Here is a 576,716-nt window from a genome sequence, read left to right on the forward strand (position 1 = left end):
GTACAACGGTAAAGAAACACACTTTACCTAACTCTAACCTAACTCTATACTAGACCAAGTTGAACTTAACTATATCCTATGTGTCGGAATATCCTAACATCCCCCCTTAAGAACAACTTGGGATAGGATTGAAGGATTTACAAATATGACACAATAGGAGAAGGAAGGAGGCACTAGAGCCTATCCCCCCTTAGTGACAACTTCCTGAACTCCAAGCATATATCGAAGTTTAGTGAACTTCGCCTCTGTGAGAGCCTTTGTGAAGATGTCTGCAACCTGATCATCTGTTGGACAATATTGCACTTCAAGAACATGGTCATGAATGAGCTTTCTGATGAAGTGCATGTGTAGTTCAATGTGTTTGCTGCGCTGATGCTGGACTGGATCTTTGCATAGCTGAATGGCACTTTGATTATCACACCAAAGTGTGGTTGGATGCTGCTGCTCAAAGCCAAACTCTGATAGGATCTGACGAAGCCACAAGGCTTCCTTACTAGCTTCCACGGCACCACGATACTCTGCTTCTGCTGACGAAAGAGAAATGGCAGCCTGTTTCTTACAAGCCCATGTAATAGGTCCTGAACCAAGAGTGAAGACATAACCGGCAGTAGACTTCCGATCATCAAGGTCACCAGCCCAATCAGAATCAGTGAAACCAACTAACAGAGGAGCTGCTTTGGCACTGTAATGAATCCCAAACTGTACTGTACCTCGAACATAACGAAGTATTCTTTTAGCTGCTTTCCAATGACTTTCACGGGGGTTTTGCATAAAACGAGCAACAAGGCCAACAGCAAAGGAAAGATCAGGACGAGTATGGGTTAAATACAAGAGTTTTCCGACAAGTTGACGGTATAAGGTAGCATCAACTTCAGGAGAAGTACAAGAGACTGAAAGTTTGACTCCAGACTGAAAGGGAGAAGGGGCTGGCTTACAGTCTTCCATGTGAAAATGACGAAGAATATCACAAGCATACTTGGACTGGGAAAGGAAAATACCTTCTTGGGATTGCAAGACTTGAAGACCGAGAAAATAGTGTAAGTGTCCTAAGTCTGTCATTTCAAATTTCTTTTTAAGGCTGGACTTCACATGGTTTATAAGGTTGGGATCACTACCAGTAAGAATAAGATCATCAACATAAAGAACAAGGATGATAAGAGAGTTGCCCACTTTCTTGGTGTAGACAGTATTGTCAGAATGACACCTAGAAAAGCCAGATTCTAAAAGAAAGCTATCCATTTTGGCATACCAAGCCCGAGGAGCTTGCTTGAGGCCATAAAGGGATTTCTTAAGTCGACAAACGAGGCTGGAGTCTGTTTGTATGAAGCCAATGGGTTGTTCCATATAGATTTCTTCCTGCAAGTCCCCATGCAAGAAGGCAGATTTAACATCCATTTGATGGACTTCCCATTTTAAAGAGGCAGCAAGGGAAAGAACAAGGCGGATAGAGTTCATTTTGGCAACTGGAGAGAAGGTTTCAGTGTAGTCAATGCCTTCAACCTGTGAAAAGCCCTTAGCAACTAGACGAGCTTTATGTTTATCAACTTTCCCATCTGGTCCATACTTGGTTCTGTAAACCCATTTGCATCTAACAAGTTTGCGTCCCTTTGGTAGAGGAACAAGATCCCATGTATCATTTGTCATCAATGAATGATATTCTTCATTCATAGCTGCTTCCCAATGTGGATGGCCTGAAGCTTCTGCAAAAGTGTCAGGATCATGATTTACTGGAGCTTGAGCCAGTAAAGAAGAGGCTCTTTCAAACTGAGAACGTGTACGTCGCTGATCTGTAGGATCACCGGCAAGATCACCTGCTGCATCCCGAGTAGCACGGACCCATCTTGGAAGTTGAGGATCCTGAGAAGGTGGGGGAGGATTATCATCCTCGCTTTCATCATCAGAAGAAGAAATGTTTTCAAAGATAGAAGAGATAGGAAGAGGTGGCACATCCGCCGGACTAGGCTCGCAGGCCGATTTATTTTCATCAAATTTTACATCTCTTCTAATGATAACATTTTTGGACTTAAATGGAATAAGTCTATAACCTTTTACATCTTCAGAATATCCAACAAAAGTACATTTCTCACTCTTAGGTTCTAAAGCTTTATGCTTTTCATCTGGAATATGGGCCCATGCTTCACTTCCAAACACACGAAAGTGACTTACATCTGGTTTAATGGAACTCCAAGCTTCTTCTGGAGTGATATTCTCTAGAACCTTAGTAGGAGTGCGATTGATTATATAATTTGCACAATTAATTGCTTCGGCCCAAAAACTAAGACTGAGTCCTTTAGATTGCAGCATACAATTAGCCATTTCCTTTAAGGTGCGATTTTTCCTTTCAGCTACACCATTTTGTTGTGGAGTGTATGGAACAGTATGTTGCATTTGAATTCCATTTTCGGTGCAAAAGTTGATGAATGCGTTTTTAACATATTCTCCACCATTATCAGTTCTTAGCTTAAGAATTTGATGTCCAGATTGTTTTTCAACAAATGCTTTGAAGGCCAAAAAAGTGCTAAATACTTCGCTCTTGAGTTTTAAGAAGTATACCCAAGTGCGTCTAGAGAAATCATCAATGAAAGTTAAGAAGTACTTGCAGCCAGAGAATGAAGCAACAGGAAGAGGACCACATAAATCACTGTGCACAAGCTGTAAAGGGGCTGAGGCGTGCCAAGAGGCACGTTTGTCAAAACTGTCCCGATGATGTTTTCCGAGTACACATCCGGAACAAACACCATCTTTGCAAGATACCATAGGAAGACCTGTCACCATATTTTCTTTACATAGATGCTGAAGGGAGCGATAGTTTAAGTGACCAAACCGCTCATGCCAAAGTTTGCTCACTTCATCATTATGAGCAACAAATACTGAGGGAAGATGGGATGACCCAAAGTTGTGAAACTTATACAACCTTTTGGAATCATCAGCAAGACCAGTAGCTAGAATCTGTTTAGGATCTTTTAGATCCTTGATTACAACATCATGAGGTGAAAATTCAACAATTTTACCTTCACCTGAATGAGTTATCTGATAGACAGATAGAAGGTTGCAGGATAAGTTTGGAACACATAATACATCATTGAACTGACCATTGTCTAGATGAACAGTTCCAGTCCCTACAACATTAAGAGATCTATCATCACCAACATATATATTTTTGGTGTTACAATCATTTAAAGAAGAAAACATGGCTTGGTTTTTGGCCATGTGACAAGAGGCTCCAGAATCAATGAGCCACTCATGAGAATGAGAAGAAGAAGAAGATACATTTAATGCATAACCAGACTGAGATGATTGACGATGACATGCAGAAAGTGCCGTTCCGGAAGTTGAAGTTGAAGTAGGCTCCAGATGGATGTTATGTTTCTTCATTGCGGCTTCCAAGGCTTCCATCTTCTTAAAGCATTTAGATTCTAAGTGGCCATCTCGATTACAAAAGTTACAATGTCTGTCAGTCTTCTTCCATTTGTTTTTATTGGTCTTGTCATTTTGCTGAAATGATCTTTCATCTTGAGGCTGAGTTGGTTTAGGACCATTCCTTTGAGGATAAGACTTCTTAGGATTCTTTGAATTTGGTTGCTGCTGGGCGGCTAACGCTTTCGAGGAAGAGTTTCCAAGATTAAGAAGACCAAGGTGTAAGAGTTTTTCTTGTTCTCTTATTAAGGAATCACAAAAGGAGTCAAAGGAAGGGGGTTTGTAGTCTTTGCCTTGACAAATGAAAGCTTCCCTTGTAGAATGGAAAGTGGAAACAAATACAGAGTAGGCTGGTCCCAACTTAGTAAGGATGGAATAAATAAGGTTACCATCTTCTTTCTTAACTTTAACACCTTCCAAGAGATATCTAAGGGTCTTGAATTTGGACAAGAAATCTTCAATGCAAGAAAAATTATTAGGATCCAAAGTAAGCAACTCATTCTCAAGTTGATGGGCTCTAATTTCATTTTTAATCCCAAAAACTTTAGCAAGTTTTTCTAATGCTTCATGAGGAGTTTCAATTTCTGCAATGTGGAATCTAAGATCAGGAGAAACAGACATTCCTATCAAACCACGTGCTTGATCTTGTCTATTTTCCCATTTTTCGGCCTTGTCTTCATCTTTGGGTTTCTTCTCTTGGTCTGTGGCTATTCTGAAGAGACCTTTACTTCTAAGTAAATCTCCCATGTAGGCTACCCATTGGAAGTAGTTAGTGCTGTCAAGAATGACTTGGCATGGACTTTCCATTTTTTGAAAAAAAACCTGAAGCTGAAGATGCTGAAAGTAAGTGGTCCAATGGATAGATCTCGAAAAAATAGGCGGTTTTAAAAAAAACGGCTCTGAAAAAGGCTTCCGGATGAAGAAGTTATGGCTTTTTGAAAAAAAATTGTTGACGTTGCCGGCAAAGTGCGCGAATGTGCGGGAATGAAAAAATCCGCCCCCACAAAATGGAGACTTGAACCCAAGACCTCTACTCTCTTAAAAAGTCTTTGAACCAATTGATCTATACAAAATATTTGAGAGAGAGAGAGAGAGAGAGAGAGAGAGAGAGAGAGGGGGGGGGGGGGGGGGGGGGGGCCTCGATTTGCGTGCTTGCCTTGGGAAGGCTCTTTTCCCCTACAAAACACAAAACACAAAACCCAACACGAATATGCAAAGAAAAACGAACCTTACGGCTCAAAGTTAGCTTTAGCCAAAAAACTAGAATTTTTTAAAAAAAAATCTCAAAGTTAGCTTTTAACCGAAAAACTAAATATTTTTCTCAATGTTTCTGATTTTCCAAGATCACACTAAGGTGCAGGGAAAAGAGCATACGCATGAGAAAAATCCTTTCTTTCTGTTTCTGATTTGCCCAGATCGCACAGAGTCGCAGGGCAAAGAGCATACGCAGAAATGAAAGGTATAGATCCGGGAAAAAAAAAGGCTAAATAAACCGAAACCGAAATAAGCAGAGAGAAAATGACAGTAAACTGCAAAAAAAACACTGTATACCTCCCGATCTGAAAAATGACGCAGCTAGGGCTACCGGAAACCTTTTCGCGTGAAACGAAAGGGGTTCCTCACTGAAACAGATGCTCCGAATGCAACAGAGCAGTCCTCTCGGCCCGAAAGCAGTCAGAAACAGCAGATCTAGGAAACGACAGCCGCATGCAGTTCTACCGGCTTCAGATTTGGATCACCAACGGACGCGGCCCTCAAATAGCTCTGATACCATGTAGGAATTTACAGGGTAAGTTCCTCAGAAAGAATACCAAAAGGACACCGCTCACAACCAGATCTCAAATCAATACACCAGTATTTTTGACGTGGTTAAAACCCTCAGAGTGCAAGGAGGGAAACAGTCCACGGCCTGTCCCAACGTGGGTACAGACAATTTATTAATCAAAGAATGAAAATTTACATAAGCTTCTCTCATGCACGGATTACCCGAACAATGACCCTCCATGCGCTTTAAATAGAACTCATGGACCAATCGGGTGTCAAGCCACGGATCAAGTGTCGGTAATACCGAGGTGAGAGTGAACCGTCGGATCACTACATATCGTGACCGTCGGATTGTAAGTTACAAAATGTACAACGGTAAAGAAACACACTTTACCTAACTCTAACCTAACTCTATGCTAGACCAAGTTGAACTTAACTATATCCTATGTGTCGGAATATCCTAACACATTCCCCCCCATTACAATATGCATGTTTTCACTTGTCTGTTATTCATTAATTATATTCCTCATGCTAAAATAAATGGCTTGTTGTGAATGGTAATTATTTTTTGTTATTATAATAAACGTCCGATTTTGCGGAAATTGAACCTTCCTTGGCTATTTTTCTGTTGAAAAATGTTTTGATCAGTGACGTGTCTCCTCTTAGAGCCCCACCATTTTCAAAAGCTTCAATGCATTCATAGTCCTCTCCAATTCCTCGCTCGACCATCCAGCTCTCTGACCAGGTATTTACAGGAAAACTGACGCCTCAATTTGCTCAATTATGTCGTCCAAGAAGAAATATGTTCCCCAGGAGAATCCCATGCTGCCCCCAACCATAGATTTGGACCACCAACCTTTAGTTGATCAACTCTATTAGGTTATAGAGACCAATTGTGAATTTGACTTATACGAACTTCACAATTGGCTCAAACAAAACCATCTAGACCTCAGTGATGAATTGGGATTGTGGGACTCTTTCCTGCCCCAATACATTTTCCCACAAACCTACTATTTCCCTGAATTTGTAACCTGGTGCCAATTCCGCTATATGTCAAGCCAAAGAACAATAGTGGCCTAGAATGGTGAAGTCTTCTTTTCCAATAATGGCCACTCAATTTCAAAGATGCTCTAGATAACAGACACTGACCGAGGGCAACCTTTTCACCCATATTTCCTTATAGAAATGTATAACAAATTGGATTTCCCTCAGAGATCCAAAGTGTTTGAAATGTTTATGTGTGATGATTCTCAATTTCCCAAAACAAACCCTCCCTAACCTGCTTCTATTTTTCCTGAGAATGTAAAACAAATAATCTCCATGGTTTCTTGCATCTTAGGATACTACTCTGACCAGTGGGTAGATGAAATTTTTTTTTCATTTCTCTCTATATTTTCTAGTGGTGAAAAGCCACCAACTATTTTCTATTATAGTGATTTTTTGTAGAGATGATTAATGATCAATTCATGAAATTCTCAAACAAAGGAGTTTTTAGATATGCATCCATTTTGGTGTATTTATTTATTTATTCTTAGTCAAACAAGTTCCCTTTCCAACTACAAAATACAGATAGTCAAGGGAACCCTCAATTAGTCATTCACTGGACCTCCTTGGTTAGGAAGAACAACACTGAATTTACATTCAATTATTTTGTAGATAAATTTGTACACATGGCATCATGTTTTCTAAATAGTGATATAGAGCCCAGAATACATCCAGAGATAAAGAGAATTTTTCATTTGAGTGATGATACCAAGAGAGGGGACTGGTATTTATACCAATCTTACACAGAGATCAGAATATATGGTTGTGAATTGCCTCCCTATAAACTGCCTAAATTTGTACCTATTTGAATATTTTCCTTGGAGTTTATCAGGAAAATGATCAACATGGATTAGCTGCACTTCCTGGCAGCCAAGAAGAAGGCACAATTCAAAATAAAAACACAAGTTGGGCCATTTATATGCAATGCAAGGTCAGCAAGACAAGAGGCAGAGGCTATCCTGAAGCATATGAATTTAAAACATAGCTTTACTTGGTCTTATGACCCTTTTGGGATAATCTCTAAATTAAGAATGGAACAGAAGTATGCTCCCTACACCCATACTCCTAGACTAGAAATAGAACAATTTATGAACCAAGAGGAGTGGCAGGAGAATACTTTACAGGAGGCTGAAGAGCAAGTACTATCTACTTCACAGACTCCATTACCTCAAGAAAAGACAGAGAAAAGACCAAGGGAAAGTATCTCCCCTTCAGTAACAAAGATCTCAACTAAATATTTCATAGTATATGGCAAGAAATAGAAGACTACAAATACAGGGGAAACTCAGTAGCAAAATACAAAATAGCAACAAACCATCATTATAATAGATCTTTGTATCCCTTCAGTGTCAAGACAGAGGAGATTATTCCTAAATATCTGATGACCCCAATGACCACAGATACACCAATTTCATCACCATCAAGGCAGGCAGACCAGAGAAATAAGGATCAAATATTTTTTTCCATTTACAAGGAAATCAAAGCAAAGAATGAGGCGCTCAAGGCCACCACTTTTTCACAGTTTTGGAAACATACATCCACCACCCAGCACATACTTTTGTCATCTTTTGATGCAGAGAAGAGGAAAACGCTAGTTTCCTTCTAGGAGCCTAAATTTCCTCAGACGAGATCAACATAAGATTACAAGCAATCTATCTTCTCTTTTGACACAAATATAATCCATCCCATTGACCAAATGGACTTCCACAAGCAGTCTGGAGAAATGCTTTACAACACCATTACAAACAAAGTTATGGCAGCAGCTAAGCTTAAGGTTTTAGTAAATAATATTCAAGCACAATTAAAGTTAGAAAGAGTTTCTTCTCAGGCCAAAGACACAAAGATAAAGTCTTTGGAGGATTTGGTCATTAAATTGGGATATGATCCCAATGATGTAAAGGAAGCTGAAGAAATCATCAGGAGAAAGAATGCAGATATAATAGCATTGAAGAAGCAACTTAAGCTCCCCTCCACTAAAGATCCACATGCCAAGGAATATGGAGAGCAGGAGAAGAAAAAGGAGAATTTGTAATCCCAATAGAAGGTACATTGACATTCGAGGCATCAACATCAACCATAACTTCAACAACAATTGTCACAATAGAAGGATAGTCTAACAATACACCAATAGATTTGGCTAAGGACATGGAAAATATATCTATTAAAGACCAAGAAATTGAGAAATTAACTGAGAAATTAAATAATTTGCAGGAGCAAAAGCTCAAAATAGAAAATGTATATATAACAGATTTGTAGAAAACACACAATTTCACACAGAGGATAGAATATCTAGAGAATCAATCTTTCATAGCTGATACCATCGCAAAATCCAAAGAAAACATGTGGGTAGAGATTAGTGAAGCTATCACAAGGATATGGCCATCTATCAAAATCATCTTTGAACAAGATGAGTTGGTCCAGAAATCAAAATAACTTTGAGCAGATTTGAAGAAATACCTTGCCACCAAACCAAGTGATGCTATAGCTCTAATAAGACTGTTAAATTCAAAATGCATAGAAGAGTTGGTAGAAATAGACATAGAAGATAGAACATACACCATTTTAGAAGTGAGAAAAGTTCTCACTAAGAAGAATTTGATGCTGCAATTGGATATTAAATGCAATAGTCTCGAAACATCACTCAGATATTTCATAGGAAATTCAACCTACCACACCAAAAAGTTCTCCTTGGATTACAAGGGATGGGAAATAAATTAGTCAAGCGTGAATATTACCAGCATAAATTGTACATCATTGCTAGAGACAGGTGAAAATTTGCTAAAATAAAGGGTACACTCACCGGAAAGGCGTTCATGGAAGGCATAAGCTACGATTTATTTATCAAACATGAAATCAACCATTTGTTTCTCAATAAGCTTACCTTCGAGAAATTCACAGAGGTAGATGAGGTTTATCGAAAGTTAATCAAGTTTAAACTGCCAGATGAACAGAGATGGGAAAAATTGTGTGAGTTACTAGAGTAAACAGCCATCGAATCTCAAGAAGGACATCAATAGCCAACTGCTATTCTTCAGGTCTAGTCACCAATAGCAAGCCAGAAAAATAGTGTTAGTCAAATGCAGAAATTTAGTTTCCTATTTTTTTGTACTATTTGTGTAAACAATTTTAGATAATTTAAGATTTTGCCTTGATATTCTAAAATCAAGATTTTTTTGTAGTTTTTCTATAAATACTTCATATTTCGAAATAGTATGGGTTGATTTTTGTATGGAAGAAAAGGACTATTGATGTAAAGCTGCTCCACAAGTTCCAGTTGACAAATTTTCAATAATGTAGAAGCTGTTTAGGATTCTTGTCTCAGATTTTGTTGGTGAAGTGATATTCTCTCTTGTTATTGTGTTTTCCTTTCTCTGTAATTTCACATGTGTTTCTGATCTATTTTGTTCAAAGAAAATAAAGAATCCTAGTTTGTTTAAATACACTCAATTTTGTTTTTTGGAAAATTTCGATGTTTTCAACTGAAGTTAAGCAATATAATTCTTAATTTCTCTATGTTTAATGGATACTTAGTAATTTCTTCTTTCCCATCTCATCAAGCATATAAGATCCAACGAATCTGCCTACCTTGCTTTGTTAAACTCATATGTCACTACTGAAAGGATCCACCTAAAGAAAATTGACTCCATTACCCAATGGTCCCTTCTTACATTATCAACCAAACAATCAATTCAAAAAAAAACCTTGAACTCTCACATATAGCCTAAAATCCTACAAAGAAAACAAAGCTAAATCTAACAAGATCCATCTCTAAGTTTAGGAGGGCTAGCTTCTAGACTTGAAAGTGGTTTTGTGGTTACCTTTGCATTTCTTTCACAGTCGTAAGAAATATAGAGTTCTAACAGTGTGACAACATATTCCTGGACCAGCCCCTCATATTATTGTAGCAACAAGATATTTACTTTTTTTGTTACAGATTGGATTGCACTTTCTTTGAGTATGTGTGTTCATAATTTGGTTGAGTGATTGATGGGTTGTGATAGTGTTGTTTCTGAGTAAGAATGATTGTGTAACAACATGATAAATTATGTGATTGTGCGACTCTTTTATAATTGTGATTGAGTGTGTAACAACTTGTATGTTTGTTGAGAGTGAGTGCGCAACAACCTTGGTTTGAGATTCATTTTTCTATTTGGCACTGCCCCTGCATAGGCTTTGCATGATAGCCTTCATTCCAGCCTACCCAGATTGATAATTAATGTAAGAGTGGACCTATTGCTCCAATTTAACAGAACAATTGTTTCACCCAATAATGGCATGAAACGTTTAAGACAAACCCATAGGGATCATTGATTAATTATTAAAATTCATGAAAGATGGCTTTTGAATTTAGCCAAACATAGTTTGGAAAGACAATCAAAACAATTTAGTGTTGATTCTTGCTACATGGTTAGTTATATAAGCAATGAAATGATTTTTGTGGTAAATGTTGAAAACCACAAGGTTGATCTATGAATTAATTCCAAGGACATTTGTAATGAATATTCAATTATGGATTAAAAAAATCGACATATTTATAAGATCATGGAAATTTTACAATACAAAGTCCTATTTTTATTTCAAATCTAACTTCAAATACCTTTTTCAAATATACAACAATTATTTCTCTTTTATTTTTATTTTCATTTCACAATAAAAAAAGGGATCTCCAATCTAGAAAAAGTTCACGAAAAAGATTGAATATTTTAAAAATATTGTAGATCTAAATTATTTCAAGATAAATTTAAATTCATAGCTTCAAACAAATACAAAGTACTTCCTTGAAAAAAGAAATCATTTGTTGATGAAAAACCAAGCTTAAGCATTGGAGTCTCTTTTTTCAATAATCCATGATTGCCTTCTCCTTATCTTGGCTTTCTCATCCTCTGACACCATGATAAATTTAGCAGAAGTGTCCTCAGATCGATACTTTTATTTCATCTCAATATTCCATTTTCTTGATCGAAAACTCATGGATGACCACTATGGAAAGGATGTGAGAAGGCTTATATATCTTCTAGGAAATACAACGCTTTTTATTCTAGTAAAAATATCTATTTAGAATAACTTTATTGTTTTAGAAAAACCACCTAAGTAAATATGCTTTAGAATTATGAGGTTAACAGGGAGGATAGTATATTTTACTTATCATTCTTATTTATCTTGTATTAAGATTTGACTAAGATTAGTAAATTAGTAGTCATCTCACTCCCTTATATCTTTGTAATTTATATATCCTATAGGACTTGGTAGGTTTTATTGGAGCTTCTTGAAGCATCTAATATATTAGGGTCAAGGTTTGATACCTTAGAGACTTAGAGATTAGGCTCAAGGTCATACTTATTAAAGTGAAGAATAGAACTTCCCTAGAGAACATGCTAGTTAGAACTTCATGGTGTCAATGAGGGTTTTCATTGTTTTTGTTAGTTGTAATTTTGGAGAGCTGGATGATTGTACTAGCCTTGGGATAAGACTATGGTATGTACATGAACTTCATATTTATGCATATTAATGAATTTTCAACTATCCAATATTTTTATAGTTACATATTTGAATTCCAACAATCTATTTCTTCATGTTTTGGTAATTCTAACACTTGTATATCTTGATGATTTAAAATAAGATAAGTTGTTAAGTGATTAGCCATTAATATTGAAGAAAATAGTGCATATTTTCATCATAAGTGAAATCCAAATCTAGTTTTTTCATGATAACATTTCCCTAGAGCACTGAAACTTATTGGCACACATTTGTTATCTTTTTCTTGTATGAACTTGTTCATTGGGGTTAAGAGGTGAAATATTGTTTGTTGTTTTGTATTTTTATCATATTTCATAATAGCCACAATGTTGCAATTTCATGTGGTTAAAATTCAAGAAACCTCTAGGAAAGAGGTGAAATTTTTATTTTGCATTAAACTCTTAAAACACATTAATTTATACATAATGTTAGATGTTGTGGTTGAGATTACTCTCAGTGCAAGAGGGAGCTTGTATTTAAAATAAATATTTACTTAGAAGAGGTGTTTGACTTTGTTTGAGGTTGCTGGGTATGATACATTATGTTTTTTGGAGATGCACTTGAATCTTCGGGTTTTTTACACATCATATATACTTGGTTTTGTGCACTTGAGGACTTGTTAAGGATGTGTAAGGTGACTTTCAGTTTTAGAGGGTGTGACAAGTTAGATGGAGACTCCAATTTTCTCTAGGAAACTTCAACTTCATTTATGGAGGAAGCCAATATTGGGGATCTTATTGTGAAAAGGATTCTAGTACCTATAAATCAAATGTAGTTGGTCACTCATGAGAAGGAGGAAAAATAAGTGAAGAGAATAATTCTTGATTATTTCAATGATCATTCCACCTCACACATTGTAGAAAAGAAGAAATGCAATAAAATGTTTGAAACAAGATATATTCAATGGTGAACTACTAGACCAAGATCACTGCATTGAAAAATTAGTTTGATTCCATTAGAAAAACAACAGAGGATCAAGGGTTGATTCCCTTTTCCTTAAAAAGACATGAACCTTCTTATATGTCTTTTGTTCAAGGTGTTTGTGATCGAGATACCTTGCCAAAGTTTCTAAAACTTTCAGTTGATAATGTGTAGGAAAAAATAAGACTGTAGTCTTATTTGAACAAGGGAAATTAAATTCTATTGGCCTCATTAGAAGGATGAAAAAGGGAAGCAAGAAAGACTACAAGGAAGGTGTGTGTGTGTGTGTGTGTGTGTGTGTGTGTGTGTGTGTGTGTGTGTATATATATATATATAAGAAACAACTTACGTAGAGTGATGTGTTTATGATGTCCTAAGATGGGCCATTATGCCAACCAATATTTTTTGAAGGGAAAGGGTATGAAACATGTGCAACTAAGACAATGATCAATGTAGAGGAGGATCCCTCTTAGTTTTCTACCAATTTCTTGTATCATAACATCATATTTAGTGTTGGATGGTATTTGAATAGTGGAACTTCAAGAAATATTGTTAGGCCCCTATAATACTAGTGTATCCCCCTTATTGTTATTGTTAATGTAGCCCCCTATTGTTATTTTTGTGCCCATCTATCCCCCGTATTGTTATTGTTGTGCCCCATAGAAGTCTAATATTGTTATTTTTGTGCTCTTACATTATTAATATTATGTAGGCTCTGATTATATTGTAACCCATTATACTCCTATATATACCAAGAAGGTATTTCCATTTGTATCATCCAAGAATTGTTCATTTATGTGATGTAAAGGAGGCTCCCCCCTTGAAGAGGCTACTTTTCAAGTCTTTGATCTCTTTTTTCTTCTATTTTGTGATTTGGTTACGTAAAATTTGAGACCAAAGCTTTGGATACTAGGGTTTCGTTGCTTCAAAAATGACATCTTGGAACTTTCACCATAATGTTTTTTTTACGAAGCTTCCGAATCTGAAATTTTGACCACATGGAACTAAAATATTAGTGAAATTCGTGTAGAAATTTTAGATCTTGGTTCACTATATTTTCTGAGATACAATCCGAAGAAGTTAGGGTTTCTTGATGCTCCAAAATTCAGCCTCAAATAGGTGACCTAGGGAAAATCACTATAACTTTATTCTCAAGCATCGGATTTGAATTCCGTATAACGTTAAGAAAAGTGCACAAACTTTATTTTCGTGTGTATAAATTTCAGGGCTGAAGGTTTAAATAATGACACGTGGCATCACGTACAAGTTCGCTCTACTGCACCAATCCATAATCAAGTCATGATGGGAGATTTCACATAACTTTATATTGAAGAATCCAATCTTGGTCTGATTCTTGGTGTTCAAAAGAAGAATCATAGAGTTACCACAAGACTGAATTTCAGAACTTGGGAGGCCAAAATTTCAAAGATACATCAGTTTCAATATCAAGCTCTAAAACACAAGAAGAAAAAGGTGTGTATTTTTTAAAATTTGCATAAGTTTTGTTTGAAAAATCAGTCTGAAGTAATTAAAAGGGCATAGTAAAGCATATATATCATTATTTTGGTTACAATATGCGCTGAAAAAAAAAAAAGAGTACTCCCAGTAAGCAACCATAAAGCTTTACTATGAAACATGAAGAAGAGGAAGAAATGCAACATGATATATCAAAATTACGTGTCCAAGTACAACAAATTTCGCTCTCGCAAAGAGTAACCAAAAATGAAATGGAATCTAAGATGGATGGTTTGAAGAATGGATTAAAAGAATACAACACACAAAAAAGATACGCATTGCATCTTTATATTTAGAACTCAATCATTTTGTATGGTATCAATGGCTTTGTTCTCGTAAACTGCTTGCCACTTGGTCAATGTTTATGGAGAAAATGACTGCACATTATGAGGATACAAACAACAACACCTTTAGACAAATGATAAATCTCAAACAAAAGAGTTCAATGGTGGAGCAGATTGAGGGCTTCCAAAAATTGAATATCAGGGTAACTGATATTCCAGAGGAGCATAGGATTGATGTCTTCATAGGGACTTTAAAGGATAACATTTAGCATGAGGTTCACCTTTGGGACCATGATTCATTGGAGAAAGCATTCAGGGTGTTAAGAAAAGTTGAAAGCAAAATTATGGCAAAAAGAAAGTCCGCTACTCACAACTATAAATATGGAATTGTTGTTGCACCTAGCCTTCCACAACCTACAAAGTTGACACCACAAAACTTGGAGGAAAAAAGAGAAAAAAGGGATTTCTTAAAATTATGATAGTAAATACATTAATGGTCATAAGTATGCCGAGAAGAAATTATTTTACATAGATTGTGAATAGGAGGAAGAAAGGGAACAAGAAGAAATTATTTTACATAGATTGTGAAGAGGAGGAAGAAAGGGAACAAGACACATCAAAAGAAGAAGATATACACCAAGAACCAACCCCATAGAAAGAACAAATGAATCCGACCATATCTTGTTATGCATTGGCGGGAATTACCACTCCTAAAACTCTTAAGATATAAGGATATATCAAGAAGAAGAATTTAATAGTGTGTTGGAAAATACTGAGGGGGGGGTGAATCAGTATTCCTTAGCAATTAGCAATTTTAAATCTTTTCAGAGCATTAGTTAATCTTCAATTATCATTAATTTTTATGCAGTAACAATAGTGAATAAACAAACACAGGGGGCACAAAAATTTTAGGTGGAAAACCCCCTCCAGGTCAAAAATCACCAAACGCTTTTCTAATAATTTTTTAATATTCAAATCCAATTGAAAAGAAAGCTCCAACTTCCTAGAATCTAGAAAATCATTCTTCTCCAGCTCCCACTAGATGGACGCTCCAATGCCCGATATTCTTCAGTAGTCAACTAAATGGATGCCCCAACACCTAATGAGCTACAAATCACCCTAGCACCACTCTACCACCCTGAAGTTTTCACAAGCTTGAACCTATTGGTGACATCATGCACCGGCCTAGCACCACCCTACCACCCTATAGAAGAATAAAAGAAGAATGGACTCCCATACCAGGGAAAATGGTCCACTTTACAATGATATAAAATGTTGTAGAAGAAGAAGACACACTAGACCATAACCCCAACTATGACACAACCATCTAATGATGATCCTAGACCTCTCGACACTGCCTCTTGAACTATTGGCAGATAGACACTTGTACAAATTTTACAAAGATGCTTTTACGATGACTCTGTATAATGATACTTTTACAATGTCTGTATGCAGTGCTGCCCACTTGAAGACTTCATGTGGTGAACTTCTTATTGTTGTTATGCACCTTGATTGCTTCTCTTGTCATGCTACCCTTTCTCATTCTTCAGAACATTAGATTATGCATTAAGTATTCTCTTGATGAATATATAATACATGCAAAAAGTCTTCAAGGAAAAACCCATGATATGATAATAGCAAAACTTACCTCATCCTACAGAGCATATGTCAGTGCTAAAAAAAAAAAATTGGAATAAAAAGAACCTCATGCAATTAAGAGATGAACATGCATATACAAAAGATACTTACCTTTGCTGCACCTTGCTCTTTGCTGCCCTAGAAAGTCTGGTCCTTTCCACCCCTTGACAACACTTGATCTAGTTTTTCTTGCCTTCTAGGAGCATGATATTTAATATGATGTATCTCTGTGATTTAAGATCCCCAACATGTGATCTCTAGTCTTGTAGAAGCACTCTGAGTATTCTTTCCAATGCCATAGGTCTAACCCGATTTTGACTCTGCAAGACAAAGTTATGCCCAGACTCTTACAATGACCAAATTATGGACTACTTCAGTATAACGAACTTGTACGAAGTTCCACGTGTCACTGTTTCCTCCTTTGGCTCTAAAATTGATACAAATAAAACTACATTTCGTGCACTATCCACTAATTTTTACAAAATTCCAATCCTCTTCTCAGAGAGAGAGTTATGACGATTTTCCCAAGGTCACTTCTTTGAGATGAAATTCGGCAGCTTGCAAAAACCCTAACTTCCATAGATCATATATCTAAAACTATAGTGAACCAAGATCTAAAGTTCAGTCACAACGTTCATCAGGATTGTGAATCAAATGGGTTTTAATTTCATAATCTAAGACGTTGCAGAAATGAAGTTATAGCGAAAATGCCACGATCACTACAACTGGAGGATATATGAGATTTCGTTTTATAGAGTTGAGAGGGGCTTCTATATAGAATGTTGGAGGGATTTTAGGAGCTTAAAAAATTATTAATTAATGACTATTCAATGACAAAAACCAATTATGAGTGCCATGCCACAACCCCATAGGGTTTTAGCCCACTAACTGGGGTTACTAACTTCAAACATGAATATCTCTCAAACCGTGAAGAATTACTTGGTGTGCCATATATCAACAGAAACATCTTGATGAGTAGAATCTATATAGAAGATCCTTGACGCAAAATAGAGTAAGTTGTTGAGTCAAAATTCCCTTGCAATATTAGGGTAGCCCCTAGTGCTGCTTGGGTTGACATCAATGACAACCTCAGATCATCTTTAGATCAACAATCTCCCCCTTTGGCATTGATGGCAACACAAGTACTCCCCCTACGATCAGGGCACCTCTTCCTACTGCCTTCTCTCCCCCTTTGACATCAATGGAAAAGGGTAACTCCCCCTGACACACAACCATCCTGTGGACCTGTACACACTTCCACTCCCCCTTTATTTTTTGAATAAGGAAAATCTAATGAGAACTTGGGAGAATCCCAAGCTTCTAGCGAAGATATTCAAATGCTTCACAAGGTAAAGGTTTAGTGAAGATATCAGCGATTTGTTCTTTTGTACCAACATATTCAAGTTTGATATTATTTTCAATGACTCGTTCTCTAACAAAATGATATTTTATCATAATGTGTTTTGTTTTTGAATGCATGACAGGATTCTTGGAGATGTTGATGGCACTGGTGTTATAATAGAAGATGAGAATAGGCTCACTGAACTGTACTTGAAGATCTTACAAAGTTTGTTTCATCTAAAGGACTTGAGTACAAGAAGTTTCCACTGCAATGTATTCTGCTTTCATTGTAGATAACGAGATTAAGGTTTGCTTTTTGCTCAACCATGATATGAGACAACCACCTAGATAGAATGCTCCTCCATTAGTACTCTTACAATCATCAATGATTCCTGCCCAATATGCATCTATAAAGGCTTGAATAATGAGATGTTTTCCCTTGGGATACCACAAGCCATATTCTGTTGTGCCCTTTAGATATCAAATAATTCTTTTGACGGTAATAATATGTGATTCTTTTGGTGCTGCTTGGAATCTTGCTACTTGTCCAACTACTTGCATAACATCTAGTCGGGAGTTTGTTACACATATAATACTACCAATCATAGATATTTACAACCTCTGATCCACATCCTTAGATGAGTCATCTATGCTCCATTTGCAACCTGTTACCATCAAAGTAAGGACGGGTTTGCAATCTTCCATTTTGAATTTCTTGAGATTTCCTTGATGTACTTGGCTTAACATATAAATATTCCTTTCCCTTGCTAAGATATTTGAAGCCCTAAAAAGTATGTCAACTCACCAAGTAAAGACATCTCAAACTCACTTTTCATCTTTGTAGCAAATTTCTTACTTAGTCGATCATCATTGCTACCAAAGATTATATCATCCACATATGCCTTAACGATTGTTAAATTATCCTTATCTATTTGTACATAAAGATTGCTACCAATAGTACCTTTCTTGAACCCTTGTTGATGTAGATATTTGTCAAGACAAGCATACCATGCTCTAGGAGCCTGCTTGAGACCATACAGAGCCTTCTTTAACCTGCAAACATAGTCTTCTTTTTCTGATCATAGAAAACCTTCAGGTTGTTCAATGTAAAATTCTTCTTCTAATTTTCCATTCAAAAATGCTAACTTAACATCCATTTGGTAGACTTTTATTTTTCTTGAACATGCATAGGTGAGAAACATATGGATGGCTTCCATTCTGGCAACTCGTGCAAATGTATTGTCGAAATAAATTCCTTCCACTTGTGCATAGCCTTTGCAAACCAATCTTGCTTTGTTTTTGGTAACCTGTCCATCTTCATTCAATTTTTTCTTGAACACCCATTTAGTCCCAATGACATTTTTATCTTTTGGTCGTGGAACTAATTCCTAGGTGTTATTCTTCTCGATTTGATCCAATTCTTCATTCATAGATGCTACCCAATGTTCATTTTGGCTGGCTTCCTCAAAACTACTAGGCTCAATGTTTTCTAGAAAAGCAATGTGAGCTTGTTGTGATGAACAAAGTTGTCAACCTTTTCTTGTTCCAATTCCTTCATTTATGTCACCAATGATTTGATTTGATGGATGGTTCTTTTGAATCCATTCTTTTGTTCTCTTTGGAGGAGCTTCTTGTTGTTGTTCCTGTATATCTTGTTGATCATTATTTACTTCTTCCTGGTTGACAATCGCTTATTGTTATAGAATTTTCTCTATACCTTTTTCAACCTTTGTCTCAAGTTTCAAAGATTCTATATCCTCATCATTATTCATTAGAACACTATCTTTGTCAAATGTAGCATTTATGCTCTCCACTATCTGTGTTCGTCTTAGATTATAGCATTTATAGGCCTTTCTTTTGCGTGAGTAACCAACAAAGATACCTTCATCAACACGCAATTCAAACTTACCCAAATTTTGATCTTCTCTTTTGATATAACATTTGCTTCTGAAGATTCTGAAATATTTTACATTAGCCAGTTTTCCTTTCCATAATTCATATGGGGTCTTATTGAAATTATTTCTGAGAATACTTTTGTTGATAATGAAGATTGTCGTATCAATTGCTTGAACCCATAATTTTTCATCCAATTTTGATTCCTTCAACATTGTTCTACCCATTTCCTGTACAGTTCTGTTCTTTCTTTCAGCAACTCCATTTTGCTGAGGTGTTTGTGCTGTTGAAAATTGTCTTTTTATTCCATTTTCATCACAGTATTGCTGAAATAATTTGGAAGTGAATTCTCCGCCATTATCTGATCTTAGACACTTTATTTTTAAATCAGTTTCATTTTCGACCAACTACTTCTAGATCTCAAAGCACTCAAATGCTTAAGATTTTTTCTTTAGGAAACTGACAGCTGTCATCCTGGTATAGTCATCTATCATTAACATGAAATATAATTCTCCATCTAATCCTTTTGTTCCCATAGCACCATATATATCAATATGTATCAATTCCAATGGATGTGATGCAAAGTGTTCTTTTTTTTTAAATCCGCATTTTGTCTTCTTGTCATGTCAATAGGCCTCACATAGTGTGTTGGAAGGTTTTGAGATTTTTGGCATTTCTCGTACTGCTTCCTTTTTTCTCATCCTGACAAAATTGTCAAAGTTTATGTGACCCATTTGTTTGTGCCATAACTAGCTTTCATCTTATTTAGCTAGTAGACATGCTTTAGTTGCTTCATCCAAAACATATATGTTGTATGGAGCTCGACTTGTCGTAGCCACAATTTTACCGTACCTGCCTTTCCTGATTTCACATTTTGTGGAGTTGAATAGCATTGTGTGTCCATGATCACACATTTGTCCAACACTTAGCAGATTGTGATTCATGTTTTCAACCAATAGAACATTCTTGGCTAGAGAATCTTTTCTTTCGAGACTGATGATACCTGATCCTATAACATTTGAAGATCCACCATTTCCAAAGGACACGGTTCCATCCTTCTTCTCTTTCGGAGATACAAATTTCTTTCTATCTCCATTCATATGCGTTGAGCAATTGCTATCAACATACCACACATATTTGTTGTTTTGAGCCTTAAGATCGAGAGCACAATTATTAGTGTTCTTCTTCTTCCATGTTCGTTCGTTCTATGGCTTCGAAGATTCTTCTGGAGGATTTTCAAGTCTGCAATCTCTGGCTATGTGTCCAAATTTTCGACATTTGTAACATTCAATATTACTTCTTAAATGTTCAAATCTATTGATGTTTCGTTAAGCCCTGGGAGGTTCATATTTGACAAATCTCCTAGAATTGTATTAGTTCCTAGGGTACATGCGACATTCTACAGCTTTATGACCAAATTTTATACATGAATAACAATAGCCGTGAAAAATATGTTGGTACCTGGATGGAAATATTCGTCGAGGAATTATCTTCCAAGGTTTTTCTTGCGAACCTTGTTCAATGAAGTCTACATGCCTCTCAGATCTCATAGGTTCATTGTATTTTGTTGTAGAAGGTCCTACTTCTTCTTCTTTGTAACCGAGGCCAGTTCTATCGTTGTAATATCGTTGATTGTTGATGAGTTCTTCCAATGCCCTTGAGTTGTTGGCATAGTTTTGGACAATTTTTCCCTTCTTCACTTCCCTGTAGCAAGACTACTTTGGCTTCTAATGGTTCCCTTTCTCAGTTGCTTTCTTCCAACTTCTTTTGAAGTGACTCTTCAATACATTTGTGTTCTTCAACTTCAATTTTGAGATCTTGAACTTGTTCTTCAAGAGTATTGGAACGGATCTTCTTAGCCTTGAGCTCTTTTATAAGCTTGATTTCCTCCTTAGAAAATTCTTCTATGGTCAACCCTTCTTCTTTGTTGTTTGATTCCTCTTGTTTATTGTGCTTGGCCATAAACAGTACTCTCTCATTGGCTTCTTCTTCATTGTCACTGTCTTCATCGGATGATGAGCTATCTTCTTTAGAGAGAAAGTTCCTTTTGAATCCTTTCTTCTTGCCTTTCTTATTGAATTTCTTAAAGCCTTTCTTTCCTTTTGAGTTTCCATCACTTCTGTTCAGACATTTTGTTGCGAAATTCCCAACCTCACCACAAAAAAAACATATCAATGGAAGTTTACCTTTGAATTTTCCCTTACCAATTTTTAGTTTTCTCATAAAGTAAGCATATTCTCCATCTGAAAAACCTTCTTCATCATCTTCCTTTTCTTCACACTTGTAGGTGCAGGTGCAATTTTTTTCCTTTGAAGGTTGTTTGTCCTTATTGGTTTTCTTAGATGCAGCGAATGCAGTTTCTAGATGTGAAGTACCCTCTTCTTCATCAAGTCTCATTTCATATGCTATGAGAACTCCATGTAATTCCTGTTTTCTAAGTTTGTCCAGATTTGCACTGTATTCTAAGACTGATACCTTTGGGTTGAATCTTCCTAGTCATGTTCCTAAGAATCTTTCATATAATAGTCTTCTCGTCAACAGGCTCTCCAAATCCTTCCAGAGTGTTGGTTATTTCATCAATGTGTTGGAAGTATGCAGCAATGTTGTCATCTTATTTCATTCTGAGTTGCTCAAATTTTGCTCTGTAGATTTGAAGCTTTGCTTCTTTGACATTTGAGTCACCTACATATATATTCTCAAGCTTGTCCCATACATTTTTGGCGGTTTTATAACCCAACACCTTATGATAAGCAGATTCAATAAGTCCACTGATAATAATATTCTTTGCTTTTGCATCATTTACCAAATTCTTCTCACCTTGTTCATACGCAGTTGGTGTAAAGCCATTTTGAACAATGTCCCATACTTCGTAACCTTTTGCCAAGAGATAGACATTCATTCTTCCTTTCCAGAGTGCATAATTATTTTCATTGAATAAAGATACACCATTCTTGGTATACTCCATGATTTATTTCTAGTTGTTAAACTGCTATTGAAGGAACCAAGCTCTGATACCAATTGTTGGAAAACACTGGGGGGGGGGGGGGGGGTGTGAATCAGTATTCCTTAGCAATTATCACTTTTAAATCTTTTCAGAGAATTATTTAATCTTAAATTATCATTAATGTTTATGCAGTAACAACAGTGAATAGAAGAACACAGGAGGCACACAAATTTTAGGTGGAAACCCCCTCCGAGTCAAAAACCACCAAATTCTTTTCTAATAATTCTTTAATCTTCAACTCCAATTGAAAAGAAAGCTCTAACTTCCTAGAATCTATAAAAGCATTCTTCTCCAACTCCCACTGGATGGACACTCCAACGCCTGATATTCTTCAGTAGTCAACTGAACGGATGCCCCAACACCCAATGAGCTACAACTCACCCTAGCACCACCCTACCACCCTAAAGTGTTCATAGGCTTGAACCTTTTGGTAACTTCATGCACCAGCCTAGCACCACCCTACCACCCTGTAGAAGAATAAAAGAAGAATGGACTCCCGTACCAGGGAAAATGGTCCACCTTAAAATGATATAGAATGATGTAGAAGAATAAGATACACTAAACCATAACCCCGAATATGACACAACCACCTAATGATGATCCTAGACCTCCTTACACTGCCTCTTCAAATCTTGGCAGATAGAAACTTGTGCAACTTTTACAAAGATGCTTTTACAATGACTCTGTACAATGATACTTTTACAATATCTGTATGCAGTGTTGCCCACTTGAAGACTTCATGTGGTGAACTTCTTGCTATTGTTATGCACCTTTATTATTGCTCTTGTCATGCTACCCTTTCTCATTCTTCATAATGTTAGATTTTGCATTGATTCTTCTCTTGATGAATATATAATACATGCAAAAAGTCTTCAAGGAAATACCCATGACATGCTAATAGCAAAACTTACCTCATCCTGCAGAGCATATGTCAGTGCTAAAATCAACAAATTAGAATACAAATAAGCTAATGCAATTAAGAGATGAACATGCATACATAATATACTTACCTGTAGCTTACCTCTGTTGCATCATTTTACTGCACCTTGCTCTTTTCTTCCCTAGAAAGTCTAGTCCTTTGCACCCCTTAACAACACTTGATCTAGTTTTTCTTGCCTTCTAGGAGCACGATATTTAATCTGATGTATCTCTACGATTTAAGATCCCCAACATGTGATCTTCAGTCTTGTAGAATCCCTCTAAGTCTTCTTTCCAATGCCATAGGTCTGACCCGATTTGGACTCTTCAAGACAAATTTGTGCCCAATCTCTCACAATGACCTAATTATGGACTAGTTCAATAGAGCGAACTTGTACGACGTGCCACATGTCACTTTTTCCTCCTTCGGCTCTGAAATTGATATATCATAAACTATAGTCCGTGCACTATCTGCCACTTTTTAAAGAATTCCAATCCTCTTCTCAGAGAGAGAATTATGACGATTTTCCCAAGGTCACCTCTTTGAGATGAAATTCGGCAACCTGCAAAAACCCTAACTTCCACAAATCATATATTTGAAAATATAGCGAACAAGGATCTGAAATTCGGTCACGACGTTCATCAGGATTGTGAATCAAATGGGTTTTAAATTCATAATCTAAGACTTCGCAGAAATGAAGTTATAGCGAAAATTCCATGGTCGCTACATTTGGAGGATATATGAGATTTATTTTTATAGAGTTGAGAGGGGCTTCTATAGAGAATGTTGGAGGGATTTTAGGAGGTTAAAAAATTATTAATTAATGACTATTCAATTACCAAAACCAATTATGAGTGTCATTCCACAACCCCATAGGGTTTTAGCCCACTAACTGGGGTTACTAACTTCAAACATGAATATCTCTCAAACTGTGAAGAATTACTTGGCGTGCCATATATCAACGGAAACATATTGACGATTAGAATCTATCTATAATATCCTTGACTCAAAATAGGGTAATTTTTCAAGTCAAAATTCCCTTGCAAGATCAGGGTAGCCCCTGGTGCTACTTGGGTTGACATCAATGGAAACCTCAGATCATATGTAGATCAACAATAGTGTTGGTTGATTCATATACCACCCATAATTTTATTCATTGTAAGATAACCAAGGAATTGAATTTCTTTGTATATCCAACACCAGAGTGTCAAATGACAGTTGCAAATGGAGGAACTATAAATTTCTATGGAAAGTGCCATAATATCAAGTTAGCCATGGGGGAATATGCATTGAATAGTCTAATTATTTCCATTCCAATGGGTGGTGTTGATGTTGTACTAAAAGTCCAATGGTTACAATCTTTAAGGATAACATATTTTAATTTTCAAGAAGTTTTCTTAAAAAAAATTTGGGGAAGGAAAGGAAAGTGAATTAAGCGGTGTCATGGGCAAACCATGGGAGATATTCAACTCTAATGGAATGGAAAATATTTTGAAGAAATAAAAAAAGAGAATAATTGCACAATTATGCTCACTAGAGGTTCAAATATCGAAATCATTTATTTCTCCAAATCTCCAAAAAGGCTTGGACAATTATTCCAGGGTATTTGAGACTCCCAAAGGCCTCCCACCCATTAGTGATTATGATCATGCTATTCACTTGATTCCAGGAAGTGTTCCTCCAAACATCAAGCCTTACAGATATGCCTATGCCCAAAAGAGTGAAATTGAATGTATGGTTGCAAAAATGCTAGAGGCCAATAATTCAACCTAGTCAAAGTTCTTTCTCTACTCCAATAGTATTGGTGCACATTGTTGAAATATGTAAATAGGTTCGGTCTTCATAATGACAAATGTAATAATGATTTTATGTAAAAAGAAAAATAAATTTACTATTGTTTTTCTTGAGGCATGGGTTTCATGCTCAAAGAAATTTATTTTATAGGTCAATCACCCATTGAGTGCTTCTAGATTTGTCATAAAGTCAATTGAGTTGTTGTCATGTATTGAAGACCCATTTGGGCATGTTACATATTGTAAAGAAAAATTTATTGAGTCAAAGTAGAGTAAAAATACCCTTCAAGACCTTGTCATGGCGCAAAGATCAAGTCAACCTACATGAAGGGACCAGTCAGCCTAAATATAACATTTCATACCCCTCAAAAGCCTATATATAGGAAGGAACTCGACCTCATTTGGATATAATCTCATGAAAGTTCAATCTTCTCAAGGTAGAAGATGGAAAAGGAAAAGAAGAAGAAGATTGAATTTTTGGGCCTCTCTCTCTCTTATGTTAGGGTTTCTACAGTTACTAGGCAAGACGAAATTATGATGCTTCATCGAAGCTATGAAGTTGCATTGAAGCTATGAAGCTACATTGAAGTTGTGATGTTGCATTGAAGATGTGAAGTTGCATCAAAGTTGTGAAGCTACATTTAAGCTAAAACTAGGTTGAAGTTGTGAAAGTTTGAAGTTATGAATTTGCTGGAGAGGTCGAAGTTGCAAATGAATTTGTTGGAGGTCGAAATTGCAGGAGTTGCTAAGGAACTTCTAGAAGGAAAGGTCGTCAAGGTACTTGGTCTTGGAAGGTCTTGGTCAAGGGTCATAGGTCTTGAAATTTGTCAATTGAAGATTTTGTAAGGAGAGAAGAATTATTGTGGGTTTTCCTTTCAAGTGGAGAGGTTTTGGCCTTGGATGATCGCCTATATCTTATGTCCTCTTGTATCATTTTTATTTATGGTTTGGTAGTTGTTTGATGAAAATAACACTAATAATTAAGGTGAAAAAGAATCTAATCAAGATAAGAAAAAATACATCACCAAGAGTGATCAAAGTAAGAGAAATCACATAGTCTAGTTTCCCTAGAATTCTCAACATTGTATCAAAGCTAACGTGACAAGACAAGGAAATGAAGCTTGAATAAGGACACTCAAAGGTCAAAGCACAAGAAAATAATCAAGATAATCAATCATCAAGAAGGACCATTCATCTCAAGGATCATCACATCTCAAAGAAGAAGACCTCAAAATGGTATCTCATCCGAAGAAGGGTTTTACATTTAAAGCATTCTTGAGAATCTCATACATTCCTCAATCATCACCAAAATAATATCTCAAAGAATAACTTCACAATGGAGAATACTGAAGCCTCTACATCAAAGAAAATCAAGGAGAAGTCGTTGTCATCATCATTTAGAAATCAAGGTGATATCCCTGTCTTAGAGCTAAGGATCACTATTGAAGGAAGAAAACTAAATCAAAGTAGGCATCTTCTATCATCAACATCTCCAAGAAAGGAATCAAGATGAATATTTCATCATTAAGGAGTATCTTCACTTGAAAAGTATATTTACATATATATCTGAATCTATCAAAATGACTTCACTTTGCAAGGAAAGAAACAAATTGGTTGGGTCAACAAACTACCTTGCATGGAAGAAGAGGAAAGATTTAATCCTGATAGAAAATGAAGGCATTGATCACATTAAGGGTTTAATTATTGAAATTCCAAACGAAGAAGCCCAAGCTCTAGCAAAATACATGAAGGGGGGAATAAGTGCTCAAAGAATCCATATAGAATCAATCAAGGATCGTCTCATCCCATATGTAGTGAAGTTTGAAAAGTCAAAAGACATCTATGACAAACTGGGAGAATATCATTAAGAACCGAGCTCTAAAAGATGAAGATATCAAAGGAAGAAGGAATAGCCTCATACTTTATGAGGGTGTTAGAAATACGAGACCAACTGCAAGAATTTGGGTAAATAATGTTCGATAAGAAAATATCGACTGTGGTGCTCAATGCACTACCAAAGGAATGGGGAAACTTCGTATCAAGCATTTAATGGAAAGAAGGAAGCCACCCCATTCAGTGAACTTTGGATATTATGTAAGATTGAAGAAACTAGGTTGAAGATGAAGGGTGATGTGGGATCAAATGAACAAATTCAAGCATTTTCTTCCATGGCTAAGACAAAAGGAAACTTTGGCAAGTTTGGTCCTCAGAAAAAGAAGAAGAATATGCCAAAGATCCAATGCTATGGTTATCAAGAATATGGGCATTATAAGAGAGATTGTCAAAAATTCAAGGAGGACAACAAGAGGAAAGACATAAATGAGGCTCATATCATTGAATAAGTGGAAGAACCTGATGAGAAGAAATCGAAAGGGATAGATTTTCGCTATTAGGGTTTCTCCAATACATATCAAGGAGAAGTGGAATGTGAAAAGACCTACACCATGGTGCTCAAGATGAGAAGCATTATGATGAGATGCATCTTAGAAGAATATGGAATCATACTAGAAGCATATTGTTGAAGCAAGAGCTCATGATATCATTAGAAAAAATTGAAAGAATAGTTGTAGTAGAAGTCTACATGGATGTAGCAGTCATCATATAAATGAAGTAGCTCTTGGTAGCCTCATTGAAAGCATGTATAGTGCATATGATTGAAAGAAAGTTATCTAGCATGATATAATGAATTCATCATACATCATCATCATGAGAAAGGATCTTTTTCCAAATGAGGATAATCTAGATCCTTTGTTGGAATCTTCATTAGAAGGTTCACCTCTCTTGGAGGAAGCAAGTGTCTCACTGAGAATTACACCTTGTATGGGATTCATTGTTTGGAAGGATGATGGTATGGCGACAAAGGAGTGCAACATGTTGAGATGGTTGAAGTACTCTCAATCAAGGAAAGGAAGGTACTGAGGGAAGCCTAGATGACCAAAAGAAGGAAATAGGTATGTATGCATGCATTTAATTGGGTCACATCGCCATATGGTTTCATGGGTAAATGTTCTATCTCATGAGCATGATCAAAGAAAAGGGATCTCCTCCTTTGGAAAGATGCATGAAGGCATGGTTCACATATTGACTAGATGAAATCAACATAATATGTCCTCATATGCATTATGAGGTGGTTGACAAAGATGAAACAACTATGGATGGAAGTTGTTGGGGAGCAATATGTAAAGAAAGGAAGAAGAGATCATGAAAGATGCAACTATGGTCACATAGAAAAGGAAATCAACATCCGATGACTAGAATAATTGACCATGACATCTCCATAGAGAAGGCATGAAGACCCTGATAAGGTCTGTAAATAAAGGAGACCCTTGACATTGAAAGTCTTGGAGATGTGCTTATGAATGTGCAGGATGTTGATATTGCAAGAAAGATGTCATGATGAAAGGCCATCACAAAAGGTAACTTTGATTTGATGTTCATTTTTTTATATTTTTGAACAACATCTAGATGGATTGATACAGGGCTACTGAAAGAGAGTTGTAAATGTCACCTACAGCTACCACTCATGTGGTTCGATGAAACATCCTAAAGGAAACATGACTTGGAAGAGGTATTTGTATGAAGAGAATCTAGATGTGGATTAGAAAATCACTTTCCAATAAATAATAGGATGACATGACTGACATGGTTCATAAAGGAAAGTGATGGATGGATGATGCCCTACGAAGAAGTCCCAAAAGATGAAGACTTCATAATGATAAAGATGAAATTCAGGGCATCGAAAGGAGGATGTATTCAAGCAGCTGAAGGTATCATGATCTCCACCAACTAATAGTAAGTTGTTGAAAACAAGTCCTTATTTAAGAGGGAGCCTGGACGATTCCCTAAATAAGAGGGATCTTGGGTACATTCCTTTTATAGGAATTTCTATATCTTCCCTAATTGATAGGGAGAGATAGATGCATCATTCTTGTCTTCATATTGTGAAGAAAGAATAGAGGATTGGGTAAAGCATCTGGCATCCGATACTATTTGAGGATGAGGTATGGCATCCAAGGTAAGAGTAGTCGAAGAGGATCGATTTTCTTTGAAGACTAAGAATCCAATATAAGAATAGTCCTGGAAAGACATACCCTGTGAACACTCGGGTGGGGTATATGCCGTAAGAGACAATGATGACGGTGTCTATTAGTCATTTGTCTTGCCAACATTTTTCTCTAATCTTGTGGAGAGATAAAGTTGATATTCAAGGCCTTTCTATGTGACAATGTTGGTTGATATAATGTCAAACAAATGGCTTACCATTCTAAATCTTCTTATGAGAGTTATTAATATTGAGAATGTCCAAGTACCTTGTATGGATTATGAATACCTCCCTAGTTAAGAGGGAATGCTGAAATAATAATTAGGTTCAGTCTTCATAACGACAAATGTAATCACAATTTTATGTAAAAAGAAAAATAAATTTATTATTGTTGTTCTTGAGGCATGGGTTTCATGATCAAGGAAATTTATTTTATAGGTCAAGCACCCATTGAGTGCTTCTAGGTTTGTCATAAAGTCAATTGAGTCATTGTCATGTATTGAAGACGCCTTTGGGAATGTCACAAATTGTAAAGAAAAATTTATTGAGTCAAAAGACCCTCCAATACCTTGTCATGACGCAAAGATCAAGTTGGCCTACATGAAGGGACAAGTCGGCCTAAATATAACAATTTGTACCCCTCGAAAGCCTATATATAAGAAGGAACTCGACCTCATTTTGATATACTCTCAAGCAAGTTCTATCTCCTCAATATATAAGTTCAAAAAGGAGGAAGACGGGAGAAGAAAAAGAAGAAAAAGATCGAAGTTTTGGTCCTCTCTCTCTCTCTCTTGTGTTAGGGTTTCTATAGTTACTGGGCAAGACAAAATTCTAAAGCTGCATCAAAGTTGTGAAGATGCAGCTAGGTTGAAGATGTGGAAGGTTGAAGTTGTGAATCTACTAGAGAGGTCGAAGTTGCAGTAGAATATGTTGGTCGAAGCTACAAAATTTTCTGGGTAGAAAAATTTCTTGGAGGTCGAAATTATAGGAGTTGCTAAGGAACTACTGGAAGGAAAGCTTGTCAATGGAATTGGTCTTGGAAGATCTTGGTCAAAGTCCATAGGTCTTGGAATTCATCAGTTGAAGATACTATAAGAAGAGAATAATTCTTGTGGGTTTTCCTCTCAAGTAGAGAGGTTTTGGCCCTAGTTGATCGAATATATCTTGTGTCCTCTTGTCTCACTGTTCTTTATGGTTTGGTAGTTTTTTATGAAAAGAACACAATAATAATTAAGGTGAAAAGGAATCTAATCAACATAAAAAAAAAAAAAAAAAAAAAAATACATCACAAGTAGTTATCAAAGTAAGAGAAATCACATAATCTAGCTGCCCTGGATTTTTCAACACACAAGAAGGATGGATCATGGCTTATGTGTTGGAATTTCTAAGTTTAACCCATTAGAAATTCTTCCTATACTATTTGATTTATTTCTTCCTACTTTTTCAATTACTTGACAAGTTATTTACCATGTAAATACTTGAAAATAAATACAAGCACAATATCAACACATACAGATCATCAACTAAAAGTAAACAAGCACACAAGTGACATCGTTTTTTTTAGACCAATGTCCCCGGAAAAACCAAATGCGGGAAAATCGGTGTAGATATTTAAAGGGTTTTATTATTATGCAGTTTCAAAATACAACCTGGGTGCTAGAAATGGCTCACCCAACAGAGAATGCCCTTGGCAGTAGTACCTCTCAGTCGGAGACATATATTCTGGCTAAATCACTGGATGAACAATTCCACAACAACAATGCAGCTTCTGCTTCTCTGCGTCACTCTAATAGGAATTGTGTCACCCTATCCAGCTATCTAGCTCCAGTCTATCCCATGAAAAATCTCTCATCCCTACCTCTAGGGCCTACGTCAGCCTATTTGGCCCAGCGTCAGTCTCTCTGGCTGATCGTTAGCCTCTGGAGCCTCTGCGTCTCACACGCTGGCCCTCTCTGGCTATGCGCAGCTCCTAGTTTCCTCTACGTGGCCTCTAGCTGGATCTGTGCAACTCCTGGCTGGTTCTGCATGGCCTCTAGCTGGCTCTACATCAACCTCTCCCAACTTCTGTTCTAATCCTCCTGGTACTAACTCTGCCTCTCTGCAATGTATTCACTACCCCTCAGCTGCAACTCAGATCACTCACTCAATTTCCTTAGCAAACCCTGCCCCAGAAAATCGAGTTCTTGATCTCTCTTAGTGTGTTCTCCAACTGACCCTCAAGCCCCCTCTTATACTTTTCTCGTTGGTCCATCAATGGCCAATATTAAATCTCCAATCAACGGTTAAGATTATATTTGGCTTGATCCATGACTTTTGGACCCTTCTAACCTAGTTTTGTATTAATACCCATTAATATTTTATTTTTCCTAAGTTTAGAATTAGGAACTCCATTAAAAATATTAATTATTTTAATATCTCCCAAACTAGTTAGATTCTGCCCAAACCATGCTTGGGTCTTGGGTATCTCATTTGCTTTAGCCTCTCCACCAATTTTCATGGCTAGATCGCATCCGATGCTACCCAAAATAAACACTCCCTCTTAGCGAGGACTATTCTCTAGTAATACTCCTCACTGAGTATCACCCTTATCATCTAGCATCGGTCCCTATGTTGATGTTAAGCCTCCCCGCCCAACATCCTCTACACTGCTGCATCATGTAATTCTTCCCATGACCCTGCCACTGCCACTGTTGCATCTATATGGTGGCTCCCCCTACATCCATGTTGTTTCCCATGACCCTGCCACTACCACTGTTGCATCTGCATTGTATCCCCTTCTCCTCACGTTGCATCGTACTGCCCATAGCACTGCCACTGCTAATTGTTGCACTACAACCCAGTTACTGAGAAGGAAGTAATTGATCCACCCAACTCTGACATCCCTGTCAAGCTAGAGACTCTCCAGATGCTGAAAACACATATTTCAATAAAATTGGAAAATTTTTATTACAAGTAAATCATTAGAATTGATTTTTTTAGTTATTTTGAAATTCTAGATATACTATTTAATTCCAAATTTAATGAAATATGTGTTTGAAGCTCCCTCTGTCACTAACAAGTGCTCCCTCTACTAACGTCTGCACTTTTACAACAACTCCATGCATCTCGCATTGTTGCCTCACGATGTCCCAGGACTCCTGCACTATAGCACCCTCTATCACTCCATCTACATCTGTCTCTATCGACATCTGCCAGTCCTACTACTTCTCTTCGGGGCTCCCTTAGCAAGGTATAATCCAAGAGGTTTGGTACCTCAAGGATCCTGCCCCTCATCGTCTATAGTCTATCTAACTACAGCTCGATGTCTCCCCACTTCCTCTCAAGTGGCGCATGAGCACTCATGGCACAATCGTCATCTGTCTCCACTTCTTTTTCTACCCTCCCTAGCACTGCCTTGGTCTCAGAAGCCTCTCCCTCGCTCTTCTTCCTAGGACACTAGTTCGCATAGTGACCTAGTTCCCCACAATGGAAGCATTCAACCTTGGAGAGGTCCTTATTATTTCTCTTCTCCTACTTTCCTACAGATGTGAGAGCCGCATCTTCTTCTTCCTCTTTCTTGATTCTAACCCCTTTTCCGCTACTCCCTACCTTGGTCACCCTTCTAATCTTTTCTTGAAGAAGAGCTACCCACAGTTCCTCCCAATCTAGAAGACTCATCCTGCCCAGTGTGATCTTGAAAAATACCTCCCAATCCTATGAGACTGTGTTCAATGCGATCCTCACTATCAATTCCTGATCGGGCATGGCCCCTATGGAAGTTAGCTGATCACGGATCTCCTTCAATCCACCAAGGAAGACATCTATCTTCTCTCCCTTCTACATCTAGTATGACCGCAACTGATTTTCAAGTAACATCTTCCTCTGCACAGAAGTATGCTGATACAATTTCTTCAGAGCCTCCCACATCTCATTTTCTGTCTCCTTCTTGGCAATATGTGGCACCACATGATCCTTGACCCCATCAAGGATGATGCACTTATCCCTAACCAGTGCTTCTTCGTACTTCTCATTTTCAGTCGGGTCAACTGGGATCGCTATCGTTTTCAAGGTGAAGTGCTTGATGCGATACCTATCTAGAATGGACAAGATCTTGGCCTTCCAGACTACGAAGTTGGAAGCTCCATCTAGTCTATCCTGATCTCTCAACCCATTCATTGCCATTTTTTTGCTCCTCTTTCGACTCTTTCGAGTCTCTCAACTTCCCGTCTAGAAGTTCTCAGTTTGACTCCCTTTGAGCCTCGATTTCCCTCCTGGAAACCCCTCTTCCAATGTCGAGATGCCCCACTCCAATCATTTGTGCAACTGCACCATTGATCTAGATTTCTTGGCTAGAAATTCTCGGCCACAACTCCCTCCCCCTTGGTCTTGCCCTGTTAGGTACTATTATGACCACATTACCCCACCAGCTTCGCTCCGCAACTTACCCACAGCCTCTTATGCCTCAAAAATCTGAAGGTCTGAGCCTCAACAATCTCGGAACTTGGCAAAATCTGCACCTCCTAGCCACATCGTCAATCCTTCCTGATTGAGAAAGATGACCAGGCACTGCGTAGGTCAGGTCTTCTCCTCTCTGCCTCAGCACTGATCCTCCTCCTAGATCGAACTAATGACGCAGGCCCTCTGCCTCACCCCTTCCTTGTTGCTTTCTGCTAGGAACAACTTCTGTCACTCGGGACAGATGTTTCTGCTGCTACTGCTCTACTCGGCTGATGCCTTTAGCTTTCCTGTGATCTGCAACTATGCTCTTATACCATGTTGGAATTTCTAAGTTTAACCCGTTAAAAATTCTTCCTGTACTATGTGATTTATTTCTTCCTACTTATTCAATTACTTAACAAGTTATTTACTATGTAAATACTGAAAATAAATACAAGTAAAGTATCAACACATATAGATCATCAACTAAAAGTAAACAAGCACACAAGTGACACCGTTGTTTTTGGACTAATGTCCTCAGAAAAACCCAATTCGGGAAAACCAGTGCAGCTATTCAAAGGGTTTTATTATTATGTAGTTTCAGAATACAACCTGGGTGCCAGAAATGGCTCACCCAACAGATAATTCCCTCGGCGGTAGCACCTCTCAGTCGGAGACAGATATTCTGGCTAAATCATCAGATGAATGATCCCACAACAACAATGCAGCTTGTTCTTCTCTGCGTCACTCTGATAGGGACTGTGTCACCCTATCCAGCTCTCCAACTCCAGTTTGTCCCACAAAAAATCTCTCAACGCTGCCTCTAGGGCCTACGTCAGCCTCTCTGGGCTAGCGTCAGTCTCTTTGGCCTAGTGTCATCCTCTGTAGGCTCTGCGTCAGCCTCTAGAGCCTCTGCATCTCACACGCTGACCCTCTTTGGCTCTGCACAACTCCTGGTTGCCTCTGTGTGGCCTCTGGTTGGCTCTGCGTAGCTCCTGGCTGACTCTGCATGGCCTCTGGCTGGCTCTGTGTGGCCTCTAGCTAGCTCTGTGCAGCTCCTGGTTGCCTCTGTGTGGCCTCTGGTTAGCTCTGCGGAGCTCCTCGCTGACTCTGTGTGGCCTCTGGCTAGCTCCGGGTGGCCTCTAGCTGGCTCTGCATCAACCTCTCTAGGCTTCTGTGCTGATCCTCCTGGTGCTAACTCTGCCTCTCTACTATGTATTCACTGCCCCTCAGCTACAACTCAGATCACTCACTCAATTTCCTCAGCAAACCCTACCCCAGAAAATCGAGTTCTTGATCTCTCTTGGTGTGTTCTCCAACTGACCCTCAAGCCTCCTCTTATACTTTTCTCGTTGGTCCATCAACAGCAGAGATTAAATCTCTAATCAACGGCTAAGATTATATTTGGCTTAATCTGTGACTTTTGCACCCTTCTAACCCAATTTTATATTAATACCCATTAATATTTTATTTTTCCTAAGTTTAGACTTAGGAACTCCATTAAAAATATTAATTATTTTAATATCTCCCAAACCGGTTAGATTTTGCCCAAACCATTTCTGGGTCTTGGAGATCTCATGTGCTTTAGCCTCTCAAACAATTTTCGTGGCTATTTGTGAATCTTCTAGAGAAGTTGAAGCTGCAGTAGAATATGTTGGTCAAAGCTACAAAATTTTCTAGGTAGAAGCATTTCTTGGAGGTCAAAATTGCAGTAGTTGCTGAGGAACTGCTAGAAGGAAAGCTTCTCAAGCAAATTGGTTTTGGAAGATCTTGTTCAAGGTTCATAGGTTTTGGAATTCGTCAATTGAAGATACTATAAGAAGAGAATAACTCTTGTTAGTTTTCATCTCAAGTAGAGAGGTTTTGGCCCTGGTTGATCGCCTATTTCTTGTGTTCTCTTGTCTCACTGTTCTTTATGGTTTGGTAGTTTTTATGAAAAGAACACAATAGTAATTAAAGTGAAAAAGAATCTAATAAAGATAAGAAAAATACATCACAAGCCGTTATTAAAGTAAGATAAATAACATAATCTAGCTTCCTTAGATTTCTCAACACACAAGAAGGATGGATCATGGCTTATGTATCCAGATTATAGGGAGATCAATAAGCTCACTATTAAAGATAAATTTCCTATTCCTTTCATTGATGAATTTTCGGATGTATTACATGGAGCAATTTACTTCACTAAGTTGGACCTCCATTCAAGATATCATCAAATTAGAATGAAGATTGAAGACATTCTGAAAACAACATTCAAAACACATGAATGTCATTAAGAATTTTTGGTCATGCATGTTGGCCTTACTAATGTAGCTTCAACATCTCAAGGTTTGATGAATTCCATTTTCAAACCCTTAGAAAATTTGTGTTGATATTTTTTGATGATATACTAATCTACAACAAGTCATGAAAGGATCATGTTGACAAGGTGCTCAAACTATTGGACGGGAAACAATTGGATGCAAAAAAACCTCCAAATATTTCTTTGTAGTATAAGAGGTGGAATACTTGGGTCATATTGTATCTCATTAGGGTGTTAAGGTAGACCCTAACAAAATTAAAGTCATTAACGAATGGAAAATCCCCACAACCCTAAAATATCTTCAAGGATTTCTTGGGTTGAAAGGGTATCATTGCAAGTTTGTTAAGGATTATGGGAGAATAGCAATGCCTCTAACAACATTACTAAACAAAGATGCATTTTCTTGGACTTCGGAATGTGATGCCTCAGGAAATGGAATTGGTGCTATTTTAAAGCAAGAAGGAAGACCCATTGCTTTTGAAAGGTGTCCAATCAAGGGGAAGTATTTACACAAACCTATTTATGAGAAGGAAATGTTGGAAATAGTACATGCACTAAAGCAATGACAACCTTACCTAATGGGAAGACACTTCAAGATAAAAACAAATCATGATAATCTTAAATACTTTTTGGAAAAAAGATTATCTTCATAAGAGAAACAAAAATGGGTCACAAAGATGTTGGGTTATGGCTTGAAATCATCTACAAAAAATGGAAGAAAAATGTTGTTGCAGATGCACTCTCAAGAAAGGATGAGGATGTGGAAACATTGTTTTGTGTCATTTCTATTATCTAACCTAATTGGATAACTCAAGCAAGGGATGAATGGAAGAATGATGAAGAGGTGTGGACACTCATTCAAAATTTGTAGCAAGATCCTAGTACATCTAATATATTTATTTGGAAAAATGATTCACTATGGTACAAATATCGCTTATATCTCTGTAAGAATTCCCAATTCAAACAAAATATTCTTTTGGAATTGCACACCTCCCTCTTAGGAGGGCATTCAAGATTTTTTAAAAATTACCACAATGGTCAAGAAGGAATTTGTATGGGATGACCTTAAATTTGATATTCAGAAGATTTTGGTTGAATTTTTGGTTTGTCAACAAAATAAAGTTGAGATAATTAAGACCTTGGGTCTACTACAACCTTTAACCATTCCAAGTCAACATTAGGAGGAGGTCCCAATGGATTTTATCACGGGTTTACCCAATTATGAAGGAAAGAGTGTCATCATGGTGTTTGTTCATAGACTTACCAAATATGCACACTTTTGTGCATTATCCCATCCTTGTAAAGCTAGTACAATTGTTATTGCATTTATGGAAACAATTCAAAAGATACAAGGAAACCCAAAGATTTATTGTAAGTGACAAAGATCCCATTTTGATTGGAAATTTTTCGATGAAATTATTTTCTTCTCTTGATACTTAATTAGCTCATAGCTCATCCTATCATCCTTAATACGACGGACAAACGGAGATATTGAACAAATGTTTGGAGGGATATTTTCGTTGCTTTGTATCTGATAAAAAAACAAAGGGGTCAAGTGGTTACCTCTGGCTGAATGGTGGTATAACACTTCCATATTGCAGCTAAAATGACCCTATTTATGGAACTTTATGGATAACATCTACCGTCGATCACATCATCTTTAAGAGAAAATTCTAAGGTTCAAGCAGTGGAAGATCACATCAAGCATCAACAAGTTTTGCAACTCTTGAAGGATAACCTCACTCAAGCGCAAAATCGAATGAAACAACGGGAAAATCAAAATCACAGTGAAAGAAGTTTTGATGTAGGCAACTGAGTATTTTTAGGGCTAAAACCATACAAACAAATGTCCCTCAAGCAAGCTAAGAAGAATAATAAATTATCACCCAAGTATTATGGTCCTTACAAAGTGTTGCAAAAGATTGGTACTATGGCATACAAATTGTAGTTTCCTGCATCTTCCCCAGTATAATCAGTTTTTCATGTTTCATGCTTAAATAAGGTTATCGATGACAAGCTCCCAACTCAAACAGTACTGCCAAAACTTGACGAAGAAGGAAAAATCATATTGGAAACTAAAGCAATCATGGAAACAAGAACCTGACAAATACTATATAGATCAATTTCAAAGTAACTCATTAAGTGCAAGAACTTACCCGCTAAAGATTCCACATGGGAGGATGAAAATTTTATACATAAGCATCCAAAACTACTCAAGCATTGAGGACACCACTTTTTTAAAGGACATGGGCATGTTAGGTCCCTATAACACTAGTGTGTCCCCCTTATTGCTATTGTTAGTGTATCCCCCTATTCTTATTGTTGTGCCCATGTAGCCCAGTATTGTTATTGTTGTGCCCCATAGAAGCCCGCTATTGTTATTGTTGTGCCCTTACATTATTATCGTTATGTAGGATCTGATTATACTGTGACTACCTAGACTCCTATATATACCAAGGAGGTCTTGTCATTTGTATCATCCAAGAATTTCTCATTTATGTGATGTAAAGGAGGTTTCCCCCTCGAAGAGGCTAATTTTCAAGTCCTCAATCTCTCTTTTCTTTTCTTTTGTGATATGGTTACATAATGTTGAAGAATGTAACTATCAAAAGAAAGCAAAAGAAATTTTATTATTAATTAAATTGACTTGTTAAAGCATGGGTTTCATGCTTCGGTCAATTTTTCATAGGTCAAGCCTCCATTGTAGGCTTTTAGGATTTTTTTATATAAGTCAAAGTAAAATTTATTTTGTCAAAAGACTCCTCCATCAAGTCTCCTTGTAGTCGACCTCCAAATTAATAATCAATAAGTCAGATTCACTAAGTAATCTCATGTTAGTTTAACTTTAGTGGGAAACAACTATATAAAGGCATGTAGACTTCACTCAATTGGATGGAGATAGTTTTTTCATAAAACAATTTCGGTGAATTTCAGAGAACAAGTTTGGTGCAATACAGTAAGAGGACAGAGGCATGTCTGGTCTATCACCAACATAGGACCAAAGTTTAAGGTTGTCATCACATGAATGAAATTTTATCACCTCAACAGGGCTGAAGTCTGGGCTGCTACGACAGAACTGAAATCAGGGCTACCTTCACAGGATCAAGAAATGAATTTGTTGCAAGACTGTGTGATCATATGTGTGCTATCTCCAGAGGACCGAAAACTGAAGCTACCACTATAGGAACAAAGTCTATTACAGAATTGTGTTATATGTATGATACTTCTATGGGACCAAAGCACATTGTAGAATTATGTCATCATCCACAGGACCGAAACTTATTACAGGACTATGTTATTGTATACTACTACTATAGGACCAAAATCTTGACTTTGTTGCAGGACTGATGCATCACACCGAAATTTGTCAAGGGTTATCTCATTGTTGCAAGAAAGATGTGTTGAGTACACATTGAAGAATGAAATACTACACAAAGGACTTAGAACTAAAGAAGAATAAATAAGGATGACTTGATGGAGGGAGTCTTTAGTCTAGGTTATAAGGGTCTTGGTCATCTCAACATCGTATTGACTCTATTGAAGGAAGGAAGAGTTTTTTATTGGGTTTTTCCCTATGTAGGGGTTTTTCCTTGGCTACGTGCCTACATCTCGTGTCCTTTTCTATTTATTGATTGACATTAGTCTTGATGATAAAAACAAGATAAATCAAAAGAAGAAAACTAATAATGAAACATCACAAGATAATGTCATAATCAGAGAAATCAATTAACTTGCCACCCTATTTGATTTTTCAACACATAACACGTATGACATATGATAAGTCTTAATTTTGCACATTTTAGAAGCAAGTGAGAAGCATGAGCATGGAGATTGGTAATGACACTACCTATCCTATGATAGGAATTTATTTTCAAATGTCTTTAGGTGAAGTTCCTAAGTTGGACAACACTTTATTTGTTCCTAGTCTTTATTTTTCTTGTTTGACGTTATACATTGGAGAGTTACATTTAAGGGACAATAGTGCACCATCATCACTTGTAGTCTAGCTAGTTTGAGGACCTTGGATAGATGGGTGAGAGAGGGTGGCCTTTACAAGTTACTTTCTAATTTAGTGGCACTTGTACATTCGAGTCAAAGATTGAGTATTCTATTTTTGAGGTAGTTCAAGAGAATATTGGAGTGCCCAGATCTTGAGAGAGGGTGAGGACAACTTATAGGAGATGCACATGTTATATCTCATTAGTTTCTTACAATTTTTAGCCTTCCAATTGTTCATACGATGAGGAATATGATACCTTGGAGAAGGGGGGTGATGATATTGATTCCAAAGATACAATTGATGGGAGTGTTATATAATACAAGGATAGGGTTGTTAGATACTTTCAAATAGAGGGAGTTTCCCATGATGTAACTCTTCTTTAATGTTTTCTTAGAATGAGTTAGTTGACCTAGTTCAGGTTGATGCATTAATGGTTGGAGGTTTTTGTTGAAAAACCTAGGGCAAACATATTTCATGAGATTATTCTTAACACGATAACAATTTGTTAAGTGTTTTTACAATTTATCTTAGCTTGATATTCTTTTCATCATTAGTGTGTGTGTTTACTTCATCAAATTGCTACCAAAAACAAAGAGACAAGAACACAATATATTTGGATTCCTGCCAGGGCCAAAACCTCTTCCTCTTGGAGAGGAAAACCCACACAAAATTATTCTTATAGGGATTCCAATTGAAGAAGACCAAAACCATGACCCTTGACTTATTCTGCCACTCCAATACCAAGACACCAATCCTCTTCTTCATTACTACTGAGACCATCATCATCATTGTTATGTCATGAATGCTCCTTCAGCTCGACCACTGTTGCACCATGACTGCTTCATTAAGATCTCCATCTTTGCAAAAACCTTCAACAAGATCTTGACCTTATCTTTAATATGATCATGACTAATATGTATGCAATTATGTTGAGGACACGATTATTTCTAGGATGTGTACTACACCAATATCCTCTTTAAACCACCATCAATATCATGATTACAATTGAGATCATGACTGTCTTGAGACTAGGACTGTGTCTGCATTTTCACCGAGACTAGGTTCTCCTTGCATTGAGGTCTGTTGTAGCTATGTTGAGACTGTATCACTATGACCCTTCTTCTCACAACGATGCCTAAACTGTGACTGTGTTTGAGGTAGTGGCCATCAAGTATGTGACTGTGAATGGAATGAATGTCGAGACTGTGATAGTCACAGTCATTACAGCTCCTTCTCATTATGTTGAGACTACAAAGATATATATATGAGGGCTTCACTGTTATTATCACAACTCACTGTGTCATCCGAAGTCCTTGCTGTACCATCCGAGATTACAGTGATCTTGTTCATCCGAAATCTGAACCTTAAGGTCATGCGAAGGATCTCAGAGATATGTTGAGATTCTGTCCTCATCCGGAGCTACAAACTTGTCTGAGATTTCTCCTTCCTGCACCTAATAACCATTTGAAAGTTCAGAGAAAAATGTGAATGCTCTTCTACCTTTTTGCCCTGACCCTGATGGGGTATTTATAGTGGTTATGTCCATATATGCAATCTGACTTGAAGGTGTGAAACGAAACATCTATTTATTGAGTCATCGTGACTGCCATTTATCTAAATAATTTAATTACTGAGGCCGACATGATGATTTCCTTCTCGTTTTTCTTGTAGACTTCTTTGTGCTTGTAGCTGGAGGATTGTGCTTGGTCTTTGGAGGGCTTCTACACATTTTGTAGACTAGAGTACATTACACATAGGCTCATGAAGAGCTTCTTTATACATGACATGACTCTTTGACATATTAATAAATCTTAAAGACATCAAGAAGAAGTCTTTTACCTAATTAAACTTCTTGCTCATGAAACCCATGTAGTAAGGCATACAAAAATAATTTATTCTCTTTTATTACATCATTTACAAAGATCATGTCATTATGAAGACTGAACCTAGTTACTCTTTCTTCAACACTCCCTCTTAACTAGGGAGGTATTCATAATGGTACTTCATCATTCTCAATCTGGAGAATTTCTCAGAAGAAGATCACATTTGCAATCCATCTGTTATAACATCTTTCAACCAACATTGTTTTCATTAAGCAAGGCCTTAACTAACATCTCTATCTCTCACTTACATCAAAGCACACAATGTTGGTGAGACCAATGACTGATAGACATGCATCATCATTGTCTCTCTTAGGGTCATCCCCACCCGGGTGTTCTCCGAGTATGCCCTACTAGGACTATTCTCATCTTGGATTCCCAGCCCTCAAGAATATCGGTCCTCTTGCCCACTCTCGTCTTGGATGTCCTACCACATCCTCAAAGAGTTTTGAATGCCATATGATTACACAATCCTCCATTCTTTCTTCCAATTTGAAGACAAGAATGTCGCGTCTAACTCTCCCTCTTAACCAAGGATGAGTTCCAAGTTTCTCTTCACTCAAAAACTTACTCAAGTTCCTTTACTCATAGGAACTTCCCAGAGATCCCTCTTAAACAGGGACTCTATCATCAGTACTTTATAGGGTCTTCTAGTTGAATGATGATCCAAGACTTAGATGTCATCAATTTATTCATATGTAGGGTTCAACCATCCATCATTTTCCTTCATCATGTCATTCCTTCTTTCTCAGAAAGTATCCTCCTTGGCTTTACATTCGGGGCTTCCTTCATAGGGCCATCTATCTTCACTTTTACTTCAACGGTGATTGCTCTAGATCACAAGGTACATAGTTGTGACATCCTTCACAAATCTCCTTACCTTGGCCCTACACACATACCCAGACTTTCTCTAAGAGGTCAGAAACCAAAAAAAAATCACATATTACCTTGTTGGTGATGGCCTTTTCCAGTGACATCTTCTTGTAGGTATCAACACCCTACATACATGTTTGGATATCTCCCAAAGATATCTATTGTCAAGGTTATTCATCTTTTTAAACTTCCATTAGAATCTTCATATCTTTCTGGGAGATTTCCTAGTCAAACCTTCCTGATCCTTTGGATGTTGATTTCCTTTATCATGGTTGCATATTTCACGATCTCTTCCATCCTCACACTTTCCATTCCCAGGAGCTTTCAATCAAAATTTCTTAATTTTAGTCAACCACCTCATACTTCATATGAGGACATATTATGTTAATTTCATCTAGTGTGACTTAAGCCTTTTTGCATCCTTTCAAAGGAGGAGATCCTTTTTATCTTGATCATGCTTGATCCATGTTACCTGCAACCATATGACATGATATCACAATATTAAACACAAGCATACATACATCATTTTACCTTTAGGTCATCTAAACTTCTTCCAGTAGCTTTCTTGATTGAAAATATCTTCAATCCCGCGAACTACTTGATTTCTCATGTCATCATCTCATGAATTCCATAAGTTAGATTTCCTTATGAAACACTTACTACCTCTCTAGATCAGTGAATCCTCCGTTAAGTTTTCCATCAGAGAATCTTCATGATCTTGCATATCCCTATCTAGCAAATGTTTCCTTTGTCTTGGATGACTTCTTCCTTTCCTTTAATGTCAAATTAGGTTCCCACGAGCTACATCCTTCATGTTAGACTGCCATGGATTATGCCCTTCATGATTCCCATGGTGATATCATGAACTCTTGTTTTAATGCATCCATGATGTAACGATGAATATTATTATTATGGTCATATTTGTAAGGACTTATGATAGGACCCTTTTGTGAGGGACACCAACTTACTCATAGTAGATGTTTGTTACTCCCTCTTTCCTTGGCCCTTTTCTTCAGTTTCCTCCATCCTTCTGACGATATGAGCTCCTCTGCATAACCTTTCCACAGTACTATTCTGTCTTGTCAACCTTCCTTTTCCTTTTTGCACATATTAGAGTCCTTCAACCTTTTGACACTTTTGCCATCAACTTGTCTTTCTCTATCTAGCATAGAGACCAAAAATTTTTGACTGAGGTAACCTTCTTGTTCATGGACATTTGTTACCTTACTTATCAATATCAATATCAATGATGATTATCTTCTCATCATTTTTCCTAGGTCCCCCAATTGAGATCTCATGAAGATATTCCTTCACTCTTTGATATCTTCAATCCGGTCTAAGTGATATGAACTTCTTCACTGCATTTCAAAGAGTATATCTTATAGTATTTCATATATCTCTTTTATGTCTCCTTTCTTGCTACATAGGAAAGAGAGGACCTTAAGAGTTCCTCTTATGAATTCAAAGGAGATCTTTGATATGTTCATTGACTTCTCTTCTTCATAAGGATCATGACAATCCTTCTTGTTTCGTGCAAGAACCTTTGATGACCTATCTAACCTATATATCTTCTTGCAATCATGAAGTCATTTCACCAGAAATGATTAGTGAAGATACTTACTTGAGACGTGAAGATGAAATCTTCACCTTGATCATGTTGGCAGTAGTTGGAGTAGATGTATTGATGCTTCCTCCAACTGAGATACTTGATAGGAGGATTGCCGTCTTTTCCTTCAAGCTATCTTGATTTATATATTCAACAAATTGTTGATATAATTGGGCTAGCTAAGGAGCCTTGAAGTATGCAACATTGAATTGAAGTTGCTTTCCATGATGTATAGAGATTCATGAGTTAGTACAACTTCTATTTTGAGTATTGTCCATATAAACGCCTATATATGCCCTCGAATCAAGTTCTAAGAATCCGAGATTTTTAAGAAAGTGTTATTTATACAGAAGGATTCAATCTGAGATAGTGACTATCAATGGGATGTTGTAGATGAAGTTGTGGGAGGCACCAAAACTATTGTCATGTACCCTGAGATCTGAATTCTTTATCTTTTGACTGTTGTCATCCAAAACCCTTGTTGTAGACTGTTGTTGTAAACTGCTTCCTTGATATAGGGTTTGATCAAGATGATGATTTAATTTAGATCTTAACATCATTGAGTTTGATTTGATGCTTTGCTTGAAACTAGATCCTTGCATGTATCTTTTTCTGCCCTTCCTTTGACTTCTGAACCTCACTCTGATACCATGTTAAAAAATCTAGGGCAAACATAATTAAATATATTCTTCTTAACATGATAACAATTTGTGAAGTGTTTTTACAATTTATATTAGCTTGATCTTCTTTTCATCATTAGTGTGTGTTTACTTCATCAAATTGCTGCCAAAAGAAAAGAGACAATAACACAATATATTTGGCTTTCTGCTAGGGCCAAAACCTCTCCCTCTTAGAGAGGAAAACCCGCACAAAATTCTTCTTATAGAGATTCCAATTGACGAAGACCAAGACCATGACCCTTGACTTATTTTTCCACTCCAAGACCAAAACACCAATCCTCTTCTTCGTCACTACTTAGATCATCATCATCATTGTTATGTCATGGCTGCTCCTTCAGCTGAATCATTGTTGAAACATGACTCCTTCATTGAGATCTACATCTTTGCAGCAACCTTCAGCAAGAACTTGACCTTATCTTTAATAGGATCATGGTTGATATGTATGCAATTATGTTGAGGACATGATTATTTCTAGGATATGTACTGCACCGAGATCCTCTTTAAACCACCATCAAGATCATGATTACAATTGATATCATGATTGTCTTGAGACTAGGACAGTGTTTGCATTTTCACTGAGACTAGGTTTTCCTTGCACTGAGGTCTGTTGTAGCTATGTTGAGACTGTATCACTATGACCCTTCTTCTCACAACGATGCCTAAACTGTGACTGTGTTTAGGGTAGTGGCCATCAAGTATGTGACTGCGAATGGAATGAATGTCGACACTGTGATAGTCACGGTCCTTATAGCTTGCCATTGTGCTGAGACTACAAAGATATATATACGAGGGCTTCACTATTATTATCACAACTTCTCTTCACTATTAATGCTCTTCTTCCTTTTTGCGCTGACCTTGGCAGGGTATTTATAGTGGTTACGTCCATATATGCAAGCCGACTTGAAGGTGTGAAACGACACATCTATTTATTGTGCCGACATGATTGCCATTTATCTAATTAATTTAATTATTAAGGTTGACATGATGATTTCCTTCTCATTTTGCTTGCAAACTTATTTTTGCTTGTAGCTAGAAGATTGTGCTTGGTCTTTGGAGGGCTTCTACACATTTGTAGACTAGAGTACATTGTACATGGCCTCATGAAGAGCTTATTTATACATGACATAGATTTTTTTGCTTGCAAACTTATTTGTGCTTGTAGCTAGAAGATTGTGCTTGGTCTTTGGAGGGCTTCTACACATTTGTAGACTAGAGTATATTGTACATGGCCTCATGAAGAGCTTATTTATACATGACATGGATTTTTGACATATTAATAAATCCTAAAGACATCAAGAAGAAGTCTTTGACCTAATCACACTTCTTGCTCATTAAACCCGTGTAGAAAGGCATACAAAAAGAATTTATTCTCTTTTATTACATCATTTACAAAGATCATGTCATTATGAAGACCAAACCTAGTTACTCTTTCTTCAACACTCCCTCTTAACTAGGGAGGTATTCATAATGGTACTTGGTCATTCTCAATCTGAATAATTTCTCATAAGAAGATCGGATTTGCAATTCATCTGTTATAACATCATTTCAACCAACATTGTTTTCATTTAGCAAGGCCTTAACTAACAACTCTATCTCTCACTTAGATCAGAGCACACAATGTTGGCGAGACCAATCACTGATAGAAACACATCATCATTGTCTCTCTTAGGGTCATACCGACCCAGGTGTTCTCTGAATATGCCCTACTAGGGCTATTCTCATCTTGGGTTCCCCAACCCTCAAGAATATCGGTCCTCTTTCCCACTCTCATCTTGGATGCCCTACCACATCTTCAAAGAGTGTCGAATTCCATATGATTACACAATCCTCCATTGTTTCTTCCAAACTGAAGACAAGAATGTTGTGTCTAACCCTCCCTCTTAACTAGGGATGAGTTCCAAGTTTCTCTTCACTCAGAAACTTACTCGAGTTCCTTTAGTCATAGGAACCTCCCAGAGCTCCCTCTTAAATAGGGACTCTATCATCAGTTTTTTATAGGGTCTTCTAGTTGACTGATGATCCAAGACCTAGATGTCATCAATTTCTTCATATGTAGGGTTCAACCATCCATCACTTTCCTTCATCATGTCATTCCTTCTTTCTCGGAAAGTATCCTCCTTGGCTTTACATCTAGGGCTTCCTTCATAGGGCCATCTATCTTCACTTTTACTTCAACAATGATTGCTCTAGATCACAAGGTACATAGTTGTGGCATCCTTCACAACTCTCCTTACCTTGGCCCTCCACACATACCCAGAATTTCTCCAAAAGGTCAGAAACAAAAAACAAATCACATATTACCTTTTTGGTGATGGCCTTTTCCAGTGAAATCTTCTTGTAGGTATCAACACCCTGCATACATGTTGACACATCTACCAAAGATATATGTTGTCAAGGGTCTTCATCTTTTCAGACTTCCATCAGAATCTTCATATCTTTTCGGGAGATTTCGTAGTCAAATCTTCCTGATCCTTTGGATGTTGATTGCCTTTATCATGGTTGCATATTTCACGATCTCTTCCATCCTCACACCTTCCATTCCCAGGAGATTTCAATCATAGTTTCTTAATTTTAGTCAGCCACCTCATACTTCATATGAGGACATATTATGTTGATTTCATCTAGTGTGACTTAATCCTTGCTTCATCCTTTTAGGAGGAGATCCTTTTTCTCTTGATCATGCTTGATTCATGTTACCTGCAACCATATGATATGATATCACAATATTAAACACAAGCATACATACCTCATTTTACCTTTAGGTCATCTAGGCTTCTTCCAACATCTTTCTTGATTGAAAAGATCTTCAATCCCTTGAACTGCTTGATTTCTCATGTCATCATCTCATGAATTCCATAAGTTAGATTTCCTGATGAAACACTTGCTACCTCTCTATATCAGTGAATCCTCCTTTGAGGTTTCCATTAGAGAATATTCAGGATCTTGCATATCCCTATCTGGCAAATGTTTCCTTGTCTTGGATGACTTCTTCCTTTCCTTTAATGTTTAATGAGGTTCCCACGAGCTACATCCTTCATGTTAGACTACCACGGATTATTCCCTTCATGATTCCCATGGTGATATCATGAACTCTTGTTTTAATGCATCCATGATGTCAGGATGCATCTTATTATCATGGTCATATCTACAAGGACTTATGATAGGACCCTTTTATGAGGGACACCATCTTACTCATAGTAGAGGTTTGTTACTCCCTCTTTCCTTGGCCCTTTTCTTCAGCTTCCTCCATCATTATAGGGATATGAGCTCCTCTCCATAATATTTCCATAGTACTATTTTGTCTTGTCAACCTTCCCTTACCTTTCTACACATATTAGAGTCCTTCAACCTTTTGTCACTTTTGCCATCAACTTGTCTGTCTCTATCTAGCATAGAGACTAGAAATTGTTGATTGAGGTAACCTTCTTGTTCATGGACATTTTTTACCTTGCTTATCAATATCGATATCAATGATGATTATCTTCTCATCATTTTTCCCATATCTCCCAATTGATATCTCATGAAGATATTCCTTGAATCTTTGATACCTTCAATCCGGTCTAAGTGATATGACCTTCTTCACTGCATTTCAGAGAGTATATCTTCTAGTATTTCATATATCTCTTTTATGTCTCCTTTCTTGCTACATAGGAAAGGGAGGACCTTAAGAGTTCCTCTTATGAATTCAAAGGAGATCTCTGATATGTTCACTGGCTTCTCTTCTTCATAAGGGTCATGACAATCCTTCTTGTTTCATGCAAGAACCTTTGATGACGTAACTAACCTATATATCTTCTTGAAATCATGAAGTCATTTCACCAAGAATGATTAATGAAAATACTTACTTGAGATGTGAAGATGAAATCTTCACCTTGATCATGTTGGCAGTAGTTGCAGCAGATGTATTGATGCTTCCTCTGACTGAGATACTTGATAGGAGGATTGCCTTCTTTGCCTTCAAGCTATCTTGATTTATATATTCAACAAACTACTGATATAATTGGGCTACATAAGGAGCCTTGAAGTATGCAACATCGAATTGAAGTTGCTTGCCATGATGTATAGAGATTCATCAGTTAGTACAACTTCTATTTTGAGTACTGTCCATATAAACTCCTATATATGCCCTCGAATCAAGTTCTGAGAATCTGAGATTTTTAAGACTGTGTTCTTTATAGAGAAGGATTCAATCTGAGATAGTGACTATCACTGGGATGTTGTAGATGAAACTATGGGAGGCACCAAAACTGTTGTCATGTACCCTGAGATCTGAATGCTTTATCTTTTGACTATTGTCATCCAAAACCCTTGTTGTTGTAGACTGTTGTTGTAAACTGCTTCCTTGATATAGGTTTAATCAAGACGATTCTTTAATGTAGATCTTGACATCCTTGAGTTTTCTTTGATTCTTTGCTTGAAACTCGATCCTTGCATGTCTCTTCTTCTTCCCTTCCTTTGACTTTTGAACCTCGCTCTTATACCATGTTGAAAAATCTAGGGAAAACATAATTAAAGAGATTCTTCTTAACATGATAACAATTTGTGAAGTGTTTTTACAATTTATATTACCTTGATCTTCTTTTCATCATTAGTGTGTGTGTTTACTTCATCAAATTGCTACCAAAAACAAAGAGACAAGAACACAAGATATTTGGCTTTCTGCCAGGGCCAAAATCTCTCCCTCTTGGAGAGGAAAAGCCACACAAAATTCTTCTTATAGAGATTTCAATTGATGAAGACCAAGACCATGACCCTTGACTTATTCTGCGACTCCAAGACCAAGACACCAATCCTCTTCTTCATCACTGCTGAGATCATCATCATCATTGTTATGTCATGACTGCTCCTTCAGTTGGATCACTGTTGCACCATGACTACTTCATTTAGATCTCCATCTCTCTAGAAACCTTTAGCAAGATCTTGACCTTATCTTTAATATGATCATGACTGATATCTATGCAATTATGTTGAGGACATGATTATTTCCAGGATGTGTACTATACCGAATCATTTCTAGGATGTGTACTACACCTAGTTACTCTTTCTTCAACAGTTTTGTGGTGATCAAGGATTCTCATGTCAACAATTGGTGATGCCTTTGCATAGGTTGTTACAAATTCCATACCTTTGTACTTCAAGATAAAGGAGTTGACTTGTGTAGATGTAATCTTTGGGATGTTGAAAGATGTGATCCACCTGTCTTGATCTTTTATGGAGATATGATTCTTTTTACTAGATGTCTTGGATAACTTATGATGGTAAATAAACCTTTTTCACCAAGTCAAAAGGGGAAAGTTAATTAAATTTATGAAATTTTTTATAAAAATCAAATCAATTAATCAAACGAAATGAATTTGGAAAAAACATTTTACATATACTTTGTAAATATAAAAAAATGTCACAACTCAACTAATTTAGCTAAACAATTGCAACTGATTGTGGTGTCCATTGATTTTGGCTTCTGATGTTGACAAGGGACAATAGGGTTTGGCTAGTTGCATAATGATCCACGATTATGTTCCTTCAAATTTAGAGGTGATAAACATTCTTTAGTGGATTGACACACCATGATAGCATGGATAACATTTTCTTTTTAAGGGACAATGTTCGATTCTAGGATGAAAATAGGTACAAGTTTGTAGGTCGCAAGGGCATGGAGTTATATAGGGAGTCAATAGGTGTTGGTGTTAACACTTTCCTCATAAATTGGGAGTGCTAACTTTTGAGTTACTCCTGAAGTGTTTATACTATGTTTGGAGGTGCTTCATGAGCTTTGAGATACATGGTGTGTTTTTAACCCTTGGAGGATCTATGATGGATTTCCACATGGAATATGGTCCATGATAGATTTGCACACAACATATGTCTTACTTAATGGTTGATTAACATCAGTTAGGTGCTCACTTGGTATTATTCCCTTGGGTGTTGAGTTCTCTTGATAGCTTAGGTGACATCCTTGATGATCACCAAATGGAGATATATTCTCACTTGGAGAACGCCTTAGGAGGAACAACATTTTGCATCTTGGTGGAGGGGAACAAGCCCTAGACAAGACAAGGTTCTTGCATATAGGCTTGGAGTTGTATTGAGGATGTGCTGGTTGAGACAATGTTTGTGCAAGGGGAGTGGGCATAGTGGAGTGTGGTTTAAGGGGTTTGGAGTCTTTGGAGGCTTGTAGGAGTATTTGGCATGTTGGAAAATATAACTAGGTTCGGCCTTCATTTAATGTAATATTTGAGTCATCTTGTAATCTACTTGTCAAAGGAACAAAGAAAAGAATTATTATTATGACTTATTATGACTTATTAAAGCATGGGTTTCATGCTTGGGTCATCATTATATTAGTCAAAGTCCCCATTGTGGACTCATAGGATTAATATTGAGTTTACAGAGTCATTTTATATTCAAAGAGACCCTTCTTGGGCTTTTGAACCATGTAAAAAAAATTAGTGTTGAGTCAAATATAATTTATGTATCCTCCACACCATGTCGGCCTAGAAGAGATCAAGTCAGCCTAAGGACATCAATTCGACCTACCTTGAAGCCTATAAAAAGAAGAAAGTTGAATTCATTTGGAGCATTTAATCTTAAGAAAGTTTGATATCTCTAAGGAAGTTGGAGAAGTGCGAAGTGGGTCTAAGGAAGACAAAGGAAGCGCGAGTTAGGTGGAGTCTAAGGAGAAGAAGAAAATCGACCTTTTGGTGCCTCTCTCTATGTGTTTCGGGCCATAGTTTGGGAGATCGAAGTCTTCCAAGTTTTACTGATGCCCAAAGCTGCTACATAGTCAAGTTGTTGGAAAAGAGGTCAAAGATCTGGGAGGCTGACTTGGTGTGGAGGGAAGGTTTGGTCTTTGTCTAAGGTGAAGAGTCTCAAATGACACTATTGAAAGGAAAATAATTTTGACTGGGTTTTCCCCTTGAGGGGGGTTTTTCCCTGGCATAGTGCCTATATCTGGTGTCCATCGTTTTATTTGCTTTTGTTTTGGTAATTGCTTGATGAACTAAAATAAAGAAGATGTTAGGTCCCTATAATACTAGTGATTCCCCCATTACTAATGTCATTGTAGCCCCTTATTGTTATTTTTGTGCCCCAGTTGTCCCCACATTTTTACTATTATGACCCATAGAATCCCACTATTGTTATTGTTGTGCCCTTATATTATTATTTTTATGTTGGCTTTGATTCTATTGTGACCCCTTAGACTCCTATATATGGAAAGGAGGTTTTGTCATTTGAATCATCCCTGAATTGTTCATTTGTGTAATGTAAAGGAGGTTTCCCCCTCGAAGAGGCTTATTTTGAAGTCGTTGATCTATTGTTTCTTCTATTTTGTGAGTTGTTTGCATAACATTTGGTATTAGAGCTTTGGATTCTAGGGTTTCGCTGCTCCAAAAAAATCATCGTGGCATTTTCGATATAACTTTTTTAATACGATGTTTCAAAATCTGATAAAAAAATTCATTTGAGCTAAAATCTTGGTGACCCTTGGGTCCAAATTTTAGAGCTTGTAAAGCTATATTTTTGGAGATATGATCCAAGAAAGTTATGGTTTTGGCAAGATCCTGAATTAAATCTCAAATAGGTGACCTTGGGAAAATATTCATAACTTTATTTTCGAGTATCAGATTGAAATTTCGTAAGAAGTTACAAAAAGAGGACAGATTGTAGTTTTTTGTGCATCGTTTTTAGGTCAGAAGGTTTACACAAGGACACGTGGAACTTCATACAAGTTATCTCTACTAAAAAATTGTATAATCAAGCCATCTTGGGAGATTTGGCATAAATCTTTCTTGGAGAATCCAATTTCGATCAAATTGGTGGCTTTGGAAAGAGGACTCAGAGGGCTACCACAGTTCACAATTTCAGACCTTGGAGATCAAAAATTTCAGAGATAACTCAGATTCAATATCAACCTCCTATAAATAAATAAATAAAGGTGTTTAGTCTTTTTAAAAATTTGCATAAGTTTTGCTTAAAAAAATTAGTTTGAAGTGATTAAAAGGGCATAGTGAAGAAAATTATCATTAGTTGATGCCCCGAAGAAAGAAAATGGAAACACCTAGTAAGCAACCCGAAAGCTCTACTATGACACATGAAGAAAAGGAAGAAATGCAACATGATATATCAAAAGTACGAGACCAAGTGCAACAAATTTCTCTCTGACAAAAAGTAACAGAAGATAAGATGGATGGTTTGAAGAATGACATCAACTGTATGAATGACAACATTGAAGATTGGAAGAAAGACATGGAAGGTTGGAAGGAAGGTTTGACAAAGTTGCTATAATACAGGCTTCTTAATGGCGACAAGGTAGTAGAGAAAACTCATAATGTGAACAAAAGAAATGTTAATCATGATTTGAAGAATGACAACATTAAAGATTTGAAGAAAGACGTGGAAGGTTTGAAGGAAGGTTTGACAAAGTTTCTACAAGAAAGACTTCCTAATGGTGAAAAGGTTGTAGAGGAAATTCATGATGAGAACAAAACAAATGGTAATCATGATTTCATAGACTCTAATATTGGAATAAAGACTCATCACGTACCAAAGATCGATATGAGAAAGGTTGATGGCAAGGATCCCGTAACATGGATACTCCAGATGGAACAATATTTCGATCTCCATAATGTGCAAAACACACAAAAGGTACACGTTGCAACTTTATATTTGGAACCCAATCAGTTTGTATGGTATTGATGGCTTCGCACTCATAAACAAATTGTCACTTGGTCAATTTTTACAGACGAAATGATAGCACATTATGAGGATACAAAGAGCAACACCTTCTTTATCCAATTGATAAATCTCAAAAAAAGGGTTCAATGGTGGAGCACATTGAGGACTTCCAAAAATTGAATACAATGGTAAATGATATTCCAGAGGAGCATAGGATTGATGTGTTCATAGGGACTTTAAAAAATAACATCCAAAATGAGGTTCGCCTTTGGGAACCTAATTCATTGGAGAAGGCATTCAAGTTGGCAAGAAAAATTGAAAGCAAAATTATGGCAACAAGGAAGCCTACCACTCACAACTATAAAGATGGAAGCGTTGCTGCCCTAGCCTTTCACAACCTACAAGGTTGACACCACAACAATTGGAAGAAAAAAGAGCAAAGGGGCTTTGTTATAGGTGTGATAGAAAATACACTAAAGGTCATAAGTGTGCTGAGAATAAATTATTTTACATAGATTGTGAAGAGGATGAAGAAAAGGAACAAGAAACATCAAAATAAGAGGATATACATCAGGAATCAACCATAGAGAAATAAGAAATGAGTCCAACCATATCTTGTAATTCATTGGCGGGAATTACTACTCCTCAAACTCTCAAGATAGAAGGACATATCAAGAATAAAAATATAATAGTGTTAATTGATTCGGGTAGTACCCATAGTTTTATTCATTGTAAGATAGCTAAGGAATTGAATTTCTTCCTATATCCAGCACCAGAGGGTCAAGTGATGGTTGCAAATGGAGGAACCATAAATTGCTCTGGAAAGTGCCATAATATCAAGCTATCCATGGGAGAATATGTATTGAATAGTCTTATGATTTCTATTCCAATGGGTGGTACTGATGTTGTACTAGGAGTACAATGGCTACAATCTTTGAGTACGGTAGCTTTTAACTTTCATGAACTTTTCATGAAATTTTGTTGCGAAGGAAAGGAATTTGAATTAAGGGGTATTGCAGGGAAACCGGGGAAGATAATCAACTCTAACAACATGAAAAAGCTTCTAAAGAAAGAACAATGGGGTGTAATTGCACAATTATGTTCACTAGAAGTTCCCACATCTTAATCATCTATTTCTCCAGATCTCAAAAAGTCTTGGACGATCATTCCAAGGTGTTTGAGACTCCCAAAGGCCTCCCACCTATTCGTGATCATGATCATGCTATTCATTTGATTCCAGGAAGTGTTCCTCCAAACATCAGGGCTTACAAATATCCCTATGCCCAAAAGAGTGAAAATGAATGTATGGTTGCAAAAATGCTAGAGGTTGGTATAATTCAACCTAGTCAAAGTTCTTTCTCTGCTCCACTATTATTGGTGCACAAGAAGGATGGATCATGGTGCATGTGTCTGGATTATCGGGAGCTCAACAAGCTCACTATTAAAGATAAATTTCCCATTCCTATCATTGATGAATTATTGGATAAATTACATGGAGAAATTTACTTCACCAAGTTGGATCTTCGTTTAGGATATCATCAAATCAAAATGAAGACTGAAGACATTTTGAAAATAGCATTTAGAACTCATGAGGGGCATTATGAATTTTTGGTCATGCCTTTTGGCCTTACCAATGCACCTTCTACATTTCAAGGTTTGATGAATTCCATTTTCAAACCCTTCCTTAGAAAATGTGTGTTAGTATTTTTTGATGATATACTAATATAAAACCAATCTTGGAAGGATTATGTTCAACATGTTGACAAGGTGCTCAAACTATTGGAGGAGAAACATTTATATGCAAAAACCTCCAAATGTTTCTTTGGATTACAAGAGGTGGAATATCTGAGTCATATTGTATCTCATGAAGGTGTTAAGGTAGACCCTAGAAAAATTAAAGTCATTAAGGAATGGAAAATCCCCACATCCATAAAGCATATGCGAGGATTTCTTGGCTTGACAGGGTATTATCGCAAGTTTGTTAAGAATTATGGGAAAATAACAACACCTCTAACAACATTACTGAAGAAAGATACATTTTCTTGGACTCCAGAAGCAACGAATACCTTTGAATATCTTAAAGAGGCAATGTGCCAAGCACCAATCTTAGCTACGCCAAACTTCACAAAAACATTTATTGTGGAATGTGATGCGTTAGGAAATGGAATTGGTGTTGTTTTAATGCAAGAAGGAAGACCCATTGCTTTTGAAAGTCGTCCAATCAAAGGGAAGTATTTACACAAAGTTATTTATTAGAAGAAAATGTTGGCAATACTACATGCACTTAAAAAATGGCAACCTTACCTAATGGGAAGACACTTCAAGGCAAAAACGGACCATGATATTCTTAAATACTCTTTAGAACAAAGATTGTCTTCATAAGAGCGACAAAAATGGGTCACAAAGATGTTGGGTTATGACTTTGAAATCATCTACAAACAAGGGAAGCAAAATGTTGTTGTGGATGCATTCTCAAGAAAGGATGAGGATGTGAAATCATTGTTTTGTGCCATCTCTATCATCCAACCAGATTGGATAAACGAAACAAGGGATGAATGGAAGAATGACGAAGAAGTGTGGGCACTCATTCAAAAGTTGCAGCAAGATCCCAGTACATCTGATACATTTAGCTAGAAATATGATTCGTTATGTTACAAAGATCGTTTATACCTCTGTAAGAATTCCCAACTCAAACAAAAGATTATTTTGGAATTGCACACCTCTCCCTTAGGAGGGCACTCGGGATTTTTAAAAACTTACCATAGGGTTGAGAAGGAATTTTTTGGGATGGCCTTAAATATGATAATCAAAAGTTTGTGGTGGAATGTTTGGTTTTCCAACAAAATAAAGTTGATACAATTAAGACCCCAGGTCTGGTACAATATTTATCCATTCCAAGTCAACGTTGGGACGAGGTTTCAATGAATTTTATCATAGGTTTACCCAATTCCGAAGGAAAGAGTGTCATCATGGTGGTAGTTGATAGACTTACCAAGTATGCACACTTTTTGTGCATTATCTCATCCATTTAAAGCCCGTACAATTGCTACTACATTTATGGAAACAATTCAAAAGCTACATGGAAATCCAAAGATTATTGTAAGCGATAGAGATCCCATTTTCACTGGACATTTTTGGACTAAATTATTTTCTTGTCTGGGTACTCAGTTAGCTCATAGTTTATCTTATCATCCTCAATTTGATGGGCAAATTAGGATAGCGAACAAATGTTTGGAAGGATATCTTCGTTTCTTTGTATCTGATAAACAAACACAATGGGTCAAGTGGTTGCCTCTAGCTAAATGGTTGTATAACACTTCCTTCCATACTGCAATAAAAATGACCCCATTTATGGCACTTTATGGATATCATCCACTGTCCACCACAACATCTTCAAGAGAAAATTCTAAGGTTCAAGCACATGAAGATCACATTGAGCATCAACAACAGGTTCTCCAACTCTTAAAGGATAACCTCAATTTGGCATAGAATAAAATGAAACAACAGGCAGATCAACATCGTAGCGAAATAAGTTTTGATGTAGGTGACTCGGTATTTTTACAACTACAGCCATACAAACAAATGTTCCTCAAGCAAGCTAAGAAGGATAATAAATTATCACCAAAGTATTATGGTCCATACAAGGTATTATATTGGTACTATGGTATACAAATTGGAACTTCCTACATCTTCTCGAGTGCACCCAGTTTTCCATGTTTCATGCTTAAAGAAGGTTATAAGTGACAAGCTCCTAGTTCAAACAATATTGCCAGAACTTGACGAAGAAGGAAAACTCATATTGGAACCTCAAGCAGTCACAGAAACAAAAACTCGCCAGCTACAAAATCAATCAATTTTAGAGTATCTCATCAAGTGGAAGAACCTACCCATTGAAGATTTCACATGGGAAAATGATAATTTTAGACAGAAGCATCCAAAACTACTCAAGCGTTGATGACAACACTTTTTTGAATGAGAGGGGCATGTTAGGTCCCTATAATACTAGTGATTCCCCCATTACTATTGTCATTGTAGCCCTTTATTGTTAGTGTTGTGCCCCAGTTGTGCCCACATTGTTATTATTGTGCCCCATAGAAGCCCACTATTGTTATTGTTGTGCCCTTATATTATTATTGTTATGTCGGCTTTGATTATATTGTGATCCCTTAGACTTTTATATATGAAAAGGAGGTTTTGTCATTTGAATCATCCAAGAATTGTTCATTTGTGTAATGTAAAGGAGGTTGCCCCCTCGAAGAGGCTTATTCTGAAATTGTTGATCTATCTTTTATTCTATTTTGTGAGATGGTTGCATAACAGAATATATAAATAAAACCTAATAAGAAGTCAAGAACATCATAAATAATTATCAAGTATAAGAAAATCTTTTTGCCTTTCTGATTTTCTAACATGGTATCAGAGCTTTGGTGAAGAAAGAAGAAAAAGGCAGTGTCAAGCACTTGATCAAGGAATCATTCAAAAGGGTTATTCAAGGGAAGAAGTCTACCATCTTCAAAGACAGTTTATAACACAATCAAGGGAGAGAACAAACTTGAAGGAGCTTCAAACTACAGGTCCTGGGAAAAGATGATTGACCTCATCCTTGAAAAGAACAAGGTGATAGACTTAGTCTAAGGAAAAGTAAAGAAGCCTACATAAGACTCTGGGAAATGTATGAAGCCTTGTCAAAGTTATTCACTATTAAGAACATTGGTCAAGTAGCAAGCTTGAAGAATGAACCAAGGACCACAAAGATGACTAAATAAGACACAGTGGTCTCCTTCTTTGTGAAGATAAAAATAATCAAAGATGATCATTTGGCCATTGATGAAATTCTTCCAGACAAAGAACTCATGATCACTTCTCTATTAGGATTGCCACCTACTTGGGGTGCATTTGCTGCAAGACTTAACAGTTGGAAGGAAGCTCCCACTTTTGAAGAACTATGGACTGTTTGCAGTCAAGAACAATCAAGAATATCATTAGTTTCCAATTTTGAAAATTTTGAAAATGCCTACATTGCTCAACATAAAGGAAAGAAATTGAAAGGACCAAGGAAGAAAGTTGACATGTCCAAGGTAGAATGCTATCAATGCCATACGAAGGGTCACTACAGAAGTGACTATCCTGACAACCCAAGAAATAAGAAGAGAGAAAGAGATCATGCTAATATTGCTGAAAAAGCAGATCCAAAGAAAGTCAAACTTGAAGAATCTGACATAAGGGACCTGCACTACTAAGTCCTTTGTTTTAGTCTTACATGTCATATTTTGTATTTTTGATGTTTTAGAATCTACAGGTTTTAACATGCATTTGGAAACGACATTTTCTTTTGTTTTATAAGTTTATAGGTATCCCTCAAAAGCTTTGGAGGGAGACCCCAACATCTCCCAAAGATAAGTATCCCTTTTCCTTTCAATCTTTGGTTTCATGTACTTATCAAAGTTTTGATTATATTAATACTAATCACCATTCTCCCTCTATTGTCTTGATTAGGAAAACATATGCTATATCCTCAAGGAGTTTGTAGAGAGTCACCCAAGATAAGGTCTGTCGAAAAACAAAGGTATGCCAGAAACTACAAAACATTGATTTCTTTATATTAAATGTTTATTCATTTGACAATCTATTACTAACATTGTTATGTCTAGCTATATTGAATCATAATGATTCTTGTTTTGGGTGATTCATCACTTGATAAATCTACCCCACTCATATTCTTAATTGATTTTATAGAACCCTAGACAGGTTCTCTGGAAAACCCTAACCTAAGGGTATGCTAATGTGAATGACTGAAACCCTAAACTACTTAGGGTTATTGAGAAATGCTATTTGAAGTCTTAATTGATGATGTCATGTTTGGGATTTTTGGTATGATCAAGAAAACCTAACTTGTTAGGGTTGAATGATAAAGTCTAAAATCCCAAACCTTTGAAGTTTTGGTAAATTTGGGTTTGTTATGTTCTTATATTGAAACCCTAACTCATTAGGGTTTGGTGGAATGTGTAAGCAAGACCCTTATAATGTCTTAGAAATGATTTCCTTGGAATGTGTGTTTGTCCGACCAATCCCTAGTCCAATCAAGTTTGTCTAACTCTTGTTGATATTTATGAAGTTGGGTCTGACTAACACAAGTGAAAATTCCACAAGAATCCCTACTGCAACAAACTGATGTTACGTTTCCAACTTGTTAATCCATACAAGTTATTTACTGTGTTCTACAGTAAATATCAAAGTAAATACCACTAAAGCCTTCACTTAATTAAATTATAAGCGGAAAAAAAATACTGAGCAAGAAAGAAAATACAACACAATAAACACCGTTATTTTTGGACAAATGTCCCCAGAAAAACCCAATGCGGGAAAACCGATCTAACAACTCTGAGGGTTTATTATTATTAAGTCGTAGTTCTGAATACAACTCTGGATACCCTTCCTGCAATCCAATTACAGAGAAAAATACACTGGAAAGAAACTAGTGTGATTACCTCACTTCACACAGCAAATCCCTCTGATCTGATAATTGAATTGACTATCCCCGGCTACAACTGCGCTACCCCTTCACAGTAACTGTGTGGGCTTGTGTGGAGCTCTCGAAGGCTCTGCGTCAGCTCTGCGCTAGGTCTCCTTGCCTCGTGAAGTTCTGACGCCAACACTTCTCGGTTGATCCGGCAGGTCCCTGGCAATTTCGGACTTTTGTTGGAAGACAACTTTGCATCTGCATTGGCCCTTTTGCCTCTATGTTAAGCATTGTGTGGGCCTTCCTGGGTTTGTGTTGCCTCCACTGGTGCTTCTCTACCTCTCTGCTGAGTACTCGAGGTTCCAAAGAAGATCCTCTAACCCGACCATCCCTACCCCTCAACTGCAAGAAATCTCCTCAATTGAATTCCCTCCTGAGAACCTCTCACTTCAGAAATTTGATTTCTTGATCTCTCTCGGTGTGTTTTCAAAATGACCCTCAAGCCCCCTTCTTATATCTTTATGTTGGAAATTTACCAACGACCTAGATTAACTCCTAATCAAAGGTTCAAATTGTTTTGACTTGATCTCCGTCTTTTTCTAGAAGTTACACCCACAATTAGATTAATACCCATTAATATTTTATTTTTCCTAAGTTTAGACTTAGGACCTCCATTAAAAATATTAATTATTTTAATATAATCATCTCTAGGTGGAATTTCCCAAAACACTTTTTGGGTTCTTTGGAATGCATGTGCTCAAGCCTCCTTGCAAAATTTAAGGCCTAGAGCACATCTGATGCTACCCAAAATCAACACTCCCTCTTAGCGAGGAATGTGCTCTAGCATATACCGCTGTCGCATATTGCTCTGACTCTAAAGCATCATCCTCTGTGATGTTGATGTCTGACATGTCCACCAACTACTGCACTACTTCTGTGATTGTATTTCTGCCTTTGACACTGCCATTGCCAATGCTACATATGTACTACAACTCCCTCTCAAATGTTGCATCTGTTATGTTGCTAACACTACCACTACTAACATTGCATCTATACTGCAACTCAGTGGTTGAGAGAAGAAACTGAAAAAAAAGTACAAAATTACTAAACTAACTATGTTAAGTATGCTACCACGTGAATGTTGGAACTGACTGTTGCTAGTCTCTACGCTGACCCTCTAAATCTATTGCGCTGCTCAGACTCTGGCGCTCCTAATCAATGCAATTGTCTCCCGACACTCCTCGGTATCATCCGACACTAGTCCATCCTGCTACTTCCGATCTAGGCTCTCGTTGCAAGGTATTGATCCAAGAGGTGGACTCCTCAAGGATTCTGTGCATCTGTAGCTCTTTCAAACTACAACTCCAAATCAGCACACCTCCCTCCTGGAGGTATCTTGGCTGTCATGGCGAATTCCTCCTCTTCGATCTTCACAGGCGCAACCTTCAGATCGTGTTTCTCATCCTTTTCCTTCTTCATGAGAGGACACTGAGATGCATAGTGGCCCATCTCACCACATATGAAACACTTCACCTTCGAGACGTCTTTCTTTCATCTTCGTTGTTGTTGTTGTCCCCTTGATGCAAGGGTTGGATTATCCTACTTCCTCCTTGGGCTCCGCCCCACTACTGCCACTGCTTCCGTCAAGTTTGACCATGACCAGGTCTCTCCTCAACTCCTCTTGTTTTAGAGTTGCCCACATCTCATCCCAATTAGGCAATGTTTCTCTGCCCAAGATACTCTAGATAAAGACTTGCCACTTATTTGAGACGGAATTGATGGTCAGTCTAACTAAATCAGAATCCTGAGGTGTATGCCCCGCAATAGACAACTCATCACGGGTTTCCTTCAGCATCGTGAGGAATGGATCCACATGCTCTCCCTTCTACATCAACTTTTTCGAACTCCCTTCTTCTGTTCAACGTTGGATCTACTGGCTCTACTCTTCTTGCTTCACCTGTAGCTCTAATACCATGTGAAAAATCCACAATAGGAATCCCTACTACAACAAACCGACGTTACTTCTCCTACTTGTTAATCCATACAAGTTATTTACTGTGTTCTGCGGTAAATATCAAAGTAAATACTACTGAAGCCTTCACATAATTAAATTATAAGCGGAAACAAGATATTGAGCAAGAAAGAAAATACAACACAATAAACACCGTTATTTTTGGACAAATGTCCCCGGAAAAACCCAATGCGAGAAAACCGTTGCAGCAACTCTGAGGGTTTATTATTATTAAGCAGTAGTTCTAAATACAACTCTGGATGCCCTTCCGGAAATCCAGTTACAGAGAAAACTATTCACCCACCTACCCCAATCCCCGAAGGAAAATATTGAAAGGCCAACCAAGTGCGAATCCAAGTGCAAAGTATATTAATTAATATACCACTGCTTATACTAATAATCGACTGCATGATCACTTTCATAATCTACAGAAGAAATCCATTGTTCCTATCAAGGTATGACTAACCAAACAACTTAGTGGAGTGGAAAGCATTCTCCCTAGAGCCTAACCAAACTAAGTGGTAAGGGGTAAAAGTAAAAGCTGAAGCTAATCCTTTAACTTGTAATCCGTATGGGGATGGCAACCAATAGCCCTAGAATCTCTTCCACGAATCTCGGCCCCACGGAGAAGACATCGATCCATGACCTCGAGCGGCGCACCGACCAAAGGGAGGGATGCCCCTACAGAATGCATGGTCAGTCAATCATCCAATCAATCGACTAATCAATCCACCTGTTTGCTTGGTCCCCATCTAGTCTGCTCCAACTACACCATCCAAAATCTAGGTACTTACAGACATTGGCAGAAAACTTAGTGAGATTACCTCACTTCACCCAGCAAATCCCTCCGATCCAGCAGCTGAACTGACTATCCCTGACTACAATTGTGTTGCCCCTTCGTAGTAACTGCGTGGGCCTGTGTGGAGCCCTTTGAGGCTCTGCGTCAGGTCTCCTTGCCTCCTAGAGCTCTGACGTCAGCCCTTCCCATTGATCCTGCAGCTCCCTAGCAATTTCAGACTTCTGCTGGGAGAAAACTCGGCCTCTGCGCTGGCCCTTCTAGCTCTACGTCAAGCACTGCGTGGGCCTTCCTGGGTCTGTGTGACCGCCATGGGTGCTTCTCTACCTCTCTGTTGAGTATTCGGGGTTCCGTAGAAGATCCTCCAACCCAACTATCCCTACCCCTCAACTACAAGAAATCTCCTTAGTCAAATTCCCTCCTGAGAACTTCTCACTTCAGAAATTCAATTTCTTGATCTCTCTCGGTGTGTTTTCCAAATGACCCTCAAGCCCCTTCTTGTATCTTTCTATTGAACAACCAATGACCTAAAGTAACTCCTAATCAAAGGCTCAGATCGCTTTGACTTGATCTCCGTCTTTTTCTAGAAGTTACACCCACAATTAGATTAATATCCATTAATATTTTAATTTTCCTAAGTTTAGAATTAAGAACTCCATTAAAAGTATTAATTATTTTAATATAATCATCTCTGGGTGGAATTTACCAAAACACTTTTTGGGTTCTTTGGAATGCATGTGCTCAAGCCTCCCTACAAAATTTGAGGCCTAGAGCACATCTGATCCTACCCCAAATCAACAACACATGATATGAAATGCATATGCATGATAATGAATTCCTAGATGTATGAGTTGATCTGTCTATCAGTGATCATGAATCCTAGAGTTTGGAAATAAGCCCTAGTCAAAGGTTGTTTCTCTAGGATGATAGTATTTGTGAAATTCTAGGGTTTTGGAGTTAAACCTTAGTAGAAGTGAAAATATCTTATGTATGATGACAGTGTGATAATTTGAGATTTGTGTAATATTGTTGAAATCTGAGTTTTGGTTGTGATTGATGTTTGATTGAAAAATCTAGGGTTTGCAACTAACCCTAGTGGAAGCTAGTTATGTTGATGAATAAGCTGTGATTGGTTTTGTTTGATTAATTCTCATGTATGAAATCTAGGATTTGTGTGAAACCCTAGTAAGGAGTCTTATGAATTCTGAAAGTTGTTAAATGTTTTTCGTTTGATCTATATTTTTGAAATTGTTTCTAGGGTTTTCATATATTAAAAGGTATGTCATACCTTTGGAAGAAACATTAAAACCCTAGATGTAATGAAAGTTTTTATGAAGCAGTCTAGGGTTTATGACTAAGTCCCTAGTAAGATGTTGATAGAGTATGTCTCTTGTTTGTTTTTGTATCTGATATATAAGGTTGAAATGCTTATGTAATTCTAATATGACTAACTTCATGCTTCTATAGATTTGGTTGTACTCACTATCCAAGTTGTGCAGGTTCACACTCTTCAATATGATGAAGATGTTCGTTGATAAGCATGATGTGGATGATGACAACTCTCATGAAAATGATTGGAAGCCAGAAAAGATTCTCCGATGTCGAAGTAAAGAAGTTGATCTCCCCAGATTAAGAGGGAGCTTGGATAAAGGAAAGCTCCCTAGTTGAGAGGGAGGGCATATAATAGTTTTGATTGGAGAATGTTTGACGATGTGTTGTTGTATATGAAGTAGGAAAGTGAAGTGTATGTTTGAGGAATCTTCTGTCAAAGATTCGATTGATAGTCCTACTATGATGAGGAGTAACATATGTTGTCTAAAAAACCCCGAAGGTTTTTACTTGATTATGTACATGCGAAAGAGACCCTTCTTGGGCTTTTGAATCATGTAAAAAAATTCAGTATTGAGTCAAATATAATTTATGTATCATCCACACCAAGTCGGCCTAAAAGAGATCAAGTCAGCCTAAGGACATCAATTTGGCCTCCCTTGAAGCCCCTATAAATAGAAGCAAGTCGAATTCATTTGGAGCATCTAATCTCCAGAAAGTTCGATATCTCTCTAAGGAAGCTGGAAAAATGTGAAGTGGTTTTAAGGAATCCAAAGGAAGTGCAAGTTAGGTGGAGTCTAAGGAGAAGAAAAAAGTCGAATTTTTGGTGCCTCTCTCTCTCTCTCTGTTTCGTGCCTTAATTTGGAAGATCAAAGTCTTCCAAGTTTTGTCGATGTCGGAAGTTGTTACATAGTCAAGTTGCTGGAAAAGAGGGCGAAGATGTAGGAGGCTGACTTGGTGTGGAGGGAAGGTTTGGTCTTTTTCTAGGGTGAAGAGTCCCAAAGAATACTATTGAAAGGAAGAGAATTTTCACTGGGTTTTCCCCTCGAGAGGGGTTTTTCCTTGGCATAGTGCCTATATTTGTTGTCCATTGTTTTATGTGGTTTTGCTTTGGTAATTACTTGATGAAATGAAAGAAAGAAGATATAAAGAAAACCTAATAAGAGTTCAAGAACATCACAAGTAATTATCAAGTATAAAAAAATCTTTGTGATTTTCTAACATGACACATTTTGTGGAGCACCCTTGTATTTGGAGCCTTGCTTGTGGACATCATGTTGGAGCTTGACATGTTTACTATTAGAGTGTAGTGCTCCACAAGTACAAGCCTATATGTGATTATTGTAGGTTGTTCACAAGGGTATCAACCCACATAGTATTGTTGGATTCTCTTACTTCTCATATATATATAGGGGAGAGAGAGTGTCCTTCACACACTCATCATTCTTGTTCACCTTATGTTAGAGATGTGACAAGAGGAGTGAAGCAATCTTCCTCTCTCAAATCTTCTTTTGTACTTTATCTTGTCCATGAATCACTAAGGTTTCTTGGAGCATCTTGGACCATCTAGAACACCAAGGTTAGGGTTTCCTCCCTTGGAGAATTGGAGATTAAGGTTTTGTGATGAAACCCTAGGTTGTACTTGTTTAAGGGAAAAAGAGAAGATATGCTTATGCACATGCTTGTTGAGTTCCTTGGCATAAGGGTTTTCATTGTTTTCCATCACTAGGATTGTACTAGCCTAGTGATGATGCTATGGCATGTATATGGATTTAATCTTTAGGAATATTAATAAAAATTCTAGCTGTCCGATACTTGTGTAATCACATATTTGATTTTCAGTGATCTATTACTTCACGTTTTGGTATGTCTCAAATATTTGACATAAGTCAAGGTTGAAATAGTTAAGTGATCCAACATTGAAGAAGATAGGGTAATTTTTCTGTTCTATTTGCAACTGTCATGAGTAAATTTCAGATCTGATTTTGCAAGATAGGATTGTTCTGGAGGGCTAAAACTTATGGGCACACATTTAGTATATTTTCTCTTGGATTGTCTTTGTTGATTAGGTTTACGAGGTGAAATATTATCTGTTATTGCTGTTGTTTTGCATTAAACGCTAAATAGCATTAATTTCTACATGTAACTTATCCCAGTTTTTTCATACAGGTTGGAAGAAAAACAAATCTCTCAAATGCATTCACTGTTATTTGATTCCCATCCAATCAACTCCCCTCATATGAGCAAGCCCATCAATAAAATGTAGTACTAATCCAATCATTTTTCTTTCATCACTGAAACTTGAGCGGCTAGTAACCATTTCTATTTCGTCACAAAAACAGCAGAGGCCAATCTCGAGTTTGCTAATCCACTAAGAGGGTTAAACTGTAGCGTAGACTCTTTTAATTCGTATTGTTCTACTTCCACTATTCCATAGTTTGCTTCCCTTGTTTGACCCAGACCCATGATTGTCACTAAGGCCTTCATTGTTAGTTTGTGGAGTTACATAGCATTTGATGAAAGATTGTATATCGTCTTGTATGGGAATCTTGTTCATAGCTTATTTGATTGCTATTTTCTTCCTGGATATATCATCTCGCTTCTTCTCACCATCTAACTGCCTCACCCTTTAAGATTGTTCTTTCACTTGTTTTTGCAATTATGCTTTGGATCTAATTTATGTCATCATCCTCCTTCCCTATAAAGGTCTTTCGATCAAAGATTATGGCCGTGGGAGAATCTCCTTAAAACAAAGATCAAAGATCATTCAGCTGCGTTACCTCTTGTAATGTTCCAAACTTAGAAACAAAATATTTTGCAACCAAACAGTGCTCCAATTTGACATGGTTGAGTAGTGTGCTTCTTACCTAGTATGTAACCTTGGGCTTGGCTTATATCAGTAATTTACTTTCGAATTGCAACTGGTATTTATAACTGCATGTTGATATTTGGGATACCATATTTGTAACTACAAACACTTATTTTGGTTTGAAAATATTCTGTCACACTTAAACCTACAAAATAATGTTACTTGGTTTGCAAAAAAATATTCTATTTCTGTGGCACATTAAATGTGAAGTCTAGGCAGCATGTGGCTAGTTCCGTCTTACAATAGATACTGCTTATACATCAACTGAGAATTCAAATATTGCTAAGCATTCTATTGTGCAAATACCTCAATTATATTTTCACTGTGACTGTTCCATGATTACATAAAGGTTAAGGAAATTGATGATTGTTGTCCACAACGTTTACAATTTAAACAATAATAATAACAAACTATAGAAGCTCGTGAAACTAACAAAACACTTTTAATGTTTGATTAACATTAAACTACATAAAATGAAATATTATAAACCATCGCTTAAATTAGTATACACTTGCTCATGGCCATGTTTTATATAACTTCTTACTCGTGACCATGTTTCATTTCACTTCTATAAAATTTAAGGGGCATACCATTATATTTTACAGCATTTATAATCATAACTTGTTCATAACTATTAATTTTCAGATCTTGGGCATCAACAAAAGTTCTGTTATACAGCAGACAGATTTGCCCACTTTCCAAGCTCAAAAGGTTGGGCATAATGATATACTTTGATTTTGTTTGCTAGAGAGAGTCCAGATGCCAAAGGGGGGTCTCTAACATCAAACTCATCTTGTTCTGTTGAATCATCATAGAAAGCTGTAATGTCTCCTAGCAATTCAAATGTTATCCTTTGAGCCTGCATTGGTTGTGGAAAATCAAAATACAAAGCCGTTCCTGCTTGAGCTTCAGGCAGCCTATATTCACCTACACGAACAACATTTGATTCCTGTAGAACACAACCCAAATCAGTCAACACAAACAAAGTTAGTACAGCACATTAAGCCCCAAAAAGTGAAGCCATTAATCAGATATTCATAGTAATTTTGCATAATAACAATCATGAGATCAGATCTGAGGAAAGGCTGTTTATACCACATATAGAACTAACTACTGTCCTAGGTATTACCCCCTCATATAGCATAGGGACTATTCCAGGTTGAAGATTCTGCCCAAGGCTGCATTTGGAGTATTTTTGGATATGGAATCAAGGTGGTAATAGTTTGATGCATATTTACTGATGGATTTCCATCTTTTGTTACAATCATCATCTCAATTTTTGGAGGCTTGCATCTTGAACATGAGGAGTTTGGTAGAGTGTTGGCTGACTTCATGGGGTTTTTGTCTTAGCAAAATGCACTCTCAATTGGCCCCTACCGCATTCATGGTAGGAATTCCGATATCCTAAGGGTTTTCCCAAGTAATATTGGTGAATTGATGCTCCTTCATGTTGTGCATTCATGGCTTGGTGTGCTTATAGGTTTCCCTAGCTTCCATCGCATATTATTGTTTATTGCCTGGTACGCTACTCCTTAAGATAGCATGCTTTCACCAAGTTTTCAGATGACTTTCTGCCAACAGAAGGTCTTCCTCCTCTCCATGCTATCAAACGCTCCTTGAATTAGTTCTAACTTCTAGGGGCTTCTCTACCTGATATTCCAACCTACCAATTCGCCCCATGCGAGGATTACAGAAATTGAAAGACAATTCAATCCCTTTTAATTCTGGCCATCTTCAATTCGACTCCTCCCTTTCTGCTTCCATAGCCTTCGTTATCCCTGAGAAACATACTAGAGACTGGTGTCTAATCACCGACTATCATGCTCTCAACAAAAACACTGACAAAATTCATTATCTGCTATGTTGCATTGATGATTTGTTGGACCACCTCAAAGGTGCTATGCTATTTACTAAGATGGATTTAACTACGAGTTATCATCAAGTTTGCATGAACCCCTGTGATACTTGGAAGACCTCATCCAAGACAATGTTTAGGTTATATGAGTGGTTGGGCATGCCCTTTGGGCTTACCAATGCTCTTGCTACATACACAAAGGCTCATTAATGTGAAAAATTCCTTGAAATGCAGCAAATGGAAATAATTCTTCTAACTGATAAAATTATTACGCAGTTTATTTTGTTTACGGCAAAATAACGAAATATTCACACTGTGATTTCCTCACCAAATAAAAAATATTGCGGAAGCTAAAATAGGAATTGAGAAATGCTAGCACACACAAAAATAACACAATTATTTTTGGACAAAAGTCCCTAGAAAAAACCCATTGTGGGAAAACTGGAGCAGTAGTTGAGGGTTTTATTATTATGCGGCAGTGAAAAATTTTAAGTACAATTGGATGCCAAAACCGGCGATCCTCTACAAGATAAAATGGCCACAAAAATTAGTGAGACAAATTTCGTCTCACCTGGCACTGATCCAATGCCACAACTGGCACAAATAAGTTACACAAAAGCCCCTGTGCTAGCCTCTGCGTCACCCCTGTGCTTGGAAACTACAACTGATCAAGTCATCTTCCCAACTCAGCCTCTGAGAACGACTTGCTGACCCCTTCCAGAAATTGCCCAGGCCTCCAATAATTGAATCGACCCTCTATCTGGCCAAATCCAACTCTGCCTCTAAAGCTTTCGCGCAGACCCCCATTGAGGAAACTCGACCCTCCTATAGTTGACTCTTCGGAACTGGAAAAATTCCTACAGACTCACTGTCTCTACCCCTCTCTGTCTCTACATCCCCCCTCTGGCCTGAACTCTTCCGACAAAATGTTGCTCTCTAGAAAATCGAACTGCCCAAGGAAACTTGCTCTCCAAGTGTGTTTTTCCATCTACCCATCGACCTCTTCTTATAATCTCCAGTTGCAACTCCAACGACCATGATTAAAACTTAATCGATGGTTGAGATCATCTCCAAGTCGATCCATGTGAGTTTCTAGAAAATTCTCACCTTTCTCAATTAATTGCTATTAATTAACCAATTTTCCTAAGTTAAACTTAGGAAGAATTTAAATGATGGTCAATTAATTTAATTGAGCTATCTCTAGGTGGCATTTCTAGAAACAAATTTTGGGTTTTGGAGAACTCATGTGCTTTATGTTGAAATATGTAACTAGGTTCCGTCTTCATAATGACACGTGTAATCATGATTTTATGTATTTGATGTAATAAGAAAAATAAATTTGTTTTTGTTAATCTTGAGGCATGGGTTTCATGCTCAAGGAGGTTTATTTTTTAGGTCAAGCTCCCATTGAGAGCTTCTAGGTCATTATCATATATGAAAGACCCATTTGGGGCATGTTACATATTGTAAAGAATTTATTTGAGTCAAATTAGAGTCCAAAGACCCTCCAAGATCAAGTCAAATGTGCAAGCATCAAGTTGGCTTCATGGAACAAGTCGGCCTAAGGACACTTCAAGTCATCCTAAATGGATGTGTCAAGAAGCCTATATATAGAGCCATCGACCTCATTTGAAGACCACTCAGTCAAGTACAAGAAGTTCGACCATTGGACAAGAAAAGAGTCTCACATCAAATGAAGAAGAAGAGTTCAACGAAGAAGGAAGACCAAAGGGATTTTTGGATCTGTTTTGGGCTAGTTCTGTTCACACGTGCGAGGAGACTGGGCTTACACTACTACAGCAAAACAAAGGAAGAAGCCCATACCACTGAAGAAGCAGAAAAGAAGAAATCCAAGAAGGAAGAAGTAAAAGATCTCTACTATGATTGAGATAAGTCTTCTCCACATGGTTCTTTTCAGTTTTTGTAAAATATAGCTATCACGGTAGGAAGCATTAGAAGCATCATAGGATGCATCATTTTAGGGGATGGCATCATAATAGCATATAGTTAAAAACAAGAGCTCATAACATCATTATGTGAAGATTGAAAGATAGCTGAAGTCTATGGTAGTCATTATTAGAAGAAAATAGCTCTTGATAACCTCTTTAGAAGCATAAGTAGTACTTATGGATAGAAGAGAGTCATCTAGTATGGAACTCATCACCATTGGAAAGGAGCATCTACAAGATGAGGATAATCAAGATCCTCTGCTGGAATCTTTATTAGAAGGTTCATCAATTGAAAGATGTCTCGTTGAGAGTTCCACTTTGGATGGGATTCATTATTTGAACAATGATGGTATGATGACAAAGGAATGCAACATGTCAAAGATAATTTAAGCACTCTCATTCAAGGACGGGAACCTACTGAAGGAAGTCTAGATGACCAAAGAAGAAAGGAGGCATGTATGTATATGTTTAAATGAGTTAAGTCATGTCATTATATAGTTGTAGATAGTAAGGATGCATGCTCTAATTCATGAGTACGATCAAAAGAAAAGGATCTCTCTCATTAAAAGGATGCATAAAGGCATGGTTCGCATATTAACTAGATGAAATCAACATAATATGTCCTCATGAGGTGATGAAGGAACTATGTTGGAAGTTCCTGGGAAGAAATGTGTGAATAAAGGAAGAGAACATGAAACATGCAACTTTGGAGAAGGAAATCAACATCCAAGGACTAAAATTTTTGACTATGATATATCCATGGGAAAAATATGAAGACCCTAATGACGTATGAAAAGAAAGGAAACCCTTGACATTGTATATCTTGGAGATGTGTCAATACATGTACAGGATGTTGATGTTGCAAGCAAACAAATGTCATTATGAAAGGCCATCATAAAAGGTAACTTTGATTTGATGTTCATTTTGATTTTTTGAATAACATCTAGATGGGTTGATATAGGGCTACTGAAAGAGAGTTGTAGACTTCACCTACAACTAGGCACTCATGTGGTTGGATGAAAGATCCTAGAGGAAACATGACGTGGAAGAGGTAGATGCATAAAGAAAAAGCCAGATGTGGACTAGAAGATCACTTCTCGATAGAAAGAGATATAACATGACAAATGTGACTCATGAAGGAAAGTGATGGATGGCTGATGCCCTACAAAGATGAAAAATCCATAATATTGAAAGATGAAATCCATGACATAAAATGAAGGAGCGCTACAAGCAGTTGAAGGTCCCATGATCTCCACCAACGAATAAAGAGTTGCTGTTAGAAATAGGTCCCTAATTAAGAGGGAGCCTCGAAGCAAGTCCCTAAGCTAAGAGGGAGCTTGGGTACATTCCTTTTATAGGAATGGGTACATTCCTTCATTGGAATGGGTATATCCTACCTCGTTGAGATGGAGAGATAGACACATCATTCTTGTCTTCACTCGGGAACAAACAATGGAGGGTTGGGTAAGCATCTAGCATACGATACTCCTTGAGGATGTGGTAGGGAATCCAAGATAAGAGTAGTCGTAGAGGACCGATATTCTTTGAGGACTAGGAATCCAAGATAAAAATAGTCCTGGAAGGACACTCCCTATGAACAACCGGGTGGGGTATGTTCCTTGAGAGACAATGATGAAGGTGTCTATAAATCATTGATCTTGCTAGCATTGTTCTTTGATCTTGTGGAGAGATAGAGATGGGTTACGAATCTAACTCTTCTTATGAGAATTCCTCAGATTGAGAATGTCCAAGTACCTTATGAATACCTCCCTAGTTAAGAGGTAGTGTTGAAATATGTAACTAGGTTCGGTCTTCATAATGACGTGTAATCATGATTTTATGTATTTGATGTAATAAGAAAAATAAATATGTTTTTGTTAATCTTGAGGCGTGGGTTTTATGCTCAAGGAGATTTATTTTTTAGGTCAAGCTACCATTGAAAGCTTTTAGGTAATTGTCATGTGTGAAAGACCCATTTGGGGCATGTTACATATTGTAAAGAATTTATTTGAGTCAAAAGACCCTCCAAGACCAAGTCAAATGTGCAAGCATCAAGTTGGCTTCATGGAACAACAAGTCGGCCTAACGACACTTCAAGTCAGCCTAAAAGGATGTGTCAAGAAGCCTATATATAGAGCCATCGACCTCATTTGAAGACCACTCACTCAAGTACAAGAAGTTTGATCATTGGACAAGAAAAGAGACTCACGTCAAGAGAAGAAGAAGAGGTCAAGGAAGAAGGAAGAGCGAAGGGATTTTTGGATCTGTTTTGGGCTAGTTTTGTTCACACATGTGAGGAGACTAGGGTTTACACTGTTGCAGCAAAATAAAGGAACAATCATCTCAAGGAGGTTGAATTAAGTCAAGGGAAGAGGCTATCTTGCAGGCCGAAGTCACAAAGAGACTAGCACCAACCAAGCAAAGGAGGATAAGGGCTAAAGTTACCCTAAATCGGTCACACGTGTAGAAATTCTAGTCAATTGCAGGAAGAGAGGCCAAAGATTTTAGACTAGGGTTGCATGGTCAAGGCGTAAAGGAGGAGAAATTGCAGCAACATCAAGAATAAATTATTTTTGACTTAAGACAAGGATTGATTTGGTCTTGGAGGATTTCTTGGTCAAGGGTCCAGGTCTTGGAGGAGTTCTTGGTCAAGGATCTAGGTTGTTGGAATTTCTAAGTTTAACCCATTAGAAATTCTTCCTGTACTATCTGATTTATTTCTTCCTACTTGTTCAATTACTTAACAAGTTATTTACCATGTAAATACTGAAAATAAATACAAGTACAGTATCAACATCTACATATCATCAACTGAAAGTAAACAAGCACACAAGTGACACCGTTATTTTTGGACTAATGTCCCCGGAAAAACCCAATGCGGGAAAATCAGTGCAGCTATTCAAAGGGTTTTATTATTATGCAATTTTCAGAATACAACCAAGGTGCTAGAAATGGTTCACCCAACAAAGAATGCCCTCAGAAGTAGTACCTCTCACTCGGAGACAGATATTCTGACTGATAAATCACCAGATGAATGATCCCACAGCAACAATTGCAGCTTCTGCTGCTCTGATAGGGACTGCGTCACCTTATCCGGCTCACTAGCTCCCAGTCTGTCCCACGAAATCCTCCCAGAGTTGCCTCTAGGCCTTTCATCAGCTCTGCTAGCCTCTGCATCAACTTTTGGAGCCTCTGCATCAACTTTTGGAGCCTCTGCATCAGCCCCTGGACCCTCTGCGTCTCACACGTTGGCCTCTCTGGCTCTACGCAACTCCTGGCTGCCTCTGCGTCAACCTCATTGGGCTCTGTGCTGCCTCTCTGGTACCAACTCTGCCTCTCTACTATGTATTCACTAACCCTCAGCTGCAACTCAGATCACTCATTCGATTTCCGCAAGAAACCCTGCCCCAGAAAATCGAATTCTTGATCTCCCTTGGTGTGTCCTCCAATTGACCCTCAAGCCTCCTCTTATACTTTTCTCGTTGGTCCAACAACGGCCGAGATTAAATCTCTAATCAACGGCTAAGATTACATTTGGCTTGATCCATGACTTTTGGACCCTTAATATCTCTAATTAATACCCATTAATATTTTATTTTTCCTAAGTTTAGACTTAGGAACTCCATTAAAAATAATTATTTTAATATCTCCCAAACCGCTTAGAATCTGCACAAACCATTTCTGGGTCTTGGAGATCTCATGTGCTTTAGCCTCTCCACCAATTTTCATAGCTAGAGCACATTCGATGCTACCCCAAATCAACATAGGTCTTGGAATTCGTCAATTGAAGTTTCTATAAGAAGAGGAATTCGTTTGGGTTTTCCTCTCAAGATTGGAGAGGTTTTGGTCCTGGATGATTGCCTACATCTTGTGTTCTATTGTCTCATTGTTCTTTTGTTTTGGTAACTGGTTGATGATAGAAGAACACTAATGTTAATTTTAGGTATGTTCCATGCTTAGAGCAATTTATTTCAATTTTCACAGTTAGCTAAATATCTTTTCAGATTAGCAATCACATCAGCATTAAAGTAAATTGCAGATAGAACATAAACATAAATCATAGAAGACAAGCCAAGACAAGAGGACAAAAGATGTGGCGCTAGCCAGGGACAAACCCCAATGTGGGGAAACCCTTGATCAATTCTTCTTATATGTTCTTCAATAGTTCAATAGAGAGAGAGAGAGATAATACGTTTACAACAAAAGTCAACACTTTGAATTATCTAGATAAGAGCATAGATCATCTCTAAGAAGATGATACATGAGATCAGTTGAAGACATGCGGCTTCAACTGATTCTCCAAGGTGATTCCTTCACCTATCGTTGTGCTGCATTTCGTCATCATGTTGCACCTCACCGCGCTGCACCACGCTACACCTATCATCACTATGTTGCATCTCATCACGCTTCATTAATCATCATTGTACCCATCACTGTACTGCATTATGTGCCATTGCTGCACCATGTTGCCATACTGACCTACGTGTAGGTTGCACCTTGCTTGCTTGTTGTCCCTTTCTTACTTGTTGTCCCTAGCATGCTTGTTGTCCTTCGCATGCTTGTTGTTGCATGTGTAGAAATTTTGAATAATATAACATTTATTCACAGAGATTATCCTGATTATACACTATTTCCGAAATGCATGCATAATACATAACCTCCCCTACCATTGATCATCAATTTGCGGAATTAAGAAACAATCGCATGCGCACATTGAAAACATCAATCACACATATCAACACAGTATGTAATGGGGAAAGCATACAGCTGAAAACCTCCAACTATCTGTATATTATAATGATAGAGAACATGTAACAATACATAGTACAATACTCCTCACAAGTACCCAGTACTATCTCCACATGCTACACACAAACTAGCTCAAATCTGAACAAGTCACGAGTTCAAATCTCCTCCATTGTTTGCCTGCCTCTACTGTGCAATCCAAGTTGAGAATAGATTAGATCCAAGTTCGAATTCCCTTGGCTTGTACTGCACAATCCTCATTGGCAATCTCAATCAATGATTGTGCAAATCTCATGCACAGCGATAGTCACAACTAATAGTAGTCTCACCCTTTCACCCACCTCTACCACTTGTCTCCATTGAACTGTCCATGCACTGAGTTAACTGATGTATCCTTTAGCTGATTTATGAGTTAATAATTAGTGAATTAATTAATAATTAATTCACATCACACATCACTAGTGTATTTGGTAGTTAGACTAAATACAACTAGTTCAACTAAGTCAAACTGAACACAACTCCATCAACTCCTCAATCAACTCCACCAAACTCAATCACTTGAGTTCTAACTGAAGTCCATCATGCAATAGCTCAACTAACCCATAGGAAAAGCGTATTTCCTTCTGGCAGTTGCATGTGCCACATCCGTAGCTCGAACTGAAGTGTTGCAAGAGGATAAGATAATGTTTATAGTCCAAATATTATTAAGAGCTAATAATATTCGACTGTTCTATTTTTAGACTGGCAGTCTAAAAATAGACTCCGCCCATATGTTTAAAAATAGAGGTCCATCTATTTTTACCAACATGACCAATCACCCATAAATAGCATCCTGCAACTCATAGACCATGATCCATATGTCTAGAAATATACAGTCTAAAAATAGACTTTGCGCCAAAAATAGCCTGCGGGCCAACTTAGTGAAGGCGACTTCTTTTCACTAAGCTCCATCATCTTGTTGCATTTTCAACACTCCCTCTCAACAAGATATGGATTATCTACAACCCTTATCCTGCCTCTGTGGTATTCGAATTTGCTCCTGGTGAGCGCCTTCGTCAAGATATCAGCATCTTGATCCTCCGTGGGAATGTATGAAAGTAACATGATTCTCTATTGCACACAATCTCTGATATGATGGTACATGATGTCGATGTGCTTGGATAGAGATCATGAAATACTAGATTAGCTGAGAGTTTAATGCAACTTTGGTTATCACAATAAATCACAGTAGGCTCCAAGTGTGACCCGAACAACCCGACCAGGATCTTCCTCATCCATATAGCCTCGCATGCAGCCAAACTTGTTGCCATATACTCAGCCTCTGCTAAACTGAGTGCCACGGATCTCTACTTCCTGCTGTACCAAGAAACTGTTGTCGACCCAATACTGAAGATCCCTCCAGATGTGCTCTTTCTGTCCGTTGGGCTCCCTACCCAATCTGCATCCGTGAAGCCACATAGCTTCACCTCATCCTCCTATCTGTACCACAATCCATATCCCGATGTGCCTCTGAGATAACATAATACATGCTTGTCTGCCTTCCAAAAGAGCTTGGTTGGCTTAACCATAGCTTGTGAAAGCTGGTTAACAGCATAGCATATATCGGGTCGTGTATTGACCAGATACATAAGCGACCCCACCAACTGTCGATAAACAGTGGCATCCACTACCTCCGCTGAAGTAGCAACCTCCTTCCTCCATCCTCCAAGAAGAGGAGTATCAATAGGCTTGCAGCCATGCATGTTGAACTTCTCCAGTATCTCCCGGGCATAGTTACCCTGAGAAACAAATAGTCCATCACTGCGCTGCCAAATTTCCAATCCCAGGAAATAATGAAGGAGGCCCAAGTCCTTCATCTCAAACTCTCTAGCAAGATCCTCCTTGCATGAAAGTATTAACAGCTCATCTCCCGTCAAAATCAAATCATCTACATAAAGTACAATGATCAGCAACTTACCCTCCACCACAATTTGGTATAGGTTAGGATCTGCCTCTATCTGTGAGAAGCCTCGGGCAACCTGTCTTGCCTTGTACTTCTCCACACTCCTGTCAGCTGCCTGCTTCACTTTGTAGATCCATCTCGAACCCACCACTGATTTCCCCTCCGGTCTTGGGACAATCTCCCATGCACTGTTTCTGACAATCGAATCATACTCTTCCACCATGGCATCTACCCATGCGGGATCCTCCACAGCTTCCTCGAAAGAGGATGGCTCAGTCACAACACATTTGCTCACAAGAGCCATGTATCCAGTGTACCGATCAGGTGACTGTCTCTGTCTGCGTTGTGCTGTAGGTGGTCCTACAACCTTCTCTGCATCTTGAGCCAGTCGCTCAGCTTCTGTAGTGCACTTTCGCCCTCTGCATGAGTGGTCTCTTCCACTCCATGAACTTCATCTTGTGGCTGATCCACATCCTGAAGCTCATCCTTAAGAACTAATAGCTCCTCATCTGCATGCAAGTGCGGCTCCCTCTCAAGCGAACACTTCATGGCTTTCTCCTCCTGAAATTTGATATCTCGTCGCACAACGGTCTTGCGACTGTCTGGCAAATACACACGATAGTTGTGGGGCGTATCAGTGTACCCCACAAATATCCCAACCTCTGCGGTTGGCTCCAGCTTCTTCCTGGCATCCTTCGTCACATGCATGTAAACAAGAGAACCAAAAATCCTCAAATGGGAAATATCAGACCTCTTACCAGAATAAGCCTCCTTGGGTGTACTAATGCCAAATATCTTGTGAGGACAACAGTTCTGCACATATACAGCAGTATTGCATGCCTCCGCCCACAAGTGAAGGGGTAGGCCCTGATCATGCAACATCACCCGTGCAGCACCCACGATCGTTTTGTTCTTTCGCTCAGCAACCCCGTTCTGTTGTGGGTTATGGGGAGCTATGAGCTCTCTTCGAATCCCTTCTGCGCTGCAGAAGTCCTTGAACTCGCTAGAGATGAATTCACCACCATTGTTGCTCCTAAGAGCCTTCACCTTCTTCCCCGATTCCTTCTCGACCAGTGCTTTGAACTCACAGAACTTTGAGTATGTCTCGCTCTTCTTCTGCATGAAGAAGATCTAGCACTTTCGAGATAAATCATCAACAAAGATCACATAGTACTTGTGCTTTGCTGTCAAAGCTACTGAGAAAGGTCCACACACGTCTGTGTGAATTCTCACAAGGATCGTCGTGGCGCGACTATCCTTCTCGTGAAAGGTGGTTTTCACAAATTTTCCCAAAGTACACCCCTTGCATTGACCTGACTGCGCAAGAGTGCCTTTAGGAAGCCCAGTAGAAATCTATTGCAGTATCCTCAAGGCTCTATGGTGAAGGTGGCCCAATCTCCGGTGCCACAGCTCACCATCATCCCGGCTCACCAATCCTTCTGCCTTGCATGCCATTGCTGTGCAGCCATCTACATGCAATTGATAAAGGTTCTTGACTCGAACCCCTATCTTCCGAGTTTCTCCATTTGTCTTACTATGCAGGAAAGCCTTTCCCTCGCTGAAGACAACATCATATCCCTTGTCTTCTAACATCGCCACAGAGATAAGATTCTTCTTCAATCCTGGAACATGCATCACTTCCTTCAATACGAAGGGTTTACCAAACTCCCTCTCAAAGGAAATGGTACCGATACCAGTCGCACTGTATCTACCATCATCACCCATCTCGATGTGCACTCCAAGATCTTTCTCATCCAGATCAGAAAACAAATCTCGATCTCCTGTCATGTGAAAAGACGCACCACTGTCCAAGAACCATACCGATCCCATCACACTTGATACCAAGCATGCGATCAGCGAAAAATCCAGCTCAAACTGCGAGGCTAAGGCCTCTCCCGCTGCAGATCCAGCAGCTTGCTTATTTTTCTTCTTCTGTGGACAATTTGTGGCATAATGTCCATGCTAGTGACAGTGAAAGCACTTCACCTTGGACATGTCCTGTTTCTTGCCTTTCACACCGGAATGAGAAGCTTCCTTGTTCTTCCCCTTCTTTGCTTTGGTTGCCAAAGCGCAATTTTCTTCATCAGATGCCTTTGATGAAGATCCGTCCCTGGTATTCCGCCTGATCTCCTCTTGCACAAGATCAGACCAAAGTCTCTCCCATCCTGGCAATTTCTCCCGACCATTGACAGAGCCCTGATAGAAATGCCAACTCTTTGGAAGACCAAGGAGAGCCAAGCTCACCAAGTCCTCATCATCGACAGTCACCCCCACACTTCCCAGCTCATCCCGGCATTGGGTGAACTTCGTGAGATACTTGGGCATACTGTCTCCTTTCTCACACTTAATGTTTCTGAGTTTATCCTTGAGCACCAACTTCCTCTCGTCGCTCTTGATTTGGAATAAATCTGTCAACGCTTTCCACATCAAGTATGGAGAAGCCTTTCCATGCAGGCTGGATATAATGTGATCCTTCACGCCCTCCAACAGAATCCTTCGGCACTTTGTTGTCTTCTTTTTCCAAGCCTCAACGTGAGCAGCATCAGTAGGCTTTGGGACCTCAACATCTATGAACTCCTTCAACCCATTATCATTTAACATCGCCTCCATCCTGTCTTTCCATGCAATATAATTCGAGCTGCCTTCAAGGGCATACTCAAATCGCAATCCGTTGAAAGACATTTCAACTTTGACACCAAGAAAACACTGCTACAAATTCGAATTCCACCAGCTCAAAACTCAACCGCCTCTGATCTAAAATTCGTTAGAACAAAGTATTTCTCATACAGAGATTGACTGTATGGGCATTTACCGGATATCTCACCTTCCCAAAGAAGGATGAATCCAGAGGCTACCTGGCCCGATTACAGACTCTGCCTAAAGAAATAAAATGAAATCACTTTCTGAATAATAGATCTGATGATCAACTTCGCTCTGATACCATGTAGAAATTTTGAATAATATAATACTTATTCACAGAGATTATCCTAATTATACACTATTTACGGAATGCATGCATAATACATAACCTCCTCTACCATTGATCATCAATTTGCGGAATTAAGAAACAATCGCATGCGCATATTGAAAACATTAATCACACATATCAACACAGTATGTAATAGGGAAAGCATACAGCTGAAGAACCCCAACTATCTGTATATTATAATGATAGAGAACATGTAACAATACATAGTACAATACTCCTCACAAGTACTCAGTACTATCTCCACATGCTACACACAAACTAGCTCAGATTTGAACAAGTCGTGGGTTCAAATCTCCTCCACTGTTTGCCTGCCTCTACTACGCAATCCAAGTTGAGAATAGATCAGATCCAAGTTCGATTTCCCTTGGCTTGTACTGCACAATCTTCATTGGCAATCTCAATCAATGATTGTGCAAATCTCATGCACAGCTATAGTCACAACTGATAGTAGTCTCACCCTTTCACCCACCTCTAACACTTGTCTCCACTAAACTGTCCATGCACTGAGTTAACTGATGTATTCTTTAGTTGATTTATGTGTTAATAATTAGTGAATTAATTAATAATTAATTCACATCACTCATCACTAGTGTATTTGGCAGTTAGACTAAATACAACTAGTTCAACTAAGTCAAACTGAACACAACTCCATCAACTCCTCAATCAACTCCACCAATCTCAATCACTTGAGTTCTAATTGAAGTCCATCATGCAATAGCTCAACTAACCCATAGGAAAAGCGTATTTCCTTCTGGCAGTTGCATGTGCCACATCTGTAGCTCGAACTGAAGTGCTGCAAGAAGATAAGATAATGTTTATAGTCCAAATATTATTAAGAGCTAATAATATTCGACTGTTCTATTTTTAGACTGGCAGTCTAAAAATAGACTCCGCCCATATGTCAAAAAATAGAGGTCCATCTATTTTTACCAACATGACCAATCATCCATAAATAGCATCCTGCAACTCATAGACCATGATCCATATGTCTAAAAATAGACTTTGTGCCAAAAATAGCCTGCGGGCCCACTTAGTGAAGGCGACTTCTTTTCACTAAGCTCCATCATCTTGTTGCATTTTCAACAGCATGCTAGTTGTCCCTTTCTTACTTGTTGTCCCTAGCATGCTTGTTGTCCTTAGCATGCTTGTTGTTGCATGCTAGTTGTCCCTTGCATGCTGCTCTCCTTCGAAGACAGATGCTTCGGCTGTTCCGGTAGTTCTCAGCAGTTCTAGTTGTTCCCGACAGTTCTCGCTGTTCCCGGCAGTTCCGGTTGTTCTCAGCAGTTCTGGCAGTTCCGGTTGTTCCCGAATGTTCCGTCAGTTCCAGCTGTTCCCGGTAGTTCCGAGTTCTGCCCTCTGCGTCAACTTTCCCAGCTGTTCTAGCAGTTCCCGACTATTCCTATAATTCTGGATGTTCTGGATTCTTCCCTTTGCATTAGCTTTCCCGGCTGTTCCGACAGTTCTCGACAGTTCCGGCTATTCTCGGCAGTTCTGGCTTCTGCCCTCTGCGTCAGCTTTCCCAGCAGTTCCGACTGCTACCCTCTGGATTAGGGCAGCGTTATCCCTTAGGATCTCTCCTCCTTACTAAAACCCAAAGACAAGTAGAGAGGAAGAGATCCCAAGTGTGTTGAAATGACTTGAAGGCCACCTCTATTTATACTAAAACGTTGAGTATAAGTGGGGTTTATTTGGTCGTTGGCCAACCTTGAAGAATTGTCCCATAACACAAATAAATTCATATCTCCATGAATACTTATCGAAATCAGATGATCTTTAGATCAATCCTACACTTCTCGATGAGAGGGATCCAAGAAAAATATCATCTTCCATTAATAAGATGACCCACATGGAGTTTGGCCCTAGTTGCTAATTTTAACAACTAATAACAATAAGCAAAAAGAAAGAAGTTAATCAAGTAAAGTGAAAATACATCACAATCAGTTATCAAGTAATAGAAATCACCTACACTTGTTGCCCCTATATTTCTCAACACTTTAGCCTCTTTACAAAGTCTCGAGACTAGAACACCATCTGATGCTACAAAAACTAATAATTAATGACACCTTCCATCCTCATTTATGATTTTTTATTGTTATTTATCTAGAACACATTCTTATTTTCAATAAAACTTGGGAGGAACACCACTAGCATGTCCATCTAGTACTAGAACTATTGAATTGTAAATTGCAAGTCCCTCATTAAAACCACTAGCATGTCCATCTAGTACTAGAGCTATTGAATTGTAAATTGCAAGTCCTCTCATCATTAAGGAACCCATGATTGTACCAACCCCTGGTGGGTGATGAACTACCTTACCTTAAGCGGATAATCACTACTACATCTTACACATTATGCTCTCATCCCCTCAAGCCCTGAGCAATAAAATGAAGAAAAGCAATAAAAGACAAAAGGCATATGAAAAAGGGTGGAAAAACAAAGGTCGGGGTAACTCATGTACCATGATTGCTCCCTCCTACACTCATACACCCAAGGTGTGGGCCTCTCTCATTATATCTACCCTTGTACTATGGCATGTGTAACAGCCCCGGTGAAAATTTCATGTAATAAAAATTAAAAACAATAATCATGATTGATGGAATACTTATTCCATGTTGAATTTGGCAAGACATCCTAGGGGGTGTTCATTTGGTTGTTTATGGTTAAGGAAATTGGCAAAGGCAATGGCTAAGGCTTTGGAAAGGAAAAATGGCATTTTTGGCACATTTATTTATGAAAATAATGGAAATTATGAGAAAAGGGAGGTGAAAGGTCACAAGTTGCATGTGAGGAGGAAAATGAAGGGAAATAACGGAAAATGAAGAAAATAGAGGCTTCATTCATAAAAAGGCTTTTGAGGATCAGTTGGTAACCTTTTGTCAATTAAGTTTTGGAGCTCTCTCATTATTCTCTCTCTCTCATACTCTTGGACACTTAGAGTTTTCTTGGAGCACTCTTGGTGGGTGTGGCATACTTGGATTCTTGGAGCAAGAAAGGCAAAGAAGGCAAGAGGAAGCAAAGATCAAGCAGCTATAGGCTTCATTGCAGGTATCAACTTCCATGCGTATTTTCCTTGCTAGATTTGGCATGCATGGTATTGCATGTGGTTCTTTGTTGTTGTGGCCTAGATTTTTCTAGTTGTAACAGTCTTTTCAACCTAGCCTTGCTATTTCCGGATAGCCATGGTGTGATGGGGTTCTCATGTTTTGGTTGAGCTAGATTGCCGGATGGATTCGAAGTTGAGTGGTGTGGATCTCTGAATGGTAGTAGGGCCTAGTGGTCCCTGAACTAGACTGTGGATCACGGTAAAGCCACTAGCCTAGTGACCCCTGAGCCAGACTTTGGGTTGCAGTAAAGCCATGATTGTGTTGCCTCGGTGGGCCTAGGAATCCTTGTCAGTGAATGGCAGGATATATGGTAAAGCCAAGAGGTGGGTTTCTCTCCATTGGGCCTAGTAATCCTGGGTTTGGGATATATGGTAAAGCCTAAAGAGTGGGTCTCGGTTTAGGGTCTAGTGATCCGGGTATGGATTGTGGTAGAGCCTAAGAGACTAGGAGACAGGAAAATTCCTCACGATGTAGGTGGAGAAATCCAGTGGAATTCGTGTTTGTTTGGCCTAATGATCGAGTGGAGATCACGGTAAAGCCTATTATAATGTGTTCATTGTGTTGGCCTAGTCATCCGGGATGGATTACAATAAAGCCTGATTTTTGTTGATGGGGGTGAGGTGGTTTAGCCTCAGTGCGCCTTGGTTAGTTCTTTTGGTTTGAGCCTGACATTCATGCTTGGAATAGGGCACGGGGGTAATTGGCTAAAGAGAGACTTGGCTCAGCCAATCTACGATCGGGTGGAACGTGGTAGTCCCATCTCCAGTTGGTTTATTACATTCATTAATGAGAAATTCATTCCCCTGATTTTCATGTGTAAATGTATTGATGTATATGTGGATTTTGATGGTTGATATGTTTATGGTAATTATGTTCCTATTACACTGGTTATGTGTATATTTTATGACAACATCTATGTATGGCTCTCAACATGTTTTATTTGTAAATAAATAGATAGCGAGGGAACAATGGTTCATAGCGATTCTCATATAAGTATTTAATCCCTACACTTAATTATGTTGTTTGCCCATTTAGGTTACATGTTGATGATATGTTTGACGAAATGCCTGGCATGGCTAGTAGGAGTTTGATAAAAGTCTTGTGCGACTTATTGCTTTTGCATCATTGGTCCCTGTGTTTTTACTGATTTCAAGCTATCACTCCATTCTAGGCAGTGGCCTAGGCTCTAGGCCTAAAAAAGTGGCTTAAATCTCAGGGTCATTGGCATAGAACTGGCAATTTTGGTTTCTAGTCGCTGGTAGGCAAGCCTGTGAAAGCGACTTTGGGTTGTTGGTCGCTCCCTTGCCCATAGCATGAGAGCGATTATGGCAAAAGAGATTCAGAACAGCGGTGGGACCCAGGGACAAGCTGTCTGAGTGGCTGACTTGTCTCCTGAGGGTAGCTCCAACATCAAAAGCACCTTACAGGATGAGCACACCTGAGTTGGTTGAGCTAAAGTTGTAGTTAAAGGAAATGTTGGACAAGGGATACGTTAGGCCAAGTTTATCACCTTGGGTCACACCGGTCTTGTTTGTGAAGAAGAAAGACAATACTCTCAGATTGTGCATTGACTACAGGCAGTTGAACAAAGTGACAATCAAGAACAGGTACCCTCTGTCGAGGATTGATGACTTGTTCGATCAACTGAAGAGAGTAGCAGTGTTCTCAAAGATTGACTTGAGATCCCGATACCATCAAGTATGCATCAAAGACGAGGACATTTACAAGACTGCGTTCAGGGCAAGTATGGGCATTATGTGTTTGTTGTTGTTCAATTTGGCTTAACTAATGCTCCAACTACATTCATGTGCTTGATGAATAGTGTGTTGCGTCCATATTTGTATAAGTTTGTTATTCATTGATGATATACTAATATATTTTAAAAATGAGAAAGAGAATGTCGAGCATTTAGCAGCAGTGTTGAGGTTGCTGAGGGAGCATCAGTTGTATGCTAAGCTCAACAAGTGTAGTTTCTTTCAGACCGAGGCACACTACTTGGGACATATTGTCTCCAAGTAAGGCACTGCAGTAGATCCAGAGAAGAGAAGGGCCAACATGGAGTGGGTAGCTCCTAAGAATGTGGATGAGGTAAGATCTTTCATGGGTCTAGAAGGATATTACAGGAGGTTCATCAGGAATTTCTCGCCGATTGTTTATCCCATCACATTATTGCAAAGGAAAGGTAAGAAGTTCGAATGGATAGAGGAGTGTGAGGCTAGCTTTGAGCAGCTTAAGCAGTTGTTGACACATGCACCAGTGCTATAGATTGCGGATCCGGAGAAAGAATTTGTGGTATATACAGACGCTTGCAAGAAAGGGCTTGGTGGAGTCCTTATGCAAGATGGACATGTGGTATGCTATGAGTCTCGGAAACTAAACAAGCAAGAGTAGAACTACCCGACACATGATCTTGAGTTAGCAGCGATCATACATGCATTGAAGATGTGGAGACATTATCTTCTTGGCAGGAGGTTTGAACTTATGAATGATCACATTGGGTTGAGGAATTTGTTTGACCAACAGAATCTGAACGCCAAGCACGCTAAATGGTTGGCCACGATCAGCGAGTTTGATTTCAAGATCAGGTACATCAAAGGTAAAGAGAACAAGGTGGCAGATGCTCTCAACAAATGGGTAGAGGCAAATCACTTAGCAGCTATGAGCTCCTATGGGATAGACTTACAAGATAAGATTTTGTAGGCAGGTCAACAAGATGTTAGGTATGGAGATTGTCCATAGGTTTCAGCAGAGTACATGTACAGGTACAGAAGCAGGTGCAAAGGGTATGTATTATTGTCTTACAGCAAATGGATTCGTCAGGTTTTGAGATAGGATAAACATACCTGATAACAGTGAGCTCAAGAAGGTGATCTTGAGGGAGTTTCATGCAAAACCTTATTCAAGTCACCCAGGTTATCAAAGACACTGACGGTGGTAAAGAGATTCTACTATTGGCCGAATTTGAAGAGGGATGTAGCAGAGTTTGTGGTGAGGTGTTTCAATTGTCTGCGAGTGAAAGCATAGTGTAAACATCTAGGTGGACTGCTACAGCGGATCACTATTCCAGAGTGGAAATGGGAGGTCATTTCCATGGATTTCATCATAGAGTTTCCTAAGACAGTGAAGCAGCATGATTCCATCTTGGTCATTGTGGACAGGGTAACAAAGGTTGTGTTAGCACTTGAAATTTCACCTCAGACTGAGAAAGGTAAACCTCAAGGCAACATCAAACCACTTAGCCTCGTAGCTAGCCCTACGGGGCAGGAGAGGGCTCTCTCCGGTCTATCTCGGTCAAAATCTTCAATGGGCAAGATAACCAATAGGGTAACACTGATTTTAGGCTAGTAAACTGATCAAAAGGGTTGATTTGGGATTTTTAGGGTTTTTGGTGGCAAATTGAGGAGTGGCAATTTTGGGTGCGGGGATAGGACACAGTTTCTGTAGGGGGTTCTTTGGGGCGAGATAGGATACAATATTGATGCCTTAGATTGAGGTGAATGGATGAGAAAGACAGGTGCGGAGCTAAGGAGAGCAAACAATAACTTTGAATTCTCCTTAAACAGTAGAAAACATTTAAATTAAGCAAACTTAAAAGCAGAGCATGACAGTCATGAGTTCTACTTTAACACTTCATTTGCCTAATGTGCAGAAGGAAAGAAAGGAAATGATTCACATAACACGCTTACAAGTACATAGAGAAACACACCATCAATACATGTAACCACAAGAATCCCAAAAAGGACTGCAAAACCCTGGTCTTCCTTTACCAAAAATTGCAGAGATACAGTGAGTAATACAATAAGAGCTTCTCCCTCAAGAGTCCAACCATGAAAATGAGCAAGAAAGTACATAATATAGATCATCTAACCTCTTTCCCTGCCTCTATGGATCGAGCTCACTATCCTAGGAGTTGTTTCAAACACTTCTAAACTAAGCACTGAAAACTAGGCAGTCAAAACAGCTTGCCTCTATAAGCTAGGAAACCAATTCATTCATTTAATTTTCACCTTTTTCATGAATGAATCTTCTAGAAGAGGTACATAAGTGTAAAAGTGTCATAAAAGTACATTAATTACATCAAAGAGCATAATAATCCACCCCAAAAAGTCAAACAGAGTCAAACTGCGTTTTTCTGAGTTGTACACTGAAATTTGGAGAAATTTGCCTGACGGGTCGCGCGCCTCTGCCTGACGGGTCGCACGCCTTTGGGACCACTTTTGGGGCACTTCCAGGTGTCCAAATTGAACAAGAGTAGGCTTGTTGGAAAGGTTTGTGAGTCTACTTTCCAACCCAACTGGAATTTCTGAATTTGGTGGTCATTTGCCCCTCCAAAAGTGCAATCTCCCAAGACTGCTTTCTGTGTCTCAAAAATGTGGTAGAAAGTCATTTTTTACTTGTTTTTTGACTTTCTGGAGGCCCAAAACTTCATAAAATCTCTTGTCCATGGATGAGCATATGTAACTTCTCATGACAAATCTGGAAATGCTGAGTTTTTGCAAAATGGAGTTGCCAGGATGAAGGGTCGCGCGGGGGGTGAGACCCGTTAATGGAGAAAACCTGTAAATTGCCTGAAAAAACCAAAATTTACCCAAAATGCTCAAAATTTCTTGGGATTTGTGCTGTGGCTAGGCTATTTAGTGCCATGCTCCTTCAAGGAAGCCTCGGCCAAGATGTGGAGGGGATCGGGCCTTTTCCGTCGTTTTAGTGCCTTGGCCAACCTCCTTGGATCCGGCGATTGTAATTTTGACATTTCTCTAAAACCATGACACCTGTGCAAAAAGTGAAGGAGGTTTTTCTTCTTTGGCATATTGTGGACAAAAACCTCTCTCAGTTTTGCAAAATTCATCTTTGATTGCTCTGAAACATCATTTGAGTGCGACTTGTCCCGATGTGTGAAACAAGGAATTTTGCCGAAATGAAGCGAAATGAAGGGGATAAGGGGCTTCTAAATTCTTGGGGAAATTTTTGGAAGTAGGGAGGGATGTTAGGAAGCAAGGGAAAGTGGAATCTCAGAGATTGAGTGAGGGGAAGGGGTCCAAAAGGGCAAAACACAGGCCAAACCTAGAAAATTGCCAGGTTGTAGCTAGAAACTAGGGTTTGTGCAAAAATGAGGAATTTGGCGGATCTAAGGGATGGGAAGTGTTTGATAAGGTACTTTAAAGATAGGGGAAGGTGTATGAACATCAGGATACAAGTTTTGCCGATGATTTAACCATCCAAGAGAAATTGGCTTCAAAACCCTAGGAGAGGAAAATGACCTTGCCTAGGTGCAACTGAAGCATGAACAAGGTGTAAAATGACTCATTAGACACTGACATGATAATGACAACCCTATGAATGATGATAAACTCAGCTGAATGGTGATTTGGACAACTTTAGAAGGAGTTAAAGCAAACCCTAGACCTAATGCCTAGTGACCAAATTTTGCTTGAAGACTCGCTGAAATGACAAAATTTGACCTTGACACTCTGAGACCACTTTGTAAGAGCATATTTGATCACTGGAGGAAGGTTGGAAAGGCTGACACTAACAGGTTGCACATTTCATTCCATTGAAATCTACATTCTTAGCTAACGATGTGGCACAGGCATTCATCAGAGATGTGGTTAGATTGCATGGTGTTCCAAAGAAGATTGTTTCAGACAGGGATGCAAAGTTCACTTACAAGTTTTGGAGGGAGTTATTTGCAGGTTTTGGCAGAGTTCGCCTTCAACAAAACTTATCATCTGAAAGACATATGGACAGACAAAGAGGGTCAACAGGATATTAGAGGACATGTTGAGGATGTATGTGATATATCAACAAAGGAAGTGGGAAGAGTATCTCCCTTTGGTAGAGTTCACATACAACAACAGTTATCAGAAGTCATTAAGGATGGGTCCATTTGAGGCATTGTATGGGCGGAGTAACACTCCTATCAATTGGAGTGATCCAGTTAACAGGTTATTTTGATTGGACCAAAGATGTTGGCAAACATGGAACAAGAAATGCAAATTATAAAGAAAGATCTAAAGGCAGCACAAGATCGGCAGAAGAGTTATGCAAATAATAACAGGTTGTTCAAGGAGTTCCAGGTTGGGGAACAAGTGTACTTGTGCATCAAACCAAAGAACTCGTTGCGAATTGGATCTTGTGCCAAGTTGGCACCACGGTTTTGTGGACCCTTCAATATCATTGAGAGGATTGGGCCAGTAGATTATCGACTTGCACTGCCTCCGACAATGAAAGTTCATGATGTTTTCCATGTATCTTTGCTTAAAAAATATGTTAAGGATGTTGATCATGCGATTGACTGGTCTGTATTGAAGGTGGAACCAGATAGAGAATTCCAACCGGAGCCTCAGCGTATATTGCAAAAAAAGGTGCTCATACTCCGAAATCGAGCAATCAAGCAAGTTAAATTGCAATGGAAGCACTTTGGTCCCGATGAAGCTACATGGGAAATGGCAGATCAGATGTCGGCTATGTATCATTCCTTGTTTGCCGGTTGAGGAAAACCAGCTTCAATATGGTGGTTTGGTATATGCTTTGATATAGTGTTTTGGTATACGCTTAGATATGGTGTTTGGTATATGTTTTGATATATATATATGATGTATATGTTTTTGGTATATATTTTTGGTGATGTTGCTATATGTACATATGTATATGGATGTAAATACCGCCATGAGCTATGTTATAAAGCTCCACTATGTGGTATGGGTGTTATTTCATTATGATTATGTTGTGATGTTACTATGCTATCATGTGATTATGTTATCATCATGTTATGATGTCATGTGGGTTGGCACTCAGCAGGATGATCAATGTAAATACCACAATGAGCTCTGTTAAAATGTTCCATGAGCAGTATGTCCTCTTCCAGCGAGTTGCTATGGTATATGTGTGATTGAACACCGAGGATAGTATCCCCCAAGGGGGAGGGTTTTGTAACAGCCCTTGTGAAAATTCCACGTAATAAAAGTTAAGAACAATAACCACGATTGATGGGACATTTATTCCAAGCTTAATGTTGGGCAGGACATCCTACGGGGTGTTCATTTGGTTGTTTATGACTAAGGAAATTAGCAAAGGCAATGGCTAAGGCTTTAGAAAGGCAAAATGGCATTTTTGGCACATTTATTTATGATCATAATGGAAATTAGTAGAAAAGGGAGGTGAAAGGTTACACATTGCATGTGAGGAGGAAAATGAAGAAAATAGAGGCCTCATTCATAAAAAGGCTTCTGAGGATCAGTTGGTAACCTTTTGTCAGTTGAGTTTTGGAGCTCTCTCATTATTCTCTCTCTCTCATACTCTTGGACACTTAGAGTTTTTTTGGAGCACTCTTGGTGGGTGTGGCATACTTGGATTCTTGGAACAAGAAAGGCAAAGAAGGCAATAGGAAGCAAAGATCAAGCAGGGAAAGGCAAGATCAAGCAGCTATATCAGGCTTCAGTGCAGGTATCAACTTGCATGTGTATTTTCCTTGCTAGATTTGCCATGCATGGTATTGCATGTGGTTCTTTGTTGTTGTGGCATGGGTTTTGCCAGGTGTAACAGTGTTTTCAACCTAGCTTTGCCATTTCCAGATAGCCATGGTGTGATCGGGTTCTCATGTTTTGGTTGAGCTAGATTGTCAGATGGATTCAAAGCTAAGTAGGTTGGATCTCTGAATGATAGAGCACATGGCCTAGTGGTCCCTGAACCAGACTGTGGATCATGGTAAAGCCACTGGCCTAGTGACCCCTGAGCCAGACTATGGGTTGCGGTAAAGTCAGGATTGTGTTGCCTCAGTGGGCCTAGGAATCATTGCCGGTGAATGGCAGGATATACAGTAAAGCCAAGAGGTGGGTTGCTCTCTGTTGGGCCTAGTAATCTCGGGTTTGGGATATGTTGTAAAGCCTGGAGAGTGGGTCTCGATTTAGGGCCTAGTGATATGAGTTTGGATTGTGGTAAACCCTGAAAGACTAGGAGATAAGAAAATTCTTCACGGTGTAGGTGGATAAATCCGATGGCATCCATGTGTGTTTGGCCTAGTGATCGAGTGGAGATCACGGTAAAGCTTGTTATGATGTGTTCAATGTGTTGGCCTAGTCATCCGTGATGGATTACGGTAAAACCTGATTTTTGTTGATGGGGATCAAGGGGTTTAGCCTCGGTATGCCCTAGATGGTTCTTTTGGTTTGAGTCCCACATTCATGCTTGGACTATGGTACGGGGGTGATTGGCTGAAGAGAGACTTGGCTCAGCCAATCTATGGTCAGGTGGAATGTGGTAGTCCCATCTCTGGTTGGTTTACTGCATTCATTAATGAGAAATTCATTCACTTGATTTTCATGTGTAAATGTATTGATGTATATGTGGATTTTCTGTAATGTCCCTTCCTAATAATTTTCCCAAGGTGAGGAGAAAATCAATTTTGGCAATTTTGTTATTTTTGGCTTTAGGAAAATTTGATAGGAGAACTTAGGAGAAAGGGGGTTGATGTGCTTTTAGTGGATTGTAGGGGCCACTCGCCCACCCAAAAATACACACCCCATGAAGGCAATTCAAATTTCCTAAGTGGGGATCAAAATATTTGATGGGACCCATGTGGGGCCCAAGGGAGCAAGCATAAATTGGAGGAAGTGAGCAGCATTTGGGGCCTTTTGATCATTTGACAATTTCATTGTTTCTTTGGCTGTTTAGCTAAGCTACAAGTGTTGTTCAGCACAAGAGCTTCCCAAGGAGTGAAGCTCATCCCTCTCTGCGGTGGACTTCGAGTGCCACCCTAGGAGGGCTTCCATTGCCCACATCGAGTTGCCATTTCGAGGAGGAGAATTTGCAGCAGGATAGCCAGTTAAACACCTAGTTCGAACTGTTGATTGGAGAGATTGCGTCATCCTCACACAGGACTGCGCAGTCACTAGAGGGGGACTCTTGGTTGGAGGTTTACCGGAGGATTTGGGAGCTAGGTTGTGGAGATATTGTTGGGAGTCTGATTTGGAGAGGTTTCCAACCTTGTGGCAGCAAGTTACAGCAGTTTCAGCTACAGGCAATGAGAACCAGCGTTGGAGGAGGGCCAATCCCCAAGGGGTTGAAATTGCCAGGTCAAAACCAGGCAAAACCCTTTCTGGGTTTTTTAGGTTTTTGGAGAGGAGTACATCCCCAAAGTTGCAGAAATTTCTGGGTTGTTTTGAGGGGGTATATCAAAGCCTGAAGTCAGCCAGCAGAGCATTTTTAAGGGAACATCACAGTATTTTGGGTGCAGCAAAGATTATAGCAGATGGGCACTTTTGTATCATCCACCTGAGGCTTGTAGCTTGCCTTGTGCAAGCCCAAGCACACTCCTTCCATCTTCTCCTGTACTCCAGCAATTATAATTAATAAAAATTGGCCAATTTGGTGTTCCAGGAAGAATTCCTATTTACATGTGTGTTTACTGAGTAAATTTTTGTGTTGAAATTGTTGCATGTCTTTGTTATCTCTGTAAATTTCTATTTTGGAATATTACAGTGGTATCAGAGCATGTTCTTGGCCAGAGTGGGGAACAAGAGCGGGTGATGCCACCGAGATACCAAGCACTAGTTTTCCAGAGAGGCTGTGGTAGAGGCAAAGGCAGGGGTCGAGGTAGAGAAGAGGGGCCAGACCCATTTTCAGACACCGAAGTGGATAACATCAGAGGCCGGATGGAGAACCAGGAAGAGAATGAGCAGCCCAGACAGAGGAACACGGACCAGGTCTTAGAGGAGCTACTAAGGGCCAACCAACAAATGATGAGGCAAGGTCAATTGATGTGGACATGATTTAGCAGGTGATGGGCCTATAGATGGGTGGAAGGCCGGACGGAGAACCTCAAGGTGAAGGGGATTCCAGAGCGGGAGGAGGCAATCGTACCCATCAGCCTCCACACACCCCATAGCATGGGAAAGTTGACTGCCCCATAATGCCTCATTTCAGCGAGGACGTTGAGCTAGAGAGAGAACCGGACCTAGTTGAGGATTTGGTACATTTTGTCCCATCAAGCATTGATGAGTACGAGGGGTTGGATGCTCAGATCAAGAGGGTGATGTCTTTTGGAGAGTAAATCCACCTCAACAAGAGGTGTTGATTTGGGGTAGCATCGAATGTGCTCTAGCCACGAAACTTGGTGGACAAGCTAAGGCACATGAGATCTCCAATACCTAGAAAGGGTTTGGGCAGATTCTAAACAATTTGGGAGATATTAAAATAATTAATATTTTTAATGTAATCACTAAGTCTAAACTTAGGGAAAATAAAATATTAATGTGAATTAATATGAAACTGTGTTAGAATGGTTCAAAAGTCATGGATCAAGCCAGATCTAATCTTAGTCGTTGATTATGGACTTAATCTCGGCAGTTGATTTGTCAACGAAAAAAGTATAAGTGGAGGCTTGAGGGGCACTTGTAGAACACACAGAGGGAGACCAGTCAGTTCAATTTCTGGAGCAGGGTTAGCTGAGAAATTGAACTAGTGGTCTGGAGAGCAGTCAGGAGGCAGCAAGTACGAAACAGAGAGATGGGAGATCAGCGCAGTGGCAGAAAAGGCAGACGTAGGGCCAGAGGGAGCCACGCAGAGGCAGCAGAAACTGCACGGAGCCAGTAGGGCCTGCGTCATCCACACAGAGGCTGCAGGAGTGACGCAAAAGGCCAGAGAGGTTGCGTAGAGGCTCAACAAGCTGACACAGAGGGTTTTAGGTCACGCAGAGGTCAGTAGGGCTAACGCTGGGTTCAGAAGAAGTGCTGAAGAATTTTTCTATCTGTGGGTAAGCCAGTTTGGCACCCTGTTGTACTAGAAAATTGTTGAATAATAAAATCCTCCCTTGCTGCACCAATTTTCACACATTGGGTTTTTTCGGGGACATTAGTCCAAAATAACTGTGTCAATGTGTTGATTCTTGTGCATATGTTTGTTTTTGTATTACGGTGTGATATCTGCAGCAGTATTTATTTTAATGTTTATTGAAGTAATTTCATGAATAACTTATGGTGAAATAAGTAGGAAAAGTAAATCAGTCGCTGCAATGATAGAATTTTCACATGGTATCAGAGCAAGTAATCAGAGACAGAAAGGGAAAATCAGTTATGGCTCGAGACCACGATGCAAAGACATCCACCTCAATGGACTCACACAGATTTTCAGTAGATTGCACAAGAGAAAGAGATTTTGATTTCTCTATGTTGGCTTCCAGGCTGGAAGAAGAAGTGGCGTGCATGACTAGTGCTGCATCATCAGAAGTACGGTATATAGACAGTGGAGCCTCGTGGCATATGATGGGAATCAGGGAGTGTTTCTCAGAATATCAAGAAGAGAAGATGAATTTTCAGATCACCATGGGGAACAAGGCAAAGTGTACTCCAATAAGGAAGGGTACCATAGCTTTTTAGACAAAATCGGGAGAGCGGTTCCGTGCCACAAATGTGCTGCATGTACTAGGATTGGGGATGAACTTACTTTCTGTGTCACAACTACAAGGTAAGGGCTATGGCGTCTACTTCATCAAGGAAAACGTCAAACCATAGTTGCAGGAAGCGTCCCCCCCCCCCCCGGGTTCTAAGGCCCGAAGCGCGTCCCGTGCGGATTCATACAAGAAGCGTCCCCGGAAGCACGCTTCCGCCTGTTTTGGACGCTTCCTGGATGCTTCCGTCTATTTTGGACACTTTCGCCTGTTTGGGATGTTTGTTTTGAGTATAAATGCAAAAAAATATAAATATATATATATATATAGCAGACGCTTCCGTAGACGCTTCGCTTCCTAGATTTTTGGAAAATGACGCTTTCGCGTCCTCGCTTCCAAAAAACGTCCTGGCTTCATCCCTGCTTCGTGCAACATTGCGTCAAACACCCGAGTTGGAAAAAGAAAGTGCAGATCGGGATCAAAAGTAATCAGCTGTATAGATTACGACTAGAATCACCAATGGCACTAATAGGCAGTCATGGGGACAAGGACTTGAACGAACTATGGCACAGAAGGATGGGTCACTTGCACCATGGAGCTCTGAGAATTCTCAGGAGCACTATAACAGAGTTCCCGATCTGAGTACGGAACGAGATGATGTCTGCAGGGAATGCGCTCTAGGAAAGTATGCCAAGGTGGCATTTCCTAGGAGCAAACACAGGGCCAAGAGTGTACTAGGATTGATACGCTCTCAGTGGCGCTGAGTATTTCCTTACCTTCAATGATGACCACTCGAGGAAAACTTGGATTTATTTTCTGAAAACCAAGGATGAGGTTTTCTGTCGATTCAAGGAGTTCAAGGCTCTTATGGAGAATCTGACTGGGAAGAATATAAAAGTTTTGCGCTCAAATAATGGTGGAGAATATGTCGATAAGGACTTCACTGATTATTGCGTTAAGGAGGGCATCAGAAGGGAGTGGACAACTCCCTACAATCCGGACCAGAATGGGATGGCAGAAAGAAAAAACAGGACCATTATAGAAGCAGCTAGGGCCATGTTGTATGATCAGGAATATGCCAAAATTCTTGTGGGCGGAAGCATGCAACACAACTGTCTACGTTCAGAACAAGACTCCTCATCGGGCATTGGGCAAGATTACTCTAGAGAAATTCTTCACTGGGAAGACGCTTGAAGTCAATCATTTCAGGATATTTGGGAGTTTAGCATATTGCCGCATACCCGAAGAAAAGAGGAAGAAGTTGGATCAGACTGCAGAAAAGGGATATCTGGTGGGATATAGCGAGAACACTAAGGTATACAGCATCTATCTTCCAGGGAGCAGGTAGGTAGTAGTATGACGAGATGTAAAGTTCATGGAGGACAGAGCTTGCAGAAGATCTTGCGAATTGCCTTCCGAGGAGTAATCGAAAGAGGATCCATTGGTCATGCCTCTTCAACCAACAAAAGTGAAGAATTCTTCCTCAGGTCAGGAAGATTCTCAAGATGAGGAAGAGGAGCGAAAAGAAGCACCTGCTGGCAGAGGAAGAACTAGCAGGGAACTTCGTCAAATTTTGCGTGATGCAGAGAACTTCATCGGTGAGCCAAGGAATAGTAAGAGGGAGCGAACGCCGAAAACAACCAAATATATATCAGGCGTTAGTAGCTCAGCATGGAGAGCCTGCCAGTTTCAAGGAGGCAGCTCAGCATCAAGTGTGGCTAGATGTGATGGTAGAGGAGTATAACTCCATAATGGTGAACGATGTCTGGGAGGTGGTGTCAAGACCTCAAGATAGATCGATGGTAGGTTCAAGATGGATCTACAAGATCAAATATGCTGCGGACGATAATGTTGAGAAATACAAGGCTAGGTTTGTGGCTAAGGGGTATGCTCAAAAGGAAGGGATTGACTATGAGGAAACCTTCGCCCCAGTAGCCAGGTATACATCTATTAGGACCGTGATATCTCTTGCAGCCCAAATGGGATGGGAGATCCATCAGATGGATGTCAAGATGGCATTTCTGAATGGGGTAATAGAAGAAGAGGTATACATTGAACAACCAGAGGGCTTTGAAACTCATGAGAAGAAGTCTCATGTATGCAAACCGAAGAAAGCCTTGTATGGGTTGAAGCAGGCACCGAGAGTGTGGTATGGTAAAATATATGGCTACTTGTAGAAGATGGGGATTGTCAAGGGTGACACGGATCCGAATCTCTACTATCTGGTCGTAGAGAACAAGATGCTTATCTTAGTATTATATGTGGATGATCTCTTTCTGACAGGATCATCCAGACTCATTGAGGACTACAAGAAGAATCTGGCCACAAAGTTCGATATGAAGGATCTGGGACGAATGCACTACTTCCTAGGGTTGGAAGTTTGGCAGCAGAAAGGAGAAATCTTCCTTGGGCAAGGGAGGTATGCTACAGAAATCCTAAAAAGGTTCAGGATGGAAGACTGTAGACCTATGGCTACGCCAACGATCACCAACTGGAAGAAGATTGATGCATCAGAAGACAAGGATGTCGATCCCACCCTATACCGGTAGCGCATTGGGTCCCTGATGTATCTGGTCAATACCAGGGCAGACTTTTGCTACGTTGTCAACACCTTCAGTCAGTTCATGGTGGAACCAAAGAGGGCACACTGGGCAGCAGCCAAACACGTTCTCAGGTATTTACAAGGAACAGTTGATTATGGGCTCTTATACACCAAGGGGAAGGATATCAGGTTGAGTGGATTTACTGATGCAGATTGGGCAGGAAGTTCAGTGGATTGGAAAAGTATCTCTGGGCACTGTTTCAACATTGGCTCAGGAATGACCTCTTGGTGCAGTAGGAAACAGAAGTCCGTGGCTCTGAGTTCATCTGAGACAGAATATATGGCAACAAGCACAGCTTTGTGTGAGGCCATATGGATTAGAAAACTGTTGGTGAACCTATTCAGAAGAAATATGGAGGCGACCAGGATCATGTGTGATAATCAGAGTTGCATCAAACTCTCTGAGAATCCAATGTTTCATGATAGGTCGAAGCATATTGATATCCGGTGTCACTTTGTCAAATACTGAGTCCAACAAGGAGTTGTACAGTTGAGCTACACTCCTACTAGAGAACAGGTAGCAGATATCCTCACCAAGGTCCTTGGAAAGTCAAAATTTGACTACTTTAGGGAAACGATGGGGATGGTAAAGAACCCCTTTCAGAAGTATAAATGAGTGTGTTAGCAACACGAACGAAGAGGGAGTTGCAATGTAGATGCAGTGTTTGGAGAAAGGACCAGCAGCAGCACAATTGTAGAGGGAGTTGTCGTACAGATGCAGCAGTGGCACTAGCAGTGGCAAAGCCATGGACAGCAGTACAAAATACAACAGTGCAGAGGATGTTGGGCGGGAAGGCTTAGCATCAGCATAGGAACCAATGTCGAATGATCAGAGTGATGCTCAGTGAAGAGTATTGCCAGAGCACAGTGCTCGCTAAGAGGGAGTGTTGATTTGGGGTAGCATCGGGATGTGCTCTAGCCACGAAACTTGCTGGACAGGCTAAGGCACATGAGATCTCCAATACCCAGAAAGGGTTTGGGCAAATTCTAAATACTTTGGGAGATATTAAAATAATTAATACTTTTAATGTAATCTCTAAGTCTAAACTTAGGGAAAATAAAATATTAATGTGAATTAATATGAAACTGTGTTAGAATGGTCCAAAAGTCATGGCTCAAGCCAGATCTAATCTTAGCCGTTGATTATGGACTTAATCTCGGCTGTTGATTTATCAACGAGAAAAGTATAAGAGGAGGCTTGAGGGGCACTTGGAGAACACACAGAGGAAGGCCAGTTAGTTCAATTTCTGGAGTGGGTTAGCTGAGAAATTGAACCAGTGGTCTTGATAGCAATCAAGAGGCAGCAAGTACGGAACAGAGAGACCGGAGATCAGCACAGTGGCAGAAAAGGCAGACACAGGGCCAAAGGGAGCCACGCAGAGGCAGCAAAGACTGCGCAGAGCCAACAGGGCCTACGTCATCCATGCAGAGGTTGTAGGAGTGATGCAGAAGGCCAGAGAGGCTGCGCAAAGGCTCAACAAGCTGACGCAAAGGGTTTCAAGTCACGCAGAGGTCAATAGGGCTTACGCTTGGTTCAGAAGAAGTGTTGAAGAATTTTTCTATCTATGGGTAAGCCAGTTTGGTACCCTGTTGTACTAGAAAATTGTTGAATAATAAAATCTTCCCTTGTTGCACTCGTTTTCCCACATTGGGTTTTTCCGGGGACATTAGTCTAAAATAACTGTGTCAATGTGTTGATTCTAGTGCATATGTTTGTTTCTATATTACGATGTGATATCTGCAGCAGTATTTATTTTAATGTTTATTGAAGTAATTTCATGAATAACTTATGGTGAAATAATTAGGAAAAGTAAATCAGTTGCTGCAGTGATAGAATTTTCACAAGAGGCGTGCTACTGGGGCTAGAGGCCACCATAGAGGAGGATCAAAAGCTATCGGGAAAGATCACACTCCCAAATTTCGATGGGTCAGCAAAGAGCTCAACCAGGGCATGGATCCAGAAACTTGATACATACTTTCACCTAAATCCCACGAGGGAAGTTGATGCCATACACTTTGCCACTCCTCACTTGGAGGATGATGCCCGGTAGTGGTGGTATCATGGGCTGATCACGTTGGGGCACCTTCGCATCGCCACTTATACGGAGTTCATCAGGAGATTGTTCGAGAGGTTTGAAAGGAAGGACCCAAACCTACACTTCCAGGAGCTAGCCCACTTGAGACAGATTGGCAGCGTAGAGGTCTACATTAAAGAGTTCCAAAGACTTGCAATGATGGTGATAGATATTTCGAAGGCACGACTAATCATGTTGTTTGTGGAAGGGCTTGCTGAGCCTCTGCATGGCTGGGTGAGAGCTTACAAGCCCACATCACTACGCGATGCCATTTCTAGGACCCGGGACATGATTGATGCAGTGCCCAAGAACTCGACTTCTGTTCCCACAAGGCCCACAACTCCACTAGGGAACAGAGATGCGAGGCCATCACAGAGAAATGGAGGACGTAGCCAATTGGACAATGACACCCGAAGGGACCTCAAGTGTAGGAGCTTGTGCTTCATGTGCCCAGAGCCTTGGGTACCAAGGCACAAGTGTACCAAGGGCAAAGCCCATTTCATTGAGGTGTTCCTGGATAGTGAGCTTGAGGAGGAGGAGGAGGCCAAAGCAGGAGAGGAGTCGGGAGATGAGGGGGGACCATCAGCAGGAGGGCCACCACCACCACCACCTAGAGGAGGGTCGTTTACCCCACCCGAGGGAGTCCTCTCTTCACTTCGGGGTGTGCCGAAGTATTTGACACTCAAGATCAAGGCGACTATACAGGGGCAACGTGTGTCAATCCTGGTTGACAGTGGGGCCACCCACAATTTTATTGATGCCCAGATGGTGAAGCGTAGGGGTGGTACCAAGTATGTACCCAAGTTGACCTTGAAGATGGGAAACTACTCTCACTGACCATTTCTTCGTGGTTGATGTCCCAGACACCAATGTGGTGTTGGGTGTCCAGTGGTTGTATGTGTTGGGGAAGGTCATGACTGATTGGCAGAAACTCGAGATGGAGTTTTAAGGTCCAAATGGGAAGGCGATAATACTGAGAGGCATGCACTCTTATCGCCCTTAGATAGTTTCAGCCCATCGGATGGAGGCAGATCTGCGCAATGGAGATGTGGAGTGGGTAGTTGAGCTACGGATTTCGGAGTTGGGGATAAAGACACAGGTCATACATCTAGATATACTAGCCCTGTTGGAGAAGCACCAGGGGGTTTTTGGGGATGTCCCACCAGGTAGACTGCCAGACTATGGATTTGAGCACACCATTGAGCTAGAGGAGGGGTGAACGCAGTCATCACCACCCCTTATAGGCACCCAAAGGCCTATAAGGATGAGATAGAGCGGGCCATTCAGGAGTTGTTGAGGTTGGGGCACATCAGGCCTAGCTCGAGTCCATTTGCTTCTTCCGTGGTGCTGGTGAAGAAGAAAGATGGGACGCTGCGCATGTGCATAGACTACTGGGCTCGCAATAAAAAGACCTTGAAGAACAGGTAACCCATCCCGCGCATAGATGAGCTGATGGACGAGCTTAGGGGAGCTAAATACTTCTCTAAGATAGATTTGTGCTAAGGGTACCACCAGATTTGCAGAGGGAGTAGAATATTCCAAAGACTGCCTTTCGCTACCATTATGGACACTTTGAGTTCTTGGTGATGCCCTTTGGGCTAACCAATGCTCCAGCCACATTCCAGTGCTGTATGAATCACGTGTTTCATAGGCAGCTGAGACGTTTTGTTCTAGCCTTCTTCGATGACATACTCATTTACAACAGAACATGGGAGGAGAATCTTCAACATTTGGACGAGGTGCTCCACATACTTGAGGAGCAGCGATTGTATGCAAAGTTGTCCAAATGTGTGTTTGGGCTAACAGAGATGTTGTACTTAGGGCATGTGATTGGGGAGGATAGACTGAAGGTGCATCAGGAGAAGATTCAGGCAATTATAGATTGGCCCACACCTAGGAACATGATGGAGCTGAGGGATTTCCTGGGCATTTATACGTACTACCAGAGATTTGTGCGAGGGTTCTCACAGCTTGTAACACCTCCTATGGATTTGACGAAGAGGGGAACTTTTGTATGGACACAGATGGCAGAGGAGGCCTTCATGCGCCTCAAGGGGGTCATGAGCAATTGTCCGATCTTAGCCTTGCCGGATTTCACACAGCCATTTGTGCTGGAGTGCGATGCGTCTGGTGAAAGGATTGGGGCCGTTTTGACACAGTGGGGTCATCCTATTGCGTTTGAGAGTAGGAAATTGCAGCCTCACAAGTGGTTGTACTCTGTGTACGACAAGGAGATGTTGGTAGTGATGCATGCGCTGGCCAAATTCAGAGAGTATTTAGCGAGCAACCGATTCAAAGCGAAGACGGATCACAACAGTGTTCGCTTCCTCCTTGAGTAGTAGTCCTTAGAGGAGAGGCAACAGAAATGGGTGAGTAAGCTCCAGGCTTACGACTTTGAGATAGAGTATGTGAAGGGAAAACACAACATGGTAGCTGACGCCCTCTCTAGGAGACCCACAGCTCTATCTTTGATGGATGTCACATAGGATTAGAAGGCTCAACTATTGGTTGAGTACTCCAAGGACAGACCGGCCTGTGACATTTTGGATGGCATGCACCAAGATGAACGGTTTCGGGTTATGGACGATGTGATCTACTACAAGGACCAGATCTATTTAGTGCTAGGGTCTCATCTGAAGGAGAGGATCATGCAGGCAACCCATGATTCTCCACTAGCAGGCCACCCAAGTTTCCTCAAGACATACCGTACCATCAGGGAGAGGTTCTCCTGGAAGGGGCTTAAAGGGGATGTGCTAAAACACGTGAGAGAGTGTGTGGATTGCCAGAGGAACAAAGTGGAGTTGAGTCACTCATCCAGATTCCTATAGTCGCTCCCCATTTCAAAGAGGAAGTGGGAGAGCATATCCATGAATTTCATCAAGGGACTTCCAGCAACACAAGGGCGGGACTGCATCTATGTGGTGGTCGATAGACTAACCAAGTTCGCCCACTTATTTCCTATTTCATCAAGATCTTCACAATCCCAGGTGGTCGAGTTGTTCTTTCGACAGGTTTTCTGGTTGCATGGTCTCCCCAAGACTATTATGAGTGACAAGGACAACAGATTTATGGGGGCTTTTTGGCAGGAATTGTTTTGGTCAGTAGGTACAAAACTTACACCCAGCACTAGCTATCATCCCTAAACCGACGGGCAGACGGAGATCGTGAACAAGTGGCTGAAAGGGTACCTACACAACTACGTAACTGGATAGCAGAGAGCATGGGTCAAGTGGCTACACCTCAGGGAATTCTGCTACAATACGACTTATCACATGTCCATTGGTATGACCCCTTTCCGAGCACTTTATGGCTATGATGCACTTTCCTTTTCCGACATGGTGTTTGGAGATAGCAAGGCCCTAGGGGCAAAGGATTGGGTTCAAGAGAGCCAGGAGATTCTCCGAGCTCTCAAGAACAACTTGCAGGTGGCCCAGAATCAACAAAAGGTCTATGTTGATAAACACAGGATGGAGAGACACTTTGAGGTAGGGGACATGGTCTACTTACACCTACAGCCATACAGGCAATCTTCACTCAAGCAGAAAGGGGCCGAGAAGCTTCACCCACAGTTTTATGGATCGTATAAGGTGGTCTAGAAGGGGGGAGAGGTGGCTTACGAATTAGAACTACCTAAGGAGAGTCGGATTCACAATGTGTTCCATGTTTCATGCCTAAAAAAGGCATTGGGGCAGCATATCACAACAGCGGTTGAGTTGCCTCCCTTGGATGATGAGGGGCACATGGTTTTGACACCTTAGATCATATTGGAGACCCGGGAGAAGAAGTTGAGGAACAGGGTGATCCGGGAGTACCTAGTCAAATGGAAGGATTTTCCAGAAGAGGATACCACGTGGGAAAGTAAACAAATCTTGCAGCATCCAGTTTTGCAGTTGCTTGGGGACAAGCAACATCCAGGTGGGAAGGACTGTAATGTCCCTTCCTAATAATTTTCCCAAGGTGAGGAGAAAATCAATTTTCACAATTTTGTTATTTTTGGCTTTAGGCAAATTTGATGGGAGAACTTAGGAGAAAGGGGGTCGATGTGCTTTTAGTGCATTGTGGGGGCCACTCACCCACCCAAAAATCATAGTTTTAAAAACCGTTCCGTTCCAACCGGTTACCGGCCTAACCGGCCGGTTGGGAGGCTCACCGGTCAGAACCGGTGAAAAAACCCGGTTAGAAGCCCCATTTGCCCGGAAAATTGACCTAACCGGTAAAAACCGGCCGGTTTAGGTCAAAACCGGCCGGTTTATTGCTAACCGGCCGGTTCCGTCCTAAACCGGCCGGTTTATGGACAGGCCGCCGGTCAAGCAAAAAAGCGCACGGTTTTTTGGAACTGAGGGCGGTTTAGGGGTTTTGGGGGTGAGGGAAAGGGATTTTCCCTCCAAAAACACCCTCACACTTGCTATAAGACACCCCTCTCACTCTCATTTGTCTCACACAACTGATTTGGAGTGTTTGTGAGTGTTTGTGAGTTTGTTTGTGAGCTTGGAGAGTGTGGAGTTTTTGCTGAAGTAGTCATCTTGGAGTTGGAGTTGGAGCTATTTTGGAGATAGTGTGTAGCTGTCAGTGGAGTTGCCATCATCAAGAGGAGGCTAAGGGAGCTACTTTGCATTTCCAGGTAAGGATTTGCACTTGATAATTCCTCATTTGGGTCTGCTGTCCATGAATTATTTTTTTTGTGCTATAAACTTCTCACTTCAATGATCTATCATCTATGCTAAGCCTATGAACTCTCTAGCTCTATGCTATCAAATTTTGTAGCTTGCATGTGCATTTTTTTTCCTACATTTATCATTGGTTTTCCATGTTCCTTAGCTGCAATTTTTTTTTTAAATGGCAGATTTATTTGCAAATTGTTATTATTTCAAGCAAACATGGCTCCAAAAGGAAAGGACAGTGCATGGGCTCATTGTGATGTAGTTGAGGGAAAAATGATATGCAAATTATGCCATAAATCTATTGGAGGTGGGGGTATTCTTAGGTTGAAACAACACTTGGCTGGGGTAAGAGGCCAAGTAAAGCCATGTGATGCACCAAATGCACTGTTAGGTCCTATTAGGGCAGAATACATTGCCAAGCTTGAAAAATTTTATGAGGATAAGGCTAGGGAGAAGGCCATCCAAGATGAAATTGCAAGGAAGAGGGAATTATTAGAAGCCATGAAAGAGAGTGGGTATGATGATTATGAGATTCAAGACTCCACTTCTATCCCTTCCACCAATGACCCCTTTCACTATGTTCATCCTTCTGTTGGAGTTGGCCAACCATCAAAAGGACCAAAGAGACCAAACATCCAAAGTTATTTCTCATCTTCTGCCACCATTGCTTCTTCTAAATCTAATCCCACTTCCTCCCAGCCAAGTTCTCAACCCACTTTGGATCAGCATTGGAAAAAACAATGCAAAGAAACTTCTCACCAATACATTGCTAGATGGTGGTATGATTCAGATATCCCATTTAATGCTGCTCGCTCACCTTATTACCAAGCTATGTGGGACTCTGTTATAGCTGCAGGAAAGGGCTTCAAAGGCCCTAGTATGCATGACTTGAGGGGAGCTCTTTTGCAAAAAGAGATATCTTCCATTGATGAGTATTTGACTGAGTTTAGAGAGTCATGGGTCAAAACAGGTTGTTCCATTATGTCAGATGGATGGACCGATGGAAAGAACCGCACTATCATTAATTTCCTTGTTTCTTGCCCTCAAGGAACCATGTTTTTGAAATCAGTTGATGCATCTGATAGGGTAAAGGATGCAAGCCTTCTATTTGAGCTTTTGGATAACATTATTCAGGAAGTTGGGGAGCAGCATGTTGTGCAGGTCATCACTGATAATGCCTCAAACTATGTTCTTGCTGGAAAGATGCTTGAGGCCAAATATAATACCATATTTTGGACTCCATGTGCTGCACATTGCATAGACCTCATGCTTGAGGATATAGGCAAGGTGGAGTGGGTAAAAAACACTGTAGAGCATGCCAAGTGCATTACAAAATACATTTACAACCACTCATGGGTATTGAGCCTAATGAGGAAACACACTGGAGGCAAAGAGCTTGTTAGGCCTGCAATTACGAGATTTGCAACTCACTTCCTCACGTTGCAATGTCTCAATGGTCAACATAGAAACTTGCAGAAAATGTTTTCCTCTGATGAATGGTCTGAATCTCGGTGGGCTCGTAGACCAGATGGAAAAGACACCAAAAAGAAAGTGTTAGACACTTATTTTTGGAAAAGGTCTGTAGAGCTTGTGAAAATTACCGAGCCCCTTGTTAAGGTGCTAAGGTTGGTGGATGGGGAAAGATTGGCCATGGGCTACATTTATGAAGCTATGGATCAGGCAAAGGAGCAGATACGGGCAGCTTACAATGACAGGTTAGCTAAATATGGCCGTATATGGGAGATCATTGATAACAGATGGAACAATCAACTCCATCGTCCTATACATGCAGCCGGGTATTTTTTGAACCCAAGGTATCACTATAAAAATCGGCTAGGAGATCAGCATGATGGGGAGGTCAGAGATGGATTGATTGATTGCTTGGAGCGCATGGTCCCTAACCATGTAGACCAGTTGGATATACATAGACAGCTTACTATTTTCAATCAAGCAAGTGGTACTTTTGGCAAAAACTTGGCAAAGATGGCAAGAGATGTGGACCAACCAGGTAAGCAATTCCAATTTCCATTTTGTTTTTCATTTCAAGTTAAAATTGTTTACGTTCTTTACAATTCAAATTATAAACTAAGTTACTAATTATTGTCTTTTTCTTTGCAGCACATTGGTGGGAGTCATTTGGTGGCCAGTGTCCTCAATTGCAAAGGTTTGCAATTAGAGTCCTCAGTCAAACTTGCAGTGCTTCAGGTTGTGAGCGCAATTGGTCTGTTTTTGAGCGCATACACACGAAGAAGAGAAACCGTTTGGAACAAAAACGGTTAAATGATCTTGTTTTTGTGCAATACAACCTTCGACTGAGGAGGAACCAAATGATGAGCAAATCACCTGATCTAGATCCCATTGTGTTGGATGATATTGATCCAACATCAGAATGGGTGGAGGAGACTGAAGATCCTGTGTTTGAGGCTGATTTTGATATCGACATGGCTTTAGCGGAGGATGAGGCAGATTATGTGGCGGCATCAGAACCAGGATCAGTAGCGGCATCAAGGAAAGGCAAGGAACCAATGGAAGGCACTAGTCGTGCAGGTCGACAAACTCGTGCTTCCACTAGGTCCACTTCTATTGTCATTGGTGGCATTGATACTGATGTTGCAGATGAGGCAGAGGCATCCTCAGACTCTGAACCAGATGATGTCTATGTAGCTCCTGATGATGATCCTGTGTCTAGTAGTGGTGATGATCTTGATGATTGATCATGTGTACACTGTAGACTTGTAGTAGGCCAATGGCCTCATAGCTTGCAGCATTGTTTTTGGACTTTATAGGCCATTTAGAGCCTCATTTCTTATGTATTTTGCTATTTTGTCGATGATATGTATTGCACTCGGTGCCATTTTGATATATTCACCTTTGCATGGTATATAAATGAGCAAACTTTGCATATTTTGTCTCTATTGGCTTGGAATCATGGTTTTACATCTTAAAAATAGTTTTGTTTCATTAAAAATTAATTATTTAATGTATTTTTTAAAAACCGGTTCGTTTAGACCAAACCAGTCCCGGTTAGACCGGTTCCGGTCGGTAAACCGGTTAGCTAGGTGGACCGGTTCGGTCACCGGTTCCGGTTTTAAAAACACTGAACACACCCCATGAAGGCAATTCAAATTTCCTAAGTGGGGATTGAAATATTTGATGGGACACATGTGGGGCCCAAGGGAGCCATCATAAATAGGAGGAAGAGAGTAGCATTTGGGGCCTTTTGATCATTTGAGAATTTCATTGTTGCTTTGGTTGTTTAGCTAAGCTACAAGTGTTGTTCAGCACAAAAGCTTCCCAAGGAGTGAAGCTCATCCCTCTCTTCGGTGGACTTCGAGTGCCACCTTAGGAGGGCTTCCATTGCCCACATCGAGTTGCCATTTCATGGAGGAGAATTTGCAGCAAGATAGCCAGTTAAACACCCAGTTCGAACTGCTGATTGGAGAGACTGCGTCATCCTCACTCAGGACTACGCAGTCACTAGAGGGAGACTCTTGGTTGGAGGTTTAACCAGAGGATTTGGGAGCTGGGTTGTGGAGAGATTGGAATCTGATTTGGGGAGGTTTCTAGCCTTGTGGCAACAAGTTACTGTTGATTTGGGGTAGCATCGGATGTGCTCTAGCCACGAAATTTAGTGAAGAGGTTGGGGCACAGGAGATCTCCAATACCCAAAAATGGTTTGGGCAAATTCTAAACAGTTCAGGAGATATTAAAATAATTAATATTTTTAATGGAGTCCCTAAGTCTAAACTTAGGGAAATAAAAATATTAATGTGGATTAATATGAAATTGTGTTAGAATGATCCAAAAGACATGGATCAAGCCAGATCTAATCTTAGTCATTGATTAAGGACTTAATCTCAGCTGTTGATATGTCAACGAGAAAAGTATAACAGGGGGCTCGAGGGTCACTTGGAGAACACACCAAATGATCAGTCATTCTATTCTCTAGAGCGAAGTTTGCTAAGAGAGATAGAATCAGTGATCAAAGTTGCAGCTAAGGGGCATTGAGTATAGAGAGACAGAGGCAAAGATAGTGTCGGGAGAGCAGCGCAAGAGCCAGAGAGAGTGATGCAGTAGCAGCCAGGGCTCACGCAGGGCCACATAGAGGCAGTCGAGAGCTACGCAGTGCTTCAGAGAGGCTAGCGTTGCTGACACAGAGGGCCAGAAGGTTAACGCAGGGCCTCCTGAGGCTGACGCAGACCCATTCAGGGTGACGCAGGGCTAGCGTTGGGCAAAGAGAGGCTGATGCAGTCTAGAAAGGCAGACGCTAGGGTTTCTAGGGCAGATTGGAGATGAGGAATTGCCGAAAGGTGTTTCCGAGGTTTCAACCGGATATTTGCCTCAAACTGAGAGGTATTACTGCCAAGGAAATTCTCTGTTGAGTAAGCTGGATTTGGCACCCAAATTGTACTTTGATATTGCCCAATAAGAAAACCTTCAGATCAATGTTGCACGAAGCGGGGGCGAAGCGGAAGCATTTTTTGGAAGCGGGGACGCGGAAGCGTCATTTTCCAAAAATCTAGGAAGCGTAGCGTCCGCGGAAGCGTCTGCTATATATATATATACATATTTTTATATATTTTCTGCATTTATACTCAAAAAAAACGTCCCAAATAGCAAATTAATTGTAGAAGACATGAAAACATGCATATTTTTGCATAAATCAAGATAGATATAACAGCCATTGTACATTAATGATTAATTATTCGAGCATCAACCATTTAGATGCATCAACCATCTAGAATTAGATTCTTCTCCTCTTGTCTAGCCTTTGCCTCTACCTCGATTGTCTAGGGATATTAGTCAACATTGCCCAATTTTGATCAAACTACCTAATTCAAGACTTAAAATATGGTAGAAAAAGCTTAACATGCTTGATCGATGATTTTGACTTGATTGAAAGGTAATTTTTTGCTAAGGGCGTGCCGCGTGACAAAGGAGTTCAACAATTAACACCACCAACAGTAGGGTACATATAGGGCTTGGTGTTGTTGATTAAATGCTAATCGCATACCTTCATACTTGATATAATCTAATGAAATGCCACAATCCCATTGATCCTGAATTCCTGAAAACTGTTAAGTCTGCTGAATTTTGAATAGGATATGAAATTATATTTTCTCCATATGAAGTCCAATGAGGCTGGAACCACTCTCAAACATCCTGAGTCATTTCATGGTAATGTTAAAAATTTAAGTAAAAAGATGAAAATGAAAAATAAAGGAGAATGTCACTTTTACTTTAAGAATTTAACATTACCATGAGGGAGCGTCTGTTATATTTATATTTTCTTTTGCCTTCATTCGTCACCCTAACCCACGGTGGACCCACCCCCAACAAGCAAACTCACCTAAAATTAAAAAAGAAAATTGAAAAAAAAACGATTTTCTAAACGCTTTTTCGGAAGCGTATGCTTCCTCCTCTGAAGCGCCACACTTCCGACGCCCGAAGCGTCGTACGAAGCGCACTTCAGAAGCGGCGCTTCCGTACCACGCTTCCGAATTTCCAGGAAGCGGCAAAAAATTCGGAAGCTTTCGGCCAAGCTTCCTAGGCGCTTCCGTATGGGACGCGCTTCGGGGCTTGGAACCATGGGGGGGGGCGCTTCGTGCAACATTGCTTCAGATAGTTGCACCAGTTTTCCCACATTGGGTTTTTCTGGGTACATTGGTCCAAAAATAACGGTGTCAATTGGTGTGATTGTTTCTGTTTCCTTCAGTTGTCGATCTGTAATATGTTGAGCATGCACTAGTGTTTATTTTCAGTATTTACATTGTAAATAGGTTGTTAAGTAACAGAACAAGTAGGTAGGAATAAATCAGATAAAGTGCATGGAGGGTTTCTAACTGGTAGACTTAGAAACTTCAACAGTTTCAGCTGCAGGTGGTGAGAACCCACATTGAACCAGGGCCAATCCCCAAGGGGTCGAAATTGGCAGGTCAGAAATTTCTGGGTTTTTGAAGAGGAGTACATCCCCAAAGTTGTCGAAATTTCTAGGTTGTTTTGAGGGGGTAACTCAAAGCCAGAAGTCAGCCAGCAGAGCAGTTTTGAGGGAACAACGCATTATTCTGGGTGCAGCAAAGATTACAGCAGCTAGGCACTATTGTATCATCCACCTGAGGCTTGTAGCTTGCCTTGTGCAAACCCAGGTGCACTCCTTCCATCTTCTATTGTACTCCAGCAATTATAATTAATAAAAATTGGCCAATTTGGTGTTCCGGGCAGAATTCCCATTTACATGTGTTTACTAAGTAAATTTCTGTGTTGAAATTTTTGCATGTCTTTGTTACCTCTGTAAATTTCTATTTTGGAATATTACATTTTGATGGTCGATATGTTTATGGTAATTTTGTTCCTATTATGATGGTTATATGTATATTTTATGACAAAAGCTATGTATGGATCTCAGCATGTTTTACCTGTAAATGAATAGATAGTGTATTTATGGCCTAATAGATGATAATGCAGCGAATGACATGAGGGAACAATGGTTCATAACGATTCTCAGATAAGTATGAGATCCCTACACTTAATTATGTTGTTTACACCTGTAGGTTACATGTTAATGATATGTTTGACGAAATGTCCGGCATTGCTAGTAGGGGTTTGATAAAGGTCTTGTTTGACTTATTGCTTTTGCATCACTGTTTCCCTATATTTTTACTGATTTCAAGCTATCACTCCATTTTGGGCAGTGGCTTGTACTTTGGGCCTGGAAAATGGCTTAAATCCAAGGGTCTCTGGCACAAAATTGGCAATTTTGGTCTTTGGTCGTTGGCAGGCACGCCTGTGAGAGCGACTTTGGGTTGTTGGTCGCTCCCTTGCCATAGCATGAGAGCGACTATGGCAAAAGAGATCCAGATCAGCAGTGGGACCCAGGGACAGGTTGTCTAAGTGGCTAACTTGTCTCTTGAGGGTTCTGTTGATGATGTTGGATGACTGCGTGTGATGTTTTGTCGATTCCACTTCCTTAAGTTCACAAGGAGGTCGAATATGATCATAGTAGCCTCTCGTCTCATGTTTACCCCGGTTGGCATGGTTACTTGGGTAGATGTAGGACGAGGGTGTTACAGCATGTGGCTTGGAGCCTCCCCTTTGCCCCCACTTTGTTCCATCATTATTTCACATGACACTTGCCAACTGATGGTGTACCATGGACCTGTCATTCCCTTAGAGGTTGAAATCACCTAATAGGGTCCTTCATTAACCTCTCTTGTCAAGGAATGTAACATTAGTAGATGTTCAAAACCCCATTTGGAAGGGCATGCCACTATGAAGTGTCCATTTCTTCCCTTCATTAGCAAGCTTATTTACTCAATTGCGATAATGAATTATTGTACTAGAAGGTGAGGAGACGCATTGGATCTTATACAAAATTGCAGATGGGTTTTCAACTTGGACTTGGTCTCCCTATATGGGATTTAAGCCCTCCAAAGGGTCATAATGGCACTTCTAGGGTGAGCGTTGAGAGCTATGGTCCTCAGCATTGTTTCCCAAACCATGGGCTTCTTCAGCACCAGCACATTGCTTGTTTGTGCCACAATTGTATAGAGATGATGATGCACTTGGACCACATTGCCCAGTCGGCTACACATTGCACCCAACGCTTAGCAGTTGATCTAGGGCCCAGAGGAGGTTTTATTTTTCCCAGGGAGACATTAGAGGGCATGTGTCATCTTCTAGCCCTCATTGATGGAGCATCAACTTAATCTTGAGCCATTTGGAGACCCATTTGGAGCCCACAAGGCCCAATTTGGGCTTTGGAGATGTTTTGCGGCATTTAGAGGGCATCCCCCTCTTATTCATCACTTTGGAGGCCCTCACCCCATTCTCAACACATAAGGCCTCAACGCTAGCATTGGAGAGCACTTCACATTGGCTAAAGGAGAAATTAAATAATAATTAATGTTAAAGCTGTCTTGGTTGGCTTGTAACCAAGGGTTTGTTACCTCATATTTTTTTTACATTTTAGGGGCTTCTATATTAGAAATTCAAGTTGATAGTCTTGTTTAAATAAGAGAGACTCACTCTATTTTAAAACCATCATCAACTATTTGATTTTTGGCCTAGAGGAAAGAACACAGACATGCAATTTGTGGAGTAATTTTGGATGATTGGAAGAATTTTGATGTTTGGTTGACTTCGTTATCTCTCTTGGAGCTTCTTTTTGCAATGTTAATGGATGGATATGTTCTTCATTGTCCTGTAAGTGCTATTTAATGCTATATTTCTGATTTTGAGTAATGTCTAACACATGGAATATATTTCTGATTTTGAGTAATGTCTAACACATGGAATTTATCTCATGGTTTTTAATGTGACCTAATTAATGAAATATTGTTTAAGCATTGAAGCTATTGGGAAATTTTGCATGTGTTACTCATAGATAATGAAAGAATGAATGTTCCTAGGGGATTCATTGCATATGCAACCTTGAAACTCCATTAATGATTGTCAATGAAGTGTAAATATCTAGAAGTCGTTTTGTTGTTGCTTCACTAAGGGTAGCAAAATTCCTTCTTGGTCTCCTTGAAGAGTGAGTTTCCTTCTCAAGTTTATCTTTGAATCCTATTCTTCTAATTGCTAGGCAACGGTCCTAAATCCTTGGCAATCACTCTTAACTCAACAAATCATCTTTCTTTTCACCTCTTTTTCCTTGTCCCCTTAAGGATAAGGACGCCTCCCTAGGGCTTGATGTGAACTGCATGAGAAGAGATTTTTCAAAACCGTTTGGACAAGCTTCTAAGTTGGTGTTTCCTCTAGCTCTCGTCCAGATGTGAGGCAATTCTCACGGTGGATTCTCCACAAGATTTGATGCCCTAATCATTGCATCAAGAGGGAACCTTAGGTGTTAATCCTTCAACTTGGGGATTTCTCTGAAGGCTTGAGCTTTAGTACTTGTTAAAGTATATCAATCAGTCTTTCCTCTTGACTACCTTGACCTTGGCTGAACTCTTATCTGTTGATTTTTAATGTACCTTGGACAAGTGGTTTTCCATGGGTTAGTATCTACCTAGGGAAAAGTGTCCAAAATAATTATTTCCCTAAGTGTGACTTTATAAAGTGAAAGTGACTTTATAAGTGGTGAAGTCAATGTTAAATTATAAAGTGAAAAGTGACTTTAGACATAAAGTACAATGTGGGTACTTTATTTAATGGGTGAGTTAAAAAATAGAAAGTGAGAATTAAATGCACATTTATTCTCACCCTTGATCTAAATGAATCTGAGCCATTAGATCTTAAGGTTGCCCAAAAGTCATTTAGGGAAACAAAAGGGGGAAATAAAAGAGAGATTGCAATCATTCTTCATGAGCAGATTGGAGAAAGGAGGCTGAGCGCTAGAGAAAAGTTCTGAAGGAGAAATTTGTTGCAGCAAGTTGGAGTGATTTCTAGGCAAAGCTGGGCATGGAAATCAAGGCATAGAAGATAGCAGAAGGTACAGTACGAACATTGAATGTTGTGAGCTGCACACTGTTCGAGAGAAGTTTTGAAAAAAAATAGAAAAAAAACCGCACAGTGGTACGGAAATCCGTACAGTCCGTATGGAGTCCATACAATACAGTTCGTACAATCGTCTCCGTACAGTACATATTTTCAGCTTCAAGAGGTTTAGATAAGTTGTGTTTGGTTGTTTTGTTTTGTCTGCAAATGTATTTTTCCTAAACTTGAAAGATAAATAAATTTGAAAATCTCTCTAACAGGTTTTCCTCGGAAAAGATTGAAGGTGTTTTGCCTAGGTCAAAGTTGACCAAAAATCTATGTGTATTTTTATGTGTGTCGTTGGTCTGGTTATGTCCATATTTATTTTCAGCATGTGTTGACAATCCCATGTGCTTTAATCTGAAAATTTCACTTCCAGACTTCTATACGTTGAATGTATGTTTATGGGAAAGGGCATTTAACTGAATGGGAGTGATAAGGTGAAATTAAAACCGGGTTGGGATTGCAGAAAACTTTTTTTTTAGTCATCAAATTTCAACATGGTATCAAAGCTATAGGCTAAAAATTGCAGTTTGAACAGCAGATGGTAGTTTGGGACAGCAAATGGTAGTTTGGCACAGCAAACAGTGGTTTGGACAACAAACTGAATTTTTGGACAACAAACTGATATTTTGGGACAGCAAGGTGAAATTTCACACAAACTAAACTTTTGGGACAACAAGGTGTGCTGGAAAGTTCATTTCTCCATTTTCTTGGTTTTGTAAATTTTGGACAGCAGTCATGGCCATGTTCTTAAGGATAGAGGACAAACTGGATGGGATATCCAACTATGCCATTTGGAATGACAGAATTCAAACAATGTTTGAGGAGGCAGTAGTTTGGGACATAGTGCGGCAAGTGGTTGTACCTCCTACTACTGCAGATGAACTTGCTGAATTCACAAAAAATAATGCAAAGGCAAAAAGGATTTTGATGGACAGTCTGAAGGATCATGTGGTTCCTCAAGTGAGAGGAAACACATATGCATATCAGATGTGAACAGCTCTAACCACTCTCTATCAGAGTACCAATGAGAGCAGGAAGATGGTACTCAAAGAACAATTGAAGAACATCAGGATGACAAAGGCTGAAAGTGTAGTTCATTATCTTGGTAGGGTCAAACATGTACGTGATGATTTGACTACTATTGGTGAGGCAATTACACCCACAGAGTTAGTCAGGATAGTTATAGCGGGACTTCCTAAGTTTTGGGAGGTCTTTGGAGATGTTGTTACCTCTAGGGAGAATCTTCCCAATTGAGACAGATTCTGGATGATTGTGTGCAGCATTAGATATGGAAGACTGGCAGTGGTGGGGTGAAGATAGAAGATGAGGAGGATATAGCCTTGACAGCCAGGGAGAAGAACAAAGGGAAGGCCAAGAAAGGGACCTCATCAGATGGGGCTAAGGGAAAGGAGAAGAAGAAGAAAGATACAGATATATCCAAAGTCAAATGTTGGGCATGTCAAAAGATGGGACACTATGCTGCTACGTGTCCTGAGAGGAAGAACAAGGGGAAGAAGGGTTCTACAGCTTCAATAGAGGTGGAGCAATTTGCTTCACAGTTTGACTAGGACTTTGCATTTATTACTTCTACATCTAGTAGGAGTACATCATTGTGTCATACATAGACAGCGGGGCTTCCCGCCATAAAATAGGTGCGCGAAAGTTCTTTTCAGAGCTTGCAAAGAGGACACTTGATATTGAGATTGTACTATGAAATGACCGCATTCTGAGTTGTTGTTGGTGTGGGGACTGTGACCTTTGAGAGGGAGTCTTTGCCTCCTTTGAAGGTCATGGATGTTTTGTATGTTCTGAGGATGAAGAAGAACTTGATTTCAGTGTCTACTATGGAGGAGAAGGGGTTTGACGTCACTTTCTCAGGAGGGCAGGTATTGATGCATCCCAGGGGAGCTTCCATCACTTCGGCCAAAGTGATTGGAGTCCACTCTGGGAAACTATACAGGTTCAATTTTCAGTCGACAAGAGCATTGGTGAGTAGCACATCTGGTAGCACTCACACTAGTACCACCAACAGTAGAGACTTGTGCGAGTTATGGCACCGGAGGATGGCACATATGCATCATGGAGCTTTGAGAGTACTGAGGGAGATCACTACTAGAGTTCCTGATTTCAATGTCGAGCATTATGAGGTCTGCAGAGGGTGTGCTTTGGGCAAGTACACCAAGTTACCATTCCCAGCGAGCGACAGCAGATCTACAGGTATACTAGACTTGATTCGTATTGATGTTAGTGCTTGTATGTCTCATGCGTCTTTGGGTGGTTATGAGTATTATGTTATATTCATTGATGACTACTCTAGAAGGAATTGGATATACCCTTGGTCTTCAGTCGCTTTAAAGATTTCAAAGCTCTTGTGGAAAAGCAGACAGGTAGAAAGATTCGGGTATTGAGGTCAGACAATGGTGGTGCGTACATCGATTGTGGGTTTTCTAACTTTTGTGCACAGGAGGACATTAGGAGAGAGTTCATGGTTCCTTACAACCCCAGCAGAATGGGGTGTCTGAAAGGAAGAACAGAGCTATGGTTGGCGTTGCTAGAGCGATGATTCATGATCAGGGATTGCCTTTGTTTTTGTGGGTTGAGGCCTGCAATACTGTTGTTTATCTTCATAACAGGAGTCCTCACAGAGTATTGGGGAATATGACTCTGGAGGAGGCTTTCACTGGAGAGAAGCCTCATGTGGCACATCTTCATATCTTTGGATGTCTCACATAATCTTATATCCCCAAGGAGCAGAGGACGCCGCCAGAACCCATGGCAGAGAAGGGTATCTTTATGGGTTATAGCGAGACTTTGAAGGTCTATCGGATCTTCATTCCTTCTAAACGGAGAGTGGTGATTAAGAGGGATGTGAAGTTAGAGGAGGAGAGGGCCTATCGGACATCACAGGAGTATGATGAGAGAGTCCCAGACTTCTCCTCAACAAGGAGGTCAAGTACATGGAGCAGGACCTCAGGTTTCTAGATCGACTGGTATAGGAGGTACTTCAGTGTCAGTGACATCTGGGGCACTAGTGGCGAGTTCACCAACACTTCTTTAGGGAGTCCACTGATACAAAGTTCACATGGCACTTTAGCTGACACAGGTATAGGTACCAGTAAAGGTTCTTCGAGGACAAGTGCTGGTACAGGCACACCAAGGTCAGTTGGCAGACCTCCAAGTTCATCAGACTGGGGGGCAGAGGATGAGGTTCCCTATGGGGAAGATTCTTCAAGGAAGAGCAGGCCCAAGTGGCTTCAAGACACCTTGAAGGAAGGGAAGTCTGTTGGTCCTCCGAAGAGGGTGAACAGGGAGAGTGTGCCACCTAAGCGGTTTTGCAGTTATGTAGCCAAGGCTACCAGCATTGTTGACTCTGAACCTACTAGCTATGAGGAGGCTGCCAGCCAGGAGGTATGGAGAGAGGCTATGGTGGAGGAGTATGCCTCTATCATTAAGAACAATGTCGAGGAAGCGGTGCCTAGGCTTGAGGGCAAGTCAGTTGTGACTTCTAGGTGGCTCTACAAGATCAAGCATGTTGCGGATGGTAGCATTCAGAAGTTCAAGGCGAGGTTTGTGGCTAAAGGGTTCTCACAGATAGTGGAGTTAACTATGATGAGACCTTCGCTCCCGTAGCTCAATACACTTCTATCTAGTCCCTTATTTCTCTTGCTGCAGAAATAGGTTAGCAGATCCATCAGATGGATGTGAAGACCGCAATTCTGAACGGAGTTATAGAGGAGGAGGTGTATGTTGAGCAGCGATAGGGCTTTGAGGTACTTAGGCAGGAGACCCATGTATGTCGGTTGAGGTGAGCACTCTACGAACTTAAGCAAGCTCTGAGAGCTTGGTATTCAAGGATTGATACTTACTTGCAGTAGATGGGTTTCACGAAGAGTGATGCAAATCCAAACCTATACTACATTGTTGTAGGGGATGATCCGCTCATTCTTGTGTTGTATGTTGATGACTTGTTCATTACTGGGGCAAAGACACTGATTAGTGGTTGCAAGGAGGATCTTGCTATGGAGTTCGAGATGAAGGACATTGGGTTGATGCATTACTTTTTGGGGCTTGAGGTGTGGCAGGAGGAGGGGCATATCTTTCTGGGGCAGGGGCAGTATGTTGTGGATGTGTTGAGCAGATTTCACATGGCAGACTGTAGACCCATGTCTACACCTATGATCACCAACTGGAAGAAGCTTCATGCTTCAGATTCTAGTTTGGTGGATCCACATTGTATAGGCAGCATATTGGGTCCTTGATGTATCTGGTCAACACTAGGCTAGATATATGCTTCGCAGTGAACACACTTAGCCCGTTCATAATTGAGCCCAGGAAGGTACACTGGGGACTATTGATTATGGTCTAGACTATAGGCAGGGATATGGAGTGAGGTTGGCAGGTTACACAGATTCAGATTGTGCAAGTTGTGCTTCTGACAGGAAAAGCATTTCAAGGTGTTGCTTCGAATTGGGTTCGGCAGTTGTGTCATGGTTCAATCAAAAGCAAAAGTCAGTTGCTTTGAGCTCTTCAGAGGCTGAGTATATGTTTGCTAGTCAGGCTAGTTGTGAGGTCATTTGGCTTCGCAAGTTGTTGTATGGCCTATTTGATCAGGAGTTCAGACCAACGGTTATTCACTGTGATAATCAGAGTTGCATTAAACTCACGAAGAATCCAGTGTTTCGTGACAAGTCAAAACACATTGACATCAAATATCATTTCATCAGGGACTGTTCAAAAGGGGGCAGTTGGTGATCATAGAAGTGGTTTCCCATGGGTTAGTCTCTACCTAGGGAAAAGTGTCCAAAATAATTATTTCCCTAAGTGTGACTTTATAAAGTGAAAGTGACTTTATAAGTGGTAAAGTCAATGTTAAATTATAAAGTGAAAAGTGACTTTAGACATAAAGTACAATGTGGGTAATTTATTTAATGGGTGAGTTAAAAAATAGAAAGTGAGAATTAAATGCACATTTATTTTCATCCCTTGATCTAAATGAATCTAAGCCATTAGATCTTAAGGTTGCTCAAAAGTCATTTAGGGAAACAAAAGGGGGAAAAGAAAAGAGAGACTATATTCATTCTTCATGAGCAGATTGGAGAAAGGAGATTGAGAGCTGGAGAAAAGTTCTGAAGGAGAAATTTGTTGCAGCAAGCTGAAGGAGTGATTTTTGGGCAAAGTTGGGCATGGAAATCAAGGCATAGAACACAACAAAAGGTATAGTATGAAAAGCATTGAATGTTGTGCGTTGCACGTCATTCGAGAGAAGTTTTGCAAAAAAACCATACAACGGTACAGAAATCCATACAATCCATACGGAGTCCGTACAATACATATTTTCAGCTTCAAGTGGGCACAAAAATCGAGGCAAAGTGGGCACGGTTTTCAAGGAGTTTTGGGTTGAAGAGATAAGTTGTATTTTGTTGTTTTGTTTTGTCTACAAATGTATTTTTCCTAAACTTGAAAGATAAATAAATTTGAAGAGCTCTCTAACAGGGTTTCCTCGGAGAAGATTGAAGGGGTTTTGCCTGGGTCTAAGTTGACCAAAAATCTGTGTATTTTTATGTGTTGTTGGTCTGGTTATGTCCATATTTATTTTCAGCGTGTGTTGATAGTCCCATGTGTTTTAATCTGAAAATTTCATTTCCAGAATTCGATAAACTGAATATATGTTTATGGGAAAGGGCATTTAACTGAATGGGAGTGATAAGGTGAAATTAAAACCGGATTGGGATTGCATGAAACTTTTTTTTAGTCATCAAATTTCAACATTATCTCGTCAGATATTTCAACCCTAGGTCTTGGGTAGTCTTCCTCTCAAGCGATTTTTCTTGGAAAGTCCTCCTAGCTTCTCCCAAAGCTCACACTTTCATTGAATCTTTCGATTGAATGAGCCACCTTGGCTCACTTCAAACCTATCCTAGACACATCCATCATCAGTGAGGAATACTAGGACTCCTCCCATCAGTGAAAATCCAAGAAGAGAAGGGGAGGCGACTTAGGTTGAGGTGATAGTGGGCCTTTGTCCCAAGGTGTTGTTGTGCCCTCTAGACTTTGCCTCTTCACAAGGCCTGCTAGCTTGTGCAGCAAACGTACCCTTTTTATTTTTAGCAAATGTAAAATTCACCAAGGGGATTGTCATTCACATATCATACAATGGGTAATGCATGCAATAAATGAAATCTAGCTTCCACACAATTGATATTCAATAAATTAGGGCACAATAGAAAAACATTATATCATCAATTTATTCCATACATTAGACATAAAATAGAAAATTTTCAATAATAAAGAACTTACAAGATAATATGCATATATAATCCAATCATTGATCCGAGGAAGCTTCTCTAAAGACAAGAATATAGCTCCAATACCAAAAATGCTTCATCGATCACATCTCTCCAAAGGTACAAGAAGGCTAAAATTCCTCAAGAAAGACTGAATTGTCACAAGTGATGATGATGAAAATGAAAAGTCATCTCCTCTATTTATATGAGGAGTTCCAATTTAGCCTAAAAGCCCCCTAATGACAAGTTAAATCACAATCATCCCTTTGGTTATCCAACCCACTAGCTCTCAACATAAATGCTAATAAAAGCCCACATGTGTGAGTTATGAGGCCTTTAGGGCTGACGCCATCCATAAAGTGAGCTCCAAATGCCAAGTGTTGATGCCACAATGTGCCAAGCGTGATGTAGTAGCATCTAAAAATCATCATATGAGGGTTGGCCCACAAATTTCCATTAATGGCTCTATGTGGTCCCCAAAATCCAATTGGAGAACCACAAAGTAGTCTCCTAGGTCTCCAACTGTGAAAAAGTGTCCAACTTCACTCCAACATTGAGGGATTTCCAAGTGCTACTAGCCCTCCCAAGTCTCTAAAGGTGACACCATCCTCATCTGGGCCCTGAATTACCTGTCGTCCCTCATATGGTGCTAAGGCCAACCTAGGGGCATGCTAGGTTCAGGTGTGTCATCTTGAAGAATCATCAAATGTAGTGCAAAATGGCAGAACATCCTAGGTGCAGTAGGTACTCAGGGTCATGTGTGATGCGCTACTGCTGCTTAGAGACCGAAGGCTCTCAACGCTTCACATATGGGTGCAAACATACTTCTCTAATGGCTAGGGTACCTATGGTAAGGTGCCTAGGACATGTGTTGTTGAACCACTTGACAATCACAACATAAACTCAAGTGAAAGCAACCAATCAGTAGGGGCAATAATCATTATTGCATCTAAGTGAACCAAGCTTCAAAATAAAGGGCTATTTAATACTTCAAATAGGGATTCTCTTAAAAAATCAAGGCCTTGAGTTCGCAATGTTGTTTACTCCCTAAGTTGGAGGTGCTAAAAGACAACCCTATTAGGTGTTTCCAACCCCTATGGGGATGTAACATTTCTTTAGTCTACCCTTCAATTGATAGGTGTTAGTGAATAATAATGATGGTACAAAGGGAAGAAGACTTCATGGTCAAGTGACATGGTCAATGTGTCTAGCATGATGGGGATCCACATCCTAAGTGTATAAATGTGAGGAGGGAGCAATTATAGATGCATGAGTTACCAACTCAGCCTTTGCTTCTCCACCCCTCCTGTATGCCTTTTACTTTTGCTTTATTTTTTCCTTGTATTACTGCTTATAGCTCAAAGGGTTAGAGCTTGCTTTGAATGATGTACAACAATTGTATTACCCCTTAAGGATGAGCCATTTCATTGTTCATCGGGGTTGGGACATGCAAGGGTTCATTTTCATGATGTAATAGAGAAACGTGTGATCAGGAACCGGGTGATAGCCAAAATGAGTGAGGTAGAGCTCATTCTGGGCTTTTTCCCATGTGCTAATTTGTATGTCTTGGTCATCTTTTGCATTTTGATATTCTTTGTTTTGTTTTGTTTTGTGGCTGTGATATGCTCTTTCTTTTTCTTTTAGTTGCATCCACCTCCCAGGGCAAAGTTTTCATGCCCTACCCAAGTATGAGGATGCATGGGTGCCAAATCCCAGAGAAACAATGGTGAGTTGAACTCAAAGAATGGATGTGAGATAAAAGCTTGTAATGTATGATGGAAAGTGGGAAGTATGGAATAGGAATAGATGAAACTACATTATCTCAATTAGGGCTTCCCAGGTAGTGCCCTCCTACAACCATTGGGCCATTAGGGGAGGTCCCCATTGGACTCGGATCGAAGATTAACCCCCCTATTTAAGGTGAGAGAACAAGATCACGGTCAAATCCATCCTTGTTCCAAGTCACCCCATAATCCATAACAAATGGCCAAATACAAACAAGCATAAGCTCTTGATTGCAAAATGAGTAAAGTACCTTTTGATCGGATGCCCGCCTTTGTCCATTTGCTCATGCCAGATGGGTGAGAAGCGTATGGCTGATGCAGGTGGCAGAGATGTAATGGCACGTCGTCAGCAAGTGGTGGTTGTCAGGGGCTGCATGGCTGGCTGCCTGGATGCAAAGAATGGGAGAAAAGTTCTCCTATAGGGTTACCCATTTTGGTGGGTAACAGGGATATTGTGCCAATGAGATGTAGAAGAGGCATTCATGGAGGTAAAATCGATTTTTGCATCATTGATAGGTGTGCTCAAATTTTCAGTCAAGATTGACTCTAATCTGGTAAACAAGTCCATGCTCAAACATATGGTTGGTAACTTGACATGTTTTGCAACAAGTAGGCCAGCTATCTTTCATGCAATCAGTGATGTCTCTCACTTTGTATTAGTTTTAAAAGTTCATTTTTGGAATCTTATTGAAAGGGAGATGTGTATATAAAAGGGAACAGGATGTGAGACTGCTGACAGAAGAATACAGAGTTTTCCAACTGATTGTGTTCTGTTCAGAAGCAAAAGCTAATTTGCGTGCAAAGCAACATCACACGTAATGAAGAGGGTACATCAGCACAACAAGGCATGGAAGTTGGGAGATAAGTATTAATATATTTGAGATTAAATATTTTTTTAATTTATTAAGATATATTGACAAGACGAATGCCCCTTTTTTACCTACGTTCACTCTTCCAATTGGAGGCATGCAGATGTGAAATTGTGGTAAAGAGTGTAGATTTTCCAACAGATTGACTTCCATTATCATCAATTGAGAGGTGGACTGCAAACTTTACCATGCACTCACTACAAATAATTTGTAATTTGGGACAACCATGTTAAGAATTTTAACAACATTTCATTAGGTGTTAGCACTCTAACAATTCATCTATTTTATTAGAATTCTGTTTTTGTGGGGCAAATGTTGCTCATGTTAAAAAAGAGAGGATTCATGATACAATAATAATGTACAAATGGACTCAAATATCCCTAAAGGATATGAAATCAAATGGTCTATTTCCCGAGAGGCTGTTAGAAAAACATTAACATAATGAAACATTTTATATAACTTCTGGAATTTATTTTGAAATAGGCCCTTTTTTCCTTCGCATATCATATCTTTTGATGTAAATATACTGATTGAAGAGATTCGGATTATACTCAAATAACAATGGTTTCACATCCAAGCTTAAGGGGACTCGAATGTCCTATTATAAATCTTATGGCACAGGTATTCTAAATGAGAAAAGAATAAATAACAAAAAAATGACTGCATTAACCAGCTTCATTTGTAGAGGGAAAGCATCATCTATGTTAAGAGAAGGAATTTCCTCAACTAATTCTCTTTACCTGGTGAACGGTGACTTGAATAAATAGAATTGGTGGACTTATTAGTGCAGCTTCCACTGTTTTGAGTGTCCTTCCCATAAATCCTCCCATTGGATAAATAGGTGAATGATTTGTAATAGGTTTAACAGCACATAAAGCATCTAATCGGAAACCAGCTATAAGGGGACCCATTGGAGGTACATATTGTTCCAATACTCGGTCGCCATCCATGAGTCTTTCGGCATCAATTTGAACCTGCACAGTAGGGAGAATATAAATATTTAGTTTGTTTCTAGAAAGTAAAAGATATAGTAAATAGAAATGGACTTGTGTCACTTAGATTAATAACAGACATACTTTGAATCGGCCATATTGAGAACCTCTTTCCATTAAACTCCTGAACTTCATCTTTTCTGGGGGCTGAAATGAACAATCTGATCCCAAATCATCTCGAAGATGCCTTCCTATCACCAAAATCCGTTTTGCATGGATAAATGGGGAAGCTGCAAGCTGACCTCCAAAAGATGATCTCCTGCTTGGTGGCAAGGAACTCCTTCCTTCAAGAGATAAAAGATCAAATCCCCTCTCTATTGAACCAACTGAGCTTGATCCAGGTTTCCGAAGACTAAGCTTCATCCATATGATCCTACACCTCACAGGATCTCGGAACTTAAACATTACATGCCGAGGGGCACTGCCTTTTCTGTCTATATTCTCTGGTCCATACAAATGTGCAGAGGATGCAAGTGCTGCGCGAACATCCCATTTTCCTAGAAGAGTGCGTTCTTCTTCCATGACCAGATCACTGCACCACAGTTGAACCTGCACATCGCCTGATGGTAAATAAAACCAAAAATCTATATTATAATAATTGTAATTCATTTACTTCAGCCTTGTACCAGATTAGTCAAATAGAACAAAACACTGTTAGAATTCTCAAAGCAATAAACAAATCTCTCTCTCTCTCTCTCTCTCTCTCTCTCTCTCTCTCTCTGTATCTATGTATATGTGTGTGTGTGTGTGTGTGTGTGTGAGACATCGAAAGTTCACATGCTACGTTCTTCAATTAATTTCAGAAAAATTTCAAGTAAGAATGTTTATTTTTGCAAGCAATTCAGACAAACATAATTTAAAATGGCTCCCTCAATATCACGCCTGTCAGTAAAGAATAGATAAGAAGTTTAACCATGTTTTCTTTGTTCTTTCTTCTGTAGGGCATGATGTTTCATTGTTTTATAGGAAGAATTATCGAAGAATTACTTTTCGAGGCTTGATCACCGACAAAGGGTAAAAGATAAAAGGCAAAAGGTTACCTGGAAAGTGTTACCATGATGCTTGGCAGTGCTTCATGTGATGAGGGGTGTGTGGTGTATGCATGACCCTTGATTGTTCAGTGATAGACCTAGACAACATTATGACATTTTTCATGATGCACACACGGAAGAGTGCAAGTGGCTTCCTTGGGGGACAACTTGCTTTGGAGGAGTCTTCGGCATTCTCAAGGAGGGTTTGAGTGCTAGATATCTTGACCACATTAGGTGGCTTGCATGGAGGCTTGTGCTTGACTGGAGGGCGCTTGGGGTGAGGAGAGATCATGTAGGTGTGGTGGACCTAGAGAAGTACATGGCAATATTATTGAAACTGATGGAACCAACTGCTTTTAACAGTTTGGGACCCAAATCGGTCTGGTTCAAGGTTTAAAACTAGAATAAGCTGGTTTGGTACTGAACCAACCAAGTCTATACCGTGCAGCCCAAGTTGCAAAAAGCCATTTTTTCCTTTTTTGTGAGCTGGCTCACATCTAATGGAACCCTAAGCTGCTCCTAAACATAGTTATCATAGTTATCAGAACCGTACCAGTTGTCGAACCCGTAGACCCTTTGGACCAAGAACCGGTCAGAACCGGTGAAAAACCCAAAACAAAAAACCGGTTTAAGCAAAAATACATAAAATATTCAAATTTTAAGAAAAACATATATATTCATGTGCATCCATATAAATTCAAACCATTTATAAACAAATATGAAAAAGTTATCATTTATATAGCAAGAGTGCATAATATGATAATACCAAAATAACACTTAGCGCAGTACATGTCTGAAACAAAATACATCAGGATACAGACTCTAAATGGTTTTTGATACATCAAACTACAATACTATTAGTACTAAATTACTAATCAGAATAAATGTTATGTAAAAATTAATTAGGGTAATTTTAGGTTGATTAGACGAAAGGGCAAGATCATAAGATCATGCCCTTTCCCAAAAGGGTACCCATGGCAGTATATAAGCCAGGGACCCTTAATGTAAACAATCATCAATCAAAAGTTATAAATAAAATACATATATAAAATTGTACATGTATCATTTGGTATCAGAGCAATCGATTCTCCCTGCAACCACACTACTCCGCATGCTCTTCGTTCATCCATCCTCCTTCATATTGTTCGTCTGTCCTTTGTGTGGTCTTCCATACTTGTCTCCAATCATTGCCACCCATTCCCACGCTTCGCTCGACTCCCATTCAAGTCACTGTTCACCGTCCCTTTTTCATTCTACTACCAATTCGCCTCCTTCACTCATTCGAGCCCCCCCCCCCCCCCCGACTCCAGTGCATTGACAGTCCCCCGGTCAAACGTCGTTTTGCCAAGCTGCTTCCCTGACCACACCCTCCACACCATCATCATATTTGACTATTTCCCTACCAATTCATACCCTGTCTTCCATTGTCGTTCGTTGATTCATTCGAGTCATTGTCGTCCGTTGATTCATTCAAGTCATTGTCCTTCGTTGACCTTCGTTACCTTGAACCCACTATTCTATTTTGTCCCCACGAACAGTCACGCTGTTTTTTTAACTATTATACCATTATAACTATATATTTATATTATAGTTATAAAACTTTATAATTATTAAATTATATTGTTTATAATAAAAATAAAATTAGAAAACTTATTATTATTTAATTCCATATATATATATATATATATATATATATATATCAAATTAAATTTTAAAAAAAGCTCATTAAAAAAAAATATATATTATATTATTTAAATATAAAAAAAATTGGGGTCAAGGAAAGGAAAAAAGGTTATGCTGGATAAGTATACTCCACCTCATACACGCTCAATATCTTCATCAATGTCAATGGCTGATTTTAATAAAAGATTGATAGATCTTGAGACTAAGGTGACCAAACATGGCGAGAAAATCGAGGAGCTCCAAGATACAACAAAGAGAAGAAGAGAATCAGCTCGAGCAAAACCATAACGAATTTAAAAAGGATCATGCAATCCTTTCAAATAAGGTGGATCTAAATCATAATCAAGCAATGGTGATGTTGACCTGTATTTGTGACAAGTTAAAGATTACACCCGATCAAATACTCCAAAATAATGAAGCTACTCAACGTTTCAATTCTCCGAATAAATCAAACTCGTCAAACTCACATGAGAAACATGAATCTCCAACAGCATTGTCCATACCCCATCAACAAAATAGTATCACGAATTTTCAAAATATGCATCTCTAGAATCAATACTGAAATATGCAGCGGTGGATCAATACTTGCTACATTAGTTGCTACTCTTCACTCCATCAGTTGCTACATATCAACGAAGAGCAAAACTTGAGCTCTCCAAATTTGACAGTAACTTGTTATCCATCAACCCAAAAATCCAGGTGTTTATCCAAAATAGAGCTCAATGATCAACACCACCTTTCCAACTTCTAGACATCAACACAATGTACCGGCCAGATGTCCTCTTAGGCAATGCTTCACTCACAAAGCCTCAGCACCCCTTGATATAGCATATCAAGAATGACCAATCTTTCCCGATCAAACTGATTGGTAACCAGCATGCTATCAAATCCTTTGAGAGATTCACCTGTACAAACACAACACCAACCAATAATATACTTTCACAAGTACATAAACAAATACAAATCTTCGGGGTCTTACAAACAACAGATGTTGCTTCTCAACCTTCCATAGGAGGACTATCAACCGAATCTTTGACAAAAGATTCCTTAATCATACGTTATTCTTCCTACTTCATATGCAGCAACATATTATTCAATCGGATCCTGCTTTCCTTCTATCAGCAGCACCTCAAAATGCATTCTCCAATTTCCTTCTCCTACTCATGGCCCTCACTAAAACTTACGATTTTTAGTCTTGGTCTAGTGCATGACACATGAAGCAGAGAATCATATCTGTCACTTCCTCTTAAACAGAGAGGATCTAATCATTCCTATACAAGGAATATTCTCAACCATCCTCTTATCCTGGGGAGTTTTATTCCATTCAAGCTCCCTCTTAACCTAGGGAGTTCTACTTCTTCTTTTCGTCATCGGGGAATCTTTTATGGCTTCCAACCATTTCATCAAAGTTATTATCATCCTCATCATGCTTGTCACATCTAGCATCTTCACCAAGGTGAAGATTGTGTGTACCAACACAGCGTGCTTGTCACATGGAACATCTTCACAAAGTTGAAGATTGTGTACCTGCATAGCTTAGATAGCAAGTACAACCAAATCTATAGAAGCATGATGTTAGCCATATCAAAAACACTGAAGCATTTCAACTTTATTCATTTCAAATAACCAGACTTAATTACAAACAAGAGATATATACTCTTCAACATCTTGCTAGGGACTTTATACACCCTAGACTACTTCATAACAACATTCATTCCATCTAGGGTTTCAATGTGTCTTCCAAAGGTATGACATACCTTACTACAACATATAGCAAACCCTAGAAACAATTCAAAATACATATAGATCTACAAAGCATCTATCATTCATATAAATCCTAGATTTCGTACAAAATAATCAATCAAAGTCAATCACAGCTTAGTCATTAACCTGACCAACTTTCACTAGGGTTAGTTCCAAACCCCTAGATTTTTCAATCAACCATCAATCAGTCACTAACATGACCAACTACTACTAGGGTTAGTTGAAAACTCTAGATTTTCGAGCAATCATCAATCTCAACCAAAAATTCAAATTTCAACAAATCTCTCACAAATCTCAAGTTATCATATAGTCAATATTCATCAAAGATTTCTACTTCGACTAAGGCTCAACCTCAAAACCCTAGAATTCCATTTTTCACAAATTCAACAAACTTATACAAAACTCATACCATCATATTCCAGAGATTTTACTTTGACTGGGGTTTAACTCCAAAACCTTATAATTCCATTTTCACAATTTCAACAATCATTACATACATAGATCTCATATTGTTACATTTCACACTAGACAATGTCACTACTAGGATTTAACTGCAAAACCCTAGATTTTCATTTTCAACAATCATCTAATAGATTTCAGATTGTTATATCACACATACTAGACAATTTTAACTTCACTAGTGTTTAGCTATAACACCCTAGATTTCAATACATCATCATCCTAGAATCTCAGAGGACTTCCATTTAGACTCATGACCATTAATGACTAGGTCAGCAAACATATCTAGGAATTCACAACCATACATAAGCATATCATATCTAATAAATGCATTTGACCTAGACCAACCTAGGATTTCAACCAAAAGGACATATCTCTATATGCCTAGACTTCATTATCATGCAAATACATTTCATATCATGTGTTATTCAAACCCAACTTCACAAATATCAATAAGAGTTAGACACACAACCATCTTGATTACACTAGGATTTTATTAGACAAACACACACATACCAAGGAAATCATTTCTAAGACAATATAGGGTCTTGCTCACACATTCCACCAATCCCCAATGAGCTAGGGTTCCAATGTAAAAACATAGCAAACCCTACATTACCAAAACTTCAAAGGTTCCTGGATTTTAAACCTTATCACTCAACCCTAATAAGTTAGGGTTTCCCGATCATACTGAAATCCCAAACATGACATTATCAGCAAAACTTCAACTAGCATTTTACAATATCCCTAATCAGCTTTTAGGATTTCAGACATTCTCAATAGCATACCCTTCAGTTAGGGTTTTCCAAAACCTATCTAGGGTTCTACATAGTCAATCAAGAATATGAATGGGGTGGGTAGATTTATCAAAAGATGAATCACCCAAACAAGAATCACTAAGATTCAATACAGCTAGTCATAACAGAGTTAGTAATAGATCATCAAATGAATAATCCTTTCAATCAATGTATTCAAAGCATACCTTTGTTTCTTGACTAACCTTGTCTTGAGAGATCCTCCTTCTTTCAGATGTTTTCCCTAGTCAAGACAACAGAGGGAAAAAGGTGATTAGTATTCAATATAATCAAAATTGAATGAGTACATGAACCCAAAACTGAAAAGAAATGAAATACTTATCTTCACAAAGAAGGTTGCCACAGTATCTACTTTAGTCATCTTCGCAGTCCTCAACTCATTCTTCAAACTCGCTACTTGACCCATGTCCTTAATAGCGAACACCTTTGACAAGGCTTTATATATCTCCTAAACATGACGGATGTTAGCTATGAATGGGACAAGATTGTCTTTTATCCCTTCTACCATCAAAGTCATAGCCACCAATTCTAAATCCCTGAAATTCACTTTGTCGACATCATTGGCTTCTTTTGTAGGCTTCTTTACAATTCCTTTTACCAAATCTAGCACCTTGTTCTTCTCAAGGATTATGTCAATCCTCTTCTTCCAGGATCTGAAGTTAGATGCACCTTCAAGTTTGTTCTCACCCTTGATTGAGTTAGACATCCTCCTTGAATATAATAGACTCTTTCCCTGAGACAGTACCTATGAATATATCAAGTGCTTGAGACTGCCTTTTTCTTTCTCCTTCACCAAAGCTCTAATACCATGTTGGAAAATCATAAAGGCAATAAAGATTTTCTTGATCTTGATAATTACTTGTGATGTTTCTTATTATTACAATTTTTTATATCTTCTTTCCTTAGTTCATCAAGCAATTACCAAAAGCAGCAACACATAAAACAAAAGACACCATATGTAGGCACATGCAAGGGAAAAAACCCCCTCAAAGGGAAAAACAAGATAATTCTTACTTTTAATAGTATTCTTTAAGACTCTTCACCCTAGACCAAGACCAGACCTTCCCTCCACACCAAGTAGCCTTCAGAATTTTGACTTCTTCTCAGCAACTTCGACTATCCAGCAACTTACGACAACTGATAGCTTCCAGCAACAGTGAAAGACTTTGATCTCCCAATCTAGGATGTAATGACCCATTTATAAAAGTTAAGAAATAAAAAAAAAAAAATAAAAAAAAAAAAAAAAAATAAAAAAATAATCAATATAAAGTTATAAACTTTATATTTAAAATAATATTAATGAAACTTCATATTTAGAATATATATGTAAATCATATTAAAAATACAAAACAAACTTTATAATTTAGAAATGGAATACCCAAAATCAAATACATAAAACATAATAGAGTTAAAGGCCAAACCACGTGACTGAGTCATAAAGCACGAAGGGATTAGCTTCTGGTCTGAGAGACGTGGACAGGAGCGTGGCAACAGGGAGGGAGGCGGTGGTTGCATGCGGGAGGGCGGCCACCGCCAAGCCCGTGGTTAAAACCGGAGGTCTGAACCGAGAACAGGGGGGAAAAAGAACAGAGCTAGAAACCAGAGGAGGAATTCAGCAGTGAGAGAGATTTTGCCATTGGAAGAGCTTTAATCAGTCTGAGGTTCTGGGCACGGGGGACAGTAAGCTTCTGTTGGGAAGCTTACTGGATTGAGCAGCCAGGCTTTGCTCAGTCTAGGCTGGGTGGAATTGGTTTCCCGGTAATTGGTATCAGAAGCAACCACAACGCCATCAACAACACCAGAGCAAGCAGCAGTTCAGGTAGGTGTCCAAATTCTTTTACTGTATTTCAGTTCAGTTTTGGTTCTTACTGTATTTAGTTCTGGTTATTACCGAATTTCAGTTTATGGTCGTTATACATGGTATCAGAGCGCGTGTTCAAACCCTTCGGGACCTCACAGGCCCTACGCTCTTGTACATTTTGTGATTTAATTCTGCTGCGTAAAAACTTGTAAAAAATTCTCGGTTACATTTTTGCGGTTTCATAGAGACGGCCCCTTCCCTAAACGCATCTGGCTTTTCGTTCTTGGACCAGCAATCTTTACGAGCGCTGTGTGTTACCACAAAACCCTAGACGCGTGAGCTCTCTACGGCGTTTTACAGTGGTAATTTGTCTCCTTTGAAAGAATTTTGAGTGAGGGAATTTTAATTCGAATTAATCCAGTCCCCGCGTGAGTCTCTACGGCGTTTTACAGTGATTCCGGACGCTTCGCGCGGAGAAGAAAAGCATGGACAAACTGCGGGATCTTGTCGAGGAAGCCAAGAACCGCGCAGTATTGTATGCCATATTCATCATTGTATTTGCCAAATTTCTGTCACGTGCAGTTTGTGTAGGTTCTGCCATGCGTTTTGGCTGAACTTGGGAGTTGTAATTTTACCAGCCGAATCTTTGGTCGAGTCTGAGAATGGACCCAGAACGAGATTGGTAAAGCGCGGTTGTTGGAACGCACAGGTTATGCGTTTAATCCGGATCCGACCCAAACTGGAGGCGGGAGGCGTTTTCTTCCCTGTTCAAAAGGTGCAGAAGAAGAACACTGGCTGATCGAGTTTTACAGAGTCCAATGGCATTTTTCCCTTCCTTCTACATCAAATTCTGTTCTCGATGGAGGAGTAGTTCAACAGCAACTTGAATCTTCGACTTCTTCCTATTCGAGTGGAGTCGAACACCAAACCTCGTGGCTTATGGATTTGGATTATTAGAACGCAGGGCCCTTGGCTGTTGTTTTGTCTTAATCTGAGGATTCAACACTGGAACCAATAGAGAGCTGTAATTTTTCGACAATAACACCGGCGCAGGGCTTCGGAATTTAGGAAATACTTGCTTCCTCAATGTTGTCTCGCAGTGCATGACGTATACGCCACCGTTGGTTGAATCCCTTCGTAATTGGAACCATAAAATTCCATACTCGACCGATGTTCTTGGGTTCGTATTCACGGCTAAGCGCGTCTGGACGCAGCGCAACTTCGGGAAGAGTCCCAACCAGGGATCTAGCGAGGACCGAATGGCGGCGCAAGAACTAACAAAACCGAATTATTAATACTCATGGTAGCCATCTTTTAAAGACCAACAGCCGCTGAAATATATGCTTGTTGACTCATGGAAGCCGTTGAACAAAGTCTATTTTGGCCCATAACTCAACTAGGTGCCTCACCGCGTCAAACTGAATTTTGTTTGTTTGCTCTTGCAAACACCCTACCATTACAGGTGAGGAACGAAAGGCAGAAAATTGCAATATCCATCTAAAGCAGGATACGGGAAAACTTTCCAAAATAGAAACTTCTCAGTAAATAATGTCCTGATAATTGCTTGATTCTTGAATATAGTGTTGAATAATGTCCAAATTATCCAATAAACTCCTACATCATTAATATTTGCAACAGTCATCTGATGTAGCAAAGCTTCAGTCCACCTCTGCGTTGCATGGGAATCCTTGATGGCTGCTGTGATGGCTTGCCAAAAGCTCGAACCACAAATTTTTTCAAACTTCCTTATAAGTATTTGTTGTAACTTCTCTCGAATTTAAACATATTTTGATATGTTGAAGGAGTCTTGGAACCATTTTAGATGCTGACAGCTACCATTGACAGCTGTGTTATGCATTTTCAACCATTAGAAAGTTGCTGCAACCCTTTCAATTATTTATTTATTCAAAAGCCTTGTTTTGATCACCATGAATTATAGGTTGTTTGCTGTTTGCTGTCATAATTTTGCATGTTGTACATTGTGCATAACAGCAACCTTGATAGCAATCATTAAATCAAAGATGGCATGTTTTGGGACCCATTTGAGTATCTCCAGGTCTCTGAGCCATAGGTCCTCTAAACTCCTTAATCTCATCTCCAATTTGCCTGTTGCTATAAATATAAAACAAATGGTAATTTATTACCATAGGCACTTTTGTAACCACAAGGAAATTATCAAAACCTTGCTATTGCATCAATTCCTTTAATAAGGAATCGAGAAAAGGCAACGTTATCAGTTTAAAAATAATGCAAAGATTTGGAAAGAGGTCAACCATTTTCGTAGATTAATTGCTCCAGCATCATGAATTTTTGCAAACACCGGTGCAATCTTGAGAAGTGGTTAGCAAAAAGTTTAATCCATACTTGTTATCATCGATACTACTTCAATAATTCTTCAAAACTAAGTTCCGTGCTGAAATTTATGAAGGTTCTACAATAATGATTAAACTCAGCAAACTTGTATTTTTCCAGAACCATAACTTTATGATCTTCCAGTACAATCTCGTGAGCTTATAAACAAAATTAGATGTACATAAACGTACTTACATACAAGAATTTGTGTTTAGGTACAGAGTAGTTTCAATATAATGCATTGCTAGGTCATCTCTAAAAGTAGCTCTAACATTGCCATGATCTTACAAAGTTTTGATTTTGTAGTCCCGTTACATAATGCCTGTAGGTGGCTCTTAAAACATCTAGAAATGAGATGGTGCACTAATGTAGGAAAGGATAGTATAGATCATTTTATTTACATACTATTAAACTAACCTCTTATAATCTGTACACTGTCCCCAAATGCATTCAAGTTTACTGAATGCAAATGCCAATTACCCATGTCATGTGCCATGGTGAACTGTTAAAATTACATACCTTATATTGCCTTTATGCTACATTATCTGTTGAATGTCCACTTTAAATACTTAATTATTTTTATGCCAATGACATTTTGAACAGAGGCACAAAGCTGCATGTATGACCTTATACAGAGCTTAATTAGGAAACCTTGTGTATACTTTACAGCACTTAACACTAAGATTAAGGAATAGAAGTTATTTCCAAGTACATCAAGTCAGTAGATCATAAAACTCCAATTTGGTCTAGCATTCTTCTATGCCCTTTATATATGCAACATATATTCTTTTTGTAAAGAGTTGGGTTTCCAATTAATGGTAAGTTCATACTAAGAAATAATCATGTCTATAAATAGAAGTAAAATATAAAAGCCATCACCATAATTCTTATAATACAAAACTGAGTCTCATTTTAAGAGAGTCCGGTACAAAGAATGAGGAGTAGGTACTTATCAGTTTTAGCAAAAGCAATTCACCTCAAGCAAATGAGGATAATAAGAAAATACTAATCTAGTGTGGCTTGTTCAAAGCCTGGTTACCAAGACATGAGATCTAACTTTGAGAGAAGGGTCAGTTAGGCTTGCTCCTTGAATATCACATGCTGTGAAATTGGGCAATGCAACCGCTCAGGAAGAGAGCTTGGATTACCATGATTTCAGTAAAAGTGGATGTCGCACAGTGTTGGTACCTTGGGTCCTCGGTCACTCAAATTTCAAAGAAGGATGCTGTGGAAACATTAAAAGAACTACTTTCTTCATTGCCTGATCAACTGCAATATGTAGACCACTGACCTACATTTTAGGTACAATTTGACTATTGATCTGAATTTATCCTTCAGTTGACCCCAACCTACATTATGGTATACTGCTGAACTGTATCTCTCCTAGATTGTAATCATGACATGTCTATGGTAAATTTTCCGGCTAAAGGACAAACTGATTTGGAACCAGAATAACCCTTCATTTTATTATAGGTTTAATCCATATCTAAGTAATATATTCAAAAATATAAGTATGTATGACCTTCTTTAAAGGTAGTAGCTAGATTGAGGTATGGCGGGTATGTTACCGAGGTACATTGTAACGAGACATTTTATTTTATTTTTTTAATCATAGATGTCATCGGTGAACAAACTTTGGATGTCTTACCTTAGGAGCTTATAACCATACTTCTGCATTATTCACATTAGGATCGAATACCCTGCATTAGGACAAGGAGGTCGCGAGACCACCCTCCTTGACCTCGGTACCAGTGAAATCCGCCTAGCAGATAAAAATAGCAAAACTATACCCGTTTACAAATGTGAAGTTGCAAAAGAAAATTATGTGTTAAATTCGGTTGTCTACCTCAAAATTTTTATAGAAATTTTATTATGTGTTCAGGGACCATTACAATGGTAAGGACGTATGAGCGACGACGACGTGACCAGGCAGCATCACCACCATTAATGCCGCCACCGTCGCCATCATCATCCCCATCACAATCGTCACCACCTAGACCATTATCAACATCAAACGCCCCAGCGCCAGAGTTGACTGTGATAATGAACTCTTTGGAAGCCTTATTGGAGACATTAAAGGAATCAACTAAGGCTAAAACCAAAGAGGAATTTCAGCATGTAGCCACCAGTTCAGCGGAACCAAATAATTTTGAGCCCAGAAGACCGAAAGAAGACATTTCCAGGGAGCTTCAGAAAATTAGACTCCCAGAATTCTCAGGAGGTCGAGCAGGTGAACGCGCTGAAGCGTGGTTAGAAGGAATGAACCGGTGCTTTAGGTTAAGAAAATATTCTTCTTCTGCAAAAACAAAAATTGCCGTGTTTCAATTAAAGGAAAGCGCCTTGATTTGGTGGGGAAATCTGGAGAAGCAGTTACACCTTACATCGGATAATGTCCCTTGGGAACTATTTGAGGAAAGGTTCCGCGCAAAGTATTTACCTCCATACTTTCAACAACAGCAAGCCAGAGCCTTTCATACATTAATTCAGGGAAGTAAAACGGTGGAAGAGTACGAGATAAGGTTTATGGAGCTGGTAAAATACATTCACTACTTAGACTCTGATGAACGTCAAGTTGAACGCTTCATATTTGGGTTAAATCCTCGCATCAGAGCCTTGGTAAGCATGTGGAAACCATCATCAGTAGCCGAGGCAGTCGAATGTGGTCGTTATGCAGAAGAACATCTTGGAATCAAAAAAGATATGGGGCCAACAGGGCCTATCCAACCAGGATTTCTAGGAAAGACCCCCCGAAACTTCTTCAGAGAAGGTGGCTCGAGGTCACCTTACAGTAACAGGTTTACCCCAAGAAATGTGGGGACAAGAGCTTCCATGGTAGTAAACACTATAGCCGCGGAATCATCAAACACCAGTGCATGGACATCTCGAGGGACTGCCAGTAGAGGAAGAAATTCGAGAGGAATCAACATGAGAGGACGAAACTCATTCTCTAGAAATTCACGTCCCGATTCAAGAGGATCAACGCAGCTTAATTGTTGGGGATGTGGGGGACCGCATTTTCAACGTGACTGCCCAGAAGCTTCGTCGAATATATTGCATAGGACTAGAAAGGGACCGATATCAAACAATCGAGGTAATCATAGAATTCACGCAGTAGTCGGCAACGGCCAAGCAGCACATCAATCCACTGTAGTGGAATCTTCAGGTATTATCAATGGTATAAAACTCAAAATCTTATTTGACACTGGTGCAACAGATAGTTTCATTTCATCATATGCATTAAACAAATGTGAGTTGGCAGCTCGTAGACAAAATGATTTCCACCAAGTGGAACTGGCCTCAGGAGAACTCCAAACCGTGGGCTTGAGTGTGGATCAATGCAAAATTGACCTAGGGGTCTGTGCGACTAAACTGAAAGTTTATGTCACAGCCTTAGGAACGTATGATCTTATCATAGGTATGGACTGGCTAGAAGCTCACCAAGCTTGGGTAGACTGTTATGGGAAAAGGATTCTAGGCATAAATGATGAAGGAGAAGTAATCCAAATCCAAGGAATCAGGAGGGAAGTTTCCTTACGCTACATTTCAGCAACGCAGATGAAGCGTTGTTTAAGGAAAGGTTGTCAGGCTTATGCAATTCAAGAAGTAAGCCATGGAAAAGGGCCATCCTTAGAACAATATCCGGTGTTAGCCGAATTCCCGGATATATTTCCAAAAGAACTACCTGGATTACCCCCGGTAAGAGAATTGGATCTCACTATTGAATTAAAACCAGGTACCCAACCAATCTCTAAAACGCCTTATAGAATGACAGCTCCAGAACTTCAGGAATTGCAAATTCAATTAAAGGAACTACTGAATATAGGGCATATTCGGCCTAGTTCATCACCTTGGGGCGCTCCTGTAATTTTTGTGAAGAAGAAAGATGGATCTTTAAGATTATGCATAGATTATCGAGACTTGAATCGAGCTACAGTAAAGAATCAATACCCTATGCCTCGAATCAATGATCTTTTCGATCAAATGAAAGGAGCTGTTGTCTTTTCAAAAATTGATCTTCGCTTAGGATACCATCAGCTAAGGATTTCTGAAAATGATATTTCTAAAGACTGCATTCCGGACACGTTTTGGACACTATGAATTTACAATGGTACCCTTTGGATTAACAAATGCGCCAGCCTTATTTATGAATCTTATGAACAGTGGTTTCCGTGAATATCTTGATCAATTTGTGCAAGTCTTTTTAGATGATATTCTCATCTATTCCAAGAATGAGAAAGAGCATGAAGATCATTTGCGGATAGTATTGTCCTGCCTTAGAGAACATCGGTTATATGGAAAACTATCCAAGTGTTCATTCTTTCAGGAAAAGATTCATTATTTGGGTCACATCATATCAGGTGAAGGGATTTCAGTAGATCCTGAGAAGGTAAAAGCGATCATGGATTGGCCAATACCGAAAAATGCACATGAGATACGAAGCTTTATGGGTTTAGCCGGTTATTACCGAAGATTTGTGGAGGGATTCTCCAAAATCGCAAAGCCAATTACCACCCTTCAGCGTAAAGGTGTTAAGTACGAATGGACCGAGGAATGTAATAAAGCATTCTCTGAACTCAAAAGACTACTCACCAGTGCACCAATCCTAAGAGTCCCAGACATGGACAAAGATTTTACTGTATGTACTGATGCATCCAAACAAGGGCTGGGTGCAGTGTTGATGCAGGATAGGGGAGTGGTAGCATATGTTTCCAGAAAGTTAAAACCTCATGAAGAACTCTATGCTACTCACGATTTAGAACTAGCCGCTGTAGTGCTAGCTTTAAAGATTTGGAGGCACTATCTAGTAGGACGAAGTTTTACACTCAAAAGCGACCATCAAAGTCTACAATATTTGTTCACCCAAAGAGACTTAAATGCCAGGCAAAGGCGCTGGAGCGAATTCCTAAGTGAATATGACTTCGAAATATCATACATTAAGGGAAAGGAGAATGTGGTAGCAGATGCTTTAAGCAGAAGACCTCGGATATTTTCTCTCATACCCATTAAAGTAGACTTAAGACAACGAGTACTGGATCATCTTATAAAAGACAGCTGGTATTTAAAGGTAAGAGCAGGTCTTGAAGGTAATAGGGCAAAAGAATCTAAATTTGAGGGATATGAATTAGAAAACGATGGGATCTTACGATTCCATGGAAGGATGTATATTCCTGATGATAAAGATCTTCGAGATACCATCCTTGGGGAAGCCCACAGAGCAGTATATTGTGCTCATCCTGGAGTAGGGAAGATGTATGCGGATACCAAGAAACTCTTCTTTTGGGCAGGCATGAAGCGTGATATCACTCAATTTGTTGCAAAATGTCTGGAATGTCAGCAAGTAAAGGCAGATCATTGTCACCCAGCGGGCCTCTTACAACCCCACGACATTCCTATGTCTAAATGGGAGACCATTTCGATGGATTTTATCACTGGACTACCTCTTACTTCTCAAAGACACAATGCCATTTTGGTAGTGGTGGATAAATTAACAAAAAGCGCCCATTTCATTCCCGTAAGAGATACTTACGATGTTGCTGACGTAGCTCGAGTATTCATAAATGAAGTTATTAGATTTCATGGAGTACCTAAAAAGATTATATCCGATAGAGATTCGCGATTCACTTCTAGATTCTGGACTTGCCTTAGGTACTCAGCTAAATTTAAGCACTGCTTACCATCCTGAGACTGATGGGCAAACTGAAAGGGTAAATCAAGTACTTGAAGACATGTTGCGAATGTATGTGATGGATCAACAATCACATTGGGAAAAGTACTTACCCTTAGTCGAATTTGCATACAACAACAGTTACCACAGTTCGATTGGGATGCCTCCATTTGAAGCTTTATATGGCAGAGCTTGCAGAATTCCGTTAAGTTGGGACAAGTTAGAAGATCGAGTGATAATAGGACCAGAATTAATCCATGAAATGGAAGCGCAGGTAAGACAAATTAGACAAAGATTAAAGGAAGCACAGGATAGACAAAAGAGTTATGCGGATGCTCACCGAATTGATAGGAGGTATGAAGTAGGGGATCAGGTCTTCATCCGCATCAAACCAAATAAAAGTACTATTCGATTCGGAAAAGGGACAAAGTTGTCACCCCGATTTATTGGACCATTTAAAGTCATGGAAAGAGTTGGACCTGTTACCTATCGTCTTGCCCTGCCACCTCACCTGCATAGAATTCATAATGTATTTCATGTTTCTGTATTAAGGCATTATATAGCTGATCTATCTCATAACCTTCAATGGAAGGAATTGCAGGTATCGGGCGAGGAAGTCGTAACGGTCGAACCATTACGTATACTGGAACATAGGGTTCAACAGCTGAGGAATCGCCTGGTGGACCAAGTTAAGGTCCAATGAGACAAGTATAGTCTTGGATCAGCAACTTGGGAAGATACAGAGGACATATGCCAAAGATACCCTAATCTATGTCAATTTTGAAGAACTTTAAATTATGTTTAGTATATATTTACTTCACTACAATCAGAGACTCAGAAACATTTTGAATGATTATGGATAAACGTGAAATTTTGGGGCATAATATATGTTTAATTCCTGCAGGTACATGGATACCAAAACAATATATGTGGTTCATTTTACTAAATTATAGTTGTCGAAGTAAAGTTAAGACAGTTGAATGATTTTACTTCTGATAGAAATTAAGATATTATAGATCTGATTTATTTATACATGTCAATATGATCAATGGGATAGAAATCAGGAAGTGAATACATTCTAGATGAAAGACAAAAGACATGCGTGGAATATAGAAAAATATGTTGTACTGTAGTATCATAAATGAATTAATAAGGGAATAATATGTGAGTTATTTGAATATGCTGATGCACATTTTACGGATGCATGGATAAGTGTACGATTGCAGGTAATAGACAGTTACCGGGATGACCACGTGATGACAGAACCTCAGAACAATTAAAGCTCCAAGTGATTCTATGATAGGGTGTTAGCCCTGAGTTCTATTGGGAGGGGTGGAGGTGTTGCCCACCGTTTATCCTCCGAACCCTGGAGTCATGGGAGGACTGTGCGAGTCACGCTCCCCTAGACGTGTGATGATGACTGTCAGATGCCTACTAGGGATCAGGTCGGTATAACCGATGCTGTCACCTTAGAGTTTATGAATGGTTGGGTCAATAAAACTGACGCCATGGCATACTCCAGTAGAGGACGGATAGGATGGGAGCAGAAAAGATTAGGAAGGATAAGCTGATTTTAGAATAGCTTGGGAACCTGGATGGAGCACGATATATCCATTAAAATCATAAACCTAAAATTCTAATTTTGTTTTAGTCTCTTGATATTAAAATAAAATTTTAAAACTAAGAAGGTAGTACTAATTACTATCATAAGTAATCAGATAAGATAAAACTCTAACTTCGGGACGAAGTTTTCTGAAGGGGGAGTGTATGTAATGACCCATTTATAAAAGTTAAGAAATAATAATAAAAAAATAATAATAATTAATTAATATAAAGTTATAAACTTTATATTTAAAATAATATTAATGAAACTTCATATTTAGAATATATATGTAAATCATATTAAAAATACAAAACAAACTTTATAATTTAGAAATGGAATACCCAAAATCAAATACATTAAACATAATAGAATTAAAGGCCAAACCACATGACTGAGCCATAAAGCATGAAGGGATTAGCTTCTGGTCTGAGAGACGTGGACAGGAGCGTGGCAAGAGGGAGGGAGGCGGTGGTTGCATGCGGGAGGGCGGCCACCGCCAAGCCCGTGGTTAAAACCGGAGGTCTGAACCGAGAACAGGGGGGGAAAAAGAACAGAGCTAGAAACCAGAGGAGGAATTCAGCAGTGAGAGAGATTTTTCCATTGGAAGAGCTTTAATCAGTCTGAGGTTCTGGGCACGAGGGACAGTAAGCTTCTGTTGGGAAGCTTACTGGATTGAGCAGCCAGGCTTTGCTCAGTCTAGGCTGGGTGGAATTGGTTTCCCGGTAATTGGTATCAGAAGCAACCACAACGCCATCAACAACACCAGAGCAAGCAGCAGTTCAGGTAGGTGTCCAAATTCTTTTACTGTATTTCAGTTCAGTTTTGGTTCTTACTGTATTTAGTTCTGGTTATTACCGAATTTCAGTTTATGGTCGTTATATAGGACCTAAAATAGAGAGAGAGAGAGACCAAAATTTTGATTTGCCTTGTCTCCTTAGACTTCCCCAAACTCACACTCACTTTAGCTTCCCGACAACAGACTTTCCAAGCTACAAGAGAACTTCACACTTTTGCCTAGCAACAAGATATTTTCGCACTTCTTTCCAGCTACAAGTGAATTTGAACTTGATGAGAGAGTGATGTTCCAAATGAATTCGATGTGCTTCCTTTCATAGGATTCTTGTGGGGTCGAATAGGGTCCTTAAGCTGACTTGACATTCCCTTAGGCCAACATGGTGTGGAGGTTACATAATTCATATTTGACTCAATACTTAATCTTTTTACACGATTCAAAAGCCCAAGAAGGGTCTCCTTAAATGTACCATAACTCTATAGACTCAAAATAAATCCTAGAAGTCCTCAATGGGGACTTTAACCTAAAACATGGTGACACAAACATGAAACCCATGCTTTAATAAGTCACAATAGTAATAATAAAAAATCATTTCTTTATTCTTTTGACAAGTACATTACATAATGACTCGAGTACATTATTGAAGACCGAACATAGTTACATTTTCCAACACTAGGGATATCACCCACAAAATGGTGCTGGACTACATGGATAGGATGTATGTTGGGGCATATACAGGAGAAGTTGAACCACTCATCTTACTCATATGCCATATGAGAAGGTGAAGCACTCATCCTATATATACATCATCAACTATATGGGAAGGTGAACCACTCACCCTATGCTCTCATATAACATCATGGGGTATCACAAATGAAGGTGAACCACTCACCCTGTACACATATACGACTATTTTGAACATATACAGAGTGTTGGCAACTTCTCCCCACAAGAATTTCAGTAGACCTCGCTAATAGATCATGGGACGGGTGGCTTCCATAATCGTTCGATTCTTCCTTTCAGCAACATCATTCTGCTCAAGAGTGTATGGAACAGTTGTCTCCCTCTTAATGCCAGCCTCTATATAAAAGTGATCTGAGATATTCAGGCAACAGATCATCAATGGAAGGCAATTGACTTTGCTCTTCGGGATCTTCAATTAATGAAGGTTCAAACAGTCTTAAATTTTTTGCATTAACCACTGAATAGATGTGCATGTACGCTGGCAAATCAAGGCGGAAAGCATTCTCACCAATTTTCTCAAATATCTTGAAAGGCCCATACCTTATTGGCTTCAGCTTCTTTCCTTCACCTTGCATTCTGTCTTTGTTGATATACAACCAGACTTGATCACCAACTTGGAAGCTATGCTCCATCCGATGTTTATCATGCCTTACCTTGTACTTGGCTTGGCTTTTTTCCAGTTGTTCCTACACTGCCTGGTGAATTTCTTGAATCTGTTCAATGAACCTGGTTGCTTTGTCTACATCGTTGTGTCCATCAACTGCTATGTCTTTTTCAAAGACAAAATCCAAGGGAGACCTTGGTATAAAACCAAAACAAGTCTCAAAAGGAGATCTCTGTGTAGAAGAATGTTTGGCACGGTTGTAAGCATGTTGTACATAACATAAATGTTCATCCCAAAGTTTGGGATGCTTGCTGCAATAACCCATGAGTAACTGGATCACTGTCCTGTTGACCACCTCTGTTTGGCCATCTATTTGTGGATGAAAGGTTGTGCTCTTCTTCAGTCTGGTGTCCATCAATTCCTACAGACTTTACCAAAATTTCCCAACAAATCGAGAATCTCGATCAAATACTATGGAAGTGGGTAATGCAAAATGCACCCAAACATGCTAAAAGAACAACTTCGTTGTTTTTTCAACTATAGTCTGTTTGCTACAAGGTATTAAAATACACATTTTGTTGAACCTGTCCACAATAACATATAAATAGTCATGACCTTTTCTAGATTTTGGCAATTCCCCAACAAAATCCATGGAAACACTTTCCCAAGGACGAGAAGGAACTGGAAGTGGAGTGTACAAGCCTAGTTTTCTATTGTTGGCTTGCTTTTAGCACAAATGGTACACCCTTTAATATATCTAGAAACTGTTTTATGCATTTTTGGCCAATAGCAGAATCTTTGCAGCTGTGCAACTGTTTTACTTACACCAAAATGACCTGATATCAGGGAAGTATGTGCTTCCCGAATTATGTTAACTCTTTCAGTTTGTGGAATGCATAGCTTTCCCAAATGATACAAGAGTTGGTCCTTAACATAATAATCCAATTCTTCTAATTTTTTTCCATGACATAAAGTTGCATATGCATCTTTAAAATCTATATCTTGAGCATACTGTTCAACGTAGCTTCCATGCATTACTGAGTTATGCTTAAGTATAGTAGATGCATTTAAGATTGGTCTATACAACATATCTGCAACTTTATTGTGTATGCCCTTTTTATATCTGATGACTAGATGAAACTGTTGTAGGAAACACATCCACCTATAGTGTCTTGATTGCTGCAATTTAGTTTGTGAGTGCAAATACTAAAGTGGCTAATGATCAGTATGTATAACTATTTCTTTGCCCATTAAGTAATGTTTCCACTTTTTTACACTCTGTACTAATGCATACAATTCTTTATCATATGTGGAATAATTAACTACTACAAAATTAAATGTCTCAGAATGGTAGCATATGGGTTTACCATGTTGCATCAACACTGCTCCCATGGCATAGTCACTGGCATACATTTCGATCTCAAATGGTCTTTGAAGATTTGGCAATGCTAGCACTCGTGTTGTACTAATTTTTTCTTTCAAGGTGTCGAAGGCTTTCTGTTGTTTGCCTCCCCACTGAAACACCTTGTTCAATCCTGTCAAAGCATGTAAGAGAGCTGCAATTAAGGAAAAGTTAGCAATAAACTTTCTCCAATATTGTGCTGCTCCTAAGAAGCCTCTAACTTTTGTAGCAGATTTGGGTTTAGGCCAGTTTACAATGACTTCAACCTTAGAGTGATCTATCTTCAATTCACCACCCCCTACAATATGACCCAAATAATTCAAAGATGTTTTGCCAAATTCACACTTTGATAATTTAACATAGATATTTTCTTTTTTCAAATCATCTAGAATCCGCTTTACATGCTTCAAATGTTCTTCCCATGTTTTACTGAAAACAAGAATGTCATCTAAATATACAATTACAAAATCATCAATAAAAGGCCTAAGTACATCATTCATAACTCTCATGAAAGTGGTAGGAGCATTAGTTAAGCCAAAGGGCATAACTAGCCATTCATACAGCCCTTGCTTTGTTTTGAAAGCAGTGTTCCATGCATCTTGCTCTGCTACTCTGACCTGATGGTAGCCACTACGTAAGTCCAACTTGGAAAAGTAAACAGCTTCTTTCCGTTGATATAATAGATCATCAATGCGAGGAAGGCGGTAACGATTCTTGATCGTTATTTTATTCAGCGCTCTGTAATCAATGCACATCCTCCACGAACTATCTTTCTTTCTCACCAACACGATTGGAGATCCGCATGGTGATGTGCTTGCTCTTATGAACCCTTTCTCGAGCAGCTCCTGTAACTGCTTCTTGATCTCTGCATTCTCTAAAGCGAATAACCTGTACATTCCGATGTTAGGCACTGGAACATCTTGCTGCAAATGAATATCATGTACAATTTCCCTTTTGGGTGGCAAACCTTTAGGTTCTTCAAATAGGATATCATATTCTGAAACAACTTTTTCTAAATTAGCTTTTTGTTTAGTATCACAGCCCTCAAATACATTGGTTTTATTAGGTTTCTTTTCCTTTACAACCATCAGTAAAAATTGCTTGCATGAATTTACAATTCTTTTCATCTGCCCTAAGTTTATGAGAGTGTAATTATTCTTGAGTTTATGAGCTCTTACAATATATTCTATTCCATCTTTAACGAGTTGATACTTATTTTCAGCTCTATAGAAAATGGCTTTTCTATCATACAAGTAAGGACTTCCTAAAACAATACCACATATATCCAAGGAAATTACATCTAACTCAACCTCATCTACAAATGTTGAACCAATGGAAAATCTAAGTTTACATTGTCTAGTCACTTGTAGCATTGCTTTATCACATACCCAACCTAATGGATATGGCTTCTTGTGAGGTGTGGTTAGTAATCCCAGCTTTTTTACAATTGCTTCAGAAATTAAGTTTACTTGTGAGCCACTATCAAATAAAATATCAATCTTTTGATGCTTGGAAATAACTCTAATACGAAAAAGCTCATGTCTTTTCCTCTCAATTTCTTCACTATCAACAGTTTGTGCAAAATTACTAGTAGATGCTTCAGAATTTTTACCTTTTATAACTGTGGCTGTGATGGTCGTTTCATCACCTAAGTCTAACCCCAAATCTTTCCGAACAACAGCAGCAACCTTCTTCTTCTTGCCATCAAAATTCTTGGGTTTCAGCTCCGGATGCAAAGACCAGCAATGTTCATCATCATGTCCATCCTTCTTGCAGTGAGTGCATGAAGGTTTGGCTTTCTGTACAGCATTTGCCTTCCTCTCTTTCCATTTCTGCTTCCTCTTTTCCTTGTTCTTGCTTGCAGTGGGTTTTGATGATCCCCCAATCTCTAGGTTCACATTCTTGCCTCTAGCCTCTAGATGTGTAGCTTGAACAGATACCTCATCTATGCTAGTAGGGTTAAACATGAGAATGGTGTGCCTCAAATAACTATGTAGACCACCTATATACTTCAGCAAAGTTTCAGGTGAGTCTAAAGAAATGCCTAGAATTAAAGCTCTTTTTCTAAATTCTTGGGTGTAGCTTTGTACACTTTGTCCCTTTAATTGGCGAAGAGTTTGCCAACTCATCATAGCTTGCTGCATATAAGCTAGTGGATAGAACTATTTTTTAATGGCAGAAACAAATTCACTCCAGGTAGAAAGAATTTTACCATGCTTCTTCAAATCAGCTTGTGTCCTGCCTTCCCACCATACCAAGGCAGTTCCTCCAAGGCATAGGCTGGCTAGCTGAATTTTACTCCTGCTTGAATCAATATTCTGCACCCTGCATCCAGTTATCTAGCTTTTCTGCATTTAATTCTCCATCATATATTGGCAAATCAAATTTTACATCTAACTTAATCAAACATGTTTTCTTCTTTTTATTTTCAGGACTATCAGGAGGTGTTAATGTAGAAGGCTTTTCTCCTTTCCCTTTGCCTTCTGGGGCATCTAGAGAAGGTTCTTCAACTCCTTTGTCTTGTTTTGAGGTTGAAGTACTTTCACCTCAGCCTTTCTTGAATTCTCGATACATCTCTTCTACCATGGCTCTCATGGTCATGAAACTGTCCATGAACTGAGATTCGGATTCCAATGGAATCTCTTCTGCCATTTTCCTCCTAGGATAGACTCTTCCAATTTCTGGGTTAGCCTCTACTAGTTCTCCTTTTCCTAATTTGAGCTTTGACCTAGTTAGCATTCAACAATCCAGCACAAGCTTGTATAACCTTAGCAAACTTAAAGCTCTAATACCACTTGATCTGAAAATGAGATCTAAGACAAATAATAAGGTATTACAGACTCATGTGTATGGATTTGCCTATGTTACTTTATGCAATGGATCGATAAGGTTGCGAAATACATAGACAATGAAGCAGTAAAAGAACATAATAGACAATACACATAAACACAACAGTTTAATAAGGAGTTCACCTATACTCCTGGGCTACATCTCCTGGTCCAGCCTTCAGTGGTGACCTCTCTATTATGTCTTCAGAACAGAGTTTTACAACAGTATGAGCTCAACTTGAGTCTCAACACACAACAGATACCACAGCAAGAGTTTTGCTTGATCCTCTCAAGCCTCTCTGAGTACACAAACTCTCTCAATCACTCTCTGTCTCTGTCTTGCTCTGTCTCGGCACTGCCTGCCCCTGTCTTGTTGTCTTCTATGGCTTTAAAGCCAATATGCTCTACCTGTTCATTTCCGCTTCTCAGCTTTCTGTCTCCTGGCCTCTGTCTGCTCAAATCCCTCTTCTAGCATTAAGCAATCATTGCATAACGCATTAAGGGGGGTGGCCACCTATTCTGCAACGGACGAGTGCTTCGGACCTTTGAAATCCCTGAAACGGTCGCTTTCTCTTAACACAGGGAAATGCATTCAAAACTATGAAAATCCACCAAAAGCATTGTTCATCTGGACTTCAAATATCCATAAATGCGTCCTATTCTCCTATCGGGTCCGCCTGTGAGTCGCTATTGGTCCCTTTGTATTTTAGAAATACATTAAAACTATGAAAATAATGCAAAAATGGCTTATGACGGATTTGAAATATTATTCGTTTTCATTCCAAAACCCCTTCGGGTCCGGATTTCATCGCATCGCGCTTTCCCTTTGTATTTCGTTTAATAACGAAATATACGAAAATACATTAAAAATGTCTTTCGGCGGATCTCAAATTTTATGCAATAATGTTTATATATCCATCGGGTCCAGCTAATCGCATCGCACATATATATATATATATATATATATATATATATATATATAAACTCGCTCCTCTGTGTAACTCCGATTGCGATATCGTGATGCGATTGATCGCAATTGCATATCGCGACAACCCGGGTTGTTTGGTGACCACTCTATTGTTGTTTGCCGATGCGATTGATCACAATTGCATATCGCGACAATCCCGAGCTGTTTGGTGACCACTCTATTGTTGTTTGCCGATGTGATATGGCGATGCAACGTGGGTCGTCAATCTGCACGCTTGATTGATGGCCCTCGTTGACTCCATTGATCGCCATCGCAATACATATATGCTATGTCCCAATATCCTTCGTCTGCCTTTGCCGATTGCGATTTGCCGATCAAATCAGGACCGTTGATCGGCCAGATCTGACGGCTACTGTGCATTCACTATTCAAGCCTCCGCTACTCTGTTTTTCAACGTTTTCTTTGTGTTTTTGGCTCCCGATAGCGTTTTCCGCTTTTTTGTGGAGGTTTGCTTATGTGATAATTTTGATCTTTTAGAGGATTTTAAGAAGATTTCGAAGACTTAGAGAGTATTCTAGGATCCATTTGGATCAAAAAGTCATTGAATTCATTTCATTCATATTCAGTTTCATTGTCGGTCCTCAACATCATGATCTTCTTCCCTATTTGATTTTCCACCAATGCCTTGAAAGAACAAAACCATTTGTACACTTCATCCTTTCTCTTCAAGAAATAGATCCATGTTTTGCGTGAGTAGTCATCCACAAATATTGCATAGTATATGTATCCTCTCAATGAGATTACAGGCAGGGCACCAGATAGGTCAAAATGGACCAATTGAAGAATATCGGTTGTCTTGCTTTCAATAGAAGGGAATGTTGATTTAGGGTAGAATCGGATGTACTCTAGGCCTCAAAATTTGCAAGAAGGCTTCGACACATGCATTCTCCAAGACCCAAAAATTGTTTTGGGAAATTCCACTTGTAGACAGTTTTATTAAAATAATTAATTATTTTTAATGGGACCCTAAGCCTAAACTTAGGAAATTAAAATAATTAAAGGGTATTAATATAAACTGTGGGTGAAACTTCTAGAAGAAGGCGGAGATCAAGTAAATATGATCCTATCCATTGATTAGAATCTAATCTGGGCCGGTCATTGGTCAACGAGAGGATTATAAGAGGAAGCTTAATGGGAACTTGGAGAACACACCAAGAGATCAAGAGATAGAATTTCTGAAGTGAGAAGTTCTCAGGAGGAAATTCTAGTCGAGTAGATTTCTTGCATTTGAGGGGCAGGGATATCATCCGAAGAGCGAGAGATTTTCTCAGTCGGAGAATCATCAGCAAAGAGAGGTAGAGAGTGATCCAGCAGCTCTCACGCAGAGGCTGACGCAGGGCCACGCAGAGGGTGAGAGAGTCTGAAATTTTGCAGCAGAGTCAGTTTCAGAAGTCGGGAGCCAGGGTGTGAGATCGGGAGGCTGAGAGCAGTGACTCCGCACAACAAATCGATCAGCTGGTTGGGTGACGTAGTGCCTAGAGGGGTTGACATAGGGACTGCGTGAGGACTGCGCAGAGGTAGCGCAGGCCCTGCCAGAGGCACCTCATCCAATGACTGGATCAGCCAGGATTTTCCTCAGTGATTGTGTGAAGTAATCTCACAAATATTTTTGCCAATATTTCTCTCTCTATAACTGAATAACCCTTGAGGTATTCAGAGATGTATTTAGGATTTGCTACTACTTAATAATAAACCCTCAGATTTGGTTTTCCTGCATTGGGTTTCCTGGGGATATTTGTTCAAAAATAACAGTGTTATTGTGTTGTATTCTCTTTCTTGCTCAGTCTCTTGTTTCCGCATATAAATTTAATTAAGTGAAGGCTATAGTAGTATTTACTTCGATATTTACCATAGCACATAGTAAATAACTTGTATGAATTAACAAGGAGGAGAAGTAACATTATTTTGCTGCAGTAGGAATTCCGGTTGAGGAATTTTCACAAGGTATCAAGGTTGCAAGTGAAGCAAGAAGACCAGAGCCAGTAGATCCAGCACTGAGCAGAAAAGGGAAATCGAAAAGCTGCAAGAGGCAGCAGTTCGAAACCCTAGAGGGTTTGCGCAGTTCTTAGCCGAAGGGCTGAAATTTCGAGGCAGTCTCTCTCTGAGAGAGTCGACGGAGAGAAGGGCTTCCAGATCAATCTTTTGTCGAGGCAAAGGGAGCAGCATTGAAGCCTCAACGTGAGGAAAGCTAGTGGGACATAGATTTTTCTGCAGGCAGAAAATCGTCAGAAGAAAGAGAAGAATCACGGCTTAGGGGATTTCTTCCTCAGAGAATCCTAGGCAAGGAATTAGGATTCTCTAGCGCTGAGCAGCAGCAAGGGGCAATAGTTTTACTAGCTCTAGCAGGGAGTGCATAGACTAGCCCAACAACAGTGCAAAGGAGAGAGGAGGTCATTCGCCTTTCTATTTTTGGCAAGGAATGGCAACCAGTGGATTGAGGGATCAGAACAGGTTGGACGGAGCATCTAACTATGTCATCTGGAAGGCTAGAATGTCATTCCTTCTAGATGAACATGCCCTTAAGACATATGTCGATGCGTGGTGGTTGTGCCTGCAAATGCAGATCCATTGAAGAAGTATCGATCGGAAATGGAAAAGGCCAAGAAGATGATCCTTGATGGAGTAAAGAATCACAATGTGTGTCATGTCGCTAGCAGAGGGACTGCTAAGGAGATGTGGGATGCCTTGGGAACGCTATATCAAGGATCTTCCAAGCAGCGGAAGATGTACTTGGAGCAGAAGTTGAGATCTGCTCAGATGCAGAAGGGGGAGCGTGTGGATCCATTCCTCACGAAGCTTAAGGAGACCTGTGATGAATTGTCTGTTGCGGGGCATACACCTCAAGATTCAAAGTTGGTTAGATTGGCTTTGTAATGTAACTAGGCAAACCTCTAATGCCATAATTCACATTGAAGGGAAGTATCACTGACCAAAGCTCCCAAAGGACTTCCACCAACTTGATAGAGACCATCAACCCTAAATCCAAGAGTAAATGTATCTTTAGGATTTCTATGCCAAATACATACCTCTCCATCAATGAATGCTACCTTGAAGCCTTTATCTTCCATCGTAGAAATAGATACCAGCTTCCTCTTCAAAGCAAGCAAATACAATACATCTTGTAGATGAATGGTTTGAACTTGATTCAAGTGAAAAGTGGCAGTACCTATCCCTTTCACGAGGTAGGTGGCATTATCTCCAAGTATAATCTCTAGATTAGTCTTCTTTCCAACCAAATTTGAGAGGGTCTCCTTGTATCCAGTGAAGTGCCTTGAGGCTCCACTATCAATCAACCAGTGATCCAAAGTATCTGAAGGAGAGGTAGTAGATAGAAAAGAAATAAGATAGAACTCATCTTGTTCTTCTACAACATTACTTTCATCATACTTGGCACTTCTTGTCCTTTTGGGAGGTTGACCATTTCCATTTCAGGTAGTAGAAACATTCCTCTTTCCTTTGTTGTTGAACTTGTTGTTCCTTTGATTGTCATTGCCTTTGAAATTGTTGTGGTTGTTGTCATCATCCCTTGGAGGATTGTTCTTGTGAGGGACCTCCCTAGAATAGTGGTCGAACCTGTTGCAATTGTAGCACCTTCTTTTTCTTCCTCCTTTGAATCCCTTCTTAGATCCTTGGACCAACATCATTCTTCCCTTTTGCATGAGCGGAGAAGGCAGTAGGTTCATTTCCATTGGAGGACTTATCTCTCTCCACCATCCTTGTCTCCTCTTAGGTGCATCTAGCCAATAATTCATGAAAACCAGGTATCATGTCGTTGTTGAGAATGGTGGTGGCAAATACATCCCATGGTCTTGAAAGACCTCCAAGTGCAATGAGAGTGAGCTCCCTGTCAGCAATAACTTCTCCTATAGGTAGTAGGTCATTTTTTATTTGAATTATTCTCATGAAATAGGATTGAATAGACTCCCCTTTATCCATCTTAATATTCTTCAACTTGTTTTTGAGAAAGAGAATTTGACTTGCATTGTTCACTTTGAACATCCCAACTAGCTTATCATATATTTCCTTAGAATTTCCCAAATCAGAAATATAGACAACCAAATGCTTTTGAACATAGTCAATCAAATTTTTCTTAGCTTTCACCTCACCTTTTCTATACTTCGTTTTAGCAGCAGTCGGTGCATTTGAAGGAGGCTCCACCACTTTTCCTTGCACATAGTCCAATACTTCATGCTCCTCAAAAGTCAAGTCCAAAGTCATCTTCCATATATGATAGTCAAATTTGTCATTTAGTTTGTCCTTAGATTTGAAGTAAGATATAGAGGCCATGGAGAGTTCTCCAATAATCATTGTTCGACAAATCTCTTAATGATTGCTTTTCTCTCTTGCTTGGGCTTTGTCTTCACCTAGGCTCTGATATCCTTCAACTTGTTTTTGAGAAAGAGAATTTGACTTGCATTGTTCACTTTGAATATCCCAACCAGCTTATCATATATTTCCTTAGCAGTTCCCAAATCAGAAATATAGGCAACCAAATGCTTTGGAATGGAGTCAATCAAATTTTTCTTAGCTTTCACCTCACCTTTTCTATACTTTGTTTTAGCAGCAGCCGGTGCATTTGAAGGAGGCTCCACCACTTTTCCTTGCACATAGTCCAATACTTCATGATCCTCAAAAGTCAAGTCCAAAGTCATCTTCCATGCATGATAGTCAAATTTGTCATTGAGTTTGTCCTTAGATTTGAAGTAAGATTTAGAGGCCATGGAGACTTGTCCAATAATCATTGTTCAAGAAATCTCTTAGTAATTGCTTGTCTCTCTTGCTTGGGCTTTGTCTTCATCTAGACTCTGATACCATGTTAATTTTAGATAACAATGGTATGTTCTATGCTTGCAACAATTACTTCAATGTCCTTTTATTAGCCCAATGATAATTTCCATTTAGCTTCCAATAGCAATCACATAAACCATTAATCACATTGACAGTAATTGTAGATATAACATAAATAGTAAAATGCAGAAGACAAACCAAGGCAAGAGAACACCAGAATTTGGCTAATGCCAGGGAAAAACCCCAAGATGTGGAAAACCCTTGATCAATTCTTCTTATTATAAATATCAAATGTTCAGCACAGAGAGAGTACAATAATACAAAGTCAAATTCAAAATTGACTTGCCAAATCACTGTCCAAAACAGCCTTGTCAAATCTGCAATTCTGCCCTCAGTCAACAGCAGTCAAATCTGGTCAAACTTCTCCAAAACAGCTCGGTCAAAGGAGAGAGGAACTCGGTATCTCTTGCTGGTCAAAGTCAACCCAAAACAGTCCTTCAAAGTCCAGTGAAATTCAGTCAAAGACAGAACTTCTGCTGTATTTTTCTGCACTCAAAATTGCAGTCAACCCTGAAGTAAACGCTGCTCTAAGTGCCGAGATTTCCTCTATTTATGTGCCCGGCAACTCAGCTTTCCAAGATCGAACTTTTGATGCTCAAAGGAAGTAAAATTAGTGAGGGAAACTCAGTCAAACAAAGTCAAACAGTTCTGCTGCAGAAAGTCAACCCGAACAGTCAAACATGCCTCCTGAAATCCGTACGTGCAAGAGAGAGATAGGCTGCCTGCAATTTGTACGACCCAATCAAATGAGAGAGAGAAATGATGAGTTGTGATGATGCCAAATGAGGTTTGAGGTCTCTCTTATTTATATGAATTGATGAGGGTCAAAAGACATGTATGTTGGGCTTCATGAACCTAATGATGATGTGGCTGACCTTGATAATTTGCACGTGTGGGCTTCACTTCAAAAACACATTTCTCTTTGTTCAAAATTAGTGATCTTTAGGTCGATTTTGGTGCTCTCGAAAGGAGGAATTCAATCCAATAATTATTCCATCAAATGAGCTGTCAAAAGTGGAATTTGGCCCTAGTTGCCAATTTTAACACTCTGGGACACGGGAGTATAGAAACATGGAGCTAGTACAAAAGGGATAAAGGCCAATGCTCTATACTCGGAGAATGAATCCAGGTTTTGACTGATGGAGCTCAAGATTTTCTCTCTTTATGTATTAGCAGTCATTTGACTATGGTTAGACCTGTATATGAATGTTTTATGCATTGTAAAATCTTTTGAGGGCTGTATGCCTCTATTGGTGGCAAACAGACAAGCACTGAATTTTCAGTTTAGAATGGTAAATCTCTTTAATAAATTGTGGCATCTTGTTCTTACTGGAGTGTTTGTATGCCTCTGGGAATGTAGAAAAGTGTGATAGGGTGGGCCGACACTATACAGTCATCATGGTGCAGGATATGCAAACAGATGTGGAATGTAATCCTGTTATAACTTCTAAAAGGTTACAATATATTTCTGGGGAAAAATGAGTAAGCGAGGGGTTGCTTGTGAAGACTGACATTAATCAAATTATCTTATGTGTATAAAGGTATATAATACATTTGCATATACCAATGGCCAAATACGGTTTAAGAACAGTTTTCTATTTATAGAGACTATGATATTACCTGACTTTGGTATATCACATAAAATATTCGTTTGTGTGAGACCTTGGAACAAAAGTTGTGTAGAAAATTCAAAATCACCAACAGAAAAGCATGCTAAAATAATGAAACAGTTTATTTAGACAAGCTGCCAAAGAATCTTGAGAAAAGAGTGCATACAATAGGAGGGTCTAATGTTGTATAGCCACATGGGCTAACAAGTAAAGCAATGCCAGATACAACAGATGTAGTCGCAAGAACAATAGCAAACTCCACACTGGTAGCCCTTGGTGGTGCCCTCCAATATGACATGGCTGAACCAATACCAATAGGAGCAAGCAAGGAAAGCGCTGGTTCTGATCCTTCTGCTGTCTCAACCTGCAAATCATGGATGGAACATTCAATTCTTAATATACACAAGAAAATACCTTAAAACCAACTCAACTAATGAGAAAAAGAAGGAAAGAAAATGCATAATACAAATAGTCAAAGATACTGTCATAACCTCCCAATAATTGTTCGATAAATATCTTATTAAATTAATAAGAACAATACTGCTCATACTGTATGGATGCTCCCAGCTGTACATTCTTGAAATCTCTCACTCAAACATCAATGCATAAATATCACTTAGCCACTATATAGGATATTTACATGATTTACTATAAGGAAACCTCATTAGCCAAACGTAATTGAATAGTTAATGTTGTTGACCTCCTCCAACACAAATACTCTTAAACATATTGGGACAATCCCTTAGTTTATACCATTCAAGTTTATATTCTGGGCAGTAATGGGATGCTTCCTTAAAACCAGCCTAGACCTATCTAACTCCAGATCTATCATGTCCCAGAATGGATCAAATCCCTCAAGGTGCAAACCTTTCCTCAAACTCTACACTCCAAAAAGAAGGTTTCCATAACTGGCAGGCATTAATTCAGGATATGCAGATGATATTTAAAAATATTGAAAATGTAAGCATATGAATATCATGTACGCTTGCCCCTTGTGAAAGAATTATCTATGTTAATGTAAGAGATTGAGGTGTTGATCAATTCAATAATCAAAATTCAACCCTGTATTTTTTTTGACTGACAAATTACAAATGAAATTTTACATTAATAATTTAAGTGCAAAAAGAGAAGTCCATAAACAAAATAGCTATTCAGAACATTTCATTTATATTTTTTCCTTCCTCTCTAAACAAATAAAATAGTTTCAATAAGTAGAATTTGAATATTTTATAAATATTCAATTAAATATTAAATGATGAGGGCTATTGCATTCATGAGGGCATATAAATTTGAAGGTTCCACCACCTCTCCCCCCCTTAAGCTTTGTCACAAATCTCCACAAGGGTGTCAATGACAAATGTACCATTTCCCCCTTGCATTTCATTGCCCTCTTCTTTCCCTTCCCCTTCAAACCCTTCATCCTCGTCAGAAATTGGGTCACTATGAGTGTGACCACCAACTTCTTCTTCCACTTCTTCCCTTTAACACTTACCCGCCAGCAACACCATGAAAATGAAAAGTGAAATGATAAGACAAAAGAACATCATTCTTCTGAAAACTTAGATGGACAAGACGAAATAAAATGAGGAAGGAGGAGGAATAAAAGCACAAACAAGAAATACAAGAAAATGAGGGGGTTGGGGTTTGCACTTTCTCTTTAGTGCTTGAGAAGCTGAAGTAGATGGGAGCCCTTGTTATCTTCTCCAAGCTCCTTCTTCACTCCTACAAGCTCTCTGAAGTGAAAACTTCTTTGATACGTATATATATATATATATATATATATATATATATATATATATATATATATATAATTGACCGATGATGATTGTTTACAGTGGGGGTTCCTGGCTTATATACCGCCATGGGCACCCTTTGGGGAAAGGGCATGATCTTATGATCGTGCCCTTTCGTCTAATTAACCTAAAATTAAATAATAAACCTAAAATTTAAATAATAAATAATTTTTACATAACATTGCCTTCCTCTCGAAAGAATGCTTTGTCCTCAAAGCATACGTAACGACAGATGTTGTTGACAAAATGATTCATTCTCCCAAGAAGCGTCTTCTTCAGGTAATTCCTTCCATTTGATCAGATATTCCTTGATTGTACGATGTTGAAGCTTTCTTTCTCTAGTAGATAAAATACCTTCTGGTTCTAGAATGACCCTTCCCTCATCATCCAGAGATGGAAGCGTTGTTTGCGCTAATTGATTGTTGCCTAGTGCCCTTTTAAGGTAGGATACGTGGAAGACGTTGTGAACACGACTTGTCTCTAGAAGGCTTAAACCATACGCAACTTGGGTAATCTTTTTGTTGATCTGATAAGGTCCATAGAAATTTGGTGCCAACTTGTTTTTTCCTTTTTGTTTTAAGGATAATTGTTTGTATGGTTGGAGCTTGACAAACACCCATTCTCCGACTTCAAACTCTCTTTCGGTTCTGTTTTGGTATGCTTGTTGCTTCATACGATTCCTTGCATTATTCAAGTTTTCTTTTAATATTTGGATGATTTTTTTGGGTTTCTTCTAGTTGATCTTTAACAGCGGGTAGATTTGTCTGGACAATAGCTAGATCCTTCCATTTTGGGGGTTCATACCCATATAAAGCTTGAAATGGCGTCATTTTTGCTGACGTATGATAAGTAAAATTATACCACCACTCAGCGAGATGTAACCATTGAGCCCGCTTATTTTGTTTTCTGTGGCATAGCAACGTAGGTAGGCCTCCAAACATTTATTGACAACCTCTGTTTGGCCATCTGTTTGAGGATGATAAGCGGAACTCATATTTAGGTAGGTTCCAATGTGGTTGAACAACTCCTTCCAAAAATTACCCTTGAATTTGGCATCTCTATCACTCACAATAACTTTCGGAAAACCATGTAACTTATATATATTTCTGCAAAATATTTCAGCGATTTCTTTTGCTGAGTATGATTTCTTTATTGCCATAAAGTGAGCATATTTGGTGAGTCTGTCGACTACTACGAAAATCTTGTCCTTGCCTTCAGATACTGGTAATCCTTCGATAAAGTCCAACGAGATTTCTTCCCATTTCTGATTTGGAATGTTTAAAGGGTGAAGTAATCCTGGTGTCGGAATATTTTCACTTTTATTCCTTTGACATGTGTCAAATTCTGCTACATACTTCTGAATATTGCGATTCATTCCCTTCCGAAAGAAGGATTGACGTGCATTGTAGTACGTCTTAAAGAATCCTACATGTCCAACTAACGGTGAGTCATGTGACTCCTTGAGTATCTTAAATTTAAACTTGGAATTTGTATTTAGATAGATTCTTCCCTTGTACCATAGGATATCATTCTTCCACTCAAATTTTGAGTTTTTGGAAAGGTTATTGATTATTGCCGTTATTTCTGGATCCTTGGCATACTCACTTCAAATTTCGTTAAGCCATTTAGGAACAACAACCAAAATTGCAAGTAGTGTTGGTTCTTCATCTTTCCTGGATAGGGCATCTGCTACTACATTGTCTTTCCCTCTTTTATGTAGTATTTCCAAGTCAAGGGCGGCAATTTTTTCAATCCATTTTTGTTGTTCTTCGGAAAGTGTTTTTTGTTGAAGGAGATGCTGGAGACTATTGTGGTCTGTTCGAATGGAAAACTTACTTCCCAAAAGATATTGCCTCCACTTAGCTAGTGCATGCATGATAGCGAGCATCTCTTTGTTGTATGTGGATTTGAGGCGTTCTCTTTTGTTGAGTTTCCTACTTTCAAAAGCTATTGGATGCCCTTGTTGCATTAATACTGCACCTATACCGAATCCGGAAGCATCACACTCAATGATAAATGGTTTAGAAAAATCTGGTGTTGCTAATACGGGAGCATTAGACATAATTTCCTTTAATTTTTCAAAACACCTTCCTACTTCCTCATCCCATAGAAACGAATTCTTCTTTAAAAGATTTGTCAGAGGTGCAATTATATGTGCATAGTTTTTAATAAACATTCGGTAATATCCAGTCAAACCTAAGAACCCTCTTAGCTTGGATATATTGACAGGTTTGGTCCATTCTTCTATAGCCTTGATTTTATTAGGGTCCACCTTTACGCCTTCATGGGATATAATGTGTCCAAGGTATTCTACTTCTTCCTTTCCAAAGGTACATTTGGAATTTTTTGCATAAAATTGATGTTCTTTTAGTAGTGTAAGAACTTTGTCCAGATGTTGCAAGTGCTCTTTCCAAGTTTTACTGTAAATTAGAATATCGTCAAAGAATACTAATACAAACTTCCTAAGATGTGGACGAAATAATTCGTTCATAGTTGCTTGAAACGTTGCTGGTGCATTGGTTAGCCCAAACAGCATTACTTTAAATTCATAGTGACCTTCGTGTGTTCGGAATGTCGTTTTTGGTATGTCTTCCAATCTAATTCTAATTTGATAGTAACCTGATCTTAAATCCAATTTTGGGAAGTACTTTGCGCCATGTAGCTCATCCAACATTTCGTCGATAAAGGGAATTGGGAACTTGTTTTTGATTGTTATTTTGTTTAATCCTCTATAATCAATGCATAGCCTGAATGAACCATCTTTCTTCCTTACCAATACCACTGGAGTAGCATAAGGACTTTTAATTTTCGAGATGATCCCACACTTTAAAAGGTCTTGGATTAATCTCTCAATTTCCGTTTTTTGGTGATGTGGATATCGGTATGGCTTGATGTTGATGGGGTCTGACCCTGCCTTGACTTCTATTGTATGCTCAATTTCCCTATTAGGTGGCATCTTCATAGGTAGGTCTTGAAATACTTTTTCATGCTTCTGAATTAGATCTTGTATCTCTGGTGACTCTTGACTGATCATATTTGCAGATAACATTTCTAATTGGTGACATTGTACTACATAAGCAAGTGCTCCTTTTCGAATCATCTTCATCATCTAAGATGATGATACAACTTGATTTTCTGGTGCTTGGAATCTGTGTAATTTGTACCTCTGACCCCCCCATTTGAATTTTATGAATTGTACTCGATGGTTGGCAGCATAAGTACCTAAGGTTCACAACCATTGGATACCTAAGACAACATCTACTCCTCCTAATGGTACAGTGAAGAATGAAGATTCTAAATTAAAGTCTTGAATTTGCAATTTGACCTTATGGCATTTTCCCACTTTTTCAATCTTCTTACCGTCAGCTACCATTACCTTCATGTTTGGTAAGGGAAATGAAAAAATATTGAGTCTCTTTGCCATGGTTGCATCTAAAAAATTGTGGGTGCTGCCAGAGTCAATGAGAACCACTACGTTGTTCTTCTTTATATGTCCTTTCAACTTTAACGTCTGAGGTTGTGATATACCTGTCATAGCTAATAGCGACACTTGCAGAATACTTCCGTCATCTAATTCTGGTGAGAATTCTGGGACATCTTTTGTTTCTTCTATGTCAGAATCTTCACTGTTTGAATCATTAGTTGCTTCACAATTATATAGGTTTTTTGGTTCTTTTCCTTTAGCACATCTATGTTTGGGGTCCCACTTCTCACCACAGCGTTTGCATTTACCTTCTTTTATCCTTTGCATTTCCACATTAGATTTTTCATCTTCACGACGATGTGGTGGAACATATCTTGTATTATTTGAGTCCACATACTGGGGTATTCTTCGTCTTGAATATGTTTTTTCCGATTTTGACCAAAATATTTGTTCGAATTTCTTTTCGGCCATTTTTGCTTTTCGTCTTGCTACTTCTATTGATGTAATGTCATGCATCTCAAGTTCTACTTGTAAATGGGTTTTGAGTCCCAAGATGTATAATTGAATTAGACAAGACTCTGATAATCCAGGTACCCGTGTTACTAAGGTCTCCCATTCTTGAGTGTATTCGTCCACACTTCCTTTTTGTCGTAATTTGATGAGTTTTGAAAAGAACTCTCCTTCCTTTACACCTTGGAATCTTTTAAAGAATGCATCCTTAAATTTTCTCCAACTAATGACGTGTGTTGTCTTTTTCCACCACATATACCAATTATATGCTTCCCCTTCCATTTTCATGGATGCGTGCCTGAGCTTTTTGTCATCATCATTGATGTCATATATCTCAAAGTATTTTTCTGCTTTATTTATCCATGCAACATTGTTTTTTTCATTTCCATCGAATTTGGGCATCTCGACTTTTGCCCTTTGCTAGTATGTCGCTAATGGTTGAGCGAAAAGGGGTGTTGATTGGTAAAGGTATCCCAGAGTTGCTTATTTGTAAGAGTCGCGTTACTTATTTCTTGGTGGGGTGTCGCCGATTTTTTTGGGGATTCAGCTTTTCCTTGAGAGTCTGTTGATTTCATTGAATCTGATGAGTTGTGCTCTTGATTTTCTTCATCTTCTTGTAGTAGTTGTGCGGGTGTAAAATTCATCTTTTTACACATAAGGTTCAGCAATGTTAAGGTCTCTTTTTGATTCACGTCTGATTGGACACGGTGATGCTCCATCTGTATTTCTATTCGATTTGTCGTATCCTGAAGCCTTTTGATATCGTCAGCCTGCCCCTTAAGCTTGTTCTGGAAATCATCTAATTTTTTATTGACCTCATCGGTGTTGTTATTCATCTTATGCTCCGCGTCAACCAATCTTTTTTGGAAATCAGTCATTGTCATTGTCGACATTGAGCGAGTTTGTGGGGGCGTGTATTTATCTGCCAGCTTAAAATTTTAATTAATTTTTTTTAATTATATATATATATATATATATATATATAGTTTTAAACTATATAATATTTGCATATAAATAAATGATATATCGTATATAATATATGTTATATAATTTAATAATATATATATATATATATATATATAGGTATATATATAACTTATTTAATACATTATAACTATATATATAACGAAAAAAAAATTAATATGAATGACGGACAGACATGACTGTTCTATTCAATAGCGTGGATGGAATGGTGCGTGGAGTGTTGGGGAACAAGTATGGATGATGAGGGGTAAGGCACGGGGTGGAAATGAGAATGAGGCGGAGCGATGGCAACAACAAACAGGAGGTGTGTGATGCGGAATGGAATAGCGGATTCGGGAATCGTTGCAGCGGATAGTGACAACGATAGCTGTGGACTGGAGGAGGGTGGACGACACTCAGAGAGCGGGGAAGACAACAGAAGATGCGGCAGGGTGGACGCAGACAGGGAGGCAACGGGAGACGCGGAGGGACACAGTGGTAAAAAAAAATGACGGGAGAGCAGCGTGGAAGGGGTCATGGAACAAACAGAGTGGCGACGGGTTAATGGTGGGGACGAGTACAGCAGACTGGCAAGGAATTTCGGATGGGGTTGATGAACAACGACTTGGTGAAAGATGACCGATTGCAAAACAACAAAGAAACTGTGCAGTGGAGTGTCCAGAGAACCGGCCAACTCTGATACCAGATGAAGTGAAAACTTCTTTGATACACAGATATATATATATATATATATATATATATATATATATATATATATATATAATTAATTGACTAATGATGATTGTTTACAGCGGGGGTTCCTGGCTTATATACCGCCATGGGCACCCTTTGGGGAAAGGGCATGATCTTATGATCGTCCCTTTCATCTAATTAACCTAAAATTTAAATAATAAATAATTTTTACATAACACTCCATTCTCTCCTTCAACCTCTCAAAAACCTGCTATCTCCTTTGGTATCTTGTCTCTATTCTCCAAGATCAAGCCAATGAGGAAAAGAGAGGGGCAAGTGGCCTTTTAATGTCATCCTCCCTCTCCCTAAACTCATCGTTAACCCACCCTACAACCCACCTGAACCATGGTTGAGGAAAAAAAGTAAAAAAGTTGGCTCCATGGAACTGTGTGTGTTAATTTTCCACTGCTCTATGTTATTACAATTACTTAGCCCAATTCTTTCTTCAATTAGCAATCACTTCTAAACAAAACTAATCTTCCAATAACAATGAGCAATTGTAGATAGAACAATATATCCAAGATGAAATAGAAGACAATCAAGATCAATGATAAGAGACACAAGATTTGGTCAAAGACCAGGAAAAACAACCCCACAAGGGGGAAAACACTTTCAAATTCTTCTTCTATTAAAATGTCATCAAATGTTCAGCAAAGAGATTACAATGTTCCAATTCATCAGTCAATAATCAAAGTCAACGCTCAACGAGCCTCCAAAAGAGCTTGGTCAACTATCAAAAAATGTGGCCTTGAATGTTGGTCATAGTGCAATCAAAACAGTCCCAAAACAATCCTCCAAACTTGGTCAAAGTCAAAGTCTATTGAAACCCTAGTTGGCAGTTGCAAATTTGCATTCAACTGAGGTCAAAGTGCCCAGAAAAGTTTGACCTCCTTGCCAAAGAATTTGGCCTCCAAAACAAATGCAGAAACTCAATTCAAACCAATCCCAAACACCAAAAAGTCAACGTTGGTGAAAGGTAGAATTTGGCCCAATTTGAAATCTCCTCTCTCCTCCGTGCACATGTGAAGGAGACCTGCTATTTTCAAAAGTGATCAAACTCAAAGAGAAGAAGAAGACGTATGATGATGATGTCCACATGAGGTGGCCTTGATGTATATTTATATGCTTCTTTGGAGACCCAATTATGACTTTAGGCTGACCTGTACTACTATGTACTCTTGGGATTTCCATTAAAAATAATACTTTTCCTTAACCAAATAATAAATTTTCAAGGCCAAAGAAGGTCTTCTCTGGATGAGGAAGGTTGTCCAAAGGAGGAAATTTGTCCCTGAGCTACCAAATTAACACTCCCTCTCAACTAGGGAGAAAGTTCTAACTGTGTCATGAATCTCATCTCAAGTACCTCATTATCATCATCAAGTCATATTTCATCTTTGCTCATCTATTGAACAGCCTCAAATCTAAAGAAGAAGAATCATCATAAGGGAGCTCAAGCTACCACCCTCTATCCAAGGACACTAGGCAAGATACATAGTAAGGATAACAACTATCCTATTGCCTAGTTATCTTCCCAACTTTGCACTTAAAAGCAGCGATGCGAAAATCGCAATATAATTGCGATAATATCGAAAAACCGCGGTTCTTTTAAAACGGTGATATTATCGCCTGATTATTACGTGAATTTTTTTCGCAAAAAATTGCGAAATAATCGCAATAACTTGAACTTATCACTATTATTACGAAAAAAACCGCGATTTTTTGGGAAAAAATCTTGAATTTTTTTTTTTGCCAATTTTTTGATGAGGAGGAGGTGACACAACCTAACCAGCGTACCCTTGTCACTAGTAGAGAACATGGTCTACCTCCTATAGCTCCTAGTTCTTCAGCTTCTAGAGCACAGCAGAGTCCACTGCCAACTCCACCAGCATCTACATCTAGAGGGAAAGCTATGGCATTTTCTCGCAAGAGGGGCAGAGGAAATCAGTGGTATTAGTTATTTGGTTCATTTCATTGTATATGACATTATGACTCATGATATGAGATACATTATTATATTTTTTGTTGATATTTTAAGGCTAAGTTGGGACTCAGGAGTCAGGACTGACTATTTAGGGCATGATTCACTATTATGTGTGATGTAGCACTAGAAATGATATTACACATCTTATATATTAGTTCTTTTATCATATTTATGTGTCAATGTATTTATTTTATGTTGTAGATGCTTTAGATATTAAAAAAAATTGATAAAAAAAATGAATATTTTTGTATTTTATTATTTTTTCCCAATTATTTCCCGATTTTTATGATTTTTTCCAATTTTTTCCTGCGTCGATATTATCCTAATAACGATTACTGCAACATTGATTAAGAGTCAGTGGTAGAACACCTGCATCCTCTCACTTGGGCAAGATACTACTTACCATAAATGATAAGTATCACAGTTGTCCCAAGTTTCTTCACCCATTTCCCAGATGGGTGGCAATCCCAACAAGCCCAACTTGTAGGTAGGATTCTAACTGGAGTATACTCTGTCAAGTCCCAAAGATGGCAATAGGAAGGATACTACTTACCGTGAGGAAAGGATCACAACTATCCTAATGTCAAACAATAGGCAAGATACTATAATGGTGAGGTAAGGATCACAGCTATCCTATTGTCCATAATTCCCTCAACCCCAGGAGCTCTCTAGCTCAGTTCCTCCCCCTAGAAGCTCAAACAGGGGGGAAGAGCATAGCTCAGTGTCCTTGTTCAGCCGAGACCCTTACACAGGCGGGCCACATCCATCAGTGCAAGCTACTCTCTAAAGACCAAGAACTTCCCTTTTGGTAAAGCCTTGGCGAGTATGTTTGTTATCTGCTCATCAGTTGAAATATGATGGAGTCTCATGGCTCCTCTCTGCACCATGTCTTGTATATAGTGATACCCGATCTCAATATGCTTGGACTTGTCATGAAATACGAGAATCTCTACCAATCAAATCCCACTCTTATTGTCACAATATACCATTGTTGTATCCAGAACCTGCTCAAACAGCTCTCCAAAGAGCTTCCTCAACCAAACTGCCTCGCAACTAGCCATGCTAGTAGCAATATACTCTGCCTCAATCGTACTCAAAGCTACGGACTTCTACTCCCTGCTCATCCAAGATATCATATCGGACCCCAAACTAAAGCAGCAACCTAATGTACTCTTCCTGTGAATAACATTTCTAGTCGAGTCGGCCTCAGTGTACCCATGAAGTCTCACATATCCGGTAGTATATCTCAAACCTAGATTAATCGTCCCATGTAAATATCTCAGCACATGCTTGGCAGGAACCCAATGTGCATGAAGAGGCTCGGTCATGAATTTGCTCAAAGTGTTAACTGCGTAACATATGTTTGGACGAGTGTTCACAAGGAACATCAATGCCCCAATCAACTGTCAATACTCAAAGCAGTTCGCCAAGTCAGGCCGAGTAGCATCTCCACATAACTTTTTGAAATTCATCTCCATCGATGTGGCCAAGGACTTGCACTCTACCATTCCAAATATTTCCAGCAATGTCACGACATATTTTCCTTGAGAAAGGAAAATCTCACAAGGTATTTGCCACACCTCTAGGCCCAGGCAATAGTCCATCAAACTAAGGTCTTTCATTTTGAATTCAAAGGCCAACTCCCTCTTACACTCGAGCATCAAAGGCTCAATACCTATCAAGAATAAATAGTCAACATATAAAACCAAAATGAGAGGCATACCTTGCACCACTTTCAAGTAGAGGTTTAGGTTAGCATTGCTTCTCGTGAATCCAAGCTTCACCAGGTAACTATCAATACAGGCATACTAGGCTTTGGGGGCTTGCTTCAAACCATATAATGCATTCTTCAACCTACAAACATGAGTCTTCCTATCTTGTACTTTGAAGCCCAGTGGTTGCTCAACGAATACTTCTTCCTGTAGTCTACCATGAAGAAATGCAATGTTCACATCCATCTAGTGAAGAATCCATCCTTGACTAGCAGCAAGGGCAACAATCGATCTAATGGTGGTGTAGCAGGCAACAGGTGCAAATATGTCATCGTAGTCTTCTTCCTCTTTCTGGGAGAAACCTCTAGCCACAAACCTTGCTTTATATTTCTCAACACTTTTGTCGACTCCATGCTTGATTTTATAGAGCCATTTCAAGGTCACTACAGACTTTCATTTGGGTCTCGGAACAACATCCCAGATCATTCTTCATAATGGATTCATATTCTTCGGCTATAGCATCTTTACAAACTTTCTCTTTCACTGCTTCTTCAAAAGTGGGAGGCTCAGCCTGTATGATGGAGCTCATTGCTACAACATACCCCTAGTATCGGCATGGATTCTCGCTTTCTCTAAAGGTACCTCTGGCAGCGGCATGGCTTCTTGCTCTCTAAAGGTACCTCTGGCAGTGACGTGTATTTCAGCATCTTGTAAAGTATCACGAAGCCAAATGGGGTATTTTCCTAGCAAGGGGATCACTTGGAGGAGAATCCAAGAGGTCCAAGGCTCCATGGGATCATCAACAATATCCTTCTCATATTTCGACATAGAAGGACCTTTTAGTAGGTCCATGTCAGCATCCTTCTTTTCAATAAGAGGAGGTGGAGGAAGGTCCCTTGCTTTTCCAAGGGCAGCATCTTCTTCGAAAGTTACATCCTTGCTAAAAATCGATTTTCCTTTGACTAGACAAATATATTCTAAAGGCTTTAGAATTTTCACAATATCCAACAAACATACCTTTCTTTTTAGTGGATTCCATCTTGTTCATCTTATCCTTCAGCACATGAAAGTATAAGGGGCAACCAAAAACTCTGAAATGACCAATATCAGGCTTCACACTAGTGAACACTTCTTCGGGAATCTTGTTACCCAAGGCTTGATGAGGAATCTTGTTTTGAACATAGAATGTTGTATTTTTAGCTTCTCCCCAAAGGAACTTCGACATTTTTTTTATCATGCAACATAGCTTTGGCAGCTTCCATGATGGACCTATTCTTTCTTTCAACGATACCATTCTTCTTGAGATTATATGGAACAATTGTCTCCTTGATTCCAGCCTTCTTTCAAAAGTCAACGAACTCATTTGAAGTATATTCTCCACCATTTTCGGACCTGAAAACTTTGATTCTCTTCCCTATTTGGTTCTCTATTAGTGCTTTGGAATCCTTGAACATGTCAAATGCTTCATACTTGAGCTTCAAAGAGAATATCCATGTTTGCCTAGAGAAGTCATCAATAAAGATTATGTAGTAGAGATAGCCACCAAGGGAGTGCACAAGCATGGGTCCACATAGGTCGAAATGGATGAGTTGTAGAATGTCACTGATCTTTCTTTTGTTAGAGGAGAATGGTCCCCTTGACTTTTTTCCATTTGCACATCTCAGACATACTCTATCATGACTAGCTTGAACATCAAGCACCCCAAAAACCATTTTTCTTACTTTAAAGCAGTGTTGAAAATATCGGTATCGGCAAAATATCGGCGAGGCTACAGAAAACATCTTATCAGCAATATCGGCGAAAATATCGGCAAATATCGGCAAGCATAAAAAATGCATAATATATTCATTTTTTTCAAATTTTTAAACATATAAAGCAATAACAACATGAAATAAACACATTGGCACATAAATATGAAGAAAGCACTGATATATATGATGTCAAATAGAAATGATACATCAAAGGCGATACCAAATCCTATTGATCCCTTATAATTGTCCAATCAAGGACTCAAATGTGGAGCACCAATACAAAATGACATCACATATATAAAAGTATCTCATAATCATGAGTTATATGTAGAAAAACAAATAAAACTAGCAGCTATCTATCTAAAATAACTGCCCTCTCCCCCTTTTACGAGAAAACATGATGGGCTATTTGCCAGGCCTGCCCCTAGTAGTAGAAGGCCCTGGCCCTGCCTCTACACCTAATGTCAAATAATGAGTGCTAGGTATGGAGTTGTGCTCTCCTATATCTATAGCAAATGGTGTTGATGTTAATGCTCCCACAGTGTCCTCCTCCTCCTCCTCCTCCTCCTCCTCTTACTCCTCCTCCTCTTAGTGTTGCCCCTCCTCCGAGTCCTCCTCCTCTTGCTACCCCTATTCTAATGGATCATCTCGCTCTAACCATGAAGGTGACTCCTCCAAGTTGGGCTCCTCTGACTCCACCCTCCACTGAGACAATATATCAATATTATCTAAGGAAATGGCATCTGGATCCATTGGTGCTTCTATTTGACTCACTCGAAGTCGGATATTGTAATGCACATACACTAAATGGTGCTTCTATTTGACTCACTCGAAGTCGGATATTGTAATGCACATACACTAAATGGTGCTTCTATTTGACTCACTCGAAGTCGGATATTGTAATGCACATACACTAAATCATTGAGGCGTGCAAACTCCAACCTGTAAGAGTGTCAAAAAAACTAATGAGTCTTGACTCTTGACTCTTGACACTTGAAAGTCATATTAAAAATTAAAAATTACAATAAGTGTAATTGCTCAACTGAAGGTTGGAGCTCAAAGTTATACCTATTGCGCTCTTTTGCGTGTATTTTCTAAAATACACTCCAATTGCGTTCACACCCTGAAGAGCTATATGTTTGACACAAGATTCTTATGGCCAATTTTTGCAAATTTGGTGCCCTTGCACCATAGCTTCGCCGCCAAATATCTACAACAAAATAAAGAAATAAAAAATTCAAAAACTTAAAACATAATTAAAATTTCAAATAAAAGTTACATAATTGAATTTTAAAAAAATAGAATGATAAGTAAGGAAATTCTAAATTGAAAATTCTAATTTCTAATGAGTGATGACTTGTCACTTACGTGGCATGAAGACGGTCCTTTCCCTAATAGCATCATCAAAGCCAAATAGGCCAACACAATCCCGATAAAACTGTATCTCGCGATTGATTTTGCTACGAAGCCTGGGATCAGTTACCATACTATGAATACAGGAATGGAGCCCTTCCATCACCTCGCCATCAAAATCAAAGCCGCATTTGTATGAAAATGCAGGGTTGAGGAAGAGTGTTGCTGCATGAATGGGTCGATGAAGCATCCCTATCCACCGACTATCAATCACATCCCATAACATCATATGCCTATCAAGGCCAGCAGAACCCTTGTCTGCATAATAAGAACGAATGGCCTCCTTAGCCCTATCTATGGCCTCATACAAATAAGCCATTGCAGGCTTCTCCCCATCTACCAATCTGAGAAGCTTTACCATAGCTTCACTAACTGAGCATGCTTCTTCTACTCCACACCAAAACGTGTCAGAGGACACCATTTTTGCAATGGCTCTCCCATCTTGTTTCCTGTTGTATCTACAATTACGCCAGTCATCAAACACAAACATTTGCTTCAACTCGAACTGACATCGAAGCAAAGACTAAAGAGTAATAAAGTTTGTGGCAAAACGTGTGATCGCAGGACGCCGCTACTCCTTGTTTCTAGTGAATCTCCTCATGAGGCTAAGAACAAAAGCATGGTTATAAATAAAAGTAGGGATGCTCCTAGCCATATCAATCACCTCCCTGATGAAGGAGAGTTTCCCCATATCCTCAAGCAGCAAATCAAGACAATAAGCTACACAGAAGTCCAGAACAATGTGTGATGCCTCTCCATAAGCATCTTGTCGGCAAACACATAATTAGCTGCATTGTCTGTTATGACTTGCACCACATTCTGCACACCAATCTCCCGAATGAACCCATCTAACAACTCACATATCATTGCTGCATCTTTGATATGTTCTGATGCATCCACTGATTTAATAAACATGGTACCTATAGGACAATGTACCAAGAAATTTAGAAGGGTCATACCCTTCCTATCTGTCCAACCATCAGACATCATTGTGCATCCAGAAACTTCCCATGTTTTTTTCAACTCCGCCAATCTAGAGTTGATGTCTTGCTTTTCTTCTTGAAGAATTGGCCCCCGTAACTCCTCATACATAGCACTTTTGTACCCTAGGCCCACAACAGCAATAGCATCACACATTGGCTGCCAAAATGGATTGGTTTTGGTGATGTTGAGAGGTAAGTCGCTCCAAAAAAGACACCTCCCCATGACTTCCTCTGCTTCTTGCTTCTCCTTTTTCTTAACAATTGATTTTATGCCAAGTTGTGCTCCATGTCCTGTTCGTGGAACAAAAAATGATGACCTCGCACTAGCAGTAGCAGGTGATGTTGTGGAGCCCCTCCCACTACCCTCAACATCAAAATCAAAAGAAGATATCCCGAAAGATCTACCTACACGTTCAGCCTTGTTTCTTTCTGTCTCTTCCTTCTTTCTGTCTTTTTCATCAATTGCCTCAAGAGCTTTTTGTATAAGCTTCGGACTAGAAACTGTACAAATCCCAACATCATGTCCAGTGAGTCTAGCCAAATGGTATTTCAATCACGTAACCCCTCCTGTCATCCTAGTCCCACACAATTTGCATGATAGATATGCCCGATTTGTCCCACCATCAGGCTCCCCATACTCCCAAAATGGGTCCAAGGCTTTTGGCATATTTGAATTTTGTAGTGAGCTAACTCAAACCTAGGGCACCAACAAAAAAAATTGGAATTAATAAGTAATAACCACCTCATTTTACAAAATAATTTTTTTGCTACATTATTTGCAATGTGAATTCAATGAAAAATCATAAATGACAATAAGAGGGTGCATTTGAAAGTTTAAGAAAAAATTGATTTTGTTGTCCAAATATGGAGAAAATCTTTGCATTTGCTCATGGGCATGAAAATCATAGCAAATGGAAAAAAAAAACAAGCAAAATGTTTGTAGGCAAATTGGCAAGCAAGAATAACCCTAAAACTATCAAAAAAATCATTAACAGAGGGGTTTATTTGAACATACTTGTTAATGGAAGAAATGAAGATTGTCTCATTGTTCTTCAATCTTTGATCAACAAAATATTCGTTGTTGGTGGCGATAATAGCTATTCAACCCACGAATCCTCGTTGGCAGCAAGCACAATGCTCTCCCCTTCCTTCTCCAGCAATCAGAAATCAAAATGAATGGAGAAAAAACAAAATCGGCCTTTTTTAGCCGCGACGGGGAAATTTTTTCTAAGCTCGGTGATATTTTGCATCGTAGTGCGATATTTTCCTGAGATATCGCCGATATTTCTTCGGCAATATCTTGTCTCCCCGAAAATATCGCGATATTTGCAAATTTCGGCAATATCTCGGCGATATTGTCATCACTGCTTTAAAGTTTAGGCAGGGCTTCATAATGTAGATGTGCCAACCTTCGGTGTCATAGCTCACTTTGATGATTGATATCGTGGACCATAGCTCGCAATGGTCTTCCATTGACTCTATAGAGTCCTTCAATTCTAGATCCCAAGGTGAAATCATCTCTCATGTGAGACTCCATAGGATAGGTGAGGACCTTTCCTCTTATGAAGGCTACTCTCATCGCTTTGTCTTCCCAAGCAGATATAGATATTAAGTTCTTCTTTAGTCCCGGAACATACATAACATAATGAAGAAGAACAGATTCCTTAGAGTCCAAGTGAAATTTGACAAAACCAAAACCCCTTACAGGATGAGTAGAGTTGTCCCCGAGGATGATCTTTAGATTGGTCTCCCTCTCAACTAGATTTTAGAGGACTTTTCGATATCCAAGGAAATGTATAGAAGCCCCACTATCTATGAACCAATTATCACATGAATCTGTAGGAGAAGAACTAAAAAGAGCAGAAATAAGAATATATTCAAATTGAGTGGTAGCAACATAATTTTCATACCTTGAATTCCTTGATCTCTTTTTCAAACGAGAGCCTTCTTCACGATCATCAAGAGCATCTCTTCTTCTTCTATCATGGCTTCTTCTTTTATTATTAAACCTATTGTTGTCGAAGCCAAAGTTGGACCTTGGAGCATCTCTCTTTTTTACGCAGTCTCGAATATAGTGACCATGCTTGTGGTAGTTGTAGCACTCAACTTTTGATAATTCCTTTTTGAAATTTCTATTGGAATCCTTGGAGTCTGGGGCGGGCTTTCTAGAGTTAGATGGTCTTCCTATTCCTTTCCTCTTCTTGTCTTACGTAGCAAATACAAAGGGATCTCCTTCTTCATGCTTTTGAATCCTCCCTCTAGAGATCATCTTGGATTCTTCTTGAGTGCACTTGCCAACGAGTTCATCAAATGACAAGAACTTGTCATTGTTGCTTATAGTAGTAATGAAGGTTTCCCAAATAGGAGGAAGACCTTGAAGAATAACAAACACCAAATCTCTGTCAGATATAGGCTCTCCAACGATTTGCAATTGATCCCTTAGTTGGGATACCCTCATGACATAGGATTGCACAGATTCCCCCTTGCTCATTTTCATGTCCTTGAGTTGATTCCTTAAAGAGAGGATATGATTCAAATTGTTGTCCTCATACATCCCGACCAACTTATCATAGATGTCCTTAGACTTCTTCAATTTTCCAACATTAGTAAGTAAATGATCTTTCAAGGAATCAATAAGAATTTGCTTCCCTTTGATCTCACCTTTCTTATACTTGGACTTGGCAATAGCAAGAGCATTTTCCAGGGGCTTAGGTACCTTTCCTTCGACATATTCCAAAACATCATTTTCATCTAATATCACTTCCAATCTGATCTTCCAAGCAACAAAATTTGATGAGTCACTCAGATTCTCAGAGTCCTTGAAGTAAGAGCTAGACATCTCGACCAATCAAATAGGCTCCTTCAACTTCTTCCAAAGATGATTGCTTCAAAGGTGATTACTTTAGTCTCTATCTCCTTGGGCTTGTCTTCACATTAGCTCTGATACAATGTTAATTTTCCATTATTCTATGCTATTACAATTACTTAAGCCCAATTCTTTCTTCAATTAGCAATCACTTTTAAACAAAATTAATCTTCCAATAACGATGAACAATTGTAGATAGAACAATATATGCAACGTACAATAGAAGACAATCAAAAATCAACGACAAGATACACAAGATTTGGTCAAAGACTGGGAAAAACCCCACAAGGGGGAAAACCCTTTCAAATTCTCCTTGTATTAGATTGTCAACAAATGTTCAGCAAAGAGATTACAAGGTTCCAATTCATCAATCAAGAGTCAAAGTCAAACCTTTGACTAACCAACAAAACTTGTTATCAAATGTACAAAAGATGAGCACAATAGTCAAATCTGGTCAATAAGTCAAATTTGAAATTTTGGTCAAAGTCAACAACAACAATAACAGTCCGAAATGGTCAACGGTCAATGGGCCTCCAAAAGAACTCAATCAACTATCAAAAAATGCGGCCTTGAATGTTGGTCAAAGTGCAATCAAAACAATCCCAAAATAGTCCTCCAACCTCAGATAAAGTCAAAGTCAAAGTCTACTGAAACACTAGCTGTAAATATGCAGTCAACCGAGGTCAAAGTGCCCAAAAGGTTCATCCACCTGCCAAAGAATTTGGCCTCCAAAATACATGCAGAAACTCAAATCAAACCAAGTCAAACCAATCCCAAACACCAAAAGGTCAACACTAGTCAAAGGCTGGTCAAAGACGGAATTCAAATCAATCTGAAATCTCCTCTCGTCCTCGCACGTGTCAAAGAGACTTGCAATTCAAGTGATCAAACCTCCAATAGAAGAAGATGTGTGATGATGATGTCCAAATGAGGTTGCCTTGATAAAATTTCTTTTGCTTTCTTTTGACAAATATTACATTTTGACTCAAGTACAATTTATGAAGACCGAACCTAGTTACATTCTTCAACACCGTTAACCTTTGGAGACCTAATCAGCCCTGACACATGCCTAAAAGCCTCCTACTTAGATGCAGCCCTTCTCTTAAATCTGCTCCTAGTTCAAGGACTAACCTTTTTCGTGATTGCAATGGCTTCAGTGACCTTGTTGTGACAGCATGTGTGGATCTTGTAGCAGTAATATTATATTGTTTTAGGCTAACCTTTCTGTTGTTGCAGGTCTGTTTTGATCACTGGGAGAAGCAAAGTTGCATTGCCAGGCATTTAAGGGTTTGTTCTTTGGCAGGTTTGTTCACTAACTTTTATTACAGACTTTGGGCACAAGAAAAACATACAATGTAATAGGCCCTGCAGCACTCAAACACATCAAAAAATAGCAAGCTAAGCAGAATTTCAGGGACTAAGCTAACCAGAACAGTGGTATCTATGTATTTATCACTGTTGATAATATCGGCGATATATCGGCGATATTCGGAAATATCGCGATATTTTCGGCAAAACGATATATCGCCGAGAAAATATCGCGATATTTTCTGTTTTGAAAATATCGCGATATTTTCAAAATATCGGCAAATATCGGAAAATATCGGCAAAATATCGCGATATTTTGAAAATATCGGCAAAATATCGGCTATATTTAAAATTTTGAAAAAATTATTTTTTATGCTTGCCGATATTTGCCGATATTTTGCCGATATTTTCGCCGATATTGCCGATAAGATATTTTCTAGACCCTCGCCGATATTTTGCCGATACCGATATTATCAACACTGGTATTTATTCTAACATCAATCTGGTATATTGAAAATTAGTTCTCGTTCCTTGCATTGTTGTACCATCTTGGCAACTAATTTCTTGTGGCAGTAGTTCCCTCCTGAAGTCTGGTATAATGGTTGTGCACTAATTTCATTGATTGTCATGTGATGTTCCTTTTTCTGGTGTTCCTTATGCCATGGTTAGGATGGACTTTCAGAGTTGGGGGCAGACAGGTCACAGGCACAAGTTAGCGTCATCAGCGGACCCAGGGGCCTTTGGAGGGGTTTTGTGGAGTTTTTATGAGCTCTGATGGCATTCACTTGGTATATTCCATCATCAGCACAATTTGTCTTTCATTCTGTTGCATTCCAACAACTTTCAAAAACCAGAGTTATTAATGGGCCTGACTCAACTAGTTACGCTTAAGGTGACACTTTGGGAGAAATACTTGGCAGAACACCTTAGTGTAATAGCTCGTTGGAACTAAAACGAGAAGATATACAAGATGTGATAGTTAGAAGTGATTTTCTGTGGCCTAAGGAGGCATGGTGGCCAATTTACCATTTTCCCACATTAAAAAGAATATTTTAATGAAGGGAAATGTACTCAATGATAAAAATAATAATAAAATAGGAGCTTCTAGAGGGGTCCATTAAATCTATAAAAAGAGGGGGAGACCATTAGAAGATATCTTGGATTTACGTTTTCTTCTTGTGGAGAGGTTTGAGAACCTGGTTTTCTACTTCAGCAGTAGCCCCAGGACAGAAACCCTCGGGTGATTTAGAGAGATTGGGCGCGCACCCATCTCCCCTTGTGAATTCATCCAAAATTCATAGAAGAGCTTAGCAGCGGTAGTTCAGTTCAATTTTGGTGGAAGGCTCCAACAGTATTGGGGCAGATTCTTGAGGCCAATTCGATCTCAACTATATCAGTTATTTTGGCATGTAAAACCCCAGTTTATATATTATAAATAAAATTGAGATTTCCTTCTACTCATTATTGTTATTTGCAGTTCTATGTTGTTAAATTTTACATGCCAATATTCTGTTTATGAATGGAAATTTTATTTTAAGTATTTCTGAGTTAAATTTTCAAGAAAACCCCAAATTTTTGCATTTGAAATATTACAGTGGTATCAGGGTTGGTGTCACTACCAGCCTGAGGGTTTATATTGGAGGTGTCAAAGATAGATCAAATTTGCTGAAAATTTTCCGATCAAATTTGCTGAAAATTTTCCTCTTACAAGTCGTATAGAATTGCCTCTCATTTAATTATTTCACAATTATGTTTCAAATTGTTGAATAGTATTTAGGCATGGGCTCAATGTGATGCGATTGATGGAAAAATGATATGCAAATTTTGCAATAAACCTATTGGAGATGGGGGTATTCTATGATTGAAACAACACTTGGCTGGGATAAGAGGCCAAGTAAAGCCATGTGAAGCACCAAATGAGGTGTTAGGTCCTTTTAGGGCAAAATACCTTCCCAAGTTTCAAAAGTTTGAGGAGAACAAGGCTATGGAGAAGGCCATCCAAGATGAAATTTCAAGGAAGAAGGAATTATTAGAAGCCATGAAAGAGAGTGGGTATGATGATTATGAGATTCAAGACTCCTCTTCTATCCCTTCCACCAATGACCCCTTTCACTATGTTCCTTCTGCTCTTGGCCAATAATTTAAAGGAACAAAGAGAACAAACATCTAGAGTTATTTCTCATCCTCTGCCACCATTGTCTCTATTAGTCCCACTTCCTCCCAGCCAAGTCGTCAACCCACTTTGGATCAACATTGGAAAAAACAATGCAAAGAAACTTCTTATCAATACATTTATAGATGGTGGTATGATGCAGATATCCCATGTAATGATGCTCGCTCATCTTATTACCAAGCTATGTGGGACTATGTTATAATTGCAAGAAAGGGCTTCAAAGGCCCTACTATGCATGACTTGAGGGGAGCTCTTTTGCAAAAAGAGATTTCTTCCATTGATGAGTATTTGGCTAAGTATAGAGAGTCATGGCTCAAAACAAGTTGTTCCAAAATGTCAGATGGATGGACTAATGGAAAGAACAGCACTATCATTAATTGCCTTGTTTTTTGCCCTCAAGGAACCATGTTTTTGAGATCAGTTGATGCATCTGATAAGGTGAAGGATGCAACCTTTCTATTTGAGCTTTTGGATGAGATTATTCAAGAAGTGGGGGCGTAGAATGTAATGCAGGTCATCACAGATAATGCCTCAAACTATGTTCTTGTTGGAAAGATGCTTGAGTCCAAATATAAGACCATGTTTTGGACTCCATGTGTTGCACATTGCATTGATCTCATGCTTGAGGACATAGGCAAAGTGGAGTGCGTAAAAACATTGTAGAGCATGCCAAGTGCATTGCAAAATACATCTACAAGCACTCACGGGTATTGAGCCTAATGAGAAAAAACATTGGGGACAAATAACATGTTAGTCCTGCAATTACAAGATTTGCAAGTCACTTCCTCACGTTGCAATGTTTCAATTCTCAACAAAAAAATTTGCAGAAAATGTTTTTTTTTATGATTGGAATGAATCTCGGTGGGCTCATAGACAAGATGGCAAAGACACCAAAAAGAAAGTTTTTGACAATTATTTTTGAAAAAGGTCTACAGAGCTTGTGAATATTACAAAGCCCCTTATTAAGGTGCTAAGGATGGTGGATGGGGAAAAATTGGCCATGGCCTACATTTATGAGGATATGGATTAGGCAAAGGAGCAGATATGGGCAACCTACAGGGATAGGTTAGCTAAATATGGTCATATATGGGAGATCATTGATAACACATGAAACAATCAACTCCATCGTCCTATACATGCAACTGGATGTTTTTTGAACCCAAAGTATCATTATAAAGCTTGGCTAGGACATCTGCAGGATGGGGAGGTCAGAGATGGATTGAGTGATTGTGTAATGACCCACCTACAATTACAAACAAAATGTGAATATTAACATGCATATAGGGCATCCATATGATAGCTACATATGCATGACCCGCATGTATTGCAATAGTATACATACCGGCTAATATTGGAAAATATCTAAGCTTAAGTTAATAGATCGATTATCATAGTAAATTTCTAACTCAACATAATATAATATATATAACAAATGGGACCTTTGATATATACCACCCGTATATATCTATATCTATATCTATATATATGTACATATATAACAGAAAAAGAAAATTAATAAAATATAAATGAATTTTGTTGGAAAATCCATAGGTTTGGCAATTTAAACGGCTTCCCTTGTTATGACATTAACTTGTGATATGTTCATTATTAGTACTTGATCTTTTAATTATCTTTTCTTATCATCAAAATTAATGTCAAGCAACAAATAGAAGAGAACACAAGATGTAGGCACGTTGCTAGGACAAAACCCCCCTCGAGGGGAAAACCCAGTCACAAATTCTTCCTTTAGTAGATTCAAAAGATGAGACGACCAAGACCCTTACAATCTAAACCAAGACATCCTCCATCCATCAATTCAATCTTGTTATGCATCAGTTCCATGGCTTCTTGTAGTTTTTAGTCTTCTTCACACTTGTCTTTGAAGAGATCACTTCTGAAACCAATCTGAGCTTCTTCATCTTGTGATTGCACCATTATAATAACACCAAGATACTGTGGAAATACCACTGAAGTACCACCGAACTGAAGTCACTGCAATACATCGAGATTGTAGGAATTTACATGGTAAGTTCCTCAAACAGAACACCAAAGGACACCGCTCACAAATAGATCACAGATCAATACACCAACATTCTTGACATGGTTAAAACCCTCCAAGAGGGAAACAGTCCACGACCTGAGCCAACGCGGCCACTTCAGGCAATTTATTAATAAAAGAATGAAAATTTACATAAGCTTCTCTCATGAACAGTTACCCTACAAATGACCCTCCATGCTCTTTAAACAGAGATCATGGACCAATCAGGTGTTAAGCCACGGATCAAGTGTCGGTAATACCGAGGAGAGAATGAACCGTCGGACCACTACATATCGTGACCGTCAGATTGTAAGTTACAAAAGTACATAGTAAACACACTTTACCTAACTCTACACTAGACCAAGTTATACTTAACTATTTCCTATGTGTCGGAATATCCTAATATCCCCCCTTAAGAACAACTTGGGATAGGATTGAAGGATGTACAAATATATTCCTGATAATTGACACGATATCGATCAGAGATTTGAGATGATCCGGAGAGCGCGAGCTTCCTGGAAGTGTTAGGGTTTGCAGGAGTTCGCGGGAGTTTCCATGGAAGTGCGCAGGGGAGGGAGCTCCACTCCCTCCTATAGGCAGGCCATGGCTAGTCGAGGAAAGAAGCCATTAGAGAGTGTCATAGGTCCTTCAGGTGAGGGGACAAGGATTATAGAAGAGGAAAAAGATTCAAACAAGACAAAGGAGAATAACATCAACAAGGAAAATGAGCAAGAAGACAAGGAACAGGAAGTGAATAACAAAGCACATAAAGGGCCATGTAAACCCAAAGCTGAGGTCACTCCCAGAGTAGTTTTAAATGATCCTGCTCTGCAGGCGCATAGAGACCACATGAGGACATATGCTATCATTTGTAAATTCATGGGAGTATGGCCCACTGAAAAAGCTTTACAGTCATGGATTAAATATATCTGGAAACCAAAAGGAAGCATTGACCTACATCTTGGGTCTAAGGGTTTCTTTACGGTAGTCTTCACAAATATTGAGGACAAAGACAAAGTGTTTGAAGGAGGGCCCTACTTCTATGCAGCAGCAGGCCTTTATATGCGACCGTGGATGATGAACTTTGTCCCTAAGAGAGAAACATTCACTTCTGTCCCGGTCTGGGTAAGACTCTACTCGTTACCCCTTGATTACTGGCAAACAGAATTGTTATCTGCTATAGGAAACAAGTTAGGGCGTTTTGTCAAAACTTCTGAAGCCACCAAGAAGGGTAAGTACACTTCCTTCGCAAGAATATGTGTGGAGATGGATCTCTCTGGAGCTCTTCTGGATGAGGTCATTTTAGAAGTTTTGGATGAAGAATGGGTGCAAACAGTTGACTATGAACATATTCCTTTCAGATGCCGAAAATGCCATGAGCATGGGCACCTATTTAGAGACTGCCCTCTCAGCAAAATAGAGAACAGAAGTAAGGCGAACACAAAGAAAGATACTGAAGGCTTTCACAAAGTGGTTCATAAAGGAAAAGGGGGCAAGAGGGGGCCAAAGCAGCAACAAACAGAAGGACCATAGACTAATCTGAATAGGTTCCAAGTTCTCGAAGAAGAAGAAGAGATAACAAAGATAGATCAGGTAATGGAAGGAAGCCCAGGGGAAAAGGAGAAAGAGGAAGATACAGCTCAAACACAGGATAGTATCAAACAAAAAGAGACTATGATGAGCGATGCAGAACCGGAGATGGACCAAGAAATGACCCAGAGTGAGATGGAAACAGAAGATCATGAACTACAGGAGATTTTTGACAGGGAACACCTAGATCTGGAAGGATTCTTGAAACAGGGGACCATGAGTGGGGTAGACTCTTTACCGCCAAAAGAATTTAATAGGGTACAGCAGCTGTTCTTATGGAAAACTCAAGCTATAGGACTGGATAGACAAGGAAAAAGTGAAAGGCAAGGCAACGAAGGTGTGAAAACCAATGTTGCACAAAGCGCGATCGGGATTTAATCGGCGCCGGGAAAAAAGCGGAAAAAATCGACAAAAGCGGGAAAAAAGCGTTTGGCACAAAAATATTCATTTTTTTTCATTTTTTTTCAATTTTTTTAATATCTAAACCATCTACAACATAAAATAAATACATTGACACATAAATATGATAAAAAAACTAATATATAAGATGTTTAATATCATTTCTAGCGCTAAAATCACACATAACATTGAATCATGTCCTGAATAGTAAGTCCTGAGTCCCAAGTCCAACTCAGCCTCAAAATATCAACAAAAAATATGATAATGTATCTCATCATGTCATAATGTCATATACAATAAAATGAAAGTCTAATCCTATTGATTTCCTCTGCCCCTCTTGCGAGAAAATGGCACAGCTTTCTCTTTCCCTCTAGATGTAGAAGCTGGTGCCTGTGCTGGTGGAAATGGCAGTGGAGTCTGACGTGCTCTAGAAGCTGAAGAACTAGTAGTAGCAGCTACAGGAGGCTTAGGTGGACGGAGACCACGTCCTCTACTGGTGGTAGTGGTAGCCCGGGTAGCCCGGGTAGGCGGTGTCACCTCCTCCTCCTGCTCCTCCAACTCCTCCTCCTCCTGCTCCTGCTCCTGCTCCTGCTCCTCCTCCTCCTCCCCCTCCTCCTCCCCCTCATCCTGCACTAACCAATCCTCAGTGGGATCCATGAGAGGCCTCTCGGTCTCAACCCTCCATTCAGCAGTGGTGTCAATCCCATCCAATGAGATGGCTTCCGTATCAGGTGTCTTACTCTTCTCTAGTTGTCTCACCCACAATCGAAGATTGTAGTAGACATAGACCATGTCATTAAGTCTATGGGACTCCAACCTGTACAAAGTTCATGAAATAATAATTAATAATTAATATTATAAAAAAAATATTGTTTAAAACTTTAATGAATTCAAAAATTTATTTGGAAATTTGCAATATTTTAAATGTTTAAGTGTTAACCTATTGCGCTTCTTCTTGTGTATTTTTTCAAATACACTCCAATTGCGCTCACATCCCGAGGAGCTGCATGTTTGGTTGAGGATGCGTACGGCAAGATTTTGCAAAAGGGGTACTCTGCCACCATACATCTTCCACCATGCGTCTACAACAAAATTACAAATAAAATTTTAAATAAACATAAGAAAAAAATGGAATTTGAAGAAACAATGAAATTTGAAAGTTGAAACAAAGTTACAAAGTACATACTACAAACTAAAAAATACCTGGCATTTTAATCGTCCTATCAATGACAGCCATCTCAAAGCCAAATGTGCCACCTGACAACTTATATTGCTCAATTTGTCTAGAGATCTCCATACGTTCTTCTGGAGATCTCACCATCTTCTGGACACAGGTTAATAATCCTTCCACGACCTCAACATCAAAATTAAACCCACATGCATAAGAAAATGCAGGGTTCAGAAAAAGCCCAGCAGCATGAATGGGACGATGGAGTGTGTTGTTCCATCGCTCATCAATGACTTCCCATAGAAGGAGTTGTCTCTGAAACCCATCATCTCCCTTATCATCATAGTAGGACCGAATGGCTTCTTTGGCCCTGTCCATGGCTTCATACAAATAGCCCATTGCGGGCTTCTCACCATCAACCAACCGAAGAACCTTTACCAAAGGTTCTGTAACAGCGCACACCTCCTGCACTCTCGCCCAGAAGTCCACCTGGTATGAAACTAGTCTGCAGACGGCCTCTCCTTCTGGTTTGCGGCTCATTGACGAAGCACGCCACTCCTCTGAAAGAAACATTCTCTTCAAATCCCACATAGAATTCAAGAGGGATTGAAGAGATATGAAACTCGTCGCAAACCGTATAATGGCGAGGCGCACCAACTCTTTGTTGTTGGTGCATTTTCTCATCAAGCTAAGCACAGATGTGTGATTGTAAATAAATTTTGTGATGCTTTTTGATGAGTCAACAACCTCTTTGACAAAGGGAATTTTCCCTATGTCCTCTAACATCAAATCAATACAATGGGCAGCACAAGGTGTCCAAAATAAAGCAGGATGCCTGTCCATAAGCATTCTACCAGCAGCAACATAATTTGCAGCATTGTCCGTTATGACTTGGACAACATTTTCTGCACCCACCTCCAAAATAAACACATCCAGCAAATCACATAAAGTTCTTGCATCTTTGATTTGATGAGTTGCATCAACAGATTTGATAAACATAGTCCCCTTGGGACAACTAACCAAGAAGTTTATAAGGGTTCTCCCCTTTTGGTCAGTCCAACCATCTGACATAACAGTGCATCCTGTTTGTGCCCATGATGCCCTAAAATCCTCCAATCTTTGGGTGCAGTCACGCTTTTCATCTTGAAGAAGCCGGCCTCTGAAATCATGAAGAGAAGGGATTTTGTACCCCGGGCCAACACTGGCAATAGCATCAACAGTAGGTTGGAAAAATGGATTACTCCTTACAATGCTGAAAGGAATATCACTCCAGAGGAGAAATTTTGTCATCAACTTGTCAGCTTGTTCTTTTTCAGTTCTTTTTAGCATTGAACCAATAGTTGGTTGTGAACCAGGTGTGGTTCGAGGAACAAAATATGATGATGCAGCTACCGGATTGACTGACGCTGCAGTAGAACCAGTGCCACTTGGCCCACTTCCTTCAACTGACCTTTTTAGTTGCCTTTTGAGTTCTTCTTTGGCATCTCTAGTGTGCTCTAATTCTCCCAATGCTCTCATGGCTTTTTGGATAATTTCAGCATTTGTATTTAGACAGGGCCCCACATCATGTCCAGGGATTTGTGCAAGGTGGAACTTCAACCTGTACACCCCCCCGAATATTTCCTTTCCACACAACTTGCAATACAAGTTTTGTCTATCATTCGGAGTTTTAGGGTCACCATATTCCCAGAAAGGATCCAATTTCCTTGGCATGTTTGTTTTTGAATTTTGAATTTGCAAACCTATGGAAAAATAAGGATTAGGAAATAGGAATTTAGGATTACATAATACAAATTACAATTTAGCATTTGCAAAATTACAAGTTAATTATTTCCAAAATCCCAATTTCTAAACCCAAGTTACCCAACCAAATGCCAATGGGAAATGCCAAAAAACAATGAAAATTCAAAAAAAATAAACAATGTTTAAAAAAAATGAGAAAATAAAAATAAAAAATTGGTTCTCATAGTCATAACAAATTACCCATCCCAAATCAATGAAAAATTTCAAAAAATTCTTTAAAAACAATGAAAACCAAAGTTTTTATAGAAACAAAACCAAAAAAAATTAATCTACATACCTCTTTTATGGACAAATTGGTGATCTTGGCTTGGATTCCTCCTAAAAACGCTTGGATTCGCTCCCAAATCCGACGGAAACCCTTCAGCTCCTCTCCCTCACCTCTTCTCCTCCTCTTCCGCGCGGCGACAGCACAATGAATTAAAAAAAAATCGAATTTGCCATATAAAACCCCGCTGCCCGCGCCTCCCACGATTTTTACGCAAAAAATCGCGATTTTTTCGATAAAAATCGGTATAAAAAAAAGTGATCGGGCAGAGGAAAAAATCGCGATTTTATCGCGATTTTAACAACACTGGTGAAAACCATGAAAAACACATCGGGATTAGCTCCCAGAATTCTAGGAAACAAGAGGCAGGGAAAAGCAAAACGAGTTATTGATGGAATGTGGAAAGCTAATGATCAATTCAGGTAAGAAGAAAGATCTAACCAGCTACTCCTTTACAAATCTTTAATAATGAAGTTTACATCTTGGAATATCAGAGGTCTAGGTAGCAAGAGAAAACAAAGAATTCTTAGTAATAGAATGAAACAAGAAGCTCCGGATATGATCTTTATCCAGGAAACTAAATGTTCCATACAAAAAGTAAGAGAAATTCACAACAAATGGCTCAATCGATTTGAGTTTCTAGAAGTTAAAGCAAATAACACAGCAAGGGGCATACTCACTCTTTGGAACCCCAAAGATTGGTATTATTGATGCTGAGGCATCTAGAAATTATTTATCAGTGGTCATTCAGCCGGTGGGAGATAGGGAGACCTATCTGGTCACAAATGTCTATGGCCCTCAAAGAATGGATGACAAAATCAGGTTTCTAGATTCTCTTATGGAGCTCAGAGACAGACATGTAGATGTACCTTGGATCTTGTGTGGGGACTTCAACATGATCAAATCACTTTCAAAGAAAAAAGGAGGAACTAGAACTTTAAGTAGAGACTCCACAGCTTTTCAAACCTTTATAGATAGTATGAAACTAGTTGACACTGACATGAGTAATGGTCGCTTCACTTGGAACAATAAAAGAGGAGGTGAGTCTCAAGTAGCCTCAAAGTTAGACAAATTCATAATCTCAGAAGATCTCATGCTCACCAACAAGGAAATGATAGCGAGAATTCTACCCTTTGGAGGCTTGGATCATTGGCCTGTTCAATTGGAAGTTCAGGGCATTGGTACCCCCAGAAACAGACCTTTTAGATTTGAGAATATCTGGCTCTCCCACCCAGACTTCATCAACAACATTTCAAAATGGTGGACAGAAGACCTACATATTCAAGGTACAAGTATGTTCCTGCTTCACAAAAGACTTAGGCACATCAAGCTCAGACTTAAAGATTGGAACAAGAATGTATTTGGGAATATTTTTACAGCAAAAAAAGCTATGGAGGATAAAATGCAGGAACTCAATCAAAAACTTATCACTAATGGCTTTGATATTGAGAGAAATGACCAAGTCACCAAACACCATCAATATTGGGAGAATTTATGTCAACAGGAGGAGATATTTTGGAGGCAAAAATCCAGAGTTCAATGGCTGAAAGAGGGGGAGCGTAACACCAGATTTTTCCACAGATCTACCATAGCGAACAGATCTCATAATAGAATATCCTTGATCAAGGACGAAGGTGGTAATCTGCATAATTCCCATGAAGAAATAGAAGAAGTGCTAGTCCAACACTTTCATGGAATAGCACAGGAAACTATTTCAGACAGAGAGCATTTCATCAGGGATTTAATAGGGCATATCCCTAGACTGGTAACGAGAGAGGATAATATTAATCTCAATAGGCCAGTATCAGAAGAGGAGGTTAGTGAGGTCATCAAAGAGATGCAGAATGGTAAAGCGCCAGGCCCAGATGGTTTCAACGTGGATTTCTTCAAAGCATGTTGGAATATAGTTAAACAGGATATTCTGGAAGTTGTGGAAGACTCCAGGGTGAATAGAACTATTTTGAAGGCACTCAACACCTCCTTCATTGCACTGATCCCTAAACAGGATAATGCTCAGACTCCTGACAGGTACAGACCCATAGCCTTGTGCAATGTGGTTTACAAGATAATATCCAAGGTTGTTGCCAACAGACTCAAACCACTTCTTCCTTCGCTAGTTTCTGTGGAGCAATCTGGATATGTGGAGGGCAGGCAAATTCTCAATAACATCATTCAGGCACATGAGGTGGTGCACTCTTTGACTAGTAACAGGAAGGCTGGTATGATTATGCAATTGGATCTAGCCAAAGCTTATGATAAGCTGAATTGGACCTATATTAGGAAGGTCCTTATTGCTTTTGGGTTTGATCATAACTGGGTTAGATGGGTCATGGCCTTGGTAACTTCTTCCAGCTTCTCAATTCTGGTCAATGGTTCTCCTTCCAAAACCTTCTCTCCTTCCAGAGGCCTCAGGCAGGGTGATCCTCTCTCACCCTTTCTCTTCATCCTCATGATGGAAGGGCTGGGTCAATTAATCAAGCATGCCAAAGAGGTTGGTAATATCAAAGGCCTCCAACTTTCAGAGAATGGTCAGGCTTTGACCCATCAACAATTTGTTGATGATACTATGCTGCAAGGAATCCCCACGGTTAAAGAAGCTTTAGCGTACAAGCATATCCTGTCTGTCTTTGCCTTGGCTACAGGTATGGAAGTTAATCTTTCCAAATCTAAGATTTTTTCTTTAATACCAATATTGCTATTCAGAAAAATATCTCCAGGATTCTAGGCTTTCAAAGGGATGTCCTCCCATCCAAATATTTGGGAGTTCCTCTTACTGATAAGCCTCTGAACAAGGGCATCTGGGAACCAGTGATCAATAAGATGTAGGATAAAATCAAAAAATGGACCTATAGATCTTTAAACTTGGCTGGTCGGTTAGTGCTTACAAAAGCTATTCTCCAAGCAATTCCTGTCTTTATGCTATCTGCCCTTCCAGCACCAAAAGGAGTGTTGCATCATTTTAGAAACATCCAAAGAGATTATCTTTGGGGCAAGGGGGAGGAAAGAAAGAAGTGGGCCTTGGTAGCCTGGGAAAAGATCTACATACCTAAAAAATATGGGGGTCTTGGACTGGATGATCCGGAAGCACTGAGTAAAGTTTTAGGGGCGAAATTATGGTGGCGCTAGGTAAAAGAACCAAAGGCATAGTGGGCTAGAATCTAGAAAGAAAAATATGCTAGCAAGTGGCAAGATATTGATCTAATAAGAATGTCTGGCATCATTAAGGGCTCACATATCTGAAACAAAGCATGGGGAAATAGAGAGCTAGTACAAAAAAACAGCTTTTGGGAAATCAGAGATGGTGAGCTGGCTTTGTTCTGGGAGGACAAATGGCAACAAGAACCTATACTGTTGAGAGAGAACCTAATGGACCTCAAGGAAGATACAGACACCAAAAGATTAATTAAGGTAAAAGATTTCTGGGATCAAACCAACAGTGAAGGAAAATGGAGAACCTGGAAAAAGCTGGAATACAGGGAAGATAGCCCACTGAAAGCCAAAGCGGAGGCACTTCTAACAATGTTGGAACAAAGGAAAATTTTAGTGACAGGGGGGCAAGACCTACTCAGATGGGGAAATAATGTTGCAGGCACCTTCAATCTCAAGGAGGCAAAACACATACTCCTTGAGCTGGATTCCAGTGAACAGGATAGGGTTTGGCAGAACATATGGAGACATCAAGGATGGATGAAGATTAAGCTCTTCATGTGGTTGGTGCATCATAGGAAAATTCTGACTTGGGACAACATTCGGAAGAGGGGTGTTATGGGCCCCTCCAGATGCCAGCTATGTGAAGCACAAGAGGAAACAATGGAGCACCTTCTTAATAATTGTATTTTCACCTCTTGGGTGTGGGATGCTTTTGCCACTATCTTCCAGCAGACAGATAAGGACAAAGGAAGCATCATTAAGACACTAATCAATTGGAGACACAACTTCTCTGATTTGGAACTTCTAGGCTCTGCCTGGGCTTTAACGCCAGGTTTCATAATATGGACAGTCTGGAAAGAAAGGAACAATAGAATCTTTAAGAATGTAAAAAGTTCCTCTCAACGCCTGCTCGAACAAATCTTAAGACAACTTAAGGAGACTGTAAGCACCATTGTGCGTACAATGCCTAAGAATCCTCCTTCTGCAGCTGAAATGCAGATTCTTCTTAAGTTAGGTTTGCAGGGGTTTATTCCACAAGGCCTGGACAGAAAGGTTTTGAGGATGGATTCTAAACTGGATTATTGGCATCCTCCCCCTCAAGGTTTTCTGAAATTCAACATTGATGGGGCTTCCAAAGATAACCCGGGTATTGTTGGCTGTGGCGGGGTACTTAGGGATGATAATGGCAGTCTCCTTTACATTTTCCATTGCCATTTGGGAAGAGCCACTAACAATATGGCGGAACTTCTGGCTCTTGAGCAATGTTTAGAAATTTTGAAGCAGGATAACCTACAGAACGTTATCGTCGAGGCGGACTCTGAGTTAATCATAAACTCGGTCAAAAGAATAAGCTATGGCACGGAGCCGGAAAAAGTCTCTAAACAATGGAGACTATTCCAGGTCTTTTCCACAAGGTCCAGGGGTTTTTTCCACAAGGCCTGGACAGAAAGGTTTTGAGGATGGATTCTAAACTGGATTATTGGCATCCTCCCCCTCAAGGTTTTCTGAAATTCAACATTGATGGGGCTTCCAAAGATAACCCGGGTATTGTTGGTTGTGGCAGGGTACTTAGGGATGATAATGGCAGTCTCCTTTACATTTTCCATTGCCATTTGGGAAGAGCCACTAACAATATGGCGGAACGTCTGGCTCTTGAGCAATGTTTAGAAATTTTGAAGCAAGATAACCTACAGAACGTTATCGTCGAGGCGGACTCTGAGTTAATCATAAACTCGGTCAAAAGAATAAGCTATGGCACGGAGCCAGAAAAAGTCTCTAAACAATGGAGACTATTCCAGGTCTTTCAGAGAATCCAACTTCAACTCCAGGTCGTCCGCACGGTGAGTTTTAACCATGTGAGAAGAACAGCTAACAAATTGGCTGACATTTTGGCTAATCAAGGAGTACTCAGTACTAAAAGTAAGGTGGTGCTGAAGTAGCCTGAGTTGCCTCTGTCTAGATTGAAGACACAATGTCACGACCAAGCAGACGAGGATATAATGGTGTTTCGTTACAAAGACACGGGGGCGGTGTCTTGTTGATTTGGTATTTTTATGCAGTTTTTTCTTCGAAACAGGATCATTTTGGGGATGAAGGTTACTGTCGGCCTCCCCAGTCTTCGACAGTACATTCTCAGAAGTGTTAGATGGAAGCTGATGTGAAAATACAGTTCTGCGGACGGTGGGCCGAATAGCTGGGTTCTCATTAGTCACCGGTTCCTTAACCCACGAAGGAGGGTTGATGAAAGGGACCAGATCGTCGGCTTTCCCGGCAGCCGATATCCATCCGTTTTCCTTTTGGCGGTTTCAATTCAGCCCAGGAGGTGGTTTGGCGATCATCGCATGCCCTTAGCACAGGAAGCGGTATTGTGGAGTTGGGAGCAATTCCACTCACCGCGCTACACGTGGCAGGGTACGGGGTTGGAATACAGCCCTCACGGCACATTATTCTTCAGTGGGTTAGGTCGTGCGATATGGTCCTGTGCCGTTGGATCTTGCAGGACAGATCTACAGTCAGGAACAAGCGGGCTTGTTTGTGGGTGTAAGGTGGCCACCGTGTGAGAATCCTGCGGGCTACTTTGCAGTGCGATATCATCCTCCGCTGTAGGATCTGATAGGGAGGATCTATGGTCAAAGTTAGTTGCTGTTGACACCTAATCCGAAACGGATGAGGTGAAGCTGGACAGTCATCTAGAAGATGAACTGATCCATTTTTGTGTATATATAAATAATAGTTGTCTAATGAGAAACATCACCAGTTGTTTTCTTGCGCTCAGTAATTTCTGTGTTAACCTGGCCTGACATGGTATCAGAGCCCAGGTCCCAGAAATAACTCCTGCCTCTGCCAGGTTTCTGCTGCCTCATGAAACCTTTGTCCTGAGAGACTGCGCATCAGTTTTCTCTGCGCATCTGTGCCTCTGCCCTTGAACGTTAGTGCATTGATTAACTTCTGAATTGTCCTCTGTCTCTCTGCGCATTCATTTATGCCAACGCATCACGTTCTTTGTCTCTGCGCTGCCCCTCTCTGCGTTTGCCTGAATACTCATCAACAATCGCTCATTTATTCTGCGCATTTTTTTTATGAACATTCACCCATTCTAGATACAGTCGGAGAGCAGCGAGGGTGACAACTAACAATCCTCCACTCAAAGCTCCAATCCCACATTTCAGAAGCTTATGTTCCGAATCCAGGCTCACACTCGCCACTGGCCACCCTATTAATACTGTAAATGTTGTATCGATTCCCCAAGACGCAACCCATATTTCCAAAAATCTTCATTCGCCCACAAGAAAAAGTCGGAATTGGCGAGACTTTGATATTCATTCACAGGTTGCTGGTCAAATGGAACCGGCCAATCAGTACTGCGTTTTTATTGTAAGAAGTATTAGATATCGAAGCTGAGTATTAGATATCGAAACTGAGTTTATATGGTTATTTAGTTTTTGAAAAGGAGTATTAGATATCGAAACTGAGTTTTTATTGTAAGAATGGAGGCATCAGAATGACTGCGTTTTTTATTGTAAGAACAGGCCTCAGTTTTATTATTCCCTCAGTTTTATTGTAAGAACAGTACTCCTATTGTTGCTCGCTCTAACCGCTGCGCCTCTATCTGGTGTAGTAATAAAGAGCCTCACATGTCAGTGCTGCTAGATATTATGAGAGTTTGAATCGAAATCAGTTTCTGAAAAATGGCTTGCATGCATTTGGCATTTGGGTATAGATTCGCTTTGATTTGATATAACACAGAACGCAAGAGCCTCAAGAGCCTCATGGTATCGCAGAACGCAAGAGCCTCAAAAGTCCCCAGCAACACTGGACTGAAGACTGCGTTTTATTGAAAAAATGCTACTGCATTTTTTATTATAGACTGCGTTTTTTATGGTATTGAAGATTGCATTCTTGTAATGATGACTGCGTTGTATTGAATGCTGCCTGAGAGCATTGCCTGGGTGACTGCGTTTTTTTTTCCCTCTTGAAGAATGACGTTGTATTGAAGACTGCGTTGAAGCAGCATTTATGATGGAGCAACATTTGCCGAAGAAATCATTTTTTTAAGAAAGCTGTCTCTTTGTATGTTATATTGATAGTTATCTAAAACGTATAGGTCAGAGGCTTTTTGTTGTGGAAGCTATTTCTTTGGGCTGTGTACTGTAATTATTTGAGCAGCATTTGAAGCGCTGTTTAAGGGCCCCTCTCTTTGCACAGTTTGTTTTATGCTGTATTGAAGCACAAAGTAATATAATATTTCAATGAAATTCTGATGCCTTCTGCCACATATTAGAGGGATTTAAAGGCTGTAAAGTGAGGATTTTTTAGCAGAAGAAATTTTTATCAGCAAAATTATTTTTCTATCAGCAAAAATAATTTTTGTTACAGTATGCATTCAAGAGAAAGAGGAAGATACTTCAGAGGCAGAGGGGGCGGACATTCTCAAGCAGAAAAGGCAGACTTACATTGCATTCGCTGCAAAGGAGTATGATGCCCTCATAAAGAATGGCACTTGGAAGCTGGTTGATCCTCCATTTGGAACCAAACCAATTGGCTGCAAGTGGGTCTACAAGAACAAGTACAAAGCTGATGGCTCACTTGACAAGCACAAAGCTAGGCTTGTGGCAAAAGGTTTTGCACAGAAGGAAGGGGTCGATTATGAGGAAACTTTTGCTCCCACAGCAAAATGGGCCACCATCCGGACACTCTTTGCACTAGCTGCTCAGAACGGTTGGAAAGTACATCAAATGGATGTAAAAACTGCATTCTTGAATGGAGATCTAAAAGAGAATGTTTTTATGTCCCAGCCTAAAGGATTTGCTGTGAAAGGACATGAACACAAAGTATGCAAACTTGTGAAGTCCTTGTATGGCCTCAAACAAGCACCACGAGCCTGGTATGAAAAACTAACTGAGCATCTTCTGAAACTCAACTTCAATCATTTTGATCTTGATGATGCAACTTTATTTGTCAAGAAAGTTGGCAAAACAGTTGTATATCTTGTGGTATATGTAGATGATCTTTTAATGACAGGGAACAATGAAAGCTACATTGCATCCATAAAGAAGGAATTAGGGAAAAGTTTTGAAATGACTGATTTGGGCTATGTTCATTACTATCTTGGCATTGAAGTAACCCAACATCCAAAGTCCATATTTCTTTCTCAAAAGAAATACATTGGAGATCTGTTAAACAGATTTGGCATGACAGAGTGCAACAAAGTATAGACAGCTCGTAGGAAGTCTCATCTACCTCACTACTACCAGACCAGACATTTCATTTGCTGTTGGAATCCTCTCCAGGTTTATGCAAAAGCCTTGTGAGGGACATTGGTCTGCTGCAAAAAGAGTTCTAAGGTACTTGAAGGGAACTCAAGACCTTGGAATCAAGTATACACAGGTGGATGACTTCAACTTGATTGGATACTCTGATTCAGACTTCGATGGAGACAAAGAAACTGGGGTATCTACTTCAGGATATGCTATGAGTCTTGGATCGGGAGCTGTCTCCTGGAGATCACGCAAACAATCAGTACCAGCAGATTCCACAACAGAAGCAGAATATGTGGTAGCAGCTGAAGCAACGAAAGAAATTGTGTGGCTCAGGAAAATTCTTGAAGATTTGCAGGTAAAACAAATACAATCAACTCCACTCATGATTGATAACACCTCTGCAATAAAGTTGGCCAAGAACCCAAAGTTCCATGATCGTACTAAGCACATCAATACTAAATATCATCTGATCCGACATCATGTTGAGGCCAAAACAATCCATCTCCGTCATTGTTCCACAAACGAGCAAATTGCAGACATCTTCACCAAAGCGCTTGGAAGAGAAAAGCTTGAAAGATTCAGAACGATGCTTGGACTCACCAACATCCCTTCAGATTAAGGGGGGGAATGTTGACACCTAATCCGAAACGAATGAGGTGAAGCTGGACAGTCATCTAGAAGATGAACTGATCCATTTTTGTGTATATATAAATAATAGTTGTCTAATGAGAAACATCACCAGTTGTTTTCTTGCGCTCAGTAATTTCTGTGTTAACCTGGCCTGACAGTTGCGCAGATCAGGATAAAATATCTTTCGGGCAGGTTATGTGTTTGGATGGAAATCGGCGGCGTTCGCGCGCTCATGATGCTCGAGAGTTATCACCCCCTTCCGGACCCGAAATCCGTTTATGAGTTACCCTATTTCATCACTGGGTCCGTCTCCTAATTTTATGGGTCAAATTGTGTACTTTTTGTGGACTTAGCAGTTTTATGGACATTGTAGGTTAAGCCTCTAGCTCAGGACCATCGGCTAGTAAAGGTTGATTGTTCTGTGGCCCACAATTCCTTTTGGAAAGATGTATACTATGTAAGATATTTTAAGTTTTAATGGAATAGAAGGATCGACTCTTGCTTCAGCAAAAAAAAAAAAAAGCAAGGATGTACAAATATGACACAATAGGAGAAGGAATGAGGCATTAGAGCCTATCCCCCCTTAGTGACAACTTCACTCCAACCATAAATCGAAGTTTAGTAAACTTCGCCTTTGTGAGAGCCTTTGTAAAGGTGTCCGCAACTTGATCATCTATTGAACAATATTGCACTTCAAGAACATGGTCGTGAATGAGCTTTCTGATGAAGTGCATGTGCAGTTCAATGTGTTTGTTGCGCTGATGTTGGACTAGATCTTTGCATAGTTGAATGGCACTTTGATTATCACACAAAAGTGTAGTCGGATGCTACTGCTGAAAGCCAAACTCAAACAGGATTTGACGAAGCCACAAGGCTTCCTTACTAGCTTCGACGACACCATGATACTCTGCTTCTACTGAAGAAAGAGAAATGGCACTTTGTTTCTTGCAAGCCCATGTAATAGGTCCTGAACCAAGAGTGAACACATAACCTGTAGTAGACTTCCGATCATCAGGGTCACCAGTCCAATCAGAATCAGTGAAACCAACCAATAGAGGAGATGCTTCTGCACTGTAATGAATTCCAAACTGAATTGTACCTCGAACATAACGAAGTATTCTTTTAGCTGCTTTCCAATGACTTTCATGTGGGTTTTGCATAAACCGAGCAATAAGGCCAACAGCAAAGGAAAGGTCAGGACGAGTATGGGTCAGATACAAAAGTTTTCCTACAAGTTGACGGTATAAGGTAGCATCAAATTCAGGGGAAGTACAAGTGACTGAAAGTTCGCTCCAGACTGAAAGGGAGAAGGGGTTGGCTAACAGTGTTCCATGTGAAAATGGCGTAGAAGATCACATGCATACTTGGACTGGGAAAGGGAAATACCTTCCTTGGATTGCAAGACTTGAAGACCAAGAAAATAATGCAAGTGTTATTAGAATATATCTCTATTTAGTAATGCTCAGTCTTTTAGCTGTTTCTATTTTTTCTTTTAGCAGTTTCTTAGATGAAACTGTTTGTTCTATATTCTACATAGAAACCTGATGTTTCTATTATTGTAAATATCTTTGTATTATCATTGAGCTGTTTGCTCCAGGTTAATCAATTCATTCAACATTCTTTTATGGTATCAGAGCAAGGTTAAGAGATTTTTTCTTGAACAGTAATTCTCTTTGCACCGAAATCTCTTGAGTCCTTTCTAAGGTCGAGCCCTCTGTAAGCCAGGCAGCCTTCACTGAGTCTTAGCCTCGGCTTTGCTCGCTGTGATAAAAGCTTACAGTCGTCCATCTTGATACAGAAATGGATTCTTCTCTTGCATGATCATTTTATTAAAGAAATAACTTTGTGGCGGTGACTGTTTTCGTGGGAGCGGGATTTTTTTGGCTGGCCAGTTTTGCTTGGAATCGCGGATCCGGCTATCTTCTTCTTCACCAGGCGGCTACTCGACCACACCGTGGAATTTCTCAGCATTTGTGATCCAGGTGTTTTCCTCTCAAATCTCATTTGTTTGTTTGAAAATCGGAGTTGTGGTTTGAAAAATCGATCTGCGGGCATCTGTCATTTTTTTAACTACTGTTAAACGCTGTCAAAATCGTGGATTATGTACCCGAGGATATACAGTTTTGAAACCCGTGGATTTATAAGTCAAACCCGTGGAAGTATATTTATAACCAGTGGTTCATTGTATTTCACGTAACCTGTTTTTTTTTTTTTTTTTTGCAATCGCTGTATCTTGCAAACACTGTTACGTAACCCGTGGTTCAGTGTATCTCTGTCATACGCCCGTGGTTCATTATAGCTCTGTCATACGCCCGTGGTTCATTGTATTTCGCTTGGTATTTCACGTAACCTGTGTATTTCACGTAACCGTGGTGATTATATAGCTCTGAAACCCGTGATTATATTTCCGGCCCGTATTTGATAACCCGTGGCAGTTTGAAGTTTGAAAATCCGTGGTCCAGCCCGTATGTGATAACCCGTGACAGTTGATTTTTGAAAACCCGTGGTCCATATATATTCTGTTGCATCCCGTGGCAGTTGAAACACGCTGAGTCGTTTCCAGTTGAGACGTGAAGGCTTGATAGCTCACGTGGGCCATCGTGGTTAGATATTGGGATTTAATTTATCAGCGTTACCAATCCGTGGTGTTTGCCGGAATTTGTTTTCCGTGGTTTTGGTTGCCGGCATTTTTATCAGCAGTTCTGGTTGTCAGAATTTTTTATCAGCGGATTTTTTTGGTATCCTGTCAGCCTTCTTTACAAAGCTATACACCTGTGGTAAACTTGCATGCTCCTGTGGGAAACTAAATTCTCAGAAATTTATATTTTGTGCTAGCAGGATTATCATTGATTTAGACTGGAGAGATACCTTTGCTGGGTAAATTTTTTTTTAGCAGGACAAAGTCTGTCTTTGCTGGGTAACATTGTTTTTAGCAGGACAAAGTCTGTTCTCTAATTTAGATCAGGATAAACAGTCAGCTACATTGTTCTTGTGTGTCATACTTCTGTAGTTTCTTTGAGAAAATGGCCACGCTCACCAATCTGATGTTAGAAGGAAATCAAGCCTTTTACGCCTTTATGGCTAAAAGGTCTTCAGATCATGTTCCTTCTTCTGCATGGTACATTGATTCTGGTGCATCACGCCATTTCTCTCACAGGCGTGACTGGTTTATTGACTTCTCACCTTTCAGTGATTCCGTGGTATTTGGCGGAGGTGAAAAGTACACAGTAGCTGGCAGAGGTACAGTTCAAATTCAGTCTGGTGGGCGCACACTCATATTTCTGAATGTATACTATGTTCCTGGTATGGAAATTAATCTGCTGTCTGTCAGCCAGATTATGAGGAATTCTCCTCAGCTTGATGTTGTGTTCAGTGCACACAAGTGCTCTATTATTGACAGAGAGACTAGTCTAACAGTTGTTGTTGGCTTAGAGGACCATGGTCTATATAGGCTACTTGACACTGGTGACTCTCCAGAAGTGGCTCTAGCAGCACGTGTCTCTCCCATCAGTACTCTTTGGCATCAGCGATATGGGCATCTAAATATGCAGTATCTCTCTCAGCTCTCCCGGGAGGGACTTGTGTCAGGATTACCTGATATTCAGACTCAGCAGTTAGGGGTATGTGGCGCCTGTCAAGCAGGAAAGCAACATCGGTCTTCATTCAAGAATGGAGAATCTTGGCGTGCATCTAAGGTACTCCAGTTACTTCACGCTGATATTTGTGGTCCTATGAATACAGCTTCTATCACTGCTTGCAAATATTTTTTACTTATTGTAGATGATTTCAGTAGAAAGATGTGGGTGTATTTTCTAAAAAATAAATCTGATGCACTTAGTACCTTTCAGAAGTTTAAAACCTTAGTTGAAAAAGAGTCTGGCTGTAACATCATGACTCTTAGGACCGACAATGGGGGGGAATTTTGTTCTTCAGCTTTTGCCAATTTCTGTGATATTCATGGCATCAAACATCAGTTAACCGCACCCTACACTCCTCAGCAGAACAGTGTTGTCGAGCGCCGCAACCGCACGGTTGTTGAAATGGCTCGTTCCATGTTACAACACAGGAGTGTTCCAAACAGATTCTGGGCTGAAGCAGTATTTACTGCTGTTTACCTTCTTAACAGATCACCCACTCAGGCTGTTACAGGGAAGACTCCTGAAGAGGTTTGGTCTAGCCGTAAGCCTAAGATCAGTCATCTCAAAGTATTTGGCTCAGTTGCATATGTTTGGATTCCAGCTGCTAAGCGCTCTAAGTTGGATTCCAAAAGCCAGAAACTCATGATGACAGGGTACAGTGATCATCACAAAGCCTATAGGCTGATAGATATAGCTACTGGTCGTCTTAGCTTCAGTCGGGATGTAGTCTTTGATGAGGACAGAGGATTCTTTCAGCAATGTTCTGAGGATCAGCCTCACAGTGTTCTTCTTCCAGTCGGTCCACCTGATGGGAGGGATGATGTAGCATCAGTATTAGATAATACTCTATCTGAGCTTCCTCCAGAAGCTAACCCTCCTCTTGCTGTCCCTATTGCTCTTGAGCCTTCTCCACCTCCTTCTGATATTGGTTCCTCTGCTCCTGATATTGGTTCTTCTTCTCTTCGGCCTAAATGGTGGGCTAAAACCATAGGTGATCTCCGGGATGATGAGCTCCTTGAAGGTAGAACTTCTAGACATAAGAACAGACAACAGTCTACAGTCAATTTTGCTCTTATGGCTAACATACACAGTATTTTTGAGCCTCAAACCTATTCAGAGGCTAAGGGTACATCTGAGTGGGAACAGGCTATGGAAGCCGAATTCCAAAGTCTTCAGAAGAATCATACATGGACACTTTCTGATCTTCCTGCAGAGAAAAAACCCATAGGCTGCAAATGGGTGTATAAAGTGAAATACAAAGCTGATGGAACCATAGACAAGTATAAAGCTCGTCTTGTGGCTCGAGGGTTCTCACAGAAGGAAGGCATTGACTATGAGGAGACTTTTGCTCCTACAGCCAAGATGAGTACCATAAGGCTTGTGCTTGCCCTAGCAGCTCAGTTCAATTGGAAAGTTCATCAGATGGATGTAAAGAGTGCTTTCCTAAATGGTGATCTCCAAGAAGAAGTCTACATGACGCAGCCTCCAGGATTCAAGGTTGCTGGTCAAGAACAGAAAGTGTGTCGGTTAGTTAAAGCAATCTATGGATTGAAACAAGCTCCTCGGGCTTGGTACATGAAAATTGATCAGTACCTGACAGATCAGGGTTTTCAGCGGAGTCCATCTGATGCAAACCTGTATATCAAGCATACTGGTGATGATATCTTGTTTGTAGTTGTCTATGTGGATGATCTTATCATTACTGGCAGCTCTGCACATTTGATCCATGGGATCAAACAAGATCTATGCAGAACTTTTGAGATGACAGACTTGGGACTTCTTCATTATTGTCTGGGGGTTGAAGTGTGGCAGACTGAAAATCAGATCTTTCTTTCTCAGTCCAAGTATGCCAAAAATCTTGTGGAAAGGTTCAGAATGCAAGATTGCAAACCGGCCACGAATCCTATGGAACCAGGGCTCAAACTTTCAGCACAGTCATCCTCTCCTCTTGTGGATGAAACTTTATTCAGGCAATTAGTGGGCAGTCTCATCTATCTTACTGCTACCAGACCTGACATCAGTTTTGCAGTAAGCTACATTTCTCGCTTTATGTCAGCTCCTAAAGCTGATCATTGGATAGCAGCAAAGCAGGTGCTACGATATGTGCGTGGTACTTCTGATTATGGCCTCTTATATACTCGCAGCTCCAATCCTATTCTCAGTGGCTACACTGACTCTGACTGGGCCGGTTCGGTTGATGACCGTAAATCTACAGCTGGGTATGTGTTTAGTCTAGGATCTGGTGCTGTTACTTGGACTAGTAAGAAGCAACAGGCAGTGGCTCTCTCCTCAACAGAAGCAGAGTATCGGGGAGCAGTTAAGGCAGCCTGTGAGGCAGTTTGGCTTCGTCGTATGCTTGCAGATATGCATGTTTTTCAGACAGGGCCTACTTCTTTGTTTTGTGATAATCAGGGAGTGCTCAAACTTGCCAAGAATCCAGTCTTTCATGAACGAACAAAGCATGTGGAAACTCACTGCCACTACATTCGACAGCTGGTTGAAGACGGCTCAGTTCAGTTGCACTATGTTCCCACAACAGAGCAGCCCGCCGATATTTTCACCAAGCCTCTTGGTCCTGATAAATTTGTAAAATTTCGCGGGTCTATTGGTGTTGTAAATAGATTGAGCATTAAGGGAGGGTATTAGAATATATCTCTATTTAGTAATGCTCAGTCTTTTAGCTGTTTCTATTTTTTCTTTTAGCAGTTTCTTAGATGAAACTGTTTGTTCTATATTCTACATAGAAACCTGATGTTTCTATTATTGTAAATATCTTTGTATTATCATTGAGCTGTTTGCTCCAGGTTAATCAATTCATTCAACATTCTTTTAAGTGTCCTAAGTCTGCCATTTCAAACTTCCTTTTAAGGCTGGACTTCACATGGTTTATAAGGTTGGGATCACTACGAGTAAGGATAAGATCATCAACATAAAGAACAAGAATGATAAGAGACTTGCCCACTTTCTTGGTGTAGATAGTATTGTCAGAATGACACCTAGAAAATCCAGTTTCTAAAAGAAAGCCATCCATTTTGGCATACCAAGCCCGAGGGGCTTGCTTGAGACCATAAAGGGATTTCTTAAGCCAACATACAAAGCTAGAGTCTGTTTGTATAAAGCTAATAGGTTGTTCCATATAGATTTCTTCATGCAAATCCCCATGCAAGATTTAACATCCATCTGATGGACTTACCATTTGAAAGAGGCAACAAGGGAAAGAACAAGGTGGATAGAGTTCATTTTGGCAACAGGGGAGAAGGTTTCAGTATATTCAATGCCTTCAACTTGTGAAAAACCCTTAGAAACAAGACGAAATTTATGTTTATCAACTTTTCCATCTGATCCATACTTGGTTCTGTAAACCCATTTGCATCTAACAAGTTTCCATCCCTTTGGAAGGGGAACAAGATCCCATGTATCATTTACCAATAATGAATGATATTCTTCATTCATAGCTGCATCCCAATCTAGATGGCCTGAAGCTTCTGCAAAGGTGTCAGGATCATAATTAGTTGAAGCTTGAGCCAGTAAAGAAGAGGCTCTATCAAACTGAGAACGTGTACATCACTGATATATAGGATCACCAACAAGAGCACCTGCTGCATCCTGAGTAGCACGGACCCATTTTAGAAGCTGAGGAGCTGAAGGAGGATCCTGAGAAGGTGGGGGAGGATTGTCATCCTCGTTGTCATCATCTGAGGAAGAAATATTTTCCGAAGTAGAAGGGATAGAGAGAGGTGGCATCCATCGAACTAGGCTCGTAGGTTGATATATTTTTAGCAAGCTTTACATCTCTTCTAATGATAACATTTTTGGACTTAAGTGGAATAAGTCTGTATCCTTTGACATCTTCAGAATATCCAACAAAAATACATTTTTCACTCTTAGGTTCTAAAGCTTTATGTTTTTCATCTGGAATATGGACCCATGCTTCACTTCCAAAAACACGAAAGTGACTTACAACTAGTTTAATTGAGCTCCATGCTTCTTCTAGAGTGATATTCTTTAAGACCTTAGTAGGAGTGTGATTTATTATGTAATTTGCATAGTTAACTGCTTCTGCCCAAAAATTAAGACTAAGTCCTTTAGATTGAAGCATACAATTAGCCATTTCCTTTAAGGTGTGATTCTTCCTTTTAGCTACACCATTTTGTTGTGGAGTATATGGAACAGTATGTTGCATTTGAATTCCATTCTCACTGCAAAGTTAATGAATTTGTTGTTAACATACTCTCCGCCATTATCAAATCTTAGCTTAAGAATTTGATGTCCAGATTGTTTTTCGACAAAGGCCTTAAAGGCCAAGAACATGTTAAATACTTCACTCTTGAGTTTTAAGAAGTATACCCAAGTGCATCTAAAGCTATGTTGCCAGGAAACGTGGGTGCGGGGACGGGGACGGGGACGGGGACGGGGACGGCATTTTTGGAAACAGGGTGCGTGGGTTCGTCGGGTAATATAATAATATTAAATTTTAATAATTATATTTTATAAATTACAAATTTATAATTAATAATATATATGAAGTTTGAATTTGTATAATTTTTCAACTTTAAACAAGAAAACTTTAATGATAATCATTTAAACATGCACATTGAACATTCAACATTGACATTGAAATGGTACCCGTGCAACACAGGAAATAATGGTTATCTTTGTGAAATTTTAGAGTTCTCCTTAGCTGGTATCCCAAGTGACATTGCTTCCTCGATTCTGGCCTAAATCCTTGACGATTATGACAATCTGACCGCACCTGGTAAGACGAGTAGCAAATTCCTCAATTGGAGGCAGCTTTGATTCCAAAAATGCAAAAAACCTTGAGATTTTGACTCTGATCCATGATTCCATGACACAAACTCAAGTAAAAAATAATAAAAATATCATAATCTCATAGACTCTAGAAGCATGCATGCTTTTTTATAGTAGAAAGATTCATATAATAGAAGGATGACAGGAAATCCCCTTCATGGTATATAGTTTTATGGTTGGTACAGGTGCAGTTTCATGGCTGAGTCAAAGGCCGCATGCAATGTCTTTTCCCTCCATTGAATGAGGGTATAGAGCGACAATTAGTGTAGCTTGTGAGGAGATAATTGTTGATCTGCAAATATCACAAGCTGATTCTACAACACTCCACTATGACAATCATGGTGTACTTAATTGGCAAAGAACCCTATGTTTCATGATTGTAACAAACACGTGGAAGTGCATTGCCACTTCATTTGACTGATGACAGAGAACAAGCAAATTGAGCTGCAATATTGTGCAACCCAAGTCAATTCTTTAGGGCACCTTCAACTTCATCGCCTTTTATTGAAAATGTATTGTAGTAGTAAATTTTTGCATTGAAATGCCGATGTTAAAACTAATACGTGGTTTTCACCTAGAAATGTGGAATATAATAATCATATTGAAATTTCTTACTTAGCTTTTTATGGAAATTTCTTGCTCACCTTTTTATAGAAATTGTACTGTGGATTCCACTTTGTCAACCTTGTTATGTTTGTTGAAGAAAAAGAACTGGAGCAAGGTTTCCAAGTTATGCAAAGATTTTTTAGAGAAAGAGAACTGGAGCAGGTTTCAAATTTATTGATATGTGGTATACATAAAAAGAAGGAAATTTGTTGGGCTTATTCAGATACGATGATAAACCATCCACAGACAGGCTATTTTAAACACATACCCTGTTTATTTTTGATAGCTGTCTTTTTTAGACCTGCTTTCAATATTCTTAGTACACAGAAGTTAGAATTTGGAATTGTTCAAACTTTTACAAGTATTTTCTTAATCTGGTCAATGTCTTGGTCTTTCTTGTGTCTTGTTATATTGCAGCATGTGCTTGAGCATGGCAGACCACATGAGTGTTGTGCTGTAATCAAGAAACTAGCAGGACAAATAGTGAAAATGAGTCAACAAAAGTTTGCCTCAAATGACAACAAATCCAAAAATGGAAGGAATTCAATTTCAGTCTGAGTTGTCCTATACAACAAATATCATGCCTTCCCCACCAACAAAATGATCCTAAATTGATTGTCACAAGAAGTATTAATTTGGACTAAATCCAACAAACCTAGAGGACACACATATTATCATGAAACATGACATAGTGAAGCCATATTGAAGAACCCATTAATTTTTTAATGAAGAACCCAAAGAACCCGAAGAACCCAACCTGAAGAACCCGAAGAACCCAAAGAACCCAAGAACCCAAGCACCCGAAGAACCCGAAGAACCCAAGAACCCAAGCACCCGAAGAACCCAAGAACCCGTCAAAGGCTAAGAACCCAAATTTTTTTTTTGAAGAACCCGGTTCTTCATAGAAGAACCCGGTTCGTTTGGGTGCGTCTGAGAAGAACCCGTCCCCGAATCCGGGACTTGGGTACGGGAACCCGGGACGGGTTCGAGAACCCTACCCCCGGGTGCGGGTACCCGTGCAACACAGATCTAAAGAAATCATCAATGAAAGTTAAGAAATAATTGTAGCCAGAGAATGAAACAACTGGAAGTGGACCACATAAATCACTATGCACAAGCTGTAAAGGGGCTGAGGCGTGCCAAGAGGCAAGTTTTTCAAAACTATCCCGATGATGTTTTCTAAGTACACATCCGGAACACACACCATCTCTGCAAGATACCATTGGAAGACCTGTCACCATATTTTCTTTACATAGGTTCTGAAGGGAGCAATAGTTTAAGTGACCAAATTGCTCATGCCAAAATTTGCTCACTTCATCATTATGAGCAACAAATACAGAGGGAAGATTTGATGACCCAAAGTTGTTAAACTTATACAACCTTGTAGAATCATCAGCAATACCAGTAGCTAAAATCTATCCAGGATCTCTTAGGTCCTTAATTACAACATCGTGAGGTGAAAATTCAACGATTTTACCTTCACCTGAATGAGTTATCTGATATACAGATAGAAGGTTGCAGGATAAGGTTGGAACACATAATACATCATTAAATTGACCATTGTCTGTATGAACAGTTTCAGCCGCTACAACACTAAGAGATCTATCATCACCAACATATATATTTTTGGTGTTACAATCATTTAAAGAAGAAAACATGGCTTTGTTTTTGGCCATGTGAGAAGAAGCTCCAGAATCAATGAGCCACTCATGAGAATTAGAAGCAGAAGATACATTTAGTGCATATCCAGACCGAGATGTTTGACAACCACATGCAGAAAGTGCTATTGTTGAAGATGAAGTTGAAGTTGAAGAGTGCTCCAAATGGATGTTATGCTTCTTCATTGTTGCTTCCAAGGCTTCCATCTTCTTAAAGCATTTGGATTCTAAGTGGCCATCTCGATTACAAAAGTGGCAATGTCTATCAGTCTCCTTGCCTTTGTTTTTATTTGCCTTGTCATTTTGTTGAAATGATTTTTCCATTTGAGACTGAAATTGCTTAGGACCCTTGTTTGATTTAGGACCATTCTTTTTAGGATATGGCTTCTTAGGATTCTTTGAATTTGGTTGCTACTAGGCAGCTAAGGCTTTCTTAGAAGAGATTCCAAGATTAAGAAGACCAAGGTGTAAGAGTTTTTCTTGTTCTCTTATTAAAGAATCACAAAATGCATCAAAGAAAGGGGACTTGTAGTCTTGTCCTTGAGAAATGAAGGCTTCTCTTGTAGAATGGAAGGTGGAAACAAACACAGAGTAGGCTGGTCCCAACTTAGTAAGAATGGAATAGATAAGGTTACCATCTTCTTTCTTAACCTTAACACCTTCCAAGAGAAGTATAAGGGTCTTGAACTTGGACAAAAAATCTTCAATAGAAGAAAAATTATTGGGGTCCAATGTAAGCAACTCATTTTCGAGTTGATGGGCTCTAAGTTCATGTTTAATTCCAAAAACTTTAGTAATCTGTTTAATTGCTTCATTAGGAGTATCAAGTTTTACGATATTGAATCTAAGGTCTGAAGAAATAGACATCCCTATCAACCCACATGCTTGATCTTGCCTATTTTCCCATTTGACTGTCTTATCTTCATCTTTCGGTTTGGTTGCTTGGCCTGAGGCTATTCTGTAAAGACCTTTACTTCTAAGTAAATCCACAATGTAGGACCACCATTGGAAATAGTTGGTGCTGTCAAGAATAACTTGGCATGGACTTTCCATTTTAACAGAAACTAAAGCTATAGATGTTGAAACTAAGTGTTCCAATGGAAAGATCTCGAAAAATTAGGTTGATTCAAAAAAAACGGCTCTGAAAACGGTTTTCAGATGAAGAAGTTATGGCTTTTTGAAGAAAAGTTGTTGAAGATGCCGACAAAGTGCAAGAATGTGCGGAAATGAATGATAATATTATATTTAAAAAAAATCTGCCCCTTTTCCAAACTTAATCTAATTAGCTCACTTAAAAAAAAAAAAAAATTATATGGCTCACTTTTATAAATAAATGAAAGTCACCTTTACAATGGTACTTTATGAGCTACCCACTAAAATTGTAACCTAAAGAGACTTTAGAATTATAAGTGACTTACTTTTTATAATGGGTGAGAACACTTTTACATAAAGTAACTTTAAAACATAAGTTACATGTGCTTTTTGAAAAAGTAACTCAACAAAAAGAAAGACTTAAACTCAAGACATCTATTCTCATAAAGTAACTTTGGACCAAGTGAGCTAGTTTAAAAGGTTAGTGATTTTTGGAAAAGAGGAAGGGTTTTTTTTTTTTTTTAGTCACCGAAGCTTTGGGGTGCGTGCTTACTTGAGAAAGCTATTTTTTGCCTACAAAACAAAAACCACAAAACCCAAAATGGACATACAAAGAAAAAAACAAACCTTGTGGTTTGAAGTTAGCTTCACCTGGAAACTAACAATTTTCCTCAATGTTTCTGATTTTCTGAGATCACACAAAGGCGCGGGGAAAAAGAGCATGCGCATGAGAAAAAAAAACTTCCTTTCTGTTTCTAATTTGCCCAAATTGCACAGAGTCGCGGTGCAAAGAGCATACGCAGAAATGAAAGGTGTAAATTCGGTAATAAAAAACAAAAAGATAAAAAATCCGAAATAAACAGAGAGAAAATAACTAGAAACTGCAAATAAACACTGTATACAACCAGATCTTAAAAATGACGTAGCTAGGGCTACCAAAAACCTTTTCACGTGAGACAAAAGGGGTTCTTCACTAGAACAGATGCTCCTAACACAATAGAGCAGTGCTCTCGGCCCGAAAGCAGTCAGAAACAATAGATCTAGGAAACGGCAGTCGGATGCAGTTCTACCATATTCAGATTTGGATCACCAACGAATGTGGCCCTCAACTTGGCTTTGATACCATGTAAGAATTTAGAGGGTAAGTTCCTCAGACAGAACACCAAAGGACACTGCTCACAAACAGATCACAGATCAATACACCAGTATTCTTGATGTGGTTAAAACCCTCAAAGAGGGAAATAGTCCACGGCCTAAGCCAACGTGACCACTTCAGGCAATTTATTAATAAAAGAATGAAAATTTACATAAGCTTCTCTCATGAACGGTTACTCTACAAATGACCCTCCATGCTCTTTAAATAGAGATCATGGACCAATCAGGTGCTAAGCCATGAATCAAGTGTCGGTAATACTGAGGAGAGAATGAACCATCGGATCACTACATATCATGACTATCGGATTGTAAGTTACAAAAGTACATAGTAAAGAAACACACTTTACCTAACTCTACACTAGACCAAGTTATACTTAACTATTTCCTATGTGTCAGAATATCCTAACATAGATGAGCTTACTGTGGTTATGTGAGATCACCAAATGGAGGTCACTGTAATACCAAATTCTAAAGTCATCCGAACTGTGTATACTAAGATATTTGAACTTCTCTGTTTAAAGGCACCGAACATATATCTCTGAAAGCCTATTCGAACCTCTGTGTGATTACCGAATGTAGACTCTCTGAAATCCGAGCTTGAGATCTATGTTTTATGCAAGTTACTTAGGCTTGTATATATAGTAGTTTCTCCTTGTAATAGGCTGACATGACATTGTGAACAGTTGTGTCATTATTATTGAGCCGACATGCATATTCATTTATTTGTGTAGGCCAACATGTGATCTCCTTATGGAATTCGACTTGATGGAGATCCTTTCAACAGCAAGGAGACTTCGATGGATGGAGGAGTCTTCACAAATTTATTTTGACAATAACCTAAAGCCTACAATGGAGGCTTGACCTATACATTTGACCCAAGCATGAAACCCATGCTTTAATAAGTCAAATCAAATTAATAATAAAAATTATTTTCACTTTCTTTTGACAAATATATTACATTTGACTTCACATACAATTATGAAGACCGAACCTGGTTACATTTTCGACACTCCCTCTTAACTAGGGAGGTATTCATATTTACATATAACCTAGGAGGTACATGGAAGATCTCAAACCACATCATCTATGAAGAAGTTTAGGCACCACAATGCCATGGACTAGATTCCTGACTAGGGCAATCTATCCATTGGTCTCTCAACAATTTAGGCACTGCAATGCCACGGACTAGATTCCTGACCAAGGCAATCTATCCATTGGTCTCTCAACAATTTAGGCACCGCAATGCCACGAACTAGATTCCTGACTAGGGAAATCTATCCAGGTGGGACTAAGATGGACTCAAGCTTTCAGCCTCTCTAGGTACCATCAAGCTTACTTGCTAACCATCAACCCAGAAATCCAGGTGCGTGTCAAAGCTCAATGACCAACACCACCTTTCCAACTTCGGGACCTAGACATCAACACAAAGTGTCAACCAGATGTCCTCCCAAGCAATGCTTCATTCACAAAGCCTCAACACCTCTCGATCCAGCAGATCAAAGATAACCAATCTCTCCCGATCAAACTAATTGATAACTAGCATGCTATCAAAACCTTCGAGAGATTCACCTGTACAAACACAACCCCAATCAATAATATTCTTTCTCATGTAGATAATCAAATACCAACCTCCGAGGTCTTCCAGACAACTTGATGTTGCTTCTCAACTTTCCATAGTAGGACTATCAACCGAATCTTTGACAAAAGATTCCTCAATCATACATTTTTCTTTCCTACTTCATATGCAGCAACATATTCTTCAATTGGATCCTGCTTTCCTTCTTTCAGCAGCACCTCAAAATGCATTCTCCAATTTCCTTCTCTCACTCATGGCCTTCACTAAAACTTACAATTGTTAGTCCTGGTCTAGTGCATGACACATGGAGTAGAGAATTATATCTGTCACTCCCTCTTAAACAGAGAGGATCTAATTATTCTTGTACAAGGAGTATTTTTCCACCATCCTCTTATCCTAGGGAGATTCCTTTCATTCAAGCTCCCTCTTAACCTAGGGAGATTTCATCCAAAATCCCTCTTAACTTAGGGAGTTCTACTTCTTCTTTACAACATTGGAGAATCTTTCATGTCTTCCCTCCTTCTTATAAGAGTCATTCATATATCATGCATATCATATCAACTTTACTTTACGATCATCTTCACCAACTTGAAGATGATGTACCTGTACAAGTTAAATAGCAAGTACAACCAAAATTATAGAAGCATGAAGTTAGCCATATCAAAAACTTATAACAAAGGAAGCATTTAGACTTTACAAACATAATCAACGAGAGACTATACTTTAACTCCTTGCCCAGGTTAGTTACAAACCCTAAATCAAATTCATAGTTCATCACGATTTCAAATTCATTATTCTAGTGTTCCAATATTCTTTCAATGACATCACCCTAGAAACAGATCAAATCAATGAATCTAACAACTTTCAGAATTCATATGTTAGACTCTTCATATCCTAGATTTCATATATGAGCTTCAACAATCACAGCTTAATCAACATCATGAATAGCATCTACTAGGGTTTGATGTAAACCCTATATTTCCATCTACAAATTCTCAGCAATCACTATATAGATACATAGATTCTAGACAGTTATTCATACTAGAGAATTTTTAATAGGGTTTAACTACAAGACCCTAGATTTTCAAAACATCACCCTAAACCATCAAACTTTGACTAGGGCTTGTTTCCAAACCCTAGGACTCATAACCATTAACACTTAGGTCAACACATATATCTAGGAATTCATCAGCATATCATAGGTAATATTAATATGTTAGACATATATCGACCTACACTAGGGTTTCAACCAAATGAACACATACCTAGGGTTTCATTTCGAGGACTCTAAATACATTAAAAGGGTTTTGCTTATAGACCCAACCAAACCCTAAAGATCTAGGGTTTCATATTATAGCAAACCCTACTATTCCAAAATTTCAAAGGTTCGGGATCTCAAACAAACACCATTCAACCCTAACAAGTTAAGATTTCATGATCATACCGAAATCCAAAAAAACTTCAAATAACATTTCACAATAACCCTAAGCGGGCTAGGGTTTCACACATTGTCAGCATACCCTTAGGTTAGGGTTATCCAGAGAACCTGTCTAGGGTTCTATAAAATCAGTTAAGAATATGAGGGGTAGATTTATCAAGTAATGAATCTAAGAATCAATATGATTCGATATAGCTAGACATAACAATGTTAGTCATGAAATGTAAAATTTCAAAATAAGATAAAGAGAATTTTATAGTCTAAGACATACCTGGAGATGTTTCTCGACAAACCTTGTAGGAAGTGTAAGCCATGACCCGAAATGCATACTTTTAAGTAGAACATGTGATACCAAGAACATGATTTCATTCCTTAAGTTAGATAATCTTGGAGGATGGAATCCTCTGAAGATCAAGATATTCACTTTTTCAGTCAACATTGTATTTTTGCTTGAAATCCTACTTCTTCTAAAAGCTAGAAGATAGAGATTAAGATTCTAATATAAGATTTTAATGTGTTATCTAGGGAGTACATTCCTTACCCTAGGTTGGCTATAAATAAGAATTACATGAACCATAAGAAACTTATGAATGTGCATACCATGTGTTTTACATACCTTTGATTATATTAGACTAGTTGTAGAAACAATACTTGGTTCCTTGTACTCAAATTTTCAAGGAGTCCTTTCTTCAAGCTGGTTCCTTGGACTATCAATTTCATTTTCCTTAGGACAGACTTCAGATTCTTCATGTAATGACAACCAAAGATGGTCATGCTGTGGACGGCTTCATCTCTGCGTTTTACACCGAAATATCATAGCATTGATGTGGCAACCAGATTGTAGAAACACCGAAAAACTTCACTATGATCACTGAGACTCCATCACAAAAAAATGCATTACATGAACCATAAGAAACTTATGAATATATGTACCTTGTGTTTTACGTACCTTTGATTATCATTAGACTTGTTGTAGTAACAATACTTGGTTCCTTGTACTCAGATTCTCAAGGAATCCTTTCTTCAAGCTGGTTCCTTGGACTATCAATTTCATTTTCCTTAGGACAGAATTTGGATTCTTCATGTAATGACAACGAAATGGTCGTGCTGTGGGCGGCTTCATCTATGTGTTTTACACCGAAATATCATAGCACTAAGGTGGCAACCAGATTTGTAGATACACTGAAAAACTTCACTATGATCACCGAGACTCCATCACAGAAAAACTTCTCTGAAATATGCCAATACTTTATCACTCCAATGCCACCGAGATTGAGATCCCACCATTGTCATAGTATTGAGACCTCATCATTGAGACTTCATTTTCTATGGTGGCACCTAAACTTTCTGTTGATTTGGGGTAGCATCGAATGTGCTCTAGCCATGAAAATTGGTGGACAGGTTAAACACATGAGATCTCCAAGACCCAGAAAAAGGACCTCTTCAAGATAAAGTGCTTCAACTGTGGGGAGCTGGGCCATTATGCAACCCAATGTCCAAGGAAGAAGAAAAAGGGAGAGGTGTCTCACTCTAAGGCAGCGCTAGCGAAGGCGGAGAAGGAGGTAGAGGATGATGACGATTGGGCCATGAGTGCTCATGTACCTCTAGAGAAGAGGTGGGGAGACGTCGAGTTGTAGTCAGGAGGACTACAGGAGATGAGGGGCAAGATCCTTGAGGTACCCAAACTCTTGGATCATATTCGGCTATGGGAGCCCCGAAGTGACAGTAGCAGGATGGCGGATGTCGGTAGAAGCGGATGCGGATGAAGCGGCAGAGAGTGCTAGAGTGCAATAGTCCCAAACAGCGCAATGGGACTTGCAGTAGTGCGAGAGGCACTGAGTTGTTGTGACAACGCAGAGGCAGCAGAGGGAGCACAGGATAGCGACAGAGGGAGCTTCAGCATCAGGAGGGTTTCTAGCCTGACAAGGATGTCAGTAGTTGGGTAGATCAGTTACCATCGTCTCAGTAACTGAGTTGCAGTGTAGCAGTAGCAGTAATAGTGCTATGGGCAGCACGATGCAGCATGAGGAGAGAGGGTTGCAATGCAAATGCAATGTTGGGAGGAAGGACCAACAGCAGCATAGATGCAGAGGAGTTGCCGTACAGATGTAGCAGTGGCAGTGGTAGAGCCATGGGCAGCAGTGCAGAGGATGTTGGGCAGGAAGGCCAAGCAGCAGCACAAGTACCAGTGCCGAAAGATCAGGGTGATGCTCAGTGATGGAGCATTACTAGAGCACATTCCTCGCTAAGAGGGAGTGCTGATTTGGGGTAGCATCGGATGTGCTCTAGCCATGAAAATTGGTGGAGACGCTAAAGCACATGAGATCTCCAAGACCTAGAAATGGTTTGGGGAATTTTACCCAGTGAAGGAGATATTAAAATAATTAATATTTTTAATGGGTCCCTAAGTCTAAACCTAGGAAAATAAAAATATTAATGGGTATTAATATAAAATTGGGTTAGAAGGTTCTAAATGACATGGATCAAGCCAAATCTAATCTTAGCCGTTGATTAGAGATGTAATCTCGGTCGTTGAAGACTCAACAGAAAAAGTATAAGAGGAGGCTTGAGGGTCAGTTGGAGATACACCAGAGTGATCAATCAGTTCGATTTTCTAAAGTGAGGTTTGCTAAGAGAAATCGAACCAGTGATCAGTATTGCAGCGAGCAGCGGTGAGTGCAGAGGCAGAGAGGCAGAGATAGTGCCAGAAGACCAGCGTAGAGGCAGAGAGGTAGACGCAAAGCCAGAGGAAGCCATGCAGAGGCCAGCAGTGACTGACGCAGAGGCTTCAGAAGTGACACAGTGGGCCAGAGAGGCTGCACTGGGCCTCAGAGGGCTGACACAGAGGGTTTCACGCTGACGCAGAGGCCAGGAAGGCCGACGCAATGCTTCAGAGTGGGCTGGAGAGGGTTTCGTTGAGCAGACTTTTAGAATATTTGCTTCCAAAGAGAGGTATTACTGCCAAAAAATTTTATCTCTGTCGAGTGAGCTAGTTTGGCACCCAGTGTACTCAAGAAAAACTGCTTAATAATAAAACCCTCAGAACTGTTGCACCAGTTTTCCTAAGTTTGGTTTTTCCAAGGACAATTGTCCAAAAGCAACGGTGTCCCTCGTGTGTTTGTCTATATCTTTCATTTGTTAATCTGTACATGGTTGAGACTGTATTGTGTTTATTTCAGTATTTATATGGTTAAATAACTTGTTAGTAATTAAAACAAGTAGGCGAAATAAACCAGAGAATACAAAAAAATTCTAACGGGTAATACTTAGAAATTTCAACACTTTCTTGTTGTGAAGACACCTAATCTGTATTGCCTTACTGTGATGTCCAAACTCCATCCGAGCTAAAATCAACGAGGTGATCTTTTCATTAAACTATGCCATCATAAAATACTAAGAACCCAATCTCTGGAAGGATCCAAATTGTCTCATTGTGTAGGTACCGAAAATCTCTTTTTGTGGGATCACTGAACTGATCACTCATTCTTTGATTGTCTCACTATATACCAGAATTCACCAATGTGATATCAAAATTTCCTTATGAGATTTTGCACTGAGCTTTCACTGCTCTTGTTGAGATTGACTGAGCTTCTTTGTTGTGACATATTGGAATCCTGCATTGTCATTGTAACTGACTTCAAACTGCCTTTGAATTTGACCATAGCTTTGATTCCATGTTGGAAAATCCATAGGTTTGGCAGTTTAAACAATTTCCCTTATTACGACATTAACTTGTGATGTGTTCATTATTAGTATTAGATCTTTTAATTATCTTTTTTTATCATCAAGATTAATTCCAAGCAACAAATAGAAGAGAACACAAGATGTAGGCACGCTGCCAGGGCAAAACCCCCCTTGAGGGGAAAAGCCAGTCACAAATTCTTCCTTCAATAGATTCAAAAGATGAGATAACCAAGACCCTTACAATCTAAACCAAGACATCCTCCATCCATCAAGTCAATCTTGTTATGCATCAATTCCATGGCTTCCTATAGTTGTTAGTCTTCTTCACACTTGTCTTTGAAGAGATCACTTCTGAAACCAATCCGAGCTTCTTCATCTTGTGATTGCACCATTATAATAACACGAGATACTGTGGAAATACCACTGTAGTACCACCGAACTAAAGTCACTACAATGCATCGAGATGAGGTTACTGTGGTTATGTGAGATCACCGAATGGAGGTCACTGTAATACCAAATTCTGAAGTCATCCAAACTGTGTATACTGAGATATCTGAACTTCTTTGTGTAAAGGCACCGAACATATATCTCTGAAACCCTATACGAACTTCTGTGTGATTACTGAAATTAGACTCTTTGAAATCCGAGCTTGAGATCTATGCTTTATGGGAGTTACTTAGGCTTGTATATATAGTAGTTTCTCCTTGTAATACGCCGACATGACATTGTGAACAGTTGTGTCATTATTATTGGGCCGACGTGCATATTCATTCATTTGTGTAGGCCGACATGTGATCTCCTTCTGGAATTCGACTTGATGGAGATCCTTTCAACGGCAAGGAGACTTCGATGGATGGAGGAGTCTTCACAAATTTATTTTGACAATAACCTAAAGCCTACAATGGAGGCTTGACCTATACATTTGACCCAAGCATGAAACCCATGCTTTAATAAGTAAAATCAAATTAATAAACTTTCTTTTAACAAATATATTACATTTGACTTCAAGTACAATTATGAAGACCGAACCTAGTTACATTTTCAACAAATTTAACTGATTTATAATAAATAAAATAATGTAATTAGATATTAAAATAAAATGATTCATTAAATCTATAAATAAAACAATTTAAATTAATTTAAAATTAGCATAGTCATAAAAATGTTATAAAAGTAAATGAGGTACCAAAGTGAATTGTATAAATTTTATTATATAAAATATAAGCAAACAACATATAAAGTCGCACTGTCAACAGGAGGCGGACAAACAAACAGAAAAGTATAATAGATACTGCAGGTGGCAAGTAATGAGAAGGGTCAAGAAGACTGTATGTATAGGCGGTGGAGGGATAGAGACAGCATAATTGAGTATATAAGGGAGTCGAGGAAACCATAACAGGGGAGGATTTTCTAGAGTTGTTTTCGGGGGATCGAGAAGGAAATTACAACAGAGAGCCATAGACAGAGTGAGGATCACTGAGCCTTGATTGTTCTTGATGCTTTTGGGAACCAGAGCTAGAGTGTTGCAATTTTGAAGTACTCTGGAGTTGGGTACCGAGATTGTGCCCAGTTTGGCAGGGAGGTTTTGGTCTTTTCGTAACGGGAACAAATTTGGAGCAACGATAGACTAGGATCGACTTCAAAAGCGAAAGCCAAGTATGCACTGTGAATTAAAGTTGACAAATTCTGCTTTAAAACATCAATCTCTTAATTCTGGAATTAATATTATTAAAATTTATTGATTTCCAAATTCGGGGTTCCACAAGTTGCTTGGAGTGCATGGTCACTATCCATGCAAACTAGTTGGAAATACATAAACAACTTACTCTTTTCAGTGTGGCAACTGGTACCTTTGGAAAAAACTTGGCAAAGATGGCAAGAGATGTGGATCAACCAGGTAAGTAATTCCAATTTGATTTTCTTTTTAAATTAAATTGTTTACAACTATACAATTCAAATTATCTATAAATACTTGTAATTTGTAAATAAGTAATGAAATGAACTAAGTTACTAATTAATGTCTTTTTCTTTGCAGCGCATTGGTGGGGGTCATTTGGTAGTCAATGTCCTCAATTGCAAAAGTTTGCAATTAGAGTCCTCAGCCAAACTTGCAGTGCTTCAAGTTGTGAACGCAATTGGTTTGTTTTTAACCGCATACACACGAAAAAGAGAAACCATCTAGAACAAAAATGGTTAAATGATCTTGTCTTCGTGCAATACAACCTTCGACTAAGACAGAACCAAATGATGAGCAAAACACTTGATCTAGATCCCATTTTGTTGGACGATATTGATCCAACATCAAAATGGGTGGAGGAGACTGAAGATCCTGTGTTTGATGCTAATTTTGACATTGACATGGCATTAGGGGGGGGATGAAGCAGATTTGGTAGCGCCATTAGAACCAGGATTAGTAGCCACATCAAGCAAAGGAAAACAACCAATGGAAGGCACTAGTTGTGCAGCTCGACGAACTCGTGCTTCCATTAGGTCCACTTCTATTGTTATTGGTGGCAGTGTTACTACTGAGGTTGCAAATGAGGCTAAGGCATCCTTAGACTCTAAACCAGATGATGTCTATGTAGCTCCTGTTGATGATCCTGTGTCTAGTAGTGGTGATGAATTTGATGATTGATCATGTGTAGACTTGTAGTCTTGTAGTAGGCCAATGGCCTCATAGCTTGTAGCATTGTTTTTGGACTTTATAGGTCATTTAGAGCCTCATTGCTTATGTATTTTGTCAATGATATGTATTGCACTCGGTGCCATTTTGATATATTCACCTTTACATGGTATATAGATGAGAAAACTTTACATATTTTGTCTCTATTGGCTTGGAATCATGGTTTTAAATCTTAAAAATAGTATTTTCATTAGAAATTTATTATTTTATGTATTTTTTTTTAAATCGGTTCATTGAGATCTGACCAGTCCTAGTTTGAAACCCCAGTCACCGGTTCTGGTTTTTAAAACTATGGATATACCTCAAAATGTATAACATATTACTTAACACAAGACTGTAAAATCAAGGAGTTCCACCTTCTAAAAAAGGATTAAACACAGGAAATGAGATTTCCAACTTCTCAGCTCTCTCACCATTCTTCACCTTGATGGGCTGGAGCTAATAATAATTAAGGTGCTTAAAACCCTGTATAAAAAGTAGGAGATTGTTAGTTTCTGTACCATCTGAGGTGTTCTAGTCTCGAAACTTTGTGGAGAGGCTAAAACACATGAGTTCTCCATAACCCAAAAATGCTTCTAGAGATTTCACCTAGAAGTGCATCAATTAGATTATTAGTCCCTTTTTAATTATTTCCTAAGTCTAAAGTTAGGGAAATAGGTTAATTAATCATAAGTAATTGAGATAAAGTGTGAATCATCTAGAAAATCACACGGATCAACCTCGACATGTTCTTAGCCCTTGATTAAGATTTAATCTTGGCCATTGGAGTCCTAGCAGAAGATTATAAGAAGTCGACGGGTAGATGGAGGACACACTTGTGGCGTTTGATTTCCTTAGAGAGTTCAATTTTCTAGAGAGCCACCAATGCCGGAAAAGTTTGAGCTTCAGTAGGGAAGCAGAGACAGAGAGGGGCAGGGGCAGTGAGTCTGAAGGAAAGGTTTTCCAGATCCGAAGAGCACATTACAGAGAGGTAGAAGAACCATAGTGAGGCCGACGCAAGGGTTGCGCAGAAGACTCTAGAGGCAGTTTGATTTTTCTAGAGAGAAGCGAAATTTCAGCTCCAGGGTTGGGAAAGGGTTCCAAAAGGCCGAAGAGACAGTTTCTTAGACAGTGGCAGACAAGACAGCTACAGGATCAGTTGATTCAGGTTGTGTACGGGAAGAGACAACACAAGGGTGACACATGCTTGCACAGACCGGTTTGGACAGCTCACTTGGAGTTGCAGTCAGAGCCCGGATTTGCATGTGGGGTGTCGAAAATTCCTCACTAGATTTTTGCCAGTATTTTTTCTCTGTAGGATTGCCAGATTTCAGCATCCAGTTGTACTCAGATTTTCTCTCATTGTTGCATAATAATAAAAACCATTAGCTTCTACATTGGTTTTCCCAAGTTGGGTTTTTCCGGGGACATTTCTCCACAAATAAATTTGTTAAATTTTTATGCGTGTGTGCTAGATTTTCTCAGTTTCCAACACTATTTTCTTCCGCAGTTTATTTGTGAAGGTTGCAATGTGAATTATTCGATATTTGTCGTAGCAGATAAATTGTTAAATTAATTAACAATTGGAAAAATAATTTCCAGTTGCTGCAATAGGATTTTAATAGATGAAATTTTCATAGAGATAAGGTCACTAGCTTCTTCTTAGCTCCGTTGGCAATCTTAGGCCATCTTTGTGGAATGGAGTTAATAATTAATTAAGTTGCCCAGAATATCTTGTCAACAGAAAATTGGCTCCTCCATTGCGGACACATCACCTACAGTTGCCTGTGGTAGGGCTACATTTATGTGCTCCCAAGATGTGTCTATCTTGGTGACTACATTGTTGTATTTCAAATGCTCTTTTAGAAGATTATCTTTCCAGTTAAAATCTTGTTATTTTGATCTATTCCTACCACATGCAATGACCATGTTTTAAGAATCTCCCCATCATCTTCCCCTGCCAGCTGGGTCATGGCCTTTGTTAGAGCCATTATGTCTACTCTAAATGTCATGTACATAGCACTATGTATAAGGGATCCCCATCTTCAATTTAGTTATCATCACAAGTGGAAGCATGCTCATTGCATACGATTATGGCGTTCCTCCATCTCTATTGATACAAGTGTATGTATCTGTCTATACAGGTTATGGGTTAATTAAAAGTTTTATAATTATCTATTAGTTCTTTGTGAATGGTCTTGTGGCGATTCTTTCTTTCTCTGATTTATTTTAAGTCATGTTGTTGATTTGGAGTAGCATCAGATGTGCTCTAGCCACGAAATTTGGTGAAGAGGTTGGGGCACATGAGATTTCCAATACCCAGAAAGGGTTTGGGCAGATTCTAAACAGTTTGGGAGATATTAAAATAATTAATATTTTTAATGGAGTCCCTAAGTCTAAACTTAGGGAAATTAAAATATTAATGTGGATTAATATAAAACTGTGTTAGAATGGTCCAAAAGACATGGATCAAGCTAGATCTAATCTTAGTCGTTGATTAGGAACTTAATCTCGACCGTTGATATGTCAACGAGAAAAGTATAAGAGGAGGCTTGAGAGTCACTTGGAGAGCACACCAGATGATCAATCATTCTATTCTCTAGAGCGGGGTTTGCTAAGAGAGATAGAATCAATGATCGGAGTTGCAACTGAGGGGCAAGTGAGTACAGAGAGACAGAGAGGCAGAGATAGTGCCAAGAGATCAGTGCAGGATCCAGAGAGAGTGACGCAGTAGCAGCCAGGGCTCACGCAGAGCCATGCAGAGGTAGCCAAGAGTTGCACAGTGCTTCAAAAAGGCCAGCATTACTGACGCAGAGAGCCAGAAGGTTGACGCAGGGCCTCTTGAGGCTGACGCAGACCCATTCAGGGTGACGCGGGGCTAGCGTTGGGCAGAGAAAGGCTAACGCAATCCAGAAAGGCTGACGCTGGGGTTTCTGGGGCAGATTGGAGCTGAGGAGCTGTCGGAGGGTTTATCTGGGGTTTTAGTTGGGACATTGTTGGAAATACTAAGAGGGAGAGTGAATCAGTATTTCTTTTTCGACTATTGTTGTACCAGTTAAACAAATTTATATTCATAACACAAGATGAACAACAATAATCTATGCTTTTATTAATATAATCTTTGCAGTAAAATAGATACAATATATAAGTGCTCGCAATCAATTGCCAAGCTCCAACTCGGACTTTGGTGAGGCTCCAACCTCCAGAGCACCAACTCTATTTCGCCAAGACACCAATCTTGGACTTAGTAGCACCAACTCCCAAGGACTTCAATCCTTCCATTTCCTGAGACACCAATCCCAAAGACTCCTATCCTTTTTACTTCTGAAGCATCAACCCCAAGGACTCCAATCCTTCTTACTTCTGAGGCACCAGCCCCAAGGACTCCTATCCTTCTTGCTTCTGAGACACCAGCCCCAAGGACTCCAATCCTACATACTTCTGAGGCACCAAACTCAAGGGTTCTGACCCAATCTTGTCAAGGTTCATTTGATAGTAATGTTCTGCTCTCAGAACTCTTCTCTACTGAGTTTTGTCTAATTATAGCTTCACTGCAGTCTCCAAGCTATAGCATCAATGACAACCAGTATTCTTATGAAGTAGTCTTTACAACTCTGCACACTGCCCACACATAGTCTCCAATAGCCTTCATGCTCTCTGATAATGTCTTCACACAGCTTTAGTCAGTCTACTGTTAGCTGCAATAAGCTTTGCATAAATAACAACTTCCTATTCAAGCTAATGTTCTCTACTGGCACCTTCTCCCCTTCCACTGTCTGCTGTCCTGTTGGCCCTTCGGCCCTCTCTCTGTTCTGCTAGATCCTCTCGTTGCCTATGTCTCCTCCAGCTTATTTTCCACAGCGTTTTAACAACCTTCAACAGCATTAACAGCTCTAACTCCTCTATGTTCTCTATTTTTTCTGTCTTATATGTTCCCCATTCTTCTGTCTCTTGGTTTCCCCTCTTCGCTGGCCCTTTGGCTTCCTCAACACTCGCTTGCTTCTTCAGCTTCCCAGCTTTCTGTTTCCTCTGTCTATTTGTGCTCACAGGACACGTTAAGTCATCAGAGAGGACACGTTAAGTCATCAGAGAGGACACGTTAACAACGCTCCTTTTATCAATAATTACAGGCATACACAGAGACGGCTTTGTTTAATGGACAACCATGTCCCAATCGAAATTGCAATCGGCTTGATTCAGCCTCCTAAACTATAGTTCAGGCCTCCTGAACTATCGAGAGCGTTATCGTATGCATTTCTGCCTCAGAGGCCCGCGCATGGCAAATATCAAAGAGATAATGGTCTTCCCCTTTCGGGGCCCAAAAACCCTTCAAAATGTTAAAACTGCGATCTTCCACCTTTTACACAGTTATATGGCTTTTACAGCAAATCCAGATCTGACCGATCGGACAGTCAAGATCCAATCGCAGTATCGGCAATCGACATCACAAGGCTCTCAACTATCGGTGCTTTTCCTTTGGTCCGATGCGATATCGTTGGTCGCTATCGGCGATCCGCAATAGTCACTTCAATATATATATATATATATTCCGCTCCGATATGTCGATGCGGTACAAATTGGCAATCGCAAGTCGTAAGGGTTTGGGCCACTCCACTTAAGCGATGCGATAACACCGCCGGATGCGACATAACAATAGGGTGCAATTAAATAGGACCATCGGATCCACATACTTTATTGCAATCGGAGGTTTTAATGTGGCAGGCCTTTACCACTCACGATACATAATCCCGACGCAACGGACGCGATATTAAATTGCAACGTATTGCAATGATCCCATGGGTCCGCGCATATATTATCGCAATCGGAGGTTTCGGGGGTGACACTTAATAGAACTCGCTGATATAATATACTGCTCTGCCTCCAATAGTGTATTTGTAATATATATGCTTTGGCCTCCGTTTGCACCTCCGATAGTGTTAAGCGCATATATGTATGGTTTTTGCCGCCATATGTATGTTTATGCCGTGGATAGTGTTCAAGCATATATATATGGTTTTTTGGCCTCCGTTTGCGTTAAATGCATATATATATGGTTTTCCACTCCGTTAGTGTATTCGGATATGTGTCTAAGTCTTCCGCCTCCAATAGTGCATTTGCTAGCATATAATTCTTTTGTGGCCTATACGGCTCCCGATGGCTCCCGATAGCTTTGTTTGCTTCCTCTGTGGCTCTGATAGCTCTGTTTGTTGCCTCCCATGGCTTCGTTTGCTCCCTTCGATGGCTATTTGCATCCTCTGTTTCTCTGATGGCTCTGTTTGTTCCTCTGTTGATCCAATGGCTATTTGCGTCCTCTGTTTGCTTTGTTTTCTCTTGTACTTTGAGAACTCAGTTTTGGCATATATATATTACATATATATATATGGCTCCTCCTGTAGCTCCTCTTGCTCCAATGTGGCTCCTCTAGCTTGGCAGTGTCTTTCAAAGACCTCCTTGCATATATGAACGCCTCTCTTGCTCTGATATCCTGTGATATGCTTTGATCTGCTTCCTTTGGTAACTCCTCTTGCTTATGGCTTGGCTATCCTGATGGCCTTACTCCTGTCTCTTCATGGATCTGCTCGGCTTCCCCTTGGCTTCTAGTATCTAGAATATTGCCATATTGACATCAATGACAACCTAGGTCAACAGACATTTGTCTCAAACTGAGAGGTAATACTGCCAAGGGAATTCTCTGTTGGGTAAGCCAGTTTTGGCACCCAGATTGTACTCTGAAATTGCTTAATAAGAAAACCCTCAGATAGTTGCACCGGTTCTCCCGCATTGGGTTTTTCCGAGGACATCGATCCAAAAATAACAGTGTCATTTTGTATGCTTGTTTCTGTTTCCTTCAGTTGATGATATGTAATATGTTGAGCATGCACTAGTGTTTATTTTCAGTATTTACATTGTAAATAACTTGTTAAGTAACAAAACAAGTAGGTAGGAATAAATCAGTAAAGTGCATGGAGGGTTTCTAACTGGTAGACTTAAAAATTTCAACACATGTAGCATACGAACGAGTAATTACTTATTGATCTATTACCTCTTTTGCAATTTTGAAATAGGTAACTTCGGGTGGATTCACTCTGAAGTCTGAACAAACTCTTCCAGATATTTCAATATTTCATTACCAGAAAGAACAAGGCAAGGTCACTACATTTGTCGATCACTTGTCAAAGCAAAATTTCAAAGTCAGACAGTTTTGCAAACATACCAATTGTAAAGCCCTTAATGATAAACATCAGTTTACAGTTCTCTTTCAAGTGGGGGATAGACATTGGTTCTGTTTACGCAAACAAATATTAAACCAACACCATCTTAAACTTAAAGACATTATGTTAGCATCCTTATATAATAGTCTATACTATGCACGATCATTTTATCTTCCTCATGAACTTGCATTAAGAAATATAAACTTTCTCCCGTCTTCCTTCTAATATATTTGGTGTTCGACCCAAGCTGACTTAACAAACCCATGGAAAGGGGCAAAGTCATGAGATGTACAGGTTTCATTCCAATTTGAGGCCCTGAAGCTATTAGTGGGTGTATCTTCTCTCAAATATCAGTTGTACTCATATGAAATCACATCATGATACATATTAAAATAAGAAATCACCCATACATGATGAAACATGCAATAGTTGGAAGATAAAGTACACGAATGCATAAATATCCAAAATAAAATATTTTGTAGGTTATCAATGCTTCCTAAACCATGCTATTTTCAAAGGTATATAAAACCTTTTCGAGTCAGAAGTAGATACCCTACTGAAAAGGCTGCATATTTTCAATGACAACAATGAATAAGAAAAATACTTGGATATAAAATCAATTCTGTTAACTTATTTGATTATGGCCACTGGGTCAGCTGCAAATCGCTGATCCTCATAGAGATGTGGCCAGTATCCATATTAATAATCAACACTTTTGTTCTAAGTTATTCCGTCATTGCAAAAGTTTGTTGGGAGGTGATTTTCATAATCTCCATTCAAATGATTAAAGAATTTTATGATTTTGGTTGGACTTTATTTTTCTTTGCTCAGTTCTCTTTTCCTTGAAATATTTATGTAAAAATCTTAGGAGAAACACTAAAAGATCAACAGAATGTTATGAATATAAATAATTAATAATTAAATAGTTAACAGTGAATTAGTATACTGAAAAGGTATGTCTCAAAAGATATGATCAAGCATGAAGGGGCACCTGCCTAGGGTATATAAGCGGGCCCTCATTTGTAACCACAATATCTCATATGAATTCTTTTATATACTATTCAATATATATTTCTATCCTCCATGAATGTCTTCATATTCCAAGTGTTCTGGAGTATTTAAGTCGTGTGTATGAACTTTGTTCATAACATTTGGTATCAGAGTGTATACGAACTTTGTTCGTAGAATTTTGATATCAGAGTGTAACCGAACTTTGTTCGTTACATTGGTATCAGAGCGTAAACGAACTTTGTTCGTTACACGGAACATTCTCAAAACAGACAATCCTTATTAATTCCTGGTCCCTACAATCATAAAACATTCAAAATCAAACATGTCAAGTTTGCTTGAAAAAATCAAATTACAAACAGAAAATATTTCATTTTTCAGGCAACACATATTAATAGTTTTAGATCAATATATAATATTGGCAGCCACAGAGAGCACAAAAAAGGAAGGTTATCATGGATAAAGACTTTCTTCACTCCAAATTAATAGAATTTATGAAATAACACTTTGATCTAACACCATTCCAGTAATTTTACTCAGACATAGCCCATGGGAAAGCTGATGCAATTGAAGTAAACATGGTTTCATTAAAATTCCTCCTATACTCTACAGTCTGAACCTTCAACACCTCTTTTAGATTTCCAGAGATCCAAAACAATCTTATGTAAGCCATCTTGAACAAGAAATGATTTTAAGTTTTAAATCATGTAATGCACATATGTCAGGCTAATGTTGTGTAACACTCACCGGATATAGTAAACCTCCATATGGAAATTCTGCAAGTGAAAACTCCCCCTGAAACAAAGTCTTCAATCCACTCTCAGATCTTCCAGGTCCTTCCAAGCTCCCATCCCTTTTACCAAGGTCCATACCAGAATCTTTTGAGCTACATCCTACCAATTGCTCTAAAGCTTTTAAAGCTGCACACTTCACACGGGATATTTGACGCAAAGAACTGAGAACTTTGACACGGTCCAGAAGAAGAGCATCAAGAACCTTTTGTGGACAACATCTTTTGCAAAGGACTTTATCTGCAGCTGACAAACGGTAAGCAGAACCTCCATGACTAGATCCACCCTGACCTGCACCAGGATTCACTGCATCACGTAGTAAAACACTACCCTTTCCTGCTCTGCACACTCTACAGACCCTTCTACTACATCTAGAACAAACTGGAAGTTCATGCAACCTTTCAGGAGTACTCTTAAAATCAATGCTTTTGATCCATTGTGTCTCAGCATGAACTTCACACTTAGGATCAGTACAGTTATCACTGAAGCCATCTACATTCCAAAATTCAATACCATCATCACCCTCATCCTCCAGGCCAATAACTGATAATTTCTTGTCCTCAGATGCAATCTGGCTTGACAATGCAAGATTTTGTGCAGTTCTCCGTAGCTGTGCCACATAGTGGGGTTCCAGCAATCTATTAGGATCAATAGTAGCAGGGTCACGACCAACAGACAGTAGTGCCCTATCTCTTTCAGCAGCTGATATATTCAACTGAAGACGTTGTATTTCAAGCTTCATGGTTTCTACATAATCCAATGTTTTTGCCTGGAAAAAAGCAAAGTGCATATAGCCAAAGTTAAAAATTTAATTTCTAATTATGTAGTCACTTTAAACAATACTTTCATTATTTTTTCAGTCCGAAGTTGCAAAACGAGCAAAATCCTATAGAAATATACAATTCAATTAAACTCTTAACATATTATTACTGATTTTGAAGAAATGAAAAGTCTCAAGGAATAATCATATAACCTGGATGTTGATATTTCACAAATGAAGTGTGTTGCATTAAATGTTATTTCAAATTGCAGTGGTTTTGTAGTTCAATGAAAAGAATTATTGTCTTTGAAAAATCCCTCAAATTGGCATGATAGTCTTTTGTAACTTTCATCACAGATACACAAATAAAAATACACAACAATGCAGATAGAAGAGACAATGTTTTGATATTATTCATTATACCAAAAATATGGGCTATATCACATAGCATGTTATAGACATAAAATTAGAAAAAGGGTAGCTTATAGAGCGTACCAGCAACTTCTCTCTTGCCTTCGGGCTGAGAGGGGGGCCGATTTCTTTCCCTGGGTATGGATAGTTATGGCCAGTCCTCTTAGCTTCATTTCAATGGTGCTTGGTCTTATGCCACTACTAACATACCCCCAGTGGGCCGTAATTCCATGCCTTGATGAGCATCCTTATGTGCTGGGGTGTTATGTGGACATCCCAGATGTGGACCTACTAGGACTCATGAATTGTGGTAACACTTTGTCTAGCCCTATAAGGGTGATTACGTATTGATTTTTTCCCATTGATCTCCTTTTAATCCTAGTACACCTACCCTTTCCCCGCTTGGTTATCTTATTAAGTCTATAGGCATTCCTTGGCCTTGGTGTCTTCATCATGTCACAGTTCTCATTTTGGCTTTCTCACATTTCCCAATAGTTTGTGGATCCCAATGCATAGGTTTCTGAGGGTCATTGGTCAAAGTGCTTAGATCAAGCAACAAAATTTCCTCTTCCCCTGCCCTTTGAAAATTTTCAAAATTGGTGATTCAGGAGGAAGATATGTTAAAGATATGTTAAGTCAACCACCCAACTTTCATGGCATGAGTAAGTTTCCAGAGGCAATTTGAAGGTCATTGCTTGGCCAAATGGGAATGACCAAATCATTGGCATCTACAAAAAATTTCCAACAGAATCCAGGTTCCGCATTTTTCATGCAAGCAAAGGCATTGGAGGTCTAAACTTTAGGGCTACATTTCTAGGGGGTTGACCACACATGTCGGGCAAAGACAGCCCTCCAGCTCATTCAAAGGAACATTTGGACCAACGAAGGTGGAAAAATCAATGAAGGACAAGTTTTCTCTGCGATTAAATGCAAGTTAGCAAGCAAAAATGAATAAAGTACCTATTTCAAAGTCAAATGGACAAATTTGACTTCACAGGGGAAACATTAGAGGATTATAGAGCAAGTTAAGGAGTTCAGGTCAAGGAAAGCAAACTTTGGACCAAAGGGCAATTTTTCCGTAGTCAAATCACCCCAAGAAAAGCAAAGATCACTCAAAGGGAATCAAGGACCAATCTTTAAGCAAGTTTCATCCTTAACGAACTTGTCCATTCTACTAGCCGTTGGGAGGACACGTGAGGGAATTTGAAGGAATGTTGGGGCTATTTTGGAGGACATTGGAGCACTCAAGGATTCCTAAAAAAAATTCAAGTGATCTATAAACTACCATGGATATTCCACTAGATAGGTCGTGACAACAAATCTGATAAAAACATACTTAAAATCCAAAATCTATACTATGAGGGTTAATTTCTTAGACTTCTAGATTTATTAAAAAAAAATTTCATGCAATATATAAAGTGTGGCAAATAGAGAAGAGACAAAAATACAATCATTCACAACCATAATAACATGAAATATGATTTGGGAAACCCTTACGAGAGAAAATACAACTGGAACATGAGGTTGCTCCAATGTTTTAAAACTCCGACTCCGACTCGGCTGAGGGTCAACTCTGACTCTGACTCCGACTCGGTATCGACTCGGCCGGCTCCATTTCAATGACTCGGTTGTTGTAAAAAATACATTAAATATTTATTTTTTTTTAAAAACACATAATTTTAAAGATTCTCATTCATGTTTCCAAACGCACAGCATTAGAATATAGATAGAAGACAACATATGATCAAAGTAGGCTCATGAATACATCCATTATATCAAAATGGCACCCAGTGCACTGTCCAATTCATACACGATGATGATATAGAGATCAGATTCAAAAGAAAAACACAAAACCAAGGAGGCTAGAAATGGCCTCTACAACAAAAGTCTGTGACCAGTACCACTGGCCACTGCTAGAGTTGCCAACATCATTTCGCTCAGTGTTACTTGGGAGCGGGAGCGAAAGCGAGGAGCGGGAGCGAAAACGGGAGTGGGAGCGACATTTCCAAAAGCTCCCAGTTTGGGAGCGAATCCCGAGGAGTTCGACAACCAATGTCACTAACATCAAGGTACATAGAGGGATTGGTGCTCTTGATTAAATACGAGTTCCATACCCTAATACATGACAAAATTCAATGGAAACATTGCAATCCCCCAATCCTGAAACCCTGAAAAACTGATAAGTCTGCTGGATTTTGAATGAAATCTAAAATTCTACTTTCTCCATATGAAATCCAATGAGGCCGGAACCACTCTCAAACATCCTGAGTCATTTCATGGTAATGTTAAAAATTTAAGTAAAAGGATGAAAATGAAGATTAAGGAGAATGTCACTTTTACTTTAAGAATTTAACATTACCATGAATAGCATATCAATACTAGGGATCAGAGTCAGACAGGGAAACCCATGAGTCAGACAGGGAAGCCCAGGGAGTCCCCAAAAATGAAATTTCAAAAAAAAATGTCGTTGAAGTGACTTGACCGGCCACTGTTACCGAGCCGGCCGAGTTGGCTTGGACTCGGCCGAGCCGACCGGGTTGTTACCGAGCCGGCTGGGTTGTTACCAAGTCGGCCGAGTCGTTAGCCAACTCGGTCGGCTTGGTAACAACCCGGCCGGCCGGTCCAGTTCAAAGGCCGAGTCGACCCAGTTGAGCTATGACTCGGACCAACTCAGCCGAATCGGAGTCGAAACGGCTAGTTTTTAAAACAATGGGTTTCTCTACTCTCTCATTCCCTAAATGGAAATTGATGCAAGTACAAAAGAACCAGATATGTGGTCTATGGGTTGATACAGTGTACAAATCCTCTATTTTTGCTCTCTCTCTCTCTCTCAGCTACTCTGCTTATCTATGGGAATCCCCTTTTCCTCTTTGTGGCCCAATCATAACATAGCTCGATAGCCAACTAGTGGTTAAGTTTAACTCCTTCAACTTTCAACTAGGGTTGCAATATTGACTCTTCTAGAGTCTTCTTCATCATGACCACATGGCTAACCCCTTTTCCATGAATAATGGGGGCTAACGTTACATCCTCTCGAATCATGGTGGTAAAAACAAGGTCAACTTCCAAGTGGCATAACTTTCGCATACTGACTTTGTTTGAGGTTTTTCTTGCGTCGTTCGAAAGGTATTTAAGTGTAGAATAGTGTTAGGGAGTGTGTCAGTTAAGAGGAAAAGTTTTACCTCCATAAAACATCATTTAATGCCTCAAACTCCATCCAGAAGGTTTCAAACCCCAATTCGCCAAACTAGGACACCAGTAAAAATGGTTTTGTGAGTTAATTCCTCCAATTTTTCCACTCTAAAAGCATTAAGAAGGATGAAAAATAATATAATGATACAATCTAGATTATCAAGCCTTTCTAAAGTGAAACATTAACCTCTAAAGGCCAAATCAACCTCTTCACTTGTAATCGCCCCCCCACCCCCACCCCCACCCCTTTTGATGGGACATCTAGCCTCTTATGATTGTTTAGGCAATGTAATTTCAAAATTTTATTTTTGACTTAGTCTCCAAATATTTTTTGAATGACAAATCACCCTATTTTGTGGAATTAAAGGAGGATAAATTTTGAGACCCTCATCTATAAATTTAGAGCTCTCCCTCCTTAGCAAACCATGTTGTGAAAATGTGAGATCATAATGCCATAATAAGAATTTCTTTGATGCAAACAACTTCTCTTCAATTTGTGGATTGGCTTTTCTATTCTTTCTCTTCTTAGCTCTTGTAAAGAATTTTGTGCTTCATAAGATATTTTGTTGGTTTTGTTGAAGTTATACAAAGTTAAGTGGATCGATCCATCTAGGGGCTACTAAGTCTCTTACAGAAAAAGGTCCCCTTTTTCTTCTTGAGCTAGAGCTTTTGAAATCTGATTTTTGGACAAACCCTTATCAAGGGTACTTCCTAAAGGATTATATCTCTCTAGTCTCATAGTTGATCCATTGGCCAAAGGAGTTCCACTAAGGGAATTGCTCCTAATTAGATTTTGGCATCGATACAAGCCTCATACAAGAGTGGAGGCAACTATTGCAAGCCCTCCATATTCATTAGTCGAAATTAATTCAAGGGCTGATCTAGAAAGGGTTGTGATCACAATCCAGCACAAAGAAGTAATTAGAGTGGTACAAGGTAAGTCATCAAAGATTTCAAAATTCAAAAATCTTTTTAAATTTCCTTGTCTATTTATATTTGAAAATAAAAAACCATAAGATAAATTAAAAAAAAAAAATTTCACTAGCTTGTGTTTAAATTTTATATCTTTAAGGTAGCCTGGCACTCAGGTTTTGCTACAAAGATCTATCTAATTGGCCCAAGAGAGGTATAGTGGCTTGTTGTGTGTAGATAAAGCTTGATTTCATCAAAACAAGTTGTTGTCCGAGGGTTTGCAGGACTACAACAGCAAGTTGAAATCACTTGTTACAAGGTAGGAAAAACTCTCTTCAAGGTGATTTGGCATCCAAAGATATATCTCTTCAATCCTATTCAATTTTCTTACTTCCAAAAGCTATTTGATCATTATTTGAAGTAGAAAATCCATCCCAAACTTGTTGGGATTAAAAATCTCCAGGATCAAAAATTTTGGGTTTTTACCCCATAATGTCCTCTTCTAATTAAATTCCCCAAGGGAGGACGAAGTAGCCTATCTAACCTAGTAGGCTATAGCCATTTGTAAAGGGGGAACCCATTATTTAATATTATTGGGTTAACATTAGATAATTTGGGGTAAATGAAGGAAAACTTGTAATGGAAGTCAAATTTGGGGCAAATGGAGGGAAACTTGTGAGCCACTCAAAAATTTAAAATTAAAAGGGGATAACCCCAAAGGAAAGCTATAAAAAGGAGGGAGGAGATTCATTTTGATCATCATGATTTGTGGATATTTCTGTTTTGTGAGCTGGGGCTCTTGGAGGGTTTTAAGACCCCTTTCTTTCTTATTGGTTTCGGTGATGAAAGATTCCTCCCTAGCTAATCCCTTCTCTCTACTCTGTTCAGCAAAATTTTTGAGGCAACACTCATCTATCTTGTGGCAATTCTGAAGTAGCAAGTGTGGAGCAACAAGGGTTATGAGGTATTCTCTGACCAACAACGTATCTCTGAGAAAGTGAAGGTGTTTCTTGTGATTCTAGGGCACTCATTGGCAGCAAAATACCTCGGGTTCTCTCTTCCACAGGTTGCGGCCCATTTGGATGTGATCTTTTGTGGTTGCATCTTCACTTGAGGCTACAGACGCCATTTCTAGAGGCTACATAGGGTTTCTGGAGGGCTAGCATTCTATGACAGCAAAGGTATCTAGCACTACATGGGCAGCAAAGTTATTCTCTAAGCTAGTGGCCCCATCCTCAAGTACTTGTGGGCAGCGAGGACCCTAAGGTCATTTTCTAAAGCAGAGTGGACATTGAGGCTTGTTATGTGGAATAGTAAAACTTAGACGCCTGATGCTCAACAAACATAGACATTTGTATGAAACATAGTCATAAGTATTATTTTTATTAATTGATGATGAAATGGATGATTTACATGGTTGTGACAGTGCTCCTTTAATAGGAGTTTACTGACAACGAACCCCATAAGACACGTCCCTTGGGAATGGTGTCCATTCATTACTAAGTATTCAATCATTAATTAAATTTATTTAATGTTTGGTTAATTAAATATACATATACATTTATTATTATTTTAGTTATGTAAATTTTAATTCATAACATTGCCTCTTCCTTAAAAATGCTTTGTCCTCAAAGCATAGGTAAGGTGGGGTGTTGCTGAAGAAAACGTTCTGTCTCCCAAGATGAGTCTTCCTCTGGTAGTTTCTTCCATTTGATGAGGAACTCCTTAATTGTCTTAGACTGTAATACTTTCTCTCGAGTAGCGAGTATACCTTCCGGTTCTAAGACGATTCTTCCTTCTTCATCAGTTTCTGGTATTTCTATTTGAGCTATTTGGTTTTGCCCTAGCACTTTCTTGAGACTTGATACATGAAAGGTGTTATGGATTCGACAATTGTCTGACAACTTAAGTTTATAAGCCACGCTACTTATTTTTTTTACTATTTGATACGGCCCATAATATTTAGGTGATAGCTTATTTTTCCCTTGTTGTTTTAATGACAATTTCTTGTAAGGTTGGAGCCTAACAAAAACCCAATCTCCTTTCTCAAACTCTCTTTCAATGTGATGTTGGTCGACCTGTTGTTTCATTCTATTACGTGCCATAGTTAGATTTTCTTTTAATAAATTAATGACTCTTTGGCTTTCTTGTAAGTGGTCTTTTACTGTTGGAACTTTAGAATCGAGTAGTGCAAAGTCCTTCCACCTAGGTGGCTCATAACCATATAAAGCCTGGAAAGGCATCATCTTAGTTGACGTGTGGTAGGTGGTATTGTACCACCATTCTGCTAGGTGTAGCCATTGGATCCATCGATTTTGTTTGACAATGATGAAGCAACGAAGATATCTTTCCAAGCATTTATTTACGACTTCAGTTTGGCCATCTGTTTGAGGGTGATAGGCCGAACTCATGTTGAGGGATATCCCCACTTGTTGGCAGAAATCCTTCCAAAAATTACCTTTAAACCTTGCGTCTCTATGGCTTTTTACAAAACATATTCGCAATTTTCTTAGTTGTGTCGGTTTAATTGATAACCATAAAATGGGCATATTTAGTGAGTCTTTCAACTATTACAAATATCTTGTCCTTACCGTCAGATGCAGGTAGTCCTTCTAGGAAGTCCATCGAAATCTCTTCCCATTTATGGTTGGAAATGTGTAGCGGGTGTAACAAACCTGGGGTTGGAATATTTTCACTCTTATTCCTTTGACAAATATCACATTCTGCCACATATTTCTGAATTTCCTTACTCATGCCCTTCCAATAGAATGACTGTCAAATGTTGTATTAAGTCTTGTAGAATCTGACATGTCCGACCGCGAGCGAATTGTGAGATTCTTTTAAAATCTTCATCTTAAATTTGGATCTTGGTGTTAGGCAAATTTTACCTTTCTACTATATTATGTCATTCTTCCACTCAAAATTGGTATATTGATTGATGTTTTTAATCATAAAGTCATAATCCTCATCCTTGGCATATTCGGCTCGTATTTCGTCCAGCCATTCTGGAACAACTATCATGGCGACACATGTTGTGTTGTCATCATCCTTACGTGAGAGTGCATCAACTACAACATTCTCCTTCCCCTTCTTGTGCAATATTTCTAGGTCAAAAGCTGACAGCTTCTCCATCCACTTCTGTTGTTCGGTTGATAATGTCTTTCGCTGAAGTAAGAATTGAAGACTGTTGTGGTCGGTTCAGATTGAAAATTTACTCCCAAGCAAGTATTGGTGCCACTTTGTTAAAGCATGTATGATGGCGAGCATCTCCTTTTGGTATGTTGATTTCAAACCTTCTCGTTTATTAAGTTTCCTGCTTTCAAATACTGTAGGGTGGTTATCCTGCATCAATACGGCTTCAATTCCAAATCCTAAAACATCACATTCAACTACAAATGGTTTGGAGAAGTCAAGAGTCGTAACATTGGTGTGGTTGACATTACTCCCTTTAAATTCTCGAAACACTTGTTTCTTGGTCATTCCACTGAAAGCATTCTTCTTTAACAGATGGTCAAGGGTGTTGTCAGATGTGCATAGTTTTTTATAAATCTTTTGTAATACCCATTTAGCCCTAAAAATCCTCTTAGCTTGCATAAGTTCTTGGGTTTGGGCCATTCTTTGATTGCCTTGATTTTGATGGGATGCACTTTGACTCCTTCCCTATATATAACATGATCTAGGTCTTCAACTTCATTTTGCCCAAAGGTACACTTTGATAACTTGGCATAGAACTAATTCTTCTCCAATACATGTAATACTTCTTCCAGATGCTTGAGATGTTCCTTCCATGTCTTACTGTAGACCAGAACCTCATCGAAGAAAACCTCTACAAACATTCGTAAATATGGGTGAAAAAGTTCATTCATGGTTGCTTGGAAGGTGGTTGCCGCATTTGCTAAACCAAATGGCATAACTTTAAACTCATAATGTCCTTCGTGAGTTATGAATGTTGTCTTTTCAACGTCTTCTAGTCTTACTCGTATTTGGTAGTACCCTGATCTTAGATCTAATTTTGAGAAGTATTCTGCACTGTGTATTTCATCTAGCATTTCATCAATGAACGAAATCATAACTTGTTTGATAGTGACTTTTTTTAACCCTCTATAATCTATACACAAATGGAAGGACCCATCCTTCTTCCTGACCAATACTACGAGTGTAGCGTAACGACTTCTACTTTTCGTAATGATTCCATGCTTCAGCAGATCATGTATTAATCGTTCTAGTTATGTCTTGTGGTGATGGGGATAATGATATGGTTTAACGTTTACCGGTGTCGAGTGGTTTGACTTCAATGATGTGCTCAAAAATCCTTTTAGGGGGGTAATTTCATTGGCAGATCTTGAAAAACCTTCTTGTATTTCTAGATCAAGGATGAGATTTTTGATCGCTGGTGAGTCCCTTCTATCGATAATAACTCCAACTGTTAACATCATGCGACAAATGTTGGGGCTCCCTTGCGAATAAGTTTCTTCATCCGCTAAGTGGAGAATCGGAGATGACTTGAGTTGGTGGAGCTTGAAACCCAAATAGCTTATATTTCCTTCCATGCAATTTGAATTTAATGAACTTCTTTTGGTGATTTGTTAAATACGTGCCTAACGTTTGTAACCAATGTATCCCTAAAACGACGTCTACTCCCCCTAGGGGGATTGTATAGAAACTGGACTCCATTTCATATTCGCTTAGTTGCAACTTGACTTTATGGCACTTACCTACTCCATCTATACATTTTCCATCTGCTACCATAACTTTTAAATCTGCTATAGGGTAAGCAAAAATGTTCAGTCTTTTTTCAACATTAACATCTACGAAGTTGTGCGTACTCCCTAAGTCTATTAGAACGATAACGTTTTGCTTTTTGATGTGACCTTTAAGCTTTAGTGTCTGTGGCTAAGCTATTCCCGTGATGGCTGCCAAAGAAATTCGTGGCATATCTTCTTCTGATTATGGACTAGGGGTTGCATTTTCTTCATTGTTCTCTTCGCCATCGCTGCCTTCTGAATACTCTTCTTCTTGTTCGGCTTCGCAATTGTACAATTTTTGCGTTGTGCATTTGTTTCCTCGATAATACTTGTCTCCGCATTTCCAACATTTGCCATTCCTTTTCCTTTCAACACTAGATTGTTGTTTTCCTTCATTTTGCATTGGTGGTGGAACGTACATGTTAGTGTTCTCTGATGATGGTTTACATGACTTCCACTTGGAGTAGTTGTTAGTTCTCTCGTTACTGGCATATGTTGCCTTGTGGAGTTTATGTTTTCACTAAATAATTATAACTGTGTGTCTGGCATCCTCAATGGTTTTGGGTTTACGCAATTTTAATTCTTTGCGAATGTAATCTTTAAGGCCACAGCGATACATTTTTAACAGCTTTTCATCTGAGAATCTCTCTACCTTACTGCTAATACTTCCCATTCCTGAGCGTCTTCACTCACTGATCCCTTTTGTTTCAGGTGAATGAATCTCTCGTAGACATCATCCTCCTCCTTGTCATGAAACCTTTTTAGCAGAGTGATTTTGAAGTTTTGCCAATTGAACGAGCAGCCGATATATTTAGACGACAACCACAGAAACCAATCGTATGCTTATGCTTCTAGGTAATTGGATGCAGTCATGACCCTTTCTTGCTCGTCAAGTGGAGGATTTGCTAAAAAATGGTGTCCATCTTATTTACCCTTACGACGACGCCTTTATATTTCTTACCATCATACGTAGGTAATTCATTTTTTATTGTAAGATGGTTCCTTTTGGAAGATTTGGTATAATATTGGCTTCCTTGGAAGTGAATTTGGGGTATTCGTCGCTTCTCATGCCTCAGGAACTCATGTTGGAGAGAATTCTCACCTTCCAGAGTCTTGGAACTTTGTGTAGTTGAACGTGGATCAGTCCCTCTGAAATGCTGGCTCATCAAGTTTTTTTAAAAAGAGATATCATTGGCCATTTGGTCTTTCTTACTAACTGACTTCTCGACGTTATCAAGGCATTTATTTAACTTGTTGATATCCTCTTGAATTTTTTTCATATCGTCATTGTTGTTGCTTGCCATTTTGTTTTGTTTTTTCCTTGAATACCCAATTTTCTTTTTAATAATTTTTTTTATTTAATAATTTTTTTTTAAACAATTAAATTGTAACAATATAATATATCAAATGTAGTTATATAATTATATGATTATTATGACATATAGGTTATATAATTATTATGATATGGTTGATATAAGTTAAAATGTAATTGGATGTAATGGTCACGCTGTTTGACCGTGGCCCGAAAAGGACGGCGGTACGTTATTCAACCAGCGTTGAATCGGGGTATGGATGGAATGTGCGGCGGAAGGTGACAGCGTGGACAGTGGGATGCACGAGTTGTGGAGAGACATGGATGCAGATGATGGTGCGGGTGAGAGGTGGCAGCGGCTTTGGACAGCGCAGAACAGAGAGCATTGTCGTGGGAGGACCGAGCAGATGGGACAAAGGAATGTGGACGCTGCAACAGAACGAAGCAGCGTGGATGCAGACGGGGGATCGATTCATGCTTGGACAGCCGACAGTGGGAAAGGAAGCATCGAAAGCACAGGATAGAGGTTCGAGTGGGGGAAAACAACAAAACAGGGACAAATGGTGACAACAACAATGGGGGCAGCGGACTGAAATACAGTGGAATGGGCACAACATAGGTCGAGAGAATTAACCGCTCAGATATGAATGGAATAGTAAAACTTAGACGCCTGATGCTCAACAAACATAGTGTATTAAACATAGTCATAACTACTATTTTCATTAATTGATGATGAAATGGATGATTTACATGGTTGTGACGGTGCTCCTTTAATAGGAGTTGACTGGCCACGAACCCCATAAGACACGTCCCTTGGGAATGGTGTCCATTCATTACTAAGTATTCAATCATTAATTAAATTTATTTAATGATTGGTTAATTAATTATACATATACATTTATCTTTATTTTAGTTATGTAAATTTTAATTCATAACATTCTGGGCAGAGAGGATCCTTGAGGCCACTCTCTTGGGAAGCATTGGGCTTCTTACACTAGTTCTGAGAAGCGAGGTTTGAGGGATTATCTTGTGATTGCATGCCAATCCTGAAGCCCACTTTAGGACAGTGGCTCCTTTTTAAGGCCATATTCAAGGCAGTCAAGCAAATATGGGCAGCGAGGGTTTATTTGGCATAGCAGAGACCTAATTTTGTGACAACAAAGCTTATATGAGCAACATACATCTACTACAAGGCCTGACTCTGTGCCAGCAAGATCCTAAAGCATCTTTGGGCAGTGGATCACCTTTGTGATAGTATCGGAGGTCAATTGAGGTAGCGAATCCCTTCTGAGAGTGAACTATGGCTGCAAAAACCCTCGCTAAACCCTCGTGAGCAGCAAGGCCTATTAAAGTAGCAGCAAGGATCGGTTCAAGCCAAATATATGGGGGTTGTAATTTGAACAGATAAGGAATTTTGAGGCAGCAGGGAAATTAAGGAATTCTAAGTTGATTGTTTTGTATCAAACGAATATTCAGTATTACTCATAGGACTAATTATTGTATATGGCTATAAAGTTGCTATTAGTTGTAAATTGATGAATGATGTATAGCAAGATTTATTGGTGTAATAGCATTAGGAGTGATTGAGAATTTTGCAATCTGTTATATACTATTGGTATTGTTGGTAAAATCAATGACTTGATTGACTGTTGTGCATTCAATTAGAAGAGTTACTGTGTGATGGCCCACAAATTGATGGATGTTATCTCAGCAGCTTACAGTGTTATTATAGGAGGAACAACAGTCATTGCTCTCTCAACAAACCACAGTGTTGTTATAGGAGGAACAACAAATCATTACTCTCACAGCAAACTACAGTGTCGTTACAAGAGGAACAGCAAATAATTGCTCTCACAGCAAACTACAATGTTGTTACAGGAGGAACATCAATAATTTCTCTCTCAGCGAACTACAGTACTGTTACAGGAGGAACAACAAATCATTGCTCTCACAGCAAACTATAGTGTTGTTATAGGAGGAACAACAAATCGTTTTTTCCGGCCACACAGTCTGTAAAAACACCATTTAAGGATCCCTTCATAACTCCCCAACCAATATTTTTGGAAAATCGCTCGCGTGTTACCAAATAGGCCCTGCTCAGCACAAAACCCAGATGCCAGAATTTCAAATTTCATCTGCCTTTGATCGGAAATTGACCCACAAATTTGATGACAGTTGTCCTTTACGAATCTATAATGTAAAACAACTCTTTCCAATACACAATCTCGGATGCAAAAGTACTGGATTAGAAGATTAACTGAAATATGATTCTCTGGGTTCTCATTTAAATGTAAATAACAAAGAAAATATAGTGCATGAATTCCTCATTTAACACAGCAATTTAAAGACCAAATTAATTTCAATCTCCAAATATTAATATTATGGTTCACAAACCTCACAAACACATGCAAATAAATCTCTCACACACACTTACATATTCGATTTGTTGATACAAAAAGCCACTAGTCTAAGAAATGTTGTTCAATTAACTTCAATCTCACACCAAAACTTCCAGCACCCAAAAATGTTCCTCCTCTCTCCCCAAAAACTAATAAACCATTGTCCAAGAAATGAGTTCATGGATGTGAACCAATTTCCCTTAGCCCTAACTACCTACTAGCTATAAAATCATTTCTTTTAACTAGATATTCCTAACTAATCTTAACTAAATATCAAAAACTTTTCACAAATAAACTTTAAATGTTCTAGCCTTGACATGTGATCAATCCATCACATTGCTAGGCTCTTGGTCTGACTTTAATAACTTATCATTTTTATGTGCTCAGCCTAATGCACCTACATCAGACTCCCCAAGAAAGAAAATTTTATGAGCTCCTGCTCATAAGATCTTCTATAGAATGACTTGCTTTCTATAGTGTTGCTTCATCCATCCAAGTAGAATCCTCCATCGGACAATCTTTCCACTTCACAAGATATTCCAAGTATTCTTTCCTTCTGATCTTCTTGGCAATGCACGTATCCAAAATCTGTTCGGCCTCTAAACTCTTTGCCACGGGCACTTGCTTCAGCCACTATTGTTCCTTTCCTTCATCGTGGTCAAGATTCCCAGAAGCTTGATCCGCATCACCAACTGTGTAGGGATACAAATCTGCTACACTAAAAATGGGTGAAATTGTTGAAAATAGCAACAAGAAATGCTAAATATAGAAGTGCTAAAAATAGCATTGCTATAAATAGCATTTCGGGATACATTCCAATTTTAGTTAGTCCCTGAAGTAAAAATGAGAATTAAAATTCAAATTTGATCTTAGCAGCTATTTGAAAAATAATTAATTAATTCATCTTGAGTTAATTAGTTGGAGAAAGTCAAACATGAAGTCTATGTGAAAACATGCAACAGTTATCCCTTTAATTGAGGAATTTATCCCTTAATTAAGGAGATCATGATGAGTTTTACTTTGAGTTGTAATTAGTTAGCTCAGTTAACTGAGTTAAGTCCAGTTAGATTAGTTCCAACAGTTTGTGGAACTGATTGTGAGTTCAGTTAGTTAATGCATGCATGCATGTAACTAGTGTACTTCAGATAACTGAATATTCTCTCATAAATAACTCATGCATGTCAGTTCAGTTAGAGACCCAGTTGAGATCAGAGGATGGGACAGTGTACTATCAGTTGCAGGAATATTCCATTGAGGATATCTCTTGCATGCAAAAGGAATTCATTCCTTGAGGATTGCGCAGTTATTTCTAAGTTTGGTGAGTTGTGTGAGAGGTGAATTCACACAGGTGGCAGCCAGAGGACCCAGGAGAAACTGTGCAAGGAAATAGGAGGCTTGGAGGACTGAGGGAAGGCATATGTTGTGTCTATTCAGTCTATGAGCAGCATTGAGGGATTGTACTGAGAGTTGGATAGCTTGTGAGCTAAAGCTTTGTGTAATCCGGAGATATTTCCACTTGTATGATAATACAAATAGCGGGTTTTTAGTTGAAGCTTTCCCCAGAGTATTCTTCTGTGTTTATGTGTGATTGATTTCTCATTCTCTGTTATATGTGTTCTATTTGATCTTGCTTAAAATCGATTAAACTTCCGCAAGTTTGTTTGTAGAAGTAGATCAAGTATATTGCTTTAGTATATTGCATTATCAGGTGATCTACAATGAGAAATTCTACATGGTATCGGAGCAAAGGTTGAAGTTCAAAGGTTGAAGTTCTTGATTATAGAAATCGAATTCTTATCACATCTCAAATTTCACCAATGGTGTTCAACGGTTTGAGACTCGAGTATGCCCTGGATGGCAGCTCAAATTATATAGCCTGGAAGGATCGCATGGAAGCGGTATTAGAGGACAATGGTTTGAAGGACTTCATTGATCAAGAAGTCCCCAAGCCAGCAGCAGCTAATGCCCAAGAATTGGTGGAATGGAAGAAATGTGTGGCTAGAGCGACGAAGATTCTTCTGAAGAGAGTTCGAGACCACATTGTCTTGAGTCTCCATGGGAAGGAGACACCGTTTTCAATGTGGAAAACATTGAAGGATCTATATCAGAACAGTAGCGATCAGAGGAAGTTGGCGCTGAAAGACAAGCTTCGGAAAATCAAGTGTGAAAAGGGCGACACGATCTCTACATATCTAAACGAGCTCACCACCTGCAAGGATGATCTTGGAAGTGTAGGAACCATGACAGTCGATGATGACATGCTGAGTCTTGCTCTCCTCAGTCTTCCTAAGAGTTGGCATAGCTACCAAGACTCAGTAAATGGAAGAGAGAAACTGTCAAATTGGGAACGATTGTGGTCGAATCTGATGCAGGAGGAGATAAGTAGAAGCACCAGAGATGGTTCTTCATCAAAGCATAATGATGAAGAAAATCTAGCCTTACCGAGTAAGGCGAGGAAAGGGAAAGGGAAGGCGTCCCATTCCAAATCGAGTTCTTCCCATGGTGGGAAGAAGATTGACAAATCGAAAGTGCGATGCTTTCATTGTCATGAGGTGGGCCATTATGCTACAAATTGTCCACAAAAGAAATCCAAGAAGGGATCTTCGAAGGGATCAGATGGTGAGGCACTGGCCTCACAATTCGAATTGGATTTCACCCTCATCGCATGCATGGTTTCATCGATGGTGGGTTATGTTTGGTACCTAGACAGTGAAGCCTCATTCCACATGACCAGCGACGAGTTTATTCAGTACCTTGGAGGAGAAGGAGCTCCAGATGCGCATAGAGATGGGCGATGACAGAAAGCACCGTGTTTCAAGTGAAGGCACAGTTGTGTTTCAAAGGGAGCATGGAACTCCTCTCACCCTGACTAATGTAAAGTATGTGCCTGGTCTAAAGAAGAACCTAGTGTCTGTCACTATGTTGGAAGACAAAGGCTATGATGTAGTCTTTGGTAAAGGAAAGGCATTCCTGAGGCACATCGGCACCGGACAGACCAAGAAGATTGGGATTCGAGTAAAGAATCTCTACAATTTGGAGGTAGATGATTGTGCTGCATTGAGTTCCAAAGCAGAGTTGGTGCAAAGCCAAGATATTGGTGAGCTATGGCATAGAAGATTGGGCCACATACACCATGGGGCCTTGAAGACCATGCAGCAGATTTCTACCGGACTTCCCAAGGGTAAACTGGAGCAAGTGGATACATGCAAAGGTTGTACCTTGGGTAAGTATGCAAAATCTTCCTTTCAGGATCGAGACAATCGAGCTGGAGCAATCGTGGAGCGAGTTCATACAGATGTTTGTGGACCATTCTCGACAGCCTCCACCACTAAACAAAGGTACTATGTTATTTTTATTGATGATTTTTCTCGTAGATGTTGGATCTACTTCATGCAGAAGAAGGATCAAACCTTCTCAAGGTTTTGTGAGTTCAAAGCCTTGGTTGAGAAAGAATCTGGAAAGAAAATAAGGGCCTTGCGAAGCGACAATGGTGGAGAGTATGTCTCTCAACAATTTAAGGACTTCTGTGCAGCAAAAGGAATTAAACGGGAGTTGACGACACCCCATAACCCACAGCAAAATGGGGTGGCTGAAAGGAAGAACAGAACGATTGTGGGAGCAGCTCGGGTGATGTTGCATGACCAAGGCCTACCACTTCATCTGTGGGCTGAGGCATGCAATACAGCAATATACTTGCAGAATAAAAGCCTGCATTGTATACTGGGGATGAAGACACCAATGGAAGCCTTCTCCGGGAAGAGACCAGATGTGAGTCACTTCAGGATCTTTGGATCATCGGTTTATTGCCATGTGACCAAAGATGCCCGGACGAAGCTAGAGCCAACAGCTGAGTTGGGGATACTTGTGGGGTACACTGATACACCCTACAACTATCGGGTGTTCTTGCCTGCCAGTCAGAGGACAGTGGTACGCAGAGATCTAAAGTTTGACGAGCAAAAAGCCATGCGAGTATCCCTTGAGAGGGAGCTCAGGTTGCATGCAGAGGAGGAACTTTTGGTTCCTAAGGAGGAGGAGCCTCAAACTAATGCGGAGCAGCCGCATGCAGAGGATCCATGAGTGGAGACATCCACTCATGCAGAGTCTTCCAGAGATGGGCGGAAACGCTCAAGGGAAGTTGACGGATTGATGATGGGTGCGAGAGAGAATGTGGAACATCCATCTTGTCATCGCAAACAGACGAGGTCACCCGAGCGGTACAATGGTTACATGGCCCTGTTTAGGGAATGTATAGAGACCAAACCATCTTCCTTCGAGGAAGCAGTGCAACAACTAGTCTGGGTTGATGCTATGGTGGAGGAGTACAACTCCATAGTTCAAAATAGTGTTTGGGATGTTGTCCCAAGACCGGAGGATAAGTCAGTGGTGAGTTCCCGATGGCTTTACAAGGTAAAGCAAGCAGCTGATGGCAGTGTGGAGAAACATAAGGCAAGGTTTGTTGCCCGTGGTTTCTCACAGGTCGAGGGGATCGACTATGATGAGACTTTTGCTCCTGTAGCAAGGTACTCATCTATCAGATCGATGTTGGCACTATTAGCACAAATGGGTTGGAAGATCCATCAGATGGATGTGAAGACTGCGTTCCTCAATGGCAAGATTGAGGAAGAGGTGTACATAGAGTAGCCGGAAGGATTTGAGACCTTCGATCGTGAGTCGCATGTGTGTCAACTCAAGAGAGCTTTGTACGGGCTGAAGCAAGCACCTCGTGCTTGGTACACCAGAATCGATAGCTATTTCACCGGGTTGGGTTTCACAAAGAGTGAAGCAAATGCGAACCTTTACCACATCATGGTAGAAGGTAAGCCATTGATCATTGTTCTTTATGTTGATGATCTGATATTGACAAGTGATGATCAGTTGATCAAGTCTTGCAAGGAGGACCTTGCAAGAGAGTTTGAGATGAAAGACATAGGTCTTATGCACTACTTTCTAGGCATGGAAGTGTGGCAGAAGGATGGGGAAGTGTTTGTGTCTCAAGGCAAATATGCCAATGAGATACTCAAGCAATTCCACATGGAGAAGTGCAAGCCCATGAAAACTCCTCTAGCAGGTAACTAAAGGAAGGAGGATGCTACTTCAGGTGAGGTAGTAGCTGTTACTGTTTATCGGCAGCTTGTGGGTTCATTGATGTATTTATTGAACACACGACCAGATTTGTGCTTTGCGGTGAACCAGCTGAGTCAAGTTATGGTTCAGCCTAACAAGTTGTTTTGGAACGCAGCGAAGCATGTGCTGAGATACCTCAAAGGCACATCTCAGTATGGATTATGGTACAGACGGACAGAGGGAGTGAAGCTTCAGGGCTTCACAGATGCAGATTGGGCAAGGAGTCCATCAGATCGGAAGAGCACTTTAGGAGGAATTTTAAACCTTGGTTCAGCTGCAGTTTCTTGGTACAACAAGAAACAGAGGTCAGTTGCACTTAGCTCAGCAAAGGCTGAATACATGGCTGCCAGTCAGGCAGCATGTGAGGCCATTTGGATGCGGAAAATTCTAGTTGGATTGTTTGATCAAAGGATGGATCCAACTGTGATCTATTGCGATAATCAAAGTTGTATCAAACTCTCTGAGAATCTAGTTTTTCATGATAGGTCCAAGCACATCGATATCCGGTATCATCATCTTCGAGACTGTGTGGTGAAGAGGATCATGTTGTTGCTGTATGTTTTGACCGAGGAGCAAGATGTAGATATTTTGACTAAGGCATTGTCAAAATGCAAATTCGAGTTCCACAGAGACAAGATTGGGGTGACAGATAATCCCTTTCTTGTTGAGAGGGAGTGTTGAAAATGACAACAAGAAATGTTAAATATAGAAGTGCTAAAAATAGCATCGCTATAAATAGCATTTCGAGATACATTCCAATTTTAGTTAGTCCCTGAACTAAAATTGAGAATTAAAATTTGAATTTGATCTTAGTAGTTGTTTGAAAAATAATTAATTAGTTCATCTTGAGTTAATTAGTTGGAAAAAATCAAACATGAAGTCTATGTGAAGACATGCAACAGTTATCCCTTTGATTGAGGAAGTTATCCCTTAATTAAGGAGATCAAGATGAGTTGTACTTTGATATGTAATTAGTTAGCTCAGTTAACTGAGTTAAGTCTAGTTAGATTAGTTCCAACAATTTGTGGAACTAATTGTGAGTTCAGTTAGTTAATGCACACATGCATGTAACTAGTGTACTTCAGATAACTAAATATTCTCTCACAAATAACTCATGCATGTCAATTCAGTTAGAGACCCAGTTGAGATCAGAGGATGGGACAGTGTACTATCAGTTGCAAGAATATTCCATTGAGGATATCTCTTGCATGCAAAAGGAATTCATTCCTTGAGGATTGTGCAGTTATTTTTGAGTTTGGTGAGTTGTGTGAGAGGTGAATTCACACAGGTAGCAGCCGAAGGACCCAGGAGAAACTGCGCAAGGAAATAGGAGGCTTGGAGGACTGAGGGAAGGCATATGTTGTGTCTATTCAGTCTATGAGCAGCATTGAGGGATTGTACTGAGAGCTGGATAGCTTGTGAGCTAAAGCTTTGTGTAATCTGGAGATATTGCCACTTGTATGGTAATACAGATAGCGGAGATTTTAGCTGAGGCTTTCCCCAGAGTATTATTCTATGTTCATGTGTGATTGATTTCTCATTCTCTGTTATATTTGTTCTATTTGATCTTGCTCAAAATCGATTAAGCTTCCGCAAGTTTGTTTGTAGAAGTAGATCAAGTGTTTTGCTTTAGTATATTGCATTATCAGGTGATCTACAGTGAGAAATTCTACAGAAATGTCAATTCCCGAAGGTAACTCCAACTCATAAGCATTCGCTGAAAACTTGTGGAGGATCTTACAAGGTCCTATCTTCTTCATTTTCAATTTGTTATATTCTCCCCTTGGAAACCCCTCTTTTCTTAGGTGAGCTAGGACCACATCTCCCACTTCAAAGTTTACCTCTTTCCTGTGTGCATTTGCTCATTGCTTATAGTTGTTGCTTGTATCTTGTAATCCTTGTTTTACTTGCTCATGCAACTCACTCATGGCTGTTGCAAAATCCTCTCCATCAGCATTTCAATGCTCAAGCTTTCCCAAGTCTCTTAGCTCACAAATTCCCCTTGGATGCATGTCATACAAGATCTAAAATGGACTCTTTCCTCTACTCTTATTTGGTGAGTCATTATATGGAAACTTAGCCTAGGCTAGCACATGATCCCACTGCTTTGCTCGCTCACCTACTAAACTCCTCAACAAATTACCCAAACTCCTGTTTACAACTTCTATTTTCCCATCAGACTGTGGATGATAGGCTAAGCTAAAATTTAGCTTAATGCCAAGTTTCTTCCACAAGGTCCTCCAGAAATGTCCAATGAATCTTGTGTCCCTGTCAGAGATTTTACTTTCTGGCAAACCATGCAACCGAACAATCTCATCAAAAAATATATCAACCACATGGGTGGCATCACTAGTTCTCAAACACGGAATGAAATGAGCCATCTCAGTAAATCTATCCACAACTACAAGGATTGAATCATTACCTTGTTGAGTTCTCGGTAAACCCAGAACAAAGTCCATACTCACCGAATCCCAAGCTCTGTTGGGAATGGGTAATGGCAAGTATAGTCCAGCATTCTGACTTCTCCCCTTCGCATGTTGACATACCTTGCACTTACTCACGTACCTTTGTACATTTGCCTTCATCTCAGGCCAAAAATAGAAGTGACTCAGCTGCCCAAGTGTTTTTTCAACACCAAAGTGTCCAGCCAACCCACCATTATGCTTTTCTTGGACCAAGTTTTCCCTCACTGAGCAATTGGGAATACATAGCTGATTGTTCTTGAACAATAGTCCATCCTGCAACATAAACTCTTTCCATGGACTATTGTCCCTATTGACTGGATTTTTACACGCTGCAAAAGCTTCTTTAAAATCGGCATCAATGTCATATAAGTCCTTCAAATAATCAAAGCCTAAAATTTGTATTTGACTTTCTTGCATGATTAAGCATCTCCTACTCAAGGCATCGGCAACCTTATTTTCCTTCCCACTAATGTGCTTCAAAAGAAAAGTGAAATTTGAAGGAACTCCACCCACTTTGCATGTTTATGATTTAACTTATGTTGCTGCATAATGTATTGTAAGGCAGAATTATCCGTGTATAGAACAAACTCGTTAGGCATCAAGTAATGCCTCCAATGCTTCAAATCTTGAACCACCGCATAAAATTCTTTGTCGTAGGAAGAGTATTTCTGTTTTGACTCATTTAACTTCTCGCTGAAATATGCAACAAGCTTATCTTCTTGGCTCAGTACAGCTCCAATGGTTGTCCCACTAGCATCACATCTCACTTGAAAGGGCTAATTGAAGTCTGACAACTTCAACACCGGCTTCTCAGTGATCTTCTTCTTCAATAGTTGAAAAAAAAATTATGTTGCTGCTCTCCAATAAAATGGTTGCCTATTCTTCTTGATGGTGTCAATGATAGGTGCACAAATGCCACTAAAATTCTTGATAAATTTTCTGTAGAAACTGGCTAAGCCACGAAAACTTCTCACCTCAAAAATATTCGTAGGTGAGGGCCAATTTACAAGTGCCTCTATCTTTTCCGGATCCATTTTCAAGCCATCCTTAGAAATGACAAAACCCAAGTATACAAGCTCACTCTTGTGCATTGGGTTTTTCCGGGAACAATTGTCCAAAAATAACTTTGTTGATGTGGTTGATTCTTGTGCATATATTTATTTCTGTATAATGGTGTGATATCTGCAGTAGAATTTATGTTAACATTTACTGAAGGGATTTCATAAATAACTTATTGGGAATAATAAGTAGGTGATATAAATCAGTTACTGCAGTAATAGAATTTTTGTTTAGAAATTTTCACATGGTATCAGAGCAAAGATTCGGCGACAAGAAGGGAAAATCAATTATGGGTCAAGAGCATGATGCAGAGGCATTCACTCCGGGAGACTCGTGTACAATTTCAGAAGAATGCACATGAGACAGAAATTACGATTATTCTATGTTGGCTTCCAGATTAGAAGAAGAAGTTGCTTGCGTAGCAAGCTCTGCCTCCTTGGGGGTTTGGTATATAGATAGTGGAGCTTCCTGGCATATGACAAGAATCTGAGAATGTTTTTTAGATTATCAAGAAGAGAATGAATTTTCAGATCACCATGGGGAATAAGGCAAACTGTACTCTAATAGGGAAAGGTACTATAGTTTTTCAAACAAAAACAAGAGAGCGGTTCCGAGCTACCAATGTGTTGCATGTGCCAGGACTAAGGATGAACTTGCTTTCCGTATCTCAACTTCAAAGCAAGGGCTATGATGTTTTCTTCATTAAGGAGAAAGTATATGTCAAACACCCGAGTTGGAAAAGGAAGGTCCAGATCGAAATCAGAAGTAACAGGTTACACAGGTTGCAGTTAGAATCACCAATGGCACTGATAGGCAGTAATGGAGACAAGGATTTGAATGAACTATGGCACAGAAGAATGGGACATTTGCACCACAGGGCTTTGAGAATTCTCAGAAAAACTGTAACAGGAGTTCCAGATCTTAGAAATGAACGAGATGATGTATGCAGAGGGTGTGCTCTGGGCAAGTATGCCAAAGTAGTGTTTCCAAGAAGTAACAATAGGGCCAAGAGTGTACTAGGATTGATACACTCAAACATGTGCGGACCGATGTCCACAAAAGCTCTTATTGGTGCCAAATACTTCGTCAACTTCATCGATGACCATTCCAGAAAGACTTGGATCTACTTTATGAAAACCAAAGATGAGGTTTTTGATCGATTCAAAGAGTTCAGGGCTCTAGTGGAGAATCTGACAAGAAAGAAGATAAAAGTGTTGCGCTCAGACAATGGTGGAGAGTATGTTGACAAGGACTTCGCCTATTTTTGCACTAGGGAGGGCATCAAAAGAGAGTGGACAGCTCCCTACAATCCGGAGCAGAATGTAGCAGAAAGAAAGAACAGGACTATTGTGAGAGCAACTAGGGAAATGATGTATGATCAGAATATGCCAAAATTCCTTTGGGCAGAAGCATGCAGTACGACAGTCTATGTCCAGAATAGAACTCCTCATAAGGCATTGGGCAAGATTACTCCAAAACAGGTCTTCACCGGGAAGACACCTGAAGTTATTCATTTCAAGATATTTGGGAGTTTAGCATCTTGTCATATACCCAAGGAGAAGAGGCAGAAGTTAGATCAAACTGCAGAGAAAAGATATCTTGTAGGACATAGCGAGAATGCTAAGGCATATAGAGTCTATCTTCCGAGGAGCAAGAAGGTAGTAGTTCGAGGAGATGTAAAGTTCATGGAGGATAGAGCTTTCAGAAAATCTCGAGAAATGTCGTCAGAGGAGCAGTCAAAAGATGAGTCGTTGGTTAAACCACTTCAAGCAACGGAAGCTAGTACCAGAAATTCTCCTTCAAAACAGGAGGAATCATAGGAAGAGGAAGAGTTGAGAGATGCACCTACTACTAGAGGAAGAACAAGCCATGAACTCCGACAAATTCTACAGGATGCAGATGAATTCATTGGTGCACCCAGGAACAATAAAATGGAGTGAAGACAACCAGACAGATACCAGGCCTTAGTAGCTCAGGTTCGGGGACCCTCCAGTTTTCAGGAGGTCGTCCAGCATCAAGTATGGGTGGATGCAATGGTGGAAGAATACAGTGCTATAATGGTGAATGATGTCTGGGAAGTGGTGCCTAAGCCTCAAGACGGATCAGTGGTAGGTTCGAGATGGATCTACAAGATCAAATATGCTGCAGACGACAGTGTGGAGAAATACAAACCCAGGTTTGTGGCTAAGGGGTATGCTCAGAAGGAAGGAATAGACTACGAAGAGACCTTCGCCCCAGTGACCAGGGATACATCTATTAGAACCGTGATATCTCTTACAGCACAGATGGGGTGGGAGATTCATCAGATGGATGTCAAGACAGCATTCTTGAACGGGGTGATAGAAAAGGAAGTATACATTGAACAGCCAGAAGGCTTTGAGACACATGAGAAGAAATCTCATGTATGCAGATTAAAGAAAGCCTTGTATGGGCTTAAACAGGCACCTAGAGCATGGTATGGTCGAATTGATGGCTACTTGCAGAAGATGGGGTTCGTCAAGAGTGATGCAGATCCCAATCTCTACTATCTGGTTGTAGAAAATGAGCCTCTAGTCCTAGTATTATATGTGGATGATCTCTTCCTGACAAGATCATCCAGGCTCATCGAGGACTGCAAGAAGAATCTAGCCACAGAATTCGACATGAAGGATTTGGGATAGATGCATTATTTCCTGGGGTTGGAAGTTTGGCAGCAGAAGGGTGAGATCTTCCTTGGACAAGGGAGATATGCTACAGAAATCCTGAAGAGATTCAGGATGCAGGACTGTAGGCCTATGGCTACTCCAATGATCACCAACTGGAAGAAAATTGATGCATCAGAAGATAAAGATGTTGATCCCACCTTGTACAGGCAGCTCATAGGATCCCTGATGTATCTGGTCAATACCAAGCCAGACATTTGTTACGCTGTCAACACCCTCAGTCAGTTCATGGTGGAACCTAAGAGGGTGCATTGGGCAGCAGCCAAACATGTTCTCAGGTATATACAGGGAATAGTCAAGCATGGACATCAGACTAAGTGGGTTCACTGACGCAAATTGGGTTGGAAGTTCAGTAGATCGGAAAAGTACCACTGGGTATTGTTTCAACATTGGATCGGGGATGACTTCCTGGTGCAGTAGGAAACAAAAATCCATAGCTCTGAGCTCAGCTGAAGCAGAATATATGGCCACTAGCACAGCTTCATGCGAAGCCATATGGCTTAGAAAATTGCTTGTGAACCTATTCAGTAGAAGGATGGATGCAACCAGGATCATGTGTGATAATCAGAGTTGCATCAAGCTCTCTGAGAATCCAGTATTTCATGATCGGTCAAAGCACATTGATATTAGGTGTCACTTTGTCAGAGACTGTGTCCAATGAGGAGCAGTACAGTTGAGCTACACTCCTACAAGAGAATAGGTGGCGGACATCCTCACCAAGGCCCTAGGAAGAAAAAAGTTCGTTTATTTCAAGGAGAAGATGGGGATGGTAAAGAATCCATTTCAATATCAAAAATGGATAAGTATCAGGTGATGCAATGTAGCAATTAGCAATTGCGGTGCTTTGGGCAACATGATGCAACAAATTGAAAGGGAGTTGCAGTCCAGATGTAGCAGTGGCAGTAGTAGTGTCATGGGCAGCAGTACAGGAAGCAGCAGTGCAGATGATGTAAGGAAGCAAACTAGACATCAGCACAGGTACCGGTGCGGAGGATCAGTGTGATGTTTCCATGGTGAAGCATTACTAGAGCACATTCCTCGCTAAGAGGGAGTGTTGATTTGTGGTAGCATCAGATGTGCTCTAGCCATGAAAATTGGTGGAGAGGCTAACGCACATGAGATCTCCAAGACCCATAAATCGTTTTGAGAAATTCTATTTGGATGAGGAGTTATTAAAATAATTAATATTTTTAATGGGTTCCTAAGTTTAAACTTAGGAAAATAAAATTATTAATGGGTATTAATAAAGATAAGGATGAGAAGCTTCTAAAAGACGAGGATCAAGTCTTTTTTAGTCTTAGTTGTTGATTAGAGAATTAAACTCTGTCGTTGATTTATCAATAGGAAAAGTATAAGAGAAGACTTGAGGGTCATTTGGAGATACACCAGCAGATAGATAAGGATGAGAAGCTTCTAAGAGACGAGGATCAAGTCTTTTTTAGTCTTAGCCGTTGATTAGAGAATTAATCTCTATCGTTGATTTGTCAACAAGAAAAGTATAAGAGAAGACTTGAGAGTCATTTGCAAATACACCAGCATATACTCAGTATCTCAAGGAAAATCGATTCTCAAAGAGAAGGAGATCGATTTCAGAGGGAGAATTGCAAGGTAGAGGAAGAGGGGGGATTAGCAACAGTCAGGGAGTTCAGAAGAAGTGAAGAATATAATTCATAACAAGTAAATAAATAAAATAAATATAAATATTAAATAATCAAATATTGATTATGTTAAATAGCCATTAAGTTAAGTGAAAAGGCATGTTTAAAAGACATGCCCAATCACGAAAGGACACCTGCTTAGGTATATATATGTGGGTCCTCATTGCAACAATCATCACTTATACATTTTAAATATAATAAATTATTATTACAAATACCTCTCGTGTATTTTTACATTCAAGCCTACAAGCTATCAGTTATTATGCTTCAGTGATATCAAAGCCATGGCTCAAAATATAATCATGCGAGTCTTTGAGTGTAGTTCGCCGCACAATATGCCATTACGTTCACGTCTTGAATCCATGGAGAATTTTAGTAAAATTCAAGAAGCATTTCAGCGTTTAGAAAAATCATATGCAGAAGTTAAAGCATGTCGAAAGGAAAGCGATAACAAGGAAAATGATCTAGATAATGATTCTAATGAAGCTTATACAGATCAAGATGAGGATTTAGATATAGATAATCTTGATGTGAATGAGAATGATCTAGATCAAGATAATGATTCCGATGAAGCTAATCTTGATATGGATGAGAGTGTTGCAGAAGATTCTTGAGCAGAAATTTCAGAAGGTAAGGTCGAAGATGCTGCAACTATGGCAAAAGTCAAGATGGAAGAACAAGGCACTAAAGATGATACTCCCATTGAGGACACAGTCTCAGAAAGTGATGGTCTACCCTTAGAGGAAGAGAATGACTTATTAGATATATTTAGAAGTGAATTTGCGGAAGATAATTTAGAAGAAGAAGATGATGTCGGTAATGCTTTGCAAGGCCAAAATAAGACACTGCAGTTAAAGATTGATGAGCATAAGCAACAGTTAGAGATACTTAAACAAAAGGATACTAAATTTTTGAAATTTTTGAAAGAGCATGAAAAGGAACTTCCTCAATTCAATCATGAACATAACATTGAATCTGAAGAAGACAAAGAGAATCTCAAGGAAGGTGTTATGAAGCTTGGTCAACCTCTTGCAAACTTAATTCCTTCCAAAGTGCCTCTTGGGGAAGCCTTTAATAATTGTATTCCTCCTGGAAGAAGATATTCTTTCAAGCAAGTGTTGCACCAACAACGGTTTTTGATGATAGAATTGGGTTTGATAATTTATCTGACAAATACTTCACGCTACTATCATTCTTCAGATGGGTCAAATAGGGGCATCAAACATTTCAATATTGCACGCAAAGGACGAGATGCAGTTCTAGACAATGATTCTGTAAATAATTTTGTGTACGAAGCATTGTGTTTCTTCCATAATCATAAACAAAGTGGGTAGAACAAGTATATTTTGGTTCATTGTACCCATGGCCATAACCGCACTAGGTTTATGATTGTTAATTATCTTGTTCGCATACAAAGCATGACTGTTAAAGAGGCTCTGCAGCACTTTGTTGCTGCAAGACCTCCAGGGATTTATAAACAGGATTATATTGATGCATTGTTTAGGTTTTATCATGAGAGAAAACCAGAAACAATGCTTTACCCTTCCACACCAAAATGGAAAAGATCAGTTAGTGTTGATCTTAATGGCAATGCAATGGAGGATGAAGATGATGATGGTGACATTATGGCTGCTTTGTAGGAAGTTGAGGAAGAAAATGAATTGATGACAAATGATGATATCCTAGGTGATGCAATTCCTTCAGCTCAGCAAACAGATATGCAGAAGATTTGTTGTATGGCGCTTGGAGTAGAGTCCCATGGAAATTCTCATTTTCCAGGATCTCAGACAGTTTCATTGGACAGAGCACACCTACAACTCCTAGGGCAGTGATATTATTATGCCACATGGAAAGCTGAAGGAACTCGATATATATATATATATATATATATATATATATTTTGTTCGATATACCATGCTCAATCCACGGTTGTCCGCACCCCCGACAAACCTCGCTTGGTCTAACCTTGCATTGTCACTCCACTGTTGTCCGCACCCCCGACAAACTCCACTCGGTCCAACCCAGTTCCACCAATGCTCCACTGTTAGGGTCCCACCCTAACCCCCTTATTTATGTAGTGGGATCGAGTCATAGTAAAGAGTCAATAAAGCCCATATTAATAATTGTAAGTGGTTAACCTGCAATTAATGACGGGACCACAGTTAGTTGCAAATGGGCCATGGTATTAGATAGATGGTATTAATAACCCATGGTATTGATCCATGGTATTGCATGTATGAGTCATATATAAAGGATAGAGACTCCCTGCGAGGAGCATCGTGTCTTATTTTTGAATCGAGCTCTGCTCTATTGGAGGTTGCCCCCTCGAAGAGGCCAGTGAACATTGCTTTCTGAATAATAAAATATTTGCTGTTGTCTCTCACTATTCTATGTTCTGGGTATCTTTCTTCGCATATTCTGTATTTGGGTATCTTTTTGCAGGTTATGAGCATAACAAGTGGTATCAGAGCACTTTCCAGGGCCGGTGGGATCTCCATTTCTTAGCAAAAAAAAACAAATTGGCTAAGACATGTTCCGGCGTCTTTAAACCACGGGATCTGTCGTTGCGGCGCTTATTGGTGATCTAGCCCATCAGAATCAAGACGATGAGCTGAGCACGGTGGTACCATTCAATTCTTAGTGAAAAAAATTTTGGGCGGTCCCAAATTTCAAGAACATCAGGTCGGTGCATGGTAGAAACTAGAGCTCAAGCTATGGCCAATGAGAGGATGGACAAACTTGAACAATCCTTGCAATCCCTCCAAATTCAACTTGACCGACTAACTAGCATAATCCCGAGCATAATCCCAAAGGGCAAGGAGGAAGCCCATGAGGAGGCGTATATTGGCAATGGACACAGTGAGGGTGAGTCTAGCCACTCTCTTCACCTCTGGGCCCCCACCAACAATCCCGTCCGCGACCTCCCAAGTTGGATATGCATAAATTTGATGGTTCTCAACCGGCAGCATGGATAGCACAAATGGAGCAGTATTTCAATCTGAATAACATCTTAGATAATGAGACTCAGCGTATGGTGGGAAGCATGTACTTGGACAATGAAAGGTGGCAATGGTGGGAATGGCATCAACGTTGCAATGGAACTTTTGTGACTTGGACCACCTTCAAAAAATCTCTTACAGAACGCTTTGACCAGGAATCTTCTTTTTTGGGTCGTCTTACTAAGCTCCGACAGACTGGCACAATGGATGAATATATTACAGCCTTTGAAGCCTTAGCCTTCCGCACTAGAGGTCTCTCAAATGTGTTCTACACGGAATGTTTTATTAGCGGTCTTAAAGAAGCCATAAAAGCCCACGTCTTACTGCACCACCCTCCCACATGGACGGAGGCTTGCAAGGTAGCTCGTAACGTGGAACGTGCGTTAGCAGCCCAGTACAGTTGCCCAAATTTCACCGCTAAGGGTCGCCCCCCACAGGCTCACAGCACGACTCAAACACTTAAGGTTCAAAAGGTGTCACCTGCAGAAATGGCCGAAAGAAGAAAGCAAGGATTATGTTACTACTGTGATGAAAAATACTCCCCAGGTCATAAATGCAAGGAGCCCAAATTTTTTCAAATTGATGCCACTGATTACAGCTCATCGGAGGAAGATCCACCACTGGAGGAACATGAGGCGGTAGAAGAGAACAACCAAAAGGACAATGTCCCTGACGAACTAGTTATTTCGCTGCATGCTTTGGCAGGGATTTCTTCACCTCAAACTCTCAAAATCAGAGGTTTTATTAAACATCGCCTAGTAGTAGTCTTGATTGATAGTGGAAGTACACATAATTTCATCCATCAAAAAGTCGCGGAAGCAGTGCATTGTTTTGTACGAGCAGTTCTAACTTCCAAGTCCAAATTGCGGATGGGGGCACAATGAAATGTGAAGACCGCTGTGAAAATGTCAAACTTCAAATGGGGGATTATCAGTTGAAGACCCACATGTTTGCCATACACATGGGAGGGTGCGACATTGTCCTCGGTGCTAAATGGCTTCGCACTCTTGGGCCAATCACAATGGATTTCCAGGAGTTATATATGAGTTTTAAGCAGAACAACTCCACACATACCCTCTGTGGACTCCAGGCGGGAGCTCCCTCTATCATCAGCTCGCATAGGATGGAAAAATTGCTAAAAAAGGGCCATCATGGAGTTATAGCTCAATTTAATGCCATTCAGGCAGTCGAAACCAAGTCTCTGCCGATTCATCCTGAGATGCAACAGATTTTAAATAACCATTTGCCGGTCTTTGACAAGCCTCATGAGCTTCCACCCTCGAGAGGGGAACATGATCATAGCATCACCTTGGTTCCAGGGGCCCAACCCCCAAATGTGCGCCCATACAGATATCCGTTCACCCAAAAGAATGAAATAGAAAAAATAATCAATGAACTTTTGGAAGCAGGTGTCATTTGTCCCAGCATTAGTCCTTATTCATCACCAGTGGTCATGGTGCTCAAGAAAGATGGGGAGTGGCGGATGTGTCCAGACTTCAGGGCCCTCAATAAGTTGACAGTCAAAGATAAATTTCCCATCCCGGTGGTTGATGATTTGCTGGATGAACTCAATGGGGCTCAATTCTTCACTAAGCTGGATCTTTGCTCAGGCTACCACCGAATTCGCATGAAGGAAGTCGACATTCCAAACACTGCTTTCCAAACTCATGAAGGCCATTATGAGTTCCTGGTCATGCCATTCGGTCTTTGTAATGCCCCATCTACTGCCCCATCTACTTTTCAGAGCCTTATGAACCACCTTCTCAAACCATATCTCAGGAAATTTTTCCTTGTCTTCTTCAATGACATCCTCATCTATAGTTGCAGTTGGGCCGCACATCTTCAGCGTGTAGATCTACTCTTGCAACTGCTCCGCAAGCATAAATTATTTGTCAAGGTGTCCAAGTGTTCGTTTGGCATGGAAGAAGTTGAGTATTTGGGCCACATTGTGGAGCGTGAAGGTGTCAAGGTGGACCCCAAAAAGATCCAGGCAATGCAGGATTGGCCTCAACCTAAGACCTTGAAGAGCCTGAGAGGATTTTTGGGTCTCACAGGCTATTATCGCAAATTTGTCTGCAATTATGGTCGCATAGCGAAGCCCCTCACTCAACTCCTGAAGAAAAATTCATTCTTTTGGAATGAGGACGCATAACAGGCATTTACAGCTCTCAAAAATGCCATGTGTTCCACTCCAGTCTTAGCACTACTTGACTTCACCAAATCTTTTGTCATTGAATGTGATGCTTCGGGTACGGGTATTGGGGCGGTCTTAATGCAAGAAGGGCGACCTTTGGCCTTCACAAGCCAACAACTAAGTGGGAAGAATCTGGGCCAATCTACCTATGAGAAGGAAATGATGGCCATTTTACATGCAGTAGAGACCTGGCAACCTTACTTATTGGGGCGATGTTTCCAAATCCGCACAGACCATCACAGTCTTAAATATTTTTTGGAGCAACGCCTATCCTCCCCACAACAAAATAAATGGCTCGCCAAAATGCTGGGATATGGTTATGAGATCATGTACAAGAAAGGGCAAGGAAATAGTGTAGCAGATGCATTATCTCGCCAACTTGAGGAGGGAAGTACCCTGCTAGCAATTTCCCTTCCATTCCAGAATGGATTGAAGAGGCTCGCAGGGAATGGTTTTCACATTCCGGGCTCTCCCAACTCATTTCTCAATTACAGGCAGATCCAAATTCCACCAAGGGCTACTCGTGGCAGGATGAGATTCTTCGCTACAGGGACAGAGTCGTAATATCACCAAAATCCACCCTCAAAAGTCGCATTTTGGCAGAATTGCACTCATCCCCCATTGCAGGACATTTAGGCTTTCAGAAGACGTATGCTCGCACCAGAAGATCATTTTTTTGGACAGGCATGAAAAAGGACATCCTCACTTTTGTAGCAGAATGCGATGTCTGTCAACGCCACAAAGGGGAGACCGTCAAAGCACCAGGCACATTACAACCGTTGCCCATCCCGGCAGCAATATGGACGGAGGTTTCTATGGATTTCATTACAGGTCTTCCAAAGTCAAGAAACAAGTCAGTCATCATGGTGGTTGTGGACAGACTTTCGAAGTATGCTCATTTCTGCGCCCTACCCCACCCGTTTACACCGACTTTGGTCGCTCAATCTTTCATGGATCAGATCTTCAAATTGCATGGCATGCCCACTTCTATTGTGTCCGATCGCGACCCGATCTTCACCAGTAATTTTTGGCAGGAACTCTTCAGGCTACAAGGTACCCAACTAAAACTCAGTAATTCTTATCATCCACAAACGGATGGTCAAACGGAAGCCGTCAACAAATGTCTGGAAACCTACCTTAGGTGTTTCACTTCAGAAAAGCAACATCTTTGGGTACAGTGGTTACCTCTGGCTGAATGGTGGTATAACACCAACTATCATGCCACCACCATAATGACTCCCTATGAAGCAGTATATGGTCAACTCCCTCCTTCCCCTACTTCTTATATCAAGGGGGGCTCAAAGGTACAAGCAGTGGATCAACTCCTACAAAATCGCGCAACCATGCTCGCCCATCTTAGAGAGAATCTTCATCAAGCTCAAAACCGCATGAAGCAACAGGTAGACCAGCATTGCTCAGAGCGCCAATTTCAAGAAGGGGATCAGGGATTTTTGAGGCTGCAACCATATAAGCAAACATCACTCAAAGACAAGGGTTGTCAGAAACTATCTCCAAAATTCTACGGACCATATCAAGTACTTCAGCGCATTGGAGAAGTAGCCTACAAGCTAGCTTTGCCGCCTACTACAAAATCCCATCCAGTTTTCCATGTCTCATGCCTCAAGAAAGTGATTGGGAACAATTGCAGAATTCAAACCAGTCTACATGAATTGGACGAGGAAGGGTCAATCTGGCTCCAACCTGAACAGGTCCTAGACACACGAGAAAGGCATCTACGTGGCCGCATGATTAGGGAAGTTCTCGTCAAGTGGAAAGACACCTCTCTGGAAGATGCAACTTGGGAACCAGCCACTATTCTTCAGCAGTTTCCGCAGCTTCAGCCTTGAGGACAAGGCTATTCTTAAGGGGGAGGGCATGTTAGGGTCCCACCCTAACCCCCTTATTTATGTAGTGGGATCGAGTCATAGTAAAGAGTCAATAAAGCCCATATTAATAATTGTAAGTGGTTAACCCGCAATTAATGACGGGACCACAGTTAGTTGCAAATGGGCCATGGTATTAGATAGATGGTATTAATAACCCATGGTATTGCATGTATGAGTCATATATAAAGGATAGAGACTCCCTGCGAGGAGCATCGTGTCTTATTTTTGAATCGAGCTCTGCGCTATTGGAGGTTGCCCCCTCGAAGAGGCCAGTGAACATTGCTTTCTGAATAATAAAATATTTGATGTTGTCTCTCACTATTCTATGTTCTGGGTATCTTTCTTCGCATATTCTGTATTTGGGTATCTTTTTGCAGGTTATGAGCATAACATCCACATACCATTGTCCCACAAAAACCCGACGGCAAGTCCCCGTTTCTTGGTATGCTAAAAACCGTTGTCGTTTACATAGGTTGTTGTACCACTATGACTCCATATCACCACTATTCCGACAACCCTCCTGTCACTGCACTGATACCACACTGTTTACCTGTGTCTGCGTGGGTTATCCGCTGCAATAACAACAACAACAACAACAAAAAAATCAGACTCCACTCCTCTGCGATGACATACCAACACCCTTTGAGAGCAAACTCGTCTGCCATGTTTTTCACCGCAGTCAAATGTTGCAGCCCGTATGTCTATCTTAGTAAACTGTCGTACGTCGTACCCCTTAAAAAAAACGAAACTATATATATATATAGAATTGAATTATATAATTATATTTTATATTTTATATTATAATTATAATATATAGTTTCTAATTAATTAATTAATTCTATTAAATATATATATTATTTATTAACAAAAACAATATTATTATTTAAAAAAAATGTTATTATTAAAAAAAAGATAAGAGTTATAAAAAGATATATATATATATATATATATATATATAACAAAGTTAATAAAAAAATAGAGTTAAAATACATATATATATATATATATATATATATATATATATATATTTATTTATTTATTTAAAATAAAAATAGAGTTATTATAAAAACTAAAAAATAAATTTAGAGTAAAAAAAAAACAATAACCTTTGATCCAAGACAGTGTGACTTACACAAAGAGAGGTACCAGTGACCAATTATTAAAAATGACGTGAGCCACATGTAAACAATTATTCGAGGTTAAGGTGAAAGAAACTGCCAACAATACAGCTTTGAGGACAAAGCTTCTGAAGGAAGGAGCTATGTTATGAATATAATTCATAACAAGTAAATAAATAAAATAAATATAAATATTAAGTAATCAAATATTGATTATGTTAAATAGTCATTAAATTAAGTGAAAAGGCATGTCTAAAAGACATGCCCAATCACGAAAGGGCACCTGCTTAGGTATATATATGTGGGTCCTCATTGTAACAATAGTCGCTTATACATTTTATATATAATAAATGATTATTACAAATACCTCTCATGTATTTTTACATTCAAGACTACAAGCTATCAGTTTTTATGCTTCAGAGAGACAGCGCAGAGGGAGATGCAGGGATGATGCAGAGAGGGACCAAAGTTGCACAGAGCCACGCAGAATGGCGCAAGGTTGATGTGGTAGAGAAAGGAAGCTCTCCTGGGTGTCAGAAAGTCTTGGAAAAAAGTCTCAGGTGTTTTCTCCCAATGTCTATGTAAATTTTTCTGTAAAAGCGATTGTTGCTGAAGATTAATAAAACCCTCCTCTGTTGTACCGGTTTTCCCGCATTGGGTTTTTTTGGGGACAATTGTCCAAAAATAATTGTGCTGATGTGATTGATTCTTGTGCATATATTTATTTTTGTATAATGATGTGATATCTATAGTAGAATTTATTTTAATGTTTACTAATGGGATTTCATAAATAACTTAGTGGGAATAATAAGTAGGTGAAATAAATCAGTTATTGTAGTAATAGAATTTCTGTTTAGAAATTTTCACAACCTTCACTTTGTTCATGCACCAACAATTGGTGTCCTTTTTGCAGCCACAATATCTTATAAGGTGTGGGGTACTTAATCATTTTCAATCCCCATTATTCCACCATTTCTTGGGAAACTAGATTGTCTGTACTTCGGTTGTCAATCACCAATTTGCAGCATTTGCCTTTGCCTTACACATTGTCTTGAATAAGGATTTCCTTTGGACTGGTTCAGCAGTCTCCTTTGCAGGTTTTAACAGGACTTTGTGCATCATCAACGCCTCTCCAGTCTCTGCCACATTCTCTACCTCGGGTGCTTGTGCCTCTACTACTTCGGTTTGAGCTAGTGTGCACCTGAATGTTCCGTATTTTCATTCTCAGGACATTCAAAAGATTAGTGACCCAATTTGTTACATCTATAACACTGATAGTCAGTATCTCTGCCTCTTCGTCTACCTCTACCTCTTTGGTAAGGTCTTCCTCCTCTGCTGCCACCTTCCTTCTTTGATTTCCCTTGTTGATTTCAGTTGCCTTCACCATTCTTTTGCGCAAAACTTTCCTCTTCCATTTGTATATCCTTTCCATTTGGAAAAACCACGTCCTCTACCAGAGCTTTGCTTCCTAGCTATCTTGACTTTTGCCTTCAAAGTGCACTAGTATGCTTCCTCTATTGTCCTTACAGAAAGTATGTTGATTTCATCTTGAATATCTAGCCTCAAACCACTGATATACCTTGTTGTCTTTTTCGGGGAATCTTCTACATAACCTGCTCTCAAATTCACCTTGTAAAACTCTTCAGTGTATTCTCTCATTGTCATTATCTTTGTTTAAGATTTTGCATCTATTTGTAGAGAGTTAGTTGGTAATCCTTTGGAAAGAACTTATTCTTCATCTTTGCCACCATTCTATCCCAGCTCTTGATCAATGGTTTGTCCTTCTTCCTTCTTTCAACCTGTACATTGTCCCAGTTCTTGATCAATGGTTTGCCCTTCTTCCTTCTTTCAACCTGTACATTGTCCCACCATACTGCAACATGGCCTTTCAACCTTGTCCAACAAACTTGACTCTCTTATCCTCGTCAATTTCATCGTACTCAAAATACTTGTCCATCTCACTGATACAATCTAGTAGATTCTCATCTTTCAAACTGCCACCATAAATAGAGATTTCAGGGTTTGGCCTTGAACTTGAGCCCACTACTGCTCTCAACAACTTAATCTCAGCAGCTTCTTCAACAAGTGCTGCTCCTTCTTCTTCAAGTTCCTCTTCGGCCTCACTAACATCTCCACCTTCAGTATCCCATTGTCTCCCTACTTTGATGGCTTCTAACCAAACTTGCAATCTCCTTATCTCTTCCCGGAGTTCTAAATTACCCGCGGGTCTGCCTCCGCGAGCTTATGCCCTTCCTGCTCGCCTATTCATCTCTATACTATAGAAATCAACAACATTAAGGCTCTGATACCACAAATTGATGGCTGCTATCTCAGCAACTTACACTGTTGTTACAGGAGGAACAACAATCATTGCTCTCTAGCAAACTATAGTGTTGTTACAGAAGGAACAGCAAATCATTGTTCTCACAGCAAATTACAGTGTTGTTACAGGAAGAACAGCAAAGCATTGCTCTCACAGCAAACTACAGTGTTGTTACAGGAGGAACATCAATCATTGCTCTCTCAGCAAACTACAGTGTTGTTACAGGAGGAACAGCAAATCATTGCTCTCACAGCAAACTACAGTGTTGTTACAGGAGGAACAACAAATCATTGCTCTCACAGCAAACTACAGTGCTATTACAGGAGGAACAACAAATCGTTTTTTTCCAGCCACGTAGTTTGTAAAAACACAGTTTAAAGATCCCTTCGTAACTCCCAACCAAGAATCTTTTTGGAAAATTGCTCGCGTGTTACCAAATAGACCCTGCTCTGCACAAAACCCAGATACCAGAATTTCGAATTTCGTCTTCCTTTGATCAGAAATTGACCCGCAAATTTGATGATGGTTTTCCTTTACAAATTTTCTTTCTTCTGTTGGCTTGATACAAAGTGCTTTGTATTCTCAAATCTGTAATGTAAAATGACTCTTTCCAATACACAATCTTGGATGCAAAAGTACTGGATTAGAAGATTAACTGAAATATGATTCTCCAGGTTCTCATTTAAATGTAAATAACAGAGAAAATACAATGCAAGAATTCCTCATTCAACACAGCGATTCAAAGACCATATCAATTTCAATCTCTAGATATTAATATTATGGCTCACAAACCTCACAAACACACATGCAAATAACTGTCTCACACACACTTCCAAATTCGATTCGCTGATACAAAAAGCCACTGGTATAAGAAATGTTGTTCAATTAACTTCAATCTCACACCAAAACTTCCAGCATCCAAAAATGTTCCTCCTCTCTCCCCAAAAACTAAAAAACCACTGTCCAAGAAATGAGTTCATGGATGTGAACCAATTTCCCTTAGCTCTAACTACCTACTAGCTATAAAATCATTTCTTTTAACTAGATATTCCTAACTAATCTTAACTAAATATCAAAAACTTTTCACAAATAAACTTTAAATGTTCTAGCCTTGACATGTGATCAATCCATAACATTGCTAGGCTCTTGGCCTGACTTTAATAACTTATCATTTTTATGTGCTCGGCCTAATGCACCTGCATCACTGTGATATTAGTGCCATTTTTCATATGCTTCTTATAACCCTATGGGTAGTTTTCCTTAAGGTATATGACATACCCTAGTGGGGATCCAACCCCAAAACTGAGTAGTACTTTACAAATTTTCATACCATTTTAGAAACTCAGTATTTTGAGGTGCTAGCAGGCTCATTGGGAAGCTATTTTGTGGTACTAACACATTCAACTCATAGTCATACTTTATTTGCAAATTTTTAGGCTTGTGGGTGGTTCCAAAGTGGACACTAGCTTGTCCACTTTTGCATTTTATTTTTCTTGCAAAATTACAAATTTGCAAGTCTAGAACAGCAAGCAAAATAGTTTTTTCCAACCACCTACCAAGGGCATAATCAAGGGTAATCATATCCATGCTGGTAAGGGCTATATGAGACTCAATCTTGTGCTTTTTCAAAGGTATATTCTTTAATTTATTCAATGTTCTAATTGTTGGTCTACACATTTCTGTGATAGAATATCCATTACAGATTTGCAATCATCTAAACTAACTCCTAGCCCTCATCACCAATTGAGATTTATAAGCACGAGCTTGCTAATCTTGAGGTGGCGTATTTATTTTTGCAGGGAAGCGTCTCATAGCATTTTAGGAGTTAGCCTAAAGAATGGGGACTCGTGCCAAGTTGACAGCGGGTGCCTGTCTAGTGTGGTGCTGCTATAGCATCTTGTCAAACCTTTGCATCACTATTAATTAATATATGACCACTAAAACATCACATGTATGATAAAAATGAAGTACATGTACATACTCATAGCTCTTTTTTTCACAAGAAAAAATGTAACAACTTTCATTAGTAAACAAAGGTCGTTACATATTTCAAAATAAGATATAGAACAGGAAACTCCAAAACGTAAAGGCCCTGTAACCGAAGCCAAAAAGCTAAACCATATGGCCGAACATGAAAACACAAGGGCCATAATTAACCGGAGAAGGCTGAACCTCCCATGCAGACATACAAAATCACAAGCACCGAAAAAGAGCTCTCAGCTATAGAATCATCCCTGACAAAAGACTAATCCTTAGGCCCTATCGGCCATTACCTGCCAAAGAGATACCAAAAAAGAGTCAAACCAGGACAAAGATTACAAAATGAGACCCAAAACCGGGTCCTTCATCACATAACAGAGAAGGCACCGGATCCACAAACCACTCCATTAACCAAAAAATTGTCGTTGATAATACCTGGCAGCATCAAAACACCCCTCTTGGAAAGGATGTTTGCCACTGTGTTATATTCTCAGTAGATATGGGAAAACGAGATGTGCTTGAATGAATCCTTCAAGGCCAAGATTTGTTGCTGCCAGTGGAATGAGGAAGCAACTGCCAGTGACGACCTACCCTACACCTAGTCTATAGTGAGAATCCGGGAGAAGGACTTTCCGGAGAACATTGACAGAGAGGCGGAGAGAGCTTGCAGAGAGGCAGCACAATAGCCAAGAGAGTTGACGTCACTCCTGCAACCTCTGTGTGGATGACGCAAGCCCTATTGGCTCTGCGCAATCTATGTTGCCTCTGCATGACTTCCTCTGGCCCTGCTTTTGCCTTTTCTACCTCTATGTTGATCTCCCGACTCTCTGTTCCGTACTCGCTGCCTCCTCACTGCTCTCCAAACCACTGGTTCATTTTCTCAACTAACCCCGCTCCAAAAATTGAACTGACTAAGTGTCCCTCAGTGTGTTCTCCAAGTGACCCTCAAGCCTCCTCTTATACTTTTCTCATTGACAAATCAACGACCGATATTAAGTCCCTAATCAACGGCTAAGATTAGATCTGGCTTGATCCATGACTTTTGGACCATTCTAACACAGTTTTATATTAATACACATTAATATTTTATTTTCCCTAAGTTTAGACTTAGGGACTCCATTAAAAATATTAATTATTTTAATATCTCCCAAATTGTTTAGAATCTGCCCAAACCCTTTCTGGGTATTGGAGATCTCATGTGCTTTAGCCTCTCCACCAATTTTCGTGGCTAGGGCACATCTGATGCTACCCCAAATCAACATTACAACCATGGGAAGGAAGCCTATATATAGGGCACTCGGCCTCATTCAAAGAGACAAATCTCACACACCAAAAAGTTCAATAAAAGAACAAGCATCAATAAGCGAGAAAGAGGAGGATAAAAGGAAGAGAAGAAGATCGATTTTTTGGATAGTTTTTGGGTTGAAGTTCCTCACATGCGCGAGAATATTACGCATCATTTGTTGTATTAGAAGTCAAAGTATGACAATCATATAAGTAGGCTGAAAAACAAGTGAAAGTCAAGCAATCTAGCAAGCCAAGTTGCTATGGAAAAAGCCTCTATCCAAGCGAAGAAGAGAAAAGGGTAAAACCTCCATCTTTCTCCCACACGTGCAGAAACTAGGGTTTTTGCAATGACCGAAAATTGCAGACAGAAATTGCAGGGGTCAAAAAAGAGGTCAAAGGAGTAGTTGTCATTGGAAAGAAGTTTGACTAAAGAAAAGACTCATCAAGGAGTGGCATAGACTTGGTCTTGGAGGAGTTTTGGTCAAGGGTCTAAGACTTGGAATTCGTCCATTGAAGATTATATACGAAGAAGAATTCGGTGGGTTTTCCTCTCAAGACTGGAGAGGTTTTGGCCATGGCCGATAGCCTATATCTTGTGTCCTTTGTCTCATTGTTCTTTATGGTTTGGTAGTTGTTTGATGAAGAAGAACACATAATAATAAACAAGTCAAAGATGAACCTAATTAAGAAAGAAAAAAGTTTTCACAAGCAGTTATCACTGCTAGAGAAATCACCTCATCTCTCTGCCCTACATTTCTCAACACAACAGATATTCTGAAGAGATTTAGAATGCACGATTGTAAACCCATGTCTATGCCCATGATCACCAACTGGAAGAAGATAGATGCATCGGATCACAAGGATGTTGACCCCACCTTGTATAAACAACTCATCGGTTCTCTCATGTATCTAGTCAACACCAGGCCAGATATCTGCTTCGCGGTCAACACTCTGTCAGTTTATAGTGGAGCTAAAGAGAGTGCATTGGATAGCAGCGAGGCACATTTTGAGGTATTTGTGTAGCACAATAGAGTATGGCTTGAAATATACCCAAGGGGATGGCGTCAAACTATGTGGATTCACAGATTCAGATTGGGCAGGCAGTTTAGTGGACAAGAAAAGCACCTCTAGGTATTGCTTCAATGTTGGATTAGTGATGGCTTCTTGGTGCAGCAGGAAGCAAAAGTCGGTAGCACTGAGCTCTACAAAAGCAAAGTTTATGGCAACTAGGACAGCTACATGCAAATCTATATGGCTTCAGAAGCTACTAATGAGCTTGTTCAGGCAAAGGATGGAGGTGACCAGTGTCTACCGTGATAATTAGAGTTGCATTAAGCTCTCTAAAAACCCAGTGTTTCATGACAAGTCAAAACACAGATATTTGATGTCATTTCATTAGAAATTGTGTAGCATGGAGCAGTCCAGCTACAATATGTCCCCACAGAAGAGTAGGTTGCAAATATACTCGTGAAAGCTCTCGGGAGAGCTAAATTCGTCTATTTCAGAGAACACATGGGTATAGTGGAGAAACACTTCAAAAGTCAATGGCAGACCATACAGGCATTTCAGAGAGAGATCCAGGCTGTGCGAAATTGTTCTTGTGCAGAGGGTGTCATAGGGAAATTCACAAAGGGGTTTCTGAGGCAAGTTTCAGTGTAGGATTGCTCGTGGGTGAGGAAAAATTCCTCACAATATTTTTGCCAATATTTTCTCTACAGGATTGCGATTTTTCGACATCCAAATTGTACTCATATTTTCTACTGCATATAATAAAATATAAACCCTCAGCGGCTGCACCAGTTTTCCCACATTGGGCTTTTCCGAGGACTTTTGTCCAAAAATGATCTGAATTGGATCATTATATTGTTTGTCATCCATCGCGATGCATTTGGCGTGGAAAAAGTAGAGGAATTAGCCCACGGAACCGTTTTTACCGACGGGACCCAGTTTGGCGAAACAAGGTCTGGAACCTTCCGGGTGTGTTTTGAGGCATCAAACGATGTTTTTGGGGGGGTAAACTTTGCCGACTTAGTGCAGCAACTTTCCATGTTATTCTACACACAAAGATATTTCCAACGACGCAAGAAGCGCGTCAATCGGGGAGTCTGTATGCAAACGTTATGCCACTCAGATGTTGACCTTCCTATTTTCACACCTATAGTTCGGGAGGATGTTGCGGCAGCCCCCATTATTTATGGAAAAGGGGCTAGCCATGTGGTTGTGATGTAAAAGACTCTAGAAGAGTCTATATTGTAACTCTAGTTAAGAGTTGATGTAGGTATGTTCCAGGCTTAGAGCAATTTATTTCAATTTTCACAGTTAGCTCAATATATTTTCCAGATTAGCAATCACATCAGCATTAAAGTAAACTGCAGATAGAACATAAACATAAATCACAGAAGACATGCCAAGACAAGAGGACACAAGATGTGGCGCTAGCCAGGGACAAACCCCAATGTGGGGAAACCCTTGATCAATTCTTCTTATATGTTCTTCAATAGTTTAGCTGAGAGAGAGAGAGAGAGAGAGATAGTACATTTACAACAGAAGTCAACACTTTGACTTATCTAGATAAGAGCATAGATCATCTCTAAGAAGATGATACATGAGATCAATTGAAGACATGCTGCTTCAACTGATTCTCCAAGGTGACTCCTTCACCTATCATTGTGTTGCATCTCGTCATCATGCTACACCCATCATGATAATGGTGGACCTCATGACCATGTTGTACACATCATATTGTTGCACCTTATGTTGCACTATTGTCCCATGTGTCATTGTTGAACCATGTTGTCATACAGCATGTCTCATGTGCTTGTAGCAACATGCTTTCCATTGTTATCCATAATGTCCATGCTTGCCATGTTGTCCATGATTGCCATGTTGTCCATGCTTGTTGTCCCATTGTGCCACTGTTGCACAATGTCATCGTTGTCACATCATTGTTCTGTCTCATCATGTTGTTGTCCCATTGAACATTGTTGCATAATATCATTGTTGTCCCATCATCTTAGTAGCACCATGTAGCCCAGTTGTCCTATTTACTTTGTTGCACTAGTTAACAACACCATGTAGCCTAGTTGTCCTATTTACTAGCACTGTTGTACTAGTCGCCTTGCATCTATCTATCAGTCCACAAACAGCCCTCAATTTTGTTGCATGCTACTGTTGATTTCTGCCTAGGGTTTTGTGCATGTAACAGTTTGGTTAGGGCACACCAACAAGCCTAACGTATAGGGAGAACACCCATGTTTTTCCTCGATGTCCTTAGAGATGATTGCGGCCTGGTTAGGAGGTCCTTTCTAGGCCTCTCAGCCACCTAAACTTCATCTCCCAACTGTTGTTGTAGCAGTCCCTCACTTTGGCCCTATAAACAGAGATATATGCCCCAAAATCATGCACAAAACAATCATGAAACTCACCTATAGTCTGCAGCCTGATTTGCAAGGTAAGACTGCTCCAACGTGTCACTAAATTGCCCTCAAATCATTCCAATGACTGCAGCTCTTCCAGCAAGGGAACTCGGTCGACCTTCACCCTGAAGCAGGCCTTAAACCAACTGCGTTTATCCCTTAAACTTAACTCAGAGATATGATGTCCATACAGCCCTTCCACGCTATCTAGGGCAGCCTTCTAATGTTGCAGCTAGGGCATGTTATTATCTTCCTTGACTGCGTCTACGTAAGGATCAGCGTATAGGGTTATTTCTTGACCAGCGTATAGGTTAGGACTCCTTCTTTGATAGCGTTAGGGCTGCCTTCTTTGATAGCGTTAGGGTTGCCTTCTTAGCTATGGCTAGGGCAGCCTCTTTTCCTCCAACATCTAGGGCTTCCACTCCTAGATTTCTCTTCCACTAAAACCCAAGACAAGTGGAGAAAAATCAAGATAGAAGTGTGTGTGTGTGAAATGACTCTCAAGTCATCTCCTTTTATACTAAAACGTTGAGCACATGTGGGGTTTATTTGGTTGTTGGCCGACCTTGATGAATTGTCTTATAACACAAATAAATTCATAACTCCATGAATACTTATCGGAATCGGATGCTCTTTAGATCAATTCTACACCTCTCGATGAGAGGGATCCAAGAAAAATATCAATTGCCATAAATAAGATGACCCACATGGAGTTTGGACCTAGTTGCCAATTTTAACAAATAGGTTATCGGGATGTGTTATAATTAGGCCACTAGGAGGAAGAGGCATGACATTCTTTCAAGAGCATTTTGTTCTTTAGTTGAGCAAAGATAGGCAGGAGAGATAGGAGGTAGAGCACACGAGAGGATCTGCGCACTGTAGCAGTGTTAAAATTGGCAACTAGGGCCAAACTCCATGTGGCTCATCTTATTAATGGCAGCTGACATTTTTATTGGATCCCTCTCATTGAGAGGTGTAGGATTGATCTAAAGATCATCCGATTCCGATAAGTATTTATGAAGTTATGAATTTATTTATGTTATAAAACAAATTGTCAAGTCGGCCAGCATCCTATGTAGGCTCAGAAGCCCAATAGATGTGTCCATTCATCATCCATGTTTTAGTATAAATGAGAGAGGACTTGAAGTCATTTGAAACACACACTCTTCATGTGATTTCCTCCTTTCCACGTCTTGGGTTTTTGGTGAAGGACAGACACACAAGACGATATGTTGGGCCAAGTGTATGATGCCCTAGCTTATACGCTGTAGTGGAAAGTCCTAGCCACAGTAAGGGAAGGAATTCATACGATCTAATGGAGACACCTAGCCGCAGTAAGGGAAGACATCATACGCTGTAACAAAGACTCTCTAAACGCAGCGATATATACGCACAGCATGGAGCACTTATACGTTGTCCAACATAAAGGGTAGCCGCAGTAAAATAAAGGAAGCCGCAGTCATAAAGGGTAGCCGCAGTGATATAAAGGAAGGTGCAGTCAAGACCTCGCATGTATGGGAGCAAATCCGCACTGCAGGAAGAATGATGTTGATCTCAGGTGAGTACAGGTTCTTGGTATCAAGGTGCAGGTTCAGTGTTTCGTAAAAATACAGTCTCAGTTAAGTATGTATGATAAGGGTTTTGGTGAAGTAATGAGGATGAAAATCAAACCCTTGCAACCCGCACTACAGAAACATCACTTCGGACCTACCTTCTAAACAGCCTCAGCACATGAAATATAAATGTATATGGGTACTCTCTCAAACATTGTCTCAGCTAAATGGAGATTACGTTAAGTGATTATCTCAGTCTTGCATATATATATGACTGTCTTGGCATAATAGTCACAATGATGAAATATGTGATACTTGACATACCTGTAACCTGAAGGAAATATCTTCAAATGAATAAATCAGAGAAGGCTAATGATGATCTCAATATATCTATGAGCAGCATCTCGACATACCTGTAGGTGTTGTCATCAACCGGATGGAGCTGAAGGGTCTTAAGTCCTGTAACAAGGATCTCAGCATACACTTATATTTGTTTCTATTAACTCGCTTACCTCAATCATGAACAGTCTCAGATCATGATGATGAAAGATGCAGCATGATGGGCATGTTAGTAAAGGGCAGCATGATGATGAAGATGCAGCATGATGATGAAAGAAGATGAGAGCAGCTCAGCACTGTGATGGTACAGCATGGTGCCACACGGTACGGTGCAGCAAATGGATGAAATGCAACACTACGATAGGTGAAGTCGTCACCTTGGAGAATTAATTGAAGCGGAATGTCTTCCACTGATCTCATGTATCATCGTTATAGGAAATGATCTATGCTCAGATCTAAATAAGTCAAAGCATTGACTTCTGTTGTAAATGTACTCTCTCTCTCTCTGCTGAACTTTGAAGAACATAAAAGAAGAATCAATCAAGGGTTTCCCCACATTGGGGTTTGTCCCTGGCTAGCGCCACATCTTGTGTCCTCCTGTCTTGGCTTGTCTTCTGCGATTTATATTTATGTTCTATCTGCAGTTTATTTTGTGTTGATGTGATTACTGATCTGGAAAAGAAATTCAAATAAATTGCTCTAGCATAGAACATACCTAAAATTCAAAAGCATCCCGCGGGCCACAGGCATTACTTCTTGGTACCTGCAACGATATTTCCAGACAGAGAAAGAGAGAGAAGCGACCTCACCTTCCAGTTGGGTTTTCTCCCAAAAGGGCTTCCCAAAGAGAATATCTTGTGTCTCTTATGTGTGTGTGAGCTTATTTTGTCGTTCTCTATTTTTCTGCATAATTTATATTCGCATGCATGCACTAATTACAGTTAAATCCACAGATCTTAAAGTTCAATAAATTGTAATAGTGTAAAATTTAGTATTTTAATATATTAATATCAGATCTATTACGACGAACTATCCAGTGGAATATCCACAGTAGTTTACGAATCAAAAAACAATGGTCGCAATTTTTATGTGTGCGTTAGAATTTCTCAGTTCCTATATTTTCCTTCGGCAGTATTTTATTTGGTGAATAATTTCTAGTGGTTGCATTTCAAGGAATTTTTACATAGACCATAATTTTCAAACTAGTGGATTTCACATCAGGGCGTTGGTTCTCAAAAATATATCCACTCTTGCCAACTCAAATACCCCAGAGAATGTATAGCGGAATCGCCCTAACTTATTTCTGAAAAGAGATCAAGTTGGCCACGCATGCTGCAGTCGATGATCTTTCCACCTCATGATTGACCTTGGGGGCTTTTGAGACCTCCTCCCATATGGTAATCGCAAAAGGGGCAACACATAAATAGGTGTCTAACCTCCTCAGGGGTAGCTCCACATAGAGGACACCTCCCTAGACCCTGTAATCCCCTTTTTAAGAAGTTTTCTCGGTTGAGTATCCGGTTATGGATGACTAACCATTTAAAACATTTAATTTTTAAATGGGAGAGGAAGCTTAGAAACAGAACTATCAAGGTGTTCCTTGTGAGATGGAAAGACTTGCTTGAGGAGGATGCCACATGGGAAGCGGAGCAAATTTTGCAACATTTAGCACTACAGTTGCTTGAGGACAAGCAGCATTTGGGAGGGGAGGACTGTCATGTCCCCAACAAATAAATTTTGCTAATACAGGTTCGCAATTTTGCAATTTTGAGGAATTATCAAATGTTTAACTTATGAGAAAAGGTTTGGAGGCTCAAATTAATTTTGAAGAGCTAAAGGTGGCCAACATAGGAGAAATGAAAATAGCTAGAGTTGGTGGGTTGTGGGGACCACCCAAACAAGAAAATCGAACTCCTTGAAGGAATTCGTACCACATGAAGGAGAGGCAAGGAAAGGTGTTCGAACTAGTCGGCCCACAAGGATTAGAAGGGGCAGCATGTATATATAGTAGGAGCAAACTCATTTGGGGGCTTCTTTGATTGTGCATTTTACATTTGAGAGTTTTCTTGAGTTGTTTAACCAAGTTAACTGGTGTTGTTTAGCACACGGATTTCCAAGCAGAGAATCCAAACTCTCTTTTGGTGAACCTAGAGTGTCACCCTAAGAGAGATTTTCAAGTTGATTGGAGAGCAGAAACTCAGCTATTGGGAACTTCTTTTATCACTGGTTCAGCCTCTGCAAGTTTTCTAGGGGACATAGGAGCAAGAGTTCGTGGTGCTTCAGGAAGGATATTTCAAGGGAATTTCCCTAAAATAAATTGCGGGAATTTTCCTTGTGGGAGAACGAAGTTTTGGAGTGATTTTCAGGGTTGGAGACATTCGCTTCAGTGAGGACCAAATTTGTCTTCCATCTGTGCAGGCATTTTCCGGGCTTAGTTAGGAGGATTTGAGGGTTGGAATCTCACACCCTTTCTTGAGGAAATATTACAGGAATTTCTAGCTAGTTGGAGGGGTTTGGAGCAGAGATTTAACAGCAAATTCTGAACTGGTCATTGGGCCAGAAAATTGGAGGAGAACGCACTAATTTTGGGTAATTCCAGGAGGTCAGAATTAGTCAAAAACATTTATGGGCTTTGCTAGTCTAGTGTTGAGGATCTCACCCCTAATTTTACAGAATTTTTGGAGGTGTTTTGAGGCCCCAAATCCCACATTGCCTCCAGCAACAGTTGCAGAAATTCCAGAGCAGAACGTACAGCCAGAATTAGCCATTTTCAGAGGGGAACTCCAACATTTTCACCTGGGTATTGCATGCTTGCTATATCAAGCCCAGGTGCACTCATTCCACCTCATTTTGTACCAGATTTCCATTGGAAATCTAATAAAATGGCTCAGCTCTCTTATTTCTGCCCAATGGTGTTTAATTTTTAAATTGCATGTGTGGGTTTCAGATTTGTATGCCTTACTTCTTGTTGTAGCTAGTTCATGCTTTTGACATTTACTGTATTTTCTCTAGTAGAATATTACATACAACCCCAGCACAGACATACCATTTGCACGTGTGTGCAAGGGAGAAGATTTCGTTCGCACGTGTGCGTAGTTTAGCTGTGGATTTCGCTCGCACGTGTGCATAGTTTGGCTGATCTACACAGGGATTTTGTAGATCTAGTGTACAGACAGGGGGTCAATTCATCTTGGAGTATTGATCAGTTGTTCTTGTGATAAAAGGGAAGTTTCTCCCTTGTTGTAATTCTCAAAAGGAAATTTTTTATTGAAGAAGAATAATAAAGACACATAGCGTTGCAGGTTTTCCCCGGAGTTGAGGTTTCATGGGTATATCTTGTGTTATATGTGTTGATGTGTTTGTCTTTTGATTTATTTTTCCATTGTGCATGCTACGTTAAAAAAACTCATTGTATTTGTGATTTAAGTTTCCAGAATATTGGTTATTTATATTTCTAGTTTTATACCTAAAAAAAGCGTGAATCACTTTATTGGGTTTTAAGGAAATCTAACAAGGCTATACTAAGCATGGAGAGAGGGCCAACATGGTTGAAAAGTGCAAGCTAATGAAACCCCATCCCTGTTTTTCCAAATTGCAGAAATATAGTTAAGGACATTACAAGAGTAGATAACACCCAACACTTAAGAAGATTACGATTATTATGAATAATGTTACTGAGGATTCATCTAGAAGTAGAAAGAGAAATGCAATCATGAACAACACTAAATGGAGGGAGTACACCATGTTCATACTCCTCGAGCATATGTCAAGACAACTTCGACAAAGAGAATGGCAATAAAAAATGTATTAGACTTCCTCACCTGCAAGATAGTTCTGTTCATCCTCCAAGCACATCCAATAGATACTGCATTAAGCTCCATGGGATTTCTCCCAAAATCCAACCATGAAAATAAGGAGAGAGCAAAGAGCAAACCCTTATATAGGTTTGAGGCTTGAGCTCTACTCCCTTTATCTCTAAGAAGTCACAAGGTTTCACCACTTTATCTCTAAGAAGTCACAAGGTTTAACCACATGGTTTTAACCTTGTCATTGAAAGTTATATTGACGACATGCTACAAAGAACTAAAATGGACATGATCTAACAACTGAAACATTAATAGCAGTCCACACTCCAAAGTTATAAGCATTAATACAACTGTTGAAAGAGAAGCAAATCTTGTAGTTTGCTCCTCTTGGCATGTGGAGATGGGAAAACTTAGAGCTAGAATTTTGGACTGTCCCTTAGCATTGTATATTTTGAAAGAAGACCAAATTGGGGTACACATGAACATGAGTCACCATTGAAAATATAGCTATAAACAATCAGAGCTGATGCATTGATTGGAACATGGAAACCAAAGAGAATACAGTTATAATATGCCTGATGTTATCCACAAATAAACCTAATACCTTGTGTTGACCTCTACTGGTCAACTACCCATGCAGTACACCCCCCTTTTCTTTGCAAGAAAGGGGCAGCACCTGATCAGCATGTCCGTGCCATCCTGCCATCATCAACAACTTGATCTTTTTGATTGTAAACCCAGTCTGCATGTATTAATTGTAAATAATCTTAGCAGACATGAGTCATGTATGTAATTTGCCTAGGTGGACCTAACTTTCTGATGATAATCTACGTCCCGGAAGGTTTTTCGTCTCACCGATCCACGGATCGGCAGAGTTTTCCTTCAAACCTGACCCCAAAGCCGGGATGGATTTTGCCATTGGAACTTTAGGAGAATCCTAGTGCGTTGATCTGCTAGATTATAGTTGTGTCGCAGAACTGGGTGATTTCTGAGGGTCTGTATTAAGTGGGTTTGTCCCCTTGAGATGTAAATTGTAAAAAGTCATCATGAAATGTGTCTTGAGGGTTGAAAATGTTTTAAATCCCCTCATGAGTCCTAAGTCCTAGGTCCTAGGTGATGTTTCCGAAGGCTTAGTTCGGTGATCCATTTTAAAATGAATTAAGAAATTAAAAAATGAATAAAAAATAATAAAAAAAAAAATTAAAAAATAGAGCAAAAACCCTAACTAATAAAATAATAATATTTTAAGCGAATGCTTTTTTTTTAATAAATCGACGGATGAGATCAAGAGATGTCTTGATCCTCATCAACGGTCGAGATCATTTCAGCATGGATCACTCGAACTAGCCGTTGGAGACATTTCCTTTAAGTAGGGTGCTAGGAGTCATTTCAGGTTTATTCGATCTGTGAGTCTAAGACTGAATAAGCTCTCTTGTAAATCTGTTTCTGGTTAATAAAGGAAGACTTTGGGGTCCATATCTTGCTGGTGTTACTCTCTTGGAATGCTGTGAGATCATTTCATTTTCTGCATATGTTATTTTCAGCCATTAATATTAGCTTCTTATAGAGTATTGTGAGCACAGGTATCTTGTTCACTTGCTGGGGTTTGGGTGCTGTTAGGGTTTCTGAAGTAATGGCAGGTATCTCCATTACTGTTTGAGATCTAGCAGCATTTTTGCCCTCTTTGTTGACGGTTGTTTTGAGTTGTGCAGAAAACATTTTCTGAAGGAATTTTGTGGGCGTTCGGGGAAGTTCTCGGCTGAACCAGCCAACTCCCGCAAGCATTTTTTGCTGAGCCCAGTTGGATTTGATCCTGGGTCTATCATTCGGTTTATTTATTTGATTTGCATGAGAAATTTTCTGAAGTTCTTCACAGTGACAAATCTGAAATTTTCGTTTCGTTAAAATATTTCCGTTCTTATTGCTGAATCTGGCTGTTAAGGGGCCAAATCTGTACATTAAACAGCTGTTTTAGGGTTTCAATTTTTTATGATCTAGGGTTTCAATTTTAGTTTTGCTTAGATCAGGTTTACTTAGGGTTTTGAATTTGTTTTTATGTACATACTATTTTTGGGGTGATTTCAGGTGGCAGAAGCAAACACCAAATATCGATCTGAGGGCACATGACACAGTTTCGCTGCTCCCTCCTATTCCATCACTAGCTGCATCGTTTTGCAATCAGTTGGCGAGACACAGTCGTTGCACATCAGATCCAAGGGTCATGCGTATTCCCAAACTGGCTTCAACAACCGAATCAACGTAAATCCGAAAGCAGCAGAGATTTAACGCTGGGCAATTTATTCACTATCCGCAAGAGATCGATCTCAAGCCACCGCACCAGATCGATTCAATAGATCTGCTCAGCGCTCAGATTTCTCCATCGAAAACAAAAAAACGCGTTTCCTCACCATTATCTGCGGATCAGTGGCATTGTACGCGTGAAATATCGACACCGTAGCGTGTAGCCATCGCTGGGGATATCTTCGTAGTCCTGCAAGGATTAATATGCAGATATTTTGACTTTGAAACTACCCACGCGCATTGTTCAATCATCAATCACCTGGTTGCTGGAGGTTGCGTGCTTTCAAGACAGTGGCACAAGAAATCGTCAGCTCAACGTACGTGTATCTCTGAGGTTGATCAATCTGGCCCCTTAATTCTCCACCAGCAGAAGAAACCCTTGAATGCATCGATGGCATTCTGCATTGACTGAAAGCCGCTCACGTCAGTCGTTAGGGGTTACGTATCAGCCTTTCTGGTTGCCGCAGGCATCATTGCATTCAACGGGCCAGGTAAATGAGACTTCAAGAGGGTTAGCATAAAACCGATTCAAGCCGTCTGCTATCAACACGTCCGGGTGAAGTACCGAAATCATTCAACGCATAGACGAATTCCATCGGATCAGGTAAATTCGCGGCTCAGGTAAGTTTCAAACTTTTGCATCGTGGTAACGAAAATCTGATAAGAGAATCGCGTGCCCGGTAATCTGTCTGGAATGACATACGTTTGCTTCGGTCAGTTTGCCTGAGATTTTCTGCTTGTCGGCTAGGTTCTTCGCATTTTTATTTTCTTTTTGGATGCGTTTCGATTTTTTTTTTTCACGTTTAGGTTAGCGTTTCATTTAGATTTAAATTCATAAAAAATAACAAGAAAAGTTTATGTTTAGAGTTAGATTTTAGATTTTAGATTTTTTAGATTTTTAATTTTTGTATATATTAAATCATGTTCTAATTTTTATTTTTATTTTTTAGGTTTTCAATTATAGTTAGTTTGTAATTAATTAGATTTTGATTTATTTTTAAGTTTAGTTTAGAGTAGTTTTCATTTATGTTTAGTTTAAGTTTTAATATTTAGTTCTTTTTATATCTTATGTTTTAGATTTTAGTTTTTTTTTTTTAATAGAGTTTCAATTTCTTTTTAATTTAGTTTAGCTTTTGCATAGTTACGATTTTAGATAAATTTTAAATTTTAGTTTAATTTGTAATTTAAATCTTTTGTTTTAGTTTAGGACTTTTTTTTAGGATTTTAAATTGACATAAAAAATATAAAAAAATATAATTTTTAGATTTTAGATTTTATTAAAAAAAAAAAAAAAAAAAAAAAAAAAAGTATAAAAAAAATTTTGTGGAAAATTTCTTCGTCAGATCCAGTTATTTTCGGGAATTGTCGTATCTTTCATGCTGAGATCTAAATTTTCAAGTCGAGATGCGAAATTGATATCTGGTTAATGGTTTATGATTCGTGGTGGTTTAAAGTATTTATCTTTTCAAATCTTTCAGTTGCTGGATATCGTGTTTTGGCTGATGCCTTTGATGATAGATGATTACTGTTCATGGTCCATATTTTTATATCATTTAACAAGTAATCGTTTTAACCACAATCTCTTAAGGCACTGGTCTGCTAATATAATCAAATCCATCTAGTGCTTATCTTATCGCGTCTCGTGTCTCCCAACCAACTGGTCGACAGTTGGTCTCATCATCTCTCAGGGACTACCCCCCTTAGCCGCGGGAGACAGGCTTAAACGGAGGGATCGGGGATCAGAGTGACAGCCCCCGGTCTGAGCGTTGTCGTGCCAATCCGCGCGACAACACCTTGCATTTCATGTGTTGTAATTGAATAGCACACTAACAGATGAAACTGCAGACAGGATGTCACTTGTGACCGGATTCTCAAACCAGAATATCTTGCCAAAATCTTTTGTAATACATTTCAGATTCAGGTCCACCATCAATCTTCTGTTATACTGTATTGTTTCATAACTACTATCTCCTTGGGATAAATGAAAAACTTTCTTCAAAAAATGATTGAGTGCAACAAGTGAAGGGTAATGAAACAGTGTTATCTTTTCCCATGCTTTTTTATCTTGATCATTATTCAGGTAACAAGCAAAGGGTAATGAAAATAGTGTGACCTTAATCCATGCTTCTTTTTCTTTCCTGGGGCATTATTCAGGAAAAATAACAAAACACACAACAGATTCCCACCAATGGCAAATCAACATTACTTTTGCAATTGAAAAATCAAAGTTAACATAGCATACCATATTTGAGCCACAGAGCTGTTCCAGAAAGCTTAAATAACAATCAGCAGCACCCTTGATTTGAGAACTCCCACCTTGCAATGGATGTGATATTTCTGTTTTGGATCCTGGGCTTGTCTGATCAATAAATCCATGCCCTGAGAATTCATCTGCTTCATTATTTTCACCTGTTAAGATTCCACTGTTACATTCAATCTCTGATTGGGACTTTAGTGGCAGTAAATCAAAATCCCCTGTAAGAAGATCCAGCCCATGGCCTAGAGAAGAGCTTGGCTGCATTACAGGCATGACATTTCTATCAGGCAATGAAACCACTGGCATTGAAATGCTCTTAGAAAACAAAGGCTGCTGAGGAGATGTTTTATAATTATCTTGAACTTTTTGATCATGCTCCAATGATTTTAGGGTATAATCAACATCTGCAAATATACTTCTCCAGGGAAGAGCAACTCCAAGGACTTCAATCTGTAAATGAGGACAATAATAATGGAAACACATTACAAACATATTTTCGATGCACAACTAACAAAGCCAGTGTAAACAATGCACTTGATTATGCTGAATCTACGTTTAGTAAGTCTATCTGTAATAAACAGCTCAATGATGATGCATAACCACTAATGCAGAAAAAAAAAAAGCCTAAATATCCAACAAGTATGCCAGTAAATAACTGTTCATGTAACATATATCTACATGCATATAAGTTGTATACTTTCAGCAGTATTACTTGAGGGAAAGCTAGGTAAGAAATCAATATATAATGCTTGGCAATCTATCTCTAAAAACTATATTCTTTTACAAGGACATGTAACCACAAATGTCTTAACACCTAATCTGCTTTGACCAAGCCAAAATTTTGGCCCCTGATGCCTGTTACCATTCCCATTCAATATATAAAGCTTGGCAATCCTATCTCTACAAATTATATTCTTTTATAAGTACATGTAACCACAAATGACTTAACACCTAATCTGCTTTGACCAAGCCAAAATTTTGGCCACTGCTGCCTGTTACCATTCCCACATCATTCAGCTTGGATTTTTTTATTTTTATTTTTATTTTTTATTTTTTTTTTAATATTTATGGCCAAGGACCTGGATCGGAGAATGCAGCTCTGATACCAATGTAACGAACAAAGTTCGTATACTCAAAGGAATGCTCTGATACCAATGTAATGAACAAAGTTAATATACTCAAAGGAATGCTCTGATAGCAATGTAACGAACAAAGTTTGTACTCTGCAACAATCTTCAAAATACTTCGAAGACAAAGACATCCATTGTAGAACAAGTAATTATATATAAGAATATTTGAAAACAAGTGAGATGATGATGTTACAAATGAGTGTGAGGGTCTGCTTATATACCTAGGCATGTGCCTCTTCATGCAAGGTCATGTCCCGTTAGACATGTCTCTCTAGTACTAATTAATCATTACTATATTTACATTATTTTTGTATAAATTATATTCATAACATCACCCACATTTGTGATTCGGCTGAAATTATAAATATACCCATTATCCTTGGTACAAACATTTACAATTATCAAGCCAGAAACAGTTAGGGTGTTTCAAGGAGGCATTTGTCCTATTTTTGGTTTAGCTCAAAGCAATAAAAGGTCACTTATTTCCTGGACAGTCCACCCAAGCATGAGAACCATCAATCTCCTTCATTGATGAACAATAAAATGAAGGTAAGAAAGCATTCTTTAAAAGCCTACTGTTTCAGAAATATGAAAAGTTAGACTTTCAATTTGACAACACATTTGCAAATACGTCTTCTTTCAAGTATGATAAGAAGAAGAGAGAAAAATAACATGATATTGTACAAGCTAGTCTAAACTTACCTCACCAAGTGTGATAGGCATTCTTGCTGCAACAGAATGATAAAATGTCAAAGCCACAATGCGTGTCAAAAAGTTTATCTCTCCTTCCTGCTCTTCAAAATCATATAGCCATGGAAAATTGTGTTTCCCATGCCTTCCAAGACGCACACCTGCACCAGTTACAGCAACATCCTCTGGACTCATCACTCCAGGCAATGGAATTATCATTTTTGTCCCATTTGCACATTGAGGTATTGCTGCTCCCTGTATAATAGCCCAACGGAAAAATTAGGTTATGTATTGAACAAAAAATCAGACACGAGTGTATGACAGCCAATATCCTTAAAAAACAAAAGCAGTAATGCTATCCTCCCCTAGTAAAACTCAAATATAAATAGTTAATCAGCCCCTAATACCTGCCCAACAAGTAGGAATCAATTCAAAATAGTCAAGTCTCAAAAGTGCAGCACCAAATAGAAAAGATCAAAAAACAAAGTAGCAAAATATTTTGAAATAAGCAACCTATATTACATCAAAAGAACATATAGTTACAGCAAGATGTCAATGATGGTCGACTCATGTATTGGATTTTGATTTTATCCAAATGAAGGACATAGGAGAGTTTCTCACCAAGCTTTTCATACTTGTTTCTTTGCTTGGTAGACTGAAAGAAATAGAACTGCCATTCAACAGAATGGCAATAATTGCTGTAAGGGATGAAGACCTGGATTTGATGAGTTATCCTATACATGTTCATTTCTACTAAAAGTTGTAGTTATAGGCTGGTGTTAAATGCTGTTAGGTCTCCACGGCAAAGGTTAACAGAAAAAATGAAGGTTGATTTGCACCTTCACCTCAAATAAAAGGTGATCCCAGTTAGCAAGATATTGCTTCATATATCTCTCCATGTTGTAAAATACTAAAATGTAACTAGTATTGGTGGAATGAACAAAGTTCGTACTTAAGTTAAATACTCTAGAAGACTTGGAATATGTAGATCCCCATTGAGGATACAAGCATATATATTATAATGTATGAATGAGAATGATACAAATGAGAGTGAGGCTCTGCTTATATACCCTAGGCAGGTGCCTCTTCATGGAAGGTCATGTCCCATTTAGACATGCCTCTTCGGTACTAGCTACTAATTAACTAATCATTATACAATTATCATCATTATTTGTATATATTTTATTCATAACATTGCCTTCCTCCTCAAAAAGCTTGAGAATGGATTTGACCAACCTAAATCAATCTTTTGTGGAATCTTATGGTTACTGGATACTTTGTGTGAACTTCTATCACAAAACTTAATTGCACTAACATTAGTAGTCTTCGGAACAAAAGTTTGTTGTTTATGATCTGAGTGATACAGATATGCAGTTTGATTGAGTTGTCTACTCTTGTGATTCGGATGTCGATAGGGAGTTCTTGTGGTTTGATTTCCCTTTATCATGTATGTGGCAATATTCTGATTTACTTCAAGTGACGGTGTTGTTGAGTTAGTTACAAAACCTTCACTTGGGATGTTCATCGTCTGGACTGCAACATCTAAGTGTGTCTTTTCTTCAACTAGCTTGTCTTCTTCTTGAGTTGTGATATTCACTGGATCGGTATTTATTCCTCTTTCTTCCACTTGGACTGACGACTTCGACATTTATTTCAAGATAAGTTCTTCTAACTTATCTTTTACCGACTTTTTGTCACTTTTAAGCTTCTTTATTTGCATAAAAAGGTTTTGATTATGATTCCTTAGACGTGAAAGTTCTTCGTTTTCTGAATTGTTGACTTTAGCCTTAATATCCTTCTCTTCATCTTTTAAACTTTTGATTTGTTCTAATAAATTTTTATTAAGGTTCTTTAAACGTAAATTTTCCTCTTCTTGTTCAAATAGGTGTTTCTTGAGTTCCTTCTTTGTGACCTTACTCTTCTTGACTTGTGCAATTAATTTTTCAACATGGTCCTTGAGGCAAGAAATTTCTTCGTCCTTTTCCATTACTTCTTTGTAATGCATATCCGCAAGATCTTCATATTCTTGTTGTAACGCTTTCTTGTTTTGTCGAAGTTTGGTTATTTTGTCTTTCTCTTGATCTTCCAACTGCACTTTCTCAGTACACTAGATTACATCATTTTGTAGGAGTGATGATGAGTGTTCCACTTGCAATTTGGATTCCATTTTCTTTGTTTCCTTATTAAAATCTGCATGTTGTCGCTTAAATATTGCCATTAATTGTTCTATATCTCTTGTGATTGATTGTTTTTGTGCATCACTTAGAGATTCGACTAAGGTAAAAGTTTTGTAACATTTTCTGCAAACCACATTTTGATTTTGGAATGACTCTTGACAATTAGAATATCCCTCTGAACAAAACAGACATTTTGAAAAAAAGCCACTGCTTCTTGTGGACGCCATCTTTTTGTTTTTTCTTCACTTTTGTCTTTTAGTGAGTATTTGGCCACATGAATTTTTAGTCACCCTAATAATAACCCTTCAAAACTTTAATAATAAATCTGTAATAATTCCTTCTCCTTTAAAAAGCTTCAATTTACTTTTCACCTTTTATTTTTAATAATACTTGCCCTTTTATTTCCTAATATTAAATTACTCAAAGCCTTTATAAATAAGCTCAATACTCTTATCTCTTTTAGTGGAACCTTTCCTCATATTTCAAAAAAGGCCCCTTTTTTATTAAAATAATTTTTTTGTGCCTAGCTATATATATATATATATATATATATACGACTTTCGACCTTTTTAGTAGCTTAAACTTTCAATTAAACCTTGAATTAAACATGCATAAAAGGTCACAAAAAGAGTCACGACCCTTCTCTTCTCATGGAACGATTTGAACGAGCGGTCAATATTTGTTGCACAAACAAAGAGGAGACAATGACAAACATGATGGCAGTGGCATGATGGCATTGTTGGACATTGGATAAACCAACGCTCCCTATGTGTTTCGTGACATGGAATAACCGCCTCTCATGGATCCTTATCTCTGGCAATGTGATCATTGACTAACACCTGCGGGTTTTGGTCTAACGGCAATCATGATTCCCAACAAGTGGTATCAAATATAGGTCACGAGTTCTATACACACCCAGCTCACGTTTGGGAGGGGATTATTGGACATTGGATAAACCAACGCTCCCCGTGTGTTTTGTGACACGAACTAACCGTCTCTCATGGATCCTTATCTCTGGCGATGTGATCGTTGACTAACACCTGCGGGTTTTGGTCTAATGGCAATCGTGATTCCCAACAAGCATTTTGGATTTGTTGGCGGCAACAACGAAAGGCTCAAGGCAGAAGTAATGGCGGCTGGAAGTTTGAAAGACGGCGGACAAATGATTGTGCCTTGTCACTATGTGTGCGGCCTGTTGTTGAACGACTGCAATGGAGCAGGGTGGGCGACAAGAAATGCAGGGGCCATGTGTGCACGACAAAATGCGACTGACAAATGGGGGAGGTAGAGCGGAGGCGTTTGGACGTTATGGTTACCCATACTCAGCGGATAAGGCGGCGATGGCGTGGAAGAGTCAACGTGTTGTCACACTGGTGGTTGGTTGTTTAGATAATGTTGCAGTTGGGACGTGGCTGTTGTTGTGGGAGTGGTGGTTGGTGAATGTTGCGTCAATGGAAAAACTGGCAAGCAAAGGAGGTCTTTGCAATTGGGACGGCGGTGCAGTGTTAGTGCTGAGATCTATGAGCGATCATCGTACAGCGTTGAGTGGCATTCGACCAATATGGCCGCTGCCAAGCACATGGTCAGGCGGCGGTACTATTGGGCGTCAATGACGGAGCGAGGAGTCGTGCGGCCCAATGGCTATGTTCCTTTTTTGCCCCTTTTTTATTTTTTGTAAAAATACTCTTTTTTTTCTTTCGAATGTATATTATTTCCTTTTTGTCAATTATTTTTTTTTAATATTTAATTTCTTTTTTTCCTTTATCTTATTATATTTTTTTTATAAACATTTTTAGACTTTCTTTTTTTGCCTCTTTTTTTTAACTATATTCTTTCTTTTTTATTTTTTTAAATATTTGTTATATTTTTTTAATATATTTTTTTTTATTTTTTTTAATTAAATTCTCTTTTTCTTTTTTCTTTTTGAAATGGCCAAAGGCTTAAATGGCGATATGGAGAAACTTCAAATTCTTGTAGTGAAACACTTCAACAGCAACAATGTTGACAAATCTAACGGTCAAAGACCTGGATCAAAGAACACAACTCTGTGTAGCGGTTGAGCGGCCAAAGGATCGAACAGCTCTGACACCAAATGGAACGAACAAAGTTCGTACTTAAGTTAAATACTCCAAAAGACTTGGAATATGTAGATCTCCATTGAGGATACAAGAATATATATGTAATGTATGAATGAGAACGATACAAATGAGAGTGAGGGCCTTCTTATATACCCTAGTCATGTGCTTCTTCATGGAAGGTCATGTCCCATTTAGACATGCCTCTTCAGTACTAATTACTAATTAACTAATCATTAATAATTATACAATTATCATCATTATTTATATATATTTTATTCATAACAATTGGTATTCATAATTGTATTTGAGTCATGATGTACTGTATTTGTCAAAAAAAAGAAAAGAAAAATTATTTTTATGAGCATGTGTTTCATGCTCTATGTATTTAATTTTTAGGTCAAGCCTCCATTGAAGGCTTTTAGGTTTGTATCTTGAATCATTGTCATTGTCATTACATTCTAGACCCTTCTTGAGCTCATTGTGTCAAAAAGAAAAAGATTATTTTATGTAAATTAGTCATGCAATACTCCACCATCAAATCAACCTGCCCTATTCTTCATGTGAGCCTATCAGAGGAGCTTCGAACTATTATTTATACCCATACATTCAACCTATAGAGGAGGAGTTCCATACATGTATTCGATCTGCAATTGTCAAGTGAAGAAGGAAGTGTGAGGATGTACAGGAGGAAGGAATAATCATAACGAAGTAGGAAGAGATCTTTCGGAGCCGAGATTCGACCACACATGTGAAGAAAATAGAGGAAAATTGCAGGGTCGAAGGTGCAAGCCGACCTTCAAAATTGCAGGACAGATCGAGACCTTTTCTTGACTCATTTTTTATGAGCTGACTTGTGTTGACTTATGAAGGAATGAACTAAAGTTTGACTTGTTTATATGGGAGGTTGACTTGATGGATGGAAGAAGTCTATGTCTTGGTCTTAGGTCTTGGTTGTCTCATTTGATTTGGTTCATGAAAGAAGAGAAGAAGTTTTTGGGTTTTCCCCTAGAAGAGGGGTTTTGTCCTGCCTGAGAGCCTACATCTTGTGTCCTTATTGTTTTGATCTTCATGCTTTTATGATTTGATAGTTGCTTGATGATGTGAAGATAAAAGAAGACATAAAGAAGAGTTAAAGAAGACAAAAGAAATCACAAGTAATTATCAATATAAGAAAATGTTTTCTGTCTTTTTTATTTTCTAACACTCCGATGTTAACTTACCACTCAAAACTCTCCCAAAAGTTAAAACTATATCACTTTTATTTCAGAAGCCTAATCATGAGAACTACATATTTTCGATGAGATCCATCTCCACAAAGGCCAATCAACTCTCCAGCCCCAAAAGCACACTTGACTCTAGTACATTGGACATGACTCTTGTAGCCTAGCTTTCATTGCTAACTTTCACGACTTTCATAGACTCAGGACTCATAACCTTTGAACATTGACTCGTGGCTAACCTTTGAGATAATTATTACTATTATTTAATATTTATACATTTTGTAATATGCATGTATTATATAGTGTAGTTTTATGTACATTACATGTCCTCCCCCTTGAAGTAAGTTTGTTTGCCAAGCATGGTTAAGTGAAAAATGATCTTCATTTCTGCTTTTCCTTTTATTTGAGGCACTATTCTTTGATGTTGTATTGATTTAGTAAATAAGATGTGTTGATTGAAGTGGTTGTTGCCACCTGAATCCACACCTAGGATATCGTGGAGAAAATCTCTAACTCCACTTGGTCTGGCCTTGGAGGCAAGTTTCGAATTGAGTTGTTGTAACTCAAATCTTAACTCCTCCGTCTAGGCTTAACTCCAAGCAAAGCCAAGGGGGGTGGACCCTCTAAAAATAACTAAGGCATAACTAATATGCGCTAAACAAGTTAAGTTCTAGGAGTTAATTATAATGACCAAGATACATCCACTTTTCAACATGTAAATTGCAGCAAATGAATTCAAAGTATATACATCAATTCCATGGGCATGATGATCATAACCACTACAAGTAGAGATATTGCAATAGTGAAAAAATATGAAGCAAATGTAGACCAGTGCCAAATGTAAAGTACTTGCAAGGATAAATATTCCAAGTAAAGGAAATGACTTTGAAAGTAAGCAGTTGGAAATAAATATTCAAAAGATAATTGCCCAGAAATACTATTGCTTTGAAAATAAAGATTTTCGCATGAATAGCAAAGTACTTGAAAAAGGAAATGCGTTGGAAATATAAATGATAAACATTGGAAGCAAAGGCAAATGATCAAGTACAAGATTGTTGAAGTAACAATGTGATGTAATGTGCTCTTGGTTCATTTTAAATTAAATTAGATTGCCACTTAAGATTAATTTAAATAGTTGCAAGACTAAAACAAGTTACAATTCAACCCCTGCCCTAGGCCTTATCCTCATCAGGGCTCCAATCCCAGAATAGGAAGACTTAGGGGAAGACGAGTCCCTAATTAGACTCTACGTCAACCAGCGAGCTAGAGGTAAATTGATGCTTGCAAAGTAAATCTAACTAATGAAAGAAAATTGCTTTTTACGACAATGAAATTACCTTAATGCCTAATAAAATGAAAATGGAATTAGATGCATGAAATAAAGGGAACTAGCTTGTATAAGAAAAACTAGATGCATGAAGTAAAATTTAGCCAACTACTCTAATGTATATTCCATTCTACTTTAGTTTGACAGCAAAAGAGAATCATTCAAGCACAACACAAGACACTTTCCCAAAAGGGGAAGGAGGGATGCTTAGGGGAAAAATCCCCCAACTCCCAAGAAAAAATGTACTTCTTTATTAAATCCATTATAGGATGAGGGATGGAGAGAGAGAAAGAGAGGTTACAATGAATCCCCTTTCTTCAAAAAGGGGATTTTGAAGAGAGATTACAATAAATTCCCTTGATGAATCAAGGGATGAAATGCACTTTTCAAAAGCTACAAATTAAGAACAATTTGGGAAGTTAAAATGGGCCCTTTGGCAAACAAAAGGGTGACGATCATTTCCCTCTAAATTACGATAGGTCCCTTGGAAAAATCAAAGGACTTAAGAGGCCTTCTAAACAAAGTTACAAGAGAAAATATTGTTGGTTTTACAAATAGGGGTTCAATGGTCTTAAATCTCTTTTGAAATGCTTCAATTCTTCAAGAAATGTGAACACATCACCAGAACTTTCCCTTGAATTTCAAGACCTATCAAAAATAAGCAAGAAAAAGAAATTAGAAGGTGGTAATAGGAAGCTTGAAAAAATCCAAAACTTCTAGCATATGTTATGTCCAACGCTTGGAAAATATTTCCAAATCAAAATATCAATTTCCTACTCTAATTTTCCTAAGAAAAGCCAAGAAAAATTAGTTCCTTCTTAGGCAAATGGGACTGTTGTTGCAACAGCAGTCCAAGCGGCTGACCTCTTACCACTTGCCTTCATAGCCGAGAATGATCAGATTGCTCACCTCTTACCTCGGATTGCTGACCTCTTACCGCTTACAAGGAAATTTTAGGGAAGTTTTTGATGTCATGACGAGGTCCTTAATTTGGCAGTTACTTACCAATGATGTGGGCTTATAAAGTTGAAAACGTAAGCTAAGGAATTGAAATGTAAGCTATTGAAGCTATGGAAGAAGCCTAACTGCTTGATTTTCAACAAAAGATACAAGTAAAGTAACCCCAGAAATTTGTGTTTAAATGAAGGAAGGAAGGGGAGGTTATGGGGTTGCTTGAGGCCCTCTTAGATGCTTCTTTTGAAGCCCTTGGAAAGCCCTTTGGTGAAATTGAGATGTGTGTTCTTTGATGGGCCTGGAGGTGGCTAATTCAGCTGAGAATGTCCCCAACTCCAAAGCTTTGGATAACCTGCATCACACTAACAAAGACCTTGCAATACAAAATTAGTATCATAAGGGACTTGCTCATATAATGGCAAGATTGGACATGTTGTTCAACTGAGAACACACATGTCCCAATCAAACCTAGGATACAAGCAAGCCAAAAAAAGCTGCAAGTATTTATGGCTTTCTTCCTTGGACAACACTATCCTTAGGTAAGATCCAAAATATTGAAAGCAAGTAAAACAATGAAACAGGTACAATGTTACCTCAAGTATGCAAGAAAAATCAACATAGTTCAACACCATTGGACCTCCAAAGCCTCTTTGATTATTATGTGCATAAAGCAATTACAAATAAATTTGGCAACATATGAATAGAACAATGATAGGGTGAGCGATGATCCTAGAAGCCTATTCACAAGAGAGGCTCAAATATGTGGCTTGCTTGCTTTGGAGGCAAGGTTTAAAGCTCTCAAGGAAGGGCTTAAGGGGAATTTCAAGGTTTAGTTTTAAGGTATGTATCTAATAATGGAGGTTCCTAGGCCTTGAAATTCTTGTGAAAGCTTGGATTCCCACAGATCCTTGAAGAATTACCCTAAATAATGTATGGGACCACACTGGACCAAGTGGACCTGGGGATAGGTCAAGGGGGTAGGGTTTAGCAACCAATGATATGCTTGACCTATTCCAGAGGGGGAAAGGGATCAAGGAATGAATTTTCAATGAAAGGCAATGTAAGGATCCCAGTGAGGTTTCTAGCCCAAGGGAAACCAAGGGCAAGAATTGGTCTTCGATCAAGGGCCTGAAATATCTCAAGATCCCGCCATCGGAATCTCATGAAATTTGAAGGATTTCTTGAGGACACACCAGCACAGTTGTGGACCAAAAATCGAAGTGTTTGGATGGCTGGATCGTGACATAATTGCCTAGGTGACCTACAAGACTAGACCTAAAGAAGAGGAAAGGGGAGAAGGAAAATAGATTTAAGGTGATCACCTTTGGGTGGACCAATGCCTAATCCTTTGGGGAGATTGGAGTCAGGTAGCATTATGACTAAGGACCTTTGAATTTTCTAGGTCAAGGAGGCCTCAAAGACAACTTCGCTTGGCACTATGGTGACAAAAGCAACTTCAAAGACTTTATATTTTGTTTTGCAAGATAAATGGCTTGTCAAGATGAATTTCAGTAATGAAACATCCCTAGGAACATTCATTCATTATACATGGCCCATACATGAAGCATTCACTATCCAAAAATAAAATTTCCACAACTTCGCATAAGAGATGCAACAAATAATCCCTAGTATAGCGAAATCCCAACAACAATGTATGTGACAAAATGAGAAAGAAAGAACGGCATTAAAATGTACTTATATGTATAAGAATATATCCAACAATCCAAAAACTTGCCATCAAGAAGCTCCAAGACACATGAAAATTATCCAAACATCAAAATTCATTCCATGCTCCAAAAATTCCTCCAAGGCGGATAGCGAAAATCTCTAAAGAGATACTAGTTCCAAATCCAAGTGATGATGCTAAAATGAATCCTCAACACTTCTATTTATACACTTCTAATGAGTTCAATTTAGCTACTTGGGCCTACATTAGCCCTTGAAAAAAATAATGTGCAAAACAACTAACATTTGGTGACAAGCTCACCAAACTAACTCATAAACAAAGGAATAAGCCTCTCAAGAGGTCGAATGATCAATAATACATGTCGTTGGGTCTTCTAAGAAGCTTGATGAAGTCCATAAGTGCCACAATGATGAATAGGACTCCCAAAAGTAGTGGGCAAGTGATTGACCCCTTGCTCTCCAAATAATAAACCTATGGTGCTCCCAATGGGTGTGAGGGCACACAAGTAACCTCATGGGCCTCCAAGTACGTTGAAGATCTCTGTAGACCATCTGTTACGGCTCAAATGCTGGTGTAAGTGATGCCATATCAGCATACAAGTCTTGGGTCATCTGCCAAGTGTATGGTACAACTGTGAGGTCGGCTGGGCATGGTGAACTAGGTGCATCTTCCTCATCCAGTAGGTGAATCTCGAGCAATCTTTGAAAATCTTTGGGGATCCATGGAGTGTTATCTATTGTTGTGGAGGTCCATGGCTCTCAACACACACCTTACATGTCCCAATGTAGCCCTTTGGAGGGTTAGGACCCCGTATAGGGAGACTGAACCAAAAATGGAGACCATCTGCAATCCTGCATAAGATCCAATCCGTCCCCTAGCCTTCTAGTACAACAAGTCATCAAAGGAAATCGAGTTAAAGAGCTTACAAACCATGGACAACAGGTGGGCACTTCATAATGGTCTTTCGATAGTGGGCTTTGGCATGTGCTGATGTCTCCAAGCTCCAAATGGGGTTAACCAAGTATCCTATTAGGTGGTTTCTACCACCTAATAGGATAGTATGTCCAAGGTACATCCTTCAAAGGGTGGTGGCATGTGATAAAGAGATTAATGGAGTAGGGAATGAAAATGGGCAGCCACGGGTTCCTGAATGATAAAGGAGGTTCATCTAGGGCCTATAGGAACTAGGGTGATGGCCATGATAATGGGGTAGAGCTCATGTATTGGCTTTTGCCCACGTGTTAAATGTGTTTGTCCCAGCCATCTTTTGCATTTTGTGGTACATCTTCCTATTGAATGTGGCCAATGCTTTTACTTTTCTTTTCAGCTGCATCAGCCTCCGGGGCATCATTCCAACCCTGACCCGAGGTGTGGGAAAGGGGAAGGGTAAGGATAACCCATGTGGACCCAATGGAGGAATGTGGACCCAAGCGAGAGGAATGATGAATGGGGTTATAATGAGCGGAAGCAGAGTGATATATGTGGATGAGGGAGCGGGACCACGCAACCAAAATCAGGGTTTCCCATGAAGTACCATCCTTAAAGCCCAAAGGTTAGTAAGAGAGATCCCATGGGACTAGGGTCCAAGGTTAACATCCAAAAGAGGTCTAGGGGAGAGGAGCACCAACCTAACCCACTCTTTCTGTCGAATCCCCCCATTAATCCATGCCCAAAAGTTTCCATGGTAAGTAAACTACAATACTCAATTACCGAATGACAAGGCATTCCTTCATGTTTGGGAGACCCATCTTCAAACATGACCATGACAGATGGGTGAGGGACCACATGGCTGGCTTAGGTGGCAGAGAAGTGGCACAACGAGCTAGTTGGTGGCTGCAAGTGGTTGTTGGTTGCCGGTTAAGGACCACCTTCTAAAAAAAAGAATCTAGGGATATCACCCACAAAATGGTGGGTAACAGGTACCCCTTCGTAAACAGTCATTTCTTTTGAGAAATGCCTCTTCAAAATACTAGTCATTATTAACTATTAATTATCACTTTATTTATATTCATAACAAGCCTAACTATTGAAGGCAAATATCCACACAGCAGGCCTAATTATTGAAGGCAAATATCAGCACATCTTTTGGACCGTTTGTGCTTTACAATCAATGAACCTCATGTTGAGCAAGATGAGGAAGCAAATTCAGTGGATTCAAATTAGTTTTGAAGAGGCAAAAGAAATTCAATCCTTCATCACAAACCACCACATGTCCTTAAGGCATCTACTAGGAATTTGAAAAGTTGGAGCTCCTTAAGGTACCTAAACTTTAAAGTTTATTTCATAAATTCTAATTTTTGTGACTCTAAATTCAAATATGTAAAGTTTTGAGCATTTTACATTTGATTGTTCATGATCGTCACTTTGCCACATTATAAATTGCTCTGGGTGACTTGTCATTTATTTAGTCTTTGGTTAATTCAAATTAAAGGCATTGGTCTGTAGTCATTTTTATCTTGTGATTGTGTCTATCTATCTCAATTGCCTGAGACTTATTCTAAATTCATCAAGTTGTTCATCCTTAAAATCTCCTAGAGCCTGTGGAACTCCTCATCCATTCACCTTAGGGACTATCCCCCTTGACTTGTCTTGGAGAGAGTCTAAACAGAGTGAGTAAGGATTAGAGTGACAGCCCTTACTCTAAGCATTGTCACGGTGCCTAGACAATTTGTGCGACAATATTTTTTGGTGCCATTGCCAGGGATAGAGCTTTTTGTCCTTGGTCCTTTCATCCATCTTCATCTCATATTGTCTTCTGTGTCTAAGTTAGATTTTTGTCCGAGTGGCGACTCCACTTCCTTCATCTTCTAGAAGGGCGTGTACTAGGATGAATCCAAACAGCTTGGCTAATCTTGCTCTAGATTTTGAAAGGGCTCTCAAAGCTAGATTACAAAAGCTCTCTTCTTGTACACTCCTTGTCAGTCTCGGCCAGCAAGCTCTCTGTGACATCCATTCACTCTTCCTGAATCCTCCTGTCCCAGACATCATGGATATCTATTAGCCTCTTAACTTTGCTAACATCCAAGGTTATCCCCATAACCTTCCTAATGCTGGTCTAGACAAGCTACCCGCTTTCCAAGGAAATAATGCAATCACTATTAAAAATCATTTATATGCTTTTTCGACTTGGTGCGCTAAATTCGCTCTGGCTCAAAATTATGAGGATGTGCAAATGAAATGCTTCGTCTTGACCCTTGAACAGGATGTTATGGATTGATTTAAGGATTGTCCTGATCATAGCATTGATTCATATGATTCCCTCCTTAATGCTTAAATAGAAATTTAGTGATAAGAAAGAAGATCGATTTCTAGCAAAAGCCATTGGCGTCATTAAAAAGAAATAAAATGAAACATGTGAAGAATTTAATAGAAGGTTTAATGGTATGCTTAAAGAAATATCTATTGATTATAAACCAACTGAGAAAAAGCTTCTTGAACACTATCTCGATGCTTTCAATCCTAACACTTCTTATGAACTGAGAAGGTCCAAGCCTAGTGATTACAAGGCTTGTCAAATCACAACTGAAGAGATGGAAAAAGATAAGAAGGCTTCTTGCAAATCTGAAGTTCCTGGGTTTGATAGATCTGTTGTTAAATTAAAAGAACCTAAAGGGAAAGAAAAGGAATCTGAAGAAGAATCTATGCAAAAATTGCTTAAGAAGTTAGAAAATATGGAATTAAATCAAGCTAGGATGATTGTTGATCATGCTAAGGAGATAAATGCATTACAGTCTAGGTTGATTCAAATGGAACGAGCTCAAATGCATCAACCTAGGGGTTAGAATAATAACAATAATCATCAAAATAATTGGCAAAAGAAAGGTCAGCCTAGTGAGCAGAGGCCTCCTCGCCCTCTTGAAACGAATAATCTTGTGGAGCAGACCCCGCCTTATTGTAGAGTTTACGCAAGGTTAATACCCCGCTATACCCATAGTATGCATATTCTTTGTCTACCCAGGAATTCCTATGACCACCTTGGTCAAACCTTCATAAGCTAAGGTTAAGGTCCTTCATTTAATCTTCAAGTGGAAACATTTCATTAGACTTTCCATAGTCTAACCCTTCATTTGTCTTCCTATCGGAACTTTATAACTTAACCCTTCATTAAACTCAACCCAATCCTTAAGCCCGCACATGTATAACCAACCCCACTCTATAACTATGGTTATTCGCCTTTTCCTCAGTCTTCGCACATTACCCGATGCTTCCCTTTATCGCAATCGCAATCTTTCTCCACCGTTAGAACATGCCTTTGGAACTCTTGACTTGCGATATGCGACTACCTTTCCCACCATTAATTTCATTCACTAGATCAACGGTTGTCGCAATATCGCGCCAAGTCATCGTGTGCCTCCATCGCCTCTCGCATGTGATGTACGATTATAACCGGACTTCAAATAAAATCAAACCACGTCTATAATCTCTTCGGTTCCGCCTTCTTCACAAATATTTATCGCGATCTTTCTCCACCCTCGATCTTGTCCTTGATCCGATCGCTGATGTCTTTTTCGATCAACAGACTTGCCCGATGCTTTATGATCGTTGGTTAAGATCCACTTTATCCGACGGTCCACAATGATATTGGGTGGATAACTTATGCAATGTTTAGCCACTTTACAGACCCGATGGGAATTATAAACCTTCAATCTATAGAAGTTCGAGTCTGTCCCTACGTTAAAGCCCGATCTCTTAACGACCCGATATCTGTTGGATGATGAGGTCTTTAAATCCTACGGTCCAGATCGATTCCCGTCTTCTCCTTCTGCCAGTACTTAGATTGAATCTCCGCCATTCATTTCTTAGCTCTATCTTATGACTTAATCTTGGCCGCCCATCACGAACAAATCTCGTCCGTTGATCTTCTAGATCCAACGGCTACTGTGCATCAACACTTCACTTCTTCGCTCTTCTCTTCACTTGGTTTTCTACGCCAATTCTTTAATGTTCTCCTGTGGTTTTGGTTTTCTTCAGGGTTTCTATTCCTTTCGTTGTTCTACCACGCGACTCCCTCTTGAACTTAACTCTGCAAGTTTTTAACACAGCCACTCCAGAACCTTCACTGTGATCCTTCGAATGGATTCGAACGATCCATTAGGATTCTTCATATCGTTATTCTTTCTCTGCATCTCACCTCTGACTCTGTTGAACTCCACCTGCATATATATATGATACAGAATCTCTAATTCACACACACATTACAATCAACCCATTCCAACACACACATAACTTAGAATTGAGTTGTTTGTATTAATAAACATGCATTTACATAGAGAATTCCTTCTCGGCCTGATCTTCTATATTAGTGGCCTTTCTTCTCCTCTTGCCCGTAGGCTTACAGTTTGACTAACTGACTCACTAGCTACTCTCTAGCTACTTACTAACTACCCACTGACTTGTTCTCGCCTTTTAGGCTTACCTTTATACAAAAAGGTTCAGTTGAACTAATTCTAGTTCCGATCCTTAATCTGTCGAACTAACTCCTCAATATTCTCTAAGTCCAATTTTAACTCCTACTTATCCCTAAGAGTCCTCTCTAGTTCCTCAAATCATGAGGTCAATAAGAGTTACAATTGATTTCTAACTCTCTCATCATCATTAACCACTCATGTTCTCTTACACTTGAGACCAAGTACAAATATCCTCACACTTATCTAATTAATTCCTACTTTAACCACTCAAAACATTAATAATTACGTACATAGGAATCCAACTTCCTTGAAAACACAAGACCCCCTATGTCTACTAAAATACAATGATAGTTTCGAGCTAATGCTCCTGCATCAAGAGCCTGTGATGGGCTTCATGAAGAAGCCACTTATCCTACTATCAAGAGAATCATGCATCATTAGATGCTTGGACAAGCAACCAGATAAATGTGGTTGGTAAAGAATATCATTTATCGCAGGAAAATTGAGAAGAGGTCAAGGGAAATAGTCAATGTATCAAACCTTTTACATCTTCATATAGTATCAATAATTTTGGTCAGGAAATTGATGTCTTAGTTAAGCTCTTTGGTGAGAAACCTCCGCCTGAGCGAATCCTTGAAATCGCTAAGGACAAGGGGTTAACTTATCAAAGGAGAAATCAAAATGATAATCCGGTTAATTCTCGAAGTATTAATTTTGGATCAGCTTCTGGAATGAATATTGATTTAGGAGGTTGGTTTAATAACTCTAAAGTTTTGGTCCCTGTCACCGAAATAGTGAAGATCCCCTCCTAGAAGGCCAAGTTACTAAATGCTATTGGCAATACCCAGGTAAATGCTACTCAAGAGGAGCCTCCTGAGGCTTTCTATCAGGATGCTCCCATATACTTGCAAAGTATGGATTCTGATATTAAAGAACACTCTTTGTTCTTCATTACTTTGCTTGTGAACGATTATCGCTTATATAACTGCATGCTTGAATCTAGTGCTTCCGCTTGTGTGATGACTAAGAGAGTCATGGAACAGCTTAAATTAAGGATATAGGCCTTACTATAACATATGTGCCATGTATTCAAAGAAAATTGAAGTTCATGGGTTAATTAAGGACCTATAAGTCCATCTGTCTGTCTACCCCGATATCATGATTGTTATGGACATTGTTGTGGTTGGTGTGCCCGATGCTTGGGGTATGCTGTTGTCTAGGAAATGGGCCTCTGATTTAGGAGGAAGCATACAAATGAACTGGTCATATGCTATGATTCCTTCCCCTAATGGTCAAAGATATCTTAAGTTAAACAGAGAGCCTGAAAGGAGATTCCATGTGGAAGATCCTAAAAGTCCCCACAATGAAATCATAAGTGAACAACCTAGCCTAGGGAATCATGTTATCCTGTCTAATTCTATCATTCCCTTGGAGGCCAAGGTTGAAGAAAAAGTGGGTAATTTAAAAGATAAGGTTTGGTATTTATACTTTGATGGTGCAGCATCTAGGCATGGTAAAGGTGCGGGGATTGTTTTAAAATCTCCCCTTGGTCATATTTTCAAATTTGCCTATCGGTTAGAATTTGAAGCGACCAACAATGTGGTTGAATATGAAGCCTTGTTGTTGGGTATTGAATTGGCAAAAGCTTTAAAAGTTAAATTGATAAGTATCAAGGGTGATTCAGATTTAGTTATCATGCAAATTAAAAATAAATTCACATGTAAAAATCAGAGATTAAAAAATTATAGGAATGTTGTGTGGGATACCATGGAGTATTTTGATGCCATTAACCTTGAAGCTATCCCAAGGGAGCAAAATAGTTTGGCCGATGAGTTAGTTGTTGCTGCTTCCACCATGCAATTATCTGATAATTTAATTGAAGATAAAATTAAGATGGAAATTGTTTTTAGACCTTCTGTCCCAGATAATTCTGAGCATTGGCAGGTCTTTGATGATGAAAGACAGATTATTCGCTTCTTAGACAATTTGGATGAGTTTTAGGGTTTTCAAGTAAATTACAAGGAGGATGGACTTGATAGTGATGAAGATATTTTAAATCCTACTCCTCGGAATGTCGTTGCTCTTGAGGAACACTTCGATCGGCATGATGTTGTTAAAAGGAAAGAGGAAAATAAAATTGATCCTGGAGAGTTTGTTGAAGTAAACATTGGTACATCTAAAGATCCTAGAATTATTAAAATTGGTAAAGGTACTAATGAAGATGAAAGAAAGAAATTAATAAATTTACTTCATGAGTATAAGGATGTTTTAGCTTTTTCTTACGATGAATTAAAGGGCTATAGGGAAGATGTTATGGAACATACCATTCCCTTAAAGGATGAAAATGCTAAGCCATTTCGTCAGAAACTTAGACAAATAAATCCTAAATTGGCCCCCTTAGTCCAAAAGGAGCTCACAAAGATGTTGGTTGCTGGCATTATTGCTCAAACTAGGCATTCTACATGGTGCTCAAACTTGGTGATCGTTAGGAAAAAGAACGGTACAATCAGATTGTGTTTCGATTTCAAAAACCTTAATTTAGCTTGTAAAAAGGATAAGTACCCTTTGCCTAGTATGGAGACCATTTTGCAAAGAGTGATGGGATCCGGGATGATGTCATTGTTAGGATACCATTGCTAGTGTCTTACTTCAAAAAAATAAGGATGGGCAAGAACAGCCTATTGCTTTCATGAGTAGAGCGCTTCAGAATTCTGAGTTCAATTACACTACCATGGAAAAGCAAGCTTATGCCTTAGTTAAATCTCTTAAGCATTTCAAGACATATGTGGGATATTCCAAAGTCATAGCTTACGTCCCACATTCCGCTGTCAAATATATATTGACTCAAATTAATTGCTTAGGAACTCGTGCTAGGTGGGTAACAAAAATTCAAGAATGTGATTTGGAAATTAAACCCACCAAGTTGGTCAAGGGTCAAGGTTTAGCTATGATGTTGACTGAAAATAACGAGAAAGCTCTTGGTTTGATTTGTCTTAACAATTCATCTTCACCTGAGCTGCAAAGGTTAGGAGAGCATGAATGGTACAAGGATATTATATATTACCTATTGAATCTTACATGTCCTAGCCATTTAGTTGCTCATAAAAGAAGGGCTCTTAGATTAAAGGCTTCTAAGTATTGCCTCATGAAGGATGGTCGTGGGTGGCGAAATCCAGAGGGCATTATACTTAGATGTGTTGATGAAGTTGAGTCTAAAAGGTTGATTCCCAAGTTTCACTCTGGATTTTTTGGAGGGAATTATGCTGCTAGAACTACCGCCCACAAAATCCTTAGTGATGGATATTACTGACCTTCAATTTTTACTGATGTGCACAAATTTGTTAGATATTGCCAATCCTGTCAACTATTCACTGGGAAATAGAAGCTAGTTGCCCTGCCCCTTCAACCTGTGGTTGTTGAAGCTCATTTTCAGCATTGGGGTCTGAATTTCATTGGGAAATTCTATGAAAATTCTAACAATGGCTACTCATGGATTTTGACCCCTGCAAATTATTTTACAAATGGGTCAAAGCCATTCCAGCTAAGAATGCCACTGAAAAGGTTATTATGGACTTTCTTGAAAATCAAATAATTACTAGATTTGGTATCCCTAACAAGATCACTACTAACAATGCTAAGGCTTTCAGTTCTATGGAACTTTCATCATTCTATTTTAAGTACAGCATTGTGTTATCTCATTCATCTAACTATTATCCTCGGGGTAATGGCCTAGCTGAATCGAGTAATAAAAATCTTATAACCATTATCAAGAAAATAGTGGGAGATAACAAGCAATCTTGGGACAGTAAAATCAAGTATGCTTTGTGGGCAGATAGGATAACAAAAAAGAAAGCTACTGGTAAAAGTCCCTTTGAATTAGTCTATGGCCTGGATGCAACTTTGCTAGTACACCTTAAATTGCCAGCTTACCAACTCCTTCAGCACTTTACTAACGATAAAACTGCTATCCAGAATAGAATTGATCAACTTGTAGAGTTGGATGAAACTCGTAGGAAGGCTTTTGATAATATGTATAAGAATCAATCTAACATCAAGAAAAGCTTTGACAAAAAATATCGTCCTAGATCTTTGTAGGTTGGAGATATGGTCTTGTTGTGGGATCGAAAGAATGAAAAACCAGGAAAACATAACAAATTTGACAGTTTGTGGCTGGGACCATACATCATTCGAGGCATTGTTGGACCCAACTCATTCCATTTGAGCACATTGGAAGGTGAACCACTGGATTTACCTGCGAATGGCCAAATGCTCAAATTGTACTTCAGAGAGGACATCTGATGCCACTGGGCATCCTTTGTATTGTATTCCTAACCCTACACCCTTTCATTTCAGCATTTCATTTTGTAGTTATGTCAGATTCATGTTTTTCATGTTATTAGGATAGTTAATAAATGAAGAGCTTATATCTTTCATGTGCTTAATGTTATATGATGATTTTTTTATGGATGCTACTTATGGTATCTTGTGTGTTGCGTGGATGTAGATTCTGGATTCTCACATTCCTCCGGGCAGCAACGTGTCCCCAACTAGAGCCAGACGTTGACCATTATTTATCAACAACCCATAGTAGTACACCCCATTTTTTCACAAAAGGGATAGCACCTGATTGATGTGTCTGTATCGTTCAACTATCGTCATCCACGTGATCATCATGTTATAATGTAAACCCATTCTGCACATATATTATGTAAATAATCTTAGTAGAACTGTGTCATGTATGTAATGGCCTAGGTAAACCTACTTTTCTGGTGACGATCTACATTTTGGGAAGTTTTTTCTCTCACCGATCCATTCTCGAATGGTGGGCAGAGTTTTCCTTCAGTCTCACCCCAAAGCCGGAATGTATTTTGTCACTGAGATCTAAGGCGAGTCTCCGTGTTATAGATCGAGTCTATGTAAAAGTGATTTGGGAATAATCCTAACTATTTGGTTAGGTTATTTTATTACAAATTGCTTGGTCTGCTGGATTATATTTGTTTCGCAGAAATGGGTAGTCTGTGAGGGTCTATTACAGATGAGTTTTCCTCCTTATGATGTAAAAAATATGAAAATTATGATGTAAAGTGTCTTGAAGGTTGAAAAGAAAAAATTTATCCCCTCATAGGTTAATTAGTTAAATTTTCTGGCCAGCAAATTAGTTAAAATCCTAAGCCAGAAATTTAATTAAAGGCAAAATTCGTGGGTCCTTAAAAATCAAATTTTTAAAAGGTCCCAAGACTAAGGTAAATTAATTATTTTGCTAAATTTTAAGCCTTTGGACCCTGGGGGTTAAGTCAAAGTCAAATTTTTGAGTTAATTAAAATGCATTTAATTGAAAAATTCGAATTTCCTCAATAATTTAGTATTTCGACGGATGAAATTAAAAGAAATTTTAATCCTCATCAATGATCGAGATTGCTTTGACAAAGATCACTCGAACTAGCCGTTGAAGGATTTATCTTTAAATAGGAAGTCATTTGTTAGTTGATCCATCCGATCTTTGAGTCGTCTGCTAAGCGAAAAGCTCTTGTGTAATCTTTTTTCCTAAATAATAAAGAAAGACTTTGGAGTTAATTTTCGTCGGTGTTACTCTTCATGGAAATACTGTAAGATCTGTCATTTTCATGCGTAAATTTTTTTTTTTGCCATTGATGATAGCTTCTGAAGAGTGACTTCAATACAAGTATCTTGCTTGGTCGTTGGGGTTTAAATGATAATTTAAATTTTGAATGTAATAGCAGGTATCTCTATTTATCTGAATTTTATTATTGTTTTCTCGCTCTTTGATGGTCGAATTGAGTTTTGTAGGAAAGTCTTTATTTTTAGATCCTTGGGCGTTAGGGGAAGTTTTCAGATGGACCAGCCAACTCTCAATCTGTGTTTTCTGAAGAGCCCAGCTAAATTTAATCACGGGCTTATCATAAGATTTTTATTGGTGATTCATGAAAGGTTTTGAGCTAAGCACCTCCTTTAAAATTTAAAAATTAAATTTTTATGTGTGAAATTGATGAATCCGGTTGTTGAGAGCCTTAGATTATCAGAACTAGGAGTGGAGTTGGACTCACACTCCTCAAATCTGATAAATCTGTCTTTCCTGTGCATAGATCTGTAAAACATTTTGGGTTTTCTGAGTTGGGTTTCTTGGGTTTTATTTATTTTTTGTATATCTGGGTTATGGGTGTTTCTGTTTTCAGGTACAGGTTGCAAATCTGAAGGTGAAGTTTGATTTGAAGCCAGATTTAGGCCCTTGAGGGTAAGATCTAGCCTCAACATCATTTTTGCAGGAATATTATCCAGCCTTTTGCAGTCCAGGCGTTTTAAAAAAAAAATTAATCTGGAAATAATTTTACAGGGCTTTCACTGATAAAACTAAAGCATAAAAATACATTGGTGTGAAATTCATTTTTCTGGGTTTATCTTGAGTTTTGGGCTATAGTTTCTTTGTTGCCTGGGGTTTTTCTAAACAGAAAATTTCGAATTTCTTTTATTGTCTTCATCTTGGGGTTTTCTGGAAATTTCAAGTTTCTTTATACTCTGTCCAAACCCTCCTCTCTAATGTCATTTCCGCCATTGCAAATCCCTTTGAAAATCCTTTGTTTTGTTGCTGCCTTCCACTCAAACCTGCAACAGCCCCTTCCTCCATCCGCAAACGACTTGGTCTTTCTCCTTAACTCTTTGCTATCCTGCGGCCTCCTTACTTCTCCTAAACCCCACACCCATTTCAAGTTCCTTGTCTGTCGATCCCTCCCCATCTGCGGCCTCCTCTTGCTACATTTTCATCTCCTCGTGTCCTTCATCCCCCACCTCCATCCATGAGCAGCTCCATTACTCCATTTCCCATGCGGTCTCTGTTGCCTTCTGGCCAGCTGCCCAAACCTGCAAAAATGTAAGGCAAACACTTCGACCTTTTTTTTTAAACTTCTGAATTAGGTTTAGACTTTAACATTTCGCTATTTTATTTGTATTGTTGTGATTTAGGTTTGTTCAATATTTTATTTTTATTTTTTGGCTTTGGTTAGATTTAGTTTTAGAATTCAATTTTTTCTTTTTTAGGTTTTGGTTATTGTTTTTTCTTTTATTTTATTTTTGATTTGATTTAAGTTCACATTTTTCATTTTTTATGATTTTGATTTAAAAAATATAAAACAAAAAATTTTAAAAATTAAGAAAATCATAAAAATTTTACTTTTGTGACTTTGAAATTACCAATAAATTAAATCAAATAACTTAAACTTTCACATTTTAATTTTTATGTGGCTCATTGCCCATAAAAATTTAAATTTAACTAAGTACTTTTGATTTTCATTTTTGGGTCACATTAAAAAATTTCATTTAAGTTTGCTTCATAAGCTTAGCACATTAAAATTGTCTAAGGAATAATTAAGATGCTAATTTAAATTTCCTTGGTATTTTTTGGTTCTAAGTGCAAAATCTTAAATTTTCATGATTTTTCTATGGTCAAAGTGCAATAAATGTTTTAAATCATATTGACTATTGGAGAAAGATTAATTTTGCTAGATCATCTTGCATGCTAAAGTTTTGAGCATTTTACATTTGATTGATCGTCGCTTTGCCACATTATAAATTGTTCTAGGTGACTTGTCATTTGTTTACTCTTTGGTTAATTCAAATTAAAGGTACTAATCTGTAGTCATTTTTATCTTGTGATTGTGTCTATCTATTTCAATTGACCGAAACTTATTCTAAATTCATCAAGTTGTTCATCCTTAAAATCTCCTAGAGCTTGTGTTCCACAGGCTATCCTCATCCATTCACCTTAAGGACTACCCCCCTTGACTTGTCTAGGAGAGAGTCTAAACGGAGTGAATAAGCATTAGAGTGACAGCCCTTACTCTGAGCGTTGTCGCAGTGCCTAGACACTTTGTGCGACAACAAGTGACAATAGATCATTATAAGTACATATCTCAATTTCATGTTGTAACTATGGATAATAGAGAGGTTGACATAATTCTTGGTCAACCTTGGTTTAAAGAATTGGGTGTGTTCATGTTAAACATAGAGAAAAAAGTTTTGATGTTTTCTTGTAAGGGAAAGATGATCACATTGCGGGACATGACAATGAAGTCAAAATCGATAATGTCATCATTAGAATATTTTAAAGATGTTACGAAATTAATACCTCAAAGGAATCAAACCTCAATATCGGAGAAGCAAAAAGTGCTTGAGAAGGCCATATCAAATAAAAACGACGAAAATTCGCATTTAAAATATCATATCCAGAAACTACCTGCACAAATCAAAAAGCGTAAAACTAAGAAAAAAAAGTTAGAACAAGAAAAAGAAAGTTTTGACGAGAAGCTCAACGAAAGTTTATCGGAGAAGGAAGAGGAAAATTTACAGTTAAAGAACCTTAGTAAAAAATTATTAGAACAAATCAAGTGTTTAAAAGATGAGAAGCTTGAATACCAAAATAAAGTTGACTCAGAAAATGAGGAACTCTTACGTCTCAAAAATCATAATCAAAGTCTACTCACTCAAATTAAGAAACTTAAAAATGATAAGAAATCATTAAACAACAAATTAGAAGAATTTCTCACAAAGAAAGTAGTATCAAAGTCTCTAGTTGTTTCAGTCCAAATAGAAGAAAATGGAATGAATATCGATCCAGTGAATACCACAACTCAAGGAGAAGACACATCAGTTAAACAAAAAACATACTCAGATGTTGAGACAAAGGAAATTTCAAGTGAAGATTTTGTAACCAACTCAATGAAATTAGAACCTGAAGTAAACCAGAATTTAGCCACACACATGATAAGGGAAATCAACGGAGATCTTTATCTGCATCCAAATTACAAGAACAAACATCTCAATCAATTGATGAATCCGTATCACTCAAAACATAAACAACAAACTTATGTTCCGAAGAATACTGAAATGTGCACAACTCAGTCCAGTGATAACAATTCATCACAAATTTCCAGTAATCAAAAGATGTCACGAAAGACTGATTTAGGATGGTCAGATCCTTCCTCCATGCGACAATTTTATATGTCACTCCAAGGATCATATCAACTTGTATCGACAAAGATGATTGTCCTGAGGCGAGAAGACATTCGTAGCAGAAAAAGAGATCAAGTCCATTCATCAACAAGCTTTGAGGACAAAGCTTTTTGAAGGGGAAGGCAATGTTATGAACATAATTCATGTAAAAATAATAAAAATAGATAATTAACAACAAATAATTAATAATAATCATAATAATATGTAATTAAATAATAATTAGTTAAACAAAGAGGGATGTCTCTACAAACATGCCTATTCGTGAAAGGGTACTTACTTGGCTATATATACAGGACCCTCACTCCCATTGCAATCATCATTCTTCATACATTTTATATATAATAATATTTGTATCCTCAATGGATATTTTCATATTCCAAGTCTTCTGGAGTATTTAACGAGAAGTACAGACTCTGTTCGCTTCAATTGGGCTCCAAAAAGGCTGAGGAACTAGTGTATGTTCATTCGAACCTTTGCTTTCTGTCACACAAGAGTGACGAATACAAATTTGGGCCCACCAAACTATGGGATGTGGAACCAGAGTTGCCTGACTTGGATATGACATTGAATGCCATGTCTCTTATGACTTTGTTTGATGAGGAGGCACCAATAGTTGGATCTTCAAGTGCACATGGCAACAATACTCCGACTCCTAAAGATGATGTGGATCTTAATTGCACGGATGAAGACATATTTGATGATATGTAAATGCAATTTATGATGATGTTTTAAACTTTTTAACAATGAACATTGAATACCATAATATGGCATATGATAGTTGATTGTCAGTCATAGTTCATTTTGTACTTTGTACTATGTAGTGTGCATTATTGATTTTGGTGATGATGTTGATGATTGAAATTTGAAACAAAAACTTGTTGATATGTTGAATGTTATAAATTATAATAATCATTGATGATGATGACAATGTTTATGTTGAATTGATGATGATGATTTGTTTATGTTAAATTTGTGATGATGATTATGTATTTTTAAATATAGAATCTAGATTCTAAAGACTAAAAGATGAATGGTAATATGAAGTTTGTATGTCTTATATATATATATATATATATATATATATATATATATATATAAGTTGCACGGAATGCCAAATCGTCTAGAAGTTTCCGAAACGGGGATGGCCCGAAACACAACCCCTGTAAAATGGAAACACAACCAAAACGTTATATATATATTACATTACTTTGCAAAAAAAGAAATAATGATACATGATATTTTAGAAGGAAATCCAAATTTATATTAACTCCAATAGATGATTACATGATGCAAATATCCAAAATTAGCCTTTATAGATGAAGCTTTACATCCAAGACTCCAAAATCAGCCTTTTCGTGTGAGGCTATATATGCTAAAACTGAAATAAAACATGAACTAAAGACAATGATGGCTACATTAACATATCATTACTAACAAAACTTCTCACCCTCATCAACAAAAGATAAAACAAGATGCTTCTTCAGCAGAAGAGGCAACTTTACTAGTGCTTCCAGTTGCACTTGCATCACCACTGGCACAAATATCAAAAGAAGAAAGAGAGAGCTCTAAATTTGGACATTCTGCATCCACATCCCATTCTTTATGAGGTCCACAATGTGTGAGAAATGAGTGAATGAAGTGCCTTTTTAAAGAAAAGAAGAGACTCATAAGGTTTCTAGAGAATTCTATTCTTCTTATCTTCAAGAGAATTCCATTTGTAAATCTTTTTATTAAATTTAGCTAACAACCACATAAAAATTAGTTTGTTAGTGTGTTTTGGTGTTAGATGGGGCCTGTTGTCGCACAAATTGTCACGACAATGCTCAGACCGGGGGTTGTCACCCTGATCCCCGATCTCTTTGTTTAAGCCTGTCTCCCGTAGCTAAGGGGGGTAGACCCTATAGGAAAATGGATGACCAACTGTGAACCAGCTGGGCTGGGAAACACGAAGCACAACAAGCACTTAATTGATTTTATTAATTTAATGGACCAGTGCCCTATGGAGTTAATGATTAAATGATTATTTGTCAAAAGCTGCAAAAATATGAACTTTATAATTCCATGATTAACAATCTTTTATAAGCAAAAAAGCAAGATATTCATCAAACGTACAACGCCTTAACAATAATCCAGCAATTAAATTTGTAAAGAACGAATACATTAAACCACGAAATTTAAATGCTAACCAAGCTCACGAAAAGATTCACCACTTTTCAATAGTTGATCTTTAAATAAACATTTAAGTGCTTTTAGCTATAGAAAAATGGGACATAAATACCACAAGAGACTCCAAAAAAATGAATTTTCAACTTTTTAGTTAAGCTTTTCAATTTTTTTTTGAATAGAACAAAACTGAAGACTAAGTAAATGAAACTTTAAATCCAAAAAATTGAAATAAACTAAAAGGAAACCTTTTATCAATTTTTTTTATTATTTACTTCTAACAAAATTAAATCTAAACTAAAATAATTTGAAACCTAAACTATAAGAAAAGAAAAATTTTATGTCTTTTCAAAGTTTTATAATTTTTTAGGAATTCTTTTATTGTTATATTTTAAAATAAAACTTAAAATTTAAATTTAAACTAAAGCGTTAAATCTAAAAATTAAACAAAAACCAAAACCCTAACTAAACCAAAAACCTAACTAAAGTCTAAAAAAAAATTTATGATTTTTTTTTTTAAATTTAAAATGAAACAAAATAATATCTAAAAACTATCCTAAGATTAGAAATCTAAACAAAAAAGAATTAACATAATCTAATTTTAAAACTAACTATGCTAACCTAACTATGATACCTATACATCCAACGCATAAAATAAAAACTGACCCGTATATACAAAAAGATCAAAACGCGTTCTTACTGTCTTTTACAGGTTTGTGACGGCGGAGTGCTTTCGACGGCGGACGGAGAGCTTTGCAGATGGGAATGTTGGACCACGCGTATGGTTGAGGCTGGACGGACGCAGGCAGAAGAGTTTCAAATGCTTGCAGTGCAGGTCCGATGATGAAGAATGGAGCTTCGACGGCCAGCTGAAAGTTGTGTTCAAATATGCGTGGAAAGAGTGAGGTAATGGTAGCGGAGGGATTGGCAACGTGAATAAGAATGAACGCAGGTATAAGCCACAGCAAATGGAGTAACAGGGGAGCCAAGCGAATGTAACTGCGTGAAGAACGTTTGAAGGACAAAAGAAATTGATTGCTGAAGGTGGACGGAACGCCAAGGGAGGTGCTGCGTGATGGACGCGTTGTAGACTTGGATGTGAAAGGCGTGGGTAACGTTTGGGAGCAGATGGGCAGCAAAAAAACATAAAAAATGACTGCGTGGAGAATGGAGAAGAAAAGTTGCGTGGGAGTGAGGGTTTGGACAGTGGCGAATGGAGAAGTGCAGGTCCAAGGACCAAATTTCGAATTTTTTCCCAAAAAATTGAAGACTCCAGGCAACAGTAAACAGATTGCCCAGAAAAACCACTGAAGCTCTCCACAAAATCAATATTTAAAATTCCCTGCTCCAAGTTTGCCTGATAAAACCCTGAAAATTTCTCAAAGCCTATACCTGCAAACTGCAATGACAAAGAACCGAAAATCCAAAATAATATGTGCAGAGAATAAAACTAAAACCCTAAGACCAGCTAAACAATTTACAGTATTTACAGATCTAAGGCTCTTTAGTAGCCAGATTTGTCAATAATCACAGTAATATTATCAAAATTTAATTTTAATGTGAGACACTTCAGAAAACCCTGCATGCATTCATAAAAAATTTCAAATGATAAGCCCGGGATCAAGAACTCGCTGGGCTCTTTCAGAAAACACAATCTGGGAGTTGGCTGGTTCAGCCGAGAACTTCCCCTAACGCCCGGTAAACTCAAAACTAAGATTTCCTGCACAACTTAAAATCAACCATTAGCATAGAGGGAGAAAACAATAGTGAAACCTAGATCAAATGGAGATACCTGCCATTATATTTCAGAATCTAAACTATCATTCAAACCCCAAAGATCAGACAAGATACCTGTGCCTAAATCTATCTTCATCAAGCTATATCAATGGCTGAAAATAAAATTATGCAGAAAAATAAATCATCTTACAGCGCTTTCAGAAGAGTAACACCAGCAAGATTTTCAACCCCAAAGTCTTTCTTTACTGCACAAAAAATGACTACAAGAGAGCTTTCTTCAGCACCAGACTCTTAGATCAAATCTCATCTCAATGACCCCTAGCACCCTATTTAAAGGAAAAATTCCCAACAGCTAGTTCGAGTGATCCATGTCAAACTAATCTCGACTGTCGATGAGGATCAAGATTTCTTTTAATCTCATCCATCGAATTTTTAAATGCCTTTAATATATTAAAAAATTAAAATTCTGCATTTATTTACTCAAAAATTTGACTTATTATTATTTTATTATTTTTTAATTTTTTTATTTATTTTTTAAATTTTATTTTTTTTATTTTTTTTATTTTTTAATTATTTTTAAAATTTTAAAAATTTATTATTACTTTTATCTATTTTTTAATTAATTATTTTTTTTTTATTTTTTAATTTTTTTTTTGGGATCCTTGAACTTAGCCTGTGGAAAAATCACCTAGGACTTAGGACTTATGAGGGGACTAAAACATTTTCTAACCCTCAAGACACTTTACATCATGACTTTTGCAATTTTACATCTCAAAGGGGAAAACCCATTTGACATAGACCCTCATAGACCACCCAGTTTTGCAACACAACTATAATCTAGCAGATCAACGCACTAGGATTCCCCTAAGATTCTAATGACAAAATTCATTCCAGCTTTGAGATTAGGCTGAAGGAAAACTCTGCCGATCACGGATCGGTGAGACAAAAAACCTTCTGGAACGTAGATTATCACTAGAAAATTAGGTCCACCTAGGCAATTTACATACATGACTCAACTCTGCTAAGATTATTTACAATTCACACATGTAGACTGGGTTTACAACATAAATTGATCAAGTCGACGATGACTGTCGAATGGCACGGACACGTCAATCAAGCGCTATCCCTTTTGCGAAGAAAAGGGGGTGTACTGCTATGGGAAGTTGACACGTAGTGGTCAACATCTGGCTCCACTTGGGGACACGTTGTTGCACTGCAGGAATGTGAGAATCCAGAATCTGCATCCACGCAATACACAATAAAACATAAGTAGCGTCCATCCAAAAATCATCATATAACATTAAGCACATGAAAGATATAAGCTCTTCATTTATTAACTATCTGGAAAAGTAAATCTAATCCTAAAACAGAAATGAAATGCTGAAATGACAAGGAGTAGGGTTAGAAATACAATACAAAGGATGCCCCATGGCATCAGATGTGTTCAATATAGTGTATACTGAGCATTTGCCTGCTTTCAGGCAAATCTGTCGGCTGCTTGTCGAATGTGCCATGTCCAATTCTACATATCATAGAACTTTTTCCTATCCGAAAATCAAGTTGCTCACCGCCGTCTGATGCATCAAATCTTCTTCTCATTTTCTTTCTCTTGCACTTTTTCTTCATGGCAGGTTGTATTACTGATGACGTGGAACTTTCTGCTTCAAAGCTCTCAGATGAAGTATGTAAGATATGCGTGACATGTCTTTCTTCATCTTGCATTTGATCTTTATTGTTTTTAATTTTATCTGGATCACCTTGAATTAACCACCTTTCAATCGAACCAATGGCTTCCTCATAATAAGATGGAGCTTGTTGCAGCAAATGAGGAGGCTCCTGATCTATTGATGTTTCCTGGTTTCTTTCATCCTCTGACCATTGTTGAAACTTCTGAACCTGTATTTTAATGGCATTTATCTGACTAGAGTGTTCAACCTTTATAGCACTGATTTGCATGGCATGGTCTTCTTCCATATATTTTATTATTTTATCGTTCTTTTCCTTTATGTTCATCAAGCAATACTGCATAGAGTTTATTTCTTCCTTATGATTTGCTTGCATGGTAGCCCACTGATTATTATGATCGAATGTCATGATAGTCATTTCTTCATCCATAGTTAATAACTTGTTTTGCATAGAATTAATTTCCTTATCATGATTAGCTTTCATGGTCGTCATATTTTCCTCTAAGCCTGACATCTTGCTTTGCATAAAACTAATTTCTGTATCATGATTAATCTTCATGGCCTCAATTTCCTTAGTATGCTGATTTTGCATGATCTCCATCTCCCTATTACGTTTTTCCAGATGGGTGCACAAAGTTCTCACATCATTAGCATAATTAGTTTGATTGATCTCCATATTTTTTACCAGCAGCATTAGTTCTTGTATAATTTGCCTTTGATCTTCCTTTTCATTGTCATTTGTCCCTGCGTTTCCACTATCATGGATTTGATCTGCAATGGTACATGTGGATTGCACATTCTGATATGAAGAATTGTCTTGGAATCTTTCACCGACAGCTGGACCTTTTATAAGATTACTTTCATTCTGTTGCACAATTTTAGGGGCACAAGGCGAGCTATCTGGATAACCATATCTATCTTTAAAAGCATTGACAATGTCTTGTAAAGAAGTGAAAGAATCTCCAGGACAATTATTAAACCAATTCAAAGCATCACCCTCTAAAGAAAAGACAAAAAGACGCATTTTGACATCTTCATGATTATATTGAGGGGGTCTACAATATATGATCATTATACGAGTAAACAAGCCTAGATGTCTTTTAACAACGACTGAATCACCACTTGAGAACAAAGGTAATTTAGAAATGGCCACTTCCGGAATATCATGGAGATCATCAGTAAAATGACATGGTTTAAACGAATAATCCATGATGAATAACGAGGGACCAAATGGATGATAGAACGAGATCTCTGCTCAAGAAAATTAATAAATGAAAGAAGTGGAGTCGCCACTTGAACAATGAGTCAAATTCTAGGATCCAAAAAGTAACCAACAAGCTGATATGAGAGAGGCTTCTTGTCTGGGAAAATAAATGAAAAGAAATGGAGTCGCCACCCAAACAAGAAACGAACTGAAGAGTAGTTGCTGATATGACGAAAGATAAGGCGATAAAAGATCCAAATGATAACCAAAAATGTTGAATCTGCCAGCTCAAATGAGAGATGAGAAAGATGAAAGAATGATGAGAAATGAGAAGATGAATGTCGTTGAAACGCCAGGGACAGAAAAACTCTGTCCCCGGCAACGGCGCCAAAAAATGTTGTCGCACAGATTGTCACGACAACGCTCAGACCGGGGGCTGTCACCCTGATCCCCGATCTCTCTGTTTAAGCCTGTCTCCCGCGGCTAAGGGGGGTAGACCCTATAGGAAAATGGATGACCAACTGTGAACCAGCTGGACTGGGAGACACGAGGGGTAACAAGCACTTAATTGATTTTATTAATTTAATGGACCAGTGCCCTATGGAGTTAATGATTAAATGATTATTTGTCAAAAGCTGCAGAAATATGAACTTTATAATTCCATGATTAACAATCATTTATAAGCAAAATGCAAGATATTCATCAAACGCACAACGCCTTAACAATAATCCAGCAATTAAATTTGTAAAGATCGAATACATTAAACCACGAAATTTAAATGCTAACCAAGCTCACGAAAAGATTCACCACTGTTCAGTAGTTGATCTTTAAATAAACATTTAAGTGCTTTTAGCTATAGAAAAATGGGACATAAATACCACAACAGACTCCAAAAAAATGAATTTTCAATTTTTTAGTTAAGCTTTTCAATTTTTTTTTTTTGAATAAAACAAAACTGAAGACTAAGTAAATGAAACTTTAAATCCAAAAAATTGAAATAAACTAAAAGGAAACCTTTTATCAATTTTTTTTATTATTTACTTCTAACAAAATTAAATCTAAACTAAAATAATTTAAAACCTAAACTATAAGAAAAGAAAATTTTTATGTCTTTTCAAAGTTTTATAATTTTTTACGAATTCTTCTATTGTTATATTTTAAAATAAAACCTAAAATTAAAATTTAAACTAAAACTAAAGCGTTAAATCTAAAAATTAAACCAAAAACAAAACCCTAACTAAAGTCTAAAAAAAAAATTATGAATTTTTTATTTTTTTTAAATTTAAAATGAAACAAAATAATATCTAAAAACTATCCTAAGATTAGAAATCTAAACAAAAAAGAATTAACATAATCTAATTTTAAAACTAACTCTGCTAACCTAACTATGATACCTAGACATCCAACGCATAAAATAAAAACTGACCCGTATATACAAAAAGATCAAAACGCGTTGATACTGTCTTTTACAGGTTTGTGACGGCGGAGTGCTTTCAACGGCGGACGGAGAGCTTTGCAGACGAGAATGTTGGACCACGCGTATGGTTGAGGCTGGACGGACGCAAGCAGAAGAGTTTCAAATGCTTGCAGCGCAGGTCCGATGATGAAGAATGGAGCTTCAACGGCCAGCTGAAAGTTGTGTGCAGGTATGCGTGGAAAGAGTGAGGTAATGGTAGCGGAGGGATTGGCAACGTGAATAAGAATGAACGCAGGTATAAGCCACAGCAAATGGAGTAACAGGGGAGCCAAGCGAATGTAACTGCGTGAAGAACGTTTGAAGGACAAAAGAAATCGATTACTGAAGGTGGACGGAACGCCAAGGGAGGTGTTGTGTGATGGACACGTTGCAGACTTGGATGTGAAAGGCGTGGGTAACGTTTGGGAGCAGATGGGTAGCAAAAAAACATAAAAAACGACTGCGTGGAGAATGGAGAAGAAAAGCTGCGTGGGAGTGAGGGTTTGGACAGCGGTGAATGGAGAAGTGCAGGTCCAAGGACCAAATTTCGAATTTTTTCCCAAAAAATTGAAGACTCGAGGCAACATTAAACAGATTGCCCAAAAAAACCACTGAAGCTCTCCACAAAATCAATATTTGAAATTCCCTGCTCCAAGTTTGCCTGATAAAACCCTGAAAATTTCTCAAAGCCTATACCTGCAAACTGCAATGACAAAGAACCGAAAACCCAAAATAATATGTGCAGAGAATGAAACTAAGACCCTAAGACCAGCTAAACAATTTACAGTATTTACAGATCTAAGGCTCTTTAGTAGCCAAATTTGTCAATAATCAGAATTTAATTTTAATGTGAGACACTTCAGAAAACCCTGCATGCATTCATAAAAAATTTCAAATGATAAGCCCGGGATCAAGAACTGGCTGGGCTCTTTCAGAAAACACAAACCAGGAGTTGGCTAGTTCAGTCGAGAACTTCCCCTAACGCCCGGTAAACTCAAAACTAAAATTTCCTGCACAACTTAAAATCAACCATTAGCATAGATGGAGAAAACAAAAGTGAAACCCAGATCAAATGGAGATACCTGCCATTATATTTCAGAATCTAAACTATCACTCAAACCCCAAAGATTAGACAAGATACTTGTGCCTAAATCTATCTTCATCAAGCTATATCAATGGCTGAAAATAAAATTATGCAGAAAAATAAATCATCTTACAGCACTTTCAGAAGAGTAACACCAGCAAGATTTTCAACCCCAAAGTCTTTCTTTATTGCACAAAAAATGACTACAAGAGAGCTTTCTTCAGCACCAGACTCTCAGATCAAATCTCATCTCAAATGACCCCTAGCACCCTATTTAAAGGAAAAATTCCCAACAACTAGTTCGAGTGATCCATGTCAAACTAATCTCGCCCGTCGATGAGGATCAAGATTTCTTTTAATCTCATCCATCGAATTTTTAAATGCATTTTAATATATTAAAAAATTAAAATTTTGCATTTATTTACTCAAAAATTTGACTTATTATTATTTTATTATTTTTTAATTTTTTTATTATTTTTTTTTTTTTTTTTTTAATTTATTATTATTTTTATCTATTTTTTAATTAAATAATTTTTATTTTTGGATCCTTGAACTTAGCCTTTGGAAAAATCACCTAGGACCTAGGACTTAGGACTTATGAGGGGATTAAAACATTTTCTAACCCTCAAGACACTTTACATCATGAGTTTTACAATTTTACATCTCAAAGGGGAAAAACCATTTGACATAGACCCTCATAGACCACCCAGTTCTGCGACACAACTATAATTTAGCAGATCAATGCACTAGAATTCCCCTAAGATTCTAATGACAAGATTCATTCCGGCTTTGGGGTTAGGCTGAAGGAAAACTCTGCCGATCATGGATCGGTGAGACAAACAACCTTCCGGAACGTAGATTATCACTAGAAAATTAAATCCACCTAGGCACTTTACATACATGACTCAACTCTGCGAAGATTATTTACAATTCACACATGCAGACTGGGTTTACAACATAAATTGAACAAGTCGACGATGACTGTCGAATGGCATGGACACGTCAATCAAGCGCTATCCCTTTTGCGAAGAAAAGGGGGTGCACTGCTATGGGAAGTTGACACGTAGTGGTCAACAGGGCCCACGCCCTCTTTCCACTCCTTGAGATGGACCAAAAAGGCCCAAAAAAATTCTATTGTTCATTTTGGCTGTCGAAACTCAGCCTACTGTGGCCAAAACTCCGTCGAAACGTCATCGGCCGTACCGTCCGCATTTCGAAATCTCGACCGTACCATCCGCGTTTCGAAATCTCGAAATGTCGTATGGTATGGTTGGCGGCATTTCGGCAACGTTTCAATCATTTTGGCATTTCAGGTCGTCCCGGTACTAGTACGCCACTAAATCTGTTGTTTCCTGCAACATATATATATAAGACAAAATAAAAATTCCATATTACCATTCATCTTTTAGTCTTTGGAATCTATATAGATTATATGTCTGTGTGTGTGTGTCGTTTCCTTGTCGTATCATTTCTTGAATTTTTTGAAAATTTGTCGTATCTGTTTCAAACCCCCTATCCGTATCTATTATCGTATTCGTTTCAGTGCAACTTAGGCAGAAACGTTTTCTCGGGCAAGCTGTGGAACTTCTTGAAAATTGGCAACAAGGGACATTATAATAGTGGAAAGCAAAAGAGATGACTGAACGCATGCCCTTGAAATAACCAAATTCCAATTAAATTATTCTTTACCAAAGCAATGCAGCAAAATTTAGAAAAAATGTTATCTGACAAAATAGTTGCTCTGAACAGTAGATCAAGATCATAAAAAGAATCACAAACCTCAACAACAAGCTGTAGTCCATCAAGGTTGCATCCTGTTCTAACATCAACAGAAGTAGGGGACGAAGAGTCATCTGCCCCATGTGATATGGTGAGAAGAAGCTGGGACACATGGCAAGGCTCTGCAAGATATATGAAAAGTTCCATAATATCTGCAGCTGGAGAAACCTGCAATTATGCACAAGACTTTTCAAAAAGCTATTTATGTGTTGATCATCCTTTCAAGAGTTTAAGGCAGAATGAACTCCTATACTTATATGGACTACATAACCTTACTGCCATCCAAATAAAGAATGAAGACCTTGAAGGAAAAACATACTGCAGTATACATCGAAGCTTAACTAGATACATCATTAGCATTAATAGTTACCCATATAAGGTCTTTGCATTTGAAGCTAAGAAGATCACTTCCACTACTAAGGCTTGGAAACATGTTTGGCACAGGCTTAAGGAAGCCCGCTGGATGCCTAGATAAAACCTGTTTACCAAAAAAATGATTTAATTAGAACAGTTAAAGGTTGCTCCACAACATCATAGATTGCTTGCTTGTTGCTAAAGTTAGAGATAGCTAAAGGAAAATCAAATATTAGATCTTGAATTTGTCCTGGTTTTACCTTTAAAATACTATTTAATTGAAAACTACTACTTTATTAATGAACCTTAATAGAAGACAATGCACTAGCAGTCAACACAAACAGGCATAACAAAATAGAACATCAAGAAAATGAGACACGGTTAATGAGTGTTGACAATAGTTATCATATGGTAAAGAAATATGAATCCTGAACTATTGAGATGACTATGATTAGTGATATTCTATGGCGAAGCTTGATTAAAATATTTAGAATTAGTGGTTGAGTGTGTGACTGGCCTCACGAGCTTAATTCAAAAGACAAACAAATGAGGTGATATAACCTGTACGCCTGAGCAAGCACCTTTACTCTAACACGGTTGTTTGCTCAAATTGTGACAAAACTTTTACTCTAGAGTCGCCAATAAAAAAATTGAGGATGAACTAGTTAAACAATGAGAAAGTTATAGAAGATCTAGATAATATGTTTGGTGATGAATTATTAGAAAAAGTTAACAAAATGTATTGCCTGAAAGATCACAATCAAGAACTACTTGTAAAAATAAATAAGTGAAGATAAGAAGTGCCGCATTTAGAAGTTGGAACAAAAGAATCAAGATCTTACGAAAAAATAATCAAAAAAAGACAAAGAAAGCTCCTACCTAAGGAATCATAACCAATTTGCTTGAATAAATTAAAAAGTTAAAAGAAGAAAGATGAAAAGCCAGAAAATCAAGATAAAGCAATGAAGTCAACAAATCAGAAAATGAGGACAAATTTCATACTTAAGGATTCATAATAAAACTTCACTCCCACAAATTAAGATGCCACAGAATGATAAGAAGTCACTACAAAGAAGAGTTAGAACAGCTTACCAGGAAAGAAGCATGAATTAATAGAAAATTCTTCAAACACAAAACTCCAAGTCTTAGACAAAGGAACAAATACAAATCCAATCAACATCACAACCCAAAAAGATGCAAGTCTAGTTGATATAAGGATGTCTTCAGATGTCAAAGTAAAAACAATGCAAAATCCAAGTGTAAGAGATTCAATAATCAACAAAACAACACGAGTGTATGAAGAAGATATAATATCAAAAATGAATCAAGAAAAACACTACAAGTATGATAAGGAGAAGACTAGAGGATACAGTCAATGGGACTAGAGGATACATTCAGTAAGAGTACAATGTGGGAGTGCAAATGCCACTCCTAGGAAAGCTAAATCCAATACAAAATATATATCTAAACCTAAACCTAATACAAAACACCTTATCGACATCCTAATCAATAGAGCTGGTAATTTAACCAATTTGTATATCAACAATACTCTGAAAAAAAACAATTGACCTATATTCCAAAGAAAATCGATGTCAGTACAATTTAGTCTCATAATAAAAGTTCATCTTGGGAATCTTGTAAGTGCAATGTTCCACAAATAATCTAAGTAAGGTGGATAAACCACCTTATAGTTCAACAATTCTGCTCAACTATAATAGCTCGAATAGGTGTTCTAGTCTCATATTGTATATATGAGGCTAAGAAGCAAATTTTCTCCAATTCCCAGAAAAGGTTTCGCAAGAAAAGGCCCTGATTAGATTTAATTAAAATGTTAAATAATTTTCCTAAGTTTAATTTAGGGAAATAACTTAATTAATCAGTATTAATTCAAGTAAATCGATTTTCCTCTAGAGACTTCCGAAAAAGTCACTTAATGGAGTCAAGATGATCTTAGCCATCAATTGAGATTAGATCATAGCCATTCATTCGTCAATGATAGATTATAAGAGGAAATCGATGGGCATTTGGAGAACACATCGAGACACAGTGTTGCGGTGATAGAAAGGGGGCAGAGGCAGCGCAGGGGCATCAGCAAAGAGAGATTAGCATTGGTTGGAGATGAGATTATCAGAGAGATTCTTCATAGTGATTTCCAAGGAGAATTGGAGATTGGTTTTTCTGTAGAGTCGATTTTCCAGTAGTGCAAGTTGCTCCAGGCAGGGGTGTGAATAGTAACAGAATTACCCTAGCAAGCAGTGTGAATTGCTTAGAGAGAGAAATTCTGGAGCAAGGAGAAATTGCAGTAGAGATCAATTTGCACAAGGTATCGATTCCCAAGGTGATGTCAGATTTTCTAGTGGAGGTTGAGTTGATTTTCCCAACTAGTGCGAGTTGCCAAGAGGGTCGAGTTTATCTATCAGGCCGCACGTGTGAGCCTAATTGAGCTCTAGAGGGAGGATGGATTTTATAAGGAGGGACGAATTGCTTCCAGGAGATCAAGGTGACTTGCAGAATTAATCAGAATAATTTTCCAAAGGTTTGTTATTTTACGGCAACCCATTGTAATATTCTCCATCATAGATTTTGCCGAAGAATAATAAAATAACTCATCTGCAAAACTGGTATTTTTCACACTGGGGTTTTTCCAAGGACATTTGTCCAAAAATATTGGTGTCCATTATTTTTGTGTGTGCGCAAAAGGTTAATTATTTTTCTAAGAAGTTGCAGTAGTGTTTTATTCAATATTTACTGTAAGTATTTCACAGAAGACAAATAATCTAAATTGATAGGAGAATAATATCCAGTGATTGCAACAGAATTAAAATTCCACAAATGTGAAGACCAAGGCACTACTATTGACAAAGACAAATCAAGGGATCACTAGCATAGCACATCGAAGACCCCAAAGGGCTCCACCAGAATCAAGTATTGCTTTGTTTTAATTTTCAATTGAAACAAAGTCAATTTTTTTAAATGAAAATCACATTCGAGGTTCCAAGAGATATAAATAAATATTTAACTCAAAAAAACAAAAAAAGGAGTTGTAAAGGAGAAAAGTTGTATGGTTTCCAAAGGGAATCAATGGCACATGGGATAGTATGACATTGTTCTTTTTACCCACCCAAAGAAAAATGGTAGCTCAAAAGCACTGCCAATGTAAGAATCAATCGTCAATGAGAAAACATATCCTTACGATACATATTTGTATTGATCAGGTATTTCAGCCACAAATGAGGCCGTATGAACATAGTCAATTAAGAAATTGAGATTCTCAAACCAAAGTGGAAAAAGTCGACCTTGGGAATAAATTGGCAAGAGTCCGAAAATTGAAAAAGTCGTTAAAGTTGCGAGGTTTTTGAAAAAGATGGCAAAAAATCGGCAAAATTTTAAAGGTACAAAAATATTCATTGTTTTATTATTTTTAGCATCTAAATTATCCACAACATCAGATAAATGCATTGCCACATAAGCATGAAAAGAAAGCTAATATATAAGATGTATAATAAGCCTAATGCTACGTCACATATCAATAGTGAATCAAGTCCTAAATCCTGAGTCCTGGCTCTGTCTCAAGAGTCAAATATCAGCAAAAAACATAATAAATGTATATCATGATTCATCATCATGAGTCATCTACATGTCATAAACTAATTAGTCACTAAGTTCCTCTACCCCTTTTATGGGAATAGGGAATGACTTTGCCTTTTCCTCTAGAGGAGAAGGCCCTGCCCCTAGGGCTACAAATGGACTATGTCGTCCTCTAGAAGTAAAAATAGGAGGCCGCCTTTGTCATCTACCAGTGCCCATCCTAGATGGTGTCACCTCCTCCTCCTCCTCCTCCTCCTCCTCCAACTCCTATTCTTGCTCTTGCTCCTCCTCCTCCTCCTCTACCTCTCCCTCCCTTGCAGCTGCTACCTCCTTCGGCTCTAGTGCCTTCGGATCCACCTCTAACCAATCAAGGACTGAGTCCATGATAGGCCTCTTCATCTCAACCCTCCATGCACTTGTAGTGTTAATATGGTCCAATGACATGCCTTCCACATCAAGGGTTTTCTGAAGTTGTCTCACCCAAACTCAGGTAAATCTCATCCTCTTGGGCAGTGACAAACACTCCTCTCTCCACGGGCACAAATAGAAAAGGTTAGAGTGCAATGGAAAAATCGGCCTTTTCCTAACTTATACATGGCCTGACACTTCACTCACGAGTTTTTGGATAAACTCTTGATTTTATCTCGAGTTTTACGATTAAATCTCGATTTTTTGGATAAACTCCCGATTTTATCCCAAGTTTTATGATTAAATCCCAAGTTTTTCATTTTTTTTAAATCGTGAAAAAATCAGCCGATAAAATCGACAAGTTGAAAAATCGCGAGTTCTAAATATTATCGAGATTTTATCAGGACTTTTTCCATAGAGGTTAGAATTATACAAACCTATAAAGACACTAGGAGGATAGTCACTCAATTTCTCGGAGTTCTGCTCAGTACGAGCAAGTTGGAAGCAAATTTACGTTGCTTCTTCCTATGTTGTTGCCCAAATTTGTAGATCTAGAAGTTTTCTTTCCTGTTTTAAAGTTTTGAATTTTTCCTTGTTGTTTCATTGCTACAAGAGGAATAGGCACCACCCCCTAAGGGCCTATTCCTCCCCCAAAACCACCCAAAAAATTTGCATTCCAAGCAGAAGTGTCTAACAAGCCACCCATAGGAACGCACTCCCAAAATTCATGAGCATGCTCTAGACAAATTTGAGATGCTCCCTTTTCAGAGCGTGGCACTCCTTAGGTCATTCTTGGAGTCGGGGAGTGCACTCCCAATGTGCTCCCTAATGGTAATGTTAAATTCTTAAAGCAAAAAATGTAACTTAAATTTTTAACATTAGCATTAATTGTTTCAAAAAGTTTGAAAGTGGTTACAACCCCATCGCACTTCATATGGTGAAAGTAGAATTTCAAATACCATTCAAAATTCAACAAACTTAATAGTTTTTGAAGTGCAGCATTTAATTGGATACAATCACACATGAGGGTATTTGATTGGCATTTAATCAAGAGCACCAAACCCTTTATGTACCCAAATGTTGGTGGTGTTGATTGTTGAACTCCTTTGTCATGGCCTTGGTAAAAAGTACCCTTCACTCAAACAAAATCATTGATTGGGCCTTGGTACACATATTTAGTACACCATAGTAGTATTGTGAGTAGACTTGAGTATAAATCTGAGTAGTAGTAGTTGTATTATTAATAAATGTATAAATGGTGGTTACAAATCTTCATGGCGGTGTGCCTATATAGGCATTCACTGGCCACAAAGATAAAATGACACAACTTTTGACCCATGTCTCTTCACAATTAATGAGACATTAACTAATTAAATTAATTTATTATTATTGATATTTGTTATTTAAAATTTATTATTTAATTGATGTTTTATGAATATTTTTATTCATAACATTGCCACCCCCTTCAGAGATGCTTTGTCCTCAAAGCACAACCAAAAGGGTTTTCTCTAGTTGAACAATGTTGTGATGGAATGGCATCCTTTCATTGATTGGTGCATTCATCACGAGTAATTGTACCTTCCTTGGAACTGGGAGTGTTAACAACTTTTAATTTATAATGTCGTCCTTGCCAGTTAAACTCCATGAATTGTTCTTCAAGGTTTGTAGTATAGCTTCCTAATTGTATTAACCATTCTGCACCTAGAATTATATCCATTTCTTTGAGTGGTAGGGAAAATAGGTTTGTTTGTAGCTTTAATTCTTGTATTTGGATCGAAACTTTTTGACATTCCCCTATTTCCTTGATTTTCTTTCCGGTAGCGACCGACATGGATAGGTCCTTGATTGGGCATATACAAAGACCAAGTTGTTTAGCAAGATCAATGTTTATACAATTGTGAGTACTACCAGAATCTATAAGTATATTGACATTTCTGTCTTTTATGAGTCCTTTGAGCCTTAGGGTTTTAGGACATAGATTCTTTCTCATGTTTGTTGATGGAGTAGTAATTTTAATGTTCTTTTTTGGGAATTCGCTCTTCTTCTGAAGATGTGGTGGAACATATTTTGTAGTTGCTTGTTGTTCTTGATCTTTGAAAGAGTTACTATTTTCATCAAGGTTTTTCCAATCACATGAAATTGCAGCTAATGACGGTTCCTCAGAATCTGAATCTTCACTGTGTGTGACAACGATTCCTTCATCATGTTCTTGTACTTCAATTTACTTCCCATCTACTATTTTATAGTAGCGAAGGGATGCATCTTCACATTTATGGCCTGGCATCCAATTTTTTCCACATTTGTGACAACTATTTTTCTTTTTTATCTTTTTTTCGAGATCGTTACATGAAGTGTTTGATTCCTTCTCGACTTCATAAGTATACAGTTTTTTGTTGAGGCATTTGTGTCCTGATGTCCATTTATCTCCACAATACCTACATTTGTTAGTTTCTTTTCTTCCTGAGTGTTGTTGTTGATCTTCGTCTTCCCTGAATGATGACATTTTAAGCTTATATTTTCCCTCAATAATTATGGTTGCGTGTCTGGCATCTTCAATGGTTTGGGGTTTACATAATTTTAATTCTTCCTAAATGTAATCCTTAAGGCCACAACGATACATTTTCAATAGTTCTTCGTCTAAGAATCCCCCTTGCCTTATCACTAACACCTCCCATTCATGAGTATACTCAGTTACCGATCCTTTTTGTTTGAGGTGAACGAATCTCTTGTATGCATCATTCTCTTCTTTGTCATGAAACCTTTTTAGCAGGGCATTTTTAAAATTTTGCCAATTGAACGAGCAAGTTGCACATTTAGTAGACCACCACAAGAACCAATCATGCGCTTTTGCTTCCAGGTAGTTGAATGTGGTCATGACCTTCTCTTGTTCACCTATTGGCGGATTTGCTCCAAAAAATGGCATCCATCTTTTTTACCCATACAACGGTGCCTTTATGATCCTTACCATCATATTTTGGTAATTCTCTTTAACTTTTAAGGGTGTCTCTTTCAGGAAACTTTGTATAGTACTGACTTCCTTCGAAGTGTAGTTGTGGTATTCGCAGCTTCTCCTGTATCAAGAAATCATGATTTGGAGAATTTCCGTCTTCCGGAGTTTTGGGACTTTGTGTGGCTGAGGGTGGATTGTCCTTTCCCATAAACTTGCTCATCATGCTTTTTAATTCTGTGACATCATCAGCCATTTGGTCCTGTTTACTAACTGACTTCTCGACATTATCAAGGCGCTTATTTATCTTATTGAGTTCCTCTTGAATATTTTTTACATTGTTGTTGTTATTGTTTGCCATTTTGTTCTTCTTTTTCCTTGTAGACCCAATTTTTTTATCTTTTAATTACTTTATTTATTTAAATAAATAATATATATAACTTTATTTATTTAAATTATATATATATATATAATTAAATAATAACTATATTGTAATTATATAATATAGTTCTATTTATTTATCAACTATATTGTGGTGAATTTTTATGAAGTCGTATGTATCAAACAATACGACTTTTGGATGCCCACATGAGAATGGCAAAGAAGTACGATGGTCGACGGAGCTGTGACAAGGAGCACAATCGAAACACTCGGTGAGGAATGACGGAATAATGACGGTGGACAGGCTATACGCGGCAAGCAGAAGACACAGACGGTGTGGCAAAAGAGGGGACAAGCGGAAGCGGGTTCAATGGCAGAGAAGAGGGCGTAAGAACCAGTGCAGGTGGGGATGACTACGACAATGGAACACGGCTACGGAAGTGGAAAAACACGATATAACGAATCGGAACAGAAGGACATGGGAACACGCGGGATGGTTGAGCAACGAATTGTTGATGTGGAGCGGAGACAACGTGGTGGTGACAGCGGAAATGATGGAGGGTGGTTAATTGCAGTGGAACAGATATGGACATGTTTGTACGATCAGCAACAACAGCATAGTGGTGGCTCTGATACGAATGGTACACATATTTAGTACACTATAGTAGTATTGTGAGTAGACTTCAGTATAAATGTAAGTAGTAGTAGTTGTATTATTAATAAATGTACGAATGGTGATTACAAATCTTCGTGGTGATGTGCCTATATAGGCATTGATTGTCCACGAAGATAAAATGACACAACTTTTGACCCATGTCTCTTCACAATTGATGAAACATTAACTAGTTAAATTAATTTATTATTATTGATATTTGTTATTTAATATTTATTATTTAATTGATGTTTTATGAATATTTTTATTCATAACAAGCCTGTTATGGTCTTTCTACCATATTTTAAGGCTTGGATTACACAGTTTCATCAAAATTGAGTGGTCTAGACTAATGTCGCTAAAGGATTGATGTAGAGTCCAAGGCTAAACAAGAGGCAAAGAATGAAGGATGAAACTAATGATGACGATCCCAATATAAGCGATAGTGGAACATTGCTTGTCAAGGAGTGGTGGAACATTGCTTATCAAGAAGCGAGGGAATATGAATGGCAATGCTACCCCATAACTACAACTTTTGGCAACACGGTGGTATTACCACATAGATTGCTTTATGTACATTACAACTTTTGATTGTCATCCCATTATTCTAAGGAGGCAAAGACAAATCAAAACTTGATGACTTGGGGCAATGATCTAGAGGAGGATAATTTGGAGGATGAAGTATTGGTTTTAAAGTGTTGAATAGTGTTGTCATTGATGTCAACGTCGGGTCTTGAACACTTTTAACATTTGTCTGGTTTGCATTAATTGAAGCTCCAAATGACTTCAAACCCTAAAATCTCTTGAAGCTCCAATTAGGCCCGTACTTGTTGAAGATTTTTTAGGATAAAGACCGGTGAATTTGCCTTTGTAACCATTGTCAGTTGGTGCTCTATGTCATGTCGATTCCAACGGTATATGGCACGCTCTATGGTTCTTCACAGTTCGAAAAATATGGCCTTTAGAAGATCAGAGCCCCATCTTGTGGTCTATATCCCCATGAGCTTGATGAATTCACAATCTATCATTAGCTAGCATCTCAAGAAGACAAAAGGATTTTCATTAAAGAAAAAATGAAATACTATGGAACTTAATTAAAAATAATTTTTGATGTTTCAACACTAATTTGGCTAGGGTTTGGCTCCAATTTGAAAATTCAAAGTTTGAACTTATTTCTCTCCAAATTGGCCTTATAGTTTAGGCTCTAAATTGAAATTTAGCAATTTTAATTTTAGTCGGTTGCCCCCTAAGAAATCACTCCAAATCTATATAAAGATTCCTATCTTCCTCATCAAAGGACAAGTCTAACGTTGATCTATAGTTTTGAAATTACCTGCAATTAGAAGCAGTCAAGAATATTCTAGGAAATGGTCGAAGGTTTGAAGGCTATGGGTTGCATTCATTTTTTTGGGGATTCACTGGATTTTAGCTTATTTTGCAGGAGGATCTGAGGAATTTTCTATGCAAAATCTCTCTATTAAGCAACACTCTGGGAGCATTGTTCTATTGTATTCACTGAGCATTCATGCGGCCATGCGGCCCCTTTGAAGACTAAGTCTGAGACATCTTTTTGTGACCACAGATCTCCCTCTAGGCACATATTTACAGTTGAAGTTGTTATATATTGCACATATAAAGACAGAACTATTTTAATTTGTTTATCTAAGTCTAGGCAGCATGTAATCTTCTATTTATGTAATCTTCTGTTTATGCCAATGGTTGATGCAACTAGATTCCAACAACTTATTGAAGTTTGCCCGAAAAGGAGCAAAGTTTAGAACATTTAATTTCATGTATGGTTTATTGTGGTTATCTTGACTTTCTAAAGTCGTTGATTGTCCAAATTGAGATATGAAAGAAATCCAGAAAATAGGACTTAGAGACAGAAGCATTTATAGGGTGGTTACATGTTGCAAGACAGTGTGATTGTTGCAGAATTGTTTATGGCAATGAAAAAAGTGAGCAGAGGACAAAGGCAAAATTGTTTATGTGAGTAAAGGACGTGTACCAAAGTTTACAGTGCATGAGCGTGAGTGAACTGACCTTTTGTAAAGTTAGGGTTTGATGTTCTGTGCAATAGCATAATGTTATATCAATTTGCTTGAGACTTTCATGCATATGTTTATTGGTCATAGAGACATCTGGCAGTGTTGATGTAATGTTGTTATGAATATAATTTATATAAAAATAATGTAAATATAGTAATGATAAATTAGTGAACATTAATTAGTAATTAATATTGAAGAGCCATGTCTAATGGGACATGACCTTCCATGAAGAGGCACCTACATAGATATATAAGTGGGCCTCATTTGTAACAATTAGACATCACTTGTACATTCAACATTCTTATAAAATATATTTGTCCTATAATGGGTATTTACATATACCAGATCTTCCGAGTATTTTGTTGCCTATACGAACCTTGTTCATTACATTGGTATCAGAATGTTGACGAACTTTGATCGTTACATTGGTATCAGAGCCACGTTCTCTGATCCCAATAAAAATGATGTAAATATAGCAATGATTAATTAGTGAACATTAATTAGTAATTAATATTGAAGAGCCATGTCTAATGGGACATGACCTTCCATGAAGAGGCACCTACATAGATATATAAGCGGGTTTCATTTGTAACAATTAGACATCAATTGTATATTCAAAATTCTTATATATATATATATATATATATTTGTCCTATAATGGATATTTACATATACCAGATCTTTTGAGTATTTTGTTGCGTATACAGACCTTGTTCGTTACATTGGTATCAAAGTGTTGACGAACTTTGTTCGTTACATTGGTATCAAAGCCACATTCTCTGATCTCGTCCATTGGCCATTAAAGTCTTCGTCAACGTAGTTGTCGTTGCAATCAAAGCGCTTAGCTACACAGAGCTTAGAGTTTCTCCGTTTGCCGATTTTGTCAGAGGTCCTTGGCCATTTAAAGAAAAAAATAAAAATAAATATATATATATATATATATATATATATAGAAATTCAAAAAAAAATATTAGAAAAATAAGCATATAAAAAAGGGTTAAAAAAATAAAAATAAAAATATAGTCAAAAAAATAAAAATTATATTAAAACCAAAATTTAAAGAAACATGTTTAGAGAGAAAAAAAAGGTTATATAAACAAAACAAAAAAATTACCTTGAGGTTGTCAAGTCGTCGTACACAGTCACCCAATTGGATCACTCGTTGCCTTTCTCGTTGTTGTTGTTTAGCAACTCGATTCTCCGTTTGTTGATTTCGTTAGAGGCTCTTGGCCATTTAAAGGAAATATATATATATATATATAGATATATATAAAATAAAAATATATAATATATAAAAAGATAGAAATTCAAAAAAAAAAATATTAGAAAAATAAGTATATAAAAAAGGGTTAAAAATTTTTAAAAATATAGTCAAAAAAATAAAAATAAAAAATTATATTAAAACCAAAATTTAAAGATAAATGTTTAGAGAAAAAAAAGGGTTATATAAACAAAACAAAAAAATTACCTTGCGCTTGTCAAGTCATCATACGCAGTCACCAATCGGATCACTCATTGTTGCCTTTCTCGTTGTTTTCGTTTAGCGACTCGATTGTCCGACTACACCCACCGTCCTCGGTAGTCTAGACAACACTTATCGTCACATTCCACTATGTCAAACGTCCAGACAGCATACCGTCCCAGAAAGTTGTTCGACTGTTTTACCTGTTGCCGCCTAAGCCACCCGAAGCAAACGTCGGAGCACAACCACTATCCACTGCCACCAGTTTCTACCATTGCCGACACCCCGAGCCACCTCAGCCTTCTGCCCTCGAGTTGCCCCTCGACCCTCCACAACCTTCCAATCGTTGTCCCCTCCCACTACCTGCAGTTGCACAACAATTTCTATACTCCACACAGTCACCACCTTTAAACCACAGTAAGTTGCTCGCTTGAAAGAAAAAAAGTATATATATCACATGATGTACATTGTACAATTCATAAAACACTCATACAAACAGTGCCACCTTAACCCGCGTCCATATGACTAATGTTTTTAATCTTGTTTGCATAGACAATTCGTTATATTTATGCAATATTTACACTATTATGGTCCATCGTATTATATCACTACCATACAATTGGTCACTACTACCCACCATATCCTATAGCCGCCATTGAATTACAATTTGTGCACCTATTCCAAGCCTTACAAAGACACCCTCGAAATCAACACACACCTGAAGACGTGACTTTTCATTAGATTGGTTGTGAGTCATGACTTTCTTATAAGTAGCCATATTATTATCTATAGTAAAACAAATTAATGAATGAAGGAGCTATGTATTCCATACATAATTCTACATTTTGGACCACATGTCTGTTTTGTCAAACAGAATATGAGTATTCATTGATTTTTAAAAATCACACTATATTTTATCGAACATGTAGGAAATTGTTTACTTTGGAAGAATATCAAGGTAATACACATACACAAATTAAAAGATTAAAAGAAGAGATCGCAGAACTTCAGCAAAAAAATGAGGCATCAGAAAAGAAATATAAAGATCTTGAAGCTCAGTGTTATGAAGCATCAATGGAAAATAACAGAGAACTCTTGCATCTAAGGGACCATAGTCAAAAATTACTTACAAAGTTCAAGAATTCCAAAGCTACAAAACAAAAATTAGAACAAGAAAAGGAATATATCGAAAAGGCGTTTAGTGAGAGACAACCAAAGAAGGAAGAAGAAATTTGCGCTTAAAAGACCTTAATTAGACGTTATTAAAACAAATCAAATGTTTAAAAGATGAAAAGGTTGAATGTCAAAACACTGAAAATAAGGTTGATGAATCAGAAACTGAAGAACTCTTACGTCTCAGAAATCATAATCAAAGTCTACTAACTCAAATTAAGAAACTAAAAAATGATAAGAAATCATTGAAAAACAAACTAGAAGAACTTATCACGAAGGAAACATCGAAGCCTTCAAATGCAATAGTCCAAGTTGAAGAAAAAGGAATGAATATTGATCCAGTAAATACTACAACACAAGATGATGACAAACCAGTGGAAGTAAAAACATATTCAAATGTTGTAGTTCAAATGACGGAGATTTCAAGTGAAGATCCAGCGATTAACCAAGCGACTTCTATACCTAACGGAAATCAATACTTCAAGTAAATCAAGAAATCAACACAACAATGTTAAGGGGAAATCAGATCACAAGAACACCTTATCTACACCCGAATCACAAGAATAGACACCTCAATCAGCCTGCATATATGTATCACTTAGAAGTTAGAACAAAAACAACAAACTTATGTTCCGAAGAATAATGATATCAACACAATCCAATCTGACGATAACAATTTATCCCAACTATCAAGTAATTGCAAAGTTCCACAAAAGATTGATTTAGGATGGTCAGATCCTTTCTCAGTTGAACAATTTTATTTATCACTCAGAGGATCTTATCATCTTGTATCGACGAAGATGACAACTTGAAGAATTTCGAAAGATGCAAGACAAAGAAATAGAGGACACCTCTTCTCAACAATAAGCTTTGAAGACAAAGATTTTTGAAGACGAAGGCAATGTTATGAATATAATTTTTATAAAAATAATGTAAAAATAGTAATGATTAATTAGTGAACATTAATTAGTAATTAATATTGAAGAGGCATGTCTAATGAGACATGACCTTCCATGAAGAGGCACCTGCATAGATATATAAGTGGGCCTCATTTGTAACAATCAGACATCACTTGTACATTCAACATTCTTATATGATATATTTGTCTTATAATGGATATTTACATATGCCAGATCTTCTAAGTATTTTGCTGCATATACAAACCTTTTCGTTACATTGGTATGAGAGCGTTGACGAACTTTGTTCGTTACAAATGCAGACATGTAACAATCAAACATTACTTGTTCAAAATTTTCATATAATATATTTGCCCTATAATGGATATTTACATATACCAAATCTTCTGAGTATTTTGTTGAGTATACAAACCTTGTTTGTTACATTGGTATCAGAGTGATGACAAACTTTGTTCATTACAAATGTAGAAATGTATATGTTGAGCTAGGGATTAACCCCTTAGAAGAGTTGGCATTATTGCAGACAAATTTTTGACAGAATTATTTATGCAAGGTTTGCTAGAGAGATGAGCAATGAAGTTGTTAGGGTTTGATATTGATATACAGACTAAGCAGAAGCAGAAGAGATTGTATCGCATGTTCTTTTGTATTGATATCGAACACAAGTGGATCTAGTCTGAAAATATATGAAATGTGGTTTGCCCATTGATTAGGGTGGCAAGGTGGTACAAGGTAGGAGAGTGGAGTCTCCTTCAAGTTCGAGCCTAAGAACACTTCAGGGTGGCATGGTCGTGCTAGGGCAAGTTGGAGCCTGTGCATGGCATTGGAGCATCCATCCAAGGCTAGCTACTAAACAGGGTGTTGCAGCATCCTTCAAGTTGGAGCCTATAAACCTGGACGTTGGAGAGTCCTTCCAATAGCAGTTGGTAAACAAGGGCATTGGAGCATCCTTCAAGTTAGAGCCTCCCTCAGTTGGAGCTGAAAATATTGATGTACATTTTATTGAAGACAAAATATCAAGAAGCATTCGTTGGTTTTTTTTTTCCAGAAGGATTTCCACCTAAAAAATTGTTGTCTATTGTCTTGATGTTTATGCATTGTTGAATGGTGTTGTTTACTATTCATATGATATTGATTTATATTTATGAAATGTTTATTATAATTAATGCTTTGTGAAGTTAAAAATACTAATTAAAGAGAAATATCGATTCACCCCCCTCTCAGTATTTCCAACATAAAGCGATTGGAGAATTCCCTTCTAAATGATGATGGTCATGTTGAGATCACCCCATCAACTATCGTGGTCCATGTGTCCAGGTCCCTAGCTATAGCTCTAGGAGCTTCATCCTCAATTCTGCCTACAGCTTTTTCTACACTATTTCATCCTACTCGAACTCCATTACCACCACATTGAGGCTCACACACCAGTCGTGGTGGTGCAAAGAGAAAGGAATAGTAGATAGGATCATATGTATTACAATAATTGTTTCTCCTTTTTCACTATTTTATATGTCGTAGATGTATATCATAGCATTTAACAACTAGCTCAGTTTATTTTTTTGGACCTTTCACTCTTCATACTTCAATGTGCAGATGGCTTATTGTTAATTTTAGATGACAATGGTATGTTCTATGCTTAAGAGCAATTTTACTTCAATTTTCTTATTAGCCCAATATCAATATCCAGATTAGCAATCACATCAACATGACAGTAAAATGTAGATAGAACATAAAAAATAACAGTAAAAAACAAGCGAAGACAAGAGGACACAAGATATGGCGCCAGCCAAGGACAAACACTAATGTGGGAACCCTTAGATCAATTCTTCTTATTATTCTTCAAAAGTTCAGCACAGAGAGAGAGTACACTATGCAATAATATTCACTTGCCCAATCAAAGTGAAATCTGACCAATCAAATAGCAGTAATAGAAAGCCCTAACCAAAATGTCTGAAAATATCCAGTCAAACCTAGTCAACAAAAGTCAATGCTGCAACAAACCCTTCTGCAGTCAACATTAGTCAAAAAACCTCATTTTTTGTGCCCAGAAATGTAGCCTACTCAAAGAGAGATATCCCTCACAAAACGCAGTCAAAACAGGTCAACGCTCCTGGTCAACGCTGGTCAAAAACTCTTCTGCAAGTTCGGTCAACATTGATCAACGCAAGGATAGAAAAGAGATGATCTTCTTCGCACGTGTGGAGAGCTACCTCATAAATCCATACCCAATCAACGAAGGAGAGAAAAATATGTGAGTGAGTGAAGTGTCTAAATGAGGAGGAGGCACCCTGTATTTATATGCAACAATTGAGTATGAATAGACGTGACTGTTGGGCTTCTGAGCCTGCATTTGTTTGTTGGCCAACCTTGACAATTTGTCCATAAACAAAATAAATTTACAATTCCATTTGTACATGTCAGAATGAGATGATCTTTAGATCAATCCTACACCTCTCGGAGAGAGGAATCCAATAAAAATATCAACTGCCTCATATGAGTTATCCAAGGTGAAGTTGGCGCTAGTTGCCAAATTTAACACTCCCTCTCAACTAAGGAGAACTTCTCCTGCCAAACTGTCTGACAATCTGTACCATCCCTGTCTCTGCTTTTCTTTGCTGAACCATGAAGAAAGAAGAAATGATTGAGAATGTATCATACCATTCTCCACTGACCCAAAGTTAGTCTCCAATAATCGAGAGTGTGTCATACTACACTTAACTGACCCGAAGTCAGTTTCCATTGATCCCATATCAATATCAAACATCCTAGCAGAGGGAGTATGGTAGTACACGATGCATCCATCAGTAGTACTATGGTCTCTATCCTCATTTCCCTACTCATTGGCCAGATGAGAGGTACTTCCCATGAGTCCCAGGCTGCATGGATAGGATGTGTCAACAGAAGAAAGTGAACCACTCATCCTATGCATATCTCAACATAGGCTATCACAGGGGAAGGTGAACCACTCACCTTGTACATCATGCACCATTAGGGGAAGGTAAACCACTCACCCTATTGTCGCTCATCGTTCCAAGAAGTACCCCAAGCCCCCCAAAGCTCCCAGAGCTCAACATCCATTTCATATGGGACCACGACTCCAAGTCATTCACGGAAGGTTAATAATTTGACCTTCCTCAAGGGCTTCGTAAGAATATCGGCGAACTAACCATCAATCCCAATGTGTTGGAGCCTTATTGCTCCTCGTTGTACCATATCCCGGATAAAGTGGTACCTGATATCAATATGCTTGGAGTGGTCATGAAACACGAGATTCTCAGAAAGACGAATCCCACTCTGGTTGTCGCAATAGATCACAGTGGTATCCAGCACATGTCCAAACAGCTCACTAAAGAGCTTCCTCAACCAAACAACTTCACAGGAGGCTATACTAGCAGCAATGTATTCAACCTCAGCGGTGCTCAAGGCAACCGACTTCTACTTCCTACTCATCCATGATATTGAAGCAGAACCTAAAGAGAAGCAACATCCAGATGTGCTTTTGTGATCCACCACACTGCCAACCCAGTCTGCATCAAAGTAACCATGGAGCCTCACATTCCCGGCAGTGTATCTCAGTCCCTAAGTGATTGTGCCCCGGAGATATCTCAAGATATTCTTGGCAGCAATCCAATGTATGTGATGAGGCTCGACCATAAACTGACTCAATGTATTCACTGTAAAACATGCATCCGGACGTGAGTTCACCAAGAACATCAGGGCCTCCACGAGTTGACGATACTCAGAAGGATTTTCCAAATCGGACCCAGCAACTCTTCTACATAACTTCTTGAAGTTAAGTTCCATCGGAGTAGTCACGAACTCGCAATCCACCATCCCAAATCTTTCAAGTAGCTTCACGATGTATTTTCCTTGAGAAAGGAAAATATCACCTGCCTTTTGCCAGACCTCCAACCCTAGGAAATAATGCATCAATCCTAGGTCCTTCATCTCGAATTTGGAAGCCAACTCACTCTTACATTGATGAATAAGAGGGTCACCTGTCAGAAGGATATCGTCCACATAAAGTACCAAGACGAGAGGTCTATCATTCTCAACCTTAAAATAAAGGTTCGGATCAACTTCATTTCTTATAAATCCCAGCTTCATCAGATAGTTGTCGATCCTCTCATACCAAACTCGGGGAGCTTGTTTAACCCATAGATGGATTTTTTCAATCTGCATACATGTGTCTGACGATCTTGAACTTCGAACCCCTTGGGTTGTTCTACATAGACTTCCTCCTTAATTGAACCTGTAAGAAGGCAGTCTTGACATCCATCTAGTGTAGATTCCATCCTTGCAAGGCAGTAAGGGCTATAATTGAACAGATGGTGGTATATCACGCAACAGGTGCATATCTCATCGTAGTCCACACCTTTCTTTTGAGAGAAGCCTCGAGCAACAAATCTAGCCTTGAACTTTTCAGCGCTTCCATCAGCTCCATGGTTGATCTTGTAGAGCCATTTCGAGGTGACAACGGATTTGTCGTTGGGTTTAGGGATCACATCCCAAACATCGTTCTTCATAATCGACTCATACTCTTCGTTCATTGCATCCTTCCAAACTTGGTGCTTTACAGCTTCTTCGAATGTGCAAGGCTTAGATTGAACAATGGTGCTCATTGCAGTTAAGTACCCTTGGCACCTATTCGGCTTCTTACTTTCACGAAATGTCCCCCTAGGTGCAACATGTATCTCAGCATCTTCAAGACATTCTCTAAGCCATGAGGGTCTCCTTTTTTAGGAGGATGGCTCATGAGGGGGTGGATCAATGGGATCCATTGGTCCTTTAGCATCGAGCATCAACTCATCCTGGAGTTCTCCCTGCTTTCCTGAATTTTCTTCTTTGTCCTTCCTTGGAATAGGAAGGTCACTAATCTTCCCAAGGGCAACATCCTCATCGAAGATGACATCATGACTTACCTCCACTTCTCTTTGAACTAGCACATAGATTCTATATGCCTTAGAAGTTTCACTGTAGCCCACAAATGTTCCTTTCTTCCCAGAAGCATCCAATTTGCTTCTCTTTTCTTTCGGCACATGAAAATATACGAGGCTACCAAAAATTCTAAAGTGAGAAACATCAGGTTTCTTACCAGTGAAAACTTATTTGAGAATTCTGGAGTCCAACGCTTGATGAGGGCATTTATTTTGAACATACACGTCAATGTTTGCAGCTTCGACCCATAAGAACTTCAAAACGCTTTGATCATGAAGCATGGCACAAGTGGCTTCTACGATAGAACGGTTCTTCCTTTCAGCAACACCATTTTTCTCAGGAGTATATGCGGTAGTAGTCTCCCTCTTAATGCTAGCTTCTCTACAATAATTATTGAACTCATTTGATTCATATTCGGTTCCATTATCGGTCCTCAATATTTTGATCTTCTTCCCGGTTTGATTTTCGACCAAAGCTTTGAAAGAACGGGACCATGAGAATACTTTGGCCTTCTTCTTTGTAGAAATTTCTGTTTTCCCACCCCGGTTTTCAGTTTCTCCTTATTTCTCCCATGTAGTTAAATGCCCATTCCCATAACCATACATTTAACAGACTGAAAAAAAAAAAATATTGCTGAAAACACAAATTCTGGAAATTTTTCAGAATGCTGGAAATTGCAGAATTAAAAATCAGCAATCAAAAACAGCCATTAAAACACTGATATTTTTGGTCAACTTGACCCTGGAAAAACCCCCTACAACTCTTGGGGAAAACCAGTTTGAGAGCTCTTCTTTATTTCTGAAAATTGTCTTTTTACAGTGAGAATTATTCAGCAAAAAATCAGCAAACAAATTTACAACTTATCTCATTTCCCGTGCCTCACAGCAATCTGGAAATTACAGCAAATAGGACAGCAATAAATGTTGTACGGCCTCCGTTTTGTGTGCAGAAAAAATCAGCAAACTGCTCCTCGATTTTTGTGCAAAAATCTGCCTTTCACTATGTGCTGAATCAGCTGTACAAATCTGCTCAACTGCTGCCTTGGAATGTGTGCCAAGCTGTTGTCTCCTTCTCCTCCCTGCTCAGAAATCTCTCTTGCTCTCTTGCTCTCCTTCTCCCAATCTGCTCATGAAAGAATGAATGACCTTTTCCTCATTTTCCTCCTTTAATATAACTCCAAGTGACTTTTGGGTGATCCAAGTGACTTTTGGGTGATCTCTAAATCCAATGGCTGAAATAGATTTAGATCAATGGCTGAGATTAAATGCTCATTTAAATCTCACTTTCTATTTTTTAATTCACCCCACTTTAATAAAGACCCACTTAGTCATTTATTTCCAAAGTCACTTTCCTTTCTAATTTTTCATTTACTTTATAAAAGTTACTTTAAAATTAGACTTAGTAACTTTATCACTTAAAGTCACTTTTAAATTAGATTTAACTTTATAAAATTATAAAGTCACTTTAGGAGAAAAATTAAATTCTTTTGGACACTTTTCCCTAGGGCAAAGATCAAAGCCTAAGGGAACCACCTGTCCTCCGGTACCAAATTTCAACACTCCCTCTTACCGAGGAAGGTGTTCCTCACCATACCCATCTTGTCTCTGAAGTAGACATGCTTGCCCCGTGGTAAGGCTTTGGTAAGAATATCTGCAACCTGCTCATCAGTGGAAATATACTCAAGCTTCACAACTCCCTTCTAAACATAGTCTCTGATGAAATGATATCTGATCCCGATATGCTTTGACCTATCATGAAATACTGGATTCTCCGTGAGTTTAATGCAACTCTGATTATCACAATAAATCACTGAAGGTCTCAACGACTGACCAAATAAGCCAAACAACATCTTGCGAAGCCAGATAGCCTCACAACTAGCTAGACTGGCTGCCATATACTCTGCTTCCGCTGAACTCAGTGCTACTGACTGCTGCTTCCGGCTGAACCATGACACTACTGCTGAACCCAACCCAAAACAACACCCTGAAGTGCTCTTCCTATCAGAAGCACAACCTGCCCAATCAGAATCAATGTATCCTGCCAATCTCACTACATCTCCCTGCCTGTAGTCCAGACCATAATCCACTGTCCCCTGCAAGTACCGCAAAATGTGTTTTGCAGCCACCTAGTGAACCTTCCTAGGCTCACACATAAACTGACTCATCGTGTTGACTGCAAAACAGATATCTGGTCTAGTGTTGACCAAATACATCAAGTAACCAATCAGCTGCCTGTACAATGTGGGATCCACCAACTCGGAATCCGAAGCATGAAGCTTCTTCCAGTTGGTGATCATCGGTGTCGACATGGGTCTACAATCCTCCATGTGGAATCTGCTAAGGATGTCCACAATATACTTCCCCTGCCCCAGGAAGAAATATCCCTCCTCCTGCCACACCTCCAAACCCAAAAAGTAATGCATCAAACCGATGTCCTTCATCTCAAACTCCGCCGCAAGATCTCTCTTACAGTGCTCTATGAGTCTCTCTGCACCTGTAATGATCAAGTCATCCACATACAGCACCAGAATGAGAGGCTCCTCACCAATCACAATAAAGTAAAGGTTCGGATCTGCCTCACTCTTTGTGAAACCCATCCCCTACAAATATGTATCTATCCTGAAGTACCAAGCTCTGGGAGCTTGCTTCAGGCCATAAAGGGCCTTCTTCAGTCTGCACACATGGGACTCCTTCCCATGCACCTCAAAGCCCTGTGGCTGCTCAATGTACACCTCCTCCTGTATGAAGCCATTGAGAAATGCGGTCTTCACATCCATCTGGTGGATCTTCCAACCCATCTCTGCTGCTATCGATATAATGGAGCGGATCGAAGTATATCGAGCCACGGGAGCGAAGGTCTCCTCATAATCAACTCCCTCTACCTGGGAGAACCCTCTAGCCACAAACCTCGCTTTGAATTTCTCAATGCTGCCATCTGCAGCATGCTTTACCTTGTAAAGCCATCTGGAAGTAACCACGGATTTGCTCTCAGGCCTCGGCACCACCTCCCAAACATCATTCTTCATGATAGAAGAATACTCCTCCTGCATGGCCTCTCTCCAGACCTGCTGGCTAGCTGCCTCCTCATAGCTAGAAGGCTCAGAGTCAAGGATGCTGGTAACCATCGCCATATAACTACAAAACCTCTCAGGTGGTCTACTCTCTCTGACCGGCCTCTTAGGCTCAGCAACAGATGTGGCATCTCTCAAGGTGTCCTGAAGCCACTTGGGCTTCCTCTTCCCTGAGCGCACTTCTCCCACCGGAGAATGAAACTCCTCCTCCTCATCATCATCAGTAGCCTGAACTCCTGACTGTCTGTCTGTTGTCCTCCTGCCTGCACCTGAACCTGTAGAAGCTGAGGTACCGTGTGAATTGTCCATCAGTGGACTCCCTAGTGAACTGCTCTGTGAACTGCTCTGCATGCTGCCCGGAGCACCACCCCTCTGGCTCGATGAGCCACTGCTCACTGACGGACCTGACATCCTCATAGATGTACCTCCTGATCCTTCTGATCCCTGCCCACTGGATCCCTGCAACTGACTCAACTGCTGCTGAGGGTCTGGCTGATCCAGATACTCTAACTCCCGTGACCTCCTAAAGGCCCTGTCCTCCTCGAACTTCACATCCCGTCTGACAACAACTCTCCTCTGTGCAAGAATGTAAATCCGAAAGGCCTTTGAGGTCTCACTGTAGCCCACAAAGATACCCTTCTCTGCGGTGGGCTCTAGTTTGGTCCTCTTCTCCTTGGGTATATAGGAGTATGTAATGCATCCAAAGATATGAAGATGACCAATATCAGGCTTCTTCCCAGAGAAAGCCTCCTCCGGAGTCATGTGCCCCAAGGCACGATGCGGACTCCTGTTCTACAAGTAAACAGCTGTGTTGCAGGCCTCTGCCCACAAGAACAATGGCAACCCCTGATCATGTAACATGGCTTTGGCAGCCCCTATGATGGATCTGTTCTTCCACTCTGCAACCCCGTTCTGCTGGGGGTTGTAAGGAACAGTGAACTCCCTCCTAATGCCTGCCTCCGCACAATAGTCAACAAACTCTCCAAGGGTGTACTCTCCTCCATTATCCGACCTCAAGGACTTGATCTTTCGACCTGTCTGAGTCTCCACAAGAGCTCTGAACTCCTGAAACCGCTTGAAGACCTCACTCTTGGTCTTCAAAAAATAAATCCAGGTCCTCCTGGAGTGATCATCAATGAATAAAACATAGTACTCATATCCACTCAAGGAAACATGAGACATCCGACCGCTCACATCGGAATGAATCAAATCAAGTATCCCCGTCGCTCTGTTGTCACTGCTGGGAAAAGGGGATTTGGCAAACTTGCCCATCGTACAACCTCTGCAAGTATCAAAGTGATCAGTACTGAAATCTGGCACACCTGTAGTGATCTCCCGCAATGTCCTCAAGGCTCCATGATACATATGTCCCATCCTGCGGTGCCAAATCTCACACAGCTCAGAACTGCTAGCTCTGTTGTCGGTACTACTGCTCAATGCCAAAAGGGGCTGAAATGCAAACTTGTACACCTTTGCATGGCGTACACCTATCACTCTAGCTGAATCAGCTGGAGTGCCCTTGGGATACATCAACACCTGTCCTCCCCTGAACAGTACCTCATATCCTCTGTCCTCCAAAGCTGAGACGGATATGAGGTTCTTCCTCATCCCTGGCACATAAAGAACCTCTGACACCTTCAAGGGAGGTTTGGACTCCCTCTGAAATGTCACTGTCCCCACCCCGACTGCTCTAACAACTCTGTCATCACCGAGTACTACCTCAATATCAGTGCCACTCTCTGAAAGCTCTGAGAAGTACTCACGGACTCCTGTCATATGACGTGAAGCCCCACTGTCCACATACCAGATACCTGAAGATGCTCCGCTAATCGAGGGAAAAGCATGCTCCCTCTGAACCTGTGTGGCAGGTGATCCTGCACTAGAGGACTCACACGTAGTGAACGCAAACTCTCGGTCAAAACGACCAGCAAAGTCCTCAATCTCTACTGAAGCTGTCACATCCTGGTTCTTCCCCTTCTTCTTCTTCTTCTCCAGACACACAACTGCATAGTGTCCCATCTTTTGACAATTCCAACACTTCACCTTGGAATAGTCCTTCTGTGTGTTCCCCTGTTTACCTTTACCTTTGCCTTTGCCCCCACCACTGCTTGTGGAAGCCTGCTTCTTCCCTTTGCCTTTCTTGCCTCCTGCCACCAGTGCTACATCCTCATCCTGCTCAACTGGCTTGGCTGCCCCAAGCTGACCTTTCCTGATCTCTGTCTGAATGCAATCATTCCAAAACCTCTCCCATGTGGGAAGGGTCTCACCGTCACGTGCACAAACCCCATCAGCAAAGTTCAACCATGAACGGGGGAGGCCATTCACTGCAATCCACACCAACTCAGTGGGTGGAATGGCCTCTCCAATCGCTGCCAACTCATCTCTCACATTGGTAATCTTTGTGAGATATCCAGTTGCACTATCATTACCCATCTTAATGTTCTTCAGCTTCTCCTTCAGGACCATCTTCCAGTTCTCATTGGTACTCTGGTAGAGATTGGACAATGTTGTCCACATCTCATGGGCATTGCTCTTTCCTCTCACATGAGGAATGCAATGGTCTTTGATTCCGTCTAGAATCAGCCTCTTACCCTTATTGTTCTTCTTTTTATACTCAGCCAACTGAGTAACATCAGTGGGCACAACAACAGGGTTCTGTGCGGTATGCACCATGATATCTCAGACTTCTGCCTCCTCAAAGATACTATGCATTCTCTCCTTCCAAAAACTGTAATTTATATGCCCATCCAACCTATCCTCCACCCTCAATCCCAATGACATCCTGCTGTCCTAAAACTGAAAAATAGCACTGCTGTAGTAAAGATAAAACTGTTGTTTATGAAAAAATCAGCTTGCTGGAATTTTCTGAGTGAAAAATCAGCAACTGTAATTTTTCCTTTTGCTGTCCCAAACTGCCCTTCAGCACTCAAGCTCTAATACCATGTAGAAATTTCTGTTTTCCCACCCCGGTTTTCAATTTCTCCTTATTTCTCCCATGTAGTTAAATGCCCATTCCCATAACCATACATTTAACAGACTGAAAAAAATAAATATTGCTGAAAACACAAATTCTGGAAATTTTTCAGAATGCTGGAAATTGCAGAATTAAAAATCAGCAATCAAAAACAGCCATTAAAACACTGATATTTTTTGTCAACTTAACCCTGGAAAAACCCCCTACAACTCTTGGGGAAAACCAGTTTGAGAGCTCTTCTTTATTTCTGAAAATTGTCTTTTTACAGTGAGAATTATTCAGCAAACAAATTTACAACTTATCTCCTTTCCCGTGCCTCACAGCAATCTGGAAATTACAGCAAACATAACAGCAATAAATGTTGTATGGCCTCCGTTTTGTGTGCAGAAAAAATCAGCAAACTGCTCCTCGATTTTTGTGCAAAAATTTGTCTTTCACTATGTGCTGAATCAGCTGTACAAATCTGCTCAACTGCTGCCTTGGAATGTGTGCCAAGTTGTTGTCTCCTTCTCCTCCCTGCTCAGAAATCTCTCTTGCTCTCTTGCTCTCCTTCTCCCAATCTGCTCATGAAAAAATGAATGACATTTTCCTCCTTTTCCTCCTTTAATATAACTCCAAGTGACTTTTGGGTGATCCAAGTGACTTTTGGATGATCTCTAAATCCAATGGCTGAAATAGATTTAGATCAATGGCTGAGATTAAATGCTCATTTAAATCTCACTTTCTATTTTTTAATTCACCCCACTTTAATAAAGACCCACTTAGTCATTTATTTCCAAAGTCACTTTTCCTTTCTAATTTTTCATTTACTTTATAAAAGTTACTTTAAAATTAGACTTAGTAACTTTATCACTTAAAGTCACTTTTAAATTAGATTTAACTTTATAAAATTATAAAGTCACTTTAGGAGAAAAATTAAATTCTTTTGGACACTTTTCCCTAGGCCAAAGATCAAAGCCTAAGGGAACCCCCTGTCCTCCGGTACCAAATTTCAACATTCTTCAAGAAATATATCCAAGCCTTGCAAGAGATATCATCCATAAAGATATCATAATATAAATATCCTCCCAATGAGTTCACAAGCATCATACCAGGTAGATCATAATGAACCAACTGCAATATGTCGGTAGTCTTGCTATCACTTGAGGGGAATGGTCCCCGTGTATGCTTTCCTTCGCACACCACTGATAAACACCTTCATGTTCTACCTTATTCGAGCATACCAGTTACCATCTTCCTCACATTCGGTAGAGCCTTATCATGTAGATGAGAAAACCTCCAGTGCAATAATTTGGATTGAAGTGATGTGTCGCAAGACATAGCTCCCAATGGACTTCCTCCCACTTGATAAAGGCTACCAACCATGAATCCAAGTGTAAATGCATCTTTGAAATTTTTATTCCACACACGTATCTTTCCATCGATGAATGCCACCTTGAATCCTTTGTCCTCCATCGCCGAGATAGATACCGAGTTCTTCTTTAGATTGGGTACATATAGAGCTTCTTGTAGATGAATGGTGTTACCTTGATTCAATTGAAGAGTGACATTCCCAACTCCCTTCACAGGATAGGTGGCATTGTCTCCGAGGATAGTTTCCAAATTGGTATCCTTTTCAATGAGATTTGAAAGAGCTTCCTTATACCCAGTGAAGTGCCTTGAGGCACCACTATCAATCAACCAATTTCCCAAAGTGTCTAGACGATATGCAGTAGAGAGGGAAGATATAAGATAAAATTCTTTTTGCTTGTTATCAACAGCATTAGATTCATCATACCTGGTGTTTCTTGATCTCTTGGGAGGGCATCATTTCCTTGATGAGGAGCGGGAGCATTCCTTTTTCCTTGGTTGTTGAATCTGCCATTCCTTTGATTGTTGTTGCCCCTGAAATTGTTGTTGTTGTGGTTGTCATCATCATGAGGTGTATCCCTTCTATTAGGACACTCCCTAGAATAGTGGCCAAACTTGTTGCAAAAGAAGCATCTTCCCTTCCTTCCATTTTTGAAACCCGGCCTTCCTTAACATTGCTTCTTTAAACATGCATTGTTCTTCTTTTTAGCATGAGCGGAGAATGCAGTAGGATCATTCCTATTTGAAAGCATATTTAGTTCCATCATCCTTGTTTCTTCTTGAGAACATCTAATCAACGATTCTTCAAAACCTGGAATCTTGTCGTTGTTAAGAATAGTGGTGTTGAACACATGCCATTCACGAGGGAGTCCTCCAAGGGCAATGAGAGTAAGCTCCCTATCAGCAATAGCTTCTCCAATCGAAAGAAGATCATTTTTGATCTCAGTAATCCTCATGAAGTAGGATTGAATGTCTTCACCTCTTCCCTTCTTTATATCCTTCAGCTTGTTTTTGAGAAAGAGAACTTGGTTTGCATTGCTAGATTTGAACATGCCAACCAACCTATCATATATCTATTTTGATGTGTTCAAATCAGAGATGTAAGCAACTAAATGCTTATGAATAGAATCCCTGATGATCTTCTTTGTTTTGACTTCACCCTTCTTGTACTTTGTCTTAGCAGCAGTCGATGCATTAGAAGGAGGTTCCGAAATCTTTCCTTGCACATAGTCCATAACATCTTGCTCTTCTAAAGTCAAATCAAGAGACATCTTCCATGCATGATAATCAGACTTATCATGAAGCTTGTCATTAGACTTGAAGTAGGATGTGGAGGCCAATTTTCTTCTTAGCCCAATATCAATATCTAGATTAGCAATCACATCAACATGACAGTAAAATGCAGATAGAACATAAACAATAACAGTAGAAGACAAGACAAGACAAGAGGACACAAATATGGCGCCAGCCAGCTTCAAACCCCAATGTGGGGAAACCCTTTGATCAATTCTTCTTATTATTTTTCAAAAGTTCAGCACAGAGAGAGAGAGAGAGTACAATATGCAGTATTCACTTGCCCAATCAAAGTGAAATCTGACCAATCAAACAGTAGTAACAAAAAGCCCTCCAAAACTGGTCAGATTTTGACCTCCAAAACAACTCCGTCAAACTCAGTCAACTCGGCCTCCAACAGCAAGTCAAATAACCTATTTCATTCGATAGGTTAATGGTCTACTTTCTGTCATATGGCTTAAAAAAGATTATTCTTGTTTGTAATTACTAGAATCTAGATTCTAGATGGCTGATACTCTAATGATTAATCATTAATGTACTATGGACACCAATTCAACATTTATGTACAAATATGCATGCTTTCATATATTCTGCAACTAATTTCGCATTTCGCAGATTTCTTTTAATGTAAATCATAGTTTTCCTGAATCAACCGGCCTGTTCCAAATACGAACCAGTCAATCCAGCCAGTTGGACAGGGCACAGTAGCAAACCAGCCTATATTCTGGACTGGTGGGCAGGTTTTTAGTAGTTTGGTGCCAATTCGGCCAGATTGGTACCATTTGGTATCAAACCTGCCAGTCCCTATTTGAACCAGATTCATTGCAGTTTGAAAAGAGGATTTGAAGTTACAGTTTATACAAGATTAGATTTGTTTACTGTTGATCACGAAATCTGGAATTTTCCTGTCAATTTAATGATGTGCAAGGGTAACAACTGAACCGCAGAATAATAACAGTTCTGGCACACAGGTGGTTTCAAAGTTCTCTGCAATTACCAGGAAATTCATGGAAGGATTGGTCTATGAACTTATGAAGTTGGGTCTGTGCGAAATGAATTTTAAGATAAATGCCTGGGACTTGATTTCTGCTTTAAGACAATGCTTTCAATTTATAACAGATGAATGTGCTGTGTATGAGAATTTGTATGCACTCAGCAGTCATTAAAGTCATTAAAGGATTATGTGATTATGAAGATTATTACAAGTTACAAACACAATAAGCATTGCTCAAATATTAACAGAAAATGAAGATTATTCACAATCACAAACACACAGCTGTCCAAAGTTTGATTATCCTTGAAATGTCAATGCCCAAGTGTTAAACTAAGATGACTGCTCAAACAGATCACGGAGTTCTTTCCTAAGGACAGATTAAGAAATATGCTGAAGTAAGAATTCTGAGCATGAAGTTAATTATTGAAGAAAAAATCTCAACGCAACAAGGCTACTTAAAGTGTTGTGTCTCAAGTAAACTTTGCATATCTTGTCTATGATAGTTTTGGAATCTTAAATATAAATTTTTTGATTAAAAATTAACTATTTTCTGAATATTTTTAAAATACCGTTTCATTTGAATCCAGTTCTGGTTCAAAACCCAGTTTGATAGGTAGCCAGTTCGAAGACCAGTTCCAACTTCCAAGGAATGCTCAAATCTCAAGGCATTTTAGAAAATGATGCACCTGATTGCTCCACGCTCTGGCAACATTGAGCAGATCGTAGGAGAAATTCACTGTTCTAGTGCTATTTTTTTAGCAGATCTTCATGACTTGGTGTTGTTCTCAAGTAAAATCTATCAAAATCTGTATGTTTTAACAGTATTTGTCAAATATGTACATTCTACTGCTGTTTTTAAGGAACTATATCAAACTATGAAGGTTTTTAGGCTGCTTTTGGCAGATTTACCAAAAATCTACACGTGTTTAAGCGATACATGGTTGTCATAGGTGTTTAGATCCAATATCCAAGTGTTCTGACTCCAGGATTGCAAATTCAGGGAGGGAAGAACGAGAACTTTCAGCATTTTACTCTATCTCAATATATGTTTCTATATTTTTTACTTGTAACAAAGGCCTCTTTACCCAACACCATGTTGAAAGGCAGCCAGTGATTCTGCACAAAGAACTAGAAAATATGGAAGCAATAGATATTGGCCATATTTAAATACAAGTACTTGCCTACTATCTGTCTATGTAAAGATACTCAACCACAAGTTGTGGGTAGAGACTAGGAAAAGTTTGATGAGAGAGGCAGAGAAGCAATGATGCTGTCATTACATAAAAATCATTGATAATGATATCATCTAGTAGTCATATATGTAAATGACACCATTATTACAAGTAATGCGGCAACTGCTATTGAGCAGATCAAATCTAATGTGTACATATTTTGACACGACTAATCTAGGCTCCTGCATTACCGTCTATGTCTAGAAGTTGGCAAATAGGACACCGTATTTAGTTCTCACAAACAAAATATGTCAAGAGTTTGTTTGGCCGGTAGATTACAAAATCTCCTCTACACCTATGGATAAAGGGTTGAACCTTTCAACCAACATGAACTCTAAGCCAACTAATGAGTCAATCTACAGGCAGCTGGTGGGGAGTTTGATATACCTTACAGCCACTAGGCCTAATTTAAGCTATACATTATGAGCTTCATGTCCAGATTCATGACAACATCGAAAGTAGAACATTGAACTGTAGCAAAAAGGGTGTTGAGATATATGAAAGGGGCACTTGGATTTGGCATTCTGTACAGCAGAAGCAAAGACCTTAGGTTGTGTGGCTATACAGATTCAACTTGGGCAGGTTGTTGGGAACATTGAAAACCTACCAGTGGATATGTTTCCAACCTTGGCATAGGTGCAATCACGTGGACTAGCAAGAAGCAGCATGCAGTGGTCCTCCATTAACAAAGGCAGAATATCAAGGAGAAAAAAAGGGTGCGTGTGGCAGATAGGCTCAAGATGATACTTTCAGAAATGAAGATGCAGCAAACAAAGTCAGCACCCCTATTCTCTTACAATCAAGTGTTGTTAAATCTAACCAAGAATCCATACCAAGTATATTGAGATACATTGCTACTTCATCAAACATCTTGTCAAGGATGGATCTATAACGCTACATTACTGTCCCACAGAGAACCAAACTGTGGACATTTTTCCAAGTTTTTCAATCCTGAAAAATATTTAAAATTTCAGTATAAGCTTGGTGTTAACCATTAATAATGATCAATTAGATATTACACAGAGGCATTAATAAAGTCAGACTAATAATGATCAATTAGATATTACACAGAGGCATTAATAAAGTCAGACTAATAATGATCAATTAGATATTACACAGAGGCATTAATAAAGTCAATTCAACTTAAGGTTATTTTATGCTTTTATGCTTAATTTCATGTGTTTTTCAGTCTATCCCACATTCATAAAGTGGATTGACTCAAATAACTTGTAACCCTTTATAAGAAAGCTTTCACTTTCTTCTCTATGCAATGCAATATGGATAATTTTATGCTTTATTTCACTTTAGTGTGTTTCTTGGTCTATTCCACATTCATAAAATGGTTTGACTCAAATAGGTTGTAAGTTTGTAACCCTTTATAAGAGAGCTTTCACTTTCTTCTTAAAGCAATGCAATATAGAGGACTTTATCAAGTGTTATGTGTTTCTTTATGTGTTTGATTTCCATGATATATCAGAAGAATAAGTAGTGAATCTGTGTTGACCTGCAAGGGCTTATCTGGGACAGAAGGAAGATATTTGCAAAGCCGCATGCCCAAAAACATCTCCAACTGCTTTTGTCGCGAGCTATCAACAACCACATTCTGATATCTTCTTTGCAGAGTGATCCTCATATTTTGAGCGACAGGAAACTGTTTGAATTTTGTAGCATCATCATTGAATATTTGAATAACATGACTATGCATTGCCTTAGAACCTGTGTAAAGTGTAGCATGAATATCACCTGCAAGAAGGAAAAGTTCAGCCAATGCGGAAATGGGAGCTGGCAATGTTGCCCTTTTAAACTGGGCAACAGTCATATTCAACCTTCTCCATGGTTCATCAGGACATGGATGATCCCATGTTGTTTTTCGTGTAGTGTGATCAATGTAATACACCTTTCCAGTTACTGCGTCAGAGCGCTGTTCCCAGCCTGGTGGTAAAGGCGCAACATATCCATTTGTGTTATCCACATCTCCTTTGCTCAAAAAATTCAGGCCAAGATCCAAGTTTATAGAATGTCCTATGCGTTGACATTGTTCAACCAGAACCTGAACAGCCCCAAAATAACTAGCTGCATTTGTCCTATCAAGTGAATCTGCACAATTGAACCGCATCACTCCCTTCTGCAAAGTCCTTAAACTGAATGCTCCTCCTCCTGGTCCACCATTCCGAATAACTAACCCATCTTGGTCTCTAATATCTTCCAATAAAGGTGTGTATTCACCAACAACAAACCCTATACCAATGGTTGGGCGCTTCAACTTAGACCAAAGGCCTTCCACTGTCCTGGCCTCTCCATTAAGTTTCACACTGGCATGCCAGTCATAGTTTATTAGATAGACTTGTGCATCAGCAAGCTTTCCACTTGATTTAATTTCATTTATAGACTCTTGAAAATGCTCTAGCAATACTGTCTCTGCTTTTCCCTCACCACTTCTGAGCAAATTAACACATATAATTGGAACTTGAGAACTCCTCATATCGCTACTTTGAACATTTTCAACATCCTTCCTACTTCCATATCTCCTGCTTAACCTGCGGTAGTACTGTGCAGCTCCTCTATAAGGATCTTCAGATGAAATGTAAATTTCTGCTTCTGCAGAAGTCAACTTCAACTCTGCACCCCACCATATTGGCACTGTTCCCCGACGCCAAAGATAGACGCTAAAAGGAAACCGCCTACCTGCAGATGTCCTTGGAACCCAAACAAGTTGCTCACACTCCACTTCATTTCCTATGAGAAAAATATGAACATTATGATAAGCAAGCATGTGAAATGCAGTCATTTTCCTTCTAAAGAAGAGAAAAGGTAAATTAATCAAAGGGATCTCCATAAAATAGATAGAGCAAGGTATATATTGCCATGAAGGTCAAATAACTACTACAAAACTGTTTATAATAAAAATTAATACTTCACAACTAACATGGCAATCTGATAATCATGCATTCAACAGTTTAAACTGAAATCTGTGCAATTTCATGAATAATTTCCAATAACCAGAGTTCTTGCTTGTGCTTACCATTATATTTACATTCACTCTGCTGTGCACAGCCATAAAACTCACAGCATTCAGTTTTATATAGGGAGATAGATAGATAGATAGATAGCAGCAGATATGGCAATGGCCACTGTTGTCCTACTAGGAGAAATCAAAGTGATAAGCTTTTTCTTTGCAAAGCATATTTTCCAGTATTATAGAATGATGCACTGAAGGCTTAGCCAGCTTTAGAAGGTGCAAGCAACTAATGTATTTTTATGTATGCTTTGTGGCCTCCTTGTTATGAATCATCAAATAATGGACATAAAGCTATTAATTCATAGCTTGATAAAGGTCAGGATATCCACAGCTTTGCACAAAATGCATGTCTCCCGGTCACACATCCACTCTCCCCAATCTATCATAACATACCTACTGTATTATGAAACATATTTAAGACAGTTTACCTGTGCTACAGCCTGCATTCAGACCTCGTGCCAAATAACGCGTTCCAGGATGAATTCTACTACGCCGAGCAGTAAGGGCAACAACAACCTCTTGCTGTTTTGAATCTACAAAGTTTCTACACTCTGCAAATCCCTGCTACAGAAAGAAATTTACATTTGCATCAAGCCTAATAATGTTGAACTAAAAAAAATTGGTTACAACGAAAGACATTTACAAAAGCCAGTATCACATTTTTTAAAGGAACCAACAGATCAAGGTACCCTTTAAAGGATCAATAGGTCAACTGTAACTTAAACTATTAACTGAAATTTACATTGGTATCTTCTAATTGACTTTTATAAACATAAAATTAAAATTTGAGAAGCTCAGTAACATAAGAACCATGGTGGGCTATCACCCAAATTAGCCAGAATGTAATCGGCAAGGCTAGGGAGCAAGAGTATGATTCAAATTCCTTAAAAAAAAAAACACCCACATTTTCACCCAAAAATTCTGGCCAAGTCAAACTCTCAGTCTGAAAAACTCACGAGCTCTTCATGAGTTCAACACAGACTCACAACTTTTGGCCACGTTTTTGCCAAATTTTTGCCATCAGCAGGTTTTATTGAGTTGAGTTGACTTGGCCCAGTTTCAGCACTGAGCTGGGTATGAATTGCAAGTCCAAGTCACGACCAGCAAGTACTGCTTCAATGCTATCACTCTGCTTGATGCATCAGACCATATGACTATTATAAATGGGCATCATTTTCATCATATGAACCCTAAAAAGGTGATTAAAGAATAATGCAGCTACAAAATGCCCAGCTCCAGCCAGCAATCAAGAACAAGAAAATTATGCTAAAGACCATGAATCACTGTTGCAGGATATAAGCAGTGTTCCATGGGTACATGTCCACCAGGGTGGGGGTCACACTCCCCACGTTTCCGACGCTCCTGAGAGAAGAGGGAGACCTGGGGAAACATTTCCTCACATCCACCTTTTGGGGAAATGCAGGGTGAAATGTTTCCCCGGTGTGGAGGGCATGTCCCCCCAAAAGGAGTACTTGTGGGCATCACCCTTCAAAAAGGGCAGTTTCTAGGAATCCCCTCCCTAATAGGGATGTCTAGGTGCCCCTCCTGAATTTTGCCTAAAAGCAATAATTAATGAGTGGGGAAGCCTACTAATGCTATGTAATTTAATGGTAATGTTAATGAAAGACAAAGGAGAATGTCACTTTTAGTTAAGTTATATCATTATCATTAAATGTTTTAGGATGTTTAAGAATGGTTTCAACCCCACTGGATTTCATATGGAGAAAGTAGAATTTTAGATCCCACTCAAACTCCAACAGACTTAAGAGTTTTCACGATCTCAAGGCTAGGGATCGCAAAGTTTCCATTGGGTTCTATCAAGCATGAGGGTACGCAACTAGCATTTAATCAACAGCACCAAGCACTCTATGTACATTGGTGTTAGTGGCATTGGTCGTTGAACTCCCCTATCATGACCCTGATGAATATGTACCCATCACTCAAACAAAATCTTGGTTTGACATGTTAAGTTTTTTCTAGCTTATTCTAATGCTTAGAGGGTAATATTGATGATGAGGATCCCAATATAGGCAATGATTTTGATGATATGGGGGTATTTGTTGTAGCATGATTTTTTTGCACCATAGAGACCACATAAAGCCTCTTTGTTGATGTCTTTTTCCTTCGAAGATGGATTGCACTCTGTACTATTTTGGTTATATGCACCCTCGCTATATATAAGAGAAACTAGGCATATTTGTGTACAATCGTTTGGATTCATATGGATGCACATGAATATTTATGTAAGTTTGTAAAAATTTGAATATTTATCTAAGTTGCATGGGGACCCGTCCCGCCAAAAAATCCTCATACCTGACATTCCGACCTTGCGGGGACTTTTACAGGGGTTGGAAACATCCCCAATTTGTTCGAGAGATCATTAAGGACTTAAGGACTTTCAAGTCATTCCAATTCATCCCAGGCAGATTTTGGGGACTTTTTGGGTACCGTTTCGCCGTCCCCGAGGAAAAAAAAAATATGTCACTCCCTCCTCTTATAATAAATCAAAAAATCTAAGTAATGAAAATGGGAGGACATGTGGCAGCCTTATGGGCACTACCTTGGTTAACCAAGAGATTATAAATTAACACCTTGGGCAGATTTGATCCCTAGACCAATCGACTCGCTTGGATTTGAACTTGAAACCATCTATCATCATATATCAAATATTCATCAAGGATTTGGATGGTAAAACAAACTTCCTACCAGTGTCTACACCCCACTTCGTGGTATCGGATCTGAAGGACAAGCTCTTTGATATGATTAAAATCCCTTCGCAATTTCAGAGGCTCGTCTCGAGTACCTGCCAAAGAGTCGATCAAGCTCTTCTAGTCGCTGCCTACGATGGCCTATACCCACAAGTCCATCTCCTCCTCCAGCAGAGAAGGGGCAAAGGGACTTTTAGCTCTCTTCTTAGGAGTGTCACCGCTAAGGCCAGCCAAAAGAAGACCAACAACTTTGATGCTTGGCGCGACATAAGCAGATAGAGGTTCTACCATGTGAACATCAAGAAGACATTAGAGTGGAAGGCGAAGGCAAAGGAGTGGTAGCTCGAGAATATTGCAAAGGATGAAGAAGCAGGTGACAATTATGAAGAAGAGTGACCCCTGCTACAACAAGGACGCCAAGGACATGGAGAAGTACATGACGAAATCTCCCATACGACATACTAACATATCATTATTGGCAACTCCATTGGAAGAACGAAGCTTATTTCTTCATTGAACTTTAAGGTCAATGCTTGTAGGGTGAAGCAAGCATTCTTTCTAGGCATCCGTAAATTCACCCTGGTGACTACTACAAAATTTACATCTATACCCAAAGTAGGGTGTCTTTCTTTGATGATTTTCCTGCTTTGGACATCACTAGCGTCCCTGGGTATCCTAATCATGTCACAGGAAGGATGGTACGTGGGGTGCCTGTGTTTGATGGTGATCCACTCTCTGCAATCGACCATGTAGAAATATTTAACGCACATACTTCGAAAGAGAAAGTGGTTCACCAGGATGTCTTCACGTTGTTGTACATGAGATCTCTCTATGGTCATAACTCATGGTTGCATAACCACGAACCTAGGAGCATATCATCTATTGAAGAGTTCATTGATGGCTTTCTTAAACATTTTCAAGGACAGCCTGCATTAAGCATCCAAGAGGAAGCCTTCATCGAGCATCATCAAGACATTGAGAATCTAAGTAATGAGCAGGAGAATGAGTCCTCCTTGGGTCCACATGATGAAAAGGATGATTTTGAGGACACGTGTCGGGAAGAATGAGTCTATGGAAAGTGACGCTGAGTCTAACCTTACCTTTCTCAAGGATAGTACTCCCGATTATTCTCATTTTGAGAAACATGAGGAAGGTTATCCTATTAGCCCCTTAGAAGATGACATTGGAGATTATTTCCATATTGAAAAAGAGAAATGGGAAATTGTTGGTCCTCAATTTGACTGTGCTCCCATTTACGACACCGACAAGGAGAATGAGGTTGAGACTAGTCCTCCCTTTCTCCTGAACATTGTGTATGATGACATATCCATCGATACCCTTGGGAAGGAGAAACACTATTTTCCCTCGTATAAAAGAGAGCAATTGAAAATGATTGATTCTCGTTTTTGGGAACCCGGAAGACCCTATCTTCGATACCAACAATGATAGGATTGATAAGGCCCTTGCTCATACCTACCTTCATTATGATTCCGAGAGTATATTCAAGTCACTTGAGCCTCTAGAGTTGGATTTTCATGAAAAGGATCCCGTTAGGACTTCACCCTCCCCTTTGCCCTTTTCTATTGTTCATCATCTCACCGCTTGTCATATGATCTCAAGTGACTATGAGCCCTTCCCCCTTCTAAGTATCGTGTCGAGGAAGAGCCCCTCATTGATTATACTTTACCTCCTTGGACACACCCCAGGGTTTTGATCACTCCATGACCTCCCCACTCCAATGTGACAATCACCTTGAGCAACCTGTTTGTTGCACTCCTTTCCCTCACCCTTCGTTCTGCTCTCATCACAACCTTGGAGTAACTACAAGGCACAATATTATGAGTAATGATTATGATAAGAAGTTCTTAAGGATAATCATTCATTCCACCATTGTGTACTTAAAGGGAATGCCATGCAGTTCTAGATTGACTAGTGTTCCTTCTCTTAAGGATTCCTCTTACCTCACATGGAAACCATATTTTCCCACTTCCCACCCACAACATCTTTGTTAAAATTGGCAACTATGGCCAAGCTCCATGTGGGTCTTCTTATTCATGGCAGCTGATATTTTTCTTGGATTCCTCTTGTCGAGAGGTGTAGGATTGATCTAAAGATCATCCAATTCCGACATGTATTCATGGAGATATGAAATTATTTGTGTTATGTGACAATTCGTCAAGGTCGGCCAGCGACCAAATTACCCCACTTGTCCTCAACGTTTTATTATAAATAGAGGTGGCTTTCAAGTCATTTGGACACACACCTCTTGTGATCTCTTCCTCTCCACTTGTTTGGGTTTTAGTGGAAGAAGTCCCTAAGAGAATACGCTGCCCTAGAGGAGATGCCCTAGCCCTAGACGCTGTCTAAAGAGTCCTATACGCTACCTTAAATTACAGTCAATGAAGCAAGCCCTATAGACGCAGTCATGGAGGATGATTATCACATTGAAGAGAGACATCTATGCTGTCCTAAAGGAGGTTCCTACGCAGTCCTAGGACAAGCTTTAACACAGATAAGGAGATGCCCTAGGTGCAGTTCAGTTGGTGCCCTATCCGCTGTAATAATGTGCCCTAGCTGCAGGCTTTTGAAGAGATCTATACGCAAAGAATAAGAGACCTATATGCAGCTTAAAGAAGCCCCTATATGCTGACCAATGGGGGAGATCTAGCCACAGTAAATGAGGTCTTTTCACAGCTGAAGGAAAGACCCTAATACGCAGTCCCTTGTGCCCTAACTGCTGGCCTTAATCCGCAGCAAAAGAAGGTGCAGATGCAGCTCTATAACCACAGTTGAAGGAGGCTCCTATATGCTGCATAAAGGAGGTCTAAACGCTGGGAAGGGATACCTAATCTATATGCTGTTAAAATGCTCTAATCCGCAATCTTGTAGGAGATTAGATCACAGTCATGGAGGACCTATTCGCTGCCTGAAGAAGCTTCTTCTTAATGCTGTCAAGGAAAGGCCTTTGACACAGTTAAGAATGATGCCCTGCCACTGTTAGTGCAGCCCTCATTCCACAGCAAAGAAACCCTATACGCAGCAAAGAAAGAGACTCCTTATCCGCAGCATAAGATGGCACTTATTCACAGTATAAGGAGGTCTGAAAGGACAGCATATAAATTCGGATTGCTATAGGTGACAGCATGATGATGGAAGTCATTTAAGTCATGCCTTAAGGACTGTGTGTAAAGTTGGTAAGTCACTGTTACATAATGAAGGAATGCATCTGCCCTAGATCAGCGTATGTAAACAGCTGGATGTTTTTATGATGCTGCTTGGATGCTGGTTGATAAAGGTCTAGAGGCTTATCTTGTTGCTGGGCTAGGCTGCAGGCCATAGCTAGCAACAAAGGCAGTTCTCAGGGTGCCAATGAAACCTGGACAGCTTTACAGTGGGACAGCATATGCAGCAATAAGACTACAGTGTTCTGGGAATTATATTGAGTCAAGGCTTGACTATGTTTAGCTCTGTGTGATGAGCTTCATGTTGATGATACTTGAGTGAAAGTTTCTGTCTAGTTTAACCAGCTTTGACTTCTCTGGTCAAGGGTTTTATACTGCTGTCACAAAATCTCAGATTTATGTATTTGTACTATCTCTCTCTCTCTGCTGAACTATTGAAGAATATAAAAAGAATTGATCAAGGGTTTCCCCACATTGGGGTTTGTCCCTGGCTGGCGCCACATCTTGTGTCCTCTTGTGTTGCTTTGTCTTCTGATGTTTATGTTTATGTTCTATCTGCACTTTATTATCATGCTGAAGTGATTGCTTATCTGAATATTGTCATTGAGCTAAAATGAAAATTGAAGTAAATTGCTCTTAGCATAGAACATACCTAAAATTTAACAATCTTCCATGTGTTTGGGCTTGCATTTGCTTTGGGATTTGTTGCATGAATCATATAGGAAGGCATATTTATATTGATTTGATGATATGTTGGTTGTGCTGGCTTTATCATTACACTTAATGTTAGCTCCGTCGTATGCATGTTAGGGTAGGATGTATTGCATGCTCATTTTCTCATTAGAACTAACATCATATGATATTTCTCATGGTAAATTAGATGCATTTAGATTAAATTTGCATTATATTTCATTGTAGATGATAGGAACATTCTATTGGTAAGTTTTGGGCTTATCTTAGATGATCCGATTCATTGTGTGTTCTAATGATTTCTTCTTGAGAAAATTATAGAATTTGCAAGGTCCACAACCCTTGGGCTCCAAGTTCACAAACTGTGGGCACAAGCTGACCATGTTTGGATCATGAATATTTTATATGGTTTTCTAACTTCACTAAGGTTGTGGTTGAGTATTCATTTTTCGAAATATATCTAGTCATTGTCAAAAATTTAAAAATGTATTCCTTAAAAAACCTTTCAAGCATTGTATACTTGTACATTTTGTAAATCTATTTGTCGAATAATTTTTTTGTAAATAATTTTATTTTCTAACCCTTGTTTGCAGTTGGAGTTTTGGGATTTTGAAATTTTTTATATATATTGGGGTTTTGGGCTTTTGTAAATTTATTTGCGCATGTGAGATCCAAATAAATTTGTTGGATTAGAGCTAGATCAAGGCCCTTGAGGGTAAGATCTAGCCTCCAAATTTTTTGCGGGGCCAGCAACTGAAGAATTTGTTGTAGAATTGAAGATCTAAATCAAATTTAATTTCTGGCGAGGGTTTTGAAATTATTTGAGGCCTCTAGGCCCTGCATCCTCCTTCGGGCTAGCCATCCAGCCTCTGAAGCCCCAGCATTAGCCTGATTTGGCCTCCAAGGCCTAGCCACAGGCCCTAGAGGCCTTGGTCTACCCTTATCCCCCTTGTCGTGGTATTTTTAAGGCCTTTTAGCCCTGGCAGTAAGCCTCTAGGGCTTCGGCCTCCCTTGCTACACCTAGATGGCAACCTTTAGGGCTTGTTGTGGGCCTATTTGGGCCTCTAGGCCTGGTCGTAGTCCTTTCCAGGCCTCCTCCCTGCCTCGGCCTTCCTCCTCCTCCTCGACCCTTCCTATCCCCTCGGCATCCTTCTTAAGCTCTTTGCTCCCTCCTTTAATCTCTCGGCCTCCTCTTTAGCCCTCACGGTAGGCCTTTAAGGCCTCTAATCCTTAGCCGCTAGGCCTATTTTGGCCTCTCTTGTGTGCCATTGCCTCTTCCTTGGCCTTCTAGCCCTCTTCCTAGCCCTCATTTGCCTTCATCTCATCTTTGTGTGTGCATTTGGATTTCTACACTGAATATTGGTGGGTTTTGCAGAGAAATAGGCCCAATTTTTGGGTGTTTGCAGGTGTCCTAGCCTTTGGAGAAATTTAGGCAAGTTTGGCAAGCTCCATGTAAGCTTAAGGCCTTTGATTTGACCTCTAACCCTTACATTTTCCTCACTGTTTGCTACAGCAGTCATACTCATTCATAACAGTGATAACAAACACATCTAAATGCTCTAAAATCGATTGACAAGCCATTTAGCATAATGAGCATGTCATGTAAGTATTTGGGCATTAAGTATTTGGCTTAAATCTTCTAGTTTTGTTGACTGTTATCTCTGTCATTTTCTGCATAGCAACGCTGATATAACAGTGATAAAATACATCATAAGTAGATTGGTTAGTTCATAATTTCATTGGTTTCACATTTGGATTCCCATTGCTCATATTTGGATAGTATTTGGGCTTGTTTCATGTCTTATTTGCTGATTGTCGTCTCTGCATCATAAGTATGACATAACAGTGGTATTTGTGTCATAAGAGGGCTAACTCATCCATAAATTTGGTCATTTCAAAGTTGGCTTGGCATTTGGGTTTTCTATTGCTCACATTTGACAAGTATATGCATTTCATTGTGCCTCTACATGCTCTAAAAGTAACCTAACTTACTGCTGTCATAAGAGTTGGATTATTGCTCAATTGGTAAACATTGGAACATATAGGATTTCCTTGTTCATACTCCATTGATAATAATTGTTCCTTGTTTCATGGTTTCATGTGCTATTAGGTTTAGCATTGATATTTGGAGTCTAACATTGTGTTTCTTGTAAGTTTCACAAGTATCAAAATTCAATACTTTACATGCTCACTCTTTGTAAAGCACATTGATCTAAATAATCTTGTTGCCTTCTTTGAGCAATCATCATTGTATATTGGTATATAATTGTGTTTTCCTTTCTAATAAAAAGAGCCTTGGTAAATAGTGTTTTCATTACTGCTTTATTGGCGAATGATACTCTCATTTTGACATTAAAATCTAAATGCTCTTTACTTGAAGTCTTTCGATTAGCATTGAAGTATCTTGTTTCTCTTAAGTGGCAATCTAATTGGTGTTCTTTGCTTAAGGGTTTCTAGTCTAATTGAGCGTCTTTTGATTGTTGGCATTGAGTAATATTGATAATCTTGTTGTATAATCATCATTGGCATTTACTTTGTTGAAATATCTTGGTTCTTCAGAGAATCTTATACAATTGGTGTTATCACAATGTATCATTGTAGGTTCCATGGGGCCTTCAAATAAGTTGGATGAAGCAGAAAACTTATTATCGTGCCCTTTCGTCTAATAACATTAGACGAAAGGGCATGATCATAAGATTTTTTACATAACATTGGACAGCAGTTTCCTCAACCACAAAGCTTCTTTGCTCACTTCACATGCTGCAATGTATTCAACCTCAACACTAGTCAAAGCAATTGTATCTTGTTTTTTCTCATCCATGAGATCATGGAGGATCCCAAACTAAAACATCCTCTTGTAGTGCTCCTTCCATCCTACTCATTGCTTCCCCAGTTGGAATATGTATATCCAATCAAGTGGACATCATTCCTCCAATCATATTTCAGGAAAAGTGTGGGACCTTGATCATCTTGGAATATCTGATCAAGTGGAAGGACTTACCCGAAGAAGACGCTTTCTGGGAGAATGAATCATTCTTCAACAACATTCGTCGTTACTTATGCTTTGAGGACAAAGCATTCTTTCGAGAAGAAGGCAATGTTATGTAAAAAATTAGTTAACTTTAGGTTTATTATTTAATTTTAGGGTTAATTAGACAAAAGGGCACGATCATAAGATTTTTTACATAACATTGGACAACAGTTTCCTCAACCACAAAGCTTCTTTGCTCACTTCATATGCTGCAATATATTCAACCTAAGCACTAGTCAAAGCAATTGTATCTTGTTTTTTGCTCATCCATGAGATCATGGAGGATCCCAAACTAAAACATCCTCTTGTAGTGCTCCTTCCATCCTACTCATTGCTTCCCCAGTCGGAATATGTATATCCAATCAAGTGGACATCATTCCTCCAATCATATTTCAGGCCCCATAGACGCCGCCTAAAACAACATGTGACATCAACCGCTTTGCTCTTCCCAAAACAACGCACCACTGTCATTGCTACAGACAGCCCCGCCAGAAGAATTAAAAAAAAAAGTCACCGTCGAATTATCGACCCTCGAACACCACATCCGCCTCTGCTCCGTGTACATTTTTCACTATTCGTCCACTACCTATCCGCGTTCTGCAATCAACGTGCGCTGCCTCCCTGTCTCGCTTTTCTCTATCACTTTTATACCACCCGCCACACAAAGAGTTGTATTCGTTTTCGTACTTTCCATTCTAAGAGTCTTACATTAACTACCATTACCACACATTTAGCCACGCCTGTACCTTCCACCATCCCCATCGACTCTCCCACGCTGCTTAGAGTCGATTTTCTCCTGCTAGCAACCCTCTCAAACATGCTTGCTCTGTTGTTGCCATCCAACGTCATCTTACGCTGCTCAACGGCACATTGCATCAATCCCGCCTTCTGCTGGTCATCCCTTCCGTAGAATGCAATTACAATCTGCAAGCTTACTAAACAAGTTGAATTCAAAAGTCGCAACTTTTCACGAATTAACCAGTCACTTAATTGATTTAATCAATTAATCAAATAGTCGTTGCTCACTTAAACTTGTTATGGGTTCTTCAGAAAAATTGAAAACAATTTTATGCAATTCTTATATAAAACAACCTCGATACATATATAAAGGGCATTTAGTTTTACAAACTTTAGGAATTCAAATATAAAAACAATAAGAGTTTTATTATATTTTAAAGGAAAAAAAGAAAATATATATATATATATATATATATATACTTTTAAAAAAGTATAAAAAGGGTATTATATTTTATGCAAAGATATTAAAAAGAGGATCAGGGGAAAATTTGTGAAGGTATTTATAAAGGTAGAAAGGAGATAAACTATTATACTCCTAAATTTGTAAAGGGGCATTATTCTCTTAAGATTAGGAAAATTTTTAAAAGTATAAAGAAGGATTATATATAAATATGAGTTTTGAAGCATAAAAAGGAGAAGCTAATAAAGCATAAGATTTGTAGAAAAACGAAGAAAAAGATTAAAAAAAAAGTGATTAAAGGTGTTAATATTTGAAAAGGACTTATTATATTTGGCAAAAGTAGATTTCTCATAAGAAAACTATAAACCCCTTGGTTGATGTATCATTTGACAAAATTATCAACGAATATAACATGGAGTCTAACTCGGACATGAAGGAAGGAATATTTTTTAGAAACCTTACCAGGTTATGCTAAAGTACTATTTAAAACTAAAAGAACTCTCGCAAGAAAAGATGTTACTATTCCTATCTCATCTGCCGAAGATAAAAATTATATAACGCCTAAACTCGCAAACCAATTAGTAGTCCCAGAATCAAATATAATCGAAAAATTAGACTATTTAAAAAAAAAAACAATACGAAATCACTGATTTACAGTTAAACATTGGCGATTATACATTTATATCGCAATTCTCTGTTCAATCCCTATGGAATGACCATAGTGACATTATTCTAGGATTACCATGGATGGAAACCCTAGGTTCCTTCATCCTGAATATGAAAAAGAAGTTTTTGACATTTTCTTACAAAAAGAAAAAAATAACACTACAGGATGTCACTGTGAATCCAAATTTAGTAACACCAGAAGACATCCAAGATATTTCAAAAGTAATTTTTCAAGAAGGTAAAAAAGTATTACAAAATATGCAAAACGAAATTGACAATATCACTGCTGACAAAAATGAAAAAGTTTCTCGGCTTAAAAACCATAGTGAAAAATTACTAACGCAAATTAAGAATTAAGAAGGATAAGAAGTCATTAGAAAACAAGGTACAACAACTTATCGAGAAGGAAGCATCAAATGTAGGAATTCAAGTTGACGAAAAAACAACAGATACAGATCCAGTGAATGTCGCAACTCAAGAAGAAGACAAGCAAGTTGAAGAAAACACAAACTTAGATGTTGCGGTTCAGACAATGAACATCCGAAGTGAATGTTTTGTAACCAACTCAACAACATCTTTGCCAGAAGAAAATCAAAAAAATTACCACATGCTAATAAGGGAAAGTCAAACCAAAAAAGTTCCATATTGACATCCGTATCACGAGAGTAGACAACTCAATCAAGGATCATACCAACTTGTATCAACAAAAATGACTGTCCCGAGACGAAAAAACATTCATATCAGAAAAAGAGATCAAGTCCTTTCATCAACAAGCTTCGAGAACAAAACTTTTTGAAGGGGAAGGCAATGTTATGAACATAATTTATGTAAAAGTAATAAGTATAAATTATAAATAATAATCATAATACTATGTAATTAAATAATAATTAGTTAAACAAAGAGGCATGTCTCTACAGACATGACTCTTCGTGAAAGGGTGCTTCTTGACTATATATACAGGGCCTCATTCCCAATTGTATCATCATTCTTATTCATACATTTTATATATATTCTTGTATCTCAATGGAGATCTACATATTCCAAGTCTTCTGGAGTATTTAACAGGAAGTAAGAACTTTGCTTTCTTCAAGAGTATATTGAGAAAAGAAATGGAGCCCAGAGCACAAGCTCAACTGGAGCTAATGAAGAGTCATCATAGCCTCATGCCATCTTGCAGCTTGCAATTAAAAAGCATGGTGAAGGAAAAGAGTCAAAGGGTGGTAGAATATTTGAGAAGCTATCTTTTATTGATCTTGCTGGAAGTGAACATGGGTGTTATGAATATAATTTATATAAATAAATATAAATAATAGTCTTCATGACTGGGCATGTCTCTTAGACATGCCTTTCCAACTATCCTCCAAACTGACATTGACAGAAACAACTGAAGGATGGTCAGACCAGAGAAGAAACAGCTATTAGTGCTCAGCGTGGAGAATAGCAGAGACAGCATTCAGATGAAACAGCTTGGTGCAGGTCTGTGACCTAACAAACAGGGATGGCACAGCGCCCAGGTGCAGAGCTATCAGGCTTTGATACCACTGTTAGGCTGTGCAAACCAAATGAAAAAATAGGTGTGAATTACCATTTCATTAAGATGGTACAAATATAAATACAATGTTCAAACTTCAGACCATTGGATTCAACTTCCAAGGTATCTTGGACTCCCTGTAAAGGTTCATGTTCCACACCATAACCTTAATGGGTTAGGTGTCCAGCAGTTGATTTAAGAGAAACTCTCAAATTGCCTTTGACCAATAGGAGTAAGGTTTTGATAGGAAAAAACTCAGATACCCAGCTCCACCAAAGCAGAACTTTGTAACCAAAATTGAATTCATAAATGAAATATATAAAGCACACCAGGAGAAACTATGAAGGCCCAAACTAACTTTGACAAACCATAATTTTGGTAAGGAACATGCAAATGAATAGATACAATGGTTTAGAGATCCCGAGTTATAAGCTTCACATATGAACTCCTTTATTTCATATAAGTTGCTAAAGAGATTTGGATTTTCTTTTCTGAAAAATGCTTCATATATTACTTCAGAGAACAAATAAGTACATCAGGACTCAAAAGAGTTGTGTCATGAAAACAACAGGGATACAAGGAAAGTCCACATTGACAAAAGTTAAAAAATCCATAAAGCCCAGGCTTCCACAGAAAGATTTAAATTTTCATTTAATGGATAACAACTCTTTAATTAGCCAAGAAACAACTAGCTCACTGAAATGACAACAGCACATCATAAACTTGCACAAAGTTCTGATAAATTGAACACATCAATTTAGCCCCCGGGGCAGTAACCTCAAGGACTTTCTCGACAAGCCATAATTAAGAATGTATCCCCTTGCCTCTAGACCCTAGACCCTCTTCTGTCACAATAGGAGACTTTGATACATCAACTCCTTAAAACGGCCAGTAATACTCTATCTATCCAGACTCCAGAGTACCTCTCACTGCTGCTGCCCCAAGAGACCTGATAAGTGGGGCTTCGCATGCTATACCAATACCTATGGGAGCATATCTCATACCCAGCCCCAGAAAGAGAAGCCATCAAGGAGAGATGCTTGGTTTGGGCGAGTGATGAGAAGATAAGCAACGAAATACACCAATAAGAGAATTAAAACAATGTGTAACAAACAAGAACTTAAATATGAGAAACAAACCTGCAAAAGAATAACACAATGTCGTTGCAATCCCATTTCGTTAAAAGAAGATGACAACCACTGGTTCCAAACGAACTCTTCATCTGGATCCAAAATTGATGCAGCACTTGGAAAAGGCCTTGTAATATCTCTTGTCTCACAAAAGTAGTGCTTTCCATCAATATCAATATCTGCAAAGTCTTGAATATTTTTTAATTCCCCCTTATACTGAGGATGAGGATCTTGAAGATTAATTTTAATACACTGACTCTCTGCTACAGTGTAGACACATCCACCTCCTGGCAATTCTGGAATTGATGCTACTAGCTTTGTGGCGACTAGGAGCAATGCAAAGCTACCTAAAGCTGCATAGCCCAAAATTGCTCTGGCATGTACAGTAGTTTTACAAAGCCAATGTGATCCCACTGTTACAAAAAGCAGGGCTTCATCTTCAGAAGAGAAAATGTCAAATCCCTTCCTTGCTGTGTATTGAAGTGCCCCAGTTGTTGGATCAATGTATATAACTTGTGTGTCTCTTGTAGTTGATAAACTCACTATTATAAAATATTCATTAGATTCCAATTCCACGATAACCACAGAAGTGTCCCTATGAGCTGCATAAAAGGTAAAAACGTTTCAATCAGTAAAGATAAAATACAAAAAATAAGATAACACATAAATACAACCTGGCATCAAGACAACAAGAAATAGAAATCATGCAGCAGCATTCACACAAGTCTCTCATAGGAAAAAAAGAGACCTTAAATATTAGGATACTACAATGATTTTGTTCAATTATTATTAGTGATAGAAGGTAATTTCATGACAATAAAGTATAAAATATAAGGTAGGCTGTTAGAAGGGAAATTTCTAGCTACCAATAGATTATCAACGTTATAAATTCATGAACGATTATTATGAGAGGGTGCAACCCCACAGGTTGGATTCGTCAAATTTAACACATGACAGAGGAAGGCCCTGTGTACTATTGTCAATCGGATTAGAAATAAATCATTAAGATAAATATTCTTACATATTTGACACATTTTCCTTAAAGATCCATGTTCTTAATGATTGCATGTTGCAACCTATATACACATTCTCCTTGCAATTTTTGCTCCAAAAGAAAATATCTATAAAAAAATCTTATAAAGAAGCTCTATGTATCGATTTCAAGCTACATTCAACACCAACTTAGGGAAAGACTAACATATTTCAGGCAAGGCTGGAAAGATTACCAGTTGCAGGAAATAGCACAACAAAATAATGGCTCAGTGGCTTGGGGACGCAACACCCTTCATTATATTTTCAAAGCTAAGAAGGATTTCATCCTCAAAGGCTTCATCAAAAAGTCCCATATTCAGTGAGAAATAAGGGGCATTGGCACTAACAAAAGTTCAGGTCTAAATGAACAGACTTCAATTTAAATGCAGAATGAATGAAGAGGTCATATTTGCTTGCTATCATTGCAAATCCTTTGGTTTGCAAAGGGTTGATAGACTGTGAAGCTTGTGATTACCTCAGAGATTAGATTGGCAGAAACAATACTCAGTTACAACCTTCCATTTAACTGAAACTACAGCCATGCATCATTGTTCTGAAATGTATATGAAGGCCCTATTGTTTCATTTCCTCAAATTGTGCTGTTACAGTTCCAAAAACACACCTAGCTATACCTGACAGGTCTGCTTCACCCTTTACAAATGGCAGCTGAAAATGAAAACCTACAAAGCCACACCAAATCTAACTGACCTGAAATTATTGGACATCCCAAATTCTAATAGAACCCAGTCAGTGTAGAAAACGTTAGGCTGAGGAAAGCCATCAATACAAACCACTTTGGTGTTACTATTAGTAAAACTCACAGCCTATTAAAGCTTGAGGACATTTTGTTAGAGAACAAGAATTGGCAAACTGCTTTATTCAAATAGCCTTGTCAATGGTGGGACCTGCCAGTAGGGAAACCATTAACAATAACTGCTAAAAAGATTGTCTTGTTTATCACTTTATTGGTGATTTTTTAGTTACCTGCACTGACATTTCTAAACTGGACTTGATGAATGTCCCAAATCTGCTGGGAACATCCCAGGAAAGTGAACATTGCTACAAAAGATGGATAGTAACATACATAATTACAGATTTAGAGTCTAGACACCCATGCAAGATTAATCAATAGTAAAAAGCTTATTGTATTTTAGAATGGAGTATCTCCTGAGTTGAACTAGTATGATTAACATCAAGAGAGTCAGAAAATGTAGAAAATCACTGTGCCCATTCACCAACACTATTGCACATAATACATTATTATAATATTATCACATTATTAACTAGGAATTTTATGAAAGGTCACTCCATACACTCCTAACAGGGATAAGACAAACAGCTCCATAGAATGGGGGCATGATAGAGTACTTCGAATAAATAGTCTGTAAAAAAGGCAGCCTAATAATGGTTCAGATTTGGGTGACAGTCCAAATATTAACTGCCCAACCTCAAAACCCTCTAATGATTTGATATAATTCTAGCCATAACTATTGTAAATATACCATATGTTGCTCCCATATTGGGTACTAAATATTTAGAAGGCCTAGCCAGTTGTACTCGACTTACCTAATAATGACCAAGTGGAAGAAACATTTCACACAAAAGGAGGGCAGATGCAGTCTCCAGAATTGGATCAGAGAGTTCACAATCCATCCAAGCAATAAGAAAGATTTCCTTGAGTGGAAGAGAAAAAAGTATAGAAACTATATTAAAATTTAATAGCATATGAATACTGATAGATGAAACCCAATATATTCTCTATTATGGCTGAATCTTAAATTATAGCCCAACATTGCTGAAACAACCTGTGTTTCACAAGGAAAGGCATTGTAGGTATTTCTTAGGCATTGAAATATGGCAGAAGGTGAGCATTTTCATGTCAGGAGTAAAGTATATCAGGGGTATATCAAAGTTCAACATGATGAGTTGCAAGCCAACCACGACTCTACTAGAAGTCAGGTTTAGGTTACAAAGAAATGATGACTCCAATCTAACTGATGGATATCATCAATTGGTTGGAAGTTTGATCTACCTAAGTTCAAACTATAACTCAACCAGATACAGCTTTTGCAGTCAACTTGGTTTCTAGATTGTAATCAGATCACTGGGAGGTACATTCAAAATCCCTATGAGAATTCTGAGGTATTTTCATGGCAATTGTTTATGCGTTGTAAAAATAGGTCCAGATTTCAGATTGCTCAGATATGCTAACACTAGATTTAACCTTATAAATCAAATGTTAATCTACAATGTATATTCATGGATATCATTTGGGATGAGCTTGTTGGAAATACTGAGAGGGGGGGTGAATCAGTGTTCCTTTTCAATTGTTACTTTACCAGTTAGATCACTTGTATTTAGAATACAAAATGAACAATAAGAATAAATGTTTTTATTAATTTCTTCAATAAATCAAGTACAATATATGTAGGGCTCCAACCCTAGATGAAGACACCGATCTTCAATCTCCCAAGCTCCAACTTATATTTCCCAAGCACCGACTTGGACTTCCAAGGCTCCAACCTTGTCAATTTTGAGGCACCAACCTCAAGGGCTCCAACCCTATATCTGGTTCAGCCTCCGACCTGGTTTCTTGAGGACTCCGATCCTTTACGGCTTCAACCCTATCCTCCAAGGCACCAACCTTGTCTTTTTGAGGCTCCAACCCTTAGCTTAACTTTGTCAAGATATGTTTAGTTATACTTCACGGCTCCCAATGTCTTCTTCAACGAGCCTATCTTCAGTTATGTCATCACTTAACATCCACATCACATCATCAATGACAACCTTGTTCTCTTAGAAGGTGTCACCATTGCTCTTCATTGTACCCAAAACAATTTCTCCAAGTCACCTCATGATGATATCACGGTCTCCAATGATCTCCACAAATCTTCAATGTCTTCAAGGTACTCAAGATGTCTTTCAAGATTCTTCACTATGCTACACCGGGTCTGTTCCAAGAATTATTCATGTTGATTTGGGGTAGCATCGGATGTGATCTAGCCATGAAAATTGGTGGAGAGGCTAAAGCACATGAGATCTCCAAGACCCAGAAATGGTTTGGGCAGATTCTAACCAGTTTGGGAGATATTAAAATAATTAATATTTTTAATGGAATTCCTAAGTCTAAACTTAGGAAAAATAAAATATTATGGCTATTAATATAAAACTGGATTAGAAGGTTCCAAAAGACATGGATCAAGCCAAATCTAATCTTAGCCATTGATTAGAGATATAATCTCGGCCATTGAAGGACCAACAGGAAAAGTATAAGAGGAGGCTTGAGGGTCAGTTGAAGAACACACCAGAGTGATTAGTCATTCGATTTACTAGAGTGGGTTTTGCTAAGTAAAGTCGAATCAGTGATCAACAGCGAGGGGCAGTGAGCACTGGACAAAGAGGCAAAGATAGTGTCGAGAGACCAACGCAGAGGCAAAGAGGCAGACGCAGAAGCCAGAGCAGGCCATGCAGAGCCCAGCAGAGACAGCGCAGAGGCCAGAGGGCCTGCGTCATCCACACAGAAGGCAGCAGGAGTGACGCAGAGGGTCCCAGAGGCTGCACAGTGCCTCAAAGGGCTGACGCAGAGGCCAGGAGGGTTGACGCAGTGCTTCAATTGTGCTGGATAGGGTTTCGTGGGGCAGATTTTATGAATATCTACTTCTGAATAAAGAGGTATTACTGTCGGGTGAGCTAGTTTGGCACCCATTTGTACTCAAGGATATATTGCATAATAATATAACCCTCGGAATTGCTGCACCGATTTTCCCGCATTGGGTTTTTCTGAGGACGAGTTGTCCAAAAATAACAGTGTCACTTGTGTGTTTGCTATTCTTTCAGCAGTTGATCTGTAGATGGTTGAGACTGTTTTGTGTTTATTTCGATGTTTATATGTTTAAATAACTTGTTTGTAATTAACAAGTAGGAGAAATAAACCAGAAGAATACAAATAAAATTTCTAAAGGATAGACTTAGAAATTTCAACACTTCAAGGGTGTCTTCAATAACCGTGCCTAAACAAGATATCTCTCTACAAGCTCCTTGATTGATGCTTCAAAACCCTTCGCTGTCTTCAATGAATGTTGACACAAAGATAAGTGATATACTTACTTGTATGTCTTCAATAGGATGTTCAATTAGCTCTTCATTGTACTTTGACTTCACTTATGCTTGTCTTAGTCATCACAGTCCAAACATAGATGTATAAGCCCCTCCAAGATAGGTTGACTGCACACTGCTCAAGAATCCAAGTCACTGTGAGATAGGTACACCGCACCATAGTCACAATCAAGCAAATGAGACACCACAGTCCAGGAAGGAGATAATACTGTTGTCCGAGCTATTTGTTGCACAGTCGGAGGAAGGAGGTGACACAACAGTCCTTTGTTGCTGCACCAATCAACACTGTTGCACCAACCCGAGATATTTGTGCCCTGTGAATGAGACAGTCCAAGGTTCAAGGCCTCCCAGCTACTTAACTGAATTGTATTACAGGTCTGAACCAAGAGAGTAGTGTTGCATTGTCCGAGTTATACCACAGTCAGTTTATGCTACTGTCCGAGCAGTCATATCTGAGTCTCCTTCTCCACGGAATTTAGCTTTTACCACAAATCTGAGTTGTTTGTAATAACAATCAGAAGTATGAAGTCTTTTCCAACAGGTCTGAAGGTTGCAGTGCTACAGGTCACAGATCCGAAATTTCAGTGCTATAGATCTGGTTGCAGATAGGTCCAAAATTTATGAAGTAACACAGGTCCGAGCCTCAAGTTTGCAATTTTACAGGTCCGAGTTGTTGTGTGAGCACAGTTCAAGTTGTCTAGAATCCTAGCATTGTAATCAACCACGGTCACTGTAATCTTAAAGAATCTGAGCCACAATATCACTGAGAAACCTTTATCAAAAGTGCCCTTGTCTCTTCCTTCTTTTGTTCACAAGTTGTGAACTGTTCTTTCTCTTTTCTGTGTTGTTGACCGAATTGAATGATAGAGAAATGAGTTTCGGACTGTATATATATAGACTTCCTTGCAATGACAAATGAAGAGACACGTCTAAATAAGGAGGCCGACATGAGAGGCCTAGCACAGGTCGGCTCAAGGACCAGATTAATATCCCTAACTTAAAAAATCTATATCTCCCAAACTATTTGGAGTTTCGGGCCAAGTAAGAGCTCATTGGAAAGGCAAAATTATGCTCTAAAAGATGGTATAGGAATCATATTGAGAGGCTGCCTCTAAGGTAGTGAAAAACATTTTTTTAATGTGACTGGTCTTGAATTTTTGTGCATAAAATGTTTGGGACAGCATGAGGTCATTAATGGCTTCTTCATTGTTATGACTCCAACTATGTCTTTATATTATTTTCACGTCATCATGAAGTCCTCCATGTCATCATACGTCACCAAGTGATTCATTATAGTGTCAACATGTAATAGTGCAGCATTCATGTCATCACATAATGGTGTAGTGATATGTTATAGTGCAGCATCATTAGGAGAACTCCAAAATAGTCTTCCAATCCTCAAATGATCTCCAACCATGTTACCACCATCAAGTGTATGACATCATCAAGTGTGGTCATTCTTCAAGAATCTGACATCATTAAGTGTATGACTTCATATGTCATTAAGAGTTAAGGTCTAGAACATGAAGTGCATGCAACACTAGATCAAGGACTTCTTAAGACTTCTTTCATTAGTGGTTTGACTTTTTCATGACTTGACATCTTCATTGATGGTATCCTGTCAACCAAGATTCATGACATCATCATCTGGAACCAGGCATCTCAAGAACATCGACATCTCGGTCAATGCAATATTGACATCAATGACAACCTTGATTAACAGAGCTGATTGTTACAGAGTTCACTTGGCACATGGATGTGTCTATATATTATTCAGAAATAGGTGGATGGACAGAGTTCAAACAAATTACTTTCAAACAGGTACATGCACAGGATATATCAGGGGTACATATGGACAGTGAATTCAAAGAGATGCCCCCATACTTTACAGTTTCAGTGCAGTATTCTTCAAGAGTTTGGAAGGTTGAAGACCCCACGGGGTTGTGATCAAGGTGAGTTTGCGTTGTCATATTTTGTATGCTCTGATCATAGTTTTGGACACCCTTTAGGAAATATGCACAAGGCTCTGTTTCCAGGCAAATATAAGAAGTTGCTATTTACAGCAATTTATATTTGTAGCAGTCGCTTTTTTTATTAGATTTTGAAGAATGGTTTGATTACTGATATAATTTCATATTTGAGGACCCAGTTGGAGAATTTGACTGTGTTCTGAATTTCAAGAATGGGCTATTTTTAACAAATCAATAATTGCATGCTGCAATAATAAGTCTTGAGTTTCAAACAACATTCCCTATTCTATAATTTCACAAGAGTTAAACCAAACTGTAATGACCCATCTTGAATTAAAGGGAACATAGGGATATTAGCATGCACACGAGACATGCATATGATAGCTACATATGCATGCATTGTCTGCACTGCACTAGTATATACTATATATTAGTTAATATTTAGGATAACGAATTAACTATTGAAGTGAATACCTAACTCACAAGAATATAGTAGGGTACTTGATATATGTACCACCAACATAATATATATATATGTGTGTGTGTGTAATATCCCGAACCCGGAATATTCCTCAAACCCCAGCAAAATCTCAACCAGAAAAACGCACAAGCGGTATAGTAGCCGAGAAAATCACAAAGATATAATGACAAAGATATAATAGTAGTGTAGCAACAATAATGAACATGTGAAATATAAACAGATACACACGAAATGCAGCGAGAAATGCTAAGCCATTTTATTATACTGAGTAAAGGAATGAGTACAGAGGTGATTAAAAGGACGGCACCTCGACTTGCACAAGGAAAGTGAAGAAATACACTCAGAATAACAAAGGAATGGCCTCACACTGATCTGCGTCCCAGCTGCTGGAAAATTGTCGTGTTGTTGTTGCTGCTGGAAATCGAATGAGGATTTGGGACTGCTCCCCTCCTCAAAAAATGTTGAAACTCTGGAATCAGACTCTACTCAAGAAACTCAGAAAAACCCAGAAAGCTTTTCTGAAATGGCTAACCCCCGAAAATCACCCCCTTGGGGCTGCCACTGAATGAAACCCTCCAGAAAACTACCTAAAACTCCTGCCAAAACTCTCCAATATGTAAGCGCTGATCCCCTGCTCTACCTCTCAGCACAAATCATCCTGCAAACCCTCAACCCAAGCTCCTGCCAGAAAGAATTGCGTCCTCCTCTCAGTGTTATGCAGTCTTCCAAGACGTTGATGAAACTGCTGCTGAAATGCTAATGAAACTACTGCCGGAATACCAATGGAAATACCTTGCCCGAGCAGGCACTCGAAGTCCCCCCGAGCTAAGGGTGAGATCTCCGAACGGAGACACTCAATGCACTAAACAGTGTTGCAGACTAGCTAAACAGCCAACGTGCTCTAAGTGGAAATGACTATAACAAATGCTCATAACCGGAATGATCAAAATGAGGGAGCTCCTCTCTCTTTTATAGCCTTTGCCTCTCTCAATCCCAAGGCTCACCTCCTCCTGCATGATTCCCCTCTTGCCACGTGTTCCTTTCCTCCTGCGCAGTTCCTCCATGTGTCTGTGTGGGCTCCATTTCTGCATCCCCCTTTGGCCCCCTTGGCTCCCCTTTAAGTCACAACGTTGTGCTACTAGGAAGTGACTTTTTATTCTAAAAGTGAGTTATGTCCCCTTCCTCACTTTTTATTTACAAATAACTATAGAAGGCAAAAATCGAACAAAATCGAATATTCCAATTAGCCATGGCTAATTAGGAATATTACAGTCTCCCCCGGCAAAATGTTGCTTGTCCTCAAGCAACTAAAGTGATGGATGTTGTAAGATCTTCTCACTCTCCCAAGTGGCATCCTCATCCGGTAAATTCTTCCACCTCACCAAGAATTTCCAGACCGTCCTACTCCGCAACTGCCTCTCCCTGGTATCAATGATAGCCTCCGGCTGCAATAGCAAATGCCCCTCATCATCCATGGGTGGTAACTCATCTGTCACTGTCACCTGCTGCCCCAATGCCTTCTTCAGGCATGATACATGAAAAATGTTATGAATCTTGCTGCCTTGGGGCAGCTCCAACTCATATGCAACCTGTCCAATCCTGCGTATTACCCTGTATGGCCCATAAAAACGGGGCTTGAGCTTCTCAGCCCCCTTCTCGAACTGCCTCTCCACCCGACCCCTGTCAGCATACAGCTTCTGTTGGTTCTGTGCTATAACCATGTTATCCTTGAGAGCTCGGAGGATATCCTAACTCTATTAGATCCAAATCTTGGCTCTAGGAGCCCTGCTATCACCAAACATCACGTCAACAAAAGATAAAGGATGATACCCATATAAGGCATAGAATGGTGACATACCAATGGACATGTGATGTGAAGTATTGTAGCAGTACTCCCCCAGATGCAGCCACTTCAGCCATGCTCGCTGCTACCCACTGACATAGTTACGCAAGTAGCCCTCCAGCCACTTGTTAACTATCTCTGTCTGCCCGTCCGTCTGTGGGTGATAACTGGTACTCGGTGTCAACTCCGTCCCCACCAACCAGAAAAGCTCCTGCCAAAACCCACCCATGAAATGGTTGTCCCTGTCACTAACGATGGTCTTAGGAAGACCGTGTAGCCTGAAGATCTCTCTGAAGAACAGCTCGGCCACCTGTGCTGTTGTATAGTGTGCGGATATGGCAAAAAAATGTGCGTACTTTGTCAGTCGATCAACGACGACAAAGATACAATCCTTGCCCTGTACCATGGGCAACCCTGTGATGAAGTCCATCGAAATACTCTCCCATTTCCCCTCCGGAATGGGAAGAGGCTGCAATAAACCCGCAGGATGGCTCATCTCTCCCTTGTTCCTCTAGCAAACATCGCACTCCCGGATGTGTTGTAGTACGTCCTCCTTGAGGCCCTTCCATGAGAACCTCTCTCTAATGGCCCTGTAGGTTTTGGTAAACCCCTGATGTCCTGCCAAAGGTGAATCATGTGATGCCTAGAGTATCTTCTTCTTTAGCTGAGACCCCTCAATCAAGAAGATTCGGTCCCTGTAATAGATGATCTCATCGACCACCCTATACTTGTCATCTGCCACCTACCCATCCAAAACCTCACATGCAAACCTGTCCTTGGAGTACTCTACTAAGAGTCGAGCCCTCCAATCTGTATCCAAGCTCATAAGAGACAACGTCGTTGGTCTACGTGAAAGAGCATCTGCTACCACGTTATTCTTACCCTTGACATACTCAATGTCAAAGTCATATGCTTGGATCTTACTGATCCACTTCTGCTACCTCTCCTGTAGCTGCTTCTGCTCCAAAAAGAACTTGATGCTGTTGTGATCAGTCCTCACCTTGAACCTGTTACCCACCAAATACTGTCGGTACTTAGCTAATGCATGCATGATGGCCAGCATCTCCTTGTCGTATATGGAGTACAACCTCCCGTGCGGAAGGAGCTTCCGACTCTCAAAGGCTATAGGGTGACCTCCCTGCATCAATACTACGCCGATCCCCTCTCTCGACACATCACACTCCAAAACAAATGGCTGCATGAAATCTGGCAATGCAAGCACTAGGCAGCTGCTCATAACCTCCTTGAGCCTATCAAAGGCTCACTGTGCTATATCCGACCAACTGAAATCCCCCTTCCTCGTCAAATCTATCAAGGGTGCAGCAAGCTGCGAGAAACTCTTGACAAACTTCCGGTAGTAAGTACAAATGCCAATGAATCCTTGAAGTTTCGTCACGTTTCTCGGCTCCAGCCATTCTCTGATGGCCCTGATCTTCTCCTCGTGGACCCTCACTCCGTCGACCCCTATGATGTGTCCTAGAGACAACATCTCTGTCAACCCAAACTCACACTTGGAGAGTTTGGCATAGAACTGTTGCTCCTGTAAGATACGCAATACTGTCTCAATGTGCTGGAGATGCTCCTTCCAAGTCCTGTAAATGAGAATATCATCAAAGAATACCAACACAAACTTCCTCAAGTGATTACGGAAGATGTGATTCATGCAGGACTGAAATGTAGCTGGGGCGTTGGTTAGCCCAAAAGGCATCACCAAGAACTCAAAGTGCCCATGTGACACCTGAAGGCGGTCTTGGGAATATCCTGCTCCCTCGCGCGAATCTGATGGTACCCAGATCTCAAATCAATCTTTGAGAAGAAACGTGCCCCTCTCAACTCATCCATCAACTCATCGATCCTGGGTATGGGGTACCTGTTCTTCAAGGTCGTCTTGTTCAAGGCCCTGTAGTCAATGCACATCCTCAAAGTACCGTCCTTCTTCTTCACCAACACCACAGAAGAAGCAAAAGGACTCGTGCTCGGGCGGATATGCCCAAGAGACAGCAACTCCTGGATAGCCCGCTCAATCTCATCCCGATAAGCCTTGGGGTGCCTATAGGGGTGGTAATCACGGCCTGTATGCCCTGCTCAAGCTCGATGGTGTGCTCACACCCCCAATCCGGTAGCTGTCCTGGTGGAATCTCCCCAAACACTATGGCATACCGATCAAGGATAGACTGTATCTCTGGATGTACCGTCTGCCTTGTAGTCCCTGCCTCTGATGCACGCAGCTCCACTGCCCACTCTATGTCTCCCTTTCGGAAGACTGCCTCCATCCGATGAGCCGAAACACTCTGAGGCGGATATGTGTGTTGTCCCCGTATCTTCTCATGCCTCCCTATCTTCTCATCATCCCACTCCATCTCTCGGGTCTTCCAATCTGTCGTGACCTTTCCTAGAGTGATAAGCCATTGAACACCCAATATCATGTTGGTGTCCGAAATATCGACCACGAAAAAGTGGTCAGTCAATGTGTAGGTGCCCATCGTCACAGAAAGCTCTGGAACATATCGAGCACACGTCATGGTCTGATCTCCTGGGACCAAGACTGACAACCCATCGAAGCTCTCTGTCTGTATACCTCTCCGCTCAACCATCTGGGCATTAATGAAGTTGTGGGTCGCCCCACTGTCAACCAAAACTAATACTCGTTGGCCACGTACTGTCCCTCGTACGTGTAGCATCTGATACTTGGGAACTCCTCGCAATACTACAAGGGCCCCTCCGGTGGGTGCAAAAGATGCACACCTGCTGCTGGCGGTGGTGGTGGCAAAGGACCCTGTACGGCATGGCTATCTCCTGCCTCCACATCATCCTTGTCATCCTCTTCTCCACTGCTCTCGGAGAAGACCTCAATAAAATGTGCTTTACTAGCAACACATCTATGTCCTGGTGCCCATGGCTCCTGACAAGTGAAGCACAACCACTTCTTCTTCAGCTCCCTCCTGGCATCATCGTCAAGCTGTACTCGTCCTGGATTCCCCTTTGGAGGTGGAATCCTCACATCCTTCCCCTTAGACTGAAAGGTCTGTCTCTGGGTGTAAGGTGTCCGGGTCCTAGGTAAGACATCCTGTAAGTCCCGGGTCCTGCTGATAGCGTCCTGGAGTGTGGTTGGTCTAGTGGATCGGACTAAACCCCGAAGTGGCTCTGCTAACCCCTCAACATACATATAGACCCTCCGTGCCGTGGATAGGTCTGGCACCATCACAGAGACCCTCAAGAAATCTGCAATGTAGGTCTCTGGGCTCCCTGTCTGTTTGAGCCTTGTCAGCTCAACAAAATGCTGCTCTGGATCCCTCCGATCAAATCGCTCCATCAGTCTCCTGGTAAACTCAGCATATGTTGTCACTGTGGAGTGCCCTAGTGTAACCATCCCATGAAACCACCAATCCTGGGCCTCACCATCCAAATGCAATGTTGCCACCTTGATGGCCTCTGTCTCCGACATCTGGTTAAGCTGGAAATAAATGTCCAGCTTCTCCACCCAAGACTTTGCCGAACTGTTTGATGAACCATCAAACATAGGCAAGTGGAATCTACTCGCTGCACGGTGGGTGTCACCATCATGGTAATGTCGGTACCCTCTGTGATGGTCGCGGGGTCTACTATCCCGCTGGAGCTTAACAAAATCTCTGAATGAGAGGGCTTCCCTGAACTCCTGCCCATAGGCCTGGCACTCTGCAAAATAATCGCCCATATGTCTGGGCTCTTCCTCCTGTTGGGCTACGGCCCCCGTGACAGCTCCTAAGAAAGTGGGCATGGTAGAGCGTGTAGGGGCATGTGACGCAGTATCACGCTGCTCTGGCAAATGGTGGGATGCGCCTGATCCCTCACCAACCTAAAAAACCCGTGGGCTTTCACGCTATCTAGCATGTACTGTCGTGAATCTCTGCCCCATCACCTCAATCTGCCTCGACAGATCCTGCACGGATTTGAGTAGCATATCCGCAAATCTCTTCCCGTCATCATCTGCCATCAGATCCTCTTGCTTTGCGTCCACCACAGGCTCCCCCTGTTCTGCGTCCACCACCGGAACACAGTCTCCCTCTCCGTAAGTGTTCTCCAACCTACGCCCAGTGTCCCTATATCTTCGACCTCTGTAACAGATGTAGGGTTTTCCCCCAGTGTCATAGATTACTAGCTACACAGGCTGACCCAGATCTATGCTCTGATACCACTGTAATATCCCGAACCTGGAATATTCCTCAAACCCCAACAAAATCTCAACCAGAAAAACGCACAAGTGGTATAGTAGCCGAGAAAATCACAGAGATATAATAGTAGTGCAGCAACAATAATGATCATATGAAATATAAACAGATACACACGAAATGCAACGAAAAATGCTAAGCCATTTTATTATACTGAGTAAAGGAATGAGTACAGAGGTGATCAGAAGGACAGCAACTCGACTTGCACAAGGCAAGTGAAGAAATACACTCAAAATAACAAAGGAATGGCCTCACACTGATCTACGTCCCAGCTACTAGAAAACTGTCGTGTTGTTGCTGCTGCTGGAAATCGAATGAGGATTTGGGGTTGCGCCCCTCCTCAAAAAATGTTGAAACTCTGGAATCGGACTCTACTCAAGAAACCCAGAAAAACCCAGAAAGCTTTTCTGAAATGGCCGACCCCCCAAAAACACCCCCTTGGAGTTCTGTGTGGTCCCTCAATGCTCTGCGCTACCACTGAATGAAACCCTCCAGAAAATTGCCTGAAAATCCTGCAAAAACTCTCCAATATGTAAGAGTTGATCCCCTGCTCTACCTCTCAGCACAAATCATCCTGCAAACCCTCAACCCAGGCTCCTGCCAGAAAGAATTGCGTCCTCCTTTCAATGTTGCACAGTCCTCCAAGACGCTGATGAAACTGCTGCTGAAAGGCTGATGAAACTATTGCTGGAATACCAATGGAAATACCTTGCCCGAGCAGGCACTTTAAGTCCCCCGGGGCTAAAGGTGAGATCTCTGAACGGAGACACTCAATACACTAAACAATGTTGCAGACTAGCTAAACAGCCAGCGTGCTCTAAGTCGAAATGACTATCACAAATGCTCATAACCAGAATGATCAAAATGAGGGGGCTCCTCTCTCTTTTATAGCCTTTGCCTCTCTCAATCCCAAGGCTCACCTCCTGCGTGATTCCCCTCTTGCCACGTGTTCCTTTCCTCCTGCGCAGTTCCTCCATGTGTCTGCGTGGGCTCCATTTCTGTGTCCCCCTTTGGCCCCCTTGGCTCCCCTTTAAGTCACAACGTTGTGCTACTAAGAAGTAACTTTTTATTCTAAAAGTGAGTTATGTCCCTCTTCCTCACATTTTATTTACGAATAACTATAAAAGGCAAAAATCGAACAAAATCGAATATTCCAATTAGCCATGGCTAATTAGGAATATTACAATATATATTTATATATATATGCAATGTATTGAACTCGCCACAAAGGAATTATGTACAAAGGAATTATAATATATATATATTTCTAACAAAAGAAACTACGTATTCTATAAAATCAAAGGAAAGTAATATATATAATAAAGAGAAGTATATATATATATATATTAAATTGTGAATTAAAATAAAACCATAATACTATGAAAATAATTTGATTTAAACAAAAAGGGAAACATAATATTATGATAAAGGAGATACACTATAAATAAAAGGCATTGTCATCAAATCGGGAGGAGAGAAGGCGGTGACCGCCTCTGCAACTTTTGAAGTTATCAAATTAAAAGCGGTGGAGAAATTGGAAAGCGGTGGAGTAACCTCTTGAGCATAAAAGGAGGAAAGGTACTGCAGAAAAGGGGGAGAAGAAAATTTTATACAGAGGGAGGCAGAGGAGGAACTTACAAGAGAAAGACACAAAGAAGAATTGAGCAGTTGTTCTTGAAGCTTTTGGGCAGAGGGGGCAAATTACTTTAAATTTGAAGTATTTTGGAGCCGGGGACCAAGATTGTACCCAATTTGGCTAGGAGGTTTTGGTATTTTGATAACGGGAGCAGGGACTGGAACAAATCAGAAGCATATCTTCAACCACAAAAAGCCCAGGTAGGTACTCAACATCAAATTGATAAATTCTGATATTCTGAATGGTTATATCCTGTTAAAAAATTTAAATTTAAGGCTTTAACACAAACCAAAGAAAAAATCAAAGGACATTTGTATGTTGAGAGCAGTTCATGTGCTAGTCAGCACTGTTACAAACATGCTATCATATAAATAATACTTTGACACCGGTTGAGGAAAGAACTATCAGTTTGAACCCTACTCTATGCATCAAGATCAACATGTAGATGATTTTGATCATAAATAAACCAGCATGCTTGCATAAGTGCTACTCAATACTCTTTTTAACAGATCCATAATTCAGGATACAATTACAATGCTGGCTGTAAAGAGCTCATCCAGTTACTACACTAGGGAAAGCAACTCACAAAAATATCACTGAAAATTGTCACAGATTTTGCAAGTAGATGTATAATTCAAGCTAATGATAAATATGATAATCTCACCTTGTATCTCTGCCATTTCCCCTTTACAAATGACAATGGGCAACTTTCCAATGCTTACTGGCACATCCCATTCAAAGGCCAAGGATAAGCCCCAGATGAAACTTAGACTTCAAATGTTATCTTGCCCCAGATGAAACTTAGACTTCAAATGTTATCTTGCCCCTTCTTTCACTGCAGAGAAAATATCAGCTCAAATGGCATTCTACCTAGTATCTAAGACCAATAGGGAGGTCTTTCTTCTGAAGGAAAAGTCTGCATATAAATAACTGCATCTTTTTCTAATTGCCTGCATGCGTTCTCCTCTGTAATCTCAACCTGCATAAAGTACAGAACCTAATTTAGATAATTAGTTGTTATCTCTTCTAGTGAAAAATAATGCAACTATGTATTTACAAGAATAATATTTTATGGATTACGAAAATAGAAAGGTTGGTTCAAATTCCAGATATGACTCCTTCTCCAAACATAAAAGCACAAAATTATACATTCAGTGAGAATTTCTGCAACCAAACTCTGATGACAAACCAGAAACTTGAAACATATTAACTACTTTTTTCTGTTGTATTTTTTCATCAGTCCCGTGGATCAATCTCAATCACCCAGAAATGTTTTATTTTTACATACATATACTGAACACAGATTGTTTCACCCAACCTAACCTTAAAATAATCTTCATTGTTTTCACAACAATAGAGCCTCTGCATACTAAGTATATGTGTAGCCACAAGTTGAACACTTTGTCATATTTTATGTACTCTTTAGTGACCTATACTGTTTACATGTGATCCATGGAAGTATCATTGCTATTAGAATATTATATGATCATGTACGTTATTAGATTATGAAGCAGGTCGTGAGTTGAGTGACAATATCAATATGAAGATGTGATTGGGAAGTCCTAATTAATTGAGTGAACAGTTGTGCTGGCCAACTGTGATATAATTTGCAGTGTGTACAAATAGGTCCCCATCTTGAATTGAACTACCATTAGGAGTGGAGGCATTTTCATTGCATACTATGCATCATACCTCCATCTGTGTTTGTCACCTGTACATACCTCTGTAAACAGACTATTGGAACAAAAATCTCACAAACAATTACTATATTTCCATGAATAAGGTGTAATTGTTCTCCCTTCTCAAACACTCAAAGCAACAAGTGATAACAGCCAGGAGGGAGGGTAAGTGGACAGTCATTTGGGACCTTAGAGCAGTCCTTCAAGACTCCACTCCCTAGGTGGTCCCATCCTTGGGCCTCCCAAATGATGGGGTAGAGAGGGTGTTCCAATATCTCCATTGCATGCTAGAACATCAATAGAGCCTTCAGCTCCTAGTTAGGCATACTCTCCAATGCACTTAGGTCTCTAGATCTCCTCTTCACTGAGACATGCATAAGCCCTTCATGAATACAACCTCCTATTGGGGTTTAACATTGGCTTTAACCTACAAACAGGAGACCCATTGTTCCCACAACATGAGAGGTTCTAAGAGTGCCATGTTTTATCTTTGACTCACTCCATAGCAGCATTTCCACAGTAACCTCTGACAAGCATGCCAAATTCTTATTGTTCTGAAACCAAGGCAGTGCCCCTATACTCCATGACCGTTATATTGTAGTGTTTTTACTTCCCACCACCCCCCAGCATCATGTTGAATTTTTATCTAGGGCAATGCTTAGAACAATTTTCTCACGCACACAACAATTATTAGCATTAGAATTTTATACATTAAAAATAGTATTAAAAAAAATCATTTATAAGCATGAAAGAGCAGTAGGAAAACATCAAGAAACCATGAGATAATAAAACAAGAGACAGAAAATTAGGCACACAGCCAGAGCAAAACCACAAGAAGAAAACCCAGAAAAAGTTCTTCCTTACGCGAGAGAGAGAGTTTCCAGATTCATCAATACATCATAAATAAGAATATTAGAATAATATCCAAACCAGAAACCAAAATCATGATCAAGTGCCATGTCAAAATCCAAGTTCTCATATTTCAGCCCTCCCTAGAATTTCGGCCTCCTCTTGAAATTTCGACCCCCCTGTAATTTCGCTGGATCAGAGATGTATGAGACTAAAATTAGTGTGTCCAAATGAGGAAAAATGATCTCCTTTATATAACTTTCAAGTGGGAGTCGAATGGGTGCCTCTTATGGGCCCAACCGACCTAAAACACCATGAGGCTGACTTGAAATAAATTTGGAGGCAAATTTAAAAATTCAAATTTCCAATTTCTTTTTCAAGATGAAAATACCGACCATGGCTACCATATTTTCCAAAAATCCCTCTTAGCCAACGAGGTACTTTTCATTCTCTTTCTCAAGGTCAATCTTCCCGACCAATCATAGGTCTCACAGCTCACTGCCTAAGGAAAAGATCAAAAATACACATCTCTCTCTCTATCAGGATCAATCTCCCCAACCAATCATAGGTCTCACATCTCCACAGCCTAAGGGAGAGATCATCAGTCCTAGTTCAAGACTGGTTTCATGCAGGAAAAATTTGGCATTTTTTAAATTTTTTATTTTTTATTTGGTTGGCCCACTTCTTACTCTCCCCTAGGCTAGCCTAATATTCAAGCCTATGGCCCCAGTATTACTATGCAATTCATGGTCATGTTAAATTCTTAAAGTAAAAGTGACATTTTCCTTAAATTTTACTTAAATTTAAGGAAAATGTCACTTTTACTTAAATTTTTAACATTACCATGAAATGACTCAGGATGTTTGAGAGTGGTTCCAACCTCATTGAATTTCATATAGAGAAATTAGAATTCTAGATCTCACTCAAAAAGCAGCAGACTTAACAGTTTTTCAAGATTTCAGGATTGGTCGGATCGCAACGTTTCCATTGAATTCTGTCATGTACGAGGACATGAAACTAGTATTTAACAAAGCGCACCAAGCCCTTTATGTACTTTGATGTTAGTGGCATTGGTTGTCGAACTCCTCTATCATGACTCTACTAAAAATACCCATCACTCAAACAAAATCTTCAAATAAAATACCCATCACTCAAACAAAATCTTCACATGACATGCTACATTTTTTCTATCTTATTTTAATGCCTAAGTAGTTATATTGATGGCGAAGACCCCAATATAGGCAATGGTTTTGATGATATGTAGGCATTTTTTGAACATAATTTTTATTTTATGCTAGAGGCCATCTAGAGCCTATTTGTTGATGTATTTTTTATTCAAAGATGGATTGCACTCGATGCTATTTTGGTTAGTGCACCCTTACATGTTATGTAAATGAGAGTTTTTACATCCATATATATTCTTGTGCATCCATATATATTCTTGAGCCTTTGGACCTTGATGATTAACTCAAAGTCAAATTTTTGAGGAAATTAATCCAAAATATTAATTTTTGGATTAATAAAAAATGGCTTTTAAGAGAAATTCAAATTTTTCCTCAAAATTAAAAATTTGACGGTGAAGATTAAAAAATGATCAAGTTATTTTAAACAGTCGAGATTATTTTGACAAGGTCATGCCAACTCGCTATTATTTTCCACTTGGAGGGATTTCTTTATATAAAGAACCCATTTAACTTCTATTGTCATGATGATCTCTGGATGAGAAAAATTTTGTAACGCTGGTATTGAGTTGTTGCTATGTTGGGAACATTTTTTATCATAATAGAAAAACTTTGGGGCTCAGTTCATGGTGTCCTTCTATATGTTGATTTGTGGTATGCGTTAGCTATATTTTATCTTATATTGTGTTGAATAACTTTTATTAAATCGTTATTTCATTTGTCAGTCATAAGAACATTCTATTAATACAAATTATCTTAGGTGATATGATTCACCATATGATCTAACAATTTTATCTTGAGAATATTATAGAGATTTACAAGTACGCTAACCCTTGGGCTCCAAGTTCACAGACTGTGGGGAAGAGTCGACCTTGTTTGGGCTCTAAGATTTCGTTGTGGTAAATTATTTTGCAGAAGGGTTTTGGCCAATCTATCTTTCGAAATTATTCATCCATTGTCATTATTTAAAAAATATTTTCAAAATTATTATTTGATCTTGGGCTAAAAAGAATTAATATGCTAATGAGAGCTTGTAATTTTATTTTGTAAATATTGTACATTTGTAAATATTTTGTAAATTATTTTTCTAACCCTTGTTATTTTGCAGCACTTGGGTATTTGGGGTTTTATAATTTTGTATATATATATATATCTGGGGTTTGGAATTCTTTTATTCATTTGTGCAGGTGATAGCTCAAGGGTTTGAAGCAGCAAATTTTTTTGGGCTACTCATCCAAGCAAGGAAGGTTGATCTAGGCCCTTGAGGGTAAGATCTAGCCTCCCCAACTTCCAAAAACTCAACGTCCAGCTGAAGAAGGGAAGTTGTCTAGCATTTTGAAGTGATCATTGGCATTTTTGTGCAATTGCAGGGGTTTCAAAATTTTTTAGGCCTTCTAGGCCTAGCCGTCTGCCTTTCTTCCCTAGTTGTGACCCCTAGAGGGCTTTTAGGGCCCTTGGCCCTCCTCCTTTCTTTGGCCGCAAGCCCTTTAGAGTTGGGTGTGGCCTTTTCAAGCCTTTTTCTTTAGGTCGCATCCCCTTAAGGGGCTTTCCCTTGGGCCGCTAGCCTTCTAGGTTTAGCAACAGCACTTTTAGGGCCCTCGGCCCCCTCCATTGAATCATTTTCCTTGGCCGCAGACCTTTTAGGCATTTCTCCCTCCGTCGTTCCCCTTTTCCTAGCCTTAGCCCCTTGTCGTGGCCCTAGAAGGGCCCCAACCCTCTCGGCCCCCCTCTTTTGCCTCTTTTCCCTTGGATGGCAGCCCTATTAGGCTTGTTTCCCCTAACCGTCGCCTCTTCTACCCTCTCTTGGCCTATCGTTTCCCTTCCTTGACCTTTCTAGCCGCATCATTGGCCTTCTTCTAGCCCTAGTCTCTCCTTCTAGCCCTCATTTGGCCATTCTTCAGTCATTGAGTAAGTTTGCATTAGTTTATTCATATTGTCTCTAACAAATTGTTTTGCAGCGATTTTGGAGCTAACTTGGTGGTTGCAGGTGATCAAGTTCATTGGAAGCCTCTCTAGTCACTAATAAGGCCATTAGACCTATTGATTTGCCCTCTAATCCCTCTTTGTCATCATTGTCTTCAATTATAATTCTGAAGCATTTTATGACAGCAGTGTATTCAGTGTATAAACACATCTAAAATAAGATTAAATTCACTAATATTTCATTTAGGATAGATAAACATTGGTTTAGTGCTTCATTGATTGCATATAAGTGAATTTTTTAAGGTTGTTGGGTAAATTCAAGGTCTAATATGTTTGCTACAGTCATCTAAAATCACCTACAGCAGTGATAAAATAACATAACAGTGGCATAAAGGTAAGCTCGCAGTGATATTTAATCATTGGCACATCATTTGCACTCATTGGGTTTGCATTTCTTGGCATGTCCTGTCATTTCTTGAAGGTTGTCATAAAAATCAGACGTCTGATATATGTGGCATAAGGTCTGATATAAACATAGCAGTGGTGTCAAAAGTTGTTTGACAGTCATCTCTTTTCATTTAGCATTTGTTCCTTGCATCCTTGAGCATCTTGAATTAGTGTTTTCAAGTGAGATTGGGTATTTTTCTTGCTGCTGCAATCATTGGCTCCTTGGTTGCTCCATCTTGCATTTCACTGCATTCTTGCATAAGCATATCACTGATTGCATTCTCATTAAGAAACGTAAGTACTCTAAAAGGATTGAGTTGGCAATTGTTTGATAAGATTGGCCTACAAGAATCATATTGTGGATTAATGCTCTCTTTCTCTCATTGATAGCTAGTATTGCTGTATCTCTACTTGTCATTGCTATCACATTGCTAAGAAAGTGGATAATTGGATAATAAGTACATTGCTTCTTGTGGATTCACTAACTTGTGTTTTGCAAGGAAGGTTCACATCCTCAATTTATAATCTTGTTAATCTAAGTCACTCTCAAAGCATTTGTCTAATCATAATTGTGATAAGAGAAATCTTGAAGTGATTTAATTGTGTTCATAAGAAATTATTTTCTTCTCTTTTGCATTTAATTGGCACATTGGCATCCTATTGTTACAATCTAAGTAATCTTAAGAATTTGATACGTGTGTTTAGAGATCATCATCATCATATAATTGGCATTGCTAAAAGAAGCATTGGATTTTATATTTACAGTCATTTCATGAGCAATTGTCTATGGTAATCTTGGCAATATTTTCTAGTGCCATCTATTTGTTTCATTGAGCACTTTCTTTTGGTGTAGATTATCATTCTACATTGTCAAGTACTTCATTGTTCTAAATTGAATATCATTGTAACTTGTATCTAAGTACTTAAGACATTTAATAACTTCACTTAAGAATAATCACTCATATTTTGCATTTGCATTTTTAGGGTTAGCCTTGCATTAACTAATTTACCTCCAAGCATAAGCTTGGTTGATAGAAAGATAGGACCACCTTTCTCACCCAGCTTGCAAAGCCTAGACGCACTTTTGTGGTTAACACAGTGACCTTACAGTCATGAAAGCCAAAGTCTCTACAGCGTCGGAGGCATCTAGTGGTTAGAACTCCAGGGGAGGGATTGTTAATATAGCCTTTGCTATCTTTCCTTAGTTTTCTCTCTCACAACCTACACTAGAGACTAGCTTCAAAATAGTTGAGACTCGAGAGGAAAGATTCATTTAGATAGGCATCTAACCTAAAATAAACCAAGATTTTGCATTTCACTTAGATTTTAGGTGTTGCATTTCATATAGGATAGTGAAGCATCCTAAAGCAGCAACTGTTCATCCGTTGGCTTGGTAGATAATTCACATAAAGCAAGCATTTTGACCCCATTTAAGGCGTTGGTCTTTCAAGATAATCTAACCTAATCACTAAACTTGCTAAATTAACCAAGTTGCTAGGCCATTCAGTCGTGTCTCCCGGATTTGTCGGTTGTCGATTGGTCTTTCATATTCACATTTTATAGGGACTAGCCCACATAGCCTGTTGTAGGGAGACAGCTAGAACGGAGAGAGCGAGGATCAAAGTGACAACCCCCGTTCTAAGCATTGTCGGATCTTGCCTATACGATTTGGGCGACAACTGATCTTAAACATAACAACATTCAATTGTTCATCCAGCCTCAGTAGAGGCTTCTCTTAGAAGCAAACATCAGCAGCTATCAGTAGACAATAATAGAATTCAATAGTGGCTTCTCGCAAAAGAAATCATTTGCAACCACAAAAGTGAATATCAGAATCCATAGTTGAATCCAGCCGATAATAAATGGCTTCTCTCATAAGCAGGTACCAACAGACCATAATCGAATCCAACAAATAATAAGTGGCTTCTCACAAAAGCAAGCATCAACAACCATAGTGGAATCCAGCAAACCATAATCAAGTCTAGCAAATAACAAGTGGCTTCTCACAGAAGCAAGCATCAACAACCATAGTAGAATCCAACAAACCATAATCGAATCCAGCAGATAACAATAGACTCAATGGAAACAAACATCATCAAATAGATCAACAAACCAATCAGAGAATCAACCAAGTCAATATCAGAGTCTTGCAGCTTCTTCAAATCATTCATCAAGGAGATATTGATGGACCTACAGTCCATAGTGCCAAATATATCACCAGGCACATGCCTTTACAAAAGCAACTTCCTCTTACATATAAGTCCTATACATAGCAGAAAAATCACGGGCTCATCTTTAGCATATCTAGGTCAACATTGGTGGTCAAAAACTTCTAGCCACCTTCGCTCTTCAATCAGGTTGATCTTGTTTGCTCCCTCTGAGTACAGAGCCTATCACAAGTCTTCTTGTCACATTGTTCTTCCATCATTTCCAACGATTTGCCACACCTTGGCAGTCTTCATTATGTACCTACAATCCTCACGAGGAGGCTATGGAAGAACAAGAACAACCAAGCAAGCCAAGAGACTCATAATGAAATAATCAATAGAAACAATCAAGATAATACTTATCTTTTGAGAGTGTGTCAGCTCCCTCTTGATCTTAGCCTTCTCAGATTGAGTCAATCATATCATCAAGGAATCCATACCATCTGAAGCAACAAAAGTGATAGATTGTTGACTTAATATGTTAAAATACACAAGAGGTATTTGATAATAATAATTTATTAATATATATATAAATGTATAAGTGATGATTCAATGTTACAATGAGGGCCTGCTTTATATACCTAAGCAGGTGTCCCTTTATGAGTGGTCATGTCCTTTGGGGACACACCTCTTCACTAAACTAATCACTAATTAATCATTGTTTTTGATGTAGTATTATTATCTATATTTACATTATTTTATATCTATTTTTGATTCATAACATTGCCCCTTTCTTCGAAAAGCTTTGTCCTCAAAGCTTAATCGCTAATAATTTATTCACGACTGCGTCATTTCGGCATGTGTAAGTCGTCATTAGTACCTTATCATGTGGAACTCTCCAGTAATGTTGCCTTGAACCCAAGGTTATGTCTTTTTTTTCTTTTTCTTTTTTTTAATAATATAATAATATTAATTTTTTTTAATATAATAATTTTTTTAATAATTTAATTAATTAAATAATATTAACTAATTAAATTTAATTTTGTTATGATACGACTATAATGTTCCTTGACCTACTTACATATATATGTTTGCCGAACGAATTGTGAAATATATTGGCCAATCGTGCGACGCAAATGTATCGGCTAGTCGGATTTATTTCAATGCCCCAAATGTATCGGCTAATTGGATTTATTTCAACGCCCCACTGTATTTTGATTACGGTGTCTGTTAAATTATATAGCGAACAACCCTTATTCAAATACCGATTTATATATTAACAATGACGCAAATGTACGCAAATGTATATATCGGCTACTATATATGTCGGGACCACATATAAACCGATCTTACGTATCGTATGACCCAGCATTTGACTGGGGGTGCGAACAATCGTTTGACTGACGATATGTTTATTTCTAGCCACGGTCGACGGATAGGTAGTGAACAGCGTCGAGAAAGGGTCGACAAGCCGACCAGCACTGGTGGCCGACAACAACGTCAGACTGTGTTTAGGAGTCGGGGACAGCACACCGAGGTAGAGTCGAGGGTATAGTAGTATGTGTAGAGGTAACGACGGCGTTCGATATATTTCGATCGGGTGCCCACAAGAAGCTCCAACTCTGAATCTCGCGGAGAAATCATCATTTTAATTTTCCCTCGTCGATCCCAAGTCCTCCTCGATGTCCAGAAATTCTCATTATTTCTAAGGAATTCCAGATACGTGAGCACTCTTTTGTACTCTGTGAAGATGTCAACACGGTGGCAAGATTTGTGATGAGACTTAGCATGGGTAATGGCGTAGAGTATCGCTATAAATTGTAATGAACACTCATCGTCTTTGTGGTATTTGTATGGGTAGGGTTTTGATATATTTATATGAAGTCCATTGGAGTAAACCCCATATCAGCCTCGGCCCATATCGGAATCCAAGAACCCCTCTGTATATATGAATTCGATATTGTTTCTGTTCACACAGTCGCATCCACGCTTCTTGGTCCTACCTACATCATCTGTCGAAAAATATTTGCAATCAGTAGCCAACATATGGAGGTGTTCATCTGTGATGGGAATGTATGGCACCTTTAATGCTATTGAAAAGTCAAAAGCTTTCCCATATCCTCCAGTTGGTGTCTTGTCCAGTTCTTTACACTCTAGCATATCAAAAAGTAAAGAAGCCACAGGAATAAAAATTCCTCTAGCAGAAGCAAGTGTGTTTAACATTTTGGTACATCTCAACTTCAAAGGGGTATAGCGTGCAGTAGGCACCAAATGAGCAACTCCAATTACAATCTGAGCCATTGGATAGGAAGGAGGTTGGAAGTCAATATTGTTGGCATTGGCACAAAGAAATTTAACCCAAAGTTCAAGGCAATTCATATATTGCCAGTTGTAAGCCTTCTCTAGTGCTTCCTTGGTATTTAATGTGAGAGCATGTCATAAAACCATTCCCAACTGATTAATGAATGTAAATACATGTTGATAAGCATTTGATAAGTCCACTCCATAGAGTTCCACAACATAGTTCTTTAGGAACTCAATCTGTTGAAGGTTTGTTGTGTTGACAAAATATGACTTGATGAGACCCTCAAGGTCCTTCCATCGTGGAGTGTCTTTCATTTCTAAAATTGCTTCCCTCTTTCCACCTGACAGAGGCATTCACAGCAATTTCCTGAATATACCATCAATCTCACCAAGAACAGATATCATGATTGTGTTAAAGGTATTACTGTTTACAATTGTCAAAATTGAAAAAGAGTCGTCTCTTCTCCCATCCCCATAGTGACATGCAGTTCTAAAAGCTTGCAGGAGGCAATGAAGAGCTCCTATGTTTTGTCGCTCCTTTATTTCTTGACACCAAGCATCAACATGAGCAGTTGTGAGGACCTTTTTTGATGAAGACTTCAAACTTTTGTTGTCACTCTCTTCTAGTTGACCAGGCTTCAGAACACCTTCCTTGAGATTCTCTTTGTCTTCTTCAGAGTCAATGTTATATTCATGATTGAATTGAAGAAGTTCCTTTTCATGTTCATCATCATCTTCTTCTTCTAAACTATCTTCCACAAATTCACTTCTAAATTTATCTAAGAAGTCATTCTCTTCCTCCAAGGGTAGATCATCACTTTCTGAGACTGTGTCCTCAAATGGAGTATCATCTTCAGTGCTTTGTTCTTCCATCTTGACCACCACAGTTGCAACATCTTCGTCCTTACCTTTTGAAATTTCAGCTCGAGAATCTTCTGCAACATTCTCATCCATATCAAGACTAGCTTCATCGGAATCTTCATCTTGATCTATATCAGCTTCATCGGAATCATTAACTTGATCTAGATCATCCTCATCCAGACCAAGATCAACTTCATCTAGATCATCATCTTGATCTATATCACTTTCATATTCATCATTATCTATCACATCTTCATTCTCATTATCATCATTTTGATCAAAACCTTCTTCTCCTACTTCACCTTGTTTCATTTCTTCACTGTCGCTATCATCTTCCTTATTATCTGTTTCCTTTCCAACATTATCATCATTGGCAATCCTAAGATTTTACAATCCCTAGGGTTTTCTGCACACCCATAAGTATTCCATGAATCTGAACATAAGCCTTAGATGATACTAACAAATTCTCAGAACCTTAATAATTATACTTCATCCTTGCATCAATATACATGCTTCAGATAATTCAGTAGAGTCCATCAAGGCAAAACAAATTCTCAAGGCCTTATTAGAGCCTTTAGTAAAGTATCAAGACCGAATCAAAACTTTTAGAATTATCAAGACCTTTAGCAAAGTAACTTTTATCTCAAAAAGGTCAACGCAAATGCATATCAACCAACATCTTTAATACATATATGTGTGTGTGTGTGTGTGTGATCATATCCTTAATAGGTCTTATACTTGGCAAGGTGATATGGGCAATATATTTGACGAGGTACTTGAATTTACGTGCTTGAGGCTTCAGAGGATTCTTGTCATAGAGCTCCAAGCTTTCCTTCATTGAATTTAAACTTGAATTGAGCTTTGAGGTCATTGCCACCAAGGTTATTGTCTTCATGTAACATTGTTACTGTCATGTCATTCATCAGCAAGGTCACTATCACACTGTACTAGGATTATTGTCACCCATCATGGTACTAGGATCATCGTCACACATAATATTGAAGATGTCAATGCCATATATCTTATTATCATAAAGACACTTCTTAACTTTATAGTCATGAGAACGCTTTACCATAGATAACTTCATTGATATATATATATATATATATATATATATATATATATATATATATATATATATTGTTGGTCAAGGTTGTCATTGATGTCAATATGGCATTATTTGTGATGGCAAATATTCTTGTCATACATGTCCTAAAGATGTTGCCCTAACCCTAAGCATGAACATGATGCATGATCTAATAATGAACATTGAAGCCCTAGAAACCCTCCTAGGCACATGCATGCATAATAATGACAATAAAATATTCTAGCCTTGTTGAAGATGCTTATAAAGCTCTTAAATCCTTACCCTAATGAAACCTCGGCTATATGACATCCTTGTTCTTGATGAAGAAGCCCCAAAGCCTCATGATAATAATGATTGCTAGATGTCCTAATCCTAAGGCCTATGTTTATATAAAAGGCACCCTAACATTGTCCAAATAATAAATTCCTAAAGGTTGTCATGGATAAATTCATTGATAAAAATATGATCTCATTACACTTGATGACATGGATTGATGACCACACTTGGAGACCATATGATGACATGGATAATGGTTGGAGACATGACAGTGGAAAAATGACAATTGGAGACATGATCGTTACATGACAGTTGGAGACCATATATGACACACTTGTATGATGGTTGGAGACCTCACTTAAAGCCCTAACGAAAATACCCTAACCCTCATTCTGTCCCAATATCCTTATACATAAAGAAACTTATTCTTTGGCATCTTGACGACATCATTTTACAATGGCTCCTTCTCCAAAATGTAGAGGACAATTTTACCTTTCTAATGAGCCCTCACTTAGCCTCTAACTCCTAGTAGTCTAAGAGAAATTGATTTTTTAAGATAATGTATCGTATTCTCTTACCTAGCCGACTATGGTCAGTTCCTTCATGTCAGCTCTCCAGCCCAACAGACAAGTCTTTTCGTAAAGACGAATTACTATAAATATACGTCTGAACTCATCATTCTAGCCATCAATTCGATGATCATTTCAAAGAAAGAGCACAGAGATAGAAAGGAGGTCGAGGATCAAGAAGAATTTTGTTTGGGAAATTTCAGTGATTAAGTCATCATTACAGCTCGGATCATTAACTATAGGAGCTTGGAACTGTAAACAAACATTTGTGGTGACTGTGGAGCTCGGACCCTATAGGGCTCCTAGGGTTGAGGGATCTTTGGGCAATAAGGTATTACCCCTATCTATTACCCATAGAGTTGGAGATGTTGCTCCCCTATCTGGTCTATGCAGAGTATACTCCAGTTGGCATCATACCCGCAAGCCAAGCTTGTTGGGAATACCGCTCCCTGTTTGGCCAACGGGTCGAGAGTGTACTCGATGCGTACAACCCAAGTTGAGTGTGATGCGGGTGTTCTACCTCATGACTCTTGAGGGTTATTGATGGGAAGATTGGCAGGCAATAGGATTGGGTTGAGATTTGCTCCCTTCTGTGGTTCTGAGTTGAGAACGAGCTCCCCAATGTGTTTGGATACCCTATTGCTCGATATGGGATTGAGGTATGACTCCCCCATGAGATAGAGGGTGGAAATTAATGCTCCCTGATTCTTTTTCTTTTAGATTCGAGAATGTTTCAGCAAATAGAGTTGAGCAGAGATGGACACAGCATGACGACAGCATGATAGGATGATATGATATTGGTAGGTGGAATTCTTCCTAATTGAGAGGGAGTGTTACTTTATGCAACTAGGGTCAAATCCCACCTTGGACAGCTCATATGACGGAGATGATGTTTGCAAAGATATCCTCTTTTTTAGAGGACCAAAATCGACCTAAAGATCACCTCATTTGGACAAGCAGAAGTTGGATTTTGAATTTATGCATCCACACATGTACATTTGGACAAGTCAGCGTCAACATCAAATGGACATCAAATGGAACCCCATGGAAGCCTATAAATACAAGAAACCTCAAGCTCATTTAAACATAATCATCAAGCATCTTCTTCACTTCTTCTACTGTTTGGATTGCACATATCTAACAGAGGATGTTCGCGCAAGGTCTAAAATTACAGGTTTGAGGCTCGCACGTGTTTAGAGTTTTTGTTTTCCAATCACACACTTGTCGAAGGTCAGATCTGACTGCAGTTGCATGCTCGCAGTGCCTCAAAGAGCGACTAGAAAGCCACAGTCGCTCGCATAACATCTTGAAGGGTGTGACCAAGGCTCTGAGATAATTCAACCACAGTCGCTCCCTTACAGTGCTTCAAAGAGGGACCAGGAAGTCATAGTCGCTCGCACACAGTGTCTCGAGGAGCAACCCGGAAGTCACAATCACTCACAAAATGACTTGATGAGTGCGACAGGGGTTTTGAGTCAAGGTTTGACAGTTCACCGCAGATGTATGAAGGCTAGAAGGTTTCTCTCTGCTATACAGTAATTCTGGAAGTCTGCTTCTGATTTGTTTTGGGTAAATCTTTGTTGGATGATTATATATTGGGATCATTGTACTCTCTGCTGAAAATTTTTATGACAATCTAATAAGAAGAAGATTTGAAACGATTTTCCCCCTAGTGGGGTTTTTCCCTGATTTTTGACAAATATGGTGTCTCTTGTGGTTGTGTTATTGTCTTCTTTGGCATTGCATATATTGTTCTATCTTCAATTACTGTTTATGATTGGAAACATTGTTAATAATTGGATGCATTGCTAAATGAATAATTGAATTGGGCTGAACTAATTGTAACAGCATAGAACAATCTGAAAAATTAACATAGCGGGTATCTGACACCTGCTGGATAACAAATTATCAACTAGACATCCTTGAAGAAATTTCAACCCCCACTCCGGCTATCAATTTTCCTTATCACTCCATGCATTTAGTTTTAAAGCCAAGCATGATAAAAATTCTAAAATCTGGAAATCACAATACTTTCTAAAAACACAAATTTAGAGATTTCACAACTACTGAAATTGCAAAAATAAAACACGGCAAAATTATGATAGCCACGCATAGAAAATAACACAGTGATTTTTGGTCAATGTGACCATGGAAAAACCCCCTACAACTCTTGGGGAAAACCAGTTTGAGAGCTCTTCTTTATTTCCGAAAATGCTTTTACAAAGAAACTGAAATACACGGTAAAAATTCCAACAACCACAAATTACAACTTATCTCAGTTTTCGTGCTTGCACTCCACCTCGAAAATTGTGCCAATCAACAAACAGCCAAAACAAAAAATTTCCAACAATAAAACAGCGTTAAATGTTGTACAACCAGCCTCGAAAAATGTGCCCAAAACTTGTTGTATTGATTGTACAGACTGTACAAATTTCAACAATATGACTGCCTCGAAATTCATGCCCAAGTCTACCTCGAAATTCGTGCCCTTGTTGTTGACCCTCTTCCTTGATTTCTGTGCCTTCCTCTTGTTGTACGGTTTTGCCTTGGGATGCGTGCCAATAAATGTTGTTGCCTAGATTTGTTGAAATGTCTTATTGCTGCTCTCCTTGACTTCCTCACTGCTCAGAAATTTTCTCCTTGCCCTCTCTTCTCTTTCTTTCAAATGTTCATGAAATAATGAATTGATCTTTTCATCTTCTCTTCTCCTTTTAACTCTCTAAATGACCTTTTGGATTACCCTAAGATCTAATGGTTGAGATTCATTTAGCTTTAGGGATGAGAATAAATGTGCATTTAATTCTCACTTTCTATTTTTAACTCACCCACTTAAATAAAGACCCACTTAGCCTTTTATTTCCATAGTCACTTTTTCACTTTCTAATTCTTCATTGACTTTAATAAAGTCACCTTTAAATTAGAATGTAACTTTACCACTTATAGTCACTTTTAAATTAGAATGTAACTTTACCACTTATAAAATCACTTTTAAATTAAATTGACTTTACCATTTATAAAGTCACTTTAGGAGAAAAGTAAAAAATAAATTTGGAAACTTTTCTCTAGGCCAAAGATCAATGCCTTAGGGAACCACTTGTCCTCTGGTACCACTTGTCCACTTGTCTTTAGGTTTTAGTAGGAGGAGAGATCCTAAGGAATAACGTTGCCCTGATCCAGAGCGCAGAAAGCCAGAACTGTCAAAAAAGCAGGAAAAGCTAGAAAAGCTGGAACTGCCGAAAAAGCTGGAAAATCCAGAACTGTCAGAAAAGCCGGAAAAGCCGAAATTGCCAAAAAAGCCGGAAAAGCCGAAATTGCCAGAAAATCTGGAAAAGCCAGAACTGTCAAAACTGCCGGAAAAGTCAGAACTATCGGAAAAGTCAGAACTGTCGAAAAAGCCGGAACTGCCAAAAAAGAAGGAACTACTGGAAAATCCGGAAAAGCTGAAACTGCCGAAAAAGCCGGAACTGCCAGAAAAGCCGAAAAAGCCGGAAATGCCGGAACTGTCAAAACTACAGAAATGTAAAAATTTCTCATTTCCCACCCCGATTTTCAATTTCACCTTATTTCTCCCATATAGTTAAATGCCCTTTCCCATATCCATACATTCAACAACTGAAAAAAAAAAAAAAAATTGCTGAAAACACAAATTCTGGAAATTTTACAGAATGCTGGAAAATGCAGAAATAAAAAATCAGCAGGTACAAACAGCCATTTAACACATTTGAACACAGTGATTTTTTGTCAAGGTGACCCTGGAAAAACCCCCTACAACTCTTGGGAAAAACCAATTCGAGAGCTCTTTCTTATTTCTGGAAAATGCTTTCTACAGTGAGAAATATTCAGCAAAAAAATCGGCGAGCAAATTTTACAACTTATCTCGTTTTCCGTGCCTCACAGCCAACTGGAAAAACTAGCAACAGCAAAACAGAACAGCAATAAAAGTTGTACGGCCTCCTCGATTTTGTGCCCAACTGTGTACGATTTTCCTAGAAAATCGTGCCCAACTTGCTGTACGGTTTTCCTAGAAAATCATGCCCACCTGCTGTACAGCCTCCACAAATAAACTGCTGTACAGATTTCTAGAAAATCGTGTCAAATATCTGCCTTTCACTGTGTGCTCACTCAGCTATACGGATTTGCTAAACTGCTGCCTTGGAATGTGTGCCACGCTGCTGCCTCCTCCTCCCCGTCCAGAAATCTCCCTTGCTCTCTTACTCTCTCTCTCTCAATCTGCTCATGAAAGAATGAATGACATTTTCCTCCTTTTTCCTCCTTTAATCTAACCCTAAGTGGCTTTTGGGTGATCCCTAAATCCAATGGCTGAAATAGATTGAGATCTAGGGCTGAGATTAAATGCTCATTTAAATCTCACTTTCTATTTTTTAGTTCACCCCACTTTAATAAAGACCCACTTAGTCATTTATTTCCAAAGTCACTTTTCCTTTCTAATTTTACATTGACTTTAATAAAGTCACTTTAAAATTAGACTTTAGTAACTTTATCACTTAAAGTCACTTTTAAATTAGATTTGACTTTATAAAAATTATAAAGTCACTTTAGGAAATTCTTTTGGACACTTTTCCCTAGGCCAAAGATCAAAGCCTTAGGGAACCACCTGTCCTTCGGTACCAAATTTCAACACTTCCTCTTACCGAAGAAGGTGTTCCTCACCACACCCATCTTGTCTCTGAAGTAGTCATGCTTGCCACGTGGTAAGGCGTTGGTAAGAATATCTGCAACCTGCTCATCAGTGGGAATATACTCAAGCTTCACAACACCCTTCTGAACACAGTCTCTGATGAAATGATATTTGATCCCGATATGCTTTGACCTGTCATGAAATACTGGATTCTCCGTGAGTTTAATGCAACTCTGATTATCACAGTAAATCACTGAAGGTCTCAACAGCTAACCAAATAAGCCAAACAACATCTTGCGAAGCCAGATGGCCTCACAACTAGCTAGATTGGCTGCCATATACTCTGCTTCCGCTGAACTCAATGCTACTGACTGTTGCTTCCGACTGAACCATGACACTACTGCTGAACCCAACCCAAAACAGCACCCTAAAGTGCTCTTCCTATCAGAAGCACAACCTGCCCAATCAGAATCAGTATAACCTGCCAATCTCACTCCATCCCCCTGCCTGTAGTCCAGACCATAATCCACTGTCCCCTGCAAGTACCGCAAAATGTGTTTTGCAGCCACCCAGTGAACCTTCCTAGGCTCACACATAAACTGACTCATCGTGTTGACTGCAAAACAAATATCTGGTCTATTGTTGACTAAATACATCAAAGAACCAATCAGCTACCTGTACAATGTGGGATCCACCAACTCGGAATCCGAAGCATGAAGCTTCTTCCAGTTGGTGATCATCAGTGTCGACATGGGTCTACAATCCTCCATGTGGAATCTGCTAAGGATGTCCACAATATACACCCCCTTCCCTAAGAAGAAATGCCCCTCCTCCTGCCACACCTCCAAACCCAAAAAGTAATGCATCAAGCCGATGTCCTTCATCTCAAACTCCGCCGCAAAATCTCTCTTGCAGTGCTCTATGAGTCTCTCTGCACCTGTAATGACCAAGTCATCCACATACAGCACCAGAATGAGAGGCTCCTCACCAATCACAATAAAGTAAAGGTTCGGATCTGCCTCACTCTTTGTGAAACCCATCCCCTGCAAGTATGTATCTATCCTGGAGTACCAAGCTCTGGGAGCTTGCTTCAGGCCATAAAGGGCCTTCTTCAGTCTGCACACATGGGACTCCTTCCCATGCACCTCAAAGCCCTGTGGCTGCTCAATGTACACCTCCCCCTGTATGAAGCCATTGAGAAATGCAGTCTTCACATCCATCTAGTGGATCTTCCAACCCATCTCTGCTGTTATCGATATAATGGAGCGGATCGAAGTATATCGAGCCACGGAGCGAAGGTCTCCTCATAATCAACTCCCTCTACTTAGGAGAACCCTCTAGCCACAAACCTCGCTTTGAATTTCTCAATCCTGCCATCTGCAGCATGCTTTACCTTGTAAAGCCATCTGGAAGTAACCACGGATTTGCCCTCAGGCCTCGGCACCACCTCCCAAACATCATTCTTCATGATAGAAGAATACTCCTCCTGCATGGCCTCTCTCCAGACCTGCTGGCTAGCTGCCTCCTCATAGCTAGAAGGCTCAGAGTCAAGGATGCTGGTAGCCATTGCCATATAGCTACAAAACCTCTCAAGTGGTCTACTCTCTCTGACCGGCCTCTTAGGCTCAGCAACAGATGTGGCATCTCTCAAGGTGTCCTGAAGCCACTTGGGCTTCCTCTTCCCTGAGTGCACTTCTCCCATAGGAGAATGAAACTCCTCCTCCCCATCATCATCAGGAGCCTGAACTCCTGACTATCTGTCTGCTGTCCTCCTGCCTGCACCTAAACCAGTAGAAGTTGAGGTACCGTGTGAACTGTCCATCAGTGGACTCCCTAGTGAACTACTCTGCATGCTGCCCGGAGCACCACCCCTCTGGTTCGGTGAGCCACTGCTCACTAACGGACCTGACATCCTCATAGAGTACCTCCTGATCCTCCTGATCCCTGCCCACTAGATCCCTGCGACTGACTCAACTGCTGCTGAGGGTCTGGCTGATCCAGATACTCTAACTCTCGTGACCTCCTAAAGGCCCTGTCCTCCTCGAACTTCACATCCCGCCCGACAACAACTTTCCTCTGTGCAGGAATGTAAATCCAAAAGGCCTTTGAGGTCTCACTGTAGCCCACAAAGATACCCTTCTCTGTAGTGGGCTCTAGTTTGGTCCTCTTCTCCTTGGGTATGTAGGAGTATGTAATGCACCCAAAGATACGAAGATGACCAATATCAGGCTTCTTCCCAGAAAAAGCCTCCTCCGGAGTCATGTGCCCCAAGGCACGATGCAGACTCCTGTTCTGCAAATAAACAGTTGTGTTGCAGGCCTCTGCCCACAAGAACAATGGCAACCCCTGATCATGTAACATGGCTTTGGCAGCCCCTACAATGGATCTGTTCTTCCTCTCCGCAACCCCGTTCTGCTGGGGGTTGTAAGGAACAGTGAACTCCCTCCTAATGCCTGCCTCCGCACAATAGTCAACAAACTCTCCAAGGGTGTACTCTCCCCCATTGTCCGACCTCAGGGACTTGATCTTCCGACCTGTTTGTGTCTCCACAAGAGCTCTAAACTCCTGAAACCACTTGAAGACCTCACTCTTGGTCTTCAAGAAATAAATCCAAGTCCTCCTGGAGTGATCATCAATGAATAAAACATAGTACTCATATCCACTCAAGGAAACATGAGACATCCGACCGCTCACATCGGAATGAATCAAATCAAGTATCCCAGTCGCTCTATTGTCACTGCTGGGAAAAGGGGATTTGGCAAACTTGCCCATCGCACATCCTCTGCAAGTATCAAAGTGATCAGTACTGAAATCTGGCACACCTGTAGCGATCTCCCGCAAGGTCCTCAAGGCTCCATGATACATATGTCCCATCCTGCGGTGCCAAATCTCACACAGCTCAGAACTGCTAGCTCTGCTGTCGGTACTACTGCTCAATGCCAAAAGGGACTGGAATGCAAACTTGTACACCTTTGCATGGCGTACACCTATCACTCTAGCTAAATCAGCTGGAGTGCCCCTGGGATACATCAACACCTGTCCTCCCCTGAACAGTACCTCATATCCTCTGTCCTCCAAAGCTGAGACAGATATGAGGTTCTTCCTCATCCCTGGCACATAAAGAACATCTGACACCTTCAAGGGAGGTTTGGACTCTCTCTGAAATTTCAGTGTCCCCACACCGACTGCTCTAACAACTCTGTCATCACCGAGTACTACCTTTATATCAGTGCCTCTCTGAAAGCTCTGAGAAGTACTCACGGACTCCTGTCATGTGACATGAAGCCCCACTATCCACATACCAGATACCCGAAGATGCTCCGCTAATCGAGGGAAAAGCATGCTCCCTCTGAACCTGTGTGGCAGGTGATCCTGCACTAGAGGACTCATACGTAGTGAACCCAAACTCCCGGTCAAAACGAACTGCAAAGTCCTCAACCTCTGCTGAAGTTGCCACGCTCTGGTTCTTCCCCTTCTTCTTCTTCTTCTCCGGACACACAACTGCATAGTGTCCCATCTTTTGACAATTCCAACACTTCACCTTGGAATAGTCCTTCTGTGTGTTACCCTATTTACCTTTGCCTTTGCCTTTGCCCCCACCATTGCTTGGGAACCCTGCTTCTTCCATTTGCCTTTCTTGCCTCCTGCCGACAGTGCTACATCCTCATCTTGCTCAACTAGCTTGGCTGCCCCAAGCTGACCTTTCTTGATCTCTGTCTGAATGCAATCATCCCAAAACCTCTCCCATGTGGGAAGGGTCTCAAGTGCACAAACCCCATCAGCAAAGTTCATCCATGAACAGGGGAGGCCATTCACTGCAATCCGCACCAACTCAGTGGGTGGAATGTCCTCTCCAACTGCTGCCAACTCATCTCTCACATTAGTAATCTTTGTGAGATATCTAGCTGCACTATCATTACCCATCTTAATAGTCTTCAACTTCTCTTTCAGAACCATTTTCCGGTTCTCATTGGTGCTCTGGTAGAGATTGGACAATGTTGTCCACATCTCATGGGCATTTCTCTTTCCTCTCACATGAGGAATGCAATGGTCTTTGACTCCGTCTAGAATCAGTCTCTTACCCTTGTTGTTCTTTTTTTTATTATACTCAGCCAACTGAGTAGCATCAGTAGGCAGAACAACAGGGTTCTGTGTGGTATGCACCATGATGTCCCAGACTTCTGCCTCCTCAAAGATACTCTGCATTCTCTCCTTCCAAACGTTGTAATTTGTATGCCCATCCAACCTATCCTCCACCCTCAATCCCAATGACATCCTGCTGTTCTAAAACTGAAAAATAGCACTGTTGTAGTAAAAATAAAACTGTTGTTTGTGAAAAATCAGCTTGCTGGAATTTTCTGAGTGAAAAATCAGCAGGCTGTAATTTTCCTCCTTGCTGTCCCAAACTGCACTTCAGCACTCAAGCTCTGATACCATGTAAAAATTTCTCATTTCCCACCCCGATTTTCAGTTTCACCTTATTTCTCCCATATAGTTAAATGCCATTTTCCATATCCATACATTCAACAACTGAAAAAATAATTTTTTGTTGAAAACACAAATTCTGGAAATTTTACAGAATGCTGGAAAATGCAGAAATAAAAAATCAACAGGTACAAACAACCATTTAACACATTTAAACACAGTGATTTTTTGTCAAGGTGACCCTGGAAAAACCCCCTACAACTCTTGGGGAAAACTAGTTCGAGAGCTCTTTCTTATTTCTGGAAAATGCTTTTTACAGTGAGAAATATTCAGCAAAAAAATCAGCAAGCAAATTTTACAACTTATCTCGTTTTCTGTGCCTCACAGCCAACTGGAAAAACTAGCAACAGCAAAACAGAACAGCAATAAATGTTGTACGGCCTCCTCGATTTTGTGCCCAACTGCTGTACGGTTTTCCTAGAAAATCGTGCCCAACTTGCTGTACAGTTTTCCTAGAAAATCGTGCCCAACTGCTGTACGGCCTCCACAAATAAACTGCTGTACAGATTTCTAGAAAATCGTGCCAAATATCTGCCTTTCACTGTGTGCTCACTCAGCTGTACGGATTTGCTAAACTGCTGCCTTGGAATGTGTGCCAAGCTGCTGCCTCCTTCTCCTCCCTGTCCAGAAATCTCCCTTGCTCTCTTGCTCTCTCTCTCAATCTGCTCATGAAAGAATGGATGACATTTTCCTCCTTTTTCCTCCTTTAATCTAACCCTAAGTGGCTTTTGGGTGATCCCTAAATCCAATGGCTGAAATAGATTGAGATCTAGGGCTGAGATTAAATGCTCATTTAAATCTCACTTTCTATTTTTTAATTCACCCCACTTTAATAAAGACCCACTTAGTCATTTATTTCCAAAGTCACTTTAGAATTAGACTTTAGTAACTTTATCACTTAAAATCACTTTTAAATTAGATTTGACTTTATAAAAATTATAAAATCACTTTAGGAGAAAAATTAAATTCTTTTGGACACTTTTCCCTAGGCCAAAGATCAAAGCCTTAGGGAACCACCTGTCCTCCGGTACCAAATTTCAACAGGAAAAAGTCGGAACTGCCGGGAACAATCAGAACTACCGGAACTGCTGGGAACAGCCAAAACTGCCAAAACTGCCAAAACAGCCGAAGCATTTGTCTCCAAAGGAGAGCAACATGCAAGGGACAACTAACTAATATTGGGACAGTTGTATGGTATTTAGCAACAAATACACCAAGCATGCAATGTTACAGCTAGCATGCAAGGGACAACTAGCATGCAACAACAAGCATGCTAAGGACAACAAGCAAGCAAGGGACAACAAGCATGCAAGATGCAGCCAACACATAGGTCAGGATGGCAACATGGTGCAGCAATGGCACATAATGCAGTACAGTGATTGGTACAGTCATGATTAATGAAGCGTGATGAGATGCAGCATAGTGATGATGGGTGCAGCATGGTGCAACGCAGTGAGGTGCAACATGATGACGAAATGCAGCACAACGATAGGTGAAGGATTCACCTTAAAGAATTAGTTGAAGCAACATGTCTTCAACTGATCTCATGTATCATCTTCTTAGAGATGATCTATGTTCTTATCTAGATAAGTCAAAGTGTTGACTTCTGTTGTAAACATACTATCTCTCTCTCTCTACTGAACTATTGAAGAACATATAAGAAGAATTGATCAAGGGTTTCCCCACATTGGGGTTTGTCCCTGGCTAGCGCCACATCTAGTGTCCTCTTGTCTTGGCTTGTCTTCTGCAATTTATGTTTATGTTCTATCTACAATTTACTTTAATGCTGATGTGATTACTAATCTGGAAAAGATATGGAGCTAACTATGAAAATTGAAATAAATTGCTCTAAGCATAGAACATTCCTAAAATTATTAGTATCACCCTCTGAAAGCTCTGAGAAGTACTTCTAACTCTTGTCATGTCACGGGAATCGCCACTGTGAACATACCAAATGCTAGAAGATGCTCTACTAGTAGAGGGGAATGCACACTCCCTTTGAACCTGTATGGCAGGTGATCCTGCACTAGTGGCCTCACAAGCTATAAACCCAAACTCCCAATCAAAGCTCTCTGAGAAGCTCTGTATCTCTGCAGAAGCTGCCATGGGTTTGTCTTTCCCTTTCTTGTTCTTCTTCTCCGGAGACACAACAGCATAGCGTCCCAACTTTTGACAATTCCAACATTTGACTTTGGAATAGTCCTTCTCCTTGTTCTGCTGCTTGCCTTTACCTTTGCCTTTGCCTCTATTGTTGAAAGCTTGCTTCTTTGCTCTGCCCTTCTTGCCTCTTGCTAACAATGCCACATTGTCATCCTCCTCCACCTGTTTGACTGCCCCAAGATGGCTCTTTTTGATCTCATTCTGAATGCAATCATCCCACAACCTCTCCCAATTAGGAAGGTTTTCCCGTGCAACAATGCCATCCACAAAATTCTCCCAAGTCTTGGGAAGATCATTCAAAGCAATTCTCACCAACGTAATGGGTGCAATGACCTCACCTATGGCTGCCAATTCATCTCTCACTGAAGTGATCTTTGTGAGGTATGATGTCGCACTGTCAGTCTTAGCCATTTTAATGGCCTTCGATTTCTCCTTTAGGACCATTTTTCTGTTTTCATTTGAGCTCTGGTAAACACTGGTAAAGGCTGTCCACATCTCATGTGCATAAGTCTTTCCTCACACATGAGGAATGACATGGCCTTTGATTCTTTCCAGAATCAATTTTTTTTGCCTTAGCATTTTTTTTGTTAAACTCTACCAACTATACAAGGTCAACAGGTACTACTACTGGGTTCTGTGTGGTATTTACCATAATGCCCCAGACTTCTGCTTCCTCAAAGATGCTCTGGATTCTCTCCTTCCATGCACTGTAGTTGTTCTGCCCATCCAACCTGTCTTCAACTCTCAAACCCAAGGACATGTTTCACTATCCTACCAAACTGAAATTTTCAAATCTGTGGTAAAGGTTTCTGTTTTCTGTGTAAGAATCAGCTCGCTGTAATTTTCATTTTGTTGTCCCAAACTGCACTTTTCAGCGAACCAAGCTCCAATACCATGAAGAAATTTCAACCCCCACTCCAGTTATAACTTTTCCTTATCTATGCATTTAGTTTTAAATCTAAGCGTAATAAAAATTCTAAAATCTGGAAATGACAATATTTTCTGAAAACACAAATTTAGAGATTTAACAACTGCTGAAATTGCAGAAATAAAACACGGCAAAATTATGACAGCCACACACAGAAAATAACAATGATTTTTGGTCAATGTGACCCTAGAAAAACCCCCTACAACTCCTGAGGAAAACCAGTTTGAGAGCTCTTCTTTATTTCTGAAAATGTTTTTACAGAGAAACTGAAATACACAGTAAAAATTCCAGCAACCACAAATTACAACTTATCTCGATTTTCGTGCTTGCACTCCGCCTCGAAAATCATGCCAGTCAGCAAACAACCAAAACATAAAATTTTCCAGCAATAAAACAACATTAAATGTTGTACGACCAGCCTCGAAAAACGTGCCCAAAACTTCTTGTACTGATTGTACGGATTTCAGCAGTACAACTACCTCGAAATTCATGCCCTTGATGTTGTCCTTCTTCCTCAATTTCTATGCCTTCCTATTGCTGTACGGTTTTACCTTGGGATGCGTGCCAATAAATGTTGTTGCCCAGATTTGCTGAAATGTCTTCTTGCTGCTCTCCTTCACTTCCTCATTGCTCAGAAATTTTCTCCTTGCTCTCTTTTCTCTTTCTCTCAGATGCTCATGAAAGAATGAATTGATCTTTTCCCCTTCTCTCCTCCTTTTAACTCTCTAAATGACCTTTTGGGTTACCCTAAGATCTAATGGTTGAGATTCATTTAGATCTAAGGATGAAAATAAATGTGCATTTAATTCTCACTTTCTATTTTTTAACTCACCCACTTAGCCTTTTATTTCCATAGTCACTTTTTCACTTTCTAATTCTTCATTGACTTTAATAAATTCACCTTTAAATTAGAATATAACTTTACCACTTATAAAGTCACTTTTAAATTAGAATGTAACTTTACCACTTGACAAATCACTTTTAAATTAAAATGACTTTACCACTTATAAAGTCACTTTAGGAGAAAAGTAAAAAAAAAATTTCAACACTTTTCCCCAGGCCAAAGATCAAAGCCTTAGGGAACCACTTGTCCTCTGGTACCCAAATTTTAACAATCCTTTGAAGCAGCAAGGGTTGCTGTGTTCATACTTAAGTGAGGATCTGTTTTTCAAAAGCAACAGCATCATCTACAAGGATTTCCATGGCAGCTACTAGGCGTTTGTTCTGGGCGTTGGATTGCATCTGTGCAGGTCTGCAGCAGCAAATTGTGGTAGACGAAGTCTGGAGGTAGCAAAAAGACCGCAAGAAGTATTAGGGCAGTAGCTAAAGTAATAGAAATTGTTGTGACTTGCTCTGTAATGTGAAAATTGGCAGAACTGTAAGCTTAAACTCATTATGTACTGCCGATATAGCTTCATGTGAATGAGTTGTTAATTACTAGTCACGCTATCTCATTGCATTCAATGTAGTCTCAAGTTACAAGAATTGATGTATATGGTGACAACAGCTAGAATACGAAACTTGCCATGTGTTTTCGCAATCCCTAGGGTAAATTTCCCTCAGTGGATACTACACTGCAACTCACAAGACTACAAGCTACATTAGCCAAAAGCTATATGCCTTCTATATGGCCTCAAACCTTCCAAGGGCAGTGTGTTTTCCAAAATCAGTTGATTGCAGGTCATTTAAGTGAATTTAAAGAGATGCAAAAGCACTGGTAAACAACACGCTGTTATGGAAGGTTCAAGGAACCACTTCCAAGAATAAGATCTTCATTTCACTCAAAAAGGGTGCACTCCTTTCTGCACCTTGTCCCTTACAATGGGCTTGAATTTTTATTTTTATTTTTTATCCTTCCTTAAATTTTTCATTATTTACAATATTACATGAGAATTTTTTTAACAAAATAGACAGCACTGCAATCTTGAATTTCTTGTCAAACATGAATCCTTAAATTTTTAATAAGTCACAATCTGTCAAACATTTAACAAAAAAGAGTGGGCTGCAGGGTTAGCCATCACTTGCACTAGCCTTGGCGGAATTAAAAGCTGCAAAATATAATTAACTATTAACTGTTAAATCCAACCTAGAATTATCATAGTGCCACCTGATACGAGTAAAAGAGTCCAAGAGTCCAACATTTTACAGTGAACCACTGTAGTACATTTACAGCCCATTGTAACAGCAGATGATTCATTTTCTGCAGTGGTAAGTAAAATTAATTGGGATATCCAAACCCAAAGAGTCAAAATTTGCAAGGAGATGTCAATCGTCACTATCTAGTTCCATGTCACTAGAATTTTGATTAATTCTCAGCTATGAAGGTTCACCCATAGGATCATTTTATACAGTAAAATTAATTGAAGTAAAACTCACCGTGGTTTTGCACTGCATCCTGTTGTTACATTTGCTAGCACAATGGACACACAAGAATATTATATCTCAAAATAACAAAAGATGTGCTATTACAGGTTAACCCAGATCTGCCACTACTAGCAAACTGATTTAGAAGGGTTAACCGTCTACCCTAACCGATCTGATCCTACATTGTCGGCACATTGGTAAAATGAGACAACAGAAACAGTTTTAGATGGAAACAGTTAAGTTTATGATTTGGTTAGGTTAGTTTCTTTTTTGCTTTTAATTTGCTGGTAAGAAAGCATAAAGAATGGGGAAAGAAGGTGAGCTGTTGTCGTTCCAAGAAGCAGGCCAAAGAAGAAGATCGCAGCATTGCAAGACACAGCACATAACAAAAACTGTAAAACCTTGCTGCCACTGTTAAGAATACAGATTTATAAATTATAACATTTCACCGTACAGCAGTTTCCTATTGAATAAAGTATTTATTCTTCTTTTGAAATTGTTTTACTGTTATCTTCCTGTAATATGTATTTACGGTGTTATCCGAGCATCGTATTAATATTGTGTAGTAGCTAGGCTTCCTGCTGCAAGCAGTGTTTTAGCAGTGTGGTTTTCTTGCTATTAGAAACCCTTTATTAGCAGCGAGGTTTTTGTAGTTCTAATAGGTGAATGAATAAAGAATGAAGATTATACAGTTATACATTGACCAAGAAAAGAATATAACTAACAGTAAAACTGAATGCACACACAAGAAACAACACAGGATTTACGTGGTAAAACCCTGACAGAGTGTCAAGGAAACATCCACGGGGCAAGGGATTGGAATCTCTATTAATTCAACAATGATTCTCCACTATTACATTTCTCGGGCATTCACTAGTTTTATACAAGTCTCCTCCGTTACATAACTGCTATTTCGGTATAAAACTAACTAGTTACATTTTTACCCAAATTTACATAATTCGTTGTCAAACTTCCAACAGTTTCTTGCTGTGAAATTGTTTAGGCTGGTTTTTCTCGGAATTGGATCTCTGATTGCTGCCCGGACAGATCACTAATTGCACTAATTACAGAAATAACAGAGTAATTGCAGCAAACAAATAGTCATTCATAACTGTGCAATTCAGAAAGAAAATCTCAACATAAACCAAAGTTAATAGACTCAGAATCAAGAAAAACTCTGCTAGACAGAACAGCCAAGAATTTGACTCAGATCCAGTAAAACTCAACAAGCACAAAAATGAGCAAATTCGGAGCTTCAGGGGGTTTTATAGCCTTCGTGTTGAGTTTAACTCATTTAATCGTCAGTGAGATTTTAACAAGTCAAAGTCATGTTGACCCAAAAGTTCACTCAGGCCAAGCAGAGAGTTAAACTCTTGTTTGAGTCATGATCCAGTTAACTATAAACTAAGAGCTGAGATCAATGGGGGATTTTATTGATGATAACTGAAAAGCGAGAGACTACTTTATAGTCTTACTGTTTGGCTCTCATCTGAGCTCAACAAAGAAAAAGGACTTGTATATACAACACAATATTTTAAAAGTTCGAACCTTCAAAACCGTGTTATCCAGCCAATGGGCCCAAATTGGGCGAACAATAAACAAGACAAAGCTCATACTTAGCCAACGAAAGCCCAACTAGGGGATACAAAGCCCAAAATGGCTTGCGCACATAAACTTTCTGCTGACCGAAATGCCCTAGTTAGTAAAGTACATCTACAAGCTGTGTTGAAAATATTCTGCAACGCATAATCCACTTCACTTGATCCGCGATAACAGGCAAAGCGATCATTGTACCAGTACAAGGAGGGTTTATGATGACTCGTCTCCTTTATCATTGACTAAAATTAGTTGAACAAAATCCTATGTGGGTTTCCATCCTTTTGCCAATGAGATCCAAAGCCATCGGCACATACGCATTGTCTGTGAAGCTTTTTCCAAATACAATAAAGGTTCAAACAGTTGGTTTTAACATCCTGCTTACGCAATAATTGTTCAAACCGTTCTTTTGTTACATTTCCGCGTAAAGATCTTTTTAATTTACAGTTTCATTGGCGATTGGATGCAAATATTGGTCAGGACATAATGACCAATGGCAGAATTCGCTTTCCCCCGACTTTTATGGTCTCAGATCGCATGATATATTTCCGCGAGTCGAATTGCAACGATAATACGTCAGATTCTGGGCCGACTTGTCCTTTCTTCTAACATCACTAATCGATTTTCTAACAAAAACCTTCAAAAGTTTTTCATAGGATTTGATCCAGGGACTTATAGGGAGTCAAGACGATCAGCAAAACATTTAACAGCACCAAACGGGATATTAAACGGCCTTAAAATTGCAAGGAAATGAGAAGGTACCTCATCTTGGAGGCGAATTTAGCTGTTGCGGAGATCGCTTGCGGGACCTTTAATATGTGCGCTGCTGCTGATCCTCCTCTTTCAGTCTGTGTTTGAGGATCTGCAGAGTTTGGAGAGGTTTTTCTCCTCTGGCGGGGTCGAAATATACGACCGGTAAGCGATAAAATAAACTCTATTGAAAAAATGTAGATCTGGCATTTACATTTGTCAATTAAATTTAAATAAAATCATGAGCGATAACAAATTAAATTTAAATAAAATCATCAGCTATAACCGTAATAATGAAAGCGTATGTATATGAATTGGTTTGTTTGAAATAGGCCTGGTTTGCTCAGGTGTATGAACTGAGTTGGTCGGGCTTGAAAGAAGGTTCGATATTGATGCAGGCGTGACATGTGTGAATTAGTTTAACTGGGAAAAATAATTAACAATAATGTTAAATAAAATTTTAACATTTTATAAATTAGAAAAATATTAAAATTTAATATAAATTTTGAATATTTAATAATTAAAAATATTAAAATTTACTATAGAGATAGTTTAAAAATTTATACCATCCCACCAAAAGGTATTACAAGGTTTAAATAACTGTTTATATTGTCTTTATGGAATTTATAGCTTTTAAATCCATGGGATTTGTATTTAAGTAACTGTTTTTTGGAATTTATAGTTTTTAGAAACCAGGTCATTTGTATTTAAGTAATTGTTTCGATTATTGATAGTTATATAAAATGGAAGTGTGTATGTTTAAATTTATTTTAATATTTAATATATTGAGTATGTATAGGAATTTGAAAAAAAACTAAGATATTAAGTTTTTTTAGGAGGGCTAATTTATTATTGTATTTTTTATTATTATGGCTGGATTTTATTTTATTTTACTTTTATATTATTTTTTATTTTTTTAATTTAGTTTTCCATTTTAGTATACAGTGTTACAATAATAGAATACACCTTTATCTCTCAAGATAATTAATAAGTTGTTAATATTACAATTCATAATCATATAGTTAAGGATGGATAGACTAGAAGGAAGACGTGAGTATGTTGTTTTTCTCTTAGTGGCTTCAAACTCTTCTAAGGTTTCACCCACATAATATAAGAAGCTCATTAATGGTTAAGTAGAGAGATGAGATAGCCAAGTTGGGCACGAGAGTAGAATTGCAATGCCTTTAGAGTATTGTTTGGTTTCTTTCTATTTGGTTATTGTAGTTTAGCTCAAGAGTTTCTAGTTTGGGATTTGCACTAGTGTATTTTCTTATCTATGTTATTTTCCCAGTGATTTGGCCTCATAGACCTCCAATGGAGGTGGTTTTTACCACCCAAACTCATGACTTTTTAGTGATGGTGGTTAGCCTTTTTAATGGGCTAGTGTTTTGGCAATATTTGCTTCTTCAATGTTCCTTTAAATGCCTTTTGTTATGGGTTGTCATCAAGCTTATGGTCAATGCCTTTATTAGTGGGCGTTGTTTACAAAGTGTTTACAAATGGGTGGGCTCAATGTATGTTGCCTCCAATGTTTATTGGTAGGTTGTCTCCCTCTTACTTAGTAACCTATGCCTTGAAGCCTTCTAAGATTCCACCCATATACTATAGGAAGCTCATCAATGGTCAGGTAGATAGAAGAGGTGCATATGTTGGTGAGGAGAATATAATTACAACACCTTTGGAGTATTGCTTATTTTCTCCATAGGTGCTTGTCGCAATTTGACTCAAGGGTTTCTAGTTTATGGTTTGCTCTTGTGTTGTTTATAGTCTCTCTATTTTTTGGTGCAAGTTGGCCTCATAGATCTATTGGTGGTCTGTTTAATGACCTCACTATTTAACAACAAGAATAACCAAATGGATTGTGCATTCAATTGTTAGACTCGAGTCCAAATGTGTGCAAGCCGTGGGTTCCTTATTTACTACAGTTTTATTTATCATGTTCCTAATGAATTGGAAATTCATAATCTAACATGCTTGAATTAGAACATTGACATAAATCAAATGTTTTTAAAGACTAATTTATTGATGGAAGTAAAATGAAATAAACATAAGTAAAAATAGAATTGGAAAGAACACACTAAAAATGGAATTCAAAAATGATCTGAAGTACACAGCATGTTATTACAATGGAGTGAGTTATGCCTCCCAATAAGAGGACACTAAGTTTACAATCAAACAATGTAAATCAAATCAAATCACACACTATACAAAAAAAACTATATAGCTGTAATTTATATTAAAGCAAGATCTCCACAAATTTGCATACTATGCCATGTCATGATAGTTTATATTACTAGCTAATTACAACATGTCTCCGGAGACTTGAATCCATGTAGTTGGGGAAACAAATTGCTCACCACACCACTCAAACTAAGATCCTTGTTCCAAGTGTCCTTGTATTTGGAAAAGGTGAATTATTGGGCACGGGATCCCCCAAGGCAAGTTTTGGGGCTTAAAGCCCAAGTTTTGATTAATTCTAATGTAAAGACTCTGCGATGTATGGGCGCGGAGCGCGAAGATTGTAAATGAGTTAGAGGGTTGTTCGCCCTCATTTTTGTAATGTAATGTCGGCTTGAGAGATCTACCCATGGTTCGCGGACCATGGGATTGTATAAATAGAGTGAGGCTCTAATTTGTAAAGGGACATCAATGGAATGTAATGAATAATAATGAATTGAGTCTGATCTAAGTATAGGGTGAGTCGTTGGGTCGTAAAGTAGGAGAAGGCTCTACAACTGAGTGCGTAGAGGCCTAGTAGTCCGCAGCTGAGTGCGCGGACCCCTGCAGCTGAGTGCGCAGAGGCCTAGTAGTTTGCAGCTGAGTGCACGGACCCCTACAACTGAGTGCGCAGGGCAAGTCAAGTCTGTAACCATTAGAGAATCAATAAATAGAAGTTTCTTATGATTATGTGTACCTTTTTCCTGTTTGGTATATTGGGTATGAAATGCAAGTTTATTGTTTATATGCTATGCGAACTTATATGAATGTGTTGAATAAGTAAACATAAGATAAGTATCTATTTATGCGAAGTTAACTAACTCTTATAAGGAAGACAAGTAATATCAGCAGTGTAACTTGGGGAACTAGCAGTGTAACGTGAAAGCACCGCAGTCCCTAAGTAGGTCTACGCGAAGATAATTATAACAAATCGCGAAAGCATCGCAGGTCAGAAGAGTGCGCGAAGCTGGTTCACAGTTGGACTAAAGCGACACCTCAGACATCTCAAGGGTGCAGAAACTTGGTTCCAGCATCCCCCCATACTGCTTCGAGTGAGACCTCAGTCTGTGCTTCGCGGGTTGTTGCCGAAAGGGCCAATAGTACAGGGATTTGTTTGGCTAATTAACTCTAAACCTAGGTAAGGCCCCATCAAGCCAACATATGGTTTTGTTGCTGAAACCGAAATCTGCATAGAGATGTCTGATGTCGCATCACTGGAATCCAACTAAAAGGGAAATCGAAGGCTAGATTGACATGAGAATTCACGAATTCGCGGTGTAGGAGAACAAGAATCTGCGACTAACAAAAGAAGAGTGGTTAAACTGCTACATGTACATAGAGACCCACGAGAGTTTCTTCGCATCCTTCCCTACTGAGTTGTACAAGTGGATCATGAAGCTAGCAGATAGCCAAGGAAGGTTCAAGCTCGACAGTCCTATTGTGTGGACCCCCGAATTAGTGTGCAGATTGGAAGCATCGGGGATAATATTGCATGCGTTTTTTATCACTGGCTTGATCGGATTATATGAGGATTCATTACTGAGTTCGCGGTAGACACTACGGTAAGCTACAACGAGGCCGAGCGACGCTTTCTCAAAGGACCGTGAGGTAAGTACGTTAAGTTTCTGAACACTTGGATTAAAATGTTATTGTGTGAAAAGCGGATTATGTGAATACATTGATGTTCGAGGCTACGCGAAGTGGGAGAATTTACAGAAACGAAGGTAGTGTAGAACTAGAAACTAGCCCCTTGATTTCACCTCCGCGAGGGGACGAGGAAGAGCTCGCAAAGGTCTCTCCGTGAAGTGTGATCCATTTGATAAGACAGAGGATTTTGCGCATACCACCTCCACCCACACCACCGCCCATCTCACCGACATCACATCCATCTTCGCCTGTACCACCTCTGCCACCCCCGCGTTTTAATATGGCGAGCTCGATAAAGTTTCATGTGTTCAAAGGAGTGGGAAATGAAGATCCATACCAGTTTTGGTTTGTGGTAAAAGTCGTATGGGAAGCGCAGGGAGTGACGGATGATAATATCAAGGAAGCAACGTTGGTTAGAGCTCTGCAGGATCGTGTATTGACCTGGCACATTAAGCACTCTAGTGATAACCCGAATGTGGGAATCATGGCTATCCAAGCTGTGCTAACTAGTGAGTTTAGCAGACCAAATTCAGAAGCGCAGTCAATCATTGGGTTCAAAGAAATTACAATGCTACCGGGTGAGACTCCTTGGGAGTTCGATCAAAGGCTGAAGTGCACGATTCACGAAGCTAATATGACCCAAACAGATGGACAGCACCGCGAATGGTTTGTAGCATCATTATCGCTGCATTTGAGGAACGCGTTGTCGTAGAAAAGGTTGACAACTCAAGCCGAAGCCTTAAAGATCGCGATGAGGTTGCATGAGACCCCCATCCAAGATCCTAACCTAGGAGTTCAGCAGATCGACGCGCAATTGAAGAACTTATGCCTTGAGATGTAGAGTCTGAAACAGGATAGGACAGTTCAACCAGAAGTGCGCGAAGAAGTGTGGTGCATAAAATGTAAGGCTCAAGGACATGACAAGGACCACTGCCTGGTATTCCCAAATTATATCGCAGGAGGAGGACTGATGCCGGTAAGGCCAGAAGCGCAAGAAGGACCGAGCGCAATACTTGCTTTGTGGTACGCGATTTGTCAAATAGGAGGAAATCATGTTATGGACAATTGTCATCTGTTGGAGAAGTACACGCAGAATTTGCAACAGTTGTTTTGTAATTTCTGTAGATCAGTGGGACACGATGCGTGCACCTGTAGAAGTTATGAGCTAATGATTGATAAAACTCCTACCTACAGGGTTCAAGTCGAAGCACAACCCCTAAACCAGGGCGCAGGGATGGCGCGGGCTGGATTCCAGGGGCGCAAACGAGGTCAAGGTGGAGGAGGACCTGGGAGAGGTTGCAGACAGCTGATATGCTACAATTGCAGAGAGCCAGGGCATTATGCCTGTGATTGTACGTGTTAGCTCTGCTATTCAATTCAGCATTTTGAGGATCAAATATAGGCCTGATCGGGTCGTTTGCTCTCAAAAAAGGATGTGCATCACTTGTTCTTCTATTGTTCCTCCATTTTTGTGTACTCCCATAGCCTTCCGCTGCATGTGTTTTCCTCCATTTCACCTCTAAATTGTTGTGAAAGCCTATGTTCTTTTGGCCCCCTAGGCGCTAGGGATTAAACCCATGTAACCACAGTAGCATGACCGCACGCCTTTTCCTACGGTAACCCGTGTGATTAAACCTACACCGTTCGATCATTTCATCATGATCTGATGGTCTCCGTTGCTTTCCCCTCTCATTAAACCTAGTTTACTTTTCCCAACGGCAATCACGTTCACCACAATCTAACGACGTTCGCTCCTCCCGATGCCACAAGCTGCCCGCACGTTAGCTCGCGGGGAAAGTGGTATTGACCCTATCCCATCCGCCATGCGTCACAATCCTAATGGAATTGCTACCCCGCGTACGTTTACCGCCTACTCACCAAAAGCAGTGCGATCAATACCACCTGCCGCTTGAAACCATTCTCCCGGTCGTTAAATCCCCGCGCAGCTTCCACCCCCGATCACCATTGGATCTGTCTTCCCGAGATCCAACGACCTGCGATTGTCCTTTGCCTCACCTTCCCGATAGCCCCTGTCATGCTGTCTCCGCCGTTGATCTGTGCAATCCGACGGTCCGCCTCGTTCCTCCGTTCACTCTGTCCACCCACCATGAAGTCCTCACTCCTTTGACTGTCCTGTGCTCCCGAAGGACAACAGCGATCAACTACCAGTACCCGGTGCAGTTACTCCACAACAACTGCATTTATCAAGGAAAGAAAGTCGTGAAGGAAAGAGCAGTTAAAAGCATTAATCAATCATGGAGCTTTATTCATATTACACTCCACCTGCTCGAGGAGTACAACAGAACATCAGAGAACGTCAAATCCATTCATTAAAGCAGGAAGATTGTAGCAGAGACTCGATCAAAGAGTTAAGGTGGTTGGTGGTCGATTATGACCCCTCCACGCCTGGAACAACAGAATATCTTTGTAAACAAACCCTATATATACCCAGAATACGGATGTAATCAAGGTTGATGGTTGTTGTTTTGATGTAAGGTTCAACTTCTATAGATTGTAACTACTTTGATACTTGCAGCGTCTAGTCTTCATTTTCAGCTAATACAAGCTTATTTTGTTGTTAATTGCTCACTTTCCATTTCTACTATGTTCTAGGTTGTGCCTGTTATGCATTTTTCATGTGCTCTTGATGTTTAGCATTAGAGGGGCTGTCATCCCACCTCTATGTTAGAACATAGTATGTATCATTGAATGTGTTATGCAGGTTTCTGTTCACTTAGTGCCACAGAGTTGTCATCCTATATATGCATTAGGAAATAGATTTGCAGACCTCTTTACTGGTTACAGCCGGCCATCACATGGTCTTGTGCATTTGCTGGTGTGGTCAGTATTCTCCATGATTCACATAATCTTTAAACTTTGAGCAATTGGTGGTCTAAAGCCTTGTAGTCTGGGGGTGTTCACTCATGTCTGGAGTTAAGCATAGTAGAAGTGGTTATCTGGCTTGAATATGCATCATTCCTTCCATTCATCCATTTCCAACATTTTGTTGAGTTTGTAATGTTCCCGAGCATCTCTGAGATACAACCTAGGAGAGTTTCTTGGGGTGATAACATTAATTGGCGCCATTGCCGGGGACCTGATTGAAGCTTGGCTTCCCTGGGAGAACGACACAGTTCCAGATTTTGATGATAAACAAGGTCTGGACATATTTTTGGTTGTAATCATCTACCTGGCGACTCCATTGGAGGAAGACCATCCTTTGGCGACTCCACATTACATTCCTGGATCAGTTTGTGAGATATGCTCGAAGAAATCCTCTGAAATCACCAGTTTCTCTGGTGCCTGACCCTGAGAAGATCGTTAAGCAGAAGAAAGCATCGTAGAAAGGAGCATCAAGATCAAGTAAGCCCAAAACATCCCATGTATCTTTGCTAGTGAAAGTCACCTTCAGAGATTCATAAAGCTCCTTATTCATTCATTTCCCTTTCGGATCTCAATCCAAAGAAAGCATCCCATACAGTCCATCATATTCCTCTGTTTCTATCATCCATTACATTGCTTCATACCACTCAGTCTACCAGTATCCTTACACCTCACTCCAGTCATGGCAGGCCAACAAGCCCTCACAAAGATAGAAAGAATCGTTGCTGCTAGGTATGGGCCTTGGTCTTGTCTGTTCCTTTAAATGCCATGCCTGCAGGAGATTATCAAGAATATATGCCTAAGTTTACTGGTATAGAAGGAGTAACAGCTGAAGAGAACCTTGAGGCCTTTTATAACTATGCTGATAACCTGGATATCAATGAAGAGAATGTGTGGATGAGGGTTTTTGTCCAAAGCCTAGATGGGGAAGCTAGAAAATGGTTCAGAGAATTACCCCCTAGGTCTATTGCAGACATTGAGGCCCTAGATGATGTGTTCCTAAAGCACTGGGGGGATAAGAAAGATATGCTCTTTTATTATACTGAATTTGGGAACTTGCAGAGAGAAGATGGTGAGTTGCTGTCTGATTTCAACAAGAGATTCAACCATATGTACAGCAGAATACCATGTGAAATAAAGCCTACCCCTACTTCTGCTATGATTACTTATGTCAATGCTTTCGATTCTCAGTTCTGCCTGTTATTAAGAGAAAGAAGATGTGCTTCTTTGGCTGATATGCAAAATGCAGCCTTTGAAGTAGAAGCAAACATCATTGTTGCAGAAAGACTCGAAGGTGATGCTGAAAGGAGAAGACAGGGAGGAGAGCTCTCATCATCCTCAGATCCTGAGATCGATAAAATGGCCAGGATGATAGAGTTATTAGCCTCTGAAGTTTCCAAATTAAAAGTTGAGCAGTATTCTGAGGAAGCAGGAGCTCCTAATACCTTTACTCTTTCAATTTCAAATCCATATAGAGGAGCACAGGAGCAGTTGCAGATTTTGCAAAGAAACAAAGATGCAAACAAAGACAAAAGGGTGAAGACCCTTTTTCAGAGTATAGTCATGGAAGAAGAGTGTTTTGAAGAAGAGGATGAGGTCCATGGTTTGGAATATAAGGGAAGTGCCCCTTCTTAACAAGCGCTGCATATGAAGAGTCATTATCTAAAAGCAATGCTCATGAGTTTGTTGTACCTACAGAACAACAAGCTTATCAACAGAAGCAATCAGCAGTAGGTCCTACCATCCTCAAAGAATCTGAGCCTAAAGCCAGCCCTTTTTCCCATGACTATGCAGATCTACAAATTCACCAGCCTGCTATTATTCCCAGCACAGTGATCAAAAAGGGAGAGGAAAGCTCCCCATCATATTCTATCCCTCTGTCTGCTCAAGTGCCAATCCCTCACAGTTGCCCACTAAGCACTGAGGCAGGCCATAACTCAATGCTCAAGGCTGATACTGATCATCTCAGTCTTGATATTTTGATGCCTGCCCAGGTGGCCTCCACACAACTTGAAAGGGCAGCTTGCCTGATGATAGAGGAAGAGGGTGCACAGTTTTGGGACTCCTCCTTGGATGTGGACTGTTCTAAGAAAAATGAAGGAGCAGATGATGTCTCTGTGTCCCACACACAAGAATACATTGGTTCACCATTCATATTAGTTGTGCAGGCCACAAATGACACAAAGAAGTACACAACAACCATGGTTATTCAGCAGGTGTACAAAGGCTCCCATGAAGAACATCCAAGGATGAGAGTATACAGAAAGGGGATGAAATTTGATCCATATCTACTAGATAAGGTCAAATGCCCTAAACTCTTTGAGGTAGAGGATCAAATCAACCCAATTTTGTAGATCTATGATGAACTGGTCGAGAGGAGGAGAAACAGTTTTGATGGCCCAGCAGATGGCCAGTTTTTGAAGATTTATGTTGTTTAAGGTTCTCAAGCCTTAATGATTGTAAGCATTTTCTTTTACAGGTTTTAGTGTAGACTTAATTTGACTCCATGCCCAATGGATACTAGGCAATGTTTTTAAGCTTGTTTTGTATGAAGGCATTGGTCTGCAGTTCTTGAGACCTCACAGGGAGGATCTCATCCCCAGAAGGAGCCAGTGTTAGCTCTGCTATTCAATTCAGCATTTCGAGGATCAAATACAGGCCTGATCGGGTCGTTTGCTCTCAAAAAAGGATGTGCATCAGTTGTTCTTCTCCTGCTCCTCCATTTTTGTGTACTCCCATAGCCCCTCGCTGCATGTGTTTTCCTCCATTTCACCTCTAAATTGTTGTGAAAGCCTATGTTCTTTCGGCCCCCTAGGCGCTAGGGATTAAACCCATGTAACCACAGTAGCATGACCGCGCGCCTTTTCCTACGGTAACCCGTGCGATTAAACCCGCACCGTTCGATCATTTCATCATGATCCGACAGTCTCCGCTGCTTTCCCCGCTCATTAAACCTAGTTTACTTTTCCCACTAGCGATCACGTTCACCATAATCTAATGACGTTCGCTCCTCCCGATGCCACAATCTACCCACACGTTAACTCATGGGGAAAGTGGTATTGACCCTGTCCCATCCACCACGCATCACAATCCTAATGGAATCACTACCCCGTGTACGTTTACCGCCTACTCACCAAAAGCGGTGCGATCAATACCGCCCACCGCTTGAAACCATTCTCTCGGCCATTAAATCCTGCCGCAGCTTCCACCCCCAATCACCATTGGATCTGTCTGCCCGAGATCTAACGACCTACGATCGTCCTTCGCCTCACCTTCCTGATAGCCCCTGTCGCGCTGTCTCCGTCGTTGATCTGTGCAATCTGACGATCCGCCTCGTTCCTCCGTTCACTCTGTCCACCCACCATGAATTCCTCACTCCTTTGATTGTGTTGTGCTCCTAAAGGACAACAACGATCAACTACCAGTACCCGGTACAGTTACTCCACAACAACTGCATTTATCAAGGAAAGAAAGTCGTGAAGGAAAGAGCAGTTAAAAGCATTAATTAGTCATGGAGCTTTATTCATATTACACTCCACCTGCTCGAGGAGTACAACAGAACATTAGAGAACGTCAAATCCATTCATTAAAGCAGGCAGATTGTATCAGAGACTCGAGAGAGTTAAGGTGGTTGGTGGTCGCCTAGAACAACAGAATATCTTTGTAAACAAACCCAATATATACCCAGAACACAGATGTAATCAAGGTTGATGGTTGTTGTTTTGATGTAAGGTTCAACTTTTGGAGACTGTAACTACTTTGATACTTGCAGCGTCTGGTCTTCATTTTCAGCTAATACAAGCTTCTTTTGCTGTTAATTTCTCACTTTCCATTTCTACTCTGTTCTAGGCTGTGCCTGTTATGCATTTTTCATGTGCTCTTGATGTTTAGCATTAGAGGTGCTGTCATCCCACCTCTGTGTTAGAATCTAGTATGTATCATTGAATGTGTTATGCAGGTTTCTGTTCACTTAATGCCAGAGAGCTATCATCCTGTCCGTGCATTAGAAAATAGATTTGCAGACCTCTTTACTGGTTGCAGCCGGCCATCACATGGTCTTGTGCATCTGCTGGTGTGGTCAGTATTCTCCATGATTCACATAATCCTCAAACTATGAGTAATTGGTGGTATAAAGCCTTATAGTCTGGGGTGTTCACCCATGTCTGGAGTTAAGCATAGTAGAAGTGGTTATTTGGCTTGAATATGCATCATTCCTTTCATTCATCCATTTCCAACATTTTGTTGAGTTTGTAATGTTCTTGAGCATCTCTGATATACAACCTAGGAGAGTTTCTTGGGGTAATAATAGCACGAATCCGATGTGTCCATCATGTTTGTATTGTACCTTGTTTGATCATGAGATGAAGGATTGTCCTACACTGATAGCTAGGATACGCAATAAAGGAGGGTTACAACCTCCCCCAACTCAGATCCTGCAAGTGATGAGGTCTGAGTCGTGCGAGGAAGAACCTAATGTAGATATCATGATCAAAAGTGGAATTACGATGGGTGATGATAAAGGCAAACATCCCGAAGAAAGCACTTGGGTTCGCAAAGCTCCAACGATGGAAGCAGAATTTGATTTGGAGCGCACCCGAGAAACTTTTATGGAAGCTAAGAAGAGCTTCGCTAATGCCTCCACTTCAGGAAGCAAAGATAGACAGGAGCCAGATTGGACCCATCGATGCTCACAACGTTCCTAGAAATGTGTATGAAGTTGTTGTGCGACAGTAAGGTGGTAAAGGGACTACAAGAATTCATTAACAGATGCGCTGGGACCGCGCCAGGAGAACTGTGCATGGTTTGGAAGATTGGAAAACACAAGTAATTGGCGAATATGAGATGGACCAAGTAATTCTGGATCTAGGATTGGACGCGAACGTTCTACTAAAGCAGACATGGGAGCGCATGGGGAGGCCTATGTTGCAGTGGTCTCCTATTCAGTTGTGCATGGTGAACCAACAAAAGATAATACCCCTGGGGCGATTGCAGGGAATCACAGTGGATATTGAAGGAGCGAGCGCGCTAGCCGACTTTGAGGTGATAGAGATTGTCGATGACAAGAATCCCTACCCGCGTTCTTAGGAATCAATTGAGCCACTGACATGAATGGGGTGATTAACCTGAAAAAGCGCAAGATGATTTTTTAGAAGAAGTCTCTGCGCGTAGTGATACCTTTGGACCCTGTTGAGGGATTGCGCTACACTGAGCCAGTGCACGACTATGAAAGCGATGACGACTTAGACTGCATCTACAAGATAACTGCGTGAGAGAAAGGCTGGGTAAATCCCATTGTAGATGGGTGAATTTCATGGGAGCGTGAAAGCTCTCGTACTTTAGACTCGGATGAGGAGATAGAGCAATGGCAGAATAGGTTACATGAGGTAACCACGCTGAATTGTAACATAATGACAAGGTCGTTACGTTGCATTTCAACGGAAATGAGAGATTTACCTACTTATGATCGATTAGGTGAGGTAGATGCTTTCTTGGATGGATTTGAGAGGGAGGTGCCGGAGAAACAACATTTCGAAACCTTGAATTGGGTATTACACTCTACGCCCGCGAGATGGTGGGGTACGCACAAAGGAAACTTTGATGACTGGCATACATGTAGAAGGATGATGCACACACGGTTTGGAAAGCCTTGAGTACGATTCACAGATAAATACGATGGATAGGATGGTCCGTGTATGCACCTGTGCAAATGTAAACAACCTGTGCATATACACATGAGGTTCAAGACGAGAGATATGGTCTATAAGCATGTGTTGGGGGGGGGAAAATGCAAAAGGCTCCTCCAGGTGGAACAACAACGTATGAAAAGAATGACCGCGCAGAAGGGTATCAGCACAAAAGCCTATAATGAAGTATGCATGGCACTGAACAAGTTATGTGGTACACTGAGAAATGATTGGGACCTGCGCGTACCCGCAATACTATGGGCTTACAGGACAACATGTAAGAAAATCATAGGACAAACGCCCTTCACGCTGGTCCATGGAGTGGAAGCGTAATGCCGATGGAATATATCGTGCCTAGTATGCGCATAGCGGCACTCACAAGTATGATGGACCGCGGAGCCCTAGAGGAGAGGCTCGCTTAGTTGGAAGAACTCGAAGAAGAATGGTTTTTGGCAGGATTTCATCAACAGGTACGAAAGCTGTGAGAAAATGCATGGCATGATTGACATATCAAGTTGCACACGTTTAAGGTGAATGATTTGGTGTTGTTATACAACAGCAAGTTCGATAAATTCTCGGGGAAACTTCAAATGCATTGGATGGGACCATATGTTATTAAGGAAGTCACAAAGGGTGGCGCAATGCAGCTAGTGAAACTAAATGGCGAACTCTTCCCCGGAAAATTGAACGATAGTTGGTTGAAGCTTTACACAGGTGGCTCCACCATCTAACTAGCCAAAGGAGATACAACAAGCAGCGGCTCAGTGCGTTGCCGACCTCGCAGCAATCTGAGTAGAGTTCGGAGGTCTTTGTGCAAGATCTCTGCACCAACAGAGTGACTTAAGGGCGAGTCGCGATGTTTGTATTGGGGGCCTATTGGACACGGGATCCCCCAAGGCAAGTTTTGGGGCTTAGAGCCCAAGTTTTGACTAAGTCTAATGTAAGACTCCACGATGTGTGGGCGCGAAGCGCAAAGATTGTAAATGAGTTAGAGGGTTTTCCGCCCTCATTTTTGTAATGTAATGTCGGCTTGAGAGATCTACCCATGGTCCGCAGACCATGGGATTGTATAAATAGAGCGAGGCTCTAAGTTGTAAAGGGACATCAATGGAATGGAATGATTAACAATGAATTGAGTCTAATCTAAGTATAGGGTGAATCGTTGGGTCGTAGAGTAGGAGAAGGCTCTACAGCTGAGTGCACAGAGGCCTAGTAGTCCGCAGTTGAGTGTGTGGACCCCTGCAACTGAGTGCGCAGGGCGAGTCGAGCCTGTAACCATTGGAGAATTAATAAAGAGACGTTTCTTATCATTTTGTGTACCTTCTTCATGTTTGGTATATTAGGTATGAATTTCAAGTTTACTGTTTATATGTTGCGCGAACTTATATGAATGTGTTGAATAATTAAACATAAGATAAGTACATGTTTATGCGAATTTAACTAACTCTTATAAGGAAGACAAGTAAGATCTATGGTGTAACTTGGGGAATTAACATGGGTCGTTGCCTCAGCAACATGAAAGCACCGCAGTCCCTGAGTAGGGCTGCGCGAAGATAATTATAACAAATCGTGAAAGCATCAGAGGTCAGAAGAGTGCGCGAAGTGACCTACGCGAAGTTGGTTCATAGTTGGACTAAAGCGACACCTCAGACATCTCAAGGGTGCGGAAACTTGGTTCCAGCATCCCCCCATACTGCTTCGGGTGAGACCTTAGTCCGCGCTCTGTGGGTTGTTGCCGAAAGGGCCAGTAGCACATGGATTTGTTTGGCTAATTAACTCCGAACCTGGGTCAGGCCCCATCAAGCCAACATGAATTGTTGAAGTTTTTTGCAAAGGTTTTTAGTGTTACAAGATTGGGAAAAAAATTCAAAAACAACCTTCTCTACAATCTTTGTTATTCATAATGGATGAATTTAGCAAATGTTTTAATGATTTTTTGTTACAACTAAAAAAATAGGTAAGCAGAGGTTTTAGCAAAGTTTTTTTTTTTTTTGCTCGTTTTACCAATACATGTTAGTGCATTTTGAATTAAGACATCTTGGAGTTTAACCAAAGTTAAATGTACCAATGCCTATATAGCTATTACACATCAAAACTACTCTTTTTGCTTAATGACGTGATAATGCTAGTATAACTTGTTACACACCAAGTCATTTTTTTGTTTTATGGCACCCTTGTGCTCATATAATTATTACACATTGACCCATTATTTTTGTTTATAAAACGTGTGGTGCTCATACACCTAAATACAACATAGGGGAGTATTAAGTTTTGTATTGTACACTTAACAACACTGGTGCCTATATTACCATGTGCACCAAAGTGACATCAAATTGCAAATATTTTGATGTGAGGCGTTGATGTCATTCTTTGCAACTAAGCATCGATGAGTATATATAATAACAACACACATGTTTCCAAATTTATGGTGCATATCATTTAGTGAGTTCAAAAGGATATGGTGCACTATTTAAATTTATTGGTTTTTTTAAGAGTTTCAAAAAATCATCTTAAAATCAAATATTTGTTATAACAATATTGATTTTTATATTTTAATTATTGTGTTTTGATATAATGACTATATGTTATTCAATGGATTACATCTTTATTATCTATGACAATGTAAATGATTAAGATATTAATTAATTGGAGATGCAATATTTCACAACTTTGAAAAATGTAATAAAATACGAAGTCTATTTTATTATATATGAATAGGAGACTCATTGTAATGTAAAATGGAACTAAAAGGTCCACAATAATCAAAATGTAGCCAATATGAAATTGTTAAACTTATTAGTAATTATTGACATCCAATTGAGGCATTAAACAAAAAGTCCATATGTGGTTGTTAAACTTATTTGTAACATGCTTTTTTCCAATGGGACAATATGTTGAGCACATTAAACAAAATCCCTAAATTTCACAGAGAAATATTCCAAATCATACAACTTGCAGTAACATTCAATTATATTATTTGTCACTCATCATTTGAATTATTGTCATTGTTTGAGTTGTGTGCATGCCTCAATTCTTCATCACTTGTACGTGATAGTGTACTTGAGTTATTGAACCTAATGTTTTCTTGATTTACTTATTTTTGACAATTTACCTCTTCATGATCCAATTACAAACATAAAAATAAAGTGTAATAAGTATGTCTACATAATTATATAATAGAATATACATGATTACATAAATAAATAAATAACATAGTAGCAGATGTTTCATAAACAATACATAGATTCTCTCGAAACCATGTTCAATGGTGTTTCTCAAAATCTCGTTTGTTGGCTTCACTCTATACTTTGTTTCCTGCATGTTTAATATGTCTTAACAAAGCATAGATATAATTAATGTAAAGGTATATTCTATTACTTATAAAGTGAGGGAATTTAAACGACATTGCTACTAACAAATTGTTCAATTGAACCTTGATACTTCAACATATACTCACAACCTATATGTAACTCAATGTTTAACAATTCTTTGGTTGGAATTTCTTTGCATGTTAGCACCTATTAGAAGACATCCATGAAAGAGTGGATCACTTTTGCTATTGTAAGTCTCACAACATTCATTGGTCATTACTCGATAAGTGCTTCCTGTAATTTATATATAATTTGATTTTTGGAGTCATTAGATTAATTTTTTTACAGTAAGTGAAAAGTATGTATATACGTTCTTTTTACCATATTTCTCATATTTTTGTAAAAAAATCCCCTCTCTTTTTAACTTTCAGTGTCACTCTAATTGAGTTGAGGGAAATGTCATCATAATTTACACCATTCATAATTTTGTATCTTCTTAAGATGACTCTCCATTCCCTCACTATTTATTAGGTCCCTATAATACTAGTGTAGTCTTGTTATTGTTATTATTAGTGTGACCCCCTTATTGATATTGTTGTATCCATGTAGCCCCCATATTGTTATTTTTGTGCCTCATAGAAGTCCATTATTGTTATTGTTGTGCCCTTACATTATTATTGTTATGTAGGTTTTGATTATATTGTGACCCCTTAGACTCTTATATATACCAAGGAGGTCTTGTCATTTCTAACATTCAAGAATTGTTCATTTATGTGATGTAAAGGACGTTTCCCCCTCGAAGAGGCTAATTTCCAAGTTGTTGATCTATATTTTCTTCAAGTTGTTGATCTATCTTTTCTTTTGTTTTGTGATCTAGTTGCATAACATTTGGTATAAGAGATTTGGATTCTAAGGTTTCACTACAAAAAAGGTCATCTTGGAATTTTCACTATAAATATGTTTGTATGAGGCTTCAGAAACTGAAATTTCGACCATGTGGAGCCAAAATCTTGGTGAATTTTGTGTAAAAATTTTAGACCTTGGTTTGCTATATTTTCTTAGATATGGCCCAAAGAAGTTAGGGTTTCTGCATGCTTCAAAATTCAGTCTCAAACAGGTGAATAGGGAAAATCGTATTTTTTTTGAAACATCGGATTTTAACTCTATAAAAGTGATTGAAAGTACACAAAATCTAGTTTCTCGTGTATCAATTTCTAGGCTGAAGGTTGAAACAGTGACACATGGCATCCCATACAAGTTTTCTCTACTGAACCAATCCATAATTAGGTCATCGTGGGATATTTGGCATAACTTTATCTTAAAAAATCTAATCTTGGTCTAACTTGTAGCATTGGAAAGAAGACTCAGAGGGATACCACAGGATGAAATTTCAAACCTTTAGAGGCTAAAATTATAGAGGTACAACAATTTCAATATCAATCTCCAAAAAGCAAGAAAAAAAAAGTGTGTATTTTTTTTTTGTTGCACAAGTTTTGTTTGAAAAATCAACTTGAAGTAATTAAAAGGGCATAATAAAGCATAGATACCATTATTTGGTTCCAATATGCCTCGAAATTGATCCAGAATTATGCAGGAACAAAATAGAATATAGATATAACATAAACACATAGATGCATCAGAAATAGATTTTCATTTCATTAATATCAAAGAACTGAAAAATGTTTACATACATAATGGAAATAAACTAGCTCGAGCGATGGTAGCTTATCTCCGAGAAGAGATGTGGTGGCTACATGCCTCTAAATTGTGTTAAAATGAGGCTCCAAGGCCTATTTATTATTGAGAAACAATAAAAAACCATAAACATAAAAAAAAAAACCTAACCCTAGGAGATGAAGCACCAAAACTGCAGCCCCGTTGGGGTAAATTGGTACATCAACTTCTCGAGGTTGTAACTTTGGCATAATATCTATGTTTGATGTGTACGATACCTCATTAGAAATATCTATCCGAGGACTGTAACTTTTGACTGCAAACAAAAAACGTCGTTTAGGGCCTCAAAACAGCTCCGAAAATTTAGGACCAAAAAACTGCCAAAAATAGTAAATTGTGCTACAATTAAGGAAACTGAAAGAAAAAATGATGGAGGTCCAAGTGGATTAGGCGGGTGGCCACCAATATCCACCTGGTTCAGTCCTCCCCCCTTAGGAAGAAATGGTCCCCCTTGCATTGAGTGCCTCCATGAGATGGGGAAACTTCTGCTGAACTTGGTTCCTGATGAGCCACTTGCCTTGGTGTAGGACTTGGCCAACTTTGACAACATGATGCAATTGGATCTTTTGTTGGTGGGTGTTCTTGATCTACATGTCCATGATCCGATCAGTTATGGATTTTTCCATGTAGTATGGGTTTAGCTATGTTGGTGTGAGTTGTTCTAAGATGTCTGATGTGTCCAATAATGGTGGAAAGTATGGCCGAAAGCGGTCCACATTGAACACTGGGTGCAGGCCAAGGAACAGTGGAATGGTGAACTCGAAATCATTGTCACCTATAGCCTTAGTGATCGTGTAGGGCCTATATCAGAGTGGGCGAAGCTTGCGGTGGGCCCCAGCGAGGCGCACATTATGAAAATGTAACCAAATTTTGTCGTCCACCTGGAACTTGTGTGACACCCGATGTTGATCATGACGTTGTTTGTACTTAGCATTTACTCTGTCCAATATGTCATGGAGTTGTTGGCAGATGTGTTGAATGCACTCAATGAAGTTGTTAGCCGTGTCAACTTTGGACTGGACATCAGTCGAATATGCTTGAGTAGCTGCAAATGGTATGGTAATATCAATGGGACATAGTGGCTGGAATCCCAATCCCACCTGAAAGGGGTTGTGGTCAGTTGAACTGTGGAGAGCTCTTTTGTAGTTTTGTTAGACATAGGGAAGGCTCTCATCCGATGTGTGTGGGTGCTTCGAGTTGTGCATGCACAACATGTGCATGATCATCTTCTTGACGACCTTTGTTTGGCCATCAGTTTGGGGATGGAAAGTCGTGGACTTAGTGAGCTTGGTATCCAACAATGACCAGAGGCTTGACTAGAATGCACTTAGGAATCGGTTGTCTCGATCTAAGATAATGGACTGTGGGATCCCAAAGTGTACTCATAGTCATTCAAAGAAGAGTTTGACAGTGGCTTCTATTGTGATACTCTTCTTGCAGGTCGCCATAATGGACATCTTAGAGAATCTGTCCACGACCACAAAAACACAGTCATTGTCATGCTTGGTAGAAGGTGATGAGTCCCATTAATATGTACATTTTGAAGATCATTATCCCATACTCTAGCCTTAAAACTATCATTCTCTTACATTAATTCACATTTTTTGTTATATTATGCTTAGTAAGAGGAGTAAAAGGTGTTTGTCATAGTATGTGGCTTAATGTGGTTTAATTGCAGGAAAATGAAGCATTTTTTAGGCTATTACTATGCAAGGGCTTGATGGAGACAACTAGGAGAGAATCTAGGGGGTTTGTCCACCTCCTTAACTCCCTAAACTCGGCTTGGGATCACAATATCCTCTCTCACCAGTTCGAATTCATTAGCAGTCGAGTGACTCCTAGTCCAAGTGAAGACCAAGAGGGACAAGATCCACCCTTTTCAAGTTCAAGCAGGGAACCACTCCTACTTTCAAGGGAGCTTCTTCAGCTGCCCTTTTTATAAATAAACTAGACGAAGAGCTAATTGGTATTTAGAGTTTTTGTTCAACTAGGTGTAGCTATTGAGTTTCAAGCTTGACATTGTTACTTTAAACTTTTATGTGATGTATTAACCCTACAATTTTTGATAATGAGAAATTGGATTTTAAGCTACATCTAAGCTAGTTTCAAATGGTTGAGACCCTTGGGTTTGGGCCCAACTCAGAGGCTTTGGTCCCTCTTTTTGTACTTATGTTTCTTCTTAATTCCAAGAATTTCATAGTTTGTTGCATTTCAATAGAGATTAATCTATAAAAGCTTGTGGTTGCAGCCTCTATATCATCTCTCTTGTGGGAGAATGAGTGGAAGGATTCACAACCACAGTCCAAAAATATTGTGTTTATGATTTCTTGGAAGTAGATTAGTGTTAGTTGTCCTGTTTTACATTTGATTTATGTAGCTTAGAAGTCAGTTTAGTGAGGAGATCAATGTTATGGCATAAATTAGATGTTATTTAAATTCAACTCATCTTTTCCATCATAAGTTATCTCATTTTGTTAATGATAAATGGATGTATGCATGTGGTTGATTACAGGGTTGTGTTGACTACAGGGAAGGGAACCTATATTGCTTCCATCTTGAGCTCCTTCATGTCCTCTTTCCACCTCCAAATTCTGTCCCAAAACCTTGTTTTATGTCATTTTTCCTAGTACACCGAGAGCACTCATCCTAGTGCAAGTCAAACCTTTGATAGGTCCTAAGCTTGGCTAGAGGCTCCAACCAATCTCCCTCCATTTTCTTCAACTTCCATCTACCTCTTCATACCATAAAGACATCATTGTAACCTTCAAAAGCCACTTAGATGCCCTCTTGTAGCATTACATACCTTCCTAAAGAATTACAAGCCTCCTGTGGCAATCGCCTGCAGCAAACCTGTAACATCACTTTCCATCATCAGTTTTGATCCCCACTGTAACTTTGACTTAGTCTAGATGAATAATGATCCCCAGCTGTGATTTTATGATAAGGGGAAGCTCCTAGGCCATTCCAACCCTTCCTTTTCTTCACTACAAAAATAGAGTGGAGTTAGTTTCTTTATCATGCAAGTAGGTTACTGATTTACATGCAAGTGTGAACGAGGTAGATGGTACATGTAATTCTCACTAGTATTTTGATGAATTATGTACGATAAATTAGCTTCCTTTTTGCAAGTAGATGTGGTAGTTTGATGGATTTTGCGAGATAAACTAGCTTTCTTTCCGATCCAGAGCTTTTAACTTCAAGGATGCATACAAAATTGCATATAAACGAGCGTGTAACCAAGTAACTAAAACACATGAAAAAGAAGTGAAAATCATAAAAAAACCATGAGATCAAAGGCACACAAACGATTTGATTATGGAGTTCACCCAATGTGGGCTACGTCTCTGGGCCCTGCTGAAAGTGGGGAGGCCTTCTTTCATTAAGTGGCAACAAATAAATGAATTACAATCAACTTTACATAAATGACCCTTATACTTCCACTTTTGGTGATGGCCTGAAAATGGAGACCCCGGTTGGAGAAACAAGCTGCACAGTTGGATTCTTGGCGAGAAATCATGTAATAATGTGTAACATCCCTCGCGAAAAGTTCATGTAATAAAAGTTAATAAAGATAAAATAAGACCACGGGTAAGGGACACATATTCCAAGCTGAATGTTGGGCAGGACATCCTCGTGTGGGTGTTCATTTCGGTTTATTATGTCTAAGGAGATTGGCAAAGGCATCAAAAGGCAAAAAGGAATTTTTGGCACATTTAATTATGAAAATAAAGGAAATTAGGAGAAAAGTGTGGTGAAAGTTCATAGGTTGCATGTGAGAATGAAATTAAAGGAAAATAATGGAAAATGAAGAAAATAGAGGCCTCATTGATAAAAAGGATTGTGAGAATTAGTTGGAAATCTCTTGGCTCAATCTTTTGCTCATGTTTTGCTTTGGAGTAAGAAAAGAAATGAAGGCAAGAGGAAGGAAGGAGCAAGCAAAGGAAGAGCAGGATCAAGTAGCTACAACAATATTCTTTGCAGGTATCGATTTGCATGTGTGTTTTCCTTGCTAGATTTGGTATGCATGGTATTGCATGTGGTTATTTTGCCGTTATGGCATGAGTTTTGTCAAGTGTAATAATGTTTTTAGGCTAGCCTTGTCATTTATGGATAGCCATGGTGTGATGGGGTTCTCAAGTTTTGCTTGAGTTGGATTGTCGGATGGATTCAAAGCTGAGTGAGGTGGATCTCTGAATGATAGAGCAAATAGCCTAGTGGTCCCTCAATCGGCCTGTGGATCACGATAAATCCATTGGCCTAGTGACCCCTGATCCAGACTGTGAGGTTACGATAAAGGCAATATTGTGTTGCCTTGGTGGGCCTATGAATCTTTGTTGATGAATGGCAGGATATACGGTAAAGCCAAGAGGTGGTTTTCTCTTTGTTAGGCCTAGTAATCCTAGGTTTGGGATATGCGATAAATCTTGGAGAGTGGGTCTCAGTTTAGGGCCTAGTGATTTGTGTTACACTAATTTGTCACCATGACTATTTACAGTCAGTATGGCTCCATCAATAACCATACTGTCCTCCTTGGCAAGTCTTATATCTCTGCTCCTCATGTCAAACTCCAAAAAAGAGAGAAAGCCTTTAAAAGTCAATATAACTCTGGTTATGCACTTTCTCCTACTTTTACCTGCGTACTTGTACGCTCTGTCTGTAAAGGGGTGGGTGCGTACCCCTGTAAAAGTCAAAAGGCGCAAGTTTTACTTCAAAAAACTTACTTGTGGTCGATTCTAGAGCATTCTAGAAGATGATTTGACGTGGATTGAGCGCCTCCAGATGGTTCATGCATCCCAATGAAAGAGGAAATTATCCCATGAAGAGGGGAGCTATCCCTTTGAAAGAGGGGCTTATCCCATTGATGGTGGACCTGTTTAACTTCCTCCAAAGCATTATAAATACAGGCATTGGGCCAGAGGGAGGAGAGGTTGAAAGCTGAACATTCCTAAGGGTAGATGCTGTTGAAATTAGGACTCCCTTATAGAGCTTGAGAGGAGAGATTCCAATCCTTTCTTAGCTTCATTTAGAAGTGGGTGAGCTGATCAAAGTAAAGGAGAACTCTTGCTGGACCCTGGGAGGGACCTGCACAACACCAAGGCACTGGTTGTAATGGTTTCTTTTGTTTCCAATTAATACAATTAAGTTCATTTTTCTCAACAAGTTGTTATATATAATTTGTTTCATAAACTCCTTGGTCTTTATGATGAATATGTTTTATTATATGAGTTATTCAGGTGCTATGTAATCGTTTGCTTGTTAGTGAATGCAGGCTTCAAGGAGAAGGAGCTCATCTGGATCGAAGAGGCTTGGCTGCTACAAACAACGTTGGACTAAAGGTAAGCCTTAAACACCTGGTTTCTTTTATTTTAAATGCAAATTTAGGGAAAGATAGTGCTTGATTTCTTTGTTTGTCACTAGAAAAGCCTTGTTTTCTAGGGAGGTCGGTTTTGTCCGCAAAATTGACTCTTTCCGCATGACAAAATGGCGACTCCGCTGGGGAATCCATGGATTTGATTGATTGATACTTTGATTTGAGAAAAGTTGATTTCTTTCTAGTTTTTTACTGATTGACTGTGAATTTGGGTGGAATAGCTTAAGATTGAGTTAGTTTTTATCTTTCTTGATTTTGAGAGCAGTACGCACCCTCTGCGTTAAGCACAGTGCGTACCTGTACGCACTTCTGCTTTGTACACAGAGCGTGGCCGCACCTGTGCAAACAGGCTGCCTGCGTACCCTGTCAAAAGTTTAGAAAATTTCAATTTTTTCCTTTTTACCTATTAGATTTTGTTTATAGTTTATTTATTGCTGCCCAGATCCACTGGTTACCTGTTAGAAGTTCTCATCTAGGCTTGTTTCATTAGCATCAAGGGTTTTAGTGAAGTTCATAGAAATTCTAGCCCTAGGTTTGATTTTTGTATTGGTCTTGTAGTGACTCTGGATTTAGAAGTTGTAGAAACCTTGGATATCCCTGGTCTTTTCAGTCTTCTTAGGAGTCAAACCATTCGTAAAATCCACCTTTGTGAGAAACCAACCATTGTGTTGTCTCTTTGCGGAATTTCGAGAAGGCTTGTTTGTTAAGCTGTGAATTTCATTCTTAAGAAAAAGAACAAGAGTTTTTTATTTTTGTTTTTGACTGATTTATGATTCTGCATGAATTAGTCCTTGGTTGAATTGTAACTGAGTAAAACAACCTGGAATTATATTTTGTAGGCTTTTACCTCATTAGATTTGCTTTTAGGTAAATTTCTCTTAGATTTGCTTTTAGGTAAATTTCTCTTAGATTTTCATAGGTCTTAAAATTTATTTTTGTTAAGTAGTTTTACATGCTTTGTTAAAATAGGAAAAATATAAAATCTCTTTTGAAGAAAGTTTGTTTTAGTAGCGTTTGAAGTCTTTGAAAAGAGAAAGGAAATTTTCGTGAAATAATTAGTGGTCTTGTGTTGTGTTTTTTGGAAAAGATAAAGAGATTGTTTCTTTGATTTTCATTGCCAAAAAAGTTGTCTTTATAAATTTTGCATTCTCCAACTCTCTTAGCTAGGGAATTCATTGAAAAGCAAAGATTGTTTTTTCATCCTAGGTGCATCTTTTTAGTGGATTTGAGTCGAGTCTACACATCATAAGTTTCATCTCCGCTACCTTTTGTCCTAAAGAAAAGCCATAAAAATTAACGCTTAAAGTAAAATTAACTTAGTAACTTTTTATTTACTAGGGCTCTGATACACCAACATAGATCAGGCTAGTGTCTTGGAGTAGGAGAGTAATTAACTCTCCAAGACAGTAAAAACAAACAAGTAGCTCATCTTGTGGTAGGATAAATCCAACTGTTACATTTATGCTCTGGGAAAGCTCCTCTTAAAGGAGAAGCACGAGATCATGTCCGAACCAGTGAGGGAATCAATCCTCCTTCATTGGGAACAACGCCAGATATGCACGTACTACAAATAGTAAACCTCAGATTAACGATTGTCGAGGAGCCTAGGGTCACTTGTCGGTAAACCTTGGATTATTGTCAAGGAGCCGGCAAGGGGATTGAGCTTGTTACTCTGCCCTTGCGTGTGTATCGGATCGTAGACTGTTCCCCCAGGTATATTTGTTGCTGTTGGTGACCTTAGTGACTATTATCTTTAGGATTCTTCCTAAGGTGACGGTGGAGGGAAGATCCCACTGTACCTGGAGCAGACGTCGGCTAGACTCACTTGGATTTTCTGGGGGGTTCACTTCACTCGAGACGGTTAAAGTGGAGGAACTTGGTCCAGTCTATTCATTAAGCAGGTTGCCGGGGTAACTGTTCCACCCGCCATTTCTGTACTGAATTCTGCGATGTTGGATTTCATCACCAACTAGTGTTTTCGGTTCGGAAAGTTACTATTTGTGTGTGGTTTGACGCCCTAGATTCTTTAGGCGTGTGATTCGAATTTGTTTGGTTATTTAGAGACTTTAGGCGGTTTTCTTTGAGATTTTACTTTGTTTGCGTGTGCAGTAGTTAAAAGTTTTTAGCTGTGGCTGAATTACCAAGACAGTCCCGTAGACTTCGGGGCTAGTCTCCTGAGGTTGTAACCGTGGCTGATTTGTGGAGGAAGTCCCGTAGACTTCGGGGCTAACCTCCTGAAGAAGTCCCGGGCCATTACGAAGGCGTGAAAGTCCTCGTAACTCCTAGTGGCAGTAAAGTAGGGTCACCTGAAGAAGGAGAGTCTTTGTTGGTTGTTCATCCTGATTACCAAACTCTAGAAACAGGTTATAATCCTGAAGCTATTTCGGTTTCCGAACTTGCTGGTAGCTTTTCATCTACTAGTGATATAGGCGAAGAACCTGAGATATCTGAACCTGTTACTCCAACATCGGGGTTAGTCTCTCCAACTTCTAGTGCTCCTAATTCACCTAGGGTAGAAAGAGTAATCACCGAAAATCTTCCTTTTGGTTTGATAGCTATTGAAGAACTTGCTCCGGAAGAAGAAATAGGCATCCCTATCCCTGAAAATAAACCTACGATTGATCTAAGGGAGCGTGAATCAATTTTTTACAGTCCACCTAGAAGTACTACTTGGTATCTTTCTCTAACTAATTATTTGGACAACTCAGTGTTAAGTTTTTCACCACCTCGTGTTTCTTATCCACCTAGGGGTATTTATACTCCCGTAAATATGTCAGGTCAGTCGTCCATGTTTACTCAAGCGCCTGAATCTTTTTTGTACGGCGGTCCTTCTATTCCCTCCGGGTATCAGTCACTTTCTGGTACTTTTTCGGGAGCATCTCCTCAACACATTGAACAAATGTTATTCATTGGAAGCAATGGTGCAAAGCCGTTGAGCGTAGAAGACATTCTTATGATGTCAGGTTCTATTCCCAATTCTCAACCTCAAGGTGGCTAGTTACCGCCTGGGGGGCAGCCTCAATTAACGCCTAGGGGGCAACCTCAAGGTACACAATTTGCATCTAGGGGGCAACCTCAAGGACAGTACATGCCTACGGTACATTACATTCCTCAAGGTCAACCCCAGACTCAGTATGTACCCCAAGGTCAACCCCAGTATCAATTTATACCTCAAGGTCAACCCCAGTATCAGTACATGCCTTAAGGGTATCTACCCCAAGGTCAGTACCCGAACCAAGGTTTCCAACCACCCCAAGGTCAGTCTTATGTTCAAGGAACGGGAAATGTACCTTTAACTTATCAATCCTACCCTCAACTCGGTTTTGGATCTCAATATTCTCAACCTGTTATGGGTCAGTACCTCGGAATGAACATAGTGTGGGATCCCTCGCAAGTTCAACAGGTGTTGCAGCCAAATGTACAGTTGTCATCTCAAACTGGACAACCCTTAGTTTCTGGTTCACCCCAGCAACCAGTCCAGTCTAATATTCAAACTTCTGTACCTTCGGTAGTTTCTCAGTCTGGGCCTATTTCGCCTCGTACTCCATCTCAAACGACTGCTGCAACTGCCGCAACATTTGTTCCATCTACCCCACCTACTTCTAGAGTATCGATAGCTCCGGTTTCTACTGTTCCTGTATCTACTCCTCAGACATCTTTACCATCGTCTGGATCCACGATTCAAACTACGGTTCAGATGCCTGTAGGACAACCTGGTTTAAGTACGGTTGTCACAAGTCAACCACAATTCACTTATCAACCGTACCAGGGACGGTATCAATTCGGTCCTGTTGTCCAGCAGCCAGTTTACCAGTATCAACCATATCCTGGGTACACTTATCAACAACCACAACAACCCCAGTACGGTCCGGTTAATCCTGGTTTTCCAGGAGGATACAATATTCCGAACGTGATTCCTATTCCTAGTTATCCTGGATATCCTCCTCCTGGGGCTGGTCTCATGACCCAGAGTTTTAGGGATCCTAATCGACAACTACCGTTTATCGCAACTTTGGATTTACCAGACTTGTCGCGCCTAACGAATGATCGAATTAATTATCTTCCGTTTTGGCCGCCAATGCCGAATAAGTTGCCCAGTGAAATTCCCAAGTGAAATTCCCAAGTTCGAGGGTAAATCTGGAGAGGACCCATCGAATCATGTGATGACTTACCACCTCTGGTGTGCCTCTAATTCCATCTCGGATGATTTGATCCGCTTACGTCTTTTCCAGCGCACTCTCATTGGTCTTGCGGCCAAGTGGTACATTGAGTTACCACGGGCCTCTTTTTATAATTTTAGCCAGTTAGCTACCTCGTTTTTAACTCATTTTCAGTTGTCGGTCAGATATGATAATGGAACGGAGTTACTAACTTCACTAAAGCAATCGACATCCACTTATATTTCCGATCATATTCATGAATGGAGACGTCGAAGGCGGTTAGTGAAAGTTTTTATCCCGGACCAGATCTTAGCTGAATGGTTTGTTAAATCATTGTTACCGAAGATTACTGAAGACGTAGCTAAGGCCGGAGTAGTTACTGAGGAGCAAGTGATTGCTCAAGCACAGTACCTTGACTTAGTTTATACTCAGTCAGGTACGTTACATGAAAAGATCCCAGATCTTCCAAAGTCAAATCAAATCGCTGCAGCTCCTTCGGGATCTCATGCCGCTGATGGCATGATTGGTACGGTGAACACTAAAAGTAAGAAGAAGTCTTCCAAGAATTCTTCTCCTATCATAACCTTGCCTGATTCCCCGACAGGAGATTCTTCTGTTGAACTCTCCGCCGATATTCACGCTGTAGAGTCATCTACAGCTAAATCAAAATCCGGTGGGAAGAAGAAAGGGAAGAAGAAGAATAAAGCAGATAAAACTCCAAAGGAGAAAATAGAAAAAGCGCAATCCAATGATGAAAAGCGCAAACCTCGTTATCCATGTCTCATTTTTGTGAAGAAGAACATTTTACAAGAGACTGCCCTCATCGAGCAGAGGTTGTGAAAATTGTCAAAGGTTCCCAAATTCCTGCTGTCTTGAAGGATCCATTTCCAAAAGATAGCAAAAGGATAGGTTCTTCCTCGAGTGCCAATGAAGAACCTATTTTGATGATGTCCCATGTAAGGATTGCGACTCGATCGCAAGATTATGGTAGTAAAAGTCCTGTTGATGGCAAAGAAGCAGAATCTTCTCGTTCTAATCCATCAACCTCAGCTCCCGGTTCCGATCCACTACAGATCGAGAAACCTAACCCAGACTTAGTAATCAAACCGCCCGCCAAGGGTATACTTCGAAGGTCTGCTTTCAATCCACATGCGAGAGCGGCCCAGAATTATAACATTTTTGAGGACTTAGCTGTTTCACCCTCAATAATGTCGGCTTTGGAAGTGCTGCAATCATGCCCAGCACAGCGCAAATTACTTTTATCGGCTATAGGAGCTGTTGATGTTCAGGACCCGAACCTAATAATCTTTGATCTAGAAAATAGTACACCGCGTTTGCCTCATCAAATGGCTTTCCAGATCCCAGTGATAGTAAAAAACAGGCCTATTCATCGGACTGTAATTGATGAGGGAGCTTCAACGTGTATTATGTCGATACAGTGTTGGAGATCGCTTGGTTCTCCTTCACTAAATCAATCCCCGACAATTATTAAGGCCTTTGATGGCCGTGGGTTTCATCCTTTTGGCATTCTACAGGATTTGCCTATAGGGGTTGAAGGAAAAACCGTTAGTCTAGATGTGGAGGTGGTTGATGCCCCTCTAGACTACAACCTTCTTTTGGGTCGAAGTTGGTCTTACGCTATGACAGCGGTCGTTTCATCGGTCTTCCGAGTAATAAAGTTCCCACATAACGGAAAGATCGTAACAATAGACCAGCTGGCTTACTTTTCATCCGACCCAGCCTCTTCAGAGAGTATTCAGCATGTCGGTAAAATGACTATCCCATATAAGGATGTTGGGGTAGGATTAGTTAAAGATGCCGGTTTACTGGGAACTTTTCCTTTTCCTCCACTCAACGCATCATCTTCATTTGCAACCATTCATATGATTACATCAGACACTATTTATTATGACGATCCTTGGATAGTTCCTTCTGAATCTGAAATAGACTCATTTGGTAATATTATGCCTTTGAGTCCATATGAAATTGCTTATGAAGCCGTGCAGTCTTTTACCGACCCGTGTTCAACCAAAATCGACCTAATGAATGTGGTCCATGAGGAATCACTTTTCACATCAACCTCGGAGTTAATAGCGTTTCCCGAAGTTGTTTCATCTGACGAGCAACTTCGTGAAGTCCTGTGTATAGATGATTTACCATGGGATGATCTCCATCATAGATCTTCGTTTTTACCCGAGGATGATAATTTTGAAAATGATTTCTCATCAATTTTTATAGCTGAATATGTCAAGGAAGCTCAGAATCCCATGAAACATCCTGATTCAGAGCTGAATTTGGGAAACATCTCTCGAACTATTCCCATTGACATTTCAGTTAAGCCTGGAATTGTTGAAAACATTCATATAGGTGCCTCGTGTACAGATGACGAAATTCAGACATACAAGTCCCTATTTCAAGAATTCCGCGACGTGTTTTCCTGGTCGTATGAGGAAATGCCAGGAATTGATCCCGCAATTGTTGTTCATGAGATCAAGACTTACCCGGACGCTAAACCGGTCCGGCAACGTTTGCGTCAGATTCACCCACGAAAAGCTGCTGCAATTAAAGCAGAAGTTGAAACAATGTTGAAAGCAGGTTTCATTTATCCGATCCCGTTAACGATTTGGGTATCGAATATTGTTCGGTTAACAAAAAACAGGGAAAAATAAGAATATGCATCGATTATAGGGACATTAATCGAGCTTGTCCAAAGGACAACTACCCAACACCCTATATCGATCAAATCATTGATGATTGTGCCGGCAACGAAATATTTTCCTTTATGGACGGTTTTTCCGGTTACAATCAAATCAATATTCTACCTGCCGATCAACCAAAAACGGCTTTCATTTGTCCATGGGGGACATTTGCTTATTGTAAATTACCTTTTGGGCTCAAGAACGCCGGAGCAACTTTTCAAAGGGCGATGTCTTATGCGTTTCATGACATCAAACACATTGTGCAGCCGTATCTCGATGATTTGCCTGCTCATTCATTACATCGAGCTGATCACCTTGTCCATTTATGAGCAATCTTCATGAGGTGTAGGCATTATCGTATTCGGTTGAATCCACACAAATGTGTCTTCTGTAGAGAGACGGGTCGATTACTGGGATTTGTAGTTTCGAAAGCCGGCATTCGCGTCGATCCCTCGAAGGTCGAAGCTATCATCAAATTGCCTCCTCCTTCGAGTCTTCGCCAACTCCAAAGTTTGCAGGGGAAAGCAAACTTTTTACGACGATTCATTCCTAACTACGCCGAGGTTACAAAGGGTTTTACACGTTTTTGAAACAGAACGCTCAATTCTCTTGGGATGAGATAGCTCAGAAATATTTTGATGCACTCAAACATGCGTTGACCCATGCACCGTTGTTGCATCCTCCCAACTACAACCAGGATTACTTTTTGTACCTTGCCGCCGCTCATTCCACCATTCGGATGGTCTTAGTTCAGGAAGACGAATTCGGAATGGAACATGTGATATATTACCTTAGTCGGACGTTAAATCCAACTAAGCTAAAATACTCACATGTGGAGAAATTGGCATTGGAAACCGTTCAAGCTGTCCAACGTTTTCGTCACTACATTTTACTCCGTAAAATTACAGTCATTGCGGATTGCAACCCTATGATCTACATTTTGACCAAACAATTGCTAGGGGGCAAGTACTCTAAATGGATTGTTATCCTGCAAGAGTTCGACTTAGAGTTTGAGAAATCTAAGTCTAAGAAATCTTTAGTTTTTGCAGAGTTAATGTGTGACTTCCCGCGTGCTGACACGGAAACTGTGGCAGAGGAGCCCATTGCGGACGAATCTTTGTTTCTAATCAACACTTTAGATCCGTGGTATGGAGATATCATCGTCTATCTCCAGACCCAATCCTTTCGGCCCGAAGTTTCTAAGTCGGAACGTCGGAAAATTTGATTCCAGTCCCAACAGTACAAAATTATTGGAGATACTCTTTATCGCCGTGGGGCGGACTCTATTTTTCGACGTTGCTTAACTCACGAAGAGGCTGAAAGGGTTCTAAATGACTGTCACTCTGGAGCGTGTGGCGGTCATATGTCTGGGTATGCCACAACCCAAAAGATATTGCGCGCTGGCTACTTCTGGCCGTCCTTGTTTAAATATTGTATTACTGCGGTCCGAAAATGCCACAACTGTCAAGTGTTTGATCGAAAGATGCACGCTCCACCTGCTCCTCTCCACCCTATAATTGCCGTTGGTCCTTTTTCCAAATGGGGTATCGATTTTATTACATGTAACCCTCACTCGGCCGGGGGGCATGCGTATATCATCCTTGCGGTAGATTATTTTACTAAGTGGGCCGAGGCGATGCCTCCATTCGAGGCAGACGGCAAGACAGCTGCAATTTTCGTGTTCAAGCATATAATTGCTAGGTTTGGTGTCCCACAAGCGATAATCACTGACCATGGGCGCCATTTTCGAAACGTTATGATGACAGAACTTACAAGCCAGCTTGGTTTGCGTCATAATAGTTCCACTCCTTATTATCCACAAGAAAATGGTCTGGTTGAGTCCATAAACAGATTTTTAGCTATCATGATCCGACGAATCATTGGTATTCATCGGTCGAATTGGCACAACATGTTATTTTCAGCGCTTTGGGCGTACCGAACCTCAGTGAAAACATCGACAGGGTGCACTCCTTTCCAACTAGTTTACGGTTTGGAAGCTGTGCTACCCATTGAATGCGAAATCCCGTCACTGCAAATGGCCATCGAGTTACTTCCATCTACTTCCGAAGAGGAGAAGCGTTTATTATACTTAGCTCAATTAGATGAGAATCGACGTGATGCTGAATTAGCGATCGAGACTCACGCAAAATGTATGAAAGCTCAGTATGATCGAAATGTGACCCCTCGAAATTTTTCGGAAGGAGACCTAGTGTTATTATATGATCAAGCTAATGACAAATTAGGTGCTGGAAAATTCGTTCCTATGTGGCATGGGCCCTATATTGTCAAGCGAAAGATAGCAAAAGGGGCCTATGAGTTGGTAGACTTTGACGGGGACTCTTTGGGTAAACCCAGAAATGGACTTTACCTAAAGAGGTATTATGCTTAAAAGATGGGTATGGAGATTTTTTTTAGGTTAGTGTTTCTTTCTAGCTGGTGTGTTTGTTAGTTTAGACAGTGTGCTTAGCTTAGAGAGTGTGTTTTCGTCATTATTCTGGCTTATCTTGGTTTTACTCTTGATGATGCAGATGTCGATGCCTCTCCAAACATACATTGGTTTCACTGATGGTGCTTGTCATAGTACACGGAATATCTCTTCCGCAGCTTGGGTTATCTATTCGCCCTTTGACGAGTTAGTATCTATGCATGGGGTGAGCCTCGGTCAAACAACAAACAACATTGCTGAATACAGTGCAGTGATTGAGTTATTATCTGAATCTATTTCATTTGGGATTCGGAGTTTGATAGTGAGGTTAGATTCTGAACTCGTTGTATTACAACTTAATAGAGTGTATGCCATTAGAAATCCAGTGTTATTAAGGTTATTTTTGAGAGTGCGTCTCTTGGAACGTGAGTTTGATTACATTGAATATCAACATATTCCAAGGTCTTTAAATACATTAGCAGATGTAATTGCTTCTCGAATGTTAAATATACATTTGCAATAATCATACATGTAAATTTAAAACCATTCCATAACATGATTTATAAGATAAGCCGGTAATAATGATATATATAGATAGGAGTGTGTCAAAAAATACATCGTCTTCGATCATAGGTTGAAAAACACCTTATGATCGGCAAAAAAGATAAGTACAAAAAATCAAAATGTCACATGTGTCTACAAAACGACCATCCAATCACTGGGGATGATCTCTATATGACACCACTGCACGGGCCACCCTACACAAGAACCTCCTAAAAGGTCCTGGGACCCCGACTACATAGCGCTGAAGCCTGATTGGAATATCATCTATGGTAGTCTCCGGTATGTCTGCTGTAAGACGCTCTAGGTCACTTTCTAACTCAGCCAAAGTCTCTGTGGCCTCGTCCTGTGGGGCCGGTGCCGCTGCAACTGGTAGTCTCCTCTCGTAAGGCTGGAGATTGGCTGGACATCGTGGGCCTACATCTGCATTTTGAAAATTATTACTATCAGTTTTGAGACGATATAAAACAAACAAAAAAATAGATAGTTTAAAAAACTTGTGAAAAATGAAGTTACCTGTATCATCCCATTGTTCTCCCGGTGGAAGAACCATGTCCGGATCTCCACGAAAATCAACTCTGGCATAAGGAAAATCCTGTATAGAAAAGACCTAGTCTTCTAACCAGTGAAAGTACTCCGGAGTAAATCGGAAAACCTCTGTTCCCTCATCAGGATGACGGGCCATAACCGCAACCCATCGCATCAATTTGGGCTCTCGAGGAAGCCCAGCCTCAACAGTGAGCTGCTGTGGGATCAGCATCGGAACCCTCTCTAAGCCAAAACTCACAACTAAAGCCCCATACCCAAAGGTCTTTAGCTCTCCATTTTTAGCTCTAGTCAGTTGGCCTTTTACATTGGCCAACACAGCATCACACCAGTTGAAAATGGTACCTCGATAGCAATCAATAGCCATCTGCATCTGGGATCCAGTAGCAATGTGTAAAGTGGCAGCCCCGCAAAGTCTGGTAACTGTAAAGGCAATCACCTTAAGTTCAGGACGGGATATAGTTTTGATCTCTATCCCCTTCTCCTGAGACTGAGTGTTACACCACTCTAGTCGGAGACTAGCGATAGACTAGCCACCTGGCCTAGTCCCGAACAGAGTCAAGTGTTCGCCTCTCTTGGGAAAACCAGTGAGAAAGTAAATATCTGTGGGCTCCATCTCGAGCTGGTGCCCTCCAATATAAAAACACTGGTCCTGAACGTTCCATCTTTCTACCAGCCACTCTATAAAGCTCACTTGGGCCCTCATGCCAGGTATGGCCCAGTATTTATAAAGGTTGCATGCCTTCAAGCATCAATTGACAGTTGATGATTAATGGCGGCCAAATCAACATCTTCGTGCTCTCTCTCGCGCCAATCAAGCATGGTGAACAATCTACATGCCAAAAAACATCCATTAGATTCCATGAAATCAAAAAAATTTGGTCCATTTTGGAGAATTTGGGGTTTTAAAACTTATTGCGCAGAGTACACACCCCGCCTTTAGGAACAGAGCGTGGGTACGCAGGGTCCCTGAAGGCAAGGTGCGTACCCCTGACATTTTTCCAACTGAGAAAATGTCGGGGTACGCGGGTCCCTAGTGTAGTGCTTGCGTACCCCGAGAGGCGGTCTTTGAAACCCCAAAGCCTCCCAAAAATGAAATCTGGGGCCTTAAAAAGAATTCTAAATGGATGAAATTGAAGAGGAGGATGTTGAAAATTACTTGGAAGAGACGGCGTTCGATTTCGACAGTCGGATTCTCCGCAATGTCCACAGGAAGTTTCTTGCCAAAAGCCCTTTTTCTCTCCTCAACAGTAAAATGGTAAAAATGAATTGGTAAAAACCCTTTTTATAGGTTTTTGGGTAAATAAATGGTAAATTTGTTTATTTTTCACCATGAAAATGTATTTTTCAAAGTATTTTTATCTATCTTCAACAGGTATGAGTAATGTGTTGGTTTTTGTGCAGGATAAAGGATTTTAAGGGAAAATTGTCATTTTTTACAAACAAAAACATCAGAATCATCTTTAAGCCCTTTTTTGACTCCTAAAACATGAAAATTTTGCCGAGCGTTTCTTTTACACTCGTTAAAACGGAATTAAAAGGCGGTCCTCTTACAGCCCTTTTCTGACCGTAAAAACATGAAAAGATTGCCGGATTTTTGTCGTTTCAAATTCGATATTGGAAATAAAACGACATGTCCTTGGTCGCTTTTTACTTTTCAGATCAGAGACACTAATCATGAAAGTACTCCTTGGTCGTAAAGATCAAGCGGTTCTCTCAAGTATTATTTTATACTTTTTCGGGCTTGGGAGACACAAATTTACGAAAAAGGTCAACCCTGGAGTCTTCCTAAGTTTTTCAGACTCTCTAAAATTGAAAAACGCCGAGTTTCTCCTATACTGGACTCAAGGACTTGTTCGATTACAAACAGGAACGGACCACTCCTTCTTAGGGTTCGAATCTAAAGTAAGTTGGACTCATCCGAAGGATGAGCTTATAATCAAGCAAATGTTATCCTCCTCAAGCTTGTAAAAAATAAAGAGGTACTTGCCATAAATGGTGGGGGAAAAGAGAGAAAAATGAGCCTATTTGTTATCCTTTGTCTCAGAAAAACCTTATCACCACTCTTGAACACGACACTTTTCATTCACCTGGGTTGGGAAATCCTTTACCTAACAGTTGATCAAACCACATTGAAAGTCTTCAGCCAGTTTTTGGGTATCAACTTTGGGTCAATTGTCACCAAGCCATCTGTTGTGTCGTTATGTGTTCAAGAGGTCATTGCAAATAAACTATTCATCTGCAAAATATCTGTCATCCATCTTGACCATCCCTGAGTTAGTCCTTACAGCTACATTTCTTCAACTTGGTCTATGATTTCATGTTGTGGGCTTGCCTGCAACGGATCGCTTTCTATTGACATCAGCATATTATCTAGAAAGATGATCTAGGAATCGTCAGTACCTTGAAATCTGCATGCCTCAATGGTAGGTTTCTCGCCTTTGACGACAGTTTACATCATTGACTTTCGATCGACATGTTCGACATCAACACATTCATTCACATCTCATGGATTGTACTGGGTACTTTGAGAACCATTGACATCACTGGTGGTCTCTCTCATACTTGTTAACAGTTTACATCATTGACTGGTAATCAAGTGGTTTCTACCATGTTCGACATCAACTCATTTATTCGCATGGATAGAATCGTACTATTTCGGGAAGTAGAAATGAAGACCCTGGATCTAGTTTCCGCCATCCAGGTTGCGAGGAGTTTTGTATTCATTATATAGTAGACTAATTATAAACAGATGGCTGCGTCCATACTGTGTCTACATGAGTCTATGATTATGATGTACTGCGAAATCATTCCTATATCAGAGCAGTAGTTAGTTAGTTAGTTAAGTTTTTGATCTGAGTATGGGAATGCCTACCTCAGCGATGATATGATCTCATATATGTATTTTGTGTTGAATATTTGTAGGTTCCAACTGGGCTCTCCACAAGATAATCCTCGAAATGATAAAGTGCTTCACCCTTCCTAGATGATATGGAACCCTAATCTACTACAGACCTCGCACTTTAGGGGGCAATCTGTTACACTAAAATTTGTCACCATGACTATTTACAGTCAGTATGGCTCCATCAATAACCATACTGTCCTCCTTGGCAAGTCTTATATCTCTGCTCCTCATGTCAAAGTCCAAAAAAGAGAGAAAGCCTTTAAAAGTCAATATAACTCTGGTTACGCACTTTCTCCTACTTTTACCTGCGTGCCTACACCTCAAGTACATAATACCTGCGTACTTGTACGCTCTGTCTGTAAAGGGTGGGTGCGTACCCCTGTAAAAGTCAAAAGGCGCAAGTTTTACTTCAAAAAACTTACTTGTGGTCGGTTTTAGAGCATTCTAGAAGATGGTTTGACGTGGATTGAGTGCCTCTAGATGGTTCATGCATCCCAATGAAAGAGGAACTTATCCCATGAAGAGGGGAGCTATCCCTTTGAAAGAGGGGCTTATCCCATTGATGGTGGACCTGTTTAACTTCCTCCAAAGCATTATAAATACAGGCATTGGGCCAGAGGGAGGAGAGGTTGAAAGCTGAACATTCCTAAGGGTAGATGCTGCTGAAATTAGGACTCCCTTATAGAGCTTGAGAGGAGAGATTCCAATCCTTTCTTAGCTTCATTTGGAAGTGGGTGAGTTGATCAAAGTAAAGGAGAACTCTTGCTGGACCCTGGGAGGGACCTGCACAACACCAAGGCACTGGTTGTAATGGTTTCTTTTGTTTCCAATTAATACAATTAAGTTCATTTTTCTCAACAAGTTGTTATATATAATTTGTTTCATAAACTCCTTGGTCTTTATGATGAATATGTTTTATTATATGAGTTATTCAGGTGCTATGTAATCGTTTTCTTGTTAGTGAATGCAGACTTCAAGGAGAAGGAGCTCATCTAGATCGAAGAGGCTTGGCTGCTACAAACAACGTTGGACTAAAGGTAAGCCTTAAACACTTGGTTGCTTTTATTTTAAATGCATATTTAGGGAAAGATAGTGCTTGATTGTTTTGTTTGTCACTAGAAAAGCCTTGTTTTCTAGGGAGGTCGGTTTTGTCCGCAAAATTGACTCTTTCCGCATGACAATTTGGGTTTGGATTTTGGTAAAGCTTGAGAGACTAGGAGACAGGAAAATTCCTCATGGTGTAGGTAGAGAAATATGCTGGCATCCATGCTTGTTTGGCCTAGTGATTGGGTGAAGACCATGGTAAAGCTTGTTATGACATGTGTATTGTGTTGGCCTAGTGATCCGGGATGGATTATGGTAAAGCTTGTTATGACGTGTATTGTGTTGGCCTAGTGATCCGGGATGGATTATGGTAAAGCTTGGTTTCTATTGATGAGGGTGAGGTGGTTTAGCCTCGGGATGCCCTGATTGGTTCTTTTGGTTTAAGTCCCACGTTCATACTCGGTATATGGCATGGGAGTGAATGGATGAAGAGAGATTTGGCTCAACCATTCTATGGTCGGGTGGAACGTGGTAGTCACATCCCGGGTTTGGAATTTGCATCATTAATATGAGGTTGTTTCTCCTTGTTATTCTACGAGTATTACACTGGTTTATATGTGGATCATATGGTTGTGATTTCCTTGGTATTTTTGTTGCTATTATGTTGGTTATATATACATATACATAATAGCAACAGAAATGCCACAGAAATCACAACCATATGATCCACATATAAACCAGTGTAATACTCATAGAATAACAAGGAGAAACAACCTCATATTAATGATACAAAAACCATATATATATATATATATATATATAGATATATAGATATATATGTTTTATGCAATGGGCTATGTATGGATCTCATCATGCTTTTACTTGTAAATGGATGAACAATGTACTTATGACCTAATAGATGATAATGTGGCTAATGATATAAGGGAACAATGCTTCTTAGTTATTCTCAGATAAGTATGAGATCCCTATGCTTAAATCCATTGCTTACACCTATAGATTGCATTGATGCTAAGTGTTTGATAGAATGTCAGTCCCGGTTGGGGATGGTTAGGCCTGGTCCTAGAGTTAGTTTTTGGTTTATTAGTCTTTTCATCACGTGTTTAATGTATTCTCAAAGTTACAACAAGTTTTGGGCAATGCTCGAAATTTTGTGCTTGAAAAGTGCCTTAAACTCCTCGGACTCTGGCACATGTCTGCTGGAAATAGCCCCTGGACGCAAGCATGCAAGCTTGTGGGAGCGTCTAGAACTCTTTGGACGTTGGCAGGCCCATAGCATGGGAGTGTCCAAAGGTTTAATAGCTTAGAAACTCCGTGGGACCCAACGGCATGATACCTGAGTGGTTGAGATGGCTCCTGAGAGTGTTGTTGCTAATGTGTTAGGTATGTTTGATGTGTTTTCTTTGATTCCACTTCTTTAATGTCACCTAGGAGGTTGAATCATATCATAGTAGCCTCTTGTTACATATGTACCCCGGTTGGTTGGTTACTTGCGCAGATGTGGGAGGAGGGTGTTACAAAAGAACTATAAACTTGTCCCATTCTGGCACTGGAACTTCTGCACCCCAAGGGATTCTTATCAGCATCAACACAGATTCCTCGTTCATGGTTCCATCCCCTGGCCGATCAGGGTTCCGCTAGTCAGACCCGCTCCACTCTCTGTCGGTTCTAATGGCAAATGATTTAAGGTTTTTATATAAGGCATTGGGCGGACTTATCAATGGGCAGCTCGTTGGCTCATTGGTGGCGTGGTGAATGAGGTGGGGAAGAACTGGGTTCAAAACCCACCCGCCCCAAATATGGTTCAACATTTTTGTTATAATTTGGCAGCATTTTATTTCAAACTATGGGCGGTGATTTGTAATAATGACATTGATTTGTATTTGGGGTCGCCCGTTGGCGGGTCGACCCACATGGGTCGGGTGGGTTCGAACCACGACGATCCCCTAACATGTGGCTTACGTTGTGTTTTCTAGTGGGTCCGCCAAGGGTGGCCCTCCCACCACATTTAAGCATATTCATTATACATATGTTATTGGGACCGTTGGGGGATGGCGGGGGTGGCAGCCCGCCACCCAAAAATATTTTTATTAACAATACGATTAAAAAAAATTCCATCAGATTTTAAGGGTTATTAGGAAAATTAAGGAGGCGACAAATTTGCCCTTTCAAACCATCGTTTTCCATGCACCGTCCATTCGTCAAATTGTTGCCTTGTTAGTGACTACCACTTGACCTAGTTTGACTAGAAATTTGACCAACTATAACTTGATCATACAAACTCAAATTTGAGTGTCGTTCACACCATTGGAATTAAGGAGACAAGCACTATGATCTGGTCCTAGTTTCATTTCCATCTGATGACTTTTTATTTTTTAGCTATTTCGAGGCCACTTCTATTTCTGGAGCCATTCGAATTATTTCTCCCCACTAATGAGCCTTTGGACTGCCAAAATATTTATCAATCAATTGGAAAGTGAGGGGATTTCTCCCTCACTTTCTCCTTTTCAATCCATCGGGCCTTACTTGGATTCATTCTTTGAAACTAATACGAAGGTACTCCACATCTCCCCGTCGTGAAGTCCTGGTCTTTCTGTAAAGAATGATGACATCTGGTAGCTTTTCCAAGTATTCCAGTGCAAAATCATCCATTGTACGAACCTATCCAACCTCTTCGGTGTCCATGATCAACAGAGGCTCATAAAGCTTCAAGTTTTTGGCTTTCACCACTGAGCACATTTGCATGTATGCTGGAAAATCAAGACGAAAATCATTGTCTCCAATCTTCTCTAATATGGTGAATGGGCCATATCAGATTGGTCTCAACTTCTTTCCTTCCCCTTTCATTATTTCTTTGTTGATGTGGAGCCACACTTTGTCTCCAATCTAGATTTGATGATCGACTTGGTGTTTGTCATGTCGAGCTTTATATTGAGCTTGACTTTTCTCCAACTACTCCTACACTGCCTGGTGAATCATCTAAATTCGCTAAATGAACTTCTGCACTTTTTCCCTATCATCTTGCCCACTAGAATCTTCATGTTTCCCAAAGACCATGTCTAAGGGATCCTTTGGCAAATATCCAAAGCATGTCTCAGACAGTGAGCTCTAAGTGGATGAATGCACCACGTGGTTGTATGCATGTTTTACATAAGGAAGTTGCTTGTCCCACAACTTGGGATGCTTGCCACAATAGCCTCAGAGTAAGTATCACTATGCAATTGACGACCTCTATTTGTCCTTCGGTCTGCAGATGAAATGCCATTCTCTGCTTCAACTTGGTGTCCATCATTCTCCACAAAAACATCCAAAAGTCTCCAAGAAATCAAGAGTCTCAATCAGAAACAATGGTTGTGGGCAACCCAAAGTGGACCCATACAAATTGGAAGAAGAGATTTTCAGTTTGCTCTATAGTGACCTACTTTTTACAAGGGAATAAGACACACATTTTGCTAAATCGATCCACAACGATATATAAATAGCCATGACCTCTCCTAGGCAAAGGCAAACCACCTACAAAATCCATCAACACACTTTCCCATGGATGAATCAGAACAAGGAATGGTGTGTAGAGCCCCAATTTTCTATTAGTGGGCTTGATAACTGAACACAACACACAACCTTTACATATCGAGTCACAATATTTTTCATGTGAGGTCAATAACACAATCTCTGCAAATGACAAAGTTTTCCCTGCACCAAAATGACCTGACACAAGAGAGGTATGTGCCTCTCTAATTACATGTATTATCTCATTGGTGGGGATACAAAGTTTTTCAAGGTGGTACAACAACTTTCTGTGCAAATGGTAATTGTCCACTTGCGATCCATGAGTCATATTTGCATAAATCTCCTTAAAACCATCATCATCGACATATTTTTTAACATAATTTCAAAAGACAAAGAGGCATTTTTGAAAAACTATAGATGCAGAAATAGGAGGGCGAGAAAACATATATGCCACTTTGTTGTTGGTGCCCTTTTTCTATTTTATTACCAATTGAAACTACTATAGGAATCCCATCCATCTGAAATGACATACTTGTTGAAACTTGGTTTGCAATTGGAGGTATTGCAAAGCCTGGTGATATGTGTGAATGATGGTCTCCTTGTCGATCAAATAGTGCTTCCACTTCTTCATGGTTTCAACCAAGGAATACAACTCCTTGTCATATGTGGGATAGTTCACGACAACTTGGGAGAATGTCTCTGAATGGTAACATATAAGTTTCCTCTGCTACATTAATACTGCTCCCATGGTGTATCGACTAGCATCTGTCTCAATCTCAAAAGTATTTTGGAGGTTAGGTAAGGCCAAAATTGGTGCGGTATTGATCTTCTCTTTCAATGTATCAAAGGCTTTCTGCTTCTTTCCTCCCCACTGAAAGGTTTGCTTCACACTTGTCAATGCATGTAAAGGGGATGCAATGATGGAGAAGTTGGAATGAACCTTCTCCAGTATTGTACTGCACCCAAAAAGCTACGAACCTCTGTAACATTGGTGGGTTTAGGCCACTTTACAATCACATCAATTTTAGAAGGATCTATTTTCAATTGTCCACCACCGACAATGTGACCCAAGTAAACCAAAGAGGTCTTACCAAATTCACACTTAGACATTTTGACATACAATTTTTCTTTTTTCAAAACATCAAGCAACTTTTTAACATGACTCACATGATCATCCCATGTCCTACTGTAAACAAGAATGTCATCAAGATACATAAGTACAAAATCATCAAGAAAAGGCCTGGAAATATCATTCATCACCCTCATGAATGTGGCTTGAACATTTCATAGTCAGAATGGCATCATCAAGCACTCAAACAACCCCTATTTCGTCTTGAATGAAATATTCCATACATCTTGTTCTGCAATCTTGACCTGATGATAACCACTACACAAGTCCAGTTTTGTGAAATAGACAACATTTTTCAGTTGATCTAACAAATCATCAATGCAAGAGAGAGGGTATTGATTCTTCACCATTATTTTTTTGGGTGCCCTATAATCCACACACATCCTCCATGTGCCATCCTTCTTTGGCACCAACATGATTGGTGAGCCACATGGAGAAAAACTTGGCCTTATGACCTCTTGGTTCAACAATTCCTGCACATGTTTCTTTATCTCCTCCATCTCAATGGTTGACAAACTGTACATACTAATGTTAGGTAAAGGAGCATCATGCTGCGAGTGAATCTCATGTTGGATCTCACGCTTTGGAGGAAACCCACTTGGTTCCTAAAAAAGCCCATCATAGTTAGAAAAAAATTCATACAATTCCTTTTTACGAATGGGATCACAACCTTGGAAAGCTTCAGATGTCTTGACATCTTTTTTTCTCACAACCATGAGCATGTACCCTTTTCTATAATTAATCAATCTCTTCATCTAACCTGCACTTACAAGATTGGCACTGATTTTGGTGTGATGAGATCTAACAATATATTCCACCTTGTTAGCGCACATAATGTCTAGGCACCGCGACAACAACTTAGATCGGGGGCTGTCACCCTGATCCCCAATCTCTCCATTTAAGTTGTCTCCCTACAACAGGCTAAGGGGGGTAAACCCTATGGAAAAGTGGAATGAAGAAGAACTAGTTGGGAACCAAACAGTTCGGGAGACACAATGAAGCGATCAAGTACTTGATTAAGATTTAGCAAGACTTATAGGATTTGATTAGATTTTAAACGATTGATACCAGTGCCTTAAGGAGTCAATGATCTTGCTAGGGAAATTAAGGCCAAGTAATCGATTAACAACTGTTGCTTAGATGAATGACTATTTTATATGAAATGCAGATCCTAAAACTAATGTGAGATGCAAGCATCTTGGTTAATTTTAGTTAAATTCCTACTTAAATGTGAACCCTTCAATCCTTTCTGTGTTGAGCCCGATTTCATAGTAATTGGCAGATGTTAAGAAATTGATTGTATAACATAAATAGTTACCGAAAGGAATAAATATAAAGATAACCAACAACAACCATAAACACACATGTTTATCTAGGAAAACCCCAAATCCGGGGAAAAACCCAACCTAATGATATCTCATTAGCATTGGCCAAAAACATGGCCAATCCGACCAAGTGAGCCTTCACCGCTCACCTCCAGGCCTTACATTACAATGAAGTCCTTCCAGCCTTTTATAAGCTCCATAACATATAATACCACGGGCGTAATACTATGGGTGCATAATACCATGTGCCCCAAAACCATAATTGTTTAACCTGGTCAACTTTGACTCTATCTCGAGTCAAGTTTACCTAACAATTCCACCTTAAACTTGACTTGGGGTTCCTTGACTAAATCCAGCCAAAACTTGCTAAGTGAGACAATCCCGCTCACTCTAGCCCTTACCCCCCTCAAATTTCTTTTTACATGGGGTATTGTTAACCTTCCACCCCCCCTATCACCTAGGTCTAACCTAGACTTTACCAGAGATTATCCAGGGGTACACATGCCTTACCAGGTCTTATAGTAGTATGCCCATTTACATGCAATAATTTTGACTTCATTAATTTTTTTAATTTTTTTTAGCTGCTGCTTTTCTGACCCATCCTCTCGTCACATACTCTCCAATGATACCTTAGCCAACTTTTAAGTTCTGGATGTACAACTCACCACAAGCAAAACTCATCAATCATGTGACCATGTTATGCCATTCGTAGTTGTATTTTCTCTTGCAGTCTCCTGAAATCAAATTTATTAACAAATTCCAAGCACACAATAGATCAGCCATTATTTGTGCCTTATTACCATGAGCTTTGCGATATCATAGCTCCATCGCATCAAGTTCAGGCCTTCATCCTCTGAAACACACAGACATTTAAAATTTTATGATGCTACTCATTGTCCCACTTGAAGAAACATGCTCATTATTTCACGCTTGCTCTTCCACTTGAAGAAACATGCTCATTATTTCATGCCTACTTTTCTACTTGAAGAAACATGTTCATTATTTCATGCCTGTTTTTTGGTGTCATCATTCATGAGATTTACCACACATTCACCATCTGTTGGGCATCCACGGACTCCCACTGTGCTTTGTAATCATAAACCAAAAGAAGTTCTTGTTCTTCAAAGCACCAGCCCTTGAGCGACACCAAATTCTTGTGCCGCAGCTACCCAATAGCCGCGAGCTCGACCTTAAAGGTCTTCTCCAGGCTACTACGCTCGCCGTTCTCGGAAAGACATTTCACGACCACAATAGAGCCATCGCTAGGCAAAACCACCTTGTAAACCCGACCGAATCCCCCGCTTCCGAGCAGCTCATCCTTGCAGAAACCCTTGGTGGCGATGTAGAGCTCCGCATAGCTGAAAACCCTGGGGTTATCAGGGCTAAATTTTCCAGGATTCAGCTTAGTTAGGATAACCCCAGGAGTATCATGAAACTCCGGGCCTTTATCGCTCGGCCATATCTGCCTCAGCCAAGCCTTCCACCGCCATCTCGAAGCCTGTGCTCGGATTCGAGCCAGGTACCTCCTTAATTTCACTCCTTTAATCCTCGGCAACAAATCTAAACCCCCATCCAACCAAAGACGCCATTCATGCTTCTTTAGAAGTCGATTAACAGTCGAATCCACGAACTTGGAGGTCAACCCATTGCAACAACCCCTACGCATTCTCTACATATGATATTACTGCTTGCTACTGCGTGATCCTTTAGTGCAAAACACAAATGTTATAAATCCCCACTGCAAATAACTGCTAGCCTATTTCATAGAAGTTCATTAAGAAGTTGACCGCAGGTCGAATCCTGATAAGGACAAAATCAGGCTTCCGTATAATGTTTCCGCGTAGGTAGTCATTATGATGGGAATGAAACTCATGCAGATCATGTCCAAGTTGACACCATTCCGCTGCAATCGCCCTTCATATTTACCGCATGCATCATCGATTTCATATAACCATGGCCTTGAAACCCTTTCTGGGATCTTAGATCTATGCAGCTCAGGCCTGCCACATTATGGATCCGCTCTCCAACCACTTGCGCCTAGATTTGATCTGTGCCCAGATCAACATCGATCTCTCTAACGCATACATGAGAACTGTATCGCAATTCAACCACTAGTAATATAGCAGTCTCATAACCATGCTACCTCAAATCTCCAGATCCAGACCTCCATGAGTGCAGCAAATCAAATCTCTTTCATTCACCAAGCCAATAAACCCCTTGGCAACAAAAGCGTCCCTTTAAAGCCAACATTTGGCTCTGATATCAATTGTTAATAAATTAACTGTATAACATAAATAATTACCGAAAGGAATAAATATAAAAATAACCAACAACAACCATAAGCACATAAACACACATGTTTATCCAGGAAAACCCCAAATCTGCGGAAAAACCAAACCTAATGATATCTCATTAGCATTGGCCAAAACCCTAGCCAATCTGACCAAGTGAGCCTTCACCGCTCCCCTCCAGGCCTTACATTACAATGAAGTCCTTCTAACCTTTTATAAGCTCCATTACATATAATACCACGGGTAGAATACTATGGGTGCACAATACCATGTGCCCCAAAACCATCACTGTTTAACCTTGTCAACTTTGACTCTATCTCGAGTCAAGTTTACCTAACAACAGAGAAAGATTAGGAGAAGCACACTAAGGTGTGATTAATGACACCTCTCCTGAAATTCTAACATACTCGGTGCCTCCAATGTTGCAGAGAATTGTGGCTCTAACAGCTACAAGGTTACCCTTTTAAGTACTATTAAAACAGGCTTCTCAAAGAAAATATGGATGGAGATCTATCTGTTTATCGACCAAGCTTATGCTTGGAAGTAAATTTTATCTATGCAAAGTTAACTTATATGAAAATGCACCGGAAAATGAGATTAAATTAGACTCGAGAATGGGAAAACACTTATGCTGCAAAATCCCTCAATTACCCAAATGAATTGCTTGCCTTTTTTAAGATGAAGACTTAGAAAATAAACTCATGAGGATACTGTAGTTAAAACACCAGCTTATTTCAAATCTTCTTGATACAATTTAGCTCAAAGAGAACAAAAACAACTTTGGAATTCGATATCAATGTCAACAGATGCTAAAAGAAAATCAGTTTATGAAACAAAGGATATGCATTTTATCACAATTCCATGATAGAGTACTTATTTTTCATAAATTATTTTTTAGGAAAGCAGTAAGAAAAACTTTATGACAGCAACAATATGACAATGAAAACAGTAACCTATCAATGATATCTTTATGCCAAAAATCTATCGAAATTTTTCCAAACTTGCCCACATGAATTATAAAAAATTTCAGCCTATTGTGATGTGATTTCCGGAATTATATCATATCTGATATACTTATTATATCCAACAATTAAAACATGAAATAAGCCTAATGATGAATGCCCAACTCAAGAAATTAATTCCTTAATGTATTAGACAACTTAGGAATTGATTTTAGGCTAACTCACATGAAAATTTTCCACTGTTATATTTCAGACTTCAGAAACAGAATTATTCAGAGATAACAGTCACCCAAAATATAGATCTAAGTCAAATTTTTGATACACATCAAACATAAATGACCTATTAATGTATTTAGAAATTTTTTAGTTAATTTCAAACCACTTAGATGTGTTTTTCACCACTCTTAGAAAGGTATATGACTGTTGTAGCAAACAATGAGGAAAAAGATGGTTTAGAGATCAAACCCTTAGGCCCTAGGCCTTGAAGATCACTTGCCCAAGTTGCCAAAAAAAATTCAATATCTGAAACAATTTTTTTTTTACCAAGCTTTCTGCAAAAACCCAGCAATGATTAGCTTCAAAAAATCAAATATTAAAATCAGAAATGGAGCAAGGGAATCTAGGGCCAATGAGAGCTAGCACTAGGCCCAATAGAACTAGCGTTGGGCTAGGAGAAGGTAGATCTGGGCTTAGGAGCCCCAAAACTTGAAATCCTTGTTCTGAAAAAAATTATTTTGCTTAAGATCTTCAAATTTATTGGAAAATATTTAATGGTTGGCCTTGTAAAACGATTTGGGATAAGATATTGCCCTCCAGGGCCTAGATCTGTCTCAAAACCCCTAGATCTGCTTGAAAAATGTCAGATTTGAAGATTTACTTGGCTGATTTCTTAGAGCTATTCCTGCAAACAATCTTTAAGCCCAGATCTTGCCCTCCAGGGTCTATATCTAGGTCAGATCTGAAGATTTACTTGGTTGATTTCTCAAATCTATTCGTGCAAACAATCTTTGAGCCCAATTCTTGCCCTCCAGGGTCTAAATCTAGCTCGGATCTGAAGATTTACTTGGCTGATTTCTCAAATCTATTTCTACAAACAATATTTGAGCCCAGATCTTGCTCTCCAAGGTCTAGATCTAGCTCAAAGCTGAAGATTTTCTTGGTTGATTTCTCAGATCTATTCTTGCACAAGTGAAAAGAGAAAAACCCAATACCCAATATGTACAAAAATAGAGAAAATATCAAAAAACCAACTGTTAAAATTCAAAATTATGTTACAAAAAATTCAGATCTACATAAGTAAATAATAGATTTGTACAAATAAAATACAGATCTATACAAATAATTTACAGATTTATTAGATCTGAGGAGTATGCGTCCAACTCTGCTCCCAGATATGATAATCTAAGGCTCTTAATAGCTAGATCTATCAAAATTTCCACAGAATATATAAAAGATTTCGAAATTTTAGAGAGGTACTAGCCCAAAAACACCTTGCAAAAATATAAAAATAAAAATTGTTAGATAAATCCTGAGGCTTATATGAAGTAGGCTCTTCAGAAAATATGTGTTGAGAGTTGGTTGGTCCAACTGAGGACTATCCCCAAACGCTCAATGAGAACCTGAGAGATCTTCTGCAAACACTAGATCCACCATCAAATCAAGTAGAGAAATAGAACAACAATAAAATTATGAAGAAATAGAGATACCTGCTACTTCAATCAAAATAAAAAATGTTACTCTAGATCCAACAAACTGAATAAGATACATGTATTCAAATTATTCTAAGAGAGCTATTGATTGATAGTTTTCACATAATATTAAGCAGAATTTAAAACAATGTTACCATAAATTTATGAAGAGGAACACTACAGCACGTTGAAACACCAAAGACTTTTGCATTAATTCAAAAAGGTATACAAGAGAGCTTGAGAGCTTAGTACACAATCCAGAGATCGGATGTACTGACTGACAAATGACCTCCTATTTAAATATAAATCCTCAAACGGCTAGTTCGGGTGATCCTCGTCAAAGCAATCTCGAACGTTGATGAGCATTAAAATTTCTTTTAATCTCATCCGTCGAAATTTTAAATTCTTGAGGAAATTTGAATTTTTTAATTAAATGCATTTTAATTAACTCAAAGATAAAATTTTTGAGTTAATTTCCTAAGAAATTTGACTTTGACTTAAACCCCATGGACCAAAGGCTTAAAATTTAACAAAATAATTAATTTACCTCAGTCCTCGGACCTTTTAAAATTTGAATTTTAAGGACCCACGAATTTTGCCTTTGGAAAATTTAAATTTACCTAGGACCTATAATTAATTAAATTTCTGGCTTAGGATTTTAATTAATTTTTGGCCAGAAAATTTAATTAATTAACCTATGAGGGGATAAATTATTTTTCCAACCCCCAAGACACTTTACGTCATCATTTTCATATTTTTTGCATTACAAGGGGGAAAACCCATCTGAAATAGACTCTCACAGACTACCCATTTCCGTGACACAAATATAATCCAACAGATTAAGCAATTTGTAATAAAATAACCTAACCAAATAGTTAGGATTATTCCCAAATCACTTTTACATAGACTCGATCTATAAAACTAGGACTCGTCTAAGATCCCAGTGGCAAAATTCATTCCAGCTTTGGGGTAAGGCTGAAGGAAAACTTTGCCGACCATCCAAGAATGAATCGGTGAGATAAAAAACCTCCCGGAATGTAGATCGTCGCCAGAAAAATAGGTTTACCTAGGTGATTACATACATGACACGCATCTGCTGAGATTATTTACATTATACACATGCAAAATGGGTTTACATTATAACATGATCCTTAGGCTGACGATGATAGCTGGATGGCAAGAACACATTGATCAGGCGCTATCCCTTTTGCAGAAAAGGGGGTGTACTACTATGGGTTGTTGACACGTAGTGGTCAACACACCTCATCTTTCGTGAAATGATACTTTTTTTCATGGCAAAAGAAAACTACTTTCCTATCATACAAATATGGACTCCCCATTACAATACCACAGATATCCAAGGGTACAACATCAAGATCAACCTCATCTACTAGTTTGGATGCAATCACAAACCTAGCTCTACATTGCTTGGTTGCATTTAATTTTGCTTTATCACACACCCAACCAAGTGGGTAGGGCTTCAGATGGGGCTTGGTCTCTAATCCTAACTTCTTAACTACAGATTTTGAAATCAAATTTTCTTGTGAGCCTAGATCAAACAAGGTTTCCACTTTAGTATGTTTCATTATGACTCTAATGTGGAACAATTCAATCCTATTTCGTTCACTAAGAAGAGTATCAATTGAAGAACTTGTACTTGCATACGATTCAGAATTTTCATTAGCATGAAGAAAAGAGTACCTTGTGTGCCTACTGTTGTGATTAGTGTTTCGTCACCAGAATCAAATCCAAGGTCCTGCTGTGCGGTTTCCACCTTCTTTTGCTTGTTCTTCCCACCAAATATGTTTGGCTTCAAGTCTGAATGCAACTTCCAACATTGTTCATCATCATGTCCTTCCTTTTTGTAATGTGTTTAAGATGGATTTTCTCCTTCCTCCTTCTTGGTTGTAGTTGTCTTCTTTTCCTTTCCCTTGCCTTTTCCTTTGAACTTTCCATTATGAGGTTTAAAATATTATTTCTTTGGTTGCTCTTCTTTATTATTATTGCCCTGCTTTCAAGGTGAATGGCCTTCACACTGGCCGCATCAATAGTAGTCGACTCAAATAATAACAAAGAATCCCTGATGTAACTATGTAAAGCACCAATATACTCTGTTACAATTTCAGGTGAATAAAATGAAATGCCCAAATTCAATGGTTGTTTTCTAAACTCTTTTGTGAAGCTTTGTACATTTTGACCCTTTCCTTGCCTTAATTATTTTCATTCCATTAAAGCCTTTTGTTGATAACCCAAAGGATAAAACAGATCTTTTAATGCAGAAACAAAATTGGACCAAGAAGAAAGTATGTTACCCAAGTTTTTGTTGCCTTTCTGCAACTTGCTCTCTTACCAAACGAGAGCATTGCTACTTATTCAAAGAGATGCTAATTGGATCTTGGCCTCATCTTCCTCGATCTGCTAAATCTAGCAATAAACCTCGATCTCTCTAATCCAATTGTTTAGTTTGTCTGCATTACGTTATCCATTATATGTGGGCAAATCGAACTTTACATCTAGCTTAAAAATGGCTTCTTAGATGTATTCCTATCATGTTTGTTAGAATGATGAGAAGAAGAAGAAGAAGAACTGTCATTGGAGGATGGAGAAGGCAGTTGATGAGGATCTCCTCTTCCACCTTCATGATTTACCGATGCATGGTCATATGAATCTTTATTCTTAGGCTTGATTGTCTTCTCATACTCTACAAACAACTTGTCAACTTTCTTTGCCATGGTGAAGAAGATCTTGCGATAATTTCACTCTTCCTCCATTTGAGCTTCCTCATCTGCCATGTTTCGTCTTCATGGTGCATGCCCCGCTTTGGGATCAAAGGATTTAAGTTTTCCTTCTCCTCTTTGGATCTTGTTCCTGGTTAACATTCACTCATGCAACTCACATCAAGAAGACCTACTCTGATACCAAACTTGATCCAAATATTTTAACTTCAAGGATGCATACAAAATTGCATATAAAAGAGCATGTAACCAAGTAACTTAAACACATGAAAAAGAAGCATAAATAATAAAGAAACCATGAGATCAAAGGCACACAAACAATTTGATTATGAAGTTCACCCAATGTGGGCTACGTCTCCAGGCCCTACTCAAAGTGGGGAGCCCTTATTTCATTAAGTGGTAACAAATAAATGAATTACAATCAACTTTACATAAATGAACCTTATACCTCCACTTCTAGTGATGTCCTAAGAATGGAGACCTCGGCTAGAGAAATGGATTGCACAGTTGGATTCCTGGCAAGAAATCGTGTAAGAATGACTATAAACTTGTCCTGTTCTGACACTAACTCTTCTGGACCACAAGGGAATCTTCTCAGCATCAACACAGATTCCTTGTTCAAGGGTTTGTCTCGTGGCCACTGAGGGTTCTGCTGGTCAGACTCGCTCTTTCAGTTCCAATGGAAAATGATTTAAGGTTTTTATATAAGGCGTCAAGCAGACTTATCAACATATGGCGTCGTTGGCCCGTTGGTGGCATGGAAAATTAGGTGGGGGAAGGATTGGGTTTAAAACTCGTCTAACCCAAATATGGTTCATATTTTTTGTTATAATATGGTGGCACTTTATTTCAAACAATTGGTGGTGATTTGTAATAACGAAATTTATTTATATTTAGGGTTGCTCGTTGGCGGGCCAACCCACATGGGTCAGGCAGGTTCGAACCCCGTCGGCCCCCTAACACATGGCTTACGTTGCGTTGTCCACTGGGTTGGGCGGGTCTGCCGGGGGTGGACCACCCACCACATTTAAACATACTTAATATACGTATGCTATTGGGACCATTGGGGGTGGCAGCCTGCCACCCCCATATATATATATATATATATATATATATATATATATATATATATATATATATATATATATATATATATTACTCTTATATATATATATATATGGTTTAAAAAAAGGGTTATTAAGAAAATTAAGGGGGCTACAAATTTACCCTTTCCAACCTCTTTTTTTCATGCACCATTCCTTCACCAAACTGTTGCCTTGTTAGTGACTGCCACTTGGCCTAGTTTCACCAAACTTTAACCAGCTATAACTTAAGCAAACGAACTTGGATTTGACTTTCTTTCACATTGTTAGAATTAGGGCGACGAGCACTATGATCTGGTCCTAGTTTCATTTCCATATGATGAATTTGATTTTTGAGCTATTTCAAGGGCACTTCTATTTCTAAAGCCACCCTGATGACTTTCTGCAAGTAGATTAACCTTTTTCCTTTGATGAATTGATTAGTTAGAATTTACAAGTTGAGTTAATGGAATTTCCACTTTCATAACTAGAAGTAATTTCTAATTGTACCTTTCATTCTAATTCAGTAGGAGGAATGGTCTCTGAGCACTTTTGATCTAATGTCATAACTGGGGGTGGCACGAGTGGAATCCTATCTATTGTTCATATAGCACTGTCACCTCAAATTTTGTATGAACTCCGTGATGATAATTTGAGTTGACGAGCCTTCGAGAGTTACAACATTCTTGGTGCAATACCAAGGCTCACCAAAAGGAAGTCCCAACATGTAATCCATGGATATGGATTCCTAGGGCCAGATAGGAGTATGAAGAGGAGTATACATGCCTTGATTCTTGATTTTAGGATTGGAAATGGCGCAGACAGAGCAAGATCTAATGTACTCCAACATCTTGTCGAAGGTTCGACCAATAAAAATATTTCTACATCACTACCACTGTCTTCTCTACCAAAAAATGTACAGGGACCCGACTGTAGTCTACCTCCCAACTCATCTTGGCATGCTTGCTTGAAGGAACACAAAGGTGTCCCAAGTATTTGATATCTGGTGTCAAATTCTGGATCACTCTTGTAAATATGTGGCCATCCCAAAGTCTCGTGTCCACAAGAGTCGAGCATAAGGGTCAGCAACATAACCGACAGTTGGCTGAGGAAATTTGCAAAATTATGGTGCTTCCCTTCTTGTACTTAATGTTCAAATGGAATTCTTGCAGATATGTGGACCACTTCTGATAGCGATCATTCTGCAACTTTCCTTGTGTTTGTATGAACGAGAAGGGTCAGTGGTTTGTGTGGATGGCCCTTTTCTTCCCCAGAATGTAATGCGTCCATTGTCGGTAGGCCTACATAATGGTATACATCGCCTTGTCATTATTGGGATAGTTTTAGACTGTATCTGAAAGTGTTTCATTGTGATATGTCACTGGATGCCTATGCTGGGAAAGGACTACACCAATATCATAGTCAGAGGCATCTGTCTCAATTTCAAATGGTTGTTACAGGTTTGTTAATGTAAGTATTAGTGCAGAGCATAGGAGATGCCTCAACTCGGAAAACGCCTATTGTTGGGATTCAGACCAAAATAATTTTACTTTCACTCTGCCCTTGGTGACTTCACTCAAAGTCCAAGTGATATGAGAGAATCCCAACACGAACCTGCGATAGAAATTGGTAAGGCCCAAAAATATGTGGAGCTTTGTTAGAGTGGTTGGGGTTGTCCAATCCTGAATAACTTATATCTTGGTTGGGTCCACATGCACGCCCCGCTCATCAAAGATGTACCCCATATATTGAACTTGGGTCATACCAAAATTGCATTTATCCAAATTAGCACACAATTTGTGTTATCGCATGGTTTGGAGGACCTGTCGAATATGGTGTAAGTGCTCTTCCCAACTCTGGTTGAATATTAGGATGTCGTCCAAGTACGTTACCATGAAGGAGTTGGTGAAGGATCAAAAGATGTCATCCATCATCCGCAAGAAGGTTGTGGGGGCATTCGATAACCTGAAAGGCATGATGAGCCATTCAAAAAATTCGTTCTTGGATTTGATGGCAGTCTTCCACACATTGGAGGGTTCAATTGGTACTTTGTGATACCAAGACTTCAAATCAATTTTGCTGAAATATTTGGCCCCTTGAGTTGGTCTAGAAGGTCATCAATCTATGAGATTGGATACCTATTCCTGACATGATCTTATTCAAAGCCTGATAATCAATACATAGCCTTCAGGTTTCATCCTTCTTATGTACCAACATGATCAGGTTCCTATAGGGTGATGAACTTGTCCTGATGTGCCCTTTCTGCAACATCTCCTGAATTTGCCTCTTGATTTCATCATTCTCCAAAACATAGTGTTGGTAGATTGATCCATTGGGTAGCGGCGTGTGTGGGGTCAGATTGATGGAGTGCTTGACCTGACAATGTAGGGGTACCCCTGTGGGTGACGTGAATATGTCCTTGTACTCTTCCACGACCATGTACATCTGTTGTTGCCGTGCGGAGGGACCATGTCTGGAGGTTGTAGAGATGACCAAAATTTTCTTCTTACGCCAAGGGTGAATCATAAGGAAGACAAATTTCCCGGCTTGGGAAATGATCTTACTGCATAGCTTAGCAGAGATCAATGATGTAGCAGTAGGCGGTGCTACCCCTGATATCATGTATAAATTCTTTCCCAAAGTAATAATAATAGTGCAAGGCCTAGATTCATACACAACATGACTCTTCCACAAGTATGGTTGGCCTAATACATCACATACTTCAAGAGGAGCAAAATCACACAATACCTCATCTGTGAAGGGCTTGATGTTGTAGGGAAGGACACTACTGGTTGACGTAGAGATCTCATCCTTGGTGAAGCCACCCAATGGTGTATGGTTGTGGGTGTGGTGTAGTCGATAGTCCCAACTGCTTCATGACCTCTACTCAAATGAGGTCCTTTTGGTTCTCACTATTGACAATGAACTAGAATGGAGAACCCTTCACCCACATTTGTGAGTGGAAGAGACGCCCCCCCTCCTCTGAATCCTCGAGCCCAGTCTTCTAGATCTTGGTGGTGGCCACAATACCGCTGGGTTCCGCATCAATAATTTTCTTCCCTTTGTCATTCCTCTTATTAGGTTCTCACTCAGAGTCAAAACATGCATTTGACTCGAAATCCTTCAGTTCAGCCACCAATGATTGCTTGGCTCGACACTCACTTATGTTGTGAGTGAGGCTCTTATGGAACTCGCACCATTTTCCTATGTCCTTCTTTGTCTTCATGGTGTTGTTCTTTGCTTGTGGCTTTGATGATTTGTTTTGGGTCACCTCACCTTGGCTTTGTCCTTTATCTTACGGTTTTGGGGCGCCTTTCCCTTGCTTTAGATTCACAGATCCAAAGTCTCACTTTTTTCTGTTTAAAATTCTGCTCAAGCTTGGCAGCATATCTGCATGTTGCACCAAGTGAGGAGATGTTTAGGAACTCCATTTCCTCCTGGACATATTTGTGCAAAAAAATGTGGTACTTGAGCACTAGATGTTTCTCAGAATATTTGATACCCAACTTTGTGTGCACAGTATGGAAAATATTCGTCATCTCATGCACATCTTGATCCATTTGTTGCTGCAACGTAGTCCATTGTATGTACTTGTCCTCATAGCTCCCCACAGGGTAATATTGTTCCTTGATGGTGTTTTGGAAAGAATTTCAACTGGGTGCGACTAAAAATAGTGAGGGTTCTCTCTCGTCCCTCTGTTCACAGTAAGTTTCCCACTAGTCCTTGACATGGGGGCGACTTTAAGGGGAGCAAAAGTAATGATTTCCCTATTGGAAAAATCATGAACCAAAAAATATCCTTCCAATAGATTTAACCATCTATCTATGACGTCTGCATCTATATGACCTTCAAATATGGCAATGTCAAAGCTGGCTTGTACCATGAAGGAAGTGCCGCGTCCAGAGTGGATGTCGGATGAATATGCATCATATGTGGGCATCCACTGAAGGATTTAGGTAAAGTTATCCATCATCACATTCCTCTATCACTCGAGGGCTTCTTCGAGCAAGATTTTGAAAGGATCTCTTGCTCCCTCGTTTTTCTTTTCTTCTGCCATGGGAGGTCGTCGGGGTTTGCCAGGCTGGTTTTGCAAAGATTCAACCAGTTCGAACCCCAACTCCATATACACTGACCTCATTGGGGACATGCAAAGAAAAACAAAGAAAGAGAATACCACTCTGATACCACTTATCCAAACTTATGCAGGAACACAACTGAATACATATACTAACATAAACATAGATATGGAGTAAAAATAAATATTCATTTCATTAATATCAAAGAACTAAAAAATGCTTACATACAGAATGGAAATAAACTAGCTCTGGTGATGGTAGCTTATCTCTAGGAAGAGATGTGGCGAATACATGCCTTTGAACTGTGTTACAATGAGGCTTGAAGGCCTATTTATTATTGAGAAATAATGGGAAACCCTAAACATCCAAAAACATAACCCTAGGAGATGAAGCACCAAAACTGTGCGGCCTGTTATCACTTCAGGAAACTCTCCTAGGTTGTAGATCGGAGATGCCTGGTAACATATAATCTTCAATATTGTTCTCTGAACTATTGGAACTAATGATGGTTTGGATCAAACCAGATAACCATTTCAACTCTGTTTTTAACTCAAGACATGCATGAACACCCTCGGATTTACAAGGCTTTAGACCACTAATGATCAATAGTTTGTAAATTCAATGAATAGATGGAGAATACCGCGTATACTAGCACATACATATATGAACACATATGAATGGTCAGCTATAGGAAGTAAAAGAAGCTTGCAAATCTAATTTATCAAAGCAGAGATAAGATGATAGTTATATGGCCTTAGACATAAAAGAAAACATGAACAAACTGTTCAAGTGCAAGCTTAGAACAGAAGAGAAAATGGACATTGAACATATAACAACAAAAGAAGCTTGTATTCACTAGAATGAAGATGAGAAGCTTGAAGGAACAGAGTCTCAACAATCTCCAAAGGTTGAAACCATATTACATTTTGCTTTCAGATATTTATAGCTCCTTAAAATGCTCTCAAGCCTTCTGAGGCTCGAGAGGTCTTAATCTATCCCTGTGTCTCTTCAACAACTTTGATGCCCTGACTAGGCAAGCATGGCTCAAAGGTTCCTTCTTCTGATAATAGAATAACCTCATTCTGGTATTTTGCAGTGCTGGCAGGGAGCTCTCTCGTGCCGAAGATACTCCATGATGTTTGTTTTGATGAGTTGCACTGGGTTGTTGATGCTCCATGATCATTTGTTGTTGTGGCTGTGTTGTGCTGTGGCCCTTTTTATTCCCTTTCCAGCCTTCTATCTCTGTCTTGAAATGGCTATTCGGGCCTCTGTTTTCCCTTTAAAATGTTTAATAATGAGCGTTTTCTGTTTTACACAGAAAACACTGCAATACTGTAAAATCCCGCCAATATCTGTTCCTTTCAGACTTCAAAAGTCCTTAAACATGGCATATATATCTATCGGGTCCGCCCTTTGGGTCGCTGTCGCCTATCGCAAGTGGCCTGGCCCTGTGTTTCCCTTTGTATTGTGAAATACTTAAAAACACAGGAAATACACTAAAATATGGCTTCCTCCGGACTTCAAATTTTATAGATTTCATTCCCGAACCCTTTCGGGTCCGGGACTCATCGCAATCGGCGTTGCCAAGCTTCCCTTTGTATTTCGTTATATAATGAAAATACACGAAAATTCATTAAAAATGACCTTCTTGCGGACTTGAAATATTATGCATTTCCCTTCCCGGACCCTTTCGGGTCCAGGTCTTATCGCATATCGCAAATCCTTGGCTCCCTGTGTCTTCCGCTAAATAATGAAAAACATTGAAAATGCATTAAAACTGGACTTCTCACGGACCTGAAATATTATGTATTTCATACTTATAATGTCGTCGGGTCCGGCTTATCGGGTCGCCCATATGGATGTGTAAAGGCTCTGCCCCTTGGTGCTGCTCCGCCGTGATATAGCGATGCGATCTGATTGCAATCACTTATCGCTTATGCCCAGGGCCCATGTGCTAGCGCTCTTTGTTTTTCCCGACTGCGATATCGCGATGCGACATGGGTCGTCGATCTGCACACTTGATTGATGGTCCATGTTAAATCACCAATCATCGCAAGTTCCGCCTGGTCTGTGCCGATACCTTCCAGTTTCCTCTGCCGATTACGACCCGCCGATCCTATCATTGGAGATCGCTGATCGACAGTGCCTTCCGCCCAAACTGAAGTCCTCTCTACTTGCTGATTTGCGATTTGCTGCTTAGATTTGGGTCATGGATTAGCTAGATCTAACGGATGTTGTGCATTGCTATGCTCAAGCCTGCGATTCATGGTTTTTCACTGCTTTCTTTTGGTTTTCGCCTCCCGATAGTGATTTTTCGCCCTTGCAAGGGCTCTTGGCATGTGACTATTGGGATTTTTAAATGATCCTTAGGTAAATTTCGAAGTCTTTAGTGATGTTTTGGATCCATTTTTTGCACTAAATTCTTCCAAGGCTAACACTGGCTCCTTCTGGGGATGAAATCCTCCCTGTGAGGTTTCAAGAATCACAAATTAATGCCTTTCCTGTAAAAACAAAATCAACTCTTCCTCCTAGTTTTCCAATGGGCATGGAATCTATTTTGTAATGAAAATAAAAACTGAAAAAAACATATTTACAATAACAAGGCTTTAAAGCCTTAAATGAAATATAGTTTCAAGAACCGCCCATTGATTGGGCTACCAAAAGTATCTCCTCCTTCTAGACTGTGCATAATGAATGTATTGTTCTGCTGAATTTGAGCGATGACAAATGGACCTGTCCATAAGGAGTCAAACTTGCCATGATTACCTTTCTTTTCCTTAAATGCATCCTATTTAAGCACCCAATCACCAACTTGGAAATTGTCCACTTTTGCCTTCTTGTCAAAGGTTTCTTTGATTTTCTTCTAATGAACCTTTGACTTCTCAAACAACTGCTCTCTGATTTGCTGTAGTTCAACCAGGTTATTCATTCTTCTTACCATGTCATTCTCTTCATCTTGTTCTTCTTGCAAGAATTTAGCCATAGGGAGGATCAACTGGATAGGGAAAACAACATCAGCGCCATAAACCAGCTTAAATGGAGAATTCCATATGGACTTTTTGATGGTAACTCTGTTAGTGCATAGCACAAACTTCAACTTGGAATCCCAGCTCTTTTTGTTTTCCTCTAACAGTTTTTTGATTACCCTTACCAGAATCTTGTTAGATGATTCAACCAGGCCGTTGCCTTGAGGATAATATGAGGTAGATTGCACCACTTGAATGCCCATGGATTTAGTCATGTCCACCAATTATTTTTCCTTGAAAGTTGCTGCATTATCAGTGACTAGTTTGGTTGGGCAACCAAATCTAGTGAAAATATTCTCATTCAAGAACTTTATGACAACTTGATGATTGACATTCTTAGTGGGTATAGCCTCAATCCACTTGGTGAAATAATTAGTGGCTACTTAGATCCATTTGTGTTGGCCACTGGAATGTGGGTTGATCTCACCTATAAAGTCCAAGCCCCACTGCTGGAAGGGACCATTGACATGTACTGGCTTCAGGGGCAAAGATTTTAGTTGTTGTCTTCCTGCAAACCTCTGACACTTGTCACAAGATTTCACAAAAGAAAACACATCAGAGAACAGAGTAGGCCAATAATACCCAGCCCTCAGGATTTTATGAGCTGTGGTTTTCCAATAATGATGCCCTCCACAAATGCTAGAATGAAATTGGTGTATGACTTCCACAGATTGTTCTTTATCTAGACATCTCAAGAGGATTCCTGATGGGTCTTTCCAATAAAGCAGATTTTTATTAATGCAGAATTTGGCTGATTTGAGTTTAATGGCCCGGGCTTGACTTGAGCTAAGCCCTGGAGGGACTTCTAGCTTTTGCAAAAAATGAACTATGTTGGAATACCATTCACAGGTGGCTAGATTTTCAGCCAAAGACTGATTCTGCTTTTTCTCTTCTACTGCTCCCTCTGTCTGCTCATCATCTGAATTTAGACCCATGCAATTTATGTCTAACAAGCTACAATTTTCTTCAGCCATAAGTTTAGCCAAGCCCCATCCTTTGACAATCTTAGTGGGCTTCACCTCTATGTTAAACTCTATGAATTTGGAAATCCATTTAGCTCTCTTTCCATTAATATATGGCTGAGTTAAGACATCCTTTACTGAGGCTGAAGGTACATATGCAACCACTTCGGATTGCAAAATATAAATTCTGAATGCCTTTAAAGATTTTATGAGAGCATACGCTTGTTTTTCAATAAGTTCATACCTTAGTTCAACATCCCTTAGAGTTTTTCCAAAAAAGGCCACGGGGTGTTCTATGCCTTCATCATTTTTCTGCAACAGAACTGTTGCAAGTGTATCATAAGAGGCAAAAGAGAACATACAAAACTCCTTAGTGTAATCTGGGCTGATTAGAGTGGGAGCTTGCATGATAGCTTGCTTGATGGCTTCAAAAGAACTTCTTGAAGCATATGTCCATTTTATTTCTGATCCTTTCTTTAGCATGGAAGTGATGTGCTTTACTAACTCTACAAAGTTTGGAATGAACCTCCTTACAAAGTTAATCTTCCCCAGGAAGGATTGAATGTCCCTTTTTGACCTTGGGATGGGCAATGTCTGAATGGCTTGAACCCTTGCTGGATCAATCTTAACACCTTCAGCAGAAACGATATGTCCAAGAAGTTTGCATTCTTCTAGAGAAAACTGTGACTTCTTTGGGTTCTCCGAAATTCCAAACTGTCTGCACTTTAGGAAGACCTTCAAATGCTGCAAATGGTCTTTGTGACTACCGGAGAAGACTGTTATATCATCAAGATAAATAAGGACAAACTTGTCCTTCTCTCCCATGAAGGCTATGTCCACGACCCTCTAAAAAGTAGCCCTAGCACTCATCAGTCCGAAAGGCGTCTTGGAGTACATGAAGGTGCCCCAAGGAGTATTGAAGGTGGTATTTTCCCGATCTTCTTGATGCACAAAAATTTGATTGTACCCTGAAAATCCATCTAAGAAAGACATGACTCTAGCCCCTGAAACTCTTTGCAACAAGTGTTCCATCTTAGGCAGGGGTAGTTATCTTTTTTAGAGCACTTGTTCAGATTTCTGAAGTCAACACAAAGCCTAATTTCTCCATTTTTCTTTCTTACTACCACAAGGTTAGCTATCCACTTTGAATAGCTTAGGGGAACTATGATTTTGGCATCCAACAACTTCTTGATTTCTTTCTTAATAAAAGGCAATAAGAGAGGGCTAATAGGTCTTAATTTCTGCTTAAAAGGGATGGTGTTATTTTCCAGTGGAATCTTATGTTGAATAATGTCTGCATCATAGGTTTTAAGGTCGTTGTATTCCGAGGAAAAAATATCAGTGAATTGCTTCATGAGGGTGCAAAACTCGGAATTCTGGGCAGAGGAAAATGAGTGGACAGATTTATGTATTTCAGATGGCTGGGCTCCCTATATTGTGTTTACGAACACAAAACTCATTTTATGTTTTGGAAGGCTTATAAGGCACATCGTTATGATCGAACAACTTCTCTAGAGGCACCAATCCCTTTGGTATATGGTTACTAGGCAGCTAGACAATGCTTCCTCGGCCGATCTCGTTTTTCGCTTGGATTGGCCGCATTATTCCATGGTTTCATTTTCTTGGTCAATGTGCGCTTCAGAAAATTCCTCAACGACTTGTAAAAACTTGTTAATTTCATCATCGTCTTCAAAAACTTTCCAGTATTTGACATTGTCGGGTAGAGACGGTCTATATTTAACCTAAACTTCAAACGTCAATTTAGGAGGCAAAGGAGGAATAAACGTGCTAGTAGACACGACAAGGGAGTTGGAAAGTTGGTTCTTCATTCTCGGAATGTAAGAAATGCTGAAAATATTAAAAGAATCCTTGAGGCTCAATACCTCATCTCTGAATGCTTTTAGCCTTGGATGCTTTTCTTGGAATGTTTTATTGACCTGCTGAATGATGAGGTGTGCATATCCAAACACTTTCAGGCCTTTGATGTCCATTTCTTTAGCAACGCTTAAGCCCAAAATCAAAGCTTCATACTTTGCTATGTTGTTTTTGACCTCAAAGGTTAATTTGAAAGACAAATGAATGTATTCCTGTGTGGGGGACACAAGGACTAAACCTGCCCCTGCAGCTTCCTTGGAGCAAGCCCCATCAAAGAACATGTCCCAAATCTGTGAGCCTTCTTCCTCAGCGATATGGAAAACTGGTTTTTTAAGCTGCAAGGAGGCCAACTGGGATTCTTAAATATGAAGAATACATGCTCCAAAATTAGTGTCAATAACATAGATGGGATGATTAGTGGGATTCCTTTCATCACTGATGATATAAGCCAACTGAGCTTCTCTGTATAATCTCTTGCTCTCACTCTGAAAATTGGGACAGTAGCATAGGACAAATCATTTTGTAATGATCCACCTAATCTCTTGATCCAACCTCTAGAAAGTAACATGCCAAACTTGGGGGGTACATTTGCTACCATAATATCCATCATCATGCTTTTCATGGGCAGCTGAGACAAAGTGATGGCTAGGTCCTTGATTAATCCCTAAAATTTCAATTTTCTAGAGTCAAAAGAAAACAGGTCATGATAAGGCTTGGTAATGTCAAGACCCAACTCATCCATGACAGCCTTGGGCATTAGATTATGGCTGGCTCCAGTGTCCAGAAGGCAGTTGTGAAAGATTTTATCATGAATAGTCAGAGATACATAGAATGATGGGGAGTTGTCTTCACAATTTTCAATCATTGGGATGAGAATGACAACTGGCTTGTCATCTTGCAGATTTACATAGTCAGTGGAGGCCTTGGTGACTTTTGGCTCAAGGGCCTCAAGGATGGATCTTTTGAAGGACTCATTCTTCACTAGTTCAATTAGAGGCATAGGTATTCTTAGCTTCTGGATTTCTGATTGAAAATTGAAAGTAGAAGGAGACTTATCAAGATCTCTTACCTCCGGAGCTGGAGCTTTGAGGATGATAGGATCAACTGCTAGTCGCTTCTACTTATTAGTTTGTTGTATTGTAGGGACAGCAGCTCCTTGAACAGGGGTTTCCTTGGCATTATTCACCTTCGACTTCAAATTATATCTTTGCTGATCTTCAGTTTGTAGAACAGCTTCACCATCCCAATCTTGGTTAATCTGGTCATTAAATAATGACTTTTCATAGGCAGTTGAGGTCAAAAAAGAGGGATTTCCTTTGTCTTCTAGACAATGGATCTCATCATCTTCTTCAAACTTCTCTTCTTCCATGACTACATTATGAAAAGGGGTCTTCACCCTTTTGTCTTCATTGGCATCTTTGCTTCTTTGCAAAATCTGCAACTGCTCATTAGTTCTTCTATATGGATTTGGATTTGGATTTCTAGGAGAAAAGATATTAGGAACTCTTCATTTCCCAGGGTGCTGCTCAACCTTTAATTTGGAGATTTTCAGAGGCTAATGACTCTATCATTTTGGTCATTTTATCTATCTTGGGATTTGAAGATGATGAAGACTCACCCCTCTGTCTTCTTCTATCAACATTTCCCTTGAGCTTCTCTGCAGCCATGATGTTTGATTCTACTTCCAAGGCTGCATCCTGCATATCAGCCAAAGTAGCACATCGCCTCTCCCTCAACAGTAGGCAGAAGTCAGAATCAAAAGCACTAGCATAGGTGAGTTTAGTAGAGGTAGTAGTGGGTTTTACTTCAGCTGGAACCTTGCTGTAGATATGGTTAAACCTCTTATTAAAATCAGACAACAACTCACCATTTTCCCTCTTTAAGTTCCCAAACTCAGTGTGGTAGTAGAGGAGATCCTTCTTATCACCCCAATGCTTTAGGAATGCATCATCTAAAGCCTCAATATCTGCTATAGATCTTGGGGTTAGTTCTCTGAACCATTTTCTAGCCTCTCCATCTAGGCTTTGGACAAAGACTCTCATCCACACATTATCTTAATTAATGTCCAGGTTATCAGCATAGCTATAGAATGACTCAAGATGTTCTTCAGTTGTAACACATTTAGTCCCAGTGAACTTAGGCCTATATTTTTTATATTCTCCTGTAGGCATGGCATTCAAAGGAGTGGGTATTATTAGAGGTCTATACCTAGCATCTATGATTCTTTCCATTTTGGTGGGTGCTTGTGGTCCTGCCATAACTGTGGTGGCTATAAGAGTACTAGCAATCTGAATGATAGAGGGTTGAGGAGTGACTGAAAAGACTAAGTGAGTATGATGGAGAGGAGGTGAGGTTTCCTTTGGGCTTACAACAAAAGGAGAACCTAAAGAATAAGGAGCTTTATGAATCTCTGAGAGTTTTTCTTCACTGCTAGTATTAGAAGCTATACTCTCAACATGTATTTGTTCTATTGCAGGATTTTCTTGAGGAGATATAGAATATTGTTTAGGTTTACCTTAACCTGATGCTCCTTTTTGCAATGCCTTTCTTTATTTGATGATTTTTTTAGGGTTAGAAACTGGATCAGCTTGTGATTTCTGAGGATTTCTCCGAGTATGCCTCACAAACTGAGCTAAAACTATGAAGTGGAGTCGCCAAGAGGTTCGGCCTCTAGTAGAGTCGCTAGATAGATGATTACAACAAAAAAAATGCCCAAAATTTGTCTATCATCAAAGTTGGATCTATGTCATTTCCTAGGGAAGCTGAGCTTTAGTTTCCTTTCCCCAGCAATGGCGCCAATTATGTTATCACTCCAGGAAACTCTACTAGGTTACAGATCGGAGATGCTTGGTAACACATATTCTTCAATATTGTTCTCTAAACTATTGTAATGAATGATGGTTTGGATCAAGCCAGATAACCATTTCAACTCTGTTTTTAACTCAAGACATGCATGAACACCCTCAACTTTACAAGGATTTAGACCACTAATGCTCAATAGTTTGTAAATTCAATGAATAGATGGAGAGTATTGCCTATACCAGTAGATGCATATATGAACACATATGAATGTCCAACTACAGGAAGTAAAAGGAGCTTGCAAATATAATTTATCAAAGAAGAGATAAGATGACAGTTATCTGGCCTTAGACACAAAAGAAAACATGAACAAACTGTTCAAGTGCAAGCTTAGAATATAGAGAAAATGGACATTGAACATATAACAGTAAAAGAATCTTGTATTCACTAGAATGAAGATGAGAAGCTTGAAGAAATAGAGTCTCAACAATCTCTAGAGGTTGAACCCCTATTACATTTTTCTTTTAGATATTTATATCTCCTTACAATGCTCTCGAGCCTTCTGAGGCACGAGAGGTCTTAATCTATCCCTGTGTCTCTTCAACAACTTTGATGCCCTGACTAGGCAAGCATGGTTCAGAGGTAACCTCATTTTGGTATTTTGCAGCGTTGGCAGGGAGCTCTCTTGTGCCGGAGATACTCCATGATGTTTGTTTTGATGAGCTGCGTTGGGCTGTTGATGCTCCATGATCATTTGTTATTGTGGTTGTGTTGCGTTGTGGCCCTTTTTATTCCCTTTCCAGCCTTTTGTCTCTGTCTTGAAATGGTTATTCAGGCCTCTATTTTCCCTTTAAAATGTTTAATAATGAGTGTTTTTTGTTTTACACAGAAAACACTGCAATACTATAAAATCCCACCAATATCTATTCCTTTCGGACTTTAAAAGTCCTTAAGCATGGCATATATATCTATCGGGTCTAACCTTTGGGTCGCTATCGCCTATCGCAATTGGCCTAGCCCTCTGTTTCCCTTTGTATTGTGAAATACTTAAAAACACGGGAAATACACTAAAACATGGCTTCCTCCGAACTTCAAATTTTATAGATTTCATTCCCGAACCCTTTCGGGTCCGCGACTCATTGCAATCGGCGCTGCCAAGCTTCCCTTCATATTTTGTTATATAACGAAAATACACGAAAATTCATTAAAAACGGCCTTCCCACGGACTTGAAATATTATGCATTTCCCTTCTCGGACCCTTTCGGGTCCAGGTCTTATTGCATATCGCAAATCATTGGCTCCATGCGTCTTCCACTAAAAAATGAAAAACATTGAAAATGCATTAAAACTTGACTTCTCGTAGACCTGAAATATTATGTATTTCATACTTATAATGCCATTGGGTCCGACTTATCGGGTTGCCCAGATGGATGTGTAAAGACTCCGCCCCTTGGTGCTGCTCCGCCACAATATAGTGATGCAATCTGATTGCAATCACTTATTGCTTATGCCCAGGTCCCATGTGCTAGCGCTCTTTGTTTTTCTCGATTGCAATATTGCGATGCGACGTGGGCCATCGATCTGCGCGCTTGATCGATGGTCCATGTTGAATCGTCGATTGCCATCGCAAGTTCTGCCTGGTCTGCGTCGATACCTTTTGGTTTCCTCCACCGATTGTGACCCGTCGATCCGATCATCGGAGATCGCTGATTGGCGGTGCTTCCCGCCCAGCCTGAAGTCCTCTTTACTTGCCGATTTGCAATTTGCCACTTAGATCTGGGCCGTTGATTGGCCAGATTTAACGACTTTTGTGCATTGCTATGCTCAAGCCTGCGATTCATGGTTTTTCACTGTTTTCCTTTGGTTTTCGCCTCCGGATAGTGATTTTCCGCCCTTCCATGGGCTCTTAGCATGTGATTGTTGGGATTTTTAAATGATCCTTAGGTGAATTTTGAAGGCTTCAGTAGTATTTTGGATCCATTTTTTGGGCCAAATGCTTCCAAGGGTAACAGGGCTCATTGGGGTAAATTGGTACATCGAATTCCCAGGTTAATTGGCACATCAACTAAACATGTATCTTCATTTCGATGTTGCTTCATGTGTTCAACTAGTTAACTAATGATCCACTCATAAAGAACTCATGCATATTAGATCTGAGGGTTACCCAATTGACATTGGAGTTTAAGGGCAGTGTACTATCAGTTGTATAATCATCTGAATTGTACAGGTGGTGCATGGAGTCAGAGGAAGCCTATGAATATTGTGCAATTCATATTGAGGAATTTTCGTAATTAATAGGGGCTAATTCCCAAGGAAGCAATGCAAAGGAAACAGGGACTTGGGAAAGCCAAAATTTGGTGAAGTATTGGCCTAGGCCTCTCTAGGAAGCTATGAGATAGATAAATATAGTGCAAAGGTTGCTTAGGCTTGAGCAAAGCACTGTAATCTTCTCATATTTTTTGAAGATATTTGTTTGACGCGTATGATACCTCGTTAGAAAGATCTATCCAAGAACTACAAATGTCGACTGCAATTGTTAGTCAAAGATTCATGTTTGCTTGTTTTCCAAAAATTGTCGTTTTTGGCCTCAAAACGAATCTAAAAGTTCAAGACTCGAAAACCTGCCAAAAATAGTAAGCTATGCTACAATTAAGGAAATTGAAACTATACTACAATTAAGGAAACTGAAAGAAACAATGGTGGGGGACCAAGTGGAATAGGCAGGTGGCAACCAATATCCATCTAGATTAGAAACAAAAAAAATAGATGCTCCCAGTAAGTAACCAGAAAGCTCTACTATGACACATGAAGAAGAGGAAGAAATGCAACATGATATATCAAAATTACGAGACCAAGTGCAACAAATTTCACTCTCATATAGAGTAACCAAAAATGAATTAGAAGCGATGATGAATGTTAAGATGGATTGTTTAAAATCAAACATAATAATAGATATGGAAGGTTTGAAGGATGGTTTAAAAGCATATATGGAGGGTTTGACAAAATTGCTACAATAAATGATTCCTAATGGCGACAAGGTATTCCATGAAACTCATGATGAGAAAAAAGGAATGCTAGTCATGATTTTAGAAACTCTAACCTTGGGTTTAGGACCAAGCACATTCAAAAGATCGATATGAGGAAGTTTTATGGCAAGGACCCGATAACATGGATACTACAGATGGAGCAATATTTTGATCTACATGATGTGTAACACACACAAAAGGTACGCATTGCATATTTATATTTAGAACCCAATCATTTTGTATCGTATCGATGGCTTTGTTCTCATAAACCACTTGTCACTTGGTCAATTTTTACATAGGAAATGATGACACATTATGAGGATACAAAGAATAACACCTTCTTTACCTAATTGATAAATCTCAAACAAAAGGGTTTAATGGCAGAGCACATTGAGCACTTCCAAAGATTGAATATCAGGGTAACTGATATTCGAGAGGAGCATAGGATTGATGTCTTCTCGGGTATTTTAAAAGATAACATCCAACATGAGGTTTGCCTTTGGGAACCTAATTCATTAGAGACAATAATCAGGGTTGTAAGAAAAGTTGAAAGAAAAATTATGGCAACAAGGAAGTTTGCCACTCACAACTATAAATATGGAAGTGTTGTTGATCCTAGCCTCCCACAACCTACATGGTTGACACCACAACAACTCGAGGAAAATATAGCAAAAGGGATTTGTTACAGTTGTGATAACAAATACACTAAAGGTCATAAGTGTGCTGAGAAGAAATTATTTTACATAGATTGTGAAGAGGAGGAAGAAAAGGACACCAAAAGAAGAGGATATACACCAAGAACCAGCTCCAGAGAAAGAAGAAATGAATCTGAGCATATATTGTAATGCATTGGCGGTAATTAACACTCCTTAAACTCTTAAGATAGAAATATATATCAAGAAGAAAAAGTTAGCAATGTTGTTTGATTTGGGTGGTGCCATAATTTTATTCATTGTAAGATAGCGAAGGAATTGAATTGCTTTCTATATCCAACACCAGAGTGTCAAGTGATGGTGGCAAATGGAGGAACTATAAATTGATTGATCCGGATTTAAATAAGAATGCAACAAATTACAAAGATAACCACAAATATAGAGATACAACATAAATAATACTTCATTTCATTAATGTAAAATACTGAAATATTCTTACAAATAGAAATGGAAATAAACTAGCTTGGGCGATGGTAGCTTATCCCTGAGGAGAGATGTGGTGGCTACATGGCTCTGAACTATCTTACAATGAGGCTCAAACGCCTATTTATTGTTGATAAACAATGGAAAACCCTAAACATCCAAAAGCCTAACCCTAGGAGATGAAGCGCCAAACTATGGGCCCCGTTTTGGGTAAATTGGTACATCAACTTCCCGGGGTCATAACTTTAGCATGCGATCTCCATTTGACGTGCACAATACCTCGTTAGAAAGATCTATCTGAGGACTACAACTTTGGGAAAAGGAACATTGGTCCATGGACCCATGTTGCTCCAAGTGTTCCCAAAAAACTTCGTTTAGGGCCTCAAAACGGCTCCAGAAGTTTAGGACCTGAAAAACTACCAAAAATAGTAAATTATGCTACAAATAAGGAAACTGAAAAAATAAGAGAAACAATGGTGGGGGTCCAAGTGGAATTGGCGGGTGCCACTAATGTCCACCTAGATCATTGCTCTAGAAAATGCCATAATACCAAGCTAACCATGGGGGCATATGTATTGAATAGTCCAATTCTCTCCATTCCAATGGGTGGTCTTGATGTTGTACTAGGAGTTCAATGGTTACAATCTTTGGGGAAGATAAATTTTAATTTTCAAGAACTTTTCTTGAAATTTTCTGGGAAGGAAAAGAAATTGAATCAGGGTATCGCAGGGAAACCAAGGAAGTGTTGTAGCGGCTATAACCACACTGCAAATTTTTTCTTTAACTTCGTTTTGGAGCCTCCCTTCCAACCTTCATAGTAGCTTTCCTTGTTTCGTCAAGTTCACAAGCTTCAATGTTTTTCTTGCACAAATGTATCATGTTGATCATAGCTTGATGCATTCCCCTCATGGGTTGTTCACCCGGACTTGGTCCAGCTACAGGCTAAGCAACTTCCCCAAGGAAATTGGGCATTTCTGGAGGGAAATCATCCTTCCCTCCAGAAATTATGCAATCCTATCTGGCAGCCTGCTGGGCTCTAGGATTGCGTAATCCTTCCAGTCAACACTCCCAATAGAAATTGTGCAATTTTCCCCAGCAGAGCTACTCAGCCTAGAATTTGCACAAATATGGGCAGCAGTCAACTTCTCTGCCCAGAAATTGCGCAAATCTCCTGGGCAGCTAGCCCAAATCCTAGCCAGAAATGTGCATTTCTTTCAAGCAGTCGAGCAGTCTCTTGCATGTGTAGCCGAGTTGACTGTTTTGTAGAAATTCCCACTATATATCAACATATTATGCAATATACTAGAGCAAAATACAAGATCTACTTCTACAACAAACTTGCGGAAGCTTAATCGAATTTGAGCAAGATCAAATAGAACACATATAACTGAGAATGAGAAAGCAATCAGACATGAACATAGAAGAAGACTCTAGGGGAAGCCTTAGCTAAAAACCCCGATCTCTATCTTATCATACTAATGGAAATATGTTCAAATTACACAAAGCAACAGGTCACAAGCTATGTACAATCCAACTATTGCTCATAAACAGTCAAAGGCTTCTCATAAACCTTCTCCTCTACCCTCCAAGCCTCCTATTTCCTTGCGAAGTTTCTCCTGGGGTCCAATGCTGCCACCTGTGTGAATTTACTTCTCACACTGCTCACTAAACCCAAAAAAAATAACTGCACAATCCTGAAGGAGATAATTCCTTCTGCATGGATGAGTTTCCTATATAGGAAAAATCCTCCAACTGATAGAACACTATCCCTTCCTCTGATCTCAACTGGGTCTCTGACTGAACTGACATGCATGAGTTATTTATGAGAGAATACTCAGTTATCTAAAGTGCAGTAGTTACATGCATGCATGCATTAACTAACTGAACTCACAATTAGTTCAACAAACCGTTGGAACTAATCTAATTGGACTTAACTTAGATAACTGAGCTAACTAATTACAACTCAAAGTATAACCCATCCTGATCTCCTTTAATCAAGGGATAAATTCCTCAATCAATGGAGAAACTGTTGCATGTCTTCACATAGACTTCATGTTTGATTTCCTACAACTAATTAACTCAAGATGAATTAATTAATTATTTTTACAAACAACTGCTAAGATCAAATTTGAATTTTACTTCTCAATTTTAGTTCAGGGATTAACTAAAATTGGAATCTATCCTGAAATACTATTTATAGAAATGCTATTTTTATCATTTCCATTTTTCATTCCTTGTTGCTATATTCAACATTGGTACATGAGATGCTATTTATAACATTTCTATTTTTAGCATTTCTTGTTTCCATTTTCAACATGTTTCCCTCCGGGACCAAGCAAAATAGACTTGCATGCACGGGTTGCTTCTCCCAAAGCAACATGTAAAGGCATCCCTTGTTCCAGGGGTCTATGTTTAGTAGTTAGAGGTTACATGCAAGGATAATTTCATAAGCCTCCCACCAAGTGTCGCTTCCCTAGATTTGTGGCATGCACGTCACAACCTCAATGTTATCAAAACTCATCAACCGGACACTGCAGAGCTCATTCCTCACATCAACCTTGCAACTCTGACATTCCACATCACATTTAGGAGCAGTTGGCACATTCAGCTCAGCGGTTTTGGGGAAAGCCTGCTTCTCAGGCCTTGTGCTACATTTCTATCGCTTTTTGTGTTTTTGCTGATGTGAGTAATGTTTTCTTCATTTCATTGAACGCTTGCTGTCATTTACATGTGTATTAGCTTGTCCTAGCATTGTTTTAGTTTTCGTCAACATCTCACTGCTGTTGCATGCATGAAACTGTTTTCTGCTAACGGTCACCGATTCGGTGACTCGCTTCACCCACATGCATGTTGTTCCATTTTCTGAATCTGTCATTCACCATTTTCATGAATGATCATTCACTTATGCTTACACTCAGTATTAACATGCATTCAAATTCACATTCACTTTCAGTTGCCCATTGGCATGGTCAACCTCGACTTGGACTCTGCCTCACCAAGATAACATTGCGGAATCATGAGAGGGAAGGCTCTGCTTTCCTACCCAGAAATGCACATTTCTGCCCAACAATTGTTCCCTAGGCCTGCATTGTGCAATCCTGAGGGACAATGACTGCTCGCCAAGAAAATTGCGCAATGCAGTCACTGAGCCTACAACCATTGTCAGCTGAGATTGCGCATTGCACAATCCCAACAATCAACAGCCAGATTGGACTATGCATTGCGCAATTCTAGCAGTCAGTCAGTGTCCCAGCAGCCCAAAATTTTCTTTGTGTAGTCTTGGCAGTCGGTCTCTCGACCTCCCGGCCGAAATTGCATAACCTTCATGATCAGTCACACAGGTATGTTGCAAGTTAGTGTTGAAGTTCATTTTGGTTTTCGGCTAACAAGTTGCTTGCCATGAGCGTTTCCATGTCTCGAGGTATTGCAGATGTTCACCTACCTCTCAGTAGTGTAGGTACAATGGTTTCCAAGGGACCAGAGTTGAAGACACCGTCCAAAGCACACGTGGAGATATAATCGATCAAATGTTTATGAGCTTGCTTTCTCACGAAGATATCAAGTTATTCGTAGACAAGGACATCAAGACATGACAACAATAGCATCACAACAAGCATCATCATGAATAACAATTGAAGGCAACATACCGAATGTAGCGAACGCGACGAACACAAAGAATGTAGCAAATGTAGCGAACATAGTGAATGCAACAGATGCAATGAATACAATAGGAAGGTTGTTGACAACACAGAGGTAGAACAAAGTTGCAAGCTCAAGCATATCCATTGGTCATGAAATCAACTTTGGAGACTCAGGCTATGAGGTGATGACGTGACATGAAGATCACGTGAAGACAATGAATGGAATAAAGAAGGAGTTGCATGTGCTAAAGCAACAACTCAAGGAAGAACATGAAGCTGCACAGACAAACGAATGAGTTGCAGTAGGAACAGGAACAACAGTGGGTGCAACATGCACTCAGAGATGAAATTGCACATGTACAGGTTAAATATCCATCCCAAAAACTGACACGAAGCAAACATGGTGAGCAGTGTTGTCGATCGCATCCAAGGGATTCAACAACATGCAAGTCATTGTGCATACACATGTGATCCAACCCATTCAGCACACTCACCAAGGTGAAGACAAGAAGCAAGTCCAATTGGAGCTGAACATGTACTTTGACAAGTTGATGCGCATGACTACTAGCACACTTGAAGATCAGCATGGACACTATGCATCAACGTGTTGCAGGTTTAGCCGCACCCAAGAAGACCATGCGCATGTTAGCAGATGAGTTGGATGAAGGGGCTGAACTAATGCACTAGTTGCAATGGACGCAAGATTTCGCTTCAGCAAGATGTCACTATGAGGTGCATGCACACCATCATGGATGACCAAGCTTGGCATCAGGTCACCACCTTCACCATCACAAGCATGTCAAAGAGTTGGTCTCATCACAATAGACCAAGTGTCAGTGATGTCTTGCATGGATTGCTCAAGGCATGTTGTCTCACATGAGTACATGTGTATTGTAATGTTGAGTCATGTCAAGTTCAAGTCAAATGTAAGTCAAGTTTCAATAGTTGGATGTAACAATCATAGAGTAGGTGAAGAGTCATTAGGGTAGTTGAACTGTCACAAAGGGGAATGTCAAGGGTCACCCCACCATTTGCTATAAATAATCCCTCATACTTCATTGTATATGCTTTTGGTCAGCCAAGCTTCTGATAAGACTATTCTTGGAAAGAGCTTGGACAATATTGTAACGTGCCTTAGCTTCTCCACTACACGGAGTTATTTCATCTCTTTGGAGGAGCAGGCGGATGTGGCTGCAACGCTCCACTGTTAGGGCTAGCAGGTTTACATGCATGTATTGTATGGTTGGAACTTACACTTCTTTATATAATAAGAGCCAACACGTTTTCACACATGTATTGTATAATTGTAAGAATGATCTTTAACACTTGCAATGCATGTTTCCTTAACCTATGCTCTACATCTGAACTAATTCATTTGTTGTAATGCATAATCTATTAATGGAAATGTGTTGTGTATGATGTTAATGCTATCCCATTCGTGTCCACTGCTCTGCCAGATATTCAGACAGACCTTTCACATGAACCTTGCTGTAAAACAATCGTTGCACTCGTTCGGACTAATTGTTGAGCCTCAAACCTGCACTCATTTACCCATCCTCCCAATAGCCTTTTCCTACTCATTTCCTTCTTTTGTCATCATTTCCTTCATCAAACTTGTTCAATTCATTGCATTATAGGACTTTTAAACATGATTTGCTAATCGTGCTAATCATTGACTGTTGGTTTAGATTTTTGGTTTAAGTGCTGCAATTCCGCAGCTTATACAGGGTTTCTGCAGCCGATCTCTGATTCCGCAGCCGATCCCAGATTTCGCAGCCATTTTCTTATTTGATATGCTCCAGGTGTCCTCCAGGGGAAAGAGCCACATGGGCAAGTTTGTATGACTGTGTACATGGTGCGTGTGCTCTCAGCTCAACCAAACTGGTCGTCTATACCCCTGGTCAACGCGGAGGTAACTCTGGTCAAACGGCAAGGTTGCAAACGGTGGCACGGCTCTATGTGTTCAGGTGGAACATGGAACACACAACTGGCCTCTTCTTTAGCCACGAAGACTGCAGGGGACAAGAATCCAACAACGGATTTATCATCCACGATGACCGTTTCCTAAATCCGTGCACGGTGCTGCTGAACGTGTCTTTTGCATAGCTCTTAGTTAGCTTAGTTTACGCACAGAACAATTTGTGTTCCTGTTATAAATAAAGCGTTTGCACACGCTGATTAGTTAGCTTTTGGAAGTTAGTCTTTTCCTGTTGTTAAACTCTGTTTCAAGACTCTTTTACATAGCGTTTACGCTCCCCACTGTATTTTATTATGTGCTGATTTAATACCAAGAAGACAGTTCTGTTCTTACCTGCGTAGCTGATATTTTTAATTGGTTGAAGTGGATGGAGGGCCCCTGTCTGCTACAACCATTGTACAGTAGCTTTTAAATTTATTTTCCTGCATTCCTTTTTTTTTCTAATTTACCATGTATATTAATGTACAGTTTGATTTCTGCAATTTTGATTTCTTTTGACATGTATATTAATGTACAGTTTGAATTATGCTGCTTTACGTTTCTGTACTTTTCATGACTGATCAGTGTGTGTTTTTGCAGCTTTGTTAGGAGCCCGGGACAATGTGCTTTTCCTTCTTTTTATCACTAGTGGCATTTGAAGTTGTCTTATCTAAACTGCTGACTTTTGCTTTGATTTTCATTAGTTTCCTTGCTTAGCTAGTTTTCTTGCCTAGTTTACTTTATCAGGTTTTGTCAAGTTGCTAATCTCTTGATGGTTCTTTTTATCATAATTCACTAACTTTTATGGGACCAAAACATCATCCAATTGCAGCTTGGTTTATTTAGTTTTAGACTCATATTGCTAATTCACTCCTAACTCTTTTTCACATGATCAATTTAGCTAAAAGCATAATGTTAAGGGAGAATTAAGTAGTGTGATTTGTCACTTAATTTTTGCATCACTTTAGAGGAGTTAGAGTAGTGTTCTTGCTTTCAATTGAGTTAAGTAGATGTCATTAGAGTAGTGTTCTTGCTTTCAATTGAGTTAAGTAGATGTCATTTTCATTCTTATCAGCAGTAGAGGTATTGGACTAGTGCCATTGGTCTTTTTGTTTGATGCTTTACTTTCATTTGAAGCTCTAATTTCATTCCAAGTTATTGTTCAAGTTTTCTCTTTAAATTTCAAGAAGCATTTAGAAATCGCCACACACACACACATTCACTCACTTGTTTATAACTTCATCACATCACATTAGGAAGATAAGTCAAACATGAACTAAAAACGACAAAAAGAACTAGGAAAGGCTGCTTAAGTATATATTGTACACTTCACTTCATCAGCTTACGAGCCCCGGGTTGACAATTTATGATAGCAATTTAGACAACACTAAATTGACCAAACACTAATCCGTGAGTGTTGTAGGTGTTATCTTACCTTGTATGTTGTGACTACCGCATCCAAGTGCATTGCTCCGCCAGAATCTGTGTATGTCCTATGTGTTGTGAGTTCCTGGCTGAGTTGGGAATGATCTCTTTCAACCTAGAACTCACCTTCACCCTCATCTCAACCCACCTGTGTTAAAACCTCTCATACAGCTTCCTTGACTCACTGCAGTGGTCACACCCTTGCTACTGATAGAGTTATCTTACTTGCCTCTGTGCGACATCGCGGTCAAGGCATTACCATACGAACAACTACTGGGACTCCTACACCAAACGGTCTGAGGTTTGATTGGGACTTCTTACCGGGGAGATCCCTTTACATGTTGGCAAGTTCACCATCGTCAAAATTTTGGCGCTAGAAGGAGGGCCAGATGACAAACTGATTCCTCACATCTGTTTTGAATCTCTACACATCTATCATGGTTCACTACCGAGCTGCTCTTGCGGAATGTATGTCTTATTTAAATGATTTCATCATCTCAGAACAACTCTCGGATAAATTGTCCCACAAAACATTTGATGGTGGAGGCTAGGTAGCCTTGGTAAGGCATGCAGTCGGCATTGTAGGATCATGCGAAAGACATGGATTCTTTGAAGAATACATAAGCTGCATGTTGTTCATCTACATGCTTCGAGCGCACCCAATGCACTGGTATGCCACGCAGCTAGAAAAATCTATTCATTCTCTTGCTGGTCTGGTCGCAAAGACAGACCGTGCTTTCAATCACTTTGACCGTAAAACAATCAACAAAGAAATTCTAAAATTACGAAAAGCACCTGATGAATCCGTTGAAAAGTTTCACACACGCTTTTGTAATCTTTCATACTAATTCTGGGAAGATGATATTGATTGAGAATTTCTTGATGGAAGATTTGAGTATATTTTTCACATATCAGAACGCCGCTCAACACACTTTGGTGATGGAGTTGCACAATCATAGGTAGGCATAGTCGTTGTCACAAGTGACTGTCCGCCTTCACCTCATCAAATAGCTCCACCATTGCAGAGTGATGTGGAAGATCATGCACATGCCCATGTTGAACTGTCACACTCTCCCAGCCCACTTACTCTTGAGAATTGCACAGATTTGGCTAGCAAGCCTATTGGTTGTCACGTGGACTCTTTCCCTCGACCTTTGTCCTTGCTTTCTGTTGATCCTCCGGATTGTACTGTCTTGTGTTCTCCCATTCTAGACTCCTTACCTGTTGTGAACAAGGATCAAACTGTTGACGGAGTTGGTGTTATGTGACCAACCTGCGCCATCAATCATGATGAGTTTGTGTGGGAACCTAAAGAAGAGCCCACAATGAAGGATGACTCCCTTCCAGCCGCACCTCATCCACTTCATCCTGACATCCCTTGTGATTCTGCCACTACTGATTTTCCCTCTAAAAACTCATTTATGGATGCTTCTACTTTCGATTATTCACAGGACACGTTGGATGTCATTTTCTCATTACAGTGCGGAGAGGACACATATTCCTCGAAACATCCGTCCAATATGTCATCTATCTATCGTGAAAACACGGATGGTGAACATCCTTGCTTCTCATCCACTCCTCTGCTCGATTAATCGAACCATGAGGATGCTGACGAACATCTCAAATTTTCTGATCTTGGTTGTCGTGATATTTTCACTTCCTCATCCAATCACGATGTTGATTCAACCGTTGTTAATCTATCCAAGACACTGGTCTACGATGATCTATCTGTCAATGAGGTCGAAACCCCCTAGACTGTTGAGGCACTTCAGCCCGAGCTGATGGTTATGTCAAACCCTCACTTTCCTGAGGTTGGTTTCACTCCCGGTTAGGAAATTGTTGAAACACTCAAGGTTCTTCATCACTCTCTGCTCTGCATAGAAGATCAACTAAACACCCAAATTTTGCTTCCTCCACTCAAACTACACGATCCCATCGCTCATGCATTGGAGGAATCGTACACAGTAAGCACACATGCACAACACAAGTGGTCTACCTTTCTCACATTTGCTTGCATGTCACGGTCAAGAGAATGCATACACTCAACATATGCACGTAGTGTAGCACAACATCATGGAAACACCACAGAATGCATGTCATGCACTTTCACTATCTTTGTTCTGTGGTCACTTGTAAGTTTAGAGTGTGTTTGTCTTCACTGTTACATCTTTCTTGTTTGTTGGTTCGTGCAACTGTCTTGTTCTTCAAACCATGCCTTCACCAACATGGGTCAACCAATGTGCCGGTGGATGCATTGGAAGTATCACTTCACGTGAGATGACCCATGCACTATTAGCTTGGGAGTAGGAGAAGTGTTTGCTTATGAGTTGTTTGCTTGCATGCTTGATTGCTTACTTGCTTTGTGTGTTTGTTTGTTTGCTTGCCTGTTTGCTTACTTGCTTTGGTTTCTCTTTTGCTTCTGCTTTTTCTTTGCTTTATTGTTTGTTAATTCGCTTGTTTCATTTCATAGGATAGTATCACATGAAACCATGTATGACTCTTGAAGCAAGACGGGTAAAGTACAAGAGGCCTTGTGTTGTTATCACTACTTGGTTATCTGTCTTCTTGCCTATGTATGAAGAACTTGTTACCTTTAGTCCATGATACGTCGAAGGAAAATACGTATTGTTCAAAGTGAACCTTGGTGAAAACACAATGCTTGTGCACTAACTAGTATCACCTACTCTAGTCAGTTGTTTTTGGGTTAACCATTGTCAGCTTAGTCAAGTAGAGTAAGGTGAGGGGGAAAACCTTAACAAGCACGTCAGAGATATAATAAACTACTTCTCTGCTAGAATAACCTGTTTTGCTCTCAATAAGTCATGATCCCTCTTCTACCTCTGAAATGAATAAGTGCTATGCATAGTTACAAAAATGAAAAAAAAGTGAAAAGAAAAGTTTGAAAAAATGAAAAATGAATAAGGCAAAAGAAGAGAAAGGATTCTTGCACAGAGAGGTGATGCAAGTAACTCTACTAGGGTATTGACTAGGCTCACTGGCAGCGGAGCCATGCTTGTGTTCCTATGTGACTCCGCTGGGGTACTGTCCAGGCCTGCTGGCACCAAAGCAACACCAGAGATGAAACTAAGACTCTGACGACTATACTACTTGTGCATCAATATACTCCTCAACCCCAATCAAAACAACTGTATTGCCTTGGCTTGGAATGTGTGTCAATTGACCAAGATCTTAGCGGATGCTACATCTTACAATCAAGATAGTGTGGAAACCAAAAGGAGCTGAGAACTAAAAATACGGAGGGTGAACATCCTTGCTTCTTATCCACTCCTCTGCTTGATTAATCAGACCATGAGGATGCTGACGAACATCTCAGATTTTTTGATCTTGGTTGTTGTGATCTTTTCACTTCCTCATCTGATCACGATGTTGATTCAACCATTGTTAATCTATCCAAGACACTGGTCTATGATGATCTATCTGTCAATGAGGTCGAAACCCCCGTAGATTGTTGAGGCACTCTAGCCCGAGCTGATGGTTATGTCTGGCCCTCGCTTTCCTGAGGTTAGTTTCACTCCTAGTCAGGAAATTGTTGAAACACTCAAGGCTCCTCATTACTCTCTGCTCTGCATAGAATATCAACTAAACACCCAAATTTCGCTTCCTCCGCTCGAACTACACGATCCCATCGCTCATGCATTGGAGGAATCGTACACAGTAAGCACACATGCACAACACAAGTGGTCTACCTTTCTCATGTTTGCTTGCATGTCACGGTCAAGAGAAGGCATACACTCAACATATGCATGCAGTGTAGCACAACATCATGGCATCGCCACAGAATGCATGTTATGCACTTTCACTCATCTTTGTTCTGTGGTCACTTGTAAGCTCGGAGTGTGTTTGTCTTCACTGTTATAGCTTTCTTATTTGCTAGTTCGTGAAACTATCTTGCTCGCAAACCATGCCTTCACCAATATGGGTCAACCAATGCGTCGGTGGATGCATTGGAAGTATCACTTCACATGAGATGACCCATGCATTATTAGCTTGGGAGTAGGAGCAGTGTTTGCTTATGAGTTGTTTGCTTGCATGCTTGATTGCTTACTTGCTTTGTTTGTTTGTTTGTCTGCTTGCCTGTTTTCTTGCTTTGGTTTCTCTTTCGCTTTTGCTTTTTCTTTGCTTTATTGTTTTTTAATTCGCTTGTTTCGTTTCATAGGATAGTATCACATGAAACCATGTATGATTCTTGAAGCAAGCTGGTAAAGTACAAGAGGCTTTGTGTTGTTATCACTACTTGGTTATCTATCATCCTGCCTATGATGAATAACTTGTTACCTTTAGTCCATGATATGTCGAAGGAAAATACGTATTGTTCGAAGTGAACCTTGGTGAAAACACAACGCTTGTGCGCTAACTAGTATCACCTACTCTAGTCAGTGGTTTTTGGGTTAACCCTTGTCAGCTCAGTCAAGTAGAGTAAGGTGAGGGGGAAAACCTTAACAAGCACGTCAGAGATATAATAAACTACTCTACTCGAACAACCTCTTTTGCTCTCAATAAGTCGCGATCCCTCTTTTGCCTCTGAAATGAATAAGTGCTATGCACAGTTACAAAAATGAAAAAAAAGTGAAAAGAAAAGTTTGAAAAAACGAAAAATGAATAAGGCGAAAGAAGAGAAAGGATTCCTGCACAGAGAGGTGATGCAGGTAACTCCGCTGGGGTATTGACTAGGCTCGCTGGCAGCGGAGCCATGCTTGTGTTCCTATGTGACTCCGTTGGGGTACTGTCCAGGCCTGCTGGTAGCGGAGCAACACCAGAGATGAAATTAAGACTCTAATGACTATAATGCTTGTGCATCAATATAACCCTCAACCCCAATCGAAACAACTGTGTTGCCTTGGCTTGGAATGTGTGTCAATTGACCAAGAGCTTAACGGATGCTACATCTTACAATCAAGATAATGTGGAAACCAAGAGGAGCTGAGAACTGAACAATACTTCCGGAGGTGTTAGACATGAATTTCATGAACAAGGTCCATTAAGAGAGCTGGAGTTTTACCAGTGTGTCTCCAAGTGTTGTAGTGGCTAAAACCACCCTCCAAAATTTTGCCTTAGCTTCGTTTTGGAGCCTCCCTTCCAACCTTCACAATAGCTTGCCTTGCTTCATCAAGTTCATAAGCTTCAATGTTTTTCTTGCACAAAGGTAGCCTGTTGATCACAGCTTGATGCATTCCCCTCATGGGTTGTTCACCCGGACTTGGTCCAGCTACAGGCTGAGCAGCTTCCCTAAGAAATTTGCGTATTTTTGGAGGGAAATCAACCTTTCCTCCAAAAATTGTACAATCCTATCTGGCAACCTCTTGGGCTCCAAGATTGCGCAATCCTACGAGTCAACACTCCTAGTAGGAATTGCGCAATTTTCCCCAGCAGGGATGCTCATCCCAAAATTTGCACAAATCTGGACAATAGTCAACTGCTTTGCCCAGAAATTGTGCAAATCTTCTGGGCATCCAGCCTAGCTCCCATCCAGAAATGCACATTTCTTTCAAGTAGTCGAGCAATCTCTTGCATGTACAACTGAGTTGACTGGTTCCCTTCTGGACCGAGCAAAATAGACTTGCATGCACTGACTACTTCTCCCAAGGCAACATGCAAAGGTATCCCTTGTTTCAGGGGTCTATTTTTAGCAGTTAGAGGTTACATGCAAGGATAATTTCGGAAATATCCCACCATGTGTCGCTTTCCCTAGATTTGTAGCATGCACGTCACAACCTCGATGCTATCAAAACTCATCAACCAGACGCTACAGAGCTCATTCCTCACATCAACCTTGCATCTTTGACATCCCACATCACATCTAGGAGCAATCTTCACATTCATCTCAATTGTTTTGGGGAAAGCCCGCTTCTCAGGCCTTGTGCTGCATTTTTGTCGCTTTTTGTGTTTTCGCTTATGTGAGTATTGTTTGACTTATTTCTTTGATCACTTGTAGTCATTTACATGTATATTAGCTTGTCCTAGCATCATTTCAAATTTCGTCAACAACTCACTGCTGTCGCAGGCATGAATCTGTTTTTCGCGAATGGTTGCTGATTCGCCGACTTGTCTCACCCACATGCATGTTGTTCCATTTTCTGAATCTGTGATTCAAGGTTTGCATGCATTATCATTCACTTATGCTTACACTCGGTATCAACATGCATTCACATTCAAATTCACTTTTAGTTGCCCGTTGGCGAGTCTAGCCAACCTCGGCCTAGACTCTGCCTCACCAAGACAACATTACGCAATCCTAAGAGGGAAGGCTATGCTTTCCTCCCCAGAAATGCACATTTCTTCCCAACAGTTGTTCCCTAGGCCTACTTTGCGCAATCCTGAGGGACAATGACTGCTAGCCAAGAAAATTGCGCAATTTAGTCATTGAGCTTGCAGCCATTGCCAGCTGAGATTCCGCATTGCGCAATCCCAGCAGCCAACAGCCAGACTAGACTGTGCATTGCACAGTTCCAACAGTCAGTCAGTCTCCCAGCAGCCCAGACTGTGCCTTGTGCAGTCTTGGCAATTGGTGTTCCGACCTACTGTCCGAAATTGCGCAACCTTCATGATCAGTCACACAGGTATGTTGCAAGTCAGTGCTCAAGTTCATTCTGGATTTTGATTGAAATATTGCTTGACATGAGTGTTTACATGTTTCCAGGTATTGCAGATGTTCATCTTCCTTTCAGAAGTGCAGGTGCAATGGTTTCCAAGAGAGCAGAGTTGAAGACACCGTCCAAAGCACACATGAATATGTAATCGATCAAATGTCTATGAGCTTGCCTTCTCAAGAAGATATTAGGTTGTTCATAGACAAGGACATCAAGATATGACAACAACAACATCACAATAAGCAAAATCATGAACAACAGCTAAAGTCAGCATATCGAATGCAGTGAACACAATGAATTCAGTGAAGGCAACGAATACTGCAGATGCAATGAATGCAGTGAAGGCAACAAATATAGTAGATGCAATGAATGCAAGAGGAAGGTTGTTGACAACACAAAGGTGGAACAAAGTTGCAAGCTCAAGTAGATCCAGTGATCATGAAAGAAACTTTGGAGACTCAGGTTATGAGGTGACCGTGTGACATGAGGATCACGAGAAGACATGAAATATAACAAGTAAGGAGTTGCATGTGTTGAAGTAACAACTCGAGGAAGAACATGAAGCTGCACAGATAGACGAATGAGTTGCAACAGGAACAGGAACAACTATGGGCACACCATACACTCACAGATGAAACTACACCTATACAGGTTAAAGATCCATCCCAATAGCTGACACAAAGCAAACATGGTGAGCAGTGTTGTCGATCACATGCAAGGGATTCAACAACATGCACATCATTGTATACATGCATGTGATCCAACCCATTCAGCACACTCACCAAGTCGAAGATAAGAAGCAATTCCAACTGGAGCTAAACATGTACTTCTGAAAGTTGATGCACATGACCACCAACACACACTTGAAGATTAGCACAGACACTATGCATCTGTGTGTTGTCAATTTAGTCACACCCAAGGAGACCATGCACATGTTAGCAGACAAATTGGATGAAGGGGCCGAACCAATGCACAAGTTGTAACGGAGGCAAGCGTTCGCTTCAACAAGATGTCACCATGAGGTGCATGCACACCATCACGGATGACCAAGCTTGGCATCAACTCACCACCTTCACCATCACAAGCATGTCAAAGAGTTGGTCTCATCACAATAGACCAAGTGTCAGTGATGTCTTGCATGGCTTGCTCAAGCCATGTTGTCTCACATGAGTACATGTGGATTGTAATGTTGAGTCATGTCCAGTGTAAGTCAAGTGTCAATAGTTGGATTTAACAGTCATAGAGTCATGAGGGTAGTTGAAAGGTCACAAAGGGGAATGTCAAGGGTCACCCCACCCTTTGCTATAAGTAATCCCTTATAACTCATTGTATAAGATTTTGGTTAGCCAAGCTTAAGATAAGTCTATTCTTGGAAAGAGCTTAGATAGTATTGTAACACACCTTGGCTTCTCCATTGCATGGAGCTAGTTCATGTCTTTGGAGGAGCAGGCGGATGTGGCTGTAACATTCCATTGTTTGGGCTAGCAGGTTTACATGGATATATTGTATGATTGGAACTTACACTTCTTTATATAATAAGAGCCAACACATTTTCGCACATGTATTGTATCTATTGTAAGACTGATCTTTAACACCTGTAATGCATGTTGCTTTAACATGTGTTCTACATCTGAATTGATTCATTTGTTGTAATGCATAATCTATTAATGTAAATGTGTTGTGTATGTTGTTAATGCTGTCCCATTCGTGTTTGGTGCTCTGCCGGACATTTAGACAGACCTTTTACATGAACCTTGCTGTAACAACTGTTGCCTTGTTCGGACGTATCTATGAGTGTTGTACGTGTTATCTTATCTTGTATGTGGTGACTACCACATCCGAGTGGATTGCTCCGCCGGAAGTTGTGTATGTCCTATGTGTTATGTGCTCCTAGCCAAGTTGGGACTGATCCCTTTCAACCTAGAACTCACCTTCCCCCTCATCTCAACCCACATGTGTTAGAACCTCTCATACATCTTCCTTGACTCACTACAGTAGTCACACCCTTGCTACTGTCAAAGTTATCTTACTTGCCTCTGTGCAACATCGTAGTCAAGGCATTACCATACTACCCACTACTGGGACTCCTACACCAAACAATTTGAGGTCTGATTGGGACTTCTTACTAGGGAGATCCCCTTACATGTTGGCGGGTCCAGCACCGTCAATATTTTGGCGCTAGAAGGAGGGCCAGATGACAAGCTGAGTCCTCACATTTGTTTTGAATCTCTACACATCTATCATGGTTCACTACTGAGTTTCTCTTTTAGAATGTATGTCTTATGGAAATGATTTCATCATATCGGAACAACTCTCAGATAACTTGTCCCATAAAACATTTGGTGGTGGAGGCTATGTAGCCTTGGTAAGGCATGCGGTCGACATTGTAGGTTCATGCGAAAGACATGGATTATTTAAAGAATACATGAGTTGCACGTTGTTCATTTACACGCTTCGAGGGCACCCAATGCACTGGTATGCCATGTTGCATGAAAAATCTATTCATTCTCTTGCTCATCTGGTCGCAGAGATTGACCGTGCTTTCAATCATTTCAATCGTAAAGCACTCAATAAAGAAATTATGAAATTATGAAAAGCGCCCAATGAATTTGTTGAACAGTTTTACACACGCTTTTGTAATCTTGCATACCGATTCTTGGAAGATGATATTGATTGAGAATTTCCTAATGGAAGATTTGAATATCTTCTTCACATATCCAAACTCTACTCAGCACACTTTGGTGATGGAGTTGTGCAATCACAGGTAGGCTTTATCGTTGTCACAAGTGACTGTCCATCTTCACCTCATCAAACAGCTCCACCATTGCGAAGTGATGTGGGAGATCATGCACATGCGTCTGTTAAACTGTCACACTCTCCCACCCCACCTACTCTTGAGATTTGCACAGATTTGGCTCGCAAACCTATTGTTTCTCACGTGGACTCTTTCCCTCAACCTCCGTCCTTGCATTCTGTTGATCCTTCGGATTGTACTATCTCGTGTTCTCCCATTTTGGACTCCTCACGTATTGTGAATGAGGATCAAGTTATCGACGTAGTTGGTGGTATGCAACCAGCCTGTGCCATCATTCATGATGAGTGTGTGCGGGAATCTAAAGAAGAGCATGCGGTTAACGATGACTCTTCCAGTCGCACCTCATTCACTTCATCTTGAAATCCCTTGTGATTTTTCCACTATTGATTTTCCCTGTGAAAACTCATTTCCGGATGCTTCTACTTCTGATCATTCATAGGACACATTAGATGTCAGTCTGTCATTACAGTGCAAAGAGGACACATCTTCCTTGGAACATCCATCCAATTTGTCATCTATCTTTCGTGAAAACACAGAGGGTGAACGTCCTTGCTTCTCATCTACCCCTCTACTCGATTCATCAGACCATGAGGATGCTGAAAAACATCTCAAATTTTTTGATCTTGGTTGTCGTGATCTTTTCACTTCTTCATCCGATAACGATGTTGATTCAACCGTTGTTAATCTATCCAAGACACTGGTCTATGATGATTTATCTATGAATGAGGTCGAAACCCACTGACTGTCAGGTACTTCAGCCCGAGCTGATGGTTATGTTAGGCCCTCACTGTCATGAGGTTGGTTTCACTCCTGGTCAGGAAATTGTTGAAACAATCAAGGCTCCTCATCACCCTCTGCTCTGCATAGAAGATCAACCAAACACCCATATTTTTCTTCCTCCACTTGAACTACACAATCCCATCGCTCATGCATTGGAGGAATCGTACACAGCAAGCACACGTGCACAACACAAGTGATCTACCTGTCTCATGTTTGCTTGCATGTCACGGTCAAGAGAATGCATACACTCAACATCTGCACGCAGTGTAGCACAACATCATGGCAGCACCACAAAATGCTTGTCATGCACTTTCACTCATCTTTGTTCTGTGGTCACTTGTAAGCTCGGAGTGTGTTTGTCTTCACTGTTACATCTTTCTTGTTTACTGGTTCACGCAGTTGTCTTGTTCAGAAACCATGCCTTCACCAACATGGGTTAACCAATGTGCCAGTGGCTACATTAGAAGTATCACTTCACGTGAGATGAACCATGCATTGTTAGCTTAGGAGTAGGAGTAGTGTTTGCTTTTGAGTTGTTTGCTTGCATGCTTGTTTTCTTACTTGCATTGTTTGTTTGTTGTCTGCTTTCCTATTTGCTTACTTGCTTTGCTTTCGCTTTTGCTTCTGATTTTTCTTACTTGCTTTGCTTTCACTTTTGCTTCTAATTTTTCTTTACTTTGTTGTTTGTCAATTCGCATGTTTCGTTTCATAGGATAGTATCACATGAAACCATGTATGACTCTTGAAGAAAGCTGGGTAAAGTACAAGAGGCCTTGTGCTGTTATCACTACTTGGTTATCTGTCATCTAGCCGCTGTATGAAGAACTTGTTATCTTTAGTCCATGATACGTAGAAGGAAAATATGTATTGTTCGAAGTGAACCTTGTTGAAAACACATGCTTGCGTGCTAACTAGTATCAACTACTCTAGTCAGTTGTTTTTTAACCCTTGTCAGCTCAGTCAAGTAGAGTAAGGTGAGGGGAAAAACCTTAAAAGGCATGTCAAAGATATAATAAACTAATTCTCTGCTGGAACAACCTCTTAAGCTCTCAATAATTCAGGATCCCTCTTTTGCCTTTGAAATGAATAAGTGTTATGCACAATTACAAAAATGAAAAAAATGAAATGAAAAGTTTGAAAAAATGATAAAATGAATAAGGCGAAAGAAGAGAAAGGCTTCCTACGCATAAAGGTGATACAAGTAACACCGCTAGGGTATAGAATAGACTCGCTAGCAGCGAAGCCATGCTTGTGTTCCTATGTGACTCCGTCGGGGTACTGTTCAAGCCTGCTGGTGGCGGAACAACACCAGAGATGAAAATAAGACTCTGACTACTATACTGCCTGTGTAGCAATATACCCCTCAACCCCAATCAAAACAAATATGTTGCCTTGGCTTGGAATGTGTGTCAATCGACCAAGATCTCAGTGGATACGACATCTTACAATCAAGCTAATGTGGAAACTAAGAACTGAACAATACTTCCGGAGGTCTTAGAGGTGCTTTTCACGAACGATGTCCATTCAAAGAGCTGGAGTTCTACTAGTGTGTCGCTGAGTGTTGTAGTGACTACAACCACCCTCCAAAATTTTACCTTAGCTTTGGTTTGGAGCCTCCCTTCCAACCTTCACAGTAGCTTGCCTTGCTTCATCAAGTTCACAACCTTTAGTGTTTTTCTTGCACAAAGGCAACCTGTCAATCACAGCTTGATGCATTCCCCTCACAAGTTGTTCACTCGGACTTGGTCTAGCTGCAGGCTGAGAAGCTTCCCCAAGAAAATTGCGCATTTCTGGATGGAAATCAACCTTCCCTCTAAAAATTGCGCAATCCTGTCTGGCAGCCTGATGGGCTTTAGGATTGCGCAATCCTGCCAGTCAACACTCCCAATAGGAATTGTGAAATTTTCCGCATTAGGGTTGCTCAACCCAGAATTTGTGCAAATCTAGGCAGCAGTCAGGTGCTCTGCCAGAAATTGAGCAAATCTCTTGGGCAACCAAGCCAGCTCCCAGCTAGAAATGCACATTTCTTTCAAGCAGTCGAGTTGGCTCTTGCATGTGTAGCTGAGTTGATTGGATCCCTCTGGGACTGAGCAAAATAGACTTGCATGCATGGGCTTCTTCTCCCAAGGCAACATGCAAATGCATCCCTTTTTTCAGGGGTCTATCTTTAGCAGTTGGAGGTTACGTGTAAGGATCATTTCAGAAACCTCCCACCAAGTTTCGCTTTCCCTAGATTTGTGGCATGCATGTCACAAACTCAATGTTATCAAAACCCATCGATCGGATGATGCAGATCTCATTCCTCACATCAACCTTTCAGCTCTAACATCCCACATCACATCTAGGAGTAGTCGGCACATTCATCTTAGCTGTTTTGGGGAAAGCCTGCTTCTTAGGCCTTGTACTGCATTTCTGTCGTTTTTTGTGTTTTCGCTTGTGTGAGAACTATTTGCTTGATTTTTTTGAATGCTTACTGCCATTTACATGTATATTAGCTTGTTCTAGCACCATTTCAGTTTTTGTCAACAACTCACTGTTGTCGCATGCAAGAAACTGTTTTCCACGAATGGTCGCCGATTTGGCGACTCGCCTCACCCACATGCATGTTGTTCCATTTTCTGAATCTAGCATTCACCATTTGCATGCATGATCATTCACTTATGCTTACAATTAGTATCAACATGCATTCACATTCACATTCACTTTCAGTTTCTCGTCAGCGAGTCTGGCCAACCTCAACCCAGACTCTACCTCACTAAGACAACATTGCGCAATCCTGAGAGGGAAGGCTCTGCTTTCCTCCCCAGAAATGTGAATTTCTGTCGAGTAGATGTTCCTCGGGCTTGCTTTGTGCAATCATGAGGGATAGTGATAGATGGCCAAGAAAATTGCGCAATGCAGTCACTATGCCTGCAACCATTGCCAGCTGAGATTGTGCATTATGCAATCCCAGTAGTTAGCAACCAGACTGGAGTGTGCATTGCATAGTTCTAGTAGTTAGTCAGTCTCCCAGTAGCCTAGATTGTGCCTTGTACAGTCTTGGCAGTAGGTCTCCCAAACTCCTAGTTGAAATTGCACAACCTTCATGATGAGTCACACAGGTATGTTACATGTCAGCGCTCAAGTTCATTTTGGTTTTTGATGAACAGATTGCTTGCCATGAGTGTTGCCATGTCTCCAAGTATTGCAGATGTTCATTTGCCTCTTAGCAGTGCAGGTACAATGGTTTCCAAGAGAGCAGAGTTGAAGACACTATCCAGATCACACCTAGAGATGCAATCGATCAAATGTCTATGAGCTTGCCTTCTCATGAAGATGTGAAGTTGGTCATAGACAAGGACATCAAGATATGACAACAGAAACATCAAAACAAGCAGCATCATGAACAAAAACTGAAGGCAACATACTAAATGTAGCGAACATAATGAATGCAGTGAACGTAGCGAATGCAACAGATGCAATGAATGCAAGAGGAAGGTTGTTGACAACACAAAGGCGGAACAAAGTTGTAAGCTCAGACAAATCCACTGATCATGAAAGCAAATTTGGAGACTCAGGCTATGAGGTGATGACACGACATGAAGATCACGCGAATACAAGAAATGGAACAAAGAAGGAGTTGCATGTGTTGAAGCAACAACTCAAGTAAGAATATGAAGCTGCACAGACAGAGTTGCAGCTGGAACAGGAACAACAGTGGGCACAACATACACTCATAGATGAAACTGCACCCGTACAGGTTAAAGATCCATCCCATCTGCTAACACAAAGCAAATATGGTGAGTAGTGTTGTCGATCACATGCGAGGGATTCAACAACATGCAAGTCAATGTGTGCACGCATGTGATCCAACCCATTTAGCACACTCACCAAGTCGAAGACAAGAAGCAAGTCCAACTAGAGTTGAACATGTACTTCGGAAATTTGATGCACATGACCACCAACACACACTTGAAGATCAGCATAGACACTATGCATCTGTGTGTTGTCAATTCAGTTGCACCCAAGGAGACCATGTACATGATAACAGACAAGTTGGATGAAGGGGCCGAACCAGTGCATCGGTTGCAACAAAGGAAAGAGTTCGCTTCAGCAAGATGTCACCATGAGGTGCATGCACACTATCACGAAAGACCAATCTTGGCATCAGCTCACCACCTTCACCATCACAAGCATATCAAAGAGTTGGTCTCATCACAGTGGACCAAGTGTCAGTGATGTCTTGCATGGCTTGCTCAAGCCATGTTGTCTCACATGAGTACATGTGCATTGCAATGTTGAGTCATGTCAAGTGTAAGTCAAGTGTCAGTAGTTGGATGTATTAGTTATAGAGTATGTGAAGAGTCATGAGGGTAGTTGAACTGTCACAAAGGGGAATTCAAGGGTCACCCCACCCTTTTCTATAAATAATCCCTCATAACTCATTGTATAGGATTTTGGTCAGCCAAGCTTCTGTTAAGACTATTCTTGGAAAGAGCTTGGACAATATTGTAACGTGCCTTGGCTTCTCCACTGCACGGAGCTTGTTCATCTCTTTGGAGGAGTAGGCAGATGTGGCTGTAACATTCCATTTTTGGGGATAGCAGGTTTACGTGGATGTATTGTTTGATTGGAACTTACACTTCTTTATATAATAAGATCCAACATGTTTTCACACATGTATTGTATCTATTGTAAGATTTATCTTTAACACCTGCAATGAATATTTCTTTAACCTGTGTTCTACATCTGAACTGATTCATTTGTTGTAATGCATAATCTATTAATGGAAATGTGTTGTGTATGTTGTTAATGCTGTCTGGTCCATGTCGACTACTCTGCCGGACATTTAGACAAACCTTTCACATGAACCTTGCTGTAACAAACTTTGCACTCGTTCAGACTGATATATGAGTGTTGTACGTGTTATCTTACCTTGTATGTTGTGAATACAAAATCTGAGTGGACTGCTCCGCCGGTAGCTATGTATGTCCTATGTGTTGTGTGTTCCTAGCTGAGTTGGGACTGATCCGTTTCAACCTGGAACTCACCTTCACCCTCATCTCAACCCACTTATGTTAGAACCTCTCATACACCTTCCATGACTCACTGCAGTGGTCACACCCTTGATACTGACAAAGTTATCTTACTTGCCTCTATGCAACATCACGGTGAAAGCATTACCATACGAGCCACTGCTAGGAATCCTACACCAGATGGTCTGAGGTCTGATTGGGACTTCTTACTGGCATCGTCAACGGGAATATAATAAACTCTAACGGCATCACAATGCTTTTGAAGAAAGAAAAACGAGGCATAATTGCATAATTATGCTCACTAGAGTTTCAACCATAGAAATCATCCATTTCTCCAGGTCTCGAAAAAGTTTTGGGCAATCATTCCAAGGTATTTGAGACTCCCAAAGGCCTCCCACCTATTTGTGATTATGATCATGCTATTCACTTGATTCCAGGAAGTGTTCCTCCAAATATCAGGCCTTACAGATATCCCTATGCCCAAAAGAGTGAAATTGAATGTATGGTTGCAAAAATTCTAGAGGGCAGTATAATTCAACCTATCCAAAGCTATTTCTTTGCTTGAGTAGTATTGGTGCACAAGAAGGATGGATCATGGCGTATGATTTTGGATTATAGGGAGCTCAACAATCTCACTATTAAACATAAATTTCCCATTCCCATCATTGATTAATTATTGGATGAATTAAATGGAGCAATTTACTTCACCAAGTTGGATCTTAATTCTGGATATCATCAAATTAGAATGAAGAATGAAGACATTCTGAAAACAACATTCAGAACTCATGAAGGTCATTATGAATTTTTGGTCATGCCTTTTGGCCTTACTAATGCACCTTCCACAATCCAAGGTTTGATGAACTCCATTTTCAAACCCACCCTTCAAAAACCTATGTTAATATTTTTTGATGATATATTAATCTACAACAAGTCTTGGAAGGATCATCTTCAACATGTTGACAAGGTGTTCAGACTATTGGGGGATAAACAATAATATGCAAAATGTTCCAAATGTTTCTTTGGAGTACAACAGGTGGAATATTTGGGTCATATTGTATCTCATGAGTGTGTTAAGGTATAGTTTAACAAAATTAAAGCCATTAAGGAATGGAAAATACCCACAAGCCTAAAGCATCCTCTAGGATTTCTTAGGTTGACAGGGTATTATCGCAAGTTTGTTAAGAATTACGGGAGAATAGCAACACCTCAAACAACATTACTGAAGAAAGATGCATTTTCTTGGACTTCAGAAACAACTCATGCCTTTGAGCATCTTAAAGAGAAAATGTACCAAGCACCGATCTTAGCTACACCAGAATTCACAAAAATCTTTATTGTGGAATGTGATGCCTCAAGAAATTGAATTGGTGTTGTTTTAATGCAAGAAGGAAAACCCGTTTCTTTTGAAAGTCGTCCAATCAAGGGAAAGTATTTACAAAACATATTTATGAGAAGGAAATATTGGTAATACTACATACACTAAAGCAATGGTGACCTTACCTAATGGGAAGACACTTCAAGGTAAAAGCAAATCATGATAGTCTTAAATACTTTTTGGAACAAATATTATGTTCATAAGAGTAGAAAAAATGCATCACAAAGATGTTGGGTTATGACTTTTAAATCATCTAAAAAAATGAAGCAAAATGTTGTTGTAGATGCACTCTCAAGAAAGGATGAGGATGCGGAAGAATTGCTCTGTGTCATTTCTATTATCCAACCTGATTGGATTACTGAAGCAAGGGGTGAATGGGAGAAGGACAAATAGGTGTGGACACTCATTCAAAAGTTGCAGCAAGATCCTTGTACATCTGGTACATTTATTTGGAAAAATGACTCATTATGGTACGAAGATCGCTTATATCTATGTAAGAATTCCCAACTCAATCAAAAGATTCTTTTGGAATTGCACACCTCCCCCTTAGGAGGGCACTCAAGATTTTTAAAAACTTACCACAGGGTCAAGAAGGATTTTTTTTGAGATGGCCTTAAGGCCGATATTCAGAAGTTTGAGGCAGAATGTTTGGCTTGTAGAAATATATGGAATTGCAATTGCTCAAGAAATTTAATCTAAAATCAAGAAACACAATTCTACTCTACTAATTTGCAAAATGAAATTCACAATTTATAACAACATGCATAGTCATGTAATAATAAAAACCATAAATACACAATGATTTATAGGGGAACCCAAGTGGGAAAATCCCCTCAAGCTTATTTGCATTAATCAATTGAATAGAGAAACCATTACAATTGCTAGCTCCAGCTATGAGCTCAACCTGCAAAAGACTAATTGTTCCCTTTGCTCAATGAAAAACTCTGGCCAACATTTAACCAAATATTAGCTCACTTAGCCTACTATTTCCTTGCACAAATCTTGAGGAAATCAACCCCTATTATTTAGGAATTTCCTCCAAATTGATTGTGTAATTTCCAAGGATTGATCTTTTGAATCATGTAACACATGCACACTAAAAAATAGTATACAATTGATGTTACACTGCCTTTTCATCTCTACTTCAACTGAGAAATTTAAATTCCTTTCATGCACTGGCTATTTTTAGCTGATTGATCAATTAATTGATAGATCTTTGAGTTAGAATGTTGTCCCACTACACAACTGACCTTCAACTGATTCTATCAATAGTTAGAGGTCAGTTAACGAAATACAACAAAAAATCACTGAACTGGATTACTAAAATTTAGCAATCACACATGCATACTGAACTCGAAGCCATCTAACTTAAATTTACTCAGCTAACTGAGTGACAAGATCCATGTCACACTAGTTAATTTCCTCCAAGTTGTCATGGTGATGTGAAAATTTGATTTTACTCAATTTGACTACGGCTAAAGTCAAATTGAGCCATTCTTGCTACATTTTTTCAACACTCCCTCTTAGCAAGAAAGGGATTTTTCACCACCCTTATCCTGCACATGTGGAATTTGAATTTACCTCTTGAAAATGCCTTTGTTAAGATGTCAACATTTTTCTCCTCAGTTGGAATGTATTGTGGCAACATAATTCTCCTCTGCACAAAATCCCACAAATGATGATACTAGATATCAATGTGCTTGGAATTGTCATGAAATATTGAATTCTTAGAGATATTAATACAACTCTGGTTATAAAAATATATCAATGTTAGATGCATCTCCCAAATGAAAATAACCACAAGTATTTTCCTCATCCACATGGCCTCACATGCTACTTGACTTGCGGCCATGTATTCAGTCTCTATTGAGCTGAGCGCCATAGACCTCTGCTTCCTACTATACCAGGAAATAGCTGCGAACCCAAAACTGAAGATAACACATGAAGTACTTTTCCTGTCTGATAGACTCCCTGCCCAATCTGCATCGGTGAAGCCTTGAAACTTCACTCCCTATGTCCTCTTGTACCATAATCCATACTTAATAGTGCCTCTAAGGTATCATAACACATAATTTGTTGCCTTCCAATATGGCTTGGTAGGCCTCACCATAGCTTGGCTTAACTGGTTTACTGCATAGCACATGTTGAGCCTTGTGTTCACAAGATACATCAAAGACCCCAAAAGCTGCCTGTAAATGGTAGAATCAACCTCTTCACTTAAAGTGGCATTCTCTTTCCTCCAGTTTGTAGCTAGAGGTGTTTCCATGGGCTTACAACTCTACATGTGAAATCTCTAAAGTAATTCAAAGGCATACTTCCCACAGACACAAACAATTCACCATCACCTTGACATACTTCCAACTTGAGGAATTAATGCGTGAGGCCCATGTATTTCATCTTGATTTCATCCTCTTTGCAAGAGCAGATCAACTGCTCATCACATGTCAATATTAAATTGTCAACATACACAACAAGAACAAACAACTTACCATCTACCACAATGTTATATAGGTTCACATCTGCTTCACTTTTGGTGAAGCCATATCCACTAAGATAATTTTTGATCTGAGTGTACCATGCTTGGGGCACTTGTTTGAGACAATATAATGATCTCTTCAGTCTGCACACATGCGACTGTCGATCATATGTCTCAAATCCTTCTGGCTACTCCCCCCTAAAAAACACTATTGAGAAAGGTGGTCTTCACATCCATCTGGTGGATTTTCCACCCCATTTACACAAACAATGCTAGAATGGATCTGATTGAGGAATATCTTACATTTGGCACAAAAGTTTCCTCATAGTCCACTTCCTGTGCTTGAGAAAATCCTTTGGCCACAAATATGGCCTTGTACTTCTCGATGCTCCCATCAACTACATGCTTCACTTTGTAGATCCATCTCGAACCAACCACTGATTTCCCTTTTGGTCTCAACACCACCTCCCATACACTGTTCTTCATCATGGATTCATATTCTTCCATCATGGCATCAACCCAAACAAGTTGAGAATCTGCTTCATCACATGAGGAAGGCTTTGTCTCAAAGAGATCAGTCATTAGAGCCATGTAACTAGTGTACCTATCAAGTGACCTCTTCTACCTATGTTGTGATGTGGGGGCTCCCACATTTTCCCATGCATCCTACAACAATCTATCAACTTCTCTGGTTCTCTTTCTCCCATCTCTGGAAGATTTTAGTTGAGTGGGTACCTCCACTCTACCTCCTGTCTCCTCCGTTGCATGTGGCTACTCTACAACCTCCTGAAGCTCATCCTGAGACTCCTTCTTTGGAGCTAGAAGCTCTTGCTCCGGTGGGCTACTAAACTCTTGTTCCAGAGAGAATATCATAGTATTCTCCTCATCGAACTTTGCATCTCTCCTCACAATTGTCATTCCCAATGAGAACAAATACACCCGGTAGTTGTGTGGAGTTTTGGTGTAGCCAACAAAAATTCCCAACTCTATTGTATGCAAGTTTCTTCCTTGAATCCTTGGAGACATGACAGTAAATTGAAGCTCCAAAAATTATGAAATGAGACACATCAGGCTTTCTCCCAGAGAAATATTCCTCTTGTGTGATCATACCAAGTATACTATGAGGACTCTAATTCTGTAAGTAGACTACAGTGTTGCATGCTTCTTCCCATAGATGTTGTTAGGTTAAGTAGTTTTACATTTGTCGAATGTCTTCGAATTACTGAATTTTCATTTGAATAAATCAAACTTAATGTCAATATTACTGTCATAAGTTCAAATGTCACTGTCCAAAACATCGCCATGAGTGTATTCGTCGAGAGGTTCAATTGAAAACGTGAAATGGTCTTGAGTTATTGGGAAACATTGTCCAAAATTATTGAGTAATTGAGTCATGGGGTATGTGTCAATAATGGGTCTTTCAGGAGGTTTACTTGAGTCAGTGATAGTTGAAAATCCTACTGCTCAAAGAAAGATGGCCATTAAGAGCAACACCTTTCTTTTCCCCTCCTAGTCTATTCATTTTTTCCCTAAGATTATAACCCACATCCTACATTTTCCCATCTCCCATTATTCATTTATTAAATCCCATACCCTATCCCCCTATTCATTTAATCATTCCCCACTCATAAACATATAATTATCATAACTCCCATTCCATATTTCCCCCCAAAAGCTATGGTTGCATATTAGATATAGCACTACGCATATACTCCCTTCCGCTACTCCAAGTCATATGCCAAACCAAACCTTCTAATGATTTTAATACCCAAATCATCATATTTTTCAAAGGAGGCACTTTGTGACATCAAACTACAAGACAAATTAATGAAAAATTCAAATGGAGTGAGAAGACCACCATTTTCTTCACACAGTTTCCTGACTTGTTGATTTTCAGTTTAATTTGATTGAATGAAGTTTAACTTGTAGATAATTTAGGTAAGGAATCGAAAGACACAACTACATAGAGGTTTAATTTGTAGAAGTTGGTTGCTACGCAGAGGTGCTACACATTTGGTTGTTGCACTAAGAGCGCTACACAATTGTTGCTCAACATTTTCCCAAAGTCATATAATGTTGACATAACTTGTTTTTTGGCTTTTCAAAAGCAGGGTTGTGCTACTAAGTTTTCAGAGTCATTCCACTGCTTGTTTCAAATGTGGAAAAGTTGTGATTAGCCTTTAATATAAAATCACTGTGCATACTATGTTGCCGCACAAAATTTTGTTTTCCTTTTAAAAAACCAAGTCAGGTGTTTATAAATAAATGATAACTGATGTTGAGCGCTAAGCTGGTCTAGGGTTGAAGTTTGTGGAGTCATGAAACTAACCAGTCACCTTTGAAGCTGTTAACGTACCCTGTCATCACTGCGCAATGTGTCTGTCATATAAAATTCTGGTTATTATTTTCCAAAGGTGTGTCTATCATTGTTGTTGCCCATGTAGTCTCCCACAAAGTCTAAAAGTCTACCATGTGTACAAACGTAAATGGCTCCTACTACAAATAAAATACAGGGGGAAATTGTGTGTATAGAACCCAAAAAATTGGCCCTTGTAAACTCTAATCCAACGATTAGGGTTGCTTTTGAGAATACTGGGTGCATTCATTTCTGTGAGAAGATTCAAATAGTGGGTCATCATGTATAGTTGGCCAACCTTTTTGCTTTAAGTTTCAAGGATGGAAAGGTCAGGTTGGGAGACTTAGAGATGGTCATTACAAAGAAACTCATTTCTGATGCCACATGCATTCCTTCAGATGGAGAAAAGTGGTTCAAAGGGGATGATCTTAATGCCTCATTCTTCAAGGAATTTGTCAAACCATAGTTTAGAAATAAGTTTGATACAACCTTCCCTAGCACATACCTTCAAGATCATCACAACCAACTGCTTAAAGTCATACAAAGGTATTTTACTTGTGAGGGTAGGTTCAGTAGAGTTTATCAGTATCACCTCAAACTCCTGGTGCATTTTACAACCAAGAAAACCATGAACCTACCTTATTATTTTCTTAAGAGTTTGGGAAGGATGGAAGAGAAAGTCCAGCTTAAGAAAGACAATCACATGTCAAGCTTGTTTCATTTTTCCTTGATAAAAATCCTGGTCATGTTTGAACTTGAGAAAAGAAAAGTTTCTTGGTCTAGTTTTTTGTCAAATCTTAGTTTATTGCCTCAAGTAGATTCCTCACCAATGGAGTTGTGTGAAGAAAAAGAAGAACCACATGATGAACCAATGACTGAGACAGTGAAAAAAGCAAGTGAAGATGAGCAACCAAGTGAGAAAACAAGAAAGAAATTCAACAAAGGGTTAAGCAAGAAGCAAAGTGAAAAAGGAAAGAAGAAGAATCAGGTAGCAAAGGTTCATGAAGAAGAGTTCCAAACAACAAAGGTTCAGTTGACAACAAAGGAGATAGTGAAGGATGAAAAGTTCTTGCTGAGACCTAGAACTAGGTCGAAGGTGAAGAAGAATGTTGAGGAGTCAATTCCTCAGACAATTGATGTTATCCCAGAGAACAAGCAAGAAGAGAATGTGAAAGAGACTGAAACAACCTAGGCAAAGGAAGAGGATCCAAATATAACTAAGATGAAAGATGCATTTTCTAAGTCACAACTAGAAATAACATTTTGAAAAGACAAAACCGAGAGCTCAAAGAGGTAGCTATATAAGTATCTCAACAAAACCCAAAACCTATTATACACGATAAGGATAAAAAGGTGGTTGAGGAGTCAATTCTAAAACCAAGTGATGAAAATAAACAAGAAAAGGAAGATACTAAGTTTGTGTTAAGACCTAGGCCCAAGATTTCCCCTTCTCATTCCCCACTTTATTCACCTATCTATCACATGCCACAACCTTTTGAAGGATGTACCTTGACTATATTATCCCCTTTAGAAGTAGAAACCACCTAATAGGATCATTGGTTAACCCCATTTGGAGTTTAGGAGACATTGGCACATCCCGAAGCCCATTATGGAAGGGCAGGAAATTATGAAGTCCCCACCTGTGGTCCATGATTGGTAAGATCATTTACTCGATTTCTCTAATGACTTGTTGCATTGGAAGGCTAGGGGACGCATTGGATCTTATGCCAGATTGCAGATGGTCTCCGTTTGAGTTTGGTCAACCTATACAGGGTCCTAATCCTCTAGAGGGATACACTGGCACATGTAGGGTGTGCGTTGAGAGCCATGGGCCTCCACAACAACAAATAACACTCCATGGATCCCCATAGTCATTCAAAGATTGTTCTTGGTTCACTTATTGGACGAGAAAGATGCACCTGGTCCATCAAGCCCGATTGGCCCTAGATTTACACCAGACACTTTCAAGATGATCTAGATTTTCACGATGATGTGGCATCACCTACACCATCATCCTAGCCCTTGTGGGTGATCTACAGGCATCTTCAATTTGTTTGGAGACCCATGAGGACATTTGTGTGCCCCCCACATGTCATTTGGAGCACCACTTGTTATTACAAGGGGCCAACCCTTGTCCATTTCTCTTGAGGGTCTTATTCTTAATTCTGACATCCATGGACCTCATTAGGCCACTTATAGGGCCTTACAACATGCATAGATTATTATTTGACCTCTTGAGAGGTTTACTCTTTCATTTATGAGCTAGTTTGGTGGGCTTGTGACCAAAAGTTGAATTACTATAACATTATTTTATTTTTGGGGCTTATGTAGGCCAAGGAGGCTAATTCGAACTCCTAATTTGTGTGTAAATACAAGTGAGATGAGTTCATTTTCTCATCATCACTTTTGGATTGGATCTCTTCTTTCTCTTAAGAATTTCACAGTTTTTCTAGAGGATGAATTGGAGCTTTATGGATGAATTTTGATGTGTGGATACTGATCTATCTTATGTTGGAGCTTCTCTTTTGTCAATTGTGGAGGTTGGATATACTTTGTTACATCTAAGTACATTCTTTAATGTTATTCTTGTTTTACTTTTTCATATACATTGGACTGACATTTTCGCTATTTATAGGGCTAATTTTTGCATGCATTTACTGCTTGAAATTGTGGAGTTTTGTCTCTATTATAGCATCTCTCAATGTATGGGCCATGTAATGTGAAAAAAATCTCTTAGGGGTAATTCTGTAAAATAATTTTACCTTGATAAGCCATCTCCTTTGCACATCGAAGTATAAAAGCTGCAAGAATGCTTCTCCTTGACCTAGAAGGCTATCAAAGTGATATTGAGGCCTCGTTGACTAAGAATCAATAATCCTACTCATATTTCATTATAGAATCCATTCTCCCAAGACTAAGGCACTGATCTACAAGAGGTGATCACCAAAAAGCACATTCTTTCACCTTCATTCAGGTTTAGCCAAGTTAGGGCACCTAGGGCATCAATTTCTTGACAATCTAGCCCTCCCAAAAGTTTAATCTCCTAGGGTCTCCTGCATTGGTGTTTCATCAAGGTCTCCTCCAATTTTGAGGTCATTCCAATGGTGGAGTTGGGAGAAAAGCCAAGCCCTAGATATGGGGATCAAACTTTGCCTCAACATCCCCAATACTAGCACATCATAGGATGAAATCAACACTTTCAAGTGAAAATTCTTTCTTTAATCCTTTCCCCACCTTGTCTAAGGTAAGAACATCATTGGTTTCCATACTCATTCCTCCTATCCTAGACCAAGTCCACTTGGTCTCCTGTGGTCCCGCTCCTTTGAAATGATAATTCTTAAAGAACCATCTAGGATACCAATTACAATAAGGATTTTAAGGATTGGGAAGTTATTTCATAAGTCATATCTCATAAACCTAACCCTTAAATACTCCCTTTCCCCAGAAGACATTGTACCTTGCTTAGAAAGCAAGCAAGCATAATATTTCTAACTCTTCGAGGAAAGGGATTATTAGCGTCACCACCATCATCTCATTGACTTATCCTTCATTGGTGACTCCATAATATATCGTGTCTCCTCCCATCGGTGAAAGTCTATAAATAGAAGGGAGCCTCAACTGAGGTGACAGTGGGCTAAGTCTCCATTTTTTGCCCTTGGTCTAGCATTTTTCCTTTAGGGATCCCCTTTATATCCCATGCTATTTTGAGTGGTAACAAATAACATCATTTTCCATCACTACAATAGTCTATCCATTAGGGAACTCAGGAGTGCTGATCTCCATGCACCAAGCTACCATTCTGACATTATTTGTTGCAACAACTCTCTTTGCAATTACCAGTGGAGTTTCCCAAGTTCCCTGTTTATCATAAAATATGATCTCCTGAGCTTTAAATTTAACTTTGTCTTTGCTTGTATCTCCATTCTGAAGGCCAAATGTCCAACTACACTGCAATGATGTCTCAAAAACCAATGGAAAATCATAACAATATGTCGTATTATTCATCCTTGTAATAAGATGCTTCTGTTTAATAATGTCCAATGATTGGTATCGTGTTGGAACAAGAACCCCATCCAGAGTTCCAATCACCGATAATGGGGATTGGTACACAACTTCTTGTTTGTTTGGATCCTACACCTATCGATACATATACACATTACAAGTGTGCCCAATAGCATTCGTAACTACAATCCTCCATTGTAATTTTGCCATTCCCACTAAGTCTAATCGAAACCCGATCCCCCATTCTCCAACTACTAGATGTTGCATACTAACACCAGGCATATCATGCACCTGGTAAGCTAAATCACAAAGAAACATTGCAACTACAACATCTTCCTTGCCACTGGTTATCTCTACTTTCTTAGAATTAGTAATGAGATCACTTGATTCTTGTACATGCAATATGCAATGGAACATGTGCACATGATTAGATTTGGCCATTACATCATGGGAAAGCAGCTCTAATTCTTCTAAATCTCCCATAAAAGATTTCATGACACTATTGGCAATTACTGATGTAGTTAACTCCCCTCTTTCATCAACATATTTAGGCTGCCTGACAATGGTACAAAGAAAAATTCTGCAGATAGTTGGCTTGTCAATGACGGAGAAACATTTTGTGGGTTGCTCATCCATCTCTTTATCTAATAAAATTTTATATGGTTCCATATCACGAATGGTTATGTATTCTGCAAATATATGATTTCCAAAAATTCTATGCCCATTTTTCTCCACATCCTTTATTGCTCCACTCTCTACTAACCTAGATGTATTGATATTACTTCCGACAGAATTCTTTGGAGTAGAAAAGTCAGCGAAATTACCATTTTAATCTGAATCTACTTTTGCAACTGGTTTCTTACCATCAACTTCATATTTGTTCCATGCTCAAATAGAAAATTCTGACCAGGGGAAGGGATGATTAAAATATTATCTGTTGATGTATTCAAAGTCATTCCAACCTTATTTAGAGAACTAGTAACTTCTTGTTTTCAAAGTCATTCCTGGACACAAAATGTGGACTTCTTGTCACATATACTATTGTGGGTTATGGATTTCAATCTTCAATCCTTAACAAATCTTGACTGCTCCAAATTCATAGTATGCCACCGAACTTCGCTCACCCTCCTTGTTGGACTTTTAATACCTTAGATGCCAATCTTAGAGTTCAAACTTCTCAGGTAGAATTTGTCCTTGCTGTGATAGAACAAGAACAATAAAGAAACAGAGATAAAGCTTATTTTATGAACTAGGGTGGAATCTTTCACCACTAAAATTGATTGTAGGAAAGAGGTCTTAAACCCACAAAGTCTCAAGCTCAATGAAAAATATAGATAGATGATCCAATCAATGACGCCTCAAATGAAATCAAACCTCTTGTATATATAGATTTCATTGAGGGGATTTTTATCCTTAATTGATTGAGTGAGGTTCACCCAAAACCCTAACTTTGGGTTTCTTTGCCTAGTTGCCCCAAAACTTGCCCAGACATGGGGTATTTTGGGGTTTTTTCCCCTTTATAAATGACTATAGCATACAGGGATCAATAGGCTTCTTCGTCACTTGGACAATTAATTTCTCAGGAACATTACACTAAATATGCAAACATGAGTGAAAATATTGTTGGAACTATACACGTGATCTACACTCATGTGCATTGCCTATATATGGGAGTACAAAACTATGGGCAAGTGGTCATATTTGACCAAGTATCCAGTAAAATATAATAAAGTAAGTAAGCAAAGAACTTGAAACAAGTCATCCAAAATGACAAAAGATAAAGTACAACTAAAATACATGTTCACATGTATTCATTAGACTAAGTTTCAAGAAAGGTACAATTGGATAATAGAAGCGTTGGAATGCTCTTTGCTAGTGATAAGTGACTTGAGAAAATCAACTAGAGCACTATTTTGATCAATGTTTCCTAAAGAACATGTTAAACTAAGATGTCATACTAATGAATGGGAAAATGACACATTGAACTAAGATTTTAATGGAATAAATGAGAAATATGTCCCAAAATGGTTATGCTCACTTCCATAATGTTCACAAACTTGATGGGGATAGGCCTAGCTTCAAGACACTTTATTAATGCTTGCAAAAAAAACTATTTGAAAAGTTGACAGAGCTTCAAAGAAAATGTAGCGTTTTGCTAGCAATAGTGATCACATACACAAATTTTCCAATAATGTATCTATTTCCTATTTGGATGGCTAGAGTTTTTTAATAATGAGGCATAATCTAGGCAGTGCTTAGTCACATACACATAACCTTAAAAAAGGGATCCAAAACTTGGTCATTCAAAGAGATCCAGAATTAGTCATTGAAAGTCCACTGGAAAAATATAAAACCACTCATTAAGAGCTTAAAGGCAAGGCTTTATTAGAGTTTTGCATGGAAGTTCAAATTTGTCATATATTCAAGGACGAGAATGCTCACTCTAATGCCAAGCATGCAGTCTACCCATCACCTCTTCAATTATACATAAAGGAATTCTAACCACAGATGGTTATTTCGCAATGATTTTGCAAATTTGTGCTTGTGTTAGTTCATCCAAGTCATATGGATAAGTTAAGATTTGGACTAGACATGTTAAAGTGGTTTTGGATAATCAAAATGATTATAGAAGTCATATCGTTGATCTAAGGCTGATATGGCTATAATGAAATCCAAAATTTGATTTGTATGTACATACAAGCTATTTTTTGATATAATTTACTTCTGTTTTAAGACGTGAAAAACCTATAGCATTGAGATATAACATGGACTAGATTTAGTATTATGTATTACTTTCACATACACAAGAGCCTTGAGCTATCACATCTATAAGTTGCTATTTCTCTCCACTGAAAAGAATTGGTAGGTAGAAATAAAATTAGCAATTAATAAACATTTGGCCAATCATGCAACCATAGTTAACGCTAACGCCCAGAATAACTGACACAACTGTAGAAAGGGTACTTTAAGGTATGAGGCTGCTACGTTTCTACACCTATAAGTAGTTGATTCATTTGATAACATATACTTTATAAGGGAAGCCCCAATTCTCTTTTTGACATTCATCAAGCTGAAATATGCAATTCTTTTGTTTATTGAAGTGATATTGACTATCCTTGTGTAACCTTTGGAAGTACTTCAGTATCCATTATTTGATATTATTCAAGTCAAACAGATCAATAATTGCATGCTGCAATAATAAGTCTTGAGTTTCAAACAACATTCCCTATTCTATAATTTCACAAGAGTCAAACCAAACTATAATGACCCATCTCGGATTAAAGGGAACATAGGGATATTAGCATGCACACGAGACATGCATATGATAGCTACATATGCATGCATCGCCTGCACTGCACTAGTATATATATTAGTTAATATTGAAAAATGTCCATATTTAGGGTAAAAAATTTACTATTGAAGTGAATACCTAACTCACAAGAATATAGTAGGGTACCTGAAAGCACCCTCTCTTGAACGAAATTCTTCACATTGTGAACCAAGACTAAGGAAAGGCATAGAGATGTCTCTAGTGTGGTGGAAAAACCCTAGATTCTCGACAAAAAACTGGGGACAACAGAGGAAACCAGACAAAAATGGTGACAACACTGCTACCAACCGACGTCCCTCGGGCACTCGACGAGGTTGAATGGGGCTAACAATATTGGAACAGGTGCGGCAGAGCATCAAGCGGTGAAGGGATAACCAACCGGCTGGAGGATTGTCGAGAATATTCACTAGGCCAGGGTTTTGTTGGCACAAGGCATCAACATTTCTGAGCACATACATCGAAACAACAACATTCGTTAACAAACAATGTTTGCATGGAGGAGGAGCTGGTTGACTACTTACCAGACTCGATGGATACAACACCAATATGGACGGATGATCCACCTCAACATCCAGCCAGGAAAACGCCGTAGAAACCCCATGAAATGGATGTCTAGGTTGGGGAATTTATCACTGATGTGGAGGATGAAGTGGCCACCCTCAATTAAATAAGGTTTGTACAACCGACCCCTGCAACGACTTCGGATTTCATATACAATTTACAGGACGAACAACCTCAACCGGTACTCAAAATACTAGTCTTCCTCCAAGATGCAATATTGGGAATATGAACAACATGCGCATCAAACATCTGGTCCTGGAGAAACATCTGCGGTAGCTGGGGGTTTACTCGGCCACGAAGTAGCTCCATTTTGCATAGAGAAACCAGGGCTTAACATAACTGATAACCTAGGGGCCGACCCAAGGGTTATTCTCCCATAGCACTCAGTTCGCACCTCTGGATGTTTCAAGGGCATATCACTACAAATACTGGCCTAAGAAGAAACTAGGGTATTAGACTCGGATGATAACTAGCCAGAGGTGCCTTAACATTCCTCACCCTTAGAGGTCAGGCGACAAAAAATCAAAGTGTACTAAGGTGCAGGAGTGTGGGCGACTGCTAGTATTTGGAGAAGGCATAATTATGGCACATGTAGCGGAAACTGAGACCACGGTGATTGTCGGCCAAGTCAAAGGCTGAAAATATTCCCCAGCTAGGTTAAAATGATGGACTATTGAGATTTGGGCCCACGTCCTGGATCAACTGCTCGCTGTCATTACCATGACATGTAGATGGTTTGCCCTCATCTTTGCAAACCCCGAACAGGCAAACTAGGTATTGTCCAAGTACTGGCATATAGAAATGACACTGGTACTACTTAAGCGATGGTTGCCACTTTTCGAACCTGATAAAAAAGAATTGGGGGTGAGACCAATATGGGTTCGACTACCAGGACTACCTCTACAATTCTGGCCAGAGGATGTATTTAGGTGCATTAGGGATGATCTGGGGATAAACCTAGACCATGATAGATCATACATTGAATCCAACAACATTGCCATTGGAAAAATTTTGGTACACCTGGATACCAGAGAAGGGCTAGTAGAAAGTCTCCACTTGCAATATAGGGAGCTCATCAGATGGAAGATCCTAGATTATGAGCGGGTACCATTCTGCTGTTGGTGCTGCCATGAAGTCGGTCATTTTTATAAAGAGTGTCCGTTGATCACATCTATTCATATCGAGTCCCCTAAGGAACAATCAACAATGAGCACACATACACAATTGGATATAGGATTGACTCCTGCACATAATGCATCAATGGAATCCTCGAGATGTGAGAGAGAGACTGGGAAGAATCCTCTACAACCAGATTCTCAGCCTCTAGTTGCAATGATCAGAAGATCACACTACTCTGGCACTGGTCCGATTCTGAGTACTCTCATATCCTCTCCCCCCATATCTTGTCATGTTTTTAATTCTAAATATGCCAATTTATCACTTTCTACATTGGGTTTGGGTTTATCTGCATGCAATTTGAGTCCCATCACTTGCCCTATTGATATGTCTCCCCCCAACAAATATAGCCACTGATCCTACCATAATTGAAGGCGAACTCTCATTACATACTGAATGGGCTGAATCATCGGGCAATAGCTCCCAGCATAAATATAACCTCTAATCCCTTGCCCATCCCAAGCCTCATCATACCTTTGGCCTGGTTGACAACCCTCCCCCAAAATCTTAGAAAATCCCCAGGGGAAGGAAATCCTATATATCTAAGGCCATCTAGAGGGAATGGATTGAGATGGCGACGAGCATATAAAATTCCATTGATTGAGTTCTTAGAGCACAAGGCAACCTTGAATTGGTTACCCCATGAAGTGCCTATCGTACAACTTCAGGGGTTTGGCCAGCCCAGAAAAAACATTGGCCCTCGGGAGACTTTTTGAATCTAAAAGGATATATTTATTATTCTTACAAGAGACATTGGGAGAGGGAGATGCCATCAACACCTTACTGACATCCATTCTACCCGAATGGACCTTTCGTACCCTTGATGTGAGAGGTCGACTAGGGGGATGCGCCATTGGTTTCAATAACAAAACTATTAAGACTCAAAATATTTGGGGATGTGAAGGTGTGTTGGGAGAAGACATCACATCTACTGAACTAGACGTCCCACTTCTCTTGGTAGATATATTTGGACCCTGTCATAATCGTGTGGCTTTCTGGGATAAACTGATGACTTCGTAATTTATGGATAAGGATAATATCATCATTGGCAGAGATCTGAACATCTCATTAGCACATGCTGAATCATGGGGCTCACGAGCACAGACTGATCCCCTGATTGAATATTTTGAGCACCTATTGGATTCACATAGTCTCCTAAATATAGACATGGCCAAAATTTAGCGTACTTGGCACAATAGGAGAATTGGTGAGGATGCACTGGCCCAAATATTGGACCGATTTATCATTAAAGCACCACTGGTGGATCGTTTGGACAAAATTAGACAGTGGGGGGGATCTGGGGGTATTTCTGATCATTTACCAATATTTTTTGAAGTCATGAACTCCAATAGTAAGCCAAACACTCCTTTTAAAGTTAACTTGGCCTAGCTCGAGGAGGCTGAATTGCATAATATTGTAAAGGAATCTTGGATCCACTATGGCCAAGATACCAACTCTTCACTGGCTGCAGTCTTATCTAGCAATTTGTCTCGAATCAAGCACATGACCATATTATGTGCAAAAGGAAAAAAGATAAGAGACAATGCTACTCTACTGAAAATTGAAGCTGAAATTGATGAGATGGAGGACACAAGCAATTCAGATTATATATCCATTGAAAGGAAGATTCAACTTATCAGGTTGGAAGCATAAAAGTTTAAGCTCTTAAGACAAAAAGAAGAGACTTGGCGAATAAAGAGTAGAGCCATTTGGCTACAAGGCAGGGATGAAAATACTAAATTCTTCCAACAATGTGTTAGGGGGAGGAAATTAACCAATACGATTTGGATATTAAGAGATCAAAATGGCAGGGAGACCAACACCTTCAGTCATCTTGCAGACATGGGCACTAGACACTTCTCCCAAATGTTTACAGCCCCATGAGACGCTACCATAGAGGAAGTTCTCCGCATTTCTAGGACAATGCCTCGATTTGTGAATGAGGAGGATGTGGAGAACTTGAAAAAACTGGTCACGTTGGGGGAGATTGAAGCAGTACTTAAGTGGTTCAAAAAATACAAAATCCCTTAACTAGATGGATGGCCTATTGAATTTTATCTTACCTTTTTTGACCATATTGGCAAAGATCTCCTCATGGAAATCGAGGAATGTAGACTGTCTGGGAAGATGCACGATGGGTTCAATTCTACATTTATAACACTCATCCCCAAGGTTGATAACCCCCAAACATTTGATGACTATCGACCTATATCCTTATGCAACTGCATATACAAAATCATATCCAAAATCATTGTTATCTGCATCAAGCCCATCTTATCCAAGCATATATCCAAGGAGCAATTTGCATTCCTCAATCATAGAAAGATCCATGAAGCCATTGGTACTACACAAGAAGGTTTACACTCCATTAAGCTCAAGAACCTTAAAAGCATCATTTCCAAGATTGACCTTTCTAAAGATTTTGACAGAGCATGTTGGACATACCTTCAACTTATTCTTACCCACATTGGCTTTCTACACTCTTTCATAAAATGGATCATGTGTTGCTTCACCTCTGCATCATATAACATACTTATCAATGGGGCTACATCCAAATTTTTCCATGCTAAGCGTGGCCTCAGAAAAGGGTTTCCATTATCACCCCTTTTATTCCTCCTGATCATGGAAGGATTAAGTAGGCTCATATCCAATTCCTCGGCATCTGAGTTATTATGTGGGGTCAAAATGGTAGATGTATCCTATCTTACACATATTTTATTTGTCAATGATGTACTCATATTATTAGATGGATCCATTCGGGACACTACTTGTTTCAAACATATTCTATCCCTAATTTGTAAAGCTACATGAATGATGCCCAATTTCAATAAGTCTACCATTATGGTTGTATGTTGTTCACTAAATGAACAAAGATATGCTCTACAACTATTTCAATTCACTCGACTAGACATTGAGGCCGATATCAAGTATCTTGGCTTCAAACTCAAACCAAACGATTACCGTATAGTGGACTGGTCTTGGCTCATTACAAAAATTGAAGGTCGCATCAACATTTGGCAGCAGAGATGGCTATCTAGAGTAGGTAGATTAGTACTAATCAAATTAGTACAAGATGTTATACTAGTATACTGGATGTCTCTGACCTGGATACCTAAAGGCATCACCAACAAAATATAACAAATTTGTTGCAGATTCTTATAAAGAGGGAAGCATGTTGGAAGGAACTTTTCCTGGGTAAAATGGGAGAGAATTGAAAAGCCCAAAAAATGGGGAGGCTGGGGCATCAAGGATTTAAATGTATTTGCAACGACTCTTGCTGCAAAACTAGGCTAGCAGATAATAACATCAAACAACTTATGGAAAGAAGTGGTTTATCACAAATACATATAACCTCTTACCATTATGGAATGGGTTTGTAGGTCGATCAAGGGTAGAACTGGTTCATCCATCATATGGAGATATATTACTCAATCCATATCGGTCATAAAAAGAGGGTAGGCATGGCATATGGAACCAGTGAGCTAGTACGCTTAGGAATTAATGCATGATTAGGCTATGGGAATGCGCACATACTACCGCTGGACCTCAGATAGACTCTCAAATTGATTGGTATCACACAACTCTCCCAAATTGCAGATGGGAGAAACACTACATGGCTCTCACAGGCTTGCAAATCAGCCCATAATCTCATGATACCATAAATATGGAGAAACGATTGGACCAGATACATTGGGGCACTTGATGAGTCACTTGTTAGAATAACTGGCCGTGAGGATGAAATCATTTGGGTTGCATCCCCTCATGGCCATTATACCCACAAGGATGGATATACTTTCCTTATTTCAAAATAGGAACCGGTAGAGGTTGTCTGGTGGTGGCGACCTCTCTGGAAACTCAAGGAACCTCCCAAATCCCGGTTGTTCATGTTGTGCATATTATCAAATAAATCACCTAATGATGATAACCTTAATCGCTGGGCTATACATGGACCATCATGATGCTGCCTTTGCAAGGAATAGGCTGAAGACATAGACCATCTCTTCCTACACTGCCCAACAACCAATCAAGTGTGGAATCAGATTTATATCTCCCTCGATATCAATATTATATGGAATGGGGTACAACCCACCTCATTTTGGTAGACATGGTGGACCTCAGCATCATCACGAAAAATCTGAAATCTTCCCCTCCTTATCTGCTAGGGTATATGGTTGGCTAGGAACCAAATCATATTCCAGGACTCCCTCATTCAATGGACATCTATATGCAATAACATTGAAGCACTATATGTAGAAATTTCACCTGTAGAACAAACTGATATATGCAATGTCCTAAAGCATAATACTTGTTCTACTTCTACAAAACATTAAGTGGAAGCATAATCGAATTCATGAGCAACATCAAGTAGAAACATGCATGTTACACTAAAATTTGTCACCATGACTATTTGCAGTTAGTATGGCTCCATCAACTATCATACTATCCTCCTTGGCAAGTCTTATACCTCTGCTCTTCATGTCAAACTCCAAGAAAGAGAGAAAGTCTTTAAAAAATCAAATAACTCTGGGTACGCAGTTTCTCTTAGCCTTACCTGCGTGTACACACCTCAAGTTCACAATACCTGCATACTTGTACGCTCTGTCTGTAAAGGGGTGGGTGCGTACTCCTGTAAAGGTCAAAAGGCACAAGTTTCACTTCAAAAAAGTTACTTGTGGTCATTTCTAGAGCTTTCTAGAAGTTTGTTTGACGTGTATTGAGCGCCTCCAAATGGTTCATGTATCCCTATGAAAGAGGAACTTATCCCATCAAGAGGGGAGCTATCCCATTCAAAGAGGGGCTTATCCCATTGATGGTGGACCTGATTAACTTCTTCTAAAGCACTATAAATACAGGCATTGGGCCAGAGGGAGGGGAGGTTGAAAGCTGAACATTCCTAAGGGTAGATGCTGCTGGAATTAGGACTCCCTTGTAAAGCTTGAGAGGAGAGATTCCCATCCTTTCCTAGCCTTATTTGAGAGTGGGTGAGCTGATCAATGTAAAGGAAAACTATTGCTGGACCCTAGGAGGGACTTGCACAACACTAAGGCTCAGGTTGTAATGGTTTCTTTTGTTTCCACCTAATACAAATGAACTCATTTTTCTCAACAGATTGTTATTCATGATTTGTTTCATATACTCCTTGGTATGTATGATGGATATGTATTATTTTATGAGTTTATCAGGTGCTATTTAATCTTTTGGCTTGTTAGTGAATGCAGGTTTCGAAGAGAATGAGGAGCTCATCCGGATCGGCGAGGCTGGACTACTACAAAGCGTTGGACTAAAGGTATGTTAAAATCACCTGATTACTTGTATTCTAAATGCATGTTTAGAGAAAGGTAGTGTTTATTTGTCTTGTTTGTCACTAGAAAGCCTTTGCTTCTAGGGAGGTCGGTTTTGTCCGCACTATTGACTCTTTCCGCATGACAATGAATAACTGATCAAGAGAAATAATCACACATAACACAAGATATATCCAGGGGAAAGCACTAGCATAAAACCCCAACTCTGTATTATCAATCAAGTGGAAATCCTCTTCATAATACAAGAATAATTAGCTCTCAAGCTATTCAGTTCTCAATGAACTATGAAGATATGAAGATATGTCTCATGAACCAACCAAGCCCTGTTTATATAGGATTTCCCTATGGTCCTTACGTAGTTTTCTTAGGAAATAATAGCAAAAGCATATGCTATTAATTCCAACATACCAAAAACAATCAATGGTCCAACTACGCATTCCTTGAGAACACTAGTTCCTCAACCATGCGAAAACTACTTACTAGAAATAGTTAAGCATCTGATAGTACACTGTCCCACATCTGATCTCAATTGGGTCTCTGACAGAACTGACATGCAACAGTTATCCATGAGCGAATCCTCAGTGATTTAAAATAATAGTTGTCACATGCATGCAAGCATTAACAAACTATATTTTATTATTTTAACAACTTGTTAAAATAATCTAATTGGACTTGACTAGTTAGAACTAAGTCAACTGGTTCTCTCATTATAGAACTCATGCTTATTCCCTCAATCAGTGGAGGAAACTCATGTGCATGCTCACAAAGACTTCAAATTCGAATTTCCTTAATTAATTAACTCAACTGAATTAATTAGTTAATATTTCAAACTGCTGTTAAGACCAAAATTAATTTTGCTTCCTATAGATAGACTAGGGACTGCTATAAATAGGAAGGGACCCATAAATGCTATTTTTAGACCTTTCTATTTTTAGCAGTTTCACCTCTCACCCAATGTGGCCAATGACCTCACTGGCCAAACTACTATTTTTAGACATGCTAGTTTTAGCAGGTCTATTTTAGGACATTCTAAATTTAACATTTCTTGTTGCACACTTTTCAACACTCCCTCTCAACAAGAAAGGCTTTCTCTCGAACCCGATCCTGTAACTCTGGAATGTTCTGAATGCAACACATCTACCCGGTCTACTTGCTCCAACAACACTTGGAACAAAAACACTCCCAACTGACCACTCTGTTGGGCTAGGAAAATACTCTAATGCTGAAGCTCTACCTACTGCTTACAAGTGCTCCCTCTCTGACATCTGCGCTACTGCAACATATCCATGCATCTCGCACCATTGCACACCTCTCTGTGCCACCTAGCACTGTGCAAAACACTTGTTCCTCTTGCATTGCTGCAGCCTGCTAGCTATGCACTGTTCTGGGATTCCCTGCACTATCGCTCTCTTTGCTGCTCCATCCATATTTGTCTCTACCCAATCAGTCAGTTCCTGCTACTACATATCGGGGTTCCTGTAGCAAGGTCTCATCCAAGAGGTTGGGTACCTCAAGGATCCTGCCCCTCCTCCTTGGGACGATCACTCTATATCACCTCACCTCCTACTTGGAGGTATGGCTGTGTGTGATCCCTTAGCCCACTTGGCTTGAAGTTTCCCCCTACTGGAGGTCTCTTCATGAATAGATGTCTCTACTCGATCTCCTCTCAGCTTCCCCTATTGTGGCTGCTCCACAACCTCCTGAAGCTGTTGCACTAGTCATGGCTCGTCCAAAATTGTCCTGACATCGGTCAAGGTAGGGCGAGATCCATGCTCCCTCTAAAAAATAACTGTGCCTACACCTAAGACACTATACTTCTCATCATTACCCATCGCTGTGAGTATCTGGAGATCTTTCTCCTCCAAAGTACTGAACAAAATCTTGTCGCCCGTCATGTGGAAAGAAGCTCCATTGTCAAGAAACCAACCACTTTTCACCATGCATGCGAAGAGTGTGAAATCCAACTCAAACTGTGAAGCAAGTGCCTCACCTTCAGATCCTTCCCCAGATCCCTTCTTGGATTTCCTCTGTGGACAATTTGCAGCATAATGGCCCACCTCATGACAACGAAAGCATCGCACTTTCGATTTGTCAACCTTCTTCCCATCATTGGAAGAACTGGATTTGGAAAGAGAAACCTTCTCCTTCCCCTTCTTCGCCTTACTCGCTAAGGCACATTTTTCATCATCATGCATGGATGAAGAACTGTCTTTGGTGCTCTATTCGATATCCTCCTACATCAAATCCGACGATAGTCATTCCCAATATGGCAGTTTCTCCCTTCCATTCATGGAGTCTTGGTAACTATGCTAGCTCTTAGGAAGGCCAAGGAGTGCTAGACTCACCATATCCTCATCAGCTGTAGTGACTCCTACGCTTGCAAGCTCATCTCTGCAGGTGGTGAGCTTGTTCAAGAATGTAGAAATAGAGTGACCCTTCTCACACTTGATCTTTCGAAGCTTGTCCTTTAGTGCCAACTTCCTTTGATCACTGCTGTTCTGATATAAATATTTCAATGTTTTCCACATTGCAAATGGAGACTCCTTCCCATGGAGGCTTGAGACTATGTGATCTCGAACACCCTCCAAGAGAATTCTCCTAGCTCTAGCCACAAACTTACCCCATTCCACCAGCTCAGTCTTGTTAGTAGGCTTAGGGACTTCTTGATTAATGAAATCCTTAAGACCATTATCTTCCAAAACTGCCTCCATGCGATCCTTCCAAGCTATATAGTTTGAGCTGCCATCAAGGGCATACTCAAGCCTTAAACCATTAAATGCCATCGATGAAATAGATGTAATAAGAACTTGAGATCTATATCAAGAATAAGAAAATTCGAATTCCTCCTGCTAGTATACTGTTCTTGCTTGATCACCTATGCTCCGATAGCATGTAGAATTTTTGTACAAATCAGATAGCTCTGATACCATGTAGAAATTTCACCTGTAGAACAAACCGATATATGCAATGTCCTAAAGCATAATACTTGTTCTACTTCTACAAAACATTAAGCGGAAGCATAATCGAATTCATGAGCAACATTAAGTAGAAACATGCATAACTGATCAAGAGAAATAATCACACTAACACAAGATATATCCAGGGGAAAGCACCAACATAAAACCCTAACTCTGTATTATCAATCAAGTGGAAATCCTCTTCACAATACAAGAAGAATTAGCTCTCAAGCTATTCAGTTTTCAATGAACTATGAAGATATGAAGATATGTCTCATGAACTAACCAAGCCCTGTTTATATAGGCTTTCCCCATGGTGCTTACGTAGTTTGCTTAGGAAATAATAGCAGAAGCATATGCTATTAATTCCAACATACCAAAAACAGCCAATGGTCCAACTACGTATTCCTTGAGAACACTAGTTCCTCAACCATGCGAAAACTACTTACTAGAAATAGTTAAGCATCTGATAGTACACTGTCCCACATCTGATCTCAATTGGGTCTTTGACAGAACTGACATGCAACAGTTATCCATGAGTGAATCCTCAGTTATTTAAAATAATAGTTGTCACATGCATGCAAGCATTAACAAACTATATTTTATTATTTTAACAACTTGTTAAAATAATCTAACTGAACTTGACTAGTTAGAACTAAGTCAACTGATTCTCTCATTATAGAACTCATGCTTATTCCCTCGATCAGTGGAGGAAACTCATGTGCATGCTCACAAAGACTTCAAATTCGAATTTCATAATTAATTAACTCAACTGAATTAATTAATTAATATTTCAAACTGTTGTTAAGACCAAAATTAATTTTACTTCCTATAGATAGGCTAGGGACTGTTATAAATAGGAAGGGACCCAGACATGCTATTTTTAGAACTTTCTATTTTTAGCATTTTGACCTCTCACCCAATGTGGCCAATGACCTCACTGGCCAAACTGCTAATTTTAGACATGCTATTTTTAGCAGGTCTATTTTTAGCACATTCTAAATTTAACATTTCTTGTTGCACACTTTTCAACACTATATCATTTTGTCCTTGAGGAACAAACATCGAAACTAACCCCTACTATTACACTCGAAGTTATTGATAGAACATTCCCTTGGGCTTATTTTGATGGATCAACCCAAGATACTGGTTTTGGAGGAGGTTAAATCCTATACATATCAGATAGACATTTTTACAAGCTCAAAATGGGATTAGGGTAGGGCACAAACAATTTTTCAGAATTAAACAGTCTCAGACACCTACTCAGTTTTTCACTTGAGAAAAATTGCATCAGGATTCCGATCTTTGGGGACTCAAATATTGTCATCAATTGGTTCAACTCTGCATCTCATTGTCGCGTGCACACACTCAGGGGTTTACTTGATGAGGTTACTACACTAAAATCACATTTTGATTTTATTGTCTACTCGCACATATACAGGGAAATGAATAGGATTTCTGATGGCCTTTCCAAGGAATTCGCACAACAACCCAGGGGGCAGTGGATAGTTCAAGAACATCAGGATCGAGAATTGTACCAGTTCTACCACATGCCATTTATCGAGCAGGCAGGAGGAGATGTGCCGAACGATCTACCATGATCTTTTGGTTGGTTTTATTTTGATAGACACTTTTGACTGATATGATTTTTATCATGTTTATATTATTTAGCTTTTTATGTAAATATTTATGGTCTTTTCATGTATGAAATTTGATGTGACTCTGGATCGATGGCTTGGTCCATCTATAGATATACACATAATCATTATGCAGCTACTACAACATGTAATTTTCTTTTTGATAATGGAAATTGCGATTTTTTTTATGGAAAAAAAAGTTAGGGTACTTGATATATGTACCACCACAATATATATATATATATATATATATATATATATATATATCTCTCTCTCTCTCTCTCTCTATATATATATATATATATATATATATATATATATATATAAAACTAAAGATAAATGCAATGCATTGGAATCACCACAAAGAAATTATGTACCCTACTACGTGCAAAGGAAATATACACAAAGGAATTATGTATAAAAGAATTATAATATATATATTATTCTAACAAAAGAAACTACAATGTTGCCAAGGTAGCTTCTATTAGATTACTTTTATCTGTGGTTGCTGCTTTTGATTTTGAGGTAGAACATATGGATGTGAAGACCACATTTCTTCATGAGGGTCTGGAAGAAGAGTTGTACATGAATAAACCTAAAGGCTTTGTGGTGAACGGTAAGAAAGAACTGGTATGCAAGTTAAAGAAGTCTCTCTATGGGTTAAAACAGTCACCAAGGATGTGGTATCATAATTTTGATACATTTATATGGGGACATAGCTTCACCAGAAGCAAAGAAGATCACTGTGTGTATTTTAATTTAATTGGTGACCCTGTTATTTATCTGGTCTTGTATGTTGACGATATGTTACTGGTTGGAAATGACAAAGAAATTATCCATGATTTGAAGACCCAATTGTCCTCCAAATTTGACACTTAATATTTTGGTGCTGCAAACTATATTTTGGGAATGGAAATTAAAAGAGATTGGGTAAGAGGAAGATCTGGTTAAACTAGAGGAAGTATGTTAAGACAATACTACAGAGGTTTAATATGCATGATAGTAAATTGGTGAAGGTTCCTATTCCTGTAGGTATGAAGTTAACTATTGAATAATGTCCCAAGACATAGGAAGAGGAAGAAGACATGTCCCATGTTCCATATGCAAGTGCAGTCGGTAGCCTGATGTATGCGATGGTCTGTACTAGACTAGACATTGCACATGCAGTGAGAGTATTGAACAGGTTGATGTCAAAATGAGGGAAGGATAAATCGATGATAGTGAAGCAGGTTTTTAGGTATTTGTGTGGCACTAATGATTATGGTTTGTCCTACCAAGGAAGACCAAGGTTGGACGTCGTGTTGCATATTCGTGGCTTTGTATATGTCGACTAGGCTGGAGATATGGATTAGAGAAGATCTACAAGTGGGTATGTGTTTAACCTATTTGGAGGTGCAGTCAGTTGGATCATTAAGAAACAATTTGTAGTGGCACTATCAACTACAAAGGCAGAATACATGGGAGCCATTCATGCAAGCAAGGAAGCAGTTTGGTTGCAGAGATTGTGTGCAAGTTAGAGGGAGCTATAAGGATGGACTGTGACAGCCAAAGTGTAATTTTCTTGGCAAAGAACCCTGCTTAACATTCAAAGGCAAAGCACATTGGTGTTCAGTATCACTTTGTGAGAGATATGATAGAAGAAAAGAAGGTGTTGCTGGTAAAGGTGGACACTTTGAAGAATACTGCCGATGCATCGACAAAATATGTGAGCTCTGAGAATTTCTCTTGGTGTAGAGAAAAAATGGGTGTTCCGGGGATGGATAAATGACTAATCTCTCATGTGTTCCCTTGTGGAAAGAAAACAACAAGTGGGAGAATGTTGGGTTTTGTTATATTCTTTCCATGACTAGTGGTTAGAGGGGGGGTGAATCCCCCCCTTCATTGCACCGATTGTGTAGCGGGGGGGTCACAGGGGGGCAGAAGCACCCCCTCTACAAGTGGCTTGAGGGGGTAGGTAAGCCCCACCCTACAGGGTCCAGGGCAACACTAGAGAGAATTTTTTTTGGAACCTATATTGGGGGGACCTACCTATTGTTTTGTGCATGGTTTCCTCACATGGTTTTGGGCGCGATGGTTTACGGTCCATGGTATTGGATGCTTCAACATGTATTTATATGTGTTGTAACACTGAAAGGAAGATAATGAAAAATCAATTTGGTAGTCTCGATTTTTGGATCCAGGGGAAATCTCTGTGTATATTTGTTTTATGTGTTATGCTCTCGCTATTGTTTATTTTCTGTGTTTTCAAATTCTTATGCAGGTAATTTCTCTACAGGGTTAAAAACTACAATATAAATATTTTCCTTTGATTGGACGACTTTCAAAAGCAATCGGTATTCCTTCTTGCATTAAAAAAACACCAATTCCATTTCCTTAGGCATAAAATTCCATGATAAAGGTTTTTTTGAATTATGGCATAGATAAGACCAGTGTTTGGCACAATCCCTCCCTCATGTATATAATAAACACCAACGTAAATGAAATAAATGAATTTATTTGGAGGAGTTACTACCTGGACTCACAGAACCAAAAGGAATTAAAACTCAAGTTCATAGCCTTATCGCACCCGAAATTTAAATTAACTCATATGCATCTTTCGAAGCGATCAATGTGAGATCTAACTCGTCTAATCAAATGGCTATCGCATCCCCCGCTCGCCAACTAGCTTGGCCGATCTCCACTATCGACCAATCCTGATTGATCCAATGGCTATCGCGTAATCTTGAATGATGCATAACAAGTCGAGAGCATGCGAGAAAAGTGTTTTTCCCGTGCTATGTGTCAACCCCTCAGGTTAATCATGTGAATTTGCAAAATACCACTTACCAATTTGAGACCGTACGAGATACTACTTACATCTACAAAGACCTCTCTTCAATTCTCATTAATGTGTGCACTTGTTGGCACGTGATGACCATTAGATCTAATGGATTTGTCAATCAGACCACTCAGATCTTCTCCTAGGTTTCTCATGAATTTGTCACTGTTTCCTCGCTCCACAAAGAGTTAGCATTTCCGCCAAGTTTAGTGTGTCTATAAATTATTTTACGTGATCTTAAAACATATCTAGGCTATTTCAATGTACAAGGAGCGAATATTTAGATGCGACCACACAAGATTATACAAAATCTAATTCTAAAGGGCCCAAACTAGAAATCAACAAAACTCAGAAATATTTGAAAGGAAATTAAAACCTCTGAGATTTGACCATTCACTGCACAATATTCATAGAGATATAGAGAGATTCCAAATTTTACATTCCAATCTTCCACAACCAAAAATCCAGCCCAAATCCCCTTCTACTAATTCAAAACTTACATAAATATGTGTACATACAACAATGAGATCCTAAAACAATGGACCAAATATGCCTAATCCTAGATAATATATAATGTGCATGATATACTCCTCGAGGATCTAAACTAAGCCTAAATACTTGAATTAATTACAAGATAATTCAAATCCGTGAATTCTAGCTCAAATCCTATCTAGAAATCTTTGTAAACTGACAGCTAAAGGATTCGACTCCTTTGCTTGTAAACTTCTTTTGTATTTTTGGAATAAAATTCGAAGTCTTTTTTCTTCAAGCCTCCTGCTCTTGCATCATAAACATTCATTGCACACTTGTCAAACAAATCTCGAAGTTAGTTAACCCCAACTTGGAATCCTCCTCTTTAAGTAATAATACTTGTTAACTAAGAAAATATTTTATTATCTATTCCTCCTTTATGATGGGGCGCATATATTAATTATTCTCATTTAAGTGTATCTTAGAATTTTTCCAAAGTATATTATTCGATATCAAGACTAATAGTGTAGCCCACATCATAACAATACATAAAAATATGCATAGTTTCACCTAGGTAATCACCTAGTTCACATAAAATATAATACCCTCTTATGAATTGCTAATGAAGCCTCATTCAACAAGGTGAGATAAAGAAATGAAAGGAAAATTCAAGATGATCTTATGTAAGATAAGCCAAAGAACATTAAGAACTAACAAATATTTAAGAAAATGAAAAAAAAGGAAAAACTATACCACTTCATTAACTAGTCATGGCCCTAAAGTTTTGTGGCTTAAAATAAAAAGGAATAGTAAATCAAAGAAAAGATAATAAATACTATGGTGAAGTGGTAATACCAAGGAAAATACTCCCTTTTCATGTTTTCCACAAAATAAATAGAGGAATTGTTGCTAAAAAACTATACCATAGCAATCATTTTTGTGATTTTTAGGGTAGTTTTATAAGGTTTTTCATTTATTTTTATATTTAATTTTTATCACCTTTAAAATAAATTGAAGACTTGTTGCTAAAAAACTATACCATAGAAATCATTATTGTGATTTTGAGGGTAGTTTTATAAGGCTTTTCATTTATTTTTATATCTAATTTTTATCAAGTTTACATATTTTTAACAAGTGACATAGGGAATACTTTATCTACATGAGTAATAAGGGTATGGGAAAATTACCAAAATAAATTTATGCCATAAAGTTTTAAGGGGATTATCTATGAAATATATAAACACAAGAATTGTTTGGAAGATTGATTATAATGATAGGAACTCGAGCACTAATCGTAATGCTTGCACCATTCCCTCGAAGCCATGAGCTACTACTGGATATTAGTGTACATGTACTTCTAAACATTCATACCTACCTACATTGGGATATTTTTTTACATTTGCGGGTATCCATGTCAATGCATTAAGATTATGATTATCTTTACTTGTATCCATGCACTAAAATATATGTGGACAATGACATGGATACCATATCATCACATAGGTGTCCACACAAATTTTATGTACACTTGACATGCCATAGATTATTCTTGGAAATTGTGTTATAGTTATTTCTTCATTTCCATAGTATATGTGGGGGGATTCCCTTTTCGTTTATTAAACCCATTAGTATAAGTGAGACCCATTTTGATGTATTATTGAGTTAGTATACCACTCACACTTGTGTGAATATTAATTTGCTCCATTTTCTCTCTCTTCATTTCACAATATTCCTCGGTGGCTACTTTTACTTCTAGAAGAGGATCTCTTGGTTATTTGAATTACTCTACAATCATCAAGCTTCCATAAGCATCTATATTGGGTTCACTTTCTCTTTCCTCCTTTTGAAACATGGGGCACTATTTTTTTACCACATAGGCTCTAGAGCTCCTGTGATGTGTAACCATGTAAGTCCTTCATCAAAGTTGAATTTTTTTTAATATAGGGGAAAATAAAAATTATATATATAATGCTTCTATGATTCTCATATAATGTTCAGAGAGAGATCACATAGAGAACAAAGGGTAGAAGCCTTCCAAATCTAGATCTAGGTTCACCAATTTAAGCTTGAATCTCTCAAGAGTTTTATATATTTTGGTCACTTGATCTTGCTCCTCATGGTGGTCATGAAACTAGATCTAGGTTCGAAAATTTTAGACCCTTTGTTCTCTATGTGATTTCTCGTGAAAATATGAACATTAAACTATAAAACATATTTAAATGATGTCCTTTCATAAATGTTGGTTCATAAAAAAGATTGTGCGTTATCGTTATTTGAGATGGATCTATGGTCGTACATAATTCAAAACTTAATTAGTAGGGTATTTAATTTTTTATCCCTTTTACCCTTGATCCTTACATGTGTAGAGATATGGTTTTCTTAGCTTATAAAGTAGAAGACATAAGGGTCTTCCTCTTTGAAATATTTGACTAGACATGTTAAACACATTAATTATTTTCTCATTGTTTAGAAAACCCCTACCACTTCCTCCCTACTTAAAACTAAATTAATTGAAAGTTAGTTATGAGTTATTATTACCACTAAGCCCCAAGGGTTAGCTCAGTTGGTCAAAAACCGTGCCTTCCCACCGATAGGTCACAGGTTCGAATCCACAAGAAGCCCTTGGGGTCAGGTCTTGCCAGTAGGCCCAGGGGCGATTAGCCTAGATAATCGCCCAGATTTTTTTGTGGACATAGCGATCACTCACTGACTAGGGTGCTCATGAACGACATGCAAAAAAAAAAATTCATTATTACCACTTGTATTTAGCACCTTATTTTATTTAACCCATGGTATTTTCCTTCTAAGCATGAAAACAACCCATGGGTTTGTAAGCATGAGAAAACCCATGGTATTTAACCCATAGTATTGTATTAGTGACCTATTTTCCTATAAAAGGGACTTATTTGTGAATTAAGTGCATTCATAGTAGTGCACTGTTAGTTCAACTGGTGAAGTCCCCTCATTAAAGCACCTTTTCTATTTGAGAGGTCAATAAGTTTTGGTGGAATCTTGTGGTTAAAACTTCTTTTCTATTTTAGAGGTGAATACCTTAAATTATTTGAAGGGAGGTTGAATTCTCTTTCCACTCTCCTCCTCAAGCTTCTTAGTGGTCGAAGATCAATGCGAAGTTCTATTGTGGATCCTGGGAGTACACATATTCAATGGGAATAGTCACTGATGTGTGTCCTCTCCCACCAGAATGGTACTCAAACAGAGTTATGAAGGCATCGATGAAGGTATGGCTCATTTTAAAGTGTTATTTAATTCACCAATAACACTTGTGTGACTATTACTATCTTCTAGTTTCTCTAGGATCTCTTCAGTGACATTTTATTACTTGCATATTTCAACCCATCTACTTGGGTTGAGAGATTTTATTTTATTTCAAATTATAAATTTGATTGTTTATTGTGTTTCAATTTTTTTGTTAAACTATTTAATAACTACCTTTTATTATTATATATATATTTTTATAAATCTATTAATTATTTATTAAAAATACATGTTTGCTTACATTTATTCATGTTTTAATAACTGTTTTCTGTTAGACAAACACCCTAGTGGAAAAAATAAAGGAGCTGGTCAAACAAAAACTATCTGAATTTGCGATTACTGGACAAGTTTTGGACTATTGCAATCTAGTAATGAAGCTGAGGATATTATTAGGCAATAAGGAAATTGACTTAGGTGACGAAGTAACGACCGATAAGCTTAAACCCACCTACCCATATTTATCACAAGCCCTTTGAACCCTTGCATAACCCTATATCAGTAGCTTCGGTAAGTTACTCAATTTTAATAAATATATTTCCATTTATAGAATAATTATTTATATTTTATCGAATTGAAATTCATATGTTATTAAGTTGTTAATATTTTGACACATTCAGGTTATCACCAATCCTGATGGTGAGAAGCTAAAATGGTAACATATAATCATTAACTCATTGATATTCATTAAATAATTTCACCATAAAAGTATGAATTAATGGATGTTTTTTCCCTGGAAAGTATGAATTGCACTGCAACTTAATTACTTATTAAACATCATTAGATTAAAGTACATAAAATGATTCATTCACTAGAATTCTTTGACAAGGAACAAAACACTGTCATCTGCATATAGTCTCACTATCATCAAACCCAATTTCCCTATGAATTCCAAAGTAGGATTAGGAATAACACATGTGGACTTCTGTTACATGGATAGCTGCAAATTTGATCTCAACTAAACTCTCACACCTGCAATCAAAAGTTGGTCTCTACAACAAACCAGTTAACATATAGACAAATCATAAACAATTGAATGTTCCACTTTTTCCATGCACTAGTGTAGTCTCAAATGCACCATAATGCCTCCAATTGACCTTGCATAATTTGTTATTCCAACAAGATATGTTAACATCATTTTTGAAACTGCCGAATAGGTAATCTTGAGAGACTCCATTGCTTTAAAAAATAAACTTATAACATACATTATAACAGGGTTTGTTGCATTCAAAGAGGGAAGAGTTCCAACTAACTTCATATATAAGCCCGGATAAATATAAACAACACCCTGGAATCAAATATTTCAAGCTCTTCTCCATAAACCAAACCAAGAGACTGACTCTGAAACAATAGGACTTGAATATAACTTACAAATATTTATAAATGAATTACAAGACTAAAAATGAAATACAATAATGCTCATAAACCACTTCATACCACAACCTCCTTTAAATGCCTGGACATCAATAAATATTCAAAGATTCATGTACTCAATGATGGACTTTCACTCATAAGCAACATCATCATGATGGTAAGCCTAGTGGAAATCCAACTTCTATTTAGATGACCAGTAACAATATTATATACATCATTTTAAATCCCCGTGTCCCAATCATTAGCCATGTAGATCTCATTAAACATCATTAGATTAAAGTGCATAAAATGAATCAATACTATGTCAGCCATTCACTAGAATTCAATCACAAAGAACATAACACTGCCATCTACATATAGTCTCACTATCATCAAAGCCAATTTTCCTATGCATTCCAAATTAGGAGTAGGAATAACACATGTGGACTTCTATTACATGGATCACTGAAAATTTGATCTCAACTAACCTCTCGCACTTGCAATAAAAAATTGGTCTCTACAACGAACCAGTTAACATATAGACAAATCATAAACAACTAAATGTTCCACTTTTTCCATGCACTAGCACAGTCTCAAATGCACCATAACGCCTCCAATTGATCTTGCATAATTTTCTATTCCAAAAACATATGTTAACATCATTTTTGGAACTCCCTAATAGGTACTCTTGAGAGACTCCATTGCTTTAAAAATTAAACTTATAGCATACATTATAATAGTTTTTGTTGCATTCAAATAGGGAAGAGTTCCAACTAATTTCATATATAAGCTTGGATAAATATAAACAACACCCTGGAGTCAAAGCTTTAAAGCTATTCTCCATAAACCAAACCAAGAGTCTAACTCTTAAACAATAAGACTTGACTACAACTTACAAATATTTATAAATGAATTACAAGGCTAAAAATAGAATACAATAATGCTCATAAATCACTTCATACCACAACCTCCTTTAAATGCCATGACTTCAATAAATATTCAAAGATTCATGTACTCAATGATGGACTTTCACTCATAAGCAACATCATCATGATGGTGAGCCTAATGGAAATCCAACTTCTATTTAGATGACCAGTGACAACATTATATACATCATTTTAAATCACTATGTTGCAATCATTAGCCATGTACATCTCATTAAACATCATTAGATTAAAGTGCATAAAATTAATTAATACTACATTGTTGACCATTCACTAGAATTCAATCACAAAGAATAGAACATTATCATCTGTAGATAGTCTCACTATCATCAAACCAAATTTTCCTATGCATTCCAAAGTAGGAAAAGAATAACACATGTGGACTTCTATTACATAGATCGTTGCAAATTTGATCTCAGCTAACCTCTCGCACCCGTAATAAAAAATTGGTCTCTACAACGAACTAGTTAACATATAGATAAATCGTAAAAAATTGAATGTTCCACTTTTTCCATGCACCCGCTCAGTCTCAAATGTACCATTACACCTCCAATTGACCTTGCATCATCTACGACCACTTAATGGACTCACCTGCATCGTATTTCAATTTTCAACTTTGTAAAGTATCATTATGCTTGTTGGAGGTACTACACACGTGGGACCTTCATTACTAACACATGCGGACACTTTGTTAGAGCATGGGACTACATGAAAGATCCTTTCTGCATGATTTACTCCTTGATTTGCTCCTTCTTTAACTCCGCAACTGGCTAGTTCTTCTGCATGATTTACTCCCTGATTTGCTCCTCCTTTCACTCCGCCACTGGCTAGTTTTCATAGGAACTTGTTGTAGGTGTTGATTCCTCTCATTGATCACCACTATGGTGCATTACCTTGGGATCTTCACCCAGTAATGCTATATCATGAGCATTGTAACCTATTTTCTAAATGAATCATTCTCCTTGTTCTTTCGATTTTCTTTTAGCGTTTTTGCTTTGCAAAGCTATGTGTTCAACCTTTATTAGCTAGATTCATTTGTGTAGGTTTTCTAACACATTTACATGGTATCAGATCCCACAGGTTGCTAGATAAAAGGTGAACGATTACTTTATTTTTTAGGTATTACAGCTTGGATACCGAAGATCGATAGAAAAATGGAGTTTCCCAAAGAAACGATCCTAACATCGTACAACTATCATGAATGGAAGGACCAAATGCCTCGATACATTCATCAGAAAGGGTTGTATAGGATTACCATGGCTACAGAAGTAGAACCCACTTTAGTCATAGAGAAATTGAAGTACCTCAACCAAATGGATGAGGCCCATGGATCCATATGCATGTGCATCTCCCTAGAGTTTCAGTTTCATCTATCTACCTGTAATACTCCCAATGAATTCAATCTTTAAGCATACTTACACTCTTTCTTTCCTTTCCTTTCCTCCCTTTTTATTAATAGACTAATCATCGATCTCTAAAATTTTTGAATGTAAGTCAACCATAGATTTTTGTTGAAGGAGCTCCCCCTAAATTTTCACATTTCTTGTCCCCTCACACTAGGCTCCCCTCAATTACTTTATGAGGCCACTTGTTGCTCCTTACCAATATGATTTTTTCCTTCTATCTACTCCTCTCTTTTGTAGATATTTTTGAATTTTACTTGCATGGTTGAAGTACTTGCCCTAGGATTCTTTTTCTTTCATCTAGACCCTGTGAGGGCTAAGGGATGCTTGTAGTATTTTTCCTTTATGATTGAGATTATGGTAAGTAAAACATTTTATGTGCCAAAGAAACTGAGGAATTGGCTTGAAACGTTTCCTCATATGATTTCTATTATTTTTTACATAAGCCCTACAATCAACAAATTTATGCCCCAAGTCATTACACTTGTAAAAGTACCCATAAAAGAAATTTTGTATATGAAAACTGATGGGGTTCCTTGAGAATTCAACTCTTTCTTGTCTAGGGAACATATTGTCTTTCTCCTTCTACAATTTGTTGCAGTGTGTCCAAATTCCTCAAAACTAAAACACCTTACATTTCTCAAACACTTCCATGTCATCTTCTCCAACTTTTGATTTTGATTATGATTTTCTTCATCTCTCCTAGAAGTTTCTACTTCAGGTTTCTTAAAAATTGACTAGTTTACTCAGATTAGATTCAATCCTCTCTCTTATAATTCAATTCAAGTTTCTTGCAATGATTGATTTGATCTTTAAGAAAAATATTGCCTCATATTTAGTCTTCCTCACCTTTTGGAACTGGGGATTTAGATTAGAATTTATGTTTTTGAAATCATTCTTTCTCTCCTTGAGAATCTAGAGAAATTACTTCATATCTCTATTTTGTGAAGTGAACTTCTCAATTAATCTTGTTTGAGATTTTTTTAATACTTCAAGGGTGACTAGTCTCTTAAGCTCTTCATCTTCATATTCCTGCACTCCAAATACACCTTTGTTGGGTCCCTATAATACTAGTGATTACCCCATTACTATTGTAGTTATATCCCTTATTTATATTGTTGTGCCCCTATTACCCCCATATTGTTATTTCTGTGCCCCATAAAATTCCTCTATTGTTATTTTTGTGGCTTTATATTATTATTGTTAGGTCGGCTGGATTATATTGTGACTCCTTAGACTCCTATATATAGAAAGGAGGTTTTGTCATTTGTATCATCCAATAATTGTTCATTTATGTAATGTAAAGGAGGTTTCCCCCTCGAAGAGGCTGAATTCTAAGGCGTTGATCTATCTTTTCTATCTTTTCTTGAGCTGGTTTCATAACATTTGGTATCAGAGCTTTGGATTCTAGGGTTTCGCTGCTCCAAATAGGTCATCGTGGAATTTTCACTATAACTTGTTTTCTGTGACGTTTCAGAAGTCGCAAAAAAAACCCATTTGAGAAGAAATCGCGTTGAACCTTGGGTCCAAATTTCAGAGATTTTCGTGTGATATTTGCAGAGATATGATCTGAGGAAGTTGGTCTTTTTGCAGACTCCTGAATTACATTCAAAACAAGTGACCTGGGGAAAATCGTCATAACTTTCTCTCTGGGAATCAGATTGAAATTTCGTAAGAAGGTACAGAAAGAGGACAGACTGTAGTTTCTTGTATCTCTTTTTCATAACCAAAAATAAAAAATTGTACACGTGGCACTTCATACAAGTTCGCTCTTCTGGAAAGGTCTATAATCAGGTCATCTTGGGAGATTGTGCATAACTCTTTCTTGGAGAATCCAATTTGGATCAGACTGGTGGCATTGGAAAGAGGACACAGAGAGCTACTGTAGGTCACAAATTCAGAACCAGATGATTGGAAAGTACAGAGATACATCAGAGGCAATATCAAGCTCCTACAAAGTGAAAAAAGGTGTAGATTTTTTTTAAATTTTTGCTTAAGGTTGGTTTGAAAATTTATTTTGAAGGAATTAAAAGGGCATAGTAGAGCATTATTATCGGTAACTGATGCCCCGAGGAAAGAAAATGCAAACACCTAGTAAGGAACCTGAAAGCTCTAGCATGACTCATGAAGAAGAGGAAGAAATGCTACATGATATATCAAAATTACAAGAACAAGTGCAACAAATGTCACGCTCACAAAAGTTAACAGAAGCTAAGATAAATGGCATGGAAGCTAAGATGAATGGCATGGAAGCTAAGATGGACAATTTGAAGATAGATTTGAACACAAATTTGAAGAACGATATGGCAGATTTGAAGACAAATTTGACAATTTTTCTACAAGAAATACTTACTAATGGTGAAAAGGTAGTAAAGGAAACTCATGATGAGAACAAAAGAAATATTAATCATGATTCCATAGATGCTAATGTTGGATCAAAAAATCACCATATTCCAAAAATCGATATGAGGAAGTTTGATGGCAAGGATCCCGCCACATGGATATTACAGATGGAGCAATTCTTCGATCTCAATAATGTGCAAAACGCACAAAAGGTACGTATGGCAATTGTATATTTGGAACCAAATCAGTTTGTATGGTATCAATGGCTTTGTTCTCGTAAACAATTTGTCACTTGGGCAATTTTTACAAAAGAATTGATGGCACATTATGAGGATACAAAAAGCAACACTTTTTTTAGCTAATTGATAAGTCTCAAACAAAAGGGTTCAATAACGGAGCACATTGAGGAGTTCCAAAAATTGAACATAAGGGTAAAAGATATTCCTCCTATAAAAACTTGTACAATTACAACATAAATGAACATCAAAATTTTTCACCCACAGAGCAAAAGAGTGAGCCACCTTGAACATCATGAAGCCATTTATAAAGTGAGAAGGGCACACCAACTGATAATCCATCCACTCCTACTCCAGTATACTAAAATTTTGGAAGAATCCTTCACACACAAAAACTTTATCATTCAAAGAATCATCTTTCTATGAAGACTTGTACATAAGAAAACAAAGGCAATCAACATCTTCAATCCATCATGATATGAATCCGAGCAACATCATGCATGCATATCTAGAAACCATCAGGTAGGTACACATATGAAATACTCTTCAAATCTTCTCTTGAGTGTATTAAGGTTAAAAATTTGTTGTCAATGCATGAGAGATGAGTTTTTATATGCTAGGTATATATAGGTCATGAGTCTCGACTACCCTTAACTAGTTAATTGCAGCTACATCCCTCACTCATGCAATGTGGAAAAGTCAAATTAATAAGGGTGATGGTTATGAGGAGTGGGGACAATGGTAAAAATAGTAAATTTATGCAAAGGCCAAGTCCTTGAAAACAATTTAAGCGATTACCAAAAAAGGGAATAAAAGTAATATTCTCAAATTCATTTTCACAATTACTCATTCCCAAGAAACAGTTGGAGAAAGCCGTGAAGGTACAAAAGTAAGAGCTAGATGCTACCAGGGGATGCCTAGGGTACTAGAGAAGAGATACAAATTATTTTTAGGTGCTATAAGATCACGCATGGGTGCTACAGGAGAAACAAAGGTGCTACGAGACATAAAGTAGGTGTTAAAGGAGATAGCATGTCTTTTACGAGATTGTCCGAAGAGGAAAAATGGGCCCTATCTTGAGCATTTTTGGCATCAAAACCCTATAATTTTGAATGAGGCTGCAAGTAAGGGGGAATTACTTTATCTCTCACCTCTTACAAACAAAAAATATGTGAATTTTTGCTAAATTCCTGCACTAAACATCTTATAGCATAACCATAAAATATTTTTCCGTCCATCTGTTCATTCTTAAAGCCCAGCGTTTCACGACTACGTGGGGTTGGAACCGTGGTTGTGCGCTTCTTCGTTCTGAGCAACCTAACATAGTATCAAAGTGGCATTGAAGATGGTGGAGGAATACGGTGGAGGAATACTGGTTGAGATCTCGTATAGCAATGTTTTGGGGTTGGTTCAGTTGCCGGGATCCACTGAATATTGTGCTGATTGAACATATCAATAATCCACAATACTGTTGATACCTCCATAACGGTAATCCGCTGATACCTTCATAATAGCAATACTGCGCTATTCATATTTAAGACTGTTGTTTTAATATACACTGCTCTTAATACAATACTCCCTCCACCAAGACTGCGTGCTCCCGTTTTGAAGACTGTGTATGAGACTAAGGCCATGTGCGCGATGATTATTTTGGAATACAATATATATATTACATGATATTGATAATGGTGCAGTTCCTCCATTTTTGATATGCCGGCAACACAATATTTTTGGTATATAAAAAGCCATTGCTTTGATATATATAACACTGATATATATTTAATGGTTCCCCCCAAAAAAAGCAGTGTTTTATATACATAAATTCGCAGGAGGTATCTGAATAAGTGTATGCAATCGTGGTTTGTGGCTTTTCAGTACATCATTTTAATACATGCATGCTACCTCTCCACTGGTAGCCATACAATTTTCCCACACCACCTCACTGGTTGTCTGTGTTTTTGGAGAATGTCTAATGCTGCTGCAATAATCATATGGGTTGAGCTCTTGTAAAAAAAAAAAATCGATTAATGTGTTGGTTAGGATATAAAAAATTATTTATATTTTGATGATCGAGTGCGCAAGAACCTGACCTATGATTTTTTAACATAAAAATCACATTTTTGCAGTAGAAGTATTTTTTCTAAAACAGTACACAGATTTTACAGTACACAGTTTTTTTGCAAGTAGAAGTGTTTTTTTATAGTATGCATTCAATCATATCTATTGTGGGAATAGTTCTTACTAGCAATGAGAACTATCCTAAGTGGTCTTGCATGATAAAAAACACCCTCATTTTCAATGAGTTGTGGAAAGGAGTGTGTATTGGAGACAAAGACAAAGAGCCAGAACAACCTACCTCAGACAAAGAGCTCGCCATTTGGGAAAGTCAGAATAGTAAATCTTATGCATTAATTGCAACATTTGTAAGTGAAGAGGCGAGTCACAATCTTTCACCATTTTCAACTGCTTTTTAAGCCTTACAAAAGTTGAAAGAACTCTATGATTCACATTCTACACTTGAATTTGTTCAACTCATGATTAAACTCTTCATTCTTGAATTGCAAAATAATGATTCTCTTGCTCTTGCATTTGAGGTGAAATCTATAATTCATCATATCAAAGCCACTAAGGTTGAATTGGATATTCTTCTTATCATTTTTCTCAAGGCAATTTATCTTACTTACTCCAATTATCTTGAGTCATTGCAAGCAAATGGAAATCTCAAATATATCACCTTTGACTCTCTTCTGGAAACATTTGTTGAAAGAGAGAAAGCTGTTGGAAAGAAGACAACCCCTAAATCTTCTGAAGAGGCTATGTGCCTTGTTCATAAAGAAAAGAATCTTGCTCAAGATGTTTCCAGAGGAAGAGGTGGCCGAAGAGGAAGAGGAAGTTATTTCATAGGCAGGGAGGCTAGACACTCTCAAGGAGAAAAGTTAGAGTTGCACTGCATATGCTGCAAAAGAAATGGATCACATGGTGCCTCTACATGCAAGTTACCACGGGACAAAATTGAGCAGCAAAGAAACCAACAGAAAGGTAAAACTAATGACACAGAAAAAAGTAAAGCACTTGAATCCACTCATTATGTTATGGCACAATGTAATATCGAAGTAAATGAAGATTTATTTAATGCTTCACTTGCTTCTTGGAAAAATGATTGGTTTCTTGATTAAGGAGAAACTTGCCACATGACTCATAGAAAACATTTTTTTGAAGAATTTACTGACAATGTTGATGGAGCAGCATACTTTGTAGACAAATCTAAAATCAAGCCATAAAGGCTTGGCACAATCAGGCTCAAATTTCCTGGTCTTCCAGACTTTCTTCTACATCATGTTCTATATCTCCCACATCTAAAGAGAAACTTGTTGTCCTTGGTCCACATTTTCCAGCAAGGTCACTCCATTCATATGTTTGATGTCAAGCTTGAGGTGAGAAAAGTATCTGACCACTCACTTGTCATGAGGGGAATAGAAGAAGAAAGGATTCTCAAGCTGCAAGGTACCTCTGCTTGTGCTCAACATTTCTCATACAATTCTCATTATGAAGAAGGTACACTTACATTAAGTTTATTATGGCATGCAAGATTTGGACATTTGAACTATGACAACCTCCACTTGTTCAAGAAAAATGGTGTTGCTGGTTTGCCTACAATTCCTAGGAAATTTAAGCAATGTGATGCTTGCATTCTAGGAAAGCATAGAAAATAGTATTTTCACGATTCACATTCAAGAGCACATAGAAAACTTGAACTCATTCATTCAGATTTATGTAGTCCAATGCCTGTTGCTTCTGCAAATGGAAATAAATATATGATCACATTTATTGATGACTACATGAGAATGTATTGGGTTTATTTATTGAATAAAAAATCTGATGCTTTTCAAACCTTCAAGAACTTTCGTAAATGGATTCAAAATAATGCACAATAACATATTGGGTCTATTCGCACTAATAATGGAAAAGAATACACATTAAATGAATTTGAAAACTATCTTCGCTAACATGGGATCAAACATCAAACAATGGTGCCTTATAATCCCCAACAAAATGGTGTAGTTGAAAGAATGAATAGGACAATCTTAAATATGGTACACTCCATGCTCTTCTTCAAAAATTAGCAATAATGTTTTGGGCTGATGTTGTTCTATGTGTTGCATGTATAAATAATATATGTCCATCTAATGCTATCAGAAACAAGACTCCATATGAAATGTGGTATGGGTACATTCCTTCAGTAAAGAATCTTAGGGTCTTTGGTTCCACTTGTTATGCCTTGATACCAAAGGTACATAGAAATAAACTTGGTGCAAGAAGTCGTAAGTGTATCTTCCTGGGGTATTCAAACACCTGTAAAGAATACCGTCTCTATGATGAAGTCAATAAAAAGTTTGTTGTATCTACAGATGTAATTTTTCTTGAATCATCCAAAACTAACAATTTTGTTGAGTGACAACTTGATCGCATGGATAGATTCACAAATGTAAAATCATTTCAAGAATTTGATAATCAGATTCCACATCATGAAGGGGGGATTCCTATACTAGAACACCATGTGGAATCTTCTTCTGAAGCACTCTCTCCCCTGCATGAAACTCCAACAACGGATGATGCTTTAAGTGATGTGATTGATAGAATTGGGAGACTCAATCTTGATTCAGTCCCAACTCAATCAACGGAGCAGCCTGGACCATCCAAAGTCTCAACATCCAAAGTCCATATTCCTTTCTCAAAAGAAGTACATTGGATATCTGTTGAATAGTTTTGGCATGAAAGAATGCAATCCTCTTACTACTCAAATGGAACAAAACTTAAAGCTCACATCCATTGAAGGAAAAGAATTTGAGGATGCAATAAAGTATAGACAGCTTGAAGGAAGTCTCAAATACCTAACTACTACCAGACCAAACATTTCGTTTGCTATTGGAATCCTTTCTAGGTTTATGCAAAAGCCTTGTGAGGGACATTGGTCTACTACAAAAAGAGTTCTAAGGTACTTGAAGGGAACTCAAGACTTTGGAATCAAGTATACACAAGTGGATGACTTCAGCTTGATTGAATACTCTGATTCAAACTTCGATGGAGACAAAGAAACTGGGGTTCTACTTCAGGTTATGCTATGAGTCTTGGATCAGGAGCTGTCTCCTAGAGATCATGCAAGCAATCAGTTCCAGAAGATTCGACAACAGAAGCAGAATACATGGTAGCAGTTGAGGCAACAAAAGAAATTGAGTAGCTCAGGAAAATTCTTGAATATTTACAAGTAAAACAAGTACAATCAACTCCACTCATGATTAACAATACCTATGAAATAGAGTTGGCAAAGAATCCAAAGTTCCATGATTGAACGAAGCACATCAATACTAAATATCATCTGATTCAACATCATGTTGAGGCTAAAACAATCCATCTCCACCATTGTTCCATGAATGAGAAAATTGCACACATCTTCACCAAAGCGCTTAGAAGAGAAAAACTTGAAAGATTCAGAACGATTCTTGGACTGACGAACATCCCTTCAGATTAAGGGGGGGAATGTTGACACCTAATCATGAGGATTGGGTGAATAACTAAAATTGATGTAAGTAAATAATAGAGAATATGAATAGTCACCAGGAGATGAAATGAACAGTCTCTCCCTCATGTATATAATAAACACCAATGTAAATGAAATAAATGAATTGATTTGGAGGAGTTACTACCTGGCCTAACATAACCAAAAGGAATTAAAACTCGAGTTCATAACCTTAATGTGCCCAAAATTTAAATCAACTCACATGCATCTTCTGAAGTGATCACCGTGAGATCTAACCTGTCTAATCAAACGGTTATCACATCCCCCGCTGGCCAACTAGCTTGGCCAATCTCCACCATCGATCAATCCCGCTTGATCCAATGGCTATCACATAATATTACATGATGCATAACAAGTTGAGAGCATGTGAGAAAAGTGTTTTTCCCGTGCTATGTGTCAACCCCTCAGGTTAATCGCGTGAATTTACAAAATACCATTTACCACTTTGAGACCGTGCAAGATACTACTTACACCTACAAATACTTATCTTCTATTCTCATTAACGTGTGCACTTGCTGGCATGTGATGACCATTAGATCTAATGGATCTGTCGATCAGATGACTCAGACCTTCTCCTAGGTTTCTCATGAATTTGTCACTGTTTCCTTGCTCCGCCAAGACTTAGCATTTCTGCCAAGTTTAGTGTGTCTATAAATTATTTTATGTGATCTTAAAACATATCGAGGATATTTCAATGCACAATGAGTGAAGATCTAGATGCGACCACACAAGATTATACAAAATATAGTTCTAAAGGGCCCGAACTAGAAATCAACAAAATTCAGAAATATTTTGAAGGAAATTAAAACCTCCGAGATTTGATCATTCATGCAAAATATTCACAAAGATACAGAGAGATTCCAAATTTTACATTCCAACCTTCGACAACCAAAATCCCCTTCTACTAATTCAAAACTTACATAAATATGTGTACATACAACAATGAGATCCTAAAACAATGGACCAAATATGCCTAATCCTAGATAATATATAATGTGCATGATATTATCCTCGAGAATCTCAACTAAGCCTAAAGACTTGAATTAATTACAAGATAATTCAAATCCGTGAATTCTAGCTCAAATCCTATCTAGAAATCTTTGTAAAGTGACAACTAAAGGATTCCACTCCTTTTCTTGTAGACTTATTTTGTATTTTTGGAATAAAATTCAAAGTATTTTTTCTTCAAGCCTCGTGCTCGTGCATCATAAACATTCATTGCACACCCGTCAAACAAATCTCGAAGTTAGTTACCCCCAACTTGGAATCCTCCTCTTTAAGTCATAATACTTGTTAACTAAGAAAATATTTTATTATTTGTTCGTCCTTTATGATGGGGCACATATATTAATTATTCTCATTTAAGTGTATCTTAGAATTTTTCCAAAGTATATTATTGGATATCAACACTAATAGTGTAGCCCACATCATAACCATACATAAAAATATGCATAGTTTCACCTAGGTAATCACCTAGTTCACATAAAATATAATACCCTCTTATGAATTACTAATGAAGCCTCATTCAACAAGGTGAGATAAAGAAATGAAAGGAAAATTCAAGATGATCCTAAGTAAGATAAGCCAAAGAACACTAAGAACTAAAAAATATTTAAGAAAATGAAAATAAAGGAAAAACTATACCACTTCATTAACTAGTCATGTCCCTAAAGTTTTGTGGCTTAAAATAAAAAGGAATAGTAAATCAAAGAAAACATATAAAAAGATAATAAATACTATGGTGAAGTGGTAATACCAATGAAAATACTCCCTTTTCATGTTTTCCATAAAATAAATTGAAGAATTGTTGCTAAAAAGCTATGCCATAGAGATCATTTTTGTGATTTTGAGGGTAGTTTTATAAGGCTTTTCATTTATTTTTATATTTAATTTTTATCACCTTTAAAATAAATTGAAGACTTGTTGCTAGAAAACTATACCATAGAGATCATTATTGTGATTTTGAGGGTAGTTTTATAAGGCTTTTCATTTATTTTTATATCTAATTTTTATCAAGTTTACATATTTTTAACAAGTGACATAAGGAATACTTTATCTACATGAGTAATAAGGGTATGGGAAAATTACTAAAATAAATTTATGCCATAAAGTTTTAAGGGGATTATCTATGAAATATATAAACACAATAATTGTTTGGAAGATTGATTATAATGATAGGAACTCGAGCACTAATCATAATGCTTGTGCCATACCTTGGAATCCATGAGCTACTACTGGATATTAGTGTACATGTACTTCTAAACATTCATACCTACCTACATTAGGATATTCTTTTACATTTGTGGGTATCCATGTCAATGCATTAAGATTATGATTATCTTTACTTGTATCTATGCACTAAAATATATGTGGACAATGACATGGATACCATATCATCACATAGGTGTCCACATAAATTTTATGTACACTTGACATGACATAAAAACTCTTGGAAATTGTATTATAGTTATTTCTTCATTTCCCTAGTATATGTGGGGGGATTCCCTTTTTGTTTATTAAACCCATTAGTATAAGTGAGACTCATTTTGATGTATTATTGAGTTAGTATACTACTCACACTTGTGTGAATATTAATTTGCTTCATTTTCTCTCTCTTCATTTCACAATATTCCTGGGTGGCTACTTTTAATTCTAGAAGAGGATCTCTTGGTTATTTGGTTATTTGGCTTACTCTACAATCATCAAGCTTCCATAAGCATCTATATTGGGTTCACTTTCTCTTCCCTCCTTTTGAAACATGGGGCACTATTTTTTTACCACATAGGCTCTAGAGCTCCTATGATGTGTAACCATGTAAGTCCTTCATCAAAGTTGAAATTTTTTTAATGTAGGGGAAAATAAAAATATATATATATATATATATATATATATATATATATATATATATATATATATATTTTATGCTTCTATGATTCTCATATAATGATCAGAGAGAGATCACATAGAGAACAAAGGGTAGAAGCCTTTCAAATCTAGATCTAGGTTCACCAATTTACCCTTGAATCTCTCAAGAGTTTTATATATTTTGGTCACTTGATCTTGCTCATCATGGTGATCATGAAACTAGATCTAGGTTTGAAAATTTTAGACCCTTTGTTCTCTATGTGATTTCTCCTGAAAATATGAACATTAAACTATAAAAGATATTTAAATAATGTCCTTTCATAAATGTTGGTTCATAAAAAAAATTGTGCGTTATCGTTATTTGAGATGGATCTATGGTTGTACATAATACAAAACTTGTTTAGTAGGGTATTTAATTTGTTATACCTTTTACCCTTGATCCTTACATGTGTAGAGATATGGTTTTCTTAGATTATAAAGTAGAAGACAGAGGGGTCTTCCTCTTTGACATATTTGACTACACATATTAAACAAATTAATTATTTTCTCATTGTCTGGAAAACCCCTACCACTTCCTCCCTACTTAAAACTAAATTAATTGAAAGTTAGTTATGAGTCATTATTACCACTAAGCCGCAAGGGATAGCTCACTTGGTCAAAAATCGTGCCTCTCCATTGGGAGTTCACAGGGTCGAATCCACCAGGAGCCCTTCGAATCCACCAGAAGCCCTTGGGGTCAGGTCTTGCGAGTAGGTCCAGGGGCGATAAGCTTAAACACGCACCTACAAGTATTTATCACAAGCCCTTTGAACCCTTGCAGCAACCTACATCAGTAGCTTTGGTAAGTTACTCAATTTTAATCAATAACTTTCCTTTTATAGAATAATTATTTATATTTTATCGAATTGAAATTCATATATTATTAAGCTGTTAACATTTTCACACATTCAGGTTATCATCGATCCTGATGGAGACAAGTTACAATGGTAACATATAATCCTTAGCTCATTGATATCCATTAAATAATTTCACAATAAAAGTATGAATTAATGGTTGTTTTTTATCCTCGAAAGTATGAATTAATGTTTACCTTGCACTGCAGGTTAATTACTTATTTCATTGCCAAGGATGCAGGTGAAAAAGTTACTTATTTCATTGCCAAGGATGCAAGTGAAAAAGGTTTCGAGCTTGACACCGATCCCTCAATCCAGAGTATGCAATGAAAGGAAATTTTGCAACACCTTTGTATTTGGTCTTATTCTTCCAATAGTTGGATTTTATGGACGACAACGTTGATAATTCCAATCTCAGATGGCTTCCTGGCACTAGTTTTTCATAAACTTCAGATTAATAATTTGATGCAATATTTTCTGTGTAGTTTAACATCGAATATAAATTCGAATTCTACTCTTCTAATTATCCTTGGCAGTGTTCCAATGCAGTGCAGAAGTGGAACAAGAGAGCCCGACTCATGCTTGTCCACGTAGAAGAACTGTTTGAGCTGTAGGTTATAATGAGTTGAGTCAAAGACCTTGGTTATGATTCACTCCATCAAGAAATTACAACCACCTCGTGCCACGATCCCAAAGATTGATAGAGACCACTAGTACCATTAAACAAATACTTGATAGGTTTAAGACATTGAGCCATGACCAAATCAACAAATTGTTAAGATGGTGGAATCCAATATTAACATTTGACCATATAGATCAATGCATTCATACTTTTTCTATGCATTCATATTCACCCAAAATTTAGCCACAAAGTTACCATTAGAGCCTACCAAGGCAATGTACTATGCACAGAAACATTTAAACCTTAACGTCGTTCACACCTACACAACTAGAAAAATAAAATATATTTTTAATTCAACACTTAGTATATTTTAACTACTTTAATCATGGTACTAAAAAATGTCATGTAAATATTTTTTAATATTATTTTGCTTTTATCTATGTTGCATATTAGCACAATATTTAATAAAATTTTTAAATATATTAATTCTAATTTTTTAATTTTATCTAAATCCCAAAAACATACTCCCAAAAATTTTCTGATTAATTCCAACATACCAAAAACAACCAATGGTCCAACTACGTATTCCTTGAGAACTCTAGTTCCTCAACCATGCGAAAACTACTTACTAGAAATAGTTAAGCATCTGATAGTACACTGTCCCACATCTGATCTCAATTGGGTCTTTGACAGAACTGACATGCAACAGTTATCCATGAGTGAATCCTCAGTTATTTAAAATAATAGTTGTCACATGCATGCAAGCATTAACAAACTATATTTTATTATTTTAACAACTTGTTAAAATAATCTAACTGAACTTGACTAGTTAGAACTAAGTCAACTGATTCTCTCATTATAGAACTCATGCTTATTCCCTCGATCAGTGGAGGAAACTCATGTGCATGCTCACAAAGACTTCAAATTCGAATTTCATAATTAATTAACTCAACTGAATTAATTAATTAATATTTCAAATTGTTGTTAAGACCAAAATTAATTTTACTTCCTATAGATAGGCTAGGGACTGTTATAAATAGGAAGGGACCCAGACATGCTATTTTTAGAACTTTCTATTTTTAGCATTTTGACCTCTCACCCAATGTGGCCAATGACCTCACTGGCCAAACTGCTAATTTTAGACATGCTATTTTTAGCAGGTCTATTTTTAGCACATTCTAAATTTAACATTTCTTGTTGCACACTTTTCAACACTATATCATTTTGTCCTTGAGGAACAAACATCGAAACTAACCCCTACTATTACACTCGAAGTTATTGATAGAACATTCCCTTGGGCTTATTTTGATGGATCAACCCAAGATACTGGTTTTGGAGGAGGTTAAATCCTATACATATCAGATAGACATTTTTACAAGCTCAAAATGGGATTAGGGCAGGGCACAAACAATTTTTCAGAATTAAACAGTCTCAGACACCTACTCAGTTTTTCACTTGAGAAAAATTGCATCAGGATTCCGATCTTTGGGGACTCAAATATTGTCATCAATTGGTTCAACTCTGCATCTCATTGTCGCGTGCACACACTCAGGGGTTTACTTGATGAGGTTACTACACTAAAATCACATTTTGATTTTATTGTCTACTCGCACATATACAGGGAAATGAATAGGATTTCTGATGGCCTTTCCAAGGAATTCGCACAACAACCCAGGGGGCAGTGGATAGTTCAAGAACATCAGGATCGAGAATTGTACCAGTTCTACCACATGCCATTTATCGAGCAGGCAGGAGGAGATGTGCCGAACGATCTACCATGATCTTTTGGTTGGTTTTATTTTGATAGACACTTTTGACTGATATGATTTTTATCATGTTTATATTATTTAGCTTTTTATGTAAATATTTATGGTCTTTTCATGTATGAAATTTGATGTGACTCTGGATCGATGGCTTGGTCCATCTATAGATATACACATAATCATTATGCAGCTAATACAACATGTAATTTTCTTTTTGATAATGGAAATTGCGATTTTTTTTATGGAAAAAAAAGTTAGGGTACTTGATATATGTACCACCACAATATATATATATATATATATATATATATATCTCTCTCTCTCTCTCTCTCTCTATATATATATATATATATATATATCTCTCTCTCTCTCTCTCTCTCTCTCTCTCTCTCTCTATATATATATATATATATATATATATATATATATATATATATATATAAAACTAAAGATAAATGCAATGCATTGGAATCACCACAAAGAAATTATGTACCCTACTACGTGCAAAGGAAATATACACAAAGGAATTATGTATAAAAGAATTATAATATATATATATTATTCTAACAAAAGAAACTACAATGTTGCCAAGGTAGCTTCTATTAGATTACTTTTATCTGTGGTTGCTGCTTTTGATTTTGAGGTAGAACATATGGATGTGAAGACCACATTTCTTCATGAGGGTCTGGAAGAAGAGTTGTACATGAATAAACCTAAAGGCTTTGTGGTGAACGGTAAGAAAGAACTGGTATGCAAGTTAAAGAAGTCTCTCTATGGGTTAAAACAGTCACCAAGGATGTGGTATCATAATTTTGATACATTTATATGGGGACATAGCTTCACCAGAAGCAAAGAAGATCACTGTGTGTATTTTAATTTAATTGGTGACCTTGTTATTTATCTGGTCTTGTATGTTGACGATATGTTACTGGTTGGAAATGACAAAGAAATTATCCATGATTTGAAGACCCAATTGTCCTCCAAATTTGACACGAAATATTTTGGTGCTGCAAACTATATTTTGGGAATGGAAATTAAAAGAGATTGGGTAAGAGGAAGCTCTGGTTAAACTAGAGGAAGTATGTTAAGACAATACTACAGAGGTTTAATATGCATGATAGTAAATTGGTGAAGGTTCCTATTCCTGTAGGTATGAAGTTAACTATTGAATAATGTCCCAAGACATAGGAAGAGGAAGAAGACATGTCCCATGTTCCATATGCAAGTGCAGTCGGTAGCCTGATGTATGCGATGGTCTGTACTAGACTAGACATTGCACATGCAGTGAGAGTATTGAACAGGTTGATGTCAAAATGAGGGAAGGATAAATCAATGATAGTGAAGCAGGTTTTTAGGTATTTGTGTGGCAGTAATGATTATGGTTTGTCCTACCAAGGAAGACCAAGGTTGGACGTCGTGTTGCATATTCGTGGCTTTGTATATGTCGACTAGGCTGGAGATATGGATTAGAGAAGATCTACAAGTGGGTATGTGTTTAACCTATTTGGAGGTGCAGTCAGTTGGATCATTAAGAAACAATTTGTAGTGGCACTATCAACTACAAAGGCAGAATACATGGGAGCCATTCATGCAAGCAAGGAAGCAGTTTGGTTGCAGAGATTGTGTGCAAGTTAAAGGGAGCTATAATGATGGACTGTGACAGCCAAAGTGTAATTTTCTTGGCAAAGAACCCAGCTTAACATTCAAAGGCAAAGCACATTGGTGTTCAGTATCACTTTGTGAGAGATATGATAGAAGAAAAGAAGGTGTTGCTGGTAAAGGTGGACACTTTGAAGAATACTGCCGATGCATCGACAAAATATGTGAGCTCTGAGAATTTCTCTTGGTGTAGAGAAAAAATGGGTGTTCCGGGGATGGATAAATGACTAATCTCTCATGTGTTCCCTTGTGGAAAGAAAACAACAAGTGGGAGAATGTTGGGTTTTGTTATATTCTTTCCATGACTAGTGGTTAGAGGGGGGGTGAATCCCCCCCTTCATTGCGCCGATTGTGTAGCGGGGGGGTCACAGGGGGGCAGAAGCACCCCCTCTACAAGTGGCTTGAGGGGGTAGGTAAGCCCCCCCCTACAGGGTCCAGGGCAACACCAGAGAGAATTTTTTTTGGAACCTATATTGGGGGGACCTACCTATTGTTTTGTGCATGGTTTCCTCACATGGTTTTGGGCGCGATGGTTTACGGTCCATGGTATTGGATGCTTCAACATGTATATATATGTGTTGTAACACTGAAAGGAAGATAATGAAAAATCAATCTGGTAGTCTCGATTTTTGGATCCAGGGGAAATCTCTGTGTATATTTGTTTTATGTGTTATGCTCTCGCTATTGTTTATTTTCTGTGTTTTCAAATTCTTATGCAGGTAATTTCTCTATAGGGTTAAAAACTACAATATAAATATTTTCCTTTGATTGGACGACTTTCAAAAGCAATCAGTATTCCTTCTTGCATTAAAAAAACACCAATTCCATTTCCTTAGGCATAAAATTCCATGATAAAGGTTTTTTTGAATTATGGCATAGATAAGACCAGTGTTTGGCACAATCCCTCCCTCATGTATATAATAAACACCAACGTAAATGAAATAAATGAATTTATTTGGAGGAGTTACTACCTGGACTCACAGAACCAAAAGGAATTAAAACTCAAGTTCATAGCCTTATCGCACCCGAAATTTAAATTAACTCATATGCATCTTTCGAAGCGATCAATGTGAGATCTAACTCGTCTAATCAAATGGCTATCGCATCCCCCGCTCGCCAACTAGCTTGGCCGATCTCCACTATCGACCAATCCTGATTGATCCAATGGCTATCGCGTAATCTTGAATGATGCATAACAAGTCGAGAGCATGCGAGAAAAGTGTTTTTCCCGTGCTATGTGTCAACCCCTCAGGTTAATCATGTGAATTTGCAAAATACCACTTACCAATTTGAGACCGTACGAGATACTACTTGCATCTACAAAGACCTCTCTTCAATTCTCATTAATGTGTGCACTTGTTGGCACGTGATGACCATTAGATCTAATGGATTTGTCAATCAGACCACTCAGATCTTCTCCTAGGTTTCTCATGAATTTGTCACTGTTTCCTCGCTCCACAAAGAGTTAGCATTTCCGCCAAGTTTAGTGTGTCTATAAATTATTTTACGTGATCTTAAAACATATCTAGGCTATTTCAATGTACAAGGAGCGAATATTTAGATGCGACCACACAAGATTATACAAAATATAATTCTAAAGGGCCCAAAATAGAAATCAACAAAACTCAGAAATATTTCAAAGGAAATTAAAACCTCTGAGATTTGACCATTCAATGCACAATATTCACAAAGATATAGAAAGATTCCAAATTTTACATTCCAATCTTCGACAACCAAAATCCCCTTCTACTAATTCAAAACTTACATAAATATGTGTACATACAACAATGAGATCCTAAAACAATGGACCAAATATGCCTAATCCTAGATAATATATAATGTGCATGATATACTCCTCGAGGATCTAAACTAAGCCTAAATACTTGAATTAATTACAAGATAATTCAAATCCGTGAATTCTAGCTCAAATCCTATCTAGAAATCTTTGTAAACTGACAGCTAAAGGATTCGACTCCTTTGCTTGTAAACTTCTTTTGTATTTTTGGAATAAAATTCGAAGTCTTTTTTCTTCAAGCCTCCTGCTCTTGCATCATAAACATTCATTGCACACTTGTCAAACAAATCTCGAAGTTAGTTAACCCCAACTTGGAATCCTCCTCTTTAAGTAATAATACTTGTTAACTAAGAAAATATTTTATTATCTATTCCTCCTTTATGATGGGGCGCATATATTAATTATTCTCATTTAAGTGTATCTTAGAATTTTTCCAAAGTATATTATTCGATATCAAGACTAATAGTGTAGCCCACATCATAACAATACATAAAAATATGCATAGTTTCACCTAGGTAATCACCTAGTTCACATAAAATATAATACCCTCTTATGAATTGCTAATGAAGCCTCATTCAACAAGGTGAGATAAAGAAATGAAAGGAAAATTCAAGATGATCTTATGTAAGATAAGCCAAAGAACATTAAGAACTAACAAATATTTAAGAAAATGAAAAAAAAGGAAAAACTATACCACTTCATTAACTAGTCATGGCCCTAAAGTTTTGTGGCTTAAAATAAAAAGGAATAGTAAATCAAAGAAAAGATAATAAATACTATGGTGAAGTGGTAATACCAAGGAAAATACTCCCTTTTCATGTTTTCCACAAAATAAATAGAGGAATTGTTGCTAAAAAACTATACCATAGCAATCATTTTTGTGATTTTTAGGGTAGTTTTATAAGGTTTTTCATTTATTTTTATATTTAATTTTTATCACCTTTAAAATAAATTGAAGACTTGTTGCTAAAAAACTATACCATAGAAATCATTATTGTGATTTTGAGGGTAGTTTTATAAGGCTTTTCATTTATTTTTATATCTAATTTTTATCAAGTTTACATATTTTTAACAAGTGACATAGGGAATACTTTATCTACATGAGTAATAAGGGTATGGGAAAATTACCAAAATAAATTTATGCCATAAAGTTTTAAGGGGATTATCTATGAAATATATAAACACAAGAATTGTTTGGAAGATTGATTATAATGATAGGAACTCGAGCACTAATCGTAATGCTTGCACCATTCCCTCGAAGCCATGAGCTACTACTGGATATTAGTGTACATGTACTTCTAAACATTCATACCTACCTACATTGGGATATTTTTTTACATTTGCGGGTATCCATGTCAATGCATTAAGATTATGATTATCTTTACTTGTATCCATGCACTAAAATATATGTGGACAATGACATGGATACCATATCATCACATAGGTGTCCACACAAATTTTATGTACACTTGACATGCCATAGATTATTCTTGGAAATTGTGTTATAGTTATTTCTTCATTTCCATAGTATATGTGGGGGGATTCCCTTTTCGTTTATTAAACCCATTAGTATAAGTGAGACCCATTTTGATGTATTATTGAGTTAGTATACCACTCACACTTGTGTGAATATTAATTTGCTCCATTTTCTCTCTCTTCATTTCACAATATTCCTCGGTGGCTACTTTTACTTCTAGAAGAGGATCTCTTGGTTATTTGAATTACTCTACAATCATCAAGCTTCCATAAGCATCTATATTGGGTTCACTTTCTCTTTCCTCCTTTTGAAACATGGGGCACTATTTTTTTACCACATAGGCTCTAGAGCTCCTGTGATGTGTAACCATGTAAGTCCTTCATCAAAGTTGAATTTTTTTTAATATAGGGGAAAATAAAAATTATATATATAATGCTTCTATGATTCTCATATAATGTTCAGAGAGAGATCACATAGAGAACAGAGGGTAGAAGCCTTCCAAATCTAGATCTAGGTTCACCAATTTAAGCTTGAATCTCTCAAGAGTTTTATATATTTTGGTCACTTGATCTTGCTCCTCATGGTGGTCATGAAACTAGATCTAGGTTCGAAAATTTTAGACCCTTTGTTCTCTATGTGATTTCTCGTGAAAATATGAACATTAAACTATAAAACATATTTAAATGATGTCCTTTCATAAATGTTGGTTCATAAAAAAGATTGTGCGTTATCGTTATTTGAGATGGATCTATGGTCGTACATAATTCAAAACTTAATTAGTAGGGTATTTAATTTTTTATCCCTTTTACCCTTGATCCTTACATATGTAGAGATATGGTTTTCTTAGCTTATAAAGTAGAAGACATAAGGGTCTTCCTCTTTGAAATATTTGACTAGACATGTTAAACACATTAATTATTTTCTCATTGTTTAGAAAACCCCTACCACTTCCTCCCTACTTAAAACTAAATTAATTGAAAGTTAGTTATGAGTTATTATTACCACTAAGCCCCAAGGGTTAGCTCAGTTGGTCAAAAACCGTGCCTTCCCACCGATAGGTCACAGGTTCGAATCCACAAGAAGCCCTTGGGGTCAGGTCTTGCCAGTAGGCCCAGGGGCGATTAGCCTAGATAATCGCCCAGATTTTTTTGTGGACATAGCGATCACTCACTGACTAGGGTGCTCATGAACGACATGCAAAAAAAAAAATTCATTATTACCACTTGTATTTAGCACCTTATTTTATTTAACCCATGGTATTTTCCTTCTAAGCATGAAAACAACCCATGGGTTTGTAAGCATGAGAAAACCCATGGTATTTAACCCATAGTATTGTATTAGTGACCTATTTTCCTATAAAAGGGACTTATTTGTGAATTAAGTGCATTCATAGTAGTGCACTGTTAGTTCAACTGGTGAAGTCCCCTCATTAAAGCACCTTTTCTATTTGAGAGGTCAATAAGTTTTGGTGGAATCTTGTGGTTAAAACTTCTTTTCTATTTTAGAGGTGAATACCTTAAATTATTTGAAGGGAGGTTGAATTCTCTTTCCACTCTCCTCCTCAAGCTTCTTAGTGGTCGAAGATCAATGCGAAGTTCTATTGTGGATCCTGGGAGTACACATATTCAATGGGAATAGTCACTGATGTGTGTCCTCTCCCACCAGAATGGTACTCAAACAGAGTTATGAAGGCATCGATGAAGGTATGGCTCATTTTAAAGTGTTATTTAATTCACCAATAACACTTGTGTGACTATTACTATCTTCTAGTTTCTCTAGGATCTCTTCAGTGACATTTTATTACTTGCATATTTCAACCCATCTACTTGGGTTGAGAGATTTTATTTTATTTCAAATTATAAATTTGATTGTTTATTGTGTTTCAATTTTTTTGTTAAACTATTTAATAACTACCTTTTATTATTATATATATATTTTTATAAATCTATTAATTATTTATTAAAAATACATGTTTGCTTACATTTATTCATGTTTTAATAACTGTTTTCTGTTAGACAAACACCCTAGTGGAAAAAATAAAGGAGCTGGTCAAACAAAAACTATCTGAATTTGCGATTACTGGACAAGTTTTGGACTATTTCAATCTAGTAATGAAGCTGAGGATATTATTAGGCAATAAGGAAATTGACTTAGGTGACGAAGTAACGACCGATAAGCTTAAACCCACCTACCCATATTTATCACAAGCCCTTTGAACCCTTGCATAACCCTATATCAGTAGCTTCGGTAAGTTACTCAATTTTAATAAATATATTTCCATTTATAGAATAATTATTTATATTTTATCGAATTGAAATTCATATGTTATTAAGTTGTTAATATTTTGACACATTCAGGTTATCACCAATCCTGATGGTGAGAAGCTAAAATGGTAACATATAATCATTAACTCATTGATATTCATTAAATAATTTCACCATAAAAGTATGAATTAATGGATGTTTTTTCCCTGGAAAGTATGAATTGCACTGCAACTTAATTACTTATTAAACATCATTAGATTAAAGTACATAAAATGATTCATTCACTAGAATTCTTTGACAAGGAACAAAACACTGTCATCTGCATATAGTCTCACTATCATCAAACCCAATTTCCCTATGAATTCCAAAGTAGGATTAGGAATAACACATGTGGACTTCTGTTACATGGATAGCTGCAAATTTGATCTCAACTAAACTCTCACACCTGCAATCAAAAGTTGGTCTCTACAACAAACCAGTTAACATATAGACAAATCATAAACAATTGAATGTTCCACTTTTTCCATGCACTAGTGTAGTCTCAAATGCACCATAATGCCTCCAATTGACCTTGCATAATTTGTTATTCCAACAAGATATGTTAACATCATTTTTGAAACTGCCGAATAGGTAATCTTGAGAGACTCCATTGCTTTAAAAAATAAACTTATAACATACATTATAACAGGGTTTGTTGCATTCAAAGAGGGAAGAGTTCCAACTAACTTCATATATAAGCCCGGATAAATATAAACAACACCCTGGAATCAAATATTTCAAGCTCTTCTCCATAAACCAAACCAAGAGACTGACTCTGAAACAATAGGACTTGAATATAACTTACAAATATTTATAAATGAATTACAAGACTAAAAATGAAATACAATAATGCTCATAAACCACTTCATACCACAACCTCCTTTAAATGCCTGGACATCAATAAATATTCAAAGATTCATGTACTCAATGATGGACTTTCACTCATAAGCAACATCATCATGATGGTAAGCCTAGTGGAAATCCAACTTCTATTTAGATGACCAGTAACAATATTATATACATCATTTTAAATCCCCGTGTCCCAATCATTAGCCATGTAGATCTCATTAAACATCATTAGATTAAAGTGCATAAAATGAATCAATACTATGTCAGCCATTCACTAGAATTCAATCACAAAGAACATAACACTGCCATCTACATATAGTCTCACTATCATCAAAGCCAATTTTCCTATGCATTCCAAATTAGGAGTAGGAATAACACATGTGGACTTCTATTACATGGATCACTGAAAATTTGATCTCAACTAACCTCTCGCACTTGCAATAAAAAATTGGTCTCTACAACGAACCAGTTAACATATAGACAAATCATAAACAACTAAATGTTCCACTTTTTCCATGCACTAGCACAGTCTCAAATGCACCATAACGCCTCCAATTGATCTTGCATAATTTTCTATTCCAAAAACATATGTTAACATCATTTTTGGAACTCCCTAATAGGTACTCTTGAGAGACTCCATTGCTTTAAAAATTAAACTTATAGCATACATTATAATAGTTTTTGTTGCATTCAAATAGGGAAGAGTTCCAACTAATTTCATATATAAGCTTGGATAAATATAAACAACACCCTGGAGTCAAAGCTTTAAAGCTATTCTCCATAAACCAAACCAAGAGTCTAACTCTTAAACAATAAGACTTGACTACAACTTACAAATATTTATAAATGAATTACAAGGCTAAAAATAGAATACAATAATGCTCATAAATCACTTCATACCACAACCTCCTTTAAATGCCATGACTTCAATAAATATTCAAAGATTCATGTACTCAATGATGGACTTTCACTCATAAGCAACATCATCATGATGGTGAGCCTAATGGAAATCCAACTTCTATTTAGATGACCAGTGACAACATTATATACATCATTTTAAATCACTATGTTGCAATCATTAGCCATGTACATCTCATTAAACATCATTAGATTAAAGTGCATAAAATTAATTAATACTACATTGTTGACCATTCACTAGAATTCAATCACAAAGAATAGAACATTATCATCTGTAGATAGTCTCACTATCATCAAACCAAATTTTCCTATGCATTCCAAAGTAGGAAAAGAATAACACATGTGGACTTCTATTACATAGATCGTTGCAAATTTGATCTCAGCTAACCTCTCGCACCCGTAATAAAAAATTGGTCTCTACAACGAACTAGTTAACATATAGATAAATCGTAAAAAATTGAATGTTCCACTTTTTCCATGCACCCGCTCAGTCTCAAATGTACCATTACACCTCCAATTGACCTTGCATCATCTACGACCACTTAATGGACTCACCTGCATCGTATTTCAATTTTCAACTTTGTAAAGTATCATTATGCTTGTTGGAGGTACTACACACGTGGGACCTTCATTACTAACACATGCGGACACTTTGTTAGAGCATGGGACTACATGAAAGATCCTTTCTGCATGATTTACTCCTTGATTTGCTCCTTCTTTAACTCCGCAACTGGCTAGTTCTTCTGCATGATTTACTCCCTGATTTGCTCCTCCTTTCACTCCGCCACTGGCTAGTTTTCATAGGAACTTGTTGTAGGTGTTGATTCCTCTCATTGATCACCACTATGGTGCATTACCTTGGGATCTTCACCCAGTAATGCTATATCATGAGCATTGTAACCTATTTTCTAAATGAATCATTCTCCTTGTTCTTTCGATTTTCTTTTAGCGTTTTTGCTTTGCAAAGCTATGTGTTCAACCTTTATTAGCTAGATTCATTTGTGTAGGTTTTCTAACACATTTACATGGTATCAGATCCCACAGGTTGCTAGATAAAAGGTGAACGATTACTTTATTTTTTAGGTATTACAGCTTGGATACCGAAGATCGATAGAAAAATGGAGTTTCCCAAAGAAACGATCCTAACATCGTACAACTATCATGAATGGAAGGACCAAATGCCTCGATACATTCATCAGAAAGGGTTGTATAGGATTACCATGGCTACAGAAGTAGAACCCACTTTAGTCATAGAGAAATTGAAGTACCTCAACCAAATGGATGAGGCCCATGGATCCATATGCATGTGCATCTCCCTAGAGTTTCAGTTTCATCTATCTACCTGCAATACTCCCAATGAATTCAATCTTTAAGCATACTTACACTCTTTCTTTCCTTTCCTTTCCTCCCTTTTTATTAATAGACTAATCATCGATCTCTAAAATTTTTGAATGTAAGTCAACCATAGATTTTTGTTGAAGGAGCTCCCCCTAAATTTTCACATTTCTTGTCCCCTCACACTAGGCTCCCCTCAATTACTTTATGAGGCCACTTGTTGCTCCTTACCAATATGATTTTTTCCTTCTATCTACTCCTCTCTTTTGTAGATATTTTTGAATTTTACTTGCATGGTTGAAGTACTTGCCCTAGGATTCTTTTTCTTTCATCTAGACCCTGTGAGGGCCAAGGGATGCTTGTAGTATTTTTCCTTTATGATTGAGATTATGGTAAGTAAAACATTTTATGTGCCAAAGAAACTGAGGAATTGGCTTGAAACGTTTCCTCATATGATTTCTATTATTTTTTACATAAGCCCTACAATCAACAAATTTATGCCCCAAGTCATTACACTTGTAAAAGTACCCATAAAAGAAATTTTGTATATGAAAAATGATGGGGTTCCTTGAGAATTCAACTCTTTCTTGTCTAGGGAACATATTGTCTTTCTCCTTCTACAATTTGTTGCAGTGTGTCCAAATTCCTCAAAACTAAAACACCTTACATTTCTCAAACACTTCCATGTCATCTTCTCCAACTTTTGATTTTGATTATGATTTTCTTCATCTCTCCTAGAAGTTTCTACTTCAGGTTTCTTAAAAATTGACTAGTTTGCTCAGATTAGATTCAATCCTCTCTCTTATAATTCAATTCAAGTTTCTTGCAATGATTGATTTGATCTTTAAGAAAAATATTGCCTCATATTTAGTCTTCCTCACCTTTTGGAACTGGGGATTTAGATTAGAATTTATGTTTTTGAAATCATTCTTTCTCTCCTTGAGAATCTAGAGAAATTACTTCATATCTCTATTTTGTGAAGTGAACTTCTCAATTAATCTTGTTTGAGATTTTTTTAATACTTCAAGGGTGACTAGTCTCTTAAGCTCTTCATCTTCATATTCCTGCACTCCAAATACACCTTTGTTGGGTCCCTATAATACTAGTGATTACCCCATTACTATTGTAGTTATATCCCTTATTTATATTGTTGTGCCCCTATTACCCCCATATTGTTATTTCTGTGCCCCATAAAATTCCTCTATTGTTATTTTTGTGGCTTTATATTATTATTGTTAGGTCGGCTGGATTATATTGTGACTCCTTAGACTCCTATATATAGAAAGGAGGTTTTGTCATTTGTATCATCCAATAATTGTTCATTTATGTAATGTAAAGGAGGTTTCCCCCTCGAAGAGGCTGAATTCTAAGGCGTTGATCTATCTTTTCTATCTTTTCTTGAGCTGGTTTCATAACATTTGGTATCAGAGCTTTGGATTCTAGGGTTTCGCTGCTCCAAATAGGTCATCGTGGAATTTTCACTATAACTTGTTTTCTGTGACGTTTCAGAAGTCGCAAAAAAAACCCATTTGAGAAGAAATCGCGTTGAACCTTGGGTCCAAATTTCAGAGATTTTCGTGTGATATTTGCAGAGATATGATCTGAGGAAGTTGGTCTTTTTGCAGACTCCTGAATTACATTCAAAACAAGTGACCTGGGGAAAATCGTCATAACTTTCTCTCTGGGAATCAGATTGAAATTTCGTAAGAAGGTACAGAAAGAGGACAGGCTGTAGTTTCTTGTATCTCTTTTTCATAACCAAAAATAAAAAATTGTACACGTGGCACTTCATACAAGTTCGCTCTTCTGGAAAGGTCTATAATCAGGTCATCTTGGGAGATTGTGCATAACTCTTTCTTGGAGAATCCAATTTGGATCATACTGGTGGCATTGGAAAGAGGACACAGAGAGCTACTGTAGGTCACAAATTCAGAACCAGATGATTGGAAAGTACAGAGATACATCAGAGGCAATATCAAGCTCCTACAAAGTGAAAAAAGGTGTAGATTTTTTTTAAATTTTTGCTTAAGGTTGGTTTGAAAATTTATTTTGAAGGAATTAAAAGGGCATAGTAGAGCATTATTATCGGTAACTGATGCCCCGAGGAAAGAAAATGCAAACACCTAGTAAGGAACCTGAAAGCTCTAGCATGACTCATGAAGAAGAGGAAGAAATGCTACATGATATATCAAAATTACAAGAACAAGTGCAACAAATGTCACGCTCACAAAAGTTAACAGAAGCTAAGATAAATGGCATGGAAGCTAAGATGAATGGCATGGAAGCTAAGATGGACAATTTGAAGATAGATTTGAACACAAATTTGAAGAACGATATGGCAGATTTGAAGACAAATTTGACAATTTTTCTACAAGAAATACTTACTAATGGTGAAAAGGTAGTAAAGGAAACTCATGATGAGAACAAAAGAAATATTAATCATGATTCCATAGATGCTAATGTTGGATCAAAAAATCACCATATTCCAAAAATCGATATGAGGAAGTTTGATGGCAAGGATCCCGCCACATGGATATTACAGATGGAGCAATTCTTCGATCTCAATAATGTGCAAAACGCACAAAAGGTACGTATGGCAATTGTATATTTGGAACCAAATCAGTTTGTATGGTATCAATGGCTTTGTTCTCGTAAACAATTTGTCACTTGGGCAATTTTTACAAAAGAATTGATGGCACATTATGAGGATACAAAAAGCAACACTTTTTTTAGCTAATTGATAAGTCTCAAACAAAAGGGTTCAATAACGGAGCACATTGAGGAGTTCCAAAAATTGAACATAAGGGTAAAAGATATTCCTCCTATAAAAACTTGTACAATTACAACATAAATGAACATCAAAATTTTTCACCCACAGAGCAAAAGAGTGAGCCACCTTGAACATCATGAAGCCATTTATAAAGTGAGAAGGGCACACCAACTGATAATCCATCCACTCCTACTCCAGTATACTAAAATTTTGGAAGAATCCTTCACACACAAAAACTTTATCATTCAAAGAATCATCTTTCTATGAAGACTTGTACATAAGAAAACAAAGGCAATCAACATCTTCAATCCATCATGATATGAATCCGAGCAACATCATGCATGCATATCTAGAAACCATCAGGTAGGTACACATATGAAATACTCTTCAAATCTTCTCTTGAGTGTATTAAGGTTAAAAATTTGTTGTCAATGCATGAGAGATGAGTTTTTATATGCTAGGTATATATAGGTCATGAGTCTCGACTACCCTTAACTAGTTAATTGCAGCTACATCCCTCACTCATGCAATGTGGAAAAGTCAAATTAATAAGGGTGATGGTTATGAGGAGTGGGGACAATGGTAAAAATAGTAAATTTATGCAAAGGCCAAGTCCTTGAAAACAATTTAAGCGATTACCAAAAAAGGGAATAAAAGTAATATTCTCAAATTCATTTTCACAATTACTCATTCCCAAGAAACAGTTGGAGAAAGCCGTGAAGGTACAAAAGTAAGAGCTAGATGCTACCAGGGGATGCCTAGGGTACTAGAGAAGAGATACAAATTATTTTTAGGTGCTATAAGATCACGCATGGGTGCTACAGGAGAAACAAAGGTGCTACGAGACATAAAGTAGGTGTTAAAGGAGATAGCATGTCTTTTACGAGATTGTCCGAAGAGGAAAAATGGGCCCTATCTTGAGCATTTTTGGCATCAAAACCCTATAATTTTGAATGAGGCTGCAAGTAAGGGGGAATTACTTTATCTCTCACCTCTTACAAACAAAAAATATGTGAATTTTTGCTAAATTCCTGCACTAAACATCTTATAGCATAACCATAAAATATTTTTCCGTCCATCTGTTCATTCTTAAAGCCCAGCGTTTCACGACTACGTGGGGTTGGAACCGTGGTTGTGCGCTTCTTCGTTCTGAGCAACCTAACATAGTATCAAAGTGGCATTGAAGATGGTGGAGGAATACGGTGGAGGAATACTGGTTGAGATCTCGTATAGCAATGTTTTGGGGTTGGTTCAGTTGCCGGGATCCACTGAATATTGTGCTGATTGAACATATCAATAATCCACAATACTGTTGATACCTCCATAACGGTAATCCGCTGATACCTTCATAATAGCAATACTGCGCTATTCATATTTAAGACTGTTGTTTTAATATACACTGCTCTTAATACAATACTCCCTCCACCAAGACTGCGTGCTCCCGTTTTGAAGACTGTGTATGAGACTAAGGCCATGTGCGCGATGATTATTTTGGAATACAATATATATATTACATGATATTGATAATGGTGCAGTTCCTCCATTTTTGATATGCCGGCAACACAATATTTTTGGTATATAAAAAGCCATTGCTTTGATATATATAACACTGATATATATTTAATGGTTCCCCCAAAAAAAGCAGTGTTTTATATACATAAATTCGCAGGAGGTATCTGAATAAGTGTATGCAATCGTGGTTTGTGGCTTTTCAGTACATCATTTTAATACATGCATGCTACCTCTCCACTGGTAGCCATACAATTTTCCCACACCACCTCACTGGTTGTCTGTGTTTTTGGAGAATGTCTAATGCTGCTGCAATAATCATATGGGTTGAGCTCTTGTAAAAAAAAAAAATCGATTAATGTGTTGGTTAGGATATAAAAAATTATTTATATTTTGATGATCGAGTGCGCAAGAACCTGACCTATGATTTTTTAACATAAAAATCACATTTTTGCAGTAGAAGTATTTTTTCTAAAACAGTACACAGATTTTACAGTACACAGTTTTTTTGCAAGTAGAAGTGTTTTTTTATAGTATGCATTCAATCATATCTATTGTGGGAATAGTTCTTACTAGCAATGAGAACTATCCTAAGTGGTCTTGCATGATAAAAAACACCCTCATTTTCAATGAGTTGTGGAAAGGAGTGTGTATTGGAGACAAAGACAAAGAGCCAGAACAACCTACCTCAGACAAAGAGCTCGCCATTTGGGAAAGTCAGAATAGTAAATCTTATGCATTAATTGCAACATTTGTAAGTGAAGAGGCGAGTCACAATCTTTCACCATTTTCAACTGCTTTTTAAGCCTTACAAAAGTTGAAAGAACTCTATGATTCACATTCTACACTTGAATTTGTTCAACTCATGATTAAACTCTTCATTCTTGAATTGCAAAATAATGATTCTCTTGCTCTTGCATTTGAGGTGAAATCTATAATTCATCATATCAAAGCCACTAAGGTTGAATTGGATATTCTTCTTATCATTTTTCTCAAGGCAATTTATCTTACTTACTCCAATTATCTTGAGTCATTGCAAGCAAATGGAAATCTCAAATATATCACCTTTGACTCTCTTCTGGAAACATTTGTTGAAAGAGAGAAAGCTGTTGGAAAGAAGACAACCCCTAAATCTTCTGAAGAGGCTATGTGCCTTGTTCATAAAGAAAAGAATCTTGCTCAAGATGTTTCCAGAGGAAGAGGTGGCCGAAGAGGAAGAGGAAGTTATTTCATAGGCAGGGAGGCTAGACACTCTCAAGGAGAAAAGTTAGAGTTGCACTGCATATGCTGCAAAAGAAATGGATCACATGGTGCCTCTACATGCAAGTTACCACGGGACAAAATTGAGCAGCAAAGAAACCAACAGAAAGGTAAAACTAATGACACAGAAAAAAGTAAAGCACTTGAATCCACTCATTATGTTATGGCACAATGTAATATCGAAGTAAATGAAGATTTATTTAATGCTTCACTTGCTTCTTGGAAAAATGATTGGTTTCTTGATTAAGGAGAAACTTGCCACATGACTCATAGAAAACATTTTTTTGAAGAATTTACTGACAATGTTGATGGAGCAGCATACTTTGTAGACAAATCTAAAATCAAGCCATAAAGGCTTGGCACAATCAGGCTCAAATTTCCTGGTCTTCCAGACTTTCTTCTACATCATGTTCTATATCTCCCACATCTAAAGAGAAACTTGTTGTCCTTGGTCCACATTTTCCAGCAAGGTCACTCCATTCATATGTTTGATGTCAAGCTTGAGGTGAGAAAAGTATCTGACCACTCACTTGTCATGAGGGGAATAGAAGAAGAAAGGATTCTCAAGCTGCAAGGTACCTCTGCTTGTGCTCAACATTTCTCATACAATTCTCATTATGAAGAAGGTACACTTACATTAAGTTTATTATGGCATGCAAGATTTGGACATTTGAACTATGACAACCTCCACTTGTTCAAGAAAAATGGTGTTGCTGGTTTGCCTACAATTCCTAGGAAATTTAAGCAATGTGATGCTTGCATTCTAGGAAAGCATAGAAAATAGTATTTTCACGATTCACATTCAAGAGCACATAGAAAACTTGAACTCATTCATTCAGATTTATGTAGTCCAATGCCTGTTGCTTCTGCAAATGGAAATAAATATATGATCACATTTATTGATGACTACATGAGAATGTATTGGGTTTATTTATTGAATAAAAAATCTGATGCTTTTCAAACCTTCAAGAACTTTCGTAAATGGATTCAAAATAATGCACAATAACATATTGGGTCTATTCGCACTAATAATGGAAAAGAATACACATTAAATGAATTTGAAAACTATCTTCGCTAACATGGGATCAAACATCAAACAATGGTGCCTTATAATCCCCAACAAAATGGTGTAGTTGAAAGAATGAATAGGACAATCTTAAATATGGTACACTCCATGCTCTTCTTCAAAAATTAGCAATAATGTTTTGGGCTGATGTTGTTCTATGTGTTGCATGTATAAATAATATATGTCCATCTAATGCTATCAGAAACAAGACTCCATATGAAATGTGGTATGGGTACATTCCTTCAGTAAAGAATCTTAGGGTCTTTGGTTCCACTTGTTATGCCTTGATACCAAAGGTACATAGAAATAAACTTGGTGCAAGAAGTCGTAAGTGTATCTTCCTGGGGTATTCAAACACCTGTAAAGAATACCGTCTCTATGATGAAGTCAATAAAAAGTCTGTTGTATCTACAGATGTAATTTTTCTTGAATCATCCAAAACTAACAATTTTGTTGAGTGACAACTTGATCGCATGGATAGATTCACAAATGTAAAATCATTTCAAGAATTTGATAATCAGATTCCACATCATGAAGGGGGGATTCCTATACTAGAACACCATGTGGAATCTTCTTCTGAAGCACTCTCTCCCCTGCATGAAACTCCAACAACGGATGATGCTTTAAGTGATGTGATTGATAGAATTGGGAGACTCAATCTTGATTCAGTCCTAACTCAATCAACGGAGCAGCCTGGACCATCCAAAGTCTCAACATCCAAAGTCCATATTCCTTTCTCAAAAGAAGTACATTGGATATCTGTTGAATAGTTTTGGCATGAAAGAATGCAATCCTCTTACTACTCAAATGGAACAAAACTTAAAGCTCACATCCATTGAAGGAAAAGAATTTGAGGATGCAATAAAGTATAGACAGCTTGAAGGAAGTCTCAAATACCTAACTACTACCAGACCAAACATTTCGTTTGCTATTGGAATCCTTTCTAGGTTTATGCAAAAGCCTTGTGAGGGACATTGGTCTACTACAAAAAGAGTTCTAAGGTACTTGAAGGGAACTCAAGACTTTGGAATCAAGTATACACAAGTGGATGACTTCAGCTTGATTGAATACTCTGATTCAAACTTCGATGGAGACAAAGAAACTGGGGTATCTACTTCAGGTTATGCTATGAGTCTTGGATCAGGAGCTGTCTCCTAGAGATCATGCAAGCAATCAGTTCCTGAAGATTCGACAACAGAAGCAGAATACATGGTAGCAGTTGAGGCAACAAAAGAAATTGAGTAGCTCAGGAAAATTCTTGAATATTTACAAGTAAAACAAGTACAATCAACTCCACTCATGATTAACAATACCTATGAAATAGAGTTGGCAAAGAATCCAAAGTTCCATGATTGAACGAAGCACATCAATACTAAATATCATCTGATTCAACATCATGTTGAGGCTAAAACAATCCATCTCCACCATTGTTCCATGAATGAGAAAATTGCACACATCTTCACCAAAGCGCTTAGAAGAGAAAAACTTGAAAGATTCAGAACGATTCTTGGACTGACGAACATCCCTTCAGATTAAGGGGGGGAATGTTGACACCTAATCATGAGGATTGGGTGAATAACTAAAATTGATGTAAGTAAATAATAGAGAATATGAATAGTCACCAGGAGATGAAATGAACAGTCTCTCCCTCATGTATATAATAAACACCAATGTAAATGAAATAAATGAATTGATTTGGAGGAGTTACTACCTGGCCTAACATAACCAAAAGGAATTAAAACTCGAGTTCATAACCTTAATGTGCCCAAAATTTAAATCAACTCACATGCATCTTCTGAAGTGATCACCGTGAGATCTAACCTGTCTAATCAAACGGTTATCACATCCCCCGCTGGCCAACTAGCTTGGCCAATCTCCACCATCGATCAATCCCGCTTGATCCAATGGCTATCACATAATATTACATGATGCATAACAAGTTGAGAGCATGTGAGAAAAGTGTTTTTCCCGTGCTATGTGTCAACCCCTCAGGTTAATCGCGTGAATTTACAAAATACCATTTACCACTTTGAGACCGTGCAAGATACTACTTACACCTACAAATACTTATCTTCTATTCTCATTAACGTGTGCACTTGCTGGCATGTGATGACCATTAGATCTAATGGATCTGTCGATCAGATGACTCAGACCTTCTCCTAGGTTTCTCATGAATTTGTCACTGTTTCCTTGCTCCGCCAAGACTTAGCATTTCTGCCAAGTTTAGTGTGTCTATAAATTATTTTATGTGATCTTAAAACATATCGAGGATATTTCAATGCACAATGAGTGAAGATCTAGATGCGACCACACAAGATTATACAAAATATAGTTCTAAAGGGCCCGAACTAGAAATCAACAAAATTCAGAAATATTTTGAAGGAAATTAAAACCTCCGAGATTTGATCATTCATGCAAAATATTCACAAAGATACAGAGAGATTCCAAATTTTACATTCCAACCTTCGACAACCAAAATCCCCTTCTACTAATTCAAAACTTACATAAATATGTGTACATACAACAATGAGATCCTAAAACAATGGACCAAATATGCCTAATCCTAGATAATATATAATGTGCATGATATTATCCTCGAGAATCTCAACTAAGCCTAAAGACTTGAATTAATTACAAGATAATTCAAATCCGTGAATTCTAGCTCAAATCCTATCTAGAAATCTTTGTAAAGTGACAACTAAAGGATTCCACTCCTTTTCTTGTAGACTTATTTTGTATTTTTGGAATAAAATTCAAAGTATTTTTTCTTCAAGCCTCGTGCTCGTGCATCATAAACATTCATTGCACACCCGTCAAACAAATCTCGAAGTTAGTTACCCCCAACTTGGAATCCTCCTCTTTAAGTCATAATACTTGTTAACTAAGAAAATATTTTATTATTTGTTCGTCCTTTATGATGGGGCACATATATTAATTATTCTCATTTAAGTGTATCTTAGAATTTTTCCAAAGTATATTATTGGATATCAACACTAATAGTGTAGCCCGCATCATAACCATACATAAAAATATGCATAGTTTCACCTAGGTAATCACCTAGTTCACATAAAATATAATACCCTCTTATGAATTACTAATGAAGCCTCATTCAACAAGGTGAGATAAAGAAATGAAAGGAAAATTCAAGATGATACTAAGTAAGATAAGCCAAAGAACACTAAGAACTAAAAAATATTTAAGAAAATGAAAATAAAGGAAAAACTATACCACTTCATTAACTAGTCATGTCCCTAAAGTTTTGTGGCTTAAAATAAAAAGGAATAGTAAATCAAAGAAAACATATAAAAAGATAATAAATACTATGGTGAAGTGGTAATACCAATGAAAATACTCCCTTTTCATGTTTTCCATAAAATAAATTGAAGAATTGTTGCTAAAAAGCTATGCCATAGAGATCATTTTTTTGATTTTGAGGGTAGTTTTATAAGGTTTTTCATTTATTTTTATATTTAATTTTTATCACCTTTAAAATAAATTGAAGACTTGTTGCTAGAAAACTATACCATAGAGATCATTATTGTGATTTTGAGGGTAGTTTTATAAGGCTTTTCATTTATTTTTATATCTAATTTTTATCAAGTTTACATATTTTTAACAAGTGACATAAGGAATACTTTATCTACATGAGTAATAAGGGTATGGGAAAATTACTAAAATAAATTTATGCCATAAAGTTTTAAGGGGATTATCTATGAAATATATAAACACAAGAATTGTTTGGAAGATTGATTATAATGATAGGAACTTGAGCACTAATCATAATTCTTGCACCATACCTTGGAATCCATGAGCTACTACTGGATATTAGTGTACGTTTACTTCTAAACATTCATACCTACCTACATTGGGATATTCTTTTACATTTGTGGGTATCCATGTCAATGCATTAAGATTATGATTATCTTTACTTGTATCTATGCACTAAAATATATGTGGACAATGACATGGATACCATATCATCACATAGGTGTCCACATAAATTTTATGTACACTTGACATGACATAGAATACTCTTGGAAATTGTATTATAGTTATTTCTTCATTTCCCTAGTATATGTGCGGGGATTCCCTTTTTGTTTATTAAACCCATTAGTATAAGTGAGACTCATTTTGATGTATTATTGAGTTAGTATACCACTCACACTTGTGTGAATATTAATTTGCTCCATTTTCTCTCTCTTCATTTCACAATATTCCTGGGTGGCTACTTTTACTTCTAGAAGAGGATCTCTTGGTTATTTGGTTATTTGGCTTACTCTACAATCATCAAGCTTCCATAAGCATCTATATTGGGTTCACTTTCTCTTTCCTCCTTTTGAAACATGGGGCACTATTTTTTTTTACCACATAGGGTCTAGAGCTCCTATGATGTGTAACCATGTAAGTCCTTCATCAAAGTTGAAATTTTTTTAATGTAGGGGAAAATAAAAATATATATATATATATATATATATATATATATATATATATTTTATGCTTCTATGATTCTCATATAATGATCAGAGAGAGATCACATAGAGAACAAAGGGTAGAAGCTTTTCAAACCTAGATCTAGGTTCATCAATTTACCCTTGAATCTCTCAAGAGTTTTATATATTTTGGTCACTTGATCTTGCTCATCATGGTGATCATGAAACTAGATCTAGGTTTGAAAATTTTAGACCCTTTGTTCTCTATGTGATTTCTCCTGAAAATATGAACATTAAACTATAAAAGATATTTAAATAATGTCCTTTCATAAATGTTGGTTCATAAAAAAAATTGTGCGTTATCGTTATTTGAGATGGATCTATGGTTGTACATAATACAAAACTTGTTTAGTAGGGTATTTAATTTGTTATACCTTTTACCCTTGATCCTTACATGTGTAGAGATATGGTTTTCTTAGATTATAAAGTAGAAGACAGAGGGGTCTTCCTCTTTGACATATTTGACTACACATATTAAACAAATTAATTATTTTCTCATTGTCTGGAAAACCCCTACCACTTCCTCCCTACTTAAAACTAAATTAATTGAAAGTTAGTTATGAGTCATTATTACCACTAAGCCGCAAGGGATAGCTCACTTGGTCAAAAATCGTGCCTCTCCATTGGGAGTTCACAGGGTCGAATCCACCAGGAGCCCTTCGAATCCACCAGAAGCCCTTGGGGTCAGGTCTTGCGAGTAGGTCCAGGGGCGATAAGCTTAAACACGCACCTACAAGTATTTATCACAAGCCCTTTGAACCCTTGCAGCAACCTACATCAGTAGCTTTGGTAAGTAAGTTACTCAATTTTAATCAATAACTTTCCTTTTATAGAATAATTATTTATATTTTATCGAATTGAAATTCATATATTATTAAGCTGTTAACATTTTCACACATTCAGGTTATCATCGATCCTGATGGAGACAAGTTACAATGGTAACATATAATCCTTAGCTCATTGATATCCATTAAATAATTTCACAATAAAAGTATGAATTAATGGTTGTTTTTTATCCTCGAAAGTATGAATTAATGTTTACCTTGCACTGCAGGTTAATTACTTATTTCATTGCCAAGGATGCAGGTGAAAAAGTTACTTATTTCATTGCCAAGGATGCAAGTGAAAAAGGTTTCGAGCTTGACACCGATCCCTCAATCCAGAGTATGCAATGAAAGGAAATTTTGCAACACCTTTGTATTTGGTCTTATTCTTCCAATAGTTGGATTTTATGGACGACAACGTTGATAATTCCAATCTCAGATGGCTTCCTGGCACTAGTTTTTCATAAACTTCAGATTAATAATTTGATGCAATATTTTCTGTGTAGTTTAACATCGAATATAAATTCGAATTCTACTCTTCTAATTATCCTTGGCAGTGTTCCAATGCAGTGCAGAAGTGGAACAAGAGAGCCCGACTCATGCTTGTCCACGTAGAAGAACTGTTTGAGCTGTAGGTTATAATGAGTTGAGTCAAAGACCTTGGTTATGATTCACTCCATCAAGAAATTACAACCACCTCGTGCCACGATCCCAAAGATTGATAGAGACCACTAGTACCATTAAACAAATACTTGATAGGTTTAAGACATTGAGCCATGACCAAATCAACAAATTGTTAAGATGGTGGAATCCAATATTAACATTTGACCATATAGATCAATGCATTCATACTTTTTCTATGCATTCATATTCACCCAAAATTTAGCCACAAAGTTACCATTAGAGCCTACCAAGGCAATGTACTATGCACAGAAACATTTAAACCTTAACGTCGTTCACACCTACACAACTAGAAAAATAAAATATATTTTTAATTCAACACTTAGTATATTTTAACTACTTTAATCATGGTACTAAAAAATGTCATGTAAATATTTTTTAATATTATTTTGCTTTTATCTATGTTGCATATTAGCACAATATTTAATAAAATTTTTAAATATATTAATTCTAATTTTTTAATTTTATCTAAATCCCTTAATATAGTAAACTTTTATTAAAATAATTATCTATATATATTTTATGCCACAATTTTTCCCAACACATATTCTTTTAGTCTCAATCGAGTAATTATATTTAACTATTTAACTATATATTCTATTGCTGAATTTAGGCCTCTCTCATCCATATATATATTGTAAAGATGGTTTTCCCCAATAATAACATCTAAATTCATTTGTGGGAGCTTTTGGATCCAACAAGTGTGGTTCATGGTCACTACCATTAACCACACTTGCCAAGTGGTGGACAAATGAATTTAGATGTGATTATTGGCCAAAGCCGTTTTACTATATATTCTAATTTTTTTTGGCAAAAGCCTACAATTTGTCCTTTTTGGAATACACTTGATATATTTTTTAGCCTAGTAATTATATTTAACTATTTAACTATATATTCTATATTTTTTTGCAAAATCCTACAATTTGTCTTTTTTGGAATACACTTTTTAACTTATTTATGTTTAACTATATATTCTATATTTTTATCTCCAATCCTGTAATTGTTTCATTTATTTAACTATTTTTTAATCTATTTAACCATTTTATATTTAATTATATTTTATATTTTTTGGTGAATCCACTCATTTATCATTTAATATATTTTTTAAGTAGATGAATGTCTTTCAAAGTTAATCACATCAATAGGATTTGGTCCAAGTTTTAGACTGAGTAATTTAATAAGATAAACAAATTAATATTTTAAAAATAGTTATTAAAAGTTATTGATTAAAATATTATATATTTAATTATAAATGGGGTTTATGAATAATAATATATAAAAAATTATTTTTTAATATAGTGTTAATGATTTTTAATTTAATTTAAACTCTATGAGTTAGGAGTTTGTTACTAAATATTTATTTTAATTATATTAAATCAACTAAAGTTATACCACTAATAATTGTTAATTTTTTTTTTATTTAATTATCTAAATCATATTAATTCATAATATGGTAAGATTAATTCATAAATTAAAAAAATTGTTATATATATAAATATATATAAAATTCTCAGTAGTCTATATAATTTAATTGTATTATCCAAATTAAATAATATTAAAGTTATATGGTTAAGAGTTGGTTCCATAATCATATAAATTTAAAAATAGTGGGAAGTCTATTTATTTATTTTCATTATAACAAAAAGAATATAGCAAATAAAAAAATATATAGTTGAGCTAAAGATATAATCTAAATAGAAAAAAAATATTAGGAGATTAATCATTTTAAATTATGATAAGTAAATTAAATCATGATAAGTAAATTAAAATGTAGATGAATATTAAAAGAAATAATATTATAAATAAATCATAATTAGAAATAAAATTTAACTATTTTTATTTATTTAACTATTTTATATTTTATATTTAACTATTTTTTAGTTATTTAACTATTTTTTAGTTATTTAACTATTCACATCACCACCCAGCAAAAGACCGGGGTACTGCAAACACTCTTCACTAGAGCTTGTAGAATCTCAGATGACAACCACGCTGATGAAGAAATTGCTTACCTGAAAAGAACTTTTGCCAGCTTAGGATACAATAGTAAGAGCATCCTCAAAGCCATTAAAAAGGCAAAATCTGGAAACAATATAAACAAAACAAAAGACCCCTCAACTTCTAATGCATACCTTCCATACATTCAAGGTATCACTGACAAAATTGCCAAAATTCTCAGGAAAAAAGACATCAAAACTTCATTCAAACCCTTGTCAACTATCAAGCAAGGTATGAAGTCTGTTAAAGACAGCCAGGATCAACTTCAGCAGAAAGGAGTTTATATCATAAACTGCTCTTGTGGAAAACATTATATAGGGGAAACTGGCAGGTCTGTAAGAATAAGACTCAAAGAGCATAGCGCTGATATCCGTAAACCGTAAAGAAAGAACTCGCTCTTCAGCTCTTGCTGAGCATGTAGGTAAAACAAACCATCACATATGCCTTGAAGAAACCAGAATCGTTGCCAGAGAAGAACACCATTTCAAGTGTAAAATTCTTGAAGCAATTGAAATCATAAAACATCCTCGTAACCTTAATAGGGATGGGGGATGGGACACTAGTAAAAACTGGAACTGCTTGCTTAAAAATAAAAATAAATCTAATTCTCAACAATAAAACTTTAAAAGGAAATCTTATTAATTAATAAAGCATATAAATCTAAGTTAAAAATTAACAATACATGAATCTGAGTATATATCAAAAAAAAATAAAAAAAAAAAATAGAGCTCATAAATAAACCTAATTCTTATCAATAAAAAATTTAAAGAGAAATATAACTAATCAATTTAACAATTGAAATCCACATAAAACTAATACATTAATTTAAAAAGAATAAAAAAATAATACATTAAAAATAATACAATTAAAATAATACATTAATAATAATACATTATTATTAATTGAATCAAAAATAATACATTTAAAATTAATACATTAAAAATAATACATTAAAATTTTTAAAAATAATACATATAAAATTAATGCATTAAGAATACATTAAAAATAATACAATTAGAAATAATACATTTAATATTAATACATTAAAGAATTACATTAAAAATAAAAATAATATATTGAAAATTAATACATTAAAAATTGAATCAATAATAATACAATTAAAAATAATACATTTAAAATTAATACATTATAAAATTTTTAAAAAATAACACATTTGAAATTAATGCATTAAAATACATTAAAAATAATACATTTAAAAATAATACATTTAATATTAATACATTAAAAATAATACTTTAAATTTTTTATTATTAATTGAATAAAAAATAATACATTTAAAAATAATACATTAAAAAATAATACATTAAAAATTTTAAAAATAATACATTTAAAATTAATGCATTAAAAATACATTATAAATAATACAATTAAAAATAATACATTTAATATTAATACATTAAAGAATAAAAACTAATACATTTAAAAATAATATATTTAAAATTAATACATTAAAAATTTTAGGCTAGGTTTTTAGGGTTAATTGAATTATTAAAATAATAAATAAAATATTAGTTTACTAATATAATCTCTAGGTCGGCCTAAAAAAACCTAAACGATCAACCTTATCCTTATTTATCTCAGATCTTTTTCTCTCTTCTCTATACATCAAAGTCCTGATGATGAGCCTTGCTCTAGGCTCGAAACGTCGACAAAAAGAAAATGATGAATACATTATCCGAATACAATCTCTCAAAAACCTCTCCACAGAAACCTGCAATCCAATATAATGGTTTATATTTATATTTTATATTTAAATATTTTTTTATATTTAACTATTTTTTGGTATTTTTTTGGCATATTTATTAATGTCAAATGGTCCACATTTTTAATTTATATTTTTTCAATAAAATCAAGATTAAAATTGCATTAATAAACTTTTTTGATATTCATATTCAGATGGGTAAGGTAGGTGAATAACATTAATAAAATATTTCACTAATACCCAAATTAATAATAAAATATTTCATTTATATCCAAATTAATAATAAAATATTTGAGAGATACAAAAATTAAAAAATTTAAAATTATTTAGGACATGTACCTCTTTTTAAAATTAAAGGATTTTGATTGGTTTAAATATTATGACATGGAAATTATGTGAAAATTTCATGGTCACTTTTACACTGAAATTTCCTCTAATGTTAAGATCTCATCATTCTTTTTGGCTTTGGTGGAACTTTCACTACCATTTTCATCCACCCTTTTATCTTTCTTGTGTCGTTTGAGCAAGAATAACCTCTTCTACTCTTCTACTGAGTAACCTCGAGGTCACTCTCTCTAGCATCCAAGTGCTTCACAAAATAGACTTCCTTATCAACCTAAGGTGTGATAATTGTTTTTCTTCCCATTATATGTAAACTGAATTCAATCTTTAAGTATACTTACACTCTTCCTTTCCTTTCCTTTCCTCCCTTATTATTAATAGACTAATCATCAATCTCTAACGTTTGTGCACGTAATTCAACCATAGATTGTCGTTGCAGGAGCTCCCCCTAAATTCCCACATTTCTTGTCCCAAGCTCCCTTCAATTACTTTATGAGGCCACTTGTTGCTCCTTACCAATATGATTTTTTCCTTCTATCTACTCTTTTCTTTTGTAGATATTTTTTAATTTTACTTGCATGGTTGAAGTACTTTCCCTAGGATTCCTTTTCTTCCGTTTATACCCTATGAGGGCCAAGGGATGCTTGTAGTATTTGGCCTTTATGATTGAGATTATGGTAAGTAAAACATTTTATGTGCCAAAAAAATTGAGGAATTGGCCTGAAACTTTTCCTCATATGATTTCTATTATTTTTTTCCATAAGCCCTACAATCAACAGATTTATGCCCCAAGTCATTACACTTGTAAAAGTACACGTAAAAGAAATTTTGTATATGAAAACTGATGGGTTTCCTTGAGAATTCAACTCTTTCTTGTCTAGGGAACATATGTCTTTCTCCTTCTGCAATTTGTTGTAGTGTGTCCAAATTGCTCAGAACTAAAACACCTTACATTTCTCCAGCACTTCCATGTCATCTTCTCCAACTTTTGATTTTGTTGATGATTTTCTTCATTTCTCCTAGAAGTTTCTACTTCAATTTTCTCAAAAATTGACTAGTTTATTGAGATTAGATTCAATCCTCTCTCTTATAATTCAGATTCAAGTTTCTTGCAATGGTTGATTTGATCTTTAAGAAAAAAATTCCCTCATATTTAGACTTCCTCACCTTTTTGAACAAGGAATTTATATTAGAATTTTTGTTTTTGAATCATTCTCTCTGTCCTTGAGAATCTAGAGATTACTTCATATCTCTATTCTGTGAGGTGAGCTTCTCAATTAATTTTGTTTGAGATTTATTTTTTACTTCAAGGGTGACTAGTCTCTTAAGATCTTCATCTTCATATTCTTACACTCAAAATACACCTTCCTCATCTCTTGAGGAATCAACTGCAAAACAATTATCATCAACTTCTTCAATGACCCCAAAATCATGACCACTAGATTGGCAAGAAAAGTTTCCATCACTAAAAATATTGTTTTCCATACCTTTTGATGGGCCTCCAAATTAGAGATAAATTAAGGCCCATATAACCATCCTTGAGCACATTAAACCTCTATTTTTGCATTAGATGAGATATTTTTAACTTTAATATGTTCATTAGGAAGGTTTAGACATGATTGTATATTTGTGCCTAATATTATTTATTTTAGAAGAATATTGTGAGAATATTGGGAAGATTTTGGAGGAAGAGATAATCTAGGACTTTCTCCCTACTACAAGAAGATTAATATTGGATAATAAATCAATATGATATTATGAAATTATTGCACAAATTTTGGAGCTCCACTAATTGAGAAAATCTAAGAATGTGATCCATGTCATTTAATGGAGATTCCTAAAAGTTCATTGTTTCAAGAAGAATTCTTCCTCATAATTTTGTATAATTACCAATTCAACTTTTCCTCTAGAGCCTTCTAGAAAACTTGTGTTTTTACAACTCCACTTTCATTTCTACTAGGGATGTACTTTGGATTGATTCAAATAACGAGGTTTGGTGACATTTTTTGCTTCTATAGTTTTGTCTCCTTCGTATGACTCTATGTATCCTTGGGATAGGTCATCCCAAGAGCCTCAAAGCCGTTTGTTTACAATTTGTATTTCTTCTTTTCATTTCTTATTGAGATGCATATGTAATTCTTGTTTTTCCTATTTATGCATTTAGTATTCATATTATTTTGTTGTAGGATTGGGATAAACGATTTAAGTGAGTGGTTTTTAAGGTTATTTAGAGAGTAAAAATCATGATTCATCCTTATAATAACTTTTTAAAGTTGTATTCATCATTCAGCTACTTGGATGGATTTACTAATTCACAAATGTAGAATTTCTCTAAGTCACTTGTAGTAAAAAGTTGTAATTTTTTGTTATTTTTTAGAACTTGTAATGAGATTAAATTGAGTTTATTCCACTTGAATTATGTAATAAAATTATTCAAATTAATAACGAAATTTATACCATTTGATTTGCACTCAATTGGGTTAG

General features: G+C 38.8%; 1 protein-coding gene and 1 pseudogene across 4 annotated transcripts; one reads left to right on the top strand and one right to left on the bottom strand.

Annotated features, from left to right (window-relative positions):
• Window positions 1-67,413: 67,413 nt before the first annotated feature.
• Window positions 67,414-406,703, bottom strand: SAC9 (sacI homology domain-containing protein / WW domain-containing protein). 4 transcript variants are annotated; one of them, XM_089419451.1, is made up of 15 exons: window positions 406,442-406,695; window positions 376,972-377,163; window positions 376,849-376,936; window positions 360,908-361,500; window positions 347,191-347,323; window positions 345,248-346,479; window positions 314,333-314,440; window positions 313,963-314,130; window positions 278,992-279,234; window positions 277,145-277,609; window positions 222,918-223,730; window positions 154,865-155,062; window positions 123,793-124,257; window positions 123,457-123,690; window positions 67,414-67,939 (listed from the first exon to the last, which is right to left on the bottom strand). In XM_089419451.1, the coding sequence occupies exons 3-15, from the start codon at window positions 376,862-376,864 to the stop codon at window positions 67,661-67,663; spliced, it is 4,947 nt and encodes a 1,648-aa protein (XP_089275577.1). In that variant the 5' UTR covers window positions 376,865-376,936; window positions 376,972-377,163; window positions 406,442-406,695; the 3' UTR covers window positions 67,414-67,660. The 4 variants fall into 4 exon arrangements, with proteins under 4 accessions (XP_089275577.1, XP_089275578.1, XP_089275579.1 ...); XM_089419452.1 differs by having other exon boundaries at window positions 376,849-377,181; window positions 406,442-406,694; XM_089419453.1 differs by lacking the exon at window positions 154,865-155,062 and having other exon boundaries at window positions 376,849-377,163; window positions 406,442-406,701.
• LOC149174905 (uncharacterized) lies at window positions 250,354-251,664 on the top strand (annotated as a pseudogene).
• Window positions 406,704-576,716: the final 170,013 nt, after the last annotated feature.

This window comes from Pinus tabuliformis, chromosome 4_1 (assembly GCF_031772625.1).
Source record: "Pinus tabuliformis cultivar Carrire ecotype Pingquan chromosome 4_1, CPIR1, whole genome shotgun sequence".
In the NCBI taxonomy this organism is placed as follows: Eukaryota; Viridiplantae; Streptophyta; class Pinopsida; order Pinales; family Pinaceae; genus Pinus; species Pinus tabuliformis.

Excerpts from the sequence above, each read along its gene's own strand:
- SAC9 (XM_089419451.1), bottom strand. Across the intron at positions 277,610-278,991 it reads TGCCTATCACACTTGGTGAG|ATTGAAGTCCTTGGAGTTGC; the intron begins GTAAGTTTAGAC and ends CCTCATTTACAG. Across the intron at positions 124,258-154,864 it reads CAACATTAGACCCTCCTATT|GTTCAACTGTGGTGCAGTGA; the intron begins GTATGCACTCTT and ends GGCGATGTGCAG.